The sequence below is a fragment of the Zootoca vivipara genome, chromosome 9 (assembly GCF_963506605.1).
Source record: "Zootoca vivipara chromosome 9, rZooViv1.1, whole genome shotgun sequence".
Lineage (NCBI taxonomy): Eukaryota > Metazoa > Chordata > Lepidosauria > Squamata > Lacertidae > Zootoca > Zootoca vivipara.
The window spans coordinates 51,772,639-52,336,639 of NC_083284.1; the positions used below are offsets into that span (position 1 = coordinate 51,772,639).

The window sequence follows — 564,001 nt, forward strand, 5'->3', positions numbered from 1 at the left end:
TACCATGGTGGCAGGAAGGTAAATGGTGTTTCCATGCACTCTGGTTTCTGTCACAGTGTTCTGTTGCACCAGTAGCGATTTAGTCATGCTGGCCACATGACCTGGGAAGCTGTCTGTGGACAAACGCCAGCGCCCTCGGTCTGAAAGCGAGATGAGCGCCGCACCCCCATAGTTGCCTTTGACTGGACTTAACTTCCAGGGGTCCTTTACCTTACCTTTTTTAACCTTCTGGTGCTTGTATATATTGCATTGGGACTATGGCAACTAGATGAAATTAAGGTCATTACAGGAGTAAGAAAAGCTGAACATTTCTTGATGTGATCATGAATGGTACAGAACTATCAAAGAACATGTTGGCTTTCTTTTGCTTGTCAGTTAAGCAAACCTTACTTTGACACTGGTAGGTCTTATTTCCAAATAAATGCAGTTACAATAAGTGAATTTGGTGTTTTAGACACTTGGACAACTTCACTCCTGCCACAGTCCCAATGCTAGAACATCAAAAGAGATGGTAAATACCAGCATAATCTGAAACTATTAACTTTTTAGCTGCAGGTGCAAAATAGGAGATGAATGTCTTTGAGGAATGAATGTACATTTTGAAATGGAATTGTGTGGAAGTTGTTTTTTAAAAAATCCCCTTATTAATATCTTCCAGAGCCAAGGTAGATAATAGTGATTTTAACATGGCTAAGATTGAAATCACTCTCTCTGGAGATGCACTGCAGGGATAATATTACAGTGAATATGTTATAAGGTTATTTCAGGTCACCTGTCTTAGAACAGAGACAGAATCCAGTTGCTACAGCAGTCTGCTGTCCAAGCAGCAGAAGTCCTTGAGTTTTGGCTTTGTACCTTATTATTCAGGTGAAAAGTCAGCCGACCTCAGAAGGCCAGTGCTAAAATAAGCCTGTTTGCTGAGAGATCTACAGGTCAACTCAGGGGAAGTAGTCCCGGGTAAATAAGGTCCCTCACCTCTTCACAACAAAACTCCCTTTAATTAACCCTATCCTTCTCATCGCTGAAACCGCATTGATATGGGGTGACAAAACGTAATGGGTGGCAGGACTCCTGTACCTTTAAAGATTGCATCGAAGAGCTTTGGCTACCTTAGAATGGCAAACTGTTCCCACTTTTGTACAACTGCTTAAAGTGCAAGAACTCTCATGCATGAAAAGTTGAAACAAAATAAAAAAATTCTTTCCAGTAGCACCTTAGAGTCCAACAAAGTTTGTCATTGGTATGAGCTTTCATGTGCATGCACACTTCTTCAGAAAAGTTGGCTGTGATGATCTGTAAGAGATGCCCGACATATTTAAAGTAGCTCTATGCAATACAGAAAAGGGCTTTTATAATGCAGAGATAGGAAATCAGAGCGACAAGTAGCCTGAACTTTTGTTAAACATGAAGAACTTCCTTTGGCCATTTTTCTCTATAGTTGTACCACTACTTTGCATAGCAGTGGTGTCTATGTTATCTACTTTGCACTTTTCCTATTCCTTTCTTTTGCACCATCCACAAAGGTGTTTACTTGATACACTTCGGTTTCCATGCTTTTTCCTCCCTGCACATGCCGCAGGTGAAAAGAGAAGGAAGTGGTGATTGTGCTTCTTGTTTATACCACCCACTGCCAGAATCTCCTACATCTATTTTCAAATGGACACACCATGGAGTAATGCAGAACCAATCTGCAATGAGCTTTTTAAAAAACTTTCAGTGGCAAAAAATATGCATTGGCTTCTGTGTGGACTGTGTAGAAAAAATGTAGTCAACATTGATTCTAGAATACTGATTCAATGTTGTGTGCACACAGCCTGAGCCTCTTTTGTGAAAATCCCTGTCCAGCAAACAATGCAAAGAAGGATCTGAAGCGGCATACTCACCATAAATTTAAAACACATTTAAAATGCATTTCCTCCCAAAGAATCATGAGAACTGTAGTTGCCCCTCACAGAGCTACAATTCCCACCATCCGTAACAAAATAGTCATACCGTGGATCCCGAATGCCTTGGCTCCCGAACGGCGCAAACCCGGAAGTGAGTGCTCCGGTTTGTGAACGTTATTTGGAACCCAAAAGTCCAACAGGGCTTCTGCAGCTTTGGTTTCCGAACATTTTGGAAGTTGAACGGACTTCCGGAATGGATTCCATTCGACTTCCAAGGTACGATGGTAGTTTCCAGGATTTTTTTGGGTGTGTGTGTGTGTGTGTGTGTAGAGGATTGTACTTTAAATGTATGCTGTATACACAGTATAAGAATATTTTATAGTTGTTGCCACCTGTCTGCAATGGAGTGCCCCTCTGGGAGGTGAAGTCAAACCACTGCGTTAGCAGCACTGAAGGAACCTCCCCGGGGTGGAAGCCAGGGCAGTGTGCATAGAGGTCCTGGCTGCCCAGATGACATCAGCCTTGCTGATATGGTCCAAAGGAAAGCAGAGCAATATGTTTGGCACCAGCTTCATTGCAGAAGTTGCCGGAAGGAGGCGTACAAGGTGGCATCCAACCATCTTAGGAACTCCACTCCAGATTTGTGTAGGGTTTACTCCTTAGCCTTTTCCTCTCCTGAATATATTCTGCAAGGCAGCAGTGGTTTAGGGTCAGAGTTTTCCTTCTCCTAGATGAGCTGCATTCCCAGGTTGATAAGCCTACATCCACAAGATCCATGATGTCAGGCAGTGACCGGAATATACTGTATACAAGCACCTCCTGTACTTATAGTTCATATTTTGGGTTACGAACTTTCCATTTCCTAGTCATATGCTCCTGGAGCCTCCCACCTGCCTCCTTTCCACCTAAAGGGTGACACCTGCCTTCTGATCACAAGCAGTGGTTCTCCTTTCAAGGTACTACCAGGAAAAGTGCATTAACTCCTCCTCACTACATCCATGAATGGAGAGAAACTGCTGGCATGAGAAAGACTCTCTCTCAGTGGAACTTTAAAGCTGCAGCTCTGCGCTTTGCAAGAAAACTCATCGGTCTCCCTTCATATTCTAATTCCAGGATCAGCATCTTAAATATGGGCGCACACTCCTCACTTCATTACTTTTCAGAGTTCACCATGCACAATAAGTAAATTATGAAGGCAAAAACATACAGCACTTGCTTTTCATGGGCATGGGTACAAGTTGACAGTTAAAGGATCTCTGCAGATGAGCTAGGACAGGTCTCTACCCCAGACACTGGTGAGCTGCTGCCAGCCAGCCAGAGTAGGCAATAGAGAATTAAAAAGACAAAGCAAAGGGCGTATGAAAACACAATCTTAATTATACCAAATTGGAAATATAAGCAGATGAATGGAGGACAGGGCTATCAGTGGCTACTAGCTTGTTCAGGTCTAGAACCTGATCTGATCTGGCTATTAGCCATGTCTGTGTTCTACTTCCAAAATTTAATAAATAAATAAAAAGAAATGCGAGGCAGAGTGTGGTGGGTTTACAAACTGAAAATAATGTTTGGGTGCAACGATTCAGATAGGTAGCCGTGTTGGTCTGACGCAGTAGAAATATATATTTATATATCGTCCAGTATATATTGTCCAGTAGCACCTTCGAGACCAACTATTTGTTATTGATATGAGCTTTCGTGTGCATGCACACTTCTTCAGATACGTTGCTACTGGGTGCAACGAGTGCGACCCAGTAGCAAGGACATGGACCGGGAAGATCCTGAATCCATCCTCGGGCATATACATCTTCAGTCAATCACTGTATATCTCAGCTTCCCTAGCCTACCTCATAAGGCTGCTGTGCAGGCTAAAAAACGGAACCCCACCTCCTGAGCTCTTTGGAGGAAGAAGGGCGGGTTTATGTTATTTCACATGTTGTAACAGCACGCACAGCCTCGCGCGCCTCGCGCGCCTCTTCGTACCTTTCCTTGCGCTTCTCCTCGTCAGAACTTCGGTCGCCCCCGTGGAAGGGTTAACTCTTCCGTCCAGAGTGTCAGTTTCGCCCCCCCGGCCCCCCCCCCCGCCCTCCACCGCCAGGGCAGCCCCGTGTGCTATTAATAATAGCGCGAGCACATGTCGTGACATTGCGCTCTCCAACAGGGAGCAGCAGATAACTTTACTTTGCCCTTGCCGAGACGTCCCCCTCGCCAGGGCTGCCCCTTCAGGGGAGAGCAGCATGGCGGCTTTGCCCCGGTGCCCTCGCCTCACGGGGGGGTCCCAGCCAATGTGCGCGCGGAACGGCCCCCGGCCGGCCCCCTCAGGCTATCGCGAGACCCAGGGGGGAGTTATAAATAGTTGGAAAAGGGTAAGGGTCCGTCCATTTGGTGCTTTAGGTTGGGGGGCGCAGCTGGGTGGGGAGGTGCCTGTTGACAGCTCCTCCATTACCAAAAAAAGAATATAAATAATAAGAAATAAGAAAAGAGGAGGGGGCGGTTGGTTTGTCGCTCTGACTTGCCTCCACCATGTCTGAACAAGCTCTCAGTTTCCTTAAGGACTTCTTGGCTGGTGGGATTGCTGCTGCCATTTCCAAAACTGCCGTAGCACCTATTGAAAGAGTGAAACTGCTGCTACAGGTAAGGAGGGTGGAGTTTATAATTTGGTGTGCTTGCACATGCACAAAATAAGCTGCCCAAAAAGTCAACCTGCACCAGTTCCTCGAAAGGTTGCATCTTCTGTGGACCTAAAAGTAAATGGCAGGGGCATTCTTTCCAGGTTCATATGCCCTTTGTTAGAAGTAGTGATGGTTTGGTGATGGCAATGCCTTAGGTTTGCTGCCCTCAAGAGCTGTTGCTCGGCTGTATCTCTAAGGAAAGGATCTTCCTGTGACTCAGGAGTGGAGCAGGAATTCTACTGTCAGATGGGCTCGAGCTTGAAGTGACTAAATATGGAAACTCCAGTTGTGCAGTTCTGATTGCACAAGACCAGCGCAGCTCTTTTTTCCTTGCTCTGTTTAGAGCACAGATCTGCAAGTGTGTTGAGCATTGGGGGAAATGCCTTGAAATCTTGGGTGCTTTATTCTTTTCTTTTCAGTGTGTGCTTGCACGTACATGGCAGATGGCCATTAAGTCCAATGACTTGTTTAAAAAAAGACACTAAAAAACTATTGTGAAAGGAACGGTGTTTTGTACCATATATGTATCAAGGAAGCTTCCATCATTTGAACTAAGCTGGGGGGAAAGTGCTATTTTCTACTAGGATCAGTGGCTTGATAGCTAACTGGAGGTCAACTGAAGGACATGAGCTCTTGGGAGGGCCATATAAATGGAAGAATGACTTCTTACATATGTAGCCTTTAATACTGCATATGCTACCAAATCACCATAGTTTTTTTTTAAAAAGAAAGTGTTGCATATTAGAGAAAATCAAGCTAGCCCATAGCCTATCAAGAACTTCATATGTGTGGGGGGGTGGGGATTGTTTGATTGGAAGGAGGAGCAATTACAGTTCTTCCACTTTCCATTTCTAATGCTCAAGTAAGTTATTATAGTTACACCTTATGTGCAGCTGTTATGCCCTGGTGTTGTAGCAAGTGATGCTAATCTCAAGCAGATGGTCAGCTTTGGCACCAAACAGTAATCAAACATAAAGCTGCAGGTGCAAAGATAGGAATGGCTATTTCTTCCAATTGAGAGGTTGTGTATAATGTGGCACAATGATTTTCCTTCCTTCCTTCCTTCCTTCCTTCCTTCCTTCCCACCTCCATCTCTCTTTCTTCCCATCCCTTTTCTTCCTTTAACAGGTCCAGCATGCCAGCCAACAGATCACAGCTGATAAGCAGTACAAGGGGATCATGGACTGTGTAGTACGGATCCCCAAAGAGCAGGGCATCATTTCCTTCTGGAGAGGCAACTTGGCCAATGTCATCCGGTACTTCCCCACCCAGGCCCTCAACTTTGCCTTCAAGGACAAGTACAAGCAGATCTTCCTTGGGGGTGTGGACAGGCACAAGCAGTTCTGGCGTTACTTTGCTGGAAACTTGGCCTCTGGGGGTGCTGCAGGAGCAACTTCTCTCTGCTTCGTTTACCCGCTGGATTTTGCCAGGACCAGGCTAGCTGCTGATGTGGGCAAAGGGGCAAGCGAGAGGCAGTTCTCTGGGCTGGGTAACTGTATTGCCAAAATCTACAAATCTGATGGCCTGAAGGGTCTCTACCAGGGATTCAATGTTTCAGTCCAGGGCATCATCATCTACAGAGCAGCGTATTTTGGCGTCTATGATACAGCTAAGGGTAAGAAAGGGAAGCCGCTTGATGTTCGTAGAGTAGCAAAACACAGCCTAGATTCTGTGAGTTATAGTGTTTTCCCTGAATGTAGAATGTGAAATATTTAAACATTTTCCCAAAATAGGGTTCTTCTTGATTCTGTAGGTTGGTAAGTATTTTTAATTACCAGGACAGGTTTGGAATGTGCTTCATCTTTCTCCCTTCTCTTAGAAAGAAAACAGAACAGTTTTTAAATGTCCACCTCCTCATCCAAGTATTTTCAAAGATTTATAATGGATAAAATTTGTCTTATATGTAGTTATGAGCTAACTTCATAAGCATGCACTGATTAGTAAGGTTCTTTTAATTGCCAGCATAGGAAATCAGGCAGCCCTTCCCATGCCCCATTACTCAGATACCTATCCTACCCTTGTTGTGACTCTCATCATACAAGCTTCTTAGTCTCCTTCAACCAAGCATCTCTTAATATTTGCCCAACTGGCCAAGAGGTCAGTACATATAGATATTCTAGACATGAAGCTAAATATTCCCATCTAGTAAAAAAAATACCTTTCTTTAGGTTCCCAATCAGTTGTTGAGCTCTGGCAGTAGAAGCAATTCCCTAAAAGTGCCATTGTAGTGTAATAGTTCAAGTGCTGGATTTGAACTGTGAATATGTGGGCTTAAGTACCGAGTGAGACTTTGGGAGTGGCCTAAATTCATGGGGCTGTTAGGATAAAGTGAGATAGCCCCATGTTTGCCACCTGAGCTTGTTGGAGGAAGGCTAGGATGTTAATTGAGTGGACTACTCAGTGTCTACGTATATCTGAGGGTGGCTTAACTGTTTGGTTGACAACCCCAAACTTTCTTGTAACTAAGGATTGTATGAATGCACTTGCTGTTTGGTACATCTATACATTCCAGGCACTGAAAACACAACAGCATCTGTGTATATGTACATCTTCCCAAAGTAGCATGCAAAATGACTTGCCTTGGAATTCTGCTGCAGCTGCCGATGTCTAGAATAATAGAATCTTAGAGTTGGAAGGGACCCAAGGGTCATCTAGTCCAACCCCCTGCAATGCAGGAATCTCTATCATGTGACTTGGATTGATTGGGTGTAAAACAAAACTTAACTGGCATGATTGGTCTTGCTTGAGATAGAATTGATAAAGTGGTACTGATAACACCCTCTCTCTTCCTCTTCCTTCTCCTGTCTTTGGGTAATCTACTCCCAATGGTAGGTATGATGCCTGATCCAAAGAATGTACATATCATGGTAAGCTGGATGATAGCACAGACCGTTACTGCAGTAGCTGGGCTGGTGTCTTACCCCTTTGACACTGTCCGACGTAGGATGATGATGCAGTCTGGCAGGAAAGGAGGTAAGAAAATAACCCTACATTTTTGTAATGTTGCCAAAAAAAAATTTCCTCCATTTTAAATTCTCAAGGGAAGGTAGAAGCCTTAAAAACCAAGTACTTTTCCTTCTTAAAAGGTCAGATTGAAACAGAGACACAGATGCAATTGACTGTAATTGTTATTATTATTGACGCAGTTTCCTTGAACAATGCCATTTGATTTTATATTACAGCTTTTCTGTTTGGTGTATGTTTACATTTTGTAGTAAAGTGCATTAATAGTACAGTGCCATTTCTGTTCTGCAGTCTTTGGGCAAGTTATATTTATCTATATTTGTCCTGTTTCATAGTACTGAGTTTTAGTATGCATGTATGCAAATCAAAGGGAGGAATGTTCTTTCACTTCCAGAATGTGGTGACACATTTGAATGTGGTTTTTTTGTGCTGCTGCTGGTGAAATTATAGTTTCACTGTCCTCCTTCTGAAGCAAGTAAAGAGCAGAGAACTGCATTCCAGGTCTTCGGAGGGTGGGGAATTAAGGCAGTATTGTGATGGTCTTTTTCTCCAGGTAATGTAACTATGTTTTACCTGTCCATGTTTGTCTTCCACAGCTGATATCATGTACAGAGGCACAATCGACTGCTGGAAGAAGATAGCTAAAGATGAAGGGGGCAAGGCTTTCTTCAAAGGCGCCTGGTCCAATGTGTTGAGAGGCATGGGCGGTGCTTTTGTATTGGTCTTGTATGATGAGATCAAGAAATACGTCTAAGACTCAAATGGCTTGATTCAAATGAAAGTTCTCTTTTGTAAGGTACCTACATGTGGTTTAACGGGCAACAAAATATTTCCTAGGGAAATAGAGATGGCTTTTGTGGGTTAAATCCAATTCAGAGACCTGGTTGCAGCATTGTAAGATAGATCAATGGTTTGTTCATTAGATCACAGCCAAACTCTTTTGTATGGAGAAACGAAAGAGGCACCTGTATATATAAATATATTTGACAAAGATCCATTAATATATTCCTATATTTAAGTGCGTTTCCTGAAGGCGGCTAGTTACACAGTATTCAGATAACTAGGAATGTGAATTCAATAAATACTATTTAAATCAAAGCTCTGCCAATTTTCTTTTCCTGCATCATGGCACATACTTGGTAAAGGTAGCTTCAAAGACTGTGGAAAAAAATGGGTGTGTTACCTTGCATCTGTGCCACCCACAAAACTACAACCATGTGAATGGTTCTGACCTGTGTATGTCAAACACTGCCAAAAATGTGTCATGGGAAGTACAGTCATATAGGGTTGAAGCCCAAGTCCTTTAAGTAAACAAACTACAGAAAGTGAAGTATGATTTCAATGGATTTCTGTCTGTAATTTCTCTGGATTAAAATCTGGCAATCACTTTTTTGCTGCTTAAAATTGTGTAACATGAATTATGCAAGTTTTATCTCTTGTGCTTAATCATTGGTGAAGATATATTGGTGAAGATAGCATATATACATTTTTTTAAAAGGTTTTAGTTTTAGCTTCTGTCCTCCCTTGGCACTTGTTGGAAGTTTGTGGACGAAGATTAAGTGTGGGCAGGTGTTGTCGTACCTGTATAGCTAGAATGGACCTGTTCTCACAAGAAAACCAGACAGGCTCAAATGAGGGCAGGCAAGAATATGAGAATCCCAGTAGGTACTTTTTATGAAGCTGGAAAATAATCAACAATTCTGAGAAGACAGTCTAGGGAGAAGAGAGGAAATGCATGTAAGAACAAGATAGACATCAAATAAATAAAAATATTTTTGAAACAACTTCCAACTACTTTAAGGGGAAACTGCATGAAAACCATAATAGGCAGCTGAAGACTTATCTGAAATTTAATATATGAAGAGCAAGAAAATGGGGGAAGTGAGGAAGAAAACATTTTTTAAAAAACCCAAACAAAAACAAAACCTGATCTTAAATGCCCTGATCAAATAATTACTGGAAAACAAAGGAAAATAACTTTCTTTAAAAAAGAGACTTGCAGGATAATTCTATGCATGCCTGGCTTGAAGTCCCACTGAATTTAGTGGATTCATTCAACAGTTACTAGCTATAGGGATGCCGCCTAAAACACTTGTGATATCCTTCTTATTCAGACTAGACACATAGAAACCAACGGCGAAAGATTTTAGGTCAGTTATGAACCTGTCTCCTGTCCTATAATCTGCATTTACACACGTGAGAGTATGTGTTGAGGTAATGGGATACAGCACCATAACACACCCAAAATGGCATGTGGCCTGCTAGAGGGTTGGGTCAAAGGCGAATGTGGCCCTTGGGCAAAATGCAAGCTAGAACCTCCCCCCCCCCAACTACTATTACACATGCTGTAATGAACCAACCCAGATAAACACTGCAATTCCATTTATTTCTGCACTAAGAACAAAATCGTCTTGTGTTTTTACTGTAAGTATTTGTTGAACATGTGGCAAAATACTATCATCAAATACAACGGGCCATTTATTATACTTGCCTACCATGACACATGTAACAATCTAGCGATCTCGTTGAAAAAGTCTTCAACGAGGGGTCAGCAAACGTTTTCAGCAGGGGGCTGGTCCACTGTCCCTCAGACTTTGGGGGGGGGGCAGACTGTATTTTGAAAAATATATATGAATGAATGCCTATGCCCCACAAATAACCCAGAGATGCATTTTAAATAAAAGCACACATTCTACTCATGTAAAAACATGCTGATTCCCGGACCATCCACGGGCTGGATTTAGAAGGCGATTGGGCCGGATCTGGCCCTCGGGCCTTAGTTTGCCTATCCATGGCTTAAGAGGAATCTTGCCTGTGACACACTTGGTGCAGTGCCCTGTAAGGTCATTGGCACCATTGTCAAGTGTTGCTTTTATTTTGCTTTTGTAACTAAAAGAAGCAGAAGCAGCATCTTGAAGCTGATGGAAAATTAATCAGTAATAGACTATTTTTAACTTCTGCCACAATGGATTATAGATTAGCACTTTGTGGTCTGCAGTTCTGGTTCAAATTGCTTAGCATAAATGTCTTGGGATCTGTTTTTTGTCATTCTCTCTATGCCTGCGATTCAGGCTAGAACCTTGATGATTATATAGCAAGAGGAGCTCCATCCATACACAAGAAAAAGGTCTCAGCAGGCTTGTCCAAGCCCCAAGGTATATCAAAGTGCAATTTTTTTAAGACACCCTTTTTTATATATACAAAAATATTAAACACAACTGTTTATACATGCAGCATGTGCCTAATTCACCCACATCTTCTGTGATTAAAAACAGTACCAGGGCTTACACCATGCTCTTCCAAAGGCCATTTTGGCCAAATTTGATGTGAGATGGAAGATGCTGGAGCAGAGGGAGCTTAGAGCAGGCATCCCCAAACTGCAGCCCTCCAGATGTTTTGGCCTACAACTCCCATGATCCCTAGCTAACAGGACCAGTGGTCAGGGATGATGGGAAATGTAGTCCAAAACATCTGGAGGGCTGAAGTTTGGGGATGCCTGGCTTACAGGAAGGAAAAAGAAGAGACTGCCAATGGCCTATCTGGTTCAGCATCCTGTTCTCACAGAGGCCACCTGATGCCCATGGGGAGCCAAAAAGCAGGATCTGAGCACAACACCAACCTCCCCAGTTGTGATTCCCAGCATTCAGGAGCATACTGTCTCCAACAATGGAGGCAGAACAGAGCCATTTTGGCTAGTACCGTATTTCACCGCATAATGGTCGCCACCGCATAATAGCCCTTTTTTGGTCCCTAAAAGCTGTCCCAAAGCATTCACCGCATGATAGTCAGAGGGCATTATCAGCATGCATTCTTTGTACTAGCCCAATCCATGCATTCCGAGTTCCCATGTTCAGGAGTGTCACCCCACCCCGAGCAGCTTCAAAGGCTCCCACAATACACAAAGTGGAGCTTTACTTGTACCAGCCTATTATGAATACGTTTTGTGTTTATAAGCAGTTATCCTAGGATATTTTTGGTAGTCCTGACAAACAGTTCTTGGTTCCATACCAAATGACAGCTGGGAAGAGATTTCTAAAAAGACACGGGATGAGACAATCTTGAAGCAGCATCGCATCATGAATTGGACAACCCAGTTGGGGTTGGTTTTGCTTCTAACCCTTGCTTGCTCTGCTGCCAGACAGAGGCCTCTGAAGGCAGCCAACTTGCAGGTGCTGGGGTAAGAGGGAGTGTTTCCTGTTCAGAGAAAGTCTTAAAATCAGAAAGGCAGACTGCTAATCATGCATCCAAACAACGGCAAAACAATCCTATTATGAGAGTTGTACAAATGATGTGTTGCCATTTGGCAATGTGCAAGTTAACAGAGCAGTGTGCTTCCTGTAGTAAATGCAGTAATTGCATTCGCTACATGGAGATTAGCTTGGAACGGAGGCAGTAAAATCAAATATTTACCAAAGGGCTGCTGCAACTGTTGTTTGTTTCCTACACAGGCAAAAATATAAAGAAATCCTTTGTTGGAAATGGAAGAACATGCCAACCATCCACCTCCTTTTCAACCCTCAGCTGCCTTCTTCACAATTAGAGGTTTTCCACTGTTGCTGTAAGCCACAGACGTTATATGTGCTTGAAAGCAAAAAATGACACCTCACAGTAGCCAACAACTCTAGGCATAATTCAGAAAGTTCTTCTACAGCATAGAGAATGGCCGTTCAAGTAAAAAACAAAAACCCCCAAAGTTCCCTGTGCCTGTTTTGCTATCTGACATTTGAGTATTTTATCCGAATAAGATTTCTAGATTGAGTCCACTAAATCTCTTGAAATGTCATCTTCAATCCTTGGCCTCTTCGATGCATTTTTCAGGATCATAATCATCAAGATGTTTGTTAATTCTGAGCGATACACTGATTGAAGACCGGCCTAAGAGCATTCTGCCAAATTAAGTGCCTCCATAGGCCTCATAATAGCAATGTACAGCACACTTTAGCCTAAAACAAGAAAGGAGCAAATTATGATCCACTATTATGCTGATGCACAGCTTTCAGCTGCCCTAGTTTCTGGCAATCCTTCCCTGATTTCAAATTAGAGAGGCTCTCTGCTAATTAGGAGCTGTGGACATGATTAGAAGGGAGAAGGAGATTTCAAATCTGCAACCCAGCATTGAAAACTTCTGAATGAAAGTGAGCCTTCAGTTTTCCAAGTCATTGCGGCCCAGGCCTTACCTTGGTAGGAAAAATGTGGATACTGTTCTCATTTTAACACAGGTTTATTATTTGGCTCAGGGCTGGCCCAATACATTTTGGCACCAGAGTCAGACCCCCCAAATGGAGCCACCCCACCATCCTTGCCTGTGAAGATGGGGGTCAGGAAGATCTGCATTAGGAACAAGGGTGGTGGGGAAAATAGAAAGATTGACATTGAGATCTGCTGCCCTGGTGGCGGTTGCTTCACCTCATCTCATGGACCCAATTGTCAAAGTTAAGCACTTGTGAGAACCATTCAGCAAGAACAAGACATGTTTGACTAACCTACAAAAAGTCAATGGGCCTTAAACACGCTTAGCTATGGCCAGCTGCTAAATTGTGTCATTAATAAAAATTTGTACAAGACACTAGGAGTTAGTTACTGATGGATGCAAACAGAGATTTGCAAAGCTGATGTATGTAAAGCTAGAATTTTGAAGTCATAGTGACTGCATTACCATCAGATGGTAGGTAGGTGATGCTCTCTTTCTATGCTTCCTTTTTTTTATTTTTTAGAAAAACACCTTACAATAAGAAAACTAGTACAGCCATACCTCGGTTTAAGTACGCTTTGGTTTGAGTACTTTCAGTTTAAGTACTCCGCGGACCTGTCTGGAACAGATTAATCCACTTTCCATTACTTTCAATGGGAAAGTTCGCTTCAGGTTAAGTACGCTTCAGGTTAAGTACGGACTTCCAGAACCAATTACACTCATACTTCTGGTTAAGTACGCTTCAGGTTGAGTACTCCACGGACCCGTCTGGAACAGATTAATCCACTTTCCATTACTTTCAATGGGAAAGTTCGCTTCAGGTTAAGTACGCTTCAGTTTAAGTACTCCGCAGACCGTCTGGAACGGATTAATCCACTTTCCATTACTTTCAATGGGAAAGTTACAGGTAGGTAGCCGTGCTAGTCTGACGTAGTCGAAACAAATTTTTTAAAAAAATTGCTTCCAGTAGCACCTTAGAGACAAACTAAGTTTGTCATAGGTATGAGCTTTCGTATCTGAAGAAGTGTGCATGCACACGAAAGCTCATACCTATGACAAACTTAGTTGGTCTCTGAGGTGCTACTGGAAGCATTTTTTGTTTGTTTTATGCTTCAATGGGAAAGTTCACTTCAGGTTAAGTATGCTTCAGGTTAAGTGCAGACTTCCGGAACCGATTGTGTACTTAAACCGAGGTACCACTGTACCACCGAAGGTTGGGATTCTACATGTGTAAATTTAGCACAAGGCCTATTTTAGAATGAACATATCTATCTATCTACCCTTTAAATCCTGCCGCTTAAAGTTGAAAAAAAATCTAGCTAAAAGCAGTATTGCGTTCTCGTTTTGTTGCATAGCCTGCCAGCGAATGGTCTGAAAATGAGAATGACATGGTTACAACTTTTGAAGCTAGTTTGACGCTTCAGCTACATATGAATGAGAAGATGTCAAGGAACCACATTAAGGTGCTCTGAGCTCTTTCGAAGAAGAGTGGGGGTAGAACTGTAAAACATATACACATACATATGGGTCATATTACAAAACAGGTAGGCATTGCTTTCCCTGAGCAAGCCGATACCAGCTTTTACCTCTGCAAATGTTTATCACTACTATTGTTCCTTCCAAAAAGGAGACAATGTTCTTGGGTGTCTTACCAGAAGCAGAAATATAATTATCTTGCTTCCAGCTAAAGTTACAGACAAAGCACTTTAGACTGCAAATACATCAAACAGGCAATTATTTCTAACCCTCTTCATGGAAACTGCTGATGCCCTTAATTAGCAGAAGATACTAACCAGAACTTCAGGGGAAAATGTCTATACTGTACTGGTACTGCAGAAATGAACATCAAACAAGAAGCCCATGAAGTGATGGGAGAATGTCAGGACCATACTATTGGATGCTGTGCAAGTAAGTGACACCTCACATATTATGTGAGACATGTAAACAGAACTTGCTTTGTGAGCAAAAGGAGCAGAACACACAGACACCAGTTTCTGCCTCCAAGCTGATCACCGCTTGCTTCAAGCTAACAGAACAGAAAGCACCCAGCATACATGGAACAATACACTTTTAATAAAATAGAAAGCAGCCTTATACCAGGACTTTGGGCCCCCTTCATTACTACTCAATAAATGAGACTCTCTCATCTTAGCAGATGCTTGAAATCATCAGCAGAATAGGATTATTACAGCTATGCCCTTGCAAGTGGCCTTTCCCAATAAGTATCTGACAGTATGGCAAACTAGCCAGTCAGTCAAATCCAGCAAGGAGGTATTTATGAAAATGAACGTGCGCTATATCTCTGTACACAAACCTAAGTTACCTCTGTATCCTTGATTAAACCTTTCCTGTTTATACGTCAAATCATATTTAACTCTTCTGTGAAGCTCCAAATTTTGCATAGGATAACAACTATAGTTTCTCGGGGGGGGGGGGGTCCACGCACTGAATTGTGTACATTAAAATCAAGTTCTGCACACACATAAATAAGTTGTGTATAACTGACACAGCTTTATTTATACTACACTCAAGAGCTGAGATAGGCTATGGTTCTCTGTAGCACCCACATGCATATTGTGTGGTTCATGTAATGTTTTCTCCTTCACACTGTGTGAGGCAACTCTGATACCAGCAAGAATCTACAGTAGGCCTGCAACTTACATGGGGTATACGTTTCGGGGATCAGAACTAAAGCCAAAATCACATAAAAAAACCACTGGGTTCAGTGGCAGGTGAGGATTACCAAAGTCATTTCCCTTGGAACCCTGCAACCTTTCCATTTTTTGCCATGCGCATAAATCTGCATGTTAAGTTAAATGTGTGCAAGTTGTGGGCTTACCGTACTCTAAACAAACCAGAAAGCTACCCAGAAAATACACCATCGATAGAACTTGTGTTTCAGGTGGAAACATTATTTCCTATATCAAAGAATAATGGGGAATCACGAGAGTGCTGGAGTTGGCAATCATTACAGAGAGAACTTTAATTAGAAGGAAGGGAATTTGACTCTATGACAGACTTACTAAACTTAAGCTCCAAATTTACCTCATTTTGTTTATATCCGGATAAAATATTCACAGAAAGGAAGTACAATGCTGAACACAGATGTAATTCAATTAATCATTTACTTAAAGCTTTAAAAAGAGTGACATACAAGTTTCATGTCTTCCATAATCAATCAAATAAAACATTTAAGGTGACACTGTTTAAAGCTAGTACACACTGTGCTTTCTATGAAGAGAAAAGTCACGGAAAGGTTTAAAAGTGCTTAGTAGTTTTTTAAAAACAAACAAACAGTGCAACCAGAAGATGGCTTGCTCATTTGTACTTCATTCAAGAAACAGTGAAACTCTACATAAAGAACCATTCAATCAGCATAATTGTGCAAATACTTCACACTGGTAGAGCTATCTAAACGTTAGTTACATTACAAGGTCAATAAGAGAGCTTTAGTTCACAGAGCTTTTCCACACCATTGTCTAAATGTTTACTGCTTAAGACATTACCGGTAAAATCACTGTCAAAATTGAGTTTAATCCACACAAAAAAGGAGAGCTTCATTTAATTAACAAAAGGTTTGCCAAGCCTTTACGGGAGACAATGGATAAAACCAAATGTACTGCTTAAGTTACAAGTAGTAAGGGTCAGCATAGAACGTTGGTGGTGGTTACCTCCCATCACCAGCATGGTTGCACCTTACGAGGAGGCAGAGAAGCAAGATGGCCTATGGGGTGCAAACACATCTGGTGCTAGGGGAGGGTCACGTAAGCATCTCCATCCCTCCATCCTGACTGCTACTGGATACATGTAATATTAAAACATTTAAAGATAACATTTCTCAGTATTAAGCATGGAGACCTGATCAAAAACCATTCTTGGCACGGAAGCAGCAGCAAAGCATAAGCTCATCTGAAAGAACTCAGCCAAACAGAACCATTTCAAGAATCACCAGAAAGAAACGGAGTTGAATTGTACTGCATATTGTCACTCTACGATTTCCACAAGACCTTAGAAATAATTATATGGAAAACCAGCGATGTAATTCTCGTTGAAGACTGCATAAATTGGCTGTACTAAATTAAAAACAGCAGCTACACTGTAAGAAACAAAAGATTGAGCAACTAATCCAATGCAAATGTTTATTGTACAATGAAAAATGAAAAGCAATTTTTTTTTACACTTTTTCACTGGTCCAAAAGTGCTACAAGTCCACCCTCTACTCTTCACATCTGAGCTTCAGTTGTGATTGAAGAACATAAATAAGATTTACAGTGCCACTTTTCTTATACAAATATATCATTACCAGAAATACTGATTGGGAAGATATTATCCAACATGTATAGTAAAGATCTTGCTTGCTCAAAAAAAGAATAATAATAATCAGTGTTGTATCTGTTTGTAGTTAATATCACTTTCCAGTGTCCTTTAATCACCAACAGTGAATATTACAATACTCTTGCAGAGACTTTACAGCAATCTGCAAATACGTCAGAATTAAAAATCTGGTGGCAAAGTGCAAATAACTTATAGCCAGGCAGTACGAATACTAGTGGGTTTCAATCGCTGCAAGGCATCACTGGATGAGTCATAAACGGGTCTTTCACTTCTCCGACTCACGGTACTAGATGCGCTGTGGCTGGATGCTCCTGAAGCACCTCCTGTGGGGAAGGACACAGAAAAGGGACAGTATTAAGGTGGTTGCAGAACTCTGCATTTTGAAAAACAAAGCCATTTAAAATCTATGCAAGAAACTCCACGTTTTATGATCAGAAATACTGGGTTAGGGTCTTAACCAATTGCAAAAGGGGTTCAGCTCATGGGGAGGGGCTTTCTCCATGCCTGCTTTCTGCTGTTGTCTTCTGAACCCTCAAAAAGTCACTTCTGAGGATCTAGGACATTTGGAGCAACACTTTGGATCCAACCTGTAATGTGCGTTTCGCTCTTGAAATGTACCCCCACAGAATCAAGAAATCTGATTTTCCACCCCGTAAATATGCATATTGTGAGGGACAAGGGATACAGGGAAGTCCCTCCCATCTTAAGTTCCAGCCCATCCCCAAGCGCTGGAGAGAGTAGGGAGAGCTCTGCCTCTAGCGGAGAGTCAGGAAGTGGGGTCCGAGGCTCAGGCAAGGTTGCGGAGCCCATGCACCAGGTGGGACAGGAAGTGGGGGGCCCGGGGGGAAGGCCAATCCCCCCAACTCCCGAATTGCGACGCAAACGTAGGGGGAAGAGGTTGGGTCTCCCAAAGCTTCTGTGCTGGAAGAAAACGCGCCAATCGCCATTCGGAGGTTCTGACACCTCACCTTAAGGATGCATATTTACCGCTCTGAACACTGTAAATAATCAGCACTTAATAAAAGCCTAAAAAGACCATGCTGGAGTCGTTACTCTAGAGTAGCCATATCAGGCCCCCTGACAGCAACCTCCGAATCTTTTTTTTGGCTACTTTGGAGTGCCGCGATGAGCGCGCAAGAGGCTGAGCATTGGAGGCTGGAGGCTGAAGCAGCGAAGCAGGAGCTACGGAACCTTACAGCGCAGGCACAGCAGCAATTGCATGCCGCTCAGGAGGAAGCGCGCGGGGCGCAGGAGGAGCTGAACAAGCTGGTGGACCAGGTGAGGACAAAAGAGGAGACTGAGAAACAGCTAAGGGTGATGGTATTAGACCTGCAGAAGAAGTTGGAAGAGGAAAAAGCCGCTAGAGGTGGGGGGGCGCCCCAGCCGCAGCTAGTCCAAGTGAGAAGGGGACAGAGCCTAGTCACCAAGTTTAGCGGCGACCCTAGGGAGTACCTAGGATTTGAGACAGAAATAAATTATGCGCTGGAATTGCATGCAGCAGAATTCCCAGATGACGCGCACAGAGTCTCCTTTATCATACCGTAGAGCATTTGACGGGGGCCGCCCGAGAATGGGTAAGACCGCTCATCGCGCAAAAAAATCCTTGCATGAAGAACGCAAAACTATTTCTAGAAGCTTTAAAAATAATGTACGCTAGTGACAGTGAAATGGAGGCCACTAAAGAGGAGCTTCATAACTTAACACAAGGAAAATCGACAGTTAGGGACTACTGGGCGAGATTCACCATGCTGGTGCACAAACTGGGGTGGGATCTGCAAAGTGAGCCAGTGAAATCAGCCTTCTACCTGGGTTTGCACGCAGACGTTAAGGATGAGCTGGCGAGAGGTCCTAAACCGCGAACTATGGATGAGTTAAGCAAAGCGGCGCTAGCGGTGGGGGTGAGACAGGAATCCAGATGGAATGACAAACAAGCGACGCACGCAGCAAAGCCTTGGTTCCCACGCTCCCAGGACAGACCACATCACCAAACCCCACCCCAGGGCCCGCCCCCAGACCCGCCCAGACCAAGCCCAGAGCCGGAACCGATGGAGATCGGTGGAGCGCGCGCACGGGCTTTTCAAACCCCGGCGGCGCCAAGACGCAAGGAGGGAAGAGGCAGGAATTGCTTTCTCTGCAACTCCCCCCGGCATCGCGTCAGAGACTGCCCTCATCGCAGGGAGTGGCAAGGAAAGGCGGGAACGGTTGTACCTTCCCCCACTGAAGCAGCACCACAGCAGGGAAACGAGACAGCCTGGCTGCAGGAGACAAGGGGCAGCAGCCAGGCACAGTTAGCACAAACCGGCCCCAACCCACCCACCCGCACAGCGAGGAGCAGCGACAGCCCACCCCCCCCCAGAGCAGGGGTGGTTCTAGAAGTGACGCTAACGCTCCCAAATGGCTATCCCCTGACGGTACTCGCGTTAATTGACAGTGGTGCATCAGCCAACTTCTTCTCGAGAAACTTTGCAGAAGAGCACCAGATCCAACTTCTGCAGCTGGATTTCCCCCTGCACGTCTCCACCATTGACGGCAGGGAGTTGCTGGGGGGGGGCCATCACCCACCAGACCCCCCCCCATGAGAATGACGGTGGGACGACACTCAGAGACACTGGCATTCAACGTCACCACCATCTCCGACCCCCCCATCGTCTTAGGCATGAGCTGGCTGGCGCGCCATGAACCCTCCATCAGTTGGCACCAGAGATGCATCACGTTTGGATCGGACTTTTGTCTGGAGCATTGCATGCAACGCCAACCTGGGGAGGGGCCTCCCATCGCCACAGTGGCCACCATGCACGTCAAGGGGGGTGAGGCAATACCCAAACCGTACTGGGACCTACAGGAGGTCTTCAGCGAAGCGGAGTCCGACCACCTACCCCCACACAGGTCCTTTGACTGTCAAATCAACCTGGTGCCAGGGGCCACGCTACCCCCAGCCAAGCTGTACTCCATGTCAGATCAGGAACTGGAGGATCTGAGGGAGTTCATCGACAAGAACCTCAAGCGGGGGTTCATCAGAGAAAGCAAGGCAGCAGGGGGCAGCCCGGTCTTCTGGGTGGACAAGAAGGACACACAACAGCGCCGTCTGGTGGTGGATTTTAGACGGCTCAATTCCATGACGGAACCGGTGGCTTTCCCAATGCCCAGAGTGGATGATCTGCTGACAGCGGCACGCAGGGGCAAGATTTTCACCAAGCTAGACCTGAGGGGGGCGTACAACTTGATCAGGATCCGGGAAGGCGATGAGTGGAAAACCACGATGTTCACGCCACTGGGCTCTTTTGAATATCTGGTCATGCCCTTCGGTTTGCAAGGGGGCTCAGCATGCTTCCAGGCCTTCATGCACCACGTCCTGGGGTCCCTCCTCTTCAAGAAATGCCTGGTCTTCCTGGATGACATCCTTATTTACTCCAATGACCCAGAGCAGCATGTGCAGGATGTCAGGGAGGTGTTGCAGTGCCTGAAAGAGAACCACCTGTATGTGAAGCTGGAGAAATGCAAGTTTCACACCAGGGAGGTGGACTTCCTAGGTTACAAGCTGTCAGACGAGGGGCTAGCAATGGATAAGGACAAGGTGCAGGCCATCCTGGACTGGCACAGCCCCAGGACGCGCAAAGATGCCCAACGCCTACTAGGCTTCGCCAACTTTTACAGGAAGTTCATCAAGAACTTCTCTCGCGTTACGGCTCCCATCACGGACTGCCTAAGAGGCAAGCAGAAGTTCAGGTGGACTCCAGAGGCGCAAGCAGCGTTCGAAAGCCTCAAGAGGGTGTTCGCTTCCGACCAGAACCTGTTCCACGTGGTGCAGGATGCGCCCCTACGCGTGGAAACCGACGCTTCAGACAGGGCTTTGGGAGCGATCCTGTTGCAACTGGATGCCAACAGAGAGTGGAGACCCTGTGCCTTTTTCTCCAGAAAGCTGACCCAGCCAGAACGCAATTACACGGTGTTTGATAAGGAGCTTCTCGCGATCCACGCTGCGTTCCAGCATTGGAGACACTTCCTTGTGGGCGCCAAGCATCCCATTCAGGTGTGCACGGACCACAAGAACCTGGAGTTCTGGAGAACGGCCAGGGTGCTCAACCAGCGGCAGATACGATGGGCAGAGTTCTTCTCGCACTTCAACTTCTCCATCCACTACATACCGGGGGAGCAGAACGTCAGGGCGGATGCCCTCTCCCGCAAGCCGGAATACATGGAGGAGGAGTTGCCACCAGCACCCCGGCACATTTCCCCCCAGTCCGCATGGGCCTGCGGAGCAGCAGTGGTAAGCGAGGCAGAGCTCACAGCACTGACGGCAGCAGATGAGTTCGCCACCCGCATCTTCAGAGAGCTGCGAGGGGGGAGGGAGCGGGCAAAAGACTTTGAGGAAAGGAGGGGTTTGCTTTTTTACAGGGGAGCCCTGTACCTGCCCACCAAACAGCTAAGAGGTAAGGTCCTCAAGCAGATGCACGACAACCCGACGGCGGGTCATTTCGGAAGGGACAAAACCACTCACCTAGTCATGAGACACTTCTGGTGGCCAGGAGTGCGGGAGGATGTTCGGGATTATGTAAGGGGCTGTGACACCTGCCAGCGAGCAAAGGTGGTCAGAGCGCCACCAGCAGGTTTGCTGGAGCCATTAGCCACACCGCACAGGCCGTGGGAAGTAGTGTCCATGGACTTCATCACAGACCTGCCGTCGTCCAGGGGCAAGACCGCAGTGTTGGTGGTGGTGGACCTCATGTCCAAAATGTGCCATTTTATACCGTGTGCCAGGGCGGTCTCGGCAGAAGAGACGGCCAAACTGTTTGTTGACCACGTATTCAGACTGCATGGATTGCCTTTAAGAGTTATTTCGGATCGGGGCCGCCAATTTGTTTCCAGGTTCTGGCGGCGGCTAATGAACCTCCTGCAGGTGGAGGTCAGCTTGTCTACGGCTCGGCACCCGCAGACCAATGGACAGGCGGAGCGAGTCAACGCCATTCTGCAGCAGTACCTGAGATGTTACGTCAGCCAGAGGCAAACGGACTGGGTGGATCTCCTGCCACTGGCAGAGTTTGCCTACAACAATGCGGTGCACGTCTCCACAGGGGTGTCGCCCTTTAAGGCCAACTACGGGCGCGACCTCAGATCTTTCCCGGAGAGGGAGGGGGAGGAGGAGGAAGAGGGCCCACAGGCAGAGGATTGGGCAGAGGACCTGGAGACGGTGCACCAGCAGCTCAGAGAACACTTGGAGAGGGCCAAGGAAGCGTACAAGAAGGGGGCAGATCGCCACAGGCGACCGGGGGAGGTCATCAGGGTGGGGGACAAGGTTTGGTTGTCCTCGGAAGGTCTTCCCACCAGGGGGCGATGCAAGAAGTTAGCACCCAGGAGGCTGGGCCCCTTCACGGTCACGCAACAGGTCAACCCGGTAGCCTTCAGGCTAGCACTGCCTGAGGACATGAGAGTGCACCCAGTGTTTCATAGATCCCTGCTGTCGCCGTACAGAGAAAGCACCAGGTTGCGGGACAGTGATCAGCCTCCAGAGGGAGGGGGGGAGACGGGAGACGCCCGACGACTCAATGAGGCAACGGAGATTTTAGACTCACGGAGAGGGGTGAGAGGGCTGGAGTACCTTATGGCATGGGAGGATACTCCGCCGTCCCACAATGAGTGGATACCGGCCACGGAAGTACCTGAGGAATTTTTAGTGGAAGAGTTCCACGCCCTTTTCCCCCACAGACCCAAGCCCTGGCACATGGAAAGGGAGGAGGAGGGGGAGGGGCGGGAGGAAGGGAGAACAGGCAGCAGCTCTCCATGGAGATGGGAAGCGGAATTTGAGGATACGGAAGAAGAGGTGTGGGTTTCACCAAGGTCGACTACGTCAGAGGCAGGAGAAGACTGGCAGAACATTTTTACTCCCACCAGCTCTGACGCCACAGACTTTTTGGGATTCCAGTCTTCTCAGGGGGAGAGGGAAAGATCGCCAGATTGGGGGGAAATTTTCACACCCACAGGCTCTGACACCACGGACTTCTTGGGGTTTCACTCGTCCCCAGCAAGCGGAGAGCCCTTAGGGAGGGGGGGAGAGGAGCCTGGGAGGGGGGTGGATGTGAGGGACAAGGGATACAGGGAAGTCCCTCCCATCTTAAGTTCCAGCCCATCCCCAAGCGCTGGAGAGAGTAGGGAGAGCTCTGCCTCTAGCGGAGAGTCAGGAAGTGGGGTCCGAGGCTCAGGCAAGGTTGCGGAGCCCATGCACCAGGTGGGACAGGAAGTGGGGGGCCCGGGGGGAAGGCCAATCCCCCCAACTCCCGAATTGCGACACAAACGTAGGGGGAAGAGGTTGGGTCTCCCAAAGCTTCTGTGCTGGAAGAAAACGCGCCAATCGCCATTCAGAGGTTCTGACACCTCACCTTAAGGATGCATATTTACCGCTCTGAACACTGTAAATAATCAGCACTTAATAAAAGCCTAAAAAGACCATGCTGGAGTCGTTACTCTAGAGTAGCCATATCAGGCCCCCTGACACATATATTGTTTTTTATTTTTATTTTCTTCTTCTCTTTTTCTTTGTTTCACTTTATTTCTTTATAATGGAAAACTTTTCCATAAAATATTAACACAAAAAAATAATAATCTGAAATTTAGTGCACAAGTAACCCTAACCCAAAACACTCCAGGTGACTAGATGCTAAACAGTAATGCGGACTTCCTTTAAAAGGGGGAACATGAACTCTAAATATAATCAACATTCGCTAGAAGGCTGAAATTTGGTAGTCATGTTGCCCAAAGCATTTTGTTTGCAAGAAAAATCTGAGAATGGGACTTGTTCATCTCCCCATATAACTCTCAGTGCTTAGCTGGACATGAAGGGCGACACACACAGAGCAATGCAAGTTGCATATGGGACTAAATACTGGGCTTTAGTAATTTACTTTTCTTTTCACACATTTGACTCATGTTGAGACTGGGGGATGAAGACATCCAGGATTATGCATGTATACTTGAAAGCATGATTCACCATTACAAAAAATTCACTATTATAATGAAAAGTGCAAACTCTGCTTACGAGAAGGGCTGTGGTGGCTTAAGGCAGACTTCCCTCGCCTTGGAGAGGGAGCAGAACTGAGGTAACTCATCTGGCGCTGATAGTCCATAAGCTGCTCAGAACGCCTCATACCAGCCGTCGGTTTCACTGCTTCAAGCCTCTTCAAAAAAGCCTTAAATTTAATTTGTTAAAAATATTACTTTTTGTTTAGAGAAAATCCATAGCAGTTATCAAAACTAGTCAAAGCTGAATACCATTTCTTTGCTATGATATAATTTGTGTTAGGGAACCATGGGCAGCAGAAAAGCTTCCTTTTAAAGAACTAAACGAAACCAAATTTGATGTTGTTGATATAACAGTGAAATGGCAAAGTAGCACATTATGTTTCCTACCAGCCTAATTCAAACAGCAAAAAAAAAGCAGTGTTGAGACACTAGCATCGCAAAGCTCACACTTTGGAGTGATTGTGGGGTTTATACATTAGATCAGCTAATAGGGTCAGATTGTGAATTTTTCCCCCCCTGTATTGCGGCTTAAGTATCATTTACCGGCGAGGGCCAAATAGTAATCTAATCGTTGCAGTTACCACTCCTGTTGTAATTTATGTTCAGATACTCTTAAACAATATTCCTATAAGCATGGGGATTAATGGCAGAAAAACAGAAGCTGTGAGCCCTTCTTGTTGCGAAGGTATTTTGAACTTGCAAGAATAAACACACACCATCCTTTCAGCAACTGCCTGAGGGCCTCGCCACCCTTGCTACATTTGAACATATTTTTTAATAAATACCAATTTCACGAGGATACCTATCTAGATGCCTTATACTGACTTCTATGTTTAGTTTTGGAAGGAAGTACTGAAAGCGATTGTGTTCTTGATTTGTGTTGACAGTGTGTCACTCTCTGCCCTCATCTCTCTGCCCCCTGATCTTTCTTTGTTTTTTCCTTCTTCTTTCTTATGTTTGGCACTTAAATAAAATTTTTTTTAAAAAAGCTCAAACTTACTCCCCCCAATAGTACTTTATTCAAAATGGAAGTCAAATGTGAGGGGAGACCACACACTGAAGCTCCCAGCTACACATGAATTATGAAACAACTGGCCACGTCGACAGGTGTTTGGCTTTGTTTATACGATGTCTCCTCTAATTTCATTTGCAACAGAAGCCAGAATTATTTTTCACAGCAGAGGCGGAAGAGTACATTTCAAATCTAAATTTAGCTTCTTTAGCTAGTTAACTAAAAATAAAATTTCTATCTTGTACCTTAACTCCACATTTTCAGATTTTTATCCCTGCTTCTCTAAGAGAAAACCCAAAACTATCAGACACATCAGTGCAACCATTTTGCTTGATGCCACTGGTGAGTCATATAAAATCTGAATACTTAGTATGGGCAAGTGTGCGAGGAGATAGTGTTTGTGTTTCAGTGTGGTGTTGTGGAAAAGATGTCTGCCTTGGCCTAGGGAGAGTCCAAGTTCTAATTCCTTCCCTGCCTAAAAGACGTCTGAGTGATCTTGGGCCAGTCAAAATCTTGCAGTCAGGATTCTTGGGCCAGTCAAAATCTCACAGAAGGAAGGGGTGAGTGATCTTGGGCCAGTCAAAATCTCACAGAAGGAAGGGGATCATAAATGCTGCTCTGAACTATTTGGGGGGAAAGGCAAGATAAAAATGTAATACCGGTAATAAAAAAGAGGAAATGCTTTTCTAGAAGAAAATTCTTTTCAGCTACAGCAACGTACTTCATGTTGCCAATTTTGTTTACATGTAATAGTCACAGGAAAAACAGGAAACTGGTTTTTGTCCAGTATAAACAGCTGTCTATATAAAAATGTCCAGAACACACAGAATATCCTGTACTACTTGGCACTGGTTCATTTTCCCCAATACAGATAAAAAACAAGTGCTATTGTGAACTTTCCAGAAAAAAAATGAATTGGAACATTTCCATAAACAAATAAGGTTAATTTGCAGAGGTAATTTGCATTGGATTTTTTAAATATCCCAGAGAACTCAACTCAATTTAGCAAGTTAGCATTTTACTCCTATTTAGTAAACATAACATAGCTTAAACAGTTGAAACTATCAAGCTTGCATAATATTGTGTTTGGGACTGCCATCTGCCCCTTGCTACTAATGAAATGGAAAAATTTTCCACAGAAAAATGAAGCGCTAGAAAATGTTCTACCCTGTATCACTGCTACTACTAACAGTTGCACTTAAATATTCCTTAATATAAGGACAAGTTCCAATGTCATTCAACAACAAAAAAGAAAAGAATTTGCGGTCTGATATTTGGTTCTGAGAAGTAACAGAAACATAGTAAAGGAAATTCTGGATTAAGGTGCTTTAAAAGTTGTCTTCATAAAACCAAGGGCAGGGGAGACAATCAGTTTCAAATCTATTTAAATTTACAGTACATTGCTATCGATGTGGTGCTTGGGGAGAGCACAGGAAAATGTTCTTGATCTAACTGAACAAATACTTTAACAATGTATTCAGGGAAAAATAGAGAGAAATGGCAAATAAAGGGTTTTGACTATAATCTGGAGCAGTGGGGAATGTAAAAATAAAAGGTTACTTTAAAATGCAAGTGGAAATCTCATGGCACAAAATTCACCAGTATGTGTATATGAAGAATAATGCAACTGCAGATGTGTTAAGGGGGGGGGGGGGTATCACAGTATCATAATGTCATCAAACCATTCTGCGGTGAATTTACATCCAGAATATTTGTATGCATTTGTGGTTGCTGCACCTCAAAAGAATATAATTGAACCTTTGAAGGTTCAGAAAGAGACCAACAGAGCAATGGGATTGCAGAGTGGGGATACACAAGGAAAGGCATCAAGTGCTTAGATTTCTTAGTATAGGAATTTTTTAAATAAAATCCTGAGTACTGGAGAGACAGAGTACATTGTATAATTTACTGCAAATTTAGGATTCATAAACCCTTAGCAGAGATCAGAATTCTTATGTAAAAAGCAGACAGACCATGAATCAAACTCTCTCTGTTCCTGCATGTAATAATACTTTCCAAAATTACATTATATTACTACAGTGGAACCTCGGTTTATGAACACCTCGGTTTATGAATTTTCGGTTTATGAACACCGTGGACCCATCTGGAACGGATTAATTCATTTTCCATTACTTTCAATGGGAAAGTTCGCTTCGGTTTATGAACGCTTCAGTTTATGAACAGACTTCCGGAACCAATTACACCCATGCTTCAGTTTATGAACGCTTCAGTTTAAGTACTCCGCGGACCCGTCTGGAACGGATTAATCCACTTTCCATTACTTTCAATGGGAAAGTTCGCTTCAGTTTATGAACGCTTCAGTTTAAGTACTCTGGAACGGATTAATCCACTTTCCATTACTTTCAATGGAAAAGTTCGCTTCAGTTTATGAACGCTTCAGTTTATGAACAGACTTCCGGAACCAATTGTGTTCATAAACCGAGGTACCACTGTATTTGATCAGCTCTAGCTAAAGACCTATTACATGGAAACGCGAGCTTCCATTTGCCTCAATATGTGTTACTATGGTTACAACAATGGTTCAATGGTAATGGAACAAGCAAAGATACAGATAATGAAACTGACTGCTAGCTATCGCCTCAATTATTTCCATTTCATTTTATGTTGTGGGCTACACTCTTCGTGCTATTGACACACTATTAATGTACTCTCTTAGTACTACATAATTTGTTTTTCTTCTTCCTTGCTACCAAGATGACAGTTCAAGAACTCTCCAAGTTAACTTTCTTTTTTTCTAGGGAGTGGTAGATAGGGATCCCTCCAACCCACTCCTTATCGGAGGTGTGGAGCCCTTGTATATAGTAGGCCGCATTTCAGCCATGCAAAAAAGTCGAAAGGTTTACACCCAACTGTGCATCCAGACAAACAAGGCAGCATGCACACTATTCCTTTAAAGCGTATATGAAGCACATTATTTCCCTCAAAGAATTCTGGGCGCCACTTACCCCTCACTGTGTTACAGTTCCCAACAACCCTTAAGAAACTACAGTGCCCAGAATTCTTTGAGGGAAAGAATGTGCTTTAAAGATAGAGTGTGTGCACAGCCCAAGAGGCATTATCAAAATTTAGGAACACATTCCAGCCAGGGGAAAGTACTCAAGAAGGGCATGGAACAGGGTCAGTGAGGAGGGAGATGTGACTATGGCACTGCAGCCGATAAGACTGGGTGTGCTGCAGCATGGTAGTGTGTATTGCAGTTGGGGGCTGTATCACTGCTGGGGGTTCACTGGTTCCTTCTCCGTGTGGGTGGCATGTGGACTTCATAGTTCACACAATGGTGGACTGTGGTTGTGTTTCCAGGGATGCTGGGGGCATGCCATTTTTATACTGCTTTTTATTTTCTGGTTGGCTGTTTCCCCCCACTTCCCTCCTAGGTTGAACATGGGCAGAATGTGGCGGATGTTACAATGACACATCTCTGCACATCATAGCAAGAGCACAATGACACTGCTCAATGACTTATTAAAGATTGTAATAGATGCACCTAGTAGGTACAAAACTCCGCTTAATAAACGAAAGAGCTTCAACTAACCAGATTCTCTCTGTCAATCCTTTGCTGCTCTCTCTGCCTGTTGATGGTACTGTGGTACATCTTAGGTGTTGGACCTGAAGGCTTCTTCAGTGAGGCACTTTTGCTCCTGGGCTTTGCAGAGTGCTTTGTCAATTCCTTTAAGAGCCTTTGGTTCTCCCGATCAATTTGTCGAACTTCCTCATTTGTGAAAGAGTAGTTTTTCCTTGACCCTATAGAGGACTGATCCAAGACCAGCTTCTGTTGTTCTTTTTTCTCCAGCTGCAGAAAAGCTTTAAACACAAGTAAACCTTTGAGAAGCCAACATATATGAAGGGGGTTGTATATCTTCACTTGAAATCCAGAAATATATTGAGTTCGGGTTTAACCAGTTAACTTAAGTGAGGGGGTTACCTCACTTTCAGCCTATAGCTTTTAAATGGCAACACATGCATACGTAGCAGAAGCTTACAGCAGCTTTTCCAGCCTGGTGTCCTGTGGGTGTTGCTGCACTACGACTCCCATAATGCTCCAAACCATTGACAATGTTGGCTTGTGTTACTGAGAGTTGTAGCCCAAACACTCAGAGGGCACCAGATTGGGAAAGGCTAGCCTAGAGAGAACACAATACTGCTGCTACCATGGCACCGAAGGATATTTGCGGTGCATTCTTTTGCAAGGTTATTTATCCCAGTGTGTTCAATGACACTTAGGTCTAGAAAATTGTGCACAAGGTTGCAATATTAGGCTCTGTCACAGTGGCCGGAGTGGGCTACTTCAGAGTAACGACGCTACGCAGCTCTGCATTTTATTCTTTTATTGGTGCTGCGTATTTACAGTGCTGAAGTCATTGCTATTTACACGGAGTGATGTGGTCAGTCGGTTCCAGAACCTCCGAATGGCTTTTGGCGCGTCTTTCTCCAACACAAAAGCTTTGGCAGACCCATCCTCTTTCCCCTCCTCTTTCTGCGTAATTCCGGAGTTGGGGGGATGGGTCTCCCCCCCTTATTCGCCCCTTCCTGTCCCACCTGGGACCCTGGCTCCTCTACCTTGCCTGAGCCTCGGACACGACTTCCTGCTTCCCCATTGGAATCGGAACTCTCTCTGCTTTCCCCTGTGCTCGGGGATGGGCTTGAACTCAGGAGGGGAGGGACTTCACGATATCCCCTGTCCCTCACATCCACCCCCCTCCCAAGCTCTCCTTCACCCCTCCCCAGGTCCCCCCCAGGTGTCGGTGACGACTGGAAGCCTAAGAACTCAGTGCTTTCCGAGCCCGTTGGTGTGAACACCTCCCCCCAGTCCTGCGAGCCCCCCCCTTCCGCCTGGGAGGACGGGAATCCCAAAAAGTCCGTGGCGTCAGAGCTGGTAGGGGTAAAAATGTTCTGCCAATCTGCTCCTTCCTCTGACTGGGTGGATCTCGGTGACACCCATACCTCATCCTCTGGTTCCTCAAACTCCGCTTCCCAGCGCCATGGTGAACTGCTCTCCCGTGCTTCCTCCCCCTCCCCCTCCCTTTCCATGTGCCAGGGCTTGGGTCTATGGGGAAAGAGGGCGTGAAATTCTTCTACCAGGAATTCCTCCTGTATCTGAGTGGCTGGGACCCATTCATTCTGGGACGGTGGAGCATCCTCCCATGCCATGAGGTACTCCAGGCCCCCCACCCCCCTCCTTGAGTCCAGGATGGCCGTGGCCTCATTGAGTTGCTCCCTGCCTTCTCTCTCCCCCCCCCCTCAGGGGTTTGTTCGCTGCCTCGGAGCCTGCTGCTTTCCCTGTACGGCGACAGCAGCGATCTATGAAACACTGGGTGCACCCTCATGTCCTCTGGCAGTGCCAGCCTGTATGCCACCGGGTTGACCTGTTGCGTGACCGTGAAGGGGCCCAACCTTCTGGGCGCCAGCTTTTTGCACCTCCCTCTGATGGGAAGGCCCTCCGAGGACAACCAAACTTTGTCCCCCACCCTAATGACCTCCCCCGGTCGCCTGTGGCGATCTGCCCCCTTCTTGTACGCTTCCTTGGCTCTCTCCAAGTGTTCTCTAAGCTGCTGGTGCACCGTCTCCAGTTCCTCTGCCCAATCCTCAGCCTGTGGGCCCTCCTCCTCCTCCTCCCTCTCTGGGAAAGATCTGAGGTCGCGCCCGTAATTGGCCTTAAAGGGCGACACCCCTGTGGAGACGTGCACCGCATTGTTGTAGGCAAATTCTGCCAGTGGCAGGCGATCCACCCAGTCCGTTTGCCGCTGGCTGACGTAGCATCTCAGGTACTGCTGCAGAATGGCGTTGACCCTCTCCGCCTGTCCATTGGTCTGCGGGTGTCTAGCCGTCGACAAGCTGACCTCCACCTGCAGGAGGTTCATGAGCCGCCGCCAGAACCTGGAAACAAATTGGCGGCCACGATCCGAAATAACCCTTAAAGGTAATCCATGCAGTCTGAATACGTGATCCACAAACAGTTTGGCTGTCTCCTCAGCAGAGACCGCCCTGGCACACGGTATAAAGTGGCACATTTTGGACATGAGGTCCACCACCACCAACACTGCGGTCTTGCCCCTGGAAGAAGGCAGATCTGTGATGAAGTCCATGGACACCACTTCCCACGGCCTGTGTGGCGTGGCTAAGGGCTCCAGCAATCCCGGTGGTGCTGCTCTGACCACCTTTGCCCGCTGGCAGGTGTCACAGCCCCGTACATAGTCTCTAACATCTTCCCGCACCCCTGGCCACCAGAAGTGTCTCATGACTAGGTGAGCGGTCTTGTCCCTCCCAAAATGACCCGCCGTTGGGTTGTCGTGCATCTGCTTGAGGACCGTACGTCTAAGCTGGGTGGTGGGCAGGTACAGTGCACCCTTGTAGAAAAGCAGCCCCCTGCGTTCTGCAAAGTCTTTTGCCTGCTCCCCCCCCTCTCAGTTCTCTGAAGATGCGGTTGGCAAACTCATCTGCTGCCGTCAGTGCTGTGAGTTCCGCCTCGCTCACCACTGCTGCTCCGCAGGACCATGCTGACGGGGGGAAAATGTGTCTGGGTGCCGGTGGCGCCTCCTCCTCCATGTACTCTGGCTTGCGGGAGAGGGCATCCGCCCTGACATTCTGCTCTCCCGGGATGTAGTGTATGGAGAAGTTGAAGTTCGAGAAGAACTCTGCCCACCGTATCTGCCGCTGGTTGAGCACCCTGGCAGTTCTCCAGAACTCCAGGTTCTTGTGGTCTGTGCACACCTGGATGGGGTGCTTGGCGCCCACCAGGAAGTGTCTCCAGTGCTGGAACGCAGCGTGGATCGCAAGAAGTTCCCGATCAAACACCGTGTAGTTTCGCTCTGGCTGGGTCAACTTCCTGGAGAAGAAGGCACAGGGTCTCCACTCTCTGTTGGCGTCCAGTTGCAACAAAATGGCGCCCACAGCTTTATCAGAAGCATCTGTCTCCACGCGTAGGGGCGCGTCCTGAACCACGTGGAACAGGTTCTGGTCTGAGGCGAACACCCTCTTGAGGCTTTCGAACGCTGCTTGCGCCTCTGGTGTCCACCTGAACTTCTGCTTGCCTCTCAGGCAGTCAGTGATGGGAGCCGTAACGCGAGAGAAGTTCTTGATGAACTTCCTGTAGAAGTTGGCGAAGCCTAGTAGGCGTTGGGCATCTTTGCGCGTCCTGGGGCTGTGCCAGTCCAGGATGGCCTGCACCTTGTCCTTGTCCATCGCCAGCCCCTTGTCTGACAGCTTGTAGCCCAGGAAGTCCACCTCCTTGGTGTGAAACTTGCACTTCTCCAGCTTCACATACAGGTGGTTCTCCTTCAGGCGCTGCAACACCTCCCTGACATCTTTCACATGCTGCACTGGGTCATCGGAATAGATAAGGATGTCATCCAGGAAGACCAAGCATTTCCTGAAGAGGAGGGACCCCAGGACGTGGTGCATGAAGGCCTGGAAGCATGCTGAGCCCCCTTGCAACCCGAAGGGCATCACCAGATATTCAAAAGAGCCCAGAGGCGTGAACATCGTGGTTTTCCATTCATCGCCTTCCCGGATCCTGATTAAGTTGTACGCCCCCCTCAGGTCTAGCTTGGTGAAAATCTTGCCCCTGCGCGCTGCTGTCAACAGATCGTCCACTCTGGGCATGGGGAAAGCCACTGGCTCTGTCACTGAATTCAGCCGTCTAAAATCCACCACAAGACGGCGCTGTTGCGTGTCTTTCTTGTCCACCCAGAAGACTGGGCTGCCCCCTGCTGCCTTGCTTTCTCTGATGAACCCCCGCTTGAGGTTCTTGTCGATGAAAGCGCGCAGATCCTCCAGTTCCTGGTCTGACATGGCGTACAGCTTGGCTGGGGGTATAGTTGCCCCTGGCACCAGGTTGATCTGGCAGTCAAAAGGCCTGTGTGGGGGTAGGTGGTCGGACTCCGCTTCGCTGAAGACCTCCTGCAGGTCCCAGTACGGCTTGGGTATCGCCTCACCCCCTTTGACGTGCATGGTGGCCACCGTGGCTATCGGAGGCCCCTCCCCTGGTTGGTGCTGCATGCAATGTTCCAGGCAAAAGTCCGATCCAAAAGTGATGCATCTCTGGTGCCAACTGATGGAGGGGTCGTGGCGCGCCAGCCAGCTCATGCCCAAGACGATGGGGGGGTCTGAGATGGTGGTGACGTTGAATGCCAGTGTCTCTGAGTGCCTTCCCACCGTCATTTTCATGGGGGGGGGTTGATGAGTGATGGCCCCTCCCAGCAGCTCTCTGCCGTCAATGGTCGCCACGTGCAGAGGAAAATCCAGCTGCAGAAGCTGGATCCGGTGCTCTTCTGCAAAGTTTCTCGAGAAGAAGTTCGCTGACGCCCCACTGTCAATTAGGGCGAGGACCGTCAGGGGATAGCCATTTGGGAGCGTGAGCGTCACTTCTAGAACCACTCCTGCTCTGGGAGGGGTGGGCTGGCTCTGCTCCTCTCTGTGCGGGTGGGTGGGCTGGGGCTGTTGTCTGCTGACTGTGCCTGGCTGCTGCCCCTTGTCTCCTGCAGCCAGGCTTTCCCGTTTCCCTGCTGTGGTGCTGCGTCAGTGGGGGAGGGCACAACCGTTCCCGCCTTTCCTTGCCACTCCCTGCGATGTGGGCAGTCTCTGACGAGATGCTGGGGGGAGTTGCAGAGAAAGCAATTCCCACCCCTTCCCTCCTTGCGTCTTGGCGCCGCTGGGGTTTGAAAAGCCCGCGCGCGCTATCAATCTGCATGGGTTCCTGGTCCTGGCTGGCCCCAGGCGTGGCTTGAAAGGGTTGTTGGGGGAGTGGCTTCTCCTGCGACCGTGGGAACCAAGCCCGCTTTGCGCGCGTTGCTTGCTTGTCGCTCCACCGGGATTCCTGTCTCACCCCCACCGCCAGAGCCGCTTTGCTCAGCTGATCCATATTACTGGGCTTTGGACCTCTCGAGAGCTCATCCTTCACCTCCTCATGCAACCCCAAGTAGAACGCCGCTTGCATTGGGGGTGACTCCAGTTCCCACCCCAATCTGTGCACCAGCATGGTGAATTTCGCCCAATACGCGCGAACTGTCATATTTCCTTGGCGTAAATTATGAAGTTCCTCCTTAGTCTGGTCCATATGACTATCGGACGAATACATCGTTTTCAAACCTTCTAGAAATAGTTTGACATTCTTCATGCAAGGATTCTTTGTTGCGATTAACGGTCTTAGCCACTCCCTGGCTGCCCCGGTAAGGTGCTCCACAATAAACGCTACCCTGTGCTCATCATCAGGGAACTCATCGTGGTGCAGCTCAAGAGCATACACAATCTCAGTCTCAAAGCCCTGATATTCCCTCGGGTCTCCATTGAACTTGCTTACTAGGGTCCCGGCTCTCCTTCCTGGCAGCACTTGGACTTGGGGTGCCCCTCCCGCCTTGTTTTTCTCTGCATCCAGCTTGTTTTGGAGGTCTACCGCCACCGCCCTTAATTCCTGCTCTCTTTCCTGTAGCGCTCTCACCTGTTCCGCAAGTTGTAGCCGGTCGTCCTGGACCTTCTTAGTCTCTTCTTTAGCTGCCTTCAATTCCCCCTGCGCCTGCAGCGACAGCTGCTGCAGTTCTTGCTGGGCTTGCTCCGCGATCTGCCGCCATCTCTCCGCCTCTGACACGCTCATCCCGGCAACTCCAAAGTAGCCCAAAAAAGGATTCGGAGGTTGCTGTCACAGTGGCCGGAGTGGGCTACTTCAGAGTAACGACGCTACGCAGCTCTGCATTTTATTCTTTTATTGGTGCTGCGTATTTACAGTGCTGAAGTCATTGCTATTTACACGGAGTGATGTGGTCAGTCGGTTCCAGAACCTCCGAATGGCTTTTGGCGCGTCTTTCTCCAACACAAAAGCTTTGGCAGACCCATCCTCTTTCCCCTCCTCTTTCTGCGTAATTCCGGAGTTGGGGGGATGGGTCTCCCCCCCTTATTCGCCCCTTCCTGTCCCACCTGGGACCCTGGCTCCTCTACCTTGCCTGAGCCTCGGACACGACTTCCTGCTTCCCCATTGGAATCGGAACTCTCTCTGCTTTCCCCTGTGCTCGGGGATGGGCTTGAACTCAGGAGGGGAGGGACTTCACGATATCCCCTGTCCCTCACAGGCTCCAAGTGTAAGAGGCACACCAACTCTCATTTGTTTCCAAACAAAAGAAACAGAATGCATGTAAACCACAAAAAGTCATAGCATAGCTCAGAAATACGACTGGGTGTATAAGACGACCCCCAACTTTTCCAGTTAAAATATAGAGTTTGGGATATACTCGCCGTATAAGAAATACGACCGGGTGTATAAGACGACCCCCGACTTTTGAGAAGATTTTCCTGGGTTAAAAAGTAGTCTTATACCCAGTACTTAAGGAGGAATCCAACACATATGTGAAGCTGGGTCTATGAAGAGCTGATGTGCATTATAATTATTAAAACATGAGCTAGGACTGGGCAATGTGAGCACTTGGCCACATCTAGAAATAAATGGTGAGATGATAATATAGATAATTTTGAAAATGTACATGTAGTTAAGACAGAGTTTTAAAACCAGAGGCACACTTGCAAACTGGAGATACTACCAGTATTGTGGGTGCTTATCACAACCTATTCTATTAGCTATAGCAAAATCCTTCAAGTCTAATTTCAGCAGGCAGAGGGATGCAGGAAGGGACCCTGTAGTCACATGTAGTCTACCCACAAGTACCATATTGGTGATCCCTGAGTTAAGATGTCCTACACTGGAAGTTGCTATGGAAGAGTCTCTCCACACTTGGAGAACCACACTATATCAACTTACATTTCTCATCATTGGCAACATGTACACTGCTGAAAGAAACATGAGCATTAGCCAAGGGCATTATGTTTTAGAGTTTCAAACACCAGATACTCTGTTCTTCGACCTTGTGTGCTACTGAGTTAGCACAGAGGTGTGGTTAAGCAACCCAAAGGGACATGGCAAAGGGTCTACAAACAGCACAAAATATTTAAACAAACATTTCTCAACATTTGCCTGCATTTTTCATTCTAGGAATTGTGGAATTTCATTTCCCCTGGATGGTTATGTCTAGTTAAAGGCGACTATGGGATGTGGCACTCATCTTGCTTCAGGCCGAGCTGGCATTTGTCCACAGACAGCTTTCCAGGTCATGTGGCCAGCATGACTAAACCGCTTCTAGCGCAATGGAACACTGTGACGGAAACCAGAGCACACGGAGACACTGTTTACATTCCTGCCACAGTAGTACCTATTTATCTACTTGCACTGGCATGCTTTCAAACTGCTACAGGTAGGTTGATAAGTAATTATGAGCCAGGAGTCAGAAAGAAACCTAAAAGGAAGCCAATGCATATGGAGAAGAGAGCTACTTGTTCCATCCTAATACGCATCTTCACTTGGGGCGAAATACCAAGAACTGGTAGAAGAGTTGCAGCTAGGGGAACAGTGTCATGAGATGCATACAGTGAAGAAAGGGAATGATTTATTTCCAGCAAAATCACAAAAATTGATAAAAGAGTTTCCCCCAAATTAATAAAAGGTGCTCTCACACTACTTAGTACTGAATTTCATACCAGTGTGAAATTAAACTCAAGTAAAAGTGTTACTCTTCCATGTGCTCAGTTTCTCCCAATATATCAGTATACAATTCTAAGTTACCAGTATTCCGCCTGTACTTTAGTTAAATACAACAGGTTTGATTCAAAGGTGCCCTTCTACTCACAGAAAACTGTTTTGTATCTGGCAGTGGAGTGCTAGGTAAGGAAAGTGAAATTAAATCAAAATATTACATTATGCCTGCATAATAGTTTGTGCACACTAGCAAAAGCATGAAAACAGCCCTATAACCTATCTATTATAGTAGGCTACTGCACTGCATGAACTCTTAAGTATTTGTACAACAATAGTGGCTTTCCCCCTTCTGTTTGTGTTTCTTTACATTCAGCCCAATAATCTTCATGCTAGTAGTGTATTCGAACGAAGAATTTGCAAATCCAAAATATAACAAAGCATTTGTGTCCATTTGTCTCTGTTATAACATCACTAATCTCTTGGCCTGGTATTTCCTTTATCAATGAAAGTCACACACACACCCAAATTCTGACAGTAGATGCAACAATATTAAAACATTTAAAATTGCATAGACTAGGGACTGGTATGTCAAATTTCTGACATCCACTAATAAAGTTTTAATCAACTGGGTAAATAGGTAGTGGGAAATTCTTCCAGCATAACCACAATTACTTGTTCTCCTTCAGTGTCTTGAAAAGGTGTTCAGCCTGGTATGGTGAACTGTTCATAAACTGCTTCTTCAAGTGTATGCATTAAAGTGTACAGAAGGAGAACCTGGGACAGTTATACACATTTCAGATGCCCAACATGAAGTAATGATGCACACATCTTTGGTGTTACTATCTTTGTGCAATGCTAAACCATGGCTCAGCTTTAAGAGAATGCACTGGGCCTTTGGCTCATATGCTCTTCCCCTCTAGCCATAACAGGCATTCCGAGGCTTTGGCTTCTATTTTAGATTAACCTCAGCTTGTTGTTATATCCAGTACTGGACAAACTGTGGTTAATCTTAATTACAGTTTGTTGAAACAATCAAACTTCACATCATGTCCTAAGAGTTTTCCAGGTGGTAGATGATGCCCACAATTTTTGACCTGGCCAACAAAAAGATGTGGATGAAACACACAAGTCCAAAGAACCTTTGTGCACAGGGGACCAGTTGTGCGGTTATTTAGCAAGTGACAACCTTTACGTGTTCTGTTCTAATGCTTTACATATTGGAATGTGGCAAAACAACTATTAAATATTGCATATTAAAGAGTCACTTACACATCTCAACCCTTCATTGCTTGAAGCTTCTACATAGATAATTTCTTCTAAATTAGAGTGCTTTAGTTTTCTGCAATGGATAAAGCACCCCAGTCTTGCTCTATCATACAGTCCCTATGGAGGACAGTTAAAAATGTATTGTTTAATACTGAAACACAAGGTCACCTTAGGAAACGAAGTGAAATCTTAGAACTCCTAGATTAGCAGATTAAAATGATTGTTGCTAGATATAATATACAGTGAAGTTGTGCAAGACTAATCTTTCCTACACCTCTCTGAGAACAGTTAAAAATGTGCAAATTGTGAACACTCGGCTTCTGCTTCATAAGCAATGCCATCATAAACAAAGGTAAAACAAATGTCCTAAGGCACAAGAAGGGAGTTTTCCACTTCTGGCCCCTCTTACAGATAATATAGGAGTGCTTTCATATAGCCAAAAATGTGCTCAAGAATATTCTATCACCACAATTACTATAGATTCATTAAGAGAAGTGCTAATTTTCTAGAAAAAGAGGTGCTGGAATGAACACCTCCCTCCTTCTCTTAGAATGGCTATGGCGCCCACCTGAGAGGTGCCGGAACTACATTCTGGTGAGTTCTGGCTGAAAAAAAGCCCTGATTAGGAGATTGTTGATTTTTTTTACCTGCCACCAGGTTTTCTCCTTTCACCATGGGTAGAAGTTAACAATCTGGAACAGGGATAAGGAACCTATGGTCCTCCAGATGTTTTTTTTTTTTGTTATAGCTCTCATCATCCCTTACCAGGGATGGTAGTTAGGGATAAAGGAGACGAGTCCAGCAACAAATAATCTGCATGAACACCAGCACAGAGCTTAATAGCTGTACAGTGGAACCTCGGTTTATGAACACCTCGGTTTATGAATTTTCGGTTTATGAATGCTGCGGACCCATCTGGAACGGATTAATTCATTTTCCATTACTTTCAATGGGAAAGTTCGCTTCAGTTTATGAACGCTTCAGTTTATGAACAGACTTCCGGAACCAATTACACCCATGCTTCAGTTTATGAACATTTCAGTTTAAGTACTCCGCGGACCCGTCTAGAACGGATTAATCCACTTTCCATTACTTTCAATGGGAAAGTTCGCTTCAGTTTATGAACGCTTCAGTTTAAGTACTCCGCGGACTGTCTGGAACAGATTAATCCACTTTCCATTACTTTCAATTGGAAAGTTCGCTTCAGTTTATGAACGCTTCAGTTTATGAACAGACTTCTGGAACCAATTGTGTTCATAAACCGAGGTACCACTGTATTCAAGACTGTCTGATCCAGCTGCACCAAGGAGTCAAGCCCCAGGGCACGTTCTTTGGCAACTTTCACAAAACGGCCACAAATAAGAAAATATTGGTTTGGCAGTTTGGGATATACAGTACTTAATGTAAAACTTTATTAGGGTGATCATGTTGAACTTAAAAGGGACTCACTATCAAATATATTTTATGTACAGTATATAACCCCCCCAAAAAAGTACAATTGTGTGATAATCAAAACAAAGATGCTTACAAATTGTGTTGGAAAGCTGTGATCACTAAAAAATGGCAATTGATGCCATGGATATTAGCTATGCCCGCCCAGGATAAATACATCTATGTATCTCAACTATAAACCAATCTACCAATCTATAAGCCAAAACCAATCTACAGTTCTTCCTGCCCAACCCGCTTCTGCAGGGAAGACATTGGAACCAAGACTATGACATCAGACAGCCATGAACAATTCCACATATCCTTAGAATATTGCACCTATCCATGGACTGCAAAATGCTTCTGGAGACAATCCTGGCTTAAAACCAGAGCTTACATATAACATATGTATACATATTTTTATTAAATAGGTGGTCTATGGCAGCACCCAGACTGTTTCCAGGATTAGGATGAAACTATGTGCTAGGTGCTGTACAAAATAAATGTAGATTGATTTTGACTACAGAAATGTTTAGTTACATATTCCAAGTCATGTTTAACATATTGCCCATTAAAGGAACCTCTCTTTGATGCTGCCCCTTAAAGTTTCACATTAGTTTAAATTTCTCTCCCTAATTTCTGCCTACAGCACTCACCTATTTTCTGCCAGCAAATTCCTGAAAACTGGGGTGTTTCATCACATTGATCTATATCAAGTCTAGCTGTATGGCAAAATCCTCTTTCCTGCTGTTCAACTCTTGAAACACTCCTGATGCTGCAATGATTACTGCCAGCATGTCATAATACAGAATCTGCTTACATGACATCAGCAGTGCGTCATAATAGATTGGCACCAGACATCTCATATCAGAGCAGTGTAATCAAATGATAGAAAGCATTCAACAAGCTACATATATTTGTACTAATTCCAGAATCCTCAGCTCCAGCCAATAACTATTCCACAACTTTTGAAGTCATATTGGTGTTATCTCTAGATTGGTTACATTCTTAACTTTTAAAAAACTTTTCTAAAACAAGAGGACATGCCTATGTGATCTTCATCTGAGGCCCTTCTGTGTGTCTCCTCAGCAAGAGGTCTGGAGGGCAGCAATACGAGAACAGGCCTTTTCTGTGGTGGCTCCCCGCTTGTGGAATGCTCTCCCCAGGGAGGCTCACCTGGCGCCTTCATTACCTTTCTTCAGGTTCCAGGCAAAAACAACCCTCCTCTCCCAGGCCTTTGGCTAATTAAACTATGGCCTTTTAAACTGTGCATGTAGGTGGGGTGTTATTGTTCTTATTTATGTTCTTGGTATGTAGTTTTTTGTTTTGATATTCTAAATTGTCCTGTGATCTTCAGATGAAGGTCGGTAAAAAAAATTAATAGATGATACTGTAATTTATTTATTTATGCTCAATTCTGCAGCTTAGCTGCATTTAACTTGTGAAGAGAGCGCAGGACACATAATTCATCCCACCTTATCTCCTTTGCAGAACTGGGCTGTTACTTGCTCTTCCAAATGAGTTATAACAGGGGTCCCCAAACTAACCCCAGGGGCCAGATGCGGCCCAATCACCTTCTAAATCCGGCCCACGGACAGTCCAGGAATCAGCATGTTTTTACATGAGTAGAATGTGTCCTTTTATTTAAAATGCATCTCTGGGTTATTTGTGGGGCATAGGAATTCGTTCATTCCCCCCCAAATTGTCTGCCCCCCCAAGGTCTGAGGGACAGTGGACCGGCCCCTGCTGAAAAAGTTTGTTGACCCCTGAGTTATAATGTGGAAAGTATCCTCTGGGTGGACTGAAATCTGTGGTTTATTGTGCTCATTTCTATCGTTTATTGTTTTGTGTACAAGGGAAACTTCCGTTCCCTATCATGCATTGACGTGCATGTCCAATTGAGTCAATGCAAGTTGTCAAGAAACTGTAATGAGCTACTGAGAAGTAAAGCAGCCTCTTCTGCTAATTGACCCAGAGCTCTGTGTTCAGAGAGCTCCAATTGCATTCTAAGAGTCCTATTCTAACTCACTTATGCTCAGAGACAGACAAACGGCTCCGTTCATCTACAGGACATTTTTATATTTGCATTACAAAAACTGGAGGCTAAACAGGAGACCAAAACAGTGTGGTCTTTGCATTCTGTAAATATGTGACATGAAAAAGGTATGCAAAAGTAGAAGTTGGGTTGCAAGGGGAAAAAATCCAAAACCTGTATTAGGGCAATACCTTTATTGGGTCAACCCAAATGCCACAAAATAGCAGGCAGGAACTCTATTTTAGGCTAGATGGCTAACAGAGCAAGCGGGGAGGCCGGGAAGGAAAAAGTTGGTTGACAGATGGAGTCTCAATCTGATCATAGTCTCAAGATGCAATGTGAGAGAAGAAAAAGCAGAAATTAAAATGAGGTTTCAGGTTGTCTCTGGGGCTACTGGCAAGAAAGAAAATAAAATTATCTTCACCCGAGAAAAGATGCATACATTATCAAGGCTCTTCTGGAGTGTTAACAGTTAAAGAACATACCCTTTCATAAACCAAATTACCAGTGATGCAAGAACAGAATAAAGATTACCTTGAAAATAAGTCTATCCAGAATTCAAGTCCGAGATGATGAATAAGTATACAGTTATCAAAGGATCTGAATAGTGTTCTAGCACCACACTTTAAAGCAATGATGATCTGAGATCGTTCAGTCTTATCTGATAAAATATCTTTAAATATTCAAAAACCATGATTAAACTAATGTGTACTGCCGTTCTGCATCAAAGTGGCTTTAATGGTTAATAATCCATATTTATTTATTTTGTGATGTTGAGTTTCTTTTTAAATATCATATATTTTCAAATATTAATTGGAATACCCATCCCTCTCTCTTTTGATTTATCATCCTCTTTCAAAAGTGCCTGAAAAATGTAACATTTATTTTATGACTGAAGTACGTAATTTTGTGTTGCTAATATCAGATACTATTTCCCAAAGACTGACACTTGGATAGTTCCTGCAGAGGAAAGGGCATGTGTGAACTTATGTGCAACTGAGGACACTCCTGTACAGCAGAGTTTCATACACATGACAATTTTATATGCTCGGGTTATCATTTTCTGCCCTGCAGGAGGAGATCAGCACACATTTCCTCTATTGCATATCAGTGAATTTAGTACTTGTGTTCAAACAGTTCTCAGGCAGCATCTAGACTTTTGATCACGTCTTCCCAAGGAGTACAACTACTAAATGTCTATTGCAGTAAAGAAGGGAAGTTTTACAGAGTCCTAGAGTTTTCCCATATGCATTGTTTGCCCTCTAAAACAATACCTCTAGTTGATTTTCAGAATAGTTGCTACCATGGGTGCAATACTTTGGCAAATTTAAGACAGGGAGATAAAAAGTCTTGAAGGCTCTGTATGGGTTACAGGGCGCAATGGGAGCGACAATAATTCCCATCTTCCCCGACTACTGGTCCTGTTAGCTAGGATTCATGGGAGTTGTAGGCCAAAACATCTGGAGGGCCGCAGTTTGGGGGTGCCTGGTTAAGAGTGTTTTGAGTCCAATAGAGCACTGATGCTTTAGGCTATAAGGTAATTGATGCTTTCTTTTCCTTTTTTACTTGGAAAGGTGTTTGGATGTGTTTACCAGAACCACAAACTAATAGAAGAGCATACGGCGAATTCCTGTTTCATTATTAATTTGATAATTGTAACCATCACCTCATAATAACAAGTAAAGCCGCCATAATTAAATACGTAGCATTGAGTCATCGTTGATTATTGCCTCTCAGTAATTTATTCAACAATGAACCTCTGCTAGGAGAGAAAGTGTATCCCAAGCATCCTAACATCTGAAAACTGCCACTTGAAAACAATAACTTATTTTACTATAAATATACATTGAGTGTCCATTGTTATGATGAACCATGAGATCTGGTTGTTGCTGTGGCGCAAAAGTGAGTAGAAGGGAAATTGGGTTGGGAGGGCCTTGGTGAACTAGCATCACCACACCCGGTTTATCCTTCAGGAGATAACTATTCCCCCTTGAATGTGATTTTTTGGCTGGACCACAGCAGCTCTACTGGGAAAAAAGCACATCTTCCACTGACTGCTTCTTTAGTTTCTAAGCCGTCCACAGAATTTGGCTGCAAATTTCAGGTTGTCTCTTCAAACCTTAGCTATCAATGTACCATTTAAACACATACATACATACATACATACACACATACATACATACAATGCAGTTTCTACTTCAGAGGTTGTATGTTGTGATTTATGATGCTACTATGGCCATGCAGATTTTTACCACTAGTACTCTGAATTCAAAAATATATCCAGTGGAATCAATGGCGACCTTTTGAACTTGTTGCACAGATGGGCCAGGGAGACCCAGATTCAAACACCCACTCAATCACTAAGCATCATGGGAAACCTTGGTCCTGTAATTATTTATCAGCCTAACCTCCATAGCAACTTATATGCATTGATGGAAGTATAAAATGGACAGGGAAAACTCTGTGTCCTTCCTTGAGTTCATTGGAGAGAAGGCACAATATAAATGTAATAAACAGAAATAAATTGGAAAGACATTTATCGTGTATAAAGTGCAGTCTATCTAAATAACTTTACTAAACAAATATTTTTCTTAACAATTGCTGTTGCATGGAACTCAAGGAAAAAACTGAAAACCATGTTTATCCAGATCTGAAAGAACAGCAGAGACATACATATTATATTATATTGCAATGTTATTATTCTGAGAGAGCAAATCCCATACTTTTAACATTAAGAAAATGTCACCTTTCAAAAGATGATTCAAGTCCACAGCCTCCTGCAGGACCTTTTGATGACATTTGTGATCCAAGTCGGGTTCTAAGGAGAAACAGAAATTCAGTCAGGGCTTCTAATTGTTCTCCTCAAAAGTGTAAAGCTTTTTGCAATTTGTATGCTGCGCTTAAAACACCTCGCACTTACCATATAAGTCCTGACTCACATTTTCTTGTCTTTTAACCTTTAGTTTCTTATCATTAGATGCTGCAAGTTCAAAAGACTGGATGGGGCTGATGTCTGGAGTTGACAGGGGAGTCACATCAGTCACAGTATCTTCAGACTCTTCTGCATAGTCACCAAGCTTGGGTTTTACTTCCACCGATTTAATACCTGGGCTGGGTTTTTGTCTCAGAGAAAGAAGCGCCAAGCTACATTTGCTTTTCTTTTTTGAAGAAGAGCAGGATGAGTCTGACAAGCAACCATCTGAATCTGATAAGTCTGTATCAGAACTACAGGATAGGCAATGTGAGGAGGAGGAAGACGAGGAGGAACTGACTGCAATATTCTTGCTAACCTTTGCACTATTAGACTGCTTAGACAACTTAAGTCTAACCCTCTGGTTTTTGCTGTCATCGCTACTGTCTTCTTCATCTGTATAGTAGTTTTCCTCAGATTCTTTAACTATTTGGTCAACTTGAGCGGAAATATTTTTCCCATGTGTTCCTTTACCTTGTGCTGAAATCCTACCAGATGTACTTGCCTTTTCTGAATTTAGAGAAGCTAACGACAACAGAGCATTTTCTGAATCACAAGCACCATTGTTTAATTTCCCCCCCTCCTGAGATTCTGTATCTTTATTTGCTTTGTCTTCCTCCTCAGTACAGTTATCCTCCATCATTTTGGTTTCCATGTTCAAGCCAGGTTTGCCTATAATTGTATCTTCCGTTTGTGTGTGCTCACTATTTCCCTTCTCATCTGTTTTTGTTGTTGCTCCTTTCTTCGCCGCATCTTCTTCAAAGTCACTATCGAAGAAAGAATGATCCACTTCACAATCTGACACATCTTCATACATACGGTCCATGATCAAAAAAAGGGTGCTGAAATGCAGTTCCTGCAAATGGAACACCGGAATTACTAACTGATAAATTAAAAAATATATATAGCTTCAAAACCCACTCTACAAGTCAGTCAATCAGTCAATCTCCTTTATTGGCATAGAAAAAGTGCATTCTATACATGGATCAGAACACAATACAGTTAACAAAACACAGTAGGAGATACTTTAGGATAAAGCTGTCCAGAAATTGTGAGGTATGAAAATAGGATCCATATTAACAGATGCTGTAAAGCTCTGCCACTCTCTTATCTTACCACTACAGGTATCTATGTACTGGGGTAAACAAAATCTGAGGCTTATTTTCTAAAGGGGAAGCAGGCTCCAGCCTGCCTGGATACTGCTTTCTTTGATCTGGACTCTCTGTCCCCCACCCTGGCCCATGGCAAAGAAAAATAGAGGCGGCAGTAGAATGATCTATACCACTTCAGACTGTTGGTGAGATGGATGAATTGCTTTTTAATTTTTTTTTAAAAAAATAAAATCTCCCTACAAGTAGAAAGCTAGCACAGTAAGGAGAAGCCTGGGTTAGAATCATTGACTCCTATGTGCTTCCCTGCCTCACTTCTACTTGCAGGGAGGCATTTGTATGTTTAACATTATGAAGGATTCAAAACAGACTTCCTCCCCACCATCACTTGCATCTGAAGCAGTACAATCCAACCTACCCAGCTCTGAGCATTCTGCTACCTATCTAGACCAGGTCCACCCCAGAATGCAGGAAGCCCACCGCTCATTTGCCTGCACAAAGCGAAGTTTAACACTGGGAGATGGCTTCAAGCTCACTCTTCTAAAAGACATAAGCATCCCCCATTCGAGGTAGATCTCAAACACCACGTGCCCTCCTCAGCCACAGCCCAACAGGCTCCGGCTGCCTAGGAAGACATCTGTCAAGAGCGCAGCTTCCTCCCTCCTGAGTCGTGACCGCCGCGATGCGTCAGGGCGCAATGGGAGCGACAATAATCGCGCGCAACTCGCCCCCCCGCCCGCAACGACTTTTGCTGGCGACAAAAGCCCGCCCGCACGTCAAGCCGAAGCCTAATAATTATTATTGCTGCGACACTGCACGGAAGATTAACTAAGGAGCTCCTCGAAAAGGAGGCTGTATATAGAAAGCTAGCTACGCGCAGAAAAATGGTTTCAGGCAGGCAGGGTCAGACGTAGGGCAGACCCCTTCCTCTCCTCCATTGGAGAAAGGCCAAGGAGTCCCGTCCCCCCCACTACGCCCAATGCTGCTCCGATACGTCGGAGGAAACGCCGCCACACGCCCGCCACCTTACCGCTTTGTTTTGGTTACACAGCCCGCGGCTAGGCGTCGGAGGGCGGCAGGTCGGCGCTCTGCAGCAGCGGCTCTCCGCCGACATCCACCTCCCTGCAGCTTCCGGCACAGGAGGCGGGAGGGCGAGCAGCCTGGACCAAGCAAGGCTCGGGTACTCACCGCGAGCGGGCCAGCCGGGCAGAAGACGTCGCTAGCGCCCCGGCACTTGGAAACCCCTTCGGAGAGCGCTTCTCGCCTCGCGCTCTCCACCAAGCCCGGCTTCTCCCGCCCGGCCTTGTGTTTGCGTAACCACGGGAAGGGCGGGATTGGGGGGAGGAGGGGAAAGAGGCTGCTTCCGTCTCCGCGTGGGCATGGGTAATAGTTCCCTTTCCAATGCAGCAGGTGGAAGCCTTGAGCTCGCTCGCTTTGCCTCGGGGGCCGCCGCCGCCTTGTCGCTTAGAGGCGCTTGCCAAGGTGTGCCGTGAGGCTGCCAGTAGACTTCACGGCTAATCTTGGATGCGCCGGCAGGCTAGCTAGGCGGCCGTAGCCGCTTACTCTCTAGCTAAGGTCAACTCTTCGTCTCGTAAATGGTAGCGACCGGCAATGCCGCAAATAGAGCATGTAATCCCCGCAGATTAGACGGGGATCTCGGATCTTTTTGCCTTTTCTGTCGCCATCACCAAGCGTCAAGGGAGCCCCTTAAAGTTGTGCTATAAACATTAAGAGCTTCCTCCTCCTTCGATGGCTCCTCACGAGGTTGCTCAAAGGGTTTGTAAATAAGATCCGCTGCAATCAGTGCAAATAATGCGATCTCTTGGTTCTCAAATTCCTCATGGCATCTACACAACCGTTGCCTTAACTTTATTTTCATGGCTGACTGAGTGTTTAAGTTGCATTCCCAAAAGCGTTAAGGAGGAGGCTTAATATGGTCACTGATTTGGGGGTTAAGTCTCATTAAGAAGTGAAATCTTCCGATTAAACGTGCAAACGCCTGTGTTGCAAGGCTACTGTTCAATACACGCTTATCACTCAATCCCATGGTTTTAATTTGTGAGGAAATGCATAAGATCATGGTGCAAGTCTCATTTAATTTAACAACCTTTAGGGCTACAGCCTGTAGCAGGATCCAGGCATATTTACTTGAGAATAAGGCCCACATTATATTCATGATTATATAAAATAATTAGCAATAAATTGTCAAATGTAAGGTTCCACACTTAGGCAGGAATAAGCAGCTGCAGAAATATAAAATGAGCAACACTGGCCTGCCAGTAGTAAATGTGGTTCTTGGTGGACCACAAGCTTAACATGAGACAACAGTGTGATGCAGCAGCAGCAACAACAGCAAAAAAAACTAATGCTATTCTAGATTATGTCAACATAAGACCCAAACCTATTGATTCAATTTGCAAGAAATGAGATTCCACCTACACATCAGGAAGAACTTTCCGACAGTAATGATAGCCAACCCACAAGGGATACAGGACTAGGTGGACTTGAGTGGACCATCATTATCACCAGGACGTTTCTAACATGAAGTTTTCTTTTGCTTTTTTGTAACTCCCCCCCCCCATGGTATAGTAGAAGCCTTGCTATGCTTGCATTAATTTGCAGACTGCTATGGTACTAGAGATAAGAATCTACCACTTTAGCAAATTACAGTAAATGTGACTTTTAGGGTTTGGTACTGTAACCACAGAGCATGACGGGAAGCTAGGCGGCTTTCCAAAATCATATATGGAACTGCTAATGCAAGCAGGGAACAAACATGAGAGCCCCCACAAGTGGCGGGAAGATCAGAGTTTAGCATGCTCTTGTCTATGCAGAACTTTAGCCAATTAGGAAGCTTATAGGCATCAGGCATGAGCTCAGGCATTTTTGCAATACATAAACCACAGAGTCTAGGGCTTGCTGATCAGAAGGTCGGTGGTTCGAATCCCTGCAACGGGGTGAGCTCCCGTTGCTCGGTCCCAGCTCCTGCCCACCTAGCAGTTCGAAAGCACATCAAATTGCAAGTAGATAAATAGAGACCGCTCCGGCAGGAAGGTAAACGGCGTTTCCGTGCGCTGCTCTGGTTCGCCAGAAGCAGCTTTGTAATGCTGGCCAAATGACCCAGAAGCTGTCTGCGGACAAACGCCGGCTCCCTCGGCCTATAGAGCGAGATGAGCGCCGCAACCCCAGAGTCAGATACGACTGGACCTGGGGGTCAGGCTTTACCTTTACAGTATGTATAAGTATCTGCTTTCCTCAATGTGAGGTGCACAGCCTTTGTGATCTTATTCACCCTGTGTCTAGATTGATGCATCTCTCAATACAGTAAACTGAATACAGTACCTTTTCCACCCATCGTCTCCTCAATTGGCTTTACCGCCCTTTGGGGTGTGTGTTAACAATAAGAACTGTTCAACAGTGGAAATGAGTCCCGCGAAAGGTGAAGAACTCTTCTTCAACCTCTTTAAAGCAGAGGTTGGATGCTCATCTGCCATGGATGCTTTAGCTGAGATTCCTGCAGCGCAGCGGGTTGGACTAGATGACCCTCGGTGTCCCTTCCAATAATACAACCCTATGATCCTATGAACTCACGGCCATGCATAGAGTTGGGCTGCATACTCTTGGTGCCGAAACCGCCCTGCTAACGCCCCCTAGCTGGTAGCTGGGTTGCAGAATGCAACTGGCAACGCGCATTTTGCATGCTTCTCAATCACAACCAGGCATTGCAAAACGCAGGAGGATTTACAGACTTCCGCTGGAGGGAGCACTTCTTTTTCTTTTCCTGAGAACAGAAGCGAAAACCCACAGGACAGAGCCGCTGCGAGAATCTCAGCACTAAGATTGACACCGCAACCAGCCAAGGGGAGAAAGGCAAGAGCTGGCCCGGAGCTGCTGCCTTTACGCGGCTGGCCCCGCCTTGCCCGCTGGAGCACACATGGCTCGGTTTCCAGCAGTTGCTGTAATTCAGGCGCTCCCTCCTCCTTCTCATCCGCCTCCTCCTCTCGCCGCGGCGCGCAAACAGGCTCAGCGGGGCCTCCGCCGGCTCCTGCGCGAGATGCGATGAACTAGAGAGCCGGTTGCGGCGGCGGCAGCAGCTTCTTTTGTTCGCAGTTAGGCGGCCAGGCTGCGTCGCTGTAGCTGCGCGTCCCTTCGGGGATCCCGGGCATGAGCCCGGCCGGCTGCCTGCGCCCATGCGGGGCTTTGAGTCTTGTTGACGGGGTGGACGCGACCTTGCGAGGGGGCCCCCGCGGCGGGAGATGCGCTGGTTCCCGGAGACGCCTGGAGCAGCATGTTCCCCGATGCCGACGCCGCTAACGTGCCCTCCAGCAGCAGCAGCAATAGCAGCAGCAGCAGCGGGCAGCTCGATTCGACCGCCGCCGGCTCCCCTGCAGCTCAAAGTCCCGGCGAGTCGTGCGGGAGCGGCAGCGTCCCGGCCGCCGCCGCCGCCGCCGAAGAGGACGACGAGGCGGCGGCGGCGGCGGCGGCGGCGACTGGTCGCGGCTTGCCCTGCTCCATGCTGGCCGCCGGACTCGGGGTGCTGTTGCTGGCGGTGTCCCTCTTCTACCTGGGCCGGCAGAAGGAGGGCGACGGCGGCGAGGAGGCGGCCGAGGCTGGCGGGCAGCCGAGCCTGGCCTTGCTCCTGCTCCAGCTGGCCCTTTACCTGGCCTGCGCCGCCAGCGCCTTCGTAGTCGGCACCTTGCTGGCTCTAGTCAGCCGGAGCCGTGGCCGCCTCAGACCCCCGCCGGATTTCCGCGCTGCCTGGAATTGCCGCTACCCGGGCAGGGAAAACGTCGCTCCCTTACTGCAAGCTGCCGTGGTAAGCAAGTACCCCCTTGCCTTGCGCCGAATTACCGACGCTGAGTTTATCAGACTCTTTTCAGAGTGCATTCCTTGCCTTCCAAAGCAGCGCTGGAGTTCAATCCAGAGTTGCCCGTGTACTGTGCTCTCTCCTTGGATTCTCAGCTCCGTGGGGTGGACAGTGCCTCTGAGCCCATACAGAGTATGTTTTCTTCCCGACTTGGGAATCGCAGAGATCTCCCGCCTTCCCCAGACACCTGGGGTTCAACTGTAGGCCTCCCCGGATAGTATGTTCAGGTGTCTTATTTTTCTATTTTTCTTTTTAGCAAGTAAGTGTTAGGTGGTCTAGGTTTGAATCCTGCCCCCACCTCAATATCTCATACCAAAATAGGAATAAGGGGAGAATCTGTGTACCTGGACTGTGTTTTTGCCAGCTTAGCGGCCTGAAACCTAATTTCATCTCCTGCTTCCCTGCTGAAAGATGACGGTCTCCTATTTTTCACCTGTGCAGTGACAGTGCAGCTGCTCCAGTTCTTTTGGCTGCAGTGCCCGAAGTAGCAGAGGATTATTTCAGGCCTGGAAGCTTAATACTGGTAAACTTGTTCAAAGTAGGATTAACATCAAGCAACACTAGAAAGTGTGTGCTGTGCTTTTGATCGGTTTTGATGCTGCCCTACAATGGTTGTACAGTATTTGGTTTGGGTTACTGCTTTCTCACTGTTTTTATTCATTTAAACCACATGCCACTCAGATAACCCTTTGGAGCAATGCAGAAATACAGTAAATAAATAGAACTGGTTCAGTAGGGGAAGCTGGCCAATTTCAAATGTGTGTTCCTAAATACTACGTGCTTATGAATAAAAAGCAGAAAAACATATCTCCCTATTCAGTTGTTTAATTTGAGGTGTTCTTTCGTCAATTTGGCTTTTATATTATAGCTGGCTGAACAGGCAGGGTGACACAGCCCACTTTTATGGCAGTGGGTTTTGGGTGGTGCCATTAAAGGGAGGCCAAATTATGAGAAGCAGCAGATGAGGATGAAGGCGCACCATATCGCACAGGATTTTGATGACATTGAAGGATCCGCGCTTCATTCTTACTTTTGATGAACTTTTGTTTACCATTACCAAGGGGAGCTTGCAGAGTGGATTTCTTCTCTACACCAAAACACACATACCTGCCCTCCCAAAATGTAGAAAGTTAGATGTTCACCAGCTCCAGAGTATCTGGTGTTCTACATTGAGGTTTTTAATAGTGGAACACCCATGCCGGCTGAAGTGGTGCAGCCCACACAGATTTACTGTATGCAAATCTAATGCGCCATCAAATCTAATGCACACCTCAATTTTCAAAACCTTGAAACCAAAAAAGTATTTGCTGGCGAATGTAAATGTGCCATTAAATCTAATGTGCACCCCTAATTTTCACGACGTAATTTGGCCAAAAAAGGTGTGCATTACATTTGAGTAAATATGGTACTGAAGAACTATCATTCCTTATTTGCTTTGAGGATAAGTGAGAAACAGTGTTTGAATTGCCAAAGCTAATTTTGATTGTAGAGTGTCAGATCTACTGAAAACTATTCATAATGTTGACCGCAAAGGAGTTTAAGCCTGCTTCATAGATCACAATTTTCCTACATTGCTTTTCTCAAGGAAAATGTACCCCACCTTGTGATTGCATGTAGTATCCCAGGACCAGAATAGACAGATGTGTTTGTTGCACATAATAGTATACTCTTAGAAATTATATCCAAAGGGGAATGATCAGTGTGAAGCACAATAGATGAACGTTTGTTTGAGAGCTGTTTATTCAGCCTCACATATAAATAGAAGCTAAACTTGTAAGATTTCCCTCCTTATTCTGTAATTGGACAGACAATGCCCTGAATTTTATGTGTCTGTGATTTGGGTCAACTGATTTGTATAGCCAGCTACTGTACTATAATCACAGCAAAATTCTGGACATGATAAGCATAGTAGTAAGCACACTGATTTGAAACCTACTGATTATATCATCTGCCTTGCATATCAGACAAAATTATTTTGCATTGTTGGCATTGGGACTAGGCATATACCGGTAGTTGGATTTATCTCCCCCAATAATGGGACTTTCATGTGTACAGTACAGTATATCTATATACTCTCTCTCTCTCTCTCTCTCTCTCTCTCTCTCTCTCTCTCTCTCTCTCTCTGTGTGTGTGTGTGTGTGTGTGTGTGTAATTGGTAAAATTCTGCAGTAGAACCTACCTTAGCCTGCACTTTTAATTGGGAACTTCTTTGAATGAGAGCTGTTTTATTGTTAATCTGGGCAATTTATTAAACCATCCACTAATGGTGTCAGCCTCCAAACTCAATGGATTTTGTTGTGCTGCAAGACTTGAATGGATTTGGCTTGTCACTCACAAACCACTAAAGATCAAGACTATTTTATTTGGCTTTAAGATACTTGCTTGTTTAGCAAGGGTGGAATAAATGGCAGGCTGTTTTACTTTTATAAAAATAGAGAACGTGCCACCAAAAGTGTGCTGCATGGGATGTGAGGGCTGGGTGCCATGCAATCTTTGCCTCTGAAAAAGAAATCTTACTGTGATCCACAGGTAGTTGCTGTTACTCGCTGAATCATTACAGACCAAACTTGCTAGTTCTTTATCTGCTAAAGTAGCTTAACTGGAAATACACTTTAAAATAAATAAAAATCCCCATGAAATTACTCCAATCCAAGTCCTAGCTATCTAGGAAGGGTATTGCAAAGAAGACCAGTGAAGTTACTGACCCGTAAAATACTTTTTAATCTGCATGTCTTTTTGCAAGAGCTTATTGCAGTGGTCAGCAAACTTTTTCAGCAGGGGGCCGATACACTGTCCCTCAGACCTTGTGGGGGACCGGGCTATATTTTGGAGGAAAAAAATGAATGAATTCCTATGCCCCACAAATAACCCAGAGACGCATTTTAAATAAAAGGACACATTCTACTCATGTAAAAACATGCTGATTCCCAGACCTTCTGGGGGCCGTATTTAGAAGGCGATTGGGCCGCATCTGGTCCCCGGGCCTTAGTTTGGGGACCCCTGGCTTATTGGGTATACTATTGTTTGGCTTTGTGAAGTCATAGTCATAGAATATAATAAACCTTTGCATCCTTAGTGGTTTGTATACTTAGACTGCTAATTGGCCTTTAGCATCAGAATCAGTTTCATTCTGAAGTGTGACTGTCGGAAAAGCCAGCCGGCAATGGTGCAAATGAGTTGAGACAGAGAGAGATCCGTAGATGCAAAAGGTAAGCAGAGAAGTGCTGAGAAAAGTGCTGAGATTTCTCCCAGCCCCAGCTTCTTTATTAAGCATTCTCCCCTCGTAAAATACATTAACCTTTAACTTATACAGGTAGGTAGCCGTGTTGGTCTGGATCGAAGTAAAATAAAAAAATTCCTTCAGTAGCACCTTAAAGACCAACTAAGTTTTTATTTTGGTATGAGCTTTCGTGTGCATGCACACTTCTTCTGAAGAAGTGTGCATGCACACGAAAGCTCATACCAAAATAAAAACTTAGTTGGTCTTTAAGGTGCTACTGAAGGAATTTTTTTCTTTAACTTATACATCACTCATGCCAACAAGGAAGATGTGTAAACAGACAGACTGGCGCCAGTGGTCCTGTGGTCCTGTGGTAAATCACTTGATGGATTACCCCCCAATAAACTGTGCCTTGCACAGAGAACTCCACCCGCACACCCCCACATGTGACCTAATGTGTAGTTATTGATAACAGCTATCTTTTGCCTTCCAGTTTTAAAGAGTGGGTACTCCTTGTCCTTGTTGCTTGGATTCTGTCTCTAGATAACATTCTTAGATGAGAGCAGCCTCTTGATTACTTGCGGAAATGTAACCTTGCAATTGCAAATTCTCTTGGATTTGTAGGCAGTAGAATTAAATCCTTTGCAGCCTTTTCACTTTTTATGTGCCTCTGCTAGCTGTCATTTTTTCAGGGGTAGAGCTTCCCTTATAAATGCTGCTTTTTTCCTTTATGGTTGCACTCTTTTATATGCACCTCTTGTCTTTTCAAGCATCCTTCCCCCTTTCCTTTACCTTTCTATCTGTCCATCTTTATCTGACACAGGCAGGTACGCTTTCGTTGTTGGGTTTTGTTTTTTTTTTAAAAAAAGAAACAAACAACAACAACACATTTACGGTGCAGTTTTATAGGTGGCCTTAACAATATCCCATTTATTTTCAGATAATTTCATTAAGGCCGATCTTGTAGCTAGCAAAATCAGCAAGGTTGGTTTCCGGACTGGGAAAGAGGGAGCAAAACCTTCCTTGTTGCCATTTGAGGAAGTCAGGGCAAGGAGAGGCTCTCAAACACAGCTAGTGTTGAAAATCCTAAGGAAATCACAAAGTCCCTTAGACCAAGGCTCTATAATTGCAGCACTTACCAGTAGTTTCTTTTCTTTCCTGTTCTGCTTTATTTATTTATTTATTTATTTATTTATTTATTTGCTCTTCATTGGTGGCATGCTGAAGTAGGTTACCTGAAAATGGATAACATTTTACAGAAGCTGCTTAGAGTTGGGTATTTTACACCACGAAAGAGTAGGGTATTTTACTTGTTGCAAATGTTTAAGAGAAAATTCCAAAATCCATATTTGTTGTTGTTGGCATCCATCTATTTCGATAGACAATGGAGTGTGCCTCCGGGGGTGAAATCACTGAAGTGACATCCCTAGAGCACAAGCCTGGGCAGTATGCATGGAGGTCCTGCTAGGGTTGCCATGTGCCCTCTTTTTCCTGGACACGTCTTCTTTTTTTCAGGGTTAAAATCTGGAACAAATTGCTTTTATTTTGTTAGCATCGTCTTTTTTGCTCTTCAAAATATGGCAGCCCTATCCTGGGCTGCCAAGATGACAAGCCGCCCCCCCCCCTGGGCCTTACATGTGGTCCAGAGGAAAGCAGAGCAATTCGTTTGGCACCAAGAGTTGCCAGAAGGAGGCATTCACGGCACCATCCAATCATCTTAGGGACTTTGTGTCGCTTCTCGGCCCTTTGGCTAAGATCAAGGGGACTCCACTCTGGATGTGTGTAGAGTGGAAATAACTTTTATACAATACAGTATGTTCTACCTGGTTCTGATTCTTATTTGTTACAGGCAACCAGATCAATATTGGTTTTTATTACTTTTCTTACGGTTGTTTCTCCCATTTTTCTTACATCCTGGAACTCTAAGGTTCCCACAACAGGTCTCTGTTCCAGGTGTTGACCAAACCTGGATTTTCTTAGTTTCCTCATGATGGGTGCTTGATACTGTGGTCAGGACATGCTTTGGAACTTCAGTTTCAGATTGTAAAAATATACAGTAGTGACAATGGAAAAATCCACTTGTATGCTACTCTTAACTATTGACAGCACAAATGGGTAAAGTATGAAGGGGTAATCTCTCTCTCTGTGTCTGTCTGTCTGTCTGTCTGTCTGTCTCTCTCTCTCTCTCTCTCTCTCTCTCTGTGTGTGTGTGTGTGTAATGATTGATTTCTAGACATTTTAATAACATTTCAAATTGTGGGTGTTTTGTAGACCAGAAATTATTATCTGCATGGTACTATATTTTGTTTTTTATTGTTAATTGTACTGTAACTTTTATTTATTTATTGCTACCATAGGCAGCCTAGAGAATCTCTTTCTGGATGGGATATAAATAATACAAGTAGACAAATATTATCCATAAAATGTAATGGAAGTATTTGTAGTCAGAACTTGACTCTAGTTTATTGGGGAATGAACATTATTCAGCCAAAGGAACACATTCCTTCATGAGCAATATTGCATACTAGTGGTGGATGCAGCCACATAAACACATCTTTCTGACCAGATAGGCAAGAGGCATTGCCACAGTTCTGTGATACATTCCAGCTAGGCAAAAGCACTAGAGAATAGACAACAGAGCCCGAGAAAAGTTATGGCCTCGAGAGAGAGCCCTGAGAGTTGGGAAGCATTTTACCTTCAGGCTTGAGATTCCCCCCCCCCCGCTTTTGTTCCTAATTTTTCAGTATTGGAGTCAGTTCTGTTGCTGTAAACACATTTTAAATAGAGCACTCTTGTAGGTCAGAGAGAAGCAGTTGCATGAGATAAGATTTGTTTTGTATTGCTCAAGTCCTTTCCCAGTGAGCCTGTACTCTTCCTAGTGAGGTATTTCTTGACATGATTTTTTTAAAAAAAATGTTATTTAAGGATTTAGAGAAGTTCATTCATTCTAATAAAGTAACACCCACCTATACCCTGGCTTCTCCACTATTTGGTTCAGGGGGAAGTTACCCAACATTAGCTTACTTGTTATTCAAGCCTGAGATTCAGATAATTGTGTAACTAATTCCCAGATGCTGTGGGCTCATTTGATCCGAACACCCAACTCCGTGTGATCATAGTAAATCCCTTTTGAATGAGGGGACTTTCTAGAAGAGTTTGTGATACAGCATTTGGAAGAGGGTGGTCTGAGGGAGTTATAAACAACAACAGAAATCTCCTGAGTATCCCTAAAGAGGAGAGCGCAAAATATGGTCTGAAGCTCAACATCAAAAAAACCAAGATCATGGCCACTGGTCCCATCACCTCCTGGCAAATAGAAGGGGAAGAAATGGAGGCAGTGAGAGATTTTACTTTCTTGGGCTCCTTGATCACTGCAGATGGTGACAGCAGTCACGAAATTAAAAGACGCCTGCTTCTTGGGAGAAAAGCAATGACAAACCTAGACAGCATCTTAAAAAGCAGAGACATCACCTTGCCGACAAAGGTCCGTATAGTTAAAGCTATGGTTTTCCCAGTAGTGATGTATGGAAGTGAGAGCTGGACCATAAAGAAGGCTGATCGCCGAAGAATTGATGCTTTTGAATTATGGTGCTGGAGGAGACTCTTGAGAGTCCCATGGACTGCTAGAAGATCAAACCTATCCATTCTGAAGGAAATCAGCCCTGAGTGCTCCCTGGAAGGACAGATCGTGAAGCTGAGGCTCCAATACTTTGGCCACCTCATGAGAAGAGAAGAATCCTTGGAAAAGACCCTGATGTTGGGAAAGATTGAGGGCACTAGGAGAAGGGGACGACAGAGGACAAGATGGTTGGACAGTGTTCTCGAAGCTACGAACATGAGTTTGACCAAACTGCGGGAGGCAGTGCAAGACAGGAGTGCCTGGCGTGCTATGGTCCATGGGGTCACGAAGAGTCGGACACGACTAAACGACTAAACAACAACAACAATCCCTAAAGTAGCATAAAATGTCCCTTCATTAGCTTTCTAGATCCCAGTCCAAATAAAAGATACATGTACTCTACATTTAATGTTTATGTTGTGAGGTTAAAAAAAAGGTAAAGGACCCCTGGACGGTTATGTCCAGTCAAAGGCGACTGTGGGGTGTAGTGCTCATCTCACTTTCAGGCTGAGGGAGCCAGCGTTTGTCCATAGACAGCTTTCCGGGTCATGTGGCCAGCATTACTATACCGCTTCTGGCACAACGGGACACCGTGACAGAAACCAGAGTGCACAGAAAGGCTGTTTACCTTCCCGCCACAGCAGTACCTATGTATCTACTTGCACTGGCATGGTTTTGAACTGCTGGGACAGAGCAACGAGACTGCCTTTGGGGGAAGGGTGGTATGCAAATTTAGTTAATAATCATAATAATACATTTTATAATAATGATTAGGAAGTAGTTAAGACGTGTGTACTTAAAGCAACACAAAAGTGGCCTTCCTGTGTATGCAAATCTGATGAATAGGTCATATATTTTAGTTTAATAAGCTGCGATAAGAGCAGTGCTATTTTTCTAGAAAAAGAGGTGCCAGAACTCACTGTGAACTTCTCTGTTTCTCTCTTAGAATGACAATGGCACCCACCTGAGAGGTGCTGGAGCTGAGCTCCTGTGAGCTCCGGCTGTAAAAAAAAAGCCCTGCATAGGAACAAACCTTTGCCCACATACCGTATATATTCAGTCCTTCCTTTGTAGCATTAGTAATCAAACATAGAAGCCTTTAACCATAGTTGAAGTTGGCTTTAGATCTGGCTTCTTTGAAAACTGGTAACCCGTAGTTTTCCGGTTTGTACAAAATGGGAAATGCTAGTTAGTTAATCTTATTGGGTTGATTGCTTTTACAATAGAAGAGTGGGCGCAGGCAAAACGTTTGTTCATATGTCCGCTTATTTGGCCAAGGGGATCATTATCCAAAGCTGGCTGGAGAACTAATACCGAAATGTTATTAGAAGCAGCAACTCTTCATTACAAAACTTAAATATGGCGTTAATTGACACCCAGAGTGAGAGGGCAGGATCCACTGAGGAATATTAATTGTCTCAATATTTAACAGTAAGCATGTGTGACTCATCTAGTATTGCTCCTTCACAACCTGAGTTTTTCATTTGGGCCCTAGATTGAAATAAGATGTTTCTTTTGTGGACAGTCCATTATTATTATGTTCCTGGCGCTATGCCTGTTTTTGTTCCTCCTCATAATTCCCTAGAAATAGTTGATGGGCTTGTTGATGGTGCTGGTTTTCCCCCGTTTCTTTTCATTGACTGAAGATAACCAAGAGGGAGAGATAAATATGCACAGAACTGTGTTTGGTTGCTTGAACTGAATATCTAAGAACGCTTTGCGGAGAAGGCCATAGCTCTTTCGTTGACCTAGTTTAGACCCTTTTTTTTGAAGCCAGAAGAACTGTTTATTTCCACATGTACCTGCCATACAGTAACTATTGTATTCAACGGGACTTAGGAAAGTGGGGTTAGCACTGTAGCATATGAGGCTCTTCTTTGAGTGCCCCTGCCATTTGTGGCATGGCAGGTGGCTGCAGGAGAAAGGACCTTCCCTACTTGGTGGTCTACCCCAAATGTGGAATGGTACAGTACTTTGCTTGGCATTTCAAAGCCAAGCAAATGTTCTTAGTAAAATCCCTCTTGTATGCTATGCTGTGTGTGTTTATTTCTGCAGCTTTTCGTAATTGTTTTTTTTTTAATATTGTGGCGTTTAATGTTTTGGTTTTAAGAGCCTTTGGAGAGCTACTGCCAGTTGGACTAGACACTATGGGGGTAGATGGGCCAATGGTATGAGAGTATAAAGTGGTTTCATATGTTCATAACCCTTGAGTGTGAATCAGAAGTGTACATAAGAAGAAAGCACGCTGAGTATGCAGTTAGCAGTGTACACAGCATGCCCATGAAATGAGAGGCTGTACTTTCCACGTAGAGCACTTACATTCCATGTTGCACAGGGGTGGGAAACCTCTAGCCCAGTGTTTCTCAACCAGTGTGCCTCCAGATGTTTTGGGACTACAACTCCCATCATTCCTGACCACTGGTCTTGCTAGCTAGGGATGATGGGAGTTGTAGTCCCAAAACATCTGGAGGCACACTGGTTGAGAAACACTGCTCTAGCCCATGGGCCAAATTTGACCTGCCAAGACTCCCCATTTGGCTCACCAGGGCATTTTTGCCAAGCCCTGCCCTATACTGGCTACCATATATGAGACTCACCCCCCCCCCTCCCCACTACAGTGGTCCCAGTCCAATTTGAGTCCTTCCCCAAGCTGCTACTTTTAGAAACAAAACAAAAAAAGGGAGATCCTGATCACAGATTTCGCACATCACATCACATCTGGTAGTTTTCCAGGAAACAGGGTAGGATGGGAGCGGTGCTTTTAGTCAGGGTGGATTTGATTTAAATCAAACTGATTTTAATCATGATTTTAATCACGATTTAAATCACTAGTCAGTAAGGCTTGATTTAAATCATAGTTTTCTACATAAAGACTAATTCTTGCTGGTATAACTTTAATATGCAAGTAGATGAAGATTTTTAGAATAACAACTTTTCATATTAGTTTTTTATCCCTAGTTTAATAGGTTAATCATTCATATATGGACAACTTTACTGTTGTACTTAGGAAGGAGAAAAATAATCATTACCTTAATAATAACAATTTAAATAGATTTATTCAACTGAAACAATAACATTACAGCATATGTTATTTCCTTAAACAAACATCCATGTTTGTTAACTAATTTGGCTAAACAAAAACAAAATATATATATTTTAAGAAACTCAGCCCAGCCTACACATGAAAAACCTAAATACTGTCCACTCCAAACAATCAGAAAAATATTGTTTCTATTCTATTCACTGAACTTCTTGAAACTTAGCACTGAAGGGGTTGTTTCTGTATTCATAGGTTTGTAGAACAATAGGATTAAGGTCTTTTTCTCAACTCTGTTCATGTTATAACATTTTTGCTGGGAAGAAGAGGCATGTGATCTCTGTTGAGTCAAATGCAGTTTTGAGAACTGCAAAAGTAAACCAAGCACCTGTGATAATATCTTGTAGGCAGAGAAACTGCCCAATAATCTTACAAAAACCTCTGGAAGAGCATGACATTGTGAATGGATTAATGGAATTTATTTACCCCCAAAATTAAACATATACAACCTTATTCTACATAATTAAAAAACTAATCTTTATTTCATGATGGAATAACCTTTGAGTGGTAATATATTTTCCTCAAAAAACATTTTATTTAAAAAAATCCAATTTAAAACAAAAAAATCGATTTAAATCAAAAAAATCCGATTTAAATCAAAAAAATCCATTTTTTATTTTTTAAAAAACATCATTGATTATTATCCACCCTGCTTTTAGTATCTGTAATATTTTGACTGATGGATTTTTTATACAATATATATGCTGCATTTTTGTATGTGTATGTAATGTGATTCATGACATGGTGGCTTGCCTCACACCATCTAAACGAAGCCAGTTGTAAATACCTATTCTGCGGGTTATTGTGATTAAAGCTGTTGCTGCTCATCTTTAACTTCAAAGACAATACTGCTGCTAACTTGGGTGAACAACTGAATCACCCTATTTGCATAGTGTTGCTTTTAGAGTCATTGGAGATGGAGAAGCTTTGAGGGAGATGGTTTTTTATCTGTGGAGATGCACATTTATTGGACACATTTAGCTGTACAAGAAGTCCTCCTCCTGGGTGAGGTTGATTCCGATCATGTTCGTCCCCCTTTCATGTTGGCAGCAAATGTTGAATGCTGACTCCTTGTGACTTCAAATATATGGTTGTATTCTTATCTCGCATACTGTGGCTGTCAAATCTGCTGTGGGTTGACAGAAGATGAATGGTTCTCTTCCCTTATTAGTTTACATGTATTTGCAAATTTGCAAATTATAACTTAATTTTCTAGCTTCAGATTGGTCATTTTAAAAAATGAACAACTTTTGGAGTCAGGAGACTGGCTCAGAGTTTTGGCAACCCCAGATTTGGAAAGAAAATTACTTTTTAAATGACTGGGCTAGTCGTAAGACTGGGCTAGATGTCTCGAACATAGTGTGTGCTTTGCTGGATTTAGCAATCAAATATTATTTAAATGCTGCATTCGTCCATGTCTTAGGTGTGTGCATGTTTGCTGTCTTTCAGACTCTTTTATCTGGAAACGCACATGAATCTGTCCAGTCAAGGCGATTGATGATTTCTCATAACATGGATAAAGCTCTGAAAGAAGGTAGGACTCAAAGATAATCAGTTATTTGATGAAAAGTCATTGCCCTCAATATTTCACACCATGGGATTTTGTAAAATAAAAATTTGAGAAGCTCCCCCACACCCACCCACTGTACTTTGGGATACATTCAGGTTGCGCAACTAGTAGCATGGAATCTGAATATCAGTAACTGCTGTCATTGTCTAAAGTAGATGTATTGTATGGTTGGTTGGATCCATGAGTGGAGTTCCCCTAACAGAATGGAGTGCTCTTGAGTCTCAGCTCTCCCTTTCAGCTGTGAAAGATCAGGAGATCCTCTGGAATAGAGTTGGAGGTGGCACAGGGGACTGCAGTTGGAAACACACAAGAGACTGGACGCTGGCTAACAAATTGAAGCTTCATTGGACAAGGCAGAATATGACTACTTGAATAAACAAGAACAGTAGTCTTCATAGAGAGCACACCTAGCTCCTTCCTTTCTACATTTGGAGGTTTATACGGTATTACATAGAGGGCTTATTTTCAACCAGAGCTCACTGGAGCTCAGCTCCTGCATGGCTCAGGTGGATGCTATTGCTATTCTAAGAGAAGGGAGAAGTTCATGGTGAGCTCCGACACCTCTTTTTCTAGAAAAATAGCACTGATTACATACATACATACAAACAAACAAACATACATATATACATAAATAAATAAATAAATAACTTTCCACAGTTCAAATCATGCTCAAGGTGCCTTACAATGTGAAAAAATACAGAACTGCAACATAACAAAAGTAGTCATAAACAATAAAGAAAACACTAAAAAAATACGCAACCAAACTGAACAATTTCCACAAAAGTTCTAAAATAAAGATACAAAAAAAATCAACAACACCAACAAAAAACCTCAAACAAAGAGTCTGTTCAGCAGCCTCAGTTTTTGTAGTTGAAGTGAGCCCTGCCCTCCCAGGCCAGGCGGAAAAGACAAGGAGCAGGTCTTCTAGGACTCACAGCCAATATGGTCTATTCCCCCCCCCCCTTTAAATTATCACCTATTCAGTATTGGAGAATCATGAGGCTGGCCTTGAAAATGATCAAGGATCCACTTCTCTTGCATTGGCTTCTTCTTGGAGGAGGCAGGCAGTTAGGATAAACACTGCGGGTAAGAGATGTGATTCAATCAAAGAAAGTCTGTAATAGCTGGGTTTTCAAACTAAGGAACCCGTCATCAAAAGAATATATGATGCTGATATATCCTGAGTGTGTCTGTTTTATAAAATGTATTGTGCAGCCTAGGGATGATATTCCAAAGGCAGTATCCAAATAATTTAATTAAAAAGAGTGAAGACATGGCTTAGGTTGAGTTGCCAGCAGATAAAGGATAGTATTTTCTGTTGTCTCTTAGAGAGCTTCTGTCTGTAAATGAATGCTGAATTGCAAAGGCTGTATTGCAGTGGTAGGGAGTAGCCTCGCATGGGGCTTAACCATGAGCATTCTAATTGTGAAGGCAGGAAGAGTCCGCCATGCAATGTGGGCAATTGGCGTGGTTGCTATTAGCAGAAAATTTCATGCATTGGGTTGAGATCTACAGTGACCAGAGATAGGAGGCTCGGTGCGAAGGAGCTGTGGGTAGAAGCGCATGGATTTACATCTGAACCAAAACCAGTCAACACTTTGGATTTCATGCCCATCTACAGTTGATAGTGGGTTCAGTCACCTCTAATGTTATGTAAAGTTTGTTTGTCCCCTCTTCACATGCTCTTCTTAATCAGGTAACTGCTCTGGCAATGTCTGTTAATTTGATGCTGCATCTAAATCTGCAAACCGTCATTCCTGTGAAAGTGAAAGTAACTGATTTTAAAAAGTGGGAAGTGAACCAACGCAGCTGTCTTAGTGAACAGCATGAGCTTTTTTTATTTAAAACTCAGTAAGATGTGTCTACATGTGACTATAAAGCAGTTAGGCATGCCAGACCAAAAAGGTGTGATAGAGCTGGGTATTTAATAGTTTCATAAAATAAAGCTTAGTTTTCATGTGACACAGTGTGTTTTATCAGTTGTACTTAATTAAATTACTCAATCTGTGGGAAATTACCATATTTTATTTTTACTTACAGTTATAGGTAGCTACTTAGGATTTCTAGTAAGGTGACTGACAAATGGCAGTTTCAGTCTTACTCTGTGAACCCCCAGGAACCTTTTCCAAGGTCATTTTTTTCTTATATCGTCCCTTTCTTATTTTTTTTAAAGGTGGGAGAATGCAATACGCTGAAGGTGTAAGCAGCCAATGTTTTTAAGCACCAATTGTTCATAACAGTACTCCCCGCCCCCCCCCGCCCCAGAGCTCTTGACTGAATTCTGCTTCAACTTTGGTGTTGCTTTGGTTTCAGTGTTTGACTACAGCTACAGAGATTACATTTTATCTTGGTATGGTCACCTCAGCAGAGACGAGGGACAGCTGTACCACCTGCTATCCGAAGACTTCTGGGAAGTTGCCAAGCAGCTGCGACAGAGACTCACTCACATTGATATAGTTAAAGTCGTCTGCAGCGATGTAGTGAAAGCTTTGTTAACCCACTTTTGTGACCTTAAAGCAGCCAGTTCCAGGTAAAAACATACTCCCCACAACACTCTTGTTCCATTTTAGTTTAGCTATTCTCCCTTTCCCCTTTTGCTTGTGTTTGAACTGTATTGAGAGACCCCGTGTGGTGTAGTGGTTAAATTGCTGGACCAGGACATGGGATACCAGGGTTCAGCCTAATACCTCTCAGCCTAACCTTACTCACAAGGTTCTTGTGGGGATTAAACAAGGAGAGGAAGGAGAGGAAGCCACTTTGAGCTGCTTAGAGAAAAAGATGGGCTATAAATACATATGATGATGATGATGATGATAAAGAATAGTGAAGCCTCCTTTGAGGCAACACCAACAGAAACAACGATAAACAGCAATGATAACCAACTTTTTTGGCACGTGTGTCACAATACAAGTCAAACCTCTGAGAGACTATATATGCCGCATGCTCCCTCATACATTGTGGTTGGCCTGTGTCTAGTCTACTGAGCTGAACAGACCCTGGCCAGTAGCAGAAAGGCAATCGGAAGTGTAGGCTTCTTCCTACTCTTCTGGCAGTCATATGGACCCTCCTTTTCCTACCTAAATATATAATGAACTTCTATTGTTTTGGTGCATATGGTACAGGTTTACCTTCTATGCCGTGTGCATGGCAAGGCATTGTTCCCATCAAGGTTAGAATTGTGGCCAAACTCATAAGTGTTTTCTGTCCTGTATTAAAAATGATAAACTTCGCCACTTATTCTGTTGGGAGCCACCCAGAGTGGCTGGGGAGACCCAGCCAGATGGGTGCAGTATACATAATAAATTATTATTATTATTAGCCTATTTATTCAGCATTTGGGGTGGGGTGATTCAAGACATTTTTGATCTCAGTTAAAGATGGGCTGTGGAGGTTGCCAGAAAGCAAAACTTGGCAAGAGGTTTTTTTAAAATAAATAAATAAAGAGAATAAGGCCACTGATGTGTTATCAGACATGGATTGCAGTTGTATATTTGTTGTCCACTTCTCTTGCACTAGGAACTGAATCCCTTTGACCTGGGTGTGTTCACTACATATGCATGTGAAGTATCTTGTGAAAGCTGATGTTCTTGCAAAGGGAATTTCCTCTTTGTTCTTGTAGTTCTGTTTTTTGTTGGTCTTGGCATTTGGCAGTACAGTACCTAGTTGGCAAAGGTGATTAACAGAAACCACAACAAACAGGGAAGCATTAGGAGCAACTTAAAAAAAACCACAACCCAAGCTAAAGTATATTTGTGTGGTCGGACCCATGGGCCAGCTAGGCGACTGCTTGGAATCTCCCGATTACATCCTTTGAAACACAACTGTGTATTCCCCCCCCTTCCCACCTGTTGCACATTGAATGTGGCCGATTAATAGCTGTGTAGTTGGTATATGTGAGTCCTTGGGATGTGGCAGCTCTCCATGAGGCATTGAAGCTCAGTGCATGACCTTGCTGGCCGGTTTGTTTGTTTATCTTGGAGATGCTCTTGATGCAATATATTAAGAACCAGGTTGCTATGTGGCTTTCTCTAGCAGAGAAAGAAAGCTCCTTGGCCTATTTTTATTCCAGCTTTCAGTATGAATTCCCAGAGTGCTTCACATAAGAGGAAAATGCAAATTTAAAAACCCAATTAAAATATAAATAAAACAGAACTGAATAATAAAAAATACAGTTATTAAAAGGCAGCAGGATCTTAAAAGTGAGGTAAAAATGATCAGCAGGACTAAAACTATAGCATGCACAAATAATAAGGTCACCAAAGTGGGCACTAGATGTTGCTTTTGCATAACCTACTTCTTAAGGATGTTCTGTGTTTAAAAATGGGGCGGCTGCTTTGAGCTTTCTTGCTTGGGATACCAGTATAGCACAGTAATATTACATATTATAGGGTGGCAATGACCAGGGCCAGAATAATCCTGGTCAGGCCACACAGGCCCTAAAGTAACCAGAGGGAATCCATTTTATGCAGCCAGTAGAATTCTATCTCTGTTTCAGCACAAGAACAGCATGTTTGCACATCTAATGCAAAGATCTAACCACACACAGCACTTCTGAGAAACTCTAGCAAACTAGACAGGGCCTGTTTCAACCCACTGTCAGAGGATGTAGCCCTGCCACAAAAACCGCAAGTTCTACGTAGGGCACAACCACAATTGTGTCTGTAAAATTCCAGATAGACACGTGTATGAAGGTACCAGGTACATAACGCCACTTAGTGGAGTTAGGTAAATGACGTTGCATCTTGGGGTGCTCTCTCTTGATTGGTGGATGAAGTACTGCAGAAAGGCTGATCTTCACTCTGTCAAAAAGGTATAAAAGCTCTCTGTACATGAACAAGGGTCGGGCAGAATGAGAAACTCATTCTCACTGCCACCATTTATTGCAATAAATGTTTTAATAAATCTGTTTTATAATATGTACAACTGCCTGAGATTTCGTCTGGTCAATTTGGGAAGCCAATCATCCATATTACATTTCTGGTGTCCTTACATTTCTGGTGCTGTGCGTGACTCGGATGAGGGCATTTCCCTGAACCAGAGGCAGTCCCCTTTTGCCCCACTGGACAGGGCGCAGATTCCTAACGGCGCCTCTGGTCTGGTGCACACCGGCAGACTTTTTCCGGAGGATCAGAGGCGGCCCTTGAGTTTCCGTGCCCTGGACGAAGAGGCAAAAGGACCGAGGTTGGAAGGGAAGAACAGGAAAAGCCGGCTGGGGTAAGTAGAAAGGGAAAAGGTACCTTGAAGGGAATTGGCCCCCTTTAATGAGGGGAAGGGAGATCCTGATCACATCTCCAGCGTGTTGGTAGTACTCAGTTAATCAGAGGTCAACTGGGAAAACCAGGCGCTTTGGGTAAGAGGCAAAGGGAGGAGGAAAATGTGTATGTTAGTAGTCAGTAGGGAGGAGGTCCCCTGACAAATAGATACTTAGGAAACAAGGAAAAACTGGGAGGTAGAGTGTGGTAAAGTGTCCAATGCATGGTATGTGTGGCAAAGTTTGCAGTGCATGCTCTGGTTGAATGAGGGGATACAGGGCCATAAATGGGAGGAGTATGGTCAAGAGGAGGGAAAAATGTGATTTCCCTAGAATTCATGATAGATAAATTCAGAATGTCATAAAAGAAATTTAATTTACAAGTCCTGCCAACAACAAGTTCAGAGAAAAAGGGTGGCGCAAACCAGTATTCCCCCCCCCCAGAGAGAAGAAAGGCATTTTGAGAAAGAAGATGAAGAGAAAGGCAGTGGTTAAACAGCAACAAATAATGGCTCAAGGACCAGTGAGGAACCAGAAGGGGTTCAAAGGTCACTGGTGAAGGTCAGTTGCTAGGACGGAGATGTCTCGGTCAATGTAAAAGAGGAAGGAAGAGTGTTCGGAGAAAGATGGGACAAGGGGGTCCCAGCAGAAGAGAGTTCGTCGGTTTGGCAGGCATGGCAAGGAGCCATGGTCAAGGTGACTTAAGAGTTACCTGCATCTGGACTTTGTTATAAACATAGGCACCCAGTATTCTGTTTTTAAATATCCTTGAAACAGCACCAAAAAGCCAAAAGAAGCATCAGACTGATTTTATGCCTAAAAGGGCTGTACAAACAGACAGCAGAGGATTGGTTCAGAAAAATCATCTCTGCAACCTTTAAAATGCTATTCACCACACTAGAAATGAGGCTACCGCCGCACAGGATACTGACAAAATGCCAGTAACGGTGCTCAGAAAATGTTTTCATATGCTTCAGCTGGCTTCAAAAGAAAAGAAAAGGAAAAAATCATGTACTTAAGTAGTTCACAACGCAAGAGACAATAGATTTTATTTGAACAATTAACAGCTGGCCAGGTAGCCCTTTTGAACTCCTCCTGCTGTGTGTACATCAATCAGGCTCAACGCGTGGTGACCGATATTGGACGGATCAGGGAACTAACATCGGTATACAACCAGAGTAAACATGTTCAGAGTGATGTTAAAAACATTAAGAAGCAGGCTGATTTGTACCACAAGGTTAGCCTAGATGGTGAAGGTCTGCCCAGTGTATGGAGTTAGATTAGTTCTTGGCTCCCAGGTTGGTCATAGTTAAAAAGCTTCTGGTAACCCTTCTGAGACAAGCTGAGTAACAAGCTGGGAAAAGTCAGCAGAAGCTTCCTCACTTACTTTGCTCTCTGTTGCCCATCCTTTGACCTAACATTGGAGCATGGGAAGCTGCTGGCTCCTCTGTAGAATCATAGAGTTGGAAGAGACCACAAGGGCCATCCAGTCCAACCCCCTGCCAAGCAGGAAACACCAGGAAACACTGTAGTGCGATGGGTCAATCAAATGGAGATGCAGAAACACACCTGTTCTTCATCTCCATATTGAAGAGGAGGGAATATAGGGTGGCAATGACCAGGGCCAGAATAATCCTGGTCAGGCCACACAGGCCCTAAAGTAACCAGAGGGAATCCATTTTATGCAGCCAGTAGAATTCTATCTCTGTTTCAGCACAAGAACAGCATGTTTGCACATCTAATGCAAAGATCTAACCACACACAGCACTTCTGAGAAACTCTAGCAAACTAGACAGGGCCTGTTTCAACCCACTGTCAGAGGATGTAGCCCTGCCACAAAAACCGCAAGTTCTACGTAGGGCACAACCACAATTGTGTCTATAAAATTCCAGATAGACACGTGTATGAAGGTACCAGGTACATAACGCCACTTAGTGGAGTTAGGTAAATGACGTTGCATCTTGGGGTGCTCTCTCTTGATTGGTGGATGAAGTACTGCAGAAAGGCTGATCTTCACTCTGTCAAAAAGGTATAAAAGCTCTCTGGGCCATTCCGTGAAAAATGAGCCTGATAAGAAAAAAATTATTTTTAAAATATACTTATTTTACTTATAGTTTCATTAACTAAACATATTAAAGTTCAATATTCCAAAGAAAAAAAGAATTTAAAATTATTTTTTTCATGAGAAATTTGAGCTTGAAGTTTCAGTATCACTTTTCTGATTGTGTAGCTTAATTTTGTTCATTTAGGTTGGCATTATTTTTTAAAGATAAACAAAAATTGTGGTTGTCATTGTTGGTATATTATTAAAGTGAAGAACTTTGTCTACACATTGGACTTGAAATTTTTTAAATAGGTAAGTTATTTCTATTTTATTTTTATTATTGAATGGGATGCTGTTTCAGTGTCCCACCCGTGACAGCAAAAGGTACAAAAGTTTATTTTGTGATAAAACTAATTTATAGGTTATGTTTGTTTTATTGTGGGAGTATGTATTAGAGTATAACACACCTATCAATAATAAAAATGCAGTTAATTAATGTAAACACCATGAAATTTTAATAATTCTTTTTCTGTCCCACCCGTGACAGTTTTCAACTTGTTTTACTGTTGTAGCTTGAGTTAGTGATTTCAGCAAGTGATTTCAGCTCTCTGCAGACAGGAGACAGATTCCTCATGTAACAATTCTTTATTCTGGCAAACAAGACTGAGGGACTGAGGAGAGGGGAACTAGCTAGAAAGGGATACATTTTGGAGGGAACAATCTCAAGCAACCACAAAGCTGCCTTTTGGTGGAAACCAATAAGACTAAGGAGCCAAATGCAGCTGCTTGAATGAACCAATAGTAGCTGTTCCTTCTGGAACATAAAGGCAGTTACCGTTACTTTACCCTAATGCGAATACATACAGTAATACAGATAATATAACCTTTGAATCAATACACAAAATGGGAAAGACTACATCTGCAGAACGTATGAGAATGGTGAATGCAAAAAGTGTGTACTTAATTTGCACACCCTAATTGATGAAGACTTAAACATGTCGTCTGAGATTTTCTGGAAGCAATGGAAAGATGACTGTTCTAGCCGGCCTAAGGTTTTTGAAGCAAAAGGAACCATAGAAGAAGCTGTCAATGAGCTACAAAATCAATTTAGTAAATTTAAGAAGCACTTCTTTGTAAAGTGATTACAAACTAAAGCTTTCAAAAATATGAAAGACACAGTAGCTGATGATGAGGTGATTCTTCAAGTGGATTTTGCTGAAAACTATTTGGCAACATCGCAAGATGAAATCCAAAGTGCACACTGGACCCACAACCAAATCACAGTATTTACAGGTTGTGCTTGGACTCAAGGCAAAGTACGTTCTTTTGCCGTGGTTTCGGATCACTTAACCCACGACAAATACTCAGTATATGCATGCATAAAAGCCATAATTGAAGAACTTAAGAATTTAACAGACTGACAAAGGTCAAAATCTATTCTGACGGATGTGCTGGTCAGTTCAAAAATAAGTACACACTGTCCAATCTGTGTTTTATGCCTGAAGACTTTGGTGTTGATGGGGAATGGTTTTTTTTTTGCTACATCCCACGGCAAGGGTGTCGTGGATGGGATTGGTGGATTAACTAAGCAAGCAGTTTGGAATGCAGTAAAACAAAGGAGAGTAGTAATCAATTCAGCCTCAGATTTTGTTAAATGTGCTGAAAAAGCAGTACCGAGAGTGAAGTTTGTCCTTTTAACACCTACTGATATCAGTGCAAATATGGCGATGCTAGACGAGCGCTGGACTTTGGTGAGGAAGATTCCAAACGTGCAGTCCAACCGTTTTTTTAAAGCTAAAGACAAAAGAAGTTTAGTTTATGGACCTTCTTTTCAAAAGTCCACCCACGTAGTCTTCACAGAACTGTTCAAGTTAAAAGTTTCTGATGTTTACAGAGATTCTGAAAGTGACACAGAAAAACAAGATGGTGTAGCAAGTTGTACAAATGAAACAGATGTGCCGGTGGTTGGATTGAAGCCGTTCGTTGATGGAGTGACTATTGGGACATATGTTTTAGTTGAATTTGAAACAACTACAAAAAGACAAAGAACCAGGCCTACTAAATATAGATATGCTGCAATATGCCAAAGTAATGTTGAAGATGATGGAGAAGTCAAGGTGATGTGTATGCGAGCAGTTAACAATTCTGGAAAGCTGTTTCAAGTTGATGAAAAAGACATATCATATGTGCAGTTTGAACATATTCTTAGTATCTTACCCCAACCTAATGTTAAACGAGTCAGAAGGAACATTTTTTATGAATTTACTGAAAATGTAGATGTGTTTGAAAGTGGTTGATTGGCCCAGAGATGGACTAGAAGAAAATATTTTTTAAAATCGATTTTAATTTTAGTAAATACAACATTATACTTTGTAGGCTATGGTAGATAGTAAGTGTAGTAATAGCAAAAGGTTTTTTGTAATTATTCCATTTTTAACAACCTTAATTGTATGTTAAATCAAGTGTATGCCAGACGCGTCCCACCCGTGACATTTCATTGTCCCACCCGTGACAGCATTTTTTCCTTAATTTTGTATCATTAAATTTCTTAACCTAAATTTCTGATTGCATAGTTGTAACCAATAAACATTGATTTAAACAGATATGCTGAGTTTATAATTGATTCACCTCCGAACTCACAGAGTTTTTCCATAAATCAAACTTATCTCAAGCTCCATGTCCTTTTTTGTCCCACCCGTGACAATACTTTAACATTTAATAAAATTGTCAAAAATATCCATAAAAAAATTAAAAATTAGTAAAATGTTCAGTATCTTATTAAGAACATAGTTCAAATTTTGGTTGTTAATTTTTATGTATATTTACATTCTTACGCATGTGTGAATACCAAAAAACATGGTCCAAGTGTCCCACCCGTGACAATGGAATGGCCCCTCTGTACATGGACAAGGGTCGGGCAGAATGAGAAACTCATTCTCACTGCCACCATTTATTGCAATAAATGTTTTAATAAATCTGTTTTATAATATGTACAACTGCCTGAGATTTCGTCTGGTCAATTTGGGAAGCCAATCATCCATATTACATTTCTGGTGTCCTTACAATATGTGCTCTTTTAGATATTTACAATTGAATGCCTAGCTGGGAATTAAAACATGGAGACTTAACAGGATTTCACTGTGTTTTAAAATCCATGCAAACTTTTAGTGCCGTGGTGGGGAACAGCTGGTTTGCCAGTCTGATTCTGCCTGGCATGGGTCCCGGTTTTACCTGTGAGATCCTAACACTTGCCACTCACTTTGTTGAATTGCAGTTACCGGTACTAGTTTTAACTTTCTGACAGGCTCAGGTAATGAATCAAGACATGAGTTTGTTCCAGTTGCACATTAATTATAGCTTATGTGGTTTGGGCACACTCTTTGCTCTTGCTTACACCCTCAGGAGGGGTCACTTGCAAGTTGCTAAATTGCTGTTGATAGCCTGGTAAAGTATTACTGTACAGGAAAATGCAGAGAACAAACATACCTTGTAAACTAGGTTGAAGGTTTTCCAGTAGTCATTTTAATGCACGTGGTAGACATGTGAAACATGAGAGGGTTTTTCTTTGCAAATAGCAGTCTCAAGGCTAGCCGGAAATATTAAAGCAATTAAGAAATAAAAGCTGAAATATCTGAATTGGTAGCTAGATGGTCTCTCTCTTAGCAAATGAAACAAAAGGGAAACATCCATATCTATAGGATTTGTGTTTTCTTGCTAGTGCCCTAAATTATACCTTTTTTCCGGAAAAGGGTTCTTGCAGATCAAACTTGCTTTAATTCTGCCAACCGGAATGGCTTCAGGGTTTATTTTTATTTTTTTAAAGTTCCAATTAGAGTTAGGAGGCTAACATGAATGTTAGGAGGCTAACATGAATGTGGTCCCAGGTTTCCTTGGAAAAGACTCTCACTTGCACACCTTGACCAAATATCAATTACCCTACTTTCTAAACAGATTTTTGGTGTATAATGCTTTTTAAAATGCCACTCTCAGCATGCTTGTTTCAGCCACTAGTAAGAGACCAATTTCCCTTGCAGAACTTGACAGCAGTATCAAAATGGCCACACCATCCTTCCTTCCAAGCCATGGTGGCCCGAAGTTGCAAGGCTGTCCTTGTGCATTCAGGAAAATATATTTTTGACAATGGAGTGTAGTGTGCAAAGTCAGAGCAACTCGCAGGATGAAGGAAGAAAAGTAGCCTGCTTCTTACTTCTCCTTGGCCCAGGATTGTTCCTCCAGAGACTGGCTTGAAAGCCTCGGTTGATTGAGAATGCTTAGCCAGCTCTGAATAATTTGTCAGGGGTTTGGACTAAGTGTCCCCTACACTGTGCTTTTCCTGAGCTCAGTTCCTACCCTACTGATTGTCCAAGTGATTGGGAAGTTACATGGTCTCACTTTCTTTTTGCTATGAAAACGACTGTGGGTGGGTGGGCTCAGGGGAACGGACGGCTTTCTTTAACTATCAGGGTTTATTTAGGGGAAAGGAAACTGAATGTATAATTCAATGTCTTTTACCCTACAGTTTGATCTAACTGGTTTGCACAAACTATAGTTTTCCTTTGAATAAGGACTGCAGGTTGTTTTGAACTGCAAATAGAAACTTGAAACTTCTTCACTTCACGCATCAAAGACTTGGAGACAGAGGGGAAGTGTGTGAACCCAGGACTTAGGTCTGCTTATCCTAATAAACTGGATTTAAACCATGGTTTAGTATTGCATCTCAACTGGGCTGGTGTGTTTCATGAACTGTAAATTATTTTTATTTTAGGTGATGTTTGATTTTGTTCTGTCTTTGCTGTGAATGCTGTACTTTGTGCCTGGTGGGCCTCTCGTTTTACTTATCACCTGCTGCCAGAAAATGCTGCATCAGAACATGTTAGAGATTTATGGAATACTTTCTGGCATGCATTTTATTGCAAGAGCTGCATCAAGGATTTTCAAATACCTGCTAAGATAAACTTATCCAGTACATGTTTGCATACTTGCCCTCTTATGCAAGCATATACTGAAAGTATTTTACTGGCTGATTGGAAGTGGAAATGAATGAAGCCCTGGTCAGGGCCTTTTTATACGGCATTTGCAAAGCAGGCCTCAAACTGGCAATTGCAAGCTCCCTTGCAATTTGCAACAAGATGGACCAAAATGAAAATCATCCAATGTTCTGTGATAAATGCTTTGTATGGAAATTCTGTAAAATAGACATTGGAGGTGCATAGCTGCCAAGTTATCCCTTTTTTTAAGGGATTTTCCCTTATGCTGAATAGGCTTCCTCGCGAGAAAAGGGAAAACTTGGCAGCTATGGAGGTGTTGAAAAATTCATTTGCATGCTGTATGTTTGTTTGAACCAATTCATTGAGCTTTTTAAAGCTTATCTGGTTTATTCAAAGCAATGGATAGCATGAAGTTGAAGTGACGCCTTTCAAATTCCTCCACAGACATGTCAGAGGAGGGAACACAGGGATGTGAGATCTGATGCTTGTCCCCATAAACCTTTCCCCCACAAACTACTAAACCTCACCATGGCATGGTGTTGTGAAACCACAGTGTGTGTGTGTGTGTGTGTGTGTGTGTGTTTAAGAAATTGAGAAAGGTTCATAACTTTGTTAACATTACAAAGCCCAAGTGATTTAAATTGCTGTTTTCCCTTTCTTTCTATAACGAATAGGGAAGAAGGGAGGGGCTTGCTGTGGGGAAACGTAGAACTAAGTCATACTGTAACCAAAAATAATAATAATGCATTGCTTGTAACATTCAACCAAGGCAGTGGTTTTGTAGGTAGCTGGCTTTCTTCATTTATGGATTGGGAATCTTCAAGCAGTGATGATTAGAAGATGATTAACTTTCTGCTGCTCCTCTTTAGACTGGAAGAACAGCCACGGCCATTTTTATTGCATCCGTGTTTGAGGAACTCTGATGAAGAAGCAAGATTCCTACAAGCATGTTCTCAGATTTTGGTGTATTGTCTTCTGCCCTCAAAGGATGCCCGGTCGCTGAGCTTGCGCATAGTCCTTGCAGAAATACTTGCATCAAAAGGTAATTATAGGTCAGGTCAAGGGTTTGCTCACGATTAGAAAACCAGCCTGCACATTTATTTATTTCATAAAATTTATACAACGCTTGAGTGTTAAAAAACCTCAAAGCAGTTCACAAAAAAACCAAAGCAAGAAAATCAAGAAAAATTCACAACCGTATTTTAAAACATACAAAAGGTTAAATAGTTAAAACAGATTAAAATTTCCTCAACAAAGGTTATTGGTCTTTTGGGGCCTGTGGGCACATTTACAAATTGCAGCAAATGTTGTGGGCACCATGGAGATACAGTTCTACCTTGGAAGTCGAACGGAATCTGTTCTGGAAGTCCATTCGACTTCCGAAACATTCGGAAACCAAAGCGTGGCTTCTGATTGGCTGCAGGATGTTCGGCTTCTGAAAGAACGTTCGAAAATGGTTCAGGAGCCAGAAAGTTCGACTCCCAAGGTGTTTGGGAGCCGAGGTACGACTGTACTGTGACTTGGCAAGCACCACAACACCCTTGGCTACAATGGGATGTTTTTTTGAAGCCTGATTTTAGTGAGTGGAACTTGTGGGTGCGGCTTTGGCAACCCTTCCTTTGCATGCATTGACTTTATTGCACCTTGCTTGTTCTGATAGCTTTTTAGAGGAGCCCAGGAGATCTCTCTTTGGTTTTACAGATTTGAGCCACTGAAAAAGCCACACATTTTTCTTGATGTGTACCAGAGTGAAAGCTTTCATGAAATGAGGGCAGGCATACAATTAGACTGAAGGCAGCCTGACTCATCAGGTGCATGAAATAAATGTTGCATATGAAAGTCCATACCACAATAAACTTGTCAGTCTCCAGGGCATCGCAGACTTTTTGCTGCTACAATCTAATATGACATTTTTTCTGGAACTCGTAAATGGAAATGTCTGTTTCATGTGGAAATAAAGGTGATTTCATTTTAAGTAGGGCTGTTGGCTTACCCCAGGCATCCCCAAACTGCGACCCTCCAGATGTTTTGGCCTACAACTCCCATGATCCCTAGCTAACAGGACCAGTGGTCAGGGAAGATGGGAATTGTAGTCCAAAACATCTGGAAGGCCGAAGTTTGGGGATGCCTGGCTTACCCAATCAGGTAACTATCCCTGATTAGTTAGTTAATCATCTACCCTTTCAATGATAATATTTGTAAAATAATAACAATAATTTATTATTTGTACCCCGCCCATCTGACTGGGTTGCCCCAGTCACTCTGGGTGGCTTCCAGCATATATAAAAACATGGTATATTTAGTATATTACTGAAACCTCAGTATAACGGTCTCTTTGAGACCTTAAACAAATTTATGTGATTTACAACAATAAATAAAAGCCACCATAAATTCTTAGAAAAAGAGGCAAATTTTTATATTTTTGTTTTCATTCATTCTTTTACTCATAGCAACAAAGGAAGCTGTCTTATACCATTGGTTCATTTGGGCTAATACTGTCTATGGCAGCTATCTAAACTTTTCAGATCTAGGCTCTACTTTTAACACAAGCATGCATTTGGGAACTTATTTCTTAATATTTTACCATATATTTGCATGGTGGTATTGCTCCTGTTGTGACCTATACTGGATCAGGCCCGACCCACCAGTTGAAGACCAGTTGTCTACAGTGGTCAATCCAAAAGAGTTCCATAAAAACAAGTATTCTCTTAATTTGCAGCTCTTCTGATCTAAAATTTGCCCTTACCAATCAGTCTACTACAGCTATAATGGATTGGATTACAGATTTAAAGCTTGCTCTCCTACTTTTTTCAGGGTTCTAGGAAATACTTCACAAGCATGAAGCAACAGTATTTTAAGAGACTGAATTTCCAAACTCCTGTGATTATAAACCTCTAAGGTTGTGTGTCACCTCCAGCTATTTTTAGGAAAAGTTTTAAGACTACAATGGGAGGCACACTTCATGGGAACAGTTTTCCCGCTGGGCACTGGGATTTGTGTCCAAGTAAATAAGATCAAGCTGTGAAGAATTTTTTAAAATAAACGTAACACCAGCATTTAGAAGTGGTTCATTGGTACCCATAAATTAAGGCTAGTATTATTTAGTGCAAAATGTACAGGGTTTTTCCCCTTGATGAAGATGTCTGCAGCATTACATGTGTGCCACCGTTCTTCTTTTTTAAAAACTTCAGTACTGAAACCCATGGTAGAGCTCCTGAGTGATCCCAACTACATCAACCAAATGTTGCTTGTCCAGATGGAGTACCGGGAACAGGTGAATGAGCATCACAAAAGAGCCTACACATATGCTCCTTCTTACGAAGAGTTCATCAAGCTTATTAACAGCAACTCGGATGTTGAGTTCCTCAAACAACTAAGGTAATTCCGTGTTTGTTTGTAGGAAACTCGACACAAAATACGTCCATTGACATTCACTGAATTGGGGGCAAAGTCCGTACTGGAGAGAGAATAGACATGTTCTATTATGGCATGCAAGTAATTGGGGCCGTGGGTAGCTGTACTATGACCCATATCCAAAGTGGGTATTCTCCAGCCCAGTGTTTCTGGAGGCAGGTGTTTTTGTTTTATTGAACTTGCAGGAATAGGCCACACTCATAGGATTTATACCAGGCACGGCCAGGCACGGAATTTTTTTCATTTCACCCTTGTCAGGAGCTGGAGTCAGCCATAGGTCAACAATAAAGTGCTCGATGTCAGTGAAGTTAACTCTTTATTGAAAGAAACAAAACAGCTCTGTCCTAGTGGTCACCACAACCCTTCCCAGTAGGTCTTGGCCCAATGAATCACTTGCGAGGACTGAAGGTCCCTGCTCCTCCCCTGGGTCCTTCCCCAGCAGCCGAAGACTCCTTCGTCTTGTCTCTCATTGCTCTGCCCTCTTCATTTCTCTGTATATTCTGGGAGACCAAGGGGGAAGCTCAGATATATATATATAAGCTAGGGCTGGGTGATATCTGGATTTTAACATTGTGATACATCAGCAGCTAAATACTGCAATTTACTGATATATCACAATGTGTGAAATGTATCTCGGCGGCTTCTTCTGGCTCGAGCAGTATGGGAGCTTGATCAGCTGAGGGGTGGGCAGCTTCCTATGCCCCTCAGTTGATCAACCCTCACTTCCTCTGGCTTGCATGAGCCGGGGGGGGGGGTGTCTTCCTTAAACTACTCAGTTGAGGGGCAGGAATCAAAATTGCAAGATTATAGTCTTTCTGTAAGCCACACATTTAGATAACATGAGTTCTGGTCTTAGTAATATTTTTAATCCTTTAATTATTGTATACGTGGCAACAAAAATATACTGAAAACTGCTACAGTCTGATAGCCCTGAGAGTTATAGCTATTATAATATGTTTAGGGAGGCTTTTAATGTTTAATAGATTGTATTTTATTTTTCTGTTGGAAGCCTCCTAGAGTGGCTGGGGAAACCCAGTCAGATGGGCAGGGTATAAATAAATTATTATTATTATTATTATTATTATTATTATTATTATTATTATTAATTTATAACTTCTGAGGGATGCCTGTTAAATTTTGGAAGTAGAGATGTCAATGTAAACATTAAACCAATCCGAAATGTCCTATCCTCTATACTGCATAAAACCAAAAACTCTGCTCAGCCCTTCCACTCCTCACTCAAAAGTATTTCCTTTCATTGTTGCTTATAGGTACTATTAGCCACGAAGCCAAAAAGATCTGATTGTATTCTTCTCCTTATAACTAGGTATCAGATTTTAGTGGAAATAGTTCAAGCAACCACTATTGGCAGCTTTCCACAATTGAAAAGGCAAAAAGGTAAGTTGCGTCTTTTTGGGAGGTGTTTAAAACTAGAAAACTTATAACTAATTATTTACATGGCTATCTGAGGTTAAGAGTTTCATGCTCTACCAACTGAACTATCCCACCTGTAAGCTGAGAATACTGTTCTTACTTTGTTTATAAGGAAAGCAAACATAGTAGGGAGGCTACATTGCAAAATGCGAGGGGGGTACCACTTTGTAATACTGCATGCCCTCTTTTACCATCTTGAAATGATGTATATCATGCCAGGATATGGGCACTTTTGTTTTGATGCCAAATTTGTCTACATGCAGGTATTTGAGAGAGTCTTAGCAAAGTATTTTCATTTGATGAAAAATGAAGGCTAGCTGAAAACATGCCTCTCTTAGCCTTCAGCTTTCTACAACAACAATGGAACCACTTTCAAAACTTTTCCCGCATTCTAAATGTTGGTTGATCCATTTCAGTTTTGCTTCATGTACGTCATTTTTACTTTACTGAGATGACTGTTCTTTTGTTCAAGACTGGTACATTTTACTTGCTTTTTGGTTCACTTCTCGCATCTGTCCACTTTAGTTATTTGGGGGGGAAAGGGCAGCCTTTTATGTTGTGGGGTTTTGCCCGCTGGAAATCCATTGTGATAAACACAATGCACTGCCAATATCGGTACTGGCAAATAAATAACATAATAGAAGATTAATGAGTAATGATAAATAAATGGCATAGTGAGAATCCCAGAATAGTAAACATCTTTTGAATGGTTTTGTGTGCCCTTATGTGGATTTCTGACGTGGTTCATTTTACTTCAGTTTCATTTTAAGTGCCTAATTTTCTGTTCCATTTTTGTTACATACTCTAGTTTCCTTTCTTTTGTTCCTGTTTCTAAAGGCATGCTTTCAAATAGGTTGCTTGAAATAGGTTATTTATTGCATAAAAAGCCTAATGTTGAAATAGTACTAAAGGCAAAATATAAACAGTATTTGTTGTTAACTTCCCTTTGGAAAGAGTGAGATACAGTGGTGCCTTGCTAGACGAATGCCCTGCTAGATGAATTTTTCACTAGACGAATGGGTTTTGCGATCGGAGGTTGCCTCGCAAGACGAATTTGTTTTGTGAAAAATTCGTCTAGCGAATCGCGGTTTCCCATAGGAATGCATTGAAATTCAATTAATGCGTTCCTATAGGCAAAAAAATATATAAAACATTCAATGCATTCCTATGAGATTCGCAAGACGAATTTTTCGCAAAATGAATTGACTCACAGAACAAATTAAATTCATCTTGCGAGGCACCACTGTATTGATAAATATATTCATTTACTGGAAAGACCATTTCATAAGATGCTGAGTGGAGAGGATACACAATAGGCATGAGACTTCTGTTTGTGCTGTGATTTGTAGGCTCAGACCCATGATTTCCCGGCATGGGTCCGAATGTTTTTCTTTTGTCTCGTCGCTTTCCCTGGGAAAACCCACTGTTTACTTGCAGTATCATCTTACCCAATATGTGCCCACTCAACTGCTTTGATCTGTGGAATTGGCATGGACTGTTACAAATCCCACATAATACTCAAATTTGTACTTGGAATAAATCAGTCTTTTAAGCTCTACCTATCAGGGAGGCACCCTCAATGGCTTATAACATTTGCTTAGGCAATATGTTGATGTATTTTAATCTCTTTTTACTGTACTGTTAATTTTAATTATCTTTTACAGTTGTACCTTGGAAGTCGAACAGAATCCGTTCCAGAAATCTGTTTGACTTCCAAAACGTTTGGAAACCAAAGCACAGCTTCTGATTGACTGCAGGAAGATCCTGCAGCCAATCGGAAGCTGCAGAAGCCATATCGGATGTTGGGCTTCCAAAAATAGTTTGCAAACCGGAACATTTGCTTCCTGGTTTGCGGCGTTCGGGAGCCAAAACGTTCGAGAACTAAGCTGTTCAAAAACCAAGGTATAACTGTATTTTTTTTCATTTATTGTTTAAAGGTTTCTATTGATAACTTTAATATTTCTTGCAAACCACTTAGAGATTTTATTGCAGTTGAGCAGTATATACATTTTATTAAATAAAATAAAGACCTAGTACCCAACAAGAATCCATTTCTGCTAGCAAGCAGAAAATGCTTACACTGGGTTTATTGATTTTTAAATATATATCCAAACAGTTTGGGCTTGGACTCATGCAGACTTCCGTTTGTGCTGTGATTTGTAGGCACAGGTCCAAGCAGAGTTTGTCCCTGCCACTTTTCCTGGGAAAATGCGTTGTTTACTGCTGAATCTGAACGAACATGCCAATAGTAACACCTTGACCTTGACCCGGTAACAAATGAGCAGGGGTGTTATAAGCTCACTGTACCAGCAACTATACTGCAGCGTTCTGCACTTAACTGCAGTTTAGAGGCCAAGTGCGAGGGAAGCGCCACATAGAGTGCATTGCAGTAATCCAGCCTTATAATCACCAGTGCTCAAACTACTGTGGTTAAGCTCTCCAGATCCAGGAATCAGGTTTCTAGATTTCACATTCAGGAATACAGTTATTAAAAACTCAATGGGTCTGTGCTGAGATAATAAATGGTGCCCTTGGATGATTTTAGTGTCGCTAATAACATTTTAACTACAGTCGTACTTCGGAAGTCGAATAGAATATGTTCCAGAAGTCCGTTTGATTTCCGAAATGTTTGACTTCCAAAGCGCGGCTTCTGATTGGCTGCAGGAAGCTCCGTCGGGCGTTCGGCTTCCAAAATAACGTTTGAAAACCGGAACGCTCACTTCCGGTTTTTGATCGTTTGCGAGCCGGAACGTTCGACTCCCAAGGCGTTTGGGAGCAGAGGTATGACTGTACTATTACAGTGGTACCTCGGTTTATGAACACAATTGGTTCCGGAAGTCTGTTCATAAACTGAAGCGTTCATAAACTGAAGCGAACTTTCCCATTGAAAGTAATGGAAAGTGGATTAATCTGTTCCAGACAGTCCGCGGAGTACTTATACTGAAGCATTCATAAACTGAAGCGAACTTTCCCATTGAAAGTAATGGAAAGTTAATTAATCCGTTCCAGACGGGTCCGCGGATTACTTAAACTGAAGTGTTCATAAACTGAAGCATGGGTGTAATTGGTTCCGGAAGTCTGTTCATAAACTGAAGCGAACTTTCCCATTGAAAGTAATGGAAAATGAATTAATTCGTTCCAGATGGGTCCGCGACGTTCATAAACCGAGGTGTTCATAAACCGAGGTTCCACTGTACTTCATTTTTAAAAAGGGTTGTGCAAGCCAAGTTGTTGTTGTTGTTGTTGTTTGGTTTGGTTTGGTTTGGTTTTGCTACTTGGTCCACTAGAATGTCTTTCCCATCCGAAATCCCCTCTCCCTGACCTGCAGGTAAGAATCCCTTACCTCAAAAATGTGTCAGTGTTTCTCTCTTCATAGCGGCTTGCTAGACATTTGCAGCAAATGACCATTAGGATGACAAGCTGACAACGGATCTCTCTCATTACGTCCTTTTTAAGTACCCCCTCAGCATGATTAGAAAGATTGCTGCAAAGAACATTGAATGTGTGTCACAAAGCCTCTTCTGTGCAGCTTTTAGAATTGATTGCACATCTCCCTTCCTTCCTTGACAGAAAATGGAGCTCTCTCCAATTTCCATCATCCTGTGGAATTACTATGGGCTGCTTTGAAAATAATACTCCCTGTGTCTTCTAAAGAGTAAAAATACTTTAAAAAAAAGTTTATATAACAAACTAATAATAGTTTTTTTAAAAAAGGTCTTCTCTACTTAGTTTATCTGCAGCCCAGGCACATAACATTGGCTACCAGATGCCCCAATGGTCACTTTGCCTCTCTATGTTTTATATAATGTGTTTGTTTTAGCGTTTCAAATTGCAAACCATCTTGAGTGGCTTGTAGAAAGGCGGTATGGAAATCAACTCAATAAATATTTACTTAATTTTGTGGCAGACCCTGAGGTGGTAGCTTACAGTGCTACTGTCCTATGTTGAGGGGAGTGCAGCAACGGTGAGCTGTGTATTTTTCAAACCACTACTGATTCTGTATGTAATTTTTATAGTATTTACAGTATTAATTTTTATAGTGTTCTATTTGGCTTAGAAGGAAAAATGGAAGGGCGGTCTATAAATTCAATAAAATATAAAAAATAATAAGTTTCTGCAGATCAACATTGCAGGCTGCAAATGCTTGCAGAGACTTGCTTCAAAGTAGACGTATATAGGGTTGCATTTTATTTTGAATTTTTCCAGATAGTTGTTTACCATATCCCTGATTGTCCAGTACATTGATACCAGGCAATAGTGGAGGCTGCTGAGGGTGGACCAAAGGGATATTGAATCTGTTAGGGTGTTGTTGAGCTGGAAAAGCATGCTGGAGCCACACACTCCCCCCACCTCGTTTGTTGGCTTTATCTCTGCCTCTTCAAGCCACAGTTTCCCATTTGAGTCACAACTGTGCTTTAAATGTCAAGCTTATTTATCAAGATCGTGATATCTGTTTATATTCTGTTTCTTGACTTTTCTTATGCAAAAAAATCTTTATGGAATACTCATTTCTACTCAGCTGTTGTGGAAAAAGTTAGCTGTGGACTTGTGTTGGAAGAATGGGAAGGTGGCATAAGAGAAGCTGGTATTCTCAAATTTCAGCCAACCAAGTGTTTTCAAGAGAAAATCTGATGCACAGCCTTGAATTACTTGTTCTTTTACCCACTTGGTTATGGGCCAGAAAAAGATCGTTGTTAGTTGTACTTTTCAGTATGAGAATAGCCTTCACTTTCAAAATTTGGACAAATACTCCACCTGGGGTCATTTCTTCTTCAAAAGATCTTGCTCCCTCAGAGCTTAAGAGATTCAGAATCAGTAACTGTAGGAGGCTACGCAGTTTCTTCCACTTGACTGTTTCAGTATAAGTAGGTACAATTTGTACTAGCTTTTTAAGTCGATGTGAAAAAGTGCACTTCTGTGTGTACAGGAACCAATTTGTACAGCTTAATCTTTTAGGTGTGGGTGGTGAAGGAATTTCAATTTTTTGGTATTTTGAGTAGGCATAAATATGCTACTCTTCATTTTTGCATTTATACCTATGAGGAACACATTTCTGATGGATAATAAAAAATACGAAAAATGTTGCATATATCCAGTTTTGTAAGTATACTCAGTAGAATAGGGGCTGCTTGAAATGTTTGAATCCTGTGATTAAGACATGGACTAGAATCCATGAAAGCGGATGCCGTAATAAATTTGTTAGTCCTCAAAGGTGCTGCAAGATTCTTTTTTAAAAAAATATTGTCTTCGCTTCTCTACCTATAAGTGTGTGATGATAGATAGCACTCAGGTTTTATACAAGTTTTGGGAAGACTTTCGCCCTGTAGTTAGACCAAAATGCCAGAAACTGAAAAACCCACTCTCTCAGAGTGCAGGTGGGGATGCAGAATAGTTTAGTAGTCGTTGCTAGGGAAAAAATCATTTTGAAAAGCTTTCCTACCTCTCACAGACACTTATTTTATGCCTTGGGTTTTAATTTCTTGCAGATTCTCATCAGGTGCTGTTGCAGTTAACTTTTAGCTTTTCTGTCAGATATAGCAGTGCAGCTCCCAAAATGTGACTTTTTATAGTGTTCTTAAAAACCTTCAAAACAAACCATGATTGACATTGGAGATGGTTGCTGTTCAAAAAAATATTTTGAGGTTTTCAGTTATATTTCGTTGTCTCATAATGATGTATTATGGCCAGAAGGTTCTATTTAGGATGCGTTGTTATGGGAAAAAAGAAACCACCTTGATTCTGTCCCTTGAGGATAGATCAAAGGGGTTGAGGGGGAAAATGCTTAGGTGTTTAAATTTCAAATTATTATTTATAATGGCTCAAAAAGTATTGTATTGTAAATCATTTGGGGATGCCTCATGGGAAGCAATAGATAAATAAAAAGCAAACAATAGCTTTGAGTTCCAAACACTATGGTTTGAATTTATTTTTTGCATCTTGGGCACAGTATCAAAGTTTTTCTCATTCATTCATTTTGAATGTTTGGGGAAGAAGGGCTTATAGATTGTTGTTGTTGTTTTAGCCAGTGTTGTAGGGACTTGTCCACTTGCAGAGTTTTTTGTGATTTGGGTATTTGATTTGAATCCCGTATTTAAAGAGGGAAATCTCCAGAATAACAGGACGCCTCCACTTTAATGGGGAAGGCAGGCTGGTGTGATTCCACATTTGTGAACAAGCCATAGAACTGGGAAGGCCTAGGCTCAAATCTTTAATATAAAGTTAACTGGCTGATCTTGGGCCAGTTATTTTCTGTAACCAGCCTTACAGGTTGTTGTGAGTCTGCGCCAGGCAGAATAACATGAGAACTGTGTGCGCCACATAACCTGTCCTGGACCCCCTAAACTAGACTGTTGTCTCAGATTAAGTTGCTACTGTATTTGACATCTGTATGTGAACTGCCACCTTCGCCTTCACCTCAGGCAGCAAAATGTCTTGGCGAGAGAGAGATGAACCATGTATGCTCCCTTGGTTTTCGAACAGCTTAGTTCTCAAACATTTTGGCTCCCGAACGTTCCAGACCTGGAAATGACTATTCCGGTTTGCGAACTATTTTTGAAAGCCGAACATCTGACGGGGCTTCCGCGGCTTCCGGTTGGCGGCAGGAGCTTCCTGCAGCCAATCGGAAGCCCGCACCTTGGTTTCCGAACCGTTTTGGAAGTCGAACGGACTTCTGGAACGGATTCCATTCGACTTCCAAGGTACCACTGTATTTGTAACTTGTAACTCATGGACTTGAAGTTGGTAGCAGTCATTTTGCGAGAAGCACCTCTTGTGTGCCCGAAAAGAGCTCCTAATGTGCGTAAAGTACCTGAAGCATATAAAGGAGGCTAATTAATGCATCACTTACTATTCTGTAATTAGTGCTTTGCATTAGTTTGCTTTTTATTATGGCAGATGTGTTTCCGCAAATGCATGTTGTTGTTGTTGTTGTTCTGGTTGTGATCAGGCATTTATATTCTTTTGCTAATTTTGTAATCTCTTTCTTGTAGTTAAGAGAGGGTCTATTTAAATATCTTCAATTAATATTCTGTTCTGTTACTGAGCTAAATGGAGCAAAATGAGCCTTGAGAACCATGTTAGGCTCCCTGAAGGAAACACCTTTTTTCTTTTATCTTAAAACACATGTGTCACTGGTTGTTCTGAAAGTTTGTCTGCATATTTTTAGACATTTGTATAAACAAAGTTTATCTGCATATTTTTAGACATTTGTATAAAATGTAGGACAAAGAGACTTCCTGAATTTTGCCTCGAAGAACAATTAAAACCTGCTCAAATGTTTTCCTGGTTGATCAGAACTGTTGTATTATAAAACAGTATAACTCTCCCATCCCCAAGTTCATGGCTGCCAGAACTGATCTGAATGTTTGAGGCAAGTTTACATCCAGCAAGATCAATAATAGTTGGCAAACTTATAATTCATAGCGTTGTTACCTAGGTTAAATTTGATTACATTATACAGTGGTACCTTCGTTCTCGAACGTAATCCGTTCTGGAAGTCCGTTTAACTTCTGAAACGTTCAAAAACCAAGGCACGGCTTCCAATTGGTGCAGGCGCCCCGGAAACAATAGCCAACAGCTGCATCGGAAGTTCGGCTTCTGAAAAACATTAAAAAACCGGAACACTTACTTCTGGGTTTTTGGCAAGCTGTTCGAGAACCAAGGTTCCACTGTAATTAAGAAAGCTATCTATGAGATCTTGGAATATTCCTGTTAAGGAGGGGTTATTTTTAATAATTTTAGATTCCAGCAAGTACCATCATCAGTTCGGGGTGGTTGCTGTAGAAACATCACTTACAATTAAACATGCTTTTTTGTGTGTACAGGATATCCTTCACGATTGATTTCGGTGTTTCATGTACAAGGAAGCAAGAGTGCACCCCCCTTAACTCCTTCCTTATTTTCACCTAAGATTTACAAACAACTGATCTTTTGAAAATTGCTAACTATGAAGAGATCAGTGATTACTGAGAATGTAGTATTTTCTTTTCTGGTAGGACAAAGACTATGGCCAACCTATATGGATGTGCATTTAATCAGTTTTGTTTTGAAGATGCCTCTCTGACCTCACTGTTGCATGTCAAGATCCTGAGGCCTACCCCTTATGTTGAATAATAACACCTGGACACAGCATATTAGGTTAAATGGGCAAATTTAGGCCACAACTGTATTGGTGACAGAATGAGAGTGGTATTGGCTTAGGCATTGGAATTGAACCGACTATATCTGACTCCTGCCTGCCATGCAGGTAGTCCAGTAAGGGTCAACCACCAATAGGAGGAGCTCCGTTGATTTACATCAACTAAGAGCTTCCCCAGGGTCCCCGATGGGGTCGTGGCATGGCCCTAGCCCCTACCCGGGCTTCGGACAAGATCCACACCCTCAGATCCCTTTAATGGAATACCCTTAAAAATGGAGGGGTAGGTGATGGCCACACCTCCCCTCCCCCGAACCAGGTTTTACCAAGGCATAACTGCCAAACCTTACAAAAGTTGTGATGGTTGCTACGAGGTGGGCAAAAACCAAATGGCCAGTGCCAATTTGCCAGGTCCCCTCAACAGGCGACCAACCGAGGTCCATACCAAGGCCAATATGTCGAACGCTTGAAAAGAGGGTGGGAGGGGGGCGTGACGTGGCCAGGGTCTCCCTGATGACGCGGGGGCTTAGCCCTGTCCCCGCTGTTTGTGGGAGGCCACATGGCCTGTCCGCAACACCGCCTCACCTGGAAGTGGAGCGGCCTTAACAATTCTCCTCCCACAACATCTGATGAAGTCGACTAAAGCCTAGAAAACCTTATGCTGTACTATGTTCGTTAATTTTTAAGGTGCCACAAGACTCTTAGATGTTTCAAGGGTGAAAATAATAATAATAAAGCTAACTTGTAAACTGTTTATGAACAATAATACATTTCTAAGATGATAAAAAGTGTTGTGGACCAATAAATTTATTAGTCAGCTTGCATAATTTGTATCTCTGTTAGCTGTTTGTGGCATAAAGGAAAGAAAGGAAAAGCTGCTTTTGTGAACTGTAATACCTTGGCACTAGGAGACAATCCTTACTTTTACCACAAGTTCTGAATACCATGGCAAGTGTAGACTTTTTTTTTTTAAAGCCAAGACTGCTATATGAGTGCGTTCTTCAAAATTCATTATATGTTGACATGCTAACCTTTTTAAGTTCAAAAAGTTAAAATTTAAAAAAATTGTTTTTCATAGAGAGTAAAGGTAAAGAGACGGCTGCAATGAAAGCTGACCACCTGAGAGCCCGGAACATGAAGAGGTATATTAACCAGCTAACTGTAGCAAAAAAGCAGTGCGAAAAGCGGATACGGCTTCTGGGAGGTCCTGATTATGACCAGCAAGAAGATGGCATCTTTGACGATAGTGATGGCCCACAGAACCAGAAGGTACGCAGGCTGGCTCTCTGTGTGTTTGTTTGTTTGTTTGTGCTCTCTCTCTCTCTCTCTCTGGGTGGAGTTGATCCAGCTTCCTCTGTATCATGTTATAGGATCTGATTGGAAGTAAATGCAGGCAAACTGGAGGAGTCTCAGTACTGCAGCGGCTATCTGTTTGCACGAAGGAAAGGTTGTGGCTTTTGTAAACAATGCAGAGATTTCTCTCCCCCCCCCCAAAACATTCTATACTTATTATCTTGCACTTCCTTTGGAAAGTTCAAAATATCTTATGTGAGCCTGCTGTCAGGGACATTGGATTTTTGCTTGCTGTTGACCCTTGCTCCTTAAAGTGGGAGCACGGAGGTCTTCGTTGCAGTGCTACCTCTCGAAACCCAGTGTAACTGTGCAGGGATTTGTCCTCATCACATTAAATTTGTAGAGACTCTGACCTTGGCAGTACTTCTATTTCTGCTTCCCAAGGCTAAGCACAAGGTCAGGAGATTCCCCAGGCATTGTCAAAGTTTGGAAGAATAGAGAGAAACTTCCAGACACCACACTGAATATGGAAAGCCGTGTGGTGTCTCACTTATTCTAAAGCTCAGCGCGAGATCCAGAAGATGGCCTTTTTCTGTGTTACTCAAGTTGCAAACAAGGGTGCAAGTCCCTAAATGCTTATACTCAGCCAGAATTATACTTTTCATGTGGCTATTTCTGTATGGTATTCTCCCCCCCCCCCCGTGTTTTAGTAGAAACCTTTTGGAAATTGTCAATTTCTTTGGAAAGCCTTACAACAGGCCAGAACAGCCCTTTTTCTTATATAAATTGAACTATATTGAAATGTAGTACATATTTTTAGTGGCTTACTTAGTCCGTTTGTCAAATATTTTGTCATGACATATATGTGAATCATATATTTGGGCACCCGGTTGGCATCGGGAAGAAACTCCACATTTCATAATACAATAAAACAATTTATATGTTCCAGCTGTGCTTTGGCAGACTATTTGAGCAGCGAAGGTTGTCCTATGCTGACTTCACAGGTAACAATAAGGACACTACCCCAGTCCACACAAATTGTCGTGCTTCCGGGTAAATGTGGACACGATTGGACCATATGGCTGCAATTCTGTGTGCATGCATTTAGAATTAATTCTCCTTGGATTCAGTGGGACTAATTCTGAGTAAACGTAAACAGGACCAAGACTGAAAGGTTCCTTATCTCAACTCTCAACTCCTCCTGAGATGCAGCAGAGTTAAAGGGCACCTGTTGAATTTTCATCCCTGAGTTTGAAGCTGCTTGACTTTAAAAAGCTTAAAGGGACACACCGTAGCTGTGGACTAGCTCTAAAATTAGATCTTCTAGTTCATAGCCAATCACGTGACAGGATTCTTGCCTGTGTCCCAGCATAGCTGTCTGCTTTCAGTTTATTGCAGGGCACCAAGGGTACTGGGAATTTCCAAGACCTTGTGAGAACATTTCAGCCTTGTTCAAGGACTATACAAATTTCACATGCTTGGAAGAGAAGGCATTTTAAAAACTGTATCTATGTTGACTGCAATTCTAAGCATCTTACTTGGATGCAGCTTCTACTGACAACAGTGGGTCTTGTTTCTGAGTAAATGCAATTAGGATTGTGCAAAAATTTGGTAAAACTGGCACGGATGCTTGCAGCCAAAGCAATAAAAACCACAGCCTCTTCTACCATGATAATGATACATCTAATTCATATTTTAATTCCTTTCTTACCTCAAAGCAAATCAATCTGTGAAGAAATATTTGCAAACAAGTACCACTCCTGACAGTACTGAATTAATAAAGTACAACGAGAGCGCCAGTGATTGCATTGCGATAATATTTCAGACTTAGTTGTGTTTTTGCTTTTATTACCCTGTGGCATTTTTTTTATATGCCCTTGGATTTGGCTCCCCCTCCCTTGGGGATTTAGAAGCATATAAATAGGTTTAGAGGGAATGAGCTATTTAAACAAGCGGATGAAATAAATAGTGGCTGAATTTAGTTTTAAGATGGTTAGCAGTAAGAATCACTGGAGGGAGAGTGGCCTTCTACTTCCTTCCATTTAAAGGGAAAAAAAATTCTGTCAAATCTGTTTGCATGCTATGCATAACAAATTCCTCTTCAAAGAGTCCAGTTTGCAGAGACGTTGACATTTTAAAGAGTAGATTGAAGGTATAGAGAAAAGGGGAAGGGCAAGAAGAGTCAAGTAGATGTTCTGGAGTGGCCAGATTACAGGGGTCAAAAACTTTTTCAGCAGGGGGCCGGTCCACTGTCCCTCAGACCTTGTGGGGGGCCAGACTATATTTTGGGAAAAAATATGAACGAATTCCTATGCCGCACAAATAACCCAGAGATGCATTTTAAATAAAAGGACACATTCTACTCATGTAAAAACACCAGGCAGGCCCCACAAATAATCCAGAGATGCATTTTAAATAAAGGGACACATTCTACTCATGTAAAAACATGCTGATTCCTGGACCGTCCGCGAGCCGGATTTAGAAGGCGATTGGGCCAGATCCGGCCCCCGGGCCTTAGTTTGGGAACCCCTGGGCCAGAACAAGATTTTTAACCCCTCTTGTTCCATTTTAGATTTGGAGAGTCAGACATTGCCAAACATTTCCATGCCTTTTCAGTACCCTGCAAGTCTGAGAACAGGTTGTTGGGCTTCTCCAAGGCTAGGTTCAATGAGGTAGGGTACATTTTGTTATGAATTCCCCACCCACCAGGTACAACGTGTCCCCCTTGTGGTGGCTTGGGGCTGTGCAAAGGGAGTCTAAAATGTTTTTGGTGGGACCTCTGGTGCACACGAGTGGCACCCGTTTCCCACTGTGCACCTTTTGTGCATAGAGAAAAAGGCCAGGCCAGGAAGAATTGGGTACATGAGTGCCCAGAGCAAGATTTTAACAGTTTTGTGGGAGAGAGAAGACCCCAGGAAACATGCAGCAACTAAAATCCCGCTCCTGCTGTGTCCAAAATGCAATGGCTACGTTACTTTCTGGGGTTTCGTTTATATCTCTCATAACCTCTGTTTTAAAGTAGCGGCATTGGTTGCCAGGACTAATTCAACGTTAATGTTTGAAGCCCTAAATGACTCAGGTGCTAAATTTTGGAAAGACCATATGCTTCCCTACAGACCCTCTCAGGTGCTAAGATCAGCAGAGGGGGCTAACTTGGTAGTATCATTGCATTCAGAAGTTCATGGTGGTGGCCTGCATGAGGACATTCTCTGTGGCAGCCCCTAAGTTGTGGAACTCCTTCCCCACGGAGGGTTATCTGGCACCTTCACTATTGAATGGCACTTCTCATTGAATGCTCTTTTTACCCTGGCCTCTAAAACATAACCCTGAGATGTATACTTCAAGGATGCATCCTATTTTTGTGATAATAAGTTGTTTTAAACTGGTTTTAATGTCGTGTTTTTAAATTGTGGCAACCCTCCTTGGGATCTTAGGGTGCAGGGTAGGTAAATAAATTATTATTATTTATTATAGGACACCTATATTATTTATTATAGGACACCCCTGCAGGGCTCCCCTTCTACTAACAAGGTGGCACTCTTGCATGCAGTCTCTGCAGCTGCAGTTCCACATTCGTTGTTGCTGGCTAAAAATCAACCACCATCTCCCAGCCAAATCTTACCAGCTACCTGACAGCATCACTGTTAACAGGAAGGAGGAGTTCATTTTTTTAACCAACACTGAAGCTATAGCTGATTCGGGTAGTGAAATGAACAGGAACAACCATATTTTTCTGAGGTCTTTCAGGAAATAATTTGAGCCTCCAAAATAGATGTAGTTTTTCATGCTGAACATTTTGCTTGCCCTTCCAGCCACTAGATTTTGGTTACTGATAGCAAATCAGCAGGCATATAACTGTGCTGATAAGGAACACTTTAGAACATTTATTTCCCTCCACTCCAGTTAAGTTGCTTCTTGAGTTCTTGGTTAGAGGATGTTGGATCTCAACGTTCATTGTTTCTGTATTGTAACAATTGCAACACAGCAGCGGATTCCAGTGTCTCATTTGCTGCTCAGCATGAAGCTATATGAGCTAGTGCTTAAGCTGCTAATGCTCTAGTTTCAGACATGTTTGCTGGGAGCAAGTCCTGTCTATTTATTTGGGACTTATTCAAAGGTAAGCACGCCTAAGATTGTCCTGCTGGCGGTTTTGCACATAACTGCTACGGCTCCAGATGACAAAACTAAAGGTGAGGTGAGGAAAAGCTCTTCAACCAGGAAATTGTATAGATTAGAAGTGGAGTTGGGGGCTACCCTTGCATATGGAGCCATTAGTGACATGGAAGAGAATGGAAGAAACTTTGCACACACTTCGGGGCTCTACTATATGGAGGAGTTCTCCAAAATTCATAGAACTTCTGGATTGGGTGAATAAGTTGATATTTCTGAAGATACACAAAGGAAAATTAATATACTGTAGTGTGTTCCTTCATTCCTTGTGTGTGATCAGGCAGGGCATTGTCTTAGCAGTTGTGTCATGAACACTCATAAAAGTTGTCTTTAAGGCTGTGCAACATACCGTACCTTCGCACCATTTTAAAAAAAGTTATCAGCAGAATACTATATCTGCTTCTTTGGAATAAACAATTGCTTATTATGTTTTAACAATTTGGTTGCCTATCTAGAGAGCTGTGTGGTGAGCTGCTGAGTTATCCCCCCAATTTCTGGATACAATTCCTTATTGCTCGACACTTTTCTTTGGAACTGGGGGAAATTCAAAACTGGTGTTTGTCCCAGCCCTTTGAAAGAGTTTGAAATGGTTTAAAATGGAGGTGCTCAGAAATACGTTTTTTTTAAAAAAAGTTTTGTGCAGTTATGTATCAACTCCTTCCAGGGACCATATAGAGAAGGATGGGATATAAATGTAATTAATAAATAATAAATTAAAACTGCTTCCAACACAGTACAAGGAGCTGCTGCTGCTGAGCCTAGTATACACGAACACATTCTTGCATGTGCTAAGAGGGGCCCTTGTGGAGATTTTTATCAGAGTGCTGGAAAAATGGTAAGGTACAAAAAACAATGAATCCAGAATCATGGATTATCTCTGCTGATCATTCCAGCCTTAATCCACTTTGTTGATAATAAGTGCGCTTAATGAGGTTTGCAACCCATGAACTAGATTAGTTAATTGAAATAATGTCATTAATTGTCCCCCTCCCCCTTCCAGATTCTTCAATTTGAGGATATTTTGTGCAACCCATCCTACAGAGAGCACTTCCGAATATACATGGAAAGAGTGGATAAGAGATCATTGATCAGCTATTGGGAATCTGTGGAATACTTGAAGAATGCTAACAAGGTACAAAGTAGATAAACATATGCCATACCTTGTTATTGTAAATATATATCTTTTATTGTAAAGCAGTGTTGTATCAAAAGTTGGCATTGGCTTTAGTATTTAGATTGCATATAAACTGCTGCTATCAGCCCAGTCAGTTGTGCTGGTGTGGCAAAAATCAGGCCAAATTTAAAAATCAATTCCCTATTCCCTGAAATGAGTAAAGAAAATGGATTGTTCGGAAACATAAACAGTTAACACTTAATCTTTCAGATCACTGGTATTTTTTTAATAATGTTTTTAGTGTTCACATGCAGAAGAATTAATTTTAAGGCAGAGCCAAATCAACCATTTTATTAGCAGTGAAATAATTTACAGTAAAAATGTAATTACAAGACTCGGGTCTGCCTCAAAGTTTTGAACAAGCTGTCTAATGTACTAGCTGTTGAGGCATGTGCAGAGTGCCCATTCCACGCTCCAGCAGTTTGTGCAAATGGAAAACCTAGAATGGGCTTGTCAAAAGAAAAACACCAGGCAGTTTTTGTAGGGTCAGTTCCTTTACTGACAGGTAGTCCTAGGTATAATGCCGTTTCTCGGCTTAGAAGTTACAGTTGTAGCATAGAGTAATCCTGCCTTAGTTTGTCTGAACAGACCAGTTCTCAGCTAAAGTAATAAAAGGGCTTTCCAGCAACATGTCCTCCTTGCAGCATTCCAACACAGATTAGGTTCTAGCCAAGCGGTGGGAGCCCAGACCATAGCTGCCAAGTTATCCCTTTTTTAAAGGGATTTTCCCTTATGCTGAATAGGCTTCCTCGCGAGAAAAGGGAAAACTTGGCAGCTATGGCTACAGACGCAAGAGGATTTATACAGTACTGTACTTTATTTTGTGCTTAGTCATTCTCTTACTCTCTCACAACTTTGCTGACTCACACTTTACTAGCTGCAGGTGCAGGACAAGCACGATTGACTTAACCTTTTATTGTCCTTTTTCGCTGCATGCGTAAACTCTTATCCAGTAACACAACTGTGTTCTTTCTTGAAGGTTTGAACAAGCGGTTTAGTGTACTAGCTGTAATCTCTCAGTGATTGAAGGGTTTCTGGAGCTTGAAGGCCTTTTGCTGCTGCTTGCCCTCCCAGTGTTCAAGGAATACAAACAAATGGGGTAGGGTGGGGTGGGGGAGTCTGCTGCTGTGATCTCCCTACCATGTGTTGCTGAGGATTAGCAATATGAGAAGGAATAAAGGAAAACCTGCATGGGGTGTGATCCTTCTTGCTTTCTGTTTGAGTATGCTGTACTCTGGATTATGATTGAGACAAACCAAGGGTCATTCTTCAGAGAACTGAATAGGATAAACAAATATATATTTAAATGCATGGTTCTTGATTATGATGGATGCATCTCTTCACATTGGTTTTTCTTCCTCCTTAGGCTGAAATACCTCAACTTGTGAGTCAAATCTATCAGGATTTCTTTGTAGAAGGCAGAGAGATTACTGTGGAAAAGTCACTGTATAAAGAGATACAGCAGAGCCTTGTAGGCAACAAAGGCATTGAGGTGTTTTACAAAATCCAGGCTGATGTTTATGAAACACTGAAGGACAGGTATTACCCATCGTTCCTTGTCAGCGATTTGTATGAGAGGTTGATCAAGAAGGAAGAAGAGAGGAGTACCATTCAGATGACATCTGACGACAAAGATGAAGTGGTGAGTGATGCCTACAGATGCACTGTTAGTTGCCATGGAAGATAAACTGGGTAAAAAACTAGAATATTTGATAGCATCATAATATTGGGGGACATGGATTATAAGCGCTGGTGGATCAGACCAAAGGTCCATCTTAGTCTATCATTGTTTCCAATAGTGGCCAGGCAGCAGTAGCTCTTCCTACTGTTGCCCCAACAACTGGGTGTGTGAAGTCTCTGAACCTGGAGCTTCCATTTAATTATTGTAGCTAAGAGTAATTGCTAGACACGTCTTCCACCAAGCCCCTTTTATGGCAGCATTCATGGTCCTTCTCCCACGTCATTTTAACTTTCATAACAACCATGATGTAATTTAGGCTGTGAGATAAAGGCTGGCTCAAGGTTAACCTGTGAGCTTCGTGATTTCATTCTAGTTGGCACAGTTATTTACTTCTGCTTATTAGACCATGTGTGTTAAATCAGGTAGTCAAGTTAATGGATTATATTTTAACATATAGTGATCACTGTTGGCCACCCATACTTTCTCATCTAGAACCAAGTTTGTGAAGGCGTTATTGATGAAGGAAGCTCTGGAATTAATGAGCAGGCCAGTTATGCTGCAAATAAGCTACGCCAGTTAAATGACAGACTTGAATATAAGAGACAAGCTCTAAATTCTCTCTGCAGTTCACCAAAACCTGACAAAAAGGTATGTGGCTTTGTTATTTATATGCATTATAGTAGTAGACTGTGTTTCAGAGTACTGTAGTCATGTAGATAGACTCCAGAGAGCTTTCACTTCAAAAATAAATTGGAAGGTGCTGTTTTCCAGGCTTCTCATTAGCCACTGATTGTTCTTCAAAGGCATTGATATACAATTTTTAATATTGTTTCCTTCTCAGTACCCTGAAAATCTGACCTTAGCAATTTATGAGGGTCTATGGACCTTTTTGATGGCATATTATCAAACCTGCATTCCTGCCTGCATCTCTGGTTCTGCACCAGTGCTTGCTCTTTGGTTTGGTAAATGAGACACAAAATGATATCAAGTCCTAGATGTTAGCATGGAAGGTCCTACCATGTGGGTTGATTGCAATTTCACAGGGGAATATTATTCGGTGCTTTGGAGCTGTGTTGAGAAAAGTTGCCACATGGAGTTAATCTGTCATGTTTACTGGTGTAACAGTAAGAACTGCTTTTTGTGCAGATACGAGCAATCAAGGGGAAATCAAACCCCTTTAATTTTTACAATACTTGGCAACCGTTCATTGACAACAACAAGAGGACCATGTTCACAACCTGCCTTTGACACATGGCAATCTGTGGAGAGTTCTACTAAACTAGCAACTGGTATAAGACGTTGTCAAATGACCCTGAAAGTTTTTGGTTTTTTTAAAAAAAATTTTTGTTGTTTTATTGTTGTTACCATAAACAATGGAAAATCAATAAAAACATTTTTTTAGTAAGAACTTCCTTTTATGGGAGTTGCTTATGTTGGTAGTTGGTTACTTATGTATTTTTTGATCAAGTATAAGCCTCTTCTATTCCATTTCACTTTTCCTGCTCACATGATTCAATAAAATCAACCACAGTACCAGCCCAGCACTTTTAGATCCTTCAGTGCATCCTTGGCCTTCATACATTAACGCCAAAAGCATCAAAAGCAATGTTGCTGCGATATAACAACTAAGACATGGCTAAGCCAGATTCCTGGGTCCATGCATCTTTTGTGATACATTCATCTGAAGTCATGCAATTGCCACTTGGCCTTTGTTACAGTTTTACAGATAAACACAATATTCTGTGTGTACCCATAAAATAGTGTGTAGCATAACCATACTTTTTAAGGTCCAAAGATTCCAAAACCTCTTTTCAATCTAGTTCTGCATCACGATGTTGGACCTCTCTGCATAGATTATCTATTAGTTTGCTGAATGTACATTTTCCCCAGCTGTCTGACAGCCTACTGTTCTCCCCCCCCCCCCAAAAAAAACATCTAAGTGAATTAGTGCTGGACAATATCTTAAGTATTTTTATTTTTTTAAGTTCACAGTATCTTTTAAAGACTTCTGTAGTGATTTCCCCCTTCCCCCTATCTTTCATGAACTCGGCACTAAATCTTCATTTATCATTATGTTTCAGGGCTTAATTTACTTTTCATTTCTGAACTATATGTGACCTTAAGCAAATTATGCATGACCTTTTAAGCAGTACTGCTATATCAAGTCAGAGTCATTTAGATGGGGAATCGTTTTGGGAGCTTTTACTAAATTCCTTGCCTCTTTCCCTTTCACTCCCTGACAATTTTTTATTTCTCTTCCTTATTGCTACACATTTTAATCTGTTTCCTCCAGTACATGCACCAGAGTGATCTGTTGCAATAGTTGCATAGATTTTCTTTTTTAAAAAAAGAAGAAGAAGAAAGAAAGAAATATGATAACCGGTAATAACAAGTGGCTTTCCGCCCTCCTTGGCAGATTGTTTCTAAACTGAAGGATGAAATCACTCTGATGGAGCGAGAACATGGTGACCTTCAATTGCACATTGAAAGAACAGATTGGTGGTGTGAGAATTTTGGCATGTGGAAAGCCTTCATAAATTCCAGCGAAGTATGGATTTTTCCTTTTATTTAATTTTATATATATATGTGGAACCTTTCTGTCAAAAGTTTACATGAGCACTTTCCCCCCTCTGTTGTCCAAAAAACAATTACTGACACATTTCCCTTTACTCCCCACTAAGAATATTTTGGAAGTAGAGGTCAAATAGAATAGACATGTAGAAATGTGGCTTTCTTAATGCATATAGATCATATGGAAAGATCCACTTTTGCAGGCTTTTAATGGCTGGCCCCACGGGGACCCAGGTGGCTCTGTGGGTTAAACCACTGAGCCTAGGGCTTGCTGATCAGAAGGTTGGCGGTTCGAATCCCTGCGATGGGGTGAGCTCCCGTTGCTTGGTCCCAGCTCCTGCCAACCTAGCAGTTCGAAAGCACGTCAAAATGCAAGTAGATAAATAGGAACCGCTACAGCGGGAAGGTAAACGGTGTTTCCATGTGCTGCTCTGGTTTGCCAGAAGCGGCTTTGTCATGCTGGCCACATGACCTGGAAGCTATACGCTGGCTACCTCGGCCAATAATGCGAGATGAGCACGCAACCCCAGAGTCGGTCACGACTGGACCTAATGGTCAGGGGTCCCTTTACCTTTACCTTTCACTTTGGTAGATGATGCAGGTTAAAAGGAGGCAATATTCATCTTGAGGTGTTGATGACATGGTTGGAAGCTGGTGAAAGTTCACAAGGCTGCTTTTCTAGTGCTTCTTGTGATCACAGTAAAGACAGCTGACTGCAGGACAAGTATGGATGACAAGCAATGTCCTACAAGGATCCACCTTGACTGCATTCCTGTTCAATGTGTATATCAGAGATGGGAAACATGTGACCTTGCAGATCATTAACTTGCAACTCCCACCACCCTCATCAACTATGGACATTGAATGACTAGGTATGGGTGAAATTGGAAGTCCAGCAGCAGGTCACCCGTTCCACATCCCTGGTGTGTATGAATCCACTTTGTGCAATTGAGTGACCTGCAAAATGCTCGCTTTGCTTCTCGAATTGAACAAAGCCAGTATTTTGCGATTGGGAGCATCTTGTACCATGTTCTGTATAATATGTCTCATCCACCCTAATCTGGAATCTGTGATCAAATATGAGACTTTATATCTTAAGGCTTTCTCTCAGGCCCTGAAACAAAGTTTGTTACAGAACCATTCACATGTAACAGTGAGAATGTGCTCTTAGAATAATTGTGTAAAACTGTGTAGGTGTGCATGCATATCCTTTTCCAGTATGAATAATAATAATAATAATAATAATGGTATTAATAATTCCTTTCTCTGTTTTAGGTCATAGAAGAAAATGGTGAACAAGTGCCCTGTTACTCTGTCATGGTGAGTTTACAAGGGATTGGCAGCGTTGAAGCTAAGGAATGGACGGTACTCCGAAAGCTCAGCGAGTTTCAAAGCCTACATAGGAAACTCAGTGAGGTATGTAGAATATATGGAAGTTGCTCTTGCTTAGTTTTAATATTCTGTATGGCCAACTTCTGTATCCTCTGTCCTCCATATTGTAGGGAAGGAGCCAGATATGTCTGTTGACAAAAAAAAAACAACCCCCTACCAGGCAGTCAGACTGCATAATAGTGGGGTAGGAGAGCTTGGGGGGGGGGTCGCAGTTGGCAACCAATGCACCCCTTGGGTTTCAGGTGTGGATAAGTCTAAAAAGACTGGGACACAAATTTTGATTCCTAGCCGCTATGGTGGCTCATTTACCAGAAGTAATGTATTTCAGAAGTAATAACTCTGAAAGTGTATACTCGATTCTGACCACACTAAGCCTCCTAGAGCAAAATATATATCAGGAGGCTTAGTTTGGTCAGAATCAAGTTGGGGGTTGTCTTCATTAGCTCCTGCAGTTCATAACCTACCACTTCTCCACCGATCATAAGCCTTTTTTGTTCCCTTTCCTTCCCCCTTTTCTGCTGTTCTGGGACAAATAGTTGGGCTGTTCTATTTTTGCGCTCTTTGTGTTTTGTCTCCCTTCTGTTCACCACATTTACTGATTCTTATCAACAACATTTTTTCTGTTCAGGGAACCTGGCAATTTTCTCTTTGTTGTGTTTTTGCTGCTGGTACTTTCAAGGGGAGTATTCCAACCACAGGATGCCTTCCATGTGTTTATTATTTATTCACTAAATTCATATCCCACCCTTCCTCCCAAAGGAGCCCACAGCAGCACCAAACACCATTATGTTAATGTGCCCCCTCCACTGTTCTTTTAAATCTGGTTTTGTTAGAGCATATTCCACACTCTATATTCTCAACATCCTAGAAGAGTGTAAGCTTATATGCCGTATCTAAAACTTTTCATCCTGTGTTTATGTTAGTCTTCAAGAGTTTGGAGAGTTGGCTTAAGCACCTCAAGAGTCAAAGAGGCATACCATGCAAGGCATACTATGTGTGCTTGTGAGTTGAGTGACAGCACCCAGTGGTAGGAAGGCATCATGACATGTTAAGCTGACACTGAAAGGCAAATGTGAACATAGGCTTTGTTCCATCCTTTCATATACACTTAAAGTAAATTATTTTCACAATAGCTCATTCTTTTTCCTTCCAACTATTTGTTGGTTCATTCTTATTTTGCCATTTGTATTCTGGCTGTATGAAGCCTTTACAGCTTTCTTCTACTTGCTTAATTGCACTGATCTGACCCTTTTATAACCTATTATACTCTGCACGTTTTGCAAGAAATGAACCTTAAGCTGGCATTGGCTTATTTCTGCAGCCTAGTACTGCACTTACAGCTACTCTTTTTGATTAATTGATGGAAGAGTTCCTGCAGGCGATCAAGGGTACAGGCAGAGGAGCTGAAAACTAGTTCTTCCCTTTATGACTAAATAGAACAGGACAAAAATAAAGACAGTGTGTGAATTAAAATGGAGAAATAATTGTGATTTGCTTTCTTTCCCGGTCCTCCCACCTAGTGCTTCCCATCGTTAAAAAAAGCTCAGTTGCCTTCACTCAGCAAACTGCCCTTTAAATCAGTAGACCAGAAATTTATGGAGAAGTCAAAGAACCAGTTAAATAACTTCTTACAGGTAAGATATCAAAGAAGCAGCAATCACAGTATATATATACCTGTTTTATTTTACTAACTCAGAATAGTGCGTTGTCCTTTTTTGCATGGGCTTTGGAGTAAGGAATTCAATTTCTTGATTGCATATTCTCACATTTCCCCCCAATGTTTATTGGCCTTTTCACATACTGCAATCCAAATCCAGAGCGAGCTGAATTTGAAGTCTATTCATTTCAATTGGGCATTACTTACAACTAATTTAGGTCATGTTGATGTTGATGTGACTTTAGTATGACCAACTAGCTCTGGATTTAGGCCTATGTTATTTAAATGTATAACTCAAGGTATTTTAAGTACAAACCTGAGCATATAGTAAGGTATGATGCATATGTTTGGATCTGTTTAAATGTGCAACTTGGGTTTACATATGTTTAGCATATCAAAGAAGTACACTTGTCAGGTACACAGAACTGGCTGGTGGTGTCAAACATGGCTTTTCTAGCATACAGCCCAATGTAGTGAACAACTCTTGACATTTATTCTGGTTGGCTGTGCCTGTAGCCAATAACAGTTCCTACTTTTCTGTTACATTCTCTGGAACAAATTAGGTACTCTTCTCAGTTGGGCTCCACATCACCCACTTCACCTTTTGATGGATTCTGTGGTGTTTCAGAATCCTGCCACATTCTTGTGTCTTACTCATACCATCAGCCATGACCAGACTTCATGAATCAACCCTTTTATGCAACCCCAAATAGTGATGCAGCTGAAAATTTTCTATAGGTTGCTCTGCTGAGCAGTTCGTTGAAGTTCCAAAACTGCTGTTAAAAGCAGTCAAGGGGCTCCACGCTTAGAGGAAATCCTTTTAGAGTTCTCTTGGCCCTATAGCCCCTCCCCCAATGCTTGTTGTTGTTGTTGTTTAGTTGTTTAGTCGTGTCCGACTCTTCGTGACCCCATGGACCATAGCACGCCAGGCACTCCTGTCTTGCACTGCCTCCCGCAGTTTGGTCAAACTCATGTTCGTAGCTTCGAGAACACTGTCCAACCATCTCGTCCTCCGTCGTCCCCTTCTCCTAGTGCCCTCAATCTTTCCCAACATCAGGGTCTTTTCCAGGGAGTCTTCTCTTCTCATGAGGTGGCCAAAGTATTGGAGCCTCAGCTTCACGATCTGTCCTTCCAGTGAGCACTCAGGGCTGATTTCCTTAAGAATGGATAGGTTTGATCTTCTTGCGGTCCATGGGACTCTCAAGAGTCTCCTCCAGCACCATAATTCAAAAGCATCAATTCCAGTGCTTAAGTAACTCTTATTCAGGATCAAATAATACTATGTAAAACATCTCATATTAATTTTTTTAAGTATTGTTGAGGGAGGGATGGGATTTGCTTTATTTGGTGGCCCCCAATTGAGAGAGAGGGGTGTGCAGCCTGCACAACTACCCTTCTACCCATGCCATTGACATGCAGCCACTGGGAGAAGTCCAGTTAGCTACTGACCGCACTGGTGGCAAGGCCTACAAATTGTCCCTTAGCAACTCTCTGAGGCTGTTGTTAGGTAGGTCCACTTCGCACTTGGACGGCACTAGTGTTAAAAGCATAAACAGGATGCTTCCTTGGTGCTGCTTTCAATTAACATACTTGCCAGGAATGTGCCTAAGAGCTACTGAAGTGTATTGATTCCAGAAGCCACTGCTGATTTTGTAAACCCTTAAGACTGGCTGACATCGGCAGTGCTGATTAGCACTCCTTGCCCTCATGCAGTCTTCATCTGCTCTGCTTAAAAAAAAGAGAAAATTACAATTGTGGTGGCTTTTCTTTTTCCACAGAAATTGCTTTCTGATGAAAGGCTCTGTCAGAGTGAAGCACTTTATGCCTTTTTAAGCCCTTCTCCAGAACACCTCAAGGTTATCGATGTACAGGGAAAGAAAACTTCTTTTTCACTCGCTTCTTTTTTGGAGAGGCTTCCCGGTGATTTCTTTTCTCATCAAGAGGTGAGTGGGTAAAGAGCAATATTTATGGTAGATGACCACCCAGGATAAATAGGAAGCATCTCAGATGGAACTATCTGCAGAATTAATTTAAATGCATGAAATAATGGAAAGGATATTAAAGCGCTCTGCCAATTGTAATGCAGGTTGCCAATGAATGTTTGTGCCAGCTCCACATTGCACTGGCGCCAACTGTTCAAGCTCCATTGAAAGCTATTGTCAAATCCATTGCGGCTTGTGCCCAGGTACACAAATCTTGGTGATTGAAGCATGTACAACGGCATCCATGAGACCCAAGTCTAAGTCATGCCCTTCCCCAGTTTAAGAATCCTGGGCAGCAAAGCCTAGGCAGTATTCTAGAAAGCTTCTGTCAATATAGAAGCACCATTGGTCTTAACAAATCAAGGTGGCACCTTCTGCTCAACCTTTACTACCATGGCTTTCCTCACTAATTCATTGGCAAGAAAGAGTAAGAGATAATGGACTATGGGAGTAAAGATTTGGCATTGGGATAAAACAAGTGGGCAGCCTTTGAATGGCTACAAGGTGTAGAGGTGTAAATCTGATTCTGAAAGCTGGTTTATATATGCAGGGGCATTACATAGTACAGTATCTTCTTACTTGAACGTATAATTTGAAATAATTTGTGATGGCTGTCTCAGGCATATAAATTATTGCTGGAGGTACAGACTTGGACTTGATGAGCACAGTGTGGGGACCTCCATCATTAGGCAGAGGGAGCAGCCTCAGATTGCTCTCTTAGATGGAGAGCAAAAATGGCTGCCATAACTTTTGGAACCACCTTTGCCACCCTGTGCTTGTTTGGTTTGTCCAGGAGGAGGCTGAAGATGACGACGACCTGTCTGACTATGGAGAAGATGTGGATGGGAAACGGGATGCCCTGGCTGAGCCTTGCTTCATGCTGATAGGAGAGATTTTTGAGCTGCGAGGAAGTAAGCAGTGGTCTTGTTCATTGTTGGGTTGGACTAGATGACCGTGGTGATGTTCCTTCCAACTCTACAATTCTATGATTCTGTGAGTGCAGTCATCAGGATGATAGAAATGCACCACATTTTCATGCTCAGTTTTAATATGGGAAGGTGGTTTTCTGTTGGAAACATGACTTGAGCCATAAATCAAGCACTTGCATATGCAAAATGTTCTACATGCACCTCATTGCATAGACGTGTGCTTTTTGCATGTAGCATTAGCATCGTTGTGATCTGGGTAGGTGTACTTGCAACATTTACACAGGTAAAATTGTTCTACCCGTGGCCCACATAAATCAGGTTTCCTGCACCTCATTTGCATATGTCTTCGTCATGGTTAAGTGTTAATGCGCAGCCCCTGTGTTGCAGAAATAACTCTCTAAAGAAACATTCTGAATTTGAGCATGTTGAGCAGTGTAACTCTTTAGCTAATTTTAACATGGAAAAAAGTGTATTAGTGTTGCATGCTATATGTTAAAATCCTCAATGTAAAATAGGCAGTGCTTTTCCCCCCAGGGGGTACTCAAGGGTACACTGTACCAGCACCTATTTTTGTTGTTAAAAAGTGTGACACTTACTGTAACAAGTTCGTGGTGAGTATCGGCACCTTTTTTTTCCCTATAAAAAAAAAGCACCGAAAACAGGTAGCAATAAATAAATGAGTTTTGTATCCTGATGCATTCAAACCATCTGTGTGCAAATGGAAGCACTAGGAAAGAATTGTTCACTAGAAAGGCTGGCCATTTTAAAAAATTGTCTGGACTCCCTATGAAAGCTGCTGAGTAGGGAAAATCACTTGCAGTAATTAAAAGGGGGGCATATTTTTACGTAGTAAACAGCATAACGTGAACATATACTTAAGAGTATTTGAGTAGACCCTAACTGCATGCTTGGAGTTGACTTCTGTGTGCTGCTTGCTTTTGTTTGTTTTAGTGTTTAAGTGGGTGAGGAAGACTCTAATTGCACTAGTTCAAATCACTTTTGGAAGAACCATCAACAAGTGAGTGCATTACGATTTTTCTGCTTCTAGAATTGTACTTTGAATAAGCTGCTTGATGCAGGAACAGCTGACAACAGTACTGACATGGCTAGCATGTTTGTTCAGAAACTAGCTTCTGCATGTTTCTGTGTGTAGAAAAGGAAAGTTAAAATTTCACAAGCTTCGTTTCAGAATTCCAGACAAATCTCTCTCAGCTTTCCCCATGCGCCTTGTATGTCACAAATCCTTATGTACTCAATGCTGAACCAGAAAGCAGGGTGGCTGGAAGAGCCAGGCTTTCCCAAAATTTGTTGCCAAGGAAATTTGAATTTGTGATTTGCATCAATTTGTATATATTTGCTTATTTTGCATAATTCTAATTCTGTTAGGCATGGATTGGGGGAGATGAGAGTTCTACAGCACATTGTCAAGCTTCTGAGACTTCATCAGGCATGCCCTACAAACTCCCAAACCTGTCCTTGCAGCTTTGGGGATTATAACCCCCCCCCCCCCGCTCCCCTTTATATGAAAGCATAAGAGTTTCAGGATGCTGAATTCTTCACCCAGTATCAGATGTAGACACTCAGTGGTTGCATTGAAATATAATGTGACTAGAAGCGACCAGAGGGGGCATGAGAATGGAGGATTTCTAGCTATTTGCATGTTGCCATAGAACAGTGCTTCTTAAACATTTTGAAGTGGGATTCACCGCTACCTTTTTTTAAAATAAAAATAAATAAACCTCTGCTTCCCCCTCCACAACAATACAGTAGTATCACATTTAAAGTTAAAACTTAACAAGTTTGTATTTTATAGTTAATAAAATTATACATAAATGCAGTTATAATAATATTATTACTGCCAGTTATTCCTTTATTCAAACCTAGTTTTCACTGCTTGCTGCTGTCCTGTTCCTAGCTCTCTCTCCCTTTTTATTTTCTAAATTTTAGGTATTGCAGTTGTAAGAGTAACATTTTGATTAGTCCAAGTTGCTGTATTGTCTAAGCAACATACTCTATCTTGGTGGATATTTGCCTCATGGGAACCCTATTTTTGTTGCTTGATGTGCAAGTTGTCTCTAGGAAGTTTTGAAGTGGGTTATAGTATTGTGACTATTTCTTCTTGACGCCTCTCCCTCAAGGCAAATTCGAGACACTGTAAATTGGATCTTCAGCGAACCAATGCTTGTTTACTACATCAATGTGTTCCGAGATGCTTTTTGGCCAAATGGAAAACTGGCATCCAGCTCAAAGCCCAGAAGTGAAGAGCAAAGCCGGGAGACGAAACAGAAAGCACAGCAAAAATTACTTGAAAACATTCCAGGTGAGCATATCAAGTCACGTGTCATATGTTAATGTTCAGAATGTAATGAATCAAAGGAGATTATGGTAATAAACAATATTTACCATTTGTTTAGCCCTTAGAATGTTCAAAACACTCCACAGGCAGGGTTAAGCACTGCCCCCTTTAATAAGCAAATCTATGAGATTCTAGGAGATTAAATTTTAAGAAAACCAAGTACACACACAGAGAGAGTTGCATTTTTAACCTTTATACGGATCCCTGACATCTGTCAGATGTTACTCTGTGGGTGGAAGAACTGTTTCTTTTTTTAAAGAAGTCAGGGTGGCATTTAGGTGATATGAAAAAAGCAGAGAAGCAGGGAACTAAATTTACTGCGCCCAAATACTGAAAATAAAAAGGCACTTTACAAAAAATAAAAATACAAAAAAGGCACTTTACATGTGTATTAATCCATATTATATTCTTCTTGATGTTAAAATCTCTGATTATTATTTTTTAAAGATAGATAACAGGAATCTATTTTAACATTTTGGATATAATAATAATAATAAATAATAATAATAATAATAATAATAGTAATAGTAATAATAATTTATTATTTGTACCCCGCCCATCCGGCTGGCTTTCCCCAGGCTTTTGAATCAGTATCTCAATACACAGCTTACATTGCTCATTGTATATATATATACACATTTGAATTTCTTAAAACACATTAGCAGATAAGTCACCAATATTAAACATCTTTTCTTTCAGATACACTACAGAGTCTTGTTGGTCAGCAAAATGCTCGCCATGGTGTAATCAAAGTCTTCAATGCACTTCAAGAAACCAAGGCCAATAAGCATCTTCTTTATGTGAGTTACCAGCACATTATTGCATGGGTTTGTTACTTAACATTATTCTTCCTTCAGACCTCAGAAAAGGCTTTTACTGGACGGCCACTCTGAGGAAAGCGTAAAGGGCCCCACAGGAATCTGTGGACTTTACAGCAACTACTTCCACATATGCCTCTTGTCCCTGAATTGACCACTCCGTGGGATCCATGGGGTAGCCCTTGGGGGCGGGGTGTGTGGGTTTGATTTTTGCACCTATTAATGACTTGCTATCCTAGTTTGTAATTACCGGTTCAGAAAGGGGGGGAAACGCTTTTAATCTCTCTTCTTTTCCAGGTGTTATTGGAATTGCTGCTAATTGAACTGTGTCCTGAGTTGCGAACTCATTTAGAGCAGCTTAAAGCAGCTCAGGTTTGAATCTGCACAAGTGAATTACTAGAGACATGTCTGTTCTTAATAGCAGACATGTAACTTATTTCCCTCTTTTCCACAGAGGGCTGGCTGAGGACTACTGCAAATTTGTATTTTTCTTTTCTTTTTAAGTTCTACATGGAGCAAAGAAGACTTGAAAGAACTGATGATATGGTAGAATGCCAGCACTGCATAGTTTCTGGCTTTTATTTAACTTGTTACATGAATAATTCTGTTTAAGATGCAGATTGAAATGTAAATGTTAATATAAGGTATAAGAACTATAGAATATTTTAAAACATTTATGAAAGGCATTTTGCTTTAGTGGTATACCAATGAATGTTGTACAGTTAATTTCCTTGCTGAGGATAATGAACATTCCTCTATTTTCTTGTTGTATTGAAGAGCCTTGTTGTGCAATATATGTAAAGATATTGTGTAAATTTTATTGTTTTTATTTTTACCAAAGATTTCCCATAGTTTGGAGCCTTTGTAAGCAATAAATAACAAAAATGAACTGTAGTGTTTCATAATTAAGCCAACCTTTTGGTGGGTCAGAGTGCTGCTTTCAGAGAGAATTGCACTGATTCTGCAAGGTGCAGAACATAGATTTAATGTTGTCCTAAATCACATGAATGAATGACTTGGCATTCATTGCATAAACAATTATACTAATAACCTGTTCACTTAAACCTTTCATCCCCTCTTGATATCATCTATATGGCTATTTTTCTAAATGTGGCTCTTTTTAAATCACTGGTAAAAGAACATCTGGATTTAATGCGAAGGTTGCCAATTCACTGCTGGAGACTTCTGCTTTTTGAATTTTCTGAAACTTAATTTAGTCGAGCTAGGAAATGTGATGGTACAGTGGTACCTCGGGTTACATACCCCGAAAAGTACACAACCCAAGCGTCCATTTTGCGCATGCCGCTTCTGTGCATGCACAGACCGCGCCTGCAGCGAAAAGCGGCGAAAATACTTCCAGGTTTGCGGAGTACGCAACCCGAAGCATACGCAACCTGAGGTATGACTGTATTTCCAAAGCCTGAATGGGCCAAAAAGGCTTTTGGGTCTCCCACACCTTAACAGATGGAGAAAACATCCCCTTTCAATTCCTTGTTCCTAAAGAAAAATGCCACAGTACAGCCACTTTGTTTTTCCATGAGTGGGTGCCTCAATCCTTTGCCAGCGCAAAACATAGCCACTACTGCCTTGAAAAAATGCCCAATAGCTTTTTGAGTAGCAAGGGACTTTTATGGTACAATTACAAATGCACACAACGTGTCACAGTGTGTCAGTGATCAACTCCACATACCTGAGCTCAGGATTTACTTTGATTCTGCAGTACACCAACCTACACAGGGCAGAGGGTTTAGTGCTCACCAGTTTCATGCAGCTGCCCAAGAGGCATGTCTTGACAAACAGACAGTGACTAAATTGTAAAGCTTCAGCATCTACAGGGTGTGCTACTGTTCAGCAATACTAGAAAGGTCTGATATGGGACTTTTCAACAAAGTTTTATATGTAAAGGATGGTTCAGTTGTTTAATTCCAGTATTCTTTTGCAATGTGCAACTGATGACTGAAATAAGAAAAATTATCTAAGAATTGAGGGGTATTTAATAAGCTGGCCTTGAAAACTTTTTAAAGTACCGTATTTGTAGGCAATGAAAGATGCATTTAATGATGCATGTAAACTAGGGTTGGACAGCCTTCCTAATGCTGTTGGATTCCATCAGCCCCAGTCAGCATGGCTCACCGTCAGAAATGGTGAGAGACAGTCCTGCACCCCACCCTGATACCAGGTAACAGAGCTACAGTTCTGAACTTAATGCACATTGATGGTTATGTAACACTGAAAGTAACTCATACAATGCTTTACTTTTAGATGAAGATAATCAGAACATTATGTAGCTAAAATGCTTGAAATAATAATCATGATTTATCAAAAGCTGAATGACAACTGACATTTGTCATTACTGCCGGAACTTGCTCAGATTCATCAAAATGATGCTCTAAATTCTCCCATGATTAGCCAGTAGCTCAAGTTCAGAAGCTAGATCGGGATCCAGCCTGCATGCCTATAAACACAAATATGAATTAGAGTGACCATAACTGCAAATGAACTTTATACCTTCATTGTATTATATAAAACTTACATTACAAAGCTACAAGGACACAAAAAAAATTAAAAATGTATTTCGAATGGAAATCCAAATAATGTTGCCTCAAAGAGCTAACAGAGTTAAAGCGACTTACCTTAGAATAATAATTTTTAGCTGCTGCTAAATCTTGTTGTGTTCCTAGGCCAAACTGGAGACATCAAGCCAAGTAGAAGGAAGCCATAGCAAGCCCTCTCTTTATATAAAAAGGAATGCAGTCTGTTTCCTTTGCTAACTTTTCAACGTCATCATTTTCTGCAGTCCTGTTTGATACAAAGTAAAAGGTTAGTTATTCTCAGAACACTAGGGGCTGCCATTACGACTTTGCCAACTATTCGTCCTCCACATTTTTTTTTTTAAAAAAAATTTTTATTAAAGTTTTCTTGGTTTACAAAGGTATGCGCAATGTCTCTTTTTTCAAGTTACATTTTCCATAGGTCAGTTTCATTTTTTAGGTGGAAACCCCCCCCCCCCCCAATCTCAAAAGAAGAGTCCTCTAAACGCTGCCTCCCTCTTGGTTGCATAGCAATCCCCTCAATGTCATCTATCTCCTCCCCGCTCTGCCTGCGAGCCTTCTGAGTCTGCTGCTCTGTCTGAGTCTGGGAACTCTTGATGAAGGGGAGCCAAACTAACCCACTCCTGCTCTGTCTGTGACTGCATTCCCTCGACTCCAGAGTCAGACTCTTCCCAGAAATGTCAGATATAGGCTGCAAACCCATGTACACTTTCCTAGATGTACAGTGAGGGGGGAAAGTATTTGATCCCCTGGTAAATTTGCCCGTTTGCCCTCTGACGAAGAAATGACCAGTCCATAATTTTACTGGTAGGTTTATTGTAGCTGTGAGAGACAGAATAACAACAGGAAAAACCCCAGAAACCCAGAAAATAAATACTCTTCCCCCTCACTGTAAGCCCCACTGAACATAGTGAGACTTGCTTCTGAGTGAACATGCTTAGACGTGCACCATTAGGCAAAATATTAGATGTATCATTCTTGTCACAAACCAGATAGCAACAAGTGGAATGGTAGCTATTTCCCAAAGTTCTAGGACATCATTTAACAAAACCATTAAGGCAAAAATGAGAGTGCTGAATCTTTTCTCCATTCTCAAATGACATCCAAGTGCTTTAAAACTAAAGCTGGATGTATTGCTGAAAAAACCCTTGAGCTAGAAGAAGATTACTTTAGCACTTAAACATGCGATCTGGAAAGTAAAACAATTCTTTATTAAATAGTGACATGAAGAAAATTGTCCTACCACCATGCCTCACCAGATATGAACTAGATAATTATGCCTTTCCTGGATAAACACATGTGTTCCTCCCACTTAAAATCTAGTATCCTGATTTTAGTGGATATTAAGGGCAAAACATAAAACTGATTCCCCCCACCCCCGGTCTTTTTTGCTGGAGAAAGCAAGAAGAGTCAAGCAGAGAGGAAATTTAGTTGCAACAAGCAGAATTGTTTTTTTTAAGATCAGCAACACAAAATTTAAAAGGTACCTTATTTCTATGTATCTGTTCTTTAGGAACTGATCCAATAATGCCTTTGTTTTCATCATTAGCTTCCACTTGAATTACTAATGAATTAATTTACCTTTTGGCAAACTCAGCTGCTTTTGTAAAAAATTTCCTTTTGTAGTAATATTCCACCAAGTAACCTTTAGCATAGACATTCCCACGATCTGAGGCTGCAGTCAGGCACTCCAGAGCAGCTTTTAAATTTGGGCGTACACCGTGCCCATGAAAAAACATAAGACCAAGGATGCCCTGCGATTCCAGGCTCCCATTCCCACAAGCTTCTGAATGCCAAAAGAAGGCCTGTAGGAGAAAGAATGGGGTTTTGAAACATATATAGTGGCAACATGGTTGAATGGTACTGTACAAAATATGCTTACGAGCAGCCTCACTGGCTAGGCAGAGATGTAGACTTGTAATCAGCATAACATAACGGCCATTAAATTACATGTCATTGGCACTTTAGCCAACTGATTTGAGGGCTCTCTTATTACATAGACTAAAAAAGGTAAAGGTAAAGGACCCCTGACAGTTAAGTCCAGTCGCGAACAACTCTGGTGTTGCTGTGCTCATCTCGCTTTACTGGCCGAGGGAGCCAACGTTTGTCTGCAAACATTTTTTCCAGGTCATGTGGCCAGCATGACAAAGCCGCTTCTGGCGAAACCAGAGCAGCACATGGAAACGCCGTTTACCTTCCCGCCAGAGCGGTACCTATTTATCTACTTGCACTTTGACGTGCTTTTGAACTGCTAGGTTGGCAGGATTACATAGACTAGGGGGTACCAATGTGGTTCGCACGGGGGCTTTTGCTGACGCCTACGGGGTCCCCTCCCCTGGCTGAAATCAGGCTTGAAAGAAACATTCTGTTGCAGAACAGGTTGTGCTGTAGCCTTGGTTGCACAGGTTATATGTGGTACCCGTGACAGTTTCTCCTGCTTGTTCACAGTCCCAAAAATGTTGGCGATTCCCAATTTAGGCATATGCATAAATGGCAGTGAAAATGGTAGTGAACACGCCAGCACTTCTGACGCAGGGTATGGACAGCTACCAACTGCAGTATAGACTCTTAGGGCTTGTCCACCACACTTCTGCTTGCCCTATGCTTAATAGGCATTGGTACGAGAGGTTCTTTGTCTGCCCTGCTGCTTTCCCTAGGAAAACCTGCTGTTGAATCAGAACAAAAGCTTGGAGTGCAGCGACTGAGGAAGGAGCAGAAAGTGAGCTGAGCTTGGGAGACACTCTGTAGGTTTTGTGGCTTTGTCTTTTGGGGCTGTGTGTTAGTAAGTTTGTGTGCTTATTTGTTTTCTTACTTGTTTGTGTGCTTGTGCTGGTTTGACCCATCTTTTTGATCTAGGGCAGCAAGTCTGACACGTTTGTTAGGGGGGACCTAGGCCTCTTCCTCTTTCCCCCTTGACTTCAAGGTTTTCAAGATGGAGGTGGAGGGAACAACCGTTGTCACCTGCAATTCCTGTGCAATGTTTGTTTTCTTGCCAAAGGATGTGGGTAGCTACACGTGCAACAATTGCAAGTTGGTTGCCCTACTAGAAAACAAGGTTGCCCTTCTGGAAGAGAAGGTGCAGCAGCTTCAGGGGCGTGTATCTACGCTCCAGAGAATTAAAGAGCTGGAGCTTTTCTTGGATGCAGCAGAGCACACTGTCTGCACCAAGGAGGAGACAGGGGATCTCCCTGAGGAGGAGGTCAGTTCCCCAACACAGCAGCCAGATGTATGGAGGAACGTGACTCATAGAAGTAGAAGGCCCAGGGATCGCTCTGAGTGCTTAGAATTACACAACCGTTTTGAAGCGCTCATGGAAGACGAGGAACAGACTCCACCTGAGGACCTCTCCCTCATCACAGTTGATGAGGAATATGAAGACGAGCAGCAAAGTCAGTCCTCCGGGAATATGCAGGTAACCTTGGAAGGGACAGCACATGGAAGAATCCCAACCAAGCCTATGAAGAGGCGTGTAGTGGTGATAGGGGATTCCCTACTGAGGGGTACAGAAGCAGTGATCTGTGGGCCTGACAAGATGTCTCGAGAGGTGTGCTGTCTACCTGGGGCCAAGATCAAAGATGTAACAGAACGGCTGCAAGGAATCATAAAACCCACCGACAAATACCCCTTCCTTTTGGTGCATGTGGGAACCAATGACACTGCAAGCCATAGCTTACAGAAGATCAAAAATGATTATGAGGCTCTGGGCAGGAAGTTGAAGCAATTAGATGCACAAATTGTCATCTCTTCTGTCCTCCCAGTTGAACGACATGGCCCAGGGAGAGAGGGAAAAATAGGGGAAGTGAACAACTGGCTTCGCAAATGGTGCAAACAGGAACGGTTTGGATTCCTAGATCACGGTCTGCAGTTTCTTGAAGATGGACTTCTGGCAAGTGATGGACTGCACCTCACAAAAGTTGGGAGGAATGTTTTTGCCACAAAACTCAAAAACCTCATCAGGAGGGCTTTAAACTGACTTATGTGGGGGAGGGAGACAGTGGTCCTGAAGGTAGGAGTCTATCAAATGCTGAAGATGATCATCCAAATGTCAAGGACCAAATGGAGCAAGCAGCATGCAGACCTAGTGGTGGGACGAAAATATCCTTAAATAAGAGACATGGGGGAATGATCAACGGTCTTCAATGTCTGTATACTAATGCACAGAGCATGGGAAATAAACAAGATGAACTTGAGCTCTTGGTACAGCAAACTAAATATGACATAATAGGCATCACTGAAACCTGGTGGGATGAGTCTCATGACTGGAATGTAGTAATAGAGGGATACAATCTATTTAAGAGAAATAGACCAAACAGGAAAGGAGGAGGAGTAGCTTTATATGTTAGGGATATGTATACCTGTGAAGAGATCCAGGATTTAAAACTTCAAAGCCAAATTGAGAGTATCTGGGTCAAAATTAAGGGAGAGAAAAACAACAGTGATCTCATTGTGGGAGTTTACTATAGATCCCCAAGCCAAACTGAGGACACAGATGATGCCTTCCTGGAACAGATGGCCAAGCATTCCAAAGGAAGTGAGATAGTAGTAATGGGAGATTTCAACTATCCTGATATTTGTTGGATGTCAAACTCAGCCAAGAGCATAAGGTCGAACAGATTCCTCACTGGCCTTGCAGACAACTTCATTGTCCAGAAAGTGGGAGAAGCAACAAGAGGATCAGCCATTTTAGATCTGGTCCTAACCAATAGTGATGACTTGGTTAGTGGGGTAGAAGTGGCAGGATCATTAGGTGGAAGTGACCATGCTCTTCTGGAGTTTATTATCCAGCGGAAAGGAGCAACCAAGCATACTAAGGTCCAAATTCTAGACTTTAAGAAAGCCAACTTCAGAAAACTTAGGGAAACGCTGGGTGAAATCCCATGGACAGTAATACTAAAAGGGAAGGGAGTTCATGATGGTTGGGAGTTTGTTAAAAGGGAGATATTAAAAGCACAACTTCAGGCAATACCAATGAGACGGAAACATGGAAGGTGCCTAAAGAAGCCAGGCTGGCTATCTAAAGAACTTTTGACTGAGTTAAGATTTAAAAGGGATATGTACAAAAAATGGAAAAGGGGGGAAATCTCCAGAGAGGAATTCAAACATATAGCCAGCACGTGTAGAGACAAAGTCAGAAAAGCTAAAGCACAGAATGAACTCAGGCTCGCTAGAGAGGTTAAAAGCAACAAAAAGGGCTTTTATGGGTATGTCCGTAGCAAAATGAAAAACAAGGAAACAGTGGGGTCACTCAGAGGAGAAGATGGTGAAATGCAAACAGGGGACAGAGAAAGGGCAGAACTCCTCAATGCCTTCTTTGCCTCAGTCTTCTCCAAGAAAGAAAACAACGCCCGACCTGAAGAATATGGAGCAGATGATTCAGCAGGGGAAACACAGCCCAGAATAAGTAAGGAGGTAGTACAAGAATACTTGGCTAGTTTAGATGTATTCAAGTCTCCAGGGCCAGATGAACTACATCCAAGAGTATTAAAAGAACTGGCAGAGGTGATTTCAGAACCACTGGCAATAATCTTTGAAAATTCCTGGAGAACAGGCGAAGTTCCAGCAGACTGGAGGAGGGCAAATGTTGTCCCTATTTTCAAAAAGGGGAAAAGAGAGGACCCAAACAATTACCGCCCAGTCAGCCTGACATCAATACCAGGAAAGATTCTAGAGCAGATCATTAAGCAAACAGTCTGTGAGCACCTAGAAAGAAACTCTGTGATCACTAAAAGTCAGCATGGGTTCCTGAAAAATAAGTCATGTCAGACTAATCTGATCTCATTTTTTGACAGAATTACAAGCCTGGTAGATGAAGGGAACGCTGTGGATGTAGCCTATCTTGATTTCAGCAAGGCCTTTGACAAGGTGCCCCATGATATTCTTGTAAAGAAGCTGGTAAAATGTGGGCTAGACAATGCTACCATTCAGTGGATTTGTAACTGGCTTACTGACCGAACCCAAAGGGTGCTCATCAATGGCTCCTCCTCATCCTGGAGAGTAGTGACTAGTGGGGTGCCACAGGGTTCTGTCTTGGGCCCAGTCTTGTTCAACATCTTTATCAATGACTTGGATGATGGGCTTGAGGGCATCCTGAGCAAGTTTGCAGATGACACCAAATTGGGAGGGGTGGCTAACACCCCAGAGGACAGGATCACACTTCAGAATGACCTTAACAGATTAGACAACTGGGCCAAAGCAAACAAGATGAATTTTAACAAGGAGAAATGTAAAGTACTACACTTGGGCAAAAAAAATGAAAGGCACAAATACAGGATGGGAGACACCTGGCTTGAGAGCAGTACATGTGAAAAGGATCTAGGAGTCTTGGTAGACCACAAACTTGACATGAGTCAGCAGTGTGATGCAGCAGCTAAAAAAGCCAATGCAATTCTGGGCTGCATCAATAGGAGTATAGCATCTAGATCAAGGGAAGTAATAGTACCACTGTATTCTGCTCTGGTCAGACCTCACCTGGAGTACTGTGTCCAGTTCTGGGCACCACAGTTCAAGAAGGATACTGATAAGCTGGAACGTGTCCAGAAGAGGGCAACCAAAATGGTCAAAGGCCTGGAAACGATGCCTTATGAGGAACGGCTTAGGGAGCTGGGTATGTTTAGCCTGGAGAAGAGAAGGTTAAGGGGTGATATGATAACCATGTTCAAATATATAAAAGGATGTCATATAGAGGAGGGAGAAAGGTTGTTTTCTGCTGCTCCAGAGAAGCGGACACGGAGCAACGGATTCAAACTACAAGAAAGAAAATTCCACCTAAACATTAGGAAGAACTTCCTGACAGTAAGAGCTGTTTGGCAGTGGAATTTGCTGCCAAGGAGTGTGGTGGAGTCTCCTTCTTTGGAGGTCTTTAAGCAGAGGCTTGACAGCCATCTGTCAGGAATGCTTTGATGGTGTTTCCTGCTTGGCAGGGGGTTGGACTGGATGGCCCTTGTGGTCTCTTCCAACTCTATGATTCTATGAAATGTTGATCTGCAGAAAACCCAATTGACGTTTTGTTCTGATTCAGCGGTAAACAGCGAATTTTCCCGGGGGAAAGCAGGTGGGACAAGTGGAAGTGTGTTTGAGCACTTAATCTTAGAACACAGTCTTTTAAAAAGAGCAAGCCAATGTTTCTATTTATAGCGTGCCAGATGTTTTGCTTAGTTATAAATGCAGAACTTCTCTGATATTTAATGCCTTCTTCTTTTTTGAAATGTTGAGCTCGTGGCATTAAGAAAAGACTGGTTGTTAAATTACCCCAGGATGTTCAAGCCTTCCTTCAAATGACTAATGCTGTTATCGTGAGACTCAAGTCTGATGTGCCAACCCACGCAGCTCATTAGTGTTTCATTACGCAAACCTGGCCACAAATGTCAAAGGGTCGAAAGTGAATTTTGCTTTTGCCAATGTACCACTTCATTCTTTTTCTTTGTAGTGCTGCTATCATCTTCATTTTATTTCTACATACACTGCCCTTCATCTGCCGATTGCAGTGTAGTATACAACAGTACATTAAACTATTCTCATAACTGCTGTGGCTCAATTTCTTGGGGGGGGATTATTTAAGTTTATATTGGTGCAAGTCGGATCCTTCTTTCTCCTGGGCATTTGAAAGCTAAGGCAAGAATGTTTGGCTTAAATGGGGAAAGTGTGTTTTGCTTGAAAACTCAGGAATTGGGGGGGGGGGGGGGAACCACACATTTCACTTCTTGCACTGGCAACGATCAAAAGTGAGATGGGTATCCGGTACCCTAAATTCAGATAAGTTGAAAGGCTACTGTGTCTCTTAAATTTATTCTGAAAGGTAGTAAAAGCTAGCTCTTCTAAAATGGTTTAATATACCAAGCATGTTTGAGGGGAGACCCTGTTCACATAGAGAAAAGATAATAGGTATTTTTTTTCCCTCAATCAAGCAAGAAGGATTTGCCTGTATAACCAGGCTTCTACATGCACTGCCAATGTGCAGTTGGATACTGTTCTCATCATGTCATAATGGCTGGATCATCTTTTGATGCAAATGGGGATGTAGCTTCACAAAGAGCTACTACCTCATGGGTAGGCAAACTAAGGCCCAGGGGCCGAATCCAGCCCAATCACCTTCTAAATCCGGCCCACAGTCAGTCTGGTAATCAATGTGTTTTTACTTGAGTACAATGTGTCCTTTTATTTAAAATGCATCTCTGGGTTATTCGTGGGGCCAGCCTGGTCTTTTTACATGAGTAGAATGTGTGCTTTTATTTACAATGCATATCTGGGTTATTTGTGGGACATAGGAATTTGTTCATTCTCCCCCAAATAATATAGACCCCCACAAGGTATGAGGGACAGTGGACCGGCCCCCTGCTGAAAATGTTTGCTGACCCCTGCACTAACTCTTACACATGTCTAGTTGCCTACAGCTACAAGCAGATTAGGGGCAGTGCTGCTGTAAAACTTTCTTCCCCCTGGCACAAAGTACTGCATCTCAAGAAACACCTTAAATTGCTTGGCAACCTTTCATTGCAAATCAGTTGTGGATGCACAAGTATTTTGTACTACTCGCTTGATTCTTGCCACGTCTGAATCACAACAGCCTTATTTAACTGGACAGCACACCTGAATCAAGCTTTGTGATGTAAGCCAAAGCAGAACACGTACCTTTTTCAGATCCTTTCGATGCTTTGCTGAATACAGCATCCCAAGGGCTGTTTGAGCCTTTACACTTGCTTTTGGGTTCCCGTGGTCTGCAGCAATAAACCATAAACTGGAAGACATAGAAAAACATGAGTGGCATGGTTGGCCTGTTCCTCTTAAAACTGGCATAGGTAACCCATGGCTCACTAACTCATTTTATATGGGGGTGGACAGAAGAATAAAGGGAAAGGGAGAAGCTATGGACTCAGCTAGTCTAGTAAAGAAAAAGTGATTTATGTGTGTTGTATGTGTGATATAACATTGTGGTGGCGTCACATTGGTGATGTGGAGTCCTGTTTTTCTCTACCTGTTTTCCCTGTTTAAATTTACAATGCTTTAAACTGAAATGCTTCTTTGATGTGTCTAGATCAATGGAAGGTGGAGAGTTAAAAAGCCCTCTGTAAGTTATCGCTCAGACCTCTGGCAAAATTAATCTGTTGCTCCATCTCCTGGCAGCCAAACCCATTATGTGGAGGTGATGGAGAAGGGAATGAAATGTTTTTTAAAAGGTGATAGCATGCACAGACTAAGAGGCTCTGTCCCTGCCCACCAATGACACCTGACAGATTACTCCTAAGTGAATGCTGGCTTTGACAAGTGGGGGGGGGGGAGGTTCACCACTCCTGCTTTAGGGCTGTTCTATATTGCAGTGTCCAGGTGCAATTACAATAAGGTTACCAGATTTTTTTCAATGAATCCGGGGACACTTTTCAACTTCAATTGGTTTGTATGGGGACTGATATGTAAATCCGGGGACTGTCCCCGGGAATGTCTGGTAACCTTTAATTACAATGAAGTGGGTACCCGGAAAAGTGGCAGACCGAGCCCCTCGTTTCCGTGCTGAGAAAATGATTCCTGCTGTGCACATTTCCTACCAGTAATATAGTCATGTGGTGTGATGAGTCGTGTGTGTGTGTGAAAGAGGCATTAATGCATGTGACCTTTCTCAAAAGTGCATCCACGTAGCTCAGGTATCTCATGAAGGTTACCGTTCAGCATCTTTCTCTGAAATCTCAGTTCCACATCCTTCATAGCAAGCTCTTCCAAGGTTGTAGGCAGCGGCAAACTTTAAATGCCTTGCTTTAGGGGAACTGGAGTTGATAATCTTCTCCATATATTCAATTCCCTTTTGCTGTAGGTGACAAAAACAGAAAAAATATACAGCATAACAAAACTCTACCAAACACAGCATATGAAATCCATATTGGCAAACTTAACAAAAACATTAACATTCCACTAAATGTAGCAGTTCCCAAAGTGGATACCAGGGGGGAAAGTTTGTGGGAAGAAAGGTTTGTGTAACAGGAAACCCAGCCAGATGGTTGGGGGTAGAAACATCAGATGATAGTAGTAGTAGTAGTAGTAGTAGTAGTAATAATAATAATAATAATAATAATAATAAGCATAGGACTATTAGGATCAAGGCAAAGTTCTGGGAAATGATGCTTCTGCCATTCTAAGAAGGCAGAAATGTATTCCAGTTGGGGAGGCTTCTCTGGCAAGCTTGAGCCATAATCATTGTGTGGCTTCCAGCAGCCAGTCAGATTAGCTGGAAACAGGGTTGTCTACATGGAGCTTAGGTTACATGTATTTCCTTGGATCCACAAGTAAGATATGTGATACACGTGTATGTTTGCCTGAGTGATCGTATCTGTCTCCAAAGATAGCCATCAACATGCCAGGACCTGACCAGAGATTGGTTTTTGTAAGGCATTACTGCCTATTTGATTTCAGATGGTTTTATGGCTTATGTTTTTAACATATACATGATGAAATATTGTGCTCTGCTGGTTTGTTGGGCACTGCTCTGGGAGACCCTTGCAGTATAGAAATAGCGATTTCTTTTTAGGTGGTGAATGCCTGTGTTAAAGCAGGCGTACTCCTGAGACTCTTTTCTGTGGCATCAAATCAGAGAGAAGTGGTTTGCTGATAATGCATTGTCGTTGTCCTTTCCCACAAGCAGTTGCATGAAATCCCTCTTGGTCTTACTTTCACCTTCTACACAGGAACCCAGAAACACACCTGGAAAATCTTGCCCCTCTACAGCTGCCAACAGACTTAGAGAACAGCCCAGTTTCCCAGGATGTGCTGGAGCATGCTCTGTAGTGAACTTTTTTTTTTTTAACAAGTACCAAACTGAGTAAAACAGAAAGGTTTTGGTAAATTGTAGCCAGATGCATAGTGTGCCTGATTTCTCACAATTTTATCTGCTTCTTTCATTTGGTTTCATGTGCAGTATTTCCTTTGGAAATTACAATGACCCCCCACCCCACCCCACAGTGTAACAGATATATTGCCCTCTAGTGACATTGGGAAATATTTCATATGATTAAGATTGACCGGCAATTGTAGAAACTTAATACAGTAATTGGTTTTTAAAACTTAACTGGGCAGCATATAAACTTCTTCATTCATTTATTTATTTATTTAAAAAAAATATTGTATCAGAATTCACATATGAATACAATCTAGCTCCAGCATGAATGCAGCACTCAGGGATAGGACTACAGCCGTATCTTGGTTCTCGAACGCCTTGGTACTTGTAAGTTTTGGCTCCCGAACGCTGCAAACACGGACGTAAGTGTTCCAGTTTACATACGTTTTCGGAAGCTGAATGTCCAACACAGCTTCCGCTTGACTGCAGGAAGCTCCTGCAGCCTATCAGAAGCCACACCTTGGTTTTTGAATGGACTCCTGGAACAGATTAAGTTCGAGAACCAAGGTACCACTGTAGTAGCATTGCATACTACCCCGCATCTATGTGGGCCACCTGATACATGTTCTCCAGGCTGCTCACAAAAAGAAGACAATGTGATGTTTTAAAAAGTCAAAAACAATTACCGGTAGTTGCTGCATAAAATTATTTTTACCAGTAGAGTGGGGGGAAAGATAAAACCAAGACAGCAACCCAAATGTACAGCAAATTACAGATCTGACTTTGAGAGCCTGATTTTTAAACTCACAATTTAAAAGGCTTGTACATATATATATATTTATTCATTTTTACTTAGCACCCAAAATATCATAACAAAAGCACCAGGAAAGTCTCTCTGTGACAATATTGGACTCTGCCTACCATATTTAGGGCACATTCCTATGATTCTCTCAGAGGCCATAGAATATTTTAGACCAGCTTTTCCATGGATAGACCTCCTCTTCATTCCCAGGCCTTTGGCGAAACAATCTATGGCCTTTTAAATTGTGTGGGGCTAGGTTATTGTTTTTCTTTGTTACTATGGTATGTGTTTTTTATATTGTAAGTTGTCCTCTGATCCTCTGATGAAGGAAGGTATAGAAATTTAATAAATAAAAAGCACAGAGCTCTCAGAATTGGGTAATTGGGGGGCAAGATCCCCCCAATAAACTATGATTGCACAACCTGAATTTATCAGTGACTGAATTTGCCACCTGAAAAGGCTAACAGTCTAGAAGCATCCTCTGCTTTCTGGTTCCACAGATTTGCTCTGCCCAATGATGTTATGCTTCAGACATTTGCTTATTAATCTGCATCTTTGAAATTCATGCTATTAAGTAAGAAAAGTTGTTACCTAATGAATAACCAAAAGGGGGACCAATCTGGTTGCAACTTACAGGATCTGGTGGGGTCCCCAGTCCATCATAGTACATTACGCCTACTTGATACATGGACTGAAAATCTGTGTTTTGTTCAAACTGCTGCAGTGCCTCTTCATACCATCCCTGCACAAGAAACAACAAGAGATCAAATACTCAGGATTAAATCTAGCTACTGAAGCCTTTGGGATACAATTGTGCCATTTTAACGTAAAAGATTGTAAACAAAATATAAAATCCAACCCAGAAACTGTCACTAGACATCCTGGAATACGGAAATTATGCGAACTATTTAATAAAACACGTGGAATGCCTGGATCCAAGCCATGAGAGATGCATGCCACTTTCAGCAGAGAACCTTGCAATAAGAACTAGCTGTTTTTGTTCTTCTGCTAAACAGGCCAGGTTCCCTGCCTCCTCCCCTAAACAGAAATGCAAGCACCACAGAAGAGAGGTTCTTGGGAAGAAACCAGTGGAAAGAACATGTCACATGAACCCAAAACTTTGTGTGTGCTTTTGTGATGAGCTGTGTACACAGAGCAGTTTCCTTCACTAAGGCCACTGGACAAGTCTGAGTTCCCACTGGGGTTCCCACTGAGCCACAAAGGATCACTGGACAAATGGTTGGAGTCCTAAATCGATTTCAATTTCTTCATTTGTATCTAGCCATTGGACATCCAAAGCATGAATGTTAGCAAACTGCAGATCTGCATAAAAATGACAAGTTTACATAAATAAAACTGACCCATACACAAATAAAACCATATACAACAACATAAAATTCTGAATCTCTCTAGCAAATCACTGGATTGCCCTTTAAATTGTTGGGCCCAATTTTAGCACATATTGAAATAAGTAAAAAAAAAGATGTAAAGCCTGAATAGAATAATATAAATCCTGAGCAATATAAAAGCATGAATTAACTTGAAATTCTGCATCTTCCTGGCAGGACAGGAAGATTCCCCTTAAATCCCCCCTTAAAATTTCTCCCCTTACAGCAGATAGAAAATGAGCCAGTTTGAGCATATTACACCAATCTGACCTGGTAAATGGTTGTGAATTTTCCTAACATTGGCATCTGAATTCTTAATCACACATTTCAACACTGATATTTGTTCAACACATTTTCAAACTTCTTCATGTATGTATATGGTGTGCACGCAAAGTCCCACCTCTTCAAAATACATCTGCCCTTTGAGAAAAGAGGCCAAAGGATCTCCATTTTTAATCCGCTTTTCCAGTAACAATTCAGCCCTTGTAAGCAGATACTCGTGACTGTAAATCTCTGTTTTAAAAAAAAGAGAGTATTTGTTCCTGAAACTTTAAAACAATCTTCATTACATACTCATCGCCTACGGGATGACGTAGTTCTTGTTTTAATACACTACGAGCTGCATTAAACAGTCTTTTGACTTCTTTTGATACTGTCTGCATGCATCCTGCTAAATACAACTTGGGGCTTGCAGCCAAAGTAAGTGGCCCCAACCCAAAGATCACTGTACACAACTGTTTCTGCCTGCGAGTACCAGCTATACAGATGGCACGGTCAATTTTTACAGTGCTGATTAAACTGCGGAGGAGGGCCAAAATACAGCCCCTTACCTTCAACAGCCATATCCACAGGAATATCAAAGCTGACCACACCATCTGCCAGGGAATATGCTTGCGGAACAAACCCAGCATTCACTGTGTGTGTGTTATTATTTTTTTAAATCTACAACACTCCTTGGCACCTGAGGGGCCCACTCCTGAAAGCAGGCCCATTCACACACTGCACAGATTGCCCTCTTTGACTCAATGTGCCTGAATGATTTCAAAATGTTCCTGGAAAATAAATCTGATCTTGAAGCAAAATTAAGATCAAGGAACAAAGCTCCTTGTTAACCTGGGGTTCTTTTCTTCCCTGTGTTTAGGAAAGTGGTAGCAGATCCCACAAGCCAGAGGTAGACAACCTTTTCAGAGCTAAAGGCTGCAATACTGTTGGTGATAAGTGGGACCAAAGCAAGAAATGGGTGGGTGTGGGACACTCCCTCTCATCCATGCTCCCTCTCTCTCTCACACACACACACACACACATCCATTCATACAAACACACAAGCACCGTCTCTTCCCTTCCTTCCTTCCTTCATCCTTGCCCTGGGTGTGGGCTAGAGGCTGCAACAAAAAAGGATGCATGTGGCTACAGTACATATATGCATTGCTTATACACCACAACGGATGTAGTAAAGAAGCAGCAACATCACCTCTCTACAGTGGTACCTCGGGTTACGAACACGATCCGTTCCACGTCGCAGTTCGTAACCCGAAAAGGTCGTAAACCGAAGCGCCATTTTGCTCATGTGTAAAGCGCGCACGTCGCTTCTGCGCATGCACGGAACGTACGTGCGGCGAACAATACTTCCGGGTTTGCGGAGTTCGTAACCCGAATTGTTCGCAACCCGAGGTGGTCGTAACCCGAGATACGACTGTACTAAAGAATATGCTTCCATTCAACTCAGAGGCTGCAGTGCCCAGGAGTGTTACTTCACAGCAGAGATGGGAAATCTGTGGCCTCCAGATGTTGTGAGACTCCAACTCTCTTCAGCCCCAGCCAACTACTGTGAACAGATTTTTTTAAAAAAATGGGATAAGGAATGAAAAATCAAACAGCCTAGGCACCAGGGTCTTCATTATACACCTTTAGGTGCCAGGTGAAAGCGTTCCTCTTCAACCAGGACTTGACTAACATCCTAGGTCCTTTTAAATGTGTTTGTGGGAGGTTGGGGTGTGTGTTAATGGTTTGTTTTCTTCTTGTTCTTATTATGTATTTAGTGTTTTTATAATGTATTTGTATTCTGTAAACCACCCTGAGATCTACAGATGAAGGGCAGTATACAAATTTAACGAATAATAATTACCTGGGTCAGGTTTCAACTCTACTGATTCAGAGGTCTGGAGCTTTGAGATGGTTTGGAGAATGGTCTCGCTTCTACTTTCTTGAGGCAGAGGCTCACTGGTCAGCTCCATTTCTTTCTTTCAAACTCTTTCCTTCTGTAATAAATGAATAAATTAGGAGTACATGCCCAGGCGTGGGAGATTGTGAGGACCACAGAATAATTACTACTTGCCCCTCATTCAGCCATCAGGAATAAAAGATTCAGAAGCTACAATCTAATCTTTTAAGGTTCTCTTCTTAAGAGGAACATCTCATGCTGATTTTAATACTACCCACATTTACCTTTTTGTGAACGCACAGTGTCAGCTTTCAAAGACCGCTTGTTATGAAGGGCATCTTCTACACTTTGCCTGATCTTGGGCAGGCTCCAAACAGTTGAGAGGCTTGATTTGAAACAGGGGGTGGGGCGGGGAGATGCCTGATGCCTCTACATACCACTAATCCAACATTTGAAAACAAGCAGATATGCTGTTGGCCACATACATACACATTTCCAGGCAATTGAAAGCTTTTACTAACAAGGGCTCAAAATAGGATAAGAGAAAGCAATCTTTGGGGGGTGTCATCTTGTAAACTTTTTTAAAAGTTTGCTCTGCCTTGGGCTCTGCAGAACACCACAAACATTCTCTCTCTTTTATAATATTTTTTATTGCTTTTCCATTTTTAACATTATTATAATATCACATCTCCCTTTATAAATTTTTAGCTCTACTGCACCATCAACTTCCCTCCGTTCTGTCATCTCGTTTTTATAAAACACATCCTAAATCCAGAACAGCACAAATATTCTCAGTGTGACAGGGCCCGGTGCAAAATCTTATGAGGTTCCATAGTTTTGCTTTTCCCCAGTGTACTATGGTAGCAACAAATCCCTTGGCAAGTCTTCCCTGCAACATGGCGACATTTGTCTGTTTTTAACCTGCGCTTTTCCCAAGAAGCTCAAGGCAGCACACTCCTTGCACTCAACTCTCATTGGGGGCTCCTAGAAGCTGTCAGCATGCATCAGTGGCCACACAATGGCTATGACTGGGTCTCAAAGCCTTGTTGAGTTAGGGACATCCCCTGCATGTGAAGACAGGTTGTGACAGATTGAGAGGACAAGACTGATACTGGGCCCAACGGTCAACAAGGTGGTTTCTGCACATGCTGTAGAGGGAAGTAATGGGCAGATGGGACTTGACAACCTGGGAATCTAGAAGGAGGAAAACTCTAATCCTGAACCTCCACTGCCCTACGGGATATCTTTGGAAGAAAAGGCTCAGGAGTAAACCCTACACAAATCCAGTGCGGAGTCCTGCAGCCAACCTGGTGCCACAAATGCATTGCACAGCTTTTGTTTGGACCACATCAGCAAGGCCGAGAGTGGGGGGGAGGTCTTATCATCTGGACATCCCAGGTAAAGTTAAAGGACCCCTGGATGGTTAAGTCCAGTCAGAGGTGACCATGGGGTTGCAGTGCTCATCTTGCTTTCAGGCCAAGGGAGCCAGAGTTTGTCTGCAGACAGCTTTCTGGGTCATGTGGTCAGCATGACTAAACAGCTTCTGGCGCAACAGAACACCGCAATGGAAACCAGAGCACATGGAAACACTACCTTCCCGCCGCAGCGGTACCTATGTATCTGGCGTGCTTTTGAACTGCTAGGTTGGCAGGAGCTGGGACAGAGCAACAGGAGCTCACCCCGTTGTGGGGATTCGAACTGCTGACCTTCTGATCGGCAAGCCCAAGAGGCTCAATGGTTTAGACCACAGTGCCACCTCCATACACACTGCCCAGACTTGCGCCCCGGGGACATCACTTCAGTCCTAACGCAGCCATTTGACTTCAGCCCCGGAAGCACACTCCATTGTCTCTTGAGACAGGACAAGAAGGCCAACAAGTAGTGCCGAAAACTTACTCCAATATCAATCTGTGCCAACACTCTGTTGCCAGGATCCTAGCAAAGAGTCCTGCTAAGGTTAAAATAACTTTCCTGACCGTATTACACTGTGGAAATAAATGCCTTGTTCACAGACCAAAAGGAATTAACCTCTAAGTCTGGAGGGACGTTTTGTTTACAAAGGGAGATTCTCACACATGTAGGATATGAAGAAAAACAACAACTAGGCGCACTGGTGACTTATCCCCTTTTAGAATGTCCCCGATCCTGAGAGAATTCCTCATCACTATACGGACCCTCTCAGCTTATTATGATGGTGGTCAGTGACGTGATGATGACGACGATTCTGTGACCATGGCTGCCTCTCACCCCTCCTTCGTTAATCTGGAAAGTGGGAGGGCGAGGGGATATCCCTTTCCTTCCCCATGTCCCGTCAGAGGAACTTCCACCAACAGGTGAGCAAAACAGGGGAAGGCGGGTGTGTCTTAATTCGAACCGGGCTCAGCCTCAGAACACTTTCCGTGCTAGGGGATGGTGCTCGGGTGGTCGCCGAGACTGCGGGATGCCCTCTGACCATGCGCAGAGTGCGGCGCCGCCACCGCCGCCACCCAAATGAACCCGCGCACCTGTGATTGAGCCGCGGGGTCTGATGCGTGTGACTTCAATGGTACCACTGTAACGAAGAGCGAGGGGGCAAAACCCGGCGCTTTGTTGTGCGCGTGGAGGCGTGAGAGAGGGGGAGACAAGTGCACGGAAAGGGAAAATGAACCCGCCCGATTCGGTTCCACCCCCCCCCCCCCGCGCGACTCACTGAATTGACCACCGGTTCCCATGGCGAACTGCGCCCTCCCGCGCGCGCTCTCTCTCTCTCTCACTCTCCCGCTTCTCAGTGCCCGCCTCCTGCTAGCTTCGCGTTGCTTGGCAACGCCGCCTTCGAGCCTCCCAGAAACGCCCGCCCTCTCCCAGTGCCCCGCCTTTTCGAGTGCTGCGCTGCGGCGCGCGCTTGGCCGGGAGCAGACAGTGGGAAGGAGGCGCTGAGGGAGCGGGAATCCTTTGTTCGCTCTGCTGAGGGCGGGGCAAACGAGGGACGCGCGCGCGGGGTCAGGTCACAGACAGCCCCGCCCCGCTGCTTCTCCTCCTCCTCCTCCTCCTCCTCCTGCTCCTCCTCAGTGCCGGTAAGGAGGAGGGATGACAGGCCAGTGCGCGCGCACTCCAGAAGCTGCCTGCGACCGAGGGAGCATTTCGTTGTCTCCTCAGCAGCAAAACAGGGCAGTCCGTCAAAATAAATAAAGACGTAATTACATCATTGCAACCTATCCAAAACCAAGAGGGGCTTCTGGGAAAGTGATGATAAAAAGAAGAGTGCCTCTGAGCATATGCAAGCGTGTGCGACAGGAAGCTGCTGGAATAATCTAGTTTGTAATAGCTAATTCCAATTGATATATATGCCTTATGGTTTGCTCACAGTATCAGCTCTGCTGAAGCATTTCACTACATGGCTTTAGATTTGACTGGGGTTTTTTGTTATTACCTAAGTAATTTTATTCTATTAGGTTGCTGTGCTTGTGCTAGTGCTAATTTACCTCCAAATTGCATCTCCGGAGGGAGGTGCACAAATTTGATGTTTTAATTCCGTCGTCCCTGTCTAGGTGGGGCACTGCAGTGACTCCGTGCAAGACGGTCAATTTGAGAGGAAATGCAGCGGTATGCAAACTGTATCCTCCTAGGTCTGTGACTGTTTCCAGTGTAAAATTACAACTATAGTGTTTAACAGGAAAGCACAATGTACTCATAACAGGTAGAGAATGTCAGGTGCTGGGAAACCTGAGTTACAGATATGTGCTAAAATATATAGCACTCACCGCTGGTTTCTGTGATGAATGAATTATCCCCATGGGGGGCGATGACTACTGCAAGCAATAATGAATTTAGATTCTCTTTAGAATAGCAGTAGCAAATGGCACATCACAGTCTTATACTTTTAAACATTACACAGACAATCTCATCTCACTAAATATAGCACTTCTAAATTCACACTCTGTCACCACAGTGGCAGTGACAAAGTGTAAATTGTTCTTTCTCTCTTACATTTCTAGCTCTTCTGTAAATTGGCACACATCTTCCCCTTTACACAAGACCCAGACAAGAGGAGAAGCAAAATTCAAAGCTTTATTCTTGCTTCATTATGTAGCATCTTAACGATTCTGTCGAAAAAGCAGGATTGAAACCAGACTGAATTAGCTCTTGATGCTGTTTCATCAAGAAGCCGTCGTCAAACTAAGATGTTGCATGTGTGCATGGGACAGGAAATATTTCTGCGGACAAACAACTATAGTGAATGTATTTGCTAGGTTTAGAATTAGTTTTTATCATAGGCCAGATAAGCTTTTATAAATTAAAAACAAAACAAAAACAAGTCGTGTGGGCAGTCTACATGAATCTTTTCCCTTAACTTATGTGTTGAATATACTACTATACAGTGGTCCCTGCAGGAGATTGGCATACACACCTATAATAAAATGCGAGGGATTGTGATGTAAGAATAATCTGAGTTTACTATCTTAGTTGCTAATTGTTATATATTTCTTTGCTTAACTCCCTTATCTGAATAAACTCTTTATGCCTTCTATTGCCTTTAAGTCAGTACGGTGTGCTAGATGGATTACTGTGAACTGTAAACTGTCAGTAGTATCTAGAGGTTTCTGAGAAATAACTCAAATTATTTGGTTTCTGTTTGTAACCGCCATTGCTATGCATAGATACTACTGTATTTATAAACTGAGCATTAAGTAATATGGTTTCCATTTATATGGTGTGTGGTTCTAGATGTTTCCAGTTCTATTGTTTACAGTACTTGTATGGAGATATGTAATAACATACTTTAGCCAAGTCCGGCATAAGAAGCACAAAGGGTAGCAAGAGCAGCTGTTATCCCAAACTAATGAGTTGGCTTGCATGGATGAAAGATCCTGTGTTTGGCAACTACCGGTATTGACTGTCTCTGGGGCTCAGGGAGGCCCCCCCTCCTTACTAATTCAGAATGAACTTATGTATGCATTTCCCCACACACAGGACACAAATAGCAATTTGAGGAAGCAGTAATTTAAAACCAGGAAAATGATGGGGGTGAAGAAAACCCCAGCTTCTCAGCTGACTAAGTTCCTGTTTACTGATCTTAGCCACATCTATTGTTTGGCTCTTAGCCATTAACCAGATTTGCAGCCTTAGGCAAGCCACTATTTCTTTGTCTCCTATATGAAAATAACAGCACTCAGCTATGTCACCAGGCTGTTGTAAGGATTAGTAGAGATAACATATATGAAGCAATTAGTTTTTAATCATTATTTTCCTGGAGCATGGACAAATATCAATCCAAATTATTTTCTTGCTCATTACTTCCACCTAGATCCTCTCAAATATTTGAGACACCAGTGCTGAAGTAGTGAACCACTTTTACACTTTAATATCTGCTCCATATGGAATTATTTCGTTCAAGTGTTTTCATGACCAGTCACATTGTAAGACTTCTTGCTTCACCTCTTATAGAAACAGGCTGCAGTTTAAAGGCATTTAAATATAGAGCCTGTGGTTGAACATAGAACTTGAGATTCCCATTAGGCTGCCCAGCATAGCTTTATCCTTGGCTAACAGGTTCTAGCAGGTATAACTCCCAGCTCTCAAACAATTGAACTGATTACCATGAGGTCCTGAGCCCAATTCAGTGTTAGTCTTTAACCTTTAAGGCTGCAATCCTAAACACACTTGCTAATAAATGCTAAGCCCCACTGAACACTCTTTAAAGAAACATGCCTATAACATTGAGCCATGAAGGCTGAAATTATCTGGGTCCAGGATATCTGAAGAAGCACTCCCCCATAGGCTTTCTCATACCTTAAATAAGAGAGGCGCTAAATAAAAAAATTCCTTCAGTAGCACCTTAAAGACCAACTAAGTTTATATTTTGGTATGAGCTTTCGTGTGCATGCACACTTCTTCAGATACACTAGAAACAGAAGTGTCAGACCCTATATATATACAGAGGGTGGTGGGGGTGGGTGGGAATGGGAGATGGGCTGATGGGAGTGGTAAACCTGTAGATGGGTGTTAATGGCTGCTGATGGCTGCAATTAGTCCTGGGCTGAGGTGCTAAAGAAAGCTTGATCATGCATAATGAGATAAGAATCCGATATCTCTATTCATCCCAGGTGCTTCCATGGTTTTAAGCTTGGTAATGATTTCCAATTCAGCAACTTCCCTTTCCAGTCTGTTCCTGAAATTTCTCTGTAATAAAACAGCTGCTTTGAGATCTTGTATAGAATGTCCTGGGAGATTGAAGTGTTCTCCTACTGGTTTTTCAGTCTTATGGTTCCTGATGTCAGATTTATGTCCATTTATCCTTTGGCGTAGGGTTTGGCCTGTTTGTCCAAGAGAGGCGCTGCTATGGATGTCCCTTCATTCCGAGTTTTTGTGAGCAGTGACACCCAGCCAGCCAACCTTCTTTGTGATAGCATCGACTCTTTTGAAGCACCTTGCTAAGCGAGGCTCAGCTGGCTACCTCCTTCCCTACATCCAGGTAAGCGATTATGGCGTTGCTTATTTTTTTAGCGCCGTTATGGGTAGTTGACTGTTTTAATGCTTTGCAGCATTATCTTTTCTGGTTTCTGGCCTTATTTCTTTGCTTAAGTATCTCAAATGCATTTTATCCAAGACCCACTTCAGAAGGAAATGTCAATACTTATTACAGAGGGATTTTGCTTCCTGCCTTCTTCTCTGGAGGATGCTGCAAAGGGAGGGGGGCAGACTGTGGGTGGCTGAGTGTGTGGGTGTGTGATACGTGTCTAGCTGTACTGTGCTCCATGGCTGCCCCACCTGCCATAAACCTTTCCTGCTCCCTCCCATCTCTAAGCATAGCAAACACAGGATGCATGGGGAAAGCCAATCAGGACACAGCAAGGCGGGTCGAGTTGCATGTGCTCTTGTTTGTGTACCTGCAAAAGACAGCTCCCGGCAGAGAGGGCGGGATTGCAGCTAGAGTGTCTCTCTTCTGCCAGTCTGGGGTTAGATTCACTGGATAGAGTAAAGCTGTGCTGGAAGTCAACCAATCCAACCACAACTTTTGCCGCAAGTGTACTGGAGGAAGGCAAGAAGAAATAATGTTACTGTTGGATTGCAACACAGAGGTAATGCTTGGAAAGCCTTTCTTTTTAATGTCTTGTGTTTTTAGATTTCTAGATGTTAACATTGCCGGTTAAACTCGCAGACTTTTAAGATCAATGAGAAGTCACACTTCTACAATGCAGCAAATGCTTCATCATTTTCATCATAATTTATTGGGAACCTTGGTTTTTGCTACTGAGGGGGTGGTAAATCACATTTAGGAACAATAAATGTTTCAAACATTTATCTGACTTGTAGGCTGATGGGCAGAGCCACCTTCTGGAAGCTGGGACTGAAGTGAATTTAGCTGCTGATGGATTTTGTCAGTCCCCAGCTCATCTGGCTGCTTGTGGAGGATATGCTTTCTTCCTACTTTGGCAACAGCAGACAGGAGCCAATCTGAACCAACAGGTATAAGTTATGTTTTCTATTTTTCAGGAAGGCAGTCTGGCTCCAACAGACCTCATCCTCTTAAACAATAGCTGTCCATTCCAGTGTAACACTAACACTATGAACAAGGTTGATGCAAAGCTAGATATGTCAGAATAGTTTTGATAGTACTTCAGTTTAGCATATACTAGGTGCCATTGTATAGCAAAATGTAAAAAAAATCACTATTTGGGGAGAGAGTAAGTTTGGTTACAATGCACATATTTTCCCAGTGTGGCCCAATCCAGAGAACTGTGGGCTGTACGGCTAATTCTGTTGCAGGTGTTGGTCTTGGTTTGTGAATTGTGCCCTGAAAGATGAGGATTTTTGGATTGGAGATTGTGGCAATTTTAAGTAGCGCAGCACTATGCTAGAGATCCCCACCACTTTTATAGTATCTGATTACAACCATTATGTATGGCTGTGTTTACAAAAGGAAACCTCTCTATTTATTCAGGACTGGATTGGGGAAGCTCCAATTCACAAGGCAGCTAAAGTTGGGAGTTTGGAGTGTCTTACTTTGCTAGTTGCCAGTCATGCTGACATTGAGTAAGTGTACCAATTCAATTACTAATCACATAATGTATCCAAACAAAGCTATGGTGTTTATATTGAGGAAATGTGAATGGAGATTTGAATATGAATCCTAAAGTTAGCAACAACAACAGAAATGTAGTTATTACTGATCTCTTTAGTTTGGAGAAACAATGCAAGGAGAGGGGAATTATTACAGTGGAGTTATTTTGATTAATTAAAATATGCTGTACAAGTTCAAATTGCAGTTTAATTTACGAATAATCACTTGCGCACAACTTTTACAATGGCCTTTGAGGTAAATTTGGTAAAGGATGGAAATTTAAGTCCCAATATACTTTAGTTAGATACACTTTGAAGTCTTACTGAAATCAAGGGGGCTTAAAATTAGCTATACCTAAATTTGTCATGTTGATTTCAACATAACAATTATGACCTTTAGTTAGATCAGAGCCATGGATCTTACACATTTAGCCAGAAGTAGGTCCTATTGGACTCAATGTAATTTACTCCCCGAAAACAATGCACAGGATTCCCAACTAAACTAATTGAGACCCACTTTTGGGTAGGTATTTACAGAATTGCACCGTTAAAAGAGTTTTTAAAAATCATACTAGTTCACTTAACACTTGTTATTTCGCTTTATCAAAATAATAATAATCAGTCAAATGTATTGATTTTGTTTTAATTCTCTTTTCTTTTAGCTTGCGCAATAAGAATGGTGAAACAGCAGAAGACCTTGCATGGGCTTTTGGATTTTTGGACTGTGCACAGTTCCTCAGGAAAATGAAACACATTCAAAACAGGAAAGCAACAACACAGCTTAGTTACTCTCTGCATGATGACTGCTTGCTTAAAGACACAGAAGCAAGACAGAAACGAGCTTATGAAAGCAAGAGATCCATAAGCAAGAAGAGGAGATCAAATGGTATGGCATTTAGTTTTCACTAGACAATAGATACAAGGCAGCTTCTTCAAAGCACAATGTTTTATCTTACACAACTTCTGTCTGGTAAAAGACGTATCAAACAGGCACAGTGAAAATGGACATACATGTATTCATTTGTATAGTAGGCTAGCTTACACCCCCCCTCTAACCTGGCAAGCAAGAAACCAGAGTTCAAGGGCATGTTCCAGCCATGCAAAAACACTCAGGCAGGGTGGGGTGGGGTGGGGTGGAGATGAAGCACAGCTAGTGTGATGTGTGGCCTGGAGAGAGCTCCAGGACCAGACAGGAAGGCCTGGAAAGCCACATTTGACCTCTGAGCCCAAGGCTTCTCACCCCTGCCCTAGGACACTTCAATCACAGTAGTGCAAATACAAAATATATTTCAGATACTGTTAGTTATGCAACCTAATCCTGAACAGGTTTACTCAGAAGTAAGCCCATTTGATTTTAGTGGAAATTCCTAGTAAGAGTGTTTAGTATTACTGTCCCAGTCTAGGAACCCTATCCGTCCACCTTAAACAGCACCCATTTAATATTACCCCCTCCAATGTGAGGAATACAGATTGGACACTTATATAACATTATATATTGAGTGTCATTTCCTTACCACAGAGCAATATGCACTTAGAATTAAGGAGAAGGGCTCCTTCCAGGACAGGTAACAAGTATTTCACTTATTTGCCTAGGCATTCTCAACTCTCTTTTAAAAAGCCAAGTGCTACCGCAGCCTCTCTTAACATTTTGAGAACACAGCCCCAAACAATTTAAAAAAATGTTTACAGTTCATAGCCATATTATTGTGCTCTTATGCTGGTACTGTATACCTCAGGGGCCCCCAAATTACGGCCCCCGGGCCGGATGCGGCCCAATCGGCCTCCCAATCCGGCCCGCGACGACCCCCGCCGCCCGCTGCCGCCGCCCGCTCTTACGGCGCGCGGCGCGGCGACGATCTTAAAAATCAGCAAAAAATCGCCGAAAATCCTTTGTGCGCATGCGTATGGGCCTCTCCCGACCCAGAAGAGGTCATTTCCGATGCACTTCCGGGTCGGGGGAGGCCCATACGCATGCGCACAAGCGATTTCCGGCGATTTTTTCCCGACCGTGTGCGTGTGCGCACGCGCACGGGCGCGCACTCCCCCGCCCTCCGGCCCGCTGCGCGCGCACTCCCCTGCCCTCCGGCCCACCGCGTGATCGGCGCGGCGGGCACCGGCCCGCTGCGCGGTAAGTCTGGGGACCCCTGGTATACCTGGTCATCTCCACTCATTTTAATTGGGTTATTCTGTGTATTCAAGTGTTGCTTTTTTTGTTTATTCTAAAGGGATTTTTTTTGTTTAAAAATTCTTTATGGTCATTATGTTGACTGCTTATGTAAGTTGGAAAACTGACATAAAATGGTCTAAACAAAAAAAGAAAGCTGTAACAACCCTGACATGGTGAATCTGTATGCATGAGGTGGGGGGAGAGCATCTAAGCTGCCAAAGGGATAGGAGTAAGCAAATACCTCCCACAAAACTGATTTCTAAGACTAAGATATGCCAAGCTGAAACTGAGTGCTATGTATAGGTTAGCATATGCTTAATTCAGATGCAGGATTTATATATGAAATACAAATCTTTTCTTTACATTTAAATAGAATAAAGATGAAGTCTTTGATGTCACGTGAAAGCCAATTATTGCAAGAAGATGTGTGAACGCTAAGAACTTTACAAAGAAATAAGTCTGCATCTCAAAACCAAATATTTTGAACAGTGCCTTCTAAGAAGGAGAATGGGTTGCTTCTTGAAGAAGATTTAAAAAATATTAATTCCTGTATTCACACAATAAAATATTTATGTATAAACTGTGCCCTCTCTTTCTACCATCTATGCCCCAAGTAACTATGTGACATCTAGCACTGATTTTGTGATTGGTATTTTGTTCCTTCCACAACAAATGCTCCATATATCACACACAAACACACTCAAGGAATGCTTATTAAAAATTAGCATTGTTGCGAGGTCCCAAGATCCACTTTACAAATACCTTTAACCAGTGTTCAAACATAGGGTTAAAATGTACATGATTTTGTTGAGCAGCGTATACTCTGAACAGTTATGTATGGTATTGCGCTGTTAGGATCAGATTATAAATGCAGAAAGGCCAGCTATTAGGAAATAACAATGTTTAATAATCAGGTTTTATTTGAAACCCCCCTCATTATTTGGACACTAATATATTGGATTAGCATTTTTTTTAACAGGTGCTGAGCAACATAATACTATGTTAAGGTAAAATAATCACTGCGTAAGTGTGTTTGTGTACCTATATGTATTTACAGAACTTCCGGTAGTTTACCATGATCATCTAAATAGCCATTTAAATAATTTTTGGTCGTTGAGGAAGACACAGGTTATAATAAGCATCTTTGTTCCAGAAATCTGGACCCTTCCATCCACACCAGCCCTGTATAGAAGAAAAACAATACACTGTTAAGTCTGTTGCTTCTAATAAAATAGCTGGCATTTTAGTAAAATTGATATGAATGTCAGAAGCTTTGTTCTACTAATTCATACACACAAAGGATAACAAAACACCTCTTGGTTTATTCAGCTCTGTTGGGAATGTGCAGCAGGAAACCTTGGCTTACGATTCTTCTTCTCTCTCCAACATGGCCAGATTGTAAACTTTTGCACCCACTTTTGATTATTGTTTAAAATTATGTCTGAAGCCTAAATTGTAATTAATCTTAAGCATGGCTTATTGCAACAAACCAGCTTCATAAACAATGGTTTGAAGATAGCTTGTTTCTAAACAAGATACAGTTACATCACCATTTGTCAGGTAAAGATGAAGCAAAATGCCATGGTTTAATGATGGAGAAGTGAATCGCAGACTTTTAAAAACATCTCACAAAATATTCCCTTTCAGTATTAACATATGCAGAGTCTCACCTTTTCTAATATAATATGCAGATCCTCTGCTCCGGTATAATGTGGGTCCAGGATCAGAAATCTTATGTGCCCTGTGATCTCATTCCATGCTACTCCTAGAATTGTGTGAGCCAAGACTCCACCACCTGAATAGAGAAAAGGAGAGAAAGAAGATGGAGAGGTAAGACAGTACATTCAAAGTCAAAATTATCATTTACTAATCATACTTTTAAATGATCAAGCAGGAAATTTTCATTTCCGAAAATCTAAAAGTCAATTCTAAAAGCCTTTCGTGGAAATGCATGGTAGAAGAAAACTCGACAAAGGCTGAAAGAAGCCAAAATGGACCTGTGCAGGAAATAAGCTATTATAGATAAACATGCATAGGACTGAAAATAAAATGAGTTAACTCAGAAGGAATTCCAACTGTGTTCAATGGGGCTTACTCCTTAGTTAGTATTTTTAGAATTGCAGTCTGTTTTGTTTTGAGCAATATAACCACTCAAAGGGACACGGGTGGCGCTGTGGGTTAAACTTGGGCTTGCCAATCGAAAGGTTGGCGGTTTGAATCCCTGTGATGGGGTGAGCTCCCGTTGCTCAGTCCCAGCTCCTGCCAACCTAGCAGTTCGAAAGCACACCCAAAAGTGCAAGTAGATAAATAGGTACCGCTCCGGTGGGAAGGTAAACGGCGTTTCCCTGCGCTGCTCTGGTTTTGCCAGAAGTGACTTAGTCATGCTGGCCACATGACCCAGAAAAAACTGTCTGCGGAAGCAGACAAACGCTGGCACCCTCGGCCTGTAAAGCAAGATGAGTGCCGCAACCCCAGAGTGGTTCGCGACTGGACTAAATTGTCAGGGGTCCCTTTACCTTTACCCACTCAAAACTGATAAGAAAACATCATGCATGATCCTTAAAATAAGTCATTTCTAGAGGTAGGTAGTCTAAAAAATATATATTCCCAAACAGTATGAAATATCTGCATAAAACAGAGTTTTTTAAGTGTCAACAGCAAGTTGAGAACGATGTACTGAAGAGATAAAAAAAGGAACACTGCATTTTCTGTGTCTGGAGGCTGACATAAGAGCACATCAAGTGGGCAAGCATAGGCTAAAGACTAAAATTGTAAAAGGAGGTCCTTTATCTTATTGGATGTTGACGTACACTATCCAGCTCATAAGTTGTGTTATCCAATTAGTGGGAATGAAAATTGTGTTGTTCCACCATGTGAAGAGCACCACTCTGGTGATGCTCGAATTGGGGCTGAGAGAACTGAATCATTTTGCTCCCACTCCCTCTTCTACAAACTTGGACCTTGGAAACTGAATAGAATATCTAAAATTACAGGAGACACCTTGGGCAGCTGATGTGGAAATCTTCTGAAAATATGACTGGGTGCAGTCAGTACATCTTTGCCACAGGTGGCATTTGTGAAAACAAATGGTAAGGAAGACATTCAAATCGTATGGATAATTACAAGGTCACTTGGAAAAAAAAGTTTAATTAAGTCCCATCTTATTTCTTAAGGTTGGACTTAATTAGACTTACTTTCCAAAGTAAGATAGGACAGAAACAACTAGTGGATGAAGGTCACCTACAGGTATACAGGGACTCTTATCTTGCTTAAGACTCCAGAAGATCTTTTTTCATTAAGGAGCCTCGCACGGGATAAAAAATAAAAATAAATCACAGGCCAAATGTTTCTTTACTGCTGTTAAGCCACTTCAAAACTATCTAAAAAGCAAGATAAACAAAAGAAAGACTATGATTCACAATCATGTGGCGACAGAGGTTTTGTTAGATTCCTGACAAGCTCTGCTTTTAAACACTGCATTCCTACATTGAACTAATAGACTCAACATGTCAGTAGTGAAAAAAGAGTTGCCACAGACATAGCTTTACATTCTGAACAGCTCTTCCCAAGACTGAATCACCTCTGAATGCAAATAGAGGATCACATGACTGAAAGGTGTCCATTTATAAAAAGGAAAATGTTGGTAGAAGCAGCTTTTCCTGGATTTGCTATTTTCTCCTGGGGAAATATAGTTGCAGAACATTCAAACATTTAACAAGCAATCCCTTATCTGTGTACTAAAGTAGCACAGTCCCAAGATAGGGGTTAAGAAAGTAACCAGAATCTCCAAAGCCAACACACTGTGCTTTTTGCTTTTAAAGGGTCAGTAGCATATTTAGAATAGAAAGGTTGGGATAACGTGGATTGGGTGGTATTTAAAATCTTACCAATCATCACTGGTGTTCCCTCAGTCTTGAAATGATTAGCAAGTTCTCTTCCCTGAGAAGCCAGCTCAGACCCTTGGCTAGAAGAAAAAGTTGTCATCGTTTTCAGCTCATGCTTAAATTGGGGGTGGGGGTGGGTTAATGAAAGCCACAAGTTCCAATCCATTATGTTCCTCACAATCATGCACACCACAGCCTGCTAAAAACAGTAACATCACAAAAGACTGAGCCCCCTCTGCCTCCCCCCTGACCTGTGTTTTGAGCATTGGTTTCAGCAGTACCCATCTAAGGTGTGTTGCAATGGATTCCCCTGAAAACACGGTAGTCAGAACTACTGGTAACGTGTAAGTTGCAGCATTCTCAGTTGAAAAAAACCACCTCATTTTAAGTACTTCAACAGATGAATGGTATACTGGATTTTCCTATTTCCATTAGAGAGATAGTGGAAGGAATGATATTGGCATTGCCACCTATGACAAATAGTTACCAAGCTTTATCTTTTTTCAATATATTCTTCATGAAACTATACAGCATACAGGTCAGTGTATTAAGCTGCACTCTTCATAACACAAATTAGGAACTTATATAGCTTGGTCTCTACCCCCATTGTACTGAGGTCCAGTACTGAGGGCCTTCTGGCGGTTCCCTCGTTGCAATAAGCCAAGTTGCAGGGAACCAGGCAGAGGGCCTTCTCGGTGGTGGCGCCTGCCCTGTGGAACGCCCTCCCATCAGATGTCAAAGAGAAAAACAGCTACCAGATTTTTGGAAGACATCTGAAGGCAGCCCTGTTTAGGGAGGCTTTTAATGTTTAATAGATTATTTTATTTCATTTTTCTGTTGGAAGCCGCCCAGAGTGGCTGGGGAACCCCAGCCAGATGGGTGGGGTGTAAATAATAATTTATTATTATTATTATTAAAAACAGCATATAGATTACACATTAAAGGGAAATCTCCAAGGTGCTCTACGTCTGCTATAAAAACCTTACTGCTGGTATGTCTGTCAGTCCCAATAATAAAAATCTAAAGCAAACTGTATGCTGCTTCTAACAGTGACAGAAAATAACATTAGGACATTCTTTTACCTAGAAACTGGAATCAATTTTACAAAGGTTATAGTATTATATCAGTGGTAAAAATGTTGTGTTTGGTCTAGAATGAAATTACAATTGAATAAAATGTTCGGTCTTTAATTCCATTTTAGAGTTGACCACCATAAATAAAATAATCCAGAATCAATATATTTTTACAGTCTCTTGATAATGAACATAATGGTCACTAAATGACAAAATATCCAATCGCTATCCACTCAGGTGCTGACTGCGCTTCTTTTTGTTAACATGGAATCTGGTGCCTTATCTGTCATTTAATGGTGTATTCTATGATTTGTGCTTTGGTATTGTGGCTCATCCTCTGAGTCACTTGTTTCTTCACCTGATTCTTGAGCCATATTGGTTTTGTTAGAAATTAGGAACAGGGGAAGCTACCATACACTGAGTCAGACCACTGATCCATCAGTATTGTTTACACTTACTGGTAGTAGCTCTTCAGCGTTTCAAGCAGCAGTTAATTCCCAGCTTTACCTACAGATGCTGGGGATTAAAGCTGGAACATTTTGCATGCAAATCATGTGTTCTGCCGCTGAGCTGCAGCCCTTCCTCAGTTTTTCCCATGAGCATTCTTACCTGACGAAGAGTATTTTTGAAGTTATCCCTAGGAGTTGATTCAGTACAAGCTGCACTTCGATAGAACCAATCCATTGGCGTGATCCAACAAATCCCGGTTGCTTGTCTCCAACATCAACTAGAGCCTTTGGAACCATCACAAATGAAAATACAAAAGTAACATGTCATTTGTACCAGAACTGTAATAATAATAATAATAATAATAATAATAATAATAATTACCTCTATACTACTATTTTAAATCTGGTTTATTAGAAATGGGATAAAGAGGGGAAAATATTTATCTTTACAAAATTAAAATAATTATTCATCACAATTGATACGCAATTTTATTAACATAAGGTGGTGCTGTGGGAAAAGCTTCTTAGGCTAAAATTGACTTGAGATGTTACATCTGACACTAAAACTGTTCCAGCCATAATAAAGTTTGCTTTTAGCCAGTATATGATAAATATAAAAATAGAAAATGTATATAACTGTAATTTTAGGCTAGACTAGGATCCTTCTGCCCAACATGGTGTATGCAGGAGCCGTTTATCACGTGAGTGTCCATTTCCAATCTAAAGCGGAATGCAGACACAGGTTTACCAGCTCAGTGCTGCAGTGATGGGGCACAAACATAAAGTGGAGTACCCAATCATTCAAAATGCAAGTTTCAGAAATGTCAAACCGCATATAGTCTGGTAAGTGCAGGTGGGCTATACCAAACATACAATTCCACTGGGAGCTGTTGTTTTTCAAGGAACCCAAACCTGGAAGTCTTCAGTACCTGTTGGATTTCCTTGTGTGTTGGTATTGACCGGTCCATGTATCCCTGATGCCTGAACCATGAGCATATAGTCTGTAGAGACCGATAGGCACAGCCCCAGCCATTATCATCAATATGATCCTGCATGTAATGATGGTAACTATATGTGCCATATACCAAATACACCTGGGTAGGAAAGAAAAAGCACGTTGTAGTCCTGCATGTCAGGTTCAGAATATTATTATGATAGTAATTTTGTATTTCAAATTGGTATTTTTATTGCTATTACTAATTTTATTAAAAGTATTTTTACTAAAGATTTCTGGGGGCCGTAAAAACCAACAATATACAGTAATTTAAAATATATGCTACTAAAGGGGAAAAAGGATGGAGAGCCAACAGGAAAGCAAGGTAGTAATTCTTCATAATTTGTCATAAAATGTTTAATGACCATGTGGAACAGCCATTGAGAAAGAAGTCCGGGAAGAGCTGTCTAAGAGCAGCTAGTCCCATCGCGTGTTCTGTGCTGTCTCCCCTCTCCTTTCAATACTGCCAGTATATTTCCCAGTAGAAGACAGATAGTGAATTTGTTTGCAAATTAGGGGACTGGAACTAAGATACCGCTAAGTATGCATGCACTAGGAAGAACCATCAATGTCAAAATGTTAGCTGAAATTCCCAAGAAGAGCCTCCCAGTTCTCTTGCAATGCAGTCAGCATATGTACCTGTTTCCTTATTGGGCCATTAGATGAGAGCAAGTACAAATGAAACTCACCATCCCAGACTCTATACCAGGTGGGTTGAGATGTACATGTGGGTTCCTGAGATATCCATCTTTGAATGGTTCATCTGGAAAATGATAGGCATTAGCCCTTCGGAAATAAGGTCTGTCAAACGGTAGATTAAACCGTCTATGTAATTCCTAAAAGCAAAGTAAAAATGAGAGAGGGTATATCCATAGAAAACAGAAAAGCCTTTGCAAATTTCAAGCCATCAAGCTCTACCCAGGGCTCCACTCATGTGTAATGGATTCTCTGAAGGCAGAACCAGATGGTGTGAGAGATGTGCGGATGACACGGAATCCAGTAACCTAGCATTTCTTCTTTCTCTTTGCCCGGATAATATGAAGAGGAAAAAAACATGTGGCAGCATCATGCTCCAACTTTCTCTCACTCCACAAAAAAGCAACCCGTGAAATAGCGCAGGAAAAGGGAAAGCTTGGAATTTGATGACATCACATTACATCCTTCATTTCTGTGCATGTTACCAGAGGAGGGAGCCATGTCGCACTACAGCTTTTGGCAGTAGCCACACACATATATCATAATGTCTGGCTTTGTTTGTATTGAGTGCACAGCACACACTATAAGGAATCCCTGTGCAAATACAGAGCAATTTGTATATAGAAAAGACACACCCACTCTCCGCAGGCCACACCCCCACTAGATGTGCTCCATACATTCCTTGAAGACTTTTGCCTGGCTGAAAGGTCTCCTGCATAATGCCTCTTGCTTAACTGGATGGAGGTTGGAGAAGCAAAAGTGAATGAAGAAAACAGATTTCTGCTGTAAGGTAGCTGTGAGGGACAAGGGATACAGGGAAGTCCCTCCCATCTTAAGTTCCAGCCCATCCCCAAGCGCTGGAGAGAGTAGGGAGAGCTCTGCCTCCAGCGGAGAGTCAGGAAGTGGTGTCCGAGGCTCAGGCAAGGTTGCGGAGCCCATGCCCCAGGTGGGACAGGAAGTTGGGCGCACGGGGGGAAGGCCAATCCCCCCAACTCCCGAATTGCGACGCAAACGTAGGGGGAAGAGGTTGGGTCTACCAAAGCTTCTATGCTGGAAGAAAACGCGCCAATCGCCATTCGGAGGTTCTGACACCTCACCTTAAGGATGTATATTAACCGCTCTGAACACTGTAAATAATCAGCACTTAATAAAAGCCTAAAAAGACCATGCTGGAGTCGTTACTCTAGAGTAGCCACATCAGGCCCTCTGACAGCAACCTCCGAATCTTTTTTTGGCTACTTTGGAGTGCCGCGATGAGCGCGCAAGAGGCTGAGCGTTGGAGGCGGGAGGCTGAAGCGGCGAAGCAGGAGATACTGAACCTGACAGCCCAGGCCCAGCAGCAATTGCATGCCGCTCAGGAGGAAGCGCGCGGGGCGCAGGAGGAGCTGAACAAGCTGGTGGACCAGGTGAGGACAAAAGAGGAGACTGAGAAACAGCTAAGGGTGATGGTATTGGACCTGCAGAAAAAGTTGGAAGAGGAGAAAGCCGCTAGAGGTGGGGGGGCGCCCCAGCCACAGCTAGTCCAAGTGAGAAGGGGACAGAGCCTAGTCACCAAGTTTAGCGGCGACCCTAGGGAGTACCTAGGATTTGAGGCAGAAATAAATTATGCGCTGGAATTGCATGCAGCAGAATTCCCAGATGACGCGCACAGAGTCTCCTTTATCATAGAGCATTTGACGGGGGCCGCCCGAGAATGGGTAAGACCGCTCATTGCGCAAAAAAATGATTGCATGAAGAACGCAAAACTATTTTTAGAAGCTTTAAAAATTATGTACGCGAGTGACTCTGAAATGGAAGCCACAAAAGAGGAGCTTCATAACTTAACACAAGGAAAATCGACAGAGACTACTGGGCGAGATTCACCATGCTGGTGCACAAACTGGGGTGGGATCTGCACAGTGAGCCAGTGAAATCAGCCTTCTACCTGGGTTTGCACTCAGACGTTAAGGATGAGCTGGCGAGAGGTCCTAAACCGCGGACTATGGATGAGTTAAGCAAAGCTGCGCTAGCGGTGGGGGTGAGACAGGAATCCAGATGGAATGACAAACAAATGACGCGCGCAGCAAAACCTTGGTTCCCACGCTCCCAGGACAGACCACATCACCTGAGGGGGGCGTACAACTTGATCAGGATCCGGGAAGGCGATGAGTGGAAGACCACGATGTTCACGCCACTGGGCTCTTTTGAATATCTGGTGATGCCCTTTGGTTTGCAAGGGGGGTCAGCATGCTTCCAGGCCTTCATGCACCACGTCCTGGGGTCCCTCCTCTTCAAGAACTGCTTGGTCTTCTTGGATGACATCCTTATTTACTCCAATGACCCAGTGCAGCATGTGAAGGATGTCAGGGAGGTGTTGCAGCGCCTGAAGGAGCACCACCTGTATGTGAAGCTGGAGAAGTGCAAGTTTCACACCAAAGAGGTGGACTTCCTGGGCTACAAGCTGTCAGGCAAGGGGCTAGCGATGGACAAGGACAAGGTGCAGACCATCCTGGACTGGCACAGCCCAAGGACGCGCAAAGATGCCCAACGCCTACTAGGCTTCGCCAACTTCTACAGGAAATTCATCAAGAACTTCTCTCGTGTTACGGCTCCCATCACTGACTGCCTGAGAGGCAAGCAGAAGTTCAGGTGGACACCGGAGGCGCAAGCAGCGTTCGAAAGCCTAAAAAAGGTGTTCGCCTCCGACCAGAACCTGTTCCATGTGGTACAGCACGTGCCACTGCGCATCGAAACAGACGCTTCAGACCGCGCGGTGGGGGCCATTTTACTACATCTGGATGCCAACAGAGAGTGGAGACCCTGTGCCTTTTTCTCCAGAAAACTGACCCAGCCAGAACGCAACTACACGGTGTTTGATAAGGAGCTTCTCGCGATCCATTCTGCGTTCCGGCACTGGAGACACTTCCTGGTGGGCGCCAAGCACCCCATCCAGGTGTGCACGGACCACAAGAACCTGGAGTTCTGGAGAACAGCCAGGGTGCTCAACCAGCGGCAGATACGGTGGGCAGAGTTCTTCTCACACTTCAACTTCTCCATCCACTACATACCGGGGGAGCAGAACGTCAGGGCGGATGCCCTCTCCCGTAAGCCAGAGTACATGGAGGAGGAGTTACCACCAGCGCCCCGACACGTGTTTCCCCCGTCGGCATGGTCCTGTGGAGCAGCAGTGGTGAGCGAGGCAGAACTCACAGCACTGACGGCAGCAGATGAGTTTGCCACCCGCATCTTCCAAGACCTGCGAGGGGGGAGGGAGCAGGCACGAGACTTTGAGGAAAGGAGGGGGTTGATTTTTTACAGGGGAGCCCTGTACCTACCCACCACACAACTCAGAGGTAAGGTCCTCAAGCAGATGCACGACAACCCAACAGCAGGGCACTTTGGAAGGGACAAGACCACCCACTTAGTCATGAGACACTTCTGGTGGCCAGGGGTGCGGGAGGATGTCAGAGACTATGTAAGGGGCTGTGACACCTGCCAGCGAGCAAAGGTAGTCAGGGCAGCACCAGCAGGGTTGCTGGAGCCATTAGCCACACCGCACAGGCCGTGGGAAGTAGTGTCCAGGGACTTCATCACAGACCTGCCTTCTTCCAGAGGCAAGACAGCAGTGTTGGTGGTGGTGGACCTCATGTCCAAAATGTGCCACTTTATACCGTGTGCCAGGGCGGTCTCTGCAGAAGACACGGCCAAACTGTTTGTTGACCACATATTCAGACTGCATGGATTACCCTTAAGGGTTATTTCGGATCGAGGCCGCCAATTTGTTTCCAGGTTCTGGCGGCGGCTCATGAACCTCCTGCAGGTGGAGGTCAGCTTGTCGACTGCCCGGCACCCACAGACCAATGGACAAGCGGAGAGGGTCAACGCCATTTTGCAGCAGTACCTGAGATGCTACGTCAGCCAGAGGCAAACGGACTGGGTGGATCGCCTGCCACTGGCAGAATTTGCCTACAACAATGCGGTGCACGTTTCCACAGGGGTGTCGCCATTTAAGGCCAACTACGGGCGCGACCTCAGATCTTTCCCAGAGAGGGAGGGGGAGGAGGAGGAGGAGGGCCCGCAGGCAGAGGACTGGGCGGAGGAACTGGAGACGGTGCACCAACAACTCCGGGAGCACTTGGAGAGGGCCAAGGAAGCGTACAAGAAGGGGGCAGATCGTCACAGGCGACCGGGGGAGGTCATCAGGGTGGGGGACAGGGTTTGGTTGTCCTCTGAAGGCCTTCCCACCAGAGGGCGATGCAAGAAATTGGCGCCTAGGAGGCTGGGCCCCTTCACGGTCACGCAACAGGTCAATCCAGTAGCCTTCAGGCTGGCACTGCCGGAGGACATGAGGGTGCACCCAGTGTTTCATAGATCGCTGCTGTCGCCGTACAGAGAAAGTACCAGGTTCAGGGACAGTGATCAGCCTCCAGAGGGAAGGGGGGAAAGGGGAGACACCCAACAAATCAATGAGGCAACTGAGATTTTAGATTCAAGGAGAGGGGTGAGAGGGCTGGAGTACCTCATGGCATGGGAGGACACTCCGCCATCCCACAATGAGTGGATACCTGCCTCGGAAGTACAAGAGGAATTTTTAGTGGAAGAGTTCCATGCCCTTTTCCCCCACAGGCCCAAGCCCTGGCACATGGAAAGGGAGGGAGAGGGGGAGGGGCGGGAGGCAGGGATCGCAGGCAGCAGCTCTCCATGGAGATGGGAAGCGGAATTTGAGGATACGGAAGAAGAGGTGTGGGTTTCACCGAGGTCGACTACGTCAGAGGCAGGAGAGGACTGGCAGCACATTTTTACTCCCACCAGCTCTGACGCCACAGACTTTTTGGGATTCCCGTCTTCTCAGGGGGAGGGGGAAAGATCGCCGGATTGGGGGGAAATTTTTACACCCACAGGCTCTGACACCACGGACTTCTTGGGTTTTCACTCGTCCCCAGCAAGCGGAGAGCCCCTAGGGAGGGGGGGAGAGGAGCCTGGGAGGGGGGTGGATGTGAGGGACAAGGGATACAGGGAAGTCCCTCCCATCTTAAGTTCCAGCCCATCCCCAAGCGCTGGAGAGAGTAGGGAGAGCTCTGCCTCCAGCGGAGAGTCAGGAAGTGGTGTCCGAGGCTCAGGCAAGGTTGCGGAGCCCATGCCCCAGGTGGGACAGGAAGTTGGGCGCACGGGGGGAAGGCCAATCCCCCCAACTCCCGAATTGCGACGCAAACGTAGGGGGAAGAGGTTGGGTCTACCAAAGCTTCTATGCTGGAAGAAAACACGCCAATCGCCATTCGGAGGTTCTGACAACTCACCTTAAGGATGTATATTAACCGCTCTGAACACTGTAAATAATCAGCACTTAATAAAAGCCTAAAAAGACCATGCTGGAGTCGTTACTCTAGAGTAGCCACATCAGGCCCTCTGACAGCAGCCTATTTTACAAAAGTAAGCATTAGAGTTATATCCACTTGATCCACTCACTTTTGCTTCTGGACACACCCAGCATCAGCATGCAGCCCAAGGAGGGTTTCCTATGGGGGATGTGACCTTCAGGCTGAAAACAGTCCCCCACTCTTGTGCTATTTTAAAAATATCATAGTTGGAAAAACAGTATACATCATAATGTGTATGGCAGTAGACATAGGCCACTTCATAGCAATGAACTTCAGTACATAGAACCTAAAGGTCAGATTAGTTTAACAAAGGGAACAACTATACATTACTTTTACTAATAATTATATAATGTAAAATTATTAACTATGCCGAGTTTTAGTTATCACCATCCAAACAATCTTTCAACATAAGGTACCTGTCTGTAAGTCTCCAATTTCTGATCAGAAACGCCTGTAGGATATGAGACTGTTACAATATGTTTTTTTCCTGGTAGCATGAAATGAAATTGTTCAGGCACCACAACAGTTGTTCCTTGCATATATTTCAAAATGCACTTTTCCATATCGGTTAGCTGTGTATGAATCGCATTCACCAGGAGACTTCGTACACTGCAAAATATTGATGGAACTATTTAAGAACACCAGAAAATCAGAATGACTTTTTTTACTCACAAACTATGTGCATTCTTCAAGAGATGGAGAAGAAGTCCCATAATAAGCTGCTTTGCTACACTTTATACAGTTGTATCTATACTGGGGTTAATGAGAATTGACCGGTGAATGTGCATATGCGAAAGAAGGCATGGAGCATGTGCTCAAGATGACAGAATTGATAGGGGATTTTGCACATTGGTCAATGTTTTAGATTACAGAGTCTAATAAAAAAACTTAGGATACATCTAAATAGCTTTTTGCAGCTTTTTTTAATTTATCAGAAGCTTTTGATATGGAAAAGAGAGACCGTATCAGGAAACAATTGTAAGAAACCAATATAGACTGAGGATTACTCACTTAAATTCAATAACGAGACTGGCACATATATAAGAGTAAAAGGAACTTGGCTATTGGCACCTAGTCAGTTTAATATTTATATAAATGGCAGTCTATATATTGGAAACAGAGGATGCATGCTCCACTGCAATACATGGCAGGATTACATTGTACTACATACTATCTCTTCCTTGCTTAGGCTTGAAGAAACCTTTTAAAAGGTTTATAACATTTTGCATGGGACGCGGGTGGCATTGTGGGTTAAACCAAAGAGCCTAGGGCTTGCCGATCAGAAGGTCAGTGGTTCGAATCCCCGCGATGGGGTGCGCTCCCGTTGTTCAGTCCCAGCTCCTGCCAACCTAGCAGTTCGAAAGCATGTCAAAGTCCAAGTAGATAAAGAGGTACCGCTCCGGCGGGAAGGTAAACGGCGTTTCCGTGTGCTGCTCTGGTTCACCAGAAGCGTCTTAGTCATGCTGGCCACATGACCTGGAAGCTGTACGCCAGCTCCCTCGGCCAATAGAGCTAGATGAGCGCCGCAACCCCAGAGTTGGTCACGACTGGACTTAATGGTCAGGGGTCCATTTACCTTTTAACATTTTGTATGCATAAATATAAACTAGCACTACCCAAATTTTACCAACACTGTGCCTTTTTCTATTCGCATCATGGAGTAGCTGAAACACAATTTCTCTCAAGCCCAATGAAGATAACTATTCCAGGGCCGGCACTAGGGGTAGGCTGGGTGGCGTGGGGTGCTAGGGCGGCGTGCGTGGTGCGCTGCGCCCGCCCACCAGCCGCAGCAAGAAACGGAGCGGTGTGGGGGCGCCGGAGCGATCTCCGCACCACGGCGCCAGACGTGCTTGAGACGGCCCTGAACTATTCCCTGCCAGAAGATTTTAATTTATTTCCAAGTGCATAACCTCTAGTTGTAACATTGGGCTATGTCATGCAAACCTTTAGGTATTTCAGTCTTTCTGAACAATCTACTTCTTGGGCAACTACTTTTCTGAGTAACAAGATAACAATTCAGCACACTTCTTTTTGCCCTAATTATTACAACTGTAGATTTAAGGATGTTATAAAATTCAGCAGAGATATACCCACCTTCGCATAATAAATATGCAAACATCATACAATAAAAATACTCAAGCACATCCTTTATGCATAATCCACTTACTTCCGCCACATTTCTTCTGGAGACACAGAGACAACAGCATCAACTGGCAAGGTCATGCTTATGTAGTGATGCCCCCTGCTCTCCTTTTCAATGATTGGAGAAAGAGGATCTAACGAAGTTGTCATTTCCAGCATAAGATCTATATTTACTATAGGTTGCTGTAAATAATAAAAAAATTAATGTGCAAGCTGTGCAGTTTACCGCCCCCACCCCAGTTATTATGTTTTCCTTAAAAAAGCACAAAATATTTTTTGTGGAGGAAAATCTCATTCTTAAAATTGACCATGTTAAAAGGGTTAAACACCTTTCTCCTCCAAGCATCACAGTTCCAATCCAAATTAGGTGACCTGTAACTGCATTTAAAAGAAATTAAGAGACAAAGATATCTAACATCTCCTCTAATTTGTGCGACAGACTTGCAAGGAGGTGGGGTGGGGGGTTGAGTTGACTGATCAATCCACTAGTGCAGTATTATATCAAAAATCTGAATGTGTAAACTTCTGCATTTACACCAAATGCATGATTTGGCTATAAAAATGTCATAATGGTTTCATTCACTCAGTTCTACAAAGCCATAGCAAGGAAAGGTAAACATACCAGTTCTTGTAACTTTTTATCTTTCTTTTTTGAAAACCTGCGTTTGTTATCATCTTCCTGCTCAAATCTGAAAAACAGTAATAAAATCAACTTATACTGAGAAATGAGTATACTACCAGAACCCTCAAATATCATTCTTATTTTTGTTGAGCTATACTCACTGAATAAATCGTAGTATTTCCTTACATGCAGAATCATCTGTAAGCTCTATTGCAACTGAATTTTTCCCACTATTTGGCCACAGATACACCGAGCTGTGACAGATTCTGAATACCAGCACATCTGAAGCCAGTTTGGCTGTAAGATCACTGAAAACATATTTCAGTGCCTCTTTTGTTGACGAATCTAAAACACACAGAGAAAACAAAGAAGATGAAAGAAATTGAGGAGCTAGTTGCACACTTTAAATATTCTGAAGGATGATGTAACAAAAAGAAATAGTAATTCTTCACTCTCTCACTGTGCATGACAAGAAGCTGTGATTGTTCATTGAAAGTAAAGGTTTAAAATTAAAGAACTTCCTCACAACAGGAGCAAAAAAAAAACCCAAGGAGGTAAGCTGCTTGGGGAACTTTGGAAACCTGCCCCTTTTGGCATTGTTTGTTGTTTGGTCGTGTCTGACTCTTCATGACCCCATGGACCAGAGCACGCCTTTTGGCATACATGTGACCTAACTTTTCTATATGATTTTCATTAATACATCTGATGTCATGCCAAAGAATGTTGCACTTATTCTACAATTCTCCTACAGGACAATTCCATCCCCAGTCATGTAGCAGCAAAGCACAGAGCAGAGGAGTCACTGTCACTTCTGCAGCCTGGTCACTCATGTTGGCTAGTCCAACACACACATACACACACACACACACACGACTTATAAGTTTTTTTAAATGTAGATTTTACACAAGCAGTACAAATTGAAATATAGGCTTATGACCAACAGTCCATATGCTTCCTAAAAGTGACTCAGGAATCACTTGCTATTATTGAACAATATGTTGCAAACTTTTGCTTGATGTATACAAAACAGGATAAACATTTCAATTCTGCTTTTAAAATTAGCAATGCACAGTAATAAAATGAGCAAAGTAAACTAGTACATGAAAAGTACCCTATAGACAGCCACTTCCGCTTTAGCCATCATATTCTTAAAACACATTTATTTGAAGCTGCATTATTTCCATAGAAATTCAAACTCCTTTAGTTGTCAAAACTATTTGCTAAAGTGAAAGCATAAAGCTGCCTCAGACCTACTTGCCCATCTACCCCATTGTTATCTGACTGGTAATGACTCTCCAGGATCCCAGGTAGAAGTTTTCCCCATCTTCTGCTACCTCACCATTTTAAATGAAATAGTCCCGGGACTGAACGTGGAACCTCTGATATGCTCTGCCTTCTTTTCTGTGGTATCCTTAACTTGGGAAGGAGGATGGAATCACCCAGCTTCAACTACTAATTTTTCAAGCAGACCACTTAACAAATTAGAGGCACAAGTGCTTGTGCTGATTTTCTGGTCAACTTTGGATGCTGCCCATAAAACCAACATTGGCTCATTCACTTTCTGCTGCTTTGTATTATGTTTATAGTAAAGGTAAAGGGACCGCTGACCATTAGGTCGAGTCGTGACTGACTCTGGTGTTGCGGTGCTCATCTCGCATTATTGGCCGAGGGAGCCGGCGTACAGCTTTCAGGTCATGTGGCCAGCATGACAAACCGCTTCTGGTGAACCAGAGCAGGACACGTAAACACCGTTTACCTTCCCGCCGGAGCAGAACCTATTTATCTACTTGCACTTTGATGTGCTTTCGAACTGCTAGGTTGGCAGGAGCTGGGACCGAGCAACAGGCGCTCACCCCGTCACGGGGATTCAAACTGCCGACCTTCTGATCGGCAAGCCCTAGGCTCAGTGGTTTAACCCACAGCGCCACCCATGTCCCTTTATATGCTTTATATGCTGATGCAAAACCAGAGAAAGTTATACTGCAAAAGGACCCACTGCTTGCTGTTGTGCTAACACAGTGTTTGACATGAAGACTCACCATCAGTGGTGGCAAGTTGAAATGCCAGATCAAGGCCTCCTCTTATTCTAAAAAGTATGTCCATAGTCTCTAATATGACCTATTTGGAGGGTAAGAAAAAGTTGAGTTAGTATGAAGAGCTGCTGCTTTGGTTGTAAATTTTCACAAGTTGTGAGTGTGGCCCATGCCTAACACTCAATTCTACTCTCCATGCATCAAAACTGTATGTTATTAATGTGCTGAATCTCATTTATAAGATGAAACTAATACAACACACCTCTACTTCACAATGGAACTGAAATATGGAGCAGGACTGGACTCAAACTGAGATTTGAGTGCTCAGGAATGCTCAGATCCAGTCTCATGATAAGGCCATGACAGCAATCACAAAAAGCCAGTTGACATTTTGTTAATCTTAAGACTGAATAAAAAAGGTGCAACTGTGCTTAAGGAAAATTGTGCTAGGCACCATGTTTACATACTGTATTAATGTACAAATCCTCGAGTTTCCTGTCTGCTAAGGGAAGCTCATTTAGTATCTGTGCGCGGGAAATGTGCAACAAATGCTGGCCATAGCCACAACAGGTCTCTTCTGTTGGCTCCTATTAACATAACTGCTTAATTTGATCATTATTTAAGGTTGCATCTTATATGAATTAAATGCAATTTCATTTATTGCAACCCTAGTAAAAAGTAAAGGACCCCTGACAGTTAAGTCCAATTGCAAACGACTCGCTTTGCAGTTTTCTGAGTCATGTGGCCAGCATGACTAAGCTGCTTCTGGTGAAACCAGAGCAGCACACAGAAACGTTGTTTACCTTCCTGCCGAAGCAGTACCTATTTATCTACTTGCACTTTGACGTGCTTTTGAACTGCTAGGTTGGCAGGAGAAGGGACCAAGCAACGGGAGCTCACCCTGTTGCAGGGATTCGAACCGCCCACCTTCTCCTGCCAACTCTTGGATAGTTTGTATGTTACTCAGATTCTGCTTACCATCTATGCTGCCTTCCTTTCCCCCTCAATTGAGCCTGATCTTCTGTCCCTCTTCATTGCCCTCCAACAGGCTATAATGAGCCGTCCCGTTCCCTTTTTTGCTACGCATATCAGAAGCCATCAGCCCTTTCCGGGCCCACTGCAGGAGGGCAATGACCGCGCAGATCATGCTGCAGCTCAGGGCCCTTCCCTGTTCCCACTGCATGCCATGACTCCGTGGGAAAGCCATTCCTTCTATCATCAGAATAAAAAGGCCCTCATGAAGGAGTTTGCCATCACAGGGGCAGAGGCAGCGGCTATTATTCAACAGTGCCCCACTTGCAGCCGTCAAGCTGCCTCCGTCCCCATTGGGGTGAACCCGAAGGGCACATCTGCCTGTCAAATTTGGCAGATGGATGTTACCCAGTACCCACCCTTTTCCCCTTGGAAATTTCTCCATGTCTCAGTTGATACCTTCTCTGGTTTTATTGTTGCCTCCCCCCAGCGAGGTGAGGCTGTAAAACATGTTATCAATCATTGCATTCGCTCTTTTTCGGTCCTCGGCCGCCCAAAAGAACTGAAGACCGATAATGGCCCTGCTTATGCTAGCTCGGCCTTTGCACAATTTTGTCATCAATGGAACATAATCCATAAATTTGGCATTCCATACAATTCTCAAGGGCAGGCCGTTGTGGAACGTGCTAATCGCACCCTCAAAACGGCCCTCGATCGCCTTGAGCCCCATAAGGGTGCCCCTACCCTTCCAGAATTCCAAAACCGGCTCAACCTGTGCCTGTTCACTTTGAATTTTTTGAATCTCACGGGTTCGCCACCGACCTCTGCGGCCACCCGTCATTTTTCTGCTTCCCCAGCAGCCTGCCCTGTCAAACCATTGGTTCTTTTCCGTCATCTACCGGATCCGACGTGGAAAGGTCCTGGGGAACTCATCACACACGCCAGAGGTTATGCCGCCGTCCAGTTCCAAGATGAAGTCATCTGGGTTCCTGCTCGGGCCGTCCGGCCCTATCATCCCCCACCTTCCCCTTCTCCTCCTCCTCCTTCTACCCCCCCTCTTGATTCCTCTGCAGGTGCCGATGATTGTCATCAGTGCATCACTAAGGCACGGAAAGGGGGAGCAGTCACCTCAACGCTGGTCTACCATACTCAGCAACCCCGCGCCTGTCGCCCCCTACATCGCACCTGTCTGCATAATTCCACCATAAGTACCTGTGTGCCGCTAATTCACAGTGGCAATATGGCTCCCCCGAGGCCTGGCTCCCTTGTGCTGGCTCCACCCGCTGCAGCGGCTGGCAGTGTGTTTGTGATTATACGGGGGGTGGCTACACTGGCTGCCCCTATGTTACTTCTTTTCGCCGGGACCCCGCCAATATTGTCTCCCTGACTTTCAGCCGCAACCATCCAGCAGTTGCCAGCTATGGGTTCGATATCGATGGCCCCGGCTCCGACCCCATCACATACATCACTGTCACGGTCTCCGAACTGTTTGAAGGCTCCCAACGCTCATTTCATTGGTCCGTTTATGACTCTCTAGAACAATTGTCCTCCAACCCATTGCAACTTAGCCAAAAGGCTACTAATTTGTTTTTGGAACTGGCGGAGGACATTGCAAAAGAACTCAGCATTAAAAGTTGTTTTGTATGTGGGGGGACCAACATGGGTGAGCAGTGGCCATGGGAGGCTCTTGAAGCCTCCCCAGAGACCTTCAACAATATGTCCATAGCGGGTAACATTACGGCCCGCACATCCAATCAGGACATGATTTGGTCCCTCACCACAAATCTGGTCGGTCATAATTGCTTCACCCGCAATGGCTCAACCCCTGTTGGTGACCTCATTTGTTTGGGCCTATGGGACGATACTTATACCTCATGGACCTCCCCCGGTAATTTGAGTGCCCCTCCCCATTACAATGTGTCCCTTCTCCCCTTCCTAAATTCCTCTGCCTCCATCCCCTGGAAAATTTAACCTTACCAATTGTTGTCTCCAAATCAATCCGGTCGGTAAGGTGGTACAGACACTCACTACAGAGCTTCGCCAATTGACACATAACCCAGACCAAGTTTGGAAAGGGTTTAGTTTGCATGATGTTTTTGGATCCTGGTTCCCAAAGCTCCCAGGGTTACAGGCCATTGTGGCCCTCATTGGTTTTATAGCTATTGGATGTGTTTTGCTTCCCTGTTTGTTACCTATCATAATGAGAACTATTACCAACAGCCTGTCATTGATTGCGGAACGCAAAGCAGCTGCCCAAGTAATGCATCTCCTTGCTCAGCAACACATTGCCCCCATCGCTCCACCCCCCTCCCCAGTGGGGGACCTTCTGGCTCTCGATCCATGGGAAGGTACCTCTCAGACCAGTTCCTTTAGCCTTCAAAAAACAAAAACAGTGGACATGTGGGAATAATGCAGCCACATCCTAAAGCCATGAAATGGTGCTTCTGCGCTCCACTCTCCAAGTGGTATGCAGGCACCATGGCAAGATCGGCTAGGCATAACGAGCCGGATGTAGAGCCTGTACTTCTCCCCATACCACAAGATAGATGGTCCTAGGAAGCCAAGCCAGCCATGAGGAACATCTCACATACATCACAAGTTATCCATTCCTCAGGTCATGCCAGTCCTGGGAACGTTTTCATCCATCTTTAATTATTCATTCCCCAGGAGCTCAAACTTCCCATGGGAAACATGCATACTATGGAGAACAATAGGGTCTGAGCATATATGGGCATAAGAGTGTTCTGCTGATATTATTGGCTATTGCTATATAGGTGTATCGTAATGATTGGTTTATGGCTATTGCATATGCATTTACTATACCTAATAAATATGTGGTCACGAGAGAGCTCGGGGCTCTCGTCCCACAACTGGTTGACTCTATCAGCTGTCTGTCGTCCTTCACGAAAGCCCACCGTTTGTAAAAGCCTCGGTGCTATCCTTTGCTGCTACTTCTGGCTGTCAGTACCTGGCTGTTACTTTGTAACAAGCCTGGCTGCTGCACTCCTAGCTGCTCCCAGCTGCAAAGACTCTGGCTGTTACAGGATCAGCAAGCCCTAGGCTCAGTGGTTTAGACCACAGCGCCACTCGCGTACTAGACCAATTTAAAATTTGTACATCAGACTTTGGAGCAGGTATTTAGTAGTACACAACCCACCCAGCCTTACACAACCCACCCAGCCTTACACAACCCACCCAGGCAAGCCTGTCCCAAGTCATCCACACATTGGATTTGTCTGCCTGTAAAGTGTCACGTGCATAGGCTAGTATAACCTGGATGTCTCCCAGATTCTTTTTTATTGTTATCATTTTAGGGTTGTTGTTCTTCTTGTATGACCCCAAATCAGAACTGGGCCTGGACAGGCTGGATCTTTTCTTCACCATCATGTTTATATTCCACCCCACTCAAAGGAGTAAGAAATGGCAGTCACGATTCCTCATTGTATCTTCACAACGACCCTGTGAGGTAGGTTGGGTTGGAAGACGGTGCCTGGCCCAATGTGAGCTTTATGGCCCTGTAGGCATTTGAACTTTTGTCTTCCAGGTCTTGATTCACTTATTATATTCCTCCACCTTACTCCATATTCTTGCTGGTGGGGAAAATGGAGCGGTTGATAAACTAGGGGGAACCCGGTCTTTCCTCTCATTGGCCACGCCAACTCCAGTGCCCACCGGCTTCATGGCAGATTTAAATTTATGCCCCGGGAAGGAGGCACTGTTTTGTTGGCAGAGCCAGAGGAGCCCCATGGCAGCATCGCGACCATCCCCCAGCCCCCTCTCTCCTTCTTCCTCGTCCCCTCACAGCGACCCCTTCCTCGCGCGAGGAGAGAGTGGCGGTTACCCGCGTCACTTACCACGTCCGTCAACGGCACGCTCAGGGGCGGCTGCATGGCTCCTCCCACTCAACCTGAGGCAAGGTTAGAGCTGCTCCTCTGCACACGCCCCTAACGAGCTGACACGTCACCCTCTCGCTGCCTCTCCAGGGCAAAGCAAATACACCCCTCTGCGTTTTTTTGTTTAAAAGCCACCGACGGGTTTGCGTACGCCGGCATCCGGGCTCTTGAACTACATTTCCCGCCATGCCCTTCTCACCGCGCAGCCGCCGCCGCCGCCGCGGCCACGATACTTTCGGGTTGTGCCATGAGAGCTGCGGGGGAGGGGGAGGGGGAGGAAGTGAAATATTTAATGATTGGCCTTACCCGAATCCATGGCAACCGCGCATCAACAAAGAGACGCTTCTGCGCAAAGGAGAAATTGGCGCTCATTGTGGATGGAAGAGGGAGGCCGAGGAAGTTTCTGCCGCTGAGCCAGAGTAGCCCGTCTTGGTGGGGGGAAAGGGAGGGACAGAGAGAGACAGAAGGTGGGTGACGACAGTTTTTTAAAAATGTATTTCGTATCCTTAATTTGTATTTTTCTGTTGCGACCCAACCTTGTATTTTCGGATGAGGGGCGGTATACAAATTTAATAAGCAACAATAAGTCAAGGGCTCCCCATTTCCTGCACCGAGCCTGGGCTCCAAGCCCTGTTTCCGACAGCTGTGAGGCATAAATGGTGCAAACTGAAGGAATAATTAGCCGAATTGTAATGCAGTTTCCTCCCTAAAAGTGTGTGTGTGCCTTGTGAAGAGAAACTTTAACGTGCAACGATATATGAGTGTCATGTGTATGGATACAGCATTACACGTGTTCGCTTAAGCCTTTCCCAGGGGCACCAGCTGGATTGCAGTCATTTTGCCATTTTGCCCTTGCTATTCTTCTAAGCGCTCACAATTGAATTTGTGCTTCTTTTTTTACATGGTGTTTTTAGTGCTTTATGCCTAATGAGGTAGGACTAGTATTTTATCCATAGACATTTAGGATTGTGGCAAAAGTTCTTCCTCAGCAGGTGGTGCAATTCTTTGCAAGCTTAAGTTTTCCCAAGCCTAGAGGTTCCCTATTCCGTTCTCCTATGCTTTATTAATGATCTATATAAACCTGCTGGGAGGTTTGGGTAGAAGTGTCATCAATATGCAGATGACACTTAGCTCTACCATACAGTACTTTTCCTTTTTAATTTTTTTAAAAACCATTCTTTATTTATTACAAATGCACATTTACACAGCAACACAGTACTTTTCCATCTACTTATTGCAGAGAGGCTGTTGAACTTTTGAATTGGTGTCTCAAGACTGCACTGCTTTTAGCAGATGCTTGTCTGCATTGTTTTTTAAAAGTTTGGATTGCTGAGGTGCCACAAAGTGCTTCAGTGGTCCTTGTTTTGATTTGTGCTGCCTCATACAGATCCTACCGGTACCAGGCTTCTGAATATTGTTGCTGATCAATATTTGAAAGACTTTTATATCCACAACTATTTTTATCTGCTTAAACTGTGTCAGCATAATGAAAATATAATAATAATAAATGGATTTTTGAAATCCAGTAATATGTTAACACTCATAAATCACATAAACATACTAATCTTTGCACATATTAAAAGATAAAATGGATTAAAAAACAACAACGAATGGAGGGGGGAGAGGAAAGCAAGCATTGGAACAGCTGCACCTTCAGTGGCCAAAGGGATGGTCCAGGTTGGTCTCCCCCTTGTCAGGATGTTCTGTCTGGGAATAAGGAGCGCATATTCCAAATGACACCTGGTATCCTGGTTGGAGCAGAGTGCTGTTTTCCCCCTCATCGTAATATTATTTATATTAGCACTTTTGCTTCACATTCATTATCTAAAGTCTTACAACACTCCATCTGTATTTCAGATGAAGGAATGAGGGGCTTGCCTAAGGCTATGCAGTCAATTTGTATTTGAGGTGAAGCTTGAGCCATTTGCCGAATCTGAGCTTGGTATATTTCCTGAATTACTTACTGAGACAAAAAGTAGGATCAGTTATGTACATGCCAGATTGGTGGTATAATTCTAGGTGTATGAGTGTGAGGGAGAGTGATACATCAGTTGGATCAGGTAAAAAGATAAAGGGACCCCTGACCACTAGGTCCAGTCGTGACCGACTCTGGGGTTGCACGCTCATCTCACATTATTGGCCGAGGGAGCCGGCGTTTGTCCGCAGACAGCTTCCGGGCCATGTGGCCAGCATGACTAAGCTGCTTCTGGCACTTTGACATGCTTTTGAACTGCTAGGTTGGCAGGAGAGTTGGATCAGAGAGTCTGATAAAATTGATTCAAATGAATTTACTGCTGCTTAATCTGCTGTGCCAAAGAGAAACTAAAAATTCTGTTTGTACCTTAATTTGAAATTTGCTACTGAGTTCTGCTATCTGTTTAAACCAGTATTTTTAGCAGTAAATTGACAGTGATTGTTTTGGAATGTATTGAAAACTGTATGAATCCATCTCTTTTTCTCTAGGCATTGTAAGGCATTTGCACATATTCTAGAGTAGCGGGTTATCACACAAAAGTAAACATGCCTTCAGAAACAGGAAAATCAGACATGGAGAGGATTGGCCTCTTTAGTGAAATGGAATATATTTCTATTGGGGATAAATATGTCTCACCATTTAACCGTAAGTATATTTCCCCCTATTTTTACAATACTGTGGTTTTTCTTTCTGGGGGGAAAATCTTCAAAACTATGAACAGATTATAGCAAGGAAAATAAAACAGGTATGTTTGAAATTAACTCGTTAGTATGAGAAATGTTTAAAAATTGCTTTGATAAATCTTTCACTGTGTAAGCCTCAAATGTATAGAATAAAGGCCAACATACTTTTTTAAATTGTGCCAATGTTGCCAGGACACTGCATATGTATAGCAGCATGAGTTGGAAGCACTGCTTTGGTAGTGGCTAGCAGTACTGTATATGTTAGTTTATTTGCCTTACTTAAGCAATCCAGTTTGTGGCATGGGAACTTGGGTAAAACTGCAATGAAGAAGGCAGGATGATTGGAGAGCTGCTCCATCGTGTTGACCAATTATATTAGTGCAGCTTCTCCGAAAATAAGACATAGCCATAAAAGAAGCCATAGCAGGATTTTTAAGCATTCAAGGAATATAAACCATATCCCGAAAATAAGCCATAGTGATAGGCTTATCATTATGTATGGTACAGTTTAACTACAAGGTTAAACTGTACCATGTTGTTGTTTAGTCGTTTAGTCGTGTCCGACTCTTCGTGACCCTTCGCCTCTTCGTACCATACTTAATAATAAAAAAATAAGACACCCCCTGAAAATAAGCCATAGTGGGGGGTTTTTGAGGAAAAATAAATATAAGACTATGTCTTATTTTTGGAGAAACACGGTATTGTACAGTGGTACCTCAGTTTACAAACACAATTGGTTCCGGAAGTCTGTACTTAACCTGAAGCGTGCTTAATACTCAAACCGAGGCGTACTTAAACCAAGGTATGACTGTAATAGGAAATGACAGTGGGTTTGTGGCTATTAGGCAGGATGGAGGTGTCTCAGTGCTTTACAGAGAGGAACTTTTCTTTCTTTACCAGTTCATGGGCAGTTTAATCCCCAATTCTTTTAGCCCTACATGGTGTTATTCTCCCATGTAGTTAAAATTCTTTTATATATATTGGAAAATGTGTTTTGAAGGCAGTCTTTTTCTGCTATTGCTTGGAAAACAACGCCCGGTTCAAATGGAAACAGGACACAGTTGACATTTCTCACTTCCTAGTTTGTGATAATTATGGTTTCTTGTTATGTCTGAATGAGGCACTCTGTGGTTTTGTCCTGATCTGACTGGACTTTCTGCTCCAACATCCTTCAGTTAAACTTCTGTATGGTTAACTAGATTCTAGGCTCAATAATTCTCAAACTAAGCGGCCCTGGAAATATTTTTGCAACAGCATTCCTTTTGGTGTAGTGGTAGATCTTTAGATTGTGTTAAAATCTATTCCAGGCATCTATTTGTCAGAAACAAATTATGTTCTTACAGGTGAAAGGAGCGAAAAATCTCTAATTAGGGGTTCCATATGGTCATATAGTATTACTACCCTCTACTTGCAGGTAGGGTCAGGGTCTTCAGTTATTATTTTTATTATTATTTTATTATTACTTTTCAGCATATCTTGAAGATATACAGCTTATTGTAATGCCTTATTGGCATAGATGTAGTAACAATTAATGCCTTAAATTGCTTCTACATAGTTCAGGATGTAAATATCCAAAAATTAAAACTAAGTAAAGCCACGTCCATTAAACCAATACTGACAGCACTTTTTAAAGTTTTAAAGGCCCTTTTAATGATGCTGCAAGCAAGAACAAGCAAATGTTACCAGGGGGTAACAAAGAGAAGGCAGCTACCCAGGCAGGTTACTTTGACCCTGTATATGCAAGAATTTTTGAAGGTGAAAGCTATTTGAATCCTGTTCAGCTAAGGAGAAGATACCGAATGGCAGAGTCAAAGAAAAACCTGGGCAAACCCTTCCTTCCTAGTAATGGAGAGAAATTTCCGTAAGTGCTGGGGAAAGGCGTTAATTTTGGTCCCAATATGGGTTCTATTTATTTTTACATGTTAAATTAAAATAACTTTAGAAACCTTGAAATATTCTTTTGTTAGGCTTTTATTTTTTGCTAAATTAAGCATATTTACTTCTGAATTTTATATATACCTTTGGTCCCACAATTTCTATGTCACCCACCACCACTATGCATCACAGTTTTTTCTTTTCTATGAAAGGAGAATAAACAGCTACTGGAATGCAAAACATTCATGAGCACACAGATTAGTTCTTTCTCAGAGGAACCAAGGAAGCTTGCATGCCTTGGGCTCTAAATCACAGGCCAGGGTCTTGTGGGAAGACCTAGATTAGGTCTTTCATTTAGTCACCCTGAAAATGAAGCAGTTTTCAACAGAGTTGGTAATCAGTAGATTATTGTGGTTTGGAGAAGAATATAGAAGAAGAAATGACAAATGTATTTTACTCCAATGACACATGTGCTGCAAATGCCTTTCTTCCTCCAGGGCTGCTTATTTTAATTTCTACAAACTTTCTCAAACTTCCCAGGAGCCATTTCTAGGATACAATATGAGAATGCAGCTATGGCAGCCGAAGGCATGTGCAGAGAGATGAAGGGGAATCATTTGGAGATGGCTGTCTGTTGTCCTATATTCCCACAGGGCAAGCCAGGCATTAGCCCTTGTCAGGAAAAAAAAGGGATTCTGAGCATGATGGGGCCGCTGGTCTGATATAGTATGTTAATTCTTGCATTGCTAACCAAACCAAATACTGTATTAATATTAAAATGCAGCACTAAATAAAAATAAACAGTCAACCACTGGCAAATACAGACGTTTGAATAAGGTTTTGAGCATCTTGCAGTGCAAGCCTATAAATAGCTACAGTGGTACTTCGATTTACGACCGCAATTTGTTCCGGGGAGCCGTCTGCTTCCCGAGCACGTTGTAAATGGAGCGGCTTTTCTGCGTGTGCGTGAAGCGCCAATAGAGCTTTTGCACTTTGTGCGCGCTGCGCAAATTGGTTCTACGCATCTGCACGCCGCAGAACCCGGATGTAAACACTGCGACTGCCGCGGAGCTGGAAGAGTTTACATCCAGGTTCGCAGCGGTTGCAAACCACAGTGGTCGCAAACCCGAGGTATGACTGTACTCGGAAGAAAGTCCAACTGAGTTCAGTCGTGGTCACTGGGGGAGAAAGGCAGCTTATGTATGCTCATTTTTTTTACCCTGAAACTCCCATCACCTCCCCAGTTGCTCCAGAGGATTGAGGGACCCTTTAGATCAGCACAGGAGGTGGCATAGAGTGCTTGCCTGTCTGTCTGTCTGTCTGTGTGTGTGTGTGTGTGTGTGTGTGTGTGTGTGTGTTTCGTTGAAAATAGCACCCCACTCTACTGATGAGAGCCTCTACTGAATCAAAGAACCTTTTGTCCCTGGAGGGAAAACCTTGGACACAATACTTAAGGCAATATTTCTTAGCATAAGTTAGCAGTGTTTCAGTCCAACAACATTTGGAGGGCCACAGGTTTCTCATCTGTTCTTACATAATTCAGTTGCAAATTTAATGGATAAATATTTGCTTATTTGTTTTTTATTTATTTCAGTTGTGGTATAGGAACCTACTATGGAACAATTGGTGGCCCATGTGCTTACTTCAGTGCACAAGCAAAAGACAAAATGCCGTATGTTGCACCTGGGAAGAATCTGTATACCAATCCAGGGAAGAAGGGAACTGGCTACGGGTAAAACATGACACCAACTTTCTAGAGTTGTAATAGTCTCTGATATGTTTTCTTGAATTTTAGAGGCTTTTGAATGTTGGTGTCACCATTATTTTATTTTATTTACATAGGTATGCCAATCTTACCATAGGTAAACCATACCCACACTCTGTGGAATTGTATGACCAAGGAAGGATAAACTTTAAGGTAAAATTCTGTTGGATTTCCATTTAATTAATGTCTGTGAATAGAGAACATTACCCTGTTTCAGATGATCAGACCTTGATATCTAATTGATGAAGGGTGGCGTTAAAATCGATGGATGGATGGATGTTGTTGGCTAGTGGTTTGGGATGGTGAACTACAGGTGTCCCACTCCTGGCATGTTCAGATCGCTAATGTTGTTACACATCTACATCTACTTTGTAGCATTTATTGCATTATTATCTCAAACAGTGCAGTCCTGTGCATGTGTTTGTTCAGTTTAGTAAGGCTTACTATCAGATAAGTAAACATAGGATTCCAGCCATAAACTATTTCCTAGTCATTCCCTATTGAAAATAATATTAAGTAGAAGTACTCAATGTGATATCTTTCCTCTCTGGTTTACACAGAAAATGAGTGAAGAACACCACCGTTTGATGAAAGGTGGAGCTTTCAAGTTGAATCTTTACCCACGAGAATATTTTGATGTGAATCCTTACCATGATGACAAACCATTGCCACCACCAAAGAAACAACCCCCGCCAGCACCAGTTACTCAACCATTTAAGCCAACTTCTCCTGCAAAGAAGGTGCTGCTGTTCTCTAAAAATGTTTCTTCTTTGCCATTTAATTTTGCCATTTAATTATTGCAGACATTTTCTTTTAGCTAGAAAGAGAAGATGAGTGTGATGGCTTACTTTTGTTGCAGTTTAGAGAGCTATTTTGAATGGTGGAAACATAGATAAGTTTGAAAAATGGTTTTTACAATTATTTATTTAATCAAATGGCATTTTGTTTAAAGATGGTGCTAAAAGTAAGTGGGAAATATCCACAAGTCCTGAAGTGATTTGTTGTTATTCTTAGGTCTCGTCTGACATGTTTCTAATTTCTTCAGCTCTTTCTTGAAGGTGCTAATATACAAAGTAAACTTATTAGGGCTCCAAAGTTTTATAAATCAATGGAATTAATAATACTTGAAATTGATTAAAATGGTGCTCCCAGTAAATTGGACAGCCATTTTTTTTGAAAAATAAATAAATACCAATGCTAATATTTCTTAAACTGAATAGTTTTTTTAAAAAAAAATATGCAGTATTATTTTATGAGGCATTCCTCCTTATATCTTACATTGGAGGTTATGCCTTTTCTAAGATGCCACAATGACACACTTGTACATCAGTGTTAAAAAAAGTATTTTTCTTGCTTCATAACTATTTGTTTTACTTATGTGCTAATTTAATTAATCAACTAAAAGTTAAACAATTGACTAAGATTTCTTTGGTGACACCTTTAAAATGTAGTGGAGTTCATTGTAGTAGAGTAAAGATGCAATTGAATGTACCCTTACCCAGGAGTTAGCTCCACCTAACAGAATGGGACCTACTTCTAGGTAGCCGTGCAAAGTACACCCACTGAAATTCACTCTTGTGCACAACTTTTGTGGATGAAATAGGATAAATGTACATCATTCTGTGCTGCTTGGAGCTGTGATAAGCAGGTTTTCTGTGTAAGCATTTGGGTTTTGGCTGTCTGGTTATTTACATACATACACTGTGTTTCGTCAAATAATATTTCTGAGCTACTGCTTCAGGCTCTGTATTTTTGTGCTAGGTATTTTTGTTGCCAACTTATCAAAATTCTTTATCCTTGCTTTCCAGCCTGGGGGCATGAAAGCAGGCACATTTGATCCTTATCCAACCCATTCCGTAGACCCTTACATCGTTCAACTGGCAAAGCCTGTCACAACCAATAAACAAGGGCGGGTATTTCATCCTTCTCCTGGACCGAAGAGCAGACCAGTAAGAAGTATTATGTCATTAAATGTTGAAAAGTAAGTATGACATACCTTTAATTGCTTAACGTTTGCGATAAGGTTTGCTGGGGCTTCTTTCAGAGGCGGAGCAAGGTGAGGGAAGTGGGGGCGGCCCACCTTGGGTGTCATCCCTGAGGGGGGTGACATCGCCATGGGCGGCGCCCTCCTGAGATGCTCTCTGCCTTGGCACACACCCCTGGGACGCTCTCCGCCACGGAGCACCCCCTGGGATGCACACCGCCACCACAAACTCCACCTCTGCCTGTCCCTAGCCCCTATGGGCACCGTGCGGCACGATGCCCCCCCGTCCCTGTGTGTGGTTTGCCCCGCCTCTGGGTGCACCGCCCCAGGTGCCCAAGAGGCTTCTTCCGCCACTTGCTTCCTTCTGTCGGAACACAACATTCTCTGAAAGCCATTCTTCTTATTTGTGGGAATTTTCTTACTACTTACTCATTGCTGTTGGTAATCTCCTAAAGCTGAATGCACCCCTCTAGGCTTCTCTATCTGGCTCCCAGGAGTCATAGAATCATAGAATCCTAACAATTGGAAGGCATCACCAGGGTCATCTCAGGCTATGACCCTGAATGGCCCTGCTCTTTCCACAATTGCTTTTGCTAGCTGAAATGTGGCCTTGCAACCGATTATGCCTCTTCCTTGCCTGGATGGATGTGGGTTGTGGGTATCTGTAGAAACCTCTCAACGTTTGCATAGTTGAAATTTAGCCTACTGTACAAAGCTTGCTCCACACACTTTTGCACCTGGCCCCTCCCACCACTGGCCCATAGCCCTCAGAAAGTTGCCCATGAAGAAATACAGGCCTCAAGCCGAAAAGGTTCCCCACCCATTTTAGTGTTAAGCCCTGCTACCGGAAACAGATGGTAAACCCTGGCACAAATTGAAACTTGCTTATTTAAATTGGGACTTCATGTTAGTCCAGGGTGAGCAATAGTCTGCAGCACACCTGCAAAACTCAGCAGACCATATGTAAGCCACCCAGTAATATATGGCCATCTTCTACTGTTTGCTGCCTCCCTGGGACTGCAAAAGTTAAAAGCACCTATTAAGCTGCGTTTGTTTTGATGGACCATACATTATTTGGCAGGCCTGGCCTACACGTTTCAGTCAACTTTATAAAAACCATTTTAGATTTCTCTATATTCTGTCAGCTAATAGTAAGGCTGTTCAGTGTGGTTGGCCACTGTATGTAATTTTTTTCTCGTCAGTGAAAATATCTGGAAAAAGAAATGCACAGTAACGGGGGAATATAACCCCCCATTAGCATAAAGGAATGGTGAACTCCTGCACATTAATGATTTGCTTCATAAAATATGGCTTGATTTAAATCGAGGCTGTGATACGAAGAGTGGTTATGATTATTCCTTTAGGTCTGTTTGCCACTTCATGTGTTTTGGAGCCCAACTTCCATATACAGTGGTACCTCGGTTTATGAACACAATTGGTTCCGGAAGTCTGTTCATAAACTGAAGAGTTCATAAACTGGAGCGAACTTTCCCATTGAAAGTAATGGAAAGTGGATTAATCTGTTCCAGACGGTCCGCGGAGTACTCAACCTGAAGCGTACTTAACCCAAAGCATGGGTGTAATTGGTTCCGGAAGTCTGTTCATAAACTGAAGCGTTCATAAACTGAAGCGAACTTTCCCATTGAAAGTAATGGAAAGTGAATTAATCCGTTCCAGATGGGTCCGTGGCATTCGTAAACCGAAAATTCGTAAACCGAGGTGTTCATAAACCGAGGTTCCACTGTAGGCCTTAAAAAGTGGGGTACAAATCTAATGAATCTGTGCCTCTAGTACTGCAAGGAATATGACGACCCTTTTTAGGTGGGGTGGAGGAATGAGCAGGTTGCCAATTTACCTTCTCAACAGATAAATGTAAGTAAAAGGAAGGTATTGTTAGCATTATGCAACTGGCTGAAACTGTAAAGTTTCTTTCCTTCCTATCTATCCATCCACCCATCCACCTCTAATCCAGGACTTATTTCAGTGGCCTGGAATGCAGCTATGGAGAGGTTCATTGTTTAAGACAATTTCACCAACTATGGGAAAATAGTATTATATCAAAAGTTGCATAATACTCTTTATTATTAGTATTATTATTTTAAAAAACACCATAGGTTTTAAAATGAAGAATAGAATATGTTACTATTGTGTAAGCTCTAGTTTGATGGGTTAAGATCTTGTTTGACAATAAAGAGCTTATGCGGGAAAGCCAGGGTGGAGTGAAGAAATGGCTATTTATCTTAGCAAAAAGTCACACTTCAGTTAAATGCTCTGACACTTTTCTTTCGAATTTGAATTTCAGATCATTAAATGCAACAAACTATACGAATCCGCAAGTGATGTCATATTAGCTGCACCAAAGCAAGGTGAATGAACTTTTTAGATTCTGCAAACAGTAGCATTTTAACAGCTCAAGGTATCTGAAGCAAATAAAAAAAAATTGTGGGAAATATGTCAAATATGGCTATCCTTTGCCAAACTGTTTACCACACACGACGATGTTTTATGAATATATTCTTTATATACATAAAGAAATAGATAATATATTTATAAATAATGTATATAAAATGTAAATTATATTTTGGTATAAATGTTATTTTGATTGTATGTAGCACTAGCAAAAATAAATACTTGCACTTGATGAACCTCAAGCTTATGTCCAACCATTTACAAGATCTTGTTATGGATATCTAGTCTGGTCCTAGTTAATAGACATTGATCTACTAAAGGCTATTTGGTTGGGTTCCTAAACACTCTAGTATGGCTACAAGAATGGAATCTAGGGTATAGGCATGCAGATAAGGGCTGGTTCTGTGCTGTGAGACAGGGTGATATCCATTGTGAGTCATGCTCAAGGGTAGACCAATTGAAAACAATGGACACAAGCTAATTGATTTTAGTGGGTCTACTCTGAGTGTGTCTAACACTGGATATCACGTTCTCATATTTTTTTAAAAAAAATTAAGTTTCTAAAATTAAAGTTGAAGGAATATCTGGGAATCCAGATCCCCAAAGCCCCCTTCCTATGGTTGCAACTCCAAAAGCTCCATGGTGAGAGACTATTCCAAGTGTTCCATTTCCTCCCTTCTTTTGCTATCATGGTGAACCTTTAAAGTCTGCAGATCTCTCTTCCTTACCCCCCTATTTCAATCTAGACACAATGCTATTATTGCTTTGATAGGAATGCAGTGGGTGATTAATCAACAGATCCATTTAAAATGCTTTTGGATAACTTTAAAATATGGTTCTGATGCTACTCTGGGTAGCAGGGTTTTTATTATTATTCTTATTTAAAAAACACCATTGGTTTACTGGAAGAACTATAAATGGCAGACACTATCTTAGAAGGAGCATTTGTTCCTATGAAAAAGAGAAGAGGAAATGAATTTTCTAAGTAGTCCATTTTCTAAATGCATGATCTAAAAAAAGTGTTTGCCTCTTTTATTATGTTCAATAACTCATATGAATAATTAGCTAAGATGTCCTTAATGGAATGACCTAGGATTATGGTTTCCTGCAAAGTACCCTTAACTTCCACTTTAGTTTTGTTTTTCTCTACCAACCACAAATAGTGGCCAAAGAAACATTAAGATATAAACACAGCAATAATAAAACTCTTTCAAGTGTTTTGAATGCAAAGATTTTTAAATGAAGACTGGTTTGTGTACAATACTCAAATTTTACATTTCACCAGCAATTGTCTTTATTTCCAGTTTGCCTCCTTTTATTTTCAGTGAACAATTATGACAGAGCTCAGATGATTATCTCCTTTCTTAGAATTGAAATAGCATAAAATATCATTCAAAACATTGTCAGGTGTTTCATTCTTTGAGGAAAAAGCTCCAGCTGATAGTATAAAAGTAACCATAAATATGTATTATGGGTGTACAGCTCAAATCTCTTTCTCATCTACAACCTCAAGTTAGTTTCTTTCATAGTACTTGGATTTCTGATTGCTCTGCTCTTTGTTATGCTTCTCAGGCACAGCAATTGGAAGTCAGAGTAGTGCTTAACTTCTGTGGGCAGAACCCTTAAAGCACTAAGTAGCAGAGCAAATAGTGCTATATTTCTTCCGCACAGCAGTTGGGAAACCTGACTCTTTTATGACGGATGTGGTGCAGCTGACTGAAAAAGCACTGTAGAGCTTCTTGGTGGTGTTCTGCTTCTTTTCTGTATAGAGTTCCTCCTCTTCCAGTTTCTTTCGGATTTCAGAAATCTTTCCACACTCTACCAAATTGGAAATGTTAGGAAAGAAGATAAGATAGCTTTAAGATCTAATTAACTAACCAATTTAATTATTTGCAGTGGAGTTCCCACAGCTGATATGATGTAAAACAAGCTTTCCTTCCCTGTTTGAGAAGTATATATCTCTCCCTTAGATGTTTAGGAACAAATAATATAGTATGCAGACTTGAGAGGGACAGGGTAGTTTAACTTTCTCTTCTTCCTAGGTCCTTGCTTCATAGGTAAGTTAGTGGGGCGCTCAATGTACTCAAAAGTTAGCCTTACAAGAGCTCAATGATTCTGCCAAAGAGGAGGACAAAGGGTGTATTCCGTTGACAGACAACATCCCTGCCTTTGCAAGACCTTTTAAACCTTGACCTTAGTGTGTAGGAAAGTTCTGTTGAGATGTCTAGGAAAGGGTTATTTCAGCAACAGCTATCATCTTCCAGTAAAGGACAACATGGTAAGTGCCACACACAAGCAAGTTTATATACTTAATCTGTTTCACATTTAAATGTGGAACAATCATCCTGATTATTGCAGTACTTGTAACCACAACTGAAAGCTTTCTTCTTGTCTGATTTTTATCACGTGGATTTTTCTCTGTATTCATAAATACAGAGCAAATAAATTGCCTAAGCCTGTTAATCGGTCCTAAGCAGAGGCTTGCTCCATTTAAGTTACTAAAGGATGGAGCAGAGCTGTTTGGCTTCAATTTACTTGGCATGAAAGTCCCTACCTTTGAACCCTACAGTGACATTTTTGCCACCTTCTGTAACCCCTAAAAGTTTGGAAGACTTGAAATGTTCTGTGAAGGGGCTAGAGGATGCTGCCACTGTCACACTTCACTTTTATGCCATGGCAGTAGGCAGGGGGAACCACCTGTGCTACATAGGGACTTACTTGTGCTCTTGCATTGGAGTTGGGAAGGTGATGCCCAATCCTATGTGCACAGAGCACAGGAAATTGCATTAGGTATAATTATAATTGGAGGGAAGCTTGTTTTAGATGTGTTCGGACATCATCAATATATTAATTCAATTTTCAAAAAGCAAATGATTGAAATTAGAATTCACATTGTAAACAAAAAGGCCCTAAAATATTCATGCTCCTATACTTTTATGACAGGCATAAATCCCCCTCCCCAAGATTTGCAAATATAGACATGCATTGATTGCTTACCTGCAATATAATGCAATTGCCAGAATACAGATATATACACCATTGCATAAAATGAAATTGCTGCATTGTGTCAGAAGAGGTGTAATGGGTTCACATATTAATTCTTATGGGCAGACACCAAAGGGTTTGAATTTTTTACAAGCTATCACTCTTTCAACTGAAGTAACATTAATATGCAGTCACTCATAAACTTTTACGGCCTTTTTGTGTGTATGTAAATAATGCAGAGGCTGCTTCAGCAGTCTGTCTGAAATAGGATCTCTGTGCATTTTGCAGTGGGTATGTTTATGACCCCCTGGCATGGACACTATTTGCACAGACGTGGCATTATTCATTACAAAATGTGTGGTAAAATAGTTTATATGGACTCCACATAGCACCAGGTCTATTGAAGAGACTGATGCCACTGACAGTAACTGCATATATTTGGTTGATGTGGCATTCTATGAAAAAAATAGCATATCAAATGCTTGGTGTAACTACTGTATGTAGAAAGTCCTAGACACCAGTGGTTTGGATTTGCTTCAGCTTCAGTACCAATTATACTATACATGCATATAAAGGTGTGGCCAACAAATCACAAAAGAAACACAAGGAACAGGCCAAAGATTTACAAATTTTCAAAATCTGACTACTGTTGTCAAAGGAACATGCAGGGTTGTAAACTATGCTTCATAGACTATAGAAATATAGGTAGCAGAAAAATATAGACCCTAGATATTGCTAACAATATAACCACCCTGTATTGCAACGGGTTGCAGTAGATTACCCTTGGAGTCCCTTCAATGAGTCTGTGATTATTAATCTACAGAATCATCTCAAGGTGTTGTACAATAAAAATACCGGTAGCAAAAACGAATAAAAACTCTCAAGAAGCAGATACATTTTAAACAAAGCTAAAACTACTAAACACACATTCACAGAAAAGATCCATTCATCCAGTTGGGGAAGCCTATAGGGGAAAAAATGTCTTCAATTGTTTCCAGAAAGTGCAGGTGGAGACCTGTCATAGTGAGATGAACACTATTCCATAGAAGCGGCAGCCACACTCAAAGCCCTGCTCTGATCAGGCTTCTGAGATCTTTGGAATTTACAGAAGAAATTTGCCAACAGACCACAGTGATCTACTGGGTATATAAGGGCTAAGGCAATCTCTCAAGTAAGCTGGTGCTAAACTGTATGAGGCCTTATATGTTAGAACCAACTATTTGAACGTAGACCAGTAGCATATCGGCAGCCAGTACAAATCCTGCAAGCAAACTGTTATATGGTGGTCGTTTGCAACCTAATCTTGGCAGGCTGCAGCAGCTGCAGATTCCAGACCAACCCCAAGGGCAGCCCTGCAAAGAGCACATTGCAGTAATCAAGCCATGAGGTTACTGATGCATGCACAACTGTGTGCAAGCTATCCTGATCCAGGAATAGCCAGTTATCTTAGCAACTGAAGTTGGTAAAATGAGGTAGGTATCCGAGGTAGGTATCTTGAGCCTCATCCACCGCTATAGTTGTTAACAGTCTTGGCCCACCCGGAAGTGTTATGCTGGCCAATTTCATGAGGACACAGTAGAAGCAGCAAAATAGGCTGCCTTTGCTGCTTTCACTGCCATGCTGCGAGCATGGTTATGTGCTCTTAATGCATGTTCAGTCATCTTTGCAGTAGTATTTCCGTCACCTGCTTTCTGGCAATCATCCAGCCTGTCTCACTGCATGTAGTTCCCCAGTGTACCAGGAAGCCAAATATGCTCCACATTGTCAGAGAGGGCATTCAGGAGCAATCATATCTCTGGTCCTCTGCATCTTAGTGCCTTTAGTGAGACAAGGGCCTTCACAAGATCACCATTTCTATCCACCTGAAAGTCTCCCAGAGCATTCAGAAATCCATTGGACTCAAGTCTCTAGATTCAAGCCATTCTAACAGGTTTCCCAGTGCTAAAGGGGCAAGTTGGTACTTCTCACCAGGAAGTGGTCTGACCATGACAGTGGGATCATCTGAGAGCAAAAGAAATCAACATGGTGCCCTCCAGATGTTGTGTAGACTATAGCTCCCATCATCATTGACCGTTGACCATAATGGCTGGGGGCTGTTGGAAATCCACAACATCTGGAGGGTAACAGGTTGTCCTAGAAATTATTAATTCAGTAAGTCAATATTAGTGCAACTTCATTATGGCGGTCATATAGAAATATATAAGATTGTGTTTTACATACATTTCATCTTCTGAGCATGCAGGTATAGGCTTGTGGTGTAAAGCATTTTAAAATGTGCATATATTGTGCATAGCTGCTACCAAAATTTACAATGATTAACTGGATTGAGCTAACAGGATTTAATTTCAAAAGGAAATATTTTTATCTTCTCATATGGCCTGCTCTTTGGAAGCAAAACAAACTACTTTGATGCATGCAGGATATGAAACATATTTGACTAATGCACTCTTCCCTATACAGTTGTCTCAATGTGGTGGTTTTGTTTCCGGGTATTGTTAGAACTTGATGTTATAATTCTGTATCTTCTGCTAGTTCAACAGGCTACATTATTGCTTGTTTAGCAATCAGGTACTGTATGTATATACTATACTGGATTAGGCAACGATATGATGTGAAAAAAGAAGTTTAAAACTTCATTATCATTGGTTACCTGAAAAACATCATCCCAATTTTTTATTCAAAGATTTAAGGGGAAATGGTGGTAGTAGTACTGGTAGTAGTAGTAGTAATAAAAATTTATTTATACCCCGCCCTCCCCAGTGAGAACCGGGCTCAGGGTGGCGGACATCAATAAAATTACAATAAAACATAAAAGAAAGGAAAACAATTGATTAAAATGTGGATTAAAATACAATTTAGATTTAATTTTTTTTAAAATGCAGCCTCATTTTAAAATGGCCCAAATCAAAACCATAAGGGAGGGGGGGGGAACCATAGTGGTCAGACTAAGTCCAGCCCAAAGGCCAGGCAGAACAGCTCTGTCTTGCAGGCCCTGCGGAAAGATGTCAAATCCCGCAGGGCCCTGGCCTCCTGTGAGAGAGCGTTCCACCAAGTTGGGGCCAATACTGAAAAGGCCCTGGCCCTAGTTGAGACCAATCTAGCCACCTTATGGCTCGGGATCTCCAAAATATTGTTATTTGTGGACCTTAAGGTCCTCTGCGGGGCATACCAGGAGAGGTGGTCCCGTAGGTACGAGGGATGGAGGGGTGGTCCCGTAGGTACGAGTAAATGGATAGGAGAGTTTAAAAACAGGTTTCAAAGAAGAAAATTTTATTATGCTTTCTTTGAAGGACAGATTGTTGGCGTTTGTCTGGAACTGCCTGGAAAAAAAGACAGCTTTCTTTAAGAAAAACCCCCCAGTTGGAGACTGTGGTATCTACAAGCCTATATAACCATGATGTCTCAGGAATCAATCAAATCAATCAATCAAATAAGTCACTGAAGCTAATGCTAATATTTCACTGATGGTAGGGTTAGTTTAAACCAATTCCAAAAGCAATCAAAGCTAAGAATTCTTATGATCAGCTCTTTATCAACATTAAATGAATTTCTCCCAGTTTCTTAAATAAATTTCTCCCCATTTATGACTTAACTGAATAAAAAGCATCTGTCAGGGTCATATTCTACACACATTTAAGAGGAAAAGTCACTTTAAAAACTCTTCTTACCAGAACTATAAATTTATAAAAAGCTGAATTCATTGAAAATTTTTATATGTAACACAGACAAAATTGAATGTGTTTTAAAAATCAGCTATACCTAGCAATTTCTCTCATAACTGGTTGCGGCTGAAAATATCTATAGATTGAGTGCACAAAATTTTCCCCACACAAGTCCAGTTGTGTCCAGACCTCATGCTCAGGTCTGGAATACTTCTGGGTCAAGGGCATATTGAGAAGAGGAACCACTAAATGACTATATGAGTTATATACCTAAGTGCACTTCAAGAAATGACTGCCTCGCACATGTCCAAGGGTCTTGCCTGAGAGGAGGGGAAAGGCCTGATGAATTGCACCCTAAAATTTCAGGCATTACCAGTGATTTCTTCTTGTTTTTAATCTAAGCATTTATTCTTTTATTTTACATTAAGCCTAAGGATCATACCAACTACCATTTCCCTCAGAATAATAAAGACTTAGAAGTGAGTTGAATTTTACATATCAAAAAGCAAAACATACCTGGTGAGTTATGTATTAAAGAAATATGCTGATAGCTAGATATTTCTTCACAGATTTCACTGGAATCTGCAAATTGGTCGTTTTGCTTTTGGCTTCTGGAATTATGCCTTTGCTTAAATTGTTGATCGACCAAAGCCGTAACTTGGTCCCTGAGGCTAGCATTATTCTTTTGGAGACGGCGTGCTTCAAACTGCAACACATCTCTCTCGTTCTCCGTAGAGCGTATTTCATTTTCCATCAGCAGGAGCTGCTCGCTCAGTATTCTTGTTTTATTTCTGCAATCAGAAGCCTCCTGTTTATATGCACTCAGCTCCTTTTTAAGAACGTGGTTTTCATCTGTCATGTCTGCTACTACCATTCTCATCCTCTCACACTCTCGTTCCATGTTTGACAAGTTAGTTTTCAAAACTCCGATTTCTATTTTTGTACTTTTACGTTCCATCAGAAGTTTTTCCTCAGCATTAGTTCTGCCTGACTGGGCCTCTTCAAGCCCCTTCTGCAGGACTTCTTTCGCAGTGAGCACCTCCTGCAATGCCTTTTCAAGACTCAGTTTTTCATCTTTAAGCGACTGCGTCATCCTAATAAGAGCCTCCAGATTTGATAGCGTAGTCTTCTCATTTATCTTCAGTTGTTGCATTTCATTCTGGTTTTCTCCAACCACCTTTTCCAACAAACCCTTGTTGTCTGTTAGCTGAAGTACTTCCCCGCCTAGTTTCTTATTTTCTTCTTGAAGGGTTGAAACTTGTTTTTCCAATTTTTTTAAGGACACAATCAGATCGCTTTTTTCCTGTGTGGAAAAAGCCAAAGTTTCCTGTGTTTTCTGGTCTTTCTGTTGTAAATCATTTATCTCACACATCATACGTTGATTTTGAGAATAAAGCTGATCCTGCTTTTCTTCCAGAGCTGACTTTTGCTGTTGAAACTCCTTGCATTTCTTCAGTAGTCTTTTCACTTCTTTAAGGCATTCCTTGCAATCTTCATCAGATTTAACTAGCCTTTCTTGAAGGCTATTCTTCTCATCATGCAAATCCTTGATTTGCTTCTGATATTTTGAATTTTGCTCTGTCAGAGACTGTATAATGTCAGTAAGAGGTTTCAATTCATTTTCATCTTCATGGCTCATCACCTTATTACAGACATGTTCAGGTTCTCTGTCAGATGTATCCAACCATCTAACTTTTTTAACATATTCATCAGACACAGCATCACAGAATTCCTGGCGTTTTCTGAACTCTTGGTTTGTGCTAAGCAGCTGCCTTTGTTGGTCTATCTTTGTTGGTCTGTATTTGGACAGGAAATTCATCTGGCGCTTTCTATCATATGCTGCTTGTGCAATATTTTCTTTAATATGCAACTCATCAGAATCCTCTAGTTCTGAAATTCCCCTAGATTTAAAATCCTCATATGACATTCCCTTTTCTATTAGATCCTGTTCTGACAGATAACCAGAATCATTGTCTTTACCACTCATAACATTAGGAGAGTTTTGAAGTTCAAAAGTAAATAGTTCATGCTTACAGGTCTTTTTGTCGTCCTCTTTCGTATCCTTGAAAGAAGAACTCACACTCTCAGTCAAGGACTCCTCTTCCTCTTCCTCCTCATACTTACGGAATGCCATGCACACTTTGGGTTCATCCTGATTTTTCTTCTCCCTTTGAAGAGTCATCTCTTCTGCTTCCAGACCAATAAAAGATGGGGAGGAAAAGTTGTTGGCAGACCTCTTCAATATTTGGTCAGTATTCTGAGGCAGAATACCTTTATTTCTACATGTTGGGGCATGGTTTTCAACTGCTATATATTTTGATAGAACCTGATCTGGAATGCATTCACCTGTGACCGGCTTTCCAAATACAGTGTTGAAATTGGTTTGTAGACAATTACTGGAACCTGGTCTGTTACCAAGATGAAGTTTTTTCTTCAACAACAGCGCTTCTTGATGCCCTCTTGGCTGAGAGAGGGAGAAAGAGGATAACAGTCAAATCAGAAGGCCTTCAGTATTTAACAACCGAGGAAACATAGCTAGGAACCACCAATGAGTTGCATAAAGTGGCTGTTTTCAAAAGGGAATATAGGTTTTGGTACAGATTTTATTCCACAGAATCACTGCCTCCGGACATCTGCACCTTTCTCTCTTTGCAACTGTCTGAACAGCATTTGAAAGTATGTTAGCTCTCCCCAATTTATGACCTCTAGTTATGCCTCCCTTTCTTTTTGTGTCCCTTCTTCTCTCCTTTCCATCTTGAGTTATTATGTGCGGGTGCTTGTTTTTAAGATGGTAGGGCTCTGGGCAGGGTTGGTTTGTTTCCATATAATCATTGTACACTATCTAGCTTTTAAGGCATTTAAAAAATCATTAATAGTAGCGGAAAGCAAAGAGTGATTCAACAAGGGATTGGATTTGCACAGTTGCAGTTTGCGACTGCTTGGGAAAGACCCTGGAGAGAAGGAGCCATAGAGAGTGGTGGGAAGGCAGGGACCTTCAATCCTTGCAACTGTTTCATTGGGGCAAGACCTATTGGGAAGAGTTGCTTGGATCACTAGGTCTGTGCTGTTTGGTTTCTTTGAATAAACTGACACCATGCTTTAGTTTTATTGCTGATCTATGCCTGATTCCAGCTCCTGACCTCAGGAAAGATTATAATGTCACAAAGTCAAGGAGAATTATTTATATCCTAAGTGACAGTGCACTTGCTCTCTACTTTATGGAGCACTGTGGTGCATATTACATGGACTGCTCTCTGGATCAGAAGTGATGGTAAATTCAGCCGAGGGATTAGTTCCTTTGAACCGTAAAATGCCATTATATACTTATTGTCAGCAAAACAACCCCACATACCATAGTAGTATTGATAGGTGAGCTGGTCAAAAGTAAATTGTCTGGAATAAATTCTGGACTCTTCATTTCAGTTACATTTTTATTAAGTATATGGTTGATTTCAGACTGAACCTGAAGAAACAGGAAGTGAGATAGTTATCCTTCTCCTGCTTTCATCCTTTTTACTGTATATTGGTTTAAAGGCAGAGGTGGGAAGCCATGGCCCTCAAGACATTGTTGGACTCCAGCTTGCGTCATCTCCAAGAAGCATGGCCAATAGTGAAGGATGATGGGAATTGTAGCAGCCCACTAATATTGGGAGAACCACACCCATGTTTTAAGCCTGGTAGCAACTTATTTTTATTCTTAAAAATACTCGAGTACAACTGTATGCATGTCACATACTCAGAAGTAAGTTCCACTGAGTTCAGTGGGACTTGCCGCCACCACCCCACCCTGCAGCATTTGCAGCATTTAAATATTTAGTATTACTAATTATCAGATGTGTTGCTGGATAGCAAACCATGGTATCTCTGACTATACTATTTACTCTGGAACCTCTGAAATAAACAAAACAATAATATTTATATATGCATACGTATATTGTTGGCAAGCATGACCAGTCCCTTCTTGCTTCCACAATGGGAAAACCCCACAGTTTATCAGAACTTTGATATATATACAGTATGTATAACCATATATTGTAGGAGTGGGAATCACTGGAAAAAGAAAAGGGAAGGTGATTTGACACGTGAAACAGCCTTCTTCACCACAGGCATTTATACAAAGTGTCCAATAGCCAGCCAGCAGCAATTTATCTACTACCTGTATTTGAAATTGGGGAACCAAGTGGCAGGTGATCATTGCAAGGAATTTTGAGAGGATGAGGTGATCCAGAGCAGGAGAATAACAAGAAACAGTTGACATGTAAAAGCAACATGCGAATATTAGAGGCCTTTAGAAAGGTTGTGTATTGAATGAGGAATTAAACCTTGTTGAGGGCTTGGTCTTACCATGCTGACATTCTGCAAAGTTTGTTGTCGAAGGGCTTGAAATGAATCCAACTGCTGTTGTAGGATCTATATTGTAAAATTAATTAATTAGACAAATTCTGTATATTCTGTAATAGTCTGCACTTCCCCCCCCTATGCCTAGATTGTGATCTTTACTTGCTATTATCTTACCAGATATAAACTGCATACCATTGTAGCAGGAGGAAATGGTTGAAGGTATGGCAGGGCACAATGGCAGAGCCAAATCCAGGCCTGATCACTGATCTGACTCCAAGCTGGTGCAGCCATCAGGCCCAGATCAGGTCTCATCACTGCACAACAGTACTGAGACCTGCTCAGGATCCTATGGATCCCATGCCAGCTCAGCTCAGCCTCTGCCCCCAGAACACATTTTGAGTTTTTCCACTGAGTCCTGCTGGTGGGACTCCTCTTTGCTGGCTGGCTAAACTGGGCAGAGAAAGAATTTGATTGCTCTGTTAGACAGTGATCTCTCTTTAGGTCATGTACGGTTTTGAAAACAGTTGATCTAGGTATATTCAATATCTGTATTGTGCATGTTGAATTCTGTACTATGTTCACAACATTGCTGCCAAAAGAAAAGTCATTATCTTTGGATCGGGTTATCCAAATGCTTCAGGATAATGAGGCAAGCCCATGTTCTCTTTTTATCTTAAAGAAACGCAAACATTAAAAAACCTACCTGTACAGGGCTGCCTTCAGATGTCTTCTAAAAGTAAGCTATATATTTAATTCTTTGACATCTGATGGGAGGGTGTTCCATAGGGCGGGCACCACTACTGAGAAGGCCCTCTGCCTGGTTCCCTGTAACCTCGCAATGAGGGAACTGCCAGAAGGCCCTTGGAGCTGGATCTCAGTATCCAGACTGAACAATGGGGGTAGCGACGCTCCTTCAGGTATACAGGGCCAAAACCATTTAGGGCTTTAAAAGTCAGCACCAATACTTTTAACTGTGCTCAGAAATGTATTGGGAGCCAATATAGATATTTTAGGACTGATGTTATATGGTCCAGGCGGCCACTCCCAGTCACCAGTGTGACAGCCGCATTCTGGATTAGTTGTAGTTTCTGAGTCACCTTCAAAGGTAGCCCCATGTAGAGTGCATTGCAGTAGTCCAAGTGCGAGGTAACCAGAGCATGTAAAATTATGGTGATCCAGTGTGCAGGCAGGTAGGGTCCCAGCTGGGGCACCTGATGGAACTGGTAGACAGCTGCAGGAGCACAGGCTGGACAATCTTAACAACATATTATGTAAGAACAAGGTAACAGCCTAAAGAACTTTAATAAGGTTAAAATCCATAGTGAACCACCTTCTTTTCTAGCCATTATTTATGTATTTTAGCAAGGATATTATCCCTCAGCCCACCCCCCAAAATCCAAACCAGATAAACTTACTTTTAATGCTGATGGTGGCTGGACTTGCCCATCTCTTCCTGAAGCAGATTTATCTGAAAAATCAGTGCAATAAGCCCCGAAGAATATAATGTTGGAATGTCTGGAGGCTTTAAACTTTAGTACTTTGACCAGGAGTGGAGAATCTATGACCCTTCAGATGCTATTGGACTCCAACCCCATCAGCCCCACCTAGCATGGTCAGTCGTCAGCAATGGTAGGAGCTCAACAGCTTTTGAAAGACTACATAATCACTATCCCTGACCTAGACCAAGGGTGCGTTCCCTAAATCAATAACATCTTAATGCATATTTACACTTGTTCCTTCTGACATTCTGTGTTTTTATGTGCCTGTTTAGTTCTTAGTAAGCATATGCAGTATTCATGCCAAAGTGGGAACAAATATATGTCACTTTTTTGTTACCTCTATAAAAGTCATAATTTCTAAGGCTTGGAAATTTACATACAGTATTAAAGGTCCCAAGCCTGTTTGGAACACTATATCCAGCAGTAAATTTGCCATCATATAATCTGGTTGATACTAGAAGATATGCCAGAATATTTTATTCCTGAGAAATAGAGAAAAATACCGTATATGAACAGACCTGCCACTGGATAGCTCAGGCAGTAGAGCATGAGACTCTTAATCTCAGGGTTGTGGGTTCCAGCCCCATGTTGGGCAAAAAGATTCCTGCTGTACAGGGGCTTGTAACTCTACAATTCTATGATTCTCTCAACTGAGTCCATGTGCCTATGTGTCAAATTTTCCACAGCCATAAGGAATCATTTATCGTGCACAACTTGTTGCTTTTGGGTAATAGTATTCAACAGGGTCAAAGAAGATGTGTTCTTCTCCTGCCAGTTTAGCCTTTGTTGCTATGGCTGATTTAAGCCCTCCTCCCTCAATTGGCTTTTGCCCATGGAGGGTGAAACCGACAGCCACTTCTGCTGGAGGGGTAGGTTTGCCTCATTGTTGTAGCACATGAGTTAGACCTTGGGAAAGGCTGTAGCCCAGTGATAGAGCAATTCCTTTTCAGGCAGAAGGTCCCAGTTCCAATCTGCGCTATTTCTAGGTAGGGTGGGAAAGATCCCTGTCTGAAATCCTGGAAAGGTGCTGTCAGTCAGAGTAGGCAATACTGAGCTAGATGGACCAATTATTCAGTATAAGGTGACTTCCTTTTTGCCCCTGGTGCCCTCATCCAAATATCCACTCACACATGTGCTACAGCAGTTTTTTGAAAACATGTAAGCAGGGCCGTTTTAAGCATATCTGGCACCATGGTGGAAACCTCCCTTCAGCGCCCCCCCCTTTCCCAGAGTTTTTTTTTAGGGAGGACGGTGCTGCCAGTGGGGCTGGAGGAGGTGGGTGGCGGCTGGAGGGCAGCTCCTCCGGCGGGGAAGAGGCGGAGGCTGGATGCGGCGCCTCCCAGTTCAGCTGGCCGCTCCATGCCGCGGTGGCCACGGCAGACGGAGCCTCCGGGTGCGGTGCTGCTTCGGCGCGGCATGGCGGAGGTGGGCGAGGGTGGCGAGCTGATGTCAGGAGGTGCCGCATCCAGCCTCTTCCCTGGCGCCCTCCAGAACTTGGCACCCTGGTGCCCCTAGCCTCTATGGGTAAGACGCCCCTGCACATAAGACGCCAGGAATGCTATAATGGAAGGAACTTTCACATCCCATTGAGCCTGGCCCATAGAGGGAGCGAGAGACCTGTGGTGCTGCTACAGAGATGGACTAGGGATACCCTATGAGGTGCAGTGAGTGGCTTAAACAGAGCACCCCCATTTAAGGATATAACAAAAATGCTTTTCCACAGTTAATGAGCCATCGGGGGAAGAACTGTATGGAAGGGAGCTGCCTTGTTTTTTGGGCCTGGAAACTGTCACCTGCCCTGCTCCTGGATCTGATCAGGCCAGGCAGGGGAAATGGTGGTTCTGAGGAGGGCAGGTCAGCCAGAACTGCCATAGATCAGCGAGGAAAGAGGGGAACTCTATCAGTCCCTGTTCTGTGATCATTCTAACCACCAGATGTTTGAGGAAAGAACTGTGTGGGCAGGTACTCTCCTGTCCCCCTAACCTAGACATTCACAGCAGCTCTACTTCTGGATTTGATCTGGTGTGACAGGGGAGTGCTTCAGAGGAGAGATTGTTGTTGTTGTTTAGTCGTTTAGTCGTGTCCGACCCCATGGACCAGAGCACGCCAGGCACTCCTGTCTTGCACTGCCTCCCGCAGTTTGGTCAAACTCATGTTCGTAGCTTCGAGAACACTGTCCAACCATCTTGTCCTCTGACGTCCCCTTCTCCTAGTGCCCTCAATCTTTCCCAACATCAGGGTCTTTTCCAAGGATTCTTCTCTTCTCATGAGGTGGCCAAAGTATTGGAGCCTCAGCTTCACGATCTGTCCTTCCAGGGAGCACTCAGGGCTGATTTCCTTAAGAATGGATAGGTTTGATCTTCTTGCAGTCCATGGGACTCTCAAGAGTCTCCTCCAGCACCATAATTCAAAAGCATCAATTCTTCGGCGATCAGCCTTCTTTATGGTCCAGCTCTCACTTCCATACATCACTACTGGGAAAACCATAGCTTTAACTATACGGACCTTTGTCGGCAAGGTGATGTCTCTGCTTTTTAAGATGCTGTCTAGGTTTGTCATTGCTTTTCTCCCAAGAAGCAGGCGTCTTTTAATTTCGTGACTGCTGTCACCATCTGCAGTGATCAAGGAGCCCAAGAAGGTAAAATCTCTCACTGCCTCCATTTCTTCCCCTTCTATTTGCCAGGAGGTGATGGGACCAGTGGCCATGATCTTGGTTTTTTTGATGTTGAGCTTCAGACCATATTTTGCGCTCTCCTCTTTCACCCTCATTAAAAGGTTCTTTAATTCCTCCTCGCTTTCTGCCATCAAGGTTGTGTCATCTGCATATCTGAGGTTGTTGATATTTCTTCCGGCAATCTTAATTCCGGCTTGGGATTCATCTAGTCCAGCCTTTCGCATGATGAATTCTGCATATAAGTTAAATAAGCAGGGAGACAATATACAACCTTGTCGTACTCCTTTCCCAATTTTGAACCAATCAGTTGTTCCATATCCAGTTCTAACTGTAGCTTCTTGTCCCACATAGAGATTTCTCAGGAGACAGATGAGGTGATCAGGCACTCCCATTTCTTTAAGAACTTGCCATAGTTTGCTGTGGTCGACACAGTCAAAGGCTTTTGCATAGTCAATGAAGCAGAAGTAGACGTTTTTCTGGAACTCTCTAGCTTTCTCCATAATCCAGCGCATGTTTGCTATTTGGTCTCTGGTTCCTCTGCCCTTTCGAAATCCAGCTTGCACTTCTGGGAGTTCTCGGTCCACATACTGCTTAAGCCTGCCTTGTAGAATTTTAAGCATAACCTTGCTAGCGTGTGAAATGAGCGCAATTGTGCGGTAGTTGGAGCATTCTTTGGCACTGCCCTTCTTTGGGATTGGGATGTAGACTGATCTTCTCCAATCCTCTGGCCATTGCTGAGTTTTCCAAACTTGCTGGCATATTGGGTGTAGCACCTTAACAGCATCATCTTTTAAAATTTTAAATAGTTCAGCTGGAATATCATCACTTCCACTGGCCTTGTTATTAGCAGTGCTTTCTAAGGCCCATTTGACTTCACTCTCCAAGATGTCTGGCTCAAGGTCAGCAACCACACTACCTGGGGTGTACGAGACCTCCATATCTTTCTGATATAATTCCTCTGTGTATTCTGGCCACCTCTTCTTGATGTCTTCTGCTTCTGTTAGGTCCTTACCACTTTTGTCCTTGATTATGGTAATCTTTGTACGAAATGTTCCTTTCATATCTCCAATTTTCTTGAACAGATCTCTGGTTTTCCCCATTCTATTGTTTTCCTCTATTTCTTTGCATTGCTCATTTAAGAAGACCCTCTTGTCTCTCCTTGCTGTTTTTTGGAAATCTGCATTCAGTTTCCTGTATCTTTCCCTATCTCCCTTGCATTTTGCTTGCCTCCTCTCCTCCGCTATTTGTAAGGCCTCGTTGGACAGCCATTTTGCTTTCTTGCATTTCCTTTTCCTTGGGATGGTTTTCGTTGCTGCCTCCTGTATAATGTTACGAGCCTCCATCCATAGTTCAGCTCCCCATAGTGTGACAGGGGAGTGCTTCAGAGGAGAGATACCCTTCACCAATGAGTAGGACAGCCAGACCGTGTTATAGCAGAGGTGGTTTTAGAGTAACACAAGTGGTTCGGCCACACTGGGAACTGTGCTGCACCACAACAACGCTGTAGAATGGAGTGCAAGACGTGGGTGCGCACACACTGAATTTTAGGGTTGCACAGGGAACCACTGGTTATAGGAATGGTGATGTGAAGAACCTGTGCTTAACCTTGTTTTCCCCTCTTTCCTCCATTCATTTCTCCCCATGGGTCATCTCTTTGTGAGCCATCTTAGTACTGATTTTGGTAAGCCCCCTCCAACAGCCTTTTAAACCAGTGCTTCCCAAACTTTGATCTCCAGCTGTTTTTTGCACTACAACTTCCACCATCCCTATAGCAGGGCCCTTGGCCAGGGATGATGGGAATTGTAGTCCCCAAACTGCTGGAGACCCACATTTGGGAGAAACTGTTTTAAATTAAAGTGTAGGGGTATAAATCCCATAAATAAATAAGTGACATTGCCCTGCTGACCACAGGAAAAAGAAAATTGCCGTAGTGGCACTCAGTGGAACCATAGTTCTGGAGGTTGGGAACAGCTGTGGAAGTGAAGTACTTTACCGCTACTACTGCTAGAGTAAGCAGTTTGGGGAGAGGTGCAAGGGCGCATCCCGGTGCTGAAGTCTGCTACACACTGATAATTTTTTTTAAAAAAACTGTTATTTTCACATTATGATGGAGGAAGGGTGCAGGGAAACATCTCACAAAAGGGTGGGTACAATAACCCACCACGGCGCTGTGCTGTTGCAGGAGATTACATCATTGCCCATCGCAGCATCCCTACACCAACCAGGGAGGACAGGGCATCGTTTTCAATAATAACAATAAAAGTGTCATCATAGGCCTGTCGACGTCCAGGTGAGAGGAGTCAGCTCACCTGCGGCTGCGGCGTCTTGGCGCCCCAAGGGAGAGCCTTTCTCTTCCTCCCGCAGCCTCCCGAAACTGGGGGCGCTCGTCCTGCCGCGCCCGCACTCCTGAGTTCCTGCAACGCAGCCTTGTGTTAATACTGTTACTGTTAATACTGTTGTGTTAATACTGCCGGAAGCCATAGCTGCCAAGTTATCCCTTTTTTTAAGGGATTTTCCCTTATGCTGAATAGGCTTCCTCGCGAGAAAAGGGAAAACTTGGCAGCTATGCCGGAAGCTTTCCCCGCCCGCCCGGCTAACTTTTAACCCCTCCCCGCTCCCGCCTGACTCACTATAGCCAACACCGGCTCTCATCATTCCTCCTCGCGTCCGCCCGCACGATCCTCGTCCCATTCAAACTGAGGCTCTCAGGCTTTCAAACCGCCACTCGGCTACCTGGGGTTGCTAAGGAACGTGTTTCCATGGAGACCGGAGCGCGCGCACGAGGGAAGGTTCCTTGTGCAGCGTTCTCTACGTCGCGCGTCATTTCGCTACGCCCCCTGGAGGCCGCGCGCTACCCCTGCAGGTTTTTGAGGTAAATTCTGAGGTAAAGGTTGGTAGGTTCGAAAAGTGGGAATAACCGTCATTTTAGATGTTCCCTTAAACGGATTTTGTTGCCTGGGAAGTTGTAGAGCAAAGACCCGAGCACCCAGGGGTGAGGGACATACAGTGTTATGAGTTTCTACGGTAGGTTAATTGTGTCAGATTCATTTGTCCGATAAAGTGGTTCTTGTTTTTGCTTTATTTTGCTTTTTAAGAGCCAAGCCTTCTCAAGGCTGGTGGTACTGTGCAAAATAAGAAACCTCAGATTGAAACATTAATGCAATAAGAATAAAGGAATCCGTAGAATAGAATCAGATTGAAATGCAGCCAGCCATTAAACCAGTAGTGGTGGTGGTGGTGTCTTTTTTTCAGCCAGAACTTGCCAGAACTCAGATCTTGCCATTATAAGAGAACAAGGGAGAAGTTCATGGTGAGTTCTGGCACCCTTTTTTCTAGAGAAAAAGCACTAATAATAATAATAATAATAATAATATTAAAGTTTTATCTGTTTGAAAACTTCAGAAAAAGGAAACCAAAGTTGAGGAGGAGGGGAGAGAGTTCCTAAAATTATAAAGATCTGAAAACCGGGGACACTATTTCTTGGTTGTTTTAGGTTGAGGTCTCTTAAACTACAGGAAATACTGTAATGTAGCCCCACTATTAAGGGTCTCCAAATAGTTAAAGCATTTAGAACACAGTTAGCAAAACCCCTCCTACACCTGTTCCACAGCAGCTGAGAAGTCCAACCAACTGGGCTCGATCCAACAATATTATACAACATCGTGTATGTTACTGCTATATTTAAAAGTTTGCTCTGCATTGTGGTTTTGCTGGTACCTTTGTTTGTTATAATGGTTTTGACTAGCATATAAAATTAGACCTGGCATGATGTCACCATTGTCGTGTGGTAGCAGCAGCAACACTTCTCCTTTCCATTCCAGTAGATTCTTACAGAGAACAAAAAGATTCTGTCTCATTTATTTTAATATAGCAGGATTTGAGTCTTATATGTCAGTGTTTTGTATCGATGAAATAACTGCAGGCTTAATATCTTTATTTCATTAGAGAAGAAAATTTTTCTGTGTTCACAGTGAGGCCTATCCCTCCTGTAACCCATGGGTGGAAGCAAATTTTATAACTTGCTCTGCTTACAGAAGGTCCCAGGCATAGCTGTCAAGTTCTCCCTTTTCTTAAAGGCAAATTCCCTTATGCTGAATAGGCTTCCTCGTGAGAAAAGGGAAAACTTGACAGCTATGGTCCCAGGATGAACCCCAAGCATCTCTAGATAGGGCTGGGAAAGGCCCCTGGTTGAAACTTTGGTGAGCTGTTGCTAGTCAGTGTAAACAATACCGAACTAGATGGATTGATGGATAAGGCAGTTTCTTATGTATCTATGTGCACTCTCTACTGCTTAAGCCTCCAGCTGAAGAAATGGTACATTGACATGGTACGGCATGTCTTAGGAAATTAATTAGTTGCTGTGGCAACTGCTTTTATTCCCCCCCCCCCACAGGGAGCTGATGGGCAGTTTGGCCCAGATATCAGCAACTTTTCAGTCAACCACGCAATTGGCAGGTTGATAGTTGTGCAGACTTTGGATTTAAGGTGGGGAGGCCTCTATAGATGATAACGTGTTACTTCACTTTCAAAATATAGTAAGCCATTGCTGTTGCCTTTGGGGCCCTGGGACTCCACTGCAGGTTGATACAGATAACCAAGGTACCCTCTCTTTGTGAGGATTGCCACACTGACAATGTAGATTTTTTATTATTGGGAAGACCCAACACCTGTCCTTGTAAGGTAACTCACCAGAGTTGATCTCTCCCCCAACATCTACAGCTAGCCTGTATTTAACTTGCTGAATGACCCCACCGTAAGTGTCATGTGCTGGCAGAAACCTCTGGCACACAACCAAACATGGTTCACATATCTTATGCTACTTGTGTCTCTGTTGGGAAAACGATACGCATCGTGCCCTCTGATAGCTTTATTCTCCAGCTCTTTTTCCTTTCCTCTGAGAACTCAATTCACAAGTACTTTAAGCAATCTCTTCTCATGTATTTGCTTTCAATGTACTCCCAACCACTACCCTTTCCCCCATAAAAATCATTTTGGTGTCTCCCAGAGAGGGCATATTTTCAGGTGGGTGATGTGGCCTAGGGATAGTGCCAGAGGCTTGGTGGGGGCCTGGATTAGGAGGTTTCCCACCCCTGATCTAAGGCTTCTGGCCTTTAGAAAGAGTTTGAGGATTGATGTTTTTCCTTCAGGTGAAGATATGTTACATCAGAACATTGCAATAACAATGCCTGAGGGAGGTAAGTAGGCTACAGTCTTAACATTACGGTATATATACCATTTTCATACTAGCCAATACCTATAAACAGTCTTGCACTTGACTTCTCTAGACATGAGCTTAAACTTTTTTTCATCACATAAAGTTTTCTTTCAAAAATGTATGAGCTTGAAGTTATTTTGCCCTATGCAGATGCAACAACTGCTAATTTGAGACATCTGCCTCTATTTCCCTCCCCTTTAAAACCTGTGATATTTGCCACCACTGCTTCTACCACCACAAGTCATATTTCTTCAAACATCATCATAGCTGCCAAGTTTTCCCTTTTCTCACGAGGAAGCCTATTCAGCATAAGGGAATTTCCCTTAAAAAAAGGGAGAACTTGGCAGCTATGAACATTATGTTCCTGAATGTGTCTTCCCACTTCCACTGGATATGAAGGTAACAAACACATGGGAAGTAAATGCTGCTGCAGAACATGTCTTTTTTTTAAAAGCCATTTAATTGCATGTGTACAGAGAAACAGAGGAACGTTTTAAAAACACAGTCCTTTATGGTTCTCTCACTGTAGGTTACTCATAGTATTATACATGTACTCAATTTGCAAAGGATCTTAATATAGCATGTCAGATTTATAACTCATTGGATTACACTGGCAGCCATAGTGAGAATGTTTTGGGAAATAATCCCATAGATACCAACATGGGCTACAAGAATGATCATCCTTCTCCCAACTTCTCCATCCTGTCTCCCTCCCTGTTTTAAAAAGCAGAATGCTGGATTCAGTCAGTCAGTCAGTTGTATTGCTGCTGTAAGCGGATAGTGCCTTATGTGTGCATGCAGGTATTTGTGTCTCTCTGGACAGCTAAGCCTTGGGATAAACAGTGACGGCTTCATATCCCTCTGGGGGCCTCATACGAGCTCGTGCATGAGCTTCACAGTATAATTGCCCCTCCACAAAGAAGTAGCCTTTCTGCTTCAGGTTGAGGTTACAGTCAGAGCACACGAAACATTCAGGATGCCTGTACTTATCACGTGCCTTCACCACTGTGCCACTGTAGATCAAAGAAAGGGGGGTAAGAATAAAAGAAGTTAAAGTTCAATTGTGAATATAAGAAATCGGGTTTATTAAAAATAAAAAAAATAAAAATTTATACCTAGATGCCTGCAAGCCAAAATTTGACTGATGAAAACCACTAAGTAAATTTTAGATACCCTCACCTCTGCAGCTCCTGATCATATGCTGTTACAGCCAGTCAGTACAGCATCTGTTAGGCACCCTGCTGAGGTTGAATTTCAGTGGGAGCTAAGAAGAGCATGTAAAATCAAGAAGCTTCGCCAACATTTCTTTTAGAGCAACATAGGCTATGCCGACTTTATTTAGAGCATTGTCCCAAACCTTATGTAACCTTTAAAAAATATATGCTACAACAACAAAATAAAACAAAAATGCATAAAAATGTGTAATAAAAAAGCTCTATAAAGAGGTATGAATGCTTTGAATTTTGCTTAACTTCATGAAAGAGAAATCACAGATTCTGACCCACTAGATTGATGTGAACTTTTTCAAAGACATATGCAGTGAATCAGTTAGAAGTAAAATAAAATATCTTACACAATTCCATTTCCACACTTGTCACACAAGGGCACCTTTGGCACACTTCCCCCAGCAGCAGGTACCTTCGTTACTGGTGCTTTCACACTCCTTATAGCAGGGGCACGACCATCTGGAGAAAAAGAAAAAGATTCCACTTTTGTTTACAGGACAGGACAGAGCTCAAGGCTTCTAAGTGTCTTGGGTTAAATGCAATTTAGACGGAGGAAATGGCATGGGAGAAAAAATTATTAAAAATACTCCCTTAGTGTCACATTCTCATCTGCAAAGTTACTAGATGAGATTGCTAATTAGTTTTAAAACAAAACAAAACATGGGATTGCCTAACAAAACACCTGAAGCTCGATTATTATTTTAACTATCCAAATCCTCTGGCATAATGTTGGTGATTTCCTCAATTTTAAGCTGTTTTTTTAAAAAAGAAGTTCACTCATTACTATTTACTCAGATACGCAGGTGCCATGTCTATAGCCTCTCTTCTTTAGGCACATTCTGATAAACACTAGGGGGCAATCCTCATTCAACACAATTGGATTTACTTCTGAGTCATGGAACTGCTCAGTAAGTTAGTGGATTCCATTTAATTAAACAATAGTTATATGCTGCTACTTTTATCTCCCTCTCTCATTTTTAGTGAACATATGGTCTGCATGTGTTTAACCCTCTTGGTTTACATTTGATATTGGTATCACTGTGCATGTTCCAGTTAGGCTTTACTTTATTTAGTGCCTTTCTTCCATCATGGAACTCAAGGTTCCATGTGTGCCTACTTTAATAAAAAAATATTATTTATACCCCGCCCATCTGGCTGGGTTTCCCCAGCCACTCTGGGCTGCTTCCAACAGAATATTAAAATACAATAATATGTAAACCTTAAAAGCTTCCCTATCTGAATGGCTATCAGGGGATAGCCCACTCTTTGAAGAAATATTTTATTTGAAGGGCTCTCCAATCCAAGTCTCCCATCTTTGTAAGAAGAGAGAACAGCAACCTTGAAATTTCCTATCAACAGGTTGAGTAGGCACACAGGTCACCTGGTCACAGTGTTCCCCACAATAATGAGATGTATCTTGTTGTTGTTGTTTAGTTGTGTCCGACTCTTCGTGACCCTATGGACCATAGCACACTAGGCACTCCTGTCTTCCATTGCCTCCCGCAGTTTGGTCAACTGTAAGATGTATCTTACGTCTAGTTAAATTATTGTAATTCTTAATTCACATCTGTATATGTTAATCATGACATGCAAATTTTATGCAAGCTTGTGCCCTTTTTTTGGTGATGTCTTCCCTCTTTTTTGACAATGTGTAAGTGATGTCCTGAGTTGCCTCCCATTAAGTAATTAACAAGCTGAAAACCTGCTTGGCTTCAGCAAAGTGGTTGCATCCTGAGGCGCTGTCTTGCGTGCAAGATTGGGGGCTGGCATAGATCATGTGTGAGTGAGGTCATGTGCCTGGCACATGATGCATGTGCATTGTTGCAGCAGTGGGAGGAGGCTGAGTGCAGCACAGTTTAGTGCCTGGCTCCTCCTGAGCATAGGAGAGGTAGTTGCATCATGTGGCTTCCTTTCTCACGTTCAGGAGGAGGCAGCCACTGAAATGTGTTGTGCTCAGCCTCCTCTGCCCTCTCAACATCGAGGGGGCCTGGCCCCCTGCCAGCATATATTGAGGAGGCTGAAGAAACTTCTGCCCCTAGGAGGTGGCGTGCCTGGCTGCATCATAGACATGTAATGCAATGTAAGTGAAGAGAGATGCTGTACAAAAATGGCAACTAACCAGATTCGTCAGAGACCATGTCTTGGAGAATCTTAAAGGAACCGGACTGACGTGGCTTACTTGGTCCTTCCTGATCATCATGTAGCAGCCTATACACATCAGACTGGGGCACTCCAGCTGGTACTGGGTCACTGAAAAATCAATGAGCTGAATGAGATAGTTAACCAGTAAATGTTCACTATACAGTGGTACCTCGGTTTAAGTACACAATTGGTTCCAGAAGTCTGTACTTAACCTGAAGCGTACTTAACCTGAAGCGAACTTTACCATTGAAAGTAATGGAAAGTGGATTAATCCGTTCCAGACGGTCCACGGAGTACTCAACCTGAAGCGTACTTAACCCGAAGTATGAGTGTAATTGGTTCTGGAAGTCTGTACTTAACCTGAAGTGAACTTTCCCATTGAAATTAATGGAAAGTGGATTAATCCGTTCCAGATGGGTCCGCAGAGTACTTAAACTGAAAGTACTCAAACCAAAGTGTACTTAAACCAAGGTATGACTGTAATTACATTGTTTAAAACAAAAGTGGAAGGCACAGAACTGGACAAGGTCAGATCATGTTCCATTCTACCAATGTGCAAAGGAAAATCTACACAGAGAACAAATATAAAGCTCAGAAAATGACATTTAGATGTTTGGTTTCCTATACTTCCTTCAGGAAAGGAGGATTAACCATTTCCTCAGGTGGATACTCCCTGTGCTACGGTACTTCAACAGGAATGGGGAATCTGTGGTCTTCAGTGGACATTTCACATCATCTCTGTCCATTGGTCATGCTGATGGGAGATAGAATCCAGCACTATCTGTAGGGCTACAGGTTCCCTATTGCTGGCCTACAGCATCTAACTGAGAGCAAATAAAGCCATTGTCTAGATCAAGGATGTAGAATCTGTGACCCTTGTCACAGTGTTGCTGTGTGGCTGCTCTCATCAGCTCCAGCCAACAAGGCCAATCGTCAGGGATCATTGAACAGGAGTTCAACAATATCTGTAGTGCCACACGTTCCCCATTCCTGATCTTGATAATCTCAAAAGTTGTTCCTTTATAGATGTTTGTTTCCCCCATCTTTCTACATTGTCTGCTCAAAGTAGCTTATAAAACAAAATATAAAAAAGGAATAATTGCGGTTAAAATGTCCATGTGAAAACAAAAATAAAATCACCAACAATGAAGAGGAATAGCAGTAAAAGCTCATAAACTGATTTAATCAAAGAGAAAAGTGTTCTTTACTGGGTGTTTAACAGTGCAATCCTACATATATATCTACTTGGATATATGTGTTAAAAAGGGCTTACTCTCAGAAAAATGTGCATATCTAAATATATATTTACTTACTGAATTTATACCTCAACCTTCCTTCTCAATGAGCCCAGAGCAGCAAATGCAATTTTCATTATTTTTTACCAGTTTCCAAAGGAAATTAAAGCTTAATCATTTTAGATTTAACTCTTGGTTTTTAATCATCATCTTATAGGCAACTGGAGCATCCAACAAGAAGGGTTAAAGCTTCTATTAGTTACTAGACACAAAATACCCCTAGGGAAAAATATGGCATTTCCAAGTTCATACTTGGTGAAAATGAACCCCATCAACAAAAACAACTCAAAGCTTTTTTTTACTGGAATGGTTCCCAAAAGCATGCTTGCCACTACTTGTAATATGATAAATAAATATTTAGTTCAGGAGTGCAGTATGGGTAAAGTCAGTTCACGTAACGAACACCCCAGGGAATCACTGTCACTGTGAGTGCACACAAAATTTAGAGATGCCCAATTTCCAGCAGATTAGCAGGGAAATTGCTAGATACTTTAATGTAAATGTAATTTTTATATAGGGCAATCTATCTGAATGTCTCGTTTCCTGTTGACATCAATTATGGGACTTGTTGTTATCAAGTCTAGTTGTCAAACTATCACAAAGTAGGAGCTGGACACGTAAGGGGCGCTACATACCCGTATCAAAGTAACATTTACACAAATTGTATAAAGCTATATAAAAACTTAACCAAACTTAATTTTTTTCATTTCCCTAGGAAGTCACAATATTTTCTTTCAAGCATTTGTCCCTAATTTAAACACAAATTAGAATGCATAAAATTTTCACAAACCTAAATACCTTTATATGAAACCTAACCAAACTTCATTTTTAATCTCCCTGGCATGACACAGTGGTTCTCCTAATAATTCTCAATATAGGCTACATTTTGTCCATCTGTACATCTTCCATAGAACATTTTCACCAAGGTGGCAGTCTTTATCCCACTGAAATTGATGACTAAATAGGCATTGACTTAAGTTTTCAGAATTTCACATTGACTTTCAAATTGGCATGGATTAGATATATTTAAAAGCCTTAACGACTAATGACGCAACAATAATGCCAGCACTATTCATGCCTTAGAAATAAGCTAACCATACATTGTGGCTTGGATTACCTTATCGGGGTGGCTTCCCCCAGTGCTGTAGAAACCTGCCCCTGCAGTGTTTCCATAATATTGTCATCTGAATACAATTGCATAGGTGTGTTAAACTGAGCATGTACAATCTTGACACCAGGCAGTTCCATTTCTAAAGGAATGTTGGGGGCCATCTTAGCTGCAGCTTTCAATTCAGTAGGACAGATAGTGCTAACAGTGCTAACTGAAGAGGGTGTGCTACGTCCGCTGCCGCCGTCAATACCGGAAGGAGTACTGCAAACACTGTGCCAAAAACCAGTACACAAAAATATGTGATGCAAACCAGAGAGGAAAAAAAGATGAATAACAGGGAGCAGAAGTATTCTCCAGAGTGACAAAAGCACCCAAAAGAATCAAATGCAAGAAAAAACACATTTTATGAAACACAACTTTTGTGTATTTTTCTACTTAGTATAATCTGCCATAATTTTAAAGAGATCACAACTATTATGCAAAACTTCTAAGTTTTATAGTTCATCAAATGTTTGTCTCATACTACCTCCTTCAGCACATAATTGCGTCAAGGATGGCACAGGTTAATGGCCAGATTCAAACAGTAAATCAGAATCAGAAGAAAATTTGGAAGTTAGAAATTCTCTTGCCAATCATATGGATAAAATAAGAACAACTTTGTGAGATAATACTGATATTTCCAGTACTGTGCCAATGCATAACTATGATGCTTGCACAGCATTGCAACAGCACTAATGGAATCTGTTTCTTAAGATCACATTGAGGTAATGGCACCACAAGTCATCCCAAGCACCAGTATGCTAATACAGCAGGTCTGAAGATCTGTTAATTATTTAGTCTTTGATGCCACAGAAATAATCAGACATGTCAGATTTTCTTCTTGCATTCGTTCTGGATTACAAAAGCATGCATTCTTTGTCAGTTTTTAATTTAGAGTCCACAATTTTAAACATTCAGTGGTCCAAGGCACAAACTGCATAGACTAGGATTGTATTAGCAGTTGACCACATATTTTTTCTTGGTTCAGAATTGCTATGTGACACAACTCTCACTGTGGTAGGAAAAGCTGTGCCTTCTTTGCCCATTTAAAAGCTATTGGAACAAATGAGAAGCTGAGGAAAAACACAAAAGGGAATGCCCAGTAGTATGAACAAGGAAGACTCAAGTTGCTCCTAATGTATTTATTATTTATTGTTATTATTTAATACATTTCTATGTACAAATTCAGATATATGTGGGGTGGACTACTTGAGTCTAATTCAAATGAGTGGATTAATAGCTAAATAATGCTCAGTTGTGGACAAGCCCTATAATATGGCATGATCTGCCAAGCGTGGTTTACTAAGACAGATAGGTGGAAACCCCCCTGATCACCTACAGTTAATTTAAAATGGGAGCTTAGAGGTAGCTTTGAATATTGCACGAGGCAATTGGCAAGAAATAAATGGGGAACTTGTACATTTCTCCCATGGTGAGATGCCCATGGGGTGCCCACAGCAGGCAACAAGAGGTGTGTAAGTGCCCTTTTTAGTTGTTAGATGGGAACTGTGGGGAGTGAGCAGACAGTTCAGCTGCACATCCTCCTTTGCCAACATTACCATTTCTTAAGATATGTGAAACTACTCTAAGGATGTGGACTTATTTAGCAGAAATATAGCAAAAATAATAAAAGTTTTAATTTTAAATAAACATGCTGTAGGACTAATGTGTAAATACTACAGCAGCACAATCCTACTAAACATGTTATACTTTGCATGTGTGCAAAGGACTACAGCCTTAAAGCACAATCCTATGCCTCTTTCAAAAGTAAGCCTCACTGGTTTCAGTGCATATTACTGCCTGCCATACTGTAAGGGTGTAAAATTATTGGACTGGAACCTTAATGTCCCAAATTTGATGAACATTCACAGTGCCAAATTTTGGGAACATTGAAACAAGATTTTTGCCTCACCACTTTTGGTGACTGATGGCAATCACATGTAGATTATTTGCTGCATCTACTGATACCTCTGAGTTTTCAGACTTCACAATATTCATTATTTGTCATCTTTCACTGAATTTCATGTGTCTACTGTCACAAATATTGTAAAGAGGGAAATATCACCCACCGCTAAATGGCAGCTTTGTCTACCTCAGCTTTTTCATTGAACTAACTTCCTTCAGGGATGCCATGTGGAATTTAAGTAGGACTATGTTGTCAACTGCCTTAAGAAAAGTGCATTCCTTACCATCAAAGGCAAGACAAAGAATTCCAGAAGAGCTGCACATGTGCCAAAGCAAGTAAGAAACTTTACAGTTGCCAGATCACTCAAGCTAAATATCCATACAAGGGGATAACCATATAGCCACACACCATTACGCAGAAATAAAACCAGGATCCATGTTTGGAAAGCATGAGCAAAGCTTGTCAATAATGATGCTGTTCACTCCAGAAGCTGAAGTGCACTGTTAACAGGCAGGTATTGTTAGAAGCAATAGGGCACTGCCCACAAGTGCTGCAGAAGGAGAAGGAGTGCATTAAGCAAAATATTTCAGACACCCACCAAATGATATTTTATGTTGCTATGCAAGCTCAAAAATTATGCTCAGCATGGAACTATATACTCTGCAACACAACACGGGAGATTGGCGAGGGAGGCCTTAGCTATTGCCTGTTGGCACTGGTCCTAGGGAATACGGGGCACTGCCCCAACAACCTCAGTCTGATCTCAGCCAGTCTCCCTCTGCCTGCCTTCTTGATAATAATTTTTATTAGTTTTCAATTACAACCCAATAATAGCCTCATTATAACAATACAAATTTATACTACAATTACCAATACCAATCATTCAAATACCATTCAAATACCAAATTATATAATATATAATTAAGATAAGGTGGCCCCCCGTGTGCTAGAATTGATGGTTTTCTTTATTTCTGCGTTCCAAAATCTTATTAATTTCAATTACATTCTGGTAATAATAATTATAATCCGTTATACAGCAACTGCAATATTAATAACTTTTATTTGTGTTGGCACAATGAATGATTTATAAAACTAGAAGTGAGGCACTCTGCCTGCCTTCTTGCCTACAAAAAGTCAGAAGGTGGTTCCACCTGTCATCATATCTCGCTCCACCTGATGTTGGTCTCCTGACCTTCTGCCCAACAGTCCAATTGTGCACCAGCCTTTGCCCCGCAATTAGTGCTTCAGCACTAGGAGTGGTGATGTGCATGCCAGCCTCTGTGGTGGCACCCTGACTTTGAAACTCCCTGTCCCTTGAAGTTCAGCTGGCACTTACTCTAAAAAGCTCAAAACGTAGCTTTTTATCTAGACTTTGTGGAATGGTCACTGACATTTAGTAACTGTTACTTTGCTTTTATTGTGTTTTTAATGGTATTATGTATGGATGTGAACTGTATTTTACTGAATTTAACTGCTACCCACCCCTAAGATTTTCAAAGGTGATGTGCAAAACAATCTAACCAAATAAACAAAATAGTATAATTTGTCTATAAAATAGAAAATGAGAGTATTGATGTGTAATTTGTTAATGACACATTAACTGCAAAATGGTCAGCTGCTTGCAGGACATAAACATATGTAGCTGTCCATTTTCAACCCTCAAGTCACATCCTCCATTGAAGAATTTTATAAGAATGATCATTAAGCATTCCATAAAGGACAGAAACATCCATATCAAACTCTTTCCCTGCTCTATTTCATCAGAGTGCCATATTGTTCTTATCCACTGGCGTCCTTGGATGTACACTGGGTAGCCTTAGCCAATGGAGGCTCCATACGAGAGGTCCTTCCCTCCTTTCTCATTCTCCCTTCTAGCCCAACATCATAGTCTTGTACCGTAGTTTTCGCGCCATAAGATGCACCTGACCAAAAGACGCATCTAATTTTTAGAGGAGGAAAGGGGGAAAGCCCTGGGTTTTTTTGAGATCAGCTCAAAGTTGTGCAGCTTCTTGCAGCTTCTTTTGCAAATGGGAAAAGTCCTGTTTTTGGGTGGATCAGCTCAGTTGTGCAGCTTTTTTGCAAAGGGGGAAAGCTCCAATTTTTTGAGCCATCAGCTCAAAGTTGTGCAGCTTTTTTGCAAAGGGGGAAAGCTCCATTTTTGAGCATCAACTCAAAGTTGCTGAGCTTACCTTGCAAAGGGAAAAAATCTTGTTTTTATGGGGTTCAACTCACAGTTCTGTAGCTTCTTTAGGAAAGGAAAGGAAGCCATTTCTACAGTTTCCAGACAGATAATCTAATCAGCCACTCACATGTCGCTGCAGCCTCCTTCTGCAGAACATTCAACAATAGAGGCCTGGGCAAGGGGGCGGGGCCTGGAAGGTAGCTAGCGTTCCTTATCTCCCTCCCCATCTCTTGCAATCAGCTGCTGAGCGGGTTCCTTTCAACTCCCTCCTTCCCTCTTGTCAGCCTTTAGCTCTTCCTAAAAATAAAAAAAGGCCTGATTTGCTTTTTGCCCCTGGGCAAGCCGGCTCCAGGGACCAGGCATTCACTCTCAAAACTGCACAGACATTTCCTCATACTTTTTAGGAGGAAAAAAGTGCATCTAATGGAGCGAAAAATATGGTAGTTTGTTTGTATGTACCCTACTAAATATTTTAAAGCCCTATAAGCAATGCTATGTGTGATATTTCAGTTTTGATCTCTGTAATGCACCAAACAATTCTCTGATGTAGGTTCAGTTGAAATTTACCTGATTGCAGGCACATTACTGCTTGGCAGATTGTTGTGACTTTGATCAATAATTGCACAAAAAGTGTGCCCTTTCACTACTATTCTCCATGACAAAAGAAATAGGTGTTTCTTTCGGCATTTGATCTCAGATTTATAAGCGCTGCAAAGCAAGCGTTTATTCATTAGAAGGCTTTACGACATACTGAAATAGCATTGTTACTGTTTTCATTAAAAAACAAAACACCGTGCACTCAGTTACAGATTACACAGAGAAGTTATAACCTGCTCGGGCCTGAGACTATGAAAGGTTTGGGCCGAATGTTATGCTTGTGTTCAAAGTAGCCCAAGTCCTGGAGAAGAAGAAGAAGAAAAGGAAATACAGGGTTGTTGTTGTCTTTAACTTAAGCAAGCATATTTGCTTCCAGAAAAGATTAGTTAACATACATGTTGTAAATTATTGAGTTGTAAGTTATATAGTAGTAGCATTAATACATCTGATGTTATTGTGAGAAAAAGAGAACAATAGGAACAATCAAGCCAAAGTTAACTTTTTGGGCTGCAAGCCTAAGCTCACGTACTTGTGAGAATGTCCCATTGAACACAGTGGGACTTTCACATGTGTACACATAGGATGAGGCTGCACACCATTTTTATATACTGTATATTGCCTGTTGCAATCAATAAGACTTGCAGCCTGATCCTATCCATGTTTACTCAGAAGTAAGTCAAACCAATGGAGCTTACTCCTGTGTGCATCTTGTGTGTGCATGCACATGGGATGTGCCTTCAGTACAATATTTAGCTTTGGCTGGAATGTGCTTAATAATAATAATAGTAATAGTAATGATAATAATGTCTTGTGTAGCCAAACCTCTGAAAGAGAAATGTCTATAATATTGGTCTTGCTTATTTGAAGATTCATTTTAGAGGTAAATTTTTTGAAGAACATTTTGTATATTTTGAGCATCGGGAAAGAAAGAAAAAAGAATAGCAAGAGCTGGACTTGAGACCATGAAGCCAGTTAAACAGATGTTGCCGCAAAAGACCATCTTAGAGCATCTTACTTACTTTGCAGGTGAATTGGGGATAAGGCCCCGCAGCTGTCCATGAAGAGCATCATGTATATTGCCAGATGAATACAGCCCAATGGGAGAGTTATAGGCAGAGCTCACCACCTGTCTTTTGTTATCAAGGTTTGCTGCTGCAACAAAAGGCTGGGCCCTTCTGTTGTGAGCTGTACCAATGGGCTTGAATTCCTGTGCATAACAGGCAGACAAAATACACAAAGCTACAATGCACATTAAAGCCAATAACAAGCACAACTGGCAAATGCTGCTACTTATTAATAAAACGCATCTTGCTGCAAACCACTAAGCAAGCACCCTGTGTTTCACCACAGAAAATATATGGGAGGATATAAACTTATAGACAATAATATGCCATTGCTAATTTCTGTAGAAGAAACTGTAAATTTGGCTGTGTAGCTAAATATGGCTGTAATTAGATATTACATAAGAGGTGCAGTCAAAACTAGCAGGCACTGAGCCCTCTTGTCTTCCCCAGTAACTTCTAGTAATCCCAGTATGAGTCAACTCACATTGTCATTGAAGTTTATTTGTCCCTGCAAATTGCATCCAATAAAGTAACATGGGATTGGCAAAACTCTGCATTCAAAACTCTGCATTACACATGCACACATGGGATCATAGCTGTCAAGTTCTCCCTTTTTTAAAGGAAATTGCCTTATGCTGAATAGGATTCCTTGAGAGAAAAGGGAAAAGTTGACAGCTATGCATGGGATTGGCAAAACTCTGCATTACACATGTAATGACATAGCATGGATTGCTAGACGTTATCAGGGATTGGGGAGCGGGTTCTCTGTCTCAGATTAAATAACAGACACCTGCAATCCTATGTATATTTAATTTGGGAGTAGGTCCCATTTAAATAAGTAGGATTTCTGTCAGAGTAAACATGTTCCAGATTAAATTGTGAAAGGACACTTTCAGTTAGTCTTGGACATGGATAGCTTGCCCTGGCCACAAGGCATTGGTAACTTTAAGACTTTGATTATTGCAATGCTCTCTGTGGAGTCAACATTGGGCCCAGTCTGGAAGCTCCAGCTGGTGCAAAATGCTGCAGCTGGATTGTTAGTAGGGCCAAACTACCACCAGCACACGACTCTAGTGCTTAAAAGCTTGTGCTGGCTATCCATATATTACTGGGCCAAGTTCAAGGTTCTTGTATTAATTACTGCAGCATATTTATAGCCGTCAAATTAAAAATTCATGCTTTTCTAGCTAGGCACATAATAGGGGCTGAAGCTCATAGAGTTTTCCTTCGGTTCTTACTAGAGAGGACTGTGAGATCACTTCCCTTTTGTGTCCTGACAGGAAGAGGTATAACTTAGTATGCTCCCTTCCTGGGCACACCTTTTTTTTCTTATAATACCTGTAACCTCCAGCTCAGACTCCATCTCTAACATAGCTGCCAAGTTATCCCTTTTTTTAAGGGATTTTCCCTTATGCTGAATAGGCTTCCTCGCGAGAAAAGGGAAAACTTGGCAGCTATGATCTCTAAGCTAGACTTTAGTGTCTCTTAGTAACTTAGATAGCATTTTAAGCCTGCCTACATCTTGCTGCTGTAACTGCTGTTCTTGAAGATGTAGACTGAGTGAGTAAATGTTATTTTCATTTTTCTAGAAAACCTATTGTGTGGTTATTATTTGAGGGGGAGGAAAAGGTGGGTAAAACCAGGAAAATCTAGCCTGCCTTAAAGCACCCTGGCTTATTAATGCAAAAAGGCTAAAACTAGCTTATACAAGCTCCCTTTTAAGAGGCAAAGGAATGGCACTCTGCTGAACTCAACAATGTGAGGAAGGATAAAATCTAATAAATATATCCTCTCCTAGCCTCTAATCAAATCTCAGCAATTACAAGACAACAACTTGGGGTCAGGTATTTTAAGGACCACTGATTCCTTATATCTCTGCCTAATTGCTGAGGTATTTGGGGGAGTCATTGTTAGTGACATAGCTCACATGCACAGTTCGTAACTATGCATTCAGTGTTGTGAGCCCAATTCTGTGGAATATGCTCCTGGCTGGGCTCAAACAGTCCGCCTCTCTGTTTAACTTCTGGTACTTCTGATTTTAGCAGGCATTTTAATGTTAAGATTTTCTGATTTTATATTTTAACCAGATTTGTGCTTATTGAATTTTTTGTAACCTTATAGAGACTACTGTTGAAACAATCCTAATAATATTTTGCAGGAGGGATTCAAGCACATTCCAGGAAATTTAGGTTTGCACAACAAAGCCATTAAAAAATAATAATCTGATTTTTTCAGTGATAGGCAAATAGCGTGGAATAAGCAAATGATTCACAGGAAGATGTATAAACACCCTGTAAGCAAATCAAGATGAATGCTCCTTGTTGTATATCATGGGTAGGCAAACTAAGGCCCGGAGGCCAGATCCGTCCCAATTGCCTTCTAAATCCGGCCTGCGGACGGTCCGGGAATCAGCATGTTTTTACATGAGTAGAATGTGTCCTTTTATTTAAATTGCATCTCTGGGTTATTTGTGGGGCCTGTGGTGTCTTTACACGAGTAGAATGTGTGCTTTTATTTAAAATGCATCTCTGGGTTATTTGTGGGGCTTAGGAATTTGTTCATTTTTTTTCTTTCCAAAATATAGTCCATCCCCCCACAAGGTCTGAAGGACAGTGGACTGGCCCCCTGCTGAAAAAGTTTGCTGACCCCTGTTGTATATCCTCTCACAAACACATCAAAACAAATGCTCCATAAAGACCAGATATAATCTAACTTCTGCATAAGCTTTGTGCAAGCAAGTCAAGATTAATGCTAAATAAATAAGCTGTCTGGCGGAGCCCACAGCAATTTTTTAAATGAAAAGGCTAAATAGCCATTTAATTTTTTTAAATCAATCTATTATCCACATGTATCAACATCTAGGCATATTTGCTTGAAAAGTCTCACAGCCATAAATCAGCTTAACCTTAACACCATAGTGTGGAGTTCTAAAAAGAATGCTTCCAATGTCACTGAAGTCAAAGGACAAAAAAAGTACCACTGAAACAAAAAGCCTAGATCTACAGCCTGGTTAAAGTGAGGCTATTCACTTGCTTGAGTCATTTTGGTTGATTTAGTAAACTAATCTTTAAATAGTGTGGGCACACCTGGCATTGAAATATTTTGTAAACTCAGCCACATGTTTCAGCTGTGCACATTCTGTACCTAGAAGCAAATGCAGCAAACCCATATTTAGCACATCAGCATCCTAACAATAAAATCCGCAGTTGTATTTTTTTATTCAAACACCCACCCTTCGTCCATATAGCTGAGAAAATATGCTTTAAAATATGTGGGAAATACTTGTTAATATCTCAGAAGCCAGACAGGTTGATCAAGATTTCCACTTGTTTGGTATATTAACCTAAAGGGATGGTTGAAAAATGCAAAGGTTTATACTATCAATGGGGCTTACTTCCAAGTAAATGTGCTTGTGGGATCAAGGTGCATTTCCAAGAATGCAAGTAAATCCTATATAGTCAGAAACCTTGTTATACGTAAATTAACTTTGATAAATAACTGGGATTACCGGTAGTTTACAGGTGGATGTGCAGAAAGAGTACATATTGTAACAACGTTGTATTTGTAATGTCTTACTGTAAAAGTATAGCATTGCTGCAATGAGTTTGAGTTAATTTTAGTTTCTAGATATATCACCATATGCACAAAGTAAATGGCAAAGCAAGCAACAGAAAAAAGTAAGTCCAGCTTTTGCATTTATCATATGCAATAAACCTCTAAAATTTGTCTGATTTGTCTCATAAATTCACTGAGAACTCGAGACCAAATTTAAATAGTAATCACTGCACATAATTTTATAAGTCCCAACAAAGCTGTTAGGGGTAAAATCGCACAGATAGCTCTAAATGGTGGACATCTTTTGAATTTTACAAGCATCAGAAGAGTATTTTCAAACAAACCAGTTGGCCTATTTATCAAGATGGCATTGTATAGGTTAAAATGTGTGGTTTGAAAAGACCATTTTCAGCATTGTAAAATGAATTCAGTATTTTTGATTTTGACATACAGTATTATTTTGTTACTGAGATTTCAAACAATGCAGAATTTCTATTATGTGTGCCTTAGTTTCCAAATATTATTACTATTCAAGCTCACTATGTGGTGTGCCCCTAACAGATATAACAAGTTACTTCAGATCAGTTAATCTTGAATAATGACTACCCGAATGGGTAATCTGTTTAATGTCACACACTAACCATAAGCATGCATTGTTAAGAAAGTTACATCATCAGTGATACATCCAGGATAGGTAGCTGTAAAATCAACCAGGCTGAGGATACAGTGGAGCAGGCACCCCCAAACTTCGGCCCTCCAGATGTTTTGGACTACAATTCCCATCATCCCTGACCACTGGTCCTGTTAGCTAGGGATCATGGGAGTTGTAGGCCAAAACATCTGGAGGGCCGCAGTTTGGGGATGCCTGCAGTAGAGGGTTTCTGCCTGACCAAGGAAGGTAAGACTCCCTCAGAATTCTGAGACTTAAAAATTTCAATTTGGGGACACATCCACATTATACATTTAAAGTACCGGTACTACTATACCACTAACAGTCATGGCTTCTCCCAAATAATCTTGGGAATTGTAGCAAAGTAGCTTGTTAAGGCTGCTGAGAATTGTTAGGAGACCCCTGTCCTCCCCACAGAGCTACAATTCCCAGTGTGGTTTAACAATAAGTCCCTCTTCCCAGGAAACTGGGAATTGTAGCCCTGTGAGGGGAGGGGGTCACTGAACAATTCTCAGCTCCCTTAACAAACTACAATTCATAGGATTCTCTGGGAGAAGCCATGGCTGTTCAAGTGATATAATAGTGCTTTAAATGTATGGTGTGGATGTGGCCTGGGTTAAGACAGTAGATTTATTTGGGTTAGGTGTGATAGTCAGGTGAGTGAGGATGGGTAAATTTAACCAGGGGTCTATGGGCCTTTCCCTAGAAGCTGTTTTCAGTGTCAGGACTAGGCTCTGAAACATGTGAGGTATTAAGAATTTAATGGCTCAAAATCATGTCCAGAAAAGATGTAAGAATATTACAGCTTCCAATGGTTTTTCATACAAAAGTATAGGGATGTACTGTACTGCTTTAAGATATATTACGTTTAACAGGAGGTTAACTAGACATTGGGAAACATAATAAAGATGTAAGTAAGTTGCTGCAAAATACAATGGGAATGCTGCTGATTTAAAGTGATTTGCTACCTGTGGTTCAGCTTCCAAGTTTACTTTGAATGGATGTGGACTACCATCTTCTGTGATTTGCGGAGACCACATTCTTGTTTCTGCCCTGTAGGGTGAAAAATGAAGAATCCTTAATACAGCAAATCTGCATTCAATTTGTTATGCAATCCTAAAGTCTTCAAAGCTTTTATCTCCCTTTTATCATAACATGAAAACTTCTCTTTTAAATAAGTTAACTGTTTATTTGTATATTAAATCTTACATGAAAAGTAGACAATATTGAATTGGTAACTAAAGAAAAATAGGACAGTGGTCCTTTAGTTTTTGTTGAGTAGGGAAAATTTCAGATATTGTTTGTAAGCTTAGTTGTGGCAAAAGAAAAATAAGAGGAATTGTGAAAGTCTAAGGATGCTTCCAGACAGGGGCTTAATATTGCAAATGGGTCATTGGCAACAAGTTATGTCAACTTAACAGAATTATCTCAGAAAGAGTAAATCTAAATTAAATGTGGGTGGGATGCAAGCTGGCATTTTGAAGTCAATGTGTATGGATGCTGTGAAAAACTTTGCCTAAGCAGCACTGATCCCCCCCAATAAATACCTATCTGGGAGCACCCCATAGCAATACAGGTAGAAGTAACTTGCTGGGTGGGGTGGAGCTGCTATACCAGCTTCCTAGCAGATGGGCTGCTGTTGCTTACTCAGAGGGAGAGGAGGGGAGAGGCAGTGGGGCTGTTGGCACTAATCTGCTGGTGTGTTTGCACCACACCAGCCTCCCCACTGCCTCGTCCCTCCCAGTAAGCAACAGCAACGCACCTACCAGGAAGCTAGCAAAGTTGCTGCGTCCCAAATGGTGAGCCACTTCTGAATCCAAAGTGTGTGTTTTTAAACAAAACATAAAATGGATACAATCAACCTGTTTTGGTTTTTTTTTTTAAAGAAAAGGTTGTGCTTGAAAAGAATGTGTACAGTGGCAAAGCTGAAGCATGTCAGGACAATGATAAACATCAAGAAATGAATGGGTGGGCTATATCTTACAATGCAATTAGGCGAAATAAAAACTTTCGCCCTTTACTGCAAATTGAGCTGGGATTTAGAATTTGGTTGCTTTGGTGTCTGTGAGAAGAAGCAATGTCCCAAGTTTCCATGGACAATAGCATTCTGGAATTTGAACCAGCAGCCTTGGGCCTGGAGACAACTTTCCTTATACCTCAGATTCATACTCCCTTGCTGAATTCCTTGTGCTCTTATCCAGCTACTGTCTCCAGCTTCTGCAGTCTCACACTCCTCTTCTAATTGAGTCCTGCAGGGCCCTGACTAACTGTAAACATTGCCCAATCCAATTCAGCTCACTCTTGAGCAGCAGGTTATTCTGTGCTCATGCTTTCTCCCTGTCCTTACTTTGCTTGCTTCTGCCTGATTGGCCCCTTGACAGCATTTCTTGCTCTCAAATCACCCACTGATGAGTGGCCTTGGAGACAGCCTGATTCCATTGTGTGCCTTCCCTTCAGGTTTCGAACCTGTAAGGAGCAGTGCGGTTTATCAGAGGGACTATTTAGTAGAAAATAGTCTGAGAAGCTGCATAAGATACTGTATATTACACCAAGGGAAACAGGACTAGGAATTCTCATGGCAATCTTGCCACGTATCATGCCAAGAACTTCTAAATCTAGGATGTTGGGCCCAGAAATCTATTGGATCCATGGCTATGAATGTTTGTAATCATCAGATAATGGCAAACTTTAATTTAGATGGGAAACATTGAATCATTATTGTACTCCGAGCATATATTGAAATCTTACCTCTCAATTTTCAGACAGAGCTGGTGTGACGCTGCTTTAATTCTCTCTTGTGCATCATTGTGAGTCATGTTCTCTGTACCATAGCCATCGATAGCTATGATGATGTCACCAGGGCACAAATTGGCTTGTGAAGCTTTGCTTCCTGGAGTGATCTGAAAGAAACACAAGATGTTTCTTTTAAATGATAAGTAGACCTGTTTCCACCTAAGAAGTTGTATTGATTTCAGTGCAACTTATTTTGACACAAATAAGGGAGGTGGTGAAACCTCACTTAATTTCAAGTATGAGCTTTAGTTGATCTGTGATTCATTGTGACAGGCATGTAAGCATTAGCTTCTATTTTTTATTATTATTTTGGTGCTAGCTGATATTTTAGCATTTATTTATTTATTTCATAAAATTTATACACTGTTGATTGTAGAAAAAACAAAGCTGTTTACAAAAAAATCTTAAGAAAATTATACAGCAATAGTTTAAAACATGCGAAGAGTTAAAATACTAAAACAAGCTTATGTTCAGAAGAGTTTTGGCACTGCCAGTGAGGACAGACACCTGTCATCTACATTATTGTAGAAAAAACAAAGCTGTTTACAAAAAAATCTCAATAAAATTATACAGCAATAGTTTAAAACATGCGGAGAGTTAAAATACTAAACCAAGCTTATGTTCAGAAGAGTTTTGGCGCTGACAGTGAGGACAGACACCTGTCATCTACATCATGTTGCATGACATGGAATGTGCAGCAAAGGACCATGAGTCAATAAGTCTATCTGCAATGGTAATATAGATTTCTCAGTGTTTTATACAGTCATACTTCGGGTTGTGTTTGCTGCGGGTTAAGTACTTTCGAGTTAAGTACTTGGCGGACCAGGAAGTGTTTACTTCCGGGTTCCACTGCGTGTGCATGCGCAGAAGTGTGCTTCACGCATGCGCAGAAGTGTTCTGCGCGCTTCGCGTGTGCACAGAAACGCTCTATCGCCGCTCTAGATATGTACTTTTCGGGGTGCGAATTGCACCACAGAACAGATCAGGTACGTATCCAGAGGTACCGCTGTATAAGTTATAATGCCATTGTTTAGCAGTATGGATGTCAGTATGGAGGTATAAAACAGAAACTTGCTCTCTAATATTTTCTTTATCTGCTTTGCATATGGATGGGGTGATGATGGTTGGCACACAGGTTATATAATTTGTTGTGCTTTATACAGTTTTACGCATGTAACAGGTTTTGTGGTTGGCTTAATACTTTTGAAATTTGTCTTAATTACAAAACAGAGAAAATAGCAAACATTGCTCACTCAAGTCAAGTCTGGTGTGGGTGATGGTTGTGGCCTTGGGACTAGTTTCTGCCATGAACCACTCCTTCTATTGGTTTCTACCCCTCTCCTTGTGAAAGAGAATACAGTCTTACTTTGGGGATTTATTTTTTTAAATTATAATTTTGCCATGGAGAACACTTAGGGGTAATTTCTGGTATGTTGCAGTTTCAGTACAATGCCCTGCACAGCACAGGGCATTTAGAAATCTCATCTGGTTCAGCCTTCCCTAGAATGTACCAGTTCAGACTTCAGATAGGAGATTCCTTGTCTACATAATTCGCCCCTCGTATGTGAAAAGCTTGTGTGACTGAAAAAGCTTCTGATTTGCTAAAAATAAAAAAGCATGCCCATTTTGGGTTTCTACCTGTCATGCCATTAGTAAAGGCTCACCAACCCTACTAGGGAATAAAAGTTGTCTGCCTTACTAATGTGTGGTTCTTACTGATGTGTGTGTCCTGGTTCTCAAAAGAGAGAGGGGGGGAGGGTATTGCTTGGAAGCATCTTTGCTTGATAAAGCTTTTTTGTGAAACATGACAATATTGTAATCTACTTGTCAATTACCTAATCTTTAAATCCAGTTTCTCACAGTTATTAGATAAGGAAATATTTTTGCGTCTTGCATTGATGTGCTTAACTGTCTCTTAGCATACTTTGATTAATCCACAAACTTCTCTTTTTGCCTTAGTTGCATTTATTTTGGTGGCCTTCGAGCAGTGCAGTATGTTGACGATTGGGCTGCAGTTCAATCCACTTCTATACTTAGCTTGTCTGGATGATCTGCCCTGAGGTTTTACATTTGCTTGACACCTTCCAGAGGGTTGTCTTACTGTATTTGGTTTGGGTAACCACAGATAGCTTTTTGATTGTGACATCACTTCTCTAGATAAACAGGTGGTAGTGAAGTCTTTACCTTGTGAAGTCTTTACCTGATTGACTAGGCTACTCTGTTTTGCTATGGTCTGTTTAAAACTCTACACTCCTAGAAAATCAATTCCAAAAAGATTTATTGATTAATTTGAAAGCTATTTTTGAATAATCATGCTGTCTTGTCACAAATTGATGGTAAATTGGCATAGGTATAGAATTTTTTTTAAAAAAATATGTACATCTTCATATTTGAAAAACATAGATCTGTCCTGTATTATTTTCCTAAGGATTCAGTACAATTCTCTTAAAATGATAGCCTGAGCCACTAGGAAATAAGTCCCTCATCCGTAAATACCTTTATTACTTAGAAAAGTCCAATAAGTTGTCATTAAAAGCTCCCAATAGTGAAAAGTTAAAGCTGTACAGTGTATGGCAGACACTATTGCCTTGATGCAATTATTCTTTGAAGATGTGGCTCCCTTTTATGTGTACAACATGGGGAACCTGCAGCCCTCCAGATGTTGCTGAACTATAACTTCATTCAGCCCCACCATATAGCCAAAGACCTGGAATGACAGGAACTGTAGTCCAACTTTTTCTGAAGGGCTGCAGGTTCCTTGCCCATGGTATACACAGATCCCACTCAATCTTCAGGTGTTCTAGCACTCACTTCAAATAAGGGTTCAATTTTAGATGTGCAAAGGGATGCTCACACAGAGCTTGTTCCTTCCATTGAAGTGTATAGGAAAAGTCTGATTATCCAGGAGCTCAACTTCATTTATCTGGAGTGCATGCAGACATTTCACCTGAGATAAATGTATTCTTAAAACTGTAACTGTGGCTGTGTTCACACTTCCATTTACTGTGCACTTACTGCGTTTCCACTGTTCAGTTTTAAATTTGTGTTCACACAGTGTTATCAAAAATGCATATGTATCCTGTACTTTGTTATAAAATGCTACGGTTTAGTGTTTTGCTTCTCAAACCAGCTTCACACCGAGCTGTTCCTTATTTATATCTAGCCTGAGATACTCTAGAGGAGTCCCACTGATTTTAAAATGCAAAATGTAAACTGTTTAGAGATTATGGATGATTAAGCTGTATTTAAATCCTGAGTCATAAATAAATACATAAATAAAATATTTTGACTCCCATGCATATTCCCTATGGTTTGCACATGGATAGTTCAAGATACCCTCAAGCCAGTTAGCTTAAGAATGGTTAACCTAAGCTGATTTAGAGCCATTGATTTTAGAACTTGCTCTGATAAATCCACATCTTTTGGATCAAGGAGTTAAGGTTTTATTGAACTGATTTAAAGCATTTTTGGCCTATTTCAGGATTGGGTCTGCACTTTAGAGATCCATTTCTAAATACTGAACTGTTACATATAAATTTGAAAAAGAATCAAAGTAGTTGACATATGTTAACATCAAACAGATGTACCAGTAAAACTCAAGGCATCCGTCTTCACATTTGTCTTTTTCTGTAAACACGCCTTGCAATGCAGAGCAGTAGGCCTTGAAACACATAGTTAATGAGTCTTGTTCAGCAGCTCCCAAAGTTACTTGTCTCACAGTGACTCAGATAATACCAAACAATTTACTTCTCAGTAATTAGGTATAAATGCAGCTCCTCTTTTGTTCACAGAACTTTAAACTTGACTGAGCTTATTGTAAACAAATGCAGGCTAGAAGCCTAGCATTACTAAAATACTTTTCCTGAGAGATAATGGAAAGTATTTCCCTCTTATAATGCCATAAAAGGCAATAGGAGTCCAAAAACACCGCACAGTGCCTTCTATTGTTTTTAAGCTCGGACATTGTTTCCCTTTCTCCAGTGTGTCCATGTCAGATGCCATAAGCATGCACCACATCAGCTAACATGTGCTTTGTGCATTTTATGAAGGTTAAACACTTCAGAGTGCATGAAGTTCTGGTGAAACAAACTACTCTTTGTTTACGGTACTAGCTGGCTGTGTTGGTTTTTCTTTCAGTGCTTAAATTTAGTACCTTAACTCTAACAAGAGTTCTCATCTGAAATACTGTTGAGTCAGCAATAATTCTTCAATTCCTTACACTGGCATTTTTTTGTGTAGTTGCACTTTTTCAAATGGGACGCGGTTGGCGCTGTGGGTTAAACCACAGAGTCTAGGGCTTGCCGATCAGAAGGTTGGCGGTTCACAACGGGGTGAGCTCCTCTCAACCTAGCAGTTTGAAAGCACGTCAAAGTACAAGTAGATAAATAGGTACCGCTACAGCAGGAAGGTAAACGGTTCTGTGTGCTGATCTGGTTCACCAGAAGCGGCTTTATCATGTTGGCCACATGACCTGGAAGCTGTACACCGGCTCCCTCAGCCAATAATGTGAGATGAGCGCCGCAACCTCAGAGTCGGTCACGACTGGACCTAATGGTCAGGGGTCCCTTTACCTTTACCTTTACTCTTTCAAATAGGAAGGCTCTGAAAGCAGTGAAGGGGTTAATAATCAAGATGTTACAGGAGGAAGCAAAGGAAAAGAAGACACATTCTCCAGTACCCTGCCTCCCCCTTATATAGAAACCAAATGCTCAAGTTTGGGGCTGGCAGCCAGACCCAAGCTTGAGCAGGGGCAGGGGTGGAAAAGGTATCTTCCCTCCTTCTCCTAAGCAGTGCTATAAGTGCCCTTCTAAGCAGTGCTATAAGTTCCAGGTTGTCTGAAGCTAAGTGGTGGGGGGTGGCGGCATCACATTGCAAATTTGTGTTGCAAATTGGCCCTATTCCAAATCCCACTGGATTCAAGGGGTCACAGGTAAGCGGATTACAGGACTGCAGTCCAGTGAATCCTGTTTTCCCTTACCTGAGAGTGATTCCATTTAATTGAGTGGTTTTCTTCTTCTAAAGAGACATATCTAGGATTGCACTGGTAACCATCCATGTGGTTGGGTAGATAAATACTACATCAGAGTAAGGGGTGCATGGGAAGAAATAGCAGTGTCAAGTCCGCTCACTCTTCTTGACAAGCATATTAAAAGAAACTCTTCAACCATTGATTGCACAGTGCAAAATTAACAACTGCCTGTGTTGTGTTCTTTAAAAATACAAAGCATTCAGCAAAGCATGTCTTGTCTGAGGATGAGCCAGACACCATCACCTCCTGCAGACTCCACACTTCCACAACTTCAAAGATGCCATTGTGAGGAAAAGAAAAGAAAAGGGAAAAGGACATACCCTGGATATGATTAACGGCTGCTTAAAATCTATCCCTCCTGTCAGCCTGAAGCCCCAAGGCGCCGGTCCTGGGAGAACAACGTTCTGTGGCATTTTTCAGCAATTTTCTGAGGGTATCTTTAATGGGCCCCTTTTCTTCTTCCTCCTCCCTAGATCTCTGTAAGAAAGGGTTCCTGTCAGCGTAGCAGTGGCTCCCTGGACTGAGCAGTAGAGCCTCTCTCCAGCACGCCTCTCAGAAGTTTTCGCTTTCCAGCTGCTGTATATCACCCCTTTATCTCTGCTCCTCAGTGATGTCAACAGTCCCAGGCTGCCTCCACTAAGAGGGGGGAGCAGTACCAACTTTGGTAAACTAAAACCTGGACACTGCTCTGTGGACTTTACAACTCCCAAGCAGCTTATTAGCTGTTTCCCAGGAGTCTTCCAAGCCTGCACTCAGTGGAGCTTCGGGTTACAGCCTCCTGTTGGCCTCTTAAAACTGGCCAGCTTCCTTTTTGATGATGTGGTGATTGAATTGTGCATCTCTTGACCACCGAATCTGTGCTCTCTAACTCTCTGGCTGTCCTGCCAGTCAATTAATATGCACCTCAGAATAAATAAATACATAGTCTTCTTTAGTTTGCTACTGCCTCTGTTTCCCCTCCACTCTTCTCCCTTGGTTCCTGTGTGCTGAATTTTGGTTAAGTTATTCAAGTCCCTGTTCTCTTGTAAATTCATCATGCATATTGATGGCACTTTATAATAATTAAAAATGGCAAGATATTTATTTTATATAAATAATTTGTTTGCAAAAGAGACAGTTTGCCAAGAACTCATTTTCCTGCCATTCACAGCCCACATAATCTCTTTTCTTCATATTAATATTTAAAATTGCTACAACTATATAAGATTTGTTCATGAATTCATTTTATTTCTTAGTGTGTTTGTCCTGCCTTTTGGCCAAAAGGCTGAATTTCACACAATTTGCCTACTATTTTTCCCCAAAGAATTCAGGGTATCATATTCTGTTTTCACAACAACCCTGTGAGGTGGATTGTATGACAAGAGTGCCCAAGGCCATGCAGTGACCTTCTTTTTTTTTTAAACCTTTATTTCAAATAAGAATTTAAAAATTATTTACATCAGATCTTTACAAATGTAAACAAATAAACTATATAACAAAATACATCAAACCAAATTCTCCAAACTGAAATTGTACATACCAAAATCATGTCTCAAGATGTATTCCATTTCCACAAATAAACAAGGCTTCCAACCCTTCTCCATCATATCTAGTTTCTTTTTTGTTGTTGTTGTTATTTCCCACAGGTTAGTTTATGTCGGCTTTACACTAGAATTTTTCCTCTCTATTTTTGGTTTCATTTTTTATATTTCACAGATATCGTTCCAGTTCTGCCAGTAAAATATTGTTGTTGTTATATGTTTTTAGATACTCTCTGAAAATTTTCCATTCCTTTGATACTTTTTGATATTCTATGTCCCGTACCCAGCCCGTTAGTTTTGCTAACTGTAGGTATTCAATCAGCAGGGCTTGCCACTCTGTTATGGTAGGGGGCAGTTTGTCTTTCCATTTCCTTGCAATCAGGATTCTAGCGGCTGTCAGGCTATACATCATTAGCGTTCTGTCTTCCCTTTTAAAGTTATCAGGTAAAATGCCTAGGAGGAATATTACAGGTTGTTTTTTAAAAGTTGTCTTGAATAGTTTTTTGATTTCATTATAGATTTTATCCCAATAATCTTTAATTAGATCGCATGTCCACCACATGTGGAAATACGATCCAGATTCTTTCCCGCACCTCCAACATTCAGGACTCCTCCCTTTATACATCTTTGCTAGCTTCTGTGGGGAGAGGTGCCACCTATATAGCATTTTCATGCTATGTTCTCTCAATGAATAGCACGCTGTGAATTTCAGGTCTTTGGTCCACAGCCGTTCCCATTGCTCCGTTGTTATATTATGTCCACAGTCCTGCGCCGATTTGATCATGACCGTTTTGGTCAATTCCTCTTTCGTCTCCCACTCTAATAGAAGGTCATATATCCCTGAGATATTTTTCTTTCTCTTTATTAATAATTCTTTTTCAAATCTTGATGTTTCTTTAGCCAATCCATTTCTAATATCTACAGCTAATTTTTGGCGCAGCTGAAAGTACTGGAGCCAGTCCGTCATCCTTCCTTTGATGTCCTCATAATTTTTTAGAGTTATTTCTCCATTCTCTATTTCCGTAACCTCTCTATATGAGGGCCAGCTCCAATCCATGTTCCTTCGTTTAACAGCAATGGCCTCTGTTGGGCAAGCCCATAATGGAATTTTAGGTTCTAAAATTCCTCTAAACTTAATCCAAATGTTATACAGAGATTTCCTTATGGTGTGGTCTAGAAATCCTCTGTGTGATTTTATTTTCCCATATAACAAATATGCGTGCCATCCAAATCTTGTATTGTGGCCCTCTAAATCCAATAACTCTCTTTCTTTCAAAACTATCCATTCTTTTATCCATACCAGCCCAGCAGCCGCATGATAGAGTTCCAGATCGGGAAGTGCAAAGCCTCCCCTTTCTCTCTTGTCTATCAACAATTGATGTTTTATCCTTGGTTTTTTCCCGTTCCAGACAAACCTCGCTAGATCTTTCCTCCACTCCTTAAAACAGTTTTTCCCTCCTAGTATGGGTATTGTCTGGAACAGGAACATCAATTTCGGTAAGATGTTCATTTTTACCACGGAGATTCGGCCCCATAGAGATAAGTGGAATTTATTCCACATTTCCATATTTTTCTTTATTTCTTTCCAGATTTTACCATAATTATCTTCCATCAAATTTAAATTATTGTTTGAAATCCAAATTCCTAAATACTTTACCTTCTTTTTTATTTCCAATTTTGTTATGTTCTCTAATTTCTCTTTTTCCTCTTTATTTAGGTTTTTTGTCAACATTTTTGTTTTTTGATAATTTATTCTTAGACCCATCGAATCTCCAAATTGTCTGATTGCATCTAGGGCTGCTGGTATTCCTACCTCGGGGTCCTGTGTTGTAACAATTAGGTCATCGGCGAACGCCCTGACCTTGTAGGAGTTTCTCCCGAGCCTAATTCCTTTTATATTTTCCTCAGACCTGATGTGCTGAAGTAGCGGTTCCAATGCTAGGATAAATAGAAGTGGGGAAAGGGGGCACCCCTGTCTAGTTCCTTTATTTATTTTGATTTCCTCTGTCAAGCTCCCGTTAATTAAGAGTCTGGCTTTTTGCCGTTCATAAATAGCCTCTAATCCTCTCCTAAACTGCATCCCCATCTCCATCATTTCCCATTGTTTTTTCAAAAATTTCCAAGAAACGTTATTGAACGCTTTCTCAGCGTCGATAAGTAGGAGTGCTGCTTTTTTGTCGAAGTTTGCCTCCGGGTACTCTATAATGTCTATAATGTTCCTCGTATTATTGGAGATCTGTCTCCCTGGGAGGAAGCCCGACTGGTTTGGATGTATAATATCTTTTATGGATTCTTTCAATCTTGTAGCCAATATGTTTGTAAAGATTTTATAGTCACAATTTAGGAGTGAGATAGGTCTATAATTTGTCATCTTTTCAGGGTCTCCCCCTTGCTTTGGTATGAGGGTTATATAAGCATCCCTCCAAGAATCCGGAATTTTGCCTACTTTCATTACTTGGTTCATAATTTCCACCAATGGGTTGATTATTATTTCCTCCATTTTTGAGTAATATTCCGTAGGGAGACCATCGGGGCCAGGGGTTTTGCCTGTTTTCATCTTTTTTATTGCTTTCCTAACTTCTGTTTCTGTAATTGGGGTATTTAATTTTTTTATTTCTTCTTTAGAAATACATGGGATCTTATATTTAGCAAGATATTTTTCTGCTTCTTCTCCTATTTTCGAATCTTCCTTATATAATTCTCTATAGAAGTTAACAAATTCTTTTATTATCCTCTTAGGTTTATCTATCACTTCGTTATTTATTGTAATTTTATTTATCTGTTTTTCACTATTTCTTTTTTTTAATTTCCATGCCAAGTATTTCCCTGGTTTGTTTGCGAATTCAAAATTATCCTGTTTATACATTCTCCAATTTTTATCCATTTCTTGATCTATCTTACATGCATATTCTGTTTGCAATAATTTTACTTCCTTTTTGATTTTCTCATTGGTGGGTTGTTTATCTAATTCTCTTTCTTTTTTTCTTATTTCCTCATAAAGTTTCTTTTTTTCGTTCTCACTAATTTTCCTCTGCATTGAATCTTGTTTTATGAAATACCCTCTGATTACTGCTTTTTTAGCTTCCCAAATTGTTTGGATATCTGTTTGTTTTTCCGAATTTAGTTCAAAATAATCCTTCAATGTTTTTTTGGCCCCTTCTATAACTTTCTCATCTTTTAGTAGAGCTACATTTAATTTCCATCTTCTTAACCCCGTTGACCAGTTAGCCTTGATCTTAATCTGGACCGGATTATGGTCTGAAATTATCCTTGGTAGGATTATCGCTTCTTCCACCCTTCCCAATAATTCCTTTGACGTCCATATGGCGTCTATTCTGCTTGCTGACTTTTTCGCTTCTGAGAAGTATGTGTATTCTTTAATATTTGTATTTTTAAACCTCCAGGCATCTCCTAAATCTAAACTTTCACTTAAATCTATAAATGTTTGTGGTAGTTTCCCCCTATTTTTCTTTCCTCCCGATCTATCTAATTGTGGCTCTAATACCCCATTCAAGTCTCCCATTAGAATTATTTTCTTTCCTACATATTCTATTAATTTTTCCTCCAGGTTTTTTAAAAAATATGGCTTTTTGATCATTTGGGGCATAAACTCCTACTATTATAATTTCTTCCCCTTTGTCCACCAACTTCAATATAACCACTCTTCCTCCTGGGTCTGAATATAACAATTTGGGTTCCAGAACTGGCTTAACATATACAACTACTCCCTTTTTTTTTACCTGGTCCGCCGCTATGAATTCCTGACCAATCTTTGAGTTGATCAAAACTCTTTTGTGTTCTTGCGTAACATGCGTCTCTTGCAAGCACACTACATCATTCTTTTGTTTAATCAGCATATGTGCTATCTTATTTCTTTTCCCTTTCTCGTTCATTCCATTTACATTCCATGACAGAATTTTCAAAACCATCTTTATTTGTTAAAATCTGACATATATCAATATCTGTTAACTATATTCACAATGTTCCTTACTTTACAATACTGCTTTAGAGTTACTTGGTTGATGTTATTTAGTTGTTTTCCGTGCTGTTCTCACCTTTGTTTAAGTTTATAAATTTCACATTTTTTGGGCTGGTGTCTCTTTCTGAAGTTCTTTTTCACCACCTAACTCATTTTTGTATGACCTGAAGAACTTGTCTGCGTCGTCTACATTGTCAAATCTTCTTCTCCTTCCTTTAAAATTGAAGGAAAGTCCCTCAGGGTACTCCCATTTAAAGAAAATTGATTTTGCTTTTAGGGTTTTTGTGAGGAAATCATATTTTTCCCTCTTTTTCAACAGTCGAGGGGGGATTTCTTTCAGGATTATGATAGTTTCTCCATTTATTTTTAGGGGCCTTTTCCTTCTTAATTGAAGTATTGTTTTTCTCAGCCTATTACATAATAGTGAGATTATACAATCTCCAGGCCACCTGTTCTCTTTGGCTTTTTTTGAGTTTACTCTGAATGCAGTATCAATGTTTTCCCATATTTCTTCCTCTTTCACTCCTAACCATTTTGCTAGTTCTGTTGCAATAACTTTCTGTATGTTTTCCTCTGGGCTTTCTGGTATCCCTCTCAATCTCAATATATTTTCTTTGCATTGCATTTGTAGAATAGACAGAGCATCCCATGTGGCCTCTTGTTTAATTTTAAATTCCTCATTATCTTTCCTGACCTTCTCACACTCTTTCTTGTTTTCTCTTGCTTCCTTTAATGCTTTCTTCGCTATATCCTCTAATTGTTGCATTTGTGATTTCAATTCACTGACTTCTTTTTTTAATTCCACATTTTCTTCCACTATATTTCTTATTTGTGGTTTCATTTCTGCTATTGCTTTCTCATTATGCTCCGTTTTTGCTCCCAACCCCTCCAATTTCTCCTCTAGTCCTTTCACTCTATCGTTCACTTCATTTTTCATATCAGCAAATTCTCTTCTCATCTCCCCTATGTCTCCTCTTAAACTTAAGATTAACTCCCTTAAATCCATTTCTTGATCTTGCCCTGAATTCTTTCTCCCAGGAGTATATTTCTTATTATTTGTCATCTTGAAACCACTTTAAGAGATATAGTCCAGCTTCACTTTAGGGGTCTAATTTGAGTATGTGTACTTTTTCAAAATAATCAAAATTATGGTTCCCCTTATCCCCCAAATAGATATTCTGTTGCAAATTATTGTCTGAAAAACAGAAATTCAAATTTTTCAATTCCCCTTCAATTCCCACCCCTTTCAGACCCTTTTCTACCCACCTCCCTTCTCCTTCCCCCTCCCCTAACAATCCCCTTTTACTTTTTATTTAAGTCCAATGTCCCGCTCTGCAACAGTTGTATTCCAGTCAGGGAGAAGTCTGATATTACTATGGTTTGCTCCAAGTTCAAAATATCAGAATTCAAAGTGTCCTGCTCCCATATAGCTTTTTTCTATGTCCGAGTGTAGCGATGTTTTCCTTAGTAATTGGGTCAGCGAGGTACAGATCTCCTTTTTATGCAGTCTCTTCTTTCGCCACTGGGTGTCTCCACCCTGCTCTTAACGTTGCTCCTCCACTCTCAGTGTTCTTTCTTTCTCCTTTAATCCCACCTCCTCTGCAGTCTCTTTCTCCTGACGCTCCTCTTTTCAATTCTCAGAAAGGCCAGCCCATCTCATCTGCACGCTACGCCATTTTCCTCCCTCTGTGGGTCATCGTTCTTTAGAAAGCAAAAGCTCCCAGATAAAGCTGATTATCTTTGTCTATTTCTTTGGCTCAGTCCCGCTTCTTTACCTCCGCCTTAGCACTGCGGCGTGGGATCACAGTTTGAGGTAAAAAAAAACCGCTGCAGTTCTCCTATTTACTCCTTTCCATTAACGATATCCGCTGTTTTTTGCCCTGTGGTGATTTAGGTATAATGGGCAGGGTTTCCCTTTGGTCTTCTCCTGATATATTGTCCCTTTGATTTAACTCTGCGTCCAACTCTTTGGGGTTTAAACCGGTTGTTTCTCAGACCTCCGCCTCCACGTTGGTCTTGTTACTAGAGGAAGTCTGGTTAAAGTCCCCCTTTATCCTTTTATGCTCTATGTTGGACTGTTTTCTAGTCTTTAGGGATTAAAATAATGGAAATTACCCTCGCTTCTCTTCTCCGGGTCTCGAGGCTTGCTGCCTGGGCTGCTTGTGTCCTGGCGTCCAGTGCTCTCCGTCTCCCCACCCCTGTCTCGGCGTGAGCTCCGGAGGGCTCTTCGGACTCCGCTGGAAAAATTTTCGGTCTGGGGTTGCCCCCCACGACCTTCTAGGGGGGACGTGTAGCCTTCACGTACCCCCTAAAGCCCTTTTCGGCAGCCGCTTTGCCTATCCGCACCGCTCTGTTCGCGGAGCTCTGCAAAGCGCACCCGTTTTCGAAGCGCGAGGAAACCGGAAGTCGGCCATGCAGTGACCTTCAGAGCTGCAAAGGGATTTGAATTCAGGCAAATTCAAGTTCTGGATGCCGTTGACATGATTTGTTGTAATGTAAAGGTTTAATTCCCCCCCCCCTCTTCATGATGAAGGTTTTTTGCCAACATGGTTAACATCACAGAACAAAACTGCAAAGCAGGTGAGGAAGGCATTTACAATGAAGCACTCATGGCCTACTCAAGACATTCTGCAGCCCAAGGCAGAATAGCAAATAGTGTTCTCCCTAAGGGTATGTTCACATTAACAGTTTTAAATGTAGCAAATATATTTCCCCCACTGTGTTTCAAGCCATATTTGCATGGTGTTTGCATCAGAGATTGGGCAGGAATGTCTTCACGAAGCATGCACAATCTTCTAAGTATTTCCTTGCAACCTGCTTGAATTCCCTATTAATGAAGCTGTTCACACCATCCTGAAGTACTAAGTGAATGCTGTTAGTTTTCTGCTTGGATTGTAGGTGGTTTTAGAAGTAACACATGAATCAGCAGTATTTGACAGGAAACTACAGGATAGATATGGATTGTGGCTAACGTGAATATGGCTTCAAAAACTAGCAGTAGGAGCATCCTGGATGTGGAGTACCGTATGTAGTGATGCAGTCGTACCCTAAGTCAAGGTGCAGAGTATTATTATTTATTACATTTGTTGGTCTCTTTATTTTGCCCAGGGCAACCAAAAGCATATCTAAGGCTGGCCAGGTTATTTTGGCACTTGAATCCGAAAATCCCACATGTGCCTCTGGATGGAAGTAAAAATACAACAATAATAAATGAAATAACTAACAATATGCTATCCTTCCATGACATCCAAGATGAGCTGCCTGAAGCACTTGATGAGGATCTGTTACTTTTTGGGAGTTAATGAATTACAGTTCATGATGGGTAGGGCTGTAAATTAGTAGTTAATTGCTTGCATTACTTGGAGGTATCAAGTTTAATCCCTGAAGTGAGACACAATCATGTGACTTGATGGTACCTATAGAAACTATTGGGCTAAACGACTGCTTGGTTTGATTTGATTATAATTTACCTTCCCAGCACATAGCATCAGAATCTGTGTGCAGACAGACCAGAGTTTGGTTTCTCAAAAGTATTTTGAATCCATTTTTAAAATTTACATAGCTGTTTGTCGCAAGGCTCCTCCAGATTACCTATTTGAGCTTTCAGCCTGATTTGCTTGCATGGAGGTTAGAATATGACTGTATACACCTTTAAAGTACATGACTTCCCACAAAGAATCCTGGGAACTGTGGTTTGTTAAGGCTGCTGGGAATTGTAGCTCTGTGAGGGGTAAACTGCAGTTCCCAGGATTCTTTGGAGGAAGCAGTGTGCTTTAAATACAGGGTGAGTTCACAACTTTAGGCCAGCCTTTATTGAATATTCATTCTTTGTTTGCTTTACGCTGCTCAGCTTTGTTTGCTATGACATTGAGCATTTAGTCCAAATTGCTGCTTCAACGTTTGCATGACTTCCTGTTAATCATTCGTTCATCCCACTCATTTTTAGTGCATTTCCCTGTCACTGTCCTAAGCGCAAAACCCCCATTTTTACAAAAGTGCCTTTGTTGTGCTGGGGTGACAAACTGCTTTAATCCACTTTAATTGAGCATATCTAAATTTCCTGGTATGTGTTTGAATCCAGTACAGACAGTTTGGAGATGACCTGAATGAAATTGGTTGAGCCAGTTTGTTAATATCTGCTTTCTTCGTAACTGAAAATCTTAAGGAGACATTTGCCAAATGTTATTCTTTTCGTTAAAGGTAAAGGGACCCCTGATCATTAGGTCCAATCGTGACCGACTCTGGGGTTGCGGCGCTCATCTCACGTTATTGGCTGAGGGAGCCGGCGTACAGCTTCCAGGTCATGTGGCCAGCATGACAAAGCCACTTCTGGCGAACCAGATCAGGACACGGAAACGCCGTTTACCTTCCCGCCCACCTTACCTATTTATCTACTTGCACTTTGATGTGCTTTTGAACTGCTAGGTTGGCAGGAGCAGGGACAGAGCAATGGGAGCTCACCCCATCTGGGGATTTGAACCGCCGAGCTTTTGATCGGGAAGCCCTAGTCTCTGGTTTAACCTACAGCGCCACCCACGTCGCTATTTTTTTGTTTGTTAAGTGGTATGAAATACAAAAATTCTTTTGAAACGAACACCAGCCTGCTGAAAGGTCAGTGTATGTTCTGGATGGAACCTACTATGACAGCTTAGTCTTGTGACACCTGAGGCAGTAGGACTGACTCGGGTGGGTAGGGATGTAGGTTCTCTTACATTTTTACAGCTGGGATAGATCAGTTGATAATGTTTGAGTTTTGGTGACATTTTTCCACAGCTTTGATTGGGGACATGGCTAACGCTTTAGCCATGGTTGCCATAGAAAAATTGGCCATGTTTATTGGCCTTTAACAAACAGCAACAGCTGCAAGACTAATATGGTGACATGTTTTCAGTCTGGGGATGGGACGCAAGCCAGCAGTTTGGCAGATACAGAATCTAGTTAGTCATACTCAGGCTTTTCAGTGAGTTGACATATGTAGTCATTCAGAGATTGCTGTAGATAAGATATAAGGTTCCATCCCTCTCTTCTTTCAACATAGTGTTGTGTGAGGCTAACCAGGGATCTGCATCAGTCCTTCCTCTTCTCCTCTCCTCCCTCTACATTGTTTCCTTTCATTGCCTCTTGTCTGTCCCTGCACCATCTTTCATGAGATTGTGAGCATACTGTGTACATGTAGGAAGTAGTCACAGGGCAAAGACGAACATGGAAAGCAAACATGGACCTTGAAAAGGCCACCTGGTGCACCCACTTGTGAGTACAGTCATACCTCGGTTTAAGTACGCCTCGGTTTGAGTATTTTCAGTTTAAGTACTCCGCGGACCTGTCTGGAACAGATTAATCCACTTTCCATTACTTTCAATGGGAAAGTTCGCTTCAGGTTAAGTACGCTTCAGGTTAAGTACAGACTTCCGGAACCAATTGTGTTTTTAAACCAAGGTACCACTGTAAATGGAGGGAGCTGCTCCAGCTTGCTGCTTGAAATCATAAGCAAACATGCCCACTCACACAAGGCAAAATGTAACTTGAATCTTAGGGTAGGGGGGTTTGTGTTTTTTTAAAAGCTCAGTTTCATAAATAGAGTTGCCAGATAAAATAGTTTATAGAGTAAACAGGGATTGGCTCTACATATGAACTACTTTGGAGACGTACATGGGAGAAATATAGGCAGGACCAATTCAAAAAATATGAGATGGTAAGAAGACAACAAAATCCTAATGTGTCTTGCCTAGTGTGTTTACTGTAGTTGTTCTCAAGTTCACTCTTTAGCAATTGAGAAGGCTGTTGCTACATCAGGAAAAATGCAGTAAAATATGAGGAGGAATTCACACTGTGCTTGAACTTGTCTGTGTCATATTACCTTTGCAAACACTTATGGCACATTCTGGCCAAAGTTAAGCACCACTTCTTAACCCTCCGAATGAAGTTAATGGGATGTACAAGAGCTCAATTTTCATGATTGTATTGGGTTTTGCATGCTAAACCCTCCAGGAATGCAAAATTTCTTTATTGCTTTCTGATCTTTGACTGTTTTGGGAGATGTGTCATTACTGTACTAAAGATGGTTAGTTTATCCATATCCTTGGGGAACTAAAATCATGTACAGTTCCATATGCTACCTGGATCAAAACTACAGTCTCTGTTTGCACTTTCAGAATTTTGAGAGAATGTAGAATGCACAAAGTCCCCTGAGTTCTTAAATAGCTGTTATTCATGTCTTGTGGCATTTAAGTGAGGTGTGAGAAAGTGAGAAGAGGATAAACCTACCTGTTCAAAGGTATCAAACTTACAAGTCAAAAGAAGAAGACAACAAATGAATCAGTGCCAATGAAACAAACGGGCAAAATAAATCCTTAATAAGTCTTATAGTAGCTGGAATCCTGAAGCGTCTTGGGGCACAGCATGTATTCTTTCCTGTTTCACATTAGAGTTTCCTGTGCTTATGACATAGCCTATCCCTGGAAAGAAATTCTAGTTTGAATGATGGAGCAATTGCTCTGGATTCTTTTAGTGAGTCATATTAACTGACTACAAGATAAAATGCTCCGGCAGATAATCAACAGTGGGGACTGAAAAGCAAGTAAGCTCCAGATTCTGTTGGCCACATTTTTGACCCACTGGATTCTTCCAGACTGGCCTCATAACCAAGTGTAGATCAATGTGCAGCATTCTTGACAAGGCCAACCCACCCATTAGGCAAGGTGAGGCGACCGACCACCTCAGGTGGCTGGATCTGCATTGCCTGCTGCTGCTCTTGGCAAATAGAAGGCACTCCTGGTCTCCTCCCACCCTTGTTTCTGAAGTAGGTATTTATTCTCCAATTGTTTCTTCAACCCTTATTGCCTGGGGTGGGGCACCATTTACGGTTTGCTTCAGGTGCCAAAATGCCTTAGGCCAGTCCTGATTCTTGAGCAGCCCTACAGAGCCCTACAGAGCACACCTGGCCCCCCTTTAAACAATGCTCCAATAAGCAACGGTGTTTGGTTGATGTCATTTTAATTCACCACAATATCTCTGATATGAAATTATTCTGGGGCAAGGGTAGGCAAAAAGAGGTGACTAATAGCTAACATACAGTAGAAGGCAATCCGTATTTTAACCAAGAAAATGAAAAATGAAAACCAGCCGGCAAAAAACAGTGTTTGGCTTTAATGGAGCAGGACTGCTGCACCCCCTGTGATCTTCCTGAAATTGCCACAGTTGTTATTTGTCCAGTCACTTAAATTAATCTGTCTCAGTGAAATCTGTGCAGTTTAAAAGCAGGGCTAGATTTGTTATGAGCAATAATGGTACATCCTCAAGAAAGTACTCAAAGCCATCTGCTTTGCAGAAAAGCAAATTGACACTAGAACTAGGCCCAGTAAATGGTTTGAGAACACCTAATGTTGTAGCATTCTTGAAGCTAAGCAGCTGTCCAGGTGTGGATTAGAAGCCTGTAGCAACCCTCTGTTAGCTTCTCTGAGATTGCAAATGAAGACCAGGGCAGAACATCTTTCATTCACTTAGGCTTTATTAACAAGAAACAGGCTTGCAGCACCTTAAACACATTTATGATGGCATATGCTTTTGTAGACGAGTGTCCACTTCATCAGATCATAGAATCCTGGATTTGGGTCAGTGAAGGTCATTTAGTCCGATCCCCTGACAATTCAACAAACCTCCCACTACAGCATGCCTGAGAGGTGGCTCCCAAGCCACTGCTTAAACTCCTCTAATAGAGAGTCCACCACCTTCCGAGTCAGTCTGTCAAACAGCTCACCTCATCAGCAAGTTCTTTCTAAAGTTTAGTCTAAATCCTTAGTCTTGTGATTTGAATCCATTGATTTGGGTTGTATCTACTGGAGCAGAAGAAAATACATTTGGACTATTATGTGATGGCCCTTTTCAAAGACCTTATCGGCACTATATCTTTAAAGCAGTATTATATTTCTTTCAACAGTTATGGTTTCCCCCTAATAATTGTCCTAAAATGTTTGAAGATATATCCTTGGATTGCCTTGTATCTCCCCAATCCTGTAAAGCTGGTCAGTATTATTAGCCCCCTATTTAAGATGGGAGACAATGGGTGAGGGTTGGGTTTGCTTTACTTAAACCACTTAGTGATTTAGTGTCAGAGATTCAAAGCAGACCTTTACTGGTTTGTACCTCAGTTTCATAACTACTACAATCACAACAGCTCTCTTGTCGTAGTTCTTTTTTTCTTTTCTTTTTTAAAGAGGATTCTTGGGAGTCCAGAAAAGGAACCAATAGTTGGCATCTGTGTCACCATGTAACTATTCTGGGACAAAATGTACTGCTGAGCTGACCAACGAAGTGTGCAGAGCAAAAAGGAAACTTAACAACACGTTCCATGTTGTCACTCAAGAGCAGTTCTGCAGTGCCACTCAGCAAGTGAATGCTATTTTGCTCCAGGGGAAACCTCTGTGTACCAGAACCTAGATTAGATATGACATCACCCAACCATGGATTATCACAGACTACATTCCCAGCATTCCACATTGTATACAAGAAAGATCCTGGAATCAGCACTTGCTACAGAGCTAAGTTGTGCAGAACTGCAGAGCATAAATAGCCCTTTACTGGAGCTGCCTATGTGCTTTGGCACTGCAGTTTCATTTTCTCTTCTTGGGTTTCTTATTGGATTCAAACATTTTGCATGACATGTAGGGTGGGCGGACACACACACACACAGAGAGAGAGAGAGATTTAGCAATCGCATTTTGTAAAAGTATTTTATTTATGTATTTAGACCTTTTACCCCACCTCGTTCTTGAAGATTCGAAGTAGGAAACACTATCATTTCCAAACAATATTAACCACCAGGAAATCTTTATCTTATTCCTTCTGCACTGATATAAAGTGAGTTTTATTGACTTTAAGGATAGAGTTTTGTAGGCTTTAAAGATAAGAGTGAGAAGACTGAAAACATGACAGCAATGCTTGGTGAACTCTCAGAAGCTGTGTAGGTTTCTTTAAAATAAGGTTTTTATTAAAGATTTTATTGGGTTAGGAAAGTACATTCAGCGTCTCTGCTTTCTGCTCATATAATCCTGTATACAGATCAGTTATATTCAATGTGAGACACTAATGTTACAGACAGTACAGTATAAAGTTGGGGGAGAAGAGATGTGGTGAGTGAGAGGGGGAAAGAGAAGGGGGGTAGTGAACTTTCATTCTTTTACATAGTATGTGCAAGGTTGTTATGTCAGCGTCACATGAGTAGGTTCTCTTTCTATTCATTGATTAGTTATCTTTGGTGGTGAAAGAGGTTGGAGGGCCCGGGGCATGGTTGGTTGCCTTCAGTTGACTGCAGTGTGTTTTGTTTGCATGTGTGAGGCAGAGGATTGTTGGGTTAAATTAGCCATATTGATGGGTATGCTGTCGGTGGGTTCTTGTTGTTTTGTAAGGTTGTGTATGTAATGAAGGGGAGCCACACCAGGGAGCTGTGTGTGTTTCTCTGAAGGGGAGTTAGCTTAAATGGTAGGATTAAGTAGTGACACTTGTGTTTAGCTTGAGATAGTATAATTGAGATGGATATCCATTCCCCCCAGTGATTACCTCAAATAGAGCTTCAACAAAGCTCCCCCCTTCCCTGATACAGTGGCAAAGATGGGCAACTGCTTTCTGTTGCGCTGACAATATCTTGTTAGTGCAAAGTGAGGTAAGAGTGCTGTCAGTAGAGCAGCCTTTCTTAGACTTGGTTCCCCAGTTGGATTACAGCTCCTGTTATCCACAGCCAGCACGGCAAATGATGAGAGACGATGGGGCTGTAGTGCAACAGCATGTGGGGACCTGAGGTTGGGGAAGGCTGTCAACCATGCAACATAATCTCCAGATTTCACTTCTGCAATGCAGGAGTGACCAAAGACATTTTGCTGACTCAGGAGAAGTGCAAGATGGTGGTGCCTCACCGTATTCCATGTAGAAAAGCCAGTCAGACTGGTAGTCAAATCTTTTTTTGATACTAGCAATGAGACAACATCCTCCATTGTACCTGAATGCAACAGGCTAGCTTTGGTGGCACAGAGCAGGCCATGTGGTGCACACAGAGCTCTGTCATTGCCTGACCCTCAGCACTTGACCTAATGATGTCTGTCTCAATCTGCCTAATGGTAGAGCTGGCTCTTTTGTAATGAGTTGTACGCAGGGCTGCCATTGTAGACTGTTCAGAAACTGTAGTTAATTCAAAATACAGCTATTAGCCTGTGTTTTTCCAATGCCCAAAACAACTGTGCTGACCCTGGTATGTTTCCAGGAACAATTCAAGTGCTGGTGCTTGCATTTAAAGCCCCAAATGGCTTGATATCTGGATACCTGAAGGATTATGTTAGCCTGCCTGTACACAAAGATCAAAATCAGAGGCTTTTATCTGGGTGCCTCTGCTATTTGAAGTGATCAGGGAGTGGGAAAAATGTTCTTTTGGTAGGCACCAGGCAAAACTCTTTTTTATCTTGTTTTCTAGAGCTTTTTAACCATTTTTAACAACTGTACCTTTTACACTTTACTGCTTTTATCTGCAGTTTAGATTTTATTGTTTGACATGGTGCAGTGTTTTCATTTTGTATGTATTTGTGGATTGTGGAAGGGTGGCAAATCACATGTTTGAAAATAATTATGCACACCTCCAAATATCTCACAATCTCTCTCTCTTGGTGGAAATAAGAGGTTGCCAATAACGTGGTTGTGCATTGTGCCAGTGGGCAGCAATTAGTGGCCTACAGGCCAAATTACAGCTTTTGGAGTAATTGCCTCCAGATGACCTATATTGACCTAACTAACCATCTGCTTATCTGTTGATTTAAACTGATCTAAGTGTATTCCAAAGGCCACTTGAGTTTGATTTTTAAACAGATAAAAATTTATGGCAGCTGTGAAATAAAATCCCTAAGAACATAAAGAATAGCTTTGTTGGCTCAAACCAAAGACCCATCTAGTCCCGCATCCTGTTCTCACAGTGGCCAACCAGGTGTCGGTGTGAAGCCCACAAACAGCACATGAGTGCAACAGCACTCTCCCCACTTGTGTTCCCCAGCAACTGGTGTTCAGGCGTAGTGCATTTGATACTGGAAGTAGTACGCAACCATCATGACTAGTAGTCATTGATAGATTTATCCTCCATGAATGTCAAAGCTCCTTTTAAAGCCACCCGAGTTGGTGACCATTACATTTTCTGAAGGTGAGTTCCATACTATTTCTATACACTGAGTGAATAAATACTTCCTTTTATCTGGCCTGAGTCTTCCAACATTCAGCTTTGTTAGATGACCATACTTGGGCTCTAGTATTAGGAGAGAGGAAGGCAAAACTTCACTGTATCTGCTTTCTGCACACGAGGCATAGTTTTGTACACCTCTGTCACGCCCTCCCCTTTCTTGCCTTTTTCCAAAATCAAAAAGCTTCTTTCTGTATACGTGATTTGATTCTTTTGGTTGGCTTTTTCTGGCTCAAATTATCATTTTGAGGAGAGGTGACTTTTCCTTAAGGCAATTGTACAGAGCTTCCCTGTAAGAGGAGTGCTTTGCATCTTAGTTCCTTTTGTCCATTTAATTGGTTCATATTAGATGATGAGCTTGTCACAAGTTTTATAGCTATATTATTATAAGAATACAAGAATAAATTTGAACTGGTTCTCACTTTGAGAGCCTTTGCAGCATTTTAGTGTTACTTTGAATGTATTTAAACCTGATGCATGTAGCTGACTGTCAAGTTTGGCAGGAACTTGAAACAGACTTATTTCATGAGCTTTAAGTGTACAAAGGAATTTGAATTGATGTTTTCGGCGGTATAGCTGAATGAACACATTTGCCTTGCACATTTAAGAATAAGGCATTATCTGAAGGACAGTTCAGTAGCTAAATGCTTATATTTTGTCCGTTGTCACAACTCTGCCAGTTTCAAGGCTACCCCACTAACGTACCTGCAGCTCTTCCAAGGGAGTAAAAATAGCAGTGACCTAAAACCCTGTTGGAAAGATGCTTACTTAATGCTTCTTCAGATAGCTCTGTGCTATTTCATGTTTGGTGACAGATCATTTTGTTTTTTAAATGTGCACCCCATGTTCCTGTTAACCCATTGCAGGCATTAAAGAATTCCCACTGCATTATATAAGATCTGTAGAAACTTCCCACCAACTTCTGTGTAGTGAATGGAGAGGATTACTTTAGGTCAAACCTGCCAGGCTGTCGAGGGTTATTGGAGGAATCTATAGCCAACAAGGATATGTCTCCGATTTGCAGAGATAACTGTACAAACTTGGCCAGAAAAGATTATATAGTATAGTGGTACCTCGGTTTAAGTACACAATTGATTCTGGAAGTCTGTACTTAACCTGAAGCGTACTTAACCTGAAGTGAACTTTCCTAATGAAAGTAATGGAAAGTGGATTAATCCATTCCAGACTGTCCGCGGAGTACTTAACCTGAAGTGTACTTAACCTGAAGCGAACTTTCCTATTGAAAGTAATGGAAAGTGGATTAATCCATTCCAGACGGGTCTGCGGAGTACTTAGTACTCAAACCGAAGCGTACTTAAACCGAGGTATGACTGTATAAGGAGTTATTACTCCAATTTCTTTGGCCTGCTGATGTATCCTTGGCTGGTCTGATTTCTCTGCAGTTCCTTCCCTTTGTTGAAGCCAGTATAGTATAATGGTTAGTGTGTTAGACTGTGATTAGGTAGACTGAAGTTCAAATTCCTCATACGGTCATGAAATTCACTGGCTGACTTTGGACTAGTCACTTTCCCAATGCTTAACCTACCTCACAAGTTGTTAGTAAGGAGCATATTGCCGGTGGAGAAGAGAACAATGCAAACTTTTGAACACATTTCTCCCAGAGGATCCTGGGAGCTAGAGCTTACCCCTCACAGAGCTACAATTCCCAGTACAGTATCTGTAGCAAACTACAGCTTATGAGGATTCTTCGGGGCAAATGAGGTGCTTTAAATGTGTGGAGTGTAGGCATAATACATGAATTTAAAATTTATTTCTAGATAAAGTAAGATAGGGTTTAGATCGTGGATTGAATGATAAAACATACAAACAAGGACAGCATAATGCTCCAGCTGGTACTTTCCTCCACTCTTTTGTGAAATAATAGATTGTTTTTCAATTGTCACTGCTGAGATACAGGCTTTGCTTGCCTTGACATCTTCCCACACTCGCTTAAATTGTAATACACCATAATAATTGATTTCCCACCAAATAACTAAAGTGTATTTATTTGCAGGCAGTGCTTGGGATGTAACAAAAGCTGAGGGGTCAAATAAAAATTAGATTTTTAAACCAAGTAAAATAATTTAATCATAGAATTACAGAGTTGGAAGTGATCCCCAAAGCTCATCTAGTCCAGCCCCCTGCAATGCAGCTGTTCTGTAGGGGGATTAAACCCTTGGTGTTATTAGCACCACACTCTAACCAACTGAGCTAATTTGAAGATCTCAAATGTTGTACCTTGTATGCCATCATACTTAAGAGTCCCAAAGAAATTTTTTATTTAGAATTTAGCCATTTCCAGGATTTAAATTATTCACTTTACTTTAACCTGCAACCTTGGTGTTAATAGCACCATGCTCTTACTAACACAGATGGTATAGTGGAGGGAGATTGGAGGGGAGCACAGCTCCAGGACCTTTTTTAAAGGAGCAACAATTAGGAAACCTGCTGATGGATCAGAGTAATTGGCAAACGGTAAGAGGCGATAATGACGCGGTTAACTTCTACTATTGTTTGCAACAGATTAGCAAGTCAGAAAATGTGCAAAAGAATTAAGAAGAGGCTAGAGTGGTGGAGGACTATTTTGACAGGTGGGCAGGCCTGGCTTAAAGCTCCACTTTCTACAGGGACCTTCTAGCACTTTAAAAGCCAGACAGTAGCACTCTGTGCACAAAATTAATTATCGTGGAGTGGTCATTCATTTTAGGAATAAACCTTTTAGCAAAGTATGCATGATGCTCCTTTGAACTCTACGCAGGGTAGTTGGGACATGCCAATATTAAAATGTGGGACACAGATCCGCTGCAGTGCTTCAGAGTCGAGGATTCCATGCCAAGAAAATATACTGTATTTGTAGAGCAGCTTAACACATTTTTGTTTATTATTACTCCCTTTCTTATTCCCCATGCCTGAAGATGAGTCACATTTAAGGGAGGGGAAACAATTGCTGCATACAGTATGGCTATTATCAGCATCTGCCATTCAACACTGTTGTATGACGCAATGATGCCATATACTATCTCCACCCATTTTTCTCTCTGTGATTATTCCTGATAAAAATGGATGAAACATTTGCTGTGAGGTATCTTTCTTTGCATTTAAAATACTCTGAGCTTTGTAGACTGATGTGTGGTATAAGAATTATACTGTACTTTGTTTTTCCTGAGCACACAGATCAGCCACGAAGTGTGACTGTTTTCCTGCTAGCTGTGCATGTGTGCTGTGTTTAGCTTCAGCATAATGCCTATATTCTTACAGACTCTTTATTTCCCCAGCTTACATCAGTGCCTGGGGTCATGACATCCTATTTTTAAAAAATAGTTTTAAATTAAAGTTTTTATTGTGTTACAAAACAGACAAATAAACAGAGAAAAATACAGTTGGGGAAAATGAAAAAGGGAGAAAGAGGAAATGGGTGTGTTGTTCTTTCATTCTGTTACCTACTGTGACACGTGGATAGGTTCTTTGTTTAGATATTGCCATTGTGAGAGGTTGGAGGGTTCAGTATTTGGTTGGTTGCGTTCAGTTGGTTGCAGTGTGGCTTGTTTGTATGTGTGTGTGGTGGGGTAGGTTTTTGGGTCAGGTTAGGCATATTTATTTGTATACTGTTGGTGGATATAGGCCATTGTCCTGTTTATGTGATAAAGAGGAACCACACTGGGTAAATGATATCCTATTTGTTGTAGAAGAAGCAGCAGAAAAGGCACTGGGTCATTGCTTTCTCTGGTGCCTCTGTTGTTTATAGGATAATGAACCTTGCTGTTCAGGATTTTAATTCCAGCATACAGTATTCAATTTAAATGTGTGATGCTTTCCAGTAAGGATACTAATCAAAAAGGTATACCAGTGTACTCCAAGCAAATTTTATTAGAAGTCTATTCAAGGGAAAAACACAGAGACCCTTTGCATGTAAGAATTCAAAGTCAATTACCTGAAAGCCAGGTATGAAAAATGTTCTATTAAAATCAGATAGAGAATAGAAACAGTGCTTTTTTAAAAATATCACAGGCAACAGACATTTAAGTCTTCCATCATAAATGGTATTGATTTCACAGCAAAGCTGCATGCACATCTAGTTAATAATGGAAAGCCTTTGAAATATAAAGCTTTTGCCATGAAATTTGCAGTAATAAAGGTATGCTGCACAAATATGATTTATTGTCTGTCTTACTGACATTTCTCCATAATAAAGACATATGTACATTTTTTTTAAAGATTTGGCTGGTAAAACCATATTATACTTCATAAAACCTTTGCAGCAGATGCTATTTTACAGAATTGCACTATCCAAATGTGCTTATACATTGGGAGGAGGACGGTGGTAAAGAAGACGAGGAAATGTTGATATTTATTAGTGGAAGGGGGCAGGTTTTCTTCTTCAAAAAACCCCCCAACAATAAAATGGCTCTGTACAAAAAAACCAAACATATGTACAAAATGCTACAAGACTACAAATATTTGTGAGAAGATCTGTCCTTTACCCAGAAAAGGGATTTGTTTTGTTTTTGCCTTCTATATGGTGCCAGCAAAACCAAATCTGGACTCTTACTTAAAGCCATAGATGCGAGAAATCATGTGTTTTCCCTCATACACTATTGATGCCTCTCTTTGCATAAGGAAAACAAATACTGTATTCAAATATTTGATACTATTTCATTACATCCACCCACATGTACCTGTGTTCATTTTTGTGCCTTTCTGTTTCTTTTTTTTAATGCTGAAGGGCCAGGAAGAAAATATTGTTCAGGTTTATTAATGTATGTGTATACATACAGTATGTAGGAAAAAACAAAAGCATTGTGTGATACTTTATGCAGAATTCCCCCAAGTTGGTGTTGCAGTGAAATTGTGCACTGGATATTGGGTTTTTTGTTGCAGAAACTTTGAATGAAAAATGAATGTTGAATACTAGACTTTCAGATATTCTTTTGCACTCAGAGTATTTTTGATATAGCAGAGAAGCAGACAACATCAACAATTTCATTATTGGTTTGCTTAATTGTTTCCCAGTATTTTTTTTTTACACTTCTTTAATATCAAGCAGTAAACATGGATTCCTTTGGGATAAGTTTGCCCATACCACTGATGTTGGAAGTGGGGCCTTTGAACATTTTCCCTGTAGAGAAAGAGAGAGAGATGTATGCTGCACTTGCAATGGGAAGATCATCTTCTTCTTGCAAAGACATGCATACTTCTCTCCTGACTTAGGGCATTAACATATGCAAATACAGAAGATGCATTTCATCTGCTCCCTGTCTTTGTGCACATCATTAATGTACGACTCACATATTTTCTCTATGGAGAGAGAACACTGCTTTAGGAACATCTGCATGCCCTTCTGGACATTAATGTGTACAGATGCAGTAAGTGCAAGTTGTGCTTAGTGTATTTGCAAATAGCTTCATGCATGAAGCTGCTCTTAGCTGGGGAAATGGGGATTTAACCAATGTTTGACCTCCGTTTACTCAAGCCTCATGAAATCTTTGAGATCCAACCAGAAGTCATGGCATGTCAACTATTAAGAGCAAATCCCCTTTTTAATTATTCTTGCTCAAAATTTTATAACCACTCTGCATATGTTGCAACATACAAGGCCATGGAAGCTCTATGTCTGAGTGATTATTCTATATTGCAAATGAGTTAAAAAAATGAGTGACACAGCAACGTAAAAGCAACATATGCTACTGAGCTTAAAAAGAATGTGAAAACTCAAAACAATGGTTAAAAAGTAGTAAGCCACAACCTGTTCTGTATATGAGGTGAAAGAAGATAAAACATTTTTCTTAAGGATAGTACTGCAATTTCCCTCAAATAATATGGATAACCACTTGGAGTGTCACAAAGTACCTTCCATTAAGCTTTTTCTTCTTGGCATATTTCAGATTGGTAGGGGCAGGCAAATATTTAATGCACACAGAAAAAGATGCACTAAATGTTGAACTAATTCCTCTTGTTACATAAAAGCTGAGTTATCCCATCGTAGCTGTTAACGGTAATACTGCTAGCTGGCGGATGAGGATGGGAATGGTGAGGATGAACTAGATGACTTCTACCTGGAATTGCAAAGCAGCAAAACAGAAGGCTGGTGGAGCATGTTTTCTAGCAGCTTTATATGCAGATGTGTTGCAGAAATGCAGCATAAATAAGTAGGAAAAAAATAAGCAACATTTCACAGCCTCTTGACATAGTTTCCAGGGAAAGTACCAAAGAATTTTGTTCTTCTGGAGGTTCCTGAAAGTAGAAGTAATAAGTGAAACATGACAGTAGTAGTAACATATTGCTCTCTAAAGAAGATAGTTACATTTCATTTTAGCATTAGTATATTCAGTGATATGTAATTTGGAAAACATGGAATAATACATTGCATAGCAAAAGGGAATTAAATATCACAGTCATTCAATAAAGCTTTGGTAGGTTTGGGGAACCTTTAGACTTCCAGGTGTCACTGAGAGCTACAATTCCCTTCAACCCCAGCCAGCATGGCTAATGGTGAGAGATAATGGGAGCTGTAGTTTAGCAACAGCTGGAGGGTCAAAGTTTTCTACACGTAAGCTGCAGGTACCAAACAGGAAAAACGGAGAACTCTTGGAAGTTTTAATTACAGCAGCTCACATTGCTGAGGAGGCAAGACCTTTTTAAAATGCAGCTTGCCTCTTCAGCAGTACAGGTGGATGCAGTTGAAACTTAAAATAAACCTCTGACATCATCCATGGTTCTTCCCAAGTCCTATATTCAGTTTTGTTGGACAGTGCTTTCTTAACAAAGAACAAGTGTTACTCAAATGTTTGTTCAATCAGAGTTAATGGGAAAGCCTTCTATGACTAATGCTTAGCATGTGTCACTGCCAGGCATTTGCTGAGGTATAAATGGAGGGAGCCACTGAGCTCTGAATATTGCAATGTCCATGGTGCAAGAGGATTCTAAGGGTGTGCGCTCAAGCAATCCCACCAGTTAGAAGCAGGAAGATGAATACACACCGCCTCTGACTTGGCCAGGTCTCATATAGTGGTCATCTGTATACCTTGCCAGTTAACAGCTCATGTTTGGGATGCAAGAGCCCAAACACCCTACACTGGTTGGCATACTGCTGCATTATCAGTGACTCGGATACAAATGGTTATGGGATTTGGGAAGCTCAAAACATTTTTTGGAGCTGGCCCTTTGTGCAAGGTCCATGCGTGCTTTACAGCATCTGCAGAACTCTGGGTAAGGGGATGATATGCATTGTGTGTGTGAAGGAATTAATGCTTGCCACATTCTTTCTAAACAGTATGATACAATTCATACCAAAGGTTTTTGAAAAGATTCTAACAGGTTTAGTGTCACTGCAGGTATCTGATGAAGTCTGATTTGCCAGCCACAAAGTACTGAGAGTATCCAGCTATGCAATCTCTGAGGTACCACATATATCCTAGAGCACTACTAAATTTAAAATTAACATACCCACAAACCATCCATCATCACATTTTTCCATCACATCAATGACATCTCCCTCTCTGAGCTCCAATTCATCTTCGTTCCTAGGAGTATAGTTATACAGAACCTGAAACCTTAAACAGGACAAATGGATGCATTTAAAGAAAAAAAAAGAGCAGCTTTCATTTTTACTTAGCTGGAAAAGCTTGTTAAATAAATAGTCCTTTGAAGTTAAAAATAGGTTGCTTACAGGGTTGTTGTAGAGACTACTTTGAGCACTTGAATGTTCTATAGCAATGCAATTTATTCTAACTTAGTATTTATTTGGTTAGCTTGTCAATCAGCTACAGTTAAGCTCTGATAATTTCCCCATATCTTTCTTTCGTTCTCTTGTAGATGACTGTATTTTCATATAATAACCAGGCAGTTGTTTACTAATTTGCCAAGGGAATCTAGACATCTTTCCACAGAGGCTTGGATGCTAAGGTAAGTTAACTTCACCAAGGTCACAGAGGTTCCCTGTCCCTTAATCTCTGTAACTACCTTTACCCACCAAAGTCTATCTGGAGAATTAGGGGACTCTCCTGAACAGTGTGGGATGAGTAGTTTGTGTATATATATGTGGGGGGGGGGGGCGGGCTACCGAAGGAGGAAAAGTTATCCAAAACTAGTCTTGGATTTGAATATAAGAAAGTTCATGGAAGGGACACTTCCCACCCCACCCCCAGTAGCTCCCTCTCATTGACTGGCTGGATGCAGAGGAGTGGTGGGAGGCACCACCTGGGGAACCCCCAGAGCCAGGGGATGGGTGGTGGGACAACAATGAGTGGTCAGGGGGAGAAGGAGGAGCAGACTGGGGGCGGGAGGAGGTGTTTGAAGCAGAAAACAGAGTTTAGTGAGCAGGAAGAGGCTGTGGCAGAGAGAAGTTCAGACTCTGAGGCTGGAGAGGCGATTGGGCAAGAGGCAGAGTTGAGGGAGACCCCCCTCCTCCTGTGATCAGCTCCCCTCCCCCTGGTTTCCTAGAACATGCAGAGAAATGAAAAGAACAGAGATTGGTTTTGTGCAGACACGGTTTGTGACTGCTTGGGGAAGACCGTGCAGAGGTGGAGCCTTAGAAAATGGTGGGAAGGTGGGGACCTTCAGTCCTCGCAGCTGTTTGATTGGGGCAAGACTAGGGCTGGGCGATATCAGGTTTTTCAACATTGCAGTATATCACCAACCAAACATCACAGTTTGGCAATATATTGCTATGTTGAAAGAGCTGCATTGGCCCCAGCCTGTGAGACCCTGGGTGAAACTACTTCAGCTCTCACTGCACAGGAGCTGAGTTGCTTTCACCCCAGGGCTTTGTAGGTAGGGGTGAATGCAGCTGGCCCCAGCCTGCTGCTCAGCTGGGGGGCACGAATGCTGCCGCCCCCCCCCAGCTGAGCTAGCCCTCCACTCCTCAAGATGGAGTGAGCCCTGCAAACACAGCCTGACAGGCTCCATTTGCAGGGCTCCTTCAGCTTCGCTGGCAAGGAATAGAGAGGGGGGCAGGGAAGCGGCTTCCTTTTCCTCATCACTTGCCTGGAAAGACAGAAGGAGTGCTGCGACTGAACCTGACAGGCTCTGTCATCAGGGCTTCCTTTGCCTTTGCTGGCACGGCCCTCTAAGCCAGGCAGCACGAAGGCTCCCCACCCCTTGAGCAAAATCCCTGTTCAACCAGCGCAATCACATGCTGGAGTGATGGGGTTTTATTTGCCTGGGAGCCCAAATCCTCCTACTTGTATGCAAGCAGGAGGAGGCTTCCTCAGCTGGGGAGCAGGAGCAGTTTAGCCCCCACCCCACCACTGGCTCGTGCCAGCTGGTGGCAGGTTGGGGGTTCCATAAAACTGCTTGGCTGCGGTGAGGGCAGCCACATGCTCCTCAGCCAAGCAGTTTAAAGGAAAGTGCTGGCAGTAGAGGGACTCAGGAACTGCTGGTTTTACTAGCAATATACCACTGAGTGAAACCACCATCACAGTCTTACCCTCATATCAGTCCTGGGTGATATATTGCCCAAGCCTAGGAGAGAGTTGCTGGGATCACTAGGCCTACACTGTTTTGGTTTCTTTGAATAAAGACTTAACTGCACTGACCTGTGCAGTTGACCTGTGCTTGATTCCGACTCCTGAAACTCCCTAGCCCAGGCATCCCCAAACTGCGGCCCTCCAGATGTTTTGGCCTACAACTCCCATGATCCCTAGCTAACAGGACCAGTGGTCGGGGAAGATGGGAATTGTAGTCCAAAACATCTGGAGGGCCGAAGTTTGGGGATGCCTGCCCTAGCCCATCCTTTCAGGGGGCATAATTGACTGCATGGCGAAAGTGAGGATAGGGAACACTTCCTTCCATGAAGTTACTTAAATTAACTTCCTTAGGGCCAAGCCATAGTGTCTATTGTGTGGATACTACATTTTCTTAAAGATAAACTTGTAATACTTTGTTCCTTAGGGAAAACAAATGTGTTCTCCCTACCGCCTCCCTCTTAGTTCATCGCAGCAATCTGCCAATGCCAAATGAAATGTGAACTGGGCAGGGCACCTATTGGATTGTGCCTGTGACATCACCAGACCTATGTCCACTAAGTCCTCTCTTGCTGCACCACACAAGTGATTGAGAGCTCATGCAGTCCTTAAAAGATAAAGGTGTGTGTGTATATAGGAGGGAGCCCTAGCAAGGCTGTCCCATCCTGGCATTCTGCAGAATTTAAATTTTAATGGACTGAAATGTGCCTAACTGTGATGGATTGTGCATTGGCATTCCTTTTATTGTCTGCTGTTATTACTATGCTGTAAGCAGAGTTACAGGGTTGTGCAGCAACTAAGTAAAATAGATCCAATACACTGAGTGTTCAGATCCTATGTTTCATTGTTAGAAATTATTATATCTGCAACAAAAATTTGACTGACTAGTGAGAATGTTGAACAGGAACAACCAGTCATGTCTTCTTTCCAGAATATAAGAGGAGCCCTGCCAAGTCAGAACAAAGGCTCATTCTGTTCTCACAGTGGTCAACCAGAAACCTATAGGAAGCTTGCAAAAAGCATCTGAGTGCAACAGCACTCTCCCCATTTGTGGTTCTAAGCAGTTGGTTTACAAAAGCTCCCCCTCTCTTTTCCATTTTACACCATTTACAGGCTAACTCTTGACTTTTTCCTACTTTAAGTACTATGTCCAACACATCAACAAAGGAGGTATTTATGTATAAATCTCATAAGCTAATTCTCTTCCCAACATAATTGGAAATAGAACTCATTTCTGAGATTAAAATTGCATTAAGTGCCAAAAGTGAATTCTATCAGTAATTTGTAAGTTGCCTGTCACCACTAAGAGGTGCCAGAATATTCAGTGCAACAACTTAATTAGCATGACATTTACTTGTGTGTGCTTGAATTTCAGCTACAACTGTGAAGTTGTTTTCAGTAATGATGAAACATGTTCAGATTTTAACACTCCAAATGAGCTATAAAAGGAAAGCTTTCTGCAACTGAATAAAATGATGCAATACACCAGCTACACAACTTGCACAACTTCCACTGGCATAGATATGTGCAAATGAAGTCTGTCTAGATTTTCACAAAAAATGAAGTTGCCTTCTACTTAGCTGGACCAATGGTCCATCTAGTCAGTACAGTTTCTCCTGACTCAGTACAGTTTCTCCTGACTGGCAGAGCAGCTTTCCAAGGTCTCATTCAGAGACTTTTTCCAGCCGTGCTAACAGTACCGGTGGGGTGCTGCATTGCTCACCTAGCTTCCCAGTGCCAGGTGTTGCTGCTGGTTATTGAGACAGGGGGAGCTCAGTGTGGTGTAGATGCAGTGGCAGATTGGCTTTGCCATTGCGCTCACACTGCACTGAGCAGCCTGTACTTCATCCCTTTGCCTCTCAGTAACCAGCAGCAATGCTCAGCCTGCACCACCCCACTTCTGCCTAATACCCAATATCACTTTGACTGAAGATAACAACATGTTCCTTGCCATAGAGTTTTGAAAAAGCCCTCCAATATGTTCATGACCAAAGTGCACAACCCAACTTCAACTCACTTTGAAAGGGATGCTGCTGATGTTATGCCTCTTGCGCATGAACAGGAGCTCTTGAGTTTTAGGAGCATTTAATGAATGGCAATATGGGTCATGGGTCTATGAGTCAATGGTGAGAGTCGGGCAGATAGCAGCATGTTTTGAAGGGACAGCCCAACACCGCCCCCTATCATTGCACATAGGTTGTCCATGCACTGCTGTGCCATGGGACACAAGCTGCCTCAGTAGACAGCTTCTGGGATGGCAAATACTCCCTACTCAACCAAACTAGAAATTTACCAATGTCATTTAGATAAGAACTTTAGTAGATTAAAATACTTACGGTTCCCCCCCACTGTGTATATTTTCATGAGCAAACACAGGGCGCTGTGGCTGAAATGAAATGAGTTGAAATGTAATAAGAGTATAAATGGTTACAAATCCAGGTATAGCTTTCCACAGTCCTATATAATATGCACCCCTAGGACCACCATGCACAGCTTACCAAGTGCTTAACAACAACAACAACAACAATCCTCCCCATATTACTGGTCCTGAGGCTGCATATAAAAACAGTTTAACAAATAGCTAAAGGTCACAATGCAGAAGCACATAGAGCCAAGTAGGGTATTTGTGACGTAGGGCTCATTTACTGGCTGTCAGCTTCACAAATAAATTAAGCAACTAAAAGCAAAGCAAACCAACCCCCAAAGCGTAAAAGAATAGAGGAGATGCTGAGATTTCTTTAACACCTTTTGCAACCTTCATTATCATCAGCATAAATATCACCATGCCAAAGAAAGCTGTTAAGTTTTATCCTCTTTGCTCTTTCAGTTAAGAGGCATACATACTGCTGTTCTATAAAATGCACAAATGAATATACAATTATGATCCAAACAAGCAGCCTCAGACAAGCAGAAAGCAAATCAGTGTGAATAACACTGACCGAACAAGCAGCCATTCCTTGTTGTTGTTTAGTCGTTTAGTCGTGTCCGACTCTTCGTGACCCCATGGACCATAGCACGCCAGGCACTCCTGTCTTGCACTGCCTCCCGCAGTTTGGTCAAACTCATGTTCGTAGCTTTGAGAACACTGTCCAACCATCTTGTCCTCTGTCGTCCCCTTCTCCTTGTGCCCTCCATCTTTCCCAGCATCAAGGTCTTTTCCAAGGATTCTTCTCTTCTCATGAGGTGGCCAAAGTATTGGAGCCTCAGCTTCACGATCTGTCCTTCCAGGGAGCACTCAGGGCTGATTTCCTTAAGAATGGATAGGTTTGATCTTCTAGCAGTCCATGGGACTCTCAAGAGTCTCCTCCAGCACCATAATTCAAAAGCATCAATTCTTCGGCGATCAGCCTTCTTTATGGTCCAGCTCTCACTTCCATATATCACTACTGGGAAAACCATAGCTTTAACTATACGGACCTTTGTCGGCAAAGTGATGTCTCTGCTTTTTAAGATGCTGTCTAGGTTTGTCATTGCTTTTCTCCCAAGAAGCAGGCGTCTTTTAATTTCGTGACTGCTGTCACCATCTGCAGTGATCAAGGAGCCCAAGAAAGTAAAATCTCTCACTGCCTCCATTTCTTCCCCTTCTATTTGCCAGGAGGTGATGGGACCAGTGGCCATGATCTTGGTTTTTTTGATGTTGAGCTTCAGACCATATTTTGCGCTCTCCTCTTTCACCCTCATTAAAAGGGAAAGTACTTTCAGATACTGTATCTAACTGGCAACTACCACATGCTATGTTGTTAATGATACTGCCTAGTTCTGAGAGGACTGTGGAAGGTTTTTTTAAAAAAACAAAAATAAACTATCCCATAGGGAATGAGAAAAGAGAAAAACAAATTATTAAAAGAATGCAGATAAATTATCAACATGTAGTCTTAAAAGGGAAAAATGGTAACCAATGCCAGTATAAAAAGCTGAAAAGCAATTTTCATTTCCCACCATGGACTGGCATTAATTAGAGTTCTGAAAAACAAACTGAATATTTTTAACATAAAAGAAACTGCCTTTATTGAACCATACATAAATACCCAGCAGACTTAGTGCAAAAAAATAAAGATGGAAGTTTTCAAATTATAAAAGGAAATCCATTGTTTAGGATTCATGACTTGGAAGTTCACAGTTCAAGAGAACAGCTATTAGGGTGTTTTTATGTAACTGTCTCAAAGTTTGATTTTTTTTGGATCCTGACTGATGGACATGAAGTGAACAGTGTAGTCTGAACTTTTTCAGATCAGTATAGCCCAACTCCCTCTTAAATGCGAGAGAAAGGTAGTCCTTGGACTTGCAGGACTGGACTTGCAATGATTTGTACCAATTATAGACGCCAACTAGTCTTCAAGATGGGTCTATCAAGAGTACAGTAAAGTAGTCAAGATACGAGATCATATGGTCAACAAATGGTTGATGAGAAAAGAATATAGCTTTCTGGGTAAAAGCCCCTTGCTACTTACAATTAAGCCTCATAAATAAGTATCCAATAGTTTTCCCGTGTAACTGTATATGATCGTAACACTAGAAGAACACTTACATTTTTTCAAACATAAACATCTTAATGCAAACGTGATCATCCCTGACCTTGTCTTGTAGTTCAGATAAATGAAGTTTGTAATGTATACAAAAACAATTAGATTCAAATATGTATAACATTTGGTTTGTACATAAAATGCTGAAATCACACACATTACTTTCAAATACAGAGTATGGACAATTATAATAAGATTGTACTGTACAGAGGATGCAGGTTAATGTGAATAAGCAAGAAAAAGCTGATACAGATGGCAGCTCAGAGAAGCAGTGTGATGAAAAAGCATGGGTCAAATGAGTGCAACATATGTTGCCATAGCAACAAAATATTTTGGTGTGTGTGTCTGCCTGCTCCAAGCGATAATGCATTTGAAAACAAGGAACAGCAACACAGACATTACAAATGATCTTCACTGTATCTGAAGAAGTGTGCATGCACACGAAAGCTCATACCAAAATAAAAACTTAGTTGGTCTTTAAGGTGCTACTGAAGGAATTTTTTTATTTTATTACAAATGAGGTCTTCTTATTTAGCCTTTGCAAATGGTCTCATAAGTAGGATACTTAGAAATGAGAGGAACTACTTAAGAAGGAAGGGAGAGTTAAACACAGATTGGTTAGAGAAACTGCTTCTTTTTAGGGCTATTTCACACATACTTGCAATTTACAATTTCCCAGCAGAAGGTCCAAATCAAGCACAGCCTCCTGTGGCCTCCACACTTTTATCACTCAAGCTTTTTCCATTTTAAAGAGCAACACAACATTTAGAATTTACGTAAGCATGTGATCCCCAGACTTCACAATAAGAAACCAAATTCCTTTTGCTAGGGGAAACCTGGCAATATCAGGGCCATATGGTACCATACCCTATGTAAATAGCTGTGCCCTCTGACTGGCGAGCTGCAAGATCTCCTTGTCATAACAGGGCTACGAGGAGGTTTGCCGATGACAAATATCTCTCTTTTTAAATTGGCCTGGAAAAACCATAAACACGGGGGTCAATTCATCTAAAAGTCTAGATGGGCAATTTTATTGTTGTCATATCATTCTCACTTGCAAGCTGCACCAACCAGCTTTCAAGTCTGCAAAATGCCCTTGTGCAAAAAGACATGCACATCTGTTAATCCACTGTGTCTCAAAGCTATGATGATCATTTTCCTTAATGCAACACTCCCCCCACCCCACCCCCGTCCTCAAGCACTTAAAAATTGCAATGCCTACCAGTCCACCTGGGGCAGAAGATCCTATCACAAAATGCAGCACTGTACATTTTCAAGTTTAATAATGGAGCAACCTCAAAAGCAAACAGCACTCACAGCCAGGAGGAAAATATTAGTAGCTGAGGCATTATAACTCTCGAGAGATTAAAAGGAGCTCATTGCGAAAATCTGACCTGCATTCTAAGCATCTCAATGTGTCTTTTGCATGAGTGAATATAAGTAGAGAGGAAGTGATATATGAAAGGGAGATGAAGCTGATGCCTCCTTAAATTAGATTCCAAACCTTGACTGAGAAGATGGGTGTGGAGAAAAAAAACACAATTGCAGGATTCTAAGAGTGCCTTTGCACATTCCAATAAGTGCTGAAGCAGACAGTGTGGGTCACACATTCCTTCTGCAAAGTTCAAAAGCACTCTTACAAAGTGATTTGTTTTGAGTCAAAAAGCAATGATTTATTACAGTATTACTCAGTGCCATTACACTAGTTCTTGTTTCAGTTGTAGTACCTGCTAATGATAGAAAAAGCTAAAATGCTAACTGGATTCTTAGCAGCATAAGCAGTGCAGGAATCTTGCAGGAATTCCTGCAATGGTGGATTGGATATCTGTGAATAGACTGTGCCACTGTGAGTGGCTGACATTGTTGATAGGAATAGCATAATTCAATGAAAGGGAATAATGAGATTTCAGTTCAGATTGCCTATACCTTCCCCCCACGTGATTCCAGATGTGTGGTATGCTACAACAGTTCAGCTTTTGATCTAAAATGTCTGAGTTCAGAAGGGTTGCTATGCATGCTTTATAATTGAGAAATATGGAAGAGGTATCAACCTAGGCTGAGTCTAACCAGGTGCTTCACGATGAGACACAACACCAACCTGGCAAGAAGCCCTGGGCCTCCTGAGTCCCTTCCTATGAGACTAGGTGTGTTATCGAAAAGAGAGTCATCTAATTATCTGTTTGCTGGTAGGAATGGCAAGGTATCTGAGGAAGTGCCTGTGATAGTCTCCACTTGTCCATTCCCATTCCCCTAGTAATTTGTCATGTGTGTATGGGGAATTTGTCATGTGTGTATGGGGATCCCAGCTGTGCTGGTGTCTCAATTCTAGCCTGGCTTTGTGTACTCCTAGAACTGGCTGTGAAGCCAGGCAGCCAAGTGTAATGTGGCTCTCAAGAATAGGAATGAATATGCTTGCTATAAGAGTAAGAAATATATATGCATGCTAGGTAGCTTGTTCAGGATTGTAATGAGTTATTTATGTTTATACCAGCCGAGTAGATAAAAGTCCACACCATACAAGTCAATAGTGACTTTCCAGCAGATTGGATGAAGGGCTTTGGATGAAGTCCTTACTGATAAACATTTGTATAGCAAATATCTTAGTAGTATTAAAGAGGAATCAAAATCTAGACATATACAAGAAAAATTATAGGAAGTAAGGACTATGAATGATTCTGTGTGCCAAATTTTTTATCTCTGCTGATTTATATATATATATTGTTTGGCATGTCCTAATTCTGATGCACTGATTTCAGTAGTGACATAACTTTTGCTCAGTTGCACCAGTGTATTGAAGATTGGAGTATTTGGTGAATGGCGTATATTTAAATACTTGGTGTTACAACGTTTTGATCTGACTGCATGCTTATGTCATTAAATGTTAGTCACCAACAAATCTGATTTTAAATTATTAGGTTAACCTCCAGGCTTCCTCAATGCCAGGCATTTCAGAAGGCATGCAGCATTTCATATTCTAACAGATATTGTTGTTACCTTTAATTTTGGCGAATGTTTCTCCTGTCTGTATGACAGTTTGGAAAGGAGAGGGGGTGAGTGGGTGACAGCAGGCTTGGAAGATGTAGAAACGCATTCAGAGAAAGATGCTGAGTGAAATGGAGGACTGGAAGCAAGGCAAGAAGGAGAGGTGGAAGGTGCTTGCGTCTCATAGGGAAGTGAAGCTGGCTTAAACATTTAAAGAAAGACAACAGTAATTGAGCAGAAGAGCAATTACAAAGGGAGCAATAAAGCAGAGAGAGGAATACTACACCACCATCAGTGAAAGGAAATGAGACACCCCCAACCTTCCCACCCTTTGCTGTGTTCAGTAGGATTAGGTAAAGGTAAAGGTACCCCTGACCATTAGGTCCAGTTGCGGACGACTCTCGGGTTGTCATGCAAACTGATCACTCCATGCAGGTTCAGGCTTTAACACCATTGGGAGCAAGTTCTAACCCTTCAAGCGGAATGCAAGCGACCAGGGACCACAACTGTTTTTGCTGCCTGTGTGTGCACAGTAGTGATGGTGGAAAACAAACACTGGGCAGGCCATTATAAATGGCTGGTTCCACAGCTGGGATACTACATACAAATTCTTGAGAGAGATGTAACATTAGACAGCAAACAATCTAACAAGTCAAAAATCATCCCCCCTTTTCTTACGAGTAAAACTGTGGGAAAGATTTTATGACAACTTGATTAAAATTCAGTAGAACCACCAGGGACTAATTAGAATGGTGCTGGGGCCAGACCCAACTGCTGCCAGTTGGCAGTTTCTAAAGCTAGATGGTTCTCTTTTTGTTATCAAGCAAAGCTCTGTGCTCAGTGATTGTGTAAACTGACTACCCTCACCCTTCGTGTAGTAGGGTAAGCAGAAGTTGTTTGTGGCTTGCTCACATTTCAAGGAATTCACTGTTATACACACCATGTGTAGGCAGTATAAAGCAGCAATAACTTTAATGGGTATTCTGGGTAATGCTTCCTTTATATCAGAAACCTATGGGGAATTGTCAAGTTAACTAGATCAGGGTAGCCAATGCAGTACCTTCCAAATGCTGTTGGATTACTGTTACCTGACTACTGGCAATGCTTGCTGAGGCCGTCAGGAATTTTAGTCCAATCACATCCGGAGGACATGTTGGTCACTTCTGAACAAGAGAGTGACCTATAAATAAATGGGCATTTCCTGAATGACTTACTGTAAAGTTTTTGAGACAAATCTAGATGGCATGTTAAAAGTGTGTGTCTCTGAATAAATAGCAACCCATGGTGGTGCAACTTGAATTAGTGTTGTGTGTAGAAGGAGAGGGGTTAATTATCTATTAAAAGCCAGAAGTTTCTGTTTGCCATAGGAGAAAAGATGGTATAGCTACAAATAGCATCTCCCCTTCTGGGGCAAATTGGCCGCTGTGGTCTGGTGGTGGAGGATTTGCATTGGGGAAATTGCATGGGGGTGACAGATTTTACACTCCTTCCTCCCTAGGAAAGTATGATCACATTGGCATGTCTTCTGGTTTGACCAGGAGTTGTGCCAAACTACTTAGTGCCCATCAAAGGAACCAATGGTTTTTCATTCCTGATGACAGCCACAACTAATGGCAGCTAGCTCCAGAAGGAAGGAAGGAGAGACTTTATTTAGTTAGGGTAAACTAAATCACAATGTGACATTTCTTCCCATCTCCAAAAGGAAAGAACTGGCGAGAGGGCTTGTGCGTTCGTGTGCTTGCTGTTCTCATAATATTGCAGTTTATACTAGAAAGGCACATGCAGGCAGAAACACACACAACGGAAAGTTAAGACTTGAATTCATGATGAGAATGTAGGAGTTTATCTTAAGAAGTTTAAATACCTCTTTTTTAGTATCTGGTGAACTGTCCCCTTCGCAAGGTATCATAGGTTCTCTCTTAACTGATATGAGTGACTCTAAATTGTCATGGCTCAGCTCTTCCTCTATATGAAGCCTTGCCAGTTGTTCTGTTACATCAGGGGCACGCCTGTAGAAACCTGAATCTTTACATTTTGACCGGCCCCCTTGGATTATTGCTAGCAGCTCTTCACAGATTTCTTCTTCTGGTTCGTCAGTCTCTGTCAGGGTTCTGAATAATGGGTCTTCTTTGGAGAGAACAAGAGCAGGACGTGCTATTTCTTGAACTTCCAGAGTTGTTTCTGAGAAATTTTTCCTTTCCTTGGTGGTGGGGCTTCCTCTCAGCTCTTTGAAATTGCTACATTTACTTTCGCTCAGATTTACACTATTGGTAACAGGGTTACGCACGCTGTCATGAAACCAGGTTGCTGGAGGAGGTGATTTACAGGCAGATGAAGAAAATGGCTGAGGTGAAGATGGAGATTCAGGGAAGGAGTGAGGTAATTGGAACAAAATGGCCATGCTTTACTTGAGGAGTGATATTATCTGAATGCCCCAGCACGCTCTGCGGACCTGTCAAAGCTAGAGTGCCAAGTTCCTCTAAATCAGAAAGAAAGAGTTTGGGAAAAGGTGGAGGAGTTGGGGAAGGTGTGCTTGAAGGTGAGGCGGCAAGAGTCAGTGACAACCATTCATCGGTGACAGCCTGAAGATTCCCTTTATTAGAATCTGGACAAGGAGAGGGTCGGTACCTGAGAGGAGGGGATGATGCTTTGGAATCCAACTTGAGAAATAAGGGAAAGCATAGAAATTAAAACAAAGTGAAAAAAAGACAATGGGCTCAGGTTGTGTGTGTGTGTGTGTGTGTGTGCGCACACACACACACACACACACACACACACACATCCTATGACATCTCCTGGCCATAGGATATTATTTTATTGAGCATAAATGTCTGAAATCATTATCACATGAATCAGAAGAGCAGAAAGCATATCTGAAAAGTGAAACTGTATCAGGTTCATGCCCAGAGCTTAAATGTCAAACATCAAGACAGATCTGAATCACCGAGTTCATGAAGTGAATTTGATCCATGAGAGTTATGTTCTCTCTACTGTCCTTTAGTAAGCCTATGACTAACGGCCCAAATGTTATTGCCAGAATTCCCCAAACCATGGCTATTCTTATTTTTAGAGCAGAGTGGTGCAGTCTAAAAAATAAAAATGCAGCTCAGATTGGGGTACTATTAAATACTAGTGAATGTTAACACCAACTGGGCAATCTCAGGTTGTGCAAGCATTAAAAAAATTCATCATGACATGGAAACTTTGCATAAACATTTTAAATACAACTGCATACCACATTTGATGTATAATTACATGTCTTTTGAAAGTATACAGCATTCCGATGCTACTTATTGCACATCATAGACAATCATTGTAAACACACACAGCCATATATTTTGAATATCCTTATTGGCTGAATCATATTGTAAAATTAAATATTGATTGAAGTTTCCTTCTGGCAAAATAAAGGTCCTTTTTGTAAGAACGGGAAGTGTTGGGATTCATACGTATATTGCATCGGTAGATATCCATTGCTTCAGTAAATACTGAAAATGTAGTTTTTGTTATTACAACTCAAAATTAAACCTTCATTTGAAAAGAAAAGAAAAACTTTTAAGATAATTTTTGGAATGACTGAAATAAACTCTAGGGGTAAAGGGAGGCACCTTATACAGCATCAGACTATCTAGCGTGGTATTTTCTGTACTGATAGGCAGCAGCTCTCTAGGGTTTTATTTACTTCACACTAGCCTTCCCCCCCTCTCCCTCTGCACAGCAAGAGAGAGACAGAGCTCCTTGCGATAGCTGGTAGCCAACTGCCATTCTTTTCAACCCTGCTGCCACATCTGGGATGACACAGTGTCAGGATGCCACTCTGAGGAACACTCCTGCAGCGACCCTTGAGCAGGAGGCTTGGCAGAGCTCTTTATTCTCTTTTTCTCTTTTTTCTCTTTTTCTCAATGAAAAAGACCCAGCCAGTATGGGCACCAGGCATATATAGATCCCATAGGCCTACTCTTCTCTTTCCATGATTGCAAATACAGGCTACGAATGCTTGGACCAGTTGGTATGTATGGTTGTGGGGACAAGTAGGCCATTTGGATCTATATATGGGAGGGTGTGTGCAGGCCTGTGCACACTTCTCTGTGCTCTTCTGACAAAGGGCAAGTGAGCAAGGAAAGGAAATAGTTTCATAATTTTCTCTGTGATGGGGTTAGAGCAATAGTCCTTAATTTTATCATTATTAGGGACCACTTGATGATTGCTGGGGGGCTCAGCAGACTACTTACTACAACCTTTTAGCTCTTCACACCACCAGTGCAGTATTGTGGAAATGAGGTGTCTGAGGTTGAGAAAAGCCCTTTTAACTGGTAATTTATAGGGAAAAATAAGTACAGTGGTACCTTGGGTTACAGGCGCTTCAGGTTATGCGTTTTCAGGTTACGGACCACGGGAAACCCGGAAGTACTGGAAAGGGTTACTTCCAGGTTTCACCACTCGCACATGTGCAGAAGTGCTAAATCACGCTTTGTGCACGCGCAGAAGCACCAAATTGCATCATGCGTGTGCGCAGACGCAGTGCTGCATGTTAAGAACGCTGCAGGTTGCGGATGTGCCTCCATCACAGATTACGTCCACAACCTGAGGTTCCACCTTAAACAGCATGTTAAAAAAATGAGGATCATGGGTCATAGGCCAGAGCAGGCACCCCCAAACTGCGGCCCTCCAGATGTTTTGGCCTACAACTCCCATGATCCCTAGCTAACAGGACCAGTGGTCAGGGAAGATGGGAATTGTAGTCCAAAACATCTGGAGGGCCGAAGTTTGGGGATGCCTGGGCCAGAGCCTTGCTATTTTGAGACATCTGTCCCTGGTCAAAACAGACTTGACCTCAGTCATTAGGAAAAACCAGGTGCAGGGCCAAGTACAGGCAATCTCTCCTGAAAAATAACCTTTGTGTAGACCACACAAATGGAGCTTGTCTGTAGGCCACAATATGAGAACCTTTGGGTTTGAGAACCTTTGGGTTTGAGGATGATTTGAACTGATTACATGGTAAGCATTAAAAGAGTTCATCAACTATATTTGCTCAGAAAAGAAGAAGAGAAGTGGGGATGGAAAGAGCTCAACTGCTATTTGACATTTGTTTTGGACACATAGAGGGAGAAAATGAATTCTCTTTGCAAAATGTTAAAGCTTTTTCAATTGGCACCACTCTAGTAATCATCTATAGATAGAAAATATTATGAACAATGACACATAAAGTGATAGTTCTCCACTAACATCCAATATATTCATGGATTGAAGAGATTTTATGGTCAGGGGCGGCAGCAAGAAGAGAGTCTACTGGTATTCTCTCTTTTATTATGAAACATTTAGGTGGAGAGTGTTCATCAATTGCTAGCTGCAACTGTATACTAGTAAATTACCCTACTGACACCTGCACATATTAAAGTGTTAGAGAAACTGCAATTAATAGTACATCACAAATGACAGTAACACCTCACATTCAAATAGTTTATCATAGTGTTAATCCTCTTTTGTTCAACATCTGGCATTACAAGAGCTGGAGATTTGAGATACGATTTAAGGACAGAAACATGAAGGCTTGATGGACAGGATGTAGATTGTGATCCATCAGTGGACTGCAGAATAATTTCTGATGGACTGTTGCTGTCGCCCACACAGGTCCCTCAACAAAAAGGGCAGTGAAATGCACATAGCACTGGCACCATACATTTCTGTATAAGGATGCCCATGCCTCTGTAGCACCAAGGCAGTCTATACAAAGCTACCTGTGGGTTTCCGCCACTTCTACTAAGCAATAGTATAATTATTGCCTGCTGTATGTTATTTTAAAGAATACATGCATTACTGCACACATCTCCTGAGATACATATTTTTATACTCATCAGTTGGTTGACAAACTAGAAGACAAAATTCAGAGAAGTGTGAATTTTGAAGGATAGCTTCATTTTAGTTTAGGCATTGTTTTGGGAAGTGAGAAATAAGTTCATCTTAACCTGCAAACTGAACCCAACTTCTTCCCCATTGCATACATGTGAAAAGAGGAACCTTCAACTTGACCAATCCACATTGCATTTCTGGGAGCAAGAAACTGGACAAAGTGGAAGGAGCTTACAATAAATAAGAGCAAACGAAGTGGATTTCCATTGGCTTTAATACGGTTAGTGCTAACACGCTCTGAGAATCATTTTTTAAAAAACGAAAAGGAAACATTTTTTAAAACATAAAGGTAACACAACGGGGAGAACTTTTTTTGATATAAATACGGTACTGCAAACGAAAAACTATGCATTTGTGTTTTCATAGAGAAAAGTATTGTAAGTATAGTAGTGCTATACTTGCTGTGTGTTTGATCGTTTCAATAAATATGTACTGATTCCACTGGTTAATTTATCTTGAGGTCTGTACATAGGAATATTCTAGACATGTTTGAAAAGATTGAAGTTCTCCTTACCTTAGTTGAACTTAAATGATGTATTCTGTCACTGGAATAACTCTGGGGTATTGGAGGAACAGGAGAAACATCTGCTCCTTTGGTGGGATTCTTTTTTATGATTTCCACATAGGACACAGGGAAGATTCCTTGTCGGTTGGTTCCTGGTAGTTTGCCTTCATACCAGTTTTGATCAACCCGTCTAAGGAGAATTACTCTGTCTCCCTAAAAGGCAAAACTTGGAAGCTGAGATGTGATAATCCTCTACAAAGCATCACATGTTCATTACCATCCAATCTTTCAGGTCATGAGAGGTAGTGTAGTGGCAAACAGCGAGAGTTGCGAGCCTGAAAACTCCAACCCCAAAGCTCACCTCAACCAGGTGGGTTTTGGTACTTTCAGAATGGCCCACAACCACAAAATGAGAAAAATGTGGAATTGAGGAATTGTTCCTCCTGATTTTTATTCCAGAAGGATAATTTTAAAAATGATTTCCCCCCAGGTTGCTCTCTACAGCAACTTTTCTTATTAATGGAGACAGATTCTAGTTATTTATTTCATTCAGTTTATATGATTGTATTTTTTAATTTTCCACTGTTGCTGTAACACACTGGAAAAGTGAGACACATGTAAAAACATAAGAAGAGTCCTGCTAGATAAGGCCAAAGGCCTTCTTAATCCAGTGTCCTGTTCTCACATTGGCCAACCAGGTGCCTATGAAAGGTCTCCAAGCAGGAAGAACCTGAGTGCAACAGCACTTATTTCAAACAATATTGTCTAACTTATAGGACGCTTTTAAAGAGATTAGCAAGACAGTGTATGTGAATTATTTTGAACACTTCAAATATGTGTGAAACACTAGGTACTATTAAAAGTTGACCATTCTCTTGTTTTTCACCTGTTTTCTCATTAGAGGAGCCACGAATCTCACCAGCCACAGTGTGAAACAGCAGCGTAGCGTTCCATCACTTCAGGTAATTTTAGTTCTGAATAACCATACAGTTTAAATGATTAGTTGACGAAGAAGCTGTTAGTCATTGCTTACCTTTCTCAGTGACAGTTCCACATTTGTATCTGCATTGAAATTGTATTTTGCAACGGCTTCTCCAATCTCTGCAACATGTGCTGGGGGTGGTGGCCTTGCTGGCTGTGCTTTTTCTGGGGGGAGAAGTTTCTGGAAATAAAATGGTGGTTGGTTTAAATCAGTCTATTCAGTTTGCGCAAGTACTCTGTAAAGCTAATACAGAAGGGGGAAAAAAGGTGGCAATACACACAAACCTCAACGTAAGAAATTGGAAAAATCCCAACTCTTCCATAGTGCTCGCCCTCATACCAGTTTTGATCCACTTTCCTGAGGATATAGACAGTATCGCCTTTCTTAAATGATAACTCCCTGAAACAGATATTTTAAACAGTAATGTTAAGCAAGCTGTTTGGATTTTCTGTACTTCAAATGATCTTTATATTGAGATCTGATTTGAATGTTTACTACTACTACTACTACTACTACTACTACTACAACTACAACATGTTCTTGGAAGGAGAGTCAAGAGCACATAAACTCTATGTTATTGGCCTAGTGCGAACCTAAAAACAATTATGATGCTTTTTCTGTGAGAACTTGCTTTAAGTTCTCAGACATGGTTTAGTTTGCAAGACATTTTTAGCAAATAACCAGCAAGACATGCTCAACCCTTGCAAGGAAGGAGATACAGAAACAGCTTTAACTATGGTTTGCATGGTGTATATACAACATCTAACTATGGTTAACTCAATTCATGTTTTGAATAATTAAGAGGGCCTAAACTCAAAATGTTTTGAACAAATATTCAACAGGAAACTTTCTGCTTTGAATCCTGGTAGTGTGCTATTGAAAACAACAGCCTTTAAAAAACAAACAAAAACCACAAATTTTCTGATGCAACAGAAATACCCTTCTATTATGAAAAGACAAGTCATTCTTTTGTTCTGGTTCCCTCCTCACTTTTTGTATTTCTCTTGCTGAACAGGAATGTAAAAAGAACAATATTGGTTACAATGTACATGCAAGCAGGAAAAAACACCATACAGTGGTACCTCAGTCTATGAAGTTAATTCATTCCTGAAGTCCATTATTAAACCAAAATGTTCTTAAACTGAGGCACGCTTTCCTTCTCACCGCCGGTGCCCTTCCACCATTTGTCTTTTGTTTGTCTCCCAGGGCAAAGTTCACTAACCGGAACACCTACTTCCGGTTTTGCGGAGTTCGTTAAGCGAATAGTACGTTAACAGGACTGTTCTTAGACCGAGGTACCACTGTATTTGCATATCCACATTAGCAGCATCCATTCATGTGCTCCCATTGTGGAAATGGAGCTAAAATGAACTTTTAGTATCACACATAAATACCAATAATTCACTTTAAAACTGTTTCTTGTATTGTGATGGGGGAGTCTTCAGTTGCTATCCAACTAAGAGTAAATCCGTTGAAATTAATGACTTTAAGTTACTAGCAATATATATCATCCTTCAGCTTTAAAAACCAGTAACATTTTATGTTTCCTAAAATTTATTATGCCTTTGATATAGCTGAATACTTCATGAGAATGATTCTATGCATTATTTTGCAGTTAAATACTGCAGAGACTCTTTTCAAGTTAAATGACTGAATATTTGCATATTGTAGAATGCTTAAATATCCCACAATTAGCCCACAATAGTTTAACTACATCTAATATACAGACTCATCTAGATCAATTAAAAGTGCTACATATAGCTTTTGTTTCCTCTGCAAACAGCTCCAGCATACATAATAATTTTAAAGAAAAAACACCAGTCACTAATACTTACTTAGGGGTTTGAGCTTTAAAATCATATACTGCTCTAGCTGGCAGTCTCTGAAATGGAGGAAAAGAAATGAGTATACATGAATATAAATATTTAAATGTTATGTCAAAAACTTTCCAAAGAAGGGAACCATTTAAAAATCTTTTTTATGTAAGCCCTTAAGTAAAAGGCCTAACATTTTAAAATAATAGTGTCTCCAGTGTCTCTTATTAGCATTTATGCTATAAATGATCTGTCTATTATTCAGTTAACTTATTTAAGAGACTTTTATATTGCTTTTTAACTGCATGGCATACCTTCCAACATCTGGGGGATGAAAATCAGGATGCACATTTTTTAAACAGGATGATTAAAGGGTATTAAGGAATCAGGAGTCACAGATAGGCCAGGGTCCGATGATTGTGGCCTATATATATATGCCAGATTAGAAGATCCCCCAATTGTCAATATCTGGACCACGTGTCAATCCTTTTCAGTCTTTCTCACCCCACCAATCCTTTCTCCGTTGTCTGCCTCTCACACCTGCCTGCCCTTGCCCACCTCCCTTCCAAAGGCTCCCAATTTGAGCCACCCTGCTCAGATTGGGATGTTTGGCAGGCTTGGTATGGCACCTGTTTAGTTTTTTGGTACCTCTGAGTACCAAATGTGCAATGGAAACCTGAGGGCAAGCCTTACCCCATAAATGCTAGCGTGCCATGCCAGCCATTGTTGAGAGTGACAAATAATCATCAATCTCACATATATGCATTTGTCAATGGAGCCCCCTCAATGGAGACATAACTGTCCCCCGACATGTTAAATGCATTCATGCATTTAACATTACAGGTAGTTAGGCCTTCAGAGACAATCAAGACTGCTGGGGACCAGAATCTCAGTTTCTTCTCCCTTTCCTTCTTTTTCCATCCTAGTTACATTGTGTTGGCAAATAAATTACCTGTTTTGTAGCACCTGGGCAAGAAAAAGTACCATTGATAAACAGTGGACTTTTATAAATGTCAGTAGACAACTACAGATAATGCTTTTTTGGCTTCAAACTCTTTTAAATTATTCATTTTCTTTAAAATACCTCTCTCTCTGGAGTTCCTCTTCTTTCCTTTGGAGCACATCGACCCACGTCCGTGAAAGCAGAAGAATAGTTCCCAGGAGACTCCTGGTCTACTGAAAATAAGATGCCACTTTGTGAAATTCAATTTAATTAAAAATAAAGCCGTTGGGCTCTATTTGAAGGGGCACTACATCTAAATTATATGCAAAATGCAAGTTGGGGCTAAAAAAATAGAAACCAACAAATGAAAAGGACAAATAGAAGCTAAAACTGAACTGTGGGAAATTTCTTCCACTAATACATTATGCTTTAAAACTGAACTTGAGCAATTAAAAAGCAAAAGCAGGACCAGAGCACCCTAATTCTAACTTGTACAACAGTGATTTGAGCATCTAAAGGAACAGAAGTATGAGATATTAAGGATGCGAAGGGTAAGAAAAGCATAGCAATGAATCATAAGATTTTAAACATGGAACCACATGCAAGGGAATGTATCAGACACATGCCACAATCACAGAAAGGTGAACTACATGACATTTTTTAGATTGTCAATAAATAAGTATGCATTCCTCTTTTATATAAGTCCAGAACTAGACAACTAGGATCACAACTGCAACATCTATCTCTAAGCTACTTTCCCACTGAAAATCACTCCCACAGCTCCTGTTCCCCCAGGAAAGAACATATTTGGGGCCAATTTACAGTGGCATAGCTGTCATGTTTTCCCTTTTCTTGCGAGAAAGCCTGTTCAGCATAGGGGAATTTCCCTTTAAAAAAGGGAGAACTTGACAGCTATGCAGTGGTAGAACAGCAGGTGAGGAAGAGTAAAAGGTAAAGGACCCCTGGATGGTTAAGTCCAGTCAAAGGCGACTATGGGGTTCAGCACTCATCTTGCTTTCAGGCCAAGGGAGCTGGCATTTGTCCACAGACAGCTTTCCGGGTCATGTGGCCAGCATGACTAAACTGCTTCTGGAGCAACGGAACGCCGGGACGTAAACCAGAGTGCACTGAAACGCCATTTACCTTACCGCCGCAGCGGTACCTACTTATCTACTTGCACTGGCATGCTTTCAAACTGCTAGGTTGGCAGAAGCTGGGACAGAGCAATGGGAGCTCACCCCATCGCATGGATTCAAACTGCCAACCTTCTGATCAGCAAGCCCAAGAGGCTCAGTGGTTTAGATCACAGCACCACCCACATCCCCACGAGGAGTAAAAGTCCTCCCTGAACTGCACAATTAAAACTCAGATCATCTCTACCCTTACTTTTATTTCTAGAAAGAAAAACCCCAGGGTAGATGTTTACGGGATGAATATATACAGGCGACGGGGGTTACATTCTGGGCCCTATACGCATAAGTGAAATGCACATAAGTGGAGAGCACCTGGAGAGTCGTAGTGGCTTGTGAGGAGACCCTCTCCACAGCCTAAAGAGGACGTGCTCTTTGGGCTCCAGGAAGGGTCTTCTTGCGATCTGGAGGGGCAGTGGAGCTCTGTTGAGGCTGCTCAGCCTCCTTACTTAACAGCTGACAGTTGTTTCAGCAACCTGTAGTTTAAACTACGGTAACCAGAGCACACTCTGAGTGTGGATCCAACAAAACTAGTTAGTTAAAAATGGATGTTTCCAAATTCTTCCTTGGAAAAGGGGAGGAGAGTGCACAAGCCTGAGGCTTGCTGCTGCTTGTGCACATAATGCTAAATTATAAATTAGTGTTAAGTGAAAACAGGCCATTGTAGAGTTGAATGTCTCAGAATAGTATTCCGTGCAATTAATATACACCAACATCTTTTTGTTATTGTTGTTAAAATGGGAAGTAAAGCTAAGTTATGCAAGATGGAACTGTTAGAAATGGCTACCAATACTCCTTGTCTTTGTCCTCTGGCATTTGTGACTCTTAAAACTGAATGGAGGCATTAAAAAATAGTTAAAGACATCTAGTTTTGCCACCCTAAAAAATGAATAGTTGTACAATGGACACTTCTCTTCAAGGGTCTAGCATTCTATTTACCTAAAAAGGGGGGTTAATTGAGCAACACAAAAATATGTTTCAGCTATAACTCTGCATACTCTTTGTCAGCCTAGTTAGAACCAATTAAAAAAGCAGCTTTTCTTGCATTGTTTAATGCTATTATTGCACAACATAGCTTCTCTAATAGCTTCCTATGGTCTACAGCTTATGCATTTTATTGGGATATGTTTGCCCTGATCATAGGCATCTCCCTACCTTTAAAAACTCTGGGTGAGAAAATTACATCACTTCCTTGGGAGCAGATTTTCAAAGGTGTGACCTTCATTTCCATTATGAACCACAACTCTACTATTTTAGAAGCCTATGAAGATCTGATAATTGCATATCTATGCACAGATAGCTTTAATTTTACATTCATCAATTTCCGTCCTCCCTTCCCCACAGGTGGGTGGGGTTTGTGGCACTGAGCGGGGGCTTAGCTGGACGGGTGCCTTCCACCTGCTTGGGTTGGCCTTTGACCCGCCCTCGGCCAGGGAGGACAATGGACGGCTGGCCGGGGGGGGGGGCTGAGGCCAAAGAAAAGAGCCAACCCCTTTGACCAAGCCTCACTTGGTTTTCTTCAAGGATCATCAGGAGCATGTTCTGGCAGCTGGATTGAGGTAAGTAACTGGCCTTCTGTATTATTTGCTTTGATGGGGAGGGGCATGGCCTCCGTCCGGCTAGGCTGCATTCTTTTCGGCGGCGGCAGCCGTTTCTTTTTCGGCGGTGCTGGGGGGGCATTGCTCCTCCGCAGCTGTCGTCAGGCGCTTCGCCGACCCAAGGGGGTGGCGGGCACCTGGCTAGGCCGCATTTGTGGCCTTTTTTCTTCCTGCGACAGCAGCAGCGTGGGGTGGGCGCTTGGGCCCACCTGCCGCCGCTCACCACGGGGGGGGCACTCCACCAGCCCGAGGGAGCGGCAGCCGCCCCAGCAGTAAGACTGCATGGTGGCTGTTTCTTTTGCAGCAGCCCGGAGGGGGGGGCAGGGCCCCACCATCAGACGTTTTGTCAGCCTGAGAGGCGCGCGGCCTCTTCCTTCAGCATGTGGGGTGTCTGGGTCCATCCATTGCTGCTTGCTGCTGGGGGGGACGGCCGTCCCAGCAGTAAGCCGTCCCGGCTAGGCCGCGTGGACGGCCTTGGTTTTTTCCCCCCAGCAGCGTCAGGGGGCATGGCTCCTCCGCCGCCATCCGCCGGTTGTGGGGCGCCTCGCTGGCCCGAGTGGGTGGTGCATGTCCCAGCTGGGCTGCGGGGGGTGGCCTTTGTTTTTTAGGTCATGAGGGGCATGGAGATCTGATAATTACATCTCTACGCACAGATAGCTTTAATTTTACAGTCTTCAATGAGCCTTTCCTATGACTTTTTTGCACAACAAACAATTTGTTTCTAAAACACAATAAAAATGCAATGACAATGGGCTGGAAGTGAAATAATAGGGGGTGGATGACTCAATCACAAGCATAAAGAAAAGGAGGTAATCAACCTTCGAAACATAGTGCACTATCATTTTCTTGGCTGCTGCTGTTGGTTGTTTCCATGTCTTGGTAAGAGGCACTAAGAGGTAATCTTCCACATTCGTTCTGGTACAAAGGGCAATGAATAGCACCATCTTGAGGCAGTGGATGAAAAGGCTGGAGCATGGGACTCTTCCTAAGAGCTTTAAGGGAGGAATTCCTCTCAGGAATGTCTGGAAGCAGCTCAGAAATAAGTCTGTGCAAGATGCTGTTGTCAGGCAAGCTTCCCCTTCTTCTTTCTGCTTTGATTTGGTCACAGATATCTTTAAGTGCAGAGTCCAGAGCGTCAAAGACAGCTGATTTGCATTTAGTCTTTTCAGCCTGCTTTTGGGGGGCTGCCGTTTTTTTCCTCCGGAAAGGCACTGGGCTGACTAGGAATGCTATCTTAGAGAGGCCAGAGTCTGAGTCTTGTCTTCTAGGGTCTTCTGTGGTAGTTTCCTGTTTAGCCCTTTCATGCTTTCGCATGGTTGTGAAGCGGGTGTACGATGCTGGGCATCTCCCTTTGCAGGAGCTGATGAGATGCTTGTGGTGGTGGTGGTGGTGGTGGTGGCCTGATCCATAAAAGCTTTCCGACGACGTAAAGGAAAAGTGGTCAAAATCACTTTCACTACAAAAGGAAGAGCCTTCTATCTGTATAAAGTCACTGAGGTCAGAGACCACCCCATCTTGGTCACTGTCTGAAAAGTCCAGATTAGATCTTTGCGGTTCCTCACTAGTCACTTCAATGTGAATTGGCACCAGAGTTTTAGGTTTGTAATTCCGTTGTACCTGAGTAGCATGTCTGCCTTGGTTTTCCTCCTCCAGCAAGGACTCGATGGAAAACCGTCTCTTTGTACAGAAGCCATTTTTAGGGGGTTCGAGGAAGGTTACTGCTGACAGTGCTTCTTCAGCTAAGTTTGGCATTGATTTTGACTTCTGAATCAGCTTTTCAAATTCAGATATTCTATTGGGCACCATGTCTCTGGGCACTTCCTCAGCAGAGGCGTCTTTCCAGCCCTGCAGCAGGTCTTTATGCTGTTCCTTTTCATACTGCAATACCCTGGACTTTACAGAACAGATTACCTCAGAATTCAGCAAGTCTTTCCGATTGATACGGTGCATCCTCTTATACATTTTCAGGAAGCCAGGAGCGTCGTGTGCTGATCTATGACGTGCCCGCGAGTGACTGGAGCCACGGCTTTCAGAAGCATATGGGGAAGCCCAGGTAAGTGCGGAGCCACCTTTCAAATCTTCCTCACATAACAAAGACACCATGCTTTCCGATTTATTCTGTGGGTCAGGAAAGCTACAACGATCATCTGCTAGCAGGTCATCACAACTGCGAGATTTCCGCTTGGGAGAGGAAGTCTCTTCCGTGCTGCTCCAGATTTCTGCATTCTGACGGGACATTTGCCAGCCATTCTTGTAGCTGATTGCCCTTCTTGAGTCACTTGGCACAGCCAAGCGCTGTCCATAGGTTCTACAGTAATCTAATTCATTTGAGCTGCTGTAGTTGGGCACTGAGTAACTGGAAAGGGGTGAACACAATTTGCTAATATCCCCACCTTTATAATCCACAGAGCAGCATGGTGAAAAAGAGACATTGCCAGAAATTAACAGATTCAAAAGGAGATAGGAAATAAAACAATCAGCACATGACAGAAAGAACAGAGAGAATGCAGTTAATCTTCCTAACCTAGCATTAAGCACTAATGTAAGATACACATTACCAAAGCTTAGAGGATAAAAAACAGATCTAAGCATTTATTAGACCCTGGGTTGCAATCCTTTACATACTTATCTGGGTGTAAGCCTCATTGAAATCAATGGTACTTATTTTGATTTGAGTAGACAGGTATAGGATTGCACTGTTAAAATCTAAAGGTTCAGCAAATAGAATCACATGCTTCTATTAACAGTTAAATATTTTTATAGGTTGTGCTGGGAGGACAGAGCATCTGTTTCCAGCAAATCTATCACGACTGTCTCATTTCTGACCATATGAAAATCCATGGGTTTATACGCAATGATCATGTCACCTCTTTAGGGTAATCAAAGCAGACAAGTCGAACCACACATCCTGTTCAGAAACTGATAGCAAGGCATAGCTAGAAATGTAGAGACAGACTTCTAACCTAAATATTTCTAAACTATATTTCTCTTTCCTTAAGAGGCTGCACTCTTGGTAAGATTGATGATGGATGCAGTTTAACAGTGAACAAATGAGAGTTTCTTATATAATGCTCTAGTAGCCATAGCCACTAGGAGGTCTCTATTGTAGGTGGGAGGGGGGAATATGTGCCCCCCATTTATTTTTGAGATTCGTATCCTCATTCAAACTCTTGTGTATGACAGAAGGTATAGCATTCTTTATATCTTCAAAAATAGAACATTTTTTCCCTGTCCAGACAACAAAAGAAATGCAATTAAATGGCATGTCATACATTACAGTCACAAATGCTGACTGCATCTAAAAAACAAAAACAAACCAAGAATAATTTTCATATAGAAAACTTTTTAAAAATACCCAGACCAGAGGATGAATATAAATATAAGCACAGAATTTTGACTTCTTGCTTGTAGACATTTGAGAGATCAGTGAATTCTTATCATCTAATAGCATTCAGCACCCATCAACAGCTCAACAATATTTTGCAGTTTATAAGGAATGTGTGTATAATTACATCTTAGCCTGTTTACAACTGTGCTAATTTCTTACCTTTTGCTTTTGATGGAGACGATGGAGAAGAGGTTGTAACAGGCTTCCTAAGTGTAGAATATGTGCTCTGCGTATTTGTATGGCCCATGCTAGCCCGATTTGCATTTTGATCGCTGTGTGCCTTCTGATGAGGTACTGCTGGCTCAGACTTCCTTCTTTTCCTGTAGTCACTTGCAGTACTTGTCGAACTAAGGAAATAAGCAGTATATGAGTGTCAATGCACAGGACGCATTAAAAAAAATTCAGTGATGAGCTCATCAGCCAGTGCTGACTTAATTATGTACTAATAATAAAAACCAAACAAGAAGATGATTAGGCCAAATAGTGTGACAACAATCACATCTATGATCCAGATTCATTTGTTTACATGTCTCAAGCTCTTTTAAGTTGGCAAGAATCAGAGCTGGGGTCGGTTGGTTGACAACTTTGTGGCCTTGACTCTTTTCTTCTTGACAGCACCCAAAAATTCAACACAAGTTCCAGTTCCCTGCAACATCTGTGGGATGATCTTTTGCAGTCTAGTAACTGAATGGAAAATGTGAAATATAATGACCAAACGATGATTTTGTGGAAGAGCAGAATGCTTCCTGAAGAACCGCATGACACTAACAACAACGTCCATTGATAGTGACAGTGTAACCTGCCTGCTTTTCACTTCCAATTAGGGGTACCTTAATAAATTCAAAGCATTTTCTCAAACCATGGTTTCCAGGCAAGAAGTAAGGCTTCTACTGCTGCTACATCATTTACAGACAGTTGACATAAGCCTAATGGAGAGCAGGTGATTACATTATTCTTAATCTGAATGCACTATAAACATGGCTAGCAGCAACACACATCCTTTCACTTCAAAGGTTTGGCACTTGAAAAACAATACAAAACAAGAACGCAAACAATTTAACTACACTAACAAATCTTGCGATGGAGATGATGAAAACAAAGAGGAGGGAAATTTGATGGTGTGTGGAGCATCAGGACAAATTATGCTTCGTATTCAAACAGAAAGGGACAAGAACAGATTACTAGATTTGTACTGAGGTAAGGAGCCCTAGCTAGAAACATGCATATCAGTCTTGGCATAGCAAAAATAGGAAGTGGGTGGAGCCTGTGCTTTACCCAAAAAGGCTATATGGAAATGTTTTCCTGTAGGAGGAAGACCAAGTCTTCAAATGCAAGCTGCTCTATAGATGAGCAGAAGTCTCTGTACAGCTCCCCGCTCCCCCCCCCACTGATACTTTCATTGATCAAAGTTCTTCTTACCTAGAAGGTCTGTCCAAGCCTCTATCTGTTGGACTGTAATATAAGGAGGTCTGGAGGCACAAAAAAGCAAGACAGTTAGACTTCATATGGGACTTCACTGGTATAATTCATAACAAATCACTATGCAATGACTATAAGAACACCATAATTTATCACACCATGATAAGCTTGAAAAAGTAGAAGTGAGGCAGCTTTCAAAGTCAATTTTATGTCCCTCATTTAATGCTTGAAAGGTCAAGCAGCAAACTGTTCCTTTTTAAGCTTGTTCCCAAAATGATAGGTGTTATGATTTACATTGGCTAAAAGGTGGAAGCTATAAAATCTCAGATAAATACATTAATCAATCAATCAATCAGTGAATGAGAGATTTGAGATATCCTATAATTACTTACCAAAGTATTAATGTCAAAGAAAGCTTGAAATTCTCTGTATACATAGCTTACACACCTATAACTTGCACGGCCACTTGGTGACCTTCTTAACTTCATGTTAAGAGCAGAGTTGGTCCCACCAACCTAAAGACTTTTTCCGTTGCTTAAGAAGTGACAGCTGAATGACCTTTGGGAATGCAAATACAGTACTTAAAACTTGTCAATATATGTTCAGTCCTTAGTGACGCACTATTTTTAATCTAGTCACTTAACTGGTGTGAAAGCTTGTGCTGGAATTAGACACACATCGTACTACAGTTTGTGGGAGCTAGAAAAAGAATCATGTTATCCCAGGGACATCTTTTCATGGGCACAAAACTATGCATTCACATATTAAGCATATTTTACATTCAGGCTATGTAATTTCAGAGATGACCCAAGGAACTGAAAATAGAATTTTCACACTGTGTGCTACTGTTCTTTGTGGAAAAGCAGAAGGTCAGGCTGAAATCACACATAACATATATTATAGGAAGCAATCTGCTATTGCATTGCATCTGGGTGAACCCATTTACTTTCAGTGAGTGACAGCAGAGCTTGTATTCGTATTTACATTTTAATTTTCTTTTACATCACTTCAGTAATTTCTGTCTTCACTGCGCCGAGAGAGACAGCAAAAGAGATTTTGCATCACCACCCACCCAAAATGGACTCCATAATTTATTGAGCCTGGGCACCAGACTATCCCTGTGTTCCCTCCCCCTCCTCCTTGCTGTGCACCACCCTAACAGTGGGGACAGGGAGCCCAGCAGGAGACAAGGCCAGTGGACTGCTGAATCTGCTCTGCCTCTTATAGTGTCAGTAGCTATTCTGGGGGATCCAGTCAGCAGGGAGTCCCCTGCCAATCTGCAGGCACTTGCCAGATGCTAAACATGCTGTCTACTGACATCAGGGCCTTTTACCACAACTGGCATTCATTACAAATGCATTGTGTAGTATAACACAGAAACAAAGGAAGTTGCTATGTGCTAGCTGTCACCTAACCCAGTTTTGTCCATTCTGACAGACAATGGACCACCAGGGTATCAGGCAGCGGTCTTTCCCATCACCTACTACATGGAGAAGCTAGGAATTAAACCTGGCACCTTCTGAATGTGGAGCATGAGCTCCACTACTGAGCTACAGTCCCTCCTCAGTAACAGGACCCAAAAGTAATTTGTTACCCGAGAACAAGATATATCGGAGATATTTAAGTACATAAGAAGAGCCTGCTGGATCAGGCCAGTGACCCATCTAGCCCACCATCCATTTTTCACAGAGGTCTGTGGGAAGCCCACAAGCAAGACCTAAGTGCACCTTCTCTCCTGCAGATCTCATAAACTGGTATTCAGAGACGTACTGCCTCCAACTGTGGAGGCAGACCATAGTCACTGTGACTAGTAGCCATCAATAGCCTTTTCCTCCACAAATCTCGTTTAGGGAAGTTTTTAATATTTGAAGTTTTATTCCGTTTTTAGTGTTCTGTTGGTAGCCGCCCAACCCAGCCAGATGGGCAGGGTAAATAATAACATTATTATTATAACCCTCTTTTAAAGCCATCCAAGTTGGTGGCCATCACTGCCTCCTATGGGAGCTAAAATACCAAACAAGCAGCATACACATTTCTAATATCTCCAAATTGATTCTTCCCTTGGAAACCAAGTTATGCAGAAGTCGCTATCAACAAGTATCCAAGATCTTAATCATATTTTAAAGGCAGAGAAGAAGTATTTCTGAACATAATAGAAATGCAATTGAAACCTAGAAAATGATCAACATTAATTTAGTATGCACTTTAAAAGTGTAACATTTTAAGAAAGTTCACACACCCCAATTTGATCAGGAAATAGATGCTGATGAGACAAGACACTATGTGTATTATTACCGTATTTATTATTACCGTATTTACTCAAATCTAATGTTCACCTCTTTTTTGCCAAATTATGTTGCAAGAATGAAGGTTCACATTAGATTCGATGACACATTTACATTTGCCAGCAAATACTTTTTTTTGTTTCAAGGTTCTGAAAATTGAGGTGTGCATTAGATTCGATGGCACATTAGACTCTAGTAAATATGGTATTTTCTTACCCACCCTCCACCATAAGGTCCCAGGGCAGGTTTAAAATAAAAACAAAAACATAATATTAAAAGCAGTTGTCTATCAATGTCTATCAAAAAAGAATAGGGTAGGTCCTAAAACATCTCTCAGGTATCAAAGACCAACGTAAAGAAATATGTCTTCAGCATATGACGAAACGAGAATTATTCCAGTGGAGTTTGCAGAGAAAAAAGCTTTAGAACTGTAGATGTGAAAAACTTGAGTTTAGTCACCAATTTCATTGCTTCATGCAAATGGATAAACAAATAATGAAGGGGATAGCTTACTTAACAATATAGAATAGTGGTTTGTTTCTCCCTAACAAGCCAGGATTCATAAACCAAGAACAAACCTTGATTTAAGGTTGACTTGTTAAGCAGAAATAAACCATCCTTCTGGGTTTAAATGAATATTAAGTGATACCTTTCCTGTTTTGTTTAACTGCTTGTGCATCAGCATGCAGCTGCGGCTGACCAATTCCATTTTACTGCTGGGAGTGAAGGCTAAGATTCTATCTCCAGAAGCTCATTTGACAGGCAGCTGAATCTTATGTCAACACTTGCAGTAGGACAGTATGGTCTACCCCACCTGGGAGGAACAACAAGCTGTATGGTGTGCACTGCTCTGTTCTTTAGGACCTTATGGCTATCTCCTTTGCCTCACTCTGCCTAAAGGTATGGCCAGCCTGCATCCATCTCATGCACAAAACATTTCCTTAAGCCAAGATTCTTGCCTTGTTAGAATGTGTGACAGTGCCTACATACCCAAATAATTGCAAATGCTGCTTATACTGCATTTCATGAACAATGAAGAGATATGAAAACCACACATCTCCAAGAAATTTGGCTAATCATAGAATTGTAGAGTTGGAAGGGACCCCGAGAGTCATCTAGTCCAACTCTGCAATGCAGGATGCTAAGTTTTCCTCAAGATTTCCTCAGACATACAGAAACCTCCATATCTGTCTTGTATTTTGATATGGGCAAAATATGTTGGCTACTCTATTTAGAATGGCTCCAGGAAATGACTCAGAATTTTAAATGTTTCTTCAAATTGCTTCCCATTCCACACACCCCATGCTGTCCCTATCTTTTCTTGCTGTCTCATGGAAATATTAAACCACTGCCTTGTTTGTGTTTTCTAAAATAAATAGGCCTTGTTTTCCTTTAAGCAAGGTGGAAATACATTTCCTGCTGAATTTAATGTCTCTGGAATACAGTTTTCAAAATCTTTGTGACACTGAGCAAACTAATTTGCTCATTATAAATTGCCTGTTTGGGGGCAGGTACTAACTGATTTGCAGCTGTCATTTGCAGCTGCAAAATGCATCACTAAATCATCACCAAATTTTACTTTTAGAAGTGAAAAGGAGATATACAATAGTGCAAGATAACGGTACCTGGAGAATATCATCGAGTTATTTGAATATTACCAAAATAGTCCTGTTTGTTTCATTTTGAAAGCTTGTTTTCTGGTCCTGCTGAACTAAAATATTTATACTGCTACACTCTGTTACATTCTGATACACGAAGGATATAAAGGCTCTCAAACTGAGGATGTGCATATTGTCTACTCTAGATGACAAGAACTGCCTTCTACTCTCTATGCTGCTGGATCAGAGAGAGGGGCCACTGCCAAGTTGCCTAGTCTCTGCTATTCCTTGTCTTGCTTCCTCCAATCCATTCCTCTCACATGTGCCACTGGTCTGTTGAGAGATGCCAGCTACCAACCTCTCCCTCTCTCGCTGCTGCCTAGCTGTGCTCCTAGGCAACATGACTTGCTGGGAGCAGCCACCAGCAACAACATTCCACCAAAACTCCAACCCCTGTGTCCTGATTTGTGTTCCACTGTGGAAATTCCAGGGTAAGTAATCAGAGCACTGGACCTGGACATCCTGCTTAAGGCGATTTCACACTGAAAAAGAACAACACCTAGTTTCTTCTTTCCCTTGAGAGAAAGAGGGGAAGGCACAGAGGTGGCGGCAAGACACAGAACAGGTCAGAAGAAGAGCAATGAGCATGTGCAGCAGTCAGAATGGACCTTTGTGGAGAAGCAAGTGTTGTACGTACAAGTCAGGACAGGAGAGTGCAGTGTACTGCCCCATTGCCCGTATGAGGGACCCTCCACTGATGCTAGAAAGAAACCGGGTTACAATTCTACTTAATTAGAAGGGCTGTTTATAGGGTGTTGTGTCTGTGAACACTACATAGAAACCAAGCGAAAGAGAACTCATGATGTATGCCGTTCCCGAGTTTTAATCATTGATAGAAGAAACATGCTTAATTTACCTCATTGGAAAGACCTGGAGGATTGTCTTGAACATAATCCAAAAGCTTTTTAGGAGGCTGCATCATTTTAGCAGATTTGCGAGATGAAATGGAGGAGAATCAATGGCAGCAAGGAATGGAACATGTGGAGAAGGTGACATAGTTAGAAACTGAGTGTGGACAGATTACAAGAGTGGCACAAACATAACAAAAATGTGGGGAATAGTGAATGTGGAGAATGTGCAACAGAAAGTATACTACAACCATCTTAATAAACCCTTGCCTAGTTTAAAATCAGCCGCCTTAATTCTTACAAGACAAACAAATGTCAAGAAAAACCATTTGAATATATCACCAGCTCCTATTTAGATCTCTGCTGATTTTTAAGGTGAGGGGAAAGTGTTCTGGGGTGCAAATAACCAAAGTTCTGCTTCTACCACCTTCATTCATTTTGTTGGACTTGAATGAACAGCTAGGGATGCTTGGGTAATTTGCTCTTTGAATTCTGATACAAACTACACTGATAATCACCTACCAGATCTTAAGGTACAGACCTAGTCATACTTATCCCCTGTATTTGGCATTTCTGTTAACATTGTGGTGCAGTATGGAAGATGGTGGTCTCTATCTCTACTTATTTCATTATCACTGATTTTGTGTTTCTGCAACTATGACAGAAGATCTCTTAGGGTCTAATTAGAGTAATGATCAATTTCATTATTAAATCTAAACAAGCATAGTAAAGCTTTAATAAAAAGTGTAACATTACGTTTTTCTTATCATTTAAAATTGCTTTTAAATATTAGTCTCAAGAATCAGTACTCCAAATTAGTGATCATCGGTGTTTTCAATAGTAAAGGGCTCAGGAAAAAGCTATTAAAGGAAGTTCAGTTTTGTGAGCCATTCTTATGAAACATTCTCTGAGCTTTAGTGGATTTTCTTCAAACATTCCAAATGTATATACCACAACCACAATATCTAACACACGAGACCTTTGATGGTGTGCATCTATTATTCCTTTTTTAAGGCACTGAAGCGTGTCTGAAATCTAGGTAATTTGATCTAGAAAAGAGTGAACTGCATCTTATTTTCCTAAAGTTTTATCTATTAATATTCTAGCCTCACTTACCGGGCGTCCAAACTCCAGCTCAGAAAAGAATTTATACCAGGGTTCATTTTCTAAATCTATGTCATCTGGGTTTATGCGACCCGTCTGGAAGAATTGTGAAGGAGAAAGGGAAGGAAAAGGCACACACTGATCAAAGTGTTGGAAATGACATGGCACGCTGATGACACACAGACATTAACACAAATAATAGGAAAGAAAGAGTGAAACGAAAACAAAGGGATGGAGGGGACTTCATGGTGGAGTGAGATTTGATTAAAGAGTTGTCACACTGTGGTTGTTTGAACTCCTCCTTTTCAGCTTGTCTTCCAAAGGGTTGTTGTGTACACATAATACAGAAAATATGATGGGTTTTAAAGAAGTTTACATTAGATTACTTTGTGCCGCTGTTTCTTTTTTTAAAAAAAGCACTATTGTACAACAAATGGAAGCATGTTTGGTTGCATTCGGGGATGCAGTATATATGCTTTCTTTTTCAGGATCTATGTAACTCAATGATAGGTAAATGCACATGATTTGGGGCAGAATTTGGACCACCCAAGGAATGCATGTTAATTTTGCATTTTGAAGTCAAGCATTTTGTATGCAGGATGATGACAGCACAACCACCTCCTTCAGCCATTATCATAGAATCATAGAGTTGGAAGAGACCACAGGGGCCATCTAGTCCAACCCCCTGCCAAGCAGGGAACACCATCAAAGCATTCTTGACATATGCCTGTCAAGCCTCTGCTTAAAGACCTCTAAAGAAGGAGACTCCACCACACTCCTTGGTAGAAAATTCCACTGCCGAACAGCTCTTACTGTCAGGAAGTTCTTCCTAACGTTTAGGTGGAATCTTCTTTCTTGAAGTTTGAATCCATTGCTCCGTGTCCGTTTCTCTGGAGCAGCAGAAAACAATCTTCCTCCTCCATATGACATCCTTTCATATATTTGAACATGGCTATCATATCACCCCTTAACCTTCTCTTCTCCAGGCTAAACATACCCAGCTCCCTAAGCCGTTCCTCATAAGGCATCGTTTCCAGGCCTTTGACCATTTTGGTTGCCCTCTTCTGGACACGTTCCAGCTTGTCATTATCCTTCTTGAACTGTGGTGCCCAGAACTGGACACAGTACTCCAGGTGAGGTCTGACTAGAGCAGAATACAGTGGTACTATTACTTCCCTAGATCTAGATGCTATACTCCTATTGATGCAGCCCAGAATTGCATTCGCTTTTTAAGCTGCTGCATCACACTGCTGACTCATGTCAAGTTTGTGGTCTACCAAGACTCCTAGATCCTTTTCACATGTACAGTGGAACCTCGGTTTATGAACACCTCGGTTTATGAATTTTCGGTTTATGAACGCCGCAGACCCATCTGGAACGGATTAATTCATTTTCCATTACTTTCAATGGGAAAGTTTGCTTCAGTTTATGAACGCTTCAGTTTATGAACAGACTTCCGGAACCAATTACACCCATGCTTCAGTTTATGAACGCTTCAGTTTAAGTACTCCGCGGACCCGTCTGGAACGGATTAATCCACTTTCCATTACTTTCAATGGGAAAGTTTGCTTCAGTTTATGAACGCTTACTCTGCGGACCGTCTGGAACGGATTAATTCACTTTCCATTACTTTCAATGGGAAACTTCGCTTCAGTTTATGAACGCTTCAGTTTATGAACAGACTTCCGGAACCAATTGTGTTCATAAACCGAGGTACCACTGTACTGCTCTCAAGCCAGGTGTCACCCATCCTGTATTTGTGCCTTTCATTTTTTTTGCCCAAGTGTAGTACCTTACATTTCTCCTTGTTAAAATTCTTCTTGTTTGCTTTGGCCCAGTTGTCTAATCTGTTAATTATAAAATACGGTAAGCTACTCATATAGTACTGACAGGTGCATCTCTGTGTGTGAAAAGTTCTGCATCACTACCTGACACTTGAAGAAAAATGTTATTTGGGGAGATGGGAGCCATATACAGTATCTAGGGTGAGTACATGGTACTTGGCCAGACAGGCAACTAGTGCTGTCAACTTTGGACAACATGTATGTCTTTTTCAGGGACGGGAGAATAAATGTAGCCACCCATTCCCGTGTCCCCTTTCAGTAGATAATCAGCTGTCTGAATAATCATGATGAAGTTGTTAGAGAGTGTTGAATTTGGAGTGAGATGACCTAGTTCAAACCCCCTTTCACCCATAAAGCTCACTGGGTGACCTTCGACCACTTCATCTCAACTAATTTCCTATGTTGTTGTTTTGAGAATAAAAAAAAATTAAAGAAAGGATGGGCCACATACACCGCCTCTAGCTCCTTGGAGGAAGGGCGGTATATGAATGAAATAATAAAATATATGTTATTAATATTTATTTTTGTGGCAATTTGATATTCATTCAGCACACTGATTTACCCCCAGTGGTGATGGTTTGTGAAGAAGGCAGCCACAGCTGATTGGGTGCTTCCCCCGAGGGTCTCTCTTTAGTGTGCACTCTTTAAAGTGATGAACAACTTTTTAGAGCACCATCAATACATAGTCAAATAAAGCAGCCCTTTTCCCACAGTCATCATGGGACACATCCTTTTGATTCACTGATTGTGCTGTAGAGGGCAGCAAGAAACAAGAATTTCTGCTCAGAGCCTTTTGCAATTGTACAGCCCCAGCTTCACCTTTCAGGACAAGTCTCTAGCAAAATTATTCTCATCAGAAGCAGCAGGAGTCTCAAATAACATCTTACATCCCATATTTCAGGTGGGGGAATTAGGTGAACACAAGAAGAACAAGTGATTTTCCATTTGACACCACTGCTGAGCATCTTCCTTTTTGCCATGGCACAATTCTTTTTATCTGCTACTTTGGTAGCTGCTGCTTTTTGTTAGTTATAATTTCTTTATGAGTTACATTTTTTAATTAGTCACCATGAGACAGTATGGAACCAAAGATGGGATAAAATATTTAAAGTAAATTTCTTACACACAAATTCAGAAATTCCCATTCCTGCCATTCCTTTAGGTTTTTTTTTCAGATTCACAGAACAAATGCCCTGAACTTACATACTGCTCAGAGTGCCAGCATGTAAGCTCAGATGCTATTAAGTTTCCAGCTGAACATCACAATTTGTGTTAGCTGTGCAACAGTAAATGCATTAGTGTTAGAGTAAGCATTCCCAGGATTCCCCTCTTTCATTCACCATACCATACCATCCAGTTCAGTAGTCAAATGCTAACATTTCTGGCTTTTCTGTGTTTACTCATAAAGATGATGGATAACTCTTTCTGTCTCCAATTTTTGTTCCATGATTAATTCAAAAGCTTGGTTCAAGTTCTTGGTCAGATAAAATGTGGTTTGTCAGTCTGAGAAAGAGCAGTGTCCTTCCTTCCTTCCTTCCTTCCTTCCTTCCTTCCTTCCTTCCTTCCTTCCTTCCTTCCTTCCTTCCTTCCTTCCTTCCTTCCTCTCTCTCCTCTGAATGACATGATGCAAGCTTTTCAGAACTCTTTACAGTACATAAAAATCAGAGAACTGTGGTTAAAGCTAGCCAAAATTGCTAACCACAGATTGCGCCAGTTCACAAACAAGAGGACTGCAGCCTGTGTTTAAAGCACTGTTTACTGGTTTATATGTATATAGGAAACTGGATGGAACTCTTGCACTAAGGTAGGAAGGAAGCACCGTGGCATAACCCTCATTTTTATTCCAAGAAACCATAATTTATAAGACTGAGATCATTCCATCTGAATTGAGTCAAATGTATTGGGGGGGGGGAAGAGCATGGATATAGGAAGGCATCAAAGGTGTCTCTGAATGTGGAGACTCCATTTAGTTATTATGACTAAAAGGAACTGCTAGAGAAATTTGTGGAGAATGTCCTATATCTAGACTTACATGTAGATAAGCTTTTGACACAATCTAACTTTGTGTACAACTGCAGCTGGTTGACTGATGGAACCCAATGGGACTGGAGAAGAGATGACTGAGATGTGATATGATAGCCATCTTCAAATACAGTATATCTGAAGGGCCATCATATGGATGATGGAGCAAGCTTGTTTCTGCTGCTCCAGAGCATATAATCTGGACCAGTGAATTCAAATTAGAAGAATGGAAATTTTGACTAAACATTAGGAATAACTTTTTGACAGTAAGAGCTGTTTGACAGGGGAAGGTACTACTTCAAAAGGTGGTGAACTCTCCATTGGGGTTTTTTTAAATAGAGGTTGGATGGTCATCTGTCAGGGATTCCTTAGTTGCTGTTGACGCACTGAAGGGGGTTGGACTAGCTGCCATTGGGATACCTTCTAACTCTATAATTCTGATTCTGTGAAATAGGCTTGCTCAACTGGATTGTTAACTTGCCAACTGGCACAACATCTGTGCAGAATCCTGGTAACCCACCAGAGCCTGATAACAGGCTGGTGAGTGAATGTTGCCTTTCTGATTTTTGTAATATGGTAAGCCTATACAGTACACTATACATATTTGAAAAGCTGTCCCCTCCCCCCCAAAGTAATATAGCAACTCCATACAGCTATGTGTGTATGTAATAAGTTGTGTGTACATAAATAAAGAGGCAACTGAGGTCTCAATCAAAAATAGAGCCCTGGATACATATCTCCACTTTTTGTCCTGGTACTAACTTACACATGCCTCTTCTCTTTATATGCTTTTGGGGGAGGACTACTAGCTGTCAGTTGAAGGTATGGGGTTTTCTACTAAAAAACACAGAATTTGCACAACTGTACTCATGCATGCAACATGCATACAAACAGATGTTGGGAAAAATCATAATTTGTTTTAAAGGAAAAAGTGCTCTAAATATATTTCAGGGATGTAAATGTATGATCTAACATTCATTATTGAAAAACATTTAGAGTTGTTTTTGATGCAGCACTCATGTTGCTGAGCTGTTTCAGTGATGTCTCATTTTAGATTTTTTTTTGCAGAATGTCATAAAATCACCAGTTGTAAACCTTACTGAGAGTTATTTTGACAGAGAACATGGAATATAAGCACCTTGGGAGCCAAAAGCAGACTCAGAAATAACTGAAAGGGCTCAACAAAACAAGGGCTGCCCCCGAAAACAGCTCTATTCCCCCCCCCAAAGTAATTGATACTTTTCAATCAATGATGTGACAAAGCAAACATAGAAAAATGTCTGTCAATTATGAATTGCACACCCAACCTTGTGTAATATGGGCCTCTTGCATGGGCAGTTCCTTGTAACAAGCAACATTTGATAGCCATCCTTCGATGAAATGACAGATATCCATGAGGCCCTGCATGCTGCTTTCTGACATACTGAATAAAGCAAAGCTGTAATGCTAATTGAGGAACAGCACTTTGCCGGGGTATCAATATGACATCTTTTTTATCCTGGACTTGGGGCCAAACTAGACTGGGCACTGAGAGAGGTCCTCAATTGGATCTCCCACATATTATTTAAAGTTAAAAGCAAGCATTGGGGAGGGGATCTGAGCCAGGAGTACCATCAATATGGTTATGTGGTAAACAGCAGCTTTAGCTTGTTCTGTTGAGCAGTGCACCTATCTATGTTTGCAGATTACTTGCCTGGAATCTCTGGTCAACCGAGGCCAAGCCACATGTGATAAGGCCTTATATAGGCCTCCCTGTATTTTTGCCTCCAAATCTCACAAGATACAGGGCATCCCAAGTAAAGAGATTCTGTGCCTCTCTACTCTCAAAGTGGCTCTCCCATGACTTCCCTTCCCATCTTGTGGTGGTGTTCCAGTTTCCCAGGCATGGTGCACTGCTGTTGACAGTAGCCAGGAAGTAGAGAGGAAGGCAGGTGGTGTTGCCTCTTCTTCCTGTGCCACAACCCCAGCACGGATGGCTGCAGGGTTTATTTGTTTTGGAGGGGAGGGGCTTTCTATAATAGTCAAACTCTGATTTGGCTTAAGAACCTCTAACTCAAGATGAAGGATAAGCATCTTCACACCTATGATGCCCGGCCCTGGTAAAAACATTCTTATTTAGGCAAGCTTACACAGAGGCTTTAAGTATGTTGGTGTGAGTTTTCATTCTGTTTGGATATTTCAACTTTTTATATGTTTTAAAGTATTGTATTTTTATTGATTTTATCTTGATTTTATCTTTTGGTAAACTGCTTTGAGGTCATTGTTGTTTTTACAAACAGGCAGTGTATAAATTTTGCAAAATAAATACCCAGAGATTTTGACACATGGCAATGCCATGTCATGTCATACTAAAATGTAGAACTTCCAACTTCTGTTTTGAGATGTTTAAAATAGCACACCTGTTTGATATAAAGGGTCTTTTAGGATCAAGTACATATTTTTTGGTATTATTTCTAAGTACATATTTCTAAAGCTACTGCTAAAAATAATATACATTCTGAAGAGTAAAAACATATGAGCACAAGGAATACTGTGTACCTCCTGGCTTTGACTGCTAACTTCTTTACATTTTCCTCCATAAACAGAGGAAAGCAGCAGAGCTCTTGGAAAGCGGAGCAATTGGGGTTTAGCTTGCTAGGGGAATGATAAGGTAGGAGCTCTCAAAAGCTGTGCAGAAAATAATTTATTACTCAACACATTTTGAGTATAACTATTCTTCCTCAGGGTCAACCCTGATTTCAAAACTATTCCACACCATGCCTTCCCCTGCTTTTTGAGATACTACAAAATGCAGTTTTGGTCCCTTTCTGAGCACTGAGCACCACATTATTTTCTGTATGCTTTTGAAGTCTCCTCCCCTTTTGATCCTGTGTTTTGTGCCTTTCTTTTCAGCTTTTGTTATCTTTTCAGAGGAACTCAGCAATTGAAAAAACAAGTCTGTGACGCATTTAAGTATCCAGGGCTGCTAATGTTATATTGGCATCATGGGCAGTTATGTGGTTTTCAAATACCTAGCATTCAATACTAGGCCCTTGAAGCAAAACCTTTATAACATATGCCCATAGGGGCCATGTGTTTGGCTTGTGCTCCTCTCCTCCTCTTCCCTCCCCCACTTAACCACAGTTAGCATGTTGTCTGAATCCTAAACATGCTTAAATTTGACTATGGTTGCTTGAAGTTGGCTTGTTGTTACTTACCATAGCTAAGAACAATTGCATTTTTCCTCTGGTCAACATTATTAGTACCTACTTATTATTGTTACCATCAAAATGTAGGGTATGCTACCATATTCTTTTCTAGCAAGATTCGTGCAACTTTAACAGTTGTGTGACCAAAAGAATTTTAACACACAAAATTTCTGCTATGCTAGAAGTTGCACTTGCTAAATGTCTTCCTGTCATAAGCAGTTAAAAGCACAGGAGGCTTTCTAGAGAAGAAGGTGCCAACCATACACCAAGGAAGCAAATCTGGAGCCTTTAACTCTATGATTCTATAATCCAGTTGTGAAAACAATGTGGGTAAATTCATGATGCATCCACGAGTGATATCCCTAAAGTGCAAAACCACATGCTTTTGCTTTCTGGGCCAGAAAATAGTCTGAATGCCCATTCTCTCCATTCATATTGGATTTCAATTCGCGTTACAGCCCCAGGTAATGGGAATTAATTTCCCACTTCATGAACATGCTATAAAAAGGCAAAGTCCCAATTATAGTGCACTCTGTAGATTGCATTTCTTTTGTCCACAAATTTTGCAGCTCTGACACAAAAAAGCATTGCCTATTACTTTATGCAAATGAACTGTTTTATAATTAACATCAGTTGTACAGTGAAGACTTCAAAATTAATGTTACATTAACAACTTAGCTCTGTGCTAATTGATTTAGAGTCTGTTCAAAAGGAAACGATTGTCAGAACACCACAGCTACCATTTAAGATCCAGACCTCCAAAGTTCTTTGAAACATTTAGCATTTTGCAGCTCCCTTTGAACATTTAGCAACAAACTTACTCAATTTGTCACAACATGAAAATGCTTGGAGTACTCGGCAATCAGTGCCAGCTACAAGCGCAAGCAGGGTTTGGGGAGATGGAAAGAATCTCCTAAGGCAGGGCTAAGGGGGGGGGGGAGCTCCACAGTAGTAGAAGTGTGATCTGCCACAAAAAAATGGAGCCCTGGGTCAAGTTCTGAACTGCGATCCTCTGCCCCTCACCCCCATTTCCATATCCCTCTGAGAGGGGCAGGGAAATGTTTTCAATCAGGACGTATATGCCATCAGTAAAATGAAAGGGATTTTAGCACTCAGTTCAGCTACATTCAGTTACCCACAGGGTTGAAACCCTTTCAGCAATGGCTCCGTATAATCCCAAACCACACAGGCATTTGGGATGAAGAAATTAACACGCCTCTGTCTAGCAATGCCTAGCAGATCCTAAATCCCTAACCCTCCACCTACTTTGGGAGGAAGGAAACAAAAAGAAAGCCTGTGGTGGGTGGGCTTTGGATATGGGAAGGCACAACTTTCCTTGTCACTGAACCAACAAACAGTTGCATTTATTTAAGATGGTTATATTTAGATTACATCAATGATGAATCTCACAGACCTAAAGCTTTATTTCAAGGGGGTAATCTGAAGTAAAAAATAAAGCGAATTCATTTAGGATTTGCTAGGCATTACAGTGGAACCTTGGTTCCCAAACTTAATCTGTTCTGGGAGTCTGTTTGATTCCCAAAACAGTTTGGGGACCAAGGCACAGCTTCTGATTGGCTGCAGCTGCTTCCTGCAGCCAATTAGAAGCCGTGGAAGCAGTGCTGGGCATTTGGCTTCCAAAGAAACGTTCAAAAACTGAACAATTACTTCTGGTTTTTGTTCGTTCCAGAGCCGGAATGTTCGACTCCCAAGTCGTTTGGGAGCCAAGGTTCCACTGTACTAAACAAGGGTGCATTTGTGAAACATTTCAATATGCAGAGTTATTTGTATTGGGTGGGTTTTTTGCTCCATTATATTTCTATTGCAGTTGAATACCAGACGAGGATAGTCATTTGAGAGTGTTTTAATTATAAATGTTTCTGAAGTGGTGCAGAGGAGAGGAATCCAAACCCCTAATCTGTGCTAGAGAGGATTTGGATAGGGCAGAAGGCTCCCTCCACTCAGCTCCGCTAGTGGGGGAGCTCTGCCGTTACCAGCAGAAACTTCTTTGGGGTGCAGGGATTAATGCAGTAATGGAACTATGAATGAGCACATGCAACACTGTAATACTGACACAGACTGGAAATTGACTGATTTCTCCATGTTACTGCAGAGAGCAGAAGTATGGTAATTTTCAGCAGCGACCTTGTATTTCATAACATAATTTCACCCCAACTTTCTTCAGATTGCACAGTGTGCCTGTCCTTGATGGGAGGCAAAGCACAGACACTTTCTTAAATCAATATAGGCTCAGGTTTTTATGCTTGGCCTTCAGAAGTTTCCATAGATGTGATGATTACTGTTAATTCATCACTTTTTAAAAATAACAATGTATGGCACACTGGGACCCAGGTGGCGCTGTGGTTAAACCGCTGAGCCTAGGGCTTGCTGATCAGAAGGTCGGCGGTTCGAATCCCTGTGACGGGGTGAGCTCCCGTTGCTCGGTCCCAGCTCCTGCCAACCTAGCAGTTCGAAAGCACGTCAAAATGCAAGTAGATAAATAGGAACCGCTACAGCGGGAAGGTAAACGGCGTTTCCATGTGCTGCTCTGGTTTGCCAGATGCGGCTTTGTCATGCTGGCCACATGACCTGGAAGATATACGCTGGCTCCCTCGGCCAATAATGCGAGATGAGTGCGCAACCCCAGAGTCGGTCACGACTGGACCTAATGGTCAGGGGTCCCTTTACCTTTACCTTTTTATGGCACACTATTATTGTGAACACTGGCTGGTCGGAATTGGCCAATGTTAACTTTAATTCTTCCCAAATATCAAGTTACACTTATCCCGCATGTATATAAAATTCCATGCATTATATGCTGATACAAGTTATTGCACTTGCGACAAATAATCCACATTCCCACTGAAACCTTCATTATTAATCATACTTGAGAAATAAAAACTGGAAACAACCCCCTAACTGGTTTAACCGATAAGACAGGGAAATATGAAGACATAACCATTCAGTGCAATTTATATACCGTATATATTTGCTATGGTAAAATTCAGCTTCAAAAGCAATGGCCACAAAGTAACATGTCATAAGAAAGTAAAACTCAGCATTGGGTACCTACATCAATCAGTATTTTAATTCCTGAACAGTGGAAATATAAAATTATTTACAACTTCTAAAATGATATATTAGAATGCTAAAGATCAACCCTAAAAATGTTGAGTTTTTAAAGACAATTGCTGCATCCAAGTTAGGCAACATAAATTGTAGCTCTGGTCTGGTTACAGCCAGCTCAGCTAGACCACCTTCTGGGTAATGAAGAAAGATATTGCCTTTGTGTCCACTAAAGGTATAAAAGATGTTACTTTTGCAAGGACAGTATTCTGTTTTAGTATGTTTGAGCAAAGCACACTTCCCCCAAGACTACACATATGCAATAAAAGTCAATGAGTAGAGTATGCCATAGAGTTACTGGGAACATTAGTGGTAATTCTTCAAGTATCCGCCTTATTAAATATGCTTTTAAATAATTTTATATGAACCCTAGTTTAAAAAATGCAGCAGAGACATTTAGCCACAAGTTAGTGTGCATTGAGCCATCATTTGTGAAGACATCATTAGGCATAAATAATGAAAACACATTTGTGGATTTAATTTTTCTAGGAACAAGGATTCCCCCCCCCATGTGTAACAACTTGTGTTATACATGTGCTGGTAAAATTGCTACAAAGATGACAAACATTCATTCTGGAACTAGTGGCTTATAAGACTGCTTACCTATGTGACAAGTTAAACAAGCAAATTTTTCAGATTGAGTCCAACATTTTAAAAAATCCAAAGTAGTCAAATGTGGCAAGCAAACAAAAATTGTGACATTTCAGCCACAAAATGTGAACCCTTCAACCACCACAACAAATCTATTTAAAAATAGTTCAGTACTTTTCATTTCTTTTCAAAGCATCTAATGATATCAGTTAAAACTATGTCTGCTTTTATGACTAGAAATTAACTCATTAAACTATTTGTCATGTTTAAATACAAACTGACTTCACTTACCGGTCTCTCGTGTTCGAGGATAGAAGACTTCCCTGGCTCATATTCAAAAATACTCCTTGGTTCTGAACGGAATTTGCGTGTGTCTACTTTTCTATCAGGAGGCTCCCACTCATTTCTAAGATAAAATAAAATTGACAACTGAATTAAATTATCTTTCCCACCAACCTCTATTCATATATAGGAAAAGTCTTGTGGGTACTTCAAACCTACTTTCTCCATGTGCCATTTGTAAAATCACAATAAAACTGACACTAAAAGCAGAGATTTCATAGAAAGGAAAACCATGCTTCGCAGTAGCATAATTAGTGACATTATGGTACTTGAAAGACAAGAGGCAATGCAGCAGTTTAGATTTTTTTAAAAAACCGGGTTTTATAAACAAACAAAATGTTATACAAACAAGTATACCAAGTTTCCTCATGTTGTTTGTGTATCACAAAAATAGCATAATAAATGTGGAAAAATATCTACAACATATGTTTCATTATTAGTGGTCATTGTATAAATTCTTGGTTTATGATTTGGTTTAAACAATTAGGAAGAATAAGAAAAAAGGGAGAGGGGGAATGGCGAGTGGGGTGGGGTGATTATGCTTCCATTATTCTACTTAGTGTGTGTGAGGGGTTGTGTCAGCGTTACTTGTATGGATTCTCTTACTATTCACTTGTATTTCCTTGGTGGAGAGAGAGGTTGGGTGTGGTGTAGGGTGTGGTTGGTTGTCTTTGGCTGGCTGTAGTGAGAATTGTTTTTGTGTGGTGTGAGTGTGTATTTTTGAATCAGGCTAGCCAGATTGATTCGTATACTGTCGGGGGATTCTTGTTGTTGTCTTATTGGGCTGTGTTGTGATAAAGGGGAGCCATACCAGGATGAAGGTGTCTTCTTTTATTTGTCCCCATGTGAGTTTAAGTTTATTGGTTAGTTTTTCCAATAAGGCTGTTTCCCATAGTATTTGATACCCTTGGTCCATGCTTACTCCTAACAGGTCTCTCCAGTGTCTGGCTATGATGGTTCTGGCTACTGAGAGTAGGTGGGTTATGAGCTCTTTGTGGTGTGAGTGGAGCAGTTTAGATTGTTAAGTTATTTATGGTGAAGGAAGGCACACTCCATGTAAAAGCATTTGCAGCAAGTATAAAAATACTTCTTATGTGCTTTACACATTAAAAGAGCCTGAAATAATGCCTCTCACATTATGCCTCAAGGATTTTGCTGCTTCTAGATTGAATGCTACAAAATGGCTGCAAGGCTTACTTCTCTGGTGCAGATCGTTGCCGTGGGCGAATTGGTGGTGCTGGGGGTGGTGGAGGTACAGGGGACGAGACCTTAAAGGCCTCCGTGCCATTGTCAGAAGTACTTTTTGTCAGCGGTCTGTATGTCTGTGTTCTTGCAGCAGGGTGTGCTTGAGCAGAAAAGGATGGGCTGAAGTTACCTAATAAAATGACAAAACAGAAAAAGCCAAAATATAACTATTAACATCACTTGATATAATACATATATGCCACATTCAATTATGGGTTTTAAAAAACTAATGTGAATTTAATGGTAGTTCTTCTTGGCTTATATCCTCACTTCCATGAATGGAATAGTGTTTACAGAATGGAATTTTCCTGCTTCTTCTTTTCCTCTGCAGCAACCTGTGCTCCTAAACATTGGCTCTTAGAGACTGGGGCATCCTCTAGAACAGACTAGCATGTGGTGTGGAAGGCTGCAGCAAGAAGGACAGATTTCCAAAGACCAGGGCTCCCAGGATGAGAACAAAAGAGTCATCCACTTGTACGCCACCACCTTGGATTCCACATCATATACCCAACACAGAGGATACTTGTCGACCTATTTTTGAGAAGAAGGGTATGTAACAACACACATTCCAGTCCCTAGACACATTTATTGGAAGTAGATCCCACTAAATTCAATGGAACCTACAACAACTGGTCTTGACTGGAGTGGGCAGACTTCAGGCTTGAGGGATCTACTTTGATTTTTACTAGAACCCTGAACTCTATCAACTGGATCAAGTTGAGGCAGACAACATACTCCTAAAAGTTAAGAAAAGGGGTCCCTCTGGGCAATTGCTCAATCAAAAAAAGTGTTTTTTGGTACCAGAAGCCCCATATTGATTCATGGTAAGAATGACTTGCACAACTTGTAAACCATCAAATGAAATGCAGCACACCACCTATTTCTGCAGCACCCCTATTTCTGCAGTCCAAAGCAAGGGGTTTATCATGCCTTAGGCGGACTTGATACATGGATAAAGGGTTTTGTTCAGATTTCTCTAAAATCTGGAAATGCCTTGAGGCATAGCCACAGTTGGGATACTTTACTGCTGGCTGCCATTGTTATCTTGGTGGTTGCTTGCTAGCAGAAAATGGAAAAAGAAAGACACACATGCTTGAATTTAAGTATGCCTTTGTTAATTTTGTAACAATGCCTTTCTGGTTAGTAATATAATATTTATCAGCATTAGTTCTGGACAGTCACCCAAGCAGATCACATAGATGTAATTTTTTTGCAAGTGAAGATTGAACTTAAATTGGAAGTTGCATTTTTAAAAATGCATTTTTTCCTATGGTGCATTACCATCTTGCATATTTTTGCAGATATGTATAACATATTTTTAAAGGGCTTTTCTAATCAATAAGTACCTCTGATATATTTTTACAATTATTTGGCTTGGTGTACATTTTAACAGAAATTTGCAGCTTTCAACCGCTGTTCTGTCACTTTCTATTGTTATATTGACAATTTCAATTTAATTTCCTGCAGTTGCAAAAGCAACGTGCTGACAGTTTTAATGGAATGCACAGTGTGGAAGCTTGAGTTTTGGTTTCCTGTTTTGTCCCATGGTAAAGGGGATGATCTAGTGAAAATTAAACGAAACAGAGAGCTAAACTACATATTATACTTAATGAAGAGCATGCAGATACAGCTCTGGATTTATTTTAATTAATTACAGGTGCACGGGGTTTTTCCTATGCTTCCTAGCCACATGGCCAGAAAGCAGGCAATTTTTGTCCCAAATGTGGCAGTGTGTGTGTGTGTGTGTGTGTGTGTGTGCGGTTAAATCTCCCCTCTTCATATAACAATTGCCCAAAGAACAGGTAGGTAGCCGCGTTGGTCTGAGCCGAAACAAAATAAAAAAAATTCCTTTCGTGCACATGAAAGCTCATACCAAAATAAAAACTTAGTTGGTCTTTAAGGTGCTACTGAAGGAATTTTTTTATTTTGGCCCAAATAACAATTACCCACCTGCACCTTTATCATAATATATAGTTTAGCCCTGAGCAGAATTTATTTATTTCAGTGTTAACTCTTTCCTATTAAAATTAATGAGACACAAAAATATATGACTTTGGATTGCTCCCATGTTTTATGCATACAATGCAGTATTCTATTCAGCTACTACCTTTATCATCCCCTGTGAGGGACAAGGGATACAGGGAAGTCCCTCCCATCTTAAGTTCCAGCCCATCCCCAAGCGCTGGAGAGAGTAGGGAGAGCTCTGCCTCCAGCGGAGAGTCAGGAAGTGGGGTCCGAGGCTCAGGCAAGGTTGCGGAGCCCATGCCCCAGGTGGGACAGGAAGTTGGGCGCACGGGGGGAAGGCCAATCCCCCCAACTCCCGAATTGCGACGCAAACGTAGGGGGAAGAGGTTGGGTCTCCCAAAGCTTCTGTGCTGGAAGAAAACGCGCCAATCGCCATTCGGAGGTTCTGACACCTCACCTTAAGGATGTATATTAACCGCTCTGAACACTGTAAATAATCAGCACTTAATAAAAGCCTAAAAAGACCATGCTGGAGTCGTTACTCTAGAGTAGCCACATCAGGCCCTCTGACAGCAACCTCCGAATCTTTTTTTGGGCTACTTTGGAGTGCCGCGATGAGCGCGCAAGAGGCTGAGCGTTGGAGGCGGGAGGCTGAAGCGGCGAAGCAGGAGATACTCCTGGTGCTGCCCAGGACTCTTCCTGCTGTGAGTGCCCACAGGCCCTCCCTGTCCCTACCTCTTTCCACCTGGTCTAGGGCGGGGCCTGGAAGGCCTCATAAAGGACTGCTGCCGTTGCTCTGCTGCTGGTGCTGCCCAGGGGAACTTGAAACAGCACAGAGTTCTTTTTCAAATGCTTTTTAAAGAATTTTTTATGTTTTTATCTTCTTTGGGGTGGTAGGTGGGAGGGATTTTAGTTGGGTGTGGGAATCTGTTAAATTTTAGTGTATTTGTAATTTTTATTGTTTTTGGTTTTATTGTTTTATTGTCTTTTTTGTGTTCTTCTTTTGTTGCCTTCTTTGCTGCTTTTTACAGAGGTTTTATTTTGTTTTTAAGGGGAGGGGTCAGGGCTGCCCGGGAGGGGGTCCCAGCAAGCAAAACAGCTGGGGCAGATTCCACAGGGGGGGGGTGCACTGGAACAACCGATCTCAGTGGTCACGGGTAGGAGGAGGAGTTACGCTAAGACCAGACCATGTCATTACCGAGGAGGCAGACTTAGTCGTTGTCTGAGGACTATCCCTGCCTCCAGGTCTGGTCCTGACCGGACGGATATTGGAATAGGCAAGGGATACCCACATGACCTGAAGGTGCTGCTGTGCAATGCCAGGTTGATGATGAATAAGACCACCGCCATTCACGACCTGATTGTGGATGGAGGATTTGACCTGGCATGTGTGACAGAGACCTGGTTGGAGGAAGCCGATGGGCCCGTTCTTGGCGCTGCTTGCCCACCAGGTTTCTCTTATGCACAGCAACCCAGGCCATCTGGGCGGGGAGGGGGGGTTGCAGTGATTTTTAGGAAGTCATTAGTTTGCACCAGGCGTCCTATTGGGAAGACCCAGTTCTCTGAGTGCATGTTCTGGAAGTTGGGCAATAGAGGCAGTACAGGATTCCTTTTGGTGTACCGACCTCCCCGCTGCACCAAGGATTCCCTGCCCGAGCTGCTTCAGGTCGTGTCGGATGTGCTCCTGGAGACACCTAGCTTGGTTGTCTTAGGGGATTTTAACATCCATGCTGACACGACCTTACAAGGAGCCGCTCGGGACTTCGTGGAAAGCATGGCCACCATGGGGCTGTTCCTGAATAAGTCTGGCCCAACTCATAGCCGCGGACATGCCTTGGACTTGGTGTTTACCTCTATGGATGTTGGTGATCTGACATTAAGTAAAAGCGAAACAAAAGAAGTGCCTTGGTCAGATCACTTTCTGGTGCAACTGGACTTCTCCGCAACCCTTCCCCTCTGCAGGGAGGTGGGACCGATTCGGATGGTCCGCCCCCGCTACTTAATGGATCCAATTGGCTTCCAAAGAGTGGTAGGGGATGTTTTATCCCATGTCGATGGCCTTTCAGCTGATTCCCTGGTGGCCCGCTGGAATGCGGAGTTAACCAGCGCTATTGACAGTCTGGCTCCGAAGCGCCCTCTCAGATTGCATGGAGCCCGGACAGCCCCGTGGTTTTCCCCGGCGCTGAGGGCAATGAAACAGTCGTTGAGACGGCTAGAGCGCCGGTGGCGGAAAACTCATTTTGAATCAGACCGGACACGGGCTAGAGCTCAACTTCGAGCCTACCAAGTGGCAATGGCGACGGCGAAGAGGACCTTCTTCACCGTCTCCATCGCATCTGCAGAAAACAGCAGCAGGAGACTCTTCCAGGTGGTTCGCAATTTAGCGGAACCACCTGCTCCATCCGGGCCCAGTACGGGCCACATGATCTCCTGCAATGATTTTGCAAAGTTTTTTGCAGATAAAGTTGCTCAGATTCGGGAAGAGGTAGACTCCACCGTGGGAGCAGGGCCGGGGCGGGGGAGTGCTAGAGTCCTGTCTAGTCAAGTTTTGTGGGATCAATTTCAATCTGTTACCTCCGAGGATGTGGACAGGCTGCTTAGACGAATGAAACCAACCACCTGTCTCCTTGATCCTTGCCCATCCTGGCTTATAAAAGCTAGCCAGGAAGGGCTGGGCGATGGGCTTCGCGGGTTGGTAAATGCTTCTCTCCATGAGGGAGCCTTCCCAGACCCGCTGAAAGAGGCGGTTATTAAACCGCTTCTTAAAAAACCATCTTTAGATCCGGCCAATATGGCCAACTATCGCCCAGTCTCAAATCTTCCATTCTTGGGCAAGGTGATTGAGCGAGTGGTTGCGGAACAACTCCAGGCACGCCTGGAAGAAGCGGACCATTTGGATCCCTTCCAGTCAGGATTCAGGCCTCATCATGGGACTGAAACTGCCTTGGTCGCACTGGTCGATGATCTCCGGCGGGCTAGGGACAAAGGTAAGAGCTGTTTCCTTGTTCTGCTGGATCTCTCAGCGGCTTTTGACACCATCGACCATAACATCCTTCTGGACCGTCTAGAGGACTTGGGAGCTGGGGGCACTGTCATGCAGTGGTTCCGCTCCTTCCTCCTGGGCCGTGTTCAGAAAGTGGTGGTGGGGGATGAGTGTTCAGACCCCTGGGCTCTCACTTGTGGGGTGCCTCAGGGTTCTGTCCTCTCCCCCATGCTTTTTAACATCTATATGCAGCCGCTGGGAGAGATCATCAGGGGGTTTGGGCTGGGTGTCCATCAGTATGCTGATGATACCCAGCTCTACCTCTCTTTTAAATCAGAACCAGTGAAGGCGGTGAAGGTCCTGTGTGAGTGCTTGGAGGCGGTTGGAGGATGGATGGCGGCTAACAGATTGAGATTGAATCCTGACAAGACAGAAGTACTGTTTGTGGGGGACAGGAGGCGGGCGGGTGTGGAGGACTCTCTGGTCCTGAATGGGGTAACTGTGCCCCTGAAAGACCAGGTGCGCAGCCTGGGAGTCATTTTAGACTCACAGCTGTCCATGGAGGCACAGGTCAACTCCGTGTCCAGGGCAGCTGTTTATCAGCTCCATCTGGTACGCAGGCTGAGTCCCTACCTGCCCACTGACTGTCTCTCCAGAGTGGTGCATGCTCTAGTTATCTCTCGCTTGGACTACTGCAATGCGCTCTACGTGGGGCTACCTTTGAAGGTGACCCGGAAACTACAACTAATCCAGAATGCGGCAGCTAGACTGGTGACTGGGAGCGGCCGCCGAGATCACATAACACCGGTCCTAAAAGACCTACATTGGCTCCCAGTACGTTTCCGAGCACAATTCAAAGTGTTGGTGTTGACCTTTAAAGCCCTAAACGGCCTCGGTCCGGTATACCTGAAGGAGCGTCTCCACCCCCATCGTTCTGCCTGGACACTGAGGTCCAGCTCCGAGGGCCTTCTGGCGGTTCCCTCATTACGAGAAGCCAAGTTACAGGGAACCAGGCAGAGGGCCTTCTCGGTAGTGGCACCCACCCTGTGGAATGCCCTCCCACTAGAGGTCAAAGAGAACAATTACCAGACCTTTAGAAGGCATCTCAAGGCAGCCCTGTTTAGGGAAGCTTTTAATGTTTGATGGATTTCTGTATTTTAGAATTTCTGTTTTTTTGGAAGCCGCCCAGAGTGGCTGGGGGAACCCGGCCAGATGGGCGGGGTATAAATAAATTATTATTATTATTATTATTATTATTATTATTATTATTATTATACTGAACCTGACAGCCCAGGCCCAGCAGCAATTGCATGCCGCTCAGGAGGAAGCGCGCGGGGCGCAGGAGGAGCTGAACAAGCTGGTGGACCAGGTGAGGACAAAAGAGGAGACTGAGAAACAGCTAAGGGTGATGGTATTGGACCTGCAGAAAAAGTTGGAAGAGGAGAAAGCCGCTAGAGGTGGGGGGGGGGGCGCCCCAGCCGCAGCTAGTCCAAGTGAGAAGGGGACAGAGCCTAGTCACCAAGTTTAGCGGCGACCCTAGGGAGTACCTAGGATTTGAGACAGAAATAAATTATGCGCTGGAATTGCATGCAGCAGAATTCCCAGATGACGCGCACAGAGTCTCCTTTATCATAGAGCATTTGACTGGGGCCGCCCGAGAATGGGTAAGACCGCTCATCACGCAAAAAAATGATTGCATGAAGAACGCAAAACTATTTTTAGAAGCTTTAAAAATTATGTACGCGAGTGACTCTGAAATGGAAGCCACAAAAGAGGAGCTTCATAACTTAACACAAGGAAAATCGACAGTTAGAGACTACTGGGCGAGATTCACCATGCTGGTGCACAAACTGGGGTGGGATCTGCACAGTGAGCCAGTGAAATCAGCCTTCTACCTGGGTTTGCACTCAGACGTTAAGGATGAGCTGGCGAGAGGTCCTAAACCGCGGACTATGGATGAGTTAAGCAAAGCTGCGCTAGCGGTGGGGGTGAGACAGGAATCCAGATGGAATGACAAACAAACGACGCGCGCAGCAAAACCTTGGTTCCCACGCTCCCAGGACAGACCACATCACCAAACCCCACCCCAGGGCCCACCCCCAGCCCCGCCCAGACCAAGCCCAGAGCCGGAACCGATGGAGATCGGAGGAGCGCGCGCGCGGGCTTTTCAAACCCCAGCACCACAGAAACGCAAGGAGGGGAGGGGAGGAAACTGCTTTTTATGCCACTCCCCCAGTCACCTCGTCAGGAATTGTCCGCATCGCCGGGAATGGCAGGGAAGGGCGGGAACTGTTATGCCCGCCCCCACAGACTCAACGCAACAGCAGGGAAACGAGACAGCCTGGCTGCAGGAGACAAGGGGCAGCAGCCAGGCGCAATCGACGGAAACCAGCCCCCTCCCTCCCTCCCTCCCTCCCACAGAGGGGCAGCGCCAGCGCACACACCCCAGAGCAGGGGTGGTTCTAGAAGTGACTCTGACACTCCCTAATGGGTACCCACTGACTGTTTTAGCGTTAATCGATTCGGGGGCGTCGGCCAATTTTTTTTCAAAAAATTTTGCGGAAGCACACCAGATCCAACTGCTGCAGCTGGACTTTCCCCTGCACGTCTCCACCATTGACGGCAGGGAGTTGCTGGGAGGGGCCATCACCCACCAGACCCCCCCCCATGAGAATGACAGTGGGAAGGCACTCAGAGACACTGGCTTTCAACGTCACCACCATCTCAGACCCCCCCATAGTGCTAGGAATGAGCTGGCTAGCACGCCACGACCCATCCATAAGCTGGCACGAGAGATGCATTACGTTTGGATCGGACTTTTGTCTGGAACATTGCATGCAGCGCCAGCCAGGGGAGGGGCCACCGATAGCCACGGTGGCCACCATGCACGTTAAGGGGGGAGAGGCAATTCCCAAACAGTACTGGGACCTGCAGGAGGTCTTTAGCGAAGCGGAATCCGACCACCTGCCACCCCACAGGTCTTTTGATTGTCAGATAAACCTGATACCCGGGGCAACGCTACCCCCAGCCAAGCTGTACTCCATGTCAGACCGGGAACTGGAGGATCTGAGGGAGTTCATCGACAAGAACCTCAAGCGGGGGTTCATCAGAGAAAGCAAGGCAGCAGGGGGCAGCCCGGTATTCTGGGTGGACAAGAAAGACACGCAACAGCGCCGTCTTGTGGTGGATTTTAGACGCCTGAACTCCATGACAGAACCAGTGGCTTTCCCAATGCCCAGAGTGGACGATCTGTTGAAAGCAGCGCGCAGGGGCAAGATCTTCACAAAGCTCGACCTGAGGGGGGGCGTACAACTTGATCAGGATCCGGGAAGGCGATGAGTGGAAGACCACGATGTTCACGCCTCTGGGCTCTTTTGAATATCTGGTGATGCCCTTTGGTTTGCAAGGGGGGTCAGCATGCTTCCAGGCCTTCATGCACCACGTCCTGGGGTCCCTCCTCGTCAAGAACTGCTTGGTCTTCCTGGATGACATCCTTATTTACTCCAATGACCCAGTGCAGCATGTGAAGGATGTCAGGGAGGTGTTGCAGCGCCTGAAGGAGCACCACCTGTATGTGAAGCTGGAGAAGTGCAAGTTTCACACCAAAGAGGTGGACTTCCTGGGCTACAAGCTGTCAGGCAAGGGGCTAGCGATGGACAAGGACAAGGTGCAGACCATCCTGGACTGGCACAGCCCAAGGACGCGCAAAGATGCCCAACGCCTACTAGGCTTCGCCAACTTCTACAGGAAATTCATCAAGAACTTCTCTCGTGTTACGGCTCCCATCACTGACTGCCTGAGAGGCAAGCAGAAGTTCAGGTGGACACCGGAGGCGCAAGCAGCGTTCGAAAGCCTAAAAAAGGTGTTCGCCTCCGACCAGAACCTGTTCCATGTGGTACAGCACGTGCCACTGCGCATCGAAACAGACGCTTCAGACCGCGCGGTGGGGGCCATTTTACTACATCTGGATGCCAACAGAGAGTGGAGACCCTGTGCCTTTTTCTCCAGAAAACTGACCCAGCCAGAACGCAACTACACGGTGTTTGATAAGGAGCTTCTCGCGATCCATTCTGCGTTCCGGCACTGGAGACACTTCCTGGTGGGCGCCAAGCACCCCATCCAGGTGTGCACGGACCACAAGAACCTGGAGTTCTGGAGAACAGCCAGGGTGCTCAACCAGCGGCAGATACGGTGGGCAGAGTTCTTCTCACACTTCAACTTCTCCATCCACTACATACCGGGGGAGCAGAACGTCAGGGCGGATGCCCTCTCCCGTAAGCCAGAGTACATGGAGGAGGAGTTACCACCGGCACCCCGACATGTGTTTCCCCCGTCGGCATGGTCCTGTGGAGCAGCAGTGGTGAGCGAGGCAGAACTCACAGCACTGACGGCAGCAGATGAGTTTGCCACCCGCATCTTCCAAGACCTGCGAGGGGGGAGGGAGCAGGCACGAGACTTTGAGGAAAGGAGGGGGTTGCTTTTTTACAGGGGAGCCCTGTACCTACCCACCACACAACTCAGAGGTAAGGTCCTCAAGCAGATGCACGACAACCCAACAGCAGAGCACTTTGGAAGGGACAAGACCACCCACTTAGTCATGAGACACTTCTGGTGGCCAGGGGTGCGGGAGGATGTCAGAGACTATGTAAGGGGCTGTGACACCTGCCAGCGAGCAAAGGTAGTCAGGGCAGCACCAGCAGGGTTGCTGGAGCCATTAGCCACACCGCACAGGCCGTGGGAAGTAGTGTCCATGGACTTCATCACAGACCTGCCTTCTTCCAGGGGCAAGACAGCAGTGTTGGTGGTGGTGGACCTCATGTCCAAAATGTGCCACTTTATACCGTGTGCCAGGGCGGTCTCTGCAGAAGAGACGGCCAAACTGTTCGTTGACCACGTATTCAGACTGCATGGGTTACCCTTGAGGGTTATTTCGGACCGAGGCCGCCAATTTGTTTCCAGGTTCTGGAGGCGGCTCATGAACCTCCTGCAGGTGGAGGTCAGCTTGTCGACTGCCCGGCACCCGCAGACCAATGGATAGGCGGAGAGGGTCAACGCCATTTTGCAGCAGTACCTGAGATGCTACGTCAACCAGAGGCAAACGGACTGGGTGGATCGCCTGCCACTGGCAGAATTTGCCTACAACAATGCGGTGCACGTCTCCACAGGGGTGTCGCCATTTAAGGCCAACTACGGGCGCGACCTCAGATCTTTCCCAGAGAGGGAGGAGGGGGAGGAGGAGGAGGAGGGCCCACAGGCAGAGGACTGGGCGGAGGAACTGGAGACGGTGCACCAACAACTCCGGGAGCACTTGGAGAGGGCCAAGGAAGCGTACAAGAAGGGGGCAGACCGCCACAGGCGACCGGGGGAGGTCATCAGGGTGGGGGACAGGGTTTGGTTGTCCTCTGAAGGCCTTCCCACCAGAGGGCGATGCAAGAAATTGGCGCCCAGGAGGCTGGGCCCCTTCACGGTCACGCAACAGGTCAATCCAGTAGCCTTCAGGCTGGCACTGCCGGAGGACATGAGGGTGCACCCAGTGTTTCATAGATCGCTGCTGTCGCCGTACAGAGAAAGTACCAGGTTCAGGGACAGCGATCAGCCTCCAGAGGGAAGGGGGGAAAGGGGAGACACCCAACAACTCAATGAGGCAACTGAGATTTTAGATTCAAGGAGAGGGGTGAGAGGGCTGGAGTACCTCATGGCATGGGAGGACACTCCGCCGTCCCACAATGAGTGGATACCTGCCACGGAAGTACAAGAGCAATTTTTAGTGGAAGAGTTCCATGCCCTTTTCCCCCACAGGCCCAAGCCCTGGCACATGGAAAGGGAGGGAGAGGGGGAGGGGCGGGAGGAAGGGATCGCAGGCAGCAGCTCTCCATGGAGATGGGAAGCGGAATTTGAGGATACGGAAGAAGAGGTGTGGGTTTCACCGAGGTCGACTACGTCAGAGGCAGGAGAGGACTGGCAGCACATTTTTACTCCCACCAGCTCTGACGCCACAGACTTTTTGGGATTCCCGTCTTCTCAGGGGGAGGGGGAAAGATCGCCGGATTGGGGGGAAATTTTTACACCCACAGGCTCTGACACCACGGACTTCTTGGGGTTTCACTCGTCCCCAGCAAGCGGAGAGCCCCTAGGGAGGGGGGGAGAGGAGCCTGGGAGGGGGGTGGATGTGAGGGACAAGGGATAAAGGGAAGTCCCTCCCATCTTAAGTTCTAGCCCATCCCCAAGCGCTGGAGAGAGTAGGGAGAGCTCTGCCTCCAGCGGAGAGTCAGGAAGTGGGGTCCGAGGCTCAGGCAAGGTTGCGGAGCCCATGCCCCAGGTGGGACAGGAAGTTGGGCGCACGGGGGGAAGGCCAATCCCCCCAACTCCCGAATTGCGACGCAAACGTAGGGGGAAGAGGTTGGGTCTCCCAAAGCTTCTGTGCTGGAAGAAAACGCGCCAATCGCCATTCGGAGGTTCTGACACCTCACCTTAAGGATGTATATTAACCGCTCTGAACACTGTAAATAATCAGCACTTAATAAAAGCCTAAAAAGACCATGCTGGAGTCGTTACTCTAGAGTAGCCACATCAGGCCCTCTGACATCCCCAATGAATGTTGATGGAGGTTATGCTAGTAATCAAGCTCTGCTTTGAAACTGTTCCCAAAGCCAGAATCTGTCCAAGTTAGTACAAAATCAAAGCACTGGAAGGTCACCATTTAAAATACATTTTGGGTTATTTGGCTGGAAAAAAAATTCACACTCAATCATTCAGGTGTCAGGAAAACAACGAAATGACAACAATACACGGAGATCCCACAACACAACAATAAAAACTGCAGTTAAACAAGCACAAGAAGGATGGGCCTACAAGTTTAGGTAATCACCAAAATTAACGAGAACAGACGAAGGGAAGGAATAATTCCTACCAGTATTATATGCATGGGCAGTATTATACATGTCTGTGTCATCATCTATAAAAAGAAAGATAAATGTTATAGTGGTGCAACACTGGTCTGTTTAGAACAGCAAGGCAGCTCTACCATCCCAAATACTGTAAAACAAACAAACAAATTGTAGCCAGCTTTATACTTCAGGAATCTCTCATATGCTACCAATCCTGGATCGCATATAGCTGTTCTGTCACTTGAGATGCAAATACAGCAATATGCTCTATCACTGAGCTATTACCCTTCCAGTTAGGTATGGAATATTTAGCTGATTCGTTAGTTAATCTACAACAAATATTTAATCAACTTAAATATGGCCCTGATTAATTGGCAGTGTGGGTTTTATGTTAATTATTTTGAAAACAGGAATTTACAAATGCAACAGGTGGCAGCATCACCTTTCACATACATCCGGAAAGGCTTTTTAAAAGATGGTGCCATTGTAATGTATATGTAGATTAAGAGGACAATCCTGACCTCCTGGTATTGTCTGTTTGCAGAGGGGGTGTAATTAGGAAAAGGCCTAGGTATCTGTCCTTTGCTAGTGGAGATGGATAGACTGAGATTGTGGAGGTTCCCTACTGTACCCTTAGAAAGCTTGGTGGATAGAAAACTACCCCCGTTTGGTGTTCTTGCTTGTGATAGCAAACTTATGCCCCCCAAGTGTGGAGCATTATGAGAATGGAACAAAATCAACTATGGATCTACTGGATCCAAAGATGTTTTGTTTCCCTGTGAGGGACTGAATTTAGAATCTATGCTAACCTGGAGCAGATGAAGCTAATTTCTCCAGTGCTTTTGGTGATGGTGGAGAGGGCGTGGATACAAAATATAGTGACCCACTGCACTGAAAAGCCCAGCAAAAGTACTCCCCTCAGCTTCCATTTTGGCTGCCACGTCCATCATTTAGCTCCCTCTCCCCTTTGCTCCTGCAGGATTGCTTGGTTAATGAATAAATTAACTGTTATTTGATCAATTCCCTGCTTAGCCATGAAACTCTCTTCATACCCTGGACCAGTCACTGTCTTTTATTCTTGGATTAAATGTTATTCTCAGTACTTATTACGCAAAGCGACTCCTTTTACAATAACTAAACCATAGGTTGTGGATAAGAGGAGAACCAAATGACCCCATACCTAGGCTAGGATCATTTGGTCATTAACTTTGTTGAATTTATAAAAGAAAGGGGGGAAAGGAAGAGATCATTATTTGATTTGTTGCCTTTGCAGGATTACAGCAATGAAAATCTTCCCAAGCTAATTCTAAGGGATGAACACAAAACCCTGAGCTACTTCGTTTCCCTAACACACTCATTGTAACCTCTCTTGTTTTTCTGTACTTCTTAAAAATGTTAATTTCTGTTAGAGAATTCCTTATGTTTCCCCCCACAGAAAAATGCATCAGCTGTATTGAATATACTTATTTGGCTTGAAGTGCCCACTGGACCTTGATATTTTATTATTGAATGACCACTGGCATATATTATTATCTGACAGCAAAACGGCAAGATGTATGAAAATACACCAAGGAGAGGAAGTTGCACATACCAGGCTTGTGAACCATGTGTATTTGCTTGAACATCGTCTTATACCAATCCTTCGGCCTGTCAACTGTCTAAAAATGACAAAGTTTAAACAATTAGCAAGAAAACAACAACAAAGCTTAAATTGGTTACACAATAGGTTGAATTAATCTACAATGGAGGTAACTAGGAGGGTCGTTTACCCCTTTGATGGGTCCTCATACTTAGCTGATGGGTGTATTAATAATACAATAATAAGTGATTTTTAAAATCATTTTATATGCAGAAAGAACCTCAAAAGCAAGGAACAAACAATAATAAAATCTCAATATGTAAACCTATTAAATCATCATTAAACGACTCCACAGTTGATAATGACCAGGTGGAGATTATCCTTCTCTGCATGCCTACTGGAATAAAAACCTCTCCAATAGGCACCAAAATCTCAAAAGTACTTGTCTGTTAGCTGCCTGGAGGGAGTTCCATACTAAAAGTCCAGGCCCATGACACCACCATACTGAGACATGCTTCTCCTGGTGACTGCAATGACCGCACCAGCATATTGGGAGCAAGGCCATCTCTCAGGTTGTGTTTGCTTTATGGGTCATAGATGATATAGCTCTGTCTTTTGCAGTATTATTTAATGTCTCCTTCATTAGGAATGCTTGGATATGATTGATATCTCAGTACTTCAAGGCACTGGATTGGATAAGCTTCAGAACTGATCGAAAGAAATAATTGTGTGGAAAATAATGGACTAGATAACTAGGGATGGAATGTGCATTTGAAGCTGGGTTGCTTGAATATTCAAATGACTGGGAGCATAACATAGCCAACCTTGAGCTAAGTCCGGGATAACCTCTAAACTGTGCTCCTGGTTGTGTAGGGGTGGGGGTGGGGAGTACAGTCCTATCCAGCATTAGCCATATAGCTCTAGCCAGATCAGCAGATTTACAAGACTTGCAGGACATTTATCTTCAACTCATTTGCCTTCATTCATCTCCAAACTGACTCCAAACCTCTGTTCAGGATTTCTACAGACTCCCTACAATGAGAGGTCATCAGCATACCAATGACATTTTAACTCTAACCTCCATATGATTTCTCCCCAGGGCTTCATGCCAATGTGGGACCGAATGGAATCCTGTAGCATCTCGCAGGCCAAAGGCCATAGAGTGAAGTCCCCCAATACTGCTTTTTGTGCTCCTCCCTTTGGAAAGGACTGGCACTACCATAGCACTGCATCCTCGGGTCTCACTCTGGCCAGATGACCAATGATGACTGCCAAGAGGTTCAGGAGGACTAGCAGAGTTACATTTCCCCTTTGTCAGAAGTGTAAACAAGGTTGGAAAGGATCTACATATCCATGTTTTAGGTTCTGAATAGTAAACTACTCCATGGGTTGTTGAGAAAGCAACTCGGCTCACTCCTGCTTTACCCAAGGAAAGGTTTCTTGTCTTGGGAGAATGGGGAGCAGTAATGGCCAAACCAAGCCTTACCAAGTGTTCCAACTGGAAAACCAGTAAGTTCCTCAAGTGCTTTTAGTATCAGCTGGGGGGGGGGGGAATAACACATCTTTATAGATAACCATCTTTGTGAAGCATTAGTCCTTTCCTTTGTTTTCAGCAAGAAGGGCTAAAAATAATATGAATGATCTAGCATAACAGGTCTTTGTAGGTGCTATCTCATGTGATTACATAGAGAGGGGTAAGGGGAAGCGCAGGACTGGGCTGGCTGCTCCTACCTCAACATATATCAAGTTAAAATGGGTACTTATGTGATTATCAACTCGGTGCTATTGGGGGCCCTGATCGTTTGGGGATGCATCAGCTGTGAACATGCATGTGCTGAAGGAAGGGCCAGTGGGGTGCTCCAATGTTGGGAGGTATGGTCAACAGGCATAGTCCCGCTATCCCTCTACACACAGACTAAGCACATGGAGGAAAAGCCACCTTTTATTGGGGCTAAATAAAGGAGGGATGGTGGGAATGCACTACATCATTACTACAAAGGCAAGTAATTAAATTAGGCGTTAACATTATCCACCAACGCATGCAGTTTCAGTTGCACTGAAAATTATTCAATTGCTGGACATATTCCTTTGATGTAATAGAATTAAGCACCACAATTATAAAATCAGACTGCAGCAACAATGTAAAAAAAGGAAGAGATGCAAGTATTCTTTGAGAGGCTTGAAGAAATAAATGCTGTGGAGTGATGATCAATCAGGAAATGCACAGCTGAGACATTTATTCTTCTCAGTGGAGAGTCTCCTCTTTGCCCTACATTCTGTTTAGCCTTTGTAACAATCCATAATCAAGCAATGCTTTGTGCGAACAGGCTTCTAATTTTCGCTGGGCAAAAGCCCACTTAAAAAAACAGAAAAGCTAGCTACAGTATTCCAACACTGCTTAAGTCAAACAAATCCGGATGGACCGGATTTAGTTATTCACACATAAATGAAAGGCCTCTTTGTCGTACAAATAATCAGAAGGTTGACCGTGAAGCAATTATAATGGATTGTTGGTTAAAAGTAAAACACACACAATCCAGTAGCTACACAAAACTTTTTGCAGCTCGATTCTTTTCTAGATAAGATCCTTTGTAGTGGTAGTCAAGTCCATTGACAGCAAGCATCTTTTTTTCTCTTTGTAGCACAGCCAATATACTCACCATTTACTCTTTTTTTAAAAAATAGCATTATAATTGGATACAGTGTAGGGTATTTTAAAATTTCTTACTACCAAATCCTGGGAATCTTAATGCTAGGCAGACAACTAAGCTGTGCATGGATGTAAGCTTATTTTGTTCCACTGAAGACAATATGGAAGAAAATAATCTTAAACCCATCAGCTTAAAAGGTAGGGAAACGGGTAATGCTTAGAACCAATGTTGAAGCTGGACGCAATAGTGGATTCTAGTTTGCCATTGGTATATGTGCATGCATGGCAATACTGCACATCTTTTCATAGCACTTAGCATCGCATTGTGTTTCTCCCCATCTTAGCACCATTTTACTGGCTGCTGCAGAGGTGGGGTGTTTCTTATCACTTTCCAGAATTCCTTCACTGTCAATGCATCAAAGGGACATGTTGGTAACTTTGACGAACTTCAAATATTATTGTTTTTCTGTGGAAGTTTCCATGGGAGAAATTGAAGGAAGACCTGTGTGGGATGAGGGCATTAACCTCTCTATTTTGATAAGGTTTGAATGAGCCCTTATACCTGGGGTGCTAGCTGACCTGAGTTCTGCAGACCTACAAGCAAGTGTTTAACAACCACCTTTTGCACAAACGCTCTTACCAAGCACTGGCAAAAGTTAGTTTATTTTGGAAAGAGAAATTGGGTTGCTCATAAATTGGGTGACAACATTTAAATATTCAATGGGTCATTGGGGGGAAATCAACAAGAAATGACATCAATTATGTTACAGTAGCAATCTTATACTTTTTATGTCCACTATGTTCAACTGACAGTAAACCTTTTCTATTCCTGAAAATCCATCATCTGCCTGTACAAGTAGCATGGATGAAGCAAAATAAGACCTATTTACAAGCAAAACAGCTAATCTCAAAGTCTGTCACCTACAGACACAACTTTAAGGGAACATACAGTGCAAGCTGGCTACAAAAGTGCCCATTTGGGGGAACAAGTGGATGAGAAACTCAGGCTGCATTTCTGGTGCACAAGGATGCTTTCTGCATGGTCATTCATGGCAACCTAAAGGATCACAACTTCTAAGAATACAGAGTAGTGCCAGTAAAAAAATTAAACAGTGCACACCAAAAGCCAGTTGCAAAACCACCTTAAACAGTGATGCATGCAAGCTGCAAAGATAACAAATTTGTACACTTATTCCTCCCTGTAATGCATAATCCTATGTTCTTGATAAAATGTCAGACAACACAATTCTATTTTGACCTGAAGTCATGTATCCCCCTATTATCTGCACATCATATCCTAATATTTCACATTTGGTATTCTACATATACTTTTCAAAGACCTCTACATACAAAAGCTGCTTCTAAATTAGAAATGATTGAACTTGCATAAATTTTTGGTTCACATTATTATAGTACATGACAGCTAACCGAATGCTGCAAAGTTTGCTTGTCTATCTTGCTCAATAAGCAGAAAACCATCATGTATTACATTAAAATAATTGAGTAACTGTAACTATACTTGGAATACATTTTAATGTTCACAAGCAGAATCTTTGGCCAAAAACTAAAGAAATGACACAATACACATTCTCATATATGATATGGAATTTTTTTAAAGAGATGAAATTTAAAATTTACATAGCCAAAATATTGGAGTCTTTCTAAGATGACTCAATATCTGAAACTGGGTGTATAACATAAATGTAGATATATTTATCTTAGTTTTCAATTTACTTAGTACTCCAGCTCTTTGGAGTATTGTACAATGACTAACAGTTAACACAGAGAATAAAAATGACAATGGTGTAATGCACTATAGGGCACCTATAGTTGTCTAAGCTGTGCCTTGTAGATCTACCTAGAAGAACTAGTTACTCAAGGTTGAAAATTTGGTTTTCTATGTCTAAGCTGGTAGTGAGCTTAATTGCTGTAAGCTCTTGGAAAGTGACCAGGGTTCTTAAATGGGCAGGCATTACATGCTGCAAAAATATGCATTTCCAAACTCTTGGCTGAATGATATCTTTGTTCAAAAAGTGGCCCAGTATACAGTAGACATGTTTATTGTACTGCTGAAACCTCCCTTTACTGCAGCTGAGCTTTGCTTTATGAAGAAGCTAGATTTCTCACTTCACACTTTACTATAGAGACAAGCAAGCTTGCAATATTTATGCTCCTACAAATGGACAGAATGAAATCTAAGGAAAAGCTTAATATCTTTAATATCTGAATAGACACTGTCCTTTCAATAAAGAACAAATTCCACATTCTGGTTTTCCTAAGGATAGCTTTTATACAATGTTTTTGTTGTTGGCATTTTGCGTCTGAAGTGTGCACAAGTGCATCTTCTGCAGCTGCCACCTTTAAAATATACGGAAGGAAGCCCCATCTCCAGTTTATAGGTTTCCCTTGGCCAAGATGCCTTCCGTGGTGCCACCATGGGAGCCAGTTCCTAGGGGCTGAGGTCCCTTTGGGGCCCCCTAAAATATTTGCCCCTCTCCAAAGTTGATGGACCATTCAAATGGTGTGTGTGTGCCATGACTTGTGATCAATTACGCAGAGTGGGGCCTACCTGCCCCCCCCCATATTATATTCACGTTGGTACTCCTGGATGCCACTGAGTAGGAATTGCTTCCTTGCTACAATCTCACTGCCCAACAGCTCGGCTTCTTGCTCTATATGCCAATCTGTACTCAGCTTAGAATGAATGAACACTGAATACACTGCCAATGCAAAATTAAAAGGCAGAATAAAAAATTGGGAAAGTCATTTCCCCCCATCAGTGATGCCATGGACACTCTCCAGTAGGAATCCGAGGCTGTTGCAAAACAATTTTACAAATGGCAATCTTAATGTCAGTAAAGGAACAGCTTGATGGAGAATTGTGTTCAAAGCAATCTTCAGCTGTGGCACACAATCCGCTGGGAAGATCTCTGCATCCCTTCCAACATATTGTGTGCGTGTGTGTGTTCCTGTTGTAAATCATTTTTTTAAAAAGGAATGTCTGTACAGAATCTGAAACTAGTTAATGGATTGCAACCAAATTATTTCTAGTGGGCAATGCATTTGATCCTCAAATTGTTAAGTGTCTGCTACTTAAATGTTATCTTATCTACAATACTTTTTTATAGTAAGCACATACAGCTGCTGGGAGGGATCATTAGAGAATATGGAGTGCAGTGTCAACAATATGATGAGCACTCTCAGCTTTATTTTTCTTTCAAACTGGATGTGGGAGCTGAAGTTAGGTGCTTGTGCAAATGTTACGGGCTGGATGAAGGAGAACTGCAGATGAATCCAGATAAGACAGAAGTGATTATATCCACTTGAACAGCTAGAAAACTGATCCACCATTGTCACTTATGGGTGGCTTTCAATGCTACTTTTTAAAGGCACATCTGACATCTGTGCACATTGGTATTCTATGATTCATTCAGACACATTGCTGGAATGTTAACAAGCATACCAATTTCCCAGCAAAGGTGCAAGCTCAGCAAACCACTTGAAAAGGAGAAAGTATATCAACTAGACAACTGGTGCCTGATTTAGGGCATATTTACACTGAATAAAAGAGCCAAATTGATTAGCAAAATTTCCTTTAAAAATCAAATCTCCTAATTTCCATTCTAAATTCTAATTGATAAGCAGAATATGAAATTTAAGTTAATCACAATAACTAATATGCTCTGCTGGCTTCAATGAAATTGAGACAGTGACTGACAGTGTGATCTTGTGCACAGTTACAAAGAAGTAAGCTTAAATTGAGATCAGCAGTACTTACTCCTTGGTAAGTGTACCTAGAATTGCAGACTAACTGTAGCTGGATTGGTAACTCAGGCAGAAATGTGGTGTACACTTGATTATTTACCATCCCTCCTAAAAAGATGTGCATGGTAATGCACACTTTTCTCTGTACTAAATTACAGAACGCAGCAGCAGCAACAGTAGTAAGCCCTGTTGAACTCAGCAAGATGTATGAACAAGTACAGTGTTATATGATCCAATACAATTGCATCTGAAACACTTGTACTGTTTTGCATGGATCTTAAGATGAATATGCAATCAGTAAAAATTAAAAAGTAACTCTAAACAGTCTGATGCTGCAGAGCATTAAGCACTCCACCTTATCTAGTTTGTGTTTCTGTGGTCACTTAACACATACCTCTTTGTTTATATGACATTCTGAGCAAACTGTGTAGCTGCTATTCTATACATGCCTAATTGGGAGTAGGTCCTATTGAGGTCAGTAGGACTTACTTCTGAATGAGCATGCCTAGGATGGCATTGTGCATGTCTTAAATCACATCAGCTTATAACATTTTATGCAATAATAGTTCTACAAGCTAAAAGCATGTTTTTATATAGAAACAGCTATCCAAAAATGAGAGGAATTTCATAGCCAATCTTAAAGAGATCAAGAGAATCTGGAGGCTTAAATATATAGCTGGCAATGGGCCAGGCCCATTAAGTACAGTTGGGAGGATTTTAATTCATGCTCTTATATAACTAATAGCCACCCTATTTGATTAGTCTGTGATTCTTTTAAAAAGACACACACAGAGGGATCTGCCTCTATTAAATGGGATGGAAATCTCTTCAGAATTGTTAAAGTATGAGTTAGTCATTATATAAAAAAAGACTTTACATGACTTAGCTAGATCACAACCATAGTAAAAGGAAGCAAGAACTGACTGATCTTCTCCCCCCTCCCTTATTCTTTTTAAAAGCCACAGTCTTACCGCTTGGTCAGAGCAAAATCTTTCCTTATCGCTTTTTCTCCATCAATTCCACTTCTCTCTCTCACCCACCACCCCATTCCCCTCTCCACTGAATCTGTCCCTGGCAACTCCACATCCCTGTATGTTGGTCTTGGCCGGCAAAGTATACCCACAGCTGCTATATCCTTGCACCTCCCAAAGAGTTCACCTGCAAGGGTTCTGCTGCCTTCATCCTGGCTCCTAGTCGTTTCATTCAGCCAGTGCAGCAGCAGCAGCAGCAGCAGCAGCAGCAAGAACTCCTTCGGACCGGCAAACAGTTCCTTCCCTACAAGAGCTGCAGCTGCTACTGCTGCCGCCTGGACCGGCCAGAAGGGGATGCCGGGGCAGCAGCGTGGAAAGAATGCTTCAGCATAGCTAAAAACAAAACACTTCAGTGTGGCATCCCGAATGCACTCAAGCACTAACTAGTGGCAAGCTGTCAAAGCTGACCCAAGAGCTTTTTCCACCCGCTCAGCAAAGGAGAGCTAGTTCTGCACTGGGCTTCCTGGTGCTAAGGGTTGGTTAAATGATTGGTGTGTGTGTGTGTGTGTGTGTGTGTGTGTGTGTGTACATTAATTCATCTTATAACTGTTAACTCATGAATACAAGGAAGGATTAGGCATGCAAGGACATCTTGATAAAAGTTACAAAATGCACCAAACTTTAGGAAACTTTTCAAAGGCAAAATAAACAAAAGGAGGAAAGGTGGAGCAAAGGAAAGCAAAACAAAACACAGAGAAAGCGGCAGATCTTCTGACAACTTTACAATGAAAAGTAAAAAAAAAAGTCAAGGCTCTCCAATTATACACCGACAGCCTCCCCCTTTCCCCACTACTCACAGAATTATAATCCTGAGTCCCCTGATTATTCACATTCTATTCCACATTATATAAGCCTAGAAGAATTTGAAAACGCCATTACCAACAATCAATTCATTGTACGACGTGTGCATGCACACACATACAGCCACACTCACTCAACATTTCCTACCGTTCTAATTGCAGTAGGGATTCCTGATTCATCGACTGGGCCAATCCCTGCATAATGTGGTGCATTAATGACTGTGACTTTCTTCTCTTCTTCCGAAGTTCTGCAGATTGGTATTGTGCTGGTGGTACTGCTGCCACCAACAGAATGAGCATGCTGTGAGTATGTCTCTGCGGATTCTACAAAGATAATGTTAACACAGTGCTGTATAACCATTTAGTTAACATGCTTCACCTGCGTTATCAGAGTAGGCAGTTTCAATATGGCAAACTGACACAGGATTAGCAAGATGTTTCACGATATTAGATATTGGATGAATTGGGGACTCAAACTCCGTAGCACACCACACGCTCTGTTTCTTTCTAGAAGGTTCCAGCTGTGTAGTGCCTAGTTATTTTTTTAGAATCTTTAGAAACAAATTACTTTTTGACCCACCTCATTCCACCCTTTCCATTTCCCTGCTATTTTATAAGGGGCAAACATTTTTTCTGCTATATTTTGAGTTCGATTATTGGGAACTTATTGTTCAGATGATAACAGGAGGCAGCACCTATATCTTTGCAGTGTCCCTCACATGCCCCCATAAAATCCCCTAGGATGACAATGATTCCGGGTAATTTAGGGGTTAAGAAAATGGTGGCTGGGTCACTGGTGCCAACTCCAGGGGGCCCTGGGTGCCTGAACAGCTGCAAACCTTTCACTGTGGGTGCCTGGCAAGCGGCACTGACTGAGCCAGGGTCTCGCCCTCCATTGCGTGGACATGCACACATGCTCTGCCACAGCTGCGGAAGCACAGAAGCAGCACCAGAATGCCTCTGTGGCACACAGAGCAATGTGACAGCTTCATGTTGCGGCACACAGTGCTATGCACCCACGGTCTGGGACCCAAGTCGGCACCTCTGCTGACAGCAAAGCTATGATGATTCTGCTGCTGCTGCCAGCAATATAAAAGCGACACATACACACACACCCCTGCCACCATAGCTTAAGAAAATGTTTTTTCTGTTGCGCACATTATCCCCTGCACATTATCCCCTGCAAAAATCAGATAAATATCCTCCAGATTCATGGCTTACAAAAGGGAGCAGTGTCATTCAGAGGGACATTTCAATGCAGCCCTAGTATTATTCAGTGTACACCATTTAAATTTTTAAATAAATGTATGATATTTGTTTATGTGGGAACTCACCCATTGTTCTGCTCTGCTGCAGGAGAACCAAGCTTGAATTGAGTGAGACTGGTGGGGAATATCCTGAAGGGGAAAAAGGCCTTTGAAAGTGGCTCATGGGACTTGTTGCTGAACTAGAGTTCCCATTCACTGTTATCTGAGCCTAAGAGGTAGAAAAGAAACAAAGCAAAAATCACATGCTAGTAAACTATTAGTAGAACTGTCCAAATCCTACCACCCATGTACAAAAGGTGAAGAACAAATTGCTATCCTTATAGCAAAGCCAGCTGTCAGATTCTATAACAGCCTGTGTTCAGGATTATGTCCCCTATGCAACCCTGTTCCATTCCCCCTACAAAAAACAGCATGCTGGAATTATGGGAAGGCATCAAGAAAGTCCTAGGTCAAAGCAGTACAAAATGAAAGAGACAGTAAAACTTGCACTTCCAATTTTCTCTTGAAAGCAATTTTCTCTTCCATTTCCAAGTGCTTAAATCTTATTGCCATACACTTGAAGACAAAGAAGAAAGATGCCAGCAAGAAGAGCTGAAATCTCCTTCAAATATTTGTGGCCAGAATCTGGATGCAAACTAGATGTGATGGTCATGTTCAACCCACAGCATGTTCTAAAAATATAATACATGGCTAAAGTTATCCAATTGTTATGTGGTTAACATCCTAGGCAATGAATTCTGTCACACATCTTGCCTTTTTTGGGGGGTGGGGAGAATAAGTTACTGCCAATATTTAGGCATGCTTTGATTTATTAAGATCACACAGCTGCTGTTTTTTCAAACCACTTAACATGCTGCTTTATAAAATCAGAATAATGAGTAGCACTGAACAGCTTTTTTCAGTGCAGGTCTACTCAGAAATCAACCCCATTGACTTCAATGGGGTTTGGCTCATTTGTAAGTGTGTGTGGGATTGCAGCCTTAGAAACCAATGGCTATAGATGAAGAAACCTTACTTTGTGTGATACACCAACTTGCTTTTACTTAGCACTTCTGGTTGACTTGTAACCTTACATGTAGCAAGGAGGTCACATGCCATGCCCGAAGTCATGCAAACTTTCTAACCTTGTAACCATTTACTTGGATTAAAATCCCACTGAGTTCAAGCATTCTGGTTAAGTATACCAAAGATTCCATTTACATTTGTCACGTTAACCCTTATGCCATGATACTGGATTAAAAAGGCTTTACATTCAGAAAAGTCTTTTAGAATTGACTGTTGTATTATCTTTTAATACCATGACCTATAAAATATTAGGCATATTCCAGCTTGTTTTAAGAGTGTGACCTGTATCTATAGGATGCTTCATTTGAGATGAACTAAGCAAGTTGCTGATTTTAACTCATGTATGTATATATCACATGTATTAGACTTTTGAGTTACAGTATACATAAGGACATGTGTATTTAAACAGCTGAAGGGAAGTGACTTAAGAATAAAGAAATGCATTCCTGGAAAAGAAAAGAAACAATACATTTTGTAGCAAGTGAATGTCAGAATATCCATAGTTTTATTCCTGTAAGACAAGAATGCTTAAGAGGGGAAATGTTAGTTGGAGAAAATGCAAAAATCAGAAGCAAACTCATGCAGTCAGTGATCACTGCTAATGGAAGATAATGTTGGGTTAAGTGCTGTACTAATCAAACACCCAAAATCCATGTTTGAGGCATACATCATACATCATAGTGGTTGCTCAGTAGTTTCTGACAGTTTTGTAGCTTGTACTAACATTCCGTTTGAGCATTCTATCTGCATGTGCATTTATCTAACATCTTAAGATAGTTCTGCCTATATTCCGTATGTCACTTCCTTTTTAGCACAGTGAGACTGAAGAATAACCATTACAAGATTTGTTCAGGGTTTAATTTGAGCAAGAGTTTTCCAGAGCAAATCCCCACAGAGTCTGTTGCACTGCCAATGCTTCGCACTGGAACATAAGGAACAGTGATAAATGAGACAGCATCTCCAAGAATGTGCAAAGTACTTTCCCCTTGCTACTATGAGCTGCTTTGACTGTGGCACTGTTCCAACATGAACTTTGTGTGCCTTGTGCTTCCTGTTTCATTGCACCACCATTACAACCAAAAGACAACTTCTACAATTCTCACACTTCGGGGGGGATCCATGCACCCCGATAGGCTGCTTGTGCATTTCTTAGGTAGGAAAGATCCAAATGGGGTGAGAGGATGTTGTGGAGAAACAAGGAACACAGCTGACTTGTGCTTCTTGTTCACCACACACAAACCTACCTGTCTCCACAACCTGCCTCTAAATTGATGGATCAGAACTTCTAGATAGAAGGTTAAAAATTAAAACAGGTATTGTAAAAAATACTATTATACCTCAGCCTTAACTATGAATACTTTCATTATCTGTACTGTTACAAATTAAAAAAATCTAAAATAATGCTGTTATGTATTTTTTGAAATCCAGAATAAAACAATATTAAAAACAATATAATTAAAAAGCAATGCAGCTGATAAAATAATGTCCAGGTTTTTTTAAGGCCTGGGAAAATGAGGATAATAAATATTTATCTAAGAGCTCATACTTCCCTGGGGAAGAGTATTCCAAACACTACTTTTTATGTAGCGAGCGATTCAGGAGCACTTCAGGCTTCCGACTAATTATCCAAGGAAGTTACCATCACACCTATCACAGGAAGCATCACTCCTCCAGAGTATTGGGATTATTGACCAGCAAATTTAGATTGCGTTTACATGTAGCGCGTTTGAAATTTTCCCATTAAGGAAAGTTATAGAACCTGAGTAGGCCATTTCCAGCATGCTCATCGAGTAAAGGGGACAAGAACAAGGATGATCTCTTTTCCACTTTGATAGCCTGGTTGAACAAAATGGGAGGAGGAAAGAGGAAGGATAATTACATGAGCGCTGGCAGCAGTGGTGGTTAAGGTGGTGGCATCTGACACAGCAGACATCTGGCTCAAGGTTGGGGAAGGTGTTTCAGAACAGTCAGTAGTATCATAGTTACAGCTCTGGAGATCATCTAGAATGGCAGTGGAGGACTCGCTCACCGGGCGAGAGGAGTACTCACTCATGGCTGAGTCGGTCATAACAGAGGCCGTTTCAGTCCTGTGGATAGTACTGTCAGGAGCTAGGAAAGGGTATGCGTATGAAAAACGTGAAAGGGCCAGGGTTCTATACAAGCGTGACGGCCAAAAATCATCCCGTGTTGGCAAAATAAATGATGTTACGGGGTGTGTGCCACTGTCGGGTGAGAGAGAGGGTCTGTTAATCGATACCAATGAAGGAGGTGGTGAAGGAGGCAGTGGCGAAGCTTCTGCTGAAGTTTGTCTGTGTGTCTGTGAAGCATTTACCTCCATCACATTGGCAGTTACTTTCTGGTTTCCAAGCTGAGTTTTGAAAAACAAAAGAACAAATAAACATATTACTAAATTTTGTATTATTTTTACTCTTCCTTACCCTTTCGTTGTGTACAAGAGTTATCAGAAATAAAAAAAAACACCACACAACATGTGTTTTCTAGCAGTCTTAGGAAGTACACAGTCAAATAGATTAGGAAATAAACAAACTCTGTATTACAAAAGAACACACAGCAAGTGAATTTGTCAAGTATTAATGGGAAGCAATGCCAGAAACTACAGTGTGTTGGGATAAGCCTTGATGTTCATTTCCAAGATTTAAATTGTTTGAAGTTTGGTTCAAATAGTATTCTGCCTGTTTATCTGCCACAAACCTTAAAAGGTTTTTCTTCCCATATACAAAATTGGAATTGCCCTTTGGGCCAATAGTAAGCTTAATTCTCAGCCATATCACTATTTCTATATTAGTAAGCAAAGTGTCTCATTTTTGGACTAGGCAGCTGACGTACCATACCTTCTCAGCCAGTGGTAAAATGTATCGCAATATTAGCCGCTTTCACACACTATGCACAGCAAGGGGGCTCTACACAATGAAGCGAAAGCAGGACCAAATCCTGGTTATGCCCCATTTCATAAGTATCCCTTGACCACCTGCCCAAATATCCATGCACCACGTGCAACAAACCCATTTTACGCCAATGTCTGACTTTTTCCAATAAGGGAAGTGATGCACTTGAAAGCGTGGGGTATCATTTGCTTAAGGCAACAATATCTAGCTTTCCTAAAAACAAATCAGAATTCATAGACAGCCAGCATTGTCCATTTTCCCTATACTGTATACAAATTGGGATCAACACTCCGTGGCACTCAATAAACCAGTCATCTGAAATGACCTAAAACCTGGACCTCAGGACACTTTAACAGGAAGTTCTCTTGTACAAAGTAAGTTTTTGTAACCCCTTCATGGATCAATGCCTTGTCGTGGCGAAGGGGCTTGAATAACTCAGAGAAGCTATGAGCTATGCCATGCAGGGCCACCCAAGATGGACAGGTCATAGTGGAGAGTTTTGACTAAACGTGATCCACCTGGAGAAGGAACTGGCAAGCCACTCCAGTATCCCTGCCAAGAAAACTCCATGGACAAAGACAACAGGCATATAAAAGTTATGACGCTGGAAGATGAGCCCCTCAGGTCGGAAGGCGTCCAACATGCTACTGAGGAAGAGCGGAGGACAAGTACAAGTAGATTCAGAGCTGATGAAGTGGCTGGGCCAAAGCCGAAAGGACGCTCAGTTGCGGATATGCCTGGAAGCGAAAGGAAAGTCCGATGCTGTAAAGAAAAATATTGCATAGGAACCTGGAATGTAAGAACCATGAATGGAGGTAAGCTGGATGTGGTGAAAAATGAGATGACAAGAATAAATATCGACATCCTGGGCATCAGTGAACTAAAATGGAAGGGAATGGGCGAATTCAGTTCGGGTGACTATCATATCTACTACTGTGGGCAAGAATCCCGTAGTAGAAATGGAGTGGCCCTCATAGTCAACAAAAGAGTGGCAAAAGCTGTAATGGGATGCAATCTCAAAAATGACAGAATGATCTCGATACGAATCCAAGGCAGACCTTTTAACATCACAGTAATCCAAGTTTATGCACCAACTACCGGAGCTGAAGAAAGTGAAATTGACCAATTCTATGAAGACCTACAACACCTTCTAGAAATGACACCAAAGAAGGATGTTCTTCTCATTACAGGGGATTGGAATGCTAAAGTAGGGAATCAAGAGATAAAAGGAACAACTGGCAAGTTTGGCCTGGGAGTTCAAAATGAAGCAGGGCAAAGGCTAATAGAGTTCTGTCAAGAGAACAAGCTGGTCATCACAAACACTCTCTTCCAACAACACAAGAGACGACTCTACACATGGATATCACCAAATGGGCAGCATCGAAATCAGATTGATTATATTCTCTGCAGCCAAAGATGGAGAAGCTCTATACAGTCAGCAAAAACAAGACCTGGAGCTGACTGTAACTCAGATCATCAGCTTCTTATAGCAAAATTCCAGCTTAAACTGAAGAAAGTAGGAAAAACCACTGGGCCAGTAAGATACAATCTGAATCAAATCCCTTATGAATACACAGTGGAAGTGAGGAACAGGTTTAAGGATTTAGATTTGGTGGACAGAGTGCCTGAAGAACTATGGATGGAGGCTCGTAACATTATACAGGAGGCAGCAACGAAAACCATCCCAAGGAAAAGGAAATGCAAGAAAGCAAAATGGCTGTCCAACGAGGCCTTACAAATAGCGGAGGAGAGGAGGCAAGCAAAATGCAAGGGAGAAAGGGAAAGATACAGGAAACTGAATGCAGATTTCCAAAAAACAGCAAGGAGAGACAAGAGGGTCTTCTTAAATGAGCAATGCAAAGAAATAGAGGAAAACAATAGAATGGGGAAAACCAGAGATCTGTTCAAGAGAATTGGAGACATGAAAGGAACATTTCGTACAAAGATTACCATAATCAAGGACAAAAGTGGTAAGGACCTAACAGAAGCAGAAGACATCAAGAAGAGGTGGCAAGAATACACAGAGGAATTATACCAGAAAGATATGGAGGTCTCGTACACCCCAGGTAGTGTGGTTGCTGACCTTGAGCCAGACATCTTGGAGAGTGAAGTCAAATGGGCCTTAGAAAGCACTGCTAATAACAAGGCCAGTGGAGTGATGATATTCCAGCTGAACTATTTAAAATTTTAAAAGATGATGCTGTTAAGGTGCTACACCCAATATGCCAGCAAGTTTGGAAAACTCAGCAATGGCCAGAGGATTGGAGAAGATCAGTCTACATCCCAATTCCAAAGAAGGGCAGTGCCAAAGAATGCTCCAACTACCGCACAATTGCGCTCATTTCACACGCTAGCAAGGTTATGCTTAAAATTCTACAAGGCAGGCTTAAGCAGTATGTGGACCGAGAACTCCCAGAAGTGCAAGCTGGATTTCGAAAGGGCAGAGGAACCAGAGACCAAATAGCAAACATGCGCTGGATTATGGAGAAAGCTAGAGAGTTCCAGAAAAACGTCTACTTCTGCTTCATTGACTATGCAAAAGCCTTTGACTGTGTCGACCACAGCAAACTATGGCAAGTTCTTAAAGAAATGGGAGTGCCTGATCACCTCATCTGTCTCCTGAGAAATCTCTATGTGGGACAAGAAGCTACAGTTAGAACTGGATATGGAACAACTGAGTGGTTCAAAATTGGGAAAGGAGTACGACAAGGTTGTATATTGTCTCCCTGCTTATTTAACTTATATGCAGAATTCATCATGCGAAAGGCTGGACTAGATGAATCCCAAGCCGGAATTAAGATTGCCGGAAGAAATATCAACAACCTCAGATATGCAGATGACACAACCTTGATGGCAGAAAGCGAGGAGGAATTAAAGAACCTTTTAATGAGGGTGAAAGAGGAGAGCGCAAAATATGGTCTGAAGCTCAACATCAAAAAAACCAAGATCATGGCCACTGGTCCCATCACCTCCTGGCAAATAGAAGGGGAAGAAATGGAGGCAGTGAGAGATTTCACCTTCTTGGGCTCCTTGATCACTGCAGATGGTGACAGCAGTCACGAAATTAAAAGACGCCTGCTTCTTGGGAGAAAAGCAATGACAAACCTAGACAGCATCTTAAAAAGCAGAGACATCACCTTGCCTACAAAGGTCCGTATAGTTAAAGCTATGGTTTTCCCAGTAGTGATGTATGGAAGTGAGAGCTGGACCATAAAGAAGGCTGATCGCCGAAGAATTGATGCTTTTGAATTGTGGTGCTGGAGGAGACTCTTGAGAGTCCCATGGACTGCAAGAAGATCAAACCTATCCATTCTTAAGGAAATCAGCCCTGAGTGCTCCCTGGAAGGACAGATCGTGAAGCTGAGGCTCCAATACTTTGGCCACCTCATGAGAAGAGAAGAATCCTTGGAAAAGACCTTGATGTTGGGAAAGATTGAGGGCACTAGAAGAAGGGGACGACAAAGGACGAGGTGGTTGGACAGTGTTCTCGAAGCTACGAACATGAGTTTGACCAAACTGCGGGAGGCAGTGCAAGACAGGAGTGCCTGGCGTGCTATGGTCCATGGGGTCACGAAGAGTCGGACATGACTAAACGACTAAACAACAACAAAGTTTTTGTAAAACTTTTTTACAATCAAAAGAAATCACAGCTTCAAATTTGCAAATGTCTGTGCTGCAGGTTGAACTTTTTTAAATAAAAAAATGTAAAGTCTAGAATTCACAAGGTCAGCAGACTGATGACCCTGAGCTGATTGACTAAAAACGAGGAAACTATTCTTTTTAAGAATGAAGGCAAAATAATGGTACCTAAATAGCACTGATACTCCTAGAAAACAAAAAGAGCGAGTGGGATTGGGAAGTGAAGCTACCATGGAAAATGCTCACTAGGTAAAAACCCAAGACTGATGTAATCACCATTGCTACTCAAAAGGTACACAGAAAGTTAATATAAAACCTTTAAGGCAGCTGGGTAAACAACTCAGAGGAAACGTGATGTTCCCAAGCAGTTAATATAGCAAAGTATTTTAAATATAAATAAATAAATATGTAACTTCCAGGTCTAATTTATAAAATATGTAACAGTGTCAACAGGAACATAATGGGAGGGGTGTTTCCAGCTTCCCCACTATAAGAAGCTTCTGCAGGGAAGGGACTGAAGAACATCATGAGAATGGTGTTTCTTGGATTAAGGTGAAACTGTGAAGCTCCCTTGTTATTTTTTCTTTTGGATGCTGCATGTTTAAGTAATCTTGTTATATTTATAGCTCTGAATTTTGGGGGGTATGTTATGATAGTTGCTATTGTTTTGCTGTGCTATTACAAAACAGTTTTTGTAGCGTTTGAAATGTATCCCTGTTTACTTTGTTGCAAGCCACTTTGAGCATGGCTTTTGTGTGTGTGTGTGAAAAAGCAGCATGCAAATAAAATGAATGAGTGAGTGAATGAACAGTGAGCATGATCTAAAGCCATGTTTCCTCTATGAAGTGTAATTTACTTTTCAAGCTGAGAAATTGTCCACTGAATATGCAGAGTTTAGAAAACAACAGGGTTTTATTTGCACATTCAATTGTGAGTATGAGGCCCGGGAACTGAGAGCAATGTATATGGAAGTCATGGAATTCCGGATAGCACACTCTCAAATTAGAAATATCTTACAATGGAAACAGGTGAACATGAAGTTGACAAATATTGAGGGTTTGCAGGGGACAGTTGGAGGGGATGAGGGGGAACAGTATTATTGGACACAACACATAAGCTTAGGTTTCTTCATACTTCCTTTTGTTTTGATGCACTGTAGGCAGGGCGGCAAGCATATCAGTGATAAAACAATACGATTAAAACCATATCATTGCACTCTCACGGCTAAGGACCCATGACTGGAGGCTGCAATTGGTGGAAGACCACTGATCCAACACACTGGCCCCATGCAAGGCAAGACTGGTTTTGCCCCAGTCTTCCTTTCTAGATATTCATTGCTCAGACTTTGACCTGACCTTGACCTGCTGCTGATCCTTCCCAGAAAGGTCTTGCATGCCTACTTATAGGCTGTTTCCTACCATCACTTGTTTAAACTTCTTCTGCATGCACCTGAATTCCACAGGAAGTATATATACACTGTCTGTGTATTGATTTGTAATCATTCTCCAATAAAAAATATTAGTCTGGTAAGAAGTGTTCCCTCACATTTTTTTAAAAAGTAATTGTAAAGCACCACAAGAACTTGTCTGTTGTAAAAATTCCTTCTCAATTCCTCATAACATGGTGAAAACCGATACCCTACAGCTTTTTAACGTTGTTTTCTAGGATATAGGGAACAAGGGGCATATTCATAAGGAATTATCACCATGCAAGAATGCAAGATAAAAGTCACTTTGCTGTTATTTTTCTATGTCAAAAAATAACAACATGTTCTTGAGATCACTATTTGTGAAATGGAAATTCCCCCCAAAAACTTGAATCCAAACATGTGACTACTCTTAGATTTTTGGACAGTGGTCTTGGATAACCACAGTGTGCTTATTACAAATCTCTGCACTGAGAAAAAATTTCCCAGATTGCTTATATAGGCAATTAACATTAAGTATGTACAGTAGATACAGGTATATTATAAGCATTGTGGACAATTTCAGATTTTAATAAGAGGTTTGTGAATGGGTGCATGATAATGACACCAAATTGCTGGCCTTGCTTCAAAGGAACAAGACACAATTAAGAATCTAAGATGAAAAAGTGAACTGATTGTTGTTAATACATAAGAAAAGATAGCACACAAAACTCAGATTTTAACACACACACACAAACACACACATACTTGGGTAAAAATACCTCTTGCTTTAATTGTTAAGAGGGTCATGCTCAACATTTTAAAATTTGGTTGCTTAAAGTTGGTGTAAAAGTTTTTTCCAATTTTCAGTCTTCAATTCACGGAACTAGTCTAGTTTTATGAACACCTGTATTCCTTTGGGTCCCTTGTTTATGTCTATAAACTTCTGATAATACAAAAGAACAGCACCAACAACTGCATGAAAATATGCTGTGTTTTGAAAAATCAAGCCCCCCTTTTCTTTTTAAAAAATATTTAGTCTTCTGCACTTTCCTAAGCACAACCTCTTTTGGACATGTAGAACAATCATCCATGATCTAGTAACTGGTAACAGAATTTCACAATATTCTTTAACTCTTCTTTTGTTGGAATGTTTGCATCTTCACAATATTCTTTAACTCTTCTTTTGTTGGAATGTTTGCATCTTAATGCCAATACGAACCTACAGTACTTGGCTCATCTTTCCAATACATTGCACTACAATATTGGTGGTTATGGTGAGCTCTTCCTACACAATGTGAAGATTATGTGTTTTTTCCACCCTCCCACAGATGAGAAAGAGATCTAGTTTCCAAAATACATAAATACAAATCCAGGCATCTTGCATCAAAACAACAATACACATTTTACAATCTAAAAGCAACAACACTGTCTCAACTGCACACCTCTGCATGCAAGTATACCGCAGCATCTGCACTAGTGGTTTCCCTTAAACATAAGCACACCTTAAATTCTTGTGGATAGATACAATGGCACTCTAACATATGCATATTCACCAGGAATCTTCATGCTGTTCACACACTTCTTAGTGCAAGAGTAAGCACACATTCTTAGTGCAGGAATGACTACACAGGGCCCTTTCCACATGCTCTCTCACCTTTGTCTGGGCACTCACCTAGAACCATGAACATATACTTGTCATTAGGATTCAGTTTACATGTCCTATAACTTCTCTCAAAACTGGAAGCTTGAAATACATTTTGCTTTTTACTGAGACGTCTTATATTCACCCTCTCCCTATAAGGAAACTAATTCAATTCCGTATTTTTGTTCTACTGACACTTCAAACTTTCTGTAAAGTGTCTAACCTCATTGCTGAAATAAATCCACATTTCCCTATCAAATTATTGCATACCTACTCATAACACCTGTGAACATTTTTGTGCCTGAGGCAGTACGGAAAATTGCAACCCACTCCCAGTCAGGGTGTACTATATTCAAGACCATAGAGACAGGAAGTGCCACAGTACCTCACTTGTATTGTTATTGAAAAATACAATACTGTAAATGAAAACAACAAATTGCTTCCCTTTCATGGCACCCAAAACCAGCTACCTTAGGCAGATGCTTCGCTCTTCCTAACAGTAGGACTGACCCTGACTGCCATTACAATAACTGTGACCCAAACCAATATGTAAAAATTTCAGATACCTGGTAGATGTTATGATCTGCATGCCTTTAAATGGGATACCTAAGGTTTAATTGTGGCAAAGTAAATGACTGGACAGATGAACCTGACAGACTCATTTCATTTTACTGCTATAGGATGGAATTCACAAGTAATTTCTCCCATGAGCTCCCACCAAAATAAGTGAGAGCTTTACTAAAAATTTATTAGTGGATTTTGCCCTTAATGCACTACTAAAACCATATTTTTATCAGAAATTTCAAGGTGCCTTTATTTCATGAAGATGTGATATATGATATGCAGATGTGATTTGCTTTATTTCATGAAGATGTGATATATGATATGAAGATGTGATTATTTCATGAAGATGTGATATATTTCATGAAGATGTGATATATGATATGCATTTCCTGAACACTTTGGCCCAGTGTTGAAAATCCCAACCCAGCTTTCTACCAAAATGGAGGATTCAAAGTAAAAACTGAAGAAATAAATATGAGTAGCTCATACTGCTTCCATAAGTGAGTCTGCAGTGAAATCCACAGGCCATCCACCACATAATAAAAGCAGGAAAGCAAAAAAGCCCCCCTCCCCCAGTCACACGTGCTTCTTCCCTGGTTTCCTGGAGAAACATAAGCTGGGCCTTGGTTTATGTTTTATCAAGCGATTGCCAAAAGAAATGTTTTTACAAAAGCTGGTAACATTTGGAGACTACTAAAAGTAGCTCCTTAAGTAAGAACACCCCCGCTTGCTTTTTCAATTGTGTGCCCCCCCCCCCCAATGTGCCATTTTTACTCATTCCAGTCTTCCAGAGCAGAGGCAGAATGGCAAAGTGCTCAGCTCTGTCTGCTGCCCAAACTAAACACCCTGTTGCTCATTTAAAAGCCCCTCTGCATAATGGCACATATGCTTTGGTTGTCTCCATCGTCCATCTTGGTTAGGGTCCAAACTGTCCCATGGGATTTGGAGTTTATTTTTGAAACTGAAGTCAGCTTCAAAAGTTGTTTCCCATGTTGAGCCAGGTCTTTTCCCCCTTTAGCAAATGCCAGTTTTATGCTCCCCGCACCATGGCACACAAAACGAGTTGGGACCATTTTGGATCCTGGGATTTCACATTTTGATTCTAGGGATTCAGGACACGAACATGACAACCAAACTATCCACTTTTATTCTGATTAATAAAAGCAACACCTGTTCTAATACAGTTTAGCTTTCCCATAGCTCTGTCTGTATAATGATTTATGGTAACTCATTTTAAAAATATATAAATAAAACAGTGCTATAGCAACCTTGATCAGATCAGATCACAGGGTGCTGTACAGCATTTGCAGATCCTAATGCAATTATATTATGAATCCTCATATCAGCTCTGAGACAGTTGCATTTCTTGGCTCAAACATTAAATAGCACCCTCTCTATATCATTACAATAGAGCACTGGCATCTGGCAAGTCATTAGACCAGAAAGAAACAACACCACCACACTGTTACTCCTCCTCTGATGTGTCACTCATCAGAGTATTTTATCCTTTTGGAATTGGACTCTTTATGAAATACTTTTCTGTTAGCCACACTGTTCCGTTGCTTGCATTTTGTACACGCAAGAACGCCATAAAAAAATAATTAAAAAATTGCTGAAGACATCAGAACGGTTGGCCTTGTTCAATGATCCTGTTTCTAGTGAGGCATATTTTATGGGTGACTGGGGTGGGGGTGGGGGTGCAGGGGCAGAGATATCCCCTCTGATTAACATGGGATGCTTTTTCAAACTTGTGCTTTAAACAGCAGAGCCTCTAAGGAGCATGGCCATCAGAGCAGCCTTGTGTGAAGTGTGAACACACTCACTCAAGATGTAATTAATGTCAATATCCCTAGCAATTCAAGCGCCTATCATAAATGTAACAGCTCAGTCTCTTCTGCCTTTGTTGTGGAAGCCTTGTAATCTGTGCACCACTAAGGGTCTTGTACAGACACTTTATGTGCATCTTGTACAGACACTTTATGTGCTTTTGGTGTAATTAAACAAGAATTTCATCTGTGAAGAGCGTTGCAAGGTTTTTGGTCTCAGTCCTCGCGTGCAAGAAACGAGCTGGAATGCTCCATGATTATTGATACCCTAATATAGTTTCCAATGTCTTATGTAAATACAAAATGATTCATCCAAGGTCCATCCAAGGTTCTTCCCCCCAAATGCTGTAATCCCACAGATCTACTCTATTTATATGTTGGAAATTTGTATCTCTGTTTTTTTACGTCTGATTTATTTTTGTGGTGTGGGCTTATAGCCGAATAAAGATCTATCTATCTATCTATCTATCTATCTATCTATCTATCTAATCTATCTATTGTCTATCATCTGTGAAGAACAATCACAGAATCCTTACCATGGCAAATCAAGCACAAAGCTGGAATCCAGGTAGATTGGCACACATGTGCAAAGGACTTTTGTCACAGAGGTGGGCAGGGTTGAAGGGTTTCCTGATTTATTTATTTTTTGTTCAGCCCCTTGTACATAATGGAATGCTATGCTGGTGTGTTTCCTAACCTTTGGAGACAGGTTGTTTTTTTTTTTAGGATGGGTGGGTCTGTAGGAGGAAGGTGGGGGTAAGTGGGGAGAAAAGCCATGGACACATAGAAAAGAGAACATGCCCCTCTGGATTCCAGACACTTTCTTTTAGGATTTCAATACCTTCAAGCAGTGTCATTCAGGTGTCACTCAGACTGCCTTCCCTACAGAACTGAATTTTGCAATACCTAAGACACAGGCAATAAAGTGTGCACTTAATAGGTACCTAAACATCACTTGTTCCTTCCCTCTCTCCGTGTACTAAGGCAAGCCATAAACATCTTTCAAAACCAATAAAAAACAAACAAACAGCAACACTGTTTTCAATATGGTGTCTCAGGTAGTTTTACCCAGGAAGTGTAAACCACTATTCAGAGCCAGGTGAGTAGACTAAAGAGAAAAAGGTTAGGTGACACAGGAAAGATCTAAAATAAACAAGAGAGAAACATAATATACCACATTGCATTCTGTGGACTGTGCGGAAGGAACTGTAGATATTTGTTGCATATTGTTTGGAGGCGTCTCTGAAGTGTCTGGAGAAAGCCTAGGTGGATGTTGTTGGCTTTCAGGCGCCGCTTTATTATCAGGGATAGGAGCTATCTGAATGGAAAGAGATGCTTTGTGTGTCTCAGGTACTGGGTTACAAGCAGGTGAGACAGGCCTCCGTGGAGTTGCTTGGGCTTCAACGGGCACAGGCTGCTGCTGTATACAAGAAGGAATACTACTAGATGCATTTCGTGCCCTAGTTAATTTCAGGGCAGAAACTCTACGTTTTTGACCTTGTTGTTTGTGGCCTTGGCGGAAACTTGTTCTAATTCCAGCTATTGTTTTTGTGCTGTAAACAGAGGCCAGTGGCTTTGTGGTTTTGTGTGTGTAGGACACACTGCTGTTAGATTTTTTAGAATAAACTGCCCTCCGTATAAACTCCTTGTTAGTACAGTGGTCAGCTTCAGGAGATTTCTTAGTTTGTTTGGTTGTTATGGACCGGGAGTTAATTTCGCTCTTCTTGTGACTAGTTATTCCAGATCTACTCAAACTTTCTTTCCTAGGAGGAAGTGGGGGGGCCTTGTGTGCCAAAAGCATCCACGCAACAAAATAAATATTACAGGAGAAAGAGAGAAAGGAAAACATTAGCAGGAAAGTAAACAGAGATAAAACGTGTCACTTCTTAAATAGTGATACCGACACAAATCCTGCCAATGGTTTTGAATCAGGCCTCAATCATTCTTCGTCATCCCAGATTGTAAAACATTTTGTTTCGATGTTTAGAAAGCCAGGATGCATATATTAATTGCAAATTCATTGTGAGGTCAATACTGACCCATTAATATGAAGCATCCCCCTCTTGGGATCAATATTGCTAGTTATCACCTTCAAATGATAGAGATGAAAATTAACAAGATAGATCACTGGAACCAACAGACTGTTCTGAAGGAAATTAATATATAGCCCCATAAATTTTCTGGTCTACAGTAATAGAAACTCTGTGTGTGTGTGTGTGTGTGTGTGTGTGCATGTGTGTGCGCGGGGGAAAGTATCTTAAGTAATTTGTAATATGGATAAATGTTTCAGATTTAAGTCAAACTCTATACTTTGGGCTACAAAAAAATAAACTGTGCTGTTGTTCCAACACCAGGCATATGTTTTAACCTGATGAACACTGCATAGTTGTGCTTTACTCCTTGAAAGGAATTCAGTGCATGAGTGAAGCAGCAGCTGTGCATACAACCACTATTTGTATGCATAGCCAAAACAGAGGTCATACTACAAACCAATCCAATAATGTCAGGAAAGCACCCCAAAAGCAATCATCAAATGGAAACTGCCTCTCCTTACTTCATGAAATCACAGTATTAAACTTTAGAATTTCACATAATCTCAGAGTGTGAGTCTGCAGATCTGCCATTTTACCTGAGCTGGCGATCTCTTTTCTTGTAGGTTTGGCCGGACACTTCGAAAGCCTTTTGCTGCAAGAGAGGAGCTGCTAGTGTCGCCATTCAGTGTTTCTCTACTCCCACTGTTAAATGATCTCCAAGCTTTTATATGAAAAGAAATCCAAGCAAATTTATTTCTGACAAAAGATTTGCTTTGATTATGTCAAGAAACTGAAATGAGCTCTACAGTGACAGGAATCAACATAATATAGATGTGGGGGCACAAACGTGAAAGAAGACTAAGGGATATAATGCACATATGTCAATAACAAAAGGGTCCATTAATACTATTTGCAGCCATTCTGCCAGACTACAGCAGAGGAAGACGGCAGACAGGTGCTGGCCCATTCCATTGGCTCAGTTGGAACCAATTGCCATTTGGAACTTCCTCTCCTATAACTATCTTCCTAAGTGGTTAGGCAGTCTGGTTATTAATGTGACTTTATGGGGGGGAAGTGCCTGTTTTTGCTTGTTTTGCTGTTCCCTCTCTATCCTCCCCTGCTTTAAATCATGCCCTGTGCTATTTTTCTAGAAAAAGAGGTCCCAGAACTCACCTCCCTTTAATGGCAACGGCACCCACCTGAGAGGTGCTGGAACTGAGTTCCGGTGCGTTATGGCTGGGGGAAAAAACCCTAATAGGACTGTAGGCCTACAGGCACAGGCTATGTTGTTTTTTATAATAAATATGTATAAAATGCCTAGAAAATACTAGACATGACATCATGGGAAGCCAGAAGCAGCGCTGCTGAGCTCCTGAATAGGTCAGGATTTCATGATGGTGTTGCTTTCTATTGTTTTTCTTTATATCAGTCTCTTAATCCCAAAGTCTTTATCCAATTTACCCACTGAATTCAAGGGGACTTGAAATGAGGGTATATGTATGGGATTGCACTGTAAATATAGTGTAGCAGTATATGCCTGGCAGGTGAGGAATCCAGGTTCCAATTGCCTCTGGATTATGAAGCTTAACTAGGGGGCCCTGGGCAAATCAGTACCCTTCAGCCAAGTCTATGCCTTAAAGTAGCTGTGTGGATAAAATGAGATAAATCCCACACATGGATTATAACTGTTGGGAGAGGAAAGGCTAGTTCTAGATTCTTCAGATAACACTGAAAAATAAATACTGTAAATGCTCAAATCGGAACAACATTCTCAGATGCTCCAATCCTTCAGCTTTTGCTTATGTCATTTACTTATTTGTCACACTTGGTCTGGTTTTTACATGCATCTGCCCTCAGTCACTTCAGGAGAATGCATGGGTACTCCATTTGTACAAGCCTCCTAGATGCAGCTTCCAGCAAAAAATGGCTGCCCCCATGACTTGTTTTGCCACTAAATGATACTCAAGAGCAGGCATCCCCAAACTTCGGCCGTCCAGATGTTTTGGACTACAATTCCCATCATCCCTGACCACTGGCCCTCTTAGCTAGGGATCATGGGAGTTGTAGGCCAAAGCATATGGAGGGCCGCAGTTTGGGGGTGCCTGCTCTGCTCAAGAGATCTATGGATTCCTTGTGTTGCAGAAGCAGCAGTCAATGGCATGGAGTGGGGTGAGGAAAACTTGGAGCACAATGATATGTCATATGTTGAATATTCCTAGGGAATTTTTCATGGCATTTCTGTGGCATTCATGATGCCCAGTCCTGTCCTTGAACAACGGGCATAAGTTGGATCAAAGCTTTTATTTCCAAATTTAAATTTTGTCATAGGAAGGTGCTTCCTGCTGAATCAAACCATTGGTCCATGCATACCAACTGGCAGCAGCGATTCAGGGTGTCAGGCAGGAATCTTCCCCGGTCATATTTGCAGTGCTTTAGGTTTGAATCTAGGACCTTTTGCATGCAGAGCCTGTGTTCTACCTCCAAACAGTGATTTGGGTGTAAGGGTATAGTTTGCCTTTGGCTCAGATGCTTGGCAAACACCGACTTAGAGAGGTGAAGAAACGCAAAGCGCATATACGGGGCTTCCTTTAGGAAGATGGGAAAAAATCAGAACTATAAGCTATCCAAAAGAGATGTGGTAGGATTAGACTGATCGCTGCAGCTAGCAGCTTTATTGTTGGCTAAAAGGACCAGTAAAGCCCTTATTAACTGAAAGCTGTTCCAAATTATATCTCATGCAGCAGTACAGTCTTTCTAGTGTAAGGTTACAGAAGTACCCCTTCTATGCCCACTGACACCTTAAAAACCTTCTGTTATACACCTGCAAGAACAGATTTCTTCTGTTCTGCTACCACTTTGTAACTGAAGATAATGAGCTCTTTCTGCTCTAAATTACATAGAAATGTTGGTATGTAATGTAGGGTCTTTTTGGATGCGTGGTCTGTATATAAGAAACCATTAAGAAAGCAAAAATTAGGTTATCGCCCATTATATAAAGGCCAGCAAATGTAAAAGTAAGCCTTTCACACGTATCAAAAGTCTTTAGTTCAGGATTTAGAGTCTCAAAATTAGTACAGTTTGGCTAGGAAAACAGTGGGGAGGGGGCTTAAATGCATGCCTTATTTATTCCACTTACAGTGTTGTTATATTCAGCTTAAAATAACAGCAACCTATTTACCTGAATCTGGTGACTGAGAATCAAGTCCTAAAGAAACAGAACATCAAAGTTAATATGTGGAAAGTACAGTTAGCATTCCTACTTTATGCTTTGATACCACTGTGGTAGACAAGGGGTAATTCACTTACCAAAAATTATTGACACACATACTTTAATGGCTCTTACTATACTGGCATATGTAGCCAAGGATCTTTTTTTCTAAAGACCACAATCTTAAGCACATTTAAGTTGGGCATAAGCACTGCTGAGCTGTGAAGTAAATTTTGCTAAGTAAATATGCAGAGCATCAGGCTGAATGACTCATTATGCCATTTTTGCTTGGTCAAAGAGCCCTCTAGCCTTCATTAAATTTATGTGGCCCATAGCAAGAGTGAGCAAGCACAATACAACAGCACTTTTGCTTCAATTTCACACTGGTTCAGCTTGAATGAGACATTAAACCATAGTTTAGCACTACACAAGTGAACATCAGACACCTACACTCCTTTCCCCTCTATGTTCAGAAGGATATAATGACCACAGTGCGTCCTTAACCTAGGATAACCTATAGTTTATCAACAACCCAATATCATAAACATATGTGCAAACCAGGGGAACTGGACCCATATGACCTTGCCAGGTCAATTTAAGAGATGCCAGAAATAGAAAAAAACATTCAAATCTCAAAGTAACTAAAAGCATTTTGGGACAAGTTAGGGGGAAACTAAACCAAGGCAGGGCATTCTAAAGTTACTATTGTCAGCAACATTGTCTGTGACCTTATTGATAGACAATGTATGAACCTCTGCCATGCTGCCCTTCTTCATAGAAATTGATTGAAATCCCTGCTCCATTGTTAGTTTTTGATTCATTATGTGAGGGTGCTTTAAGATGCATTAGAGAAAATTTTATAGACAACTGCAGAGGATCTGCTCTATGGAATCAATCTCTTTAAAAACAGCTATATGATAGTAGTTGTAGGCTGAAAAGGGCATGTTCTTCATGAGGCAGCGTCAAATTTACCCTTTGCAAATTTCCTTATGTCAGCTTAGTAAAGAGCTACAAAACATGCATTGATTAACTGAGATTCCACTTCTCTTCTGCTACCTATGCACAACTTGGGCGACTGGAACACAGGTAAATAAATCAATGCTTATGGCTCCATTAATTCACACTTTCTGACGGCTACACTTCAGGGCTACTGTGGTTCCGCTTTATTTTGTATTAGTTTTATTGCTGCTTTATTAGATAGAAATTCAATGATGCTATTCTTCTTTCTCAGTCCATGTCATTCTCTAGTTGGTTTACAGGGCTATTGTAATTAAATATAAAATTGTAAGAAGACTTTTCTCAACTTTACAATTAAGGTGACTATTAACAACACTAATGATTTGTAGCTGGAAATTTTACTGAGATCTGTTTCTGTTTATGAATATTCGTCTAGGTATGTTACATTATATTGCATAATTAATCTGTATATGAAGAAAGGCCAGGACTACGAAGCTAGAGTTGTCACCTTAACATTCTTCACTTTCCTGGGCTACTGCCAAATGCAAATCTTTAAAAAGCTGCTTTTAAATGTTTATAGCAAAATGGCCACAAACCTTTAAGTCCAACATGGTTTCTATTACTTGGGCATTGGAAACCTTTAAAAACTGTAAGCTGCACTGACTTAGCAAAACTTACCCAAGGGTAAAATTCAATGGCCAAACTCACATTAATTTCTGAAACCTGGTTTATGTTTTCTAACAGCCAAAGGGAAGGATTTCAACCCAGCATTCTGAAGAGTACTCAGAATATTGTAAATGCTACATTGCTTCCAATTTGGTGATGATGCATGAAAACGTCTTCCTATAAAAAATTGGCCTGGCATTCATATATCTTGCAATATATACTGACTGGTGTTACAGGACACTTGCGCTATAATTTTATAGAGATTATTATGGTACTTTCCTTCTTCCATCCCCAAGGGATTTCAATCAGTTTCTAGCTAAGCAGCCACAGTGATAAAATAGGAAAAAATGAATTGGTACTACTAACTTAGTCCCGCTTAAAAAATTCTGTGCCATTGTTCATACACTGCCAGATACATCAGTGCATAGTAGAAGTGTGGATGGATGCTCCATATCTCCCCACTGCTCTTTAAAGAACACCTCTGCTTGATTATGGCTCCAGTTCACATGATCACTCTCCCTCAAATGGGGGTGGGGAAGGGAAGCCCACTGATTTCAATGGGTCTACTCTGGGTCTACTCTGAGTATGACTTGGTTGCACACTACTCAAAAGCTATTATTTCACATGAGCTCTGGTATGGAAAATAAGTTCTGGGGCTGAGCCCAGATAAGCTCTCGTTCAAATTAAGGCACGTGCACAGCTGGTCTAGTTCTCAGTGAACCCACCCAGAATGCCTGGGAAGTTCCCACAAGGACATAGTTTAAGATTGCATCAACAGGACAGAAACATTTCGTAATAACAGTTGTGAGCAGCAGCAGCTGCAGCCACATTCATTATCAACCATGATATTCAGCTCCAACACTGTGCAGAAACCTGCCACAATGGCACCCAACTGGGACATTCCATGGTTAATAGTTAATACCTGCTGTCAATAGGTTTGGAGAACTCTGAACTCTCTTCACGGCTGTTAATTTGACAGACATGGCAGCACGTTTGCGAGCACACCCACCACTATCTGAAAGCACAAAATGACACAGGCCCACAACATAGAGAGAGCAAGCACATGCAACACAGATCAAGTGGAGTTAAGTGAACTATGTAAATGTGGACATAGAACTCATGCGGTTAGAAATTGCTGTTGATCTTCTGGGTTTTGTACATACATACCGAAGGGCTGGGGAAGCTGTAGTTAATTATTACTGCCATTCCAAAGAATACCCAAGCCAAGATAGATTTATCATGTGCTTTCCAGTACTGGAAAGACCACTTGTTGTGTGTACCTAACTCACCACAAAAAGACTAAAACGGAAGATCAAAATTGACACAACATTACTTTTTCAATAAAAAACACACTGTGTGGCCCTAAAAGAGATCATAAAGTAGGATTTGTTGTATAATTTGGTATGTTCATTCATGGGTGTCTTCCCCCTATGTGTAACAAGAGATATCTAGGAAGAAACTAAATTGTGTTGTTACAGGACTCTCTCCTTCTAAGCGCCTTCCAGATAAGCTAGATAAATAAAGGAGAACATTTATAGTTCATTTAAAGGTAGTACAGAATGGGGAGAAGACTCCAATCCTCTAGAACAAGCATCCCCAAACTTTGGCCCTCCAGATTTTTTGGACTACAATTCCCATCATCCCTGGCCACTGGTCCTGTTAGCTAGGGATCATGGGAGTTGTAGGCCAAAACGTCTGGAGGGCCACAGTTTGGGGATGCCTGCTCTAGAATGCCACATTTTAAATGTCTGGCAGTTCTTTGTATCTTCCCTTTGACATCTGTGCCTATACCCTGGATGAACTCTGATGAATACAAAGGTTTTGAATTGATCTTGTTCCCTGAAATACAGGGGGCATCATGAGCTGAAAAGTTGTCTGCATGTGCTTTTGGCCAAACTGCAGGCAGTAGTGCTCTCCCCCCCAAGGTATTTGCACATTGCTGAAACAGGCAATCCTGGGTAAGTTTGCTTCTTTGGTTGGACAGGCCTTGCAAAGCAGAATATAGCTGAAGGGACAGCAGAAAACTCAACCATCCTTTGGGCATGTTGGATTCAATCAAAATCCCATCTAAGCAATTTCTGGCTGCTCAATCAGGTGTAATTTATGTGGCCCGTTCTTTGCACAGGAACAGCCAAGTCAGCATCATGATGTTGGGCCACGTTTAAAATTGCCAGTTCAGGGAATGGATGCTTTTTGCAGACATAAAGGTCAGCTGAAGGAGAGGAGTATCTATTGTGAGACCAAATTTAGAATAAATCTGCCACTAACAGGAAGTTAGTATTGGGTGTCTTAAACACACCCCACATACTACATGGCACAATATCTCACTGCATAATTATATGACGTTTAAGAGTTGTGGTGATCAATCCTAACCCTATGCAAGGACAAGGAACCTGTCTACACAGGGCATGTCTGCTAAAGCTAAAGGTAAGCCCAGCTTCATTTGATCACAAATTCTCTGCTGCTGCAAGCCAAAGGTTATTCAGCACCAAGGGCAGGTAACTTTAAGAGGAAAGAATCCATGCAAATTCATTAATTTGAGTTTTCAGTACATTGAAGAGTGGGCTTCCTATCAAAAGTGGGTGGAATACGGAGCAGTGATGGTGGCAGAAGGAAGTCTCTAGAGTGCATGCTACCGTTAAGTTCAAAAAATGCTCTTCAAAACTGTGGGTGGTCTTCCTTTGCCTGCTACTGCGTTACAGAAACATTGGATAAATTGCAAGAAGTTTGCATCATCATGATTTAACAGTAACAAAGTTAAGCCTCACAGATTTTTGCAGTCTCTGGGGGCTGTATGTGTGTTTGCTGTGGTTTGTATTTATGTCTTTCATTTATTATTAATTAAACAACAACAATCTTTATTACGGTCCATAGACCCATCAATTCGTTACCAAGCGATACACAGCTGGGACACCCCGCCCTCAAACCACTCAGACATCTTACTCAAATTCGGAATAGGAAACATTAGTTCTTGTGACCACCGATAAAAACTTTGCCACTGCTAGTGTTCTGGCATTTGACCGGTCTTCCAATAGGAACCTGATATAGAAATCCTCTGATTTTCCTGGGAGCAAGGCTAGCAGGGGTGAAATCACTTCAGCCCTAGCTTGCTCAAACTTCCCACAGTGCAGCACAATGTGTTTTATAGAATCTACATCATGGGTGCACGAGCACAGTCTTTCCTGGTAGGGTACTCCTCTCATCCTGCCCTCCAGCACTGCAGAGGGGAAAACATTCAGTCTTGCTTTTGTGAACAGCCTTCGGTAGTTTGGCACTGTCAAGTTTTGAATATAGGCTGCTGGCTTAAAGACATGCCCATATTGTACTCCTACTGCCAATGGACTGCAGATCGCAAGTGATTGATGTCGTAGATCACTGTGTGAATTATCCCAAAGTCTTTGCTTTAAGGTCTTTAGGGCACCTTCATATCCCAGGCAATAGAGTTGGTTTTAACCGTTGGCTTCTTTAATCATTTTTAAATTAGATGCATTTATCACACATATTATCCTCATACATTCCTGCCTAAAATATTTATTGGAGGACACTAAAGATCTATTTTAGCAAATTAAGTTCGACCCATTCATTATCCATCTGTGAAAAAAGGCAGTGAGTCTGCAGATTGCCCAGACATTTTGTGGTGAAGAGTCCTTCCACTATATAAATTCTTTGAAATTTTGTGTACTTAGAAGCCACCAGGATTTACGCACAGCTTGGACAACAACCCACTTTAAGTTTAAATGCTTGGATTTTAGCCAATTTGGGGTGCAACACCAACCCCGCTTACCTGGGAGTAAGCCCCATTGAATCCAATGGGGTCCACTGGATTCAATGGGACTTACCTCTAAAAACAGACATGGTTAGAATTGTGCTGGAGATAGCGGCACCACTAATAGAAGCTATTCCTCAGTGTTAAGGGTATACAGTGGAACCTCGGTTTATGAACACCTCGGTTTATGAATTTTCGGTTTATGAACGCCGCGGACCCATCTGGAACAGATTAATTCACTTTCCATTACTTTTAATGGGAAAGTTCGCTTCAGTTTATGAACGCTTCAGTTTATGAACAGACTTCCGGAACCAATTACACCCATGTTTCAGTTTATGAACGCTTCAGTTTAAGTACTTCGCGGACCCGTCTGGAACTGATTAATCCACTTTCCAGTACTTTCAATGGAAAAGTTCGCTTCAGTTTATGAACGGTTACTCCGCGGACCGTCTGGAATGGATTAATCCACTTTCCATTACTTTCAATGGGAAAGTTCGCTTCAGTTTATGAACGCTTCAGTTTATGAACAGACTTCCGGAACCAATTATGTTCATAAACCGAGGTACCACTGTACTTAGATTCTGTCAATAGGATTTGGGCCAGTTCTTATGTTACAGCTACAACATGGTTGCCACTCCCCCAGCGATGTAGGATTGCAGAAACTGCACCATTGTTTGTGTGTGTGTGTGTGAGAGAGAGAGAGAGAGAGAGAGAGAGGACAGCCTTTCTCAACCTTGGTTCGCCAGGTGTTGGCCCATCATCCCTGACCACTGGTCCTGCTAGTTAGGTATGGTGGGAGTTGTAGTCCAACAAACACCTGGAGACCCAAGGTTGAGAAAGGCTGATGTAGAAAGAAGCAAACACACTGTTCAACATTTGAGGTCTTGCTTACAGTTTACTGCTGACTTAAGTTCAGAGGGAGGGTATAAGGAACACAATCTTTTTGGTTAAGGTGCCAATGCTCTGAAATACTCCATCAATTTATGGCTTCCAGAATCTGCTGAAAACTTGGCTCTATAAAAAGAATTATTATTTTTTGCAGAAGCTTAACTGGTAACTTAGAATAGAATAATATTTTTTTTAGAATAGAAAAAAACTTGTTCTCTAGGATGATTCTATCATTATTTTATTTTATCATGCCCTTTGATAGTGTCTTGATTATTTCTATCACTCTATTGTTAGTGTAAAAAAGCAGAGTATAATTTTTCTAAAATACATAAATATGGTAATCCAAACAGGATTCATGATCATCGCTAACTGCCACATTTTCTGACCCATGATTAATGTTAAACATAGTGGTCTCAAAAGGCAAGTATGCAATGTATCCTAAACTGAATTTTAGGAATATGAATAGGTGTTCAAAAATGCACCAATAAACATACGAATTTTCAGCAAAGTATGACTGTGATCCTATACAAACTTGCCTGAGAGTAAGTCCCATTTAATTCAATGGAGCTTACTTCTGATGTCTGGGATTGCACTGTAAGTCACAGCACAATCATTTTAGAATTAAACAGCACACCATAAACACAAGTGTCTTGATTTATGCCACTGTGTTGGACTATGTACATGTGCATTGTGCCCCAATATATTTTACTAAATACCAGAAAATATATTGGAATGGAACACACATGCATATGCATGTATAAATCAATATATTTATACATAGCAGCACGTATAGGTAGATACACATAGATAAGTCATCTACATTTTTTACAGTTATTATTTGAAGCAAATTAGGATAGTTCTACTTGCATTTGAACAATAGGCTTAATGAATGAGTTTAAACTTAATATCCTCTGCCCCACCATAGAAATTGCATACCTGTGTTCATTTTGACTCTGGATGATTTGCTGTTGAAGTCTTCAGTTTTCCTATCAAATACAAAAGCAATCTATTAATTTATCACAAGGACATAAAATGTTTTTGAAGTGATAAAGGAGAGTTACTGGTAACTCTACATCTCATCAATGATTGCTGTATTTGGCTTTCATTGTGTGGTGGTAGCCCCCCCCCCCCCGATATGCTTCTATACAAATATAATTGTGATGTTTCACCCTCTGTTGGGTTCTAATCACATGCATATTAATTGATTACAAACTTTGTCCGGAACTGGAAAGGATACCCTATTTGGGCTGCAATCCCAAAAGGAGAATATTCCCTAGGGCCTAGAACACAGCATGGCATTTCTGAGGAAACATTCACAGAACGGCATTGCATGTTGTCTAAATTCACACTTCATATAAGTATCAAATAAAACCCCAAGAATAAACAACAACAGCAACAACCCCTGTAGTCACTCCAACAAAACAGTACAGCTTTCATGATCCAAATGCCTGGACAAATAGGAAAGTCTTCACTTACACTTAAAAATGTCAACTGTGGGGGAAGATGTGATGCCCCGCCACCAAGTTCCATAACTAGGGTGCCCCACCAATAAGGCCCTCTCTCAAGTTACCACCCTCCTAGCTTCTGCTGTGGGTGGAACCATCAGCAGGGTCTTTCTTGCTCACTGCACCCCTCAATCAGGTGAATGTATTGAGGGGAGAAACAGCAGAGACCAAGGTTCTGTTTTGTACTTTTGTAAAAAGGACCATGAGGTCATATGTTGGTTTTTACAAGCTGTACATTATGTTTCAAGCGCTAATGTTGTGTTTTGAATGTGGTTAGGCTGAGGCAGTTCTTTCTATTGGCTGTGTAAGAATTACTGCTTCTGAAGACATCGATTCAACACAGTAAAAATCACTGAGTGCAAGGAATGCTGAATCAGGTCCCAGCCGTGCCTGCCAGATACTTAACATGCACTGAAAGCAAATTATAAATACATTAATCCAAGAAGTTGGAAGGGTTTCAGCATCTGTGGTATTCTGTTTGGGGACTTGATGCTCCATGGCATTCAAAACACAAACGAATACACAAACAAACAGGAAACAAGACATGAAATAGCAACTAAAAGGGAGACAGAGCGATGCTATCTAAAGGCTGATAAAATTGCTTTTAACTACGGATGATGTTGTGACTCTGTTTATTGCATATAGTGCTGAAGTAAGCAAAACTGTGTCAGGAACACAGGGAGGTGCTACCGGTGATGTTACATCCATCAAGGATTCTCCCTCCCATCCCCTTGAATAGGATTTTGGGATTTGTAAGAAGCATGTTGCTTTTGGGTTACCTCAGCCTATTAGCATCCAGGCACTTTGGGACAAACTATTGCAGTGTTGGCTGCTGCCCACTGGGACTGGTAGAACATACCGTAAGGCAGGAGGCCAACAGTAGATGGGGCCACAGCCAATGACAGGTGGAATCAGGATCAGTGATGGCTGGAACCAACTAATTGTAGTTTTGTTCCTATTTCTCCCTTTGCTGAGTTCTACAAGGGCAACAATGAGTCTAAGGAGAGTCAGTGCCACTCTCTGAACTTGTAGGTAAGAAGCCAGCAAAGGACTTGTGGTGGCTAAGGGTAGATTGAGGTGGTTGGGTGCAGAGCTTCGAATGGACTCGCCTCCACTGAACATGGCCACTGGACCGTTTCTATCTGTGCAACTGAAACTTTTATAGGTGCTACCTAGGCTGGAACTAAACATATCAAAGAAGTGATTCAGTTAAATGTATTGTAAATTTCATACAGGGAAATCCTGTTGGCAAAAGACTGGACTCCACAGCGCCATCTGGTGTCACAGTGTTATAACACATGTATAAAGTGTTTTACTGTATCTTTACAAATGTAGCCGAGTTAATTTTGAACAGGCACCCCCAAACTTTGGCCCTCCAGATGTTATGGACTACAATTCCCATCATCCCTAACCACTGTTCCTGTTAGCTAGGGATCATGGAAGTTGTAGGCCAAAACATCTGGAGAACCGCAGTTTGGGGATGCCTGATTTTGAACCTGTTGATTGATATTAGGCAGGGCCTCTTCATTGTACTGTTTTCAAGGCCTATTACAAAGAAGAGAATTGGTTCAAGCCTATCTAGCCATGTAAATCTGACATGCAATTCTATGTTATTTATTTTGAAAATTCTATGTTATTTATTTTGAACGTGTGTTTTAAAAACTGATTTCATTTCCATTTTCAAAAAACAAATAAAGGTTAACTTCTTTTTGATATCTGATTTTCACAGTAATTTTAATGTATGTTTTATGCAAGCCACTTTGAGGCTTTGATGATTAAGCAGTTTATAAATAAATCAAATTGTCTAACAAACAGGGAATTCTGACAATTCAAATCACTTTTCAATGGCCATGAAAAATATTGTCCGCAACTCAAGAAAGAAAAAGCATGATCTCCTTCATCATATTTAGAGTAAAATAGCTGCCTTCTATATAAAAGTTTTAGCGCAGACCAAGGTGAATAATAAAGAAAAGGACAATTGCAGGAATTCATGGAATGCCTAATAAAATTTCTTGTCATTCAATTTAGAGAGAAACGAGACTCAGTTAGCCCATCCAATTCTCCCCAATTATTCAAAGATTAAAATGAGAGTCCAGTCTGTTTTGTTCTATTTCAATAAACAGCCTTTGATTGTAACACTGGTTTCCTTAACAGCCACAAATTATTCCTGAAAGCATCAGATTCCTGGAGTGTTTCCTCGCTGCTGGGGAGACAGCATTTTAAAATGTTCTGTTAGCTGGGAACTGAACAAACAGTAGCACCATGAAAACAGGCTATAAAATGCAATGCTACACACCCAGCTTCAGCAGAGACACACTGAGTACAGAACTCTTTGTACAGAAGTATGTCAATGTGATTTTTCCTGAGAGCTTTGATTTGTTTACATAAACTGTATTTAGCTCAGCTGTAGTTATATACATTTTCGCTATTTGGCATTATTATAATGCAAAAATGTATAGTGGACATGTTGTGTTCTGTTGTGAAGATGCTGCTGTCTTGTCTTGCTTCAGTAATGGACTGGATGATAGCCAACAAACTGAAGCTGAATCCAGATAAGACTGGATGGATGAGAGGTTGCCTGCTCTAGATGAGGTTACATCCCCTCTGAAGGAGTGGGTACACAGCTTGGGGGTAATTCTGGATCAATTGCTGTCGCTTGAGGCTCAGGTGGCCCTGGGGGCACAGAGTGCCTTCCATCAGCTTTGGCTAGTAGCCTAGGTATGCACCTATCTGAACAGAGAGAGCCTAACATCTGTTGTCTATGCTCTGGTAACCTCTAAGTTAGATTTCTGCAACTCAATATAGGTGTGACTGCTTCTGAATATGATTCAGAAACTTCAGCTGGTGCAGAATTCAGCGGCCAGGTGGCTCATCAGGGCATGATGGTTTGAGCATATAACTGTCAATTAGTTTCTGGGCCCCATTCAAAGTGCTGGTTTTGAACTATAAAGCCTTAAAGGGCTCAGGACCACAATACCTCAAGGACCGCATGTCCTCATTTGAACCAACCCAGACCCTGAAATCATTATCTCAGGCCCTTCTTCATGTGCCTCCTCCACAAGAGGTCCAGAGGGTGACAACATGAGAATGGGCCACAAGCTCTTCACTTGCGGAATGCTCTCTCTAGGGAGGCTAACCTTTTTGTTCGTTATTATTATTTGTTTGTTATATAATGTTTAATGCTGTATTGTGTTTAAATATTCAGTTGGGAGCTGCCCAGAGTGGCTGGGGAAACCCAGCCAGATGGGCGGGGTATAAATAGAAAGAAACAAAAAATTATTATGGTATGTATTTTTTTTTAATATAGTAAGGCTTTGGACAAAAGGCAGTTTGGAAACAACAACAACAAGCAAATATAAACTAAGGGGGGAATCTATTAACTGCGGTAATTTATATACTGCCTCACAGTTTAGAAAAACAGTTCTAAGCAGTTTACAAGCATTTCAAACAGACATAACAAAATATCAGATGTGCCCTGCATCTGAGACATATATTTATTACTCTACATAAATATCCAGAATTTTGCACATTGAAGGAAGAAACAGGTCTGCCACCCTTACCACCATCGAGTGACACCAGATGATCTGATGGAAATAATTCAAGGTAAGACAGACTGTTGTACTTAAAGGATGTGTTTGTCTTAACTGAGTATGCCTCAAGCCGCTGGACTGAGTAGCGATGCTGGGGAGACTTTGTGTCATTACACTATCCCTTTTAAGTGAAAACAAAGCAACAGAGCATAAAGGCATTTGACAAGCTGTGTGCTGAAAGGTGACAATTTGATCCTTCACCTTTAGTGCTGAAATGTGGTAAGTTCTGTCTCTTTATATGGATTCCCCACCACTCATGCCCAAGACATTCAAGCCATTTTCCTGAAAACCAAACCATGTGTGTCAGACCAAAAATGTCAAGGAAGTGACACAAATTGACAGCATAATATGCACATTTTATGGGTGGTTTTTAGAGCTGCAAAAATCGGTCTTTACAGTGAAGCAAATAATAAAGAATTATTTTTAGATTCTAAGTATCTCCAACAAATTAGGGTTTATTTAGCCATTCAGATGGTGCATGCATTTTTTTTTTGGCTTCAAAATTAAACAGGAAGAAAACAACTTTTGAATAAACACCTACTTCATATTCACAGCCTGAAAATTGCTTTATATTATCTGGCGTCTTCATGCTCCCGTGCATGCTTTCCTTACCCAAAATTAATTGGACAGTGGTAATCCTTGGACATTGCTTCTTCTTTTTGTCCACATTATGTCAAAAGGCTCTGTCACATATAGATGTGCACGGTCAATTAAAAAGTGGCCAGGCACAAGCTCTCTAAAACATGGGGAACAGACTGAGAGTCCTTTCTGGTTTCGCTCGTTTATTTAGACATTTTTCTCCTCCTTTTCCCTCCATCAGAATATCAAAGAATCAAGTACTGGTAGCTGCTTCTCAGACATTAGACACTGCCTTCCCTAGACATTACAAATAGCTAGCTTAAAGTCCAATCCACAGATGCTCCTGCAGCAAATATGAATTTAATAAAAGCTGTAACAGCTTGTAATCTGTACCATCATGCCAGATTTGAAAGCCAACTCAGGAAGATGAATTGGTGCACTAACATGGCTTGGTTCTGCTACTCTGGAGATTGCCAGAAGGTTAGGAGCAAGAGCCTTGGAGACCAGGTGCTCGTTTTCTACTCACAGGAGCACAAAGGCAGCTGGTGTCTTCTGTAAGGAAGAAATGAACCATGCATAGCCAACGAGTTATTAAGAGAAAGCTCGTGAAAATCAAGGATTGACTCTTTGCTCTCAATACACCAGCAGAGATGGGGAAAACATAACCAATCATTTCCTGTGGATGGGAAGTGGGATTGACTCTGGTTCTCCACTTGACGCATATACAGTATGATCTACTTTGTGGATGTGTTCAAGAGGAACAATTCCCTCCCCTCCCCAGCACTTTCCCTTAGGAAAGTCTACATCTCACTCTGAATATTTAAGTGATGAAATTTTTAAGACCCAAATTAGAACTCTTGCCATGTAAGAATGGGCCAAGTTCATTTTTAGAATGGGGTAGTGACCTTGTGGCCATTCAGATGTTGTTGGGGTCCTGCTCCCGCCAGCGTACTCAGCACAGCCGGTGGTCAGGATGATGTTAGACAGCATCTTCTGGTTCCCCACCCTGATTTAGAAAAGCAGCCCCTTTACCTTGCTGTGCTTGATACAAAAAGAAAGCAGATTGTATAATCAGCTGTTTAAAGAGTAACTCAAGCATGCCAGCCTCTCTTAGTCTCTGAATTAGACACAAGCAATTCCACAAAATGTTCCTTTGCCCTAGTGAGGATCTCAAACTAAGTTTATTGTCGTGACTTTGAAGAATCTAGTGGTTTAGCAAAATGATTGTGGCAGTGGCACTCAACTTATGTGAGGTCACCTTAAGTGCTGGCTGAAAAAACCCTCAAGAATTTAGAAGCAGTAACACAATACTGTCTATGTTGTGGACACAGTGTGTGCGTGTGACCCTCAAGATGGAGCTAAGCCTATTTACGCTATCAAAAACTAAAAGCTGCATGCATTATTATTAGAATCGCACAGCATGTCAGGGGAGTCTGTCCTCCCAAGTAAGAGTGCAGTGCCCTCACAAACTTGCAGCGCTGACCGTATTTTACATCAATCCAATGGCAATATTGACAGCACTTGCCATTTTCAGCTACGTGAAGACCCCCAAAACTCACAGACCTTGCTTCTGCTGTTTACCCAACTTGTACACACAATGCTGCCTCCTGTTTTATACCTAATATAGTCCTGCAAGTCTTGACACTATTAAAAGCAAAATATCTGCTATTCTGCCCCCCCTATAAATAGCCAAAGTAAACATGACCACGAAAATTAAACTTGGCAGGGCTGAAAAACTCACATGATTATGAACAGTTAAAATAACTGCTTGACTTTAACAATTGCCAGCAGTTAAGCCTAAAAACCTTTGAGATTTACTTCATTTCAAGCCTGAACTGAACCAGTTATCTACTAGTTTCTTCTACCATTGTTCAGATTCAACATTTATCCATAGCTACCCTTTCAATTTTCTTCTAATTAATTAATGATCAGGAATGTTGTAAAGATTTTATTCCAGTTAACATCTTAATTAGTGACCAGGAATAAGTTGCATCAGCATTTAGTTGCTGAAAAAGCAGAATGAATTAAAACAAAGGAAATCTGCTGATACTGTTAAGAACACTAATTCATAGAGATCTGTTGAGATAGAAAGCCTTCAGTAAAATGTGATTTACCAGCCGAATTAGGTCTGGAGCTAGAAGCCATGTGTGAAAAATTAAAGAAGGCATCATTCTGAAAGAGGTCTTCAGGAGAATGGAAATTTCTCTAGAGAAGTTAGTAAAAAAAAAGAGAGAAGCAGAATGGGAGTTGGAGGTTGAAGGCAATTAATTATGTTTCCCATTAATACAACTCTGGAGAAATTCTGCCTGTGCTATTACATTTATTAATGCCTTTTATCCCAGATGATAGAAGCTATTACCACAGTGTGCATGCTAACTACTTACTGGCCTCTATTGCATTCATATGCAAGGCTGCTTCAATCTTTAATTTGTTTAGATTATTGTCTTGTCCTGCCTAGAAGACTCTGCATAGGGCATTATGCATTTGAAACAAAGCCCAACAATAATAGCATGTAATGAACTGTATTATAATAATACATGCCCAAAACACCATCAGTTAAAACTGTTGAAAAGGAGAGTGCAGTCCTCTCCACAGCATCCAGTACCAGCTTCATCCTAGCCCCCAGAAACCAGCTTGAATAGGATAATATTGCAACTCTCTCTCTCTTTGAGATATGAAAGTTCCTGCAGGGAATTAAGAGTTCCACAATGGTGGAAAAGCTGCCAATTTTCCAAGCACACTTTTCATTTGACTTTTGCATGCATGGCTTTGCAAATAAGGCTCACACAAGCAGATGCTCAGGCCTGAGAGCAGACCATTTTTCAGGTGGGCAGGCCAAACACAGGTTTCAGGCAGGTAGGGTGGAGATAAGATGGATGAAGGCCCATAGTCTGATGTGAAGAAAGAAAACGTGAGCATCCCAGTTCAGTTTTCCGCATTTCCACATCAGTTTGTGGTTTGTTTCTAAAGTTCTCCTGAAAATTCGCCAGCATTTTAGTGCAAACCTTCTTTAATACTTTTGCAAAGCAATCTTTCCTAATATAATGCATTCTTGTATATTATTTTGAGTAATATATGCATGAACACACACACACACACACACACACACACACACACACACACACACACTTCACCATAATATGTGCATTTTTGTACACTTTTCTTGGCTGGAGAAGTGTGAATCTTGAAGGGTGGCTGTGTTTTGGTTGACCAGGCCTGATAAACATACCAGAATCCTGGCCTTTTGCCATTGCCTAGTCAACAAGGCAATGTGTTCTGTTCACTGAACTTCAGGCTCTATATTTGCCACTTTCCAATTCAAGGCAGTCACTGAACTCAAGGGCCTCCAAGCCTATATTTGGATATGGCTACCCACAGCCTTGGCCTGGCCCTGACAGCCAGATACCTTTCCATACCCCAGCCCTCTTTGACATTAGGACAGCTCAACCAGTTATCACCAGAGGCTTTACTGAAACCACTACAGAAGTCCTTAGTGTGTTACAGGTATAAAGAAATGATACGTTTTTTAAAGGCATACTTCCTTCTAGTGCTGATCAGCATCTCCTTTATATCTCGTTTAATCTGATGCTGACTAAATTACATGGCTGCCTACTAAGGGAAGCAAAAATGAACAAGAAATATAAATTGCCTTTTTATATGATTGTGTCAGTCTTTTCTATAGCATACATTTGTACACAGTAGCATGCATTTTAAGAAATCCACTTTCATTTTTTTCTCTGGACTTAATAGTTTTGTTAGGTAAGTAAAGCTAGATCTCTAGACAATTTTATGACACCATTTAGTGCTTGCCTCCCTCTAAATGTGCATTTTAACAGCAGGTGATGAAATGGATTAGGCAGCAATATATATATTATCATTATGAGTATGGAACACAAGATTAATTCTAATTCTGAGCTTTAAATTGCTGTCTCCAGTCAACTTTCTTCAGTTGTATTTCTCTGTTCTGCTATCTAAAAACAAGGAAATTCAGTCTGCATCTATTTCTAATACTTGATGATTGTTAAAAGTCAAATATATTTTGCTACTGGACCAATCGGGAAAACCTCTTCATTTCCCTTTTGTAGCATCCAATATAGACAGATTCTGGAGCTGGCTGTCAGAATCGATGGCAAACAATCACAGACTCTTGTTTCCCACTTTCTACTTAGCAACATGACTATATGTAAGAACTAGAGCTACTGTCTGAAGGTTAAAAACCCACCAATCCTCATTATCAGCTTATATTGCAGCACTTTCAAATGTGTGAGGATGAACTTTACAACAGTTGTGATTTAGCCTAATGTGGCTAAATCAAAAATACAGACAAGGAAGGGTTTAGCAAACAGTTACATAACTAGAGTGGTGTGAGGAACGTCCCAAACTGTGTGCAAGATGTGGGATAATCAGCCTCATATAACCAACATGCTTAAGTCTAATTAATGCATGAAGGGGTTAATACCATAGAGTAAGCTGTCCTGTCAGGCTTAGTATCTCCAGTACAGTGATGCCTTGCAAGATGAAGGCCTCGCACAACGAAAAACTCGCAAGACGAAAGCAAGACAAAGTTTTCTATGGCCGTGCTTCACAAGACAATTTTTGTTTGTTTGTTATTTTTGCCGCGGCAAACGGCGCTTCGCAAGACGAAATTATTGCAAGACGAAGCGACTTGTGGAACAAATTAATTTCGTCTTGCGAGGCAACACTGTAACTCTCACCTTGGGAGAAACTAGGTACCTGAGTACTGTAACTCAGTGTGTGAGGAGGTTTGAGCTGATTGCTCCAGCGCAGACTGCATGGCTCAAAATTATCCACATGGAATTTGTAAAATTGTCATGAACTGTAAGCAATAGTTTTATTAATGTCACATGGGTATTATTTTGAAATATGAAAAACATTTATATGTGTAAAATATATTTAGTTAAAATAGTTTTGGCTCAAATTTACCTGTTAATAAATTGTTCTTACGGCATTTTGTTAAATTAGGATGCTTATTGGAGCCTTAATTTAATTTGAATGAGCTAATTTGCCTTTATTAAACAATAGTTGGATATTGTTTGTAATTTTTTCTTATTTAAGTCTAAATCTAAATATCTAGATATTATTTATCAGTCTATTCCCCTGTGAAAAAAAATAATTAAACATATGATCCAATTGGCTGTCTGGTGCTGAATATAAAAAGGAAAGAAAATAGATTTGGGGTTGGTTTTTTTTTTTTACAGTTTATACTGCTGTCACTTCACTCATTTGAAAATCTTCATAACAAAGATGAAAGCTCATTACTGTTACTGTTAATTAAATATATATGTTAACCTACTGCAAAATGCCTCTGGGCGACTAACAGTTAAAACAGAGCATACAGTACATCCCTACAAGCTACTAATTTTTAAAATACATGTAATCAACTTCACTGACAAAATTCCAACTTAAACAGAAAACTAAATAAACACGAAATCCCAATTTGGAATATTAAAGCCAACGGCTGAGAAAGATGGTACTGTACTTCAAAACACCAAATACTTGCTACTGCAGCTAAAACTATCAAAATACTAAAAGGGGCGGGGAGGAGAGTCTTGCAAGGGGGAAAGAAGGATTGCAAATGGCTAGAAGGTGTACATCTATTGGGGTGAGCATTCCAAAGGGAGGGGGCCACTGCCAAGAAGGCCCACTCTTTCTTGTTCCCATTCTGCCCATTTTAGCAGGAGGGCACTCTGATAAAGCAGGAAAGGAATGAATACTAGGATAGCTTTGCTGTCTCAGTGATATGAAAACCAGCCCAGAACCATTTTAAAGTCTACTAGAATCTATAGCAAGGTTTCCATCAAATCCACTGGTTTGAATCAGGAAGGCCTCTTTTTTAAAAAGATACGATTGCAGTCACACACACACACACAGAGCAAAAGAGCACAAAGGGCCCAAGAGTTTTTCAGGGCCCTGCTGTTTTTCAGGAAAACATAACTGAAGTAATTCCTAGGGTGCTGTAGCATTAGCTGACATCTGTTGCATGAAATTGGGAACATCAATTCTGCCTGTGCTTTTAATGTTAGCTATTTATCACTACCAGGCAGCAGTAGTATAAATAGATATGAGATGGCTGAGGTAATACAAAGAACATATTTTCAATTACTGATTTTGTTAAATGCGAACCTTCTCTTAACACAAGTAGTTTTCATCATAACTGGGTACTCCACAGTCTCCCAAAAACAGATGTTCACACATCTTGTGCAACTAGTTTTATTTTATGGTAGTCCCCGTCAATGCAATGCACTGTGATAGATTATCATAAAAGCTTGTGTTACTAGCATATTAAATTGCACCTTGAGTTGTATACAACACTAGGTAGAGATATGCAGTTGATAACAGTGAACCAAAAATAATAGAAACAAAAGCTATGCGTAAATGCACTATGAAATGAATGTGTAGCAGTAAGCCAGGCATCCCCAAACTTCGGCCCTCCAGATGTTTTGGACTACAATTCCCATCATCCCTGGCCACTGGTCCTCTTAGCTAGGGATCATGGGAGTTGTAGGCCAAAACATCTGGAGGGCCGCAGTTTGGGGATGCCTGCAGTAAGCGATCCACTAATAATAAATTTAACTTACACAATTACATTTTAAATAAAACAATATCTATTTTTTAACGTATTTTAACTTCATAATATAAAACTCAAGATGATGCAAAGGACCCAGAAGAGTTGAGCATTGTTTATATATATATTAGTGCCTAATGGCCTTCCAGAGGTTGTTGGACTACAGCTCCCATCAGCCCCAGTCAACAAGGGGTTATGGGAGTTGGAGTCCAGCAACATTTGGAGGCCCACAGGTTAGCTTACCTTGATTTATAGAAATGAGCAACAGAACACAGATGGATGAAGACCATCCTTGTCAAAGGCCAGTTCCCTATGAATGGACCACTGCAGGTGTGAGAGAACCTTGAGGAACTGGCACCCTTTCTTCTGCTTTTGGATTCTGAAATGAGCAAGCAGCTACCTTGAAAGAGATGCTGACTATTTATGGCTCCTAATAGACTCAAGGCCACAGAGAATCAATGGAGGCTGTTAAATGCTTAGCACTTCTGAATCTTAGGCCAATTATTTAGGTGCCAATCTTGCACAGCAGAGTTTTTTTTAAAAAAGATGGAGTGGCCTGCCAAGGTCACACAGGAGGGCCATGGCAAAACAGAAATAGAACCCCAGAAGAAGGAGTCCCATATCATCGCCATAGCTGCAAGACCATCTTTCATCCAAAGTTCCCAACTTATTGCAACGTCTGTGTTTAAATTAGTGTTGGGTAGATCTGGAACTCAGGCTTCCAGCCCTGTTACAAATAGAGAGAGAAAGCTGCAATTCTGAAAGTTCAGTTTTCACCTGAAAGTCATGGCAAATTTTATTCTATGGGGCTATATTGCAGCGATGCTCACATTTGAATACAGGTGCTTGGAACAGCTGGAGTATCCTCTCTCTGCCAGAAATAATACAAATAACATTTTTTTTCCTGCTGGTATGCTGGGACTGGTAGGCATATTTGCTGGTGCTGCCCAAAGCACATTCAATCTCTTTACTCATTTGAAAGGGGAGTTGCAATTAGGAAAAAAACAGTTATGGACCCTTGCTCCACAAGCACTGGGGACTAAGCAGTTGGGGAAGTATCCCCCCCCCCAAACAGTCTTCCCAATTGGATCCATCCAAAAATTCAAGCCAATGATACAATCCCACAAATGCCTAGCTGCATTATATGTACTGTTCAACAGAATTTGAACATTGTTTCAACCTGCTTACAAATACATGTGTTCTTCCTAAATTGCCCCTTCAAGAAATACTTCTGCGGCAACTTATTGTTGGATTAAACCAAATCATAAATAATAAATTCCACATAAAAATAAAACCAACTCTCTTGATAAAATGTTAAGCAGCATTTTCAAAATGAATACTTATAGCTTGTTTGTTAGGAAGCAAAATATTCAGCATATCCATGTACCTCATAGCCACTTCTTGAAATTGCTGCGCTTTGAAGGGGCTTAGTTTCTAAGCCATAAAAATAAACCATTCCCCCTGAGTTTGATAGCAACATACTTGGGCCATGGAGGATTCTGTCTTAGGTGCATGTAATTCTGCCCCACCCAGAACAGAAACAAGTGTGGAGTCTGTCTTCTTATGATGGAATAACCACAGTGTAGTTTGCCTAAGGGGTAGATTTGAGCTCCAGAATTAGAGAGATGGCTCATACAGCCTACATTGAACTAGAAAAGAAAATGTTCATAAAACCGGGGGGGGGGGGGAGTGGGATTGCTCTGCAAGGGATTGGGCAGCACTGCAGGTATTTGAAACTCTTTGGCAGGTGGGCAGGACACAATGATATCAGGTGAGCCATTTTCCTTTGCGACCATGCTTTGCAGGCTCTGCCAATCAGCTTTGCAGGAACCAATGATCAGCAAATTATATTTGCCCAATGAGACAACTTTGTGCTTTTGAGTGCTGGGGAAATGGGTTATCTGCAAGACAAATCTAGCAATCAGGAAAAACATCTGGACCTTGTACATGTAACAATTGCACAACTGCCATACTAAAAATTCTATGGGAAGGCTCTACGAAGAGGTATGTGGAATTAATTATATGCAGTTGAAACAACCCAGAAGCTTTTTCATTTGATTCAGTTTCCTACCACAAAAGAATGAAAACATACCGGTACATTTTCTATGCTTATATACTAAAAGAAGCAAAATTATCTCTTCTAAAAAGAAACCAGACACTAGATGGTCGGCATTCCTGAAGGAACACCTGGAAATTTAAATTTTGATTTACCCTTTTAAAAAAATGTTTTAAAGCATTTACATGAACCACATGTGCAATTTTATGGTATTCCCCCCCCCTTAAAAACCATTCTGGAGGATAGTGTGTTGGACGGTTAGCATGTATCATAATGGACATATACTTACACAGCTAAGCTGCCATCAAAGGTATTAAGTGAGCCAGCTAGCTTTTACTCTTTTCTGTAGTAACTGAACAAAATTTGCAACCATGTCACTTTGACACTGGCAGCCTATTGTGGTGGCAAGACCAAGCTACCAATTTATAATTATCTCTGACTGGCCTTCAAAAAATGTTCCCTCTTTTATTTAAAGATCAGCCCCAAGCAACTAATCAAGCAGGTGACATATTCTCCCTATTGCTTTTGAAACAGAAGGCAATTCAGAACCATTTTCAATATAGTCATTAAAATAAAAACTGAAACCTACTGATTGGTAAATGTCCCAAGTCTTTCTTCTGACTGTTCAGACATTATTGTCCAGCCCTACACAACTCCTGCTACTTTTCTGCCTTTTTTGTCCTTGCTACCCACTCATGATGAGTTTATTCCAGCTTCCTTAAATGCCTCTTCAATACCTTTCTGGATCAGCATACATTTCACAAAAATCAGCTCATTCTCCTTTGTAGGAAACCTCCAAGAGGTTTTCATATCCCCCCCCCTTACAATGAAGTATAGGGAATCAGTGGCCTTTGAAGTTGCTGTCTCTTTTCTCCTTTGTTGCAGCTCAAAGAAGGATACCTGAAGCCCCTGCTTCTGTTTTAGATTAATTGCAGTTCAGCATGTTGTATAAACCCTAAACTGTTGTAAATTTTAACTATGGTTAAGAAAAACAAGCCAGTTTCATACACTATGGCGTGTGAAGTTTGGGTGACACCGCTAGCCAGGAGTAATTGAAAATTGGAAGAAAAAGCCTGAAGGGGTGGGCAGTATGTGAGGTTAAGTTCAGCCCCATCACAATAAGGCATGGTCTACCATGACATTTGTACGCGCCCAATAAACTGAAAACAGAACGCCTTCCTCACAAAGAAACTCCGTTCACACGCTGAAAACTTCAGTTTAGTTCTTCAGAGAATATACAGGTTCACCACTTTTGGAATATATAAATTATAGTTAAATCATAGAAAACAATTACATATACCAAAATAATTGTTTCCAAAGTTCTTAGTTACTTAAAGGCAATATGCAATACCTGCTATAACCCAATCAATATCCCAATTAGCCTTGCGAAAACTAAATTGGATTTAATTCAAGTATGCTAGAATAGCCAACTTTTGAAGGGGCCTTTAAGCCTTTCTCTGTTAAATATTGCATACAGTGAGATTAATATTATATGAACTACAGTGGGCTACATCAATTTGCAACTGAAAGCATGTTGACACCTTTAGAACATGGATTCTAGCAACAAACATCTTGCTTTCTGTACTCTTATGCCCTCTAAGCGATCACTTGCCCAAGAGTTTGTTAATTCTTCTCCAAGGCCACGCTGGTACTTTGTGGGAAGCTGGAAAACATAACTGCCAAGTTATCCCTTTTTTAAAGGGATTTTCCCTTATGCTGAATAGGCTTCCTCGCGAGAAAAGGGAAAACTTGGCAGCTATGCTGGAAAATCAATGCTCTACTTTTGCATTTTAAAAATCAGTGTTCTGTTACATGATTTTGAACACATGAAATGTAGGGCCTCAATGAATAAAGCTGTTCCCCCCCCCTCAATAGTGAAAATTCTAAGTCCCACCTGTATTTGTCTCTAAAGGTATTTTCATGAGGTTGGGGTGGCTCAATATAAGAGTACTTAATTATTACATCCTAGAATAGGCACTTGGACATGTTTGCTCCATTGAATCTTGTCACACGCTTGCTGTGGGCCTGCCAAAGGCGGTTACAGACAATTTCCATGGTATCTGAAGTCTGTAAATACTTCTGCCCTGACCATTTTTCTTCCCTCATAGAATCATAGAGTTGGAAGAGACCACGAGGGCCATCCAGTCCAACCCCCTGCCAAGCAGGAAACACCATCAAAGCATTCTTGACATATGCCTGACAAGCCCCTGCTTAAAGACCTCCAAAGAAGGAGATTCCACCACACTTCTTGGCAGCAAATTGCACTGTCGAACAGCTCTTACTGTCAGGAAGTTCTTCCTAATGTTTAGGTGGAATATTCTTTCTTGTAGTTTGAATCCATTGCTCCATGTCCGCTTCTCTGGAGCAGCAGAAAACAATCTTTCACCCTCCAAGTGTCCCTATTTTCCAAGGACATCCCTGATTTAGAGAAGCCATCCTGGTTTCTGGTTTGATCCCACTTTTCCTTAGGATGTCCCTATTTTCATTGGAGAAATGTTCGAGGGTATGGAGTTATTCGACCCCTGAGCCATCCGAAGCCAATCCTGTGTAGGGATTTTTTTTTAATGTTTAATGTTTTATTATGTTTTTATACATGTTGGGGCAACCCAGTCAGATGGGTGGGGTATAAATAGTAAAACTATCGTTATGCAATGGGACGTCCCTATTTTCATCGGAGAAATGTTGGAGGGTATGTATGTGTATCTTGCCACTCACACATACACTCTCTGTACACTGCTAGAGCTCAGCTATTTGGCCAACCAAGAAAGCCCACATTGCGCTACATGGCTATTCTGGCATCTTTCCTCTTTCCCTTTTCTTCTGTCACCACAACACAGTAGGGTTTGTTTGTTTGTTTCTTTAGTGGTGTGTTGTTAACCTCAGCATTGCACTGCCTGAGGCAATGGACCTCTAGACAACATTGAGAGTGAAGCCAATGAGTGACCCATTTCATTGACACAATTGCAGTGAGTGTCACTGCCCATCCCCCCACCCAATCCCCACCCTGAAGGTGATGGGCAGGAAACCAAAAGACTTCTGAGGTCACTTCAGTTTAAACCACATCTGTGCCTGAGAGTATATCTCAGAAAGAAAACTTGGTTGAAATGTACTCGGAGTCGAGAGTGAATTTCATGCTCTTTATTCAGCTCATAGTCATCAAGGAGAAGAGGAGAAGAAGAATGGCTCTTTTCCCAAAACCATCTGCTTATATACATTATTTACACAATGGGCCTTGCGTGATTGGCTACTTCAGGGCTACACCTGTGGGCCAATTATATTGTGGATTGACTTCTGCCTGCAGCCTGATTGGCTGCTCCTACAGGCCAATCAGGTAGCAGATTCGCTTCTGCCAGCCGCCTGATTGGCTGCTCCAGCAGGCCAATCAGGTTGCGGATTCACTTCCACCTGGAGTTGGATTGGGTAGCTCCCGCTGATTCTGAATCCTATTGTTCTAGGATTCAGCTCAGTACATAACATTGGTCTAGCCCTGCTACCAAATTGTTATAGTGCAGGAGGAAGGAAAAACTCATTGGACAGCCTCTCTCACCCCTGCCCACCACAATAGAGTACAGAGATAAAATGAGAGAGATATCAAGCGGTGACAGCTTAAGAAACATAACAGTGATTGAATGGGTTGTATAATGGTTCCCATCAGCACCTCAGTGACAAGGAAGGAATACACATTTCAGCATGTCAAATCAGATGCAATGAAAGAAAGAAAAACAACAGTGAAAGGTTATGGTAAGGTATGATAAAGCAAAATTAAGTAGGACTGAGTTTTGAAAACCACGTAAGTTATTTTTTGACAATTTTGTTCACAAATTATTTGATGTTGAAGAACCATGAATGCTCATAAAAAGACTGACCACCTAATTTGGGCGTTGCAGAAACCAACGATGAATTAGTTTTTTATTGTGCTCCTCTGCCATCCCTATTCTTAAGTGCTGCTTTTTGATGACGTTATTGAACAAAAGCAGTGTATAATTTGTGGGGAAAGGAACACAGAGCCTTCGTCTTCCTTACTTCAGCAGAGAAACATTCAACCAAACAGACAGAGGAAAAACTCCCTCAGAACAGCACAACCAGTAAACATCATAGCAGTCTGCCTGGCTGGTAAACACTGCCAGCACCATAGGTGCCAACTCTTTGGGGCCCTGGGTGCCTGAGCAACCACAAAATTCCCCATGAAGGGGCTGGGCACCCACAAATTTCAGTGCCAAGGCCATGCACACTGCATAGCACCCACAGTTCTGGGTACCCATGGTTGTGGGACCAAGTTGGCACTCCTGGCCAGCACCAGTACCACGCCCTCTTGGTTAGCTGCCTTTAACATGGACAGAATTAACTCTTTAAAAAAGTATGGCTGTAGATCTGCAGTGGGTTCATCTCTCCATCTGTGCTCATCCAGCTGCACTCTTTCAAAAGCAGTACATATATTGGCCCTGAATGATTAGCCAAAATAGAAATGCTCTTCCATTTCAAGGACCATGCTATTTGTGATCTTTAGCATAATTAGAGTGAGGGTTTCTTCTGTTTGAGGCAATATTGTCAAGAAAAGGTATTTTGCTAAATGATCTTCTCATGCTTCTTAATAGCTTAATCTGCTTCTTAAGTACATGGATTTGAAAAATAAATTGATTCTCTGCGGAGTGTGACAGCCCAATCTCCAAACAGAAACCTGTAAACCAGTGGAGCCTAACTGTGAATTAATGCACTAGAAAACTGCTGAGACACACACAAAAATACTAAAAGCAGAGAACCAAGGCACCTAATAGATCCTGCAAGTGGCAACATTGCTTCAGAATTTATCACAAGGCAGAAAAATGTGACATCACCTCATCAAAAGCAGGCTAACACCTCATCAAAAGCAGTGGTCAATAAAAGTGGGGCAGATATTCATAAAGCACGGTGGACACTCATAATCTAAGGACACTTCCAGACGAAGGCCTTGGTGAGTGTTGAGCATGTCGATGCCTGGAAGACCTACAGTGGTGATTGTGCCGATCCCCATGCTGATTACTGCACATCACGGATGTGCACGGAATATCACGGAACACAAGCGTAGTATCATGCCAAAAAGTGTAGTAAGAACCTAAGAACAGCCTTCTGGATCAGGCCAGTGGCCCATCTAGTGCAGCTTCCTTTTCTCACAGTGGCCAACCAGATGCAAATGGGAAGCCTGAAAGCAAGACCTCAGCACAACAACACTCTCCCTGCCTGAGGCTTCCAGCAACTGGTATTTAGAAGCATGATCACCTCCAACTGGGGAGGTAGAACAGAGCCATCAGGGTTAGTAGCTTTATCCTCCATGAATTTGTCTATTCATCTTTTTTAAAAAATAAACATTTTTATTAGATTTTCCAATTTAAATATCTAATCCATTTGCAAATTATGCAAATTATACAAATATCAATTAAACAATTAATCCAAATCTTAAAGTTGGTAGCCATCACTGCCTCTTCTGGAAGCAAATTCCAGAGTTTAACTACGTGCTGTGTGAACAAGCATTTTCTTTGGTCAGCCTTGAATCTGCCAACATTTAGCATCATTGGACACCCACAAGTTCCAAATAATAATAATAATAATAATAATAATAATAATAATAATAATAATAATAATAATATGCCACCCATCTGACTGCATGGCCCCAGCCACTCTGGGTGGCTTCCAGCAAATTAAAACATCCACAGTAAAACAACCCTATACCGGGCTTTCTTCAGATGTCTTCTAAATGTCAGATAGTTGTTTATTTCCTTGACAGAGGGTGTTCCAGAGGGAGGGCACCACTACAAAGAAGACCCTGGATCCCTGTAACCTCACTTCTTGTGATGAGGCAACTGCCACAAGGCCGTCAGAGCTAGATCTCAGTGTCCAGGCTGAATGATGGGGGTGGAGACTCTCCTTCAGGGATACAGGGCCAAAGCCATTTAGGAAAGCCCGTTTTGATATATTCCCTGTTCCACTTTCTATGCTGGTGCTACTGTGGCAAAAGAAGCTCAAAGCACCATAAGAGGAAAAAACACAGAGGGCGGAAACTTCTGAGGGAAAATAGGGGGAAAGGATGAGAAGGAGCTGTCCAAGATGAAAACAGCAATCCAATCAGCAAGAAGAACTGAACCACCACCTCCAGAGATTTTGATAACTGCTTATTCAATGGCATGTTATTTAAAAGAACTGAGAGCAATCTGAAACTGAAAATGCCCACAAGAGGTTGGGGTCCCTATAGAAATGCAGTGTTCAGCTGTATAGATGAAATATTTGGCTGAATCAGAATAGGGAAATAATGCAGTCAGACCAAGAGGAAACGCTTGCCTATTCTTAATGCTCTCTATTTCCTCAATAAGGGGAAGTCTGTGGGTAGAGCTACGGCATTCAGCCGCCATAGGATAAGGGAACACATGCAATGGAGACTTACAGTGTCTTTTATTATATTTGTTATGTTTTATGCACAAATATATAGGAGGAATGTAGCTGAGGTATACTAAGCCCCTCAGCACACAGCACAACCACAAGTCCTGCACCAGATCCCCAAACAACAACTGTATCCAAAAGAGCCTTCAGCCTGGACCAATGCAATGTACAGCTATCTCTCTTCTTTGTCTGATCATCTCTAAAACTGCATGTTTCCTTCATCAGCCGGGAAAAGGCTGTTTTATCACATACACCCTTAAAAAGCACTGGTCTCAGCAGGGTCGGCTCTAGGGGTAGGCTGGGTGGCGTGGGGCACCAGGATGCTGGGCTGGCAGGGGGGGGGCGCCGCATTGATCTCCTCATCAGGGCGCCCGACATGCTTGAGACGGCCCTGGGTCTCAGACTCCACCCTGCAGATAAATAGTCCATTCAGGAAAGCATCTTCACTAATTAAGAAAACTGTTGTATTTAATCCCCGTCTCTTAGGCTGTGTACACACAACGTTTTATTCTAGAAACAATGGAGACTGAGTGTTTGTTTCTTTTCTACATAGTCCACATATAATCTAGTTCTGCTGCATATTTTATTGTACCCAAAAAGCACTTCTTGAGAAAGTGGTTCATTCCCCAAACAAAAGCTCGTTGCAGGTTTATTCCTTTTTACCCTGCATCTAATGACATAGTAACATACAGAGTTGACAGTTGGGCTACACCTGTTATGGAAGAGGGGCTGGCTTGGGCAGGAGGCAGCTGCACAGTCAAGCCTGGCATGGTAAGATGGGTTGGAAGATAAGTTGCTTATGGGGCCAGCCAGCAGCTGGAAACACAGGGAGGGGCAAGCCAAAAAAGAAGGAACACAGGTATGGCTGGGAGCAGATAGAGCCCTGGCAATGGGCAGTCCCAGCAATGGTCTGCCTGTGGGTCTCCACACCTGCCCAATGAAGTTGCGGGCAAGCATTTACCAAGATTGCAATCACCACTTCCTTCTTCATTTACCTGGGGAATCTGTGGGGAATGTGGTGGGTTTTCAAATATGCAGGAAGTAACCACAGCCACCCTTGGGGGTGGCAGGATCTGCATGTTGAGGATGAGTGTGAATGATTCTGGACTGAGGAAAAAAACAACCCCTACATTTTTGTGCTACACATACATTACTTTGTATGCAGTCATAGGCAAAACCATACTGAGCATCTGACAGCCAAACTAGATGTGAAATACATAGCAGATAGTTTAGAAAAAGAAGAAGACATTTAGCTAATTATGGGGAAAGCAGAGACCGGTTAGCACTATGAAGTCACCAATGGGGACTTTCCCTGAAAAGCGCTCTCTCTCTCTCTCTCTCTCTCTCTCTCTCTCTCTCTGTGTGTGTGTGTGTGTGTGTGGAATTAGCCTGAAAAACACAACTTAGAGTGAGGGGGAAACGTATTTGATCCCCTGCTAAATTTGCCTGTTTGCCCTCTGACGAAGAATTGACCAGTCCATAATTTTAATGGTAGGTTTATTGTAGCTGTGAGAGACAGTCTTTATGGGATTTTGTTACTCTCTTCCTAGCTATTCTCTCTTGCTTCCTCAATCTCTCTCCTCATCCATTTCCTACTTTTCAGTCCAACGTCTATTCTGTCTTGCTTCCTTTGGGCACCTGAATTCTTGGATCTGTTCTCACTTGTCCTTCCAGCATGCCACCTATTTTTCTACTCCAAACAATGTTGCCCGCAGCATACATTCACTACTGCCCCAAGTTTCTGCATAATTTTTTCCTCAGGCCTTCCACCCCGCACTGGAAACTCATTTCCCCTGTTTCACCAGCCCTTCATTTACTCTATGTTCTAACTATTTACATTGTACAATGATCCCAGTGCTTGGTGGAAGCCTTGAATGAGGGTAAGTTTCAGGACACTTCCTTGGTGTGGTAAGGGGAGAACTGTTGGGGCTTCATTCAAGGTCCTCCAAACAGTTCAGTCATCATCACTAATCAAAATATGAGTCCTGCAGTGCTTCTGGTGCTTCTGCCTCCCCAACATCACACAATCCAAAGATTACAAATCAACGGGAGAGTCCTTTAACAAGTTATATTGTGGAGCCTACCATGCTTCAAGCCTGGGCATCCTCATAAGACTTCAGATGGCTCTCGCTCTCTGCCAAGACAACGTCTCTTATTGACAACGTTCAAGGTCCTGTAAGCTGGTCTCTGCCTGCTTCTCTGTGAACTTTAAGCTTCAGAGTTTCCAGTATGCAACTGAATCCTGAAAACAGCAAAAGTCCAGGAGCACCCTGGGTGAAGCGGAAAGGGAATTGAATAGATGTACCATAAGCAATGATAGCTCCCTATCACAGCACCTTCTAGTCTGTGAAAAACCTGTGCTGCAGATGATCTTTTTCTTTTTTACATCCCAAGGTAATTTTAATGTAAACAAGCAGATTTTGGCAGGAACTCCCAGTCTGCTGTGGGCAAAACGAACCAAGATCCCTAGACAGAAGCATCTTTGAATCCAACCAGACCTCCTTAGGGCCTGTAATTATGGCTAGGAGGACTGCAAAAAGAAGAACAAGCAGCAGCAGGTGACTGCCAGTGCAGGACTCTGAAGTCAGTGGTTTGAGGACCTCAGCCAAAGCTCATACCCATCTACTAGTAGAATAGTTATGTATGTGGCCTTAAAGTCCTTACAGGGCCATCATTCACCAGGAGTTGCTCCAAGATTCAGTTTGAAGTGTGATCTTATCTGTGCAGCTGTTAAGCCAGGAATTCAGGCTGTTCACTTGATTGACTGCTGTTTAAATCACACAGTCACGTCTGCTGTGTCTTCACAAATTATTGGAGCATTGATGCTCTCAGGTGTTTATACTAGAATTACTGTATGAGAGTGGCTAACCCAATGCAGATGTATATGCACACCCTACTGATGAAGATTGTGAGGTAAAAGCATATCCAGCCAACGGAGAGGTAGATTTTATTACTGGATAATAGTGGTACGTCATAGCACTTTTTAAGAAACTTGCTTTTGACAAAGCATGTTAGATGTAAGCTTCCTTACTGATACCAGCTGCTGCTGCGCCTTTAACACATCTTGACAATGACAAATAGTCATGCACATATCAACACCCCCCAAAAGCTTTGCTTGCTGAATTCTACAGAACGAGTTCTGGTTGCTTCTTACTTTGTGTGTGTTTTCGTGTTGCATTTTACTGTAGTATTTTGTTATGTTTGCGGCAGCTAGAGTGGTGACTGGGAGCGGCCGCCGAGACCACATAACACCGGTCTTGAAAGATCTACATTGGCTCCCAGTACGTTTCCGAGCACAGTTCAAAGTGTTGGTGCTGACCTTTAAAGCCCTAAATGGCCTCGGTCCAGTATACCTGAAGGAGCGTCTCCAGCCCCATCATTTTGCCCGGACACTGAGGTCCAGCACCGAGGGCCTTCTGCCAGTTCCCCTGTTGCGAGAAGCCAAGTTGCAGGGAACTAGGCAGAGGGCCTTCTTGGTAGTGGCGCCCGCCCTGTGGAACGCCCTCCCATCAAATGTCAAAGAGAAAAACAACTACCAGACTTTTAGAAGACGTCCATTATTGTACTTTATTTTTCTGTTGGAAGCCGCCCAGAGTGGCTGGGGAAACCCAGCCAGATGGGAGGGGTATAAATAATAAATTATTATTATTATTATTATTATTATTTGTATGATGCAAAGAGAATTTATTTTGAGGTGTCTAAAAAATGCAATCGAAACAGCACCGTGCCAAACCACACATGGCCATCTCTTGGCCAGTTGGCAATCCTTATATTTGATGTATTGCAATTTTATTACATTAGTAAAACATATGTATGGAAACTGGATCCACTCAGTTCCCAGTTTAGATCTTGAACTGGGTCTGCAAGCTGGCATCATAGCTACAACATCTAGTCTAATGGTTCAACTTTTAAAAAAATCTTTCCTCACCCCTTGCTTCATGCAATGTTTTGCCTGAAAAGGAGTTCTACAGAATTTATAAGCTTATCATTTTTGTGACTTTTGGGTTGGTCCTAATAAAAGTTATTATCCAGTTTGGTTTGTTGCATTTGCCAAAATATTTTTTTAAAAGGGGGTTAAACACGGTTGTAAGTTTGTTTTTGGCAATTGCAGCAAAGACGTCTCCAGCTTAATCTTACCAGGCTGAATTAATGCAGTCACAATTTCACAAAAATAATATAGTCCTTAGATGTACAACGTTCCTAAAAGTAAATGTGCCAAACTTAACAAGGTGTTAATGAATCAGCATGAAAGTTAAAAATAAATATATGAACTTGAGCTATAAGAAAAAGTTAGCATCCCTTAGTCTCAAATGTGCTATGCTTAAAGGAAAAAAAGCAAAGCTGAAGGCATTTTTCCCAGCTGATAGCTGGAGTCCAACAACATGGATGCAGTTGAGCCAAGGGAAAGAAGAGTTCTGACCCTATTAAGATCATACTTTAGCCTTTGAAAAACCTCTACTGTACTGGAAGCCTGCTTCCCATTTTCATTAGAGAACAACAACTCCTTTTACTATAGTATCACTAACATTAAAAAAATCACAGCCAAAACCTTTTGAATGCTAAGCTGATGAAAATAAAGCTGAACAGTGAACATTCATGGAGTTGCCCCTTTCAGGTCATGTTGAAAAATCAAAAGAAAGATTGTACAATAGGTATTATTTTGATTCAGTCCTTTGGCTAGAGATGATTAACTTGACACTTTTCTGGTGTTATTCTGTTGTCATACTTTGAAAGCAGCTATTGGGCTGGGATTTGTTTTTGTATTTTAGAGCTTCTCCGAGGGTATGTGTGTGCATGCAGGCAAGGGAACACATTCTGATATTGATGTAACAAGCTAGAGCAATAGGATGCTCTTTTGGCACATATCATCACAACAATGGTATACAGAGCACTATAACATCGATTTGAAAGCTTTTTTCATTTCTTTTTAAAAAGAAACACATTGGGCCACAGCCAAGGCTTCATGTGAATAATTATACCTTCCTTTATCCTGTGCTTTGTAAACATGCAGGCATAGATAAAAGCATGAGCTCCAATTCTTTAACATTCTCCTAGATCTTCCAGTACTTGACAAAGGTAAATATACCTAGCTTTTATACTGAAGGCTGCTCTCCAAGTTACAATTAATTCTTAGCCAGAGGATTACTATTACAAGTCATTAAAATGACTAAAATTGTAACCTGGGAAGGCTTCATATAAACACACTGAAGGTCACAGAGAAAGCAGCTCAGAACAGCTGCAAGGAAGTATAAGTAGAGTGGCTAGAGAACAACCCAGAGGGGTGTCCTTTATATTAAGATATTCTTTCTCCTCTCCCTAAGGAAAAGCTTTCAAGCTTAGTGCCTATCCGAACCATATACAGAGAATGCAAAAGCTTACTTATACCCCCCGCCCCCAGTGCAGGCTGGCCCATTATGGAGGATTGCCCCATCAACCACAAGAATGTAAGAACACCCTGCTGGGTCAGACAGATGGCCTATCTAGTCCAGTTTTCTGTTCTTGCAGTGGCCAAGCAGAAGCCCGTGAGAAGCCCACAAGTACCGGTAGGACCAGATCACACTCCCTTCCTGCGGTTTGCAGCAACTGGCCACCCCCAACCAGGGAGAGAGAGCATGGCCTCCATTGGTCCATACATTTGCCCTCAGCCATCCCTTGCCTTGCCTGCCTTCTTACTTGCAACCAGTCCAGGGAGTGGCAGCGCTGCCTTTCAACTTCCTTTTCTTTAGTCTCTCAGTGTTGCTTTTGTAAAACTCAAGCTGATGTGCTGTTTGTTTTTATTGAGGGGTATATCAGGGAGGGATATACCAAACACCCCTTGGTCCATTGGTTTCATGATATAATGAACAAAGGAATCAAACAAAGCAGTATTATTTATTGCTGGTTATGTTGCTTCACATCCACATAATATGAAGGAAATGTCCCTCCATGGAGGGAAGAGCTGCCTGTTGAATCCTCAGTTAAGACAGGTCCATCTTCAACTTCAAAGATCCTGTATGTGCATGTAATGGTAAGGGGTGGGGTCCTACCTCTACCCCTGAGGCTCTGACCTCTCTCTGTAATTTCTCAGAAATCTACCTCTCTTTCCCTTCTATTTTGTTCTGTCTTCCTGCCTTTCTCCCAGGACCTCTTCTGCATCATCATGCCCATGTATCCAACTCTCAATGTCTCCTAAGCTTTCTACCTGCTGCATCTCTCCATGCTGGGGTTTACGATCAGCTACATTTACTCCCAACCTGTGGGGCAACTGGAAAGGGAGACTGTGGTGTGTAGATCTCCAGCTTGCTGAGCTGATGTGGGAGACAGCCACACAGCACTCTCTCTCTCTTAAGTTGGGTGTAGCCTCTTGATGAAATCTTGGTGCATTCTCAGAAGGCTACTGTACAGTGCCTGGCACCGTTTATCACCCAAGCCTTCAGTTCCAGTGAATGTCCCCACAAGTAAAGGTGATGATGATGCTGGCAGTGTTGGCAGGGCAAACCCCAGCAGTTTTCTTATATTTGTATCCTGCCCTTTTCTGTCATGGAACCTGTTATGTACTGAGCTGAATCCTAGAACAATAGGATTCAGAATCAGCGGGAGCTACCCAATCCAACTCCAGGTGGAAGTGAATCCTCAACCTGATTGGCCTGCTGGAGCAGCCAATCAGGCGGCTGGCAGAAGTGAATCTGCTACCTGATTGGCCTGTAGGAGCAGCCAATCAGGCTGCAGGCAGAAGTCAATCCACAATATAATTGGCCCACAGGTGTAGCCCTGAAGTAGCCAATCACGCAAGGCCCATTGTGTAAATAATGTATATAAGCAGACGGTTTGGGGAAAAGAGCCATTCGTCTTCTCTTCTCCTCCTTGATGACTATGAGCTGAATAAAGAGCATGAAATTCACTCTTGACTCCGAGTATATTTCACTGGCGACGAGGATGGGATCCTGCTGAGCTGACCGCCACCACGCACTGCACCGCAGCACCGCCACCTGCTGCACCGCTGCATCGCACCGTGCATCCAGGCTTCAGCTCCAGGACCCAAGGAACCCAGAATGGCAACCGACAGCAGCTTCTCGCCATTCAAACCAGCATCAGGAGACTGGGAAGGGTACGCCGCCCGTTTCAACTTCCTCCTGCAAGCGAAAGAAGTCACCAACGATGCCATGAAGAGGGCAACATTCTTCAGCGTCTGTGGAGAGGAGACGTTTGAAATCGCCCGGGCTCTCCTTGCACCTAGAGATGTCGCTACCGTCTCTTACAAAACAATAATGGAACGGCTGAAGGAGCACTTCTCACCACAGCCCTCGGTGGTAGCTTGCCGAAATGCCTTCTACGCAAAGCGGCAAGCCCCGGGGGAAACCATAACTGGGTTTGTGACCTCCCTCCGCCAAGCCGCCCGGTTATGCAACTTCTCAGAATTGGAGAACATGCTTCGTGACCGCCTCGTCGGTGGCCTGAGGGACGAGATGTTGCAACGACGCCTCTACGCCAAAAAAGACCTCACGTTCCAGATTGCTCTGGAGGAAGCCCTGGCAACCGAAGCCGCCGAGAGGTCAACGCAAGAGGCACGACCGGCCCCGCCATCCCAACCGAGGGTCTACCACGAAGACCTCACCGACGAATCCGAATCTGACAGGGAGGAAGTACACCGAGTACAGCGGCGCACTCAAGCAGCACACACACCACAGCAGCCTCGACGAGAAGGAGGGAACTGTGCAAGCTGCGGGGAGAACCACGAGAGGAGGACCTGTCGTTTCCGCAACGCAGAGTGCAGGCAGTGCAGAAAATTGGGACACATCGCCCGGGTGTGTCGGGCTCGACTCACCCGTCGACAAGCATCAGATGACCGACCCAGGAGCCCCAGGTCACACGGCACCATGCACCAAGGCAACTCAACGGAGATCACGGACTACCAGGTATTCCAGTTGCCCCATCCCAGCACAGAGAAAATTTATATAGAGGTACAGATAGAGGGAGCCCCATGCCGCATGGAGCTGGACACGGGTTCAACTCTATCCATAATCTCGGCCCGAACATTAAGGGAACTGTGCCCTAATGGGGGTCCCAAACTAAGGCCGGCCCCATTCACCCTCCGGGACTTCCAGAAACGTAAGGTCCCTACTATGGGGGTGGGGACCTTCAGGGTGCAATATCGAGGGCGAAAGCAACAATTGGACTTGCTGGTAGTTAAGGGCCCCTACGTTAGCTTACTGGGACTGGCATGGTTTGGACCTCTGGGGCTAGCCGTTACCGGGGTGAACCACACTAGCTTACAAGTGGACGTGGACGCCATATGCAAAGAGTTTCCAGGGGTTTTCGATGGGGCATTGGGACGATATACAGGACCCCCCATTGCCCTACAGCTAGACCCCGCTGTACGACCCATCAGGCACAAGGCCCGCCGGGTCCCGTTCGCCCTGAAACCCCGCATAGACGAGGAATTGGACCGGCTCGTGGAGCAAGGAGTGCTGGAGCCGGTGCCCAACGCCCCCTGGGAAACTCCAATTGTCACACCCGTCAAGCCTAACGGTTCGGTCCGCATCTGTGCAGACTACAAATGCACCATAAACAAGGCTCTCACGGCCCATGCATACCCAGTGCCAGTGGTCAGCCATGTCCTCGCCACCCTGGCTGGGTCAAAAATCTTTGGCAAACTGGACTTGGCCCAAGCGTATCAACAGTTGCCTGTGGACGAAGCCACAGCAGAGGCTCAGACGATTGTGACGCACAGAGGGGCATTCAGAGTTAAGCGGCTGCAATTTGGCGTTAGCGTGGCACCAGGCATATTCCAGAATCTAATGGACTCTCTCCTTAAAGGGATTCCTGGCGTCACCCCCTTCTTCGATGATGTACTGATCGCCGGGCCCACACCAGAGGAATTTGAGGACCGCCTCCGCTCCGTCCTGCACCGTTTCCAGACGGCGGGCCTCAAGGTGAAGCGGGAAAAGTGTTTACTGGGAGTGCCGCAGGTGGACTTTCTGGGATTTAAGGTGGACGCAGAAGGGGTCCATCCAACCGGTGACAAGGTACGGGCCATTTGTGAGGCCCCAGCGCCCAAGAGCAAGCCCGAACTTCAGTCATTCTTGGGACTATTGAACTTTTACCATGCCTTCCTTCCCCATAAGGCAGCGGTAGCGGAGCCCCTACACAGACTCCTAGATAAAAGGGCCCCTTGGGTGTGGGGCCAGCGACAAAGGGCCGCATTCCAGGCAGTCAAGGACTTGCTCGTCTCGAACTCGGTCTTAGCACACTTCGACGAGAGGCTGCCAGTGGTGCTGGCATGCGACGCCTCTCCCTATGGCATCGGCGCTGTCCTGGGACACCAACTCCCGGATGGAAGAGAGGTGCCGGTGGCATACTTCTCCCAGACGCTTGCTGCAGCCGAACGAAACTACTCACAGATTGACAAGGAGGGTCTGGCAATCGTGAAGGGCGTAAAAAAATTCCATGATTTCTTGTACGGGCGGCCCTTTACCATAGTGACTGACCACAAGCCGTTGCTTGGCCTGTTTGCTCCTGAGAAGCAGACCCCCCAAGTGTTGTCTCCACGTGTCCTCAGGTGGTCAATTTTCCTTGCCGGCTACCAGTATGCACTAATCCACCGCCCTGGGAAGGCGATGGGCCACGCAGACGCCCTCAGCAGGCTACCACTACCAGAAACAGGCCCCGACCCAGCGCCTGCGCAAGAGGTTATGACCCTGGAGCTGCTTCCCGACCGACCCATTCAGGCACAAGAAGTTGCGCACCATTCCACAAAAGATAGGGTCATCTCCCGGGTCCTGGACTGGGTGTGGCGAGGATGGCCCAGCAGCAGCCCCGGGCCAGAATTCGCTGGCTACACAAACCGCAAACATGAACTGTCGGCCCACAAGGGGTGCCTGTTATGGGGAAGCAGGGTTGTTGTTCCCCAGCCCCTCCGCAAAAGGGTCCTCACAGCCCTACACGAGACACACCCAGGGGTAGTGAGGATGAAGGCCCTTGCCAGGAGTTATGTGTGGTGGCCGGGGATTGACAGAGAGATAGAGGCCTGGGTCCAACACTGCCAGACCTGCCAAGAATCCCGCCCGGATCCCCCAAGGGCCCCAGTCCAGCCCTGGGAGTCCGCCCGACATCCATGGTCACGCTTGCACGTGGACTTCGCTGGCCCCTTCCAGGGAAAAACATTCTTCATAGTGGTGGATTCCTACACCAAATGGCTGGAGGTCGCACTGGTACCATCCACTTCAACGGCGGCGGCCATCCGGGTACTACGTAAGCTGTTTGCGACCCACGGGCTCCCTGACACCCTCGTCTCGGACAATGGAACCGCATTCACATCAGAGGAGTTCCAGACCTTCACAGCGCAGAACGCCATCCGCCACATCCGCTCAGCACCATTCCACCCTGCCACCAATGGCCAAGCGGAGCGCATGGTGCGGACCACCAAGGACAGCCTCCGCCGCATGACACAAGGGGACTGGGAATACCGCCTTGCCGCATTTCTTCTAGCACAGCACAGCACCCCAAGCACAACGACGGGCCGGAGCCCAGCTGAATTACTAATGGGCCGGCGCCTTGCAACTAGACTGGACCGACTTCACCCCGACAGAGCTCAGGATGAGGTAGTGGTGGGGAAAGGCAGGAACCCCCGGACATTTGTGGCCCAGGACCCAGTGTATGCAAAGAATTTTGGGGCAGGCCCAGCATGGGTACCCGCCACAGTCACCAAGGTGACCGGTCCCGTGTCGTACGAGGTACTAACGGAAGGGGGGCAATGTTGGCGCCGCCACTGCGACCAGCTACGGCGACGATTCCCAGGAGGAACCCGGGAGGAGAGCGGGACAGAGGGGTCCCAAGGGGACAGCAGGGCAGTGAGGCCTGTAGAGCGAGAGGGGTGGGCAGGGGAAGCAGAAGCAGTAGGCACAGAGGGGCGCCCCGAGGCTGGAAGGACACCGGAACCAGAGCTACAACCTAGTGGTTCAGTGGCGCCAGACCAGACAGCCCTGGCACAGCCAGCAGCCTCGGAACACGAGCCAGAACAGAACCCCTGACCAAGGAACACCCCAGGCCACAACGCACACGGAGGCGGCCAGCAGACCTTGGGGACTACGAATGCAACTTCCTGGGCAGGACTGGAACTTAGAGGGGAGGGGTGTTATGTACTGAGCTGAATCCTAGAACAATAGGATTCAGAATCAGCGGGAGCTACCCAATCCAACTCCAGGTGGAAGTGAATCCTCAACCTGATTGGCCTGCTGGAGCAGCCAATCAGGCGGCTGGCAGAAGTGAATCTGCTACCTGATTGGCCTGTAGGAGCAGCCAATCAGGCTGCAGGCAGAAGTCAATCCACAATATAATTGGCCCACAGGTGTAGCCCTGAAGTAGCCAATCACGCAAGGCCCATTGTGTAAATAATGTATATAAGCAGACGGTTTGGGGAAAAGAGCCATTCGTCTTCTCTTCTCCTCCTTGATGACTATGAGCTGAATAAAGAGCATGAAATTCACTCTTGACTCCGAGTATATTTCAGAACCCAAGGAAATACACATGTGGTTCCCAGGTGGTTACTCATCCAGGTATTGACCAGATCCAGACCTCCTTAGCTTCAGCAGATGGTGACCTCCTGTGCCTTTAAGTCACATTCTGAGACAGTGGCAGACTAGTATGTGTTGACATTTGACATGCTCAAATGTATGCATGATATTGCTTGTCACACTATAGTTTTCATTCACTTTTGCTGCCCTGCCTTGATGCCCAAACACATGCACAATTTGAGAAGGTAAGTGGAGCCAAGTTGAATCTGGAAAGTGTTCAACATTCTTTGGTTTAGATAGCACTTTAGGCTCTGCCAATGTACACCCTAATCCAGCTTTGGCCATGCATAGTTATGCATTAGGAGCGCCATTTGAAACAAAGGCACATCAGTGAGAATAATGCAGTACTGACAGACATCGGATGTACATTCTGATACATTTTCACTTTCTCTCTCCTTCTATTTCCCTGTGCAATTTGCCAACAGTTTGCACATCAGCCAGTGTTCCCCTCTCTGTGCATGTAGTAGAAAGCAAATCAGAGCGAATCAGATGCAAAGAAGGTGAAGGGTAAATGTTTGCACAAGCAGGACAGCAATATCTATATCAGAAATTTAACTTAGTAATTTATCATGGAATTCCTAGCAGGAACAGCCCTAGGAGTGAAATTTATACTGTGAGAAGCCGCCACCAGCAAAGTCTTTATTACATGGCAGTAAGCAAGTTATGAACAAGACCACTCTATGAGGTCTGATAGAATACTGTACTTGAAGGGTGGATAAATGCAGGCAGTACTCAGCATTTAGCTGGTGGGGGTGTAAGCAGTAGTAGCAGCGGGTATGACATCAGAACACGCCAGCAGCTAGTAGCCACAGAGGGAAAATAGATACCGCTGAACCTATTAAATATCTATTATTAAGCATTCCAGTTAAGCTCTCCCTACGCCTGCAATATCTGTCAAAGTTCCATGCTTCCAGCCTATTTGCCTGTAATTTCATCTCTGAATAGTGGACCACCACAAGGCACTCATTTTCTTTGAAGCTATACTGCTTCAAGAGGCCTCTCCTTTCCAGGCATGCTTAAAACCTCTCTTTCTCTCTCAATCATTCCCATTCATCACACAGAGACCTGTAATCTATGGAATATTTCTGACTGTACTCTCCCGCATAGATACGCTTTATCCAAATCTTGTTTTTCATTATCTGATAATATCTCAAAACCAAGTCTTCTCCTCTTCATGCATGTGCACACACACATACTGAAATTGATTCATGGACTCATACAGATAGAAACGGACCTCAAAAATCATCACGCTCAGTCCCCTGCTGATGCAGAAAACTTACTGCTACAGTGTCCCTGATAGGTGACAATCCAACTGTTGCTTATAAACCCCTAATGACAGAGAGTTTAACACTATCCAAAGAGGGCAGTCTGTTCCATTATGGCACAAAGTGTGACACCAGAAAGTTCGTCCCAACGTTTAGTCAAAATCACCCTCTTTGTAATTTGAACATGTTGGTTCAGATCCCACCCTCTGCAGCATCAGAAAACAGCTTTGTCCCATCATCTATGTAATAGCACTTCACATATTTGAGAATTGCTAGCACATTGCCCCTTAACAATCTCTTCTCCAGTATAAATACACACTTGCTTCCAACTTTCCTTCATAAGATTAGGTATCCAGGCCCTTCATCATCATTCCTTTGGACATGTCCCAGTTTGTCAATATCCTTTATAAACTCTGACACCCAGAACTGGATGCAGTTCTGCAGGTGAGGACTGACCAAAGCAGAACAGAGTGGTATTCATTATTCTTGTGATCTAGAGACTTGTTTATTTGTAAAATCAACATTTTATTTATTTGCTTCCTCACCTTTTGCTCCCAGAGCTGATAAGGCAGCTCACATATAAATTCACACAGAAAATACTGAACTGCTACCAGAGTCCAGATATCCTCTACTCACAATTGTGCTTCTGGTTGCACTTCCAGCTCTGGATGCACAATAGCCTACATCTGGGAGATTCAGTGATTCATTAAACTAGAGTGTCCATTGCTATAATAATTGCTATGTGGTCCTTGGGTGTGGAGGCATTTTCTGAGATATTGCAAAGGCTAATTCAAAACTAGGTTTTAATCTAGGCTTTGAGAAGTATGAAAAGCAGAGACACTACCACTCTCTCATACATTACTATGGCATTCTGCGGACCTGAACTTAAGAGCTGTTTGGGGGGTTGTTTTGAAATTTCCCTACCTGGCTGTGCGTATTTCTCCTCTGCAAAGGCAGGGTTGGAGTTCTCATACCACCTACTCATACTTTGTTTCATGCCCCATAGCAAGGCTTACTCCCCCCTCCAAACAAGCTTTCCCCTAAATCATTATGGCAATAAGATATTTAAATGGTGGCACTGCATTGGGGCCAGCACAGAACCCACAGTGATTAAATGTATGTTTTTTTCCATCCAAGAATCTAGAATGGGCCTTAGTGTTCAGGGAAGAAAGCTTGAGGCATGATCAGCCAAAGCCAAAACACTTTCAAGCGCCATTGGTCTCAAAGGGACAGATTAAGCACATATTTATAACTCTCCAATTTAAGCCGTTAGGTCTGAAAAGTATTTTACTTTCTTTGAACTCCACTGTCCCCCTTTTTAAAACTCTCTCCAAAAGCAGTTTTAGGAAAGGCTTTGAGAAAATAATTGCACACCCTTTTCAACCTGTTATCCCTTTTCCTGGTTTTGCAGTAATCACTACTGCTATCTCAATGTCACATGCCTATTTAGATGGCCTGGCCCCATTTATAAACTTTTCTAATCTGCTTCTTTACAAAAGACACAAATCCATTTGTAACTCTACAAATGGCAACAAATTTAACTTCTGTTTTGACATATACGCGACGGAATGGATTGTTACATACAACTTGAAATTCTTTTATTATATCCTTATCTAATTCTGTATATCCTTTGGGCTATTTTACCTTTTAATTGAAAATCAAATCGTGCGCATTTCTGTTCTTGTTTTATTATGTCTATGAGCTTAAAGCTGAAATAAAGTGATTTGGATTCTTTACAAAAGTTTTTATGTATGTACACTATTTATTTATTTATGAATTAATGAAAAAAATCAATAAAGGTTCTCAAACTGCATTACAGATCTCTGAAAATACAGGACTACCACCCAAAATGACTAAAACAATGTTGCTGTAAGATTAAACCTCTCTATTAACTAAAAAATAAATAAATCCCTTCATTGATGAGATATCCAACTATATTTTTACAGACAGAAAACTTAAGGGCCAATTCAGACAACCTGTATCTCCAATACTCATCCAGATTTGCTTGCACAAAGCTTACGCAGATGCTAGACTATATCCCATCTTAAATGAGCATTCATTCTGATTTCTTCATGGGGAGGTTATAGGACAGTCAACATTTGTCCTAAATTCATCCTAATTCTCTTGCATTGTGCTTACATGTCTTTCCGCTTATCATTTCTCTCTCACTTCCTAACCACAAAATTCTGAGGTTGCTGTTTTTTAAGTGGTTTTTTGGGCCAAAGCAACAGAACACTTTAACTGTGTAAACCTAAAGTTCTGTTATGCACTCGAATCCCTCCCACAAAATACTGACAGCCTTGGAGGCAACCTTTGTTTCTTAAAGCCCATTTATTAGATCCATAAAAACTCATAGCAGGAATAAGCACCTGAAGATTTCCCAGCGCTACAGCTCTCATCATTATTCTATGAACCGCCTTGATATCTTATGATGAAGGGTGGTGTATAAATGTAATAACGAAATTAAAATAAATCAACCCTGACTGTTGGCTGTGCTGGCTGGAACTAAGGAAGGCGGAGTCCAACAACACTGGAAGGTGCTCCATCCCTGACTGATAGCTTTTATAAGTTATAAGGAAAGACAAGTTGAACAGTGCAAGAACTCTACGTTTGAGTACGGTATGTTTCTAAACATGTTTTAAGAGAGACCAGCTAAGATTTTGTTTTTGAAGTTCCACTTTTGTCTGCTTTAGGAGCATGGGAAGCTGCCTTATACTGAGTCGGACTGTTGGTCCATCCTGGTCAGTACTGCCTACACGGGTTGGCAGCAACTCTCCAGGATTTCAGGAAAGGGTACATACCTAGCCTTTACCTAGAGATGCATGAGACTGGAACCTTTTGCATGCAAAGCAGATGCTCTGTCACTGAGCTATGGCCCTTCCCCTCCCCCTATAACAAAAAAAACCAAAAACCTGTATAACACACACACACACACACACACACACACACACACAAATAGATGAGTCAAACTACTGAGCAAGAAAGGGCAAAAGCAGCCAGCTGGCAAGACAAGCAATAATAAAACTGCTGAGGTTTATATGCACAATCATTTCCCTATTTAATTACACACACACTCTTCTCATCGCCACAGCAAGTTCTAGACTGTGGTTGGATATCATATGGAGAGAATACCCGGAAGCAGTTTATTCTGTCTGCTGTACTTGCTGATCCTTACAGCAACTTGGGGAAGCAAATTCTGAGGGAAGAAATGTAACTGTAAATGGGGGGGGGGTAGTTTTAATCTGTTTCATAGGATTCCAAAAGAAGAAGAAGAAGAAGAAGAAGAAGAAGAAGAAGAAGAAGAAGAAGAAGAAGAAGAAGTGACAAAAGAAACAAGGAGAAAGGGGAGAGAGAAAGAGATTAAAAGAAAGGGAGAAGCAACAGAAAATGAAAGACAAAAGGAAAAGAAACATTAGAGAAAAATAAAAAGGACTTCCCATTTTCCATCTGCTGGCTACATTAAAAAAAGGGGGGGGTGAGGTAGGGGAGATTATTTAAGATATTCAGTCCATGAAAATAATATCCATCTTTTCCACTTTCTGTTAAAGAGTTTTTCTTTTAGGTCAAAGTTTCTCAGAATCATTCATTTCTCTCCCCCCCCCCCCCCAAAGTATGTTTCTAAAGCTTAATTGTGAATTTCCCCTTGGTTTTCTTTTTTCAAATTTTTATAAACCACTCTGAGTTTGTTTTTTTTACAACTAACCATTTATTTAAATAAAAATTTATGTAAATAAATAAATAAATATTCCTTCCTGTCACGTTTAAGAATAAATTTCATGACATTCCATACACTTACATTAATAATGGTATCAGGTCAGCAGACATACAACTTCACAAGTTACTAGGGGTGTGTGTGTGCGTGTGTGCGTGCGTGCGTGCAGAGCCCTTTAAAGTAATTCTGAGCTTGCATTTATTATGGGGTGGTTTTTGTTTTGTGTCTTTCAGGTTTTTCTTGACTCTCCGATACACCAAACCCTTAAATCACGTCAGCACAAAAACGGTTTCTCAACCTGTGCTGTGGGCCCTTCAGCATGCTCTTTGTAGAGATGGGGAACCCCTTTTCAAGCCCAGGGTTGCATTCAGCCCAAGGGGAAACTGCTGGGCAGAATGGGGGAACATCTCATCAGATTGACAGAGCTACACACCTGAATGGGGATTTGCCACCTTTTTGCAAGCACAAAAAGATAGCAATTTGCTCAAGGTCATTTGGAGTTCATAATGAGCTGGGGTTTGATCCCTGTTTGATAGGCTTAAGTATTTTTCCTGCAGGATTAATCAGGCTACCAACTATGATAAATACACACTTTGACTTTCTAAAATATTAGAACTAATTTGGCAAAGAATTTGGACACTTAGTTAATGGGTAAGAAATGTATATCGTCAATTGGTCTAAGTGGAACCTGCAAGCATATATTTATCCAATTGTTTTTAATTCATATGAGTCACACTCTCTGCTAGTAGCAGCACCGGAGGCAACACATAGCATCCAATTAATAGATACGTTTATCTGAATTATTTCAACAGAGTAGAACTACTATAGGTTTTTAGTTTTCCATTGCCCCAGTTCAACATACAGATGACAATTCAGCCTTTCATGTTGCACAACACACGCACACTATGCTTCTTATTTCAGAACCATATGAAGACATCTCACTCATGGCAAACTCCTACTATATTATTAGTAGATTAAAGACAAATATCTCAATGCCTAGTTTGACTAAATTAGTGGTGACATTGAAAGCTATAGTATATGTTACCACTGATAAAACACAAGTGATATTCTGCCACACTACAGCAGTGCATTTCAGACCACAAAATATGATACTGAGTTACAGTTCATCTGACAAGGCTTGACTCCATACAATTTCACTAACTGTTCTGCAAAGTGGAAAGGACACTTCAATCCCAGCAATTTGCAACTGGGCACATTTGTAGATATTTTTACTTCTTTATGTTTTGCCAGACTGTTACTGTTTCATTTTTCCTAAAGCCTCCCCAAGATGCCCATTCCAGATATTTTTCCCATGCCTAGCGGTATTCTGGTGTTCTCTCCCTCCCCTCCACCCTAAACTAGAACAAATTATTTGGCTTACCAAAATGTCAGTCACCCAACACGAACTGAACATATCTTTATATAGTAAAAGCATCCAAAGCAATTTCTCAAGATGGTGTTTTAAAAAGGGACCAGCTTATAGTGAGAGAAGAAGAAGAAGAAGAAGAAGAAGAAGAAGAAGAAGAAGAAGAAGAAGAAGAAGAAGAAGAAGAAGAGGAGTAGTAGTAGTAGTAGTAGTAGTTTGGATTTGATATCCTGCTTTATCACTACCCTAAGGAGTCTCAAAGTGGCTAACATTCTCCTTTCCCATCCTCCCCCACAACAAACGCTCTGTGAGTGGGGCTGAGAGACTTCAAAGAAGTGTGACTAGCCCAAGGTCACCCAGCAACTACATGTGGAGGAGAGACTTATTTACAGCACAATCCTGTGCACGTTTACTCACAAGGAAGTCCCACCATATTCAGTGTCTTTTTTCTTAATTGCAGGTTCCCTTTTTGTCCTTTTGTTTATGACATAGATGTAGTTCTGTCAGGGTTCACTTGGGAGGAAAGGAGCTGTTTCATTCATTCTAAGGCAGGCTCTGATCAAGCTACCTCTACTAGGGCCTGTGAGAAGAAGCAAGAAGCCTCCTGTTATTAAGAGACAATAACAATTCTGAAGCTTGGCTTGGCGGTAAATCCAGAAGATTATTTCCCCAGAACAATCCTGAAGGAGCACACGCCCTCGGACTGTGGCAGTGCATTTTGCTGTATACTTTGACCAGGCCTTTGTGGTATGACCGTCAAGGCACAAAACACAGTCCTGCACATTGTCAGATGCAGAGAGCTTCCTGTCTTTCTGGAGGAGGCATTGCCTCTCCATCCTGGGCAGTTCCTGCAGTCTGTCAATTTTCCTCCTCACTTCCCCTTAGAAGAAGTGGGCTGGAATCAATGTTAGCCTGCTATGGTAATTGGAAGAGGGAAATGTCTGTCATTTCTTGACAAATACCAGCACGTAGTGTATCATATATTAGTGGGGCTGAAAGGCTTCCATAATGATGCACAATCATTCTTCTACTAGGGGCAGTGCAGTACAGTTATACCTCATGTTACGTCCGCTGTGGGTTATGTCTTTTCAGGTTACGGATGCACCGAACCTGGAAGTCCTGGAATGGGTTACCGGTACTTCCAGGTTCAGCGCACGTGCATGTGCAGAAGCGCCAAATTGCAGCAGGCACAGCACTTCAGGATGCGGCCTTTTCATGTTGCAAATGGGCCTCTGGAACGGATCCCATTCACAACCAGAGGTACCAATGTATTGAGGTTAGAGTGTGGGACCTGGGAGACCAGAGTTAAAATCACCACTCAGTCATGAAACTCACTACCTTCTCAGAGTTGTTGCAAGGATAAAATAAGGATAGGGAGAGCCACGCATGCCATCTTGAGCTCCTGGGAGGAAAGGCGGGACATGTATGTAAAAAAAGTGGGGGGGAGGGGAATCTAATCTTCTTCCCTCACTGCATGGTACATAAAGAGATCAAACTTATGGTAATAAGGAACTTCCTGCATATGTAGATGAAGTGACTTGCTAGACCTCCTGAGAAAGAGCTGACATGTGCAGAACATAATTTGCTTCACAAACAAAATGTTAAACATTTCCAAGTAGCTACCAAAAAACCTTCACCGCTCTTAGCATCAGCAATATCAGTGATAATAAACTTTTTCCAGATTTCTAGTAATTATGCACATCAAACAATTTTAAAGCCCCATCTGTGAGCACATGATGTGCAAACATTTTCTGCATGTTGGATGCAATCAAAAGTAGTTTTTAAAAAGTAGAATCCATTTTCTAACATAAAAGTGATGAGCATGAAGGCCATGATGATGTGGAGGGTGGGGGGGGCAGAGGGAAAGGGGGGGGGCACAAGTTAGCCCTTGAAATGGAAAACAAAACTTTTAATTTAGGGACAAAACCGAAGAGATCTAGGATCAATCTCCCAGTGTTTTCATTCTTACCTAAAAAGCTGGCGTAAGAGGTAGGGGTGGGGGCGTGAGTATCCCAATTTTCTCCAGGCTACTGATATGGAAAAAGAGGGAAACCTTTCTCCCTGGAAAGTTTTCCAAAAACCATTTGGAAGGATTAACTCCCTCCAACTAGTAAGCCTAATGAAGCCCTTCATCATACCAGCCTGGTTAGGAAGAGGGTGAAACTATTAGAAATGTGACATTGGCCCTAAGAGTCAACAGTATTTGCAACTGATAAAACATTACTGTAATGTCTCAAAATCTCTGGTGCGTTCCTGCCAAGGCTAGTTTTCGCCCCTCCTGCCATTGCAGGGAGCATGCCATAGGGACAGGCAAATGTGTCTATTTTGGTTTGTATCAGTTCCTCATTTTTCCAGGTTTAAATATAGTTCTCCATCTTCCTACAACAAACTGCGCATTTCTCCTTATACATCCTTATATGTAATTGCACATAAAAATGTGTACATTAGGAGAAATTCACCCTAAAGTACTGGTGGATATTCATTTTCAAAGCAAACAAATAAGCAAACCACAAACTGATATGCAATTGTAGAGAACTGAACTTAAAATTGAGGGGGGGGGGGAGGTGATAAACTGAGAAAACTTGAAAAATTGAGAGATTTTTCAATTCCTATTCAAAACAACTCTTGGTGATGGAGCACCTTCCCTGAGGGGAAAGGCAAAAATATCTGGGTTTTTTTTGGGGGGGGGTGGTGTTAAGAAAGAAGATGGTTAGAGGGATGATATGACAGAAGATTATACAGTCATACCTCGGTTTGCAACCGCAATTCGTTCCGGGGAGCCGGTCACTCCCTGAGTTTGCCGTAAACCGAGGGGCTCTTCTGCGCGTGCGCGAAGTGCCAATAGAGCGCTTCTGTGCATGTGCCGCTGCGCAGATCGCATCTGCGCACTGCGGAACCCGGATGTAAACACTTTCAGGTCTGTGGCGGTCGCAAACCGATCGGTCGCAAATATTGTTTACAGCCAGCTGAGGCTGAGCATCATACAAAAATCTTGGTTCCCCCCACCCACCCAAACTAACCACATTTCTTGTGATATAATCTTTTAACAGAAGGGTAACATAAAGTACCGATTGATTCTAACATCTGTTTTTATAGCTAGGCAAGTGTTAATATTTATTAGATCCATCACCTTTAGTTGCCCAAAGAGGAACATTACTCTTGTTAGATATAGGTATGAAGGAGAAAGAAGCCTGCAGAATACATATTAAGGAAATACATGGCTGAGAATTTTCTACAGCTGTTAGTGGGCAGGTACTATAAAGTAACACTTACTACCATATGATGCCAATGATTCTTTGGAAAGCTGTATGAGATTATATATTGTGGCCTATTCAAACACTTGGAAAACTTGGTGCATTCAAAACCTGGATCTGCCTGTCATGCCTCCAGCTTCCTCAACAAACATAGCATTAAATGCATAGGAATAAGAATATCCATGCCCGATACAGATAATATTTTATTCTCTCTTCATCTCTATGGATCCCACTCTGACACACATAAAGACCTTTAAAATCTATCATTTCTTTATTTGCACGCTGCCTTTCCACACAAAAATGTGCTCAAAGCAACTTACAAGCGCAGGAATAATTTCATAGTAAGAGCAGTAATAAAACAGCAGCATATAGTTAATGTAACGGTATACTAAAGGCAACATTTTCATGTAAGTTTAGCAACTTTGTACCTCCTGGCAGCAACAAAAATAACAAGGGAGTTTGAACAGTTTCGCTGCATTAAATCTTTCTGTATCCTTATATATATTGCAATACAGTCGTACCTCAGAAGTCGAATGGAATCCATTCTGGAAGTCTGTTTGACTTCCAAAACATTTGGAAACCAAGGCGCAGCTTCTGACAATCGGAAGCTGCGTTGGACATTCGGGTTCCAAAGAACGTTCACAAACCGGAACACTCATGTCAGAGACGCTGATGCGGCTACTCTAGAGTAACGACTCCTCGCAGCATAGTCCTTTTAGACTTTTATTAAGTGCTGATTATTTACAGTGCTCAGAGCGATCTATATACATGCTTTCGGTCAGGTGTCAGTACCTCCGAATGGAGGTTGGCGCGTTTTCTTCCAGCAAAGAAGCTTGGGGAGACCCAGCCTCTTCCCCCGACGTTTTTTGCGCAATTCCGGAGTCGGGGGGATTGGCCTTCCCCCCGGGCTCCCCCCTTCCTGTCCCACCTGGGTCAGTGGCTCCGCAACCTTGCCTGAGCCTCGGACACCACTTCCTGATTCTCTGCTGGAGGCAGAGCTCTCCCTGCTCTCCCCAGCGTTTGGGGATGGGCTGGACCTTAAGATGGGAGGGACCTCTCGGTATCCCCTGTCCCTCACAACTCACTTTCAGGTTTGCGGCGTCCGGGAGCCAAAAGGTTCAACTCGCAATGTACGACTGTACAAGTATAGAAGCGTGGCTTTTCCCTTGATTTCACTCTCTCATTCCCTTGCCACCCAGACTCAGTATGTCACCAAATCAGGTCACTTCTCTTTTTACAACTTTCCAGCCTCTCTGCCAGTCCCCTTGGCAAAAAAAATAAAAATAAGAATTTCTTCATCACCTCTTGCCTTGACTACTGCAATCTTCTCTCTGGCCTTGGTCCACCCACTCTTTCTTACTGGCTTCCAAGCAGCTCATTGCATTGTTGCCTTGGGTAACATTTTGGATCACTGAAACTTTTACAAGATGAAAACAGCTCCTAGATTAGCTTTCAATGTGCTGAAAATGGCAAATAAATAGGGATTCCTTAAGAAATGAGATATTTGCAAATTCTGATTGGATCAGAACTAACAACCCCCCCTTTGCATTGGGCAGGGGAGGGGGTACTATCAATTTGGCAGAGGTGTTTCTCCTCCGAGACCTGCTAGTCCCTGTAACTGAGTGACATTAGAATCATTTTCTGTCAGTACAGAGCTCTGCCCTATTCTACCCGCTGAACATGCGGGCAACTGAAAGTGCTTCTGGCCAGATATCTACAGAGAACCATCGGTGGAAAGCTCCAAGATGAGGAGTTTGGGGGTGGTGAAATGCTAAGTCATTGAATCCTAGTCCAGGCTCACTGCTACCATGTGACTGCATCAGCAGTGACTGCATCAATCAATAACATTCTTTTGCAAAGTAGTGCAGAAGCAGAGTGGAATGGGCTTAAGGATGAACACATGTAGAAATGATGTGAACAGAGTGATTCATCCATCTCTGGAAATAAGATAGAAACTGGTTGGTGGAGGCTACGCCTGCTGTCCAGTGACACAAATCACTGAGATTCAAGTATGCTCCTATCCATATTTTCCTGTTATCCATATTTTCCTATTCTGAATTCTGTTTCTGAACATCATCAGTTTGTTTTATAAGGACTGGATGCTCTTTCCACACACACACACACCCATCTGAGAGGCACTAGCGAACATTGGCTTTGCTTGCATTAGCATTAATTAACTGCAATGCTAGCTATTAGTTTAATACAAGATAGGCATCTGCTCTATGTTCTTCATACTGCCCCCTTCATCTTGTTCCACCTCATCACATCAATGATAAATGATTTATGTTACTCCTCACTGCCTCTTTAATGACAATTAGCGGTGCAATGTTGAGCAGCATTGAACAAAAGACCCAGTCCATTAACATTCTCTCAATCCACATCCAACAGTATGTGTTCAATTCTCACAGTATTTCCCCCTTTTCCAATGTTCAGGCATGAGTGTTGTTACTTATGTAGTCAAAATGGCATCACCTATGCACAAGGTCCCATTTCCCCCATCCTCAGTTTGCCACACGAGTCTTCAGAAATGTTAATCAGTATCTAAGCGTGCATCTCTCCTAACATACATTTTTTTTGCAACTCCCCCTAATATACTCATTTTTTGCAAGCAATTCCACCTAATATAGGAGTGGAGAACCTCTCTCCCTCCCCCAGATGTCGCTGAACTACAACTCCCATTTGCCTTCACTATTGGCCACACAGGCTGGGTTGTAGTGTCAGCAACAACTGAAGAGCTGAAAGTCCCCAACCCCTGCCTTATTATAATTCATTTTTGTGTATTACTTTCACCAATATGTACATTTTCACACACACTTCCCCTAACACACACATCTTTTGGCCAGAAAACTTCTTCACAAAGTTCAGATAAGTGTGGATTTTAAAGGACAGCTGTGTTTTGGTTTGCACATTGCAAGTAAACTAAATTCTGCCTTCACCACCAATGCACAAGAGGGAGATATCTTTGTGACTTCAGGTTAAGAGGAAGAAAACACTAAGGGAGGAGAAGAGAACCCTCAAAACTTTGCAAGGAGGACAGAGCATACTTAGTGGTCCCATGAAATGCTGCTTGATTCTTTTAGTTTGGGTTTGGGGAGAGACCAGGCTAGATGGACTAGACGATTACTGTGGAGAATCATAGAACTGCAGAATTGGAAGGGACCACAAGGGTCATTTAGTCAAACCCTCTGCAATGCAGGAATCTTTTTGCCCAACATGGGGCTCAAACCCATGACCCTGAGATTAAGAGTCTCGTGTTCTACCGGCTGAATTTTATAGCTGACTGATTGGAACAGAAGCACTCAGCACTACAGTGCACATTATGGGCAGGGGTGGAGGAAGGGTGGGGGTGGGGGTGGGCCACCCTGGGTGTCACCACTGGGGTGTGTGTGACAAAATGCCGGGTGACACTCACCGCGCATCCTGCAGTGTGCCCAAGCCACGCGTCTCTTCTGGGAGTGACAAGGTGGGTTGGACACCCGCAGGCTCCATGCTGCCCCAAATGGTCCGCACGCTGCCTCCCCCTCAGCTGTAGGGAAGCTGAGTGGGAGGAGGCAGGCAGACTCCTCAGAAGTCCCGTGGAGCGTCCTGCCCCAGCTAGCCCCACCCCTGGGCGCAGGGCATGCACGCCGCCCCAGGTACCCAATCGGCTTGCTCCACCTCTGCCTGTGTGGTCCCCCTGTTCTGTTTCTGTGGATGAGTTTCTGCCATGTACTTATTTATTTAAAGCGCCTTTACCCCCACTCATCATCCAAAACAGCACTGAGTGTGGGTCATGGTTCTCCAAGCTGTATGAATTACCTCCAGACTTCTTTCCCCCCTGTTTTAGTTTAAAGGATAGTTAGAGAAAATTGCTGACCTACTTCCACCCCATATAATGTACATTCAAGCATCTCAAGTGGATGCCACTGGCTTGGCTGCTAAATTTTATCATCATTAGGTTGCAAAGATAATTTCTTTTGTGGTTTGGGGATTTGATCTTGTCATGGAGTCGACTCCCTTTGAGCCCAATTTTAGATGCAATTTGGGCAAGATGTAGATCCATGATTCTCAAACTTTGCTCTCTCTCTCTCTCTCTCTTTACCCCTTTCACCCTGAGCGGTTTGCTTGCTCAGTGACATTGATCTTAAAAACCCAGTAGCTGAGAGGCTTACAGTGGCAGCCTGGGCCAATATTCTTTATTATATCTGGAAGAGTGTCAAATAGATTTGGCTTCCTTTTTTATTTTATTTTTGTCCCTTTTAGTATTCTGCCTTGTCTGGACTGCTGATTATATATTTAACATTCAGTTCCAGCTGCCAGCTGCTTATATTGAATATACATAAGCGAGTCAGAACACCACACAACAAAGCCTAGAAGAACCAATATCAGAGTCTAAGAACTGGTTCATACTTCCAAAGAAGTAAAAGAAGAAACTTGATAAATTTAATATTCTTCTCCCTCCCCTACTACTTGTGTCAAGTTGGACTCATGGCATTCCCCTGTAGAGAACATCAGTGGCTTCTAGTAGTCCTGAAGGAAACCCATGAATTCTACTTCTTGTGAGACACCAGAAGCCATTCTTCCTTTCACAGTTTCTTTGAAGGTATGAACAGTGTCAGCTGAGTTCAGGGAAAACTAGAACACGGATTGCTAAACTTTGCTGTACTGCAGAACACTGTGTTTCTTTGCTTGTTGTCTGTTAATCACCATATTCTCATATTATGTGGCTGACAATGAATCAGAATCACAGAATTGTAGAGGTGGAAGGGACTCCGAGGATCATCCCTGCAATACAGGGATATGCAGCTATCTCATGATAGTGTCTCAACAAACATCGAATTGTTGGACAGGAGTAGCAAAGCCTCCTTGTGCCTTGCAAAGCTTTACCTTTTCCAGCTGTTCAGTAGAACTTAATCTGAGTGATGTAGAAGTCTCTCACAGTTCTCCCAGTGCTAATGCAGACACAGCCATGGAACTCTTAACAAGGGATAGCCAATATGATGGTTCCCTCCAGACTTTTGGACTAAAAATCTCATTGCACCTAACTATTTACCATGGTAAATAGACAGTGTTCATGGTAAATAGACAGTGTTCTCAAAGCTACCAACATGAGTCTGACCAAACTGCGGGAGGCAGTGGAAGACAGGAGTGCCTGGCGTGCTCTGGTCCATGGAGTCACGAAGAGCTGGACACGACTAAACAACTAAACAACAACAACAACATTTACCATGGTGCCTAGGGCTGCTGAGAAATCTAGTCCAAAATACCCGGAGGACCCTCACTACCAATCCCTGGGTTAGATATTTAGCTTTGGCTGGCATAACTGCTGAGACAACATTAAACATGGGTTATGCTGGCGAGAGAAGGAACACAAAATTCCACCCCCTCTCTCTTAACACCCCAGCCCCTATGTGACAGACATATAATAAGAAAACACGATGGTCTGCTATGACATACAGACCAGACTAATAGCCCACAAAGCAATCAATTACTGTATAGGTAAGAAGGTAAAGGTAAAGGACCCCTGGATGGTTATGTCCAGTCAAAGGTGACAATGGGGTTGCGGCGCTCATCTCGCTTTCAGGCCAAGGGAGCCGGCGTTTGTCCACAGACAGCTTTCTTGGTCATGTGACCAGCATGACTAAATCGCTTCTGGAGCAACGGAACACCGTGACGGAAACCAGAGCGCATGGAAATGCTGTTTACCTTCCTGCCACAGCAGTACCTATTTATCTACTTGCACTGGTGTGCTATCTACTTGCACTGCTAGGTTGGCAGGAGCTGGGACAGAGCAACCGGAGCTCACTCCATTACAACGATTCGAACCACCGACCTTCCGATCAGCAAGCCCAAGAGGCTCAGTGGTTTAGACCACAGCGCCACCCGCGTCCCATCAATCAATTATGACCTTATAACAATGCAGTGTTTGAAGGACTAATATGTAGAAACTATTACTGTTTGAGTCTCACTCAAATGAATTATTTGTAGTTTTGGTACATCATTAACTGCATCAACTCTTTAAACAAAATAAACTGCTTTTGTTGAAGTTCACTTTACATATGGGAAGAGGGACAGTGAAGGTACTGCACTTTAACAACAACAACAACAAAAAGTTATGCATTGTCCCAAAGAGACATTAATTTCAAGTACATTTGTTGGACCCAAGACCATGCTTTCACAAAACTAATTTGAAGTCCCAGTGATTTTTGCAAGTCCAGATGAGCCCAAATTAGTTTAGCACTTGGCTGTTTTGTATATCAGCCCAGCTCCTGTCCCGTGTCGCATAAATTACATATAAGCAGGGAGATACTAATTTTTGCATGTGTGAGTAATTATTTTAAATTCTTTACCACTTTTATGCAGCTTGATGAAAACAAACATTTTAAAGATATAAGTAGCAATTATTTAATATTCCTGTTTTCTGACATTTCAGGTGGCTACCTAAACTTATAAACGACAGCAGAATTTACACTTCCTTCTGCATGTATTTATATTGCAAATGCATTTTGATGTAGATACTCAAAATGGTGGGAAAGTAATATATTGAGTATGAAAAAAATTCTAGTTAGCTAAAAGACATTCCGCAAGGGGTGAAAAATCTCTGAAGAGGTTTATTCAACCATGCATACTTCAGTTGTTACTTCTACAGCACATTACCCCCAAACAATTTCTCAGCCTCCGTGAGTACATGCGGTTCAGCTACAAGAGCTTACTAAATATTTGATCCTAATTAGACCTAATGATCATGTTTGTTTCTCTCCATCTGTGATTTTGCAGAGGCAACCTCTGAGTTAATCCTGAGGACCTGATGTGGGATGTAAGCATTGTTGAATGGGTCAGGAACAGTGACCAGACTGCAGTGAAATTCAACACGTAAGTAAGAAGAAAGTCTGACACGCTCACAAATTATTTAAAAGGAGAAGAAGAGAGAACCTCAAAAATGAAGAGATTAGTTAAGCAGGAAAGTTATAAGGGCCAAGCTCCTTTAGGACATTTGGAAGTTACTTAAAATCATTTTAAAAGAAGTTCAGATAAATCGTGTACCACAGATCAGGAAAGTTACACACCAAGTTCAAGAAGATGCCAGAATGGTAAATGAGTGAAGTCAAGGAAGGAATGTTATTGCTGTTAAAGTGTTTTGTAAGCCTCTTTGAGTGACTCATTTTTGGAGGGGAAACGTGGACTGTAATATTTTTTTTTGTATAAGTGGTACAAAATTGATGATGATGATGATGATAGCAAGAATTATTCCTTTAAAAAGCATATTGTTAAAAACAACAACACCCCACTGGCTTTTGAGGAAACATCTGGCTGGTTACTATGGGGCTGAAAAAGATCCCAGACTAGAAGACTCTTGGTCTGCTCCAGCAAAGCTTATCTTATGTTCTGGTGGAAATCAGTTAGTAAGAAAAGGTTAGTTACCAGCTAATCTTTTGATAAGGCAAATACCCACATAATACTTGGATATTTTTGCCCACATGACAAATAGAAGTTCTTTTGGGTGGCATGAGAATTTAATCAGAAATACAGCACAGGCAAAGAGGTTAAAATCAACTTCCGCCAGCACTTCAGTCCTGATGTAAGTATCACACACTGTAGCAGCAATAACAACAATATGGAACATCCTATTAACAAATCCGGCATTACATCCATTTTGGCTCTTAGTCTCACATATCCGCACAGAAGGAAGAATGGAAAAACAACTGTTTTGCAATGTGCCAGAAACAAACATTTAGGAAAAGAAGAGAAGTAACACTTGCATGACTTGAAAAGCAAGAGTTAGCTGTGGCCTTGTGAAGATTGATTAATTTCCATCAGAAACAAAAAGATTACTAGATAAGATAAGGAAACCCATCAGGCAAAGAGAGCGCGAGCAATTTGCTTCTAGCTTGGCTTAGTCAGCACTATAAAATATTGATGAATACTGCTGCTTGAAACAGCATCTCGTAGTGAGGAAAGTGCTATTACTTTGAACTTTATCCACTGGTGACTTTAGTAATATAAAGTAGGAAAGATGGATTTATAGAATGCACTTTTCCCCCCAAGGAGAGTATATTTACTTAATATCAAAGGAAAGTGAAGGCATGCCCTTTCAACATCCAATTCCCCCCCCCCCCCAATGATCTTTACTGTGCAACTTGAAATCTACACCAGTTAAATTTAAAATTTACAGCATTCGATTTGAGGAATTTGTGGGCCTCCTACATTCTATAACTGAAATAAACTTAGTAATGCTATATAAAATTATCACTATTACACCTGATGACCTAAAACTCAGAGCTATAGCTCAGAAATGGAAAACACATGTCTTTGCATGGAAAAGGTCCCATGTTCCCTGAGTCTCAAGGTAAAGGATGATGGGAAACAAAAGCTCAGAATCAGCAATGCCTAATACTCTAAAGCAGGTCTCCTCAACCCGGTGCCCTTCAAATGTTTAAAACTAAAACTCCCTTCGATGCCCCTCCCAGCATTGGCAATGGATTTATAAGCTGGATCTACACTGAGCTGTAAAAATGTAATATAGCACTCAATGCAGTTTTCTATTGCTGACAGATCACTGCTCTACAGTGCCCTCTGGTGTCGCATTTTTATAACACATTTTTAACATTATAACCAACCAGTGTAGATTCATCCATAGTCCAAAAGATGTGGAGGGCACTAAACTGGGAAAGGTTGCTATGGAGAGCCTGACAGTTGAAGTAAACAGCTCTTAGCTTGATGAACCAGTGATCAAACTTCATAAAGTCAGCTTCAAACTCACAAAATAAAAATCATGTGCTTCTCAGAGAATAATAGTGCTCTTGTAGTGTCTCAATTAATTGTACAGATAAGCCTTCCTCAACTTGGTGCCCTTCAGCCTAGTGCACCAGCACAGTGCTGGGGGCCAGGGCTGATGGACTGATATCTAAAACATCTGGAGGGCACCAGGCTGGGGAAGGCTGGTGTAGATGAACAGAGCACTGTTATATTCCCCTATACTGTGTGCTTCAGGTAGGCTGCATTCCAGGGCCAACCCAAGACATTTTGGCACCTGAGGCAAACCACAAAATGGTGCACCCATGTCAGGGATGAGTGAAGATCTACTACAGGAACAAGGGGACAATAATGATCAGGAACAAGAGCGGGAGGAGAACAGCAGCTCCTTCTGTTTGCCAAGAGGCTACTATAGAGCTGGCATGGGTGGGTGGGTGGGTGGGTGGGGGGACTGCTGAGAATGCTGGAGATCTGACCTCCAAGGGTGCACCCTAGTTGTTGCTCCTCTGCAGCAGTGGCAGCAACAGCAGCAGCAGACGATGACGGTGCATTCCCTGGAGGGTAGACCTGCTGTTCCTGTGGATCCTGCCACGTGAGACAGTCACCTTGCCTGCCTCATGGGTGGACCGGCCCTGCTGCACTCTCTTTTAGTATAAGATCTCCATATAATTATTTCGTATTTTGACGTTGGATGCCTCTGCATTGTTCTTTCTGTTGTGGGCCTCCCAGTTTCAAGTTGTGCCCATTTTGACAAACCAGTGTTGCTTCTGCATTCGCAGGTCCATGATCACCAGCTGCCATGGACCAAGGGGTGCTTATGGTTGAAGTTAAACAATATGGTTGTTCTTGGCTACAGACAGAGATTTGCCAGGCCATAAATTGCACAACCTGCTATCATTTACAATGTTATGTTGCTAGACAAGAGGGGTGGCTTAGCTGCCAACAGACTTTTGGAACATCTGTTTGCCCTTAGGTGAATGAAATGCAATGACTGGATGCACATGGGGTCACGTACCAATATAATACAAACCCAGCATAAGGTACTAAAAATACTGCTTGAATATTCTACTTTCACTCCCTCTTGTCAGTTTCAGTCACCAAGCTGTGAGGCTTATCACTGGGAAGACCTTTCCACAGCACGGCATGCTTTTTAGTTAAATGAGAAGAAACTGCCACACTTTGTCAGTTCTGAAAGTACTGAGTTGTATAATTGTTAAGCACGCATTCTTCTGCTTTAAGGCTAACAGAAACCTATGGCTGTCACAAGAAGAGGCTTACTTTCCTAACAGACTGAATGTTTATTAAATATCAGGAACAGAGCAGGCTTTTATATATATATAACTGCATTAAGTCAATTCCTAAAAGTTTTACACTGCATTGATGCAGCAGGTACAACCATTTCAGATCTTTAGGTATTTGACAGCAAATCACGCACAGGGCTTACATAGTGCTTTTCAACATTCACACATACACATCTCAGTTATTCTTACAATACATCTGTGAGATAGATTAATAAGTTAACCCCAATACTGTCTTTGTGTGTTTGTGTGTGTGTAGGGCAGCAATTAAGAATGAAAATTCATGGATGAGCCATTAGGCAGGATTCAACTAAGTTGTTGTGTAAGTGGAACAAAGGCCACTTGTGCAATGAGATTCCCCCCCTCTCCTCTCCTTGTGCCCTCTAAGCCTGCTCTGGAGGGTTGAGGGAAAACCCCGGTTTGGAGGGCATGGGGGGGGGAGGACAGGGAAAACTCAATTTCACCTGTGCATATCCCACTTAATGCTACATTTAATTATTTAAAAATAATAGCAGCAGGAACTGAAGTTGGATCAGGGTTTGGTGGGAGCTTTAGCTCTTAGTCTACATCCTTACCTACTAACTAGACACCTACACCAGTCACACCCCCTGGCTGACATGCTGTCACAGTCAGTCTGAGGAGGGCCTATGTACGTGCAGATGTAATCAGGGCTCACTCCATGAGGAAAGAAACCCACGCTGATCAGCGTTCATGGCCCTGTGTAAGGGACATTGCCCTCATACATCCACACAGTCAGACACAAATTTCACCTTTGGCTGGTGGGGGGCATAGCCAATGTGCACACAGGTGTCTGTGGGGTGGGGCTTGGTTGCTTTTACATGTGAGGTCCCCTCTTGCATTCACCCTGAATGCCTGAAGGCAGCTACGATAAGGTGTGGAAAGCTGAAGATCCTTTAGATTACAAGTGGGTTTCATATTTTGAATTTTGTGGCTCCCACTGTCAAGTGGTGCAAACAACTCAGCTAAGTCCTATCCCTATCTTAGAAAGAAACGAGCCAGTGCTGGCCAGACAGCAGCACTAACATTGTACTATGAAGGTGCTGCTAAAAGTAGTGCTGGTGTTGCCAAAAGCACACACAGTATTGAGCAGGGTGATTTAGATGCAGTATGGATCATTTTCAACAAGCTTCACCCATGCTGGTGCATACATATCACAATGCAACGCCATCAATAATACCGGTAGCCAAGCTGGCATGCTATGGCCTTGGCTCAGAGATTTACCAGCGCTCCCTGACATTCCATTGTTTCTTGTGAGATGTCTATGATATTGTGTGTGTGTGTGTGTGTGTGTGTGTGTGTGTGTGTGTGTGTTTATGTGTGTTTATTAAGGGTTTGCTGTACAAATCTTTCAGATCTGCATGAGAATTTTTTAAAAAAATCTGTAAAACTATCTACAAACCACAGCACACTTGGGAGACAGAAATTCTGGCAAGATTAATTTTTTTTAAAAAAAAAACTGCTTAAGAACTACTGTTGGGTAAGACCTTGTATTTATATGTGTGGAAACAGGATAGCTTCAGAGAGTATCTAGGTGGTGTTTTTTTTTTAATGAACCCAGATCTGTCATTCTTAATGTCAGCTAAATCAATGGACTCTTTGTGGAATCAGGTGATAGGCAGTATAAGGAGGTTCAAAGCACAGGGTTCTGTTTTAACAGGTGTGCTTTTACCTATTTTATGATCCCCAGAAAGCGGGGTTTCCCCAATTTTGTATTAACCTCAGAGGGTTCAAAATTATTTATGAAGTTATTCACTCTTTAAGGCGAAATGGCAGCTGTTTCATGAATAAGGGAATATTTAGGGGAAAACAGGGCCATTCAGACAGCTGTATTAATACACCAATAACCACAGTGATGTTTAATGGAGGATAACATGCCCAGTGTGGCCCAGTGGTCAACGATATTGACATAAGGCAATGTGTACAACTCACATTTGTAGGTAATCTAAGGCCCTTTTTATAATATTGAAGCAGTGCAGGAATCTTATCTCCATAGCTCTTTCCCCTACCTTGTTTAACATTTGGAAGCTCAGAATCACATGGGGTCTGGTGGGGGGGTCTGTGTTCCAATTGTGTAAGACTCTTGTGTAAGAGAGGGCAGTGACTGGATGGGAAGGACTGTGTAACTGGGCACACACACTAGTGTTCTGGCTTCCAAACCAGTATGGAAATGTCATAGAAAGAAGTTTCTGGGAAGAGACTCTTACAGCGTAAGACTTATGCTGGTGTGAGAGATCTCTAGCTCTGTTTAAAGGAGAAACAAAGATCATTTTGACTATATTTAGCAACATGATTTGTTTGCCAGGCAGTTTTGTTTATTAAACAACTAGATGAGCACTTAAAAAAAAAGAAATTATATAAATTTCCAAATATATATTATATTAATGCATTGCAATATAAACACTTTTGAACAATCTGCTATGTGTTCACCATCATTTTGCAAAAACAGTTGTATGCACCAAATTTAAAGTTAAGTCCATTGGCCAGTCTATGGGAAATTGAAATAGCTCTACCAGAACGAATGTATTTTTAATGCTCCGCTACTTCATTTAGACAAATATAAATGATAATTTAATGATTTAATGAGAGGCTAACATTTGAAGACCTGCAAACCTTGGAGAGAGAATTAGCACTGTGCTTTCAGGGAGTGATTTTTAGAAGTGCTGGATATAACCTTCACACAGTGAGACATGAACAAGCTTGGCACTTGCTGTGAAACAGCACAACAGCATCCACAGAGAACTACTGTGTGTTAACTTTTAAAATGAGTTTTACAGTGCAATCCTTTAATACATGTCTACACGATAGTAAACCCCAGTGAATGCAATGGGCGTACTCGCAGAGTAAGGTAAAGATAAAGGACCCCAGATGGTTATGCTTAGTCAAAGGCAACTATGGGGTTTGGCACTCATCTCGCTTTTCAGGCTGAGGGAGCTGGGGTTCGTCCACAGACAGCTTTCTGGGTCATGTGGCCAGCATGACTAAGCCACTTCTGGCACAACGGAACACCGGGATGGAAAACAGAGAGTAAGGAAATCCCGTTTACTTTCCCGCCACAGCAGTACTTGCTGTGTACTGTATCTACTTGCACTGGTATGCTTTCAAACTGCTAGGTTGGCAGGAGCTGGGACAGAGCAATGGGAGCTCATCCTGTTGCAGGGATTTGAAGCATCGACCTTCTGATTGGCAAGCCCAAGAGGCTCAATGGTTTAGATACAGCGCCAGCCGCGTTTCTGTACTTTTTTTTTTTACCTTTACTCCCAGAGTAGTAGGTATAGGCCTCAAGCCTTAAAGATGTCTTCAGGTGTTCACATGAATGTTCAAAGGGTGGACAGGAGAATGCATGCAAAGCTGCTGCCTACAACAATGTGTGTACTGCTTCCCTCTCAGCTCCTGCCTGAATGCAAGCAGAACCATCCATGTGATCAGGGACCCTGGTAAAGTAAGATCCCCGATCATGTATGGTGTTCTACCGACTATAAAGCTCTTTGCAGACCTTCCCCACTCAGTGTAGCGAAAGTCCAGGACTGACGGTGTGGGACAAGAAGCAAGGGGATGTTGGGGGCAGGACCTATGCCCCATCCACAGATATAGCATTCATATGCTGAGGCAAAAGCCTGAACACACCCTTAGTTAAACACACATGGCTTCCTGAAAACAACATTAAGAGGGGAAAAAACAACTCCAACAGAAGGTTTCATCTGAACATCTGTGGACTGGAAACTGTTTTCTTAAGAAGATTCCTCCCCTTTACTTTTGCAACTCAATCTGTTTTGCTCCTCATTTACTACAAATATACAGCCTAGCTCTCACGACTATGTAATTTTCACTGCTGTTTAAAAGACTTTGCATAGGAGGTGAATGAGTAGGAATGAACTGTGGGCACACTCTGGTTTCAAAATGAACTGTAGCTCTGCTGCTGATTCAGTGTAGTGTGAATCATACACTTGAGTATCTACTAAGGAGGGTATGCAAATAATTTTTTTTCAGATCTGCTATGCTAGAATCAATGTAGGCAAGAGGTGGTTCTGCTCTGTGCAGAGGGGAACTGGGGCAACGCTCGTGTCTTCTTCTGAACCTGGGTAGGTGGTGAGACTGAGCCTCAAAAAGTGGGGCCAAAAGTAGGATATGCACAGCAACTGACTACCCAGAAACAAGCCAGAAGCCCAGACAAATGTAGGGTGTGGTCTAGATGTTATTTCCATCACTGAAAACCCAGAGAGTGATTCAGCTAAACACCACCCCTCTGCATTCTTTCTCTCTCTGTGTTATTTCTAGATACGCTGCAGAAAGCAATTGACAGAGAATTAAGAAACGAGAAGGGTGTGTGTGTTGACAAATGTACAAGAAAGTGCCTAACTAATGAGCTGAAAAGCAATTCCTCAATAACCCTAGAAGAGAAAAACGATACTCTCTTACAATACGCCTGTCACAATACCAATTCATATTCATTCATTCTCATTCTCTCTCCCTCTTCCATACCAGCTGTCAGGGACTGTCAGGATGCTAATGAGTGTGCACACTAGGGGGAGGGAGGCTGGAGTCTGACTCGGGAGAGGGGGTCAGATTTGTGAGGAACTGGACTGGCCAGGATACAAGAGTCAGAGGGTAGGTAGCTTCAGAGCTTGAGCGTGGAGCACAGGATTGGTGAGAAGAGGAGGAGGAAGAAGAAGAGGCAAGTCAGGCAAGTGAAGGACCAGGTGCTTCCTCACCTTCTCTTGAACCACTGTTTCCAAGAACCAGGAGGGGATTTGGAAGGGATGAGCCGAGGAAGCTTTCATGCAGGTGTAGTTTCCAGTTGTACACAGCCTGTCGGGGGAAGGTACATAAACTGGTGGAGGGGGAGTGGTCCCCTGTTAAGTGGCAACTGCTCCATAGAGCGCAGACCTAGGAATTTCTAAACCTGCCCTGGTGACAGTGGGCATTACTCCCCCCCCCCCCCGATGCTTGAAGGTGGATAAGCTGCCTAAAGGTTTTAAAGGTAGAATGAGGGCTCAAGCAGTCATTTCTTTGTCTTTGCCCCCATTCAACTAAAGAGGAGGATAGAATTTTTTTTTTTAAAAGGAACAGATACCTAGGGCTCAATAAAACAACACACAAGCTCACTAAATAAATTCATTACTACTGTAATGAGAAGCTTGTCAGGCTAAAAGAAAAACCAGCCGGGGCTGTAGGATGCCTATGAAACCGAACTGCGAAACACACTCATACCTTCATCCTAAACAAGTGTAATCAGAAGTCAGTCCTATGCAAGCTCTTACTCCAAATTACTAAAAACTTCAGGCCCTAAGTAGGTGAATATGTTAATTTTGGCTTCTCTCAGTTTCTCACTATTCCTAATTTTAAGGTCAGTTTTCCAAATTTCCACATCTCACGAAAATCTAACAGTTTAGTGCAAGTTTCTCCTAATAGACACATTTTGTATGCAATTTTGCCTAATATACATTTTTTGCCATGAATTTTCCCCTAATACTATGTATGAATGCACGTTATCTTCACCAATATATACATTTTAGCCAAGTATATGCATTTTTGTACATGTCATTTGGCTAGAGAAATGCATTGCAAAATTTGGAGGTGTGCAATTTTCTAGGCTGCTTCTGTTTTGGTTCATGTATTGTTTTAGATAGTGCAGATTTAGCTAGCTTAATCTTTAAAGACAAACTGAATCAAACATCTCCCCCATTCCTACTTTGTAATTTATAAAAAGCAAAGGTGTGAAGCCCCAAGAGGTGTTTCAGACAGGTAGATTATAGATAGATAGATAGATAGATAGATAGATAGATAGATAGATGATAGATAGATAAGCAAGCAAGCAAGCAAGCAGCAAAGTGAGTGACTATTTTAAATGAAACACCAGCAAAGAGAAGTTGTGTAAACCAGTCCTCACTGCTTACTGGCTCCAAATCCCACAGCTCCAAAACACACAGCTGCGTTTCCCTTATGGCACTCCAAACATGTTTCATTAGCTTTGTTTATGAATTCCCAGCTTCTCCATTTCCAAGTTTAGTGCCATTCATTTGGTTGATTAATTTAATCCATTCTATATAAAAGACACCCAGAGCAATTTACAATAAATAAAAACAGAAATAATATTTGTTTTCATCCGCAACCCAGTGGGGGAATGTGCTTTCTTCGTATGCATTTTAAGAAAGTCATTCCAGTGAATTCATAACACACATTTGATCTGTAACATATAGCTTACCCCTTAAAATCAAGAGATTTCCCTTCTTTCTACACAATTTTGAACCCTACAATGTATTCCTCAATTAAAGCAAATGTTACTCCCCTCTCTGACATTTATTTTCTCTTCCATTAACTACCGGTATTAACTTATGTAAAGAAATGAGCAGAAAATTTCCAACTATTGATTTGACCTCAATGCTTTATTTGTGTTTTTTTAAAATTTTAAGTTTCAAGCTTTCTCAATGTTACAGCCACTTCCTTGGGAGCTCTTTCCCCCAAATTATGTGGAAGAATCTGGTTGTGCACTATGCTTAAATTAAAATACATTTTATCCTTCATTATTCATGCACATGCTCCATATTAATCCCCCTAACACTTACATTTCAAAACTAAGGGCTTATCCTCTGTGCTTTCCAGGCATAGCCAGTGCTTTAAGCTCCTTGTCTAAGTACAGCTTTTTGAGCTCCCCCCCCCCCCCAAATCCGCTCTTTAAAGCTGAATCAGAGCAAAGGCAATTCATGGACCCATGTCTGGAAAAAGTGGGGCAAAAGGTGTGGACAATCCCTAAGCCTTGTGAGTCCTAACTACTGTTAGGTTTCATTGGACCTTTATCTATCCTTCCCATCTCTCTCCAAACTATCTTATCAATCATGTAGTCCAGGGTTTCCTAAACTTGACTCTCTAGCTGTTTATGGACTACAATTCCCATCATCCCTGACCACTGGTCCTGTTAGCTAGGGATGGTGGGAGTTGTACTCAAACAACAGCTGGAGACCAAAGTTTGGTAAATGCTGACATAGTCCTATGAAACAGGATTCCATCCATGCATCCAAATCCAGAGACCAGGGCAGACTCCACTGTGCACACAAGGCTCTAGTAGCCACAAGCAACTCCATACATACCAATGAAAGAAGCAAATCTGCACTTGGAAGAAGATGTACCTAATATGATCCTGCATTTTCTATTGAAAATGCTGTTTGGGGTGAAGAGAGCTACATACGTACGTTAGAGGGTTTGGGCAGATCAGTGCGGTGGGATTTTCAAGGAGCAGTACATTTTTGAAAGCAACATTTCTACAATGCACTGCATTAATTTTACACTGGAAACAAATTCAGAAACATTCCAAGATACCCCATTCAATATGTGGTGGCATTTTCATTGACAATAGCCTAATAAAACATTTCCCCATTTGAATATTTATACAAACACAGGAAGCAGTTCATTTTACAATCCTCTGCATGGTTATTCAAAAGTACATTCTGTGTTCAGGTTAAGTGCATAGCATAGCAGTCTTATTTAGCTAATGACCCAGTATGGACAATTATGACCAGCTTCATAAAACCATAGTTTATTAAGCCAGGAATTGCCTCTTTCCACCCTTCACATCAGATGCCAATGAAAAGATCCTAGCTTGTATGGAGTCAGAGTTCCTTGAACTCAGTGAAATCTGTCTTAAAGTTGGTTAACAAACCAGGAAAATAAGCCAGGAGTGCTCAACTCAACACTCATTCCTGGCTTAATAAACCATGGTTTATGAAGCAGAGAATGATTGTCCAAAATGGGTCAAAGTCAATTATGCCAAGTACTCCATTTACTCATGGTACTGAGCTTTTGAAGGCTTACAGTGTTCCCTGGGAGTGAAACAGGTAAATTAAACAAAAAATGCAAATGGGGAAATTTCGTATTACTTTTTTCACTAACATACTTGACACCACCATTGGAGAGTGAACAAAGAGCACACTGTCAAAGACGAAACCTGCACAGAATGTTACCACTTGTTTTCTATGAATGCAGAGGTATATTTACTAAAAGAAAGACATTCCATTCCTCTCCAGAGATTTCTCCTTCATTCAGAAGAACTGCAGTGCTGTGTTCATAGTGTTTGGATTCCAGGTTACATCAACATTTCAGTTACAGACCCCTATTTGCAGGAGCAATATTAGTTTGATATGTTAAAAAAAACGCAACCTTAGACTTCAGTTTGACATTGCTTGAGTCTAATTGGAGAAGAATTTTAAGTGTATGTAATTTGGCTTTTATGAACTAAGTGAGGGCACTTAAATATTAAACAAACAGAAAATAATAATGTAGAAGACATTGTTTGGCACATAAATCCTTTAATTCAAATTTTATTTCCATGAAAATGAACACCCCACACTCTGGTACCTTCTAGACTGGATTTTTGGTATGTACTCTACATGGGCTGCCATGATGATGACCCCAAAATTTCAGTTTGCTCCAAAATGCAGCAGCCAGGTGCTCACATTAGTGTTTAACCCCCCCCCCCCCGGATATTAAGATCAGCAGCAGAGGCCCTCTTAGCAGTTCCACCTCCTTCATAAATTCGGGGGATTGGATAGGGCATTCTTTGTGGCAGCACCCAAAGTTGTGGAATTCCCTCTCCACAGAGGTTCATCTGGCACCTTTGTTATGTACTTCCTGTCACATGCTGAAGACTCACTTTTTTACTCTGATCTTTGACACCTGCGTTATATGTTTGCAGGACCCACCCTATTCTCTTGACTGCAATTTGTTTTAAACTGATTTTAATATCGTATTTTTAAATTGCTGTAACCAGCACAGGGAGTTTATGCTGCAAAGCAGGTAGAGAAACGAATAAGTAATCAGTGGTGTAGCAAGGTCAGGTGTGGAAAATTTCCTGTCCCCCCCCCCAATTGAAATCTAGTTGGACTCCCAAGAGACTGCGATCTACTCACAGTGTAAAAAGATTGGCTGTGATCTACCCATTGTCATTTCTAGGAGTTGTTGAGCTTTTTGAGGGAAGGCTTGACCAAAGCTGTTGAGCTTTTTTAAGGGGAGTGTTGGCCAAAGTTGTTAAGCTTGGGGGGGGGGGGGGTTTGCAGGGTTTGGGCCCTGAGTTGAGAAAAGCTTCCGCTTCTCTCCTTCCCTCCACTTGTTTGCTCGCCTGCCTCCTTCCCGTCCTCTGCCTGCCTGCCTGCCTCTTCCAGCTGCCCAGGAGCGTGGGGCTGTCAAAACAAAGTGGCGAAAAGCGGCGCAACTACCTCCTTCCCCTGACAGCTCCAGGTAGGCAGGAGTCATTTGGAGAATCTCACCCCCCTCAGTGATGACACCCGGGGCGGCCTGCCCCCACCTTGCTCTGCCCCTGTAAGTAATAATCATATTTTACAGTATGGTGTGCAAAGCATTTGCCAGCTTCTCCTCCCCCTGCCATAGGTTTGTCCAACTATGAAAGTAACAAAACGAAGAGGAAGTACCTACAAGACTACTACTATTTGTAGGATGGACACAAGGTACCTTTAAGCTTTTAAAGCTCTTTCTCAATGATACCTTCCTCTGAAAAATAGTCATCTTCTTTTGAATGGTTTCACTATATCCCTCAGAGGGATCACACCCCTTCTGGATTTGCACGTTATGCCCCTTACCATATAAAATGACCCAAGACTTAAAATCAACATTAGATTCGCCCTCTGGCTTATCATTAGCAACAATACGAGTCAAAGATTCTAGGGATGACAGCTGAGTGATGATGGCATTGTTGATATGGTGTTCCCTCTCTAAGAGGCGGAGGTTAATAAGCCCACCCTTCCTATTCTTAGATGAATTCATAGAACATTTTAATTCCATAAAGGGCTTTATGATTGATTTCTGCTGTTTTGATTTCTCTGTTCTGGTTTTTTAATGCTGTTATGCTTTTATCTGCATACTGTGCTTTATTATTGTGCTCTTATTGTGAAGCTCCTTTAGAAAACTAGTTTGAAAAGCAGGATATAAATAACTAGCAACAATTTCCTTCCCTTCATCCACATTTTCCTGGGAATTGGCAGTCTACCCACCAACCTTTTAGCTAAGGTGGGTGCCTTTTTTCAAAGCCAACAGAACATTTGCATAAGGAAGCTTTAACCCTTCATCATTGTACCTCATTGCTGGACAGTGGTCAGACCAAGGAGTGTGACAGAAAAAAAAAGGGTCAGGTCATGACCAAAGGATTTCAGGAAGGCAAGTGGAGCTACTTATATACTTTTGCTATTCAAGAAGCAAGTTGCAAGGCAAAGTTGAGAAGAGATTAATAAACTGAAGGCAGAAGAAGGTGGCGGCAACCCATAGCAAGTACATTTTCAGAAAAACGAAGAGATAAAGCTTTTCCTGTACCCACTTCTGGCTGTCATTGGAAGGCAGGTGACGGCTGTCACTGCAGATACTGAAATGAATTCTAAACATTTACTGCATCAGAATACCAAGGACTAAGGAAATGCAGATCAACTCAAAAATATAAAATTACATTCCCTTATTTCCCTCCCTTTTCCCCAAGAGCAATGGAGTATGGCAGCAAATTATAGTATTCCGAGTTTCAAGTACTTGAAAGCTAGCAAACAATTTAAAAAGAAAGTCACTGACTAGTTTGCTTCAGACCTTTTCAAAGGCAATTACCAGCCCAAAGAAATTAATAGGAAAAAGATATTATTTTCTTAAAAACAAAATTAGCATTTCATTAAATATCCTGAATTACTATTTATTTAGCAATACACAGCATAAATCTCACGTGCCTCTGCACACCCTTAGCTTGCTGAGATTTCAAAGAGACACACACATTACTCTCTCTAAGAAATACCAACACTCTGTGGCAGGTTCTTACAGTATGTTAATTAATGACCAAGGAATGCCAGCTATGAATGCAGAATGAAATTGTAAATCCCTAACACACACACAAGCACACACACATACACAAAGAGAAAATTACCGGTCAGACGACTCTTCTTGTTTTTCAGATGTAGGAGATTTTAATATTTTTGTTCTTGTACATCAAGATCTTGTTAACTCAGTCCTTTCTTAATGTTTAGCTTCTGTAAAGGTCTAAGTTTAACTGAAGAACAAGAACCTGCAATAGAGAGGAAAAGAGAGGGTGATAAGAGCATGAAAGAATTTCAGCTGCTGGCTGCAGCTACTGTTCTAGGAGCATTTGAGCTATTTTCAGCACCGGACGGGTTTGTCTGCAATAAGAGAAACCAGTAAAGTACACAGGCAGGAAACTCACAACAACTTTGTTCACTGTTCAGATTCCACATCCAAACTTGCAATGCTGAGCAAAATCAGTTTTCAGACAATTTAAAGCAGCATGCAGCACAAGAAATAAACCCTGATTGACTTCATTTTTCTTGGATCGGGTGACCAGCCTGGAAACTACTGTAAATATTGTGCCTCCTTTTAATAGCATCAACCCAGATTCTTTGAATGAGGAGCTTTCTCTCATATGCTTTATTTTGCTTCCAAGGCTTTTAGATCTCACTGGCTCACTTGGCTTCTTAAAAGGGAAACCAGAAGTTTATTTCCTGTTTGCAACAAAATGTTTGGAATCTGCAACCCTTCTATTTTTGAATGCTAGTGACCCAAGAATGATTGTTGACTCTATAGTGTTTATGTGACAAGGGAAATGAGGAGCCAATCGGTATTGCAATCGCCCACCTATTCACTACTGCAGAGAAAGAACAACCGCCAAAGGTTTCTTCATGTTGGGATACTATAAGTCAGCATTTTAAAGAACTACTCATCAGGTACATTGCAACAAATTGTTAACAAGAACAACTTTAATATCTACATCTATATATAACACTTTCAACTGTTCAAAATGGTTAGTGTACATTATCCTGAAATAACCCTGTAAAATAAATCAGTATTACTTATTTTGTAAATAGGGTGACTGAAGCTGAGGTGGGGGGCGGCTTATGTAAGTTTATGGAAGAGGTGAGATTCAAACCCTCGACTTCCTGATTCCAGAGGATCAGTCCAGGCACCATTTTCACACTGGGGAATAAAGAACACTAACTTATTAATTAGCCTTCCCCCCCCCCCCCAAATCTTCCATCATTATAGATGTAGGAGATTTAAAATGGAAAAGGAAGAAGAAATTGCTGCATGGCCAGGAATGGAAATGAGTCAGGCGAATACAATATATATATATATATATATATATATATATATATATATATATATATATATACACACACACACACACACACACACACACACACACACACACACATTACCGTTGTGTTTTTTTAATGTCCACAAATGACATGTAATTAATGAAAACAATGTTTTGACATGTCCTTTGCATCAGAATGTACGTAAGTTAGGTAAATACTTTGCAACTTACATTAAGCAGAAGATAGCAAGACGAATAACGTACCGTAGTACTAATCAAACTGCTGTGGAACAGAAACTGCAATGGTGGTGTGGCAAATACAGGTCGAAACAGAAATTGTTGCCTTCTTATATGCCATCATGCCAGAGAACTTTCCTGGGTGTCCTCTACAAATATCTTTCCTAACTGGGAAACCCTTCCACCAAGAAACCACCCTAATCTCTAACAGTTTATCTTGCAGTGCCCTTCACTGCACTTTTATTTCCACTAGATTGGAAAATTAGCTCATTGATCCTCATATCAAGGGATGGGGAGAAATTTACTTGGTTCACATTTTAATGCAAACCCTTCAAATTTGCACTTTATGAACCAATGAATGAACCCTTCAAAATTCACACTTCTCCAACGTTTGGGATGCAGCTCTGCAACCAAAGAGTGCATACAAAATGTGTATATTAGAGAAAAATGCATGCAAAAAATGCAGATATTGCTGAAAATAATGTGCAAAACACTGATTGTATTAGGGGAAATTGATTACAAAAATGTGTGTATTTGGAGAAGTGTGCACAAGAATGCAAATGAAAATTAACTAATGTATGTGGGACATACGAAACTTAAGACTGGAAAAATGAAAAACTGGGTGGTGATTTTTTTACTGGTTCAGATCATTCCTCGTTTATTAATGCACTCAGATTGTCAACAGAAGGATCAATATCATCAAGACCACAAATGAAAATCGAATGCTGCCTATTTTGGAGTGGTTCTACAACATTATTGTTGTTTGCAAAGGAATGCTCAAAAGCTTTGTTTCAAAAGCAAACACAAACAGCACTTTATTAAACAAACCATGCAATAATCTTACAACTTCCTGTCCTCACTTGCTGCACGTGACTGACAACTTCCTTCTCTTAAAGGTGCAGGCAAACTTTATAGAACAGGGGTAACCAACATAGTGCCTTACAGATGTTTTGGGCTACACTTCCCCTCAGCATGGCCAATAGTGAGGGATAATGGGACTTGCAGTCCATAACTTCTGGGAGGGCACCATGTTGGCTATATCTGTTCTAGGAAATGCCTCAGGATCCAGTACGGTGTATTGGTTAGTGTGTCAGACCAAGATCTAGGAGACCAGGATTCAAATACCTACTTGGCCATGAAGCTCACTGGGTGACTCTGGGCCAACCATTCACTCTCAGCTTAACATACCTCACTGGGTTGCTGTGAGGATAAAAATGGGGAGCAGGAGAAAACAATGTATGCCTCCTTGAACTCTAAAAAGGGAAAGGTGGGATATAAATATAAAAATATATACATAAAATAAAAATACAGGACACTATAGGAGAATCTCAATTGAGTCTGGAAGCCAAAGTGTTTGTAACCCAAGGTGTTTGTAACCCAAGGTACCACTATATTGCAGACAGGCAGCTGGTCCTTCCCTGGGCAAGACAGCAATTCCCTGTTCTCTCTCTCACCAAGGAACAAGTTCCAGTTCTAGCTGTTTTTCAAAGAACTACCCCTGTTCATTCCAGCCCTAAATACTACACTGGGCTGCTTACTCCACTTCTCCTTCAACACTGCTGTTTGGGGCTTTTTCCACACTAAGGAGATACAGCTACTCTTGTCCCAGCCAGCAAGAGGCAAGAAAAAACAAATGTATGCTGCTCTGCAGAGCTATATTTCTTTCCTTTCCCTGAAACAGTCTCCTCAAGCAGACAGCTTCCATCCACCTTCAGATTCCCTCATTTACCAGCGGCACAAAATTCAGTCTTGCAACTTGATTGTTTTGCTGTAAATCCATCTTACCTGTCACTTTGATAGCATTTAGTAAGCTTTTTAAGTAGCACTGCTTTTGGGGTGAGTTAATCATTTGCAGCAACTGCCCACAATAATTCTTCGCTTTTGCTTGATTTCAAGAAATATGTTTTATAGGTCACAAATATTATTAAAATTTTTGCAGCCAGCCTGTCTGTCTCCAGGACATGACAGATTTCCATAACTCTGAAAACAGCCATGCCAAAAAAAGGTCCAGAAACATCATCCTTAAATCTAGATGACTGCCTGCCAAATATTTTGCTGCACCCTACGTTTTAAGCCAGGTATGGGGAACCTTTGGCCCCCTAGATGTTGCTTAACAATGACTCCCATAAACCCCAGCCAGCATGGTCACTAGTCAGGGCTAGCCCGATTTGTAGTCCAACAATGTTTAAAGACCAATGGTTCCTCCCAATGTTATTGATATTGCTTGCCATTTTTGATCATACTAACATTGTAGCAAAAATATGAAAGCTTTTGGGAAAGTATTAAGTCAGTCGTACATGCATTTGCCCATCAGCTGTTAGTCACAATAGCAAAATAGAACCATATTCACAGACAACATGCCTTGCAATGCCAGATGCTGGGGAGAAACAGAGAGAAGCTATCACCTTCCCACTCTGCTTGAGAACACCGAGATACTGGCTGGCCACTTAAGGGCAATTATTTTGCCATTACCTTCTAGATGAGGTGTGTGTGCACCACATCTTGTGATCGATTATGCAGGGCAGGGCTCACCTGGGTTCCCCAACATTTTATTCAGAGGTGCCCCTGCTGCCTCTGAACTTGGAGCAGGGTTTCCCAAACTTGGGTCTCCAGCTGTTTTTGGACTACAGTTCCCATCATCCTTGACCACTGGCCCTGCTAGCTAGGGATGATGGGAGTTGTAGTCCAAAAACAGCTGGAGACCCAAGTTTGGGAAACCCTGTTGTAGATACTCCCACACATTTGCACTCCCTTGTCAGTTTTATACTAAAGTTAAACCTTTGGAAAGGCCACTTCCTGAGCTTGCCACACCACAGACCAACTGCTGGTCCTTTGCACTTGTTTCTCTTTCTGTGCAAGCACGTATGACTATGAGTGGAATATGGGCCTCTCCTGCAAGAAGCTAAGAGAGGTGTTTTCAACATGTCCCCTGCCCAAGATCTGGTGGAGACGTCCTTCCCTGTGTTATACCTATGGTGGGAAGGATGGCTGCGGTGATCAGAGAAGGCTTCCTTGTGGCTGTGCCCAGCTGTGCAACGCATCACATCATGAGTTTCAGTGGTCCTCTCTTTTGCTGTTCTCCAACAACTGGTGATTTCTTTTTTGTATTCCAGCAAGCTCTGATCTCTATTGTATTTTAATTATGTTATGGTTTTTACTATCAAATTGCAGCTTTTAACTGATCTAAGTCATCGTGAATGGTGTATACATCAGAGGGGTGGTGGTAAATATTCTCTAATAAAGAAAGAAGGGTTGGCTGGACTGTTGTGATCACTTACTGAAAGGGTGTCATAACTATTCCCATTAACAGTTAAAAGCAAATGGAAACCAAAATTGGAGACATTTGAATGCCAAAATCTAATCTTTAAGTCCAGTAAAAACCTACTTCATGGTTTCCTGCTGCAGAAGACAGCTAAAACAAGCAACTCCTTTCTGCACACTGTCATACGCAGAAACACATTTGAAAATCCTAGGAGTGAACTGAAATGCTTAAGAGTCGGCAATCAAATTGTTTAGTTTTCTGAACAATCAGGCATTTGGGATCTTCACAACTCTACTTCAAAGCAAACTGTAAATAATATAGTTTTTTTATCTGCAGCCACACAAGTAGAATTCTGCTTGCTGAATAGGGCTTTCCTCGCCCCACCCCAGCTCCCCACACCACCCAAAAAGCCACTCCAGAGGGATTAAGGGGACTGCAGTGGAATGGGGAAATCCGTGAGGTTGCCTTGCACACATGGAAGTAATCTCTGGATCCCATCCGTCACTGCAGTGTTTGCCAACATAGTGTCCTTCAAGTTTTGGACTACAACTTTCATCAGCCTTAGCTCTGGTGACTGAGGCTGATGGAAGTTGTAACTCGAAACATTCGGAGGGAATCAGGTTTGTGAAGGCTGTGTTATTGGGTGGCAGTCTACAAATTATGAGGCCTGCTTAATCAATAAAACACAGGTTTTAATTTTGTGTTTAAGGCTGTGATAAAACAAAGAAATCCTGTTGAAGTGGCACACTTTTAGGATTGGATTGTAAGTGCTGTGAATTGTCAGTGGGGTTTAGACACACCTGCTTTTCTCTGCAACCACCATTTCCGTAGCGCTACTGAGAAAACAACATACCAGAAATGGGGAAGCTGTGACCCTTCAGATGTTCTTGAACTGAAACTCCCATCAATCTCAACCAGCAAGGCCAATGGTTATTTATGATGCAAGTGCCTCATCATCTGGAGGGTCACAGGCTACCCATCCCTATCATATGATGTAATCGTGAATAGAAATATAATTATGTTAGGAACAAGTTCAAAGCCAGACTTTTGCCCTTGGTTATATGAATAACTTCTTGGTTGAATGACACTGGTAGGCTGTGACTGTAAAGTTTAACTACCTGAAGGTAATGTTCCAGAGCAGTAAAAGAAATGCAGACCTTTTTAAGGCAACCACAGAACTTCTGGGTGTACTTGACTATTCCTAAATCACCTGTTTGGATAGCATCCATCATATAGCTTAGTCACCTGGTGGCAATGGACTTAGCTATATCTGGATGGTGTCAAGGAGTTTCCTTGTTATCTATTGGGGGTGGGGTGGGGGCTAAACCCTACAAATTAATATATGGTGATATTTTGATTATTTGGAATAGTGAAGGGAAGATTGCAGGCCAGTGGAAAAGTACAGGCTAAGATTCCTTTCCAAGCCAGTGCCTCGTGTGGGATAGAGGCATTAACATGACAAAAGGGTTGATGGCCCATCTAGGAAGAATATTGGGCCTGGGCAGATCAAGGTTGTCATGGTGGTGGGGTGTGTATTTCAAGTGACAGGGAAAAAGAGAGTCTTTAGAGCAAGGTGTGCTAAGAAGACGTAGAAAAAAAGACTGGGATCCATCTTGAGCAGGCTGGCTGGGAGAGATGCCTTTAACTCCAATGCTGCACTGCTGTGAGGAAGAAGCCCCTCTTGCTGTAAGATTCAGACTCCCTCCATGCAGACTGAAGGTGTAAATATATGAATAAATCATATTTCTTAAAGCTATGACAGTCTCTGCCGTGTCTCCATTCTCCAAAGGAACACAGATTCCTTTGGGTGAGTGCCAGGAGCCCCCTGGAATCTTGCTACCACTTGGCAGAGAGTTGGGCTGGGACCCAACTTCTGTATCATCCTGATACATTCTTGTTTAAGAAAAATAATAAAGTTATTTTCTAGCTTTCAGACTGGTGTCCTCTGAGACTTGCATGACAGCTTTCATTTCTTAATATATTTCCCCCAAATATGCAAATGCCTTCTCCCCCTTGCGTGATATATTAAATTGCATGGAAGCACCGAATTAAAGAATTTAACCAATAATATCTATTTCCCCCTGAAAAAAATATATAGGTGGGTATCCATAGCTACCATGGGAACCATTTATCATGGGAACCAAAGCAGTCATCTATAGCAAGTTTTCACTCCTGTAATTTCCTTGAAATTGGGGTAACAATCAGGGGAGCCCAATAGATCTTTTCTGTAGGGACAGCTTTGATAGCTGAGATCAGGTTAGCTGGCAGCTGGCCCAATGAACACTTTCATTTCTCTTCTCAGATGGGAAGGTGCTAAGCTGTGGGAAGCTTTGAAGTTGCAGATTAGGCTGCTGACAGGTGGACTAACCCCCACTTTCAAAGGCATCCTTCCTCAGAAGGCTGCCCAACTGATTATGCTGTCATCTCTCTCCTCCTCAGCTTGAGTAGAGGATGGGTGCAAGTTTGGTCCAGAGGTACTCCATCTATAGTTTAGCACTCTGGCTCCCTTTCTCCTGTCCTCTGTCTCTCATCCAGACAAGCACAACAGAGGTTTTCCCTATTAGGAGGGAATGCTGAATGCTCTATTAAGTACCTTCTGCATCCGCTTATTTGGCTACACACTCGAAATTGTGGGTGACAAGAAAAGGAGGAGATGTTGGGAAATCACAACAGCTTATTCTACTTAGCAATGGGACGGACGGTTTGTTTCAAAGGACATATTCGAGGAATCTGGACCTTTGTTATCATAACTAAGGCACAATGAACAATAAGGTGGCCAACCTGTTTCTCAAATGCATTACTTCAGATACTTCAGACTGCAAATGATAGCTCACAAGATCAAATGCTCCTCTATAAATAAAATCCTTGCACACAGAAAAGTAGATACAAGGGAGGATTCTAGTGAAGCCATCTCTCTTGACATATCAGTTTTCTATGTGCAGGGAAAACATACCAATAAATAAATAAATTCCTTCATCTAAGTAGGACAGTTCAGAAAACAGGTCAGCTACCTCATCTACTATTTGTGAGAACTAGGCCTCAGAGTAAAAGGGAGATCATTTTGCTTTCTTGCAGAAAAGTATCCATTGTTCCCTCTGAAAAGGAATGTCAAAGTCCGGGTAGAGGACTGGGGCTGTGTAGAATTCCTGGTAATATTGTGTTAAGTCAGTATTTGCACATTTGGATCTTAAATGCGAAATCATGAAGTCTAAAAAAGTCATCTAACTGCAAGCGACCATGTTCAGGCTATAAACGTGACATGGGACACTTAAAAATGAGCTTTTATTATAAATCCTGAAGGCAGCGCCAGGCTAACAATGCCATGTGTCATCTAGTCCCCTGGTGGATCCCAGGTCTGCCTTAGAGGCAATTCAGAAAGATGGATGAAAGTAAGAGATGACTGGCTAGCGCTGCTAGTGACCCAAAAAGGACAAAGGAGAGAAGAAAAGATAGGTGCGAGGTGACAAGGATTATATACGAGCCATTCAGAACTACAAAATGTTCTGTGTACTGCAGTGTGTGCTGCCAATGAAAAGAAATCACATAGGCTGTCAAATTTCAGAGGGGTAGACATCCAAGTGTGTTCAGGGTGAATTTTAGAAATCAACCTCTGCTGGGCTACAAACTCATACACCCACTCTGTCCTCATTTTTCTGGTACCCATCGCTTCTAAATCACTGCAGCTATTTAACATCTGAGGGACGGCTTTTTAAAAAAATGTTGTTTAAGTGTGCACAAGCCACAACCCTCTTAGGGACAAACTGCACATTACATTATTCACACTGGGCAGAGGCCAGGGGATCGTGCTTAAAATCATGCTCTCAGTCCAGGTAGCCCCCACCCAACAGTTTCCTGTAAATCAAACAGCCTTGAGGTGGCCTGAGACATTTTGAATGCTGAGGCCAACTATCCCACTGACAGCCCTGCAAGGGCTTCACCTCAACGACAAATGCTTCAAACATAACCGGAATGCCTCCCTCTCACAGGAAGCAGGAGTACATTTCTATCGTCAAGTTCTACATGCTACCATTCGGTTAACAATGCCACTGATATATATGGAGGCATTCTTTATGAGCAGAGTTATTGCTTTTGGGGAGAAATGGGACAACACAAAAATTGGCCTTCCAGAGCATAGACAAACTTTTCTTCTTGTTGTAAATTAGACGGAATGAAGTTCCAATGAATGCTTTCTTCATGTCAACAGAAAGTGTTGTCAGTTATCATCTAAACTGGAGGAACTCATCACTCAAAGCAATACTCTTTCCTGATAAAGGAAAGATGTGTTCTCTCTTCTTATTGTATATTCAGCTGTTAACTCACCAGTGACCACACCACTGCAAAATTAAGAAAATTCCATACCCTCCAATATTTCTCTGTTAAAATATGGACATCCCATTCTATAATTTATACCCCACACATCCTACTGGGTTGCCCCAGTCACCCTGGGCAGCATCCAACCATATATAAAAACATAATAAAACACTAAGCATTAAAAAAACAACACTTCCCTATACAGGATTGGCTTCCGATGGCTCAGGGGTGAGATAACTCCATACCCTCCAACATTTCTCCAATGAAAATAGGGACATCCTAAGGAAAAGTAGGATCAAATCAAAAACTGGGATGGCTTCGCTAAATCAGGGATGTCCCTGGAAAATACGGTAGGAACACTTGGAGGATCTGGAATTCTACTGGGGGAAAGTCAACAAACGTTCTGTGTTCTCTAGCATTTAAAAGCCCAAAGCTTTAGTTTTTATATATATATATATATTTAATCGGTATGTATCCACAGATATGCAATTTTATGCACAGTTTTACTGTCAGCTAACCTGAGGCTTTAATGTCTCCAGTCCAAAGCCAGCTAGGACCATTGTTACCAGTGGGCTTATAATATGTATAAGGAACTATCATAGTGCAGAAACTTAGTTCAAAACAATTTCTCTTCTGGCTAGGTGCTGAATATAGCAGGTGGAATCTTCAGGCATGTGGAAGCAAGCAAGTCATATGAAAACAGTCCATAAGGAACATATAAGACTCAATGAAGTCAGTGGGACTACTGATGAGTATATCTATACAGTTGCATCTTTATGTTGAAAGGCCTATCGAACTTGGGGCATTCGTTACACATATCTTTCTAAGGAATCTTTGCTGTATAGGCTAGACAAGATCCCATTACTTAGGTCATTATTTTCACAGGATATATTTTGTTGTTGTTGTTTAGTCGTTTAGTCGTGTCCGACTCTTCGTGACCCCATGGACCATAGCACGCCAGGCACTCCTGTCTTGCACTGCCTCCCGCAGTTTGATCAAACTCATGTTCGTAGCTTCGAGAACACTGTCCAACCATCTCGTCCTCTGTCATCCCCTTCTCCTAGTGCCCTCAATCTTTCCCAACATCAGGGTCTTTTCCAAGGATTCTTCTCTTCTCATGAGGTAGCCAAAGTATTGGAGTCTCAGCTTCACGATCTGTCCTTCCAGTGAGCACTCAGAGCTGATTTCCTTCAGAATGGATAGGTTTGATCTTCTTGCAGTCCATGGGACTCTCAAGAGTCTCCTCCAGCACCATAATTCAAAAGCATCAATTCTTCAGCGATCAGCCTTCTTTATGGTCCAGCTCTCACTTCCATACATCACTACTGGGAAAACCATAGCTTTAACTATATGGACCTTTGTAGGCAAGGTGATGTCTCTGCTTTTTAAGATGCTGTCTAGGTTTGTCATTGCTTTTCTCCCAAGAAGCAGGCGTCTTTTAATTTCGTGACTGCTGTCACCATCTGCAGTGATCAAGGAGCCCAAGAAAGTAAAATCTCTCACTGCCTCCATTTCTTCCCCTTCTATTTGCCAGGAGGATATATTTTAGTAGACCCTTGAATGCAGTTAATCTTACCTGCACCGCCTGGTGTATGTTGTGTTTACCAGGTGCTTTGCAAACTTCCATATATATAAACTTCTATCTACAATAGGTAGTTGACAGCAAGGGGTGAAATATTTCGGTCCTACCTCAGTGACACTGGTTAATCATTAATACACCATTTTGATTAATTCCAAAACAATTACAGCCAACACCAACCTAGCTGCAACTGATTAATTCTGGACAGGAACATGCACAGATCCCGTCAAATGTCTTCATTTGGGCCCATAGCTCCACATATATCACCACATATGCTTTGGGTTTCCTCAGCTAACCCACAGTCAACAATTGATTTTGTAGTATGCTAAGATAATGTGTTATGTATCCAAGGAGCAACTTTATCCTTAGATTATGCCCCGGATTCTAACATTATGCTGCTATTTACAGCCTGAGCAGTATATACCAAGTCTGAGAGATGTGATCCTTGCAGGACAAGATTCAAATTTCACTTCCATCACAAACCCTATCAAATGCCCTTATGTGAGTCATTGTTCGATCAACTTTTCACCTCCTCATCTGCAATATGGAGAGAATATGGCTGACAGGACTTTTGAGAGACTGATGTCCTACTTCAGACGTCATATTTCTGAATGAGCCACATGTTTGTTCCTCTCCCCAGTCACTTTCTTCTCCTTACAAAGTCAGCTTACTGCACTACTACCTACTTTGTCAAATCAGTTTGCCATGATACCCAAGATGTATACCCAAGATGTAGTTTGAGTACTCCTTACAAACTGGAATGGCAAACAAATATTTCAATGGAATTAATTTACTTGTATTATTATTACATTTATGGCTCACCTTTCCTCCAAAGAGGGCTCAGGGCGATAGGTATGCTTCTCCCCCTCCTCATTCCATCCTCACAACAACCATATGAAGTCATTTACACTGAGATAAACTGACTGGTCCAATGTCACTTAGTGAGCCCCGTGGCTGAGTGGGGATTTGAACCCTGGTCTCCCAGGTCCTAGTCCAGCACTCTAAGCAGTACAGCATAATGAACCATGCATTTTTGAAGAAATGAAATGTGCTTTTAAAAAGAGAGAAAGAGTGTGTTGGGCAAGAATTCTCCCATCCCAAACCAGATTGATGAAGAATGAAACTGAGCTATTCCCCATAATTTCGGAAATACTGTAATTTTTATTTATTTCCTGCGCTATTCCAAGTTCAGAAGTGGGCCTTGCTACTGCAGTGCCAGTAGGTCCTGGGAAATTCCAAGGGCCACCCATACTCTAGAAAGAAAAGTGGGATCTGAACTTGGTGCTTCCTTTCTTTTCATGGCTGGGGCATACCTATTCTGTCACCTAGTAAATGGAGAGGGAATGGAAGAGGAGGTTTCAGGGACTGGAGTGGCTGGCTGGCTGGGAGATCCAGAAGTTATTCTCTAGCTTGGATTTTAATTTGATCTAGAGAGGTATGTTTGAGGTTGCACCAGAAACTTCTCAGAGAGCCTGGGGTACCTTTGCTTGCACCTGTAAAATGCTCTTTCAGTAGCAATGTTATTTAACAGTTAATAACACATACAGGACAAATCAGCATATAAACCAAACAGAAGCCTATTGTTTAATGAGACACCTGGAAGTGCTGCCAAACCATTGCTCCTTAATTTCTAACAAGGTCAATTCTCTTTACGTGCATTGTATTTTTAAAATACTGTAAATAAATAAGAGATTAAGAATGTGATGCAATCAGCTCTCTGCCACACAGCAGAATGGATCAGAGAAAGAGAACATCTCTTCCCAAGCAGACCACTCACTATCTTAAAACTTAGGCAGCATGAAGATGGGCAGACTTTGTATTAAAAGTGAGTCCTGGGGGTTGCCCTATAGCCTAGAATTTGTAGCATCACACTCAAGTGTAACTAAGAAACGGAATACAAGGCAGGACACCATATTGAGGCAAATCCAAACAGCTGCTGTTTGCAATTGTGGGGAGACAAAACTTGTTGCTCCCCTATGTATGGTCAGTTTAACTTCTGTATATTTTACATTATCACATATAACCTAAAGGCTGCCATTCATAGTTATGGTGAAATGCTACACTGGGAGATATCAGTCCATCTTAATGAGAACAAATTAGCCTCAGAAACTCCAGGGAGAGCAATTGCAAAAGCAGGCATAGGGAACCTGTGACCCTCCAGATATTTTTCAGCACCCATCACCCCTGACCATTGGGCCATGCAGGCTGATGGGAGTTGTAGTCAAACAACATCAAGAGGGTCAGAGGTTCTCTGCCCCTACTACAGTTCTGCTATGAGATCACTGCAATAGGCAAACCCTCTCTTTGCCTTTGGGTCATTCTTAACTTATAGGCCTCAGAACTAGACAGCCAGGAATTACTTGGAATTACATGGAAGCCACCTAAACATTAGGAAGAACTTCCTGACAGTAAGAACTGTTTGGCAGTGGAATTTGCTACCAAGGAGTGTGGTGGAGTCTCCTTCTTTGGAGGTATTTAAGCAGAGGCTTGACAGGTATATGTCAAGAATGCTTTGATGGTGTTTCCTGCTTGGCAGAGGGTTGGACTGGATGGCCCTTGTGGTCTCTTCCAACTCTATGATTCTACTTTGCTTCATGGCTGAATCCTGGGAGCATCTTGAAGCATCTGGATGTCTGCTAAGAAAGCAGAATACTGGCTGAGTTAGACCTCTGTCTCATCCAGAAAGGCACTCATTATGGTCTCTCATAAACATAATTGTGCTATTAACTAAATGGCTCTGCTGGATTTATTCTTTAGAAACCAATAAATTCCACTAGTAAAACTGCTCCTTTTTCTACAAATAGCCCAACAATTCTGCTAAGGAAAGTTCAGTGTTACTTGTGCATTTCTAATGGATGGATGTGGGTCAGCCAAGTTAAACCTTTTAAAAAAGGGAAGTTAAAAAAAAAGTGGGAAGTATCAGTTTGCAAGTATCAGAGATAAAGAATTGGGGAAAAAGTCTCAATGCATCATCCAGAGAATTAAACACAAAATGGAAGCCTTTGCAATTAGGACCAAGACAGAAACAACATTCTTTTAACTAGAAATATCACACACTGCCAGTCTGTTAGAAATTGAACTGGCAACCTGGAAAATGAGCTTAAGCAAAATCAGATTGGAAGAGATCAGGCTGTAGGGATTCCTTAAAGTACAGAGGCAGAAGAACCTGTCACATCTATTCTAATTAGTGGATTAGGAAACAGCAGTGAATTAACTCTATATACCAATCTTCACTAAGGGATGACACAGTTGTCAAAGGAAGGCAATTGGTACAAAATGCATTTGCTCACTATTATGAGGGCTGTTGTGAAGATCCAAGTACTGAATTATGTTTTGTTATTACACATGGGCAACGTGAAGCCTTGCAGATGGTACAATATAAAGATGTTCCAGTCTTGAGAAACTTATGAAGAAGCAAAAGGAATCACAACACACAACTCAGTAGGAAGAGCATGCGAGATGGTGTCCATTCAACAGTATCACAGTATCTTTGATATATTCCAAATGACAGTAGGGTGTTGAAACGGCAGAAAATGCATCAGTGCCAAACCTGAGGCTGTTCCTGTCCTACCCCGCAGTTCTCGAAAAACATTATCCCCTGAATTTTTTGCTGCTCTTCAAAACTTTTCGGTGGGTGGGAAGTTGCTACTTTCCTTACTAGGTCTCAATGAGACCTAATGAGACCTCTCATCAGCAAGCATAGCCAGTGGAAAGCTGAAGAAAACACCCTTGCACTGTTTCCCACCCTCCACCCTTCCTCAGGACCTACAGGAACATGCACAACATGGGAATGCAGGAGGAATTCAGTGAGGCATCATCTTAGCTCAAGTAGTAAACACATGAGACTCTTAATCTTAGGGTCATGGTTTTGAGCCCCCTGTTGGGCAAAAAGATCCCTGCATTGTAAGGAGTTGGATGACCCTTGTGGTCCCTTCCAACTCTATGTTTCTACGAAGTGGACACACCTGACCGCCCCAGGTTAACGTCGGGGTTGGGACTCTGGAATCGAAGCTTTATCATTTTCCTATTCCCATCCCATACAGGTATCCCCACATTTGCATGCAATCACATATACGCATGGCGCTGGGAAATAAACAGAACCACACCAAGAAATGGCAGGGGAGAGCTAGAGTGTCCTCGTGGCTCACAAAGAGACCCTCTCTGGAGCCCAAAGGGTATGTCAGTGAGGGAGGAGGAAGCCCCAAAGAGATGGGAGGCACAGCAGGGCTTTGTTTAGGCTGATCAGCCTTCCCACCTATCAGCTAATCCACGAGGAGCATCTTCCAACCTCCAGCAGATCCCAGAGCTTCAACTTTAGTTATTTTGGTCTGAACTGGAGAGAGAGTGGGAGAGAACACTGGAGAGTGGGGGGGGGGAATAAGCATTTAGAGGCTTTTTAGAGATGCTCTCCAAATATGTGGTTTTTGCTTATGCACAGGGCCCCCCAGAATGTAAACCCAATTTAAACAGTGGGGTTAAATACACACACCTGTATTTTTGTATTTGTATATGATTTGGTCTGAGGGCTGCCTGCCAGTCTTCTCTTTTCGTTTTTTGGCTGCAGGAAGGTGATTGTATTGCTAAAATTTCAGCCCAGCTCTAGCCCAGATTTAGAGAACCTGTGGCCCTCCTATTACTCCTGGCTGTGGTGGTCGGGGTTTATGGGAGTACAAACCTACTCCTACCAAAACTCAACTCCAAATTATTTTGGGCTTTGGGAACTCGGAAAGGACAAGCCATTGCATATATTTAAGAAGTTGTACTTGGGATGAAGAGAGATGCACCATAAAAAGAAAAGTCAGTGCCTTCTTCAGTCAAGTGGTAAACCTGACTCTGCAACTGAACTAATGGAGCTTATCTGGACTGAACTTATCCTTTGCCTTAGCCAAATACAGGATGTTCCCAAGCTAACTGACTGCCCAAGAGCCAAGAGCATATGTTGTTGTTGTTGTTTTAAAAAAACAACCCCCCAAAACACTGAATATTTAAAATAGGAGCATAATTAAGGTAAAGGTAAAGGGACCCCTGACCATTACGTCCAGTCGTGACCGACTCTGGGGTTGCGCGCTCATCTCGCATTATTGGCCGAGGGAGCCGGCGTATAGCTTCCAGGTCATGTGGCCAGCATGACAAAGCCGCTTCTGGCGAACCAGAGCAGCACATGGAAATGCCGTTTACCTTCCCGCTGTAGCGGTTCCTATTTATCTACTTGCATTTTGACGTGCTTTCGAACTGCTAGGTTGGCAGGAGCATAATTAATTGAGGATAATTGTAATCCCTTACCTGGAATTAAATTATCTTTTCATCACAGCTTTCGATGCCAGCTTTGAGGACTGCCAACCAGACAGACACACGCGCTTGTCACATATGAAAATCCCTGCCAGATGAGTTTTGGTTTGATGCCCTCATATTAGGAATATTCAGGCAAATTATAAAAACTTTTGCCCAGGTTTTAAGGACTTAGATCATGAAGCTGGTTGATGAATATGTTTTTGGTTTTGTGGTTATTTTATATTTCTAATAGTATTGTTATGTAAACTTTTAAGGTATTAGCTGCCGTTCGGAGGAAGGACAGGGTATAACAATGATGTAATGAATCAGGCTTCCTCAAACTCGGCCCTCCAGATGTTCTGAGAATACAATTCCCATCATCCCTGACCACTGGTCCTGTTAGCTAGGGCAGTGTTTCCCAACCAGTGTGCCTCCAGATGTTTTGGGACTACAACTCCCATCATTCCTGACCACTGGTCTTGCTATCTAGGGATGATGGGAGTTGTAGGCCAAAAACATCTGGAGGGCCAAGTTTGAGGAAGCCTGTGATAAATCCTATATAATAAATATTATATAGAAAGACGCACACATATGCAAACCGCATGTATATAATACACACATATAAATATGCACAGTATGTATATATGTGTATGTGACTCAGAAAAATTAACTCTAAACTGAGCAAGAATTTCAATGGAAGGTACCTTGACTTGAAGTCCAATCAAATACTGCAAGCGGGGGAGGGGTGCAGATTGTATTTTGAGTGTTTAATCCAGATCTAGAAAACAGCACATGCTAGGGTGAAAGCAAATTATGCAGCCACGCAATTAAGAAAGCTGAAAACTGTTGTGTGTATTATGAAACCCCCCCCCCACTTGACAAGAATAAGATTGCGTAATTTCACTCTTGGTTTGAACCGACATTCTCTCATCTGGCACAGAGGTATAGTATATATGAGAGAGACTTATCCATATGCACCTGTACTCACATGAAGCCCTTTAAGTTAACAAATAACATGGGACATGGGTAAAGAAACAATACAAAAATTCAAATGTTGAGGTCGCTTTTTGTTGGCAAATAAACATTTAATATTTGGTATGTTATCATGTTCTAGTTCAGCGTTTTGCAGGCAAAAGAGAGAGGGGGGAGATGGATGTTGTTTGCCACTGAAGTTCTCCTCAGAGTACAGGTTGTGTTAATTTCAAGCATTTGTGGGAAGTATATTGTGCTTTTTTTGTGGCCGAGGAAAGATAAGTGGATGTTGAGACCACAAGAGGAGATTAGGGATTCTATGCTTGTACTGCTAATAAATCACACTCTGCCCACTGATTTGCAAGACCAAATTACATTTCAGAGACTATGGGGAGCTAACATTGGGTGGAAGGAGGTGATAATTGCCTGCACAGTCAGTGCTTAGAAAAGTCTAATGGGAATAATCTGGACAGGACGTTGGAGCTCTTTTCTGAGTAACTGGGAGCGCAGCAGGCAGTTTTTGCCCGCACCATTTGGTACACGAAGCCTGTAATCCTGTGGGGAGGTGTCCATTATTAAATTCCTTCCCATATCAGAACAGATCTTCCTGGGACCCTAGAGCAATGAAGGCCAAATCAACAATGACCCACCACACTGTGAACTCCTACATGAATGGACTTCCAACATTAGGAGACATACTGCCGTGGCTCTCGCTCTACTAAAGGCAGCATCAGCTAGCTCCACTCCTACATTTCCACACATTTCTGAAAGAGTGCAGGTAAGCTATGCTAGACTCACTGCATGGCCAGAACTTACAAATAACCTATTCTCTATATAGCTGGAGTCCTGCTACATAGGCAGTAGAAGATGATTTGTTCTTACTAAAAGGTAAAGGGACCCCTGACCATTAGGTTCAGTCGCGGATGACTCTGGGGCTGCGGCGCTCATCTCGCTTTACTGGCCGAGGGAGCTGGCGTACAGCTTCCAGGTCATGTGGCCAGCATGACTAAGCCGCTTCTGGCAAAACCAGAGCAGCGCACGGAAACGTCGTTTACCTTCCCACTGTAGCGGTACCTATTTATCTACTTGCGGTACCTATTTATCTACTTGCACTTTGACGTGCTTTTGAACTGCTAGGTTGGCAGCAGCTGGGACTGAGCAATGGGAGCTCACCCCGTCACGGGGATTTGAACTGCCAACCTTCTGATCGGCAAGCCCTAGGCTCTGTGGTTTAACCCACAGTGCCACCCACGTCCCGTTCTTACTAAATAGAAGCATTTAAGCAGTGAAAATACAACTGTCTTAGAAAGGGTACCCTTAGAAAGGGTAACAAAGTTACTTAGTTAGATACTTGGAGCGATTCAATAAAAGAGAGGAACCTCTTTTTTATGACTAGTGAAGATGCTGAATGGCAAAACGTAAGCATAACATCAAAAGTGGATAGCACGATGGGGCAGAGGTGCTTCTCTGATCTCCTGGAAGGCAAGTCAGCACAGTGTAAATGCAGCAGCAGGAAGGCTAATCTGATGGCCTCTCTGCTGCCTTGCCCTCAGTATCAAGCAACAACTCAGTTGCTAGGAAGGTAAGTGCCCCCACCCCACAACACTATTAGACCAGCACAATTGGCTATATGAGTTCATGAAAACCAGCACTCCCTGACACAGCCACCCCCTTCCCTTATGCAAAGCCTACCTTGCACAATAACGGGGAACCTTTGCAGAAAGCCTTCATTCCTCCCTAGAATATTGAACACTGAAACAGCAGCTTCCCAGGTATCAGGAGCCCTGGGAAATGTAACTTGCCAAAACCTCTAAATATTTCAAATGGGCATTAGGAGCTCAAGTGCACTGATGGGAAGCTACATTTCCCATGGCCCTTTGTCCTTTTGGTGCTCAAGGTAGCAGGTAGAAATGGAGGTTTCACCCAAAGGCCTCTTGCAAAACAACCCTATCAGTGCTGCCTGGGTGGCTTTGGAGAAGGAAACAGAGAACAGCTCAGCAGAACTGGATTTGGTGTTTTGGCCCTGCTGCACTACAGATCACATTGTGTGGGTCATGGCAGGGTCTGTATTGTGTTAAAAAATGAAATGAATCATTTCCCATAAATAAGACCAATTAGGCCAGCCCATTCCAAATTCAGCCGGGGTGCTGGTGGTTCACCCATCATTACAAGTACATAATTTTGTTGCCCATTAAAAAAAAATATCCCTTTTGTGGCATATGGTGCTTGTCTTTGTTCTGCTGACAGCACCATTTAACAATGGTACTTAGTTGTACAACCAGAGAAGACAATTCCCACCTTAACTAAAGGGAAAGTGTTTTCCTGTTCAAATGTTTCCGATCTACTATTTCAGTCACCCACACCATTTGTTTCAATAACTTTTAATATTGAATTTTAAACTGTTGCAACCTGCCCTGGGACAGGATGCTGAAAGGTGGGTAATGAATTGAATTAACAGCAGCAGAAGCAGCAACAACAACAACAACGTGTAAAGGGACAAAACATCAGGAAATGGGCTACCAGTGGGCAGATGCTGTTAGAACATTTTCTGGCTTATTAAGATGGAATTTTTGTTTAGTGCTGTTAGCACAGTGGAAGTCTCTGTCATGGCTAGAGAGAAGAATGGTAAATTGGCAGCATAGTTCAGCAGGACAGAATTGCAGATCATCATAAAACATGGAAAGAAAATAATCCCTAGGATTTAAAACATTTCACCTGAGTTTAGTGGAGATTATCACTTCCAACCATCTTTTTTTTTTTTGTATTCCTTCCGGGAATGTGACCTGTCAGTGTTTCCTCCCCACCCCCCTAGAAAAATAGGTGCTGTACTCACCATGAAATTGTAACAGTAAGTGCCACACTTTTTAACAACAAAAAAAGTGGTCTGGGTATTGCATACTCTTGAGTACCCCCTGAAAAAAGTACCGTGACTTGTGTCCTTTCAATGCATCCACACCCATCAAAACTGGTATGAAATTTAACAGTGAAAAATTCCCTTCCCAATTTTTCGGAGTTGTTTGTTATCTCCACACTCCTCGCCCCAAGGGGAAGGTTTTCATTAGCTTTTTTGAGATTATGTGGAAGAGAGATTTATGTTAATTTCAGTGTGTGTGTGTGTTTGGCTTACCTAACTGAAAGGGGACAAAGCTGAGGTTTCTTCCGCTCACTCCCACTTTTTACTCTTTAAGAAAAAAGTCTGCATTTTGTCATGTCACTATCACAACCCAGGGTTGCACTGTGGTGTACAAATAAGAAGAAACTGGTATGTGGCTCTGTTGCAGTTGCTCCATGGAGAATTCATATGAAACTATCACACTGCAAATGCTTGTCCAGAACACATGAAATGTTAAACAGGTTAAAATCCGTTGTGTTTTTGTTTAAATGTGCTTTTTTAACCTGGGTTCAGACTCATAATTAACTGAGAATTTTACCTACTGAAGAGCAACACAGCCTGCAGATCTCTTCATTTAAGGAAGAGTTTATCCTACATAGCAAAGTTCTGAAATAGCACAACTTGAAGATGTTCAAGGATGACTTTCATGACATGTTTATTTACCCCCTCAGAATTTTAACCTGCAATGACAAACGTGCCCCACCCACCAACAAACAATAAATGGAAACCTGCATTTTTGCTCAGAGATTCAAAACTACTGGCAGTTTAAACTGAATCATCTCCAAATCATCAAGTGACAATTTTAAATAGCTACAATAAATTCCAGCCACTACACTATGCCCAACTCCATCTCTCCCCCATTGCAAAGGGGCAAAGGGCAAGGTGGGCATTTATTATTTCTTTGTTTGCCTTTTGCAAGGTTTCAGAGGGTTTTCATGGGTATTTTCATCACTTTGGGGACAAAATTCTGTAGGAATGTATCAGAAATTACCCCAGAGGAATCAGTGGAAATTTTTGACTCATTATGTGAATGCTTGCATAACAAACAATTTTCTGGATAAGGCTTTGAGCTCAGCTAGTGAGACCTGCATGCATACCTGTTCCACAACAGTTGCACTGTTGGGGGCACAATTCAGAATCGGTGATTACTTTGTAAGCCTTAAATGGCTTAGATTTGGAATAATTGACTGGAATCCCCTCCTGCTCATGGCTGAGGCACAATTGGTTGGGGGCAAGAGGCCATTTCTGTGGTTTCATCCAGATTATGGAATAGTAGCTAGAGCCCATTTAGCCTTCCAATTGTTTACCACCCAGTTAAAACTTTCAGCAGGCATTTGTTTGCAGGACAGATGCTTTTTTAAAATTTTGTAATATATATGCTGCTGAACCTGCATCCATCATATGTTGCTGCTTTATGTATTTTATTTGATTGTTTTATTCAGTGCTTTTTTATCTAGAAAAATAGGTGCCGGTACTCATGAAGTTGTTACAGTAAGTGCAACACTTTTTAACAACAACAACAACAACAACAAAAAGGTGCCGGTACTGCATGTCTTTGAGTACCCCCTGAAAAAGCACTTGTTTTTATTGAAAGCCACATCAATATGATACCAAAGGCTGGGGCGTATTTTTAAAAAAGAAAAAAGATCATACTATGAAGAAAACCAAATGCAAGAAGTATATAAGTTAAAAAGTGAAATGTTGTACCTATTTAACTACAGTGTCCTATTACCACTGAATTTGACCTGCACATCGATTTAAGGAATAATTCCTGATGGAGGCAACTGTTAAAGCCAACTAGCTGATTTTGTAAACGCACACACCAGTCTTTAGATATGTATATAAATGCACTCACTTTTTAGGAAATTTTCTAAAATATATTTAATTGACTTCAAAGCAGCATCTGCTGCATTTAAATCAGGAGTTAATTTTAAGTTCTCTAGACAGCCAAGTTTTACTGTCATAAGAATGCAATATTGTATTTTACAGCAGTTAACTTACTATGCTTCCCTCCCTATGCTTCACCATACAACTAGACTGTATTTCATGCTGACATGTGCTGCTTGAACAGGTGCAGACTTCAACAGAAATTTCTCCTAGGGCTAGTAGTCCTGAGAATACTGTATGTGTCTTGAATCTTGGAATTGTGTGTAAGCAAAACCATAAATCAGCTACCAGACGTCTCTGTGAATCAGATGTTGTGTCGGTTCGAAACACGTGCAACTGTACAGCTATGCAAAACGGGAATTAAAACTCTCTCTTGTGCTTGTTTAAAGATGGGATAGAAATCTCCATTGCAGGTCAAGTTACATGATACCCTATCTGTAAACTGACTCCTAAAGAAAAGAACTCTTCCAAAGAACTGTGTGCGCCAAAGTCTGTCAAAGCTATGGTCTTAGAAGACTGACTTATTTATGGTCAAATTGTCATTCATTCATTCATTTTGTAGGTCAACAGAGGCATACTTCTTTTGGGTGCTTCCCTCCCACTATGTCCCATGTATTCACACAGTTATCATTACACTCTTTTAAAACCGTTATACCATGGATTGACAATAAAATGAAATCATACAGCTGATGAGGAGGAATAGTTTCTGCTATCAGTGGAGAAATGAAAGGTGCAGCCTATACAATATTTTTCACTCTTTTGAGGAGAATGGAGACTATCAGCTTTCCTAAAGACATGTCAGGGCAGCGAGGAAGTAGGGCTCCCAAACAGAATACAGCAGCTCAGTCTCAAGACCAAGGAGTGAAGCCCAAGCCAGGTGGGCCATTATTGGCTCACCAGGACACCTAACTCTGTTGGGCTTGAAAGCTGAAGCGCACCGCCCAGCCATTCAGAAGTTGAACAGAAGTTGAGCAACAGATTCGGCTCACCATTCCTTTTGCCTGCAATTTGCCCAAGTGGTGAAGAGATTGTGGCACACTGGGCCCCACAGTCCCAGATGTAAGGCCCCCGCAAAGGCTTACAACAGGAGAAATATGTACACTATCACAACTTTAGTCCCTACTTTTGCCAAGACTTCAGCAATCCTTTCAAATGATGAAGGTGGAGAACCAGTCTGTAGACTACATGGTTTCATACTGGGAATTATTCCTGTCTCCTAAAGGGTTCACATTCCGATCCTATGTGTATACTGGGCCTCTCAGTATTTATTCTGTGATAACCCTAAACCCCAAATCTAACCACAGTGTTTCTATCCTTACCTATTCTTACACATATCCTACTTGAATGATTCTCCACGAGACCATATTCCTGGAATATTAAAACCAGATAATGGCAAACGTAGTCATATGCTGATGCTGCTGTCTCAATATATAGTATTTCTTTCAGACTCTGTAAACACACCCTTCCTCTGTTTAGCTAGAATTTAGAACTCTTTTGGAATTTCATTCTTCCAAATATTTAAAACCGATCCTGTTTGAAACTCCAAGGACTGAATCATCTATTCTGACCTTCAGTCATAGCTGTTATTTTCTCATAGCAAGCTATAAGCTTCTATGAATTAACAGACCATTGATTGCTTTTACTGCTTTTATATGCCTGCAGGGCTTTGTTCCATTTCCCCCACTCTAGTATGAGCACTGCTGGTATTGATTCTGTTTATTCTCTACAACACACTCTTTTTTGCTGTCCTCCTTCACTCAAGCATGTTGGTCTTCAGAACTCATTTATAGGAGCTCCAGAAAACATGGAGGATACAAAATAAATTTTAAGCAGTTGTGATTTAAAGGAATCTTGATAGCAGATTAACAATCACAGGGTTTTTATTGAGGTAATAAGGTGAATGCAGTATATCCCACATCTTTGACAACTTGGCAACTGAAGTACCATATAAACACAATGCTTTCCTTTTAAATCTGAAAGGTAAAGTAGACACACAAAAATAATTTCTGTTCGCAATTTTGCATAAAGTCTTGGGGAAGATCTTTCAGCAAAGCAATACTGATATAAAAAGAATATGCTCCGGCTTTTTCAAATGGAATTTCTTTTCCCATCAGATCAAATGTGTAACATTTGACTTGAAAACATCAAATCCACAGTTGCACCTAAATCAGTGCTTCTTTCTTGTTAAAAAGGAGTACATAAGAACAGTGTTCAGAAACAAGTTATTTTTCAAACGAAAGAAAAAAATTCAAGAGTAAGAAGTTCAGCATGAACAGGAAAAAACATATTTGTTTTGGGTTTTCTTGATTTGTAGCTTTGTTGAATGTGACGTATTACTTGTCAGGGCACAAGCAATTCAATAAGCAGTAGCAGTTCTATGAGAAGGCAAATTCTCCGACTGTCAATCATATCTCCACAGGAGGGAGTTCCATAATTGGGGGACTTCCAGGTGTTACCACCAAACAGGTAAGGCTTATTGGCATCACCACCGAGGCCTCCCACACTGCTCTCAAAGGCCATGTTGGGACATACATACTGGAAAATGTACTCCATCAAATATTTTGTCTCCCCTCCAAGATATTGGGTTTTGTTTTGTTTATGTTTTTGTATTTCTGCAAGCTTTGGAATTCCCCGATTCCCCCAAGCCTGCCGATATCTCCTCATGTGTGGAATGGAAATATGTGCAATTTGGGCTACATAAGAATCCATATTCAGAGAAGGAGTTTGCTATTAGTGTATATAATTACAGTAAGATTTTGCACTATTAGGAGACATTGGTTGATGACAAAAACCCTGAATCATACCCTTGAGTGAATTATGGGAATGCCTCCAACATACATTTAAAATGTTAATGTTTACGGAGATCATATACTGTAGTAGCTTTTAAACATATATTTTCCTGTGCTGTTTACTTGATTTCTGCAACATACTTTTGCGATTACTGTAAAAATACAGGCAGATTTATTATGATCCACATGATCCAAAGATACGACTTTGACATCTGTCTGTAAACAGGGTTAGAATTTGTGCATGGAAATGAGTGGGTCATATTGCATGCCCATATCACAGGGATGGGGAACCTGTGGCCCTTCAGGTGTTGATTGACTCCCAACTCTCATTAACCCCAGCCAGCATGGCAAATCGACAGAGATGGCAGGAATTATGCCCCAACAATATCTGGTGGGTCACAGATTCCCCATCCTTGACATATTGTATGCATTCCCCTAATCAGTTGTATGAGAGTCTGGGCAAATGGCATATCCACTTAGATGAGCAGGAAAGTCAACAGATACAGAAAACAAACCACAATAGTGATAACATAAGCCAACTTCCTCATTTGCATTTGAGACCTGATGGAATGACAAGTCAAAAACTGTTGCTTTTCGCACCAATCCAAGTTTCCCTTCTGGGGCCAATATTCACTTTGGGGAAAGCTGCGTCCCCCAGTTCTGTTCTTCCTTCTTCTCACCATCCAGCCAATATTTAGTGAATACAGAACATGCAGAGTAAATGCTTTCACACTTTTAATGTCATGTGTAGTTTGGTTCTCAGTACAGAAGCCAAAAGTAAATTTGTAATCATAAATGGATACAGTGTTCTCTTTCTGTGGCCTGGTAGCAAAACACTAAACGTGTTAGCTTTAAACTTGTGTACTTTTTGAATGGGAATATGTTTGTGTTTTTATTTCATTCCATTTACTGCCTTCACTTAGAGCACAGCTTGTCTTGTTCATAAACCCTAGCAAAGCAGGAGCACCAAGTGGCAGAACGAAGTACTACAAAACACAACAGCCATCCTCACACAAAAGAGCAATTGGAAAGACTGGCACCTAGTGACTCACCGAAGACAAAGACAGTCTTAATAAACCTCTCAGACAACTGCTCCTTCCAAAAATACTTTGATGGGGAAAAGCAAACTTCTCCATGCAATCAAAACAGAATATATTAAAATTCAAAAAGTTACAGAAAAAGGAATCCATAGTAAAGGAACTTCAAAAGGTGTGTTCCAAGTATTCACATGAAACATTTATATTACAAGATGAGTTTTCTTTTTTTAAGGCTCTCTAAGAAAACAAACAAAGAGCATAAAATTGCTATGGCTTTTGATCATGCAAACTCACCCCAATTTTAAATGGCCATATGTCCCAAGGAATAACAATTCAACTTGCTCTAATGTTAGTTGAAACAGACATACCACACAATGCCAGGGGTTCTCCTGGAGGACTGTAATTAACTACCATTAATTTAATTAAGGACTGTAATTAACTACCATTGGACTCCAGCTCCCATCAGCCCCAGTCAGTGTGGCCAGTAGTCAAGGATGACAGGTCCAGCAACTTTGGGTGGGCAAGAGGATCCCATGTTTATGCTCTACTTCTCATTTTAACATTCATTTTACACACAACACGTTGTTCTTTCATCCAAACCAATTCCAGAATTTTACATATTTTATAAACATTTCTATATAAATAAAGTGCAAACAGCTAAACAAATGAATCTAAAACACACATTACAAAAATATCAGTAGTAAGAACAGTAAAAACAAGCAGGAAGTAACTAGCAAAACAAATAAAGAGTACTGTATAACAAACTACTGTAGCTAGTTTCAAATGCCTTCTGGAAGGGGCAGTTTTAACCTGGTGTTTCAAGGTATATAGTTCTAGGGCTCGGTGACCCCCTTGAGGTTGGCACTTCAAAAAGTTTGCACCACCACTGAAAAGGATCTGCTTTTGAAGACTAACACAGACTTCTGGCCATGAAGGCACATGAGATAGGCCCTCGGTTATTGAATATACCTTCAAATAGTGAACAGATTGACAAGAGGGGTAATATGGGAGAAGGTGGATTATTCAAGTATTTTTTGTTGTTTTCATTTGCATTCATATTCCACTTTTCTTCCATAATAATAAATAAATAAATAAATAAATAATAATAATTGATTCCTTGTAACCCCACCCACCGAGAAGGCCTTCTGCCTGGTTCCCTACAACTTGACTTCACACAATGAGTGAACTGCCAGATGGTCTTCAGAGCTGGACCTCAGTGTCCACACTGAATGCTGGGGGTGGAGACACTCCTTCAGGTATACATGGAACCGCAGGTGGCATATATAGTAAAGTGGTTCCTAGGCAGCCACCCATTCAGTCACCAAGCAGACCCAGACCTGCTTAGCTTCAGCAAGCTGATGACCTCATGTGCCTCCAGACCATAGGTGATACCCAACCAAGTCATACTCAAGAGTGAAATCAATGAACATCAGTCAAATCCTTTTCTTTCAATGGATCAATGTTAGTGTGAGTAACACTGGATCTTACACCATATCCTGAGATCCAAATACTTTCTTTCCTGCACACTGAACTTGCTACAAAACAGCGCCATACTGCCAAAGCTGGGATAGTTCACGCGACCATTTGTCTTGTTTTTCTTTGCTTTCAGAGCTCTGTTAGAGACACATATCCAGTTTTCACTGCAGATGGTAAACCTCTGTTACTACTTCAAGATTGCAGGGATGGAAGGGGGGGGGCTCAACATGATTGAATGCTCCTCCAATGCACATAAATTCCCTCCACCTTGAGAACTGGCATGGCAGGGAGATGTAGAGTTCTAGCATAGCCTTCTCAACCTTTGCAATGTGGGCTCTTTTTTTATTTTTTTGCTGTTGTTAGGGAGGTGCATGTGAAGATCCCACCTGCATTCTGATGGATTACAGTCAAGACAGATTTACAATCTCAGTGAAAAATAGGCCTTAGACAAATGCCTGTAAATTACTGTCCACTAAAATGAGCACATTGACAAACAAATATAGATTATAAGATTCATATACTTGTCAGTAAAGAACAGCTCCTGTAGGTTCTGCCTTTCTGTAACCTGCAGGTGTACGAAAGCTGGACATGAATGACATTCCATTAAATGTCAGCTTAATGCCCTCCCACAACAAATGCTGGACAATAGGTAACATCAAGTGAATTAATTAATGCAGATGACTATTTACCAAGAGGCAGTTTACCAAGCTGTGCATGCAGCTGCATGATAAACTGGTCACCTGTATCATCTTGCTAACACTGTATGAAATACCTTTTGTTCCAGTGGTTTACGGTTGTATAAAAATGTGTTTATTGTTATTTGAAATTCTTCCAGAGAACTTGGTGATTGGGTATAAATATAAATACAAGAAATGACTGATGGATGTGTGATCGCACACATACACTAAAACATCACTAAAACCCTAAAACATCACTAAAATAGCAGAATGGAGGTGGAAAGGGGGCAAGGAGGGAAGGGGCAGAATGGGAGTGGGCAAAATGCTTTATGCGGGCCCCATCAACATCCATGGGGGTCCAGAAAGTAACCCCTGTGGTAAAAAAACCATGGATTGCCTGTAGTGTCATAAATAAAATTGTCAGAGCTATGGTGAAGACTGACACAAAGAGTAGCCAGCGCAGGGTGATGGACTCTTGCTCCTTGCTCCTAGCACAACTTAAGATTTCTAGATAAAATCACAAAAACTAAGTACCATGGGGATGGTGAATATGTGGCCCTCCAGATATTATTGGTACTGAAACTCCTATCATTCCTGACTAACTACCAGGGAATGTCTGCAGAACCACAGGTTCCCCCACTCCTGAAGTACCTAGAGAAACTATTTTCCCCAAATGTGTGAAGGATCTTCCATACTGCCTTGAGCTCCTTTGAGGAAAGACAAAATATAAAAGTAACAATAAGGTGTACTGGCCATCATTTCTTGTCATCTCTAGAATAAGTCTTGATCAGCTTGCCAACATCTGGCCTCCCAAAAACAAGTCTGCCTTTCAATCCAACTTTCTTAAGAACTAGATGTGATGAGGCAGTTACATATATTTATTTAAAGGTTGATGCACTGGCACAGAAAAGCAGGTAGCACCATCTGTTTTTCTACATGAAACAGAGCAAACAAGGGAATGGAATGAAATGAAATCACTGCTTCCCTGCTGCCTTGTTATGCTTGTGCCCCATAAGCTTGGGGCAATTTTACTCCAATCCAGCTTGGATACTACAGCTGAGCTAGACTAAGGGCCTAACTACATTGCTTTGGTCACCTGTGCCACTTCCCCAAGTTACTTGATGAACAGAGGCTAGAGCTACATTTTGGGCGGCTAGAGCCCTATTTGGGTGTTCCTGCCACAAGATTAACAATTGTGTGAAGGGATGAGTGGGGCTCTGCCTGCCTGCGGCACCCAGCAGCCCTTGAAAACCATGAGTTGGGCAAAAGAAATGTTTGTACAAGGTAAGTCGCCTGTTCGTGCCTAGGCTCCACTCCATAACAAAGAACCCTAATTCCACACTATGAGCAGGGGGAAGTCTAGGTACATACAGCAAGCTACCTTCTGCAGGCATCTCCCTTTCCAATTCATAAGATGAAGCAACACAGACATAGTGGGTGCAGCATAGTCCTGCTCTCCCCACTATGCAATTAACTACTTGGTTCCTTTACTGCCATGTTTTTGAAGGCACTAAAAAAAAGAGCAAGAAGGATATTCTCCATTACTTCCAAGTGTCTGCAAATCCAGTGTGAGGTGAAGAAATAACATTACCCTTCTTGAAGCCCTCTGGACACGTTTGAGAATTTAGCAGGGGGGGGGGTCTCTCCCCCAACTCTCCTGGCATATCTTCCCCTCATTAAACCACATTTGTCTCTGGAGTTGCTAGGGTCCTCCATGATTATATGACTAGATTTTTCTGAATGTGCAAGCCAGCTCTTAAGGCTCCAGTATATTACTTGTGACTGAGGTCAACGTGCTATTAAAAGCAGAAGAAATCCATGTTTAAATTGAAAGTATGTTTCAATGAGCACAGCTCCATTCAAATACCATTTCTGGAATCCTGTGGGAAAACTCTAACACAAGGTACTCCATACATTATCAAGTGGCAAGGAAAAGGGAATTTTGTGGCAAAATTTAAATGTCAACACATCCCAGCACGTGTACACTGTGTACACACAGAGAGCAACTTGTGTGTACAAACTTCATTCATTATGATCTGCACACAATACTTACATTAGTCCCTGTTAAAAATGCCATCCTTTTAAAAAATGTGCTGTGTGAAGCAGCACAGGGTTTAACAGTGGACTTGACACAGAGAAGAATCAATAAATATTTGTCAAATTGAATCTGCTTGATACTATGAATGAATGACACACCATAGCGAAAGGGATTGGGGGGGGGGGCAGTCAGGTCCTATTTCTGAAAGATCTTGAAGTGTAACAGAAGACAAGAAATATAAAATAGGCCAGTTCAAGTAACAAGTGCTTGGGGATGAAACTAAAAAACAACACAAAACATAGAAGATGCTTTGCAAAGGACTTGGTAGACAAGAGATTCTAAATGTGAATGTGCAATTCTGTGCACACCTGAGTACACTATTTCCTGATCGCCTTTAATAAATGCTCAAATACATACACACATATATGGAAAAGACATCTGAAAATGTATTGGACTTTGGCACCTTTATTGCTTCACCAGCACATAATACTACCTTTGTTACTAATTTACCTATTGACTTCGGCACAGCCATCTGTAATGTTTAATCTAGCAGCGATTCTATTATGTTAAGTATATTATAAAGATTATCCAGTAGTGCTTTGAAAAAGCATGGAATTTTATAAAAAACATGAAATGCACTCCAGGTTTTCAACATCGTTCTAAGCAGCCAAAAATGATGGCATTCTGGCAAAACAACAGCCACCCATTACGGTAGTAACCTGGAGTGAGTACAATTTTCTCCTTTACCGTAATTTAAACATTATCTGCCTTATACTATGTCAACAGATTGTGGTTTTATTGACCAGTTTTACAAGTTATTTCAAGAAACCAAAAGCCTATACATTTAGCACCTAGACATATGCCAGAACCACTCTGCTTCAGTTAGGTCTATAGACATTGCATGTGTGTATCTTTCATTTCCTTTATCCCCAATATTGCTCTTAACATGCAGCTTGCCACCAAGGTTGTGTTTCAAAGGAGTTTCCCTCTCCACCCCAGTCTAGCTGCATTTGTGGTCCATGTGGAGAACTGGCTTCCTTTCTTTCAAGCCAGCCCCAAACTCAGGCACACAATGGGTGTGTTGTGCTCCGTGTGTGCCTGAGTGTGGGTCTGTGGAAGCTCTTTGAAAAGGAGGTGTGAACTGTTTCTCTCCTACCTTATTCGCCTCTTAACAGCACAGCCATCAGAAACTAATCAAACACAGCAACGGGGCGTGCAGCCCACAAGACGAGTGCAAACGCCTCTTTTCCCTTATGACCTACATACTACAACAATGCAATGCAATGCAAGAGCCGTAGTGTCGAGGGCAAGGGGTGGCCGGTGCTCTTTTAATCTAGTTATATAGCAACATTCACGCCGGGCAAAATGTCAACACCGCAATATGGAGGGGTTTCAAGGGCTGCAGATTGTTGTTATACTTTTAAAAACTCTCCCCAAGTCCTGGGGCATCAAGGGCGTAGCCAGGATCAAAACTAGGGGGGGCAAGCCATGATCATTCAGGGGCGGGGCCACAAAGTGGGAACGTGGGCGGGGCTACAGGGCCAGCTGGCCTGACGACATCGTGGTGGCGGCAGCGGCCACCTTGTGCTTCTGGGGCTGGCAACGGCGGCGGCTACCCTGCTTGGCTGGAGAGGACGGGAGGGTCGGGCAGGCAAGAGGGGGTGACAGGGTGGGCGAGGGCAAGGCAAGGCACGGCCGCAGTCACGACGGCTCCGAGGCGTTGCTGCATATCAGCATAATATTTCAACCATGTTGTGGGTTCAAGCCCCACCTTAGGAAAAAATTCCTGCATTGCAGGGGGTTGGACTAGATGACCCTTGTGGTCCCTTCCGACTACAATTCTATGATTCTATTGATATATTGCCATAGCATATGCATCATTCTGCTTTCTTGAATTGTCCTACTCCTAGGCATAGCAGCCAAATCCTAGAGGCCTAGGTGCCTCTCTCCCCCCCCCCCCAATTACTGGTAAATACCGTATTTGAAAGAGTCACCCCCCCATTTTGATGGGCTTTCTATGTGGGGCTTATCTGCCCCCCCCCAGTATTTTATTAAGGATGGAAGAGGGAGGGAAGGAAGGAATAATAGAGAGAGGGATACCTCATATTTGTGGGTGCCTCTGGGTGATGCTGTGAAGCTGGAACTCTGCAGCAAGAGGATGGGAGGGTCGGGCAGGGGAGAGGGGGTGGCAGGGCAGGCGAGGGCGAGGCAAGACAGGGCCGCAGTCTCGATGGCTCCGAGGCGTTGCTGCATATCAGCATAATATTTCAACCATGTTGTGGGTTCAAGCCCCACATTGGGGGAAAATTCCTGCATTGCAGGGGGTTGGACTAGATGACCCTTGTGGTCCCTTCCGACTACAATTCCATGATTCTATTGATATATTACCATAGCATATGCATGATTCTGCTTTCTTGAATTGTCCTAGGCATAGCAGCCAACTCCTAGAGGCCTAGGTGCCTCCCCCCCCCAAAGAAATTACTGGTAAATACTGTATTTTAAAGAGTCCTCCCCCCCCCATGTTGATGGGCTTTCTATGTGGGGCTTATCTGCCCCCCCCCAGTATTTTATTGAGGATGGAAGAGGGAGGAAAGGAAGGAAGAAATAGAGAGAGGGATAACTCACATTTGTGGGTGCCTCTGGGTGACGCTGTGATGCTAGAACTCTGCAGCAAGAGGTACACCTGTACAGGAGCCTTGTAAGCAGCTTTCTCTCTGCTTGATTTACAGCAGGCACGTCCAACAGGTAGATTGTGATCTACCAGTAGATCACTGGATGTCTGTGGTAGATCACTGCTAGATCACTGGCACCCCTAAAAAAAGGTCACCCAAATTTTTCCTCCTCCCTAAAAAAAGCTGAACTATGACCTGAAGCCCTAAACAAAAATGGGCCTCCCTCCCTCCTAAAAGAAGCTCAACAAGTTTGACCTAAACCCCCCAAAACAGGGCTTCCCTTCCTTAAAAAAAACTCAACAGCTTTGACCTGAACCCCCCAAAAGGGGGTAGATCACTCCCAGTTTTTAACTCTGTGAGTAGATCAGAGTCTCTTGGGAGGTGGCCACCCCTGATTTACAGTATACAGATGCAGGAGGAGGGGCAGACTGGAATACCAATGCTTTTTATAAACATCACTGTGTCTATCAAAGCTACAGCCCCCCCCCCTTCTTATTCACTTCCTTTTAGCCTTGCAGGGCCACCTTAGTCAAATTGAATCCTCTGCACCCTCATTAAATCGCCAATAGAACTGTTAATGCGATCCCTGAATGCCCATTAACAACTCCCACTGAATAACAATAGGGTGAATAGGGTGGACCTTGCCTGAAGGGATATTCTGCTCCATTGTCTTAACTGCTTAAGTACTGGTAGCCACTTTGCTTTATTTATTTGATGTGTTTTTGTTACAGCTGTGTTCCCGACCCCAGCAAGTGGAGAGCTGCTCTTGCTAAAGCAAAGCCCTTTCCACTTCAGTTTTTGGAGGGGCAAAGTATTGGTTATGGTCTGTAAAATACAATAATTTTTTGCTTCTGGGGGGGGCAGCTGCCCCCTCCTGCCCCCCCCTGTCTACACCCATGTGGGGCATACTGATGATTTCCTAGAGTTGGGACCGTGGTGGTACAAAAGGAGACACCCCGAATGCACATCATCATCTCTGAATGTGGAAATGAAGTGAGAGGGGGGGGGGAGTTAACACAGATCCCAACAGCAACTGCTCGCTTGCAGTAGTAGCCCAAGACTGACAGATCGATTATCTGTGTATTGAAAGAAAGGTTCTCTCCACTTTACACATCAAAATAAAGAATCCTCCGGGCAATTGAATGGAAAATCAACATGGACTGTTTTTTTTAAACAAACAAACAACTTAATGCAAGCGAAATGTATACATACAGACATTTACACACACCACTAGGGTCTTCAGGGCTACGAACTGGAAGCAGGCGAACAAAAGCTTACCTTTCTTGCCGAGCAGCTCAGGCGCGCAGGAGCAGCAGCAGCAACAACCTCCTTCCCCGACTAAATCCACAGCCAGATGCTCCCAAGACAGCAATCTGTTAATAGGAAGTGCATACAAACCTGAGAGGGCTTTTTACACACACACACACACACACACACACCAGACAGAGCTCGTCTTAAGCTGCACACCTGCTTGCTTGCTCGCTCTCAGCCAGGGGTGTGATTTGCATGAAGCGGCGGCAGCAGCAGCAGGAGGCAGCGTGCAGGATCAGTGTTGTGAGGAGAGGGCAACACCCTTCTTTTGGGTCACCAGCTCGCGCTCTGAGAGCCCAGCCGGCGAGCTGTGGAAATAACTGCAGAGGAGCCTCGCTTCCCACCCAGCCCCCACCCCAACAAGACGCGCGCGCACACACACACACAAAAAGCAGCCCCTGCCCGCGCGCGAGACTGAGATATGTACCCTTTATCACGCTGCATTCCACCTTTTCTCAGCTGGGGGTGGTGGTGGGGAGGAGAGCAGCGGCGATAGGCAGCTTGTCAAAATGGCAGCTGGGAGGCATTCCCGGCTCTATTATTTAGACCTATAATGGGCTCGTTTCTTCAGTTTCCTCGCAATAAATTACGCCCCCCCCCCCGCGCTTTGTGTACTCCACGCTAAAGCCCAGCATAATATGCTAACACACTCTTTACCCCACCCCCCCGCGCCCGCAAAATGGCTGGTCCTTTCAGCACTGCTGCAGACAGCTCATTGGGGTCCACTAGCTTTCTGTAGCCATGGCAACAACCAACAGACTTACCCACCAAGCATGGTTGATCATGTGCGGATCTCACCCCCCCCCCCGCCCCTCAACACAGGAGGTTAATTGCTGTTTGTCTTATAAGTACCGGGAAAGGGGGTGGGTGGGTGTTCACGCAGATATTGTCAATCTCCCATTAATTAGACGCGACGAAGATTTTGGGTCGTTTGCTCCAAACCTAGCTGGAGTTGGGCAATGTTAGAGTCCTATCCTATGGGCAGCATAAAATAAAATAAATGCCAGTGTTGACACACTGTCTGAAACTAGCTTTCTCTCTTTCTCTCTCTTCTTCCTCGCCCCTTTTTCTTTCTTCTTCTTCTTCATGCCTCCTCTCCTCCCTCTTTCTCTTTCATTATTGTATGAAGCGGCAAGTGTAGAAAATTGGTCTGAGGCTTGTAAAATGTTTACAAGGCGATCGTCTGCTTATTCTGAAGCGCCCTCTTTATGTCTGTTGGAATCCCCTTACTTAGTGAAATGCCTATCTAAATATTATCAACAATAATACTTTTTTCCAGAGCAATTTCACTGTGACCACTCTTTGAATGGTCTTCCATAAATGTGGGATGGTGGGGCAAGGGGGTGGGAATCAATAGTATCCAATATTCATCCTAAAATGGTAAATCAAGAGATCTTAACATTTGTTGCCTTCTATGTGGAATGTAGATGGAATGTTACTAGCACTGTTATTTTGGAGTCCGAGTGCCACCATTTCCCCCCCAGCAAGGCCTTTAATGGTTGGTCTCCAATGCATTCAACAGATGAAGCTTTATTATCTTGGGATCTTTAGAATTTCTGCATTATCTCACATAAGTATTTCTCACGTATTTGGTGAGTTCTGCCCAGCTGAGAGATCTGTGGGGATACTGAAGGACCTTATGTGAGTTTGCATAAAACTTATCGAAATGCCTAGTGGCTATTGCACATCTCTTCTCAGAGCTTACATCCTGCCACACAGTGCCTTATTCTGCAGTTGTACATACTTTATATCCCAATCAGATGTTCCTGCTGACTCATAGCAGTCTGAAGAGCTGTGGACACTTTCACTTTGTATGGTTGCACCAATGTTACATTAGGACACCACAACATTTTCGTTTTAAAAATGGTAGACACACAGTGCTTTCCTTCTCTTTTTTCATTTTGGTAAAACGGAGGTGCCGGTGCTCATATATTGATAGAAATGCATTTTTATCAAAAAGTGGCTGTCATAGGCAGCAAAGAAAGAGGTGCTGAGTTGACTTTTTTTTTTAAAAAAAAAAGCTATGTCAAGCATTTGTATATTTTGCTCAATACAAGCAGTCCAGACCAATGCATGGTTACTTGGAAGTTCTACTGGGAGGCATTCTCAAATAAGCACACACGGGACTGTAACCAAAGTCGCCCAAATGACAAGGGTTCCAAGAGGTGGCTTCCCATACCCCTGTGCTAAGGCCAGGGTTGTGAACTTGAAGAAAATATTGGGGGAACCAGGAAAGCCCCACCTTGCATAATGGATCACATGGGGCAGCACACACACACACCATTTGAATGGTAATACCCATCAACTTGGGGGGGGGTCATGCCCCCTCACATATTTTATTGGGGGGGGGGGTTGAAGGGACCTCGTCCTCCAGGAGTTGGCTCCTATGACTAAGGCTGTGTACACACAATATCTAAAAAGCACATTATTTGCCTCAAATAATTGTGGGTACTACAGTTTACCCCTTGCAGAATTACAATAACCAGTAAACAAGCCAGGGGCAGCCCAACACATTTTGGCACCTGAGGCAAACCACAAATTGCTGCACCCCTCCCTTTCAGGTAAGAAGAGATATGGGAAGACCTTTATCAGGAACAAGGAGTGGCAAGGGGGAGATCAACATTGGGATGTTGCCACAGTGGATCCCATCCCCTCATGCAGTTGCCCCATCTGGCCTCATAGGTGGACTGGCCTCCCCTGTATCCCTGTGCTCCTCTGAAAAGCCCCTCTGGAGGGTCAAGGGCCTTCCTGAACAATGGGGTGCTAGGCTTAGGAACTGCTGCGGGAACCCCCAAATCAGGCTTGAAAGAGTGAAGAAGTTCATGGAAGTTAACATGCGGATGTTGGGCAAAATACGCACCAACTGAGTGGCAACAGCGGCAGGGTCGACGAAATAACAAAGTCGTCTTCAGTATCTTTGCTTGCTTTTATTTACAATTATATACACCACACTCCTCTACTCCTTTCCTCTCATTTCACAATACATCACCACCACCACACCCATGAATCATTTGCTTAAATACAGAATTCAAAATAATCAATTACCCAATCACATTACAGTAAGCAAACTACCTTCAATTATTCAAATTAGCAAAAGCTCACAGGTGTGTTAAACATTCAGAACAAGGTTACAAACACACATCTCTGTGTAGCACCATTGACCACATCAGTCTTAAAGGAAAAACCTAACAACCCCCTGCTGGTCAATGATGCGTAGCAGTAACATTCAGCATTTTCTGTGTATGTTTAAGATGTGTAGCTGTTGGCAAAGCTTTTGTGAAAATATCTGCTATTTGCTCTAGTCCAGCTACATATTCAAAAGTAATCATTTTTTCATCAATCATTTGTTTTGCAAACTCCAAACGTAACCGTAACGTTCTGGTACGTTGGGTATTGCCTTCTGATGTCAAAATGGCTATTCCACTTTGGGAATCAATGTGCACAGGTATTGGTAATTTTACTTTTATTTTTAGGTCTGCAAACAACTGCAAAAACCATTCAATGTCTCTGATGGCTTCAGAACATGCACAAAGTTCACTTTCTGTGGTTGACATACAAATTATATGCTGCCTGCGTGTTCTCCATTCAAATGGACATTCATTGTATCTGTAAACAAAACCGGACACACCTTTATATTTGAAATGTTCAGATGCATGAGATGCGTCACAAAAAATATCGAACCCTGTATCATTATGCGCCTTAAAATGTAACCTGTAATGCAGCGTGTGTTTAAGATAAAGCACCACTCTTTTTAACGCTCGAAAACACTGCTTGGTTGGATTCTCCACAAATGTGGAAAGAAAATTAAAACTGAAAGATATGTCTGGTCTGGACACGCGCTGAATAAAGTTCAGCTTCCCTAATATCGACCGGTAAAGTGTTTTGTCATGAAAAGGTGTATCCTCTTTAGTAAAAGTAAATCCACATGTTAATGGGGTTTCTTTTCCTTTTGCGTTCTCCAAATTTAGTACTTCTATTAAATCTTTAATTTTTGCAGTTTGATGTACAGCAAAAGAACCATCTGCATCCCTGTCTATTTGCATGGACAGGTAATTCTTAACTTTCCCCAAATCTTTTACATCAAAACGTTTACCAAGTTGAGAAAGAAACAACTGGTATTCCTTTAAATGTTTACATGAAAATAATAAATCATCAACATAAACGGCCAATTTGACAACAGAATTACCACATTGTTTTGTAAAAATGCAATTATCAGCTTTCCCCTGCACAAACCCAAATTCAATCAAGGTTCGTTTTAAAGTTTCATGCCAATTCCTGCCACTTTGATGCAGGCCATACAGAGATTTGTTTAATTTACAAACTACCCCAGGTGCAGCATCTACACCATCCGGAACTTTCATGTATATGTCTTCATGCAAATCAGCATTAAGATAAGCTGTGGAAATGTCACAATGGTACAATTCACACCCATTTTTAACAGCGTCTAGCATCATCAACTTTATACTTTCAAACTTCACACTCGGAGAAAACACATTCTCATAATCAATGCCTTCCAATTGTTGGTAACCCCTTGCTACTAACCTAGCTTTATATCTCATTACTTTATTTTTATCATTAAGTTTTACTTTGAACACCCATCTTGAATCTATGACTCGCATATCAGGTGTTTGCTTCACAAAAGTCCAGGTGTTATTTTGATTTAGAGATGCAAGCTCAGAGTCTATCGCTTTCATCCATTGTTGAGCTTGTGACTTTGGCATGGTTTGTATCTCTTTAAAACTTTTTGGTTCAAAATTAACTTGGTTACAATATACATTGTTTGCAACTTCTTCTATTTCCTCATCAACAGTAGCAATATTTCTACGTTTAAACAACTGCTCCTGTCGTTTCTGCCTTTGTAGCTGTTGTTCATTGATGTAACGTTGAGGCTGTCTAGTTATCCTACTGGAGCGCCTAAGCTCTGGTAAACTTTCACTGTCAGCTTTTAAATTTCCTTCTGAAACTTCAGAAATATGGCTAGTAGAGGGCTTTGGACTTAAAGTATGGTCTGAGTTGTCCATTGACTCTTGTTCCCCTTTAAACTCACACTCTCCAATCTCTGACTGATTACTGTCAGGATCGGTATCAACTGGCTGCTCATTAGCATCAGCTGTACTCTCTGGGGATATTTCTTTAAGACCATCACTATCTTGAAACTCAGCTACACCATCCCAGTGTACTGATGGTATAATGCTACGGGTAAGGTGAAACTTTTTTGTGTCTGGTAAATAAATGCGATAATTCCCTTGTTGATATCCCATAAATTTACCTGGGATACCTCTTTCCTCCAGCTTCCCTTTAGCTGGGTAATGCATCATAACATCACTGCCCCAAACACACAAATACTTTAGATTGGGACGCTTTCCAAAAAGCATTTCATAAGGTGTTACTGTTAATGCAGAATGATAGGATCGATTCTTTACATGCGTGTAACAGCTCAAACATTCAGCCCAGAAGCTATCAGGAAGTTGAGCATCATGGAGCATTGTTTTTATCCCAGATTGTAGGTTTTTGTTAACAACCTCAGCAATCCCATTCTGCCAGGGACTCCTGGGTGAGGACACTTGGTGTACTGTCCCCTGCGCATTTAGGAACTCTTCAAAATCCTGCGACATAAATTCACCTCCAAGATCAGAGTACAGGTTTTGTATATTTTTACCAAAATGAGTCTTAACCCAGTTGCAAAACTTTTTATACATTTCTAGTGCTTGAGACTTCTTAGAGATTGCATATGTCCAAACATATCTGGTTTTCTGGTCCACAAGTGTTAGCCAGAATCGGGACCCTCCAAGTGATTCTGGCAATGGTCCTACTAGATCACAGTGAACCCTTTCAAAAGGCTCTGCTACTTCTCTCATAGTGCTTTTGCCCTTTCGTGCCACCTTAATTTTATGTTTGCAGCATGACAGGCAGTTCATGTAAAATTTACACGGCTTAATTTCTAGGCCATGCACTATATCCCGTGTTTTTAAAACATCTGCAAAGTTTTTATGGCAAAGCTTGCGGTGAGCTTCATGTAGGCAGTTTTTATGTGGCTGGCAATTTGCCAACCCCTGCCTGCTCCTATTGGCTACACCACAACAGCTATTGCTTCCTCCTGAAGAGGAGTGAAACTTAAGCCTGTAAAGCCCATGAGTCTGTTTTGCATAGAGAACCTGCTTGTTGGCCCGATAAAATCGGCACATTTTTTCAGTAAATTTAGCTCTAACACCTTGACGTGCAAACTGATAAACTGATAATAAATTCCCACACAATTCAGGGCAATAAACAACATCTGATATAGTAATATTCAAACTATGCAGTTTTATAGTCCCCTTTCCAAGTGAGGGCAAAACTATTCCATTCGCTAAATGCACATTTCCAGTCTCTGGTGTGTAGGTTATGAAGAGACTGCGATTGCTGCACAAGTGCTGCGATGCGCCACTATCGATGATGAAAAAGTCCCAGTTACCTCTTTTAACCTCACAAGCCTGTGGTTCTGCAAAGAATGCTTGTGGCTCGGGTCGACTACCTCGCTGCAGTCGCTGTGAAGGCTTCCACGCCTGAGTGGCTGTGTGTCCCTTTTGCAACCTAGAGGAAGACTTTTTACTCTTTGCTCTGCATTCCGAAGCAAAATGTCCCAAAAGGCCACAGGCAAAACATTTCTTGTTGGCTCTTAAAGCTACAACGTCCCCATTGTCATTTGAATGTACATTCTGCTCTTTGGGAACCGGCATAACAGAGGCATCTCGCCTGTCCAGCTCCGCCATCAGTTTTGCAGTCACACCTTCAATACTCAGCTGGTCAGGAGGGACCAAAGCGAGCTGGCTTGCAACTGCATCATACTCTTTGTTTAATGAGCAGAGGATTATAAAACAAAATTGATTAACAGGAACCACAATGTCTCTTCTCAAAAGCTCCAACCTGATTTCCTGTAAATGTCTCAGGTGAGCTGCCAAGTCACCGCCAGGTTGCAGCTTTGCCTGATAAAGCTGGCGGTAAAAAGCCAAGGCTGACGCGGACTCTTTTCTCAAATGGACTGCAGCCAAACTCTCCCACATTTCTTTAGCCGACGTTTTATCTCTGATATACACAACTTGCTGGTCGGACACTGCTAAGTTTATAAAAGCTTTGGCTTTGTTATCCCCCCGTATCCATTCAGGGGTGATTATCTGAGGAGGGTCATCTGTGGCGTAGTCAAACAGGTCCTTACATTCGAGTAACCCTCTCATTCTAAAGGACCAAAGACTATAATTACCATCAGTTAGTTGAGGAAAGGTAAGCGCCATCTTTTCGCCGTCATCCATCCTGGATATACTTATGGCTCCTTTTCGACCGGCAGATAGCTCAGCTTCGCAGCCCTCTTAGCAAGCAGTTCAAACACCCATGCGCAGTTTCTGGGCCCATAACCGGATGTTGGGCAAAATACGCACCAACTGAGTGGCAACAGCGGCAGGGTCTACGAGATAACAAAGTCGTCTTCAGTATCTTTGCTTGCTTTTATTTACAATTATATACACCACACTCCTCTACTCCTTTCCTCTCATTTCACAATACATCACCACCACCACACCCATGAATCATTTGCTTAAATACAGAATTCAAAATAATCAATTACCCAATCACATTACAGTAAGCAAACTCTACCTTCAATTATTCAAATTAGCAAAAGCTCACAGGTGTGTTAAACATTCAGAACAAGGTTACAAACACACATCTCTGTGTAGCACCATTGACCACATCAGTCTTAAAGGAAAAACCTAACAGCGGCACCCCACATTGTCCAGGAGAAAGATTTTCACAGGATCTCTGTTGGGGAAGGGACCCTTTCCATACATGAACTTCCTTAAGGTCAGCAATATATGTACAGTTGCTTGTGAGCAAGTCTCAGTGAACACAATAGGGCTTACTTCTGAGTAAAGATGCATTGGATTCCTATGTATGTTGTTGTATTGTTATGAGCTTGCCTGTTCTGTTCTGGACTTGGAGCTTGGCTGGAAACCTAATAGGGAAGCAAGGTTTGTTGGGGTGTGAGCTTCCTCACCCTGTGCTCAGCTTGTATACCGGTATGTGTAGTTCAAACCATATATCCTAAGGACACCATGGTCTCTATTGATCCTCATTCCTAGGAAACTGAACCCTGGGAAAGTGCAGGAACTCCTGGAGTCTCTTGCTGCTCAGAGACTGGGGTTGCATGTAGCAATATCTTGGTGTTTGGCTTTTCTTGGGCCTTATTCCAATTGCTTGATTTTCTAATGCAGGATAATTATTATTAGCAGCAAATAATCAAGTATTTGGTTGGGGGGGGGGGGGTTAGCCAATTTTAAGAGCCTCAGGAGCTCCAGACAGAGAATGCTGCCAGCTGCTATGACTCAAAATCTCTTTCCTGAACCATGGCCCATGGGCACTGACCAGTATGGTCTCTTTTTTAGTACCAATTTGCTGATTTTGCTGCTGACTCAAAAGCTGTTGGCAGATGCGCACATAGCAATTTCTACAATTTATTACTGACATATAATTACTTTGCATCACTTACAAATACCACTTCGCTGCAATTAGTTTAGGAACTCCTCGACTGTAAAGTGTACAGCAAATAGAGAGATGGTACTGCAAGTCCCTATTCGTCTCTCAGTGGTTTGTACTAACCTTAAACAGAATCATTGTACAAAGTTATGGAGCCACCACACACTCAATATCTTGTAGTTAGGCTATCCCTGTCCAGAAAGAGACAAAGTTGGGCCACTAGCTGAAGATGATGGAAGGCACACCATGCCATTGAGGCCACCTGAGCCTCAGGGAATAGCAATGGATCCAGAAGCTGTGTGCTCACTTTTTCAGTGGGAGTGTAACTCCACCAAGAGCAGGCAGCCTCCCATCCATCCAGTCTAGGGAACCACCCACTAACAGTGCCTCAGTCTTATCTTGATTGAGCTTCAGTTTATTGGCTCCCATCCAGTCTGACAAGGCATTATCATCTTCTGCACCTGCTGAAGTTTCTGAACCATCTTCAGAGGTAGCCCCACATAAAACACATTGCAGCAATATAGATGTCTTCCTATTTAGGGAGGCTGTGATTCTGCATCATTGGAGGTGCTTGTTACCGTAGTCCAGTGTTTCTCAACCAGTGTGCCTCCAGATGTTTTAGGACTACAACTCCCATCATTCCTGACCACTGGTCTTGCTAGCTAGGGATGATGGGAGTTGTAGTCCCAAAACATCTGGAGGCACACTGGTTGAGAAACACTGCCGTAGTCATTATTCTATCAAAATTCTGAGTAGTTTGCAAAATATGCAATTCTGCTTTATTTCTCTACATTTACCATGAGCAGTAACTATAATTTTTCACACTTATCAATTTGGGTTGTGAGCTACAGTACACAGAACTGTAGGTTCTGCTTATGATGGCCTATTCAGAAACCCACAGTGTCATAAAAAGGAGACTATGCTGTAGAGCAGGCATCCCCAAACTGCAGCCCTCCAGATGTTTTGGCCTACAACTCCCATGGTCCCTAGCTAGCAGGACCAATGGTCACGGAAGATGGGAATTGTAGTCCAAAACATCTGGAGGGCCGAAGTTTGGGGATGCCTGCTGTAGAGAGACAGGGAAAGCAAGCCACATGCCTGAATATGTTCTAGGCCTGATTTGGTATACAGCATTTCACTGATGCACACATACAACCCCCTTCTCAAAGTCAGCCAGGGCTATGCAAGACAAAATAATTTCATTACCTTCTATTTGCACTATTTGCACTCTGTGGGTTGCTAAAGCTAAAATCCATAATGGACATGTATTTCTTGCAGGAGTTGAATGTATTAAATAAATTAAAGTGGATGGCAACCACCATAGACTTCTGTTTCTGCATAACTAAAAAATGGTAGATAAGAAAGCTTGAGGAAATTTCTAAGGAACCACATGATTTCCTCAACCTCTCTTCTTCTCCATATTAGCCCTGAATAGCCATAGGAATTGGCAGTGACATCCCCACCCGGAGATCATATTATATTGCTTTGGCCTGGGTAACCCAAACATTATTCACCCCACAAGTTGCAGTCTCTCAAGATCTGGCATGTGTTCACAATTCAGGCTTCAGTTATATTCAGCTATGTTTAAAATCACCATTTGCCATAGTTGCTAGTCTACACTGAAACAGAGAGGCATGTATGTTAGCTTGTTCCATGAACTAATGCTGTCGGTCTCTCTGCTTGGAGCTTTACTCATACAGGGTAATGACAATCATGTCTATCACTCCTCACTTTGAGGACAAGAGTGGCAGACATTCCACACAGCTTGTCTCCAGTCCAGACAGATGCTTTTATCCTCACATCGTGCATGATTGCATGTTATTGCTTCCAGTTGCTATTTGCCCCATGCAAGGAGAAGCGTCCAAATTCCTCTTCAGTAAAACTGGCAGTACCGCAGAAGGGTTACAGGCGGGTGGATTTTTTCAAAACTCATTCTTGTGCTATTATTCTCCTACCCTGGGGAAATAGGGACATGTGAAATTAATAGAAAAATTAGAACAGCTTCTGTGATTATATATATATATGGAAGCACTGCAAATCACGTTGCTTTTTGATATGACTATCTGCCCTTGCATGCAACTGGCATCGCTACACAACAAATGCCAGAAGAGCAAATCCTAGTGAAGTAGCAATTACAGGAAATAAAATTACCCTTCTAGATATAGGATTGCTATAATTATTCTTGAGGGTAATTGAATATCCAAACTGGGAAGAAAGTTAAAGGCCGATCCAGTTGGTTCTTTATGTGTGCTATGTGGCAAGCACAGCTAATCTGTTCATGGGAGAGCTGCCAAAGGGGAGGGGGGACCTCCCACTGGCAGAAAAGGGTGGGGAGGATGCAGCAGGCAACTGGCTCAGCCCCTTAGTGTTTGACCATGCCTGAACAACATTCACTGAGCTACAGAATTTTTGCCATCCCAATCCAAACTAAAAACTAGGTCCATGCAAAAAAGGTGGTTCAGATAATGCAGTCTGAGCTTAGTTTATGGTGGTTCCCCATATTGTACTTTCATTTATTTATCTGAATTCCAAATGGGCAGTTCATGAATGCACATTTGTATTCTAGGTTTTTGTAGTAATTTCAAAGAGATTGTGTTTTCAACATCTTTGTAACAGTGGTTTACGGTTGTCAAGCAAATATCAATCAATGGCTTTAAAAATTAAGTTCCTCTCATGTTTCCATGCCATTTCCCTGATAAAAGGCTCCGCTGCTTAACCTGAAACTAGAGAAAGATGTATGTGGTAATGTGCAAACAGCCACAAACAACTTGAGATGGCATGTCTCAGTCTTGTGTGTCTGTTCACCTGCTGCAAAGACCAGACTGAATCTTCACAAACATTTTAAGAATGCAAGTAGGGGGAAATACTCTAAGAGGAGGTCTTGAAGATAAGCAGAGCCAAGAATAATGTACTGTGGATGGCTTCTCACTCATGCATCCATGAGGATGTTGACAATTGGGAGGGCAGCCCTGATATCATTTAAATTCTAAGGGTTGTGGTCCTTAACCTCACTCACACAAAAGCAGAGGCTAAAGCTGAGCCTGAATTACAATCTTATGCCTCCTTGGCATAAGTCAGGCTTCCTCAGACTCGGCCCTCCAGATGTTTTTGGCCTACTAGCTAGCAGGACCAGTGGTCAGGGATGATGGGAATTGCAGTCTCAAAACATCTGAAGGGCCGAGTTTGAGGAAGCCTGGCATAAGTCTTTCCTCTGCTATATTAAGGTCCTGCCTGATTCCAAAAGAATACATCGTAGTCATTTAAGACAACTTAATGATGAGTTATCTGACACATACAAAATGGCTGCCATTTTGGAGAACTGTACTGAAAAGGCAAGTGCACAGCAACCTTGCTGCTAGCCTGGGTGGGATCCAGTGCTGTTCAAGACAGACTCAGTGGTTTTATGGAGCCTGGTGAAACTATGTAGGCTCTTAGTATCACATGACCACTGTTGAACTATTCCCCACAATTCTACTTCCTGGCCATTCTTTCTAATGCAATTTTACAAAAAATCCAGAAAATGTATTGTTAATGGAGCTTCTAGATTTTGAACATGAATCTTGGATTTATGCTGTTATTCTCAATTTAAGAGGGCTAAAGACTGATCAATATTTAGTTTTGAACATATAATCACACACACAACATAGAGTTGCGATTAGTAAGATAAAAGGTGTAAAATGATGGCTATAGATTGACATTGTGGAAAAATAGTCCCTTTTTATAATGCTCATCATGCATAATACCTCAAACTACTTAAGATAAACGCACAATTTAATTTTTTTTAAGAGTAGATTGCAAAAGCTAACATGTCAAAATGATTTTAGAGGAAAGGGATCCATCACTGGTTGTGAATCTTGTTTACAAACTAGGGATTTACTAGGGGAGCTGATCTGTCTTGTCATCGCTGCAGTGAAGTCAATAATCCCAACCAAGTGTCTCATGTTTTATTATATTCCATGCATACCTCGCCAATGAGAGTTGAGTACTAGGTTAGTGTTCCATTTAAAGATTCCTAGGATAGCTTTTCAAAGACACCCATGAACAAATACGAAGGGGTGGACTTGTTATCATGGCAAGTGAACTCACCTTGGGCATTTTAAATCTTTTAATCTGTGGATTTATATGCATGAATGGTTGGGACAAATTCAGCTGGGCTAGGGAAAAACACTCAACATAAAATAGAATGTTCAGGGAGGAGCTGGGAAAGAGCTGTTGGTGAATCTTGATCCTCCACTGAAGGAAAATCTTGTTTACACATAGTGTCAGGAACCTTGGTCCTCCTTGGATCATCAGGGTATGAGGCCAGGACCTAATCTAGTAGATACTCTGTACTGTGTCTGTTCTGACCCGCAGAGGCAAAAAGCATCTAGAGATCAGCCACTTTCAAATCAGGGCCCTTGGCACACACACAACCAACACCAAATGAGAGAAAGTTCAGGAATAGACATAAATCCTGAAGTGCATGCCAGCTACCTGCCTTCTGTGGCTACGGCAGCTAGAGCTGGGTAAAAGATGAAAGAGACAAGAGAAATGCTGACTGCTTTGCTAAACATGACCGAAACAATATATTGCTTAAAGCCCAGGCTTAGGTCATTGGCTACCAGCATGAAGCCCATGGACCACAGTTTGGGAACCTCTGTTCTAGAAGGTATTTTTATGAGCTTTTCTCCTGACACTGTGATCAAGTTATTGTGTAATTTGATAGCAAATTTGGTGTTAATTGTGTATGTACTGGTAGGATTAACTATGGTTACTAACTGGATAAGAGTATCTGCCCCCTCCCCATTTTACTAGAATTTTGAGTGTGACAGAAATGAGAAGTCATTAATTATATGCACGTCAGAGAAAGGAATCAAATGTCAGAAAGTGACAGTGAACTACACATCACTGGAACTCCTTTAATGATAATATGCATCCTTATGGCTTGTTTCTCCTATTCTAAATATGGCTCGTGGTTTTGTTCACATATTGAAGCCCCTTGAAGTGATGTGTAATTTCAAAGGAAACGAGCCATCTCTCTGAGGTGGTAAGTTTTGACGAGAACCACTGTTTTGATATGGGAGTACCTTCAAATAAACACATCTCTACATGAAAACTACGGTAATATGCACGAGAGGGAAATTGACTCCCCTTCATATAATAGCAGCTTTCTCCAGTATGCCTCCTTTGCATGTGTGCGGTTTTACAGAGGAAGCCCTGTTCTCTGTGTGTCAACTGGTAATTGAGTTCCTGGTGCATTTAGTTATCTGAGGAGAAATAGTCTGGCCATATAAGGCGATTGTATTGCCAGCCTAACCAGTGGGTCACAAGCCTCTGTATAATATAACCATAAGCCTAGTTACAGGTAGGCAGCCGTGTTGGTCTGCCATAGTCGAAACAAAATAATTTTCCCCCCTTCCAGTAGCACCTTAGAGACCAACTAAGTTTGTCATTGGTATGACCTTTCGTGTGCATGCACACTTCTTCAGATAAGCCATTGGTTTTCAGTGGGTGGGTCTAAAGCAGTCTGAATTAGGGCTCAGCCAGACTTCCTTTTGTGCTGTGTTTCTAGGCACAGGTCTGCAGTTTAAAGCTCAATGCACACCTTTTTTCTTTCCCCCAGCGCTTTCCTCATGAAAACCCACTATTTACTGCTGAATTGGAGCTAACTGCAATTTGAGGAAGCCCCAAATTGCCATTTGTTCTAATTCAGTATTAAAGAGCAAGTTTTCATGGGGAAAGTGCTGGGGGGGGGCATGTATATAGCTTTAAAATGCAGACCTGTGGCTAGAAAGCTTGGGGTGAAAAGGTAAGTGTAGATGAGCACTTAAACTGGATTGCAACAATGGCATTACAACATTTCCCTTAAAAAATGAAAAAGGGGGAAGGCATTGTAGGGGAGAAGGAAGAAGGGCAAAGTACATCTATGCTACAAATAGGGGTGGGCAAATCTGTCATTTTTTGTTTCTCTCAGTTTTTCATATTTCCCAGAGATCAGTTCTCCACACTTTTCCATTGCTCTGATTTTTTTAAATTAAAAAAACCTTCATGAAAATTCACATGCATTTTAAATTAACATATTTTTTATGCAATTTTGCCTAATATACACAATTTGCAAATGTATTTCCCCTCAATATAATGTGTTTTAATGTTATTTTCACCAACACAAGTATTTTTATGCATATGTTCCCCTGCTGTAGATGGTTATTTTGGTACACATTACTTGGGCGGCAGGGGTAGGGGTGGGGAGAACTGCATTTCAAAATTTGGAGAAGTGCAGATTTGGCATCATGTTTTGGAAAGGCAAGTTCGCATTAAAATCCAGTCCCTTACTACAAACATGTGCCAGTTCTATCTATGCTAAATAAACTGTCATTGTTTCCCCACAAAAGATAATAGTTCAGGACTTCCGGTCCACCACCAGCGCTGTGCGGCACGTTCTCCTCGAGCTCCGAGGGAACGGGCTCAGAGAGGGGGAGGGGAGAGTCGCGAGGGCACCGCGACCCCCCAAAAGAGCTTCAGACTGGGCTGTCTGAAGACGAAGCTACTCGGCAGAGCCCCAAAAGCGACCCCTTTACTCCCCGGGAGCCCTGTCGGGAGCTCCGGAGTAAGTGGGGGTTGCGGGCCATCGAGCGCCATTTTTACCCTCTCTGAGTGAAGCCCTGAGCCGCGAGCGGAGAGCGGTGGATACCTACTAAAGAAAAAAAGAAGAAGAATTCTTCTGAATTGGCCGTGAGTAAAATTTTGGATTTTGGCAAAGATTGATTTGGCCAGGAAAGGGGAGTTAAAAATTGGGAACGGAGGTCGCTCCCCCCCTGTAACGAAAGAACTGGGAAACAGCTACATTGCCTTTAGCGCAAAGCCATTGTAAAACAACGAAATCTCCTTTAAGTGGACCTTAAATCTCTACCCTTGGCAGCAGAACCAAGGGAAAGAGATCTGAATAGCTACTGTGATTCTGCAAATAACGAAAGGAGAAGGAAAAACCTCCCGGTATCCCGGGAACGGCTCTCAGGAAGCCGCGACCAGCCGCCATTACGTTGCAACAAAGTGGCAGCAGGAAGAATACATTTGTTTGTTTGAACTTTCTATACCCTCGATCTGAACGTGGATTAATTGAAATTTTGGAAAGATCTGGAGGAATCAACATGAACAATTTGTTTAATCTTTAAAACAATGACAAAGAATAGCGCAGACTTCATCTTAGACTTTGCATAGAAATGAAAACAGGAAACTGTCAGTGTTTTGAAAAAATATGGCAAAGCTTCTGACCTGTTTTGCCTGGCACAAAAGACTCCACGAAAAGGGTGTCCTTGCAGAGTATATTCTGCTTTTATTCTTAAAAGCCTTTAACTGCAGAACGACAGACATCAACACCACCAGCTTTCTCCAACCAACCAACCAATGAACCCGACCAACCAACCAAAACCAACAAAGCCCCAGCAAACACCACTAACATATATACAGGTACAATACAATTAGGTGAAAGGTTGCATGAGTCACCGCAGGCCTAGGCCGCTGACTCAACTAACCCCAGCATTAAAGAAACAGCGGCCCATTTTTTAGCCGTGACACCCCTTCTGTTTCTTTAAATGCAAAAACTCCAACAGAAAACAAAACATACATATACTATATACATAAACCCAGTTTTGTCATCAATTCCTTATGACATGTTGCTGGCAAAGGCTTAGTAAACAAATCAGCAATATTATCTTGTGATTGACAATACTCCAGTTTGATTAACCCATTCTGTACACAATCTCTAACGTTTGCATAACGGATGGCAATATGTTTTGATGCGGATTTCATTATTTCCGAGCCCGCTAATGCAATGCATGATTGACTATCTTCATACACTTGGATAGGCAAATCTATTTTACAATCTAGATCTTTTAGAATCTGTATAAACCACACGATTTCATTGCATGCTAGCGACAGGCTCCCATATTCTGCGTCACAGGATGAAGTTGCTACAAATCCTTGTTTCTTGGACCGCCATCCAATTATGGAATTGGCAAACATCACAACCATTCCACTTGTAGATTTTCTAGTAGTTACGCAGCTCCCCCAGTCTGCATCAACAAATACTTCTAGCCTCTCATCTTGTGTACTAGATATCTTTAAACATACACTTGATGTCCCCTTTAGATATCGAATAAGCCTTTTCAAACCACACCAATCAACAGTACTGGGTTTAGATACACGTTGGCTCAGAACATTTGTAGCACATGCAATGTCTGGCCTTGACCACTGGCTTAAATACAGCAATGATCCTATTTTTGAGCGATACAACTCAGGCTGATCAAATTCATCATCACACACTATCTTTGTGAAATCTGGTATCATGGGAGTTTGAACTGGTTTGCAGTTTTCCATTCCAAACTGCTCTATCAAATGATTGATTTTCTCTTTCTGGCTCAATAGGAAGCTTCCATCAGCTTCTCGCCTTACTTCTACTCCCAAGTAATTGCTTACAGGCCCCAAGGCTTTAAGCTTAAACCTCTTTTCCAGCTGACTAGTGAGCTTCTGGATTTCATCTGTGGAACTCCCTGCTACAAGCAAATCATCTACAAAGACTAAGAGCATTAGATATTTGTCACCTGTCCCTTTGGTGTACAGGCATGGATCAGCCACACTCTTTTTAAAACCTAGTTTTACAAGGGCTTGATTTAAACATTGGTTCCAACATCTTCCACTTTGTTTGAGCCCATAGACAGCCTTTTTCAAACGCCACACTGCACCATTCCTCTCTTCAAAACCTGGGGGTTGTTTCATTAACACTTCATGGTCTAAATTTGCATGCAAATATGCAGCATCAACATCAAAATGGTGGACTGCTAGTTTTCTTACAGCAGCAATGGAAAGCATTAAACGAAAAGTTTCACTCTTTAAAGTGGGAGACAACACTTCATCATAGCTCTCCCCTTTAATTTGAGTGAACCCTCTTGCTACTAATCTGGCTCTGAAACGTGGCTCTCCAGATGCAAGGGTTTTTCTTTTGTAGACCCACTTGCATGACACCACTCTGCCACCAGGTGGCGGCACTATGACCTCGAACACTTTGTTACGTTTAAAAGAGTCCATTTCTTCTTTCATAGCTTGTTGCCACAAAGCACGTTCCCCAGGGGGTAAGTTTAAGACTTCATCATAACTTTGTGGCTCTATACAATTCATATTACATGCTCTCACTCCTAGGGTCAAACGCTGAGGAGGTACACCCTTGTTTGAACGCTGAGAACGTCTAGGCAAAACTACTTCTTCCTGCTCACTTATCTCTGGCTCTTCTTCCTCTACCTCTGGAGAAGAAGTATCATCTATTGCCACATCTTTTGGGGAAATCTGTGCCTCCTCCTCATCCTGCTCCTGTGTTGCCAATGGCTGAGAAGAAGCCTCCTCTCTTACTTGCAGGGGCAGTAGGCAATCTGGGTTCGCGTGGATCATGGTCCACCTGTCCTGGTCAGCAAAGTCTGCGCTTCGTGACAGAACCACGCGTCCTGGGCGTAAACTGAAACGCCACCCTTTGCCATAGGACTGATATCCCACAAAACGCAGTCTCTGTGCTCTAGCACCCCCTTTTTGGCGCTGAGCTTTGGGGATATTTACATGTGCCCAAGAACCCCAATTATGGAGCATCGTCCACTCTGGTTCTTTCCCAAACAACACACGATAAGGAATATCCTTTATAGAGCTAGACCAGGTTCTATTAATCAGGAAGTTCGCTGTGAGAAAAGCTTCACCCCACAGCCTATGGTTGTGACCTAATCCTGCATCCACTAGCAGACAGTCCTTTACTGATTGTATTACAGCCCCACGTCTTTCACACAGACCATTTTCTGCAGGACTATAAGGGTTAGTTAAACGATGAGTGATCCCCTTACGTCTCAACCATGCCCCAAACTGTTTATTCAAAAATTCCCCGCCCCTATCTGTTTGCAACTGCACAACAGGGCGATTGAAGAGCCTTTCAGCTTGGGCAACCCATTCTCTGAATGTGGGGAAACACTCTGACTTCTGTTTTAGCAAAAACAGCCAACTAAAACGTGATTTATCATCTATTACCAGAAAAGCGTATCTGGGGCCCCCTTCAGTCTTCTGTGGAAAGGGGCCTATCACGTCACAATGGACAAGTTCTAAAACCTCTTTAGATACCCTGTCACTTTTAGAAGCCACAGGCTTCCTCTTAGATTTGGCCATTTTACATACATTGCAATCTAGGAAACAGTTACAGCTTTTTACTTTTAGGTTCTTGCACACCTTTTGCATCTCTGAAAGTACACGAAAATTTGCATGACCCAGTTTCCTATGTAGTTCATGTATACACCCCTTATGAACTGGCAAATTCTCTTGAACCACCTGGGCTGCTTTAATAGGCTTGTCTTGCATTACATACAGCCCATTTTCTATCTTTGCATGGCCACATACCTGAGTTCCTTTCTTTATCAGACAACCATCCTGCGTGAACTCAACACTATACCCTGCTTTAATCAAACAACTTACAGACAGTAAACAATAGTCCAAACTGCTTACAAACAGAGTCTCTGGCAGAGTAGTGTTCAAACACTGCAGGAAACATGTTCCCTGGCCATTAATCTTGCTTTTATGACCATCAGCAAGATAGATAGAGTCTTTTCCGTTGACTGGCTTCCCCAGGGTCTTAAAGTCCTTCCGTTTGTTGCAGATTATGCTGCTGCTGCCAGAGTCCAGCAACCACGTTCCTCGAGGTATCTTCCTCTCCTCTCGAGAAAATGCAGAAACAAACTGAGCAGAACGCGTGTTCCTCTTCCCTGAAGAGAGCCCCTTCTGCTTACGTTTCTGTGTCGATTGCTGTCTCTGCTCCACGTCGTCTCCTGGAAGTCTTGTCCTGCATTGACGCTGGAGATGCCCTGGTTGGTTGCATCTAAAGCACCTCCTCACTGCCATGGCCAAGTCCAAATCTTGACTTTGCTCCTTTGGCAGATTCTGCTGCTGGCCCCCTCGGCTGTAACTCCTCCTCTCTTGGAGTTCAGCCTGTCTATCTGACCTTCTCTCTGCTTCCTCGGTCAATCTTCCAACCACATACTCAAGGGTCAGATCTCTGGGACGCATACTCTCCATGCTGTTAATCACGGGCATCCAGCTATCAGGCAAACTCGAAAGAATAATGTATGTTTGATCAGTTTCATCATAACGCTTACCTCTCTGCTGTAGTTGTAGAAACAGAGATTTCAGCGTTTGAAGATGAGTTGTCAAACTCTCACCTTCTTTCATAACAGTCCTGAACAGCCTTCTGGTCAGAGAAATTATAGTTCCAGCAGTTTCTCTGACATGCACTGCCCTTAATAAATTCCAGCACTCAAATGCTGTGCTGGCATTTGCAACATGCAGTAACTGGGAGTTGCTCAAACACAGCATAATTTGGGTACGAGCCCTTTCATCCAGTCGTTTTTTATCAGCAGAGTCCAGTATCGAAACCTCAGTCTCAACACAGTCCCATAGTCCATCTCTCCTTAGCAATAACTCCATTCTTATTGACCAACTCAGCCAGTTGCTTTCTGAGAGAAGTTCAAAAGGGATGCCTCCCCCAATATTTACAACTTGGGAAGACTGGAAATCTGCCATCTCTGCTGGTGCTTGCTGAGCCCCTTCAGAAGGGCCTCCAACAATCTCTCCAGACTCTCTCTTTAGAGTCTGACTGGATGGTCCTGGCTGGCACTCACCGGCTTCTAGCTGCTGCCTCTGTTGACCCTCAGGTTCCATCTGGCTCTGCAACCAATGTAGCCGCTCTGTGAGTCGCCTGCTGCGGTCCTGTAGCGAGTCAAGCTGCTCCAGTAGCCGATGCTGGGTGCCTTCCTGCTGCTCCAGGGTCGCTGCAGACAGTTACAGCTTGTCACAACTGCTCCAACGCACAGCCACTGGCTCAATGCACCACCAGGACTCACCAGCTCCTTGCTGAGATGCTGTTAGTCGTTTTGCACTCTGCACATGCTCAGAAACACTGGGCCCATAACCTGTCAGTGTTTTGAAAAAATATGGCAAAGCTTCTGACCTGCTTTGCCTGGCACAAAAGACTCCACGAAAAGGGTGTCCTTGCAGAGTATATTCTGCTTTTATTCTTAAAAGCCTTTAACTGCAGAACGACAGACATCAACACCACCAGCTTTCTCCAACCAACCAACCAATGAACCCGACCAACCAACCAAAACCAACAAAGCCCCAGCAAACACCACTAACATATATACAGGTACAATACAATTAGGTGAAAGGTTGCATGAGTCACCGCAGGCCTAGGCCGCTGACTCATGCTGACTCAACTAACCCCAGCATTAAAGAAACAGCGGCCCATTTTTTAGCCGTGACAGAAACAACACCATCTTGAGAAAAAGATCCCATGCCAGGCTTGTAATATGACACGACAAAGGACTCAACTAGACAAAATATAGAGCCAGATAATGGAAAAGAACTACATACAGCAGCTGCTGGATTTGGCTCAAGAAATACTACGTGACCTCCGCAAGGATAAAGAACCGGACTTAGAGAAAGATTCCCCACCACTAGAGGAAACTTCAAAGCCACAAGCAAAAGACACGGGACAAATTCAGGAGGAGCGAAAGAATCGGGACCTGTGGCATCCGGTGAGAGAGGGAACACAGGACACAGACTACAAACAACAAGCTCTGGAAGAGGAGATTTGGGAACAGGTCCTCCTAGTGAGAGAAGGAGAACCTGCCCCAAACAGAGACTACGATGCTTGGGCTAAAGACCGGGAAGGGGTATGGAGAAGTGCCTCCCTAGTGGGAGAAGGGGAGCACAATCCATACAGTGGGCAAATGGTGGGATTTGAAAATGTAAAAAATGAAAATTGGCATGGGGAAAGTGTAAAAGACTGTGTGCAGCAGAAACAGAATGGGAGGGTGGGAGAACAGCAGGGAATGGAGTGGATAAGAGTTGGTGTAGGCTGAAAGACTTAGGGATTTTAATTGATGGACGGATTAAAAAGGTCTGATCTGGATTGGTGTAAGGGACTGGTCGGGACTCCTAGGGAAATGTTTTCCGGGGAAGGGAGGGGGGGGTCTAGAGGGGATTTTGTTTATTTCAATTTTTTTTTCTAGAGTATTAGAACTGGAAAATTGTGGGGTACTTATGGGGGGAATTTAGAGGCTAAAAGGGGTTTAATTAGAGATAGATATGTGTATGTATGATTTTTATTTCTCTAGTAATAAGTATTATGGAACTTAGGATATGTAAGATTCTGTTTTGTTTTGTTTTTTTTGCATATTATGAAAGCTGTCTGAATGGGGTGTAGAGTAGATTCGGGAAGGGGAGGGCGGGGAAGTCGGGAATTTTTGTTTTTCCTTTTTTGTTTTTCCTTTTTTTCTTTTTTCTTGCTCTTTTTTGTATTTTTGTATATTTTTTGTCTTTTTGTGTCTTGTATTTTAGTATGTTTTTGGTTGTTTGAAAAAATCTCTAATAAATATATTAAAAAAAAAAGATAATAGTTCAGTACAAATGCTAATAAAGCTGTAAGAGATTTCTTAATCTGCTCCATACAAGTATATTAGTATGTACAGTGCACAAATCCCAAGGTTCCTTTGGCATAAGGAAAGTCTGTCAAGTCAGTATCACTGGTTTAACAATTTGTGTGAGGTAGAGAGATTAAAAAAAGGGGGAAGAGAGGCATATACATTTTTTTCTTAAAACACACACACAGAGAGACAAAACTGGATCCCATGGTCCAGATTAGGGTTAAAGCAGATAGATGAGCTGTCTTCACCTATTTAAGATTCTGTCCATGTTTGCATTTCAAATACAGTGGTACCTCGGTTTACGAACTTAATTCGTTCCAGAAGTCCATTCTTAAACCAAAGTGTTCTTAAACCGAGGTGTGCTTTCCCTACTGAGGCCTCCCTACTGAGGCCTACTAGTGCCCTTCCACTGTTTGGCTTCTGTTCATCTTCCGGGTTAAAGTTCACTAACCGGAACATCTACTTCCGGTTTTGCAGAGTTCGTTAATCAAATAGTTTGTTAACAGGACTGTTCGTAGACTGAGGTACCACTGTATTCAGTTCATTTGCTGCAGTGCCACAGCTGTGAATTGCTACAGAATTTCGTAAGTTGTTTCAGCAATGAAAGTCAGTGCCAGGCACAGAAATATCTGATAGCTTTGTTAATTCGTAGAGTCCTGCATATATAATATGCCCAAGAAGATGTGGGTCGCTCAGGAAAGATGACCCACTCTTAAGTTTCCCCAATGCCCACTGTGAAAGTGAGAACTATTGTATGTAATATGTTATTTCTAGCTCACAGACATTATACTTTTTAAAAGTCCTGTGAAGAAGCATCATGGGTAAAGATATCTGGGAAGTTTTGCTGCGCAAGTTCCAGTTAAATGAATGGTAAGAGCTAATTATTTAAGAGGTACCCTGCATTTCCCTCCAAGGATTTCACAGTGGCTTAAATATGGCCTCCAAGGGGACCTTCATTCAAGCTGACAGGGTTAGGCCTACATAGCTTGCTTCAGTAATAGACGGTCCTCTTGAGTGGTTGCTAAGCATTTCAGTGCCAAGGCTTTCGCAACATAGCTTCCCAGAGGATTGTGCCCATGTGTCAACTGAAGTCTGTGCAACAATTTATTAAGCATGCTATTCTTTCTCAAATATTTATATACCAGTTTGGTTGTGGTGTTTTGCTCACTAATGCCCGCACAGCTAAGAGCAGTTTAATCAATACAATCATGCGTAAAACAATTTAAGCAATTAAATACCGCAAAGGAGAAAGCCCAGCATCTTAGCAAATCCATGTAAGTTTCCTAAAGGCCTGGGTAGGATGGATATTGGCAGGCATTTGTTGTGGCGGAGAGGTTGTGACCTTGGGACCATGATGTAAAAAGACTGATCTACAAGGAATAAGGAGAGTGTTCTTCACTTCTGAAGACACACACACATACATTTATGTTTTATTCACAATCAGATTTCTTTAATGCCACACTGTTCAGCTTTCAGGATAAATACTGGACGCCCCAGAGGTAACCCCCACTGATAACAAATTGCATTTTCAAGCCTGCTCACACACATGCTCCCAGTATGTAGGCTCCATACAGGGGCACCATCTCTGTGGGGCTGTGGAGGTTGGACATCCCCCTTTGAAATTTTCAGTGAAGGAGCCAGGCCCCCTATGAGCCACACTACTATGAGTGTGTCCCTCCTATGAGACACACCCAGTTGGTTATGCCAGGCTGGGCTGGCTTGTTAGCATAAGTTGAATCCAACAGTGTTTGGTACCTTGATTCAGTCTGATGTTTTTTATTAAATAAAGGAATTCTGGAGAGGATCTAGCACTCAGGAGTTTAGTGGATTCTTTCTTCCTGGCAAACCCCCCCCCCCCCTGTAACACTATGTTCATAGTTGTATTCTTGCCCATCTTCCTATTTCACTCATGTAAATTCAGAGGGAGATGTGGAGAATCAACAGAGAGCAAAGCTGAAGGAGCGTCTCCACCCCCATCGTTCAACCTGGACACTCACGTCCAGCTCCGAGTGCCTTCTGGCGGTTCCCTCACTGCGAGAAGTGAGGTTACAGGGAACCAGGCAGAGGGCCTTCTCGGTAGTGGTGCCCGCCCTGTGGGACGCCCTCCCACCAGATATCAAGGAAATAAACAGCTATCTGACTTTTAGAAGACATCTGAAGGCAGCCCTGTTTATGGAAGCTTTTAATGTTTGATGTTTTATTCTGTTTTAAGTGTTCTGTTGGGAGCCACCATAGCCAGCCAGATGGGTGGGGTATAAATAATAAAATTATTATTATTATTATTATTATTATTAGTAGTAGTAGTAGTAGTTAAACATAATACTTACTTTTTTCTATTTTCTTTGAACTCATGAGCCAGGAGAACCAGAGAAAAGAGTGCATTAACACATTATGGAGTGTATTTCACTGTCTCCACACTTTCATTGGCTTGTGAACCTAATGAAATAGCAGGTGTCTTCCTTGGTTACGTCTACCACCCTCTTTCAGCCATTTGAGAGAGAATTGGAGGGCACTTTAATTATTTACAACTTAAAGGATTGGCCCACCACAGTTTTCCCTGGCAGTGAGAACAAGTTTTATTCAGACTTCCAAGGTAGCATTTTTGGAAAATATTAACCAACTCTTCATACCAAAGTTCAAAAGCACTGGGAAAATGGTATCAGCTTGGATGGATCTCACTATTAATCATTAGCTTGCCCAAAATGAATGTAAGTGGAGGAGGAGGAATAGAGAGAGAGAAATATTTAAAAGGTATATAAAACATATTCATTATGTTTCTTTCTCTTATAGTAGAAATGTAACATGATTATGAGAGCCTTCAAGTCTAACCCTGACATCAAACCTTATTTCAGGGTTCAGACATTTTAAAACATGGAAACTTTGTTTGTGGGCATTAGAATATAATGGTCAGTTTTGAGAAGAGGCAGTGTTTAACCAGTCATTCTTGGTAAGGTATAAATACTATTGGACATCATGCTTGAGTAATGTTAAAATGTCTGGTTGACAACACGGCTCTAACAGCCAACTTGATAAGGAGCAGATCAGCTTATCGGTAACATTCTTTTCACAAAGAGGTCGGTGTTCTTTTAGATCCCTGAAGTGCAACAATTCACAATCATTCCAAAAATGTCTTAATCAAAATATTTATAGAACCACTGACCTTGCTCTTTTTTTCTTTTTTGGTACCTTGTACTTTTGTGGCACTTTGTGATTTTTGAAGCAGCTCACTGCACAGCACACAGGTATAAGGTCCATCTGACCACAGCTACAGAATGGATGGCGTAGCATTGCTAGAGAGGCTCTTTATATGCTTGTCTGTCTGTTTCCCTGCCCCACAGTACAATGATGGCATTTTGATAGACTACATTTTGATGTCTATGTCCTCCCTGCAGTTTAGCAGCAGCCCTGAAGCTGGGTGGGCACCTGGGAGGCTGCAGAATGCAGATCACTTGGAGAGATGACATAAAGAAAGAAAGAAAGTATACCCAACAAAATCCATTGGCCACTGCTAAAAAAAGGTCAGTGCATTCTTTTCATGAGTATTTATCTCCCTTTTGATAATAAATTGATGGGGAATATTTGAAAGAAGTGGAAGGTTTTTTCAGCAAGGCACTATGGGAAGCTGTCTCCAAGACAACTTGTCTTCTTCCCCTTGTTGCATTATGTGTGAGCACATACCTGGAGGCAGTTCCTCTTACGTTCTTTGTATAAAGCACATATAGTGAATAAATCTATAATGAAGAGGAATACCTTAAAAATCTGTTCTAATAGCATGCAGGCAAATATGTGGAAGGTTGATCGTCAAAGAATTGATGCTTTTGAATTATGGTGCTGGAGGAGACTCTTGAGAGTCCCATCGACTGCAAGAAGATCAAACCTGTCACGGTGGCTGGAGAAGGCTACTTCAGAGTAACGACTCTACACAGCTCTGCATTTTATGGTTTTATTGGTGCTGAGTATTTACAAAGACCCATCTGTTTAGCTTGAATCAGAACCTCCCAGTGGCTTTTGGCGCATTTTGCGCCAACATAATAACTTGGGGAGACCCATCCTCTTCCCCTGACGCCTTTTGCGAAGTTCGGGAGTTGGGGGGACTGGCCTGCCCCCTTTCCTTTCCCCTTCCTGTCCCACCTGGGACGATGGCTCTCTTTCCCTGCCAGAGCCTTGGAACCCACTTCCTGTTTCCCCACTTGAGCTGGAGCTTTCCTTCTTTTCAGCCTCGCTCGGGTCTGGGCTGGAACTCAGGAGGGGAGGGGCTTCGCGATATCCCTTGCCCCTCACATCCATTCCCCTCCCAGGCCCCCCTTCTCCCCTCCCTAGAGGCTGCTCGGGTGTCAGTGGTGACTGAAAACCTAGAAACTCCGTGCTGTCCGATCCGGTTGGTGTGAACACCTCCCCCCAGTCCCTCTGTCTCCCTCCTTCCTCCTGTGAAGAGGGAAATCCCAAAAAGTCCGTGGCCTCAGAACTGGTGGGGGTGAAAATCTGCTGCCAGTCCACCTCGTCCTCTGACTGAGTGGACCTCGGAACTGCCCATATCTCCTCCTCCGTGTCCTCAAACTCTGCTTCCCATCTCCATGGTGAACTGCTTTCCCCCTCCTGTGTTTCCTCCTCCTCCCATTCCCGTTCCATGTGCCAGGGCTTGGGCCTGTGTGGGAAGAGGGCGTGGAATTCTTCCACTAAGAATTCCTCCTGTATCTGAGTGGCTGGGATCCACTCATTTTGGGATGGCGGGGCGTCCTCCCATGCCATGAGGTACTCCAGGCCCCCCACCCCCCTTCGTGAATCAAGGATGGCCGTTGCTTCATTGAGTGGCTCCCTGCCTCCACCCTCCCCCCCTCCCTCGGGGGTCTGTGCGCTGTCTCGGAACCTGCTACTTTCCCTGTACGGAGACAGCAGCGATCTATGAAACACTGGGTGTACCCTCATGTCCTCTGGCAGTGCCAGCCTGAATGCCACCGGGTTTACCTGCTGCGTGACCGTGAAGGGGCCCAACCTTCTGGGTGCCAGCTTTTTGCACCTCCCTCTGGTGGGCAGGCCCTCCGAGGACAACCAAACCTTGTCCCCCACCCTGATGACCTCCCCCGGTCGCCTGTGGCGATCTGCCCCCTTCTTGTACGCTTCCTTGGCCCTCTCCAAGTGCTCTCTGAGCTGCTGGTGCACCGTCTCCAGTTCCTCTGCCCAATCCTCTGCCTGTGGGCCCTCCTCCTCCTCCTCCCCCCCCCTCTCCGGGAAAGATCTGAGGTCGCGCCCGTAGTTGGCCTTAAAGGGCGACACCCCTGTGGAGACGTGCACCGCATTGTTGTAGGCAAATTCTGCCAGTGGCAGGCGATCCACCCAGTCCGTTTGCCTCTGGCTGACTTAACATCTCAGGTACTGCTGCAGAATGGCGTTGACCCGCTCCGCCTGTCCATTGGTCTGCGGGTGCTGAGCCGTCGACAAGCTGACCTCCACCTGCAGGAGGTTCATGAGCCGCCGCCAGAACCTGGAAAAAAATTGGCAGCCTCTATCCGAAATAACTCTTAAAGGTAATCCATGCAGTCTGAATACGTGGTCAACAAACAGTTTGGCTGTCTCTTCTGCAGAGACCGCCCTGGCACACGGTATAAAATGGCACATTTTGGACATGAGGTCCACCACCACCAACACTGCGGTCTTGCCTCTGGACGACGGCAGGTCGGTGATGAAGTCCATGGACACTACTTCCCACGGCCTGTGCGGTGTGGCTAATGGCTCCAGCAACCCTGCTGGTGGTGCTCTGACCACCTTTGCTCGCTGGCAGGTGTCACAGCCCCTTACATAGTCCCGAACATCCTCCCGCACCCCTGGCCACCAGAAGTGTCTCATGACTAGGTGAGCGGTTTTGTCCCTTCCAAAATGACCCGCCGTCGGGTTGTCGTGCATCTGCTTGAGGACCTTACCTCTGAGCTGGTTGGTGGGCAGGTACAGGGCTCCCCTGTAAAAAAGCAACCCCCTCCTTTCCTCAAAGTCTCTTGCCTGCTCCCTCCCCCCTCGCAGCTCTCTGAAGATGCGGGTGGCAAACTCATCTGCTGCCGTCAGTGCTGTGAGTTCTGCCTCGCTCACCACTGCTGCTCCGCAGGACCATGCTGATGGGGGGAAAATGTGCCGGGGTGCTGGTGGCAACTCCTCCTCCATGTACTCTGGCTTGCGGGAGAGGGCATCCGCCCTGACGTTCTGCTCCCCCGGTATGTAGTGGATGGAGAAGTTGAAGTGCGAGAAGAACTCTGCCCACCGTATTTGCCGCTGGTTGAGCACCCTGGCTGTTCTCCAGAACTCCAAGTTCTTGTGGTCCGTGCACACCTGAATGGGATGCTTAGCGCCCACAAGGAAGTGTCTCCAATGCTGGAATGCAGCGTGGATCGCGAGAAGCTCCTTATCAAACACCGTGTAGTTGCGCTCTGGCTGGGTCAGCTTTCTGGAGAAGAAGGCACAGGGTCTCCACTCTCTGTTGGCATCCAGTTGCAGCAAAATGGCGCCCAAAGCTCTGTCTGAAGCATCGGTTTCAACGCGTAGGGGCGCATCCTGCACCACGTGGAACAGGTTCTGGTCGGAAGCGAACACCCTCTTGAGGCTTTCGAACGCTGCTTGCGCCTCTGGTGTCCACCTGAACTTCTGCTTGCCTCTCAGGCAGTCCGTGATGGGAGCCGTAACGCGAGAGAAGTTCTTGATGAACTTCCTGTAGAAGTTGGCGAAGCCTAGGAGGCGTTGGGCATCTTTGCGCGTCCTGGGGCTGTGCCAGTCCAGGATGGCCTGCACCTTGTCCTTGTCCATCGCTAGGCCCTTGTCTGACAGCTTGTAGCCCAGGAAGTCCACCCCCCTGGTGTGAAACTTGCATTTCTCCAGCTTCACATACAGGTGGTTCTCCTTCAGGCGCTGCAACACCTCCCTGACATCCTTCACATGCTGCTCGGGGTCATTGGAGTATATAAGGATGTCATCCAGGAAGACCAGGCATTTCTTGAAGAGGAGGGACCCCAGGACGTGGTGCATGAAGGCCTGGAAGCATGCTGAGCCCCCTTGCAAACCGAAGGGCATCACCAGATATTCAAAAGAGCCCAGCGGCGTGAACATCGTGGTCTTCCACTCATCGCCTTCCCGGATTCTGATCAAGTTGTACGCCCCCCTCAGGTCGAGCTTGGTGAAAATCTTGCCCCTGCGTGCCGCTGTCAGCAGATCATCCACTCTGGGCATTGGGAAAGCCACCGGTTCCGTCATGGAATTGAGCCGTCTAAAATCCACCACCAGACGGCGCTGTTGCGTGTCTTTCTTGTCCACCCAGAAGACCGAGCTGCCTCCTGCTGCCTTGCTTTCTCTGATGAACCCCCGCTTGAGGTTCTTGTCGATGAACTCCCTCAGATCCTCCAGTTCCTGATCTGACATGGAGTACAGCTTGGCTGGGGGTAGCGTGGCCCCTGGCACCAGGTTGATCTGACAGTCAAAGGACCTGTGTGGGGGTAGGTGGTCGGACTCCGCTTCGCTGAAGACCTCCTGTAGGTCCCAGTATGGTTTGGGTATTGCCTCACCCCCTGTGATGTGCATGGTGGCCACTGTGGCGATGGGAGGCCCCTCCCCTGGTTGGCACTGCATGCAATGTTCCAGACAAAAGTCCGATCCAAACGTGATGCATATCTGGTGCCAACTGATGGAGGGGTCATGGCGCGCCAGCCAGCTCATGCCTAAGACGATGGGGGGGTCGGAAATGGTGGTGACGTTGAATGCCAGTGTCTCTGAGTGTCGCCCCACCGCCATTCTCATGGGGGGGGTCTGGTGGGTGATGGCCCCCCCCAGCAACTCCCTGCCGTCTATGGTGGAGACGTGCAGGGGGAAGTCCAGCTGCAGAAGTTGGATTTGGTGCTCTTCTGCAAAGTTTCTCGAGAAGAAGTTGGCTGAGGCACCACTGTCAATTAACGCGAGTACCGTCAGGGGATAGCCATTTGGGAGCGTTAGCGTCACTTCTAGAACCACCCCTGCCCTGGGGTGGGTGGGCTGTCGCTGCTCCTCGCTGTGCGGGTGGGCGGGTTGGGGCCGGTTAGTGCTAACTGTGCCTGGCTGCTGCCCCTTGTCTCCTGCAGCCAGGCTGTCTCGTTTCCCTGCTGTGGTGCTGCTTCAGTGGGGGAAGGCACAACCGTTCCCGCCCTTCCTTGCCACTCCCTGCGATGAGGGCAGTCCCTGACACGATGCTGGGGGGAGTTGCAGAGAAAGCAATTCCCGCCTCTTCCCTCCTTGCGTCTTGGCGCCGCCGGGGTTTGAAAAGCCCGCGCGCGCGCTCCACCGATCTCCATCAGTTCCGGCTCTGAGCTCGGTCTGGGCGGGACTAGGGGTGGGCCCTGGGGTGGGGTTTGGTAATGTGATCTGTCCTGGGAGCGTGGGAACCAAGGCTTTGCTGCGCGCGTCGTTTGTTTGTCATTCCATCTGGATTCCTGTCTCACCCCCACCGCTAGCGCCGCTTTGCTTAACTCATCCATCGTCCGCGGTTTCGGACCTCTTGCTAGTTCATCCTTAACGTCTGAGTGCAACCCCAGGTAGAAGGCTGATTTCACTGGCTCACTGTGCAAATCCCACCCCAGTTTGTGCACTAGCATGGTGAATCTCGCCCAGTAGTCTCGAACTGTCGATTTCCCTTGTGTTAAGTTGTGAAGCTGCTCTTTTGTGGCTTCCATCTCCGAATCACTAGCATACATGATTTTTAACGCTTCTAAGAAGAGTTTTGCATTCTTTATGCAATTATTTTTTTGCGCGATGAGCGGTCTGACCCATTCTCTGGCAGCCCCCGTCAAATGCTCTATGATAAAGGAGACTTTGTGCGCGTCATCTGGGAACTCTGCCGCATGCAGTTCCAGCGCATAATTTATTTCCGTCTCAAAGCCTAGGTACTCTCTCGGGTCGCCGCTAAACTTGGTGACTAGGCTCTGTCCCCTCCTCACTTGGACTAGCTGGGGCTGGGGCACCTCCCACCTCTTGCAGCCTTTTCCTCATCCAGTTTTTTCTGTAACTCCACCACCATCACCCTGAGTTGCTTCTCAGTCTCATCTTTCGCTCTCACCTGCTCTGCCAGTTTGTTCAGCTCCTCCCGCGTTGCTTGTGCTGCTTCCTGAGCTGCAAGTAATTGCTGGTGTGCCTGCGTTGCCAGGGTCTGTGCGTTCCGCAATTCCTGTGCTGTGGCCTCGGCTTCCAGCCTCCACTGCTCAGCTTCTTGCGCACTCATCGCTGCCGCTCCAAAGTAGCCAGAAAGACTGGGAGGTTGCTGTCACGGTGGCTGGAGAAGGCTACTTCAGAGTAACGACTCTACACAGCTCTGCATTTTATGGTTTTATTGGTGCTGAGTATTTACAGTGCTAATGGCAGTGCTATTTACAAAGACCCATCTGTTTAGCTTGAATCAGAACCTCCCAGTGGCTTTTGGCGCGTTTTGCGCCAACATAATAACTTGGGGAGACCCATCCTCTTCCCCCGACGCCTTTTGCGAAGTTCCGGAGTTGGGGGGACTGGCCTGCCCCCTTTCCTTTCCCCTTCCTGTCCCACCTGGGACGATGGCTCTCTTTCCCTGCCAGAGCCTTGGAACCCACTTCCTGTTTCCCCACTTGAGCTGGAGCTTTCCTTCTTTTCAGCCTCGCTCGGGTCTGGGCTGGAACTCAGGAGGGGAGGGGCTTCGCGATATCCCTTGCCCCTCACAAAACCTATCCATTCTGAAGGAAATCAGCCCTGAGTGCTCACTGGAAGGGCAGATCCTGAAGCTGAGGCTCCAATACCTTGGCCACCTCATGAGAAGAGAAAACTCCCTGGAAAAGACCCTGATGCTGGGAAAGATTGAGGGCACAAGGAGAAGGGGATGACAGAGGACAAGATGGTTGGACAGTGTTCTCGAAGCTACCAACATGAGTTTGACCAAACTATGGGAGGCAGTGAAAGACAGGAGTGCCTGGCATGCTCTGGTCCATAGGGTCATGAAGAGCCGGACACGACTAAACAACTAAACAACAACAAGCACATGAGAACTTTTGCAACTCAAGCAAATAACTGTGTGTGTTTCTGCTTTTGGGGGGAGGAGATGAAATGGGGCATAGGTAAGCATGCAATGCAACACTAGGTTCCCACCCTGCACCAACTCTTACTTATTTTGAAACTGCAACAAGTATGGTATTTCAACAGTTTCTTCACAAATGCAGGACTGGCGGCATAAGCATAAACCCTGAAGCAAATTCTAGCAAAAATATTTAGCTATTAATCCTCTTCCTCCAAAATACTCCCACATTCCTCCTGCTCTGTGCCATCTTGTAACTATTCTGTCAACAAGCCCAAATATATGTAAGCCAAGTGGCATAGGCATTGTAGTTTTTTCATGCACATGCCAGTTGAACCATGTTACACATTGGATGCATCCTACGTAAAGGCATATAACAGATGAACAGGATTGCAGTGGCCCCAAGTGTTAGAGCATCTGCAAAAGGTCCTTTGGTCTACTTCAGTAGGGTTTTACCTGAGCTTTTGAGGTATCCAAAGCCTCTGTAAACAGAGGCAGAAGTGAATGTTCTGGATGGACATGGCTGCTCTGGTTGAAATCCCACTGAGTTCAATGAAACTTGCTTCCAAGTATGTGGGTTCTATGGCCTAAATTGGAATTCTGAAGTCTGCTGTAAGATGTTTTCCTCTCTTAACAATCATTTGTACTCAGCCTTCAGCTATGCCTTCCTACTGTAATACATTTACCTACAACAAGCAACTGAGACGGAGCATCACTTTTAATCTAAACGCAATTACAGAAGAAAGTGGGGGTATTTGGGGGCGGGGAGGAGTTGTGAACCTTTGTAGTAAATGTGAAGGCATATATGAAGGAAACTGGAATAGTCACATCACCAAAAGGTAATAAGAGATAAGAGATGAACAGCATGACTCATGATCCAGAGAGCTAATTTTCGAAATGTTTGATAATAACTGAATTTCCGTCTTTTCAAAGATGTGTGGGGGAGACAAGGATTCTATGTTCTGATCTGAAAGTTTAAACTGATGGATTATCACATCCAAAGAAAGGGGACAGTTAGTTACATAACAAGCAGCTGTAGGTGCATCAGATACAATGTGTGGGCAGTCTCAGGCATTTCTAAAAAGTATGTTTCTGTAGGTGTCAGAAAGTAATTTATTTTCCATCCTTCATCAGCATCTAATGTAAGTGTATAATCTTTGTTATTTGCCTGATATTTGAGGATTTCGGATTTTTAAAAACCACACTGATACATTACAGTTTCTTTCAGAAAAAGAAAGAAACTAAAATTGATTCATTTAGAAACCTCTCAAAGTGCTGTATTGTATAGGCTGCGTGCTGCTTTTAAGGTCTGGGAGTTGCAGCTGGTGCAGAATGCTGTGGCTAGACTGGTAATGAGAACAGACCACCAACATGAGATATAAGGGAAAAAACCCTGCACTGGCTTCCCATTTACTACTGCACTAGGTTCAAGGTTATTAGACCAATGCACAAAGCCCTGAATAACTTAGGTCTAGAATACCTTAAGGACCACCTTACTCTGTATGTCCCAAGCTGAGATTGTTTGGGGGAGCACTATTAGTGGTCCCCCATGGACTTAAAAGCATGACTTGTGTCAACATGAAGTCATGCCTTCAGTGTTGCGGGCACAACTGTGTGGAACTTCCCCCCCGTCAAATAGGCACCATCCTTGCAGAGCTTCAGATGCCTCGTTAAAACAGTTTCATTTCAGGAGGGCCTTGGATAATGAATGCTTCTCTGATGTGTTAACATTTCCCCAATGCTCTTTCTAAAATGTCTGAGATTTTAAACGTCTGAAGTTTGATTTATATTTTAAATTGTGTTATATTGGATATTTTTCTTGTTGTAAGCTGCTTTGAGAACTCAATGGTGAAAAGTGGGATCTATCTATCTATCATCTATCTATCTATCTATCTATCTATCTATCTATCTATCTATCTATCATCTATCATCTTTCATAAATAAGAACACTGCATTCAATTGCAAATAGCCCAAGGCATTTGGGTACCTGAAGAAGAAAATTTCAATGGTATCCCCAGGGTGATAGATAGATGATAGATAGACAGATAAACAAACAAACAAACAAACAAAAAATTAAAAACACCCTCTAATGGCAACCTAAGGGCTGCCACTAGGGACAAGCTGGTTCATGCTGCCTAATGGTAGACCTAGCTATGCTATGATGTCCCTTTCCCTACATGCACATTGGTTATATGAGCATCGGCATATGAATATTTAGCTTCTCATTCTGCAGCAGAAATAACACTTTCTAAGATTTCCTATGGTTGGGGTTACGCTGTGCCAAGCATACCTTGCCAGTTAAGTCCTGGTTGTGTAGAGAACACCACAAAAGATACATGAGTATACATCAGAGGCTCTTTCTTGGTTACCTCTGTGACATACCACGGGGGATGTGGAATTTTTTTCAGCGTGAGGCATCCTTCTGGAGGTCATGTTGGGCAGAGGGAAAGCAACAAATGTAAATTTTATCATTGTACACTAAGTTCATTGCTATACACACACACCAACCCTGCCTAGCCTACATCTAGACAAGCAAAATACATTGTCAGATTTCCAGGACATGCTCCAGTCAGGCAAACATATTTTGGATGCAAATATGGCCCAATGAGGGATTTGACCTAGAGAGAATTATAAGGGCCTGATGGAGAGGCCTGGGGTGTGGTGTGGGAGACACATTTAGTCCCTGGCCTGAGGTTCTCCACCCCTGTCATACTGCATACTGTAACTGAAAAAGCTTCCTGGATACTTCTGTACCAGTGGTAGGAAAGGTCTATAAATGAAACAATGATGCAATGAAGAACCCCCTTCCTTGGAACTTTCCTTTCACCTCTTGCACTTTCCTTCTGTCTCCTTCCCCTATCTGGTTTATCAGATTGCATTCTTCAAATCTCTAAATTGTCCCCTTATCACTTCAGGAGACAAAACATCCATTTCCTTTTGATATAACGCCTCAAAATTTATTTCACGTTAGTCCAATCTCATTCTCTTCATGGTGTCAGAGTTCTGGGGATAAGTCAAGCTTTTCAAAAGTCACCATCCAAGCATCAAGAAACATTGCTTGCTCAGCATGAGAAGATGGATGGAGAGTAATAAAAAATATACTGAAAGGAATGCAGAATAATGCTGGAGAGTTTACAAAGCAGTTATGTACTGCAAGGGAAAAAAGACTGAAAGTTTATAATAGGAACTCCAGGGCACTCTAAAACGATAAGTGGACTCTTAATCATCTCTACTCTCAGGATTGTCCTAAGGATAAGTACTCTTGGCCAGAGTAGGAACACAGACTGAGGTTTCTCTAAATGAATCCATAGTAGTCTGGACATTATTGGGTTATATATTAGTATTATAGCTTGGAGCAAGATTCCACTCTTAGACCTTTCTAGTTTTCCCCAGTTTCTGTCCAATGTAAGTCCAGGGATAAAACATGGCATTGGGGTTGGAATGATCCTATACAAAAGTACTTATGTTGATCTTGACAGGCAGGCCTACATAGCGTACATGGAGGCAGCACTTACCTAAGAACAGCCTACAGGACCAATGGCCCATCTAGTCCAGCATCCTGTTCTCACAGTGGCCAGCCAAATGCATGCAGGAAACCTGCAAGCAGTACTGGAAAGTTGCATCTCTAACAACTCTGAAATATCAGTTTGAGTTAGACATATGTGTATGCAAGGGTGCAATTTTTCCCTGGGTACATATTAAAATCCTAACACTAGGTCATGCAGACTACAGCCTCAGCCAATGTATATAGACAAAAACCAATAACTTTTCTAGATGTTTCAATGTTTTGATCTGTATTTTTTTTTTGCCTAGATGTTATCTCAATATGTTTTCTTCTGGGATTGCAGATATAAGGCTGCTTCTTTCATTAAATGTTATTTTGGCAACAGTGGGGTGCTCCTGTATCAGGTCAAAGCAAATGGGATGTGTGGGAGGGGACTAATCCATTGAGGGCTGTGGTGCTGGTGGGGTGTGTGTGGTTTAACCCAATTAAAATCACCCCTGCAAGCTCCTAATTGCCCTCTGAGGAAAGCACATGAGCATACTCTTGTGTCTTGAATAATTACAACTAGTGCTCTGTTCAAAAGCTGTCCTCCAATTTCTTGAAAGTTTTCTTCAGTTGCAAAAGAAGTTTCCACCTTTCTGCCTCTTTTGCAGGGTGCATTAGAATTCCTTTATGCTTTCAGTGGGTGCAAGGCTGGGCTAACGTTACAAGGTTGTCATGGAGGGTATGTGTATTTTTCTTCCCATTAAACATTTGCCCTGAAATAAATAAGTAAGTAAGTAAGTAAGTAAGTAAATAAATAAATAAATAAATAAATAGAGATAGATAGATGATAGATAGATAGATAGATGATAGATAGATACTCAGGGAGAGTGGATACAGAGAACCTGAGACCAGCACACTGGCAATGCTTGTTTTTAAGGGAAGTTTTTTCCTTTTTAAAATAAAGGAATCAGTGCAGAAAATCTGCCCTCTGCACTTAGAGGAGAGCCTGACCAATGGCATCATGGGGTTTTCAGGAAGGCTTCAGAGGACCAGGGCCATCTTAAGCACCTCTGGCGCAGTGGTGCGACGGATCCCTCCGGCGCCCCCACCCTGTTTTCCAGCGCGGCGGGTGGGCGGGCGGGCGCAACTGCGCAGCACCCCCCTGGAGGGCCAGTGCCGTGGCACCCTGCTCCATCCAGCCTGGCTGTAGGGCCGGCCCTGCAGAGGACAGATCAGAAAAGCGGTGATTCGCAGAATGAAAGAAAGGGTTGTCACGAACACCATTTTGCCTCCTTAAACGCATACTGAGCACAACAAGAGCTCTGTACCCCATTCACTTCTCCCCCCTATGATAACCTTCATGTTCAGTTTCTTTCCTCATTAATTGATGGAGAAAAAGTAACTTTCAGGACAGCACAGTACATGAATAAGGTGAATGGTTCAGTCCAATGCATTCTGATATACTACAAGCAGATTAGTATAATAACCAGCACAGTCTATGGGTGGAATTGCAGTTAGAGGAGAAGCAAGCAGCACATTTTTATAGGTTTTTATTTGGTGGTGCAATGGATTTTGTATAAATATTAGCCTCCAGTAATTCACTGAGTGCCATTTGCTGTGCAAAGCACTCATTCTCAGCAGCTCATCTGATCCCTCCCAGTGCTAGGTATTAACAGGATTTTGTATTATGGAAGGTGATATGGGAACATTCAAGTCCTGGGAAGCAGCTCTTTGAATACGAAAACACAGACAGTTAAGACTAACTTTTGTTATTGAGTCACTTATCAGTATTCACTTTCAAAGCTTCAGTTGTGCACAGGAATTTGAGGAATGGTAATACACTTGTTCACCTGCACATCTTTCTCTCTAGGAGAGGCAGTCTATTAATTATTCTTGATGAAGATCCGTAACCAGCATTCACTTTACATAACTGCCCGTCAACTTTAGTGGCTCATAGTCCGAGCTTGTCTAGATTTTATCCTTGCCATGGAGACAGCACACATCCTGGCCGCATGGCTCAGAGCAACTCACAGCATGAGTCAGCCTGCTCATAAAAGTGTGATTTGCCATGATTGGTGGATTTTTTTGGGGGGGGAGACACTCTCAATATGATAGTCCCAACTGGGGGCTTCTAAATGTTATAGCTCTCTTGTTGCAATTCAGAATTAGGATGCAGATCCCAGGGTGAGTATATTCAGGGAACATCATCATTTGTCCTTCTGTGAAGATGGCAGTGATTATTACGCTGTGTGTACAAATGGTAGCTATCTGAACAACTCTATTGAAGAACAACAACACAGGTAGGAAGACATAGATCTACAACATGTCACTTTTGTACACCAAAAACAACAAGGAGAAGGTAAGAAAAAGCAACACCTACAAATAATATCGCCACCACTTTCCTGACTGAAGGAGAAACTTGGCAAGTGTACAGATACTTTCTCCCCTATGTGTGTGTGATGATTTCAGAAAAGTAAGCAAGATCAGGTCATAACACCACAATTTATGTTAATTGCATGAGGCTGAGCAAGATCAGGATAACATAGTAAGGGGAGAGGTGGTTTAACCCCTTTCCCCAACCTAGCCCCAATGAACTGCAAAGCAGTTGTTAGCACTAAATTGGATGTACAGGAAAGCAGGGTAGCTCCCAATAGAAACCAGGTCGAAGATGCAGGGGCCTGAGAGCAGGAAGGGAGAAGCACATCAAGAACAGCAGCAAAAATCCATCCACACACATTCAAATATTGTACTGAAGGCCTCTTTTTTTATTATTCCTGAGAGATTACTAATGAGATTGTGATTTCATTGAGAGTTACTTATGAAAAATGGTGAAGAAAAATATACATTAAATACTAATTTCTAATATATCTCCTGTCTAAATTGTCAACTAAATAAAAAATTCACTGGTATTTGCTAGCCAATTACAACAACAATTTGGCAAGGTCACCACACCACCATCATCATCCCTTTGATGACATTGTGTGAACCAGTACTATTTTTAACAACCATGGCACACAGTTTTCATATCTTGAGCAAATAAGATCAAATAACTGTAAATTGTTTGGCATTGATATAATTTGTTGAGCGCCATCAGCTCATTGTCAAAGGAGTCATACATGTTTTTGCCCACAATGGAGAGGGGTGTTGAGGCTAATGAATGAAAATATACAACTAAACAGAAAACCGCATCACAATCCTAGGCATGTCTGTTTATATATAAGTCTCATTGAATTTAGTAAGATTTACTCCCAGATAAGCATGTATAGGACTGCAGCTTTAAAGTGGATGACATACCTCATTATCAGTCTTCCAAAATTGGCAAATACAGTTACCTTATCGAAGGAGAAAAATCAGAATTTGAAGCAAAGTATTTTAGCAGGGGGTGGACTCTCAGACTGAAAATTAAAATGACTAAATGCCATTTTTAATTTTATTGCATCAACTCAGGAAGCCTAAGAGCCACAGATCCCTTCTGTTTCTACTGTTACTTGCATTTATCAGCTCTTATTGTGTCTTATTTAACAGAGAACTCTACCTAATTGGTGGAGCTCCATTAACCTCATATATAATTTCTCTCTCTCAGCACCAATCAATGATCTAATTTTCCTCTTCCTTTTAAGTTCTCCAATTAACTTTCTCCCCTTAACAATGCTGGAACATGTGTTTTTTCTACTCAAACATTATAGTCATGGAGAATTGTGATTATTTAACTGGATATAGATACATTTTGCTTCAGAATGCACTGCTTATTCTTGTATTCTCAAATTTCATACGGTGTTCTTAAAATAAAAGTATTAGTTTTTAGGTACCAGGCAAAAAAGTTTCTATTGACCCAAGTTTTTGGTCCTTAATCTGTGGGGTATTAGATATATTTGTGGCCTCTTTTCTGCTCATCTTTTTAGTGGGTTGGGGTTAGATCTCCCCCTTTAGATATATCATAGATGTGCGTTTTATTTGTTTTATCTATTGGTTTTATACTTGGTTTTAATCTTTGTTTCACTTTGGTGATTCTGGGTCACTTTTTTGTGAAAAATACTGACAACATTGTATTTGAAAGCAAGTTTTGGAGAAAACACTGGACCTTTCATTTAACTATAGGAGTTTGCGATTGGGAAGAAGAGTGCAATGTGGGTGAACCTATTTAAGAAAGCCTATTTAGTATAGAGAGACTTCAAAGGAAAACTTCATCAACTATTGGCTTATGTAACATAGTTACATTGCCCCAAAGAGAGCTGTTCCAAAGGAGGTTACAGCAATAAACCTGAGCCTCTTAGATAACTGCACAGGCTGAGGTGGGGATCAGGCCATAGGCCCACTGCAAAACCATGAGGCCACGGTTAAACACTTTTAATGCCCTGTTGATTTTAATAGGTGATACCGAAGCACAAGCTTATGTCTCTTCTGTTGACATTAGTGGGATCTTAACGTCCTTCACTTTGGTGAGATAGTGTGCCATGGGCTCTCTCTATGGAAGGGTATGCTTCTGAACTGATTTTAATAACACAAGTGAACTAGCTTGGGGAGTGTTAAACAGAAACATATGAAGAAATTGGCTTCTATTGTTCTGTGGCATTGGACTGAAGGCACAAGCCAATGTAATTGTTTCACAGCCTGTACCTACTGGAAGCAAAGTGAAAAGAGCCTAATATTTTATATACCCTAGTGGAGCAGGGCGTATGTTTGTATGTGCCTATTGAAATTTACCAACAGCAGCACCTTACTTACAAGTGCAGTTCTGCACCATGTTTAATCACAGGTTAAGTTTCACTGTGTTCCATGAGGCTTACTCCCCATAAAGTGTATTTAAATTGCAGCATTTGGATACCAGTCGGGGCTCAACTATCTCTGAAAGTCAGGTCTAAATTGGAGAAATCTGATTCCTTGATACTCAGGTCCAAAGAAGACATGATGTTATATGCATTTTTGCATCTAGAGGGCTACAAATTATTGGAATCACAGTAGGGTCCAATAGGTGATATCCTCCTGCTGCAAACAGCAGCTTCAGAGGTGGGATTTTATTCAGGATCACAACAGGGGAGGAAAGGGCTAATTTTTCCCTCCATGCCTGTTGACACCAGCCTCACTGAATGAACCCAGGTTCTAGTATTTATATGAGAAAGAGAGAGTGCTCTCTGTGTCTGCTTTCTGTATCGTGCATAATTTTAAACACCTCTGTCATATCCCCTTTTATTCATCTTTTTTTCCCCAAGCAAAAAAAGTGCTAAACATTGGACTTTTTCAATCAATCATTTTGGCTGCCATTTTCTTCACTATTTCCTGCTCCACATCTTTTTGATGTATTGCAACCAGAAATGGACATGTATTTCAATAGAAAACACACCATAGATTCATATAACAGTACTACAAACTTGACAGTTTTATTTTCTATCCATTTCCTAACAATTGCTTGCATGAATTTCACATCTTTCACAGCTGCTGACACTGGGTCTTTTCTCCCTTTGATTGGAAGGCATCACCTGACCTCCTCTTGCCTTTTGGTGCAAGGAGAAAGCTTTGGTGGACGAAAGCTTCCATGGCGAATGTACAGTTTTCTTTCCTTACAGAGCTTGTTGAAAATTCTCTGGCCTGACACCCTTCAGACCAGTGGTTTGGAGCCCAAGTCTTGATACCAAGGGCTTGCATGCACAGCTAAGCTATGGGAGAAACTGCCATACTTGGAAGCTCACTGTAGTGACTCTACTGCAAGGCAATGCAGATCAGCTACCTGAAACTTACAATGTCAGTTCAGACAGATGACCTTATTCAACAACAAAACCTTGCAGAGTTTCCATTCTATTCCATATATTTGGTTCTACAAGATAAGCCGGGTGACAACCTCTAGTGTGACAGTTAATTTTAACCTCCCTATCAATACACTGCTGCAAAAAGTATTCCATTGGTATCACGAAGCAAGGCAGCTTGATATCATTTGTACTAGTACAGCTATAAAAAGGGAAGGCATAGCTGGAAACTGACGCAAGTTTGAAAAACCCAGGAATGACGTTATCACTGTTCAGGCAGGCAGATTAGAAGTAGAGGCTCTTCAAATATTAAGAATCCAGTTGAAGAAATCCAGCATGCTGTTGTTAGTCATGTCTTCTCCCTTACTGAAGAATTTTTCTGTCATGCGGAGGAGTATATAGAAGAAATGAAGTCACTTTGGCACAGGAAAGAGTGTCCACACACACACAGTAGACAACATGATTTGGGACAGACTGTTGCTATTTCCATAGATCTGCATGAGGGTCACGACTCACTATGACTCTTCTTCTTCCATTCTATCCCTTTTTACTGCCTGGCCAGATGGGTAGCAGCCAAATTACTGATGCTTCCCTAGCAATATTCTTATAGGCCTTGCTCTTAATACTCTCTGTACATATGAGTTGCATTGCATTATACTTAATTTGGCCATATGTCCAATTTACTCTAGCAAGCAGTTGTTCTCTATGGTAGCTCAGTGGTGCAGTACATGCTTTGCATGCAGACTCAGGTTGGGTCTCTGGCATCTCCAAGTGAAGTTTGAAAAGCCCCTTGTCTTAAATTCTGGAGAGTCATTTCCAAATATGTAGACCACAGGTAAGGAATCTGTGTTTGTCCAGATCTTGTTGGAGTCCAATTCCAATACCCATCAGCACCAGCCACCATGTGCAATGGTCAAGGATTGTGGGAACTGGAGCCCAAGAACATATAGAGGGCCACATGTTCCTCAGTCATGTGGGGGTGGTGAGGTTGGCTTGTCTCACTCTGTACAGAGTGAGATGGACCAATTGTTTGTCTCAGTATAAGGCAACTTTCTAAGATCTCAAGTCAAGGTCCTTCCCATCTGCACCACGTGAGATCCTTTAAGTGAAGATACTAAGTCTTTAACCTGCAACCTTCTACAAATAATTATGTGCTTCAACACTATTTCCTTCTCCAAAGGATGAATACCTGTGTCTGTTTGCCTGGGCACACTATTTGGGCACTGTTCAGAATCGACACTTGAGCTCTTCTTCATTGGAGGTACTTAAGCAGAGGCTAGATAAATATGTTGTCAGAGATATGCAGTGATCTGTTGTCATCTCCAGGTCTCCCCATACTGACATTGTTTTAAAAGAGCACAATCTGAAGGTGTTTTTCTCTGTGCTAATTCCTGACAGAATTCAGAGACTATTCACAACTTTTTTTGGGGGGGGGGACCAATTGCATTGGTGGATATGTTCAGAAGCAGCCATCATAAGGGAAGAAAAAAACAAGTTAAGAACCAGGCCATATTTCACACCATGGGTTTGCTGACTCAGGCAGTGAAGAAAGCACATCCATCCTTAAAAATGCACACTTCTCAAATTTCACAATGCAGTTCTCCAGCCAAGTAATGTGTGCAAAATCCATATACTATGGCAAAGTGCATAAAAACACATGCATTAAGGAATACACCAAACAAAACTGAATTACTAGGGGGAACTGTTTTTCAATAATGTGTATATCGAGTAAAATGACATATGTATTAGTAGAAATTAACACCAAAAAGCTGATGAATTTTCATGAGGACATAAGAAAAATAGCAAACTGATGTGGAAATGTGGAGAACTGAACATAAGTTTGGAAAAATTAGAAACCGAGAAAACCCAGAATTGACCAATTCACCCATAACTAGTTTCAAATCATGCCTCTCTACTAAGCAAGTTTTATAGGTACAAAAGCTAAGCATAAGCATGACACATGAACTTATTCATTAGCTGATTGGTCTTTTCTGAAAAGATGATGTTGATGTTGTCTTCACAGAGCAAGACTTTTTTCCTGGATAGTCAGGTATGCAGGATTATGACCATCAGTTTCTAGGCCAGGGCAATCTAATTTATGACCCATCCATGATTGTTTTGGTTTTTTTATATATATATATGAAAATGAGAAGTTGCACAACATGCTGCAAAAACCTAGCCAGCTATTAATCTATCACTTTGGAAGGTGGGATATACATATTTTAAGTAAAAGGACAGAAAATATTGCTTTTGTTAATTGGCAGCCTCCAAGAGCAAGTATTTAAAGCCTACCTTATAAAGCATGGTTAGATATCTTGTCACTTCATAGGACTTTTATTGCCATTGCTAATATGCTTGAGTTCCCAGTTTCATTAAATACATCACCCTGCATTGACAAGATCTGCTCCTAATAGCATGAAGCGGCCCACTGCCAGCATTTAATTTATTGGCCATCGTTTATATGACCAAGCCTTACAATAATTAAAATGCAGACATGACTGCTGCTAAATGATATTGCTTTCAGTAGCTCGTTGCCCGTGATAGGTCTTCGTATGTTAATGCATTTCAGAAATTCAAGTGAGAAGCAAGGCTCTATGGAAAACGACAATGTAGGGTGTGTTTCTGGGGTATGGGAAGGAGGGCCTTTAAAACACTCCCTTCTCAAGCAGGCACCTTCCCAGATTGTGCAGGTGAGAGAATGAGGGATTAGGAAAATGCCTCTATATCTATTTCTGTGTATCTTTAAGCCTCTCCTCCTACCAGAGAGGAGGAGTTGTGAGCGGGAGCCAGTTCCCGCATCGGCAGGGGGGCGTATTCGGCCCCCTACATCAGTTACCTCAGCTGCCACGCCGCACCTGTCAGCCAGCCAATAGGGCTGGCTTGGGGGTGGGGTTGAGCCACATTCAAGCGGCTGCGGCAGCTCCATGCCCTCATTCTGCTTCCTGAAGTCGCCGGATCACCCGCCCACCCTCCCTTTAGGTCATATCTATGCTTTTGACCTTGCTATGGACTTTGGTTGGCTGCCTTGGTTGCCCAGGGGGCCTGGTAGGAATTTTTATCCATTTGGCAAATTGGCACCAGCCTCTTGGTTTTCCGCCTACCTCGTAGCAAATCATCACAACTTTTCGGGTATTGGCGGTTAGGCATTGGCGATAGGTGTGGTGTGTTGGAGGGCAGGTTGTGGCCATCACCTACCCCTCCCCTTGTTGGGTATTCCGTTAAAGGAATCTGGCAGTCGTGGATCCTGTCCGATGCCCTGCTGGTGGCTAGGGCCATGGCACGACCCCCGGTGACATCAGGGGAAGCTTCCAGTTGTATTTGAATCAACAAGCTCCTCCCACTGGTTGTTAACCTTCGCCTGACTCCCCGCTGAGCAGGGGGGAGTCATGTAAGATTGTTTGATCCAATGCATAAGCCAATGCCACTCACATGCTGTAACCAATAAAGTTGTGGGCTTTTTAGCCCATTAATATAAAATACATGTGTCCTTGTGTCTTATTTATCTCTAAGTGGGTGGTGGGTCCTTGACTCACAACAAGTATTTAAGTGGGGCCCCACAACAAAATGGTGGGTGTGCATCTGGGAAAGGGGCTGAACAGAGTGAGCAGGTGAAAGAGAAAGGGAATGGGAGCAGATGTCAAAAATCTATAACGCTAGATAGGTGCTCAGTTTACAACATATGATGAAAACCACATGAAGGAGAGGGGTGGCACACTGCCAAGCCATGCCTCTGTCAGTGCATCGCTTTGCCTTCTTTACAACCCTCCATGCATTAGATGATAAAGGTCTGAAGCTGTGAGCCTCCTGCACTCATGGAAGCTCTCCATGCTATTTGGATTCCTGCATAATCAGGGTTCTAACTAGGGATGTGCGAATCTGCTCCTTTCAGGTTTTTCCAGTTTCTCACTTTTCTGGTCTGAAGTTGACTATACTTCTCTGTATTTCTACATTGAATATAAAAAAAGGTCCTCAAGGAACTTCTACAGCATTTTAATGTGAATCTCTCCTAATATATACATGCAACTATACAGTACATATTCTTGCAAACCAATTTCCCCAAATATAATGCATTTTTGTATATTATCTTCACTAATATATGCACACTTTACACAGGTGTATCCATTTTGTACATATTCTTTTGCAAAACTCAGAATAAAATGCTGGACTAGATGGGCCTTTAGTCCAATCCAAGTCCAGTCCAGCAGGGCTGTTCTTACATTATCTAAAAGAAGCAGACCTTGTTGTGTTAGAACATTGTCATGCCTGCTGACATCTATATCTTAACACCTTTGCATTGGTGTTAACAAATGAGGTTGGAGGTAAAGCCAACAGATGTGAATGAACTCATTATGTAACATGGTAGTCCCAACAAATTTGAATCACACCAGGTTCTTTCTCAGGGGAAATCTGACAAATCCAGTAAGCTGGAAACTGCTTCCTTCCCTTTATACTAGCTTTCAGCAGTCAATCTTTCCGAAAAAGAGTGCAATGTGAAAATGCAGCCATTTCCAGCTTACTAGTATTTTATATTTCCCTTGAGGAAGAACCTGGTGAGATTTGAGACATATTTGGACTACAAATTCACTGAACACATTGTTCGGTTTTACATCTGTTTTCGCCAAGGGAGTGATACACATCTCCTTGCTATAGACAAGACCTGGAAGTGTAGAGGAGAAGTATCTCTGTGTCCTTTGTATTTATATCCACAGAAAAAGAGACATGGGTCACCCACCAAAAAAAGAAAAGAGGATATAAAGGTAAAGGTACCCCTGACCGTTAGGTCCAGTCGCGGGCGACTCTGGGGTTGCGGCGCTCATCTCTCTCTATAGGCCGAGGGAGCCAGCGTTTGTCCGCAGACAGCTTCCGGGTTAGCATGTGGCCAGCATGACTAAGCCACTTCTGGCGAACAAGAGCAGCACACGGAAACACTGTTTACCTTCCTGTCAGAGTGGTACCTATTTATCTACTTGCACTTTGACGTGCTTTCGAACTGCTAAGTGGGCAGGAGCTGGGACAGAACAACGGGAGCTCGCCCCGTCGTGGGGATTCGAACCGCCGACCTTCTGATCGGCAAGCCGTAGGCTCTGTGGTTTCAGAGCGCCATCCGTGTCCCTCAGAAAAAAAGAGGACATGAGTCACCCACCAAAAAAAAGAAAAGAGGATATAGATTTACATAAATTTGCAGGTGCTAATTTGAATATTGTGTTTCAAAATTAATTACTATAATTTTAATAGAAATACTATTTATCCCTTCTTGTTGTGCTCTCTCTTTAAACTGGACTTAGACTCTAGCCACATCCCTCCAAATTTCCTTTCCTCTGTAAACTGAATACATTGCATATGTTCATCCTACTTGTATGCCTGCTTTCCCTGCTTCTTTTGAAAGCTGTGGCCCCTCACATTTCAGTGGAGAGACTTCCTTCTGAGTAAACAAGCATAGCATTGCATTATCATTTTCCTAGAGTTCAATAGGACTTACACCCTGATAGGACAGATTTTGCTAGGTAAGGAAAATAGCACCCTGTATGCAGGCTGGGTCTGTGAGGCAATCAAGACTTGCTGTTAACAAGTACAGTATTAGCAATGGGAAGAGTTTACCAACAAACTGTAGTCAACAGGTTTATGTACACATCATGCAATCTTCACAAGCATTTCCTGCCTCTGTAGATAAAATTGAAGCCCTACTTTGACCTGGAGGTTGATTCAGATGAAACATGACATTTGACCTTGGGAGAAGCCTTAGCTTAGTGGTACAGCAGACAGTCTCTTTGCCAAAAATTTTTTAATTGATTTTCCCATTTTAACCCAATTATACCAATTATTTCCGAATTAATACAATTTTGTTTATGTACTACAGACAGTCTCAATTTAACCGCTGGCATTTCTCTTGAAAAGGATCTCAGACAGACACTTGGAAATCCTTGCAAACAAGAGCAGATTGAGTAGGCAAACCAATAGTCTGACTCAGTATAAGTGGGATTCATACACTTCTAGGCAACATAAATAATATCTACAAGTGTCACATTCCAGTCAAAAGGTATGCAGAGGGTCACTTGGGAAAATATCCCTTAGAGACATCATCGAAACAAGTTCAGCAATTGCATCATATTCATTACAGCAGGCAGAAACCAGGAATATCATACTCGTGTAAGCATTGCACTTGTCTGTAATTGCAGTGCAGAGAGGGAGGGAGGGAATCGTGGAAGTTGATCTGACATAGCCCTATTCCAAATCTAACTTGCATGACTCTCCAGTGGAAGAATGCAATCTGCTGGACTAATGTAGTCCGGCTATTCCATTTTTATTCCCTCCCTCTCTCCTTGTGCTTCTGCAGTATGTTTACAAGCAACCAACAGCTGCTAGGATGCCAGCAATTGCTCCCAAGGGATTACGATTAATAGTAAATCTGTATCCAGGAGATCCTCCTCCCTTCTCGAGCATGCTTCAGGGTGGCAGCTAAATCTCACTAGTGACTCAGCTACTCAAGAGATTTGGTCTCATTACTGTAAACTAGCCTATTAAGGTAAAAGTGTTGTCTTTTACCTAACAATATGCCAGAAAGGAAATAGTGTGTTGGGAAGGGAGAACAGGATATTTAACGTTGCAACAATACTCCCTAGCGCAGTGTTTCTCAACCAGTGTGCCTCCAGATGTTTTGGGACTACAACTCCCATCATTCCTGACCACTGGTCTTGCTAGCTAGGGATGATGGGAGTTGTAGTCCCAAAACATCTGGAGGCACACTGGTTGAGAAACACTGCCCTAGGAAAAAATGGTTTGATTTGGTAGAAGGGGATGGGGAGAACAGGATACTGATTTATGAATGGGACATACCACAATGTTATTGACATTCCAGAAATATAATTGCAATTTACAGTAAGAATCCTGTCAGAATTAATTGCATTGTAGGATGTCTGTAGTGGAAGAGAGTCTACAGTAGACATCTCCAGACAGTCACCTGGAACATGAAAAGGTTTAAACTAGTTGTAGGCAGGGGCAGACTGAGGACAAAATTTGGCGCCTCTCCCATTTTTCTGTTCTGCACATGCTCTCAAGTGCATCCCCTCGGCTTGGCACCCCATGTAGGGGAATCGCCCGCACTGCCCTAAATCTAGTGCTGCTTTGGGGCATGCCCAGAAGCCCCACCTCACTGGCCTCAGGCATTCTGCCTCTCAGACTTTCAAGCATTTATTTGTGTTCTGCTGAAGGTATTTATATATCACCATGCAATTGGGGACCTCAATAAGGCTTGATAACTTTGATAAATATGGAAGCCTGAACACAGATACAAGCCCATTTCAGATCTTAATACAATGGTCTGAGAGGAGCCTGTGTGCACACTGGGTATGGGGCTTGTGTCTATGTACCTGCTCCTCTACCCCCCCCCCTCCAAAAAGACCCTCATGAATTCAGGCAAGTGCATGAAGAGGGCTTATATAAATGACACAATTGTCTTCACTTGCAATACTGACATAAAGCCTGCACTATAAAACTGGATTCATATTCATAATGCCTTGTAAACCACTCACAAGTCTATTCTGGCATTAAGTGATACAGTATATATATTAATACCTAATAATGATGATGTATTGTGGGACACGGGTGGCGCTGTGGGTTAAACCACGGAGCCTAGGGCTTGCCGATCAGAAGGTCGGCGGTTTGAATTCCCACGGCGGGGTGAGCTCCCGTTGTTCGGTCCCTGCTCCTGCCAACCTAGCAGTTCGAAAGCACGTCAAAGTGCAAATAGATAAAAAGGTACCGCTCCGGCAGGAAGGTAAATGGCATTTCCGTGTGCTGCTCTGGTTTGCCAGAAGCGGTTTAGTCATGCTAGCCACATGACCTGGAAGCTCCCTTGGCCAGTAAAGCGAGATGAGCGCCGCAACCCCAGAGTCGTCCACGACTGGACCTAATGGTCAGGGGTCCCTTTACCTTTGCTGATGATGCATTGCATTACTGTACTTTGTATACACTGCAGAGGTTTGGACTAGATGGCCCTTCCAACTCTATAATTTTATGGTTGTTTTTTTTTAAAGTATCGTTTCGTTGTCGCTTAGTCGTGTCCGACTCTTCATGACCCCATGGACCACAGCACGCCAGGCACTCCTGTATTCCACTGCCTCCCGCAGTTTGGTCAAACTCATGTTCGTAGCTTCGAGAACACTGTACAACCATCTCAGTAGTATAGCAACTACTTAATTTATATCTATCTATCTCTGTAGCCTATCCATAAACAGATGCCTTAATTAAATTTCTCTGAGGAAGTGTGTGTTAAATGAATGTAAATCATTTTTGTGCACTGTTATCAGATCAAGGTGTGATTTTCACATAAGAGTGTGTGTAAATCATTTAAAAGTATAATTTTGTTTCGAAAAGAGGGAGAGTTGCTAACAGTTCTAAGCAAAGACTCTTGTCTGGCAGTTTAAAAATATGTGCAAAACTCCTTTGATTTACTCCTCATAAAGTTGCAGGCAGATTTCTCTATCTGCCTGCTTCCTTTCTTTTAGCATGTTTGAAACAACAGCTGTACAAATTTTCTATGGATTAAAGTATTTTGGCTTGCTAAATGGCTTGACGACTATTGTTACTGTATTGCATAAAGGAAAGGAAAACTAACTGATCCACATGTTATCATAAAGACAAGCAAGCTCAATATTTTATATTTGTAGAGTGCTCCGAGGGAAAGAATATCCCTTTTGTAGCTTTTGCAGTTGTGCCAGACTTCCTATGATGAATGAGAGCAAATGCATGAGCGAAAGAAAGTGTTCCTTGTTGGACTTTAGAAATTGGATGACTTTGGCCTCTCTCATTTGTAAAAATGTAAAATATGTGAAGAAATTCTGCAGCATTTTCCTCCTCTTTACACATTAGGATAATGAAAAACTTGTTTAATTGTCCATTAACCAGTGACTGTGCTTTAGCGGTTATAATTACCCCAGCTAGTATCTATAGGGGTGTGAGTTCTCCCATGATAGGAGCCAACAGAGACTATCACACAGTGCTATCACTGTGGCTATTGCACAGTGGCAGAGCATCTCCAGTTAAAATGGTAGCCAGCCCTTATGTCAGCACCCAGCAAACCTGGGTTTCTGCTGGGACCCATATGTCCAGGCTGAGTCCATGAGGACTAATGCCTTTCTTGTCTCCCTGAAACCCCCAATCATTAAACCCAACCCCTGTCAACTATAGAGTTCAGGCTGTGGTGGACTTTTTGGAGGGGTGCCAATTGGCTGTTTGGCTCCAAATGGCCCTGAGTGGCCACCATCTTGATTTCTAAAATGCAGTGGCCAGTGTCTATGTCAGGGGAAACTCCTGTACACAAAACTGCCACAATTTCCAGTGTCAGAGGATTTTTTATGCTAGCAAGCAACATGGAAAGTGGTGTGGCGCAGCTCTGCTTAGGTTCGGTGGCGGCGGCAGCTTGCTTGTCCCGGGTGCCAGCAACTCACGTTACGCCACTGCCAGTAATACCTTTTACATCGTGTAAAAGGTCAAACAAAATGCACAAATTAACAGGTAGGGAAATGTCAGGAAGCTGGAATAAACTGCCATGTGAATGGAACCTGAAAAAAAAATTCTTCGTGTCATATCACAGGCGCATGAATGAGCTTTTCAAAAAGGGCCAGTGCCAGACAGTGGACTAGATAGAGGATTCATTGTGAGGACTGTTTCTTTTTTTATTAAATCCTAGAGAGCATGGATTATGTTTTGACTTCTGCAATGGTACTCTCCTATTATGTATGTGCTGTTTTATGTACTCTCCCACTTAATTATTTGTTTCATACTCTGTCTGTTTAAATATTTGTAGCATATTTCCTCTCTTGCATAATGTTTGGATTTTGTAGTATTTTTCAAATACTTACCAAATTTGTTTTTTAATGCTTGCTACTCTACAAGTTTGGGGAATTGGTGTGTTATGATTCTTTGCCCATTAACATCAGTAAATAAAGCCACAGTCTGATCAGCAAGTATGAACTCAAAGAGCTAAATGCCTCAAACTTTTAATATGATGATGCACTTAATTAAGCATCCTTGGGAATAATTAAGTATGAATAAGTCCATATATAATTAAGGAGACAACTTTTATGATTGATGTACACAGAACTAATTTACCACCTCTGAATTGCTCCAGCACATAGGTATGATTATGTTCCTATGCCTAATTGCTTATACACTCATTTTATTTTTCAGCATTTCTCTGTTTTTAAATGATTGCTATGTTTTATCTTCTCACAAAAGTAGGACTCTAATGGAAAAACTCATATACTTTTATCAGTCAGCATTTCTGTTACTAACGTTGAGAAAATGCTAACGTAGAGTGTTCTAAGGGCTGCTTATAATAACAATCTGTTTCTGTACATGCCAGCAGGCCTGATTGTCCCTGGGTACATTTTCATGTTGAAAAATGTAACTTGTAAACTGACTGATGACTAATATAGTTAATAGTAATTAATGTCCATGATCAAAGTAGCAGTTTCACACCCAGTCACTGCAATCCTGGTATATTCGTGTGTGCATCACTTTGCACGCAAGTTGTTGACATCCATTTGTCTCAAGAGACAGTGTGTATGGAGGTCCTGGGCGACCTAGATGACAAGACCCACTACTAGCCTTACAGATGTGGTCTAAAGGAAAGCAGAACAGTATGCCTGACACCAGCTTGGCTGCAGGAAGGAGGCATACAAGGCTCCATCCAACCCTCTTAGGGACTTCTCTCTGGATATGTGTAGGATTTACTCCTTAGCCTTTCCTTCTCCCAAAGATGTCCCACAAGGCAGCAGAGGTTCAGGTTCAGAGTTTTCCTTCTCCTAGATGGGCTACCTTCTCAGGTTGACAAGCCCCATCTGCCCCTCACTTTCCTAAACAGCACACACAGAAACTGCCTTCTTGACCATTGGACCCACTATTGGTCTCCTCTGCTCAATGCACTAGAGCCTGTCTTCACATGCAGGGGAAGTCCCTAACTCACTGAAGGTTTGAGACCTATCAGCCAGCCTCACCTTATTCAGTCATCCAGTCAAAGCTGTTCCTAGGGTGTGGTCACTGTCACATGCTGACAGCATCTAGGAGGCACAGGTGAGAGTTGAGTGCAGGAGTGGGGACCAAAGGTGGACAAACTACCCCAGGAGGAGCACAATGTGTCCTCCACCAGAAGTACTACCCCTCCCCTAATACCCCATATCACATAAGAACATTCCTGATAATAGCTAGGGATGCTTACATAAGAACATAAGAAAAATCTGCTGGATCAGGGCAATGGCCTATCTAGTCCAGCATCCTGTTCTCAAAGAAGCCTGTGGGAAACTGACAAGCAGGATTCAAGCACAAGAGAACTCTTTGCTCCTGTGGTTTCCAGCAACTGGTATTCATATGCATTGCTGCATTGAACGGTGAGTTGTACTCTATGAAGTAGCCCTAGTCCTAGCATTTTAGTGGTGTCAACAACATGTCTACATATAATGGCTTTGCCCTATCTTTTCATTCAGACGACCATGAAACTAACTGTTCAGTTTTGTGGTCCATCAAGTTGAAGAACCTTTGTTCCCACTACCGCCATTCCACAGTTGTAGAAGAGGGATAGTAGAAATGGAGGGAGGGTGTGATGGGCCCTAAATCAACTTGAAAGAGGGCTGCATTTGTACAATCCTGCACATCCATCCCCTCCCCTTTACAACCAATTGCATAGGTGGAACTGGCTGGAAACATCACTTTAGATCAGGCATCCCCAGACTTCGGCCCTCCAGATGTTTTGGACTACAATTTCATCTTCCCCGACCACTGGTCCTGTTAGCTAGGGATCATGGGAGTTGTAGGCCAAAACATCTGGAGGGCCGCAGTTTGGGGGTGCCTGCTTTAGATCATGTAGTGCAAGTTCATTGTAGGACAGTTTCAATGAGATGGCTGCTGTTTCTTTAGGAAATTATTCAACATTAATTCAACTCCATTGAGTGTCAGATTAACCTGGTATATTAAGTTTAATGGCTGAAAACAGCTCCCTTTTTAAAATCCTGCTGTTTTGACAGAGCTGGAGAATGAAACTAGGCCTGAGGTTTTAAAAGCCCCAGAAAAGAACAAGAAAGGAAATACATGCTTTACACTCTTTAAAATCTCTTTTGACTAACTGCTCCCTCTAAAACCTATGTTCATGGCATCAAATATTTACCAAATGGAGGTTTAAACTGTTACAAAGAGAGTCTTGTCTCGAATGTGGGTACTGTACAGGAAAAGTGAGTTGGGGAAAAAGAACACATAACATGCTTGATTTACAGCTTTCTGCAAACTCGGCTTCTAAGCACATCATAGCCTGGAATGGCATAAACAAAGTAGGCTGGTCTCAACTGATTCTGCAGGGTGAGCCTCATTGAAATTATGTGATGAAACACTTTGAGGAGTGGAAGTTTTAAAAATAGAAATCTTTAAAACAAGGCCTCTGTTTTGTGGTTTCTCAAACAATTGGTTTTAAACTGATGGTTTGTGAAAAGCTCCCCCCCCCCTCAACATTTATCCTAGCTTCTTCTCTGGAGGCTTTCCCAAACAGTAAACAAGCCAACCAACCACACTTTACTTTTGGAGCCACATTGCAGATGTATTTACTTTAGAATCTTAAACTCATTTAACAGTCATTCCCTCTGCTCTGACCAAGGAATTTTATTTCTTTGAATAAGGCCAGAGATCTAGCCTCAGCACTCTCACACTCTCTAGGCTGCCATACCGATCTGAATTTGGTCAGCTGACTCACCTGGAAATGGTCAGCTGACTTCACAAGCCAATGAAGACAACAGCATCACAACTACCCTCCCAAGTCGGCTTCTTGGTCTTCTGGCTACCTCGTTGCTTCAGCAACAGCACCTTCCACTGTGTCATGTGTTACCCACTATTGACCTCTATCCAACCCATCTGGCCTATCTAACTATTTCTGTCAGGCTCAAAAGCCTAACACTATTAACCTACCTCCTGATGGAATTTCAGTTGTAGACTTTCTTCCTTCAAACACACACACACACACACACACACACACACACACACACACACAAACCCAAGTGCTGCAAAATGCATCTGTTCAAAGAAGGAACACTAGCTAAAGTTGCTATTTCCTGTTGCTGAGTCAGATACCAGTTTTTCCATATTATTTTATGATATACATTTTTCTTCTTCAAAATTGAGTCATCTTGAGCATATGGAGAAGGCAGGATATAAAAATTAAAATGATAAAATAAACATCATTGACAAGGATGTACACATTCCCATCTGTATGATAAGGCTCGTTTCCAACACTGTTATCATACTGCTTGAAAAAAATAAGGGAGGATATGGTTGTTAACAGTTACTAGTCATGATGTCTATAATCTCCCATATCAAAAACAGTATGCCTTTGAATAGGAATTGCTAGGCAGGACGGGGTTGCTATTCCACTCTTGCCCTTCTTGGGGGCTTCCCATAAGCATCTAGATGGCCGCTAGGAGAACATTATACTGGAGACTAGATGGGCATTTGGTATGGTTAAGAGCAGCCTTATGGCTTACTATCTACCATACATGCACCATGGCTATACCTGGATGGGGGGCAGTAAGCTTAAGTAACAGAAAGGTCCAATTCAGAAACTTACACATAGAGACTGTGCCTCCCTAACCTAATTGCTTTTCTGCCAAATACAATATTGCTCATAAACATGCCTTAGGCACAAAACATTTGAAATCTGTCCAATCCAGTATGTTGGTTTTGTTTAGCCCAGTGCCTAACGGGTAAGGTTCAGTGCTGCTTTTGTTCTGAAATCTATATAGCATCTCCATACTGCAAGTGAGGAAAACAAAAGCTGTCACTATGCCTCAATGAGAGTGCTCATTTTCATTCTTTTGTTATAGCTTCTGCATTCCTAGTTTTCCATAGAACTCCTAGCTTTTTTGGGGGGAGGGATTATTTGATCCCCAACAAATAATTTGTGCATTCCCCTGTAGTCTTTTGATGGACGTACCCAAGTAATTGACAAGTAACCAGTTAGACTTCTGCATAAAAGCTGATACCAGGACTTGTTGAAAGTGAATCATACTGAATGAACATTTGCATGAGGCTTCTTTGTGTGTTATGAAAAGAGGACAACTATTCTGAACTCATTGGTCAATGCACATACCCCAGCCTGACTTTGCCAAGGTAATGCAAATGCAGGAACAGGAGAAGATTAGTAGGCCTTATCTGACGGTGTATTTATGGTGTCATAGTAACTCTCTACATGAGAAAATTAAAAAATTGTCCAGGAGCACCTTAGAAACCAACTAAGTTTGTTCTGGGTATGAGCTTTTGTGTGCATGCACACTTCTTCAGATAGACTGAAACAGAAGTCACCAGACCCTCATATATAGTGGGAGGGTGGGGCTCTTCTCAGAAGGGTAGTGGGAGATGGGTGATCGACTTAACGGGTATGGTAAACCTGTTGACTGTTAACAACTGCAATTAGTCCTACAGGATGCGCTGTACGTAGTGACGCTGCACATGCTCTGTACATAGTGGTTTGCTGGCAGTGATGCTCCAGCACTGTACGGACGATGCCGGGATCCTCTGCTCGCGGCTGCAGCTGTGAACAGAGGATCCTCTACATGTGGCTGTAGCAGCGATGGAGGGATCCCACCGCCGTCCGTACGGTGCTCAAGTGGCACCTGTGACAAACCGCTATGTACAGTGCACGTGCGACGTTGTTACATACAGCGCATATGTGCGATGCCACACATGCGCTGTACATAGCAGTTTGCTGCCGGAGCCATTTATCCTTTGGCGTAGGGTTTGGCCTGTTTGTCCAATACAGAGAGCTGAAGGGCACTGCTGGCAGATCTACAGCAAACCTTTTTGGAACTAAAACTGAGATATTGGATTTTTGTCTGATTACATATGCTATACCTATTTTTGGTCATCTGCATACTATCCCTTGCTTTTTCCTGTAGGACTAATTGCAGTCATTAACAGTCGTTAACAGGTTTACCATACCCATCTCCCACTACCCTTCTGAGAAAACCCCCACCATCCCACTATATATCTGGTGATTTCTGTTTCAGGGTATCTGAAGAAGTGTGCATGCACACGAAAGCTTATACCCCAAACAAACTTATTTGGTCCCTAAAGTGCTACTGGACAATTTTTTAATTTATTTCGACTGTGTCAGACCAACACGGCTACCCACTTAAATCTCCACATTAGGTTTTTCAGGAGGTGTGGGCAGCTGGGGAGCTTTCTGAGCGCTGGATAAACATTTACTGCAAAGGGAAATGCACACACACACAAAACACATTGGGCCAATATGATCAGCTGAAATATCAAGAAATTCTCAAGTGCCCTGACAATGGTGCAGAAAAATTGAAGTTTCTTTTGCAGGGAAAGAAAACTTCCAAGAAACTAGATTTTGCTACAGAACTAGCTAAGACTGGCACGGTGGGGGAAATGGCAACATTTTCTTGGAAGAATTGGCAGGATTAAGCACCTCCTCTCTTCCCTGCTGATTTCCCCCTACAAGTGTCCCTTCCTACAAGGAGACCAGATCCAGCTGTGCAGCTCAGTCTTAACCACATGGAATGAGAAATAAGCCCTATTGAATTCAATGGGACCTACTCTTAGATAGGTAGGTTTTTGCCCCCTTCGTCATGTTTAGAGTAGGCCAGATGAAGTCATTGGGATTCAAGTTAGGACTTACTTAAATCCTATTGATTTCAGTGGGTCCACTCTTTCTGGGTCCAGTTCAGGGCAGGGAATGCCATGTTTGCCTAGTTACATTTGATTTCTCCCCATGACATAACCATGCCAGTTAAACACAATAAAAACACAATAAAAGGCTACATTCTCTCTTCGCAAAAAAGACACTGTTCATGTCCCATTGCCAGAAAAGTCCCCAAATAAAGATTAACAGTGTGCCATGAAGGTCAACAAATCTAGAGCATTTTGCATCAAACAAGGAGTATACTTTCAAGATGACAGCTCCCCCAAAGGCAGTTTTCTATCACTAGATCCCTCTCTGTGACAAGGTCAGATGATGGTGAATCAATAAGCAACTGCCACGGATGAGCAGCTACCCTCTTGCTTTATATCCAGCATATGAAAGCAAATTGAAGCCTTCCCCATTGAACTCCAGTGCCACCACCAGCTCCATGTGGAAAACAGTACAGAACTACAGTACAGACATATTCCAAGAACCAAGCAGCAGAGAGGAAACCTATATAGTCTGCATTTTGCCCTGGAGCTTCTGTTACTGAAGCAGAAACCAGGGGATGCTCCCTGACCTTCTTGTTTACTGTAAGTCCATATGCCTTTAAGAACTTGTCTCAACACTAGGAAAAATGGGACAGGCATTTCAATGGGAAGGGAGGATAGACATACATACAGCAATAACCGAGTGAGTGCTGTTGATTTTCACGCAGTGGAAAACAAAGGATTTAAACAAGATCGGGGATGAATAAATCACCTTGGCAGGTGCTGAATTACAGTCCACCAGGGCCTTACCTGAGGAGCATAGTTTATGAAATCCTATATTAATCAAAGAGTTTTATGGTGGTGTTTACACCATGCTTTTTACTGTAAATGGATTTGGCATACTTTCAGAATAAAGTGCAAATGTACTGATGTGCCAGGGTTAGGTTGTCTGCACTACCTTATTTTCATAAAACCCATTACTGAAAATAAGATTAAGGAGAGTGCAAAGTCTGTGCCTCTCACCATTTGCCTCAATTTCTTCTCATCCACATTCAAGAGGTAATAACTTTTCCATTCTTGCTTCACTCATGTTTAGACAAATGTCTAATGCCTCCCTTTTGTGCTGTCCTTCAACCATCACTATTAGAACCTTCTCCCTTTTAGATGAATGATTGCAAATTCAACTGTTAATTGGGCTGTTTTAAAAAGAAAATAAACTGAATTTGTCTTTGTATTCCAAACACTCCTCATCTCCGGTGTTGAAGCCTTTCTCCCCTTTGCAAAATGTTAGAAGCAGTTTTGTTGTTCATATGCCACTAGGCACACTTATTTCTTGAATGGGATTAATTTCTAATCTCATTCTTATACTGTCCATGTGCACAATTGCACCATCTGTTGGAAGTATGACAGACTTCCAACAATTATGTATCCTGTCCAATGATCTGAACCGATTCATAATTACTAAGCATGTGGATGTTGTGCTTATACTTTTCATAAGAATATCTGAAGATCTCAGAAGACTTTTGAAAATACACACACACTTTTGTAATAGTGAGTGGTTTAACTAAAGTTTTAATAAATTAACTACTGTAATAGTAAATGCATGCAAATTCTACAGATTTCATTGAACAGAAACTTGCACCATTTGAAACTCACAGTAAAATTTTGTTTTTGAAAGCATTGTCTTTTAAAAGCATAGTTTTTAAAAGCAGATCTGGAATCCATGCCTTCCACAAATGTGTTAAAGGGGAAAGATGGGACTTAGTGGAGCCTGTCTTAAGGAGATGGGCTTTGCCACAGAGAATTTTGTGTATCTCACAAGAATGAGTTTATAGGCTGTGGCTTCATTGAGAAGTCTTTCATTTTCCACTGAGGTCATTTTATCTACCATACTTTTCCATGTATAACACACTCCCTTGTATAAGACGCTCCCTATTTTTTTTTGGGGGGGGGGGGGACGACTCCAATTTCATAAATTGGCCCAAAGCTGGGGTTTTTTTGGGTGTGTGTGTGTGCAGTAAATCACTAATCCGATGGTTGCAATCGCTCACTCCACTTGCTAACAATCTCTCGTGTCTGCTACAAGCGTCTGCCCAATCGCCTACAGCGGAAGTAAATAGCAAGCACAATTGCAGCAGTGACAGCCAATCCTCAGTAACCCTTGACACAGCAAACAATCACACACCCATTTCCCACAGCCAATACAAAGAAACCCTTGCCACAGCCACCAATCACACTACAAATCGCCAATGACAGTCTGCAGTTTGCAGCTGCAACTAATCGCCTGTCACCCATACCCACTACCCTTGTATAAGACACCCCCAGTTTTTATACCTCATTTTTCAGTTAAAACAAAACAAAACCGAGTCTTATACACGGAAAAGTACGGCACTTGCTTTTACAATAGGTATAGAGAATCTGTACCTTTTCAGATGTTGTAGGACTAGAACTCACATCATCCTTGATGCTGGGGCTGATGGGAATGGGAGTTCTACAACATCTAGGCCAGCAATAGATTCCCCATATATGATTTAGTGTGACAGCTCAGCAGGAAAGACACAGAGCCATCATACATTGAGCATCACCAGAAAGATGTGGACAAAGGCTTGTCAGGTTAATTCAGACTAACAATTTACATACCTCACTGCAGTTCTTCTTGCCTTGCTTCTACCCTTGGCTCTTAGTCTCCCAGCCAGCAGCAGTCCTTATCCTGTCTACTCCTTTCCTGCCAAGAGAACCCAGGTTCCTTAAGAATTTATTTTCTCCCATCCAAACTGACCTTCACAAGATTTTGTCAACTTTCTGACACCTACATTTGTGCCCTTCCATAGAAGATTTAAGATCACATATTTTTCTTACATAAAAATATGTAAATGCAGGCCTACAGTGTTGATACCATGATATATTTACAACATGAATCAATTTATAACTCAAAATACATCCTTCTCTTGATGAAAAGAGACTTTTGATCAGCATTAAAAAGCCCATATTTTATAGTGATGACAGGAAGCAAGCTATAAATTATCCGTAATAGTGGGCAATCCTATGCAAATGTTACCCTCCAGGTTAGAGTGGTGTTAAAGACAAGGGCTAGTCTTGCAATCTGATTATTTTCATTGGACTGGAAAGGACCAGGGATGCAGTACAACATTCAATAGTCTACCTACTGATGTTTTGGTATAATTAAAAGAGTTTCCAGGTTACATTTGTCCTAGGAGGCAAAAGCAGCTGTTCCAAGACTGAGCAATACTGTGTTGCATGATTTCCAAAGAGCCAGGTGCTATGGCTGTCAGCCAGAACAGAATGACAATCTGTGCAAGAAAGAGCAGTTTCTGCTCTTCCTCCTTAATGGCTGAGAGAGTTAAGTAAGTCAGCTGATCCCCAAGAGTTTCCCCTCCCTTTACACTTGTGCTGAACCTGAAGGCTCTTTGATTTGCCTTCCACAGGATACCAACATAATCAGATGGGAACTCAGATGCCATGGTGGCAACTACATGTAAATAACCACAAAGACAAAGTAATAACTGTGGGACAATGTGGCTAACCCATTGATTTTATTAATGCCAAATAGTATTTGTCAGTAATTGTCCACGCAAAACCAGAACACTTTGACTCAAAATTGCTACAAGGTGCTAAATGGAGTGAAAGTAGATGCAATCCTTTTGAATGAAGCAGAAAGCTGTATGACATTTCACAACTTCCATAGGTATAACTGCACCCACAGAATGCCAATTAGCACTGAGCTAATTTTCTGAGCTTAAAGGCAAACAGATGACAGGCTGGTTGGTTGTTGTTTTTTGCTTAAAAAACCTCCATCTTTCTGTCAGACAACTATCTAGTCTCAGGGAATAAAAGCTATATTATAGGAGATGGATGTTGGCTATACAAAAATGTTAGGGTTCAACACCAACACCTTGCAATACATACATACATACATACATACATACATACATACATACATACATACATACATCCGGACTAAAAGGAAAACTACAAAATGTATGAGTCTCCATAAGGTTGGGTAACCAGAAGTTGGTGGAACACTACTAGATAAGAAGGAATCATGTGACACAAGCAAGTGTCACCTAGTCTTATGAGGGTGTTTACTCTGGTCTCTGCTCAGTCAAAGTTGCTCTTGAATTGCTGGTCTGTTAGTTTGCTTCAAGACCTGATCTGTTTCATGCATTCAAAGATTATTAACTATAGCTGAATACCTGCTTGTGTCCTATATATGCCACTAAATGAAATGCCATAACTCAGAAACATCATGGACAGTTAAACTCTCTAGGGCTAGGCGGTACTGTTTTAGTCAGAGTAGACCAATTGAAATTAATGGTTTGAACTTAGTCATGTAATGAATCATAGAATTATAGAGTTGGAAGGGACAAAGATCCTGATGCTGGGAAAGACTGAGGGGACTAGGAGAAGGGGACGACAGAGGATGAGATGGTTGGACAGTGTTCTTGAAGCTACGAACATGAGTTTGACCAAACTGCGGGAGGCAGTGGAAGACAGGAGTGCCTGGCGTGCTATGGTCCATGGGGTCATGAAGAGTCGGACACGACTAAACGACTAAACAACAACAACAACAACAACAAGGGACCATGAGGGTGGAACACTCTCCTGCAGCCCCCTACAATCTTTTGCCCAATGTGGGGCTCAAACCCACAACCCTGAGATTAAGAGTCTCATGCTCCATCGACTGAGCTATCCCAGTTCATTAATTTCAGTGGGCCTTCTCTGAGTAAATCTTAGTTGAATACCACCCTCTGTTTTCCAAATATGTCTAATTATTATTTACTCAAACCTAAGGGTGGGTTCTAATTATTATTTACTCAAACCTAAGGGTGGGGACCCAGGTGGCGCTGTGGTTAAACCACTGAGCCTAGGGCTTGCTGATCAGAAGGTCGGCGGTTCGAATCCCTGTGACGGGGTGAGCTCCCGTTGCTTGGTCCCAGCTCCTGCCAACCTAGCAGTTCGAAAGCACGTCAAAATGCAAGTAGATAAATAGGAACCGCTACAGCGGGAAGGTAAACGGCGTTTCCATGTGCTGCTCTGGTTTGCCAGAAGCGGCTTTGTCATGCTGGCCACATGACCTGGAAGCTATATGCTGGCTCCCTCGGCCAATAATGCGAGATGAGCGCACAACCCCAGAGTCAGTCACGACTGGACCTAATGGTCAGGGGTCCCTTTACCTTTACCTTTTAATGGTGGGTTCTGGTCCTAAATAAGGAAGGACTCAGAAGTTAAAAGATTAGTCAATGCTATGTTTGCATCAGTTATAATCACACAGATATCCTGAAAATGATATCACAAACTGCTTGACTCAATAGTAGGTAATTTATTTTCAAATACAAGGAGGGATTCTGCCCACAACTATTATTTGAAGTGTTCATTTGCAAACAACAGAAGTTTAGCCTTTATGATTAATGCACTTCAGTTCAGAGTCATCTAGGGAAAATATGTGGGTTTTGATTGCCAAAACACAGAGAAGACTGAGAACAGTCCAGCTGAGCTGGAATTAGTCATGTTTTAATAAAGTCCAAAGCTACTGTTGTATTAACCAACATGTGCCAGTACATTTCCCTTAGAATGTGTTTTCACCCCCAAACCATGTTAAATTACAGCAGCATTTCATCTTAGTTTTGTCTACCACTGTCTAAGAACAAACATGTGTGTTTCCCATTTAAATACCCTTTCCCCCCACTCTTGGAACTGTTGGCTTTCATGTATTCTCATCCTCTCTCACTATGCTGAATTTGCACAACTGCATCTACGGGGCAACTTTAATCTATTTTGATCCTGCAGGAGTCCTGAGACAGAACAACAAAACATCCAGATTTAGTTTCTTCCATCTATAACTTTATGAACAAATGAAATCAACAAGGTCCTTAAGGAAAGCAGGGCAGATGCATGTAGCAAAAATGGACTGGGGCAGCAAAATGCTCCCATTGTTAATGAAAAGGGAAATTAGACATGGTGAGGGACATCACAAGACTTTAGGCTGATCAAACAAAAGCTTGTACCTCTTTAATGAGAAAGAGGATTTTGCAGAGGAAAACAGTTATTGTTTGTAAGTGAATCACAGCTATTGAAATCCAAAGCAGCAGTTGAGGCAGACTTGTTTCTTTGTAGTGAATATATTAGCAACAGACTCGGCTATCTTTCTTGCCACACCACAGGGGAACCTGACAGCCCTCCACATGTTCAAAGAATATGTGAGGTAGGTTGCATGAGCTAACCACCTGCCACTACTAATACACCCAACAACCATGACCACCCCCATTCCACATGTTTTGGACTCTATGTGCATAGCAGTAGAATAACAACCCTTTTCCATGGGCAGAGTATAAATAATATATGATGATGATGATGATGATGATGATGATGATCTTATTGACATCCTTTGGTTGATCTTATTGACATCCAACACCCTATTAGAATGTTTTTTTTTAATTGGGTTATTGTTTTTAGTTTAGTTTGATTTTATATGTTGTGGCCTTGTTGAGACCTCCGAGTATAGGGTGGTGTATAAATTGAATAAATTATGATGATGACTGGGCCAGGATCCCCACCCCTTGCATAAAGGAGTGGGTTCATCAGTGCTGAAGGAAATTGTTCTCCTTGGGCTGCACTGTTTCATCTCCTGAATAGGACAGTCTGAGTCCAAGCAATGCCAGGAGGGAACCTTCCACTGGTGCCAATGGAAGTTTCACTTCTGAGGTTGACAGCAGCAATGGGATGATTTTGATGGTACCATGGCGAGAGGAGGAAAGGGCTAACCTTGCCACAAGTATCACAGTCCGAGTGGAAAATCATTCCACCTTTATTTAATTCTTTTTTTAAAAAAAATACACAGCAGCAATTGCCTTTCACAAACAGAAGGTATTTTTTAAACAGTCATATTTTTCAATAATAACTGCTCCCTTTCCCTCTCTGACCCAATATGCATTGGGAAGCATATTAAGGAGGGCCAGGGCTTTTCCCCCAGCTAGAACTCGCCAGAACTCAGTTTACACTTCTCTGAATTTTGCAGGGCAATTCTCCAGCCAAGTAATGGGTATAAAAATGCATATATTAGGGATTGTGTGCATGAAAATGCATATAGCAGTGAAAATATACACAACGATACATTGTATTTGGCAAAATTGTTTTGCAAAGATGTGTATATTTGGCAACATTGCATTTTAAAATGTATGCTAAAATGCTGATAGATTTTCATAGGGGTGGAGGAAAATCACACACTGGTGTGGAAATGGGAAGAACTCAACTTAAGGCTGTAAAAATGAGAAATGGAATGAAACTAAAATTGACAGATTTGCCCATCCCTCATTGAGTTACAATTGAGTTACAATTGAGGACTATTCCAAAATATTTATCAGGTATGATACTCCCAAACCAAATGAAGAAACTTAAATGCTTATAAAATAAACTATAAATCAATTCACCTAACGAGGGGCCGGCTATTTTCTCATTTCATTGGAGCTATCTTCCTCAGAGGGAAAAGATGAGAGATATGTTTTTAATATCTTATTGTTTAAATAATATCAAAAAGAGCCAAACTCTCCACTGCAATTATGCCAAACTTTAACAAAGAATCAATCAAACTGAGCAGTCTGGGAATTACCCCAAAAAGGTGAATTGATTTATAGTTTATTTTATAAGCATTTAAGTTTCTTCGTTTGACTTTGGTTTGGGAGTATCATACCTGATAAATATTTTGGAATAGTCCTCACTAGTTATAAGTTTGTACACTATATCTCGTATCAGGGAGATTGTCACATTGCAGACTGAGATGGCAGGATGCTTATACTGGAAGGAAATGAAGCAAACCAGCTTAGCACCCAAATGGTAAGCAATTCATATTTGAAGGGGTCCTGGATAAAGAGTCCATCACCAAAGCACCACCCCCTCTGGCCACCTAATTGGCCAATTTAAATCTTGATGATAGTGGGCCATCTCACCCTCCCTTGCAGAGGGAGGCAGGGAACATTCCTTAACAGTCGGGCTTCAATGGTGAGGCCTTTTCTCTATGGAGCCGAGGGCCTGCTATGACGGGCCACAAATGCTGCCCACCTGGAGACTCGGTAAGCAGTCATTTTCTATCCCAGTTAAATACAAATGATTCTGTATTCTAGACAGGATTTTGAAAAGAAAAAGAGTCCACCCTACTACCCAGAATCTCTCTCAGTGCCCCCCCCACCGGTCAGCATATTTTAAAAATACAAAGCGGGTCAGATAAAAATCTGAAGTCAAGCCAGTTCCCACCATTTGTGAGGAGAATCAAATCCTGTTCATTGGTGGAGTTAATGGGAGCAAAGGAAGATCAATTTACTGCAGCACAGAGGCACTACTATCCCTGAACCCTAGGTAACTTCCCTAGGACAAAAACTTTTGCCATACCTTACACACCTCTTTGGGATGTAACTGGAGTCAAATGGTGCACAATTGCTGTGAAAGGAGTGTACTATTCAGTCAATGAGCTTTGTAACTGATCCAACTTTGTTCAATGGTCTTTTTAAAGAAAAGAAAAACCACACACACCTCCATTCAAAATATTGCCATTTCTACCTTTGTAAAGTATCCCTGGTATTCCATGGCAAGGAAGCAAATGTGAAGCAGCATGTGTTCTTGAAGGATACAGTAAAACAGTTACACAATTGTTAGGGTCAAAGAGGCTCTCACAGCCTGAGTGCTTTTGCGGATCACAGAGAGCTCTTTGCATCAGCAATGCACCCTGTTCAGGGATCACTGTGTGTCATATACTGTTTTACATTGATTCACTGAACTCCCAGACCCGTCAGCTCATCTTTTTTCAATGAGACACAGCCAATTTCAAGTACAGCTGCACTGAAAGTCCTTAGGAAACTCAGTATGAAAAGGAGGCTTTTGGGGGGAAGTTATACATTTTCTCCAAAGACTGCCAAATGCTCGTCTTGTGTATGTCTGTTGGCTGTTGCTTGCACCAGTCACTTCCTCCTATCACTGGGGATCTCCTTCCTCACAACACAATCACAGCAATTGGGGATCATACTCTGAATGTAAAGATTTCAGATGGCCATGTAGCCAATCAGGCTTGGCATCATGATGACACAATGGAAAATGTCATAGTGGAGGATAAAGAAAGCCAATACAGAGTGAGAACATGGCTTTCTAGCTGGGTTGGGGGAGCACATATGGTCTTGAATACATTTTGCGGAGGAAAGGGATCAGCTGCCCACACTATCTTAAGGAACAGACAGTGTAGGTACTTCCCTAACCATAACTTCTTTCTTGTCCCATTGTTCTCCAAATACTTCTCATTTGTCCACTCAAGCTGCCAAAAGGGATTCCCCTTCATCGCCTCTGAACAGGGCTGCAAATCAAGGGGTCAAAGTTAGCTAAGCCAGAATTCTACACTTTCCAAGTTTGAAAAAGGGGTTCTCTTATAATTCTGCTCATTTTCACTGTGGTTTCCTAGGCTAGGGTTCCTGAAGACCAGCGTCTTTTGTGCTCTACAACAGAAAATTAGAATCCCAATATTAGTTCCAACATAATGCTAAGGTAAACCTTCTGTCAATGCAATGATCCTCCCCCCCGCAGGATAGAACGTTCTCCCTACCTCCCCATCTGTGCTCCTTAAACTTGTTCAGGTTTTCCTCCCCAACCCTATGGAACAGTCTGAGGATAGTGTAGGGGCACTAATCCTTGCAAAAAAAAAATCCTTACACTAGCACTAACCTTGTAAAAAGTTCACTGAATACAGTAGTAGTCCACTGATGTCTTTTACATTCATAAAATAATGGTGCTTATTCAGGATGTCCTCAGGGCACAACTAATTAATTTTAAGGGATCCAGAGTATGCCATTTTGCTTAAGAGTTGGATTAAGTTCCTGGCTAGATCTGATCAAAATCTACATTGTTTAGCATTCTTCTCAGCAATCCCAGCAAATAGCAAGCATTCAGTAGTCTATCCAAAATCACAATAGTCATGCAAAAATACTAGGGCTGTGCACAACCCTCCAATCAGTGCAGATCCAGTGCTTCAGAGTGGCTCTGATCTAACCTGAGCTGATCCAACCCAGATCTGTGCTCTGAGCAGATTCAGGGGCCTTTCACAGTGTTTAATTAGGGTTCAAAACCTTAAAAAATTAAAAATGTAGTCCAGGGAGGGGGGGAGGCACACAGAGACTGTTGTGTACATCTCCTCCTTCCCCCTCCCAACCTCATGTTTAATTGGATTTTAAACCCTAATTAAAATGCAGTTAGGAGAAAGGGAGGAGATGTCTGTGCATCTCCCCCATCTTCTCTGCTTTATCAACCTCCTCCACCTTTGACACCCACAGATTGCTTTGGGTGGACCCTATCCAACCTGGGGTAATCCAGGATTGCCACAATCCTATCTGACTAAATCCCAGGTCAACCAAAATCAGCTAGATTCAGTTCAGGATATGGCCAGGGTGGTACACAGCTCTAATTAGCAGCAGCTTGAAGCCAGCATCTCTCTCTTTGTTTATTCAGTGTCTCTACCACCAGTGTGACCAGTGCTCACAAGTAAGAAGCCCAAGAATGTCCTATTTTTGGATTGATTTCATCCATGTAGAAGTATCCACATTTTACTGAAAATATTTTTTTTGCCTTCTCGCCAATTTCTTTTTATTTAAATAGATGATGATGATAATAACAGTTTAGGCAGTTTATATAATAGTATATCTTTTATTTTATAGTGAGTCTCTGCTCATTATTTCTCACATTTCATTGTCAGAATACAACAGTAATTAAGGAAAAACAATGCAAATGAATACCATTCCCATCAAGTGAACAGCTCCCCCTTGACATTTTTTAAATGTCATGAAAATGTTGCTACAGTCAGTTACACTTGGATGTTTAACTCTCAGAGAAAAACTATAACTAGGGATGCAATGGCCCCATCAGCTTTGAGTAAATAAAGACATAATTGAAATGGCAGACATGCAGGGTGTTCCTCCGCTACAGAGGGGGGTTGGCAGAAGACTACATACTACTGATTCATCTTCTATTGATCTTGCCACTGTCTGTCATGACCCCTGACCTGTCAACCTTGCAGATTGTGGTGAAGGACCGAAGAGGAGGAGGTTCACACTACTTCCATGGGGGAATAACCACTAGTACCTTATTCAGTGCCTTCCCAGCTAAAGGACACAGCTTTTCACCATCCAGACTTGGAGGATGGATCCCCTGCAAAAAAATATCTGCCTCCCCAGCTTCACAGAAATCAAAGGCTACCAAATAAGGCAAGTGCCTTAAACAGCCAGCCAGACGGAGCATACCATATTTTAGGCTTGGTCAGCCTCCATAAGGCTTCCATTGGCTCTAGCTCCCTGCAGAGAGAACATCTGCTACTACAGTATATCTGCCTGCCTTAGAATGACCCCTTGGAGCTGTCCTAGGTCCTGTCCATCTGTTTCCCTCTTGACTAGACTCCCATATGAGACAGGTTCACTGTTTTGGTGTGTGTGTACGCAACATGCACCACAGGAACATTAACAAGTTTCATTTATTGCAGTGATGGGGATCTGTAGCTCTCCAAATGTTGCTGGCCTAAAGTTCCCATATTTTCATAACTCTGGGATCTGAAGAGGGGGGTATCTGAGGATAAGGCTGGGGATTCAGAGTGGGAAAGAGAATTGCCCTCAGGGCCAGCACCAGAATCAACCAGAAGCACATGTGCAAGAGAATTCCACTATGCCACTACTGCTCTGGTCTGAAGTTGTCACATTGCCTTCCTCTAATTCACAAGCCGTAGTGGACCCATAGTCGACCCCACTCTGTTGGAGTCAATGACTGCTAAACAAGCTGGAGTCCTTTAAGTAAAGATGAACCTCTTGCCAAAGACAGAGCCAGCAACTGAGACATAAACCCATCCTTTATGAAATAATAATAATAATAATAATAATAATAATAATAGCAATTATTTCTACCACTACTTAGTTACTCACTTTTATTTCAGTTCACTTAGCATTATATTTTGAAGGCAATTAATACAACATACCTATATTTTTGCACTTCTTCCAGCTCACATGGACTGGCCACTAGACTTCCATAAAATGATCTAATATCTGCCTCCTTCATTAAGTCTGAATTTGCAGCATCAATTTTCGTTATTAATAAGCTCAGAGCATGTTAAACCAAGTTACCCTCGGCAGGTGTTTCAATAGCATAAAAATGGAAACCTATCACTAAACAGGCAGCTGATAACAAACTCTGAATTAATTTCTAACTGATGTATTCTATATGAACATAGTAAAGGGGATAAAAAATTAATTTGTATTTCATAATGTTCCCAATACCATCTTGCAGGCCTGACCTTAACAAGAAACCCACAGAGGATAGTGGGACAAGGCAGCCCACTAGCTTCAGCACCATGGAAAGCTCTGTGTGAACAACTTGCAGTCTAAAAAGAAAGTCTAAGAGTGAAATGAAACCTTTTATACCACTGCGGGCTAATCAGCCATTTCATCCTTGAGCAGCAGAAGACCTTAAAGGGGCAAGTCTCTGCCTTGGATGTTATCACTCCTCCTCCTCCTGTCTTGACAATTCCGGTTCCGGTTTCCGCCGGCAGGAATGGCGGACCTGTTTTCCATCCCTCTGACCTTCGTAAGGAATTTGGCGGTTGCTAGGGGAGTAAATGGCAACCCCCTACCCTCTCCGGGGGTTACGGAGAGGGGCCGCTGGCCCGCGATGCCCCCAGACCCACTCCGACTGTTTATGGAGTGGGGGGAGCTTGGGCTGAAAAGCACTTACGAGGGCCAGGACTCCCGGACGCTAATCTGCATGGCGGGGATTTCCATGGTTAAAGAAGATAATTAGGCTTAAATCTATGGACATACTTCAGAAGGAGGGGAAGAAGCGCTGTTTACTGCTGAGAAATTTATGCTGCTGAGGGAGAGGAGTCAAAGGCTGTATTTCATCTGGAAGAAGGATTGATGGGGACGGAGCGATAAGGGAAGTGAGTTTTTTTCTTTCTTTCTTCATATGTGTTACTTCGTACCTTCCCAGACGCGATGTCCTGGCTTGTTTGGAGTGAAAGAGAAGCAAAAGACTGTGTGAGTTGAACTTTATAAACTGTTGTTACTGAGCATATTTTTTAAAGATGTGGAGTTGCCGACGAGAAAAGCCCCCCTCTAGTTGGACGGAAGGAGTGCCTGGACGCGTTCGGAGGATTTATGAGCTGTGACGCACTTTGAATTGGAGCAGCGACCTGAAGCTAAGTTCAGCTATAGGGCAAGGAGATCCATTAATTTACCAAGAGTCTATGGTTTGATGTTTGGGTCTTCTGCCTGGAAAAGCTGTAAATTTTACAAAGATCGTTAATCTACATGGTTATGAGAGAAAATGAAAGTGATTTGAGCTTTTTAAGATGGCGCTGCTTCGTGTTGACGACGCAACAGGGAGCTCCAGACCAAGAAGATTTATGGGGAGGCTGGACTGATTAACCCACACAGGAGAAAGAACATCTGTGAAACCTTGTTTGATATTTATCTCAGCAGCTGGGAAACAATCGGTTGAAAGTGGAAAACATCTATGTGACTGTAAGGGAAAGATCTGGATTATTATGAACTCGGAGAGACGATTTGAACTTTAGAAAAAAGACGGCAGTGGACGGTTGCGAGGAATCCCCAATTTCTTGAAGCATGGGAACCCAAAAAAAAAAAATTTTCTAGATGATTTGGCATAACATTCGGTTTGATTGATATATAATACCTGAACAATGAGGAATACATCAGCCAATGGCAGAAAACCATGGCGAGAAAAGCCACTGCTTTAGGTCTGTCACCCACCCAACTCTATTGCCTGGGATATGAAGGTGCCCTAAAGACCTTAAAGCAAAGACTTTGGGATAATTCACACAGTGATCTACCACATCAATCACTTGCGATCTGCAGTCCATTGGCAGTAGGAGTACAATATGGGCATGTCTTTAAGCCAGCAGCCTATATTCAAAACTTGACAGTGCCAAACTACCGAAGGCTGTTCACAAAAGCAAGACTGAATGTTTTCCCCTCTGCAGTGCTGGAGGGCAGGATGAGAGGAGTACCCTACCAGGAAAGACTGTGCTCGTGCACCCATGATGTAGATTCTATAAAACACATTGTGCTGCACTGTGGGAAGTTTGAGCAAGCTAGGGCTGAAGTGATTTCACCCCTGCTAGCCTTGCTCCCAGGAAAATCAGAGGATTTCTATATCAGGTTCCTATTGGAAGACCGGTCAAATGCCAGAACACTAGCAGTGGCAAAGTTTTTATCGGTGGTCACAAGAACTAATGTTTCCTATTCCGAATTTGAGTAAGATGTCTGAGTGGTTTGAGGGCGGGGTGTCCCAGCTGTGTATCGCTTGGTAACGAATTGATGGGTCTATGGACCGTAATAAAGATTGTTGTTGTTGTTGATTGATATATATGTGTATAATTTGAAATAATGAATGTGATATAATTGGTTTTAATTGGAAAATTAATAAAAATATATTTAAAAAAAAAAGACAATTCCCTGCAGTCTTATTGCCTAGGCTGATGGGCTGAAATGGGGATTTGCATCCCTGGTGCAGAGGGGGCTGTTCCTTGAGTGGTGTAGGTTCTTCGGACCACAGAGGCCCTAGTTCAAATATCCAGTTATTTAAAAATGCTCTCTCCCCATCATTTCCCACATCAATTTCAATGCTCCTCTAATTCCACTTAAGATCTCCATTTTATCTTCTGGCTATGTAAATTTCTTCCTCACTATCTGCTTCCCAACTATCATTTCTTTTTCTCTATCTCCTTCAGGTTAATCTGCCATTCCTATTCCCTTCACCATTTCTTCTCCAGTCTTCTAGCATTCCACTTCTCATTTCTACATAGCCTCCCCTTCTCTGTCCACTTTCCTCTCTGCCTGCCAACCCATTATCAAAGTCAACTTCCTCTTAAACCCTTTATTGACCTACTCACTTTAGATTTACTTTCTCTGCAATTTGTTAGCACTAAATCCTTGCACATCCAATTTGTGTAATACTTCCATCTGGCCATATTGTCTCTTCCTATCTTTGTTGTCCCTACCTTAGATTGTAACCCTTCTGGAAAGAACCTTTTTATTTTGGTAACCTATAAATTGTGCAGTAAAACGTACTAAATGCAAGATGGGAATTGTTTAAAAAGAAATTACCTTAGTGTGTGGGATAAAAAAATTAATAGTGGTGTAAAAATTAATGCTCAAGTTGCTACAAGAACTTTTTTTTTGCTATGATAAGTGACTGAATGCAGAGCTATATGTTACCTTACACAGAAAGGACACAGACCAAAAGATGCTGATATTTGAGGAAAAGACACCTGTGCAAAAATTCAATTCCTACATTTTTGTCATTATTTATCCATAGGCCAAAATCCAAAACCCCATGCTTTTCTGACTCCATGGCTCCTTAATTCCCATTCAACCAACCTAATGATCTAACCCCCAGTAATGTGTACTCCGAAATGGTCAAATAGTTTATATGCTGCCCTTCGGTAGGAACCAAGCAGCCACTGATAAGCAAAATCCTGGAAGTGGAGAATTCTGTTATGGGAGGCCTTATTTCCTTTTACCTATGGAAACAAGAGGCACAGCAGCAAGTGTACTGCCAGTGTACTGATGGAAGGAGTCTGGTGGCATTGCTTGCAGGAATCTAATAAATGTAAAACTGGGGTTTACCCTCTAGTTCTTGAATGCCTCATTTAAAAATAACATTATTGATCTGGCATTTTGCTGTTTAAATGGGCCCTTAAGACTTCTATTCTCGTGTCATCCAGAATGGATTTTTAAAATCTATAATTTAAAAAATCAGAGTTTTAAGCATTCTGTATCATTAATGTGCCACAAACTGCTCATTTTTGTTGTAAGAAATCTATGCATTGATTTTAAAAAATGTCACTTGGAGTTGCATGACTTCTATACCGATATCAAGTACATTTACATGGAAGTGACTCTAAATGTTCCCATTGTGGACATCTCACAATGCTTAGGCACATCCTGAATTCGTGCTTCAATCCCCAGAGTCATTCAGACAAGCTTTGCCTGAGCTCTGTCCAGCATACAATATTCACTGTAGTAATGGAGATTCGCTTGGCCACAGGAGAATGTGTTCAGATGACCTTAACCTAAACCCATGACATGATCTTGTGATTGTGTACCAAAGCTTTTCTCCCACTTTTTGTCTTGGCTCCTTGAGTCATTTCATGGATCTACATTGTAAATAATTAGTACACCACCCCAATGTAAGTCAGATACTTTGTTAAACCGCTGTGAGGTTCATTATACACTTGCTCAACAACCACTGGCTTATGCATAAACAAGATAATTTCTCTCTCTTCTGCAGGTGTTGGGGAAGGTCACCATAATATCTTGCTTAGAAATGAATAAGGTCTATTATGCAAAAAGCCATCTGTATGCCAATGAAGAACTGATGACAATAGCTGGAGAAAACCTTTAGATGTATAGTCCTCATGAATATGTTCTGTAAGCCTGTAGCAGTTGTGTATCTACATGTGTACATCAGATTGCGACTCAGCTTGCACAAGTAGATATATGTCCCTAGCTTTTATATTGGAAGGTGCTTTAAGAAGTTATAGCCTAGCTACAAACTACATCCTTGACCTTTTTAAGGGACAGCTGCATGGTGCTTCTACTCTTCAGCAATATCAGCTGCCTTTTGTAGTTCTCATTAGTAAGGCAATTGCACATCTTCCTCCCTTTTGTTTTATTGGCTTCTGTAATCTGAAGACTTCCTTAGTTTTTCCATGATATATAGTAATGGATTTTCTGAGTGGGAGGCACTCAAGGCCCTCCAGCAGTATGGTTCTATGAAATGAGCCACACTACAGATATATTTTAAGCAGCAAACAGGTACTGTGAAACACCTCCTCAGAACATCTACAGGCTAGTTTATAAATGCACATACACCACTTGATTACTCAATACAGTAACTCATCAAGGAATGTGTGTGAACCGATTCTGCTTGAAATGATCATGGTTCAGCTAATGTAGTATGATATGGAAATTCATCTCTGGTGTTTGATCTGTGATGGGGAATTCCATCCTTATGAATAAACAACTAATAAATATGTATGTGTCAAAGCAGCTCCATGAAAGCTTCTGCTAATTACTAGGAATATTAAAGGACCAGCTCACACATGGCTTTCAGGAGCTGCAAAAGCTGTTATCTGGTGGAATAGCACAACATGGACCCCTTTCCAGGGCCGGCCCTACGGCCAGGCTGGGTGGCGCAGGGCACTGGGCTGGCAGGGGGTGTCGCGCAGCTGCGCCTGCGGCAGCCACGCTACACCCGCCTGCCCACCGCGCTGGGAAACAGGAAACCGTCACACCACGGCGCCAGGGCGCCAGATATGCTTAAGACAGCCCTGCCCCTTTCCTTCCTGGTTTCCAGAAAAGCAGCATAATAGTCCATACCCAGCACTGCTGGGCCACACAGAAGCTGGAGCAGAGAACCAGGGCAGCAGTCTTGAAGGAAGCTTTTGCATTGGATTAGTGATAAGTTCTAGCGCTAGCGCCAGATGACAATGAGGTCCCCCTTCATGCTGTGGAAGGAATTTTACACTGGCTTAAAGTGCACAATTTCATAGTGTTTGGGTTATCAGTCTTTGTAAGAAAAGCTACTAGAGTTTGGCTGGCATAAGCAGCTACACTCAGGCATGTCTTGTGTTAGAAACATGACTTTCCTCCTCCAATAGGCAATTGATCTAGAGCCTTACAAGAAAATGTGGTTTTCCTGCAGGGACTGTGCAGTCATGACTGTATGATGTGGACAATATTGCCCTAAGTCCTAAGCAAACATTTAAACTGGGTACATTTGAAAAAAAAAGAAGAAAGGAAAAAAAAAGAAAGAAATGGGAAAACTAGAACACCAACCCGCAGTACTGGAAAAAATATGATATTGTGTAATTAGGAGGTCTGGAAGTAGTTATGAGACATTAGGAAAAGAAATATCAGCTACAAGCTGTTCACGTTGCGAATGTAGCTTTTTGCATTAGATTATGCATTATTTATGTAATCTTTTTTTTGTAATTTTTATGTAATTTTTGTTTTCTGTTGTAAATTTACGTAATGCAAATCGAAGATATACCTGTATAAACCTATTTTTAACCAATAAAGTTTATTTAAAATAAATAAATAAATAAATAAATAAATAAAAATAAACTGGGTACATTGATTTTACTTGAAGTGGGGGATCTGGAGTCAGACCCCACCACAAACTACCATGCAGATTTTGGCTTTGTGAACAGTGTGTGTGTGTGTAAAATATAGGCTTTCTTCCACATACCAGAGCAGCAACACTGGCAATAGGACTGTGTCCTTTGCTGCACATGAGGAGAGCAGACTAGCTTGCAAAGTGCAAGGCAAGCCATTATGGTATATACAGCTCTGTCCTCCAAAACCACACAGTTGTTCCCTGTCTCATAGATTCCCATCACCTGTGCCAGCCACCTCACTTGGCCTAATGGTAGGGCTGGGCTTACACCTGTCATTTCAGACTCCTCTCCTGTTTTGAACATCCCTGCCTTTTTCTTCACCAGTGCTTGAATGTGCATCTCTCACAGTGCAATTCCTCCCTGCCCTTCTACGTATATCACTTGATGTGCCTGCTAGCATACAGAATGGAGAAAACAAAAGGGCATAGCTGACATACACACACATGGCAATGTCTTGGTGGTTGGAATAAGTCCAGGCAGAACTTAGAAACAGAACTAGCAAAAAGAAGAGGGGAGGGGGAAGATGAAGTTATAGCAATGGGAGGAAAAAAATAAAATAAATTCAAGGACACGGTGACAACTGCTGTGAGGAGCCTCCGACTGTTACAGAGGTATTAGAGCGTTGCCATGGTTACAACTTTCTCCCCACAAAGGGACAAGCAGACTTTTAATAGAGGGATTTATTGATGGTTGTGCTGTATCAAGAGTGTCCAGCAGAAACTGGCAGAATGGGGAAATTGTGATAAGCAATTAGAGTGTCCTAAGCAGGCAATAAATAAACTGCAGCAGTCCCCTGGGGAAACATGAGTGTGATTATTTGAAAATGTAGCATAGTTTCAAGGAAATCAGAGGCAGCTGGTACCCAGTGGGTCACTGCCATTTGGCTCCTGAAATAATACAGGGTTACCTCAGCTACTAAATACTATGCTGTGCAACAGTTCCATATCTTCTTTTTCTCTGTGTTTGCAAATACAGTCCATTTCATCTCAAATCCCCTCAAAATTCCTTACTTTGCTGCTGAATATTATTTTGCTTTGGAAGAACAGTGGTACCTCAGGTTAAGAACTTAATTCGTTCTGGAGGTCAGTTCTTAACCTGAAACTGTTCTTAACCTGAGGTACCACTTTAGCTAATGGGGCCTCCCGCTGCCGCTGCGCCGCAACCACGCAATGTCAGTTCTCATCCTGAAGCAAAGTTCTTAACCCGAGGTACTATTTCTGGGTTAGCGGAGTCTGTAACCTGAAGTGTCTGTAACCTGAAGTGTCTGTAACCTGAAGCGTCTGTAACCTGAAGCGTCTGTAACCTGAGGTACCACTGTAATAGTCCATAGTCTATCTTGAGAATCACACACTACTCTTTTTCCAGCTTACCATATAAAGACCAGTTTACATAAGCTCTCCTCAGGTGCTAGCTCACCCCCATGTCCATTTTTGTTGCCTTCCACAAGTTGGAAGGCAATTCTTTGCAGTGGGGAGCCTTGTACATATAGGTGGGTGGGTCCCTATGTTTTGGAAACTGAGAAAACCATAGCTCCAAGCACACCGAAGTCACCACAGTTCCGTGTTTTTATGCTTGAAAGGCACTATAGACCCAGCAGAATCAAATGATTAGCTGGCCTGTACCACTCCAGGTAGGTGGCCTGCATATATTAATGGTTTTGCATGAAAAACCACGCTGAACATACCAAGATGGCATGTTGGGAAGGTCTAGGCTGATACTTTCTCCCTGGCTTGCTAAATTTCTACAGGCAGGAAGTTTTTCACTCAGAGCAACACAGCATATAGGGCTGGATTGAACTAAGCTTTTGCGTGCACAGAAAAATGTCTGCTCTGTTAATGCAATAGGACCAGAGGTGGATTTAGGGAAGCGCGACCGGTTTGCCCACACTGGGTGCCAAGTTGAGAGGGCGCTACAGGGGGCGCTGCAACAATGGCTTAGAATGGAAGGCGAGAGGCAGGTGGCACTGAATTTTGGCTTCTCACGGGGCACTGCTGAAATCTGAAAGTTCAAAGTCCACCATTGACAGGACTGAACCCCTTCCCCACACACATTTTGTGTAAGCAAACCCAGACATGTAGAATGTGGACATGTGTTTTTAACCGATTTTTATTAGCTTACTGTTTTGTTTTGTTTTTAAATCCTTTCAAATTGTGTGGTTGTTTTTCACTCTTTTTACTGATATTTTTATTGTGTTATTTTTATAAACTGCTTTGAACTTACACTCCAGCAGTATATAATTTTGTGAAATAAATAAAAGTGCAGTTGTTCTTATGGTGGATATGTCTGAGGAAAATGGTGATTAGGAACCCTCTATTATTAGTGATGGGACCCAGGTGGCACTGTGGTTAAACCACTGAGCCTAGGGCTTGCTGATCAGAAGGTTGGCGGTTCGAATCCCTGTGATGGGGTGAGCTCCCGTTGCTTGGTCCCAGCTCCTGCCAACCTAGCAGTTCGAAAGCACGTCAAAATGCAAGTAGATAAATAGGAACCGCTACAGCGGGAAGGTAAACGGCGTTTCCATGTGCTGCTCTGGTTTGCCAGAAGCGGCTTTGTCATGCTGGCCACATGACCTGGAAGCTATACGCCGGCTCCCTCGGCCAATAATGCGAGATGAGCGCGCAACCTCAGAGTCGGTCACGACTGGACCTAATGGTCAGGGGTCCCTTTACCTTTATTATTAGTGATAACTGCTCCCTGCCCTAAAGTCTTGAATAGCTGCAGGGCTGAATGGGGGGAGGGTAGTAACCTGCCAAATATCTGCTTGTAATTTGTCTTTTAGACTGAGGAGCACCAACAAAAAATGTGGCAATACTAGCTGTCATGCGTTGATGGGGAAAACACTACATGTCAAAGGCTTACAAGCTAAGCCTCCAATAAAGGGAGGATAGAAGCAGAAAAAAGTGCCACTGAACACAGTGGGGTATATAGCTACCACTTTCGTTAGTCTATGTATATATGTGTGTAGATAGATAGATATCTGTTCCCAAGCTGGGTTAGAATTGTTACCATGGTTTCAGTTTTACGCTGCCGAAAACAGGGGGATGGGGAGAGATAGGGATTTATGTAAGCAAGCAAACCACAAATGCAGCACCGTCGATTTAGAGCGGACATTTACCGACTTGAACAACCTCACCAGGGAATACTTTCTTTATTAGGAAATGAAACGGGGGGGTGGGGGGAGAGAACGAATCAAAAGCAAGCTGAAACTCTTCTTCACCTCCGAACTAGACCACTTCTTCAACAGAAATGTCAAAGCTGGGATTCTGTGCCCACGTCCTTATGTGTTATATAAATTAATAGACAACCAGTCTACTTTGGGGGTCACAAAATGCATCCCAGAGCAAGTTTCAACTACAGACAATACAAATCCATGAAATCTAGCAATCAATTCATTAACACATCTAAAATATTCATTTCCATATAAGGTGCACATACTGACAAACCCTCACACACACTATGGGCTGCCACTAATGGGCTTGCACACTTAGCTTTCCAACCCCGCCTAACTCTTTGCCAACTTGCCCTTCCCCCACACCTGACCCACCCCGCTCCCTTGACACCATATCCACCCCCTTGCCTATCCCATGTGGCAGTGGTGGACTTTGGGCTCCCAAATTTCAGTGGTGCCCTGTGCAATGCTAAAATCCTTCTATAACAGGTGTAACTAATGTGGTTCTCTCCAAATGTTACTGGACTCAACTCCCACCATCCCTGACCATTATCCATGCTTACTGGGGTTGATGGGAGCTGGAGTCCCACAACACCAGGAAGGCATCACATTGGTTACCTATGTTCTACACAGCAACAATCTCATAGAATAAATAGACTACAGACTGTAAAATATAGCCTATTCTAGAAGTAAGGCCAGAAGACCAGAGATTCAGGGCCAAGTATATACCTACTGTCAGAGATGCTGATGTGGCTACTCTAGAGTAACGACTCCTCGCAGCATAGTCTTTTAAGACTTTTATTAAGTGCTGATTATTTACAGTGGTCAGAACGATCTATATACATGCTTACGGTGAGGTGTCAGAACCTCCGAATGGAGATTGGCGCGTTTTCTTCCAGCAAAGAAGCTTTGGGAGACCCAACCTCTTCCCCCTACGTTTGCGTCGCAATTCCGGAGTTGGGGGAATTGGCCTTCCCCCCGTGCTCACACCTTCCTGTCCCACCTGGGGCATGGGCTCCGCAACCTTGCCTGAGCCTCGGACACCACTTCCTGACTCTCCGCTGGAGGCAGAGCTCTCCCTGCTCTCCCCAGCGCTTGGGGATGGGCTGGAACTTAAGATGGGAGGGACTTCCCTGTATCCCTTGTCCCTCACATCCACCCCCCTCCCAGGCTCCCCTTCCCCCCTCCCTAGGGGCTCTCCGCTTGCTGGGGACGAGTGAAACCCCAAAAAGTCCGTGGTGTCAGAGTCTGTGGGTGTAAAATTTTCCCCCCAATCCGGCGATCTTTCCCCCTCCCCCTGAGAAGACGGGAATCCCAAAAAGTCTGTGGCGTCAGAGCTGGTGGGAGTAAAAATGTGCTGCCAGTCCTCTCCTGCCTCTGACGTAGTCGACCTCGGTGAAACCCACACCTCTTCTTCCGTATCCTCAAATTCCGCTTCCCATCTCCATGGAGAGCTGCTGCCTGCGATCCCTGCCTCCCGCCCCTCCCCCTCTCCCTCCCTTTCCATGTGCCAGGGCTTGGGCCTGTGGGGGGAAAGGGCGTGGAACTCTTCCACTAAAAATTCCTCTTGTACTTCCGTGGCAGGTATCCACTCATTGTGGGACGGCGGAGTGTCCTCCCATGCCATGAGGTACTCCAGCCCTCTCACCCCTCTCCTTGAATCCAAAATCTCAGTGGCCACATTGAGTTGTTGGGTGTCCCCCCTTTCCCCCCCTCCCTCGGGAGGCTGATCGCTGTCCCTGAACCTGGTGCTTTCTCTGTACGGCGACAGCAGCGATCTATGAAACACTGGGTGCACCCTCATGTCCTCTGGCAGTGCCAGCCTGAAGGCTACCGGATTGACCTGTTGCGTGACCGTGAAGGGGCCCAGCCTCCTGGGCGCCAACTTCTTGCATCGCCCTCTGGTGGGAAGGCCTTCAGAGGACAACCAAACCCTGTCCCCCACCCTGATGACCTCCCCCGGTCGTCTGTGGCGATCTGCCCCCTTCTTGTACGCTTCCTTGGCCCTCTCCAAGTGCTCCCGGAGTTGTTGGTGCACCATCTCCAGTTCCTCCGCCCAATCTTCTGCCTGCGGGCCCTCCTCTTCCTCCTCCCCCTCCCTCTCTGGGAAAGATCTGAGGTCGCGCCCGTAGTTGGCCTTAAAGGGCGACACCCCTGTGGAGACGTGCACCGCATTGTTGTAGGCAAATTCTGCCAGTGGCAGGCGATCCACCCAGTCCGTTTGCCTCTGGCTGACGTAGCATCTTAGGTACTGCTGCAGAATGGCGTTGACCCTCTCCGCCTGTCCATTGGTCTGCGGGTGCCGAGCCGTCGACAAGCTGACCTCCACCTGCAGGAGGTTCATGAGCCGCCGCCAGAACCTGGAAACAAATTGGCGGCCTCGGTCCGAAATAACCCTTAAGGGTAACCCATGCAGTCTGAATACGTGGTCAACGAACAGTTTGGCCGTCTCTTCTGCAGAGACCGCCCTGGCACACGGTATAAAGTGGCACATTTTGGACATGAGGTCCACCACCACCAACACTGCTGTCTTGCCCCTGGAAGAAGGCAGGTCTGTGACGAAGTCCATGGACACTACTTCCCACGGCCTGTGCGGTGTGGCTAATGGCTCCAGCAACCCTGCTGGTGCTGCTCTGACTACCTTTGCTCGCTGGCAGGTGTCACAGCCCCTTACATAGTCCCGAACATCCTCCCGCACCCCTGGCCACCAGAAGTGTCTCATGACTAAGTGAGTGGTTTTGTCCCTTCCAAAATGACCCGCTGTTGGGTTGTCGTGCATCTGCTTGAGGACCTTACCTCTGAGCTGTGTGGTGGGCAGGTACAGGGCTCCCCTGTAAAAAAGCAACCCCCTCCTTTCCTCAAAGTCTTTTGCCTGCTCCCTCCCCCCTCGCAGATCTCTGAAGATGCGGGTGGCGAACTCATCTGCTGCCGTCAGTGCTGTGAGTTCTGCCTCGCTCACCACTGCTGCTCCGCAGGACCATGCCGACGGGGGAAACACGTGTCGGGGTGCTGGTGGCAACTCCTCCTCCATGTACTCTGGTTTGCGGGAGAGGGCATCCGCCCTGACATTCTGCTCCCCCGGTATGTAGTGGATGGAGAAGTTGAAGTGCGAGAAGAACTCTGCCCACCGTATCTGCCGCTGGTTGAGCACCCTGGTTGTTCTCCAGAACCCCAGGTTCTTGTGGTCCGTGCACACCTGAATGGGGTGCTTGGCGCCCACCAGGAAGTGTCTCCAGTGTTTAAACGCAGAATGGATCGCGAGAAGCTCCTTATCAAACACCGTGTAATTGCGCTCTGGCTGGGTCAGCTTTCTGGAGAAAAAGGCACAGGGTCTCCACTCTCTGTTGGCATCCAGTTGCAGTAAAATGGCTCCCACCGCGCGGTCTGAAGCGTCAGTTTCGATGCGCAGTGGCGCGTGCTGTACCACATGGAACAGGTTCTGGTCTGAGGCGAACACCCTCTTGAGGCTTTCGAACGCTGCCTGCGCCTCCTGTGTCCACCTGAACTTCTGCTTGCCTCTCAGGCAGTCAGTGATGGGAGCCGTAACTCGAGAGAAGTTCTTGATGAATTTCCTGTAGAAGTTGGCGAAGCCTAGTAGGCGTTGGGCATCTTTGCGTGTCCTGGGGCTGTGCCAGTCCAGGATGGCCTGCACCTTGTCCTTATCCATCGCTAGCCCCTTGTCTGACAGCTTGTAGCCCAGGAAGTCCACCTCCTTGGTGTGAAACTTGCACTTCTCCAGCTTCACATACAGGTGGTGCTCCTTCAGGCGCTGCAACACCTCCCTGACATCCTTCACATGCTGCACTGGGTCCTGGGAGTATATAAGGATGTCATCTAGGAAGACCAAGCAGTTCTTGAAGAAGAGGGACCCCAGGACGTGGTGCATGAAGGCCTGGAAGCATGCTGAGCCCCCTTGCAAACCGAAGGGCATCACCAGGTATTCAAACGACCCCAGAGGCGTGAACATCGTGGTCTTCCACTCATCACCTTCCCTGATCCTGATTAAGTTGTACGCTCCCCTTAGATCGAGCTTGGTGAATATCTTGCCCCTGCGCGCTGCTGTCAACAGATCGTCCACTCTGGGCATTGGAAACGCCACTGGTTCTGTCATGCTATTCAGGCGTCTAAAATCCACCACCAGGCGGCGCTGTTGCGTGTCTTTCTTGTCCACCCAGAAGATCGGGCTGCCCCCTGCTGCCTTGCTTTCTCTGATGAACCCCCGCTTGAGGTTTTTGTCGATAAACTCCCTCAGATCCTCCAGTTCCTGGTCTGACATGGAGTACAGCTTGGCTGGGGGTAGCGTTGCCCCCGGTATCAGGTTTATCTGACAATCAAAGGACCTGTGCGGTGGCAGGTGGTCGGATTCTGCTTCGCTGAAGACCTCCTGTAGATCCCAGTACTGTTTGGGAATTGCCTCTCCCCCCTTAACGTGCATGGTGGCCACCGTGGCTATCGGTGGCCCCTCCCCTGGTTGGCGCTGCATGCAATGTTCCAGACAAAAGTCAGACCCAAATGTAATGCATCTCTGGTGCCAGCTTATGGATGGGTCGTGGCGTGCTAGCAGGCTCATTCCTAGCACTATGGGGGGGTCTGAGATGGTGGTGACGTTGAAAGCCAGTGTCTCTGAGTGCCTTCCTACTGTCATTCTCATGGGGGGGGTCTGGTGGGTGATGTCCCCTCCCAGTAACTCCCTGCCGTCAATGGTGGAGACGTGCAGGGGAAAGTCCAGCTGCAGCAGTTGGATCTGGTGTGCTTCCGCAAAATTTCTTGAAAAAAAATTGGCAGACGCCCCCGAGTCGATTAACGCTAAAACCGTCAGTGGGTACCCATTAGGGAGTGTCAGAGTCACTTCTAGAACCACCCCTGCTCTGGGGGGTGTGGGCTGGCGCTGCCCCTCTGTGGAAGGGAGGGAGGGGGCTGGTTTCCGTCGATTGCGCCTGGCTGCTGCCCCTTGTCTCCTGCAGCCAGGCTGTCTCGTTTCCCTGCTGTTGCGTTGAGTCTGTGGGGGCGGGCATAACAGTTCCCGCCCTTCCCTGCCATTCCCGGCGATGCGGACAATTCCTGACGAGGTGACTGGGGGAGTGGCACAAAAAGCAGTTTCCTCCCCTCCCCTCTTTGCGTTTCTGTGGTGCCGGGGTTTGAAAAGCCCGCGCGCGCACTCCTCCGATCTCCATCGGTTCCGGCTCTGGGCTAGGTTTGGGCGGGGCTTGGGGTGGGCCCTGGGGTGGGGTTTGGTGATGAGGTCTGTCCTGGGAGCATGGGAACCAAGGTTTTGCTGCGCGCGTCGTTTGTTTGTCATTCCATCTGGATTCCTGTCTCACCCCCACCGCTAGCGCAGCTTTGCTCAACTCATCCATAGTCCGCGGTTTTGGACCTCTCGCCAGCTCATCCTTAACGTCTGGGTGCAAGTCCAGATAGAAAGCTGATTTCACTGGATCACTGTGCAAATCCCACCCCAGTTTGTGCACCAGCATGGTGAATCTCGCCCAGTACTCTCTAACTGTTAATTTTCCTTGTGTTAAGTTATGAAGCTCCTCTTTTGTGGCTTCCATTTCACTGTCACTAGCGTACATTATTTTTAAAGCTTCTAAAAATAGTTTTACGTTCTTCATGCAATCATTTTTTTGCGCGATGAGCGGTCTGACCCATTCGCGGGCGGCCCCAGTCAAATGCTCTATAATAAAGGAGACTCTGTGCGCGTCATCTGGGAATTCCGCTGCATGCAGTTCCAGCGCATAGTTTATTTCCGTCTCAAATCCTAGGTACTCCCTAGGGTCGCCGCTAAACTTGGTGACTAGGGTCTGTCCCCTTCTCATTTGGACTAGCTGTGGCTGGGGCGCCCCCCCACCTCTCGCGGCTCTTTCCTCATCCAGCTTTTTCTGCAGGTCCAATACCATCACCCTTAGCTGCTTCTCAGTCTCCTCTTTCGTCCTCACCTGCTCCACCAGCTTGTTCAGCTCCTCCCGCGTCCCGCGCGCTTCCTCCTGAGCGGCATGTAATTGCTGCTGGGCCTGCGCTGTCAGGTTCCGTATCTCCTGCTTCGCCGCTTCGGCCTCCAGCCTCCAATGCTCAGCCTCTTGCGTGCTCATCGCGGCACTCCAAAGTAGCCAAAAAAAGATTCGGAGGTTGCTGTCAGAGGTGCTGATGTGGCTACTCTAGAGTAACGACTCCTCGCAGCATAGTCTTTTTAGACTTTTATTAAGTGCTGATTATTTACAGTGGTCAGAACGATCTATATACATGCTTACGGTGAGGTGTCAGAACCTCCGAATGGAGATTGGCGCGTTTTCTTCCAGCAAAGAAGCTTTGGGAGACCCAACCTCTTCCCCCTACGTTTGCGTCGCAATTCGGGAGTTGGGGGAATTGGCCTTCCCCCCGTGCTCACACCTTCCTGTCCCACCTGGGGCATGGGCTCCGCAACCTTGCCTGAGCCTCGGACACCACTTCCTGACTCTCCGCTGGAGGCAGAGCTCTCCCTGCTCTCCCCAGCGCTTGGGGATGGGCTGGAACTTAAGATGGGAGGGACTTCCCTGTATCCCTTGTCCCTCACACCTACTTTGAGACATTTGCCCCCTTCATACATTATGCATATGAAGTGATCGTGTTAGGACATACCACTGGCTCTGCCTCCTGGACATCAGCACAGATGTCTGCTTTGAGGAAACTTACATGTGAGCAAAAAAAAATCTGTCATATCAGGACTCTAAGAGTAGATCCACAGGTTGGCGCCTACACCATTCAAGGTCTGTGATCCACAGAACCTTTCCAACAATAGCTTGATCTACTTCTCTCTCACACTATATCTCCATGCAACCAAATTATGAATATCCATTCCCCTGGATAACACAGGGGCTAATTTTATATATAGTTGCCAATCTAACTATATACAGTATAACTAATATAATTGAGCATGTTGCAGGGTCCATGTTGCTGCATTATGTTTATGTCACAAATACCTTAATTTTCCATCTTTCTTTCTTGCAACCCCCTTCAGTACCATAGTTTGTTTCTTGCGTATGATAAACATTTATATATCAATTTTATGCCAATGCACCCACAGTTTATAGCAGCAGCTTAGAATTCAATAGTGACAACAAGGGAAAGGAACAAGGCTGGGAGGGGGGAAAATAAGCATACCTTGCTTTCTTGGCTACTACATGAGACAGTTCTGGGTTGGAAGGAGCAAAATGTGATCTGGTCCCAGCTATTCCAATGGAGGAGGCCTCACTATATGACCACTTCCAGTTTTGCAGTCAGGTGGAATTGTTGCTAAAGGAGATAATCCTGGGTAGGGAGGAACCAAGTGGCAATTGGTTCCAACAGAGCCAATGGATGAGGCCGTTTGGCCAACTAGTCTCACCTGTCCCTTTTTTGTATCCAGGTGAAATGACCACTGAGGGAGATAGTTATCACTTTCTCTCTTTTTTACCAATGGCTTTGTATAGTTGTAATATAACATACCAGTTACTTGCAGGGCTTTTTTTCAGCCAGAACTCACTGGAACTCAGTTCTGGCATCTCTCAGATGGGCACCATTGCCATTATAAGAGAACAATGGTGAGTTCTGGCACCTCTTTTTCTAGAAAAATAGCACTGGTTAATTTTATGGTGGGACAAAGCTGTCCTCCTGACACTGGCATCACTGCTGCTTATCTGGACAGGGCTGGGGCAGGGTGGTGGGGTAAGGCTGAGCGGTTTCTCCAGTGGGATTGGCACCACCAGTAATACAGTGCTCCTCTGTCTGCAACAGCATGGCTCTGGCTTCCTCCACAGCCTATCCAGGTAAACAGCAACATCCATGTCAGAAGGGCATCTTCATCACATGCATACCATGACTGTGTCATACAGTTCGGTAAAACAAAGAATGCAACTTTACATTGCTCTATATATGTGAAGGCAAAACACACTGTGTTTAATCACATGCCCAAAGGAAGTAAACCCCATGGTGCTTAAAGAAGCCTTGTTAAGCTTGTTTAGCACTGCAGCCTTAGGAAGTTTATAAACTGTACTGTAAAACGGTGACCTTTCAATTAATCCATGCAAATGCATATAAGGTAATTTACACCCTGGTCCTATGCATATTTATTTTTGTGGGAATGTACACATGAAATACTCTGTGGGAATGTACAAATGAAATACTCTGTACAAGGCACAGGTTTATTGGGGGGTAATCCATCAAGTGATTTACCACAGGACCACAGGACCACTGGCGCCAGTCTGTCTGTTTACACATCTTCCTTGTTGGCATGAATGATGTATGAGTAAAGGTTAATGTATTTTACGAGGGGAGAATTCTGAATAAAGAGGCTGGGACTGGGAGAAAGATCTCAGAGAGCTCTCTCAGCACCTCACTGTATACTTCTTGCATCTGCGGATCCCTCTCTCGCACCATTGCCGGCTGGCTTTTCCGACAAGTGGTGCCTTCTCTGAGGCTAAAGTTCTACGCCATTGTTGAAAGGACGCACGTCGTGGTCCTGCATCAGCTATTCACCCGCCCGGCAAGGGCTTCAGACGCCTACCTCATCTTCGGATCCCCGGTGAGTGGCTCCCGCTTATCTTTCTCTTCCTGCATTTACAATGGGCACTTCGCTTTCCGTGCCACAGAAACCTTTTCTTAAAGACTTAAAATACCTGCTGACTTCTAACAATCAGCATGCCTCAGAAGACGATCTTATTGCTTTCATTCACACTGTTAATGAGTATTGCCCATGGTTTCCAGAGGATGGAACTTGGGAATTAAATTTTTGGGACCAATTAGGTGAACATTTTCATGCTCATCCCAGCATTGGGGTACGTGTCTTAACTACGTGGGGAAAAATAAGAGCATGCTTGGCACTAGTCACGCCAAAGAATATCTTTCTGGCAGCTGCTCCAAGCCTCCCCTCTGCACCGCCCGCCCGCACGCCTCCCCCATTGAAGCCTTCTGTTTACTCGGCATTGCCTGCCCCCATGCCTCCTGGTCTGGACCCACCTAATTTAGCTCCGCCAGGAAAACAGCAACCTTCTTTGTCTGCCACCCCACCCCCTCCAGCTTATGTTTCTCAGCTTTTGCCTGCATTTCAAAGTACCATGCCCACTGTGAAGCAGGAGGGGGGGAATACTACAAAGCTCCAGGAATCTCTTAAAGCAGCAGCTCCTTTGCTGGCTTTTGAGTCTACTGAAATGTCAGCTGCTTTCCCTGTGATTGTGCCTGCGGGACCTGGGGGTGGGGCACCACGGCATGAGCAATTTGAACTCCGATACATCAAAGAATTGTATCAGTCAGTAAGAGACAATGGATTGCATTCCCCGTATACTCTTGGTCTCTTCGGCACTATTTTTCAACAGCAATTATTGCCAGAGGATATTAAATTACTGGCTAGAACAGTGCTTAAACCAAATCAAATGATAATTTTTATGCAAAGTTGGACCTGGGCTTGTCAACGCCGAGTCCATGACATCCAAACATATTTGAATAATGCTGCCCAGGCAGCACATGCCGCTGCCGTTGCAGCCTTGGCAGCAGGCGCACCTCCCCTCCCTCCCCCTGTCCTGTTGACTCCTGCAGACGTCCTGGATGGTCTCACAGGAGCTGGGAATTTTTTAACAACTGCACAGCAATTGGCTCTGGATCCTCAGTACTGGGACGCCACAACTTCAGCAGCCCAGGAGGCTTTGATGTCTGTTCCTGATGAGATGTTAGAAAAGGGGGGGCGATGGGGGAGCGTGCAGCAAGGACCCACTGAGCCTTATGGCGCTTTCATAGATAGACTGTACAATACCCTCAAGCGCCAAGTACAGGATGTAGCGGCACAAGAAGTAATCATCAGACAATTAGCCTTTGATAATGCCAATGATGACTGTAAACAAGCTTTGCGCCCACTGGTGGCTACACCTAGTGTGGCAATAGCCGACATGTTAAAAGCCTGTCAATCAATCGGCTCTGAATCCCACACAGCAAAATTGCATGCCGCTAAAGACATTCCTGAAACATGGGTGCAAGAGTTGACAGAGGATCTCACCTCTGCAGGGCTTAAAATCGCCCCGGAAAAAATTCAACGCACCCTGCCTATCACATACTTGGAACACAAGGATACGCAACAAGCAGCATCCCCCCTGATACCACAGCTGCATTTTCCAGCAGTACTCCGGCTGGTGGATTTACAGCAGCTGTTAGGACATTTGAATTGGGCAAAATCATACATAGACCTGCCAACATGTGTACTATCACCTTTGTACAATGCCCTGAAAGGACACAAGCAACCGGCAGACATCATACCGGTAACCCAGGATATGGAATCAGCCCTGGAAACGATTAATCACCATTTGCAAAAATCTATGGTGGACCGCCTGGATTCCACAGGACCATTGTCATTGGCTGTTTTTGCCACAAAATTGCTGCCCACAGCTGTTCTCTACCGGCCTGCAGAATTTTCTCAGTCTCGCGTTTGTCTTGTTGAATGGCTACACCTGCCACATACACCACTGCGAAATGTCTATACTTCTCCAGCAGCTGTTATGGACATTGTTATCAAGGGAAGACAACGTGCTGTGGCATTGATCTTTCTTTCCTCTGTCTCCTATTCCCTCCATTCCCTGTGCTCCACCACCCCTATCCCCTCTGCTCTCACCCTCTTCACAGATGGGACCAAGACGAGGGGGGTGGTTGTGTGGAGGGAGGAGGGGGCCTGGAAGTCAAGATTTACAACGGAGCAGAAATCCGCTCAGCGTTCTGAATTGGCTGTGGTGATCTTGGCATTTGATCTTTTTCAGGATGTGAAGTTTAACCTGATTGTTTATACTCAGTATGTCTCCAGACTTTTAACATCCTTGTCAGTGGCATACATTACCCTGCTCTGGATGATGATTTTGTTGCAATTGTTTCTCTCTTTGCTGCAAGAGCAGGTCTTTTCTTTGTTTTTTGACCCTCTGCTGAGCCATGCCACCTTTCATCAATCCGCCAAGGTTCTAGCCAAGTCTTTTCGAATACCGATTTCTCAGGCACGAGACATTGTCTCGCAATGTTCTTCTTGTTCTAAAGCCCCTACCATGTTTCCTTTTGATGCTGTCAATCCCAGAGGGATTGCCCCTCTCTCAATTTGGCAAATGGATGTCACTCTCACCCCGTTGTTAGCCCCTTTTTCAAGACTGCACCTCACGGTGGACACGTCTTCGGGCTTCATCTGGGCGACGCCCTTAAAGGGGGAGACAGCCAGGCACGTAATACAGCACACTCTGCGCTGTTTTTCAGTCATGGGAGAGCCTAGCAGCATCAAAACGGATAATGGCCCCGCGTATATTTCTGAGCGATTTTCTGATTTCTGTAAATTGTGGAATGTGAAATTGACTCATGGTATTCCTTTTAATTCTACAGGACGAGCAATTGTTGAGCATTCAACTTTTAAATCTCTGCTTTTTAAACAACTAAGTGGAAAGAACGCTCCTATTGCTGAAATACCTAACATTGTGCATCAAGTGCTTTTTAATCTCTTGTACCCACATAATAAGCAGCTTCCTCCAGCAGAATTACATTTTAGAAAAGAGGAGGAGCTGCCTCGCCCCCTTGTGTCTTTCAGGAAACATCCGGATCCAGCATGGCGTGGCCCTGTACCGCTGATTACCTGGGGACGTGGATATGCCATCGATGGGGACCCTCTGTGGGTGCCAGCACGCTGTGTATGACCCTGGCGATCATCTACAGCTTCTTCTTCAGCCCAGTCATCGCAGATGCCGCTGAGGGAGCAGGCAGACCTTTCTACACTCTTTCTGGAGGACAGCGCCTGTCACCCGGTCTGAACCACCATTGCACCTGGCGGCATCGTGCTCTAAATATGGCTGCACTCCGTCAAGATCACCTTCCATCTATTCGATCTGCAAGCCATAATCGCTCTAGGCGTGCTGCCATTTTACAGAAGTATCAAAGACCTGACTCTTATCATTCCATATGGAATAATAATACCTATGTACAGGATATTTCTCAGTTTGCGAAATTGCTTAACTATTCTGATTGTTGGATTTGCTTACATATTCCCCCGTAGTCAAGACACTCGGGTATATTATTGCATGGTATTCCTATTAATGACTCTTTTAGAATTAGTAATAATATGAGAGATAATCGTATTAGTTCACCCCCTGTTATATTATCATTATTAGAAGTAGCTCCACGATGTTTTCGTTTTAATCACGATAGTAGCAGATTTTTAGGTCATTATCCTTATTGTAATTGGACTTATATGTTAATGGTAGTTCTTGTTTTCTTAACGTCACTACCCAAAGCGGCAGGCCCAAGGTAACGGTTAATAATGTTACCAGATACATGACATATTACCAACAGGCTACATGCCGTGATTTTCATTCATGGTTTGATTGGATGAAGAAGAGTTGGAGATCCACAAGCGTGTTACAACGAAATCTGTGGCTTTTGTGTGGTAAGAAAGCATACAAAGAGATTCCCTCTGCTTTTTCAGGGACTTGCACTCTAGGGGTAGTGATACCACTGGTGTATAAGTTAGATGCTCTTCCTCGCACCCGCTTGCGCAATAAACGCGAAGTCAATGCCCCTATAACACAATATACTGATACTCAGATAGCTCGTAGTATTTTGCCATTATTAGGAGTAGCAATGAATTATAGAGATTTGCATCACTTAGCTAATTGGACAGAGGCTTTGTTCAACGACACAGTTAAAGGCATGAACTTGATCAATACAGAATTACAGGATGTAATTTTAGCCTCGAAAAGAGGCGTATGTGCCTTAATACATAGTCATTGTTGCATGTATGTGCAAGATAATGGTCCTAACATTACTCATACTATACAAGAAATGGAGGACTTGGTGGCTGCACGGCCTTTGCAACCTGCCGTGGGTTTTGATCCATGGGAATGGCTGCTGTCTTGGTTGCCTAACGGTGCCTGGATCAGGAAAACACTTTTGACGATTATAGGATTAGCCTGTGGCTTGGTTATGTTATGTTGCTGCATTCAATGTTTACCCTCCCTCTTTGGTCAATGTATGACCTGGTTTCAGGCTGCACGCCCCTCCACTGGAATTTCACGTGGAGCCTTCATTGTGAGGTATCAGCGACTCCCTATCGAGGCTTCCGACGAGTTAATTTACCCTGTTGCTTAAAAATAAATAGAAAGAGGTGATGTGGGAATGTACACATGAAATACTCTGTGGGAATGTACAAATGAAATACTCTGTACAAGGCACAGGTTTATTGGGGGGTAATCCATCAAGTGATTTACCACAGGACCACAGGACCACTGGCGCCAGTCTGTCTGTTTACACATCTTCCTTGTTGGCATGAATGATGTATGAGTAAAGGTTAATGTATTTTACGAGGGGAGAATTCTGAATAAAGAGGCTGGGACTGGGAGAAAGATCTCAGAGAGCTCTCTCAGCACCTCACTGTATACTTCTTGCATCTGCGGATCCCTCTCTCGCACCATTGCCGGCTGGCTTTTCCGACATATTTTCATCCCCCTGGCATTGGAACTGTTTTTCAGTAGCATAGCCCATCACATGGAAATGTTCACATTCAATTCACCAGATCTCTACTCAACATGATCTCAGGTACTGGATTTGGAGGGATCCCTATATGAATCCTTGGAAACTTGCTGCCAGCTATTGTTACAAATATATATCTTTACATAGGAAAAAAGTATCTTTGTAAACTGTACCTTTTAGCTATGGCCTGAAAACTCCTCCTGTATAAGAAGCAAGAAATAGTAGCTTAAGTGATGTGTGGATCCTCCTAATTGGCAGCATTAAACTGCCACATACCCTGCAGTCCAATGTAACTCGACTCAGAAGTACATCCCATTTGACTGAGTAGGACTTACACACAGGGAAGTGAGCCCAGGACTGCAACCTTAAGCTGCTGTAGTGATAGTTGATTTCAGGAGGACTAATATGTTACCTCATGCATTGCTTATTTCAGGGCTTGTTGCACTCATTTTTAAAATATATATATATACATGCTAATGCTTAACCCACCATCCACAGTTGATAGGAATAAAACTCTGGCTATGCAGTATGCAAGGCTGGTTTCCCATATATTTTAAGAAAGGTTCCCAGAATGGAGGAACTACTTAGGTTTTTCCTCCCAGGTACGTGTCCTTGTTTCAGATGGTGTGTTAAAAGGGCCTGAACCCAGAGTGCAAACCGCTGTCATGCAAATGTGCCCTTCAACACAGTGGCTGTAATTATTTATTGAGAACCCAATGGCATTTTAATTTATGAGACAACATTCTATTGAGAACTCATTACATTAATAGCCGAATTGCATCTGGATTCATTAGGCTCAAAACTCTAGAGCAGCCAACAATAGCCCTTGAGGGCACTGTATAAAATTCTAACTTGCTGCACTGTTAATTGCTCTTGATGGACAATAGGATGAAAACAGGGAGCAAAAGAATAAGCACTTTCTACAGTTCATATCCACAGAGCCTTTTTTTTAAAAGTAGGGAAAGAGTTGCCATTTTATCAACCTAATCACTATGCCATCTTTTACTATCCCACAGGAAAACTGAAGGACATTGGTTCATGTTTTACACCAGCTGGTCACATGATTGGGTAAAACATTAATGTCCTGGAGGAGCAGAGCCATACTGATAAACAGAACTGTTTAGTAGCACTACGGCTGTGCTGGATAAGACTGGTGGGAGTTGTAGTCCCAAACATCTGGAAGGTGTGGGGGGTGGGGGTGGAGGAAGCTGGGTTAGTACCATGCCACAACTTTAAGCTTCATTATTGGAAGAGAGTCCCCAGCACAGCCGTTATTCCCTTCTTCTCATAAAAGAATTTAGACACATGGCTGGGAGATTAGCTTTTAGTTCTATCCTTTTTGTTGCTCATCTAACTGTAACAAAACCCCATTTCAGTGCAGCAAATAAAACCAAGTTATAACAGAAGCAACAGGAACAATAAACCAAGCTGACGTATGCAACCTGTTCTGTATCTGTGTATCTGATATGGCTGAAAAGAAGTCTCTCTGCTAATCAATAGAAACAGAATAGTGTGTGTGTGTGTGTGTGTGTGTGTGTGTGTGTGTGTGTGTCTGTGTGTCTGTGTGTCTGTGTGTCTGTGTTTCTCTTGTTGGACAATTCTATCCTTGGACAATTCGATCCACAGGGGGGAAACAAACCTGTTACAACTTAGCAGTTAGCCACAGGAGAAAAAGCATGCTTGGGTAGGGAGTGTGTGATCTCCCCTTTCAGCTTCATGCATTCTCATATATATCAAATCAGTCCTTGAATGAGAACAAGGTTTTGGTTTAACAAATAAAAAGGTGCCAGTACCTTGAAATGACAGCATTCCAGCTGCTGAGAAACGTTGCAGTCAGACAGCTCACTTGATGCTAGCTGGCATGAAACAAGTTAATGTGCCATCTGCTAGTATACAGTGATGGTGCTGTCCCTTCTTGTCTATCTGATCCACCTGGTAGCTTCTGCCAGTAGTCAAGGCACTTGCACCAACATGCATGTTCTATTCTTGCGCAGTCAGCCCCATGCTGTACTATTTGTCCAGAGGCATCAGATCTTTAGAGCTTCCTCGAATGTGATTGGCTACCCCCCAAGCTCATTGTACTTCTCTGGCCTTAACCTTCAGTGTGTTCAACATGCTTCCCAAGGGATATCTAATTGTCTGTGTCAGAGAGAATTAGCAGCTAAGGGAACGTTGGCAGGTTAGGAGGAGATGGTTAAAAATACCGCTTCCTCCCATCCCCCCTCCCACTCTCCGAAACAGACTTCAGCGGACAAGACTAATATTTAATTTTCCAAGGCTGTGGGGAAACTGAATGGCGACAAACCAACAGTATTGATAACTTCACAATAGAAAGCTTTGTATTTGCATTCTGGAAAATAACTCGACTGAACAGGATTAGCCACAGTGCTGAAGTGATCCGTTTTAAGGAGAGTTAGTATAATCACCCTCAAATGAAAAACAGAGAACAGACTATATTAAGAAGGCTATTTTAAAAATACCAGAGGAAACTGTTAAATAAGGGGAGCTAATCCATTTCAGCAGGTGTTGTACAGAGCATTGCTTAAGCAAAAATAGCCTTGCCTATTATTGGTTTGAGGCATTGTTGTTGTTTTTAAATGAACAAGCCACCATGAAAGAAAATTCATTTTTTTAGTTTATTTACTAAAAAATGGGAAGCATGATAAAAATAGAAACAATCAGAAAAAAACTTGAAAAAATGCTATTTGCCAACTAGTTAAGAAAACTTTACTGGATCAATCCACTTCCTTCTAACAGATACAGTGGTGCCTCGAATTACGGATTTAATCCGTTTGGAAGGCATCTTCGTAAGTCGAAAAATTCGTAAGTTGAAAAAAGCCATTGGAAACGCAATTTCCCATAGGAATGCATTGAAAATGAAAAAATTCGTAAATCGAAAAATCCCTATCTAAAACCGCCACAGTTTTTTTCTGGATGTTGAGACATTCGTAAGTGCACAGCCATTACCCCCATTCGTAAGTCGAAAAATTCGGTTGTCGAGTCGTTCGTAATTCGAGATATATTAATTGTTGTTTAAATAAAATATGCATGTTTTGCTTATCTGAGAAATAAATACTATTAAACCTCAGGATATGACTTTTGAATCTATTTACAGTATTTATTTGACAAGATTTGTATACTGTTTAATCAGCAAAATCCTGTAAGTGGTTTATATAAAATTTGAAACGTGGGAGGGAGGGTATACCAATTAACAAATCCAAGCTGCCACACATTGTTAGAAAGGCCATCTTTCATATTTACCTTCTTGTTTCCTGTTGTAAGAATCAAAATGACTTAAAAGATCCACCTTTTTGTCTTTTTGCTGCTTTCTTGGCATGGGGGTTGAGAGGATCCCTCGAAAAACTTGATACACTGCATGTTGGTGGCAGAACATCTCACTATCACCCAACACTGGGAAGATGCAGTCCGAGTAACCATCCAACATTTGAATGAAAAGCCCTGGATCCTAGATGTTACAGGACAACTAAAAACCATCTAACGACCTTAAGAAATCACAAAGCCACAGACTCCTTTCATAACACTTGGCAAGACTTGATAATGGTGATGTAGATGCACAAGTGCAAGACTGGAATGCCCCCTTTTGGGAATCTATAAGCTTTCTGTCTGCCCATTTGTAACCTAACAAATGAAAGCATACTGTTAGTCCCTGCCAATACAGAGCAATAAGACCTTTATTATTTGCTGTTCATTACCTAAAATATGCAGTCGTACCCTACAACACACCCACTTGCCTATCTACTTCTTTGTTTCGATAAGCTGAAGGTTGCATTGAATTTTATCTTATTTACACGCTGTTAAGTTTATTGTTCGTGATATTGAATTACATAATAAAACTATTGAAAACCAAAAAGAAAAAAATCAAAGCAACTTGAATTAATATAAATAAGTGTGCCTTTCCCCCCCTACTGCTCAAAATACAACCCAAACCCCTTTTTGTTGTTTTCAATGTCTCTTACAAGTCTAAGATCTTTCTGAGCTTAGCCCTTCTGCTCACATTTTCTATACAAGCTCTGGCTTTATTTGTTCTTGCTGGTTTGCTCCTCCTTCCATTTTCTTAAATCCGAGCTCAGCAGAGAAGTCTTTATTCATCCAACTGAGTTTTTTTAGATGGGGCACTTGGGAGTCACCAGTTACCACCACACATCTCCTCCTTGGAGCAACTGTATGGTTCCTTCTATTCAGAGTCCTCTGAGTTCTCCTTGGTGCTCTGTGCGGTCTACAGTAACTGTTGTTGATCCAGTGGTGCAGAAACATTGTCTATTGGAAGGCCCTGCAATCAGCTACAGAGAATCTGGTTATTTTGCTCCTGTGTGGGGTGCTCTTCCCTGTGCTGTCCTCTTGTGTTTCCTTCCTTTTCCTTCAAGATTGCCCATGTCCTTCCCATAGCTGTCAACCCTCCCGTTTTTCGCGGGAAACCCCCTTATTTCAATCCGTTTCCCGCTGCTATCCTGGATTGTAGATATCCCATAAATTTCCCGGGTTTCAAAGCAGCTCCTCTCCCTCCCTGCTGGCCAGGGAGGCTCCACTCCCCCCCCCCTCGAGCAAGCAGCCAGCTGCCGCCCGGTAAAATGCCTCGCTCGGCAGCTGGCTGCTCGCTCACTTGCCAAGTGCTGCTGGAAATCGCCTCTGCGCATGCCCGGGCAATTTCTGGTGCCGCTCTGCCCATGTCTGGGCACCGGAAATCGCTTCTGCGCATGTCTAGACATGCACAGAAGCAATTTCTGGTGCCCAGACGGCGGACACGGGCAGCCCGGCACCGGAAGTCACTTCTGCACATGTCTGGACATGCGCAGAACCGATTTCCGTGGACATGGGCAGAGCCGGCACCAGAAGTCGCTTCTGTGCATGTCTGGATTTTCGGTGCCATGCCGCTGGGTGAAGCTGCTGATCCCTTATTTTCCAATCCGTAAGTTGACAGCTTACTTCCTGTCTTCCACTTCACTTCCTTCCTTCCACTTCACTTCCTGTGTTCTATCTAGAAATTCTGCATCTCTGCTGATAAATAGGTGTGTGTTAAGCCCTTTTATATTCTTTTTCAGCTGGGATGCCAGCTTATACTTGCTGCAGGTTTACTTCTATATATCCCCAGGCAGATAAACAAACATCACACTGATCTTGCAGGTCACCAGTCTCTCAGTAGACCTGTTGGTTGCTTGCTTGTAGCTGTTTCTGTTACCTTCCTGGATCCCTGGCAATACTTCCCCAATAAAATTGCATGTAAAACTCTGCTACCCATCTTCACTTGCTCTGTATCTAATTAAATCTCAACATTTTAAATATGCACATGCTGCAGCTGATTGGATCAACCAGAGGCCCATATCAAGTCCCTAGTTTGTCCAGAAACTTTTAAAAACAGTACCTCACATTTTACAAACGAAGATGACTTAAGAGGTAAGAAAATGGCTTTAAAGTTTAAAAAGAGTGGGGAAATGATCATACTGGCAGCTGCATGTCTCTTTAATTTTTCCTTCTTATTCATGCTAGATGAGCCTCAAGAAAAAAGGAAAGATTTCAACATAAGTTAGCAAACACACATTCCTCTTCCTAGATGGCTTCATCAACCTAACATGTATTTACTTCCAAATTATCTTAGCTGGCATAATTTTAATTATTAAACATCTGTTTCTTAATTTCTAACAGTAGTGCCTTTTTATTTAAATGTTACAAAAGAGCTTGCCCATTCCTTTAGTAAGAAGCTTTTAGAACAGCTGGAGCTTACCTAGGCACCACATTCACTGGAAAGCAAATTCAGGCATTGGCTAAAGGTAATGTTACCTGGCAGGCCTTGAGACTTACCAGTAAATGTCAGCAATGTATGTCACATGTCTTGATTGGTAAATAATATATTCCAATATCCCACGAGATAAGTCAAAATTTATTGAAAAGTAATTAGGCAAAGCAAAAGTGTAACATAACGTTAGAATGTCCCAAAAAGTCAACATTTCATTTATTTTGCTACTACCTTTCTGAAATGTTAATACGTACTAGTATATGTGAACACACAAAAGTGCTAGACATAAATTTAAAATGCACTAAAGTTTACAATACACTAAAATTTAACTAAGAGTGCAATTTTATGCACAGCAGCTTGGGAGCAAGGCCCTCTAAAAAGAGTGGTATTTGAGTAAATACACATTGAATCGATTGTTATGTTACTGCAACCTCAAATGCTTTTGATGCAGCGAGAGAACTGCACTGAATATGCCCTCTTTCCAATTTGATTAAGATTGCTATCTTCTGGTTGGTGGTCAGGGGCAAGACTTTCTATTACTGTATCTGAGCTACAGAAAAAATATTAACTGTTTCTTGACATGCCAGTGTCTGGTTCTATAAACTCATCTCATTGATTGCCAGTATATTTTTGCAGTGGTCTACCGATATGTTTTGGTTCTTATTTGACTTGTGCTCTAAGTTCTGATATCTCAGCTGGAAAATACTACAGTGTTAAACCTTTGATAGTAATAGATAATAGCTTATGTTGTACAATAAACACATTGAAGCAAACCTGGCCACCCTGACTATGTTGGTTTGCTTTACTAGTACGTAAAACTTCTGAATACCAGTTGAAGAAAAACCTCTAGAACAGGCCTGCACTGTGATTTCTCCCAAGCCAAATGTAGCTTGCCATATATAGTGGCCTACCAGGATCTGCTACATAAATCTCCAATTTTTGTTGTGTGCTTGGAACTATGAAAACAGAGAACTTAACCACTCACCACAGAACACTGTTGGGCTGTAGTTGACTTAACAGATGCAGATCTGTCCAAGACAGATCACACCAGACTAACCTATTTTTAATGTCATCATCTGAGACAAATCCATCTCTGGACAAGGAAAGTGCAAATGAGCCGATCTGTTTGGAGCAGATTTGTGCAACTTCAGACTCATCAAGCAAAACATAGGTCACCTCCCTGGTAGCTGACAGTCCCCCATTTTTGCTGTCCTAGCTATGCAGGCTGTAAAAAGTCAAGATTTATTGAACACCTAGTGGGCCACAATATATGGTTGGTAGGCTGTGGTTGGTTAGATGGATCACAATTTACATGTGCCTGAACTGATTCTTACCAGGATATTTGTTGCAGCATCACACAAGGTAATGTTTTGTTATACTGCATAAAAAGTCATTACTGACATTAGTATAATGTATAATATAGTATTGTTTAGTAATTCATACATATAGTATAGTATTATAACGTGTATAGGGAAGTGGCATGGTATATAGTATAGAGGAAAGAGTTGAATGAGGCAGATGCTATTGTAGGAGAATGGTTGAATTGCATTGTGTCCAAAGAAATGTAGAGAGGCAGGATGCAGAGGGACAGTGAGAGAGGGTCAGTGGAGGACTATGAAGTTGGAGGCAGTGCAATTTGAGTCTGGGTGACAAAAAATGACTGGCGGTAAGGAAAGGAAATGACATAGATCTTAGCAGCTGCACATCTAGCCCTTTCCAATCTGCTCACATACTTAGAGTAGACCACCTTGTTTCCTAAATGAAGAGGCACTGAGTTGTGATGTTTGCAGTCAGATTGAAACACCAGCCAACGCTAATGTGTACTTGCAGAACTGCTGGCTTATCCCTGGCAGACAGACAGTAGCAGCAAAACAGACTGCCTGCCTGATAAAGTCCATATGCTTGAAATACACCATACATTTGGTTTTTGCTCCTTTAGGAAAGCCTTGGGGAAATGTTAGGCCAGTAATCTAAAGTGGCACATGGCAAGTCAGCTCTTACTGGGTGCACAAATTCTACTCTACCTGACTTCTGCTGCCTCCAGAGTTAAAGGTGGAATATTTGATCATCTTGTGACATGTTACAGAGAAGCAAGATATGGGAGTTTCCTTAGAAACTAGGTTTAAATTAAGTAGTTTTCTTGGTACTGTAGAGGAGTAAGGAGCACTGTACTTAGAAATCTTTCAGGTTTGTCAGAGTAGAACTTCAATCCTTTTATACAGTTAGCTGATAAAACTTTAAAACGCACACCCACAAGGGGCGTACACCCAGAGATGAAGCTGGTGAAATGATGATTGTTAGAAATCTAGCCCTTTCCAAATGTAGCCAGAACTACAGTAGCAGTCTTTGGATCCCATATATGGTTGGGGACTGCAGCCACTGTTTGCAGTGCCTCACAGGGCATAGAATTTGTGCATTTTTTCCAAGATGCAATGATCTAGAGTGCTGATACTTTTTTGAAAGAATTCAACACGTCCACAGGTACCTCTCAACAGCTACTATGAGCCATGAGAGCTATGCTACTTATGAACATTTCTATCCCACCCTTCAAGATTTGAGATAAAAGATAAGTTTCAAATGTTGCGTCCACAAGCTAAAAGCAGTAGTTCCAAAACAGGAAGCATAGACCACAAACCAAACAGGTGCCATTTAAGTGAAAGTGCCGGGCGGGGGGAGAAAAGGATCTTCACCTCATGCCAAAGATAGGCATCAGGCAAGCCTCTTTGGAGAGAGCATTACAAAGTTGGGGAACTACCACTGAAAAGACCCTCTCTCCAATAGCCACCTGACACACCCCCAATGGCAAAGGGACTAGGAGAAAGAAAACTTAATGTATGGACACTCACATGGATATCATGGTTACAAGCTGTGAAAGAGATTTAAAGGTCAAAACCAGCTCTTTGAACTGACCCTGGAAATAAACCAGCTGTCAAAGTACTGGTATGATATGGTCAGAGTTAATGACAGTCCCAATTAGTAATCTGCTTTAAACTAAATGGTGTGTCTGAGACATCTTCCAAGGCAGCCCCTTATAAAGCACATTACAGGAGTCCATGTTCAGAGTAAACCTCTAAGTTCCAGGTGGTGGGAGCAAGCAGTAGGTAAAGGCTTTTGTTGACTTGTCTTCCTTGCGGGCATGACACCAGACTGGCCAATCTTAAAAACGGGAGTCTAGATTAGACAAACCAGCAGGACTCCTCATAAATTCTTATGGATTAAGCTCTTAATAAGAAATTACTTTATATAACTATTCTGCAGCTGAGGGTCAAAGTCATTCCTTTTCTCCATGAATCTATTTATGTGAATTGGTAACAGACTTGTGTAATTAATACCCTCATTTGGATTCCTGAATATCACATGTCACAGAGCAAATTAATGCATTACATTGTATACAGGGTTGGGGGGAGATGCAGTCTGCATTTATTGGTGAAATCTACCTAACCCACCCTGTGGTGGGTGGAAATAGGGGTTAGGGATGGTGGGGCGTGGATTTGATTCAGTTCACATTTAAAGGCAGTCCTGCCACATTCACATTTTCAATAACAATATGCCAACCGAATATGTCAACCAATATTCTTATCAACCAACATCCTTAGCCATTCTTTGGAATTTGCACTTCTCTTAATTTGCAAGGCACTTCTGCAGCCAAGGAATATGTGCAAAAATGCATTGTGCTAAGATAAAATTGTGCTCATAAAATGCATTTGAAAACAGCATACAAAAGACATTATACATAGGAAAATTGCTTTGTGAAAATGTGTAAATTTGCAAAATTGCATATGAAGGCAGGAATACTAGAAGAAATTTGCATTAAACTGCTGCTGAGTTGGAGGTGGAGAACTAAACTTGAGAATGGGAAAATGAGAAATGGAGAGAATCAAAACTGAAAGAAACCCAAATAGACAGATTCACCTATCCCCAATTCTGGATCAGCATTCTTCCTCTCTGACCCAGAGTCTGAACAACTGGTCTTGAGAGTTTGGTTCAGCAGACCCATGCCCTTCTCATCTCCTGTCTCTCCAATACCTACACCCACCCACCCAAGTCCTGTTTCTTCTCCCATGGCTGTTTTGCTCCTACTTTGCACCATGTCTCAGCAGCTGAACATAAGAGCTCTGCTGGATCAGACCAAGGGTCCACGCAGTGTTTGAAAGCAATAGACCTTTCCCCAGCTGCTAGTATTATTCAGAGGTGTAGCTTTTCTGCTTCAAAAGTTATTTTCCTGATTTAAATAACCTCATTGCATGAATATTGCAAATTGCAAACCATGATTCAACAAGGTATCCTCTCTCCTTATTTGTTCCCTTTTCACCATCACCTCACCCAGGTGTGCCTCCTTTTTTGTGATGAAGGGCAGTATAAATATGCAATAATAAGGAAGATGCAAGCTGGATTTCCTCCCACTATCTTCTTAATCCCATAGCAGATGAGGGTCAGCAATAAGACCTGGATATTGGAGGAGCAGGGCAGGAGAAGCTGTGGTTACATATTCTTCCTGCAGCTGCTGAGCTGTTAATGAGACAGGCAGGATTTCTAGGTTATGACCTGGCAGCCTTAGCTGTGGCAGATGCATTTAAACAAGGACATATGCAAATAAGCAATAGCTGGTGATTTTATTCTTCATCCTGCATAGAATCTGAGCTGCCTGCACTTGAAAAGCCAGATCAGAATTAAGTACAGTGGTACCTCGCGTTAAGAACTTAATTTGTTCTGGAGGTCCGTTCTTAACCTGAACCTGTTCTTAACTTGAGGTACCACTTTAGCTAATGGGGCCTCCCGCTGCTGCTGCGCCACTGGCACACGATTTCTGTTCTCATCCTGAAGCAAAGTTCTTAACCCAAAGTACTATTTCTGGGTTAGCGGAGTCTGTAACCTGAAGCCTCTGTAACCTGAAGCGTCTGTAACCTGAGGTACCACTGTAGGCTCCAGGCCTTTTAGTGACTCACAAGCTCATCCTTCCAAGGGCTTCTCTTTCCTCATCATATGGTGTCTGAAAACTCATTTTCACATATTGGTTTGTGCATAAATTGGTTTAAGCTGGTAACTGGTCCACATCTGTCTGCCTCAATAGGTTTTCCCTATACTTTTGTGTTTGCACACAATCCATTTAAAATGAAATCGTCTTAATATGGCTTTGGTACACCTCAGCATTTCTCTAAGGTGATTGTTTTAAGATCTCCCACAGTAGTTCAATATCTCTCTGCTGAAGTTTTCAGACTCCCAGTTTCCACAAAAAAGCAGAGGTGCACAGGTGTATATGCCTGTGGAAGTGTAGAAATACCCATTGGTTTATATCCTATTCCATGAGTGTGCTGCCACCTAGCAACAATTGAATGGATTCAGTCTTACAAACATGTGACTAGAAAATCAGAATACCAGTAGCACATCCATGCCAAAGAAAGTAAGAACCCCATTGGGTTCAATACTGGTAGGAGTTACTCTGAGGTATGGATAAATTTGGGGAGAAGTTAGATTCAGATTGCATTCAAAGGTGAACCTACCTCATTCACATTTTCGGAAGCAGTACACAAACGAAAACATTCACTTCTCTGGTTTTTGCAATGCCGTTCTCCAGGATTGAACCTGAATAGATAAATATATGGAAATTCTTTTAATACTCTACACATTTTAAAATCATTGTGATAATTTATTTCCAATTTTTTCTACCATGTTTTCAGAGTTAAAATAGGGTATTTTAAAAAAAATAAAGGTTAAATTGTATGGATTTAATGGTTTTTTTTGTGGGGGCGGGTTGCATTTGCTATTGGAGAACATCAGTTACTCAAAAAGCACCAGGCATCTAGTTAGAGTCTTAAAAGTCAAGTCTTTTTATTATGGTCATTTACAGTGTGTTCTGGGTGGACATTTATGTGTCAGAAAGGAAACCCTTCTGGCCTAGGAGTGTTTTTATTAATAATTATAACCCCGTTCTCTCTCTCTCTCTCTCTCTCTCTCTCTCTCTCTCTCTCTCTCTCTCTCTCTCTCTCTCTCTCTCTCCCTCCCCCTTTTTATTTCTCATTATTTTATTTTTATTTCATATTATGCCATCAACATAAAAAGAAACAGTTGTCAACAACCAAAGTTGTTGTGGTAACATAAGTCCTGGGTCTTATAAGAAAACTCCACCTTAAAACTAAGTTGAGAACTAGTCCTGAATTAGCAAGCCTATGTACCTTTCTTCTTTCTTCTTACTCTCCTCTGAGGTGAAGGTTGGCAAACCGATTAATTGCTGTTCTCTTTACAGATAAGAACTAGTCAGCGAGGTTAACACCAGTCGAAGTGCCTGGTATGTCACAAGGAGGTGGCAGCCTTCACTTTGAGCAATTCCCTTGATTGATTACAATGATATGATCTGTTCAAAATTTTCATTAAGAGAGAGCTTAATCTTGCCCTGTGCAATGCTTTCCATTCCACACTGGATAGTGATACCTTTTGTACTGTGGTGATCTAGTCCATTATATCTGAATTGCCTTAATCTATAGAAATCCAGGTTTAAAAAGCTGGCAGGGTGAGAAGGGATGGAATGTGAAAAGCCCAGAAGCCTTGTAAAGTACAGTGGTACCTTGGGTTAGAAACACTTTCGGTTACAGACTCCGTTAACCCGGAAGTAGTACCTCAGGTTAAGAACTTTACCTCAGGATGAGAATAGAAATCGTGTGCCGGCGGTGCGGCGGCAGTGGGAGGCCCCATTAGCTAAAGTAGTACCTCAGGTTAAGAACGGACCCCCACCCAGAACTAATTAAGTTCATAACCAGAGGTACCACTGTACACTTTTAAGTGACTGAGAATGATCATGGACTAACATTTGTAAAAAGAAGAAGAAGAAGATTTTCTCTTGGGAATTGTACCCAAACAGTATAGAAATTTATTTATGTATGCAACTATAGCTGCAAGAATGTTATTTGCCCAAAAATGGAAAGAAGAAGTCCCGACAAGAGACGAACAGATACATAAACTTATGGATTATGCAGAAATGGCAAAAGTTACTGGAAGAATACGAAATCAAGATAACAAACTATTTTTTAAAAAATGGAAATTGTTCATTAAATATTTACAAACAAATTGTAAACAGATAAAGACACTGGCAGGGTTACTGTAATAACCTGCAGTTTCAAAAGAATATATAATCAACATAGATGAATAAATGAATAAGTTAAGTTAATTTAGAATACACAGGAAACGATAAAATTTAAGGAATCACAGAAAGGGGAGGAAGGAATTCGAGGTTTGAAACGTTAGAACTATTGTTAAACTATTGAAAGGTATATAAATGAAAACTATAAATAGAATTATAAAAAAGAGAATGATCATAGGCATCAATTATTATTTTTTAAACCATTAGATCATTGTTATGCATATACTAGTATTGAGTGATCGTGACTGCCTTGTGGGAGGAAATTTTGTAGTTCGCTATACACTGTGTGTGGAAATCCTTTATTGTCTGCCCTAAATCTTCCAACATTATGAGTCACTGGATATCACTGAGTTTTACTTTGTGTGTGAGAGAGATAAACTTTTCTGTCTGCTTTCACCACATAATTTTATATACCATTATAACGTCCCTTCTTGCTCACCTTTTCTATAAACGAAAAATCTCAGATGCTGCCATTTTCCTCACAAGAGAATTGCTTTGATAAATTTAGGTTGCCCTTTTCTCAACATTTCCCAGCTTTACAGTATCTTTTTGTGGTAGGATGATGAGGGCCACATTCACACTGTACATTTAAAGCACATTGATGCCACTTTAAACAGTCATGGCTTCCCCCAAAGAAGTATCGGAATAATATTTTGTTAAGGCTCCTGAAAGCAGTTTGGAGGCTCCTTTCCCCCTCTCAAAACTACAATTTCTAGAGTTCCCTGTGAAGAGAACCACTCTGAGAACAGCAGCTCTGTGAGGGGAAAAGGGACCCTGAACAAACCACTTCCCAGAATTCTCTGGGGGATGTTTGAAGTGGTATTATGATGCTTCAAATGTTTTGCTGTGAATGTGGTGTATAGCTGTACACACCTTAGATATTACTGATGTTATATATTGTTGTTGTTGTTGTTGATGTTGTTACTTCACATCCTGACTTGGGTACTTTATTCACTGAGCTACTGTATCCTTACTGGATAAAGTAGTTGTGTTTGCCTTACTTTTTCTATGTTGAAAAAAATTATGTGTTCATTTTTTCTGCCTGTATTTATCTTCTGTTTTTCTCCCTCTCTCTTTGTACACCCCCACCCCTTGCCTATTGATTTCCCACTGCATCATACTTTCATCTTTTTTTCTTCTCGGTGTCCAACACTGGTCTTTCATTCACACTTTGTCTTTTCTGTCATTGTGTATCTGGTGGTTGTAAATTATTAGTTGCATTTTTTTCAATTTCAGTTGCCATACATACAGTAGTCCTAAAGGCCTAATCTTTCTTTGACAGTTCCTATCATCATTTTTCTTTGTACGCATGTTTGGGCATATACAGTCCAGAAAAATATACAGCTAAGCCATTCACTTCAGTGGACTTATTCACAATTACTCTTGCGCTGGCCCTTGCACCTGAGGGCTGTGTTCAGTTTTCACTTGCTGTACCTGTTTTTCCCATTGTGCCACACTGGAACTCTTTGCTGTCTCTTTCTCTCTGCTTCCTTTTCCACCCAGCACGTACATACACAGTATACCCACTTTACTAATACAAGGAGTGATATATCCAGCTTCAGAAGGTCTGCAACCCAATTTTAGTGCCAAATCTCAGTTCTGGAAAAGGTGAAAGAATAATGAGAAAGCAGCTTTGATGTGTATATGAGGATACTGCATTTCCTCATTGGCATTGCTGAGTAACCCTCTTCCATACATCTGGGGCTGTAGAAAGAGCTTTCAAGATCTCATTTCTAAAAATTAACTATTTCCACTAAACATTTTGAATATACACATGCTTTAAAAATCAATGTGGCATGCTCTCCAGCAATTGCATGTGTTAAATTCTCCACTTCTGAGCAAATACTCTTGACTGATCACAAGCCAGCAAATGGCTGCTATTGTTTTCTTTTCCATGCTTCTGGTAACTGGTCCTCAATATTAAATAGGCAAATCATGTACTTTTTCCTTGTTGTCTTTGCCCACTTGGGCAATGAGTCACAAAGCTGTTACTCACCAAATCTGCTCTGCATTTTATAATTTTGAAGGGAAACTGTTTCTCTTGTTTATCCTTTGATAGGCATTCAGAAGACTGTAAAGCAAAACATTGAGCATGGTAGAACAAAGGTGCTTTTATGTATCTGTAAACCTTGCACTGTGTTTCATGTATATACAAATATTGACTCAAAGTGCCTTGGGATGCTGCTGTGCATTCTGGCAGGAAAAAAATGTGTAGTTCTCCACTAGATCCATCAAACAACTGCTTTTTCTTCTTGCCTCCCTGTGATGGATCCCCCACCTCACTGCTTTAACCTCAGAGGCTCTCCCTGTGCTTCTCCACAAACAGGAGAAAAAAAACCTCCAGAGTCCAAATTGGACTTGTCTCCAGAGTACCTCAGGCTCTGCGTTCGAAACCTATGGCCACCAGTGGGGTCTCCCTCCCTGGGATCCCTACTGCTACAGTGTGCCTCTCCCTTAGGCAACTATGTGGCTCCTTTGGCTTCGCTAACCAGCCCTTTGTATGACAGGAGAAACAGCAAACAGTTTCCTCTTCCCCAGGAAAGCTTTGTTCTCCCCTCTTTGTCACACCTCTGAAGGTACTGAGACACTGCCGAGTCAGTGAACGTTTAAGCACATTTAACTTTATTATTTAACTTATAAACATGAGTTTCTTTGGTTCTTAAAAGCACATATCTTCTTTTTATTTAACACAGTTTTCTTCATACAGCTCCTGCATCCCTCTTTAACACTCTACTCTCTACCAACTCCCTAACTCCCAACTGTCAATCCCCAACTCCCAACTGCCATTTAGAATGCCCCCAAGCTCCGCCTCTCAGGGAACACTTGTCTAGAATGGGAGTGAGGGATTAACCCATGATGAACCAGAATCATCATCAGGCACCATTCCGCCACATTCGTCCCTCCCCCAAAGTCATTGCATCGGCATAGTTACACTTTTAAACAATGCCGAAGCAATGTCTTGGAGCTTAATTAAAACCAATTAACTCAGAATTCCCTTTTTCAACAACTTTTATGTTCTAACATTACTTAACAAATTCTTTTCATTTACCTGTATCTTACCTCCACCAACACATATTGATTTATTATTGATATACCTTTCCAGTTGCCATAACATTGTTTTTTTCCTTTTCTTATCAATCAATCTTTAAAACATCTTGACAATGCATCAGCTACGATGTTATCTTTCCCTCTAATATGTTTAATGTCAAAGTCATAATCTTGCAAATGCATACTCCATTGGATTAATTTGCTATTGGTGCTTTTCACTTGGTTTAACTTCCTGTAATCAACACAGGGACGATAAGTCTTGTCTGGTTTTTGCACCAAAATCATGGGGGAGCACCATGGGCCATGTGAAGGTTCAATCAGTCCCAAGTCTAACATTTCCTTAACTTCAATGGAGATTAAATCTGCTTGAACCCCAGTCACTCTATAAGGTTGGGAAGCAATTGGCTTAGCCTCACCAGTATTTATCCGGTGTACAGCTAAATGAGTTCTTCCAGGGATGTTGGAAAAGATCTGGGAGAAGTTTGCAAGGACGGTTTTTATTTGTCCTTCCTGTTCTGGGTTCAAATTTGGGTCTAAGGACACTTCTGACACAGTGGTTCCCTTACTTAAATTCCCCCATCCAGTTAATCTCACATCATGCGTTATCTGCCCATTAACCTTCAATATTACCTGGCTTCTGTCGAAATACGGTTTTAACATATTAACATGAAAAACTTTACATCGTCTCTCTTCAGCATTTATCTCAACTAGATAGTTCACTGCTAATAGCTTTTCTATCACTCTAAAGGGTCCGTCCCAGGAAACCTCAAGCTTCCGCTGTCGTCTAGGTCTCAGAACCAGGACTTGGTCACCAGGTTGGAAGTTCCGGTGTCTAGCGTGTGCGTCGTACCATCCTTTCTGGCGTTGTTGTGCTCTCTTTAAATTGCAGGATGCTAGTTCCTTGAGCTCCTGTAAGTCACTTTGCAGTTCCTGAAGATAGGTTAAGACGTCAGCACTCTCAATGGGTTCCTTTCCTACCCAGGCAGACTTCAACAGGTCTAATGGTCCACGGGGTTGCCTTCCAAATAAAAGTTCAAAGGGGCTAAAGCCCGTACTTTCTTGAGGTACCTCTCTGTACCCAAATAGAAAATGCTGTAAACGCTCATCCCAATCATTTGGGTAATTGATCGAATAGGTCTTCAGCATTTGATTAAGGGTCTGATTAAATTTTTCGGTCAAGCCATTTGTCTGCGGACGGTAAGCTGTCGCTTTTAGATGTTTAATCCCACAAAGAGATAACAGCTCCTCCATTGACTTAGATATAAAGGCTGCCCCCAAGTCCGTAATGATCTCCTTAGGGAACCCTAGCCTAGAGAACACAGACAATAAAGCTTTAGCCACTGTCTTTGTGTCTATGTCTCTCAGGGGAATAGCCTCCGGATATCGTGTAGCATAGTCCAAAATAGTCAGAACATATTTATGACCATGACGTGTTGCTCGAGAAACTGGCCCAATGATGTCCACACCAATCCTGAAGAAAGGCTCTGTTACTACCGGAATTGGTTGCAGCAAGCCACGGGTCTTGTCACCACTTTTCCCTGCTCTTTGGCATATCGGGCAGGACTTGCAATAAGCCCGAATGGCCTTTCCCATCCCAGGCCAGTAAAACCGCGATTGTATTCTGTCCCTGGTTTTATTAATGCCTAGGTGAGCGGCAATGGGTGAATCATGTGCCAGCTGTAGAACCTGCAGTCGGTATTTCTGGGGCAAAACCAACTGTTTTTTTGTTTTCCATACTGCTGCACTTTCCCTCCTTTTAGCTATTCTATGAAGTCTCCCCTCTATTTCCGTAAACACACAGGGATTCTCCACAGTCACTTCAGTGTCAGGACTCTGCACCTTATCCCACAATTCTTTCAGGGATTCATCCTCCTTCTGTTCTACTAAAAACTGGGTGCTAAATTCCTGTGCATTCGGTAGTGTAAGCAGTACCTCCTCTCCCACAGGCTCTATGGGTAGTGCATTAGGGACAGGGGCCGGACCCGCAAGGGCTTTCGATTTTGCTCTTGTGACAACTTGTATTTGCTGTCCCTGTTTTCCTAAGTCATTCCCTATTAAAACAGGAACCTCCAGATCATCCCATATACCCACTGTCCACTTGCCATCAAAGCCTTGGTACTGAATGTTCACTTCCGCTATCGGCACCACAAATTCAGGACCCCATATACCTTTTAGGCTGTAAGACTGGTTTGGGAGATATTGTTCTTTAGGGATCCAACAAGGCCTCACCAGAGTAACCTGTGCGCCAGTGTCTCTAAGACCCATTAATCGTTGTCCATTTACTCTGACAGTCTCCATAAATTCCTTGTTAACCTCTCCCTCAGCTCTCCAGACCTGCATAACTTTAGCAGAATCCTCTGCTTGACTGGGCTCTGGCACCTGGCCTGCTGTCTGAGGAGGGTGTATAGTATCTGTTTGAAGCAACAATTTTACCGGTTTCGCAGCATCACCTGCAGTTTGTGCTTTTGCCAGTAGGGGGCATTTTGCTCGAACGGGCCCCTGCCTCTCACAGAAGAAGCATGTAATTCTCTTTTGAGGTGGCTTATCAGACCCCGTTTGTCTGACAGGGTTGGGTTCTTGTCTTTCCCGACTTTCTCCAGCTCGCCACAGTTTATTTTTCTGTGAAGGCCTAGGGAATATTATTTCACCATCCTCCCCTTCAATTTGATCTAAAACTTCTGCTGCTGCTGCCACAGTTTGTAATTTTTTGTCCCTCAGAAACCACCGTAAACTGGAAGGAACATGTTTGAAGAACTGCTCTAAGCCAATTAACTGTTTAAGCTCCTCAAAGCTCTTCACACCGCTTCCTTCTACCCATCTATTCAGCAGTCTATCCAAGCGACTTCCCAACTGGGCATAAGTTTCCTTTGGGTTCCGCTTAATTCCACGAAATGCCTTCCTACTCTGCTCTGCTGTGAGCCCACAACGCACTTTAACCCGATGTTTAAAAACTGAGTAGCTTGATAATTCCTCCTCCCTCAAATCTGAATAAATTTCACTCAAGATCCCGCAGATCTGAGGTCGTAAATATATCATCCAATTCTCCTCAGGGATTTGAAATTCTCCACATACCCTCTCAAAAGAAAATAAAAATGCCTCAATATCATCGCCACTCACATATTTAGGGAATCGTTTCACGTTCACTGAGGTAACTTCATTAGTATTAAGGTTCGGTGATAACTCCACCCTTAATTTCATCTCTTCAAGCCGCAGAGAATACATCTCTCTCTCTCTCTCTCTCTGTCCTCAATCATTCCAGCTGTATTTCTTTCTCTGCTTCAACTCTACTTTGTTCTGCTTGAACTCTACTTTTTTCTGCCTCAACTCGAGCTATCTCCAATTGAACTTTCAATATTTGTAGCTCTGAGTTGGAATTTTCTTCACTAGTTTCAACCTCCGCAGTTCTCACATCTCCCTTTGCCTCTCTCCCCTTTCGTAAATGTGCCATCTTCTGACAGGATTTGTTTGTCTTATTTGACTTCACTCAGTGTGTGGGTGTTGTTTTCGAATCACGACGCTGCCACCAAAAATGTGATGGATCCCCCACCTCACTGCTTTAACCTCAGAGGCTCTCCCTGTGCTTCTCCACAAACAGGAGAAAAAAACCCTCCAGAGTCCAAATTGGACTTGTCTCCAGAGTACCTCAGGCTCTGCGTTCGAAACCTATGGCCACCAGTGGGGTCTCCCTCCCTGGGATCCCTACTGCTACAGTGTGCCTCTCCCTTAGGCAACTATGTGGCTCCTTCGGCTTCGCTAACCAGCCCTTTGTATGACAGGAGAAACAGCAAACAGTTTCCTCTTCCCCAGGAAAGCTTTGTTCTCCCCTCTTTGTCACACCTCTGAAGGTACTGAGACACTGCCGAGTCAGTGAACGTTTAAGCACATTTAACTTTATTATTTAACTTATAAACATGAGTTTCTTTGGTTCTTAAAAGCACATATCTTCTTTTTATTTAACACAGTTTTCTTCATACAGCTCCTGCATCCCTCTTTAACACTCTACTCTCTACCAACTCCCTAACTCCCAACTGTCAATCCCCAACTCCCAACTGCCATTTAGAATGCCCCCAAGCTCCGCCTCTCAGGGAACACTTGTCTAGAATGGGAGTGAGGGATTAACCCATGATGAACCAGAATCATCATCAGGCACCATTCCGCCACACTCCCATCTCCACAGTGCATACTCCTGTTCTGTTTATCCCATAGGTCTTTGGAGTCTCAATTCTCATCCTAACCACTATGCACACGTACAATAACTTAAGCATAGTTATGGGTGGGCAGACTTTAGACTTGTATAATAATAATTTATTTGTACACCACCCATCTGATTGGATTGCCCCACCCACTCTGGGTGGCTTCCAGCATATACAAAAACATTAAACACTTATGTTTTACTAGAACCCCAAGAATCAAACTGTATCGGGAAGCTGCTTTTGGTGATTCCTCCTCCTCCTTCCTGCAGCACTCCAAGGAGCACTACATTGGTAAAGAAACAGTGATTTGAACGTGCTGTAAACATGCAACATCAGATGGCGCCAGAGAGCAGGAATTTTTAAAACATGATTTTCCATAGAGATTTTTTCTTTTGTTATAACGATCTAATTTATGACTTATGTACTGTATAGCATCTCCCCCCCCCCCCGGTGTTTAGATCCACCACTTGTTTCTCAAATCTATGCTGTGTGGTTTCCCAACCCCCTGGAGCAAATTTAATGGGAGTGTGTGAGGCTGCAGTGAAGAGGGGGGGAATCGCTGAAAACAGCTGAGCATCACCATTACACAACTCAAGGGAAACAACAGAGTAATAATAATAATAATAATAATAATAATTTATTATTTATACCCCGTCCATCTGGCTGGGTTTCCCCAGCCACTCTGGGCGGCTTCCAACCAAATATTAAAACAGTACAGCATTAAACATTAAAAACTTCCCTAAACAGGGCCGCCTTCAGTTGTCTTCTAAAAGTAAAATAGTTACTTATTGCTTTGACATCTGCTGGGAGGGCGTTCCACAGGACGGGTGCCACTACCGAGAAGGCCTTCTGTCTGGTTCCCTGTAACCTCACTTCTCGCAATGAGGGAACCGCCAGAAGGCCCTCGGTGCTGGATCTCAGTGTCCAGGCTGAATGGTGGGGGTGGAGACACTCCTTCAGGTATATAGGACCGAGGCCGTTTAGGGCTTTAAAGGTCAGTACCAACACTTTGAATTGTGCTTGGAAACGTACTGGGAGCCAGTGTAGATCTCTCAGGACCAGTGTTATGTGGTCCCGGCGGCCACTCCCAGTCACTAGTCTAGCTGCCACATTCTGGATTAATTGCAGTTTCCGGGTCACCTTCAAAGGTAGCCCCACGTAGAGCGCATTGCAGTAGTCCAAGGGGGAGATAACCAGAGCACGCACCACTCTGGCGAGACAGTCCGTGGGCAGGTAGGGTCTCAGCCTGCGTACCAGATGGAGCTGGTAGACAGCGGCCCTGGACAGGTTTATTACCTGTGCCTCCATGGACAGCTGTGAGTCCAAAATGACTCCTAGGCTGCGCACCTGGTCCTTCAGGGTCAGTTACCCCATTCAAGACCAGGGAGTCCTCCACACCTGCCCGCCTCCTGTCCCCCAAAAATAGTACTTCTGTCTTGTCAGGATTCAACTTCAATCCGTTAGCTGCCATCCATCCTCCAACCGCCTCCAGGCACTCACACAGGACCTTCACCGCCTTCACTGGTTCTGATTTAAAAGAGAGGTAGAGCTGGGCATCATCTGCATACTGATGAACACCCAGCCCAAACCCCCTGATGATCTCTCCCAGCGGCTTCATATAGATATTAAAAAGCATGGGGGAGAGAACGGAACCCTGAGGCACCCCACAAGTGAGTGCCCAGGGGTCTGAACACTCATCCCCCACCACCACTTTCTGAACACGGCCCAGGAGGAAGGAGCGGAACCACTGATGACAGTGCCCCCAGCTCCCAACCCCTCTAGACAGGCCAGAAGGATGTTATGGTCGATGGTGTCAAAGGCCGCTGAGAGATCCAGCAGAACTAGGAAACAGCTCTCACCTTTGTCCCTAGCTCGCCGGAGATCATCGACCAGCGTGACCAAGGCAGTTTCAGTCCCATGGTGAGGCCTGAATCCCGATTGGAAGGGATCCAAATGGTCCGCTTCTTCCAGGCGTGCTTGGAGTTGTTCAGCAACCACCTGCTCAATCACCTTGCCCTAGAATGGTAGATTTGAGACTGGGCGGTAGTTGGCCATATTGGCCGGGTCTAAAGATTTTTTTTAAGAAGCGGTTTAATGACCGCCTCTTTCAGTGGGTCTGGGAAGGCTCCCTCATAGAGAGAAGCATCCACCACCCTGCGGAGCCCATCGCCCAGCCCTTCCTGGCTCACTTTTATTAGCCAGAATGGGCAAGGATCAAGGAGACAGGTGGTCGGTTTCACTCGTCCAAGCAGCCTGTCCACATCCTCGGAGGTAACAGATTGGAATTGATCCCATACAACATGACTAGACAGGGCTCTAGCACTCTCCTGCCCTGGCCCTGCTCCCACGGTGGAGTCTACCTCCTTCCGAATCTGAGTGACTTCATCTGCAAAAAACTTTGCAAAAGCATTGCAGGAGATCTTGGGGTCCCTACCAGGCCCCGGTGATGAAGGCGGTTCCGATAGATTGCGAACCACCTGAAAAAGTCTCCTGCTGCTGTTTTCTGCACATGCAATAGAAACGGTGAAGAAGGTCCTCTTCGCCGTTGCCATTGCCACTTGGTAGGCTCGATGTTGAGCTCTAACCCGTGTCCGGTCTGATTCAGAATGAGTTTTCCGCCACCGGCACTCTAGCCGTCTCAGCGATTGTTTCATCACCCTCAGCTCTGGGGAAAACCATGGGGCTGTCCGGGCTCCATGCAATCGGAGAGGGTGCTTCGGAGCCAGACAGTCAATAGCCCTGGTTAACTCCACATTCCAGCGGTCCACCAGGGAATCATCTGGGAGGAAATGTAATGGGAGGAAAATGGAGGGGGAAGATTATGCAATGATTTCAGGTGCATATAATGCAGTTTAGTAGTGGATTGGGAATAGGGGATTGTGGCTGTTATGTATTAAGTTAACTGCAGTACTCCTTCTGGCCACCGTGGCTGCAGTTCTTACCCTGCCCACTGTGGCTGCAGTTCTCACTCAGGTCCACAACATGCAAATGAAGGATTGAGAGTGCTGTTCACGGATTGGGTAGGGGAAGTTTGTTACTGTTGCAAGTTACTGAGTACTATATAAGCCAGTTGGCTAAGCTACTGTTCAGTCTGGACTCAGAGCTAGAATAAAGAGCTGGTTGTTTTGAGAGCTGTGTCTTCATCCTTCTTACCCACTATTCTACAGTGGCAAAAAGAAAAAAAACCCTCATAGAAAGAATGATGACTCTTTAACTCTAACCTTCTCTTGGTGAGTGATGTTGATGTGCTTGACTGCTTACTGCACAGCTGTTCATTTCAAAAGATTCCATGTGTTAACTGGATTGGTACGGATTTTATGTGATATTATTTTTGCTAGATTGCAAAACTGTCTTGAAGACTTCGCTTAGGGCAGAATGAGAGAGCAATGTGTTAAATTAAAATAAATGTATTTTCAGGGATGCGGAAGTTTGGTTTGGTCCCCATATACCTTAGTGACTCTCCCCGTATCCTACTCTGAACTCTGTGTACTATAGCCAAGAGCAGCTTCTGAATATTATCCTGAGTGTGGCAGACGGACTGGGCACTCAGAAAGCATTCCGGGTGCCTGCTTACCCCTGAAATTATGTAAGATATTTTTATTTGGCTGCATAGTCAGAGACTGGGGACAGATGTGTTTATTTTAGTCTATTTCTCATATATGCTGTTTTTAGAACTTGTTTCGGAATCTGACTTAAATGCCTTGGTGGTTTCAGCTGATTTATGGAATGAATTTGCTAAACCCTTTTACCTAATAATAGATTCTCTGCTGTTTCATGCAGCCCTCCATCAGTTGCCTATGTAATGTTCTAGTGTAGGGATACTGGTTAGACAGGCTACGTTGGGGTGGTGCAAATATGACTGGATCTCCTGGGTGGGATGAATTGCTTCTCCCCAGCTCCCAGCCGACCTCACAAGTCCACAGGCTAAAAGCCCAATGCAGCGTGTCTCCTTTATGTTCCAATCCACAAGGGCTTGAGTGAGACAGGTGCAGAGAAGGTGGGCCTTATATGGCCAAGTGCATAGAGGGAGCCTGTCACTGGCATGAAGATGGGATTCAAAGTGTAAGACTCAGTGGAACCACAGAGCAAAGTGTACAGCTGAGTGAAAGGAGATACCCCAGCTTCATCCTTAGAGAGCTGTCCCTGTCAGAGCCTCTAGCTCATTAACGATGTGTTAATCACCGTTCAACAGCAGAGATTAAAAAAATGAATCATCGCTGCTTATCTTTTAAACCCGGGATATTAACATCCAGCAACTTTCTGATCATTCCTTGCGGTGACACAGCAACTTTCTCTGATCATTCCTTGGGGTGAATTCTGACAACTCTATTTCTGATGTTTTAGTGCAGATGTTGCAAATGCTCGAAGTGTGGCAGGGCTGGGAATGGGGTGAGAAGGCAAGGGAAGTAATAAGAAAGTGTGGGTGGCAGGCTAAACCAAAGCATTCCATGTTTGTACTGTCTAACAAGCTAACAGATGGATTGCGGAGTATGCTTTTGTGGACCAGAGACTACTTTGACAGATGGGCCCCATGACCAGGAAAGCTTATGCTATATTGCTTTAGGCTTTAGATATATTGATATATAGATGCTATATATATAGATATATAGATGCTATATTGCTTTAGGCTTTAGATATATTGCTTTAGATATTGCTTTAGGCTGCAATCCTATGCATACTTCCCTGGGAATGAGTCCCATCAAAGTCAACAGGGCTGACTTTGTTAGTTTACAGGACTGCATTGTTAGTTTCTCAACTGCCATGAGACTCTGTTTTTTTTTTAGCTGCGTGGTTAACCTGCTAGAACACTACTGGCAAATAGACATATTTTAGTAACTGGAATCAATCTGATCCAGTTTCCACCCAGTGCTTTCCTTTACATTGTCAAGAGTTAAAAAAAAGAAGATACTGGGAAGTGGGTAGGGCTGGGAATGTCTCTATCAATTATCAATTATCATTTGTGGGTAGCATTCTGTGTCTGCAGTAATTTCCACTGACAATGTACAGAAAGAGCATGGGATGGTAGGGATGGTGCACCGTAGCCATTCATTTTAGTGAAGCTTGCACAGGAGAAGTCCCTGGTGGACTGTGCCCTTTGTGTTTTTACAGGTTTATCATGTGTTGCATAATACAAGTGCTCTAGTGATCCTGGCTAAAAAGAAAAGAGTGTCCTGAAATAGACCTGTATCACTTTCAGACTGACCTTTTCATGCCACAGTTAAAAGCTCTCTCGCTAAGCTACCTCTCTGATCAAATCTCACTGGGCAACAGTTTTGCTGGTCTAATCTTTCTATGGTTGTTTAATAGACAGTGTGTTACACACACACAGTAACAGACTGGCAATCTTAGATACCTTGACTTGGGACTAGGTCATCCTGTTTTTACTGGGACTCTTTAGAATTGTAGTTGTACTAAAAAGTTTATAAAATCTATTGCTGTTGCAGCAGACATTTCTGTGAGAGTTGCTATGCCCCAAAAGTTAACCAACCACAATCTTTTCCAGTTATTTATGTCCTGACAATATAGTGGTAACTGTTTTGATTGTACGCCCCATTCGGCTCTGCCCCCTAAACATATGCATGTGCACTGGACTTTATAAAAAGACTCACTATTGCTACTATATACAACTATATAGGTGGGAGGGGGGCCTGTTTGTGTGTTTGAAAACCCTGCTTTTCCAGAGTTCTTGAAAGCATGGAGGAGAACTCTCCACGTGTACAGTTGGACATGCAGGGATCATACATGTGCATGAATCAGGGATGGACCATATCTCCAATATAGAGTACTATGTGATAATATACTGGATAACATACAGCGGGGGGGGGGCATCCTTTTTGGGCCTATGGTATATTTCCAATTTTGAGAGTGTGTTGAGGGTGCACAAACTTCCTTATGCTTACCATGGGAAATTGGCTAAGTCCTGCTGGGCCTAACTATGTAGATCACACAATTGATTTTACACATATACACACACGTTCTGGACCCAGCAGCCAAACTCCTCTGCTAGAGTTAATAAGTCAGGAGGGACAGGTGTCAAGAGGGCATGTGGATAGATCTGTTGCCACCAGCACCTTGTTAATGTCAGCTGAATGTATAAGCTGGAACTGATCCCATAATACATCATTGATTCTGGCACTAGCTACTTCAGTCCAAGCTGCAGCCACTGCAGAATCAAGATCAGTCTGAAGCTGAGTGCCTTTATCCTCAAAGTGTGTAGCCAGTTGATCGCAATGGGCCCTCAAATGCTCCAGTGGCCCCTCCCCCACACTGGGAGCAGGGCCAGCTCAAGACATTTTGGCGCCTGAGGCAAATAAAAAAAAGGCGCCACATTCTCTCCGCCAAGGAAGAAGGGGCAAGAGAAGATCTACACCAGGAACTAGGGGGAGTAAATATATGTATTGGGTTTTGCTGCCTCTGTAGACCCTGCTGTCTGAGGTGGTCACCTTACTTTGCCTCAGGGTTGGGATGGCATTGGTAGGAATGAGTAACCTCCAGAGCAGGCATAGGCAAACTCGGCCCTCCAGATGTTTTGGGACATCTCCCACCATCCCTAGCTAACAGGACCAGTGGTCAGGGATGATGGGAGCTGTACTGTAGTCCCAAAACATTTGGAGGGCCAATTTTGCCTATGCCTGGTCCATAGTGCCCAGAATAATTCTGCCAGCTAATCACAAGAGAATGCAATGCAAGCTGCAAAATGGGACTTCCTTGTAGCTCCTGCTGCCACATGCTTTGCTTGATTATGAGCACTAACCAATGTTTGGTCAACTTCAGTGTGAGACTTACACCACTTTTGCTCTTGCTTCAGATGCTTACCAGAATACCAAGGAGCCACTAAGGCTCCCCAACTCTGGAGAGGAGTCTTGGGAGTGACCATGTTAGCAGCCTATCTCATCTTGCCATTCAATAGTGAGACCTGGGTTTCAACAGAATCCTCAGCTTTTGCCAATGGAAAATCCCCCAGAGCAGTTATTTTCCATCAGTTTCCAAGGGTAGGCCATCCCAATGGGCCCACCAGGAATTGCTGCTTCCAGTGCAAGGTTCAACAGGTCCAATGAATGCACACCACCACCTCCTTTGGTCTATCCCTCATATCACTTGGGGTAAATACTACGAAGGGTGTACCCTGTCCAGTGTGTTGGACTGATGACTATTTAAGAGAAACCCATTTGTGGAAACCATGGAGTTTTGAGGCAGCCCAGTGACAGCCTCTGCATAGATATTTAAGTCACCTAGGACTTCCCCACAGTACCCCAACAATCTAGAGATATCTAATTGGAAATCATACTCAGAGTTTCAGTAGGCCTTCTCTGAGTATGACTGATATTGGGTCTTGCCACTGTGATTAGATAGCTTTCAAAATATTTCCTACTGCTCTTGTTGGTGCTCACCTTTAAAGCCCTAAATGGCCTCAGCCCAGTATACCTGAAGGAAAGTCTCCACCCCCATCATTCTGCCCAGACACTGAGGTCCAGCTCCAAGGGCCTTCTGGCAGTTCCCTCACTGTGAGATGTGAGGTTACAGGGAACCAGGCAGAGGGCCTTCTCAGTCGGTGGTGGCGCTCGCCCTGTGGAACACCCTCCCATCAGATGTCAAGGAAATAAACAACTCTCTGACTTTTAGAAGACATCTGAAGGCAGCCCTGTTTAGGGAAGTTTTTAATGTTTGATGTTTTATCGTGTTTTTAATATAATGTTGAGAGCCACCCAGAGTAGTAATACTTTTATTGGGTTTTTGTTACTTTTCCATTTCCTTTCTAATGGGCCAACCTGCAATTGTTTCTGAAGGCCAAATGGCTACTTGAAGTCTGTGCACTTTTTGAATATGGATGTCTTGGCTGATCTATGTAAGTCATATTCATGGCACTAATTTTAAGAAATCTGAGCTTAGAATAATTAGAATAATTGTACATAATACTAAATCAATATATATGTGTCACAAAGAAAAAGAAAGCTTTTACCGAGCAGTACTGCATTATTCAGGAATTTCTTAAGAATTAATTTCTCTCTTACCCCCTCCCGGTGCTTCATACACAGATGCCAACATAACATAAATCAAGATGTCATTCCTTCAGAAGATCAAGAAGCAACAGTTTGCTATTCCAAAATTAATCTCTTTCCCTGGGAACTCTCCTGAACATGGTGGTGTTTTTATTTCCATTTTCTTTTTTCGTGTAGCTGCCTGTCAGAATGTTAGTGTACATTTCCATTTGCAGTCTTAAGTTTTGGCATGCTTCTCTTTGCCTGTTGCCCATTTCCAAACCTTATTTGTATTGACTATTTTCTCTCATGCTCTTTCTTCATAAAGATGCATTTGTGATGTCCCCTAACAATGAAAAATAGCTGCACATGATGTAAGGCCTTGTGGTGGGACAACATGTGTCTGTTGACCTTAGCCTAGCACCCTCTGTGCACAAGCAGTTTTTGTTATGGGAATGCTGTGTGCAATCACATGTTGAGTGAATTGCAGTCCTCTTGCTTGCACTGTTCTGCTTTGCCAGGAATGATGGGGAACTTGCAGCATTAGAAATGTTGTTGGGTTCTAACTCCCATCATCTCTTACCATTGGACATGGGTGCTGGGCCTGATGGGAACTAGAGCCCAACAATGTCTGGCAGGGCACAGGTTCTCATGCATGTTCTTTGAGATTTCCCAAACATAATCACTGGTTTATAGTAGCAAGTAATTTACCAAAGCAAAGAGTAAAGGCAGGTTCACATCTGCATCACAAGGATTCTATTCACTGGATTATTCAACACTGGATGACTCATAGCTGAATGGGGAATAGTCTCCATGGAAAAACACAATGTCTGTTTTTTTATTTGTCATTGGTCACTCTCTCAGCCATGTCACTACTTGCAGTTATCAAATGATTAACTTTTATAGCGTAAGCTCGTTTGGGCAAAGATTTGCCCTCTCATACACTGTAAAGCAGGGTTTGGCAACACACAGGAGAGAAAAAACTTGATAAACACAGAGAAGGCTTTTTGGTTCTTCCCCCATCACCAGCCCATTAGCACTTCTTCTTCCATTGTGCTTCACAGTACGGTGCAGGCGACAGCCTTTTCCAACCCAAGGGTTGCATTTCTTCACAGAGAACCTTCCTGGGCCCAATTCAGGGGTCGACAGGGTCAAGGTCAAGAGTGGTCAGCACAATAGATGTCCCTACATCCTAGCTACCAAAAAGCCTATGACATTTTCACTCACCGCCCACCATCTTTTCATTTTCCATCAAAGCAAGCAAAAGACATAATCATTCCGGTTGGAGGGCACAGAGCAGCGCTGCTGAGAGGTGTGGCCTGGAAAGTGGGCACAACAAGGGAGAGTCCTAAGAGTGGCATAGAGAGCCTCAGAAGTCTGCATTTGCCCCTGGGCTTGAGGTTCCCTACCCCTGTTTTACAGTTTATAAGAGGGCAAGTCTCTGTCCCAAGGAGCTTACATTTTAACACAGAGGGAAAGCAGAAAAGGAGGAAGGAAACGGAGGCAGGGCTAAACAGGGAAGCAATTCTTTCTGGTACACATGCTAAGTTATAAGCTCAGTTGCAGAAGGACCTAGGAACAGGAATCTGTGCCAAACCCCTGGGTGTCAAGGAGCAATTTAAAGCTGCTGCAACACTGACAACATAGGTATTAAGATTGTGCAGGATGGTGTTGGTGTGAATGTGAGGCACACATCTGCATACATTTTGTTCATAAATCAAGGAGATATTGCAGTGCAGCTGTTTGGCAGTCTTACTTCCACAGTCCTCTATGCAGGTGCATCTGTGGAGGCGGAGGCGGCGGGGGTGGGGGAGGCCTGGAAAATGTTGTCTCTAAGTTATTGGAGCATAGTTGCTATGCCATGTAAAGGGCTATGCAAAACACCTCAAAGCCAGACACTTTGGGAACAGCGTCCAAATTCCATCCTTTTGACATGAATCTTAGCTCAATGACTTAATTATGCAACTGTAGTTTTGTGTTCCAGCCTGTAACAAAAGGAAGGAATTTTGATTGCATGGCTCAAGGGCAGGTCACAAGCCTTCCACTGTGAGTCTGAGCTTTCAGTTACTGCAAAGCAAGTGTACGAGGCCATACCATACAGAGCTAATTTTGATGAAAAAAAGATGACCAGATGATATTTTTTCCCAGTTTTAGGTACTGTATGTTATTCACAAGTGCTGGGTTTCATTTAACCAATAGATGTTATAACTTTTAAACTCTGTCCTTCAGACTTTTACTTACAGTTTAATGCCAGCTCAGAGATTCTAAGCAGCTTTATTTGGAAATTCTGTGGAATTTGACTTGACTTACTGTGACACATCTGCAGAAAGAAAGAAAGAGAAAGAAAGTCATTTAGTTTTCGATTTACTAGCCTGCTGCTACCTCCTGAAGTATTTCCCTATGTTAGCACGTACCCTCAATTATGCTGGGGTAACCTGGTTGTTGCTGTGGCTCCCAGGAGTGCAGCCAGACCAACTTGTAAAATTTACTTTGAAAGCAGCTGCATGGGACCTGAAGACTGCCTCAGTGGGAGAGCTGTGAAGCTGGTTGATATTGGCAGAGTTGCCCTTTGAGGTACTTGGGTCCCAAGGCATTTACAGCTTTGTAGGCTAGTATTAACACCTCAAATTGTACTTGGTAGCTCACCGGCAGCCAGTGCAAAACTTCCAAGACTGGTGATGGCGTGGTCCCATCTCGCCAGTCCAGCAGCTGCATTCTGTGCTGTCTGCAACCTCTTGAGTTCTGTCAGTTCTCCAGCCAACAGGAATGTTGTGTTTTAAGTCTCTTGTTTTCTCCCTAATTAACTGTATTCAAACTGCTTTTCTTTTGCCTAAATAATATTCCTGTTCATGCACTAATATTTATATAATGCCTAAAGCAAGAGTAGGAATCCTTAGGACCAGAAGCCAGATACGACCCTCTGTCAATGACCAGGAGTTGCATCCTTCATGGTTGGGTGGTATAGAAGAGGACTCTGAACCTTAAAAAGAAGGACATGCAGGACCATCCATGTCCCAAGGAGGTGCCACTGTGATCCACTGACTGTAGACTACACTGCACAGGACCCTTGGAGGGCTAAGCTTCCCCTGCTCCATCGCAAGAGGTTACTAGAGAAGGCTGGGCCCTTTAAAGCCAAACAGCATCTTGCAGTACAGGTGGTGCTAATAATCAGGCTGTAACTGACTCTATCACTATGTAAGTGTTTGGTTTCAGCTTGTTCTTTGCTGGAGCAAATTTAGAGCTCCGTGTTTCGGAGCAGCAACACTGCCCTACATCCTGACTGAATCTCGCCTTACACTGCAGAGGACATCTTCTAGGCTTCTCTTCCTGGCCCTTGGAAGCCTTCCCAGGCCGCACTCCTTGACCACCACCATCACTGGCCATACTCCGTAACTCAAATATTTCTGCCTGGCTGATAAGTGTCCTTGGGCTCTGACGATGCCTCATGCGGGTCTGGGTGGAGAATAGAGGGCTGTGTGTAGTAACTGGCCTACTGTATACAAAGGTAAAATTTACATACTTTGCTCCACCCATTTTTGCCTCTGGCCCCACCCACTACTTGTGTGTGATCATCATAAGGTTGTCCAGAAGGGAGTGTGACCCTCAGGCTGAAAAAGCTTCCTCAAACCTGATCTAAAGCATTTCCATCAGCGTCAATATGTTTTGGTATCAATGTGCTACATTTAACCTTCTGTCAGGACCGAGTCGGCACTGCACTAAATCACACTGTTCAAAGTTAGATTTAACTTTATTAGCAAGAACACGATCTGCACAGACTTGGTGGAGTGTCAGGCCTAATGAGAACAGCAGCTCATCCCTAGTAGGTCTTGCCCCATCTCCCCACACCTGTCTAAGTCTCCTCCTCTTCAGAGTTGTTTCCAAGTAATCAGAGACTGTGCCTGTGTGAACCCAACCTCTCCTCCACTCTGTTCACACCTCTTCTGGTTCCAGGAGACAAGGGAGGAAGGGGAACTTGTCACAACAGGAGGGAGAGACACTTGTGACGGCAGCAGCCTGACTCATCTCTCTCTCTCGGCCTCCCTCATCCCACTGTCGTGCTTCAGCTTCTGCCTCTGATTCTGGACTTCTCTCTGCCACAGACTCTCCCAGCTCACTAAGTCCTGTTACTTCCTCAGCTTCCAACACCTCCTCCTCCTCCCACTCTTCTCCCTCTGACCACTCATCATTGTCACACCACCACCAACCCAGGCTCTGAGCCTTCTTCCCTTGGGGGCTCCCCAGTTGGTTCCTTCCAGTATTCATTTGCATCCAACCAATCCCTGACACCTAGACATTTTTGATAAGCAAATAGGACTTTGCTCACTGATACATATCTCATTATGACATCACACAGCATGATATCATGCCAGCATTTCAACAGTATAATAGTGTAGTTTAGAATGATTAAAAGTGTCATTTTCCAGATCAGGCAAGTCTAATATTCTAACACTGAACATGTTTCTAAGAGCACTTCAAAGTGTTTTCAAATCTACAGTTTTCACAGTATCCGGTGTTCAGCTGTAGGCTGGGTCAGTTTGACTTGAGATGCCATGGATATATATTTTTTTCCTGGAAGTATTCCAGAACACTCTTAAAAATATCTGATCTCTAGCTGGGGTATGGTGACACGCTGCCCAGGATCTGAGAGTCTAGCAAATCCTAAAAGTAGAAAGGGACCAGGGGGCATCTAGTCCAACCTCTGCCCAAAGGCAATGCAATAGCTGCCCAGCAGGGCAACCTATGCAACTGCAGTTCAGATTAAGGCTGTCACAAGCAGGAAACTGAACAACAATTAAATAACTTATGGTGTTTGAAGCAGGAGATCCAAGCCACATCTTGCAGGGAAAGGCAAGAAGGCAACAACTCCACATCTCCCAATGTTACTAGCCAATATGACTTTGCAGCGGGGAGGAGTTAGCGAGAGAATCCTTTCCTGGTTCTATTATCATAGAAACCTATTTATAAATAGTCACAGTACTGTCATTCTCAGTCATTTCAGAAAATCTTGATGCTCAGACATTCTTCATTGTCCCATCAGCTACTATACTGGTGGTCTTTATTTGTGACACTGAAATTCTCATTTTCATGTGACCTGAATGATAAAGTACAGCACTGTGCAACTTACTGGAATGATGCAAATGAAGACTTCACTTCATTTATTATTATTTTCCCCTGGTGCATAATTCATCAATCTGTTGAGGTACACACATTTATGGGTGTCAGAAAATAAAGTGGAGGAAGCAGGGCTGGTTCAAAGAAGCATATTCTGTGCATTTTCTCCCACTCTGAAAGTGTTGACAACTTAGAAGAAGAAAACTGGGGATGTCAGGAAAACTGTTTAGCCTCGCAACTGAAAATTGCACACCCAGCGCTAGCTCAGCAAATCCACTCCAGTGTTGGTCTTGCTGACCTTGACCATACCATGGGGGTTATTGATTCACATAGAGACATTTCACTCCAGTATTTCTCTGGCAAGCAAGAGATGGCAGGGCTAATCAGAAGCTGTGCTTCGGTTTCTGAATGTTTTGGAAGTCGAACAGACTTCCGGAACAGATTCTGTTCGGCTTCCAAGGTACGACTGCAACTCTTGCATTATTGTAAGCACAGGACAAATATTTACTGCTTTTACAGGGGATAAATGCTTTTGTGTTCAACACCTAGGCCACATAACTCAAATTAATAGATTGCTGTTTTAAGCCTTATAACAACTATCATTCACTAGAAACATAAGTGATATGGGATGGAGGGGGCACTGTCTGTCCCCTGCTTTCTGTGACTAATATTTGGGTTTGCTCATATGTTGTGAGGCGGGATAGCATTACCAGGGGTTACCATAGACACATGTAGAAAAATGTGGTACCAATACTCAGTTTATAACCATGCTGGAGTGGATTAGCTTAGCATGCATCTGTAGCAAGAAAAAACCTGCTGTTTTAGGCGCATGGTGCCATGCCCATTTACAAAGACACATTTGTTGTGTTTTTGTAGTAAACCAAAGTTCTTCACGGAATAAGAGCTGGGAAGGTTCAGGTAGAAATTGTGTTTCTAACTGTAGTATGACAATGGCTGCAATCCTTCAGCCCCTAACTTGGAAGTAAGCCACATAGAGCCCATTGTGGTTTACCTCTAGATGGACATGCATGTGATTGCATTGCAAGGCTGCATTCCTATAAAAATGTTCTTGGGGGGGGGGGGAGAGGTGTACTGAGCATAGTGGAATTTAGCTTTGAATAAACACCCACAGGCTTCTTACAACATTTTATTTTAGAGTGAGGGCTGAGATTAGTTCCCTCCTGTTTTAATATTCCGGGCATTGACCTTGGCCTGTTCTCTTGGCAATCAGTTTGTTACAGTTTAATTTAGACAGGGGGGAATGGGGTTGTATTAGCGGTAATGGGGAAGGGTAGGGAAGAATGACAACCATAAGAGTGTCAGCAAAAATGGGATGCATTGTGTTGTAAATGGAGGCTTTCGAGGCTTGAAGCTCTCAAATGAATTTGCTCTGACAGCTATTCCATTTGACAGCATGCACAGCATAGCTGCCAAGTTATCCCTTTTTTACAGGGATTTTCCCTTATGCTGAATAGGCTTCCTCGCGAGAAAAGGGAAAACTTGGCAGCTATGATGCACAGTGCAACCACACATACACAGAGGCAACATTTCACTTCACTCCTGTATTCATAGATAAGAATGATCTACTTATACCTGCAGTTCTGATGGCATCTTAGATGAAATACAGTCTAGTGTTTTAAATGAATTTACAGACAAGGATTGGGTCCCCCTAGGTGTCAAGACTGACACTGAACTAATTCAGAAGTGTGTCTCTTTCCGTTCTTATTAATAATACACAAAATGATTCACCATTATAAATTGTACTTTTTTGGGGTTTTGGTATGGTCTGTTGATAGCAGTTTATTGTGGGCTTTGTGCTGGTTTCAGCAATGTTTAAATTAACAGAAGTATTGTTTTAGTTGGTTTTAATATACTGTTATATTTTGTATGTATCTTTTTGCAAAACACTTTGGGGTGGGGTTTTTTCACTGCTAAATAAAACAAATTTATATAAATAGATAAATTTAAAGCATTGAGACTTCATCAGAATTAGACAAAATGCTCTCCCTCCATGCTCCTATTGGAAACATTTTAAGAGCTTGTGGGGTGTTAAAATGGATTGGATGAAGTGACTTTTTTTTTTTAATATAGCAGACAGATGAAGAATCGGAATTTTTCTATCTTTCTCTTTAACCTCTTTTCTAGTCTTTATTATTTCTTTCTCCCCCGTTCTTTCTCCCCCCCCCCTCTGTGTTTTTATTGTATCTATCGAAAAGTCTTGGTTTGGTTTAAAAATGGGGAAATATATCAAGTTTTGTATTTTTTCTCTTGAACCCTTAATAAAAATTATTTAGTTTTTTAAGAGCTTAGATAGCTGCCACTTATTTGTATAGTACACTTGAAGCGGTTAGTGGCTTTATAACAGCTGCTGCTTTTTGTGATGTTCTTCATGTGGCTTGAATGTAGTACTGGTAGTTCATGTTATACAGTTATGTAGGTGTTCCTTGGATTTTTAAAATTATTGCATTTCCACCCCAACTTTCCTCCAGGGAGCTCAAAGTGGCACACACTGTTCTCCCCTCTCTGCATTTTGCCGTCACAACAACCCTGTAAGATAGGTTAGGCTAAGAGGCAGTGACTGGCCCAAGGTTACCTAGTGAGCTTCATGGCTTGAGCAGGGATTGGAATTCTGGTCTCCAAGGTCCTAGGTGAACACTCTAAGCCATTACAGCACACTGGCTCTCAAGGATACCTTGAGTAGGATCAAATTTAAGGAGTTAAGACTTTATTCTAAGGCCACTAACATTTTTACTCCTGAGTTCTGGCACCCTCTAGCTCTGGACCTGGCTATATTTGCCTCCCAGTCTCTTTGCCAAGCCACAATTTTATTTTCAAATTAACAACAAACAATACAGCAGACTTTTTAGAGCTAAAGTGCTGCAGTATAGGTGTGTGTGTGTGTAAAAGACACAGAGAGTTTGAACATTTTGTCCCTTGTTGAGAGACTACTGTTTTTAAGCTCCTGGCTGTCTGAAATATCCCATCTTTTCTGAAAGCGTTTCTGAAAAGGCACCATGCAAAGGCTTACACAAACTGACCACAGCAGATTCCGGGGCAGAAGGGGTATTTTATCAGTTTCTCCCAGCCATTGGGACCACATTTGCTGGAGATGATGGGGGCTGTATAAATAAATAAAGACTGCACCTGGTAGGGGAAGGTTGAGGTAAAGAAAGCCCTCTCAACAAACTTTATCCGTGGATTATATTTGTTTTGCAACAGTTCTTAAATATTAGCCCTCCTTCTGGTGAAATTAGTGCCAAACTTCTATTCAGTATGACTCTGAACATGGAATTTATTTGGCCTGAAGAATTTACTGCTTTACATACCTTAGAAGTCGAATGAAATCCATTCCAGAAGTCCATTCAACTTCCAAAATGTTTGGAAACCAAAGCATAGCTTCTGATTGGCTGCAGAAAGCTCCTGCAGCAAATTGGAAGCCGCAGAAGCCGCGCTGGACGTTCGGCTTCTGAAAATTGTTCGAAAACCGGAACGCTCACTTCCGGGTTTTGATAGTTTGGGAGCCAATTTGTTCGGGAGCCAAGGCGTTCGAGATCCAAGGTACGACTGTATTCACAAAATCCTCAGGTTCATTTGATTTTTAGTTTTATTTGCTTGTCCTAGCATGCTTAACAAAGGACAAAAGTGGTAAGGACCTAAGAGAAGCAGAAGACATCAAGAAGAGGTGGCAAGAATACACAGAGGAATTATACCAGAAAGATATGGAGGTCTCGTACACCCCAGGTAGTGTGGTTGCTGACCTTGAGCCAGACATTCTGGAGAATGAAGTCAAATGGGCCTTAGAAAGCACTGCTAATAACAAGGCCAGTGGAAGTGATGATATTCCAGCTGAACTATTTAAAATTTTAAAAGATGATGCTGTTAAGGTGCTACACCCAATATGCCAGCAAGTTTGGAAAACTCAGCAATGGCCAGAGGATTGGAGAAGATCAGTCTACATCCCAATCCCAAAGAAGGGCAGTGCCAAAGAATGCTCCAACTACCGCACAACTGTGCTCATTTCACACGCTAGCAAGGTTATGCTTAAAATTCTACAAGGCAGGCTTAGGCAGTATGTGGACCGAGAACTCCCAGAAGTGCAAGCTGGATTTCGAAAGGGCAGAGGAACCAGAGACCAAATAGCAAACATGTGCTGGATTATGGAGAAAGCTAGAGAGTTCCAGAAAAACGTCTACTTCTGTTTCATTGACTATGCAAAAGCCTTTGACTGTGTCGACCACAGCAAACTGGCAAGTTCTTAAAGAAATGGGAGTGCCTCATCACCTCATCTGTCTCCTGAGAAATCTGTATGTGGGACAAGAAGCTACAGTTAGAACTGGATATGGAACAACTGATTGGTTCAAAATTAGGAAAGGAGTACAACAAGGTTGTATATTGTCTCCCTGCTTATTTAACTTATATGCAGAATTCATCATGCGAAAGGCTGGACTAGATGAATCCCAAGCCGGAATTAAGATTGCCGGAAGAAATATTAACAACCTCAGATATGCAGATGACACAACCTTGATGGCAGAAAGTGAGGAGGAATTAAAGAACCTTTTAATGAGGGTGAAAGAGGAGAGCGCAAAATATGGTCTGAAGCTCAACATCCAAAAAACCAAGATCATTGCCACTGGTCCCATCACCTCCTGGCAAATAGAAGGGGAAGAAATGGAGGCAATGAGAGATTTTACTTTCTTGGGCTCCTTGATCACTGCTGATGGTGACAGCAGTCACGAAATTAAAAGACGCCTGCTTCTTGGGAGAAAAGCAATGACAAACCTAGACAGCATCTTAAAAAGCAGAGACATGACATTGAGATGGTTAGACAGTGTTCTCGAAGCTACGAACATGAGTTTGACCAAACTGCAGGCGGTAGTGGAAGACAGGAGTGCCTGGCATGCTATGGTCCATGGGGTCACGAAGAGTCGGACACGACTAAACGACTAAACAACAATAACAGCATGCTTAAATTCTGTGCAAAGTTAAGGTTGCCATCTAGTGGTTCTAGATTAGAACAGTGGGCTGCAAATTCCTTTGTACCAAGAGATCAAGGGACAACAATGAGATGAGATGAGATGAGATGATGAGATGAGATGAGATGAAATACCGGTACAACACTACAGAGGTGCTTACCTCTGCAGACCCAGAGTTAGTGGGTTTCAGACTGAATACAGATTGAGTTTTGTTTTCCCTGTCAATACAGGATTCTTTTTTCCTGAGCTTCAACATTTGTTTGGCGCATAGATCATGCTCTCAAGGCTGCTTCTGTGCATGGGGCTTTTTATATCTGCTCCAGAGGATCTGCACAATTTAGCCCAAAATAAACACGTTTCTATGCATTTTATCCCAGAATTGGCATTTTAATATGCATTTTAATCTAAAACACACATTCTTGCACACATTTTTTGTTATTTTGAGACAAACACTGTATTGCAATATTTGGAGAATTGTGAAATGTGTATGGGAAGTGCAAATCAGGTCACTTTGCTTAAAAATATGGGCAGAAATAAATCCTTGAGCATAGTAACGCACAAGTAGAGTTGGGACACTTAAACTGTCAATGTGCCTTTAGCCCAATATAGATGTTTACATTCTCCTTTCAAGCTGGATTTAAGCAGGAACCTCTTGAAGCATGTTGTGAAAGTGCCATTAATTCTCCTATTACCATGCGGATTTCTCTTTCTCCCTCTGTGAGGCAAAGGCTGGGCTGCACGGTCAATGAGAAATTAGGTGCACATCTGAAGGCTCTGTGCTTATACTGAATTTTCTCACTGACTGCACAGAAGCTCATTAGAGTAGATACTATGCTTGTCAGTTTGATTCTATGCAATACCAACAACAACAGTACACCTTTGTTTTTTCCTAAGTTTTTCTTGGGGGAGGGTGTTGGTAGCTGTGCTGGTAGTCTGGCCTCCATTTTGCATTGACCACAATGCCCCTGACTTACTATTGTTGGCCTCCATCTATCTCAAGATATAATGGAAAAGTGTATCTTCAGAGATGAAGTCAAACTGTTGGAGAGTTACAGTGCCTGCTGTGGCTGTAGAGAGTGATACAGGAGAGACATGTTGTGTTACAGCTGAGGCAGAGGAAGGTGTCCAGTTGTGTGTTTCTTCTTTCTGCACATTCCTCCTCTGGTCACTACTGTGGATACACAACCCAACTGTCTGTCTGTAAGAGATTCCTATACAGAGAGATTAATGTAACCCTACTATCATTCCAGGGAATTGGATTGGGGGGGGGGGGGGGGGTTGGACAGGTAGGAGAGAGGAAATAGTTCCTTCCACAAAAAAGGTGGCAGATATTTAGATAATATCATTGCGCAGAATTGCCTCTTTTGAGGGGCAGGGACAAAACAAAACCACTCAGAAAAAGCTCTCCTGAGAAATTTCAGTTAAGCTCTTAAGCAGACATAAACAAGTTTGTACTTGCACAGTAACTGATTGCTGTTATTTCCACCCATGTAAACATTATGCAGACATATAGCACTGTTTGCAAACCACTAGATGGAGATATTGCACAGGATTTCAGACATCATTCACAAGCAGCTACCTGTATGTATATTTACCTACATCCTACCTTCCCCATTTTCTGGTACTCATTCCTGCAAATCTCTTTTCTGTTCTCTCTCCCCCCCCCCCCCCCCCCCACTTTTCAGCAGATTTGGAAGACACCTTTTAATATTTGTTTTCTTTGGTACACTTTTCTTACCACAATCAAGAGAAGGACACTGACACCACATTAGAATCAGATATATTGGCAAGCATGGCTTTTTTTTCTAGAAGGAAAGGTATCAGAACTCACACCGAACAGACCTTTGTACTAGTAGTACAGGGGGTTCCCCATTTATGCAGGGGTTACTGTAAAGCCTGTTGCTTTTACTGTAAAACTTAAGGTGAGAGAAATAGTGGCAGATCTGTTTATGCCATAGCTGCCAAGTTATCCCTTTTTTTAAGGGATTTTCCATTATGCTGAATAGGCTTCCTCGCAAGAAAAGGGAAAACTTGGCAGCTATGGTTTATGCAATAGCACATATTTCCTTCTCTGCCAAGATGGTTGTGAGAAAAGGTGGGCACTTGCTTGCATAGAAAACCTACCCCCCCCCCCCCCAAGTAGGGGAATGGGAATGAGGAGAAAGAATTCTGGAGATTTCTCCTGAATTTGAAAGTTACCCTGTACAACTTTCTTTGCACATACATTTGGAGCGTTGCATTTGTGTTTGGAGCATTAATCTCAGTAATGTATTCAACTATCTGAAGAAGTGTGCATGCACACAAAAGCTCATACCAATGACAAACTTAGTTGGTCTCTAAGGTGCTACTGGAAGGATTTTATTTATATAAAAAAAAATTTTTTGACGTCAGACCAACACGGCTACCTACCTGTAACTAGTACCAGTACTATGGAAGGCACCACATTGAGCCACATGAAATGGAAGTCCATCAACCTCACCAAGAAACTTGCACAGGTACAGACTGACATCTTCTTTCTGACTAAATGCAGGAACCTGGACATTATACCCAATTTGGTATCTGAAGAAGTGCGCAGGCACACGAAAGCTCATACCAATGACAAACTTAGTTGGTCTCTAAGGTGCTACTGGAAGGAATTTTTTTTATTTTTTGTTTCGACTAGGTCAGACCAACACGGCTACCTACCTGTAACTAGTACTCAACTAAGTTCTTCTCAGAGAAAACATTTTGAAATTAATGAACCTAAATCAATCATGTCTATTTACTTCAATGGGTCTGCTATGAGTAGGACTGCATATCACACAATTATGCCAGAATATATGTGTGGGGTGAGGAAAAACTGGTAAGGTGAAAGAGAAGAGGTAATTCTGGAGGCTTCTGTTGAAGTGTGTGTGTGTGTGTGTGTGTGTGTGTTGCGTTGCTCACTGTTTCCATTGTGGCTGGGGGAACCCGGCCAGATGGGCGGGGTATAAATAATAAATTATTATTATTATTATTATTATTATTATTATTGTTGTTGTTGTTGTTGTTGTTCTCCTGTACTATTTGCACAATATCCCATTTCTTTCAAAAGAGATGTTTTTAGCAATATCATCACATTGGCACCACCACAGTAGGGAAGTTAGAATTGCATCCTAAGTGTGTGTGTGTTCCTAAGTTTTCCATTTCCTTTGGAGGAGATTTTGTTAACCAATGTTGTCATCGGCATCATTATAGCAGTACTGGGGTTCGGACTGCAGCCTGTGTGTATTGCTGGATGCTTTTGTTATCTCATTCATTATCATCATTATTCTGATCTCAACACACCATAGGTGGCCTATTGAAATTAATAGTTCTTAGTGGTTAGAATTAATGGTTATTAATTTCAGCAGGTCTACTCTGAGCAAAATTCATTTGAATACCAAAGTGTGTGCAGACTTTTGGGGGGGGGGCACCTCATAGCTTACCATCATAGCACATAGTTTAGTAAGGTACTACGGTAAGTATTTGTAACAATGCAGTTCTTTAATTTTCACAGTATCTTTGCAAGATAGGGAGAAAACTAGTAAACCGTGGCCATGCTCTGTGGCCCTGTTGGCAATGCCCTCATGACTTCAACCAGGTCTAGTGGGCACTGCTGATACCACATCCCTTCTAATAATATCATTGCAACCTCAAGAAACATGGCCACGGAGGACCCTTCAGCAGCTGAAGACTACTTATCAACATGAAAGGCCAAACTAGAGAGCTGTATAATTGGAGAGCCTTCTTAGGCACAGCGCTGTCTCAAAGATATCTCATAGAATCATAGAGTTGGAAGGGAGCCTGAGGATCATCTCATCCAACCCCTTGCAATGCAGGGATATGCAGCCTTGAAATCTCAATTAGATGACAAGTGCCATATATGCAGAATAATTGCCTCTGCTTCCCCCCATGATGAGGTCACTTGCTAGGATAGCCACATTTCCCCCAAGCATGAGATGAATACACTCAGAAAAATGACAGTTAAATGTTGGAATCGATTATGCAGCACTTCATGTGGATCCCAGTGCATGAATACAAACCGTCAGTGTTCATGCGGCCTCAAATGAGAAGTGATCCTGATACTGTTGTTTAATGCTTTTTTTTAAAAAAAAAGTCCACCGCAAACTGGTAAACCAGACAAAAGTGGGAAGCTCTTTATGAGTGTGTAGGAAAACATTCAGACAGTATCGTGCATACAAAAAGATACTTCCTTACACATGAAATGCCACTTCTTTCATTTTCTGCCTTGAGTGGCAAAGCAAGGAAATGAAAGAACTTATTCCACTTTTTATTATTGTTGTTGTTTAGTCGTTTAGTTGTGTCCGACTCTTCATGACCCCATGGACCATAGCACGCCAGGAACTCCTGTCTTCCACTGCCTCCCACAGTTTGGTCAAACTCATGTTGGTAGCTTCGAGAACACTGTCCAACCATCTCGTCATCTGTCGTCCCCTTCTCCTTGTGCCCTCCATCTTTCCCAACATCAGGGTCTTTTCCAAGGATTCTTCTCTTCTCATGAGGTGGCCAAAGTATTGGAGCCTCAGCTTCAGGATCTGTCCTTCCAGTGAGCACTCAGGGCTGATTTCCTTCAGAATGGATAGGTTTGATCTTCAAAAGCATCAATTCTTCGGGGATCAGCCTTCTTTATGGTCCAGCTCTCACTTTCATACATCACTACTGGGAAAACCATAGCTTTAACTATATGGACCTTTGTCGGCAAGGTGATGTCTCTGCTTTTTAAGATGTTGTCTAGGTTTGTCATTGCTTTTCTCCCAAGAAGCAGGCGTCTTAATTTTGTGACTTCTGTCACCATCTGCAGTGATTAAGGAGCCCAAGAAAGTAAAATCTCTCACTGCCTCCATTTCTTCCCCTTCTATTTGCCAGGAGGTGATGGGACCAGTGGCCATGATCTTGGTTTTTTTGATGTTGAGCTTCAGACCATATTTTGTGCTCTCCTCTTTCACCCTCATTGAAAGGTTCTTTAATTCCTCCTCACTTTCTGCCATCAAGGTTGTGTCATCTGCATATCTGAGGTTGTTGATATTTCTTCCGGCAATCTTAATTCCGGTTTGGGATTCATCTAGTCCAGCCTTTTGCATGATGAATTCTGCATATAAGTTAAATAAGCAAGGAGACAATATACAACCTTGTCGTACTCCTTTCCCAATTTTGAACCAGTCAGTTGTTCCATATCCAGTTCTAACTGTAGCTTCTTGTACCACGTAGAGATTTCTCAGGAGACAGATGAGGTGATCAGGTACTCCCATTTCTTTAAGAACTTGCCATAGTTTGCTGTAGTCGAAACAGTCAAATACTTTTGCATAGTCAATGAAGCAGATGTTTTTCTGGAACTCTCTAGCTTTCGCCATAATCCAGCGTGTGTTTGCTACTTGGTCTCTGGTTCCTCTGCCCCTTCGAAATCCAGCTTGCACTTCTGGGAGTTCTCGGTCCACATACTGCCTAAGCCTGCCTTGTAGAATTTTAAGCATAACCTTGCTAGCGTGTGAAATGAGCACAATTGTGCGGTAGTTGGAGCATTCTTTGGCACTGCCCTTCTTTGGGATTGGGATGTAGACTGATCTTCTCCAATCCTCTGGCCATTGCTGAGTTTTCCAAACTTGCTGGCATATTGGGTGTAGCACCTTAACAGCATCATCTTTTAAAATTTTAAATAGTTCAGCTGGAATATCATCACTTCCACTGGCCTTGTTATTAATTAGCAGTGCTTTCTAAGGCCCATTTGACTTCACTCTCCAGGATGTCTGGCTCAAGGTCAGCAACCACACTACCTGGGGTGTACGAGACCTCCATATCTTTCTGGTATAATTCCTCTGTGTATTCTTGCCACCTCTTCTTGATGTCTTTTGCTTCTGTTAGGTCCTTACCACTTTTGTCCTTTATTATGGTAATCTTTGTACGAAATGTTCCTTCCATATCTCCAATTTTCTTGAACAGATCTCTGGTTTTCCCCGTTCTATTGTTTTCCTCCCTTTCTTTGCATTGCTCATTTAAGAAGGCCCTCTTGTCTCTCCTTGCTATTTTTGGGAAATCTGCATTCAGTTTCCTGTATCTTTCCCTATCTCCCTTGCATTTTGCTTGCCTCCTCTCCCCTGCTATTTGTATTATTATTATTATTATTATTATTATTATTATTAATTAAAATAACTACAGGCTTTACCTTCTATTTTATATTCAACATTCATATTTTGGAGTGAATTAGTAGTAGTAGTACTGTAGTAGTAGTAGTAGTAGTAGCAGCATAATAGCACCCTATGCCCACAGGTCTTAGGGTGGTTCACAAGATAAAATCACAATATAAAAACACAAAATACATAATATATACAGTGCATTATAAACTCACCCCGTTACAATTTTGGTCCCAATAAAACTGGACATAGTATGTTGTCTCTTAAGAAATACAGTAATCATGGCCTAATCATCTCTATCCATTTCAGGTATGTGTGGTAGACAGTGGCGGAGCTTCATGCTCCGGCACCGGGGGGCGCGCCTCCCTGAGGGGCGGGGCACACGTTCCAGGGCTGTGGCGCACGTTCCAGGGGTGGGGCGCACCTCCCGGAGGGGCGTAACACGCATTTCGGGGTCCGCCCCTACCTTCCTACGCCCCTGGTGGTAGATTAATCAATTACAGCTTTAGTATCAGAGTAAAATCTCTCTTCCCCCTCCAATTAGCTGGCGAAATTGAGTCAGGCTGGCCAAGAGAACAGACAGCTGTGATTTGTGTTTTCTCATTTTTTGTAACAAACAAGCAAACAACTCCCACCTTGGGTGAACTGATTCAGTTTAGGGCTGCAGAACAGTGTGGGGTGAAGGCCACAGTTATGTGGCACACATTCTAATGGGGAAATCATGGTACAAATACAATTGCATGCCATGCCTCCTAGGTGGTGTGGAATCAAGGTATCCTGTCAACAACTTGCTTTTCTTATTCTTATCAAGCCATCGTGTGGGTTAATATGTATTCTGAGTCCATCTGACATACCTTACCTTGCTGCAACAGTCCTGCAAAGTTGTAGGTCGTTACTAGTCTCATTTAAACATGATCCTGGGAAATAACGAAGAATGGAACTGTGTGGTGCTGCACATGCTGATTCCTTATTTAAACTGGACACTTCTACATATGGAATGTTAAGCCTGACATTGTATATTCTCAACTGCACTATGGATTCCTTGGTGGGCTTCTGCAGCACACACAGGTGAGGCCACTAAGTTGAATTATAGCCCTGTTCATGTGGTACTTGCCAACTCCTGGGGGCTGAGGTGCCTTTGGCCACTCCAATAAAATATTTGAGGGACCCTGGGTCCCCTAAAATTGATAGGTATAGTACAAAGGCTGTAGTGCCTATGTCGTAGAACCATAGAATTTTAGGGCTGGAAAGGACTCCAAGGATCATCTAGCTCCAGGGGCCGGATGTGGCCCAATCGCCTTCTAAATCCGGCCCGCGGACAGTCTGTGAATCAGCATGTTTTTACATGAGTAGAATGTGTCCTTTTCATTTACAATGCACCTCTGGGTTTTTTTGTGGGGCCTGCCTGGTGATTTTACATGAGTAGAATGTGTCATTTTATTTAAAATGCATCTCTGGGTTATTTGTGGGGCTTAGGAATTTGTTCATATTTTTTTCAAAATATAGTCCGGCCCCCCACAAGGTCTGAGGGACAGTGGACCAGCCCCCAGCTGCAAAAATTTGCTGACCCCTAATAGTCCAACCCCCTGCAATGCAAGGATCTCAGCTAAAGCATCCATGACAGATAGCCATCCAACCTCTGCTTTAAAAACTCCAAAGAAGGAGAGTCCACAACCTCCCGAGGGAGATCGTCCCACTGTCGAACAGCTCTTACTGTCTTGATGGGATGGTTGCTTTTCTGCCATTTCCTTGGTTTTCCTTGATGTTTTGCCTGCTGAGGTAGGTGCAGATATATTTATATTGTTTGGTATTATTTTCTGGTTTTAATTTTTTAAATATATTTTTACTCTGGAGTTCCACAGCGAGGACATCATTATTAGCATCAGCAGCCCCGTGAAGGTTTTTTTTTTTTAAAAAAAAAAACCCAGTTCTACTTCCATATATCTTCCCATTTAATCCAGGTTACTTTGGGGTGGGGATTGGATGACATTTTGATGAGAATGCATGCATGAGCAGCAAAATAAAAATAAAAAATGCATGCATGAGCAGCAACAATGTCCATTGCCAATTATAGTGCAGTACAGACCATTCTTTTGTGGCAGGGGTGGCCAACTCCAAGAAAATGTGATCTACTCACAGAGTTAAAAACTGGGAGTGATCTACCCCCTTTTGGGGGGTTCAGGTCAAAGCTGTTGAGCTTCTTTTAGGAGGGAGGAAGGCCCATTTTTTAGGGCTTCAGGTCATAGTCGTTCAGCTTTTTTTAGGGAGGAGGAAATTTTTGGGTGAGCTTATTTTAGGGGTGCCAGTGATCTAGCAGTGATCTACCACAGACCTCCAGTGATCTACCGGTAGATCACGAGCTACCTATTGGACGTGCCTGTTTTGTGGCATTCTTCATAACCTGAGTGGTGCTCTACCCCTAAGCAAGGAATGCATATGTTGGAATGAGAGGTTCCTCCCT

General features: G+C 42.7%; 10 protein-coding genes and 2 long non-coding RNA genes across 35 annotated transcripts; 4 read left to right on the plus strand and 8 right to left on the minus strand.

Annotated features, from left to right (window-relative positions):
- The first annotated feature begins 4,260 nt into the window (after nucleotides 1-4,260).
- On the plus strand, nucleotides 4,261-8,617 carry SLC25A4 (solute carrier family 25 member 4). The gene is made up of 4 exons (XM_035113016.2): nucleotides 4,261-4,517; nucleotides 5,684-6,170; nucleotides 7,388-7,528; nucleotides 8,116-8,617. Exons 1-4 carry the CDS (start codon nucleotides 4,407-4,409, stop codon nucleotides 8,271-8,273), a joined length of 897 nt encoding a protein of 298 aa, XP_034968907.1. The 5' UTR covers nucleotides 4,261-4,406; the 3' UTR covers nucleotides 8,274-8,617.
- A 5,134-nt stretch (nucleotides 8,618-13,751) lies between these two features.
- Nucleotides 13,752-46,768, minus strand: CFAP97 (cilia and flagella associated protein 97). 2 transcript variants are annotated; one of them, XM_035112973.2, is made up of 6 exons: nucleotides 46,444-46,588; nucleotides 44,254-45,160; nucleotides 44,080-44,151; nucleotides 28,625-28,893; nucleotides 24,076-24,226; nucleotides 13,752-17,368 (listed from the first exon to the last, which is right to left on the minus strand). In XM_035112973.2, the coding sequence occupies exons 1-6, from the start codon at nucleotides 46,525-46,527 to the stop codon at nucleotides 17,235-17,237; spliced, it is 1,617 nt and encodes a 538-aa protein (XP_034968864.2). In that variant the 5' UTR covers nucleotides 46,528-46,588; the 3' UTR covers nucleotides 13,752-17,234. The 2 variants fall into 2 exon arrangements, with proteins under 2 accessions (XP_034968864.2, XP_034968865.2); XM_035112974.2 differs by lacking the exon at nucleotides 46,444-46,588 and adding an exon at nucleotides 46,602-46,768 and having other exon boundaries at nucleotides 13,753-17,368.
- Nucleotides 46,769-49,319: 2,551 nt separating this feature from the next.
- SNX25 (sorting nexin 25) lies at nucleotides 49,320-107,963 on the plus strand. 3 transcript variants are annotated; one of them, XM_035111746.2, is made up of 19 exons: nucleotides 49,338-50,229; nucleotides 61,666-61,750; nucleotides 64,100-64,316; nucleotides 74,939-75,111; nucleotides 77,261-77,447; nucleotides 78,811-78,881; nucleotides 88,130-88,320; nucleotides 93,515-93,646; nucleotides 95,055-95,330; nucleotides 95,862-96,017; nucleotides 97,786-97,917; nucleotides 99,216-99,356; nucleotides 100,853-100,966; nucleotides 102,768-102,932; nucleotides 103,765-103,882; nucleotides 104,852-104,918; nucleotides 106,039-106,220; nucleotides 106,956-107,056; nucleotides 107,372-107,963. In XM_035111746.2, the coding sequence occupies exons 1-19, from the start codon at nucleotides 49,702-49,704 to the stop codon at nucleotides 107,450-107,452; spliced, it is 3,117 nt and encodes a 1,038-aa protein (XP_034967637.2). In that variant the 5' UTR covers nucleotides 49,338-49,701; the 3' UTR covers nucleotides 107,453-107,963. The 3 variants fall into 3 exon arrangements, with proteins under 3 accessions (XP_034967638.2, XP_034967635.2, XP_034967637.2); XM_035111744.2 differs by lacking the exon at nucleotides 107,372-107,963 and having other exon boundaries at nucleotides 49,335-50,229; nucleotides 106,956-107,354; XM_035111747.2 differs by lacking the exons at nucleotides 104,852-104,918; nucleotides 106,956-107,056; nucleotides 107,372-107,963 and having other exon boundaries at nucleotides 49,320-50,229; nucleotides 106,039-106,191.
- Nucleotides 107,964-109,175: 1,212 nt separating this feature from the next.
- LRP2BP (LRP2 binding protein) lies at nucleotides 109,176-127,552 on the minus strand. 2 transcript variants are annotated; one of them, XM_060278753.1, is made up of 9 exons: nucleotides 127,486-127,552; nucleotides 124,761-124,893; nucleotides 123,036-123,148; nucleotides 121,882-121,989; nucleotides 119,280-119,422; nucleotides 118,255-118,360; nucleotides 111,208-111,431; nucleotides 109,708-109,873; nucleotides 109,176-109,529 (listed from the first exon to the last, which is right to left on the minus strand). In XM_060278753.1, the coding sequence occupies exons 2-8, from the start codon at nucleotides 124,867-124,869 to the stop codon at nucleotides 109,771-109,773; spliced, it is 906 nt and encodes a 301-aa protein (XP_060134736.1). In that variant the 5' UTR covers nucleotides 124,870-124,893; nucleotides 127,486-127,552; the 3' UTR covers nucleotides 109,176-109,529; nucleotides 109,708-109,770. The 2 variants fall into 2 exon arrangements, with proteins under 2 accessions (XP_060134736.1, XP_060134737.1); XM_060278754.1 differs by lacking the exon at nucleotides 109,176-109,529 and having other exon boundaries at nucleotides 109,834-109,873; nucleotides 111,114-111,431.
- Nucleotides 127,553-131,473: 3,921 nt separating this feature from the next.
- On the plus strand, nucleotides 131,474-135,437 carry ANKRD37 (ankyrin repeat domain 37). Its single transcript, XM_060278770.1, has 5 exons — nucleotides 131,474-131,854; nucleotides 132,090-132,242; nucleotides 132,718-132,809; nucleotides 133,499-133,722; nucleotides 135,377-135,437. The coding sequence occupies exons 1-5, from the start codon at nucleotides 131,828-131,830 to the stop codon at nucleotides 135,379-135,381; spliced, it is 501 nt and encodes a 166-aa protein (XP_060134753.1). The 5' UTR covers nucleotides 131,474-131,827; the 3' UTR covers nucleotides 135,382-135,437.
- A 100-nt stretch (nucleotides 135,438-135,537) lies between these two features.
- UFSP2 (UFM1 specific peptidase 2) lies at nucleotides 135,538-157,315 on the minus strand. The gene is made up of 12 exons (XM_035111750.2): nucleotides 157,080-157,315; nucleotides 152,260-152,338; nucleotides 150,382-150,565; nucleotides 150,221-150,287; nucleotides 149,624-149,781; nucleotides 147,873-148,065; nucleotides 142,093-142,239; nucleotides 141,339-141,503; nucleotides 140,570-140,694; nucleotides 138,891-138,967; nucleotides 136,674-136,798; nucleotides 135,538-136,185 (listed from the first exon to the last, which is right to left on the minus strand). Exons 1-12 carry the CDS (start codon nucleotides 157,113-157,115, stop codon nucleotides 136,099-136,101), a joined length of 1,443 nt encoding a protein of 480 aa, XP_034967641.1. The 5' UTR covers nucleotides 157,116-157,315; the 3' UTR covers nucleotides 135,538-136,098.
- A 73-nt stretch (nucleotides 157,316-157,388) lies between these two features.
- On the plus strand, nucleotides 157,389-260,435 carry CFAP96 (cilia and flagella associated protein 96). Of its 5 annotated transcripts, XR_009558164.1 has the most exons (11): nucleotides 157,593-159,738; nucleotides 161,418-161,637; nucleotides 163,246-163,383; nucleotides 163,494-163,569; nucleotides 163,977-164,156; nucleotides 165,225-165,397; nucleotides 167,703-167,766; nucleotides 236,315-236,404; nucleotides 251,481-251,598; nucleotides 252,785-252,845; nucleotides 260,379-260,435. XR_009558164.1 is itself a non-coding variant. In XM_035114088.2 (8 exons), the coding sequence occupies exons 2-8, from the start codon at nucleotides 159,639-159,641 to the stop codon at nucleotides 167,749-167,751; spliced, it is 936 nt and encodes a 311-aa protein (XP_034969979.2). In that variant the 5' UTR covers nucleotides 157,389-157,585; nucleotides 159,582-159,638; the 3' UTR covers nucleotides 167,752-174,800. The 5 variants fall into 5 exon arrangements, 4 of the variants coding, with proteins under 4 accessions (XP_034969979.2, XP_060134751.1, XP_060134752.1 ...); XM_035114088.2 differs by lacking the exons at nucleotides 236,315-236,404; nucleotides 251,481-251,598; nucleotides 252,785-252,845; nucleotides 260,379-260,435 and adding an exon at nucleotides 157,389-157,585 and having other exon boundaries at nucleotides 159,582-159,738; nucleotides 167,703-174,800; XM_060278768.1 differs by lacking the exons at nucleotides 251,481-251,598; nucleotides 252,785-252,845; nucleotides 260,379-260,435 and having other exon boundaries at nucleotides 236,315-236,512.
- Nucleotides 174,789-185,494, minus strand: CCDC110 (coiled-coil domain containing 110). The gene is made up of 5 exons (XM_035112071.2): nucleotides 185,280-185,494; nucleotides 180,213-180,265; nucleotides 178,801-178,866; nucleotides 177,809-177,919; nucleotides 174,789-176,920 (listed from the first exon to the last, which is right to left on the minus strand). The coding sequence occupies exons 1-5, from the start codon at nucleotides 185,449-185,451 to the stop codon at nucleotides 174,914-174,916; spliced, it is 2,409 nt and encodes an 802-aa protein (XP_034967962.2). The 5' UTR covers nucleotides 185,452-185,494; the 3' UTR covers nucleotides 174,789-174,913.
- On the minus strand, nucleotides 188,879-212,525 carry PDLIM3 (PDZ and LIM domain 3). 3 transcript variants are annotated; one of them, XM_035112028.2, is made up of 8 exons: nucleotides 212,115-212,525; nucleotides 206,721-206,872; nucleotides 204,941-205,025; nucleotides 198,917-198,984; nucleotides 193,966-194,229; nucleotides 191,531-191,661; nucleotides 189,759-189,870; nucleotides 188,879-189,198 (listed from the first exon to the last, which is right to left on the minus strand). In XM_035112028.2, exons 1-8 carry the CDS (start codon nucleotides 212,205-212,207, stop codon nucleotides 189,009-189,011), a joined length of 1,095 nt encoding a protein of 364 aa, XP_034967919.1. In that variant the 5' UTR covers nucleotides 212,208-212,525; the 3' UTR covers nucleotides 188,879-189,008. The 3 variants fall into 3 exon arrangements, with proteins under 3 accessions (XP_034967919.1, XP_034967920.1, XP_034967921.1); XM_035112029.2 differs by lacking the exons at nucleotides 193,966-194,229; nucleotides 198,917-198,984 and adding an exon at nucleotides 199,703-199,890 and having other exon boundaries at nucleotides 212,115-212,523; XM_035112030.2 differs by lacking the exon at nucleotides 193,966-194,229 and having other exon boundaries at nucleotides 212,115-212,522.
- Nucleotides 232,352-329,952, minus strand: SORBS2 (sorbin and SH3 domain containing 2). 14 transcript variants are annotated; one of them, XM_060278756.1, is made up of 25 exons: nucleotides 329,903-329,952; nucleotides 325,235-325,327; nucleotides 322,660-322,686; nucleotides 320,078-320,202; nucleotides 318,623-319,231; nucleotides 307,343-307,831; nucleotides 304,465-304,606; nucleotides 303,279-303,454; nucleotides 294,897-294,963; nucleotides 293,329-293,373; nucleotides 281,423-281,600; nucleotides 280,175-280,289; nucleotides 269,125-269,208; nucleotides 268,017-268,073; nucleotides 263,218-263,267; nucleotides 261,958-262,145; nucleotides 255,764-255,855; nucleotides 254,701-254,747; nucleotides 253,150-253,264; nucleotides 252,917-253,045; nucleotides 251,893-252,096; nucleotides 243,354-243,461; nucleotides 240,300-240,349; nucleotides 235,946-236,022; nucleotides 232,352-234,733 (listed from the first exon to the last, which is right to left on the minus strand). In XM_060278756.1, the coding sequence occupies exons 1-25, from the start codon at nucleotides 329,910-329,912 to the stop codon at nucleotides 234,672-234,674; spliced, it is 3,339 nt and encodes a 1,112-aa protein (XP_060134739.1). In that variant the 5' UTR covers nucleotides 329,913-329,952; the 3' UTR covers nucleotides 232,352-234,671. The 14 variants fall into 14 exon arrangements, with proteins under 14 accessions (XP_060134739.1, XP_060134738.1, XP_060134742.1 ...); XM_060278755.1 differs by having other exon boundaries at nucleotides 235,946-236,052; XM_060278759.1 differs by lacking the exon at nucleotides 243,354-243,461 and having other exon boundaries at nucleotides 235,946-236,052; nucleotides 255,764-255,852.
- Nucleotides 329,953-353,354: 23,402 nt separating this feature from the next.
- Nucleotides 353,355-367,999, minus strand: LOC132592651 (uncharacterized). The gene is made up of 2 exons (XR_009558165.1): nucleotides 361,185-367,999; nucleotides 353,355-356,219 (listed from the first exon to the last, which is right to left on the minus strand). It is a non-coding gene; the product is annotated as an uncharacterized LOC132592651 (long non-coding RNA).
- Nucleotides 368,000-369,459: 1,460 nt separating this feature from the next.
- Nucleotides 369,460-425,735, minus strand: LOC118083406 (uncharacterized). The gene is made up of 4 exons (XR_004692389.2): nucleotides 425,548-425,735; nucleotides 425,359-425,453; nucleotides 391,798-391,935; nucleotides 369,460-385,700 (listed from the first exon to the last, which is right to left on the minus strand). It is a non-coding gene; the product is annotated as an uncharacterized LOC118083406 (long non-coding RNA).
- Nucleotides 425,736-564,001: the final 138,266 nt, after the last annotated feature.

What these genes read in the sequence shown, in the direction of transcription:
- SLC25A4 (XM_035113016.2), top strand. Translation starts at nt 4,407, where the DNA reads ATGTCTGAACAAGCTCTCAGTTTCCTTAAGGACTTCTTGGCTGGTGGG. An exon ending in CGTCTATGATACAGCTAAGG is followed by an intron (nt 6,171 to 7,387) that starts GTAAGAAAGGGA and finishes TCCCAATGGTAG; the next exon opens with GTATGATGCCTGATCCAAAG. An exon ending in GCAGTCTGGCAGGAAAGGAG is followed by an intron (nt 7,529 to 8,115) that starts GTAAGAAAATAA and finishes TGTCTTCCACAG; the next exon opens with CTGATATCATGTACAGAGGC.
- CFAP97 (XM_035112973.2), bottom strand. Translation starts at nt 46,527, where the DNA reads ATGTCGGCGGAGAGCCGCTGCTGCAGAGCGCCGACCTGCCGCCCTCCG. An exon ending in TGTGAGTCAGGACTTATATG is followed by an intron (nt 44,152 to 44,253) that starts GTAAGTGCGAGG and finishes GTTTCTCCTTAG; the next exon opens with AACCCGACTTGGATCACAAA. An exon ending in GGATTGACAGAGAGAATCTG is followed by an intron (nt 24,227 to 28,624) that starts GTTAGTTGAAGC and finishes ATTAAATTTAAG; the next exon opens with GCTTTTTTGAAGAGGCTTGA.
- SNX25 (XM_035111744.2), top strand. Translation starts at nt 49,702, where the DNA reads ATGTTCCCCGATGCCGACGCCGCTAACGTGCCCTCCAGCAGCAGCAGC. An exon ending in ACTTGAAGAATGCTAACAAG is followed by an intron (nt 93,647 to 95,054) that starts GTACAAAGTAGA and finishes CTTCCTCCTTAG; the next exon opens with GCTGAAATACCTCAACTTGT. An exon ending in GATTTTTGAGCTGCGAGGAA is followed by an intron (nt 103,883 to 104,851) that starts GTAAGCAGTGGT and finishes TGTTTGTTTTAG; the next exon opens with TGTTTAAGTGGGTGAGGAAG.
- LRP2BP (XM_060278753.1), bottom strand. Translation starts at nt 124,869, where the DNA reads ATGGAGCTGACCAGTGAGCCTCTGCCTCAAGAAAGTAGAAGCGAGACC. An exon ending in TGGGGACCCCACCAGATCCT is followed by an intron (nt 119,423 to 121,881) that starts GTAAGTTGCAAC and finishes TGTCACCTACAG; the next exon opens with CAAAAGGGAATTGAATATAT. An exon ending in ATCGAAAGGATCTGAAAAAG is followed by an intron (nt 111,432 to 118,254) that starts GTACGTGTTCTG and finishes TTTCTCCTACAG; the next exon opens with GCCTTCTTTTGGCATTCAGA.
- ANKRD37 (XM_060278770.1), top strand. Translation starts at nt 131,828, where the DNA reads ATGTTACTGTTGGATTGCAACACAGAG. An exon ending in GAGCCAATCTGAACCAACAG is followed by an intron (nt 132,243 to 132,717) that starts GTATAAGTTATG and finishes CTATTTATTCAG; the next exon opens with GACTGGATTGGGGAAGCTCC. An exon ending in GCCAGTCATGCTGACATTGA is followed by an intron (nt 132,810 to 133,498) that starts GTAAGTGTACCA and finishes CTTTTCTTTTAG; the next exon opens with CTTGCGCAATAAGAATGGTG.
- UFSP2 (XM_035111750.2), bottom strand. Translation starts at nt 157,115, where the DNA reads ATGCAGCCGCCCCTGAGCGTGCCGTTGACGGACGTG. An exon ending in CACACAAGGAAATCCAACAG is followed by an intron (nt 140,695 to 141,338) that starts GTACTGAAGACT and finishes ATGGTTCCAAAG; the next exon opens with GCTCTAGTTGATGTTGGAGA. An exon ending in TGCATATTATATTAGAAAAG is followed by an intron (nt 136,186 to 136,673) that starts GTGAGACTCTGC and finishes TCTTCTATACAG; the next exon opens with GGCTGGTGTGGATGGAAGGG.
- CFAP96 (XM_035114088.2), top strand. Translation starts at nt 159,639, where the DNA reads ATGCCTTCAGAAACAGGAAAATCAGACATGGAGAGGATTGGCCTCTTT. An exon ending in AAGAAGGGAACTGGCTACGG is followed by an intron (nt 163,384 to 163,493) that starts GTAAAACATGAC and finishes TTATTTACATAG; the next exon opens with GTATGCCAATCTTACCATAG. An exon ending in ATGTCATTAAATGTTGAAAA is followed by an intron (nt 165,398 to 167,702) that starts GTAAGTATGACA and finishes TTTGAATTTCAG; the next exon opens with ATCATTAAATGCAACAAACT.
- CCDC110 (XM_035112071.2), bottom strand. Translation starts at nt 185,451, where the DNA reads ATGGCTTCCGGCAGTATTAACACAACAGTATTAACAGTAACAGTATTA. An exon ending in AGCCACCATCAGCATTAAAA is followed by an intron (nt 178,867 to 180,212) that starts GTAAGTTTATCT and finishes TTTACAATATAG; the next exon opens with ATCCTACAACAGCAGTTGGA. An exon ending in CACCTATCAATACTACTATG is followed by an intron (nt 176,921 to 177,808) that starts GTATGTGGGGTT and finishes TCCCTCTCTCAG; the next exon opens with CCAAGAGGGCATCAAGAAGC.
- PDLIM3 (XM_035112028.2), bottom strand. Translation starts at nt 212,207, where the DNA reads ATGCCACAGAACGTTGTTCTCCCAGGACCGGCGCCTTGGGGCTTCAGG. An exon ending in AGCCGTTAATCATATCCAGG is followed by an intron (nt 206,873 to 212,114) that starts GTATGTCCTTTT and finishes TGTTTCTTTCAG; the next exon opens with ATCACTCCAGGAAGCAAAGC. An exon ending in CATGGTCTCTGACGAATCTG is followed by an intron (nt 189,871 to 191,530) that starts GTTAGTTGCCAT and finishes CTTTTTCTCCAG; the next exon opens with ATGGTCGTGCCCCTGCTATA.
- SORBS2 (XM_060278763.1), bottom strand. An exon ending in GTCTCCATCAAAAGCAAAAG is followed by an intron (nt 260,804 to 261,957) that starts GTAAGAAATTAG and finishes TGGATTATAAAG; the next exon opens with GTGGGGATATTAGCAAATTG. An exon ending in GAGGAACTCCAGAGAGAGAG is followed by an intron (nt 254,748 to 255,763) that starts GTATTTTAAAGA and finishes CCTCCATTTCAG; the next exon opens with AGACTGCCAGCTAGAGCAGT.